Source organism: Dryobates pubescens, chromosome 5 (genome assembly GCF_014839835.1).
Source record: "Dryobates pubescens isolate bDryPub1 chromosome 5, bDryPub1.pri, whole genome shotgun sequence".
Taxonomy (NCBI): Eukaryota; Metazoa; Chordata; class Aves; order Piciformes; family Picidae; genus Dryobates; species Dryobates pubescens.
In genome coordinates this window covers 46,366,215-46,933,656 of record NC_071616.1, presented here as the reverse complement: position 1 = coordinate 46,933,656, position 567,442 = coordinate 46,366,215, and the positions used below count along the sequence as shown (strand labels likewise).

Genomic DNA, 567,442 nt, shown 5'->3' with positions numbered 1-567,442 from the left:
GAAAAACAGCCCTCAGTGATCTGCTGCCAGCTGAAGCATCCAGAGTGTCTGCCCTCAGGAAAGACTCAGTGCTGCTGGCACCTTTGCAGGCTGCTTTTTCCAATCCACAAACCTTTCTTCTGCTCTTTCTTCCTCCTTGCCACACAGCCAGCAGAACTGATGTTCTTACCCAGAAAGTACATGTTCAGAGTGCTCTGCGTTCAGACCCTGCTGAGAGGCCAGGAGGCAAGGGGGGCTGAGGCCCCAGGGGCTGCTACTGGATTACCAAGGCAGTTACTTCCCTTCAGGACTGAAAGGGAAGACCCTGGAAGGTGGCAAAGGTGCTAAGGATGCACTGGGATCTCCAGGACCATCCCTCCCGGGACAGCAGGGCCAGGGGCCAGTGATGCTCAGGAGCGCCACAGGGCTGCCCTGCAGGCAGAGCTGTGATGCCTGCCCCTCGCTGGGAGGAGGCCAGCAGCAGGCCTGTGAGGTCCAGGCAGGGGCAGCTGTACCCCACCCATGCGACTGGCACCCCCCAAGGGATCTGCAAGGTGCCAAGGCTGAAGGGTTGTGAAGAGGGCAGCAGTTCTGCTGAGGTGACAGAAAGGCTCCAAACCTGAGCTGCAAAGGGTTTCCTCCCTGTCCTGGGGGACTTGCCAGTGGTTTGTTTACAGGGGGGAGGGTAGGACTGGATGACCTTGAAGGTCTCTCCTAACCAAACGTGTTCTGTGATTCTGCTCAGATCACAGCTGACACCCTTCAGTATTCAGTATTCAGTATCACTAAGGTTGGAAGAGACCTCAAAGATCATCGAATCCAACCTGTCACCACAGACCTCATGACTAGAGTAGGGAGGCCACTACTGCCCACTGCAGGCTTGAACTCACAACCTTCCCATTAAGGGTCTTATGTGCTACCAACACTTTATGAACAGAAGCTCCCAAGCAGAGCAGGAATTCCTGATGTCAGACCTGCAGTGTGGAGCTCTCACCAACCACAGCCTGCAGTTCTTGATAAGAGGAACATACTCCCAGAATGTGGGCAAGAGAAAAGCTCCTCAGCTGCAGCACCAGTGCAGAGCCCCTCGAGGCTTGCTCGGGCATGGCTGGGTACCTGGCTGCCTGCTCCATTTGCTGCCAGAGCTTATCAGCCTCTCAGCAGAGCAGGCCTGCTGTGCACTCCCTGTCTGCTCTGGGACAACCTGGAGAGCCCTGCTTAGGCTGCTCTTGGACAGGCTTAGCTCAGCTGCTGCATTTTGCCCTGCAGTGGCTAAGGAACGTGCCCACACCCTGCCAGGCACCTCTGCTGCTCTCCATTCCACAGCAGGGTCAGAGGCAGGGCCCAAGGCTTGCAGCCTGTGCTCTAAGCCATCACCACCTTCACATTCAGGAGGAATGCTGCAGCACTCTGACAACCCCAGCATCCTCCAGAGCTGCGCCAGGGGAGGTTTAGGCTGGAGGTTAGGAAGAACTTCTACACAGAGAGAGTGACTGCCCATTGGAATGGGCTGCCTGGGGAGGTGGTGCAGTGGGGGTGTTCAGGAGGAGACTTGCTGGGGTGCTTGGTGCCATGGGTTAGTTGTTTGGGTGGTGTTGGATTGGTTGATGGGTTGGACGCGATGATCTTGAAGGTCTCTTCCAACCCGGTCTGGTCTATTCTATTCTATTCTATTCTAATATCTCTTCCAGGGCTGCTTTTCCTTTTCAGCTTTACCATGACCTTGGCTATTTTCTCTCTGGGTACAAGAAAGAGAGTTTTCTGGAGACACAGCGTGATGGTTTAACCCAGCGCCTCTGCAAGGGCGCAGGCAGGGCAGCGACGTGGAAGGCAGCTGCATTTCACAAGCTGTAGTGGGGAGAATAGCACAGCACAGCATAGCACAGCATAGAATTAACCAGGTTGGAAGAGACCTTCAAGATCATCCAGTCCAACCTATCACCCAACACCACCTAATCAACTAAACCATGGCACCAAGTGCCTCAGCCAGGCTCTTCTTAAACACCCCCCTGGGCAGCACATCCCAATGGCCAATCTCTCTTTCTATGAAGGACTTCCTCCTCACCTCCAGCCTAAACCTCCCCTGGCACAGCTTGAGACTATGTCCTCTTGTTCTGGTGCTGGTTGCCTGGGAGAAGAGACCAACCCCCACCTGGCTACAACCTCCCTTCAGAAAACAGCAGAGAAATCCTCCTTGGGCAGGAGGACACTGCCCTGCCACCCCCGCAACCTCTCCCTCCCTGTTCCCTCTGGTCAGTTAGAAGAAAAAAGGAAAGGAGAGCTGTTAGGGCATTTCAGTCAGCTCAAAAGCATGGCCAGGAAGCCAGTAATGCTCATCTCAAGGTGGTTGGAGAAGTCCTCCTTTGGGAAGCAGCCACACCAGCAGCCAGGAGGAAGAGAGCAGAATGAGACAAGAACGGGAGAGAGGTTGCTGAGGTACATCTCACACCTGACCAATGACATTCCTTCAGCATTAGCTTTCCTGCTCTCCTTTTTACACTCAACTGTGTAGCTAGGGAGTTTGCAGTTATCTTTCTTAAAGGCACAGCCTGGAACTGTCACACACAAGCACTGCTGAAATGAAATGCACACCCTGGCAGGCTGACTCACTTGCTGGGGTTTGGGGTGGTTTTGCCCAGAGGCAGCTGTGTGCTGGGCTGCAGCCAGAGCAGGGTGGGCAGCAGGGCAGGAGAGGGTTTCTGCCCCTGGGCTCTGCTCTGCTCAGACCTCACCTCCAATCCTGTCTCCAGCTCTGGTGTCCCCAGCAGGAGAAGGACACAGAGCTGCTGGAGAGAGCCCAGAGGAGGCCACAAAGATGCTCCCAGGGCTGGAGCAGCTCTGCTGTGAGCACAGGCTGAGGGAGCTGGGGCTGTGCAGCCTGCAGAGGAGAAGGCTCCAGGGGCACCTCAGAGCTGCCTGCCAGGAGCTGAAGGGATCCTGCAGGAAGGCTGCAGAGGGACTTTCCATCAGGGGGTCTAGAGACAGGCCCAGGGGGAATGGTTTGAAGCTGAGGCAGAGCAGGGTCAGACTGGAGCTGAGGAAGAAGTTAGAATAGAACAGAATAGAATAAACCAGGTTGGAAGAGACCTTCGAGATCATTGTGTCCAACCTATCATCCAACACTACCCAATCAACTAACCCACGGCACCAAGCATCCTGTCAAGCCTCGCCCTGAACACCCCCAGCGATGGCGACCCCACCACCTCCCCAGGCAGCCCATTCCAGTGGGCAATCACTCTCTCTGTGTAAAACTTCCTCCTAACCTCCAGCCTGAACCTCCCCTGATGCAGCCTGAGACTGTGTCCTCTTGTTCAGCAGGAGGCTGCTGAGACTCTGGCACAGGCTGCCCAGGGAGGCTGTGGCTGCCTCCTGCCTGGGGGTGCTGAAGGCCAGGCTGGATGAGGCCCTGAGCAGCTGAGTGTAGCTGAGAGGTGTCCCTGGGCATGGGGGAGAGGTTGGGGCAGTGAGGTCCCTTCCATCCTGAGCCATTCCCTGAGTCTATGGTTCTCTGAAGCACAGAAGCCTTTTGCTTTCCTTCTGTGTCACATATAGAAATACATACACAGAATAAACCAGGCTGGAAGAGACCTTCAAGATCATTGTGTCCAACCCATCAACCAATCCAACACCACCCAAACAACTAACCCATGGCACCAAGCACCCCATCAAGTCTCCTCCTGAACACCTCCAGTGATGGTGACCCCACCACCTCCCCAGGCAGCCCATTCCAATGTGCAATCACTCTCTCTGTATGGAACTTCTTCCTAACATCCAGCCTGAACCTCCCCTGGCGCAGCCTGAGACTGTGTCCTCTTGTTCTGGTACTGCCACATTCTGTGTGGGAGAGTATCCTGTGTATGAGAGCAGCCTTTGAAGTCACAGAGCAGCATCAGCAAAAGCCACCCCTGGGCCACTCAGCCATACCTTTAATGGCACACAGACCAAGCATGGCAGCAGGGGCTGTTGGGCCCAGCAGCTGGAGCTGCCCTGCCCCAACAGAGCAGTCCCCAGAGCAGCCAGGAGCCCCCAGCCCCAGCAGCAGGCATGCTGCAGACCCAACACGTGAGTGGCCTGCTCAGAGCTCGTGCTCTGCCGTGGCTTGGGCCAGGGCTGATGAGGCAAAGGCACCACAAAAGGCAGCCTGCAGAGTGGATCCCTCTCCAGTTTCTGTGCTGACAGCAGGCTTGGTGCCAGGCACAGAGCACCTGGGCAAGCATCAGGTGGAGGGCTGCATGAGCACAGCCCTGCCTGGCAGGGAGCTGCTCACAAGAGCACACAGCCACGATGAAGATGTCTGAAGCCAGGGCAAAGCTTTCTGGGCTCCTGCAGCCTCTCTTCCATTTCTGCTTTCCTTCCACCTTCCCATTTTGTGTGCCATGGGAGAAACTGCCCAGCACCTTCTCAGCTCCCCAGCTTTCACCTCTTCATCCCCCTTTTACCAAGCCTCCCCTGGTGCCCTCCTCTGTGCCACACTTCTGCATCTCAGATGCCCTTTGCCCTGCTATTCTCATCCTTCTTTTGTCCCTGCTCTCAGGTTGCCCTGAGCAGGCTCTCAACCAGCTGCTCTCAGTTCTCTCTCTTCTCCCAGTCACTAGATCTGCAGGAGTCCTTCTGGAGCTCCACACACCTCCTATCACCTCTTTAGTCCTCCTTCCACTTCCGAGATGGTGCCCAAGGCTGCGGAGCGGCCACCAGCCCTCAGGGTCAGTCAGCTGCGCAGAGGCTTTGTTAAAGCCATTGCTGTACAGAGAGCCTGCCCAGCCCTGGCTGTGACAGGCCCTGGTATTTTTAGGCTCCTGACTTCATAATAAGAAAAACAAAGCCCAGCTCAGTTCTCCACCTGATTGTTAAAGCAGCACTGGGTTCTGCCTTCTGCTGGATCTCTCCTTGGCCTCGCTCTCTGGATGTGTTTTGGAGCTTGCTCGGCGGGCAGCCCCTCCAGCCTCTCATCACTGTGTGCTTCCTCCCAGTGCTACACACTTGAGAAGTCAGCTTTGCTGGCTGGCAGCAACGTTGGACATCAGCAAAGACATCCAGAGGTTTCTTTCACCAAAGCAAGCAGCACAGGAAACAACCTAATGGGATATTAGTTACCTAAAGCAGTAATGGTTCAGGAGCTCTGCAGCCACTGGGCCCTCACACTCCTGCACAGGACTCTTCCCTTTTGGTTGCTCCTTCCACATGCCAGACCTGAGTCTTCCCAAGCTGTCACTTTGGCAAAGAGCTAATTCTTGACACCATGGAGCTCAGCTGCTTGGTTCTCTGGGCTGCTGCCCCACAGAAGCTGCTGCTGCTCAGACTTCACCACGTTTGCCTTGTGCCGAGCCCCTGGGAGCCCACAGCCAGGCTCTTCTTCAGTCCATGGCACCCAGCTCTGTGTGATTCTGTTGATCACTCTCTGACATGGGACAGTGTCCCTCTCCACATGCTGGGACCTTTCAGCAGCCATCCAAACTGCCTCACACACTCATGAAACGTTCTCAGACCCACAGATTGCATGTGGGTAGGAAGGGTCCCTCCCGAGTCACCCTGTCCAGCCCCTGGGTGGGTTCTCTGCTCCCAGAGTGCTGTGTGCCCAGGGCCCAGGTGTGCAGGGCAGAATGCAACCAGTGCAGTGGCTCCTGCAGTGCTGCACATGGACACTGTGACTGGTAGCCTGGGCAACAGGCAGGGCTTGCCCAAGTGTGTCACACATGGCACCAGCACAGCTGCAGAACAGGGGCAGGGTGGCAGGCCAGGACATGATTAGTGGGGACTGGGAGATGCAGCCACAAGGCTGTGGACAACCTAGAGAGAAGGCTCTGCACTGGCAGGAGGAATCACAGAGCTGGCAGGGCTGGAAGGGCCCTCAAGGATCAGCCAGTCCCAACCCCCTGCCATGGGCAGGGACACCTCACACTGCAGCAGGTTGCTCACAGCCACCTCCAGCCTGGCCTTCAGAACTTCCAGGGATGAGGCTTCCACCACCTCCCTGGGCAACCTGTGCCAGGCTCTGACCACTCTCCTGGGGAACAACTTCTTCCTCACATCCAATCTGAATCTCCCCACTTCTAGTTTTGCTCCATCCCCCCCAGTCCTATCACTGCCTGACACCCTCAAAAGTCCCTCCCCAGCTTTCTTGTAGCACCCTTCAGATCCTGGAAGGCCACAAGAAGGAAGTCACAAGCTCTGAGGAAAGACTCCATTGGATTTCTTCCATGGTCCTGAGGGGAGAGGGCCCCTGGGCAGGGAATGGCAGACAGGGCCATGTTAGCCAGGAGTGTTGGAGCAACTGGTAAGGGGTGGCTCAGCCACAACTCTAACTGAATCACAGTGTCACCAAGGCTGGAAGAGACCTCAAAGATCATCAAGTCCAACCTGTCACCATAGACCTCATGACCAGACCATGGCACCAAGTGCCACATCCAACCCCCTCTTGAACACCTCCAGGGATGCTGATTCCACCACCCCCCTGGGCAGCACATCCCAAGGGCCAATGACTCTCTCTGGGAAGAACTTTCTCCTCACCTCCAGCCTAAACTTCCCCTGGCACAGCTTGCAACAGCTCAGGAAGCAAGGAAGTTGGAAGGAATTCAGAAGGAAGGAAGGAAATAATTTCCACCCCCCTAACCAAGCAAACAAAGATCAATGTAAGGAGAGAAGCTTAAAAGTCTGAGGAGCAAGGTCAGCACCTGGGGACTCAGAGCTTCCTGAGAGCTCTGGCTCACACCTAGGACACATGCCAAGGCCTCCCACAAGGCAGTGCAAGCATGCAGCTGAGTGGGTTAATGCTTCATCTAGGAAAAGCACCACTGAGGAGGGTGAAGTGGAACCCCCCCACTCTCCAGAGGTAATTTGGGCAGCCAGGAGACCATCCAGTACTCCAGAAAAGCAGAGTTCAGTGTGAACATGGAAAATGACTCTCTCTGGTCACACCAACAAATCAACTCAGCACACAGGTCACTGGTCACACTGAGGTATGTCACTGGAAAACAAACCCATGCCAAGTGGTCATTTCTGCTCACAGGCTTTGGAATGGCTTGTCCCAAGCAAAACCAAGCCAAACACAAACCAAACCAGCAGACAGCTCTGTTTCTGCTAGGGACTGGCACCAAGCAATCAGATGCTGACACTTCCTACTGGGAGGGCATCCCAGCTGGGATCAAGTCTGGAGAAGAAGTCTTTCTTTTTCAGAGCAGTATCTCACTCAAGCAAGCAAAGGCTATGGAGGCTACCAGCCCTGCCAGGGCAGATGCTGCAAGGCAGCTTGGCTTGTGAAAGAAGGAGCACTCCTGAGAGCTCGTACACAAATCAGTGAAGTCCAAAAGCAGAGCTTCTGTTGTGCAATTGTTCTTCTGCCCTGCTCACAAACAAAAGGCTATTTGCCAGACTTTGAGAAGCCTTTTCATCTGAGTGCTTCAAAACACCAACACAGCCCCCTGGAGCAGCTGCAGCTTGTCACACTCTCCACACTACTCACCCCTGTGGCACTGGCACACAGCTGATGCATTGCTCTGCTGCTGGGGGTAAAGTCACACAGAACCCCAGCATGGCTCAGGCTGAGGGAGCTCAGAGCTCAGCTGCCCCAACCTCCCCACCATGCCCAGGGACACCTCTCAGCTACACTCAGCTGCTCAAGGCCTCATCCAGCCTGGCCTTCAGCACCCCCAGGCAGGAGGCAGCCACAGCCTCCCTGGGCAGCCTGGGCCAGAGTCTCAGCAGCCTCCTGCTGAAGAACTTCTTCCTCAGCTCCAGTCTGACCCTGCTGTGCCTCAGCTTCACACCAGGAGCTGGCAGAAAAGCAGCAGCAGTGGTGCTGATCATCAGACTGATTTCAACAGATTGCTAGAATCAAAGTGCTGAATTCAGATCAGTTTTGCACTGATTCAGAGCTTGGCCTCCCTTGACCTGCTCTAGTGGAAGTTCAGCACTTGCTAGCAAGCCACTTTACAGCAGTTTCTGCATGCATACATCTCACTACAACACTCTGTACCCCCCACCCTCACCAAACAAACCAACCCACACAAACCACACCCCCCCCCCCCCAAACAGCAACCCAAAGCAAAGCCAAGCCAGAAGGCAATGAAAGGATGGGGGAAAACCCATGAATGGCAAAGGAAGAGAGTGGGGCTCAGAGCAATACTGTGTCCGGCCCAGAGCACACTCTGTGCTTCACTCAACTGCTACCTGTAGTTGAGTAAAATCATGACTGGAGGTCCTGTGGAGACCCCCTGCCCTCTTTGTGAGCCTATGCCTTGAATCCTAGGGTATAAGATAGGAAATGCAGTGTGTACACATCAAACCATTGTGATCAGAGGATGTTAGGGGTTGGAAGGGAGCTCTGAAGATCAAGTCCAACACCTTGCCAGAGCAGGAGCATGGAATCCAGCACAGGGCACACAGAACACATCCAGACAGGGCTGGAAAGGCTCCAGAGAAGGAGACTCCACAACCTCTCTGGGCAGCCTGCTCCTGGCCTCTGGGACCCTCACAGGGCAGAAGTTCCTCCTCATGATGAGGTGGAACCTCCTGTGCTGCAGTTTCCATCCATTACCCCTTGTCCTATCCCAGGGTGCAGCTGAGCAGAGCCTGTCCCCTGCCTCCTGACCCCCAGCCCTCAGCTATTGATAGACATTGATCAGATCCCTCTCAGCCTTCTCCTCTGCAGACTGAACAGCCCCAGGGCTCTCAGCCTCTCCTCCCCAGGCAGTGCTGCAGTCCCTTCAGCAGCCTTGCAGCCCTCCCTTGGCCTCTCTCCAGCAGATCCCTGTCCCTCCTGAGCTGGGGAGCCCAGAGCTGGATGCAATATTGCAGGGGAGGTCTCAGCAGGGCAGAGCAGAGGGGGAGGAGAACCTCCCTGGCTCTGCTGGACACACTCCTCTGGATGCCCCCCAGGACCCCCATGGCCTTCTGGGCCCCCAGGGCACATTGCTGTCCCATGCAGAACTCATGCACACAACCTGTGCCCATCAGTGAGTGGCACCAAGCCCCCAGGACTTTTCAGTAACAGCACTGGAAGCAAAATTGCAGGGGAAATAAGGACACAGCAGTAAGAGCAAGAGTCCTCTCAAGCTCCCAGCTAGGTGTGATATTGTTTATGAAGCAGCAGGAGGATAATCATTTTCCAACACTCTGTCTGCCTGGGAAACTTAATCTAAGTACCAGCAGAGAAAAATATTACCCTTTGACTAGACTTCACATAGCAGGAGGAGAGAAAGGGCTGGGCTGGGCTATTTTTAACCAAAAGCTTTCTAAAATTGAAGCACTTTGGTGTTCCTGCTCAGGAAAGAAAATAGCAGAGGCTTGGGCTTGTGGGAAGCCACACACAACCCAAAGCTGTTGGGCTGTCATTGGAAAGAAAAGAACAACACAGCAAGGATACACCCAGGAGCACATTCAAAACAGAATAAATCTCTTTTTCTCTGGTTGAGTTGTGTCAGACTCTGAGCTTTTGCCTGAAAAAGCCCCAAAGCACTCAGTGCTTTTCTTCCAAGTATGGACTTGCAAAGAGAGAGCAGTAGCTGGCAGAGGATGAGCAGCTCAGCTTCACACTGCTTTGCCTCCCTGGGTTTGCAGCAGCTGCTCTGCCCCTGTGAGACCTCACCTGGAGCACTGCATCCAGCTCTGGAGCCCTCAGCACAGGAAGGACCTGGACCTGATGGAGCAGCTCCAGAGGAGGGCAAACAAAACAATCAGGGGGTTGGAGCAGCTCTGCTACAAGGACAGGCTGAGGGAGCTGGGGGTGTTCAGCCTGGAGAAGAGAAGGCTCCAGGCAGACCTAACAGCAGCCTGCCAGGACCTGAAGGGGCTACAGAAAGGGTGCAGAGGGACTGTTCCCAAAGGCCTGCAGGGACAGGAGCAGGGACAATGGTTTGAAATGAGAGCAGAGCAGATTGAGATTGGATGTGAGGAACAAGTTCTGCACCAGGAGGCTGCTGGAACACTGCAGCAGGCTGCCCAGGGAGGGAGTTGAGACCTCATCCCTGGAGATACTCAAGGTGAGGCTGGACAGGGCTCTGGACAACCTGATCCAGTTGGGAATGTCCCTGCTGAGTGCAGGGAGGTTGGACTGGATGAGCTCTGGAGGTCCCTTCCAAGCCAACCCATTCCATGAGCCTGTGCTAAAGAGGCCATGAGACCCAGGGGTTTATATATGCCAGCAAGAGGCAAGGTATGAGCTCCAGCCCGGATCTTCCAGTGCATGGCTGCCACCAGAGAGCAACTCCCAGAGCTGTGCCTCTGATTCCAGACAAGATGAGTGACTTTTGTTGCTGTTCTTCATGTGCCCTGATGAGAGGAGTTTGACAGCAGCAGCCCAGGCAGCGAGGTGCCTGCGTGGGGGGCAGGCTGCGTGGGCTCTGCTCCCCCCTGCACACAGAGCAAAGAGCTCCTTTCTATTTCTGCTTCAGGGTCTTTGCAATATTTTCCTTGTGCAATCAATCACTGAGAGGCAGCACAGCCTCAAGGACTTAACAAACAAGTGAAAAACAAGAACTCACTCCCAGTTCATCACTGGAGGAATACTCAGCCCTTGGCAGCACCCAGCACGCCCTGAACATTTCCCAGCTGGGTCAGAGCTGCATCCAGCAGCGCTGAGCTTATTCATCAGGCCTCATGTGCTGGTTGCTCAGCTCCAGGGGCTGCTCAGCTGAGACTGCAGTGCAGTGTCAGTGTCACAGGTTTGCAGGCTGGAAACACCAAGCTGAACTCCAAGTATTTCACCTGCCCCAGCTGGGACTGTGCCTACCTGGAGCATGTGCAGAACGAGGCCGGGAGGGCAGGAACAGCACAGGCAGCTGGAAGCTCACTGCACAGTGGAGCTTCCCTGGCAGCACAGTCTTTAACTGGCACACACTACAGAAAGGCAAAGGCCATGCAGCTCCTCAGCTAGATTCTAGATGCAGTTATTGTCAGCAAGAGACTACACACAGCCTCAGAATGGGCTGCTTTGTACTCTGCTCTGGAGGTAGACCTCTGCCTAGGTCAGGTTTGCTTCTGGAAGTCTCCTATGCACTGTGCCCTGCAGGGCATGCATCCCAGCTCCTGCCTGGCTCAGCACACTGAGCCCCATCCAGGCTGTGCAAAGGATGGGCTGCTGGGTTTGCTCCTGACTCATCCCAGGGCAGGTACCTGTGGGGGAAGCTGTCCTTCACTTCATTCCATTTGGCATTGCTAGTTCATGCAGCCCTGGAGCACAAGCCAGACTCTGCCCTCAGCTCTGTTCCTGCATGCTCCACAGCTGCCCCAGCCCAGCACTGGCTCTGGCCAGGCTCCTCCAGTCCATGCAGGCAGCTGACAACTCTTTCAGACTGCCAGGGCTGCCCTGCAGTGCACTGCAGGAACAGCACCCAAGTGTCACCCTCTGGCTGGGAGCACATGCAGCACCACAAGTGGTGTAGTGATTTGAGTAGGCACTCCAGCCACAGCTGAACAAACACACAGCTCAGGGAAAGGCTGGGATGGCTGGCACTCACTCAAAAGTGGGACCAGCCTTATCTGGTGAGGTTGCAGCTGTCTAGAGCACACCAATCCCCTTCCCACTCCTGCAATGCAAACAGTAAAGGCTGGCTCTTAGCTTCCTTGCCAAAGGGGAGATTTACACCCTCTGAGGGGGGAAATAAGAGTGTGAGGGGATCCTGGCCTGGAGTCTGATCTTTCTCACTGCAAAGCAGGAGTAATCCCAAAGAATATAAAGTGGCTTAACACCTAAGAGGATTTCAGACTCAAGCTCAGTAGGTTATTCCTGGCAAGCTATAATGCAGATGACCAGCTGGCAGCAAATGGCCAGGAAGACTCTCCTGGTCTAGGTGTACCTGGAAGTGCTTTCAGAAAGCTGCTCTGGCTTGGCCAGAAAGCCAACCAATAGGGCATGTGGCACCCACTAGGGAACAGCATTGCTGCAGGGACCCCGACCAGCTCAACCACCGTCCCAGGACAATGGAAAGCAAGGCCCAGAGAGCTCTCCCTGCTGTGTGGGAAGCAGCAGGGAGTCAGGCACACCCCCAGGAGAGCTGCCTCTAGAGGCACAGAGGACAGCACAGAACAAGGTGGCCACCAGGCAGCATCAGTGACAAACAGCAAGTGAGGATTCTGCTGAGGCTCCAGGGTAAGTCATTCCTAACTGGGCCAGCCACAGACATCCATGGTGGAGAGGTCCTGGGAGGAAGAGACATTACTCAGTCCCCAGTGCTTGGAATCTACTTTCCTGAGTCAGAGGCTCACTGAAGCCTGCAGAGCTTGAACAACATCCAAATGCAGACTCTGGCAGGGGCCTCTGAATGTACACTTGGAGAGGAATTCCAGCTTCCAAGCCCTTCAGAGGCTTACTGAGCACATGGAGATTCCCAGAAATACCCCTGGTTTCCAGTGGGAAATGGCATCCATGACTTCAGACTGTCTCCAGCCCTAGAGCCTCATCTGGTTCTCATTCACATAGAGGACGTCTGGGTAATGCCACAGTACTCCACCTCGGAATTTCAGCTGCTCAAGGCATCCAATCAGCACAGGCAGAGGAAGACCCTTCAGGGGAAGCAGCAGAGGGAAAAGGCTAAATGAAGCAGATGTCCACACCCAGCACTTTGCTCTGCCTCAGCCTTGCACCATTCCAGAGATATATTTGGACTCTAATCAGAGCTGAGGCACCCAGGCTTTCTGATATGTGAAGTGGCTTTTGCATTCCCACTGGCCAGGTGCCTCCTTCTAGAAGCCTTCCTGTGGGCCCAAAGGAGGAGAACAGCACAAAGAAGGTTTCATTCCCCTGAGTGTGCTTCCTGTTGGGAGGAGAGAGAGAGGGAGAGGGAGAGGGAGAGGGAGAGGTGCATTCCATGGTTACTTAAGGGACTTGTATTAGGCTTGTGTGGTAGCTTTGGTAGCAGGGGGGGTACAGAAGCTGCCAGAAGCTTCCAGTGGAGCCCATGCCAGCCAGCTCTAAGGCAGAGCCACAAGCCAGTCCGCAGTGGTGGCAGCACCTCTGGGGTAAGCGTGTAAGCAGGGGGAAACCTGTGAGGCAGGAGAGAGAGGAGCGAGAGCCTGTGAGAGGAAGAAGCCTCTGGTTTCAGTAGGGCAGCACTGCTGGAAGGAGCAGAAGCAGGGCAGGATTTCCTGCAGGAAGGATGGCAGCCTTGGCTAACACAAGCAAGGGCAAGAGACTTTGATTTGGGGCACCAACGAGTGTGCAAGGCAGCACACCGGCTCTCCGGTCACAGAGGAGCCTGGGAGGCAGCGCAGGCTGAAGGATGCTCTCAGGCACCCACTGAGCTCTGAACGTTGTTCTTTGTCCTGCCAGGCAGCTCAGACAGCTGCCACACCTCAGGCAAAACTGCTCTGCTGCACAAACTAATCCCTTCCACTGCCTGCTCAGGGCTTGTGAAGCCCCCAGCACCCTCTCACACTGCTCCCACCAGCCTTGAACTGCAGCAGTCCCTCACCCTCCCCTGCCGCCTGTACAGCCCTCAGCCCTTTGGATGCCACGGGCTGGACTCTGGCCACCCTAACCAGGGTGCCCTTGCAAACACTGAATTTAGGCAGCTGGCCAAGTGCACCACTGGCTGCACTGCTCTGCAGGCAGGGAGTCCAAAGAACTAAGATCCACACAAGTGCCACCTAAGCCTGAAGCCACCAGCACGTGGCCTCCTTGGTGCTCAGAGCAGCTCATGGCACCACAGAGCAGCTCTCTGCATTTGGGGTCCTGCAGCAGCCTGCAGCATTCAGCACAAAAACCCTATCAAAAACCCACCTGCTGGGGGGGGTTAAGGGTTTGAAGGAGTTGCACAGAATCCCAGCATGGCTCAGGCTGGAAGGGAGCTCAGAGCTCAGCTGCCCCAACCTCCCCCCCATGCCCAGGGACACCTCTCAGCTACACTCAGCTGCTCAAGGCCTCATCCAGCCTGGCCTTCAGCACCCCCAGGCAGGAGGCAGCCACAGCCTCCCTGGGCAGCCTGTGCCAGAGTCTCAGCAGCCTCCTGCTGAACAACTTCTTCCTCAGCTGCAGTCTGACCCTGCTGTGCCTCAGCTTCAAACCATTCCCCCTTGGCCTGTCTCTAGACCCCCTGATGGAAAGCCCCTCTGCAGCCCTCCTGCAGGATCCCTTCACTGGAGGGCAGCTAAATGGCAGAGGTCCCACAGCACAGGTACTGGCTCTGGATTATTCCTCATCCCTCTGAGTCATGGAGCAAACCACCCAGAGCGCTACCAGTGCTCCTTCTTCCACAACTGAAAAACTGAACTTGCTGCTCAGGGCGATTGAAAGGAGCAAGGATTTCATGGCTGACAGGAGGAAAAAGACAGCAGCACTGAGAGCTGTGGCTAATGGTCACAGGCCTGTGACACCAAACTTAACCAAGGCCCCAGGCAGGATGAGACTTTCCAATAAGAAAGGAGCCCTGCCCTTGAAAGCTCAGTGCACCAACAGCTCTGTGTGGTGCCAGCTACGGCACACCCCTGTGCCCTGAGCGGCCCGCTGCCTGCCAAGGAAGTGAACCCCTTGTCCCAGGCATCTGACAGGCTCCCACCGCATATCTGCCCACCAGATTCTCCCCCAGGGCCTCCGTGAGAAGCAGCAAGGCAGGCTGCAGGTGGGGCTGGCACACACGAGCGGGGCGCTGGAGCCCTCCCGCACGCCCGCAGTGTGAGCCCGGGGCAGCTGCAGGCACCGGGGGCTCTCCTCCTGGGGCAGCAAAGCCATTCCCGAGGGCTCTGCTAGGGGCCCTGGGTCAGGAGCAAACAAAGAGCCACCTGAGGAGGTCTGCTCTGGCAGATGGAGTGTTCAGAAGCTCCCCCAGTTCCTACACAGGGGAGCCCCGTGCATCTACCCTGCCCCTGGGCTCGGGGGCTCCCCAGTGCCAGGGATTCAGACTCCTCAATGGCTCCCACTTCACCCCAGGAGGGGATGGAAACCTGGCACTGAGATGCTTGGTGAGCTGCAGCACAGGAGAAACAGACTGGGGGGTGTAGAAGCTCAGTGAATAGAATAGTGCTCAGTGAGTAGAATAGTGCCCAGCAGAGCAGCTACAGCTCAGGGCTTGGCACTGCTGCCCAAAGCAACTCAGTGCCCAGCACTCAGCTACAGCTCAGGCCTTGGCACTGCTGCCCAGAGCAACTCAGTGCCCAGCACTCAGCTACAGCTCAGGCCTTGGCACTGCTGCCCAGAGCAACTCAGTGCCCAGCACTCAGCTACAGCTCAGGCCTTGGCACTGCTGCCCAGAGCAACTCAGTGCCCAGCACTCAGCTACAGCTCAGGGCATGGCACTGCTGCCCAGAGCAACTCAGTGCCCAGCACTCAGCTACAGCTCAGGGCATGGCACTGCTGCCCAGAGCAACTCAGTGCCCAGCACTCAGCTACAGCTCAGGCCTTGGCCCTGCTGCCCAGAGCAACTCAGTGCCCAGCACTCAGCTACAGCTCAGGGCTTGGCACTGCTGCCCAGAGCCCACACATGAGCAGAGTGTCTGAGAAGGGAAGGGCTGAGCAGTGCCAGGTACCTGCTGACGGTGCCGAGGCCGCGGCGGGCTGGCCTTCCCGCAGTGTCCTCTCAGCCCAGCTCTGCTGTCCCCCCAGGTCAGAACCTGCTCGAAGTGCACTCAGGCAGTGCCATGCTGAAGGACAGCAGTGAGCAGGACTCGTTCCAGCAGCAGGGGCCTGCCCTCAGCCATGTGTTCCTCTGGAGTGCCTCCTCTGGGAGTAAGGACTCCTTTTTCCCAGAGCAGCTCCAAGGCCACAGACTCCGTACAGCACTTTGGATCCTCAAGGACATGCAGATGGCTCTGCAATGCTGACTGCTCTCCTGATGGACTCCTCCTTTCCCCCATCCATCTGCAGGCACTTGTCATCTCTCATCTCCCTGCTTGGGTGGGAAGTCTTCTCCTCACAGTCCAGTGAGGCAGAACAGGCACTGGATGTGTCTGGGAGAGCTCTGGGTGACGCAGCAGAGGGAATTGCCACCCTCCACACATTGTCCACCCCAATACCCTGAGGCTTTTCCTCCAACACTGAACTGACCACCGGTCAAGTAAGCTACTGGGACCTGCACACTCCTCACCTCACCTGTCTGCTTGATCCTCTAGGAACCAAGTGTCAGAAACTGTCTTTCACCTGCCCCTTTTTGTGCCAGGTCAGGGCCAACCTTTGTCTCTGCTTTCTGAAGCCTCTTTGCTGCTGGGTACTCTGCTGGGGTAGGTGGCAGTACACAGGGCAGAGGCTGCTCGGTGCCTGCTGCTTTTCTGCACAGCCACTTCCTTTCCCACAGACACAAAGCAGCCCTGTTTGAGCAGAGCATTTCTGGTGGGCCACTGATTGCTCTAGCAGCCTTGGCTTTTGGCAGTCAGTGCAGGCAGTTCCTAAAGCCTGCTCTCCTTGCCACTGCCCTCACCCCTACAAAGCTGCATGGGTTTCAAATCAATGGCCATGCACACCCCAGGGAGGTTGACTTTAAACACCACTTATTTCTAAGTAAATATCTTGCTGCAAAATCTCCATTTCAGAGAGCTCCACCAAGATGCCAAAGTCCTCTCACTTTCATTTCAATCAAAATCCAGGCTCATGGAATCATGGAATCCCAGCAAGGCTCAGGCTGAAGGGAGCTCAGAGCTCAGCTGCCCCAACCTCCCCTCCATGCCCAGGGACACCTCTCAGCTACACTCAGCTGCTCAAGGCCTCATCCAGCCTGGCCTTCAGCACCCCCAGGCAGGAGGCAGCCACAGCCTCCCTGGGCAGCCTGGGCCAGAGTCTCAGCAGCGTCCTGCTGAAGAACTTCTTCCTCAGCTGCAGTCTGACCCTGCTCTGCCTCAGCTTCAAACCATTCCCCCTTGGCCTGTCTCTGGACCCCCTGATGGAAAGTCCCTCTGCAGCCTTCCTGCAGGGTCCCTTCACATCCTGGCAGCTCTGAGGTGCCCCTGGAGCCTTCTCCTCTGCAGGCTGCACAGCCCCAGCTCCCTCAGCCTGTGCTCACAGCAGAGCAGCTCCAGCCCTGGGAGCATCTCTGTGGCCTCCTCTGGACTCTGGCCAAAGGTTTGGTTGTAAACTTGAGGCAGCAAATACCTTCTGTATTTTGAAAAGCAAACCAAAACATCTCTCCAGATTTCCTCTGGGCTTCTCCACCATTTTAGCTAAGCAATGATGAAAAAGAACCCAAGCCTCTGTAATTATGGCTACCTAATGCCTGGAGAGTTGCAAGGGAAGATTATGATGTACTAAATCCATCACAGGAAATGAGACTAACAGGTTTGCCTCATAAATTTCTTCTGTCCCATCCCTGTCCTTACTTTTCTGTTGCCCTGCCTTGAATTGATAGCTTTGCATCCCAGCAGAGCCCTCTGGCAGCAGCCACCTTTGCAGCTCACTGCTGAAGTTTCCTGAACCGTTTCTGATTCTGCAGCCATAACCTGGAAAGATCTTGAATTGCTACCTTTTGTCTGGGGAGCTGGTGGAAGGCAACCTTTCTGCTGCCTCTGGATTCCCCTGCTTGAACCACTGACAGCCACTTCACCCAAGCTCAGTTCTCTTTGCCACTGATGATAAAAGTTCTGCAGAGATCAAAGCAGGAACTGAAGTGCCAGGGCCCTGGGGGCAGCCTGCCTCGCTCTGCACCGTGTTCAGCCCTCTGAGGCTGCTCTTGCCACTCTCTGTAACTACTGGCCAGAGAGAGCCATGGCACTGCTTGGATACAAGCACTGGGTGCACCTGAACCAGGGCACTGCCTCCTTCTCAAGACTCTGTGCCTGCTCCAGGTCTCCATTTTCTGTCTGTGTTTCTCTCCTCCTGGTCTGACCTGCAGCAACAGCAAAGGGTGGGAGAGGAACGCAGCCAGTGCCCTCACACCAGGACCTGTTCAACTTTGCACATTTTCACCTCAATTCATCACAATCCAACATCACCTCCCAGCCACTTTTGACTCAATCCAAGTTCTTGAAAGCCTGCAAAATATTCCTATTGCAGAGCAGATTCTGAGCCATCTTCTTCCAAATGAAGGCAAACCCTTGGCTCTGGGCTTCCCTGGGAAAATGAGCCCCACTCTGCTCCCAGCCTTCCTACCTTCAGAGTCCAGTTCTGAAGTGGAACTGTGAGCAAATTCACAGCTCTTTGTGACTGAGGATATTAACCTCTGGGTTTGGAGTCTGCCTCCACACTCCCAAAGCATAGATGGCAGAGAAGAGAGGGAGGTGTTCAGCAGGATGCTCCACCTGCTGCCACAGTGGTTCCCTTTCTACCCTGCATTCTCCAGAGCATTGTGGAAGTTCTCAGGCAGTCAGCTTCCTGCTCCCCCCGTGGGAATCCAGCCCATAGCCGAAGAGGCTGCAGTAATTAAGTGATGATTTCCTTCTAGGCAGTCTGCATTTGTTTTGCTTCATGTCATTAGGTAGCCCTGGTTACCCACCCTGGGAATACACACACCAGGCTGGCACACACGAGGGGCATCCCCCTGCCTCTGTGCCATGGCACAGAGTCACACAGTGCTAGGGGCTTGGAAGGGACCTCCAGGGATCACCCAGCCCAACCCCCTGCCAGAGCAGGAGCACCCAGGGCAGGGCACACAGAACACATCCAGGTGGGGCTGGGAAGGCTCCAGAGCAGGAGACTCCACAGCCTCTCTGGGCAGCCTGCTCCAGGCTCTGCCACCCTCACAGGGACAAAGTTTTGCCTCCTGTTCCCCTGGCACCTCCTCTGCTCCAGCTTGCCCCCAGTGCCCCTTGTGCTGTGCTTGGCCATCCCTGAGCAGAGCCTGGCTCCAGCCCTGCACATCTTGATCCCCAGCACTGAGGGCAGCCCTCAGGCTCTGCTCCCAGCCCCAGCTGCCTCAGCTGTGCTCACAGGGAGATGTTCCACTGCCTGCAGCAGCTCTGGGGCTCTGTGCTGGACTCTCCCAAGCAGTTCCCTGATAACCTCTTCCACAGTGGCCCAGTGAGAGCAGCTGGGCTGGTGCCAGTCTGCAGCACTGAGGGTAGTTCTCCAGAAAGACCACACTAAAAGCCAGGTCCTGCTTGGCTGCCTGCAGCCACAGGCTGTGCTGCTCCCACAGCCTGCAACAGCACCTGGGGACAGGGATGCTGAGCCTCCTGAGCTAGGGCACAGGACACACAGACAGAGCTCTGCCACTTTGCAGCTACCAGGCCACAGAGGACACAAAAATTCCTTTTATTGACTACTTCCACTCAGCAAAGTCTTCAGCTGCAAAGGTTTTTGAGAAGCCTGTGCTGAAAGCTTCCTCTTGCCCCTGGCATCAAACACCATGCAAGGCAGACTGTCCCAGAGGTGTCTGACCCAGGAGAAAACCAGGGAGCTGTGCTGCCTGCAGGCATGCTTACAAAGAGAGAAATCAGCCCCTTCAAGCAGTGTGCCAGCAGTGCCCACAGCTGCAGTAGCAGAGCCTCTCAGTACTGGCTCAGCCAGAGATGCTGGGTAGGGAAGGGAACCACTGGAGGAAGGAGAACAAAGCAGAGAAGGGTAAATATTTCCCATGGCACCACAACACAGTATTCAGTTGCAGCCCTCCCCTGGCCTGAGCTTTGAGCAACCATCTCTGCCAGCTGGACTCTGGCCAAGTGGCAGCCTCTCTGCAGCCTGAGCTGTACCCAGATGGGAAGGGGCTGGGTGCCAGCTAGCAGGGAGCCAGTGCTTTTAACACCACCACCCCGCAATTTATAGCCCAGGCTTCGAGTCACTGCACTTGAGGGTCTGCTGATGCCTGCCTGCTGGAGCCCCAGCCCCCAGGCTCAGCACTTGGCCGCTCAGACGCTGTCAGGACCGAGCCCTGGGCACGGGGCCTGGCCAGCCCAGAGCAGCTCTTAGGTAATTTCTTGAGGGAGGAATGTTAGGTGGTTTCCAAGCTATGGGAAAGGAAGGGAAGAAGGCAGGAAGGAATGAGCAGTTAAAATAGTGAAGGGCTGTCATTTTCTTGTGTGCTTGATGACTTGGCACGGCTGGGGGTTTACAACATGAATTATTGCTGGGAGGTGATGTTATTGGCCTGGCTTTCCAGCTCCTTCTGCATGAAGGCTTTTGCAGGAGCCTGCCCTTGAGGTGATTGTGATGGCAGTTGGTGGAACACAGCTCAGCCCCTCCCAGTGCCAGGGATGCACCTGGCTGCAGCAGATGCCTCGGGGAGCCCCAGCACTGACAGCCTGCACACTCAGCTGCCCAGAACGAGAGAGGCAACCTCGAACTTAGGAAGCTGTTCTACTAACTTACAGCCCACACTGCTAAAGCACTTGGAGCTCTGAAGGTAACAGCTCCTCTGAGTCCTTCTGAGGCTGGATTGAACAAAGGAGCTTTGCAGGAGCTGTGCAGGTCAAGCACAACCCTGTCCTCCTTTCCCTTTTCCACTGCAGCTACAGAACAAAGAACAATACCTATGGAGACTCAGGAATGCCAGGGGGCTCAGACAGCCCACCTCAGGCCTTTGTGCCTCCCTGCCCTGCCAGGGATGCTAATCACAGAACCCCAGCATGGCTCAGGCTGAAGGGAGCTCAGCTGCCCCAACCTCCCCCCCATGCCCAGGGACACCTCTCAGCTACACTCAGCTGCTCAAGGCCTCATCCAGCCTGGCCTTCAGCACCCCCAGGCAGGAGGCAGCCACAGCCTCCCTGGGCAGCCTGGGCCAGAGTCTCAGCAGCCTCCTGCTGAACAACTTCTTCCTCAGCTGCAGTCTGACCCTGCTGTGCCTCAGCTTCAGACCATTCCCCCTTGGCCTGTCTCTAGACCCCCTGATGGAAAGTCCCTCTGCAGCCTTCCTGCAGGATCCCTTCAGGTACTGGCAGGCAGCTCTGAGGTCCCCCTGGAGCCTTCTCCTCTGCAGGCTGCACAGCCCCAGCTCCCTCAGCCTGTGCTCACAGCAGAGCTGCTCCAGCCCTGGGAGCATCCCTGTGGCCTCCTCTGGACTCTCTCCATTCTTTCTAATCCAGCTACAGAACAAAGAACACTATCTGTGGACACTGAGGAATGCCAGGGTGGTTCCTACAACCAACCTTAGGACATTGTGCCTCACTGTACTCCCAGGGATGCTGATGAGAAGTGAGGAATGGAAACCCTAAGCTAAAATCAATCCAAAAGCTACAGCAACTCTTGACTGTTCCCTTGAGCAGCAGTAAAAACTTCAGGAATCATTTCAGCTTCTTGCTGTTGGCTTTGACCTAATAAGTGTTGATTAGCAAGATGTTTGGTTAGGATGCCTGTCAGTGTGCCTCAGCATGAAGTCCACACTCCTGAAAGCTGAAGCTGTTATTGCAGTTTGAAACAGGGACAGACTGTTCACTTCCATCACACCAGCCCTCACCAGGGCCTGCCCTGAGGTGCAGAGAGCTCCCCAGCAGAACTGGGGCACACAGACAGGACCCAGTGGTGTGCTGCACACCCCAGGCCCTAGAGATGCCCTGTAGAAGGTGACAGCTCTTTAGCCTCTGATTGAAGGTTTACACCAGGGAACAGCACTGGGTTGCATCCTGTGGCACTGCCTGTTCAGCACCTCTCAAGGTGCAGGGCTGGGTAGGCTAAGCAATGCTCAGGCAGAGGTACAGGAGGAGAAGAACACAGAGAAGCTACGAAGAAACTGGATCTGCCATGGCCAAGTTTGGGAACTTCAAGCCAGAAGATGGCTTTGGCTTTGGTCTCTTCTCTCATGGAAGTAGTGCTAGGGCCAGAGACAATGGGAGTGCCAGGGGAGGTTTAGGTTGGACATGAGGAGAAAAGCTTCACTGAGAGAGTGGTGAGGGGTAAGAGGCTGCCCAGGGCAGTGGTGGAGTCAGCATCCCTGGAGGGGTTCTAGAAGCTGGAGCTGTGGTGCTTCAGGACATGGCTCAGTGGCCATGGCAGCTGGGTTCTGGTTGGACTCAATGATCTGAGAGGGCTCTTCCAGCTCAGTGATTCTGTGATTCAGTGTCCTTAAACAGACCATTAGGCAGCTAGGAGCAGGTGATTGTTGGTCCTCTACTGGCTCATGCTGGCTAGGAGCTGATCAAGAGCAAAGGTCTCACAACAAATATTCCCATGCCCCACAGGAGGGTTTTTATTCATCTAGAAGGCTGAATGAATTCAATTCCCTTTCAGCAGCAGAGGCAGGGAATGGCCAGTGCTTGGGAGCCAGGCCCTGGTGCTGCACTGCACTGCTGATCTGCTGCGTGTCAGGCTCCAACCTGCAGTGCCAGAGGGTCCACTGCCAGGGGAGTGCAGTTTGAGCTTCACACCACCTGAGCCACACTGACTCAAGATGTGCAAAGAAAGGTTCAGAGTGAGGCAGAACATGTGGAGAGGAAAGGACTGGAAGCACAGGTTTCAGGTTCAGCAGGAAGGGAACACATTCTGCAGGAGACAAGCCACAGCTCTGGACACAGTGGCTTCCTCTGGCTGCCCTGCAGGGCACTCCTGGTTACATGAAGTGCTCCTGAGTGAAGGCCCAGCTGCATGTTTGTCATCTCTGTCTGAAACCAGACCTCCTTGAAACAAAGAAGAGAGTTTGCAGTCAGGTATTTCTTGCTGCCCAAACCCTGGGAGCAGTGCTGTAGCTAAGAGTCAAAGGAAAGCACGGATGCCAGAGCAACCTCCTCCAAGTTCTGACCACTGCACCTTCCCTGCTGCAGGATGCCTTTGCATCCTCTGCACACTGCTGCCTCATGAAGGGCTTGCAAACATCATTGATTTGGTGATTACAGAGCCAAGCAACTGTTAGGCACTTCCCAAATGAACCCAGAGCACAACTTGTCAGATGCTCACTGTGCTCCAACACACTTCCAGCAGGAGCTCTGCTGGGGAGCAGCTCCTGTGTATTACCCCAAGCAGGAGGCCTTTCTCTTCCTAATGTTTCTTGTACCTGGTCTGACACTCCCAGGAGACCATGCACAAAGCCATGCCAGATGGAACAGAGGAGTTCTGCTGCGGGTTGTAAAGACACAGAGGGTTGACTGAGGAGTCTGGTATCTGTTTTACACATCACAGCCCTCTGATGGCTTCCAAAGAGGCTAAGTTCAAGCCCTCCCAATGCATTCAAGGGCCTAGTTAAATACATTTGGTGTGATGTAAGTGCAATGTCTGCAAGGAGTCTGCTCTGGAATATGGTCCACTGACAGTCACCTAAGGAAAGTTTAACCCTGTCCAGCTGCCTCAGGGCTGATGATTCATTTAGGGACTGAGGAAAGACTGGAAGTGAATTACTGAAGATGGATTCAGCTCACACAGTGCTGTTTGGACAGAGATGACTCCTAGGTGTAAACCAAGATTTTAAACCCAAGGATTTCCCCTTTGTGTTGAACAACCTAAAAGGAGTCCAGCACAGAGCCCCAGAGCTGCTGCAGGCAGTGGAACATCTCCCTGTGAGCACAGCTGGGAGCAGAGCAGCCTGAGGGCTGCCCTCAGTGCTGGGGATCAAGATGTGCCTGGATGTGTTCTGGGTGCCCTGCCCTGGGTGCCCTGCTCTGGCAGGGGGTTGGACTGGGTGATCTCTGGAGGTCCCTTCCAAGCCCTGACCCTCTGTGGTTCTGCCAGGACAAATGCTGAGCAGCACTACCTGTGTGTGGGACATCCCTGCTCAAAGCTGCATGAATTCCTGACAGCCATGTGGCTCATCTTCAGCTCAAGCAATGGACACTGCAGAACACTTGACAGAGCTGTGGAGAGGCAGGGTGCCACTCTGCTGGCCACAGGGCTGCTGTTCCTTGGCACTAGAGCTCAGGGAGTGGTCATTTCATTCCTATGCATTTTATCCCGCTGAGAGCTCAGCCTCAGACACAATAAATCTCTCGGTGAGAATCAGAGTGATCTCTCAGGGCAGTTCCAGTGCTGTTGTTGGTCTGAACAAAAGCTGTCTGGAGGCTCTGACACCCACTGGGGATCTGCCAAATAACAGGAAAAATGAAACCCAACCCCTGGCTTCCAGCCTGGTCTCATTTGTGTTCTACCATGCTCTGCAGCCTGCTAGAGCGAGAGACTGCTGCACATGCCCAGCACATCACAAACAGAAGTCACCAGGAGACTGCTGGGACAGCAATGTGCCCTGGGGGCCAAGAGGGCCAACAGCATCCTGGGGGGCAGCAGAGAAGTGTGGCCAGCAGGGCTGGGGAGGTTCTGCTCCCCCTCTGCTCTGCCCTGCTGAGACCACAGCTGCAATCCTGTGCCCAGTGCTGGGCTCCCCAGTTCCAGAGAGACAGAGACCTGCTGGAGAGAGTCCAAGGGACAGCCAGGAGGATGCTTAGGGGACTTGAGCATCTCCCCTGTGAGGAGAGACTGAGAGCCCTGGGGCTGTTTAGCCTGGAGAAGAGAAGGCTGAGAGGGATCTGATCAATGTCTATCAATAGCTGAGGGCTGGGGGTCAGGATGAAGGTGCCAGGCTCTTTCTGGCGGTGCCCAGTGAGAGGACAGGGAACAACAGGGACAAGCTGGAATTGAGGAGGCTCCACCTCAACAGGAGGAGACACTTGTGTATGGTGAGGCTGCCAGAGCCCCTTCCAAGCCCTACCATTCTGTGGTTGTCTGACAGCAGTTCTGTGTTAGTCCCTCCTCATCTCTACAGTTTGTCACCTGCTCTTCCACACCTACCAGACCTGAACCACCACCTTCCAGCACAAGCTGGTAAAGCTCTCAGCCCTTTCAATGTGCTTGCAGCCCTGGAGCTTTCCTAGAGTGACAGGGCTTTGAAAAGCCCTTAGTGAGATCTTCAAGGTCTGACAGGAGAGCTCAGTACAAGACAGCATTCCTGACCCAGGGTTTGCACAGGTACAGCTTCAGCTCCCCACCTTGTTTTGCCTCAGCAGATGTCTGCAGGCTCTTTGGAGCAGCAGCTTCCAGCATGAGCAGCATCCCTTGGTGCACTGCATTGTGTCACTGCCTCAAGAGGAGCAAGGTGAGCACAGGACCTGAGCACAGGGCAGCTGTGCAGCACCTGGGCTGTGTGCAAGGGAAGGCAATTTCTGTATTAAGGAGGACTGGGGAGCTGGGGGTGGCACTTGCTGGTCTCCAGAGGTCCCTTTCCAGCCCCAACACCTGTGTGAGTGCCACACAAACCCCAGTGGTGAGGGAGGCCTCTAGAGCCCGAGTGCAACCTGCTGGCCATCCACACTGGATTGCCTCTGTGAGCGCAGACACTGCCCTGGCAGGGCTGTGTGCCACTGACAGGCCATGGGGGCATTTCCTGCCAGGTATTTGTCTGCTTTCTTCTTTTCCCTCTCTTTGTGTGACATTTAGGTTCGAGTCAGAGCAAACCTGTGAATTCAAAGGGTTTCTTGTAAGCAGCAGGAGTGGTGCTGGGAAGTGGTGAGGCATGTCTGCTGAGCTGGTGCTGATGGACAGGAAACCTTAGACTCATCTGCAGGCCCCGGGAAACCAAGAGAGATAAGCAGAGAGACTGAGGAACTGTTGAACTGGTTGAGAGTGAATGACTCAGCCCTTGGACTGCAGAGTTTTTCCTGTTTTTCCCTGTGTCCCTACCTCTGAAGGGGCTGATTTCCTGCTATTTCTGGGACACCAGGATTGAAAACATCAAAAACCTGTTCTCATTACACCATGAGCTGCTTTTCATTTCCTTCTGAAAGCACAACCTGGAAAGAGCAGCTCCTTGCCTAAGGCAATATTTTCAGTCAAAGAGGTGAATGCAGAGAGCAGAGCTGCTCCTCAGGAGAGATGCAGACACCAGGAACAAGAAAATCTTGGCTGGCAGCATCTTCCAACCTCGGTTAAACGTGAAGGGACAGAGTCCCCTGCCTCTGCTGCAGCCGGGGTGGACACGCTCTGTGCACACTGAGGATCTGTTTCCCGGCCCTACAGGAAACATTTCCACCTCTTAGGGGCCACAGGGCTCCTGGAGGTCTCTCTTGAGGTTGCAGTGTGTGTGACTGTTCCACCAGTGCCTTTCAGGAGCTGCCTTCTGATGTTGTGTTGCTTTGCCAAGGAGAAGCTGCACTGAACAGCTAAGGACACAAAGGGTCTCCACCGCTCTCCTCCTGTCGGGCATCTGCTAAAGGCACAGCTTTGCTTTTGGGGGTCAGTCAAACCCTGAGCACCAGTGCTGGGTGCTTTGCTCCTTCTGATCTGTGTGTCCAGGCACTGTGGAAATCACACACAAGGAACATTCTCATTGGTCACCCCCAAAATTAGCCCAAGCACACATCCTGCTCCAGCTGCAGGAGGGGCAGCTGTGATCTCAGTGTTTCATGTGGTGGCTGTTGGCAGAGGGGAACATCTAATGGCAACCGTGGTGTATTTATTTCAAGTCACTTCCCTAAGCATTATGTGCTCTGTACAGCTAAGTTTTCAAGTGCAATCCCAGCTACAAACTCCTTCAGCATATAATTTAGATGTATTTTCAGTGAAGACTGCTTTGGCTTGCAAGCAGAGACAATGTTGGTCTTCCTGTGCTACAACCTTACTTTGTGCTGTGGTACAAAACCTAACAGGCAAGCAAAAGACATTTGCCATGTTTAAAGAGCAGATAGGAGTCAGAGTCCTCAGAGAAAGGCAGATCCTGCTGGAATTAATGCTCTGGGGTTGAAAACATCTGGTGTATAATACAGCTCAGGTCATGAGCTGGCTGCTGGGATCCTGTGCTCGATGATCCTCTTGACCAGGCCCAGCTCTCCACTTGGAAACCAAAACCTCTCACCAATTGCTCTCCACTTTGCCTCCCTGGAACACTGCAGCAATGAAGGTCTGCTACAAACATGTTGATGTTGTCAGAGAGCAGACTCCAAGAACTGTTTGGGTTGGAGAAGCTCTCTGAGATCACTGACTCCAACCATCCACCTAACACCACAGATGTGCACTGGGAGGCATTCAGAGGAGTGTGGCCAGCAGAGCCAGGGAGGTTCTCCCCTCTACTCTGAGACCTCACCTGGAATACTGCATCCAGCTCTGGGCTCCCCAGTGCAGGAGGGACAGGGATCTGTTGGAGAGAGACCAAGGGAGGGCTCCAAGGCTGCTGAAGGGACTGCAGCACTGCCTGGGGAGGAGAGGCTGAGAGCCCTGGGGCTGTTCAGTCTGCAGAGGAGAAGGCTGAGAGGGATCTGATCAATGTCTATCAATAGCTGAGGGCTGGGGGTCAGGAGGCAGGGGACAGGCTCTGCTCAGCTGCACCCTGGGATAGGACAAGGGGCAATGGATGGAAACTGCAGCCCAGGAGGTTCCACCTCAACATGAGGAGGAACTTCTTCCCTGGGAGGGTCCCAGAGCCCTGGAGCAGGCTGCCCAGAGAGGTTGTGGAGTCTCCTTCTCTGGAGCCTTTCCAGCCCCATCTGGATGTGTTCTGTGTGCCCTGTGCTGGATTCTGTGCTCCTGCTCTGGCAGGGGCTTGGACTCAGTGATCTTCAGAGGTCTCTTCCAACCCTGACATCCTGTGAGCCTGTGACCATGGCCACTAAACCATGTCCCCAAGTGCCATCTCCACACATTTCCTGGGCCCCTCCAGGGATGGTGACTCCACCACCTCCCTGGGCAGCCTGGTCCAAGGCCTGACCTGTAAAAAGAGTTTCTTAATCTCCAGCCTAAACCTCCCTTGGCACAATTTCAGGCCATTTCCTCTCATTCTGATCCAAGGGGAAGAGACCAACTCCCACCTCACTGCAACCTCCTCTCAGGGAGCCATAGAAAGCACTGAGGTGTCTCCTCCAGACTGAACAAGCCCATTGCTCCCCTACCATATACTACTCCTATGATCTATAAAAGCAAGGAATGGGCCACAGCACTTCCTACAGAGAAGCAAAAGCCATCTGATGACCTTCCCTCAGTACCTTTCAGACCATCTCCCAGAGCAGTGGTGTCCTCTTGGTGTTGCCATCCTGCTGGCTAAAGCTGCTGCACTGGTTAGAGACAGCAGGACACCTATCTGAGTCTCCCATCAGAGAGGAGAGGACATCCCCCTGTGCCTTGTCAGGGACAAGGCAAGGCAGAAACCCTTTCACTCCTCAACAGCCAGTGCAAACCACCTTGTGGGCAGGCCAGCATCACTGAAAGGTGGAGTTTCCCTGCATGGCAGGGATGGCTTTGGCAAGGCTGGCAGTGACACGAGTGGCAGTGGGCAGCTGGACAGATTCCAATTCATCTCTAACCTGCATGTTTCACTGGAAGGGAAAACACTGCTTTAACTCCTCTCTTACAGGAGTTTGCTAAAGGCATGAGGCTAAACCCTGCCAGAACATGGTTACAGATACAGACTGCCATGCCTGACAGGCAGAGCAGACTGAGTGGAGAGCAAGTGCAGAACACACTTGGGTGAATGCTGCACTGGCAGTGCTGGACACGGGCTGAAGGCACCACCTGGGCTCAGAGCTTTACTCTCACTCCTGCCAGAAGAATCTGATCCATAAGGTCTGGGCCAAGCACGTTTTCATGGCAGAACTTGGGGTGGGATGGAAACTTCCCTCAGCTTCTAAACACAATCTCCAGGGAGCATCCTGGCACCTGAGCCAAACTGCAACTCCAGAGCTAAAAGCTGCAGGGCCAGAATGAGGCAGGGAGGACACTGTCTGTTGCACACCACGCTGGAGGGGCACTCTGTAGCACACTATCACTTTGCCCAGATTAGCTCTCAGGCAGGGCACTGAGGCTGGCACCAGCTTGTTTGCAAAGCCTAGCAACTGGATCTTTGCTTGTTCCACTGCTAAGGATATTCACTGAAGCCTCCTATCCAAGTGCAGTGCTGCTTGTGGGTCCTCATCCTGACCTCTTCTGCTGGGATGCTGCCTCCTATTGATGTGGAGCAAAGCTCTTTGATGCTGACTCACCCCAACCATTTCTCTTGGCACCTCAGTGTTCAGTGAAAGTCTTTCATCTGCATCTGTAGTGCAGCTCCACTGGACTGTACCTGGGAACTTCTCACCATCTCATGAGGACCAGGAGGGAAATGCAACACTGCTGGTGCAGACCCCCCTGCTCTGTCAGGGTGTGAAGCACCTGCTGTGAAAAGCTGAACCATCCCTCCCGTGACTGCTCTGCAGGCAGGGGGCATGCAGGAAGCGGTCAGCACGTCCCAGGCCTGAGCCCTAACTTCTCTTTAACCTTTGCTTTTGCTCCTAGCAGGCTTTTAGGAGATGATGAAAACAAGTTGAGAGACAGAGTCTAATAATCACATAAAGTTACATGGAATTTCCTCTTGGACAGCCACAGGGTTGTGGGATCCAGTGACCTAGCTGTATTTATGGATACAGGAAACTTTCACCTCCTTTCCTTTAGGCTTTCAAAATAAACAGTCCTACCTAAGCCACACAACTGCCCCACTGTGTCCCACATCATTTCAAGGCATCTTACCTAGCAGTGTCTGCAGCCAAACACCTTAGAGATGAGGGAGGCAGCCTCCTGTTTCCTTTGCTGCACCTCCTCAGGCACTGTCACCTATGGAGCACAGAAGATCTCTGTATGAATCAAGTGCTGGATTGTGAGATTTCCACCAACACACAGTGGCTGATTGAGCATTCCACAGGTTTGTCTCAAAGAAGACATTTACAAACCACCCAACACTTTTCTCTAACAAGCTCATGAATTTCATACATAACTCTGATGCAGGCCAGCAAATACCAGGCAGGACACAAAGTATGCAGCTGGAGGGGGGGAGGGGGGAAATGGGTTCTCATGGGGGCTATAAATCTGCCTTTCCTGGGGGGAGAAATGTCCCCAAGGAATTGCTCAGCCCAATTGTTTCACTCCTGTTCAGACTGTCCAGGAAGCAGGAGCTTGAGAGAGTAAATCAGATCTATTTTGATAACATCCTTGCACTTGCAGCCCAGAGAGCCAAGCAGGGCCTGGGCTGCAGCAAGAGAAGTGTGGCCAGGGCAGGGAGGGGATTCTGCCCCTCGGCCCCACTCTGCTGAGACCACAGCTGGAGCTCTGGGTCCAGTGCTGGAGCCCCTAGGACAGACAGGATCTGGAGGGGCTGGAAGGTGTCCAGAGGAGGGCCACAAGGATGAGAATAGAATAGAACAGAATAGAATAGAATAGAATAGAATAGAATAGAATAGAATAGAATAGAATAGAATAGAATAGAATAGAATAGAATAGACCAGCTATGAAATAGAATAGACTCGGCTATGAAAATCTGCAGTTCAAAATGGCATCCTGGGATAGGATACATAGAATACACAGAATACATAGAATAGACCAGGCTGGAAGAGACCTTCAAGATCACCACGTCCAACCCATCAACCAATCCAACACCACCCAAACAACTAACCCACGGCACCAAGCACCCCAGCAAGTCTCCTCCTGAACACCTCCAGTGATGGCGACTCCACCACCTCCCTGGGCAGCCCATCCCAATGGGCAGTCACTCTCTCTGTGGAGAACTTCTTCCTACCTCCAGCCTAAACCTCCCCTGGCACAGCTGAGACTGTGTCCTGGTGCAGGGCCTCAGTGCTCCCTCAGCTATGCTGAGCACCACAGAAGGGAGCTTACTCTTTTGCTTGCTTGATGTTTGAAGAAAACAATGTCCTGATGGCTCGGGGACAGAGATGGAAACCACAGCCTAAATTCAGGCTGCTCCTTTAGCACCACCCTGACCACTCTGTGGTTCTTTCAAGACCTTTAACTCAGAGAAGGCCACAGGCTCCTGGGTGGGATTGAGCTTCCCAGGGGCTGGTGTTATGGGTGGGAGTGACTTTCCTAACCAAGAATTTCTGAGAGTCCCTGCAAACTCTGCTGCCTTTTGCTACAGCAACCACCAGCCCTTGGCACTCCTCAGCCAAAACAGTAAACCTGGAAGGCCAGGAGAGCCCTGCTGCTGCTGGGTGGTGTGCCTCCAGCCACTGTGGAGAAGGGGAAGCCACATCTACGCTGCCCGCTGCTTTCCGTGGCAGGGCAGGAAGGTGGCAGCAGCAGGACTGCTTCCCTGCCTCTCCTGGGAGGAGTCTCTCTTTACCATGCACCCTGGCTCCTGGCTGCCACCAGCTGATCGAGCCCTACATAGTGGAGTTTAGATCTGGCCCTGACAGAGACCCTGCCTGGAGTGTGAACAGGGCTAACTGCACTGCTCCATCCTGCCCCTCCCTACAGAGCTACCTCCTGCTGCTCACTGAGCTCTGAGGAAGATCCCTTCCACATCCCACAGGCTCTGCAGCAACACTGACCTAAGATGCAGCAAGTCACAGCCAAAGACTCTCAAAGGGAAGGAGGGAGGTGGAGTGTAAGAACTCACTCAGAGCTGAGAACATCCCTCTGCTGCTCAGAGTGCTCCTTGGCTTCCCTTGGGCTCTTAGCTAACCACCTCCCAGCAGCGTTCTGCCCAGAGCCACTGCTGCCTCTCCTCCCCACCCCTTTCCCCAGGAGTTTGCTCAGTGTCCCTGCTGTGACCACTGAGCAGCCTAACACTGGGGCTTGAATCAGCCAAGAGAGACAAAAGTCAGCAGTGTCAGACAAGAATGGATCCTCTGGCAAGAGTCACAGCCCCACTGCAGCATGCAGGCATAGTGGGCACTGCAACAGGGACAGTCCTGATCCAGAGAGGGGATCCTGCCCCTCTGCTCTGCTCTGTGAGACCTCACCTGGAGCACTGCATCCAGCTCTGGAGCCCTCAGCACAGGAAGGACCTGGACCTGATGAAGCAGCTCCAGAGGAGGGCAAACAAAACAATCAGGGGGTTGGAGCAGCTCTGCTCTGAGGACAGGCTGAGGGAGCTGGGGGTGTTCAGCCTGGAGAGGAGAAGGCTCCAGGCAGACCAAACAGCAGCCTGCCAGGACCTGAAGGGGCTGCAGGAAGGCTGCAGAGGGACTGTTCCCAAAGGCCTGCAGGGACAGGAGCAGGGACAGTGGTTTGAAATGAGAGCAGAGCAGATTGAGATTGGATGTGAGGAACAAGTTCTGCACCAGGAGGCTGCTGGAACAGGTTGCCCAAGCTGCCCAGGGAGGTGGTTGAGGCTCCATCCCTGGAGCTGTTCAAGGTGAGGCTGGACAGGGCTCTGGAAACCTGCTCTAGTGGAGGATGTCCCTGCAGGCTGCAGGGGAGGTTGGACTGGATGAGCTTTGGAGGTGCCTTCCAAGCCAGAGCATTCCAGGATTCTCTGACTGTGCTGCAGTAAGAGCAGGGAAGGGAAGCGCAGCCTGAGCCCAGCTGCCAGGTGTGCTGCAAGGCACAAGCACCTCCTGAGCATGCCCCCAGCTCCCACAGCGGGCATGGTGTCCCAGTACTTCTGCACTGGCAGCCTCTACAGCCCAGAGCTGGATGCTGGCCTGCACCAGAAGCTTCCTGCTGTCTAGGGCCTGCAAGGCTCTGCAGCCACAGGGCTGAGCTTTCGCTGTGGCGCTGAGGTGTGCTCTGCTTTTCCTTCCCTGGGTCATGGTTAGGGAGGTGGCCTTTCAGCTAACCTCTCTCCTCCAGCCAGATGTGCAAGCAACTCAGAACCCCCCTGCAACAGGAGAAGGATAAGCACACCTCAGCCCTCAGCCCCTCCTGACTGGGCTGTTGGGGGACACAGCCTGGGGGCTGGATGTGTGTTTATTAACCCCCACCCTCCCACCTCACCGACAGGCCCTCCCCAGCAGAGGCTCCACAACCAGCCCTTCACTAGCTGCTGAGCACTCGCCCCGGGCCTGCGGAGCACAGCGCCAAGGCAGCCTCAGAGCAGGCAGCCCCCTGCGGAGCGCCCCCGAGGCCGAGCAGGAGGCAGCCACAGCTCCGGCATCGATGCAGCCAAGGGCAGCACTCGCACGGGATGGTCTCACACACAACGCTGGCAGCCCCGGGCGCCTCTGCACCCCCAGCGGCTGTGCAGGGCCACTGGGCACTCCCACACGGAGAGGAGAGATGAGAGCTGGCAGCATCTGCTCTTCCCTGTGAATACACACCAGGGCAGCGGGGCACAGCTGAGGAATGGGGGCTGGTGACTCCAGATGGAAAGAGAGGGAAAGACAGAGGTCATCCTCCTTGCCTTGGCAAAACACACCAACCAACCAACCAATAGAGAAGCAAATCAATCAATCAGTGTCTTTCTAGCACTAGGGAACAGCAGTTCTGCAGCGGTTGTGTCCCAGGGCTGCAGCATCCTCACAGCCCCTGGAGCCAGGTGGGAAGCCAGGGGCTCGCTGGAGGGTAACCAGTCCCACTCTGCCAGGGCACTGCAGCCCATGCCCAGTTGAACTGGCATCTATGCCAGCCCTGCCAGCACTTACAGCCACCCAAACAGCTTGATTGGTGGCCAGAGAATTTCTGCTGCTCCAGTGTAAGGCAGCAGCTGCCTGCCAGCTGTGCCCACGAGGCACCTCACACTCATCCATCTCCCTGGGACTCCAGCTCCTGAGGCTTCAACTTGGGCCTGCTGGCCTTGCAGTAATGCATTAGTATCAGTGCTACCAGCACAGCCCATCTGGAGCCACTCCAGGCCACACTGCAAGTACATTTAACTAACCTAAAGCCCCTTTATTCCTCAGGAGTAGTCACTGAGGTCTTGGGCAATGGCCTGCGGCAGACACTGAAGGGGATCTCTCCTGCAGTCAGAGGGACCAGGCTCTAGTGCACACAACCTGCTCTGGCTTGCAAGGGAAGGCAAACTCGGGGTGGTAAGGTATCCCTTCCTGAGCTGAGTGTCAGAGAAAGCAACCCCAGTGCAGGGCTGGGAGCAGCAATGTGTGAGTTTCCTGTCCAGCACAGCAACAGTGCCCTATTGATCCAGCTCCTGTGCATAAGCAGCAGTAAAATGAGAGAGGATTTTTGTCTGTAGCATACAGGAGTTACTCTCCATGGCTCTGCATTCTGAACAAAAAGAGTCCCTTTAGCCTTGATTTGAGTAATGCTTTCCTCAGGTGAGCTCTGGCCATGCCAGAAGCAATTACACATCTGGCAAGCTGGGAAGCAGAGAAAGGAGAAGGAAATGACCTCAGCCTGGCAGGAGGCACAATGGGACTTTCTTGAAATAAAATGCATCCTCTGTCCTCAGGAAGCCCTTGCAGGCTCACTGCACATCTCATTGTACCCTGCCAGGCACACACCAGCAGCTGACAGCATGGTACCTGGAGCTCCAAAGTGCTCCTCACAGCCCCTGCATGCAAGGCAGCCTGGCACCCCTCTGATAGCTTCATCCCCCTGCATGCAAGGCAGCCTGGCACCCCTCTGATGGCTTCATCCCCCTGCATGCAAGGCAGCCTGGCACCCCTCTGATGGCTTCATCCCCCTGCATGCAAGGCAGCCTGGCACCCCTCTGATGGCTTCATCCCCCTGCATGCAAGGCAGCCTGGCACCCCTCTGATGGCTTCATCCCCCTGCATGCAAGGTGACCTGACCTGGGGAGAGCACAACTAAGGAGCCTGCAGAGCACTGCTGACCTGGGGAGAGCAGCAGCTGGTTTTGCCTGGCTTGACCTCCAGGGAAGCAGCCAGCTCCTTAGCTGAGCTGCACCAAAGCAGCCCATGCAATGCCCATGCAGCTGCTTCCCTAGCTCCTGGATGTCAGGGGAAGGATTCAAAGACTGCAGGGCTGAGGCTTTGCAGAATCCCCCAGCAGCTCAAGGAGAGAAAGCTGCTGAAAGGATTCACATCACACTCCTCAGGCCAAGGAAGTGAGCTGAGTATCAGCAAGTCTCAGTGGTTGGCATTGCCTCACTCCCTGCACCCAGGGCTGCACCATCTCCACAGCTCAGAGCCAAGAGTGCACTGTGCCCGAGGGCCACGCTTGGCACTCGCTCCCTGCTCCCGAAGCAATCAACACTTTGGAAGAGTTCTGGAGATTTCCAGGCCACCAGTACAGCTCTGCCCAGCCAGTTATGAACTGAGGCATCTGCTCCAGCAGCCTTTCAGGCATTACACTCAGATAAGCCAGACTTGTGTGGTCACCAGAAGCTCCTCCTGCTCAGTCGCTCCCCGCATGCTGCCCGTTCCCCGAGTGAGAAAATGCCAAGCAGGAGCTAATGAGCAGCCAGGAAGCAGCCACAGTGTACAAACAACCACTCAGCAGCAGCATGAGAAGGCTTAATGAACGCAGCACTGCTCTAGGGCTGTGCCCAGCTGGGATGGCAGATGTTCCAGACTCATGCCTTCTCGGATGCAGGAGCTGGCTGCTGCTGTCTGGCTCTCACAGCCCCAAGTGTAACTGCACCTCGGCATCGTTCCTGGGCTGGGAAGCTTAACAAGAGCTCCTTATCAGAGCTGCTCTTCTGGGCTCCTTATCAGCTCCCCACCAGAGTCAGGACAGCTAAAGACCAAGCAAGCTGCTTTGACCCCAGCTGGTTCATTGAGCTGCTCTGCTCACAGAATCTGTGTGCAGTCTGAGGAGCTCTTACTGCTCCTGCAAAGATCATCTCCTCTGACCTCTGGCTAAGCACACGTGAGAGCACAGCATCCTCGCTGTCTGTAACAGAATGCTGCAGTCACAGAGGGGCAGGGGCTGGAAGGGACCTCCAGACACCATCCAGTCCAACCCCCTGCCAGAGCAGGGGCACCCAGGACAGGGCACACAGAACACATCCAGGTGGGGTTGGAAAGGCTCCAGAGAAGAGGACTCCACAACCTCTGTGTGCTCCAGGGCTCCAGCACCCTCACCATGCAGAAGTGTCTCCTCTTGCTGAGGAGGAAGCCCTGCACTCCACCCTGGACTCCCTGTTCCCTGTCCTATTGCAGGGCACCCCCAAAGAGAGCCTGGCAGTTCCCACAGTGGCTGCTGCATCACTTTCCTGGGTTTACATTCACTGCATTTAGTCAGTGGTGGTCACAACAGGCTGTGTGAGAAACCAAATGCTTCTCCCTGACACATGCTCTTCCAACCCTCTGCATGCCACAGCAGAATCTGAGCCCCAGCTCCCTGTGCTCACACACAGCTGTGCTGGGGCTCCAACAGAGGGAGGCTCTCAGGTCTGGATGAGAGCTCACTCAGGGGCTAGCCTGCACAGAGCCTGGAGCAGCTCTGCTGTGAGCACAGGCTGAGGCAGCTGGGGCTGTGCAGCCTGCAGAGGAGAAGGCTCCAGGGGCACCTCAGAGCTGCCTGCCAGGACCTGAAGGCATCCTGCAGGAAGGCTGCAGAGGGACTTTCCATCAGGGGGTCTAGAGACAGGCCAAGGGGGAATGGTTTGAAGCTGAGGCAGAGCAGGGTCAGACTACAGCTGAGGAAGAAGTTGTTCAGCAGGAGGCTGCTGAGACTCTGGCCCAGGCTGCCCAGGGAGGCTGTGGCTGCCTCCTGCCTGGGGTGTTTCAGGCCAGGCTGGATGAGCTGCAGAACTATCCAGTGATGAAGTGAAGGCCTGGAAAGCACTGCTCTGAATTTGATCCTGGATTCTTGAATCCAGTGCCTAGGCTTTAGTTTTGACTAGCCTGCAGTGTGACCAAGCACACCACCAGGAATGGCAGATTTGGCATGAGTGCAAGGCAAAACACACAAGGTTTGACCATTCTTACAGCAGAAATTGGTCCAAAGAAGTTGTCAGCCAGCTGAAGAGTTTGTTGCCTGGCATCTGGAGTCTGTTTGGAAGCTGGGTGGCCTGTGTCTAATGCCTTTTGGCCTGGCATGTCAATGGCCTTCAGGGTGATACTCAGCCCAGCAGTGCATGCTGGCAGCACTCAGCCAGCTGCCTGCTTCCCTTAGCCTGCAGCTTCCTGCACTGCCACTTGGGTTTGCTCAGGAGAAACCAAAATATGCTTGGAATTGCCATCTGGAAAAATGGTGCAGCCTTGTGGTAGCAGTGGCCCTGACTGACACCACAGAGCTCTTTCATGAGCTCCAGCTCTGCAGCTGGATCCCAAAAGAGTCCTTTCCAGAAGCCTTCTCAAGGGCCACACAGCATACAGGAGCTCTGTTTGGATGACACTGATCTGCCAGGTGCTTCTCAGACTTCACCCTGCAGCAGGAGCTGGTATCTGGTGCTGGTCTTGGCCAAACAGCCCCAGCCTCCTTTGCCGCTGCCACCCTGGACCCCCAGCCCTGCTCACTGCTCATGAGCACGGGGCAGCCAGCAGTGTTACATGCAGGAGCACAGGCAGGAGGTGTGACTCTGCCCATGCAAGGAGGACCAGCTCCCTCTTGCTATAAACCAAAGCAGCACCAAGTACATCTATGCAGCTACCCCCAGGTAGAGCAATTCCCTTGCAACTGCAACCTGCTTGCTGGAGCTGGAGGCAGCTGTGAGTGGTGCCAGCACCGCTGTGCCTGCCATGCAAGCTCTCCTTCTCCAACAGTGCACCCTGGCATAGGCCAAGGGGCAGTGGATGCAAACTGCAGCACAGGAGGTTCCACCTCAACATGAGGAGGAACTTCTTCCCTGGGAGGGTCCCAGAGCCCTGGAGCAGGCTGCCCAGAGAGGTTGTGGAGTCTCCTTCTCTGGAGCCTTTCCAGCCCTGTCTGGATGTGTTCCTGTGTGACCTGTGCTGGATTCTATGCTCCTGCTCTGGCAGGGGCTTGCACTCCATGACCTCTGGAGGTCCCTTGCAGCCCCTAACATCCTCTGATCCTGTCAACAAGGCTTTGGCTCAGTTGTACTTCCATGAAAGCATGAGCACTCATCAGCAATGCTGCAAGTAAGGAACACAAATGGAAGGCTCCTTTACACAGAATACACAGAATAAACCAGGTTGGAAGAGACCTTCAAGATCATCGCGTCCAACCCATCAACCAATCCAACACCACCCAAACAACTAACCCACGGCACCAAGCACCCCATCAAGTCTCCTCCTGAACACCCCCAGTGATGGTGACTCCACCACCTCCCCAGGCAGCCCATTCCAATGTGCAATCACTCTCTCTGGATAGAACTTCTTCCTAACATCCAGCCTGAACCTCCCCTGGCACAGCCTGAGACTGTGTCCTCCAGAGATGGTGTGAGGGAGAGTCATGACTGAAGAGTAGAAGGGAAAAGCTTCAGCCACAAAAGCAGAAGGCAGCTCTAGATTTCCAGCACCAACAATTCAAAGCACTTAGAAGCACTCAGGTCTTTTTCCAGAGCATTGCCGTGGATCCAGTTTGAGACCTGATCCCCACCCTCTTCCCTCTCCTGCAGAGTCTGGGAGAGCTGGGTGCAGGCTCAGGGCAGACAGCAGGCCCCTGGCAAGCTGTACTCTCACAGACTGTGCACACTGCATGAAGCAAGAGTCAAAGGAGAGTTAGCAATGGCAGCAGGAATCCTCACGGCCAGGCTCCTGATCTGGGCCCAGCCCTGCGTGCAGGAAGCTTCTCGAGCCCTTTCTACAACCCCTTGGTGTCTTTCTGGAACCTTTCAGGTCCCTCCCAGCCCCTAACATTCAGTGATTCTGGGAAGGGAACTGTTCACCCCAAACATTGTTCACTGAAGCTTTTCAGACTGATCTGCAAGCTAAGAGCAGAATCTGCCTCACAGACAGTTTTGAACACTCCAGGCAGCTCACCTCAGGGCAGCAGCTTCAACAGAGCACAGGATTCGTTGTCCTGGAAGGCCAAGAGGGGGACTAGCACCTGAGGCTGGAACCTGACTGACAGGTACAAGGACGCAGAGAATGGACTGTGGGTGCCAGTGACAAAACTCTTGCCAACCCCCAGGGAGGTTAAGGGGCAAGCAGCCTGCATGTGAAGAGGAGCAGCTTCTGAGCCTGCCTCAAGGAGGCTGGAAGTGAAATGACAGTTCAGAGGTTGCTTAGATGGCTGCAGGTTCCTGCCCTGCCATACAGCTGGGGTTTGTGGGGATCTTTTAGACAGCCACTGCATGGAACATGGATTTCTGTGCCAGCCTTCAGACAGGAGCAGCACAGCCCCAGCACGACCAGCACAAACAGAAGGAGGCTCCTCCTAGAGCCTGCAGCCCTGCCGAGGGCCCTAGGGGGGAGCAGAGGCTGGGGACAGGGACAGCTACAGAGAGCCCCAGGGGAGGGCATCTGCAGTTAGTGCAGCTGTAAGAACTGAACATCAGACTAATGACACTGCTAAGGCTGCCCTTTGACAGACAGATCCCCTTCCCTAGCCTCATGCCAGGACCACACAAACAGCCCTGGGCAGCTGCCCCTCTTCCAGATCAGGAGCAGTTCTTACATCCCCCCCAGCACTGGGTCAATTTCTGACCCTTCTTCTAGGCTCATTTTGTCCCACAAGCTCCTAGGGACTTGGTCTGCCCCTCAGGAAGGCAAACTGCTCCTGCCTCCAGGATCTCATCCCTCCTCCTGCAGCCAAGGCAGCTTTGGCTGAGGGACTCCAGCATTTCTTTGCTTTCGAATTCTTCCATCCTCATCCCTGCTGAGCAGTTTTCTGCCTTGCTTTCCCTGCACATAAAGCCCAAGGGAGATTCTGCCGTGAATGTGACACACAACCAGCCTGCCCTGCCACCTCTCACTCTGGGAGCCTGGTGCACACACCTCCCGTCTCTGGCTCTCCTCACACCCTCCTTGCTCTCTTCCATCCGACACCTTCCTCTCCCCCTTACTTTTCTAGATGACTCAACTCTCTCCCTGCTCATGCAACCAAAGCCCTTGGCACATCTTTGTTGGGGCCACCTCAGGTCACTGCCTCTCGTGCCCAGGAAAACATTTCTCTCTCTTGCACCCTGGGTTTGAGGCTGGGTCTCCACAGAGTCCCTGAGGGCCACCTGAGCATGTGGGAAGGTCCAAAGGAGATCTCTCCCCTGGCTTCAAGCCTCCGGCAAATACCTGACTGCACTTCTGAAGGGCAGCTCTGACACGGAGTTTCTAATAACAGGAAAGAGAAATATACAGCCTGGCAGGGCTTGGAACGGCAGCACGGCCTGGGGCTGGGGAAGGGATGTCTGGGAGGATCGTATAGCTGCTGCCGGCTGCAGACAGAGGAGCTTTGTGCGAGGCGCCCGCGGCAGGGCAGACCAAAGCGCAGACACGGGGCTGGGGCTGCCCTGGCTCCCCCTCCCGCAGACACCTTTCACACCCAACAAGAAGTAACCCGTTTTTTCTTATGGCAACAACATTTTGTGTAGGTAAAAACCCTGAGTCCCAGTATAGGATCCCTTGAGCCCCTGGTCAGTGCGGGGCCAGCCCTCCCTGCCAGCCTCAGCCAGGCGAGGGCAAGGAGAGCTCCCAGCGGAGCAAAGCGCAGGGCACCACGCTCAGGCAAGCAGAGGATGGCTCCGCTCTCTGCACACCTGACAAGGGCGAGTTTGCTGCTGTGCTCCTGAAACCCATCCATTTCAGGTTCCCCAGGGTAATTCCACGTTTTCTTAGCTTCCTTGTCATGTAAAATTAGACAAGACACAGCTGCTCTGATCTGCAGCAGGGGCAGAGGAATGAAAAGCCTGGGAACGGCCCCCAAATGCCTGTGCTCCTAAAGCCTGCTGGCACCTCAGCTTTCAGTGCTCCACAAGCTCCAAAAGGGAGCAGTGAGACACTCTCATTTACAGGGTCCCCTTGGAGCAGCATATTCTAAGGTCTGCCCATGGAAGAAGAAATAAAAAGAATGCTGATGGCCAGGAGGGGAGGAGGGGTCTGTGCATCCCTGCATGGTCCACAGAATGCATCCCATAGCATCACTGCACAGGCCAAGGGGGAATGGTTTGAAGCTGAGGCAGAGCAGGGTCAGACTGCAGCTGAGGAAGAAGTTGTTCAGCAGGAGGCTGCTGAGACTCTGGCACAGGCTGCCCAGGGAGGCTGTGGCTGCCTCCTGCCTGGGGGTGCTGAAGGCCAGGCTGGATGAGGCCTTGAGCAGCTGAGTGTAGCTGAGAGGTGTCCCTGGGCATGGGGGGGAGGTTGGGGCAGCTGAGCTCTGAGCTCCCTTCCAGCCTGAGCCATCCACAGAACCACAGAAACATTCAGGTTGAAAAAGACCCTCAGGATCACCAAGGCCAACCCAGAGCCCTACTCTGCAAGGCTCACCCCTAAACCACAGCCCCAAGCACCACATCCAAACCACCCTGAAACACAGCCAGGCTTGGGGACTCCACCACCTCCCTGGGCAGCACATTGCAGTCCTGACCACTCTTGATGGGAAGAACTTCTTCCTACTGTCCAGTCTAAACCTGCTGCAGCTTGAGGCCATTGTCTCTTGTTCTGTCACTGATCACCTGGAAGAGACCAGCTCCAACCTCTCCACAATGGCCTTTCAGGTAGCTGTAGAGAGCCACGAGGGACTCTAACCCAACAGAGACCACCCAGCAGTATCACACTGAACAATGTCACCACCACAAACTAAAGGCTCACAGCAAGGGCCTGGGGAGCGAGTATCTAACACCCTGGGCAGGAGCATTTGCCACTCTTTAGCTGGCTGTGGTGCACAAAGTGTTTTGTCCACCACACCTTCCACTTCTGTTCTCACTGCATTTCCCTCTGTTAGCACATTACTCAGAAATTAGCCTCTGGTCTCGGCTTCTGCAGCCCAGACTCAAGACAATGCTGAACTCCCACAAGCACATCCCAAGGGGAACGCACTCCATTCCTTCCCTGTCCAGGATCTACACGTGTGCAGCACAGGGAGCTCGGTTAGGGAGTAAAAATGCCACCCCCCAGGAGAAAGCCTGCACACCTCTCCAGCCTAATTCCTGTCAGAAGCCAGTTCTCAGAAGCACTGCAGTTCCTGCAGCCCCAGAGCTCTGGCTGGAGCCTCCTCCCTTTCTGCAGGGCCCTAACTAGCCCTGGGCTAACTTGCCCAGCTCCCAGCACAGCGCTCGCCGCGGCTGCGCCGCTCGCCGCCTCCAGCAGGCACTGCTGGCGCTCGGAGCGGATCCTGCTCTCACCGCACCAGGCTGCTCCTTGCTTACACCAGCAGCTTCCACTCCAAGCTTCTCAGAAGTCACAAATTCCCACTGCAGCTGGAGCAGGATCATTCCAAGCCAAAGACAGAGATCTGCTGGCTCCCCAACATGTGAATCCTGACTTCTTATCTTCCAATCCTTTTAACTGCTGCCTGCAGACGAACCCAGACCCAGGTGAAGCACAGGCTGCTGGTGCTCCCCAGGCACCCTCTAGAGAGGGGAAATGGCAGCCAGCCCATGGGCTACCAAAACCTTTGGAGAAAGGACAGATGCAGTGGCCTTCACCTGGGCAGCAACAGCAGCAGGCCCCAGGACAGACTAGAAGCTGTCCTGACAGAAAGCAGCACCGAGGAGAAAGACCTTGGAGTGCTGCTGGGCAGCAAGTCCTGCATGGGACAGTAGTGTGCCCTGGGGGCCAAGAGAGCCAATGGGATCCTGGGGGGCAGCAAGGAAAGTGTGGCCAGCAGGGCTGGGGAGGTTCTGCTCCCCCTCTGCTCTGCCCTGCTGAGACCACAGCTGCAATCCTGTGCCCAGTGCTGGGCTCCCCAGTTCCAGAGAGACAGAGACCTGCTGGGGAGAGTCCAAGGGAGAGCCAGGAGGATGCTTAGGGGACTTAAGCATCTCCCCTGTGAAGAGAGACTGAGAGCCCTGGGGCTGTTTAGCCTGGAGAAGAGAAGGCTGAGGGGGATCTGATCAATGTCTATCAATAGCTGAGGGGTGGGGGTCAGGATGAAGGTGCCAGGCTCTTTGTGCTGGTGCACAGCAATAAGGAACAATGGATACAAACTGGAACAGAGAAGGTTTCAGCTCAACATGAGGAGAAACTTCTTTGGTGTGAGGCTGCTGGAGCCCTGGAGCAGGCTGCCCAGAGAGGTTGTGGAGTCTCCTCTGGAGCCTTTCCAACCCCACCTGGATGCCTTCCTGTCAGCCTGCCCTGGGTGATGCTGCTCTGGCAGTGGGTTGGACTGGGTGATCTCTGGAGCTCCCTTCCAGCCTCTAAGGTGATTCTATGGTTCTAAGAAATTTAGCTCACCTCTTTCTCTGGTTTTCTGCAGCACCCTCAGCTTCTCCAGCTGCAGCCAGAAGCCATCTCCAGCTGTGAATGAGGAGGTGAGCAGCTGTCACACATCCTTCTGCTGCTCAGCAGAATCAGATGCCTCTAGAACTGAAGCTGGATCTAAGGGTCCAACTTGCTCTTCCCCTTGGGGTACCCATTCCTTGTTATAATAAAACCACACACCACTGCTGGCCACTTGAGGGTATTCCAGTGCCATGCCCAGCCCCACCAGCAGCAGCCTGCCATGCTGCTAGGCCAGAGGAATCTGCTCCCCCAGCCTTCCATTTGCTGCACCTGAGTCAGGGCTGTATCAGCCTGCCTTTGGCTGCTCCCTGGCTGGTAAGTTAGGAACAGGAATCAAAAAGCAATGGAAAACTATCATGCTCATTAAAAGCAAGCAGAGCAGCAGCCAGTGTTTGCTGACAGCTGTGCCAGCAAGCAGAACACACTTTTTCCAGGTCACAAACACTCCAGAAAGGAATTTTGGTCCTGGCATTCTCAGGAGAAATCAAAGGCCTAAAGGCCACTCGGTGTCAGCAAGGGGCAGGGACCTTCCTTCGTCTGGGGAGGTGCTGGCAAAGTCCCTGACAGATGTCAGCAGCAAGTAAACCCAACACACCTTACTGATGGTGAAAAAGATGCACCTCCCAGGTGGCTTGTGCCCAGCCAAGGGCTGAGGCCATGTGCTGCCCAGGAGAGGTCACTGAGGTCAACAGAAGCTTTGCTGAGCCCTCCGGGACTGCAGGATTCCCTTCTAAGGGCCAGCACAAGAGAGTCTTCAGCACTAAAGCAAAACAGTGCAGCCAGGGAGAATCACCCAGAAGAACTACTGCCTTGGAAGGGTGACACTCAGCCAGGACGTGCCATCAGATCTGCAGTGGCCTTCAGCAGACATTGGGGCAAGGTTAGTGTCAGGGGATGCTAAGGACAGGGGGAAGCTTCTGCCAGGAGCAAGGCAGAGTGGATTTCTGGAAGGAAACATGTTTTCACCAAAAGGAAAGGGCAAAACCAAACAAGGTGGAAAAGGAAGCCAACACTTTCCACTGAAAAGACAGAGAAGCTCTTCAAGGGAAAGAGGAGGCCAAAGGAAGCAGAGCTCCTTTGCAGGCTCCTTAGGTCCCACTGCTTTGCTCTTCTGAATGTGAAGGCTCTGTTATTTTGCCTCCCTTTAGTCACAGGCTAAAAGACTGGGGACAAGGAGGGGTCTGAGAGGCATGCCCTCAGATTCTGCTGGTGCCTGAGAGCAGGCACTCTGGAGCTGCCTTGGAGCAGGGCACTGACTCTCCCATCCTTCACAATGCTGCCTAGAGCCACACTGTAATAGCAGCTTATTCCCCAAGCTGTCCCTCCCTCTGAGGCAGCCCTTGCCCTGCCATGCCTTCCCTTTTGCTCTTGATGTGCTGAGGAGCTGCTTTCTGAGAGGCCTCCAGGCTCCCTCCCAGCACAGCGCTGATGGTCTGGCCCCGCTTCACCCTGCTCCTTCGATCCCCCCCGGCCCTTGCCTGGGAAGGCAGCAGTGCAGCCACAGCTCCTTACTAAATGCACAGCATTCAAAGACATTCCTTTGCCAATGCCACTTCTAAAATATTTAGTTAAATATAGATGTTGCCAGGAAAAAGAAATAAGCAATCTTAGAGGAGCCCAAATTCCAAGCAAATGCTCAGAACTGTGTCTGTGTTCACAGCCTGGGCACCTGGAGCCCCCAGGAGGCCTCAGATCCTAGGGAGGGCACCACAGATGTTGCTTTCAGAGCCTGGCTTGGGATCTCTAGAGGCAATCACAGCTTAAATCCTACCTGCAGCAGATTTCTCTGCACTCCTTCCTCCTGGAGGAAGGCTCATTCCATCCCTCAAGCTCCACACTCAGCCATGGGATGCTTTGGGCATTTTTCCTACCTGAGCTGCAGCATCAGTCAGAGGGGAACAGAGCAAAGCTCTGGTGTTCTGAGAACCACAGGCAGGTGGTGACACTCAAAGTACCAATGGAGCTGCTTCAGACTCCTGGCAGCTGTGCTCAGTACGTGGCCTTGGCTTCATTGCAGCAGTCTGCATGCATGGATTGGGATACTAAACCCCTCTCCTTCTGCAGGAGCCCAGGGATCCTTAGAAAGCTCAGCCTGATGGCCTCTTGAAGAGAGTCACAGAGCCCTAGAATGGCTCAGGCTGGGAGGGAGCTCAGAGCTCAGCTGCCCCAACCTCCCCACCATGCCCAGGGACACCTCTCAGCTACACTCAGCTGCTCAAGGCCTCATCCAGCCTGGCCTTCAGCACCCCCAGGCAGGAGGCAGCCACAGCCTCCCTGGGCAGCCTGTGCCAGAGTCTCAGCAGCCTCCTGCTGAACAACTTCTTCCTCAGCTGCAGTCTGACCCTGCTCTGCCTCAGCTTCAAACCATTCCCCCTTGGCCTGTCTCTGGACCCCCTGATGGAAAGTCCCTCTGCAGCCTTCCTGCAGGATCCCTTCAGCTCCTGGCAGCAGCTCTGAGGTGCCCCTGGAGCCTTCTCCTCTGCAGGCTGCATAGCCCCAGCTCCCTCAGCCTGTGCTCACAGCAGAGCTGCTCCAGCCCCTGGGAGCATCTCTGTGGCCTCCTCTGGACTTGCTCCAAGAGCTGGGGACAAGTCTGTGTCCTGGCAAGAATGACTATTTGCCAGCAGAATCCCATTTGGGTGATGGGTGTCCAAGGGAATGGATGTCATGGGGCAGTTCCCCAGGAGCAGAGTCTCAGGGCAGAGGCCTGCTGTTCAGGTTCACTCCATCTCTTGAAGCACAGGCTGCAGGTGGGGACTGGGGTCTGTGAACACACAACCACTAGCTTGTTAAGGAATGTTGTACCACTACCAGCCAGGAGAACTTGCAAGCCACAGGTGGGGCTGTTCCTGACCAAATGGAAACCTGGGGCAAATTCAGCTTCACCAGGAAATGTTTCTTAGACGCAGGATGTAAATCAGACAGAGTCCTCAGGCGAGGAGCCGCCGGTGGCTGTGACTGAAGTGCTCTGTCCTTGCATCAGCTCAGCTGAGCAGGGCCTCCACTTCCCAGCATTGTCTGCTGAGTTACTGCCCACTGCAGGCAAGACATGCTGCTCCTCCACTGCATTGCCTGCTCTCAAAACACAGGAAAATAGGTCTAGGATGTGGCAAAGCTCTGGCAGAGCTCAGCCCCTTCCAGTGCACAGAGAGCACTCCCCAGGCAGCCTGCTCAGAGCACAGCCCTGGCTTTGCACAAGACTTAGCTTAGGGCACAGCAAGGTGCTCTGTGCTACCAGCTTCTCCTGGGGCACCACCAGTTCAACACCCAAGGAACAGAAGCAGACCTTGGAGCCAGGGGGAGGTCAACCGCTGAGCCAAGCAGCATCCATCCACAGAACCACAGAGCTGGCAGGGCTGGAAGGGACCTCAAGGCTCAGCCAGTCCCAACCCCCTGCCATGGGCAGGGACACCTCACACCACAGCAGGTTGCTCACAGCCACCTCCAGCCTGGCTGCAAACACCTCCAGGCAGGAGGCTTCCACCACCTCCCTGGGCAGCCTGTGCCAGGCTCTCACCACCCTCCTGGGGAACAACTTCTTCCTCACATCCAATCTCAATCTCCCCACTTCTAGTTTTGCTCCATGCCCCCCAGTCCTATCACTCCCTGACACCCTCAAATGTCCCTCCCCAGCTTTCTTGGAGCCCCCTGCAGATCCTGGAAGGCCACAATGAGGTCTCCTGGGAGCCTTCTCCTCTCCAGCCTGCACAGCCCCAACTCCCTCAGTCTGTCCTCACAGCAGAGCAGCTCCAGCCCTCTGATCATCCTTGTGGCCCTTCTCTGGACACCTTCCAGCACCTCCAGATCCTTCCTGTCCTAGGGGCTCCAGCACTGGCCCCAGAGCTCCAGCTGTGGTCTCAGCAGAGTGGAGCAGAGGGGCAGAATCCCCTCCCTGGCCCTGCTGGCCACACTTCTCTTGCTGCAGCCCGGGACATGACTGCTTTCCACACCTATACTTGGCTGTGCAGTGGGTGAGCATGTGCACTGAGCACAAACACTCATCTCCAGAAGGAGTCCAGGCCTGGCCTTCAGACTCCAGACTGCTCTGGGGAGCTAAGAAGAGGGACAAGCACACCTGCTGGTCCTTGTCTGACAAGTGCTCCCTAAGGTCTTTGTTACAGGTGTAAGCTTTGCCCCCTGGGAAAATCAACCCTGCACTCCTGCTGCTGGGCAGCAAAAGTGGCAGATGTTTGAGAGTTTGAGCTCTGTCCTCAACTGTCAGGATTCTAACTTCAAATAACAGCTTCAAGCTACTGACACAATTGTTTCTTACACAGTAAGCATGAAAACGAGCCCTGCTTTTGAGCCAGGCTGGGGAATCAGGACTAAGTGGTACTGAATGAAGCTCTGCTCCGTGCACACTGCCAGCTGTGGCCAGCACAGGCTGCTCTGAGTGAAGGACTGACTGAGAGAAGGGAAGGCTGAGAAATGGATGAAAAAGGAAGTCACCATTCCAAATTACTGAAGAGTTGCTTTAAACCTGCTCTAGTTCAACATATTACTGCTGGATTTCCATCAGGGGGTCTAGAGACAGGCCAAGGGGGAATGGGTTGAAGCTGAGGCACAGCAGGGTCAGACTGCAGCTGAGGAAGAAGTTCTTCAGCAGGAGGCTGCTGAGACTCTGGCCCAGGCTGCCCAGGGAGGCTGTGGCTGCCTCCTGCCTGGGGGTGCTGAAGGCCAGGCTGGATGAGGCCTTGAGCAGCTGAGTGTAGCTGAGAGGTGTCCCTGGGCATGGTGGGGAGGTTGGGGCAGAGGAGCTCTGAGCTCCCTTCAGCCTGAGCCATGCTGGGGTTCTGTGATGTTCCAATACCAGAAATGCCAATGCAAAGGTGTGGTCGTTTGAGGCTGTGCCTTTAAGAACAAACACTAATCCTGCATGGGCTTTTGAAGCTTGCTAACAACTCTTTTCCTTAGTAACTTCCCTTGATCTGAAGTGGGGGTTAGAGAACTATGGCAGCACTCAGCTGCTTCTGAATGGGAGCTGAGCCCCAGCCCAGCTCCAATGAGGATATAGAAGATCCTAGCACCTGAGGTGCTCTGAAGCAAGGATCTGGGGCTGCTGTTTCAAGGCATTACACAAACACCTGAATGGAGTTGTTTTAACTCTTTCACAAAGCAAACCAGACAAAGCCCAATCCACCCCCTCTCCCCCAGCCCCTCACATCTTTGGCTCTGTTACTGGGACTGTACCTACAGTTCACATGAAAGCAGCACTTGTGTGCCTGCAATCTTGCTTTCCCTTCCTTTAGCATCACACTTTAACATCTGCAGGTAGCACCACACTGATCAAAAGCTCCTCCTGGCACCACACAATCTCACTGAAGGGCTGTGAGCCAACTTCCTGCCACCAAGCCCCATGGCAGCTTTTAACCCTGTTTCCCAACAAACACATCCCTGAATCCCAGCTGGTTCTCACTTCAGCTCTGCACCCTGCACGTCTCCTGTTGCCTTCTGACCCGCAGGCCCAGCAACAGCTCCACAGCCCCAGGGTGCCAAACGCAGAGGGCACTCCTGTGACCTAAGGGCAACTCCTGCCTGCTCTGTGGTGGCTCTCTGGAGAGGTGAGGGCCACCAGGGAGCACGAGCAGCACCATCGCTGCCTGCCTGGACTTGGGGCCAGAGGCTGCAGAGGCCAGCCTCTGCCAGGCACTGCTGGGATGTGTTTATTTACAGCTGGGATGGTAATTACATGGATGGCTCTTTCCAGCTGCAGGATGCCTCCTCCTCTTCACTCCCAGGGCAGGGTGAGCATACTGCATCTGTTATTACAAGTGGTGTTTGCCTTCCTCCTGAGGCTGTACGGGACTGCCAGCCTGCCAGCTCAGCAGGACTAGCTACAGGCACTTGTTGTGCTGACCAGAGGCCAACAAGGGCAGGCCAGGGTGAAACACCAGCACCTCCCAAAATGGAGCTAGCAGGGGAAAAGAAGAACAATAAAAGAAGGTCAGGGAAGAAAGCAGAGAGGGATCCTGAAAAAGAGCACAGCACCTGTACAAGAGTGTAGCAGGGGAAAGAAGCCCAGGGAAGAGGAGAAGATCAATGAAGGGTGACCAAGAAGGAATGGAGCAGAACTAGAAGTGGGGAGACTGAGACTGGATGTGAGGAAGAAGTTGTTGCCCATGAGGGTGGTGAGAGACTGGCACAGGTTGCCCAGGGAGGTGGTGGAAGCCTCCTGCCTGGAGGTGTTTGCAGCCAGGCTGGAGGTGGCTGTGAGCAACCTGCTGTGGTGTGAGGTGTCCCTGGCCATGGCAGGGGGTTGGAACTGGCTGAGCATTGAGGTCCCTTCCAGCCCTGCCAGCTCTGTGATTCTTAGCAAGCAAAAGGAATAAAAAGAAGAGGCAGAAAGTCAGTTTGATTCCACTGCTGGTGCCTTTCACTGGAGCAGTCCAATGTTAGATTTATGAACTGCAGGATTCATTTCAGTCTCAAAAGTGATCAGAAGAATCTGTCAGCAAGAAAGCCGAGATGGGGATGAGATCAGTCATTATAAAAGGCCTAATCAGCTTGGCCTGCAGAAAGCCCAGGTGGTCTCTGGTGGGACTGGGAGTGGAAGGGCAATGAGAGTCCAGCTTGGGTTGCCTCAGGGCTTCTTTCCGTGTGTGCAGCACTGATGACTTTTTCTGGCCAGCCTCCAATTTCATGTCTTTTCTCTGGCTAGCCAGGACCTGAGAGGGAATCATTGCTGTGGCATGATGGAGATCTGCTCAAGCTGCTCCACTCCTGATTCCTAGTAATGCCTACAGTAACCACAGAATCCTAGAATGGCCCAGTGGACCTCAGAGCTCAGCTGCCCCAACCTCCCCACCATGCCCAGGGACACCTCTCAGCTACACTCAGCTGCTCAAAGCCTCATCCTCAGCCTGTGCTCACAGCAGAGCTGCTCCAGCCCTTGGAGCATCTTTGTGGCCTCCTCTGGGCTCTCTCCAGCAGCTCTGTGTCCTTCTCCTGCTGGGGACACCAGAACTGGAGCAGGATTAAAGGTGAGGTGTCACAAATATACAAGGCAAAGCTGGAAGCCTGGCTGCTAAAAAGAAACCTTTCTGACCTGGTGGGTTTGATACCCAGAGTAGACAGGAAACAAACTCAACCCTTTTGTCATACATTTGTGTGTCAATGTATAAAGTGATCCTCGTGGAGAAGGGACTTCAAGCAAGCCCAGGACAAGTGCAGCTCACTCTGGCAAGCCAGGCTTTGGAAATCCCCAGCCCTGTCTGTGTTAGTTTGAGAGCCAATTTGTGTCCCCCTCAAAGAGCAAACCCCCTCTGTCTGCCTTTGGAAGCCAACAAGGCATTTCCGTTTCTCTGCAGGACTGAAGGCTCTGAAACCTGAGACGCAAAGAGATGAGCAGTTAGCTCTGCGGCGCCACACTCACTGTCATTTAGACACTCAAATAGCAGCCTGCGGTGCTGCTGGGCAGCTCAGCCTGCTGAACGCTGTGCTGAACCAAGGTGCCCTCCCAGGCAGGCAGCCAGTGCCCTACAGCTACCTGAAAGGACACTGCAGAGAGGCTGCTGCTGGCCCCTTCTCCCAGGTGGTTAGCGGCAGAACAAGGGGGAATGGCCTCAAGCTGCCACAATGCAGGTTTAGACTGGACAGCAGGAAGAAGTTTTCCCCAGCAAGAGTGGTCAGGGACTGGAAAGTGCTGCCCAGGGAGGTGGTGGAGTCCCCAAGCCTGGCTGTGTTTCAGGGTGGTTTGGATGTGGTGCTTGGGGCTGTGGTTTAGGGGTGAGCCTTGCAGAGCAGGGCTCTGGGTTGGGCTGGGTGCTCCTGGGGCTCTTTTCCAGGCTGAATGTTTGTGTGATGACAAGGAGGCACCACCTGTCAGGAGCAAGTCTGCCATGAGGACAGGAAATCCCTAGGGAGCAGGGCTGTGTCTGTAGGAGTGCTTACACCCCTAAACACGGGCACTCTGGCTCCTGGTTCTGCCATGTGCAAGTTTACTGAGGCCTCAAGATCAGTCCTCTGCCCTGGGCCTGCACAAAGGACTTAAAGGCAGATGCCAAGCCACCTCTCTGCTTCTTTTGCCCCAGGCCAAACACGTGCCTGGCCAACATGTAGCACAAATCTGGCCATCCCAGGGGCTGCTGTACTGTGTACCAGCTGGCCAGTTCCAAGGGGGCTGTCTGTGGCCAGGGCTGCCAGGGGCTCAGGAAGGCATCAGTCATAGCTCTGTGCTGCCACTGGCACCCAGACAGGACACAGCTCTCCCTGGCTCCCCCCAGCCTCAGCCAACACCCCCAGTGCTGCAGACCCTTCTGCACGGCAGCACCTCTGGGATGTGCTCTCTTCAGCTGCTTGTGGACCTGCAGGAGTGTCTGCAGTTGCCTTTGCTGTGCATGAGCTCAGCATGCAGCTGCTTAAGATGCAGATCATTGGAAGGAGAAGGGCTGGATGCTAAGGCAGGAGGCCTGGAAGGAGGGGGCCTCATGACTTGGGTTTTTGCTGCAGCAGTGCCCAGTGCTGACACTTCAGCCTGCTGTTTCTCTTACACTGGGTTGTTTCTCTGCACACCTCCCTGGCTTATGAAAACAATACCTGCCTAGAATCAACTGGCTCTTCCTTCTTCTGTGGGCATGCACATACCCTCCCAGGGTGAAAACAGCCATCTTTTACACCTTTTCCCCTCCTACCCACGAGGCAGTGATTTCTCTCTTAGCCATGGATTCTGTCGCTCCCAAGCACTCATCTGGTGGAGCACAGCAAGCTCGCTCAGTCGCCCCTTCGGGCTGCCCATGGGGATGAGGTTGCAGGACTCGGCCCTCTCCTGGCAGGAGGGTGGCCTGGGGACATTTCTGTTGTCCATCTGAAGCAGTACAGCCAGGATCTCACACCAGGATGTCCTGATTCCAATACCACAAAGCTTTTTTAGGGTTGTTTGCATCCCATGGAAAGAGTGCTAAGCACTTCTGCTCCTCCAAGAGAAGTGCTCCTGCAGGAGATTACACCCATGTAACACTCCAGATGATTTGTCTCCTGTCAAGGCAAAGTCCTAGACAATGATGTGCTCCACACAGACACAGGAGCAGCACCCAGATGAGAGGTTTCCATGTTGTCTGCTCAGATGACATGGTTTCCTTTTGGAATAGCAAGTCTCTCTTTATTTATGTCTATTTTTAAAAGGGAAGATCCCCTTTCAGCTGAAACCTTGCTCTGAGTCAGAAAGTGGCTAAGAAGCCTTCAAAGGTTTGCTGGAAAGGCATGGCAAGCCCCAGCCCCTCAGCCAGTGGCTGTGGCAAATGACTTCTCCATGTGCATGGCACGTGCTTGGGACTCTCAGCCACCTAGGGGACAGTCACACCCCTGCCACGGCAGTCAGATGAGGCAGCAGTCCAAAGAGCCACTGCTGCAGGGACTACACTGACAGGCCTTGCTCTGACCTCCAAAGCATGACATGCTCAGGCTCTTGCTCAAAGGTCATGAGCCCCACTCTTGCTTAGGAGGGAGGAGCTCCAGCCTGTGGCTCACAGACTTCTCCTGCCAGAGAACTTCAAGAGTATGTAGGAGGTGGGCCCAGGGATGGCAAGGAAGGGCTTGCTTGCATGCAGGAACACTGCAAGCTTGGAGGCATGCACTATTTGTTGTACTGGATTGATGGGCCAGGGCTACCCCTAGGCAAGCAGAGACAACATGTGAGGAATGCTGGCACTGCCCAAGCTGTGCTTTCAAGCAGCAGTTCAACCACAATCATGCACACACAGAAGCTTCCAGCCCTATCTACCATAACAGATCTCCAACAGACCTCTGAGCACAGACTGCAGGACAAACAGGAAGAGATTGCTCCTCAAGCAGCTTCTGTTGGTGGCAACCTTTAGGGCCTGAGAGCTTATTTCCAGGACTAGGCTAGACTAGACTAGGCTAGACTAGACTAGACCAGGTTGGAAAAGACCCTTGAGATCATCAAGCACCCAGCTTCACTCTGAAAGCTCTTCTGTCCAATGTCTGACTCAGCTTCTGGCCCACTGAGAGCAAGCACAAACACTGTCCTTTAGATTCTCCTTTACAACTCATCTCTGAAGATCATTTGCCTTTGCCCCTTCCATTTCCCTATTTGTATCCTGCAGCAGTAACATTTCATGCTGCTAAGGTCAGGCACCAAAGTATGGTGAGAACTAGAGGCTAGAATGAGTCCCTGCGAGAAAGCAAGGCCAGATGAGCAAGAGATGAAAGAACATAAAAGTGAGGGATAATCCAAACTTGAGACAGCCAAGAGGGAACTAGTAATAGACAAGACAATTGCTCTGACTCTGCTTGTTTGCCTTCATTTGTCAGCTCCTTCACAGCAGGAGAAAGACAGGCCAGGGTGGTGCTGAGCCTGAACTGCATGATGAAGCGGCTGGGAGGGGGAAGCAGCTCACCAGGATGTGCAGAGCTCTCTACAGACAGAGAACTGCTGATGGAATTACTGAATGCTTACAAAGAGCACCATGCACTTCATCCCTGCCATAAACAAAGCTGCCTTGGTCCCATCTTGATGCAAGCTGAGTCTACTGGAACTGTAAAGCACTGGGGAAACAACAGACTGCCATGACTGATGAGAACCTCCACTGATACCTGCAGTTCCATTCATGTTTTGGGTGAATACCAAGTGGTTTTGGCAGTGCTGATGCATGGATACCTTGCTCCACAACTAGCATGACCAGCACTTCCAACCAGGCAGCTGCTGGAGAGTCCAACACAGAGCAATGAGGATGATTAGGGGACTTGAACACCTCTGCTGTGATGAGCCTGAGAGCCCTGGGGCTGTTCAGCCTGGCGAAGTGTGACAGTTTTAGGCTGTGCCTTCACAAAGATAGCTGCAACTTTCGAGCAGGAGACTGGAGGAGTACAAACCAAACCCACAGCTGGGTGTGAAAGGCAAACACAGCTTTCCATTTGGCCTCCCTGACTGAGTCAGCTGAGCTTTTGTTAATGCAGGCAGGGGAAAGCATCACAGCAAGAGAAGGCTGAGAGGGAGCTGATCAAGATCTATCAATACCTGAGGGCTGCATGTCAGGACGAAGGTGCCAGGCTCTTTGTGCTGGTGCCCAGGGACAGGCCAAGGAACAACAGGGACAAGCTGAGGCTCCACCTCAACAGGAGGTGACAGCTCTGTATGGTGAGGGTGGCAGAGCCTGGAGCAGGCTGCCCAGAGAGGTTGTGGAATCTCCTCTGGAGCCTTTCCAATCCCACCTGGATGTGCTCCTGTGCAACCCCCCCTGGGTGATGCTGCTCTGGCAGGGAAGTTGGACTGGATGACCTCTGGAGGTTCTTTCTACTCCCTACATTCTGTAATTCTGTGATACTCCTACCCCTTCACCACAGAAGGGGAGGCAGTGTGCTCGTGAAAACAGCTCTGCTCTCCACCACTGCACCTTCTGCTCTGAACAACAAAGGAACAGCCAGGCTGCTCTGTCCACACCGGCACAATCTCCCCTAGCTGCTGCTCCTTCCTTTTCAGTGTTACACAATTGATCAGCTTGATTTGGATGAATGTTTGCACAGCTTTGGCAAGCAAATGTGTATTTTTTCCTCCTCGTGCTGGAAGGAACAGTTTATTTCAAAGAGTTAAAGAGCCACAGGGACCCTTGAGATGTTCTACATCCTCTGGCTGTGGTATGCACTCTGCAGAGCTTTGAAGGCCACGCTATGCAGCAGCCCCTTGGAGGATATGGCTGTGTAAACCATCTCACAGGCTCTTTTCCTCCTACACTGAAGGCCTAGTGTCTCCAGGAGAAAAAAAACCCTACACAAGAAGTAACCATTCCTGTAACTGGAAAAAATTCCTGCTGGAAAGATTCATCAACAGGAAAGCACTGAGAGGAGAAGGTAATCCAAACACGTGCCTGGAATTCCATCATTCATAATGTCACTGGCACAACCCTGCCCAACAGTGCTCCACTGTTAGTCACACACCATTGTCTGCACCCTGCTGATGCTCAGCTCCACACAGACACAGCTCTGCCTGCACTCTGGGGCACCTCTGCTGTGCCATCAGTCCAGCTCCTGTCACGCAGCCGCTTCTTCTGCCACCTTCTGAAACGGAAGAGGGAGTCAGTGGCAACGATGCAGATCCCATATGTGCTGAAGGCCCAGAGCCACACAGTTGGGGAAACTGGGATCATTCAGTTATGAAATAAGCCCCTAAAAGACAAAGCCCACATTCTGTTCTCAGTCACTAAGTGTAACTCAGGAATTTTGACCCTTCCTCAGCTGCCAAGTGAAGCCAGAGTACATGCTTGGTGCTCTGGAAAACAAACACATCTGCACTGCTGCAGTGCTTAAGTGCAGTGGCAACAAACAAACCCAACCAAGCAACCAAGCAGCACGTTTTATTCAGTGGAATCAGGCCTTGTCTCAGAGAAGAGAAGTGGGTAATACCTGCTGCGTCCCCAGGCATGATGGCTCCGGCCGCTCACGCCGCGACCTCTCCGCTCAGCAGATGCACACAGCCGCGGCAGAGCACTGAGCTAAGGGTGTGCAGCACAGATCTGCTCTGGGTAAGGGTTAGCAAGCCCCACATGGCCATAACTGCTTTCCATAGCAGTGCTCTGCTGAAAGTGAGGAGCTGGCAGGGCAGCCAAGGGAGGGGATTCTGCCCCTGGGCTCTGCTCTGCTCAGACCTCACCTCCAACCCTGCCTCCAGGTCTGGTGTCCCCAAGCAGGAGAAGGACACAGAGCTGCTGGAGAGGCCAGAGGAGGCCACAAAGATGCTCCAAGGCCCCTTCCATTTCCAGACCATACTTCACTAGGTACAACCCATCAGGAACATTTAAGCCCCATCAGAAAGGCTGCAGGGGAAGCGATCAGCTTTGTCTTCCAAAGGGTGTTTTTCACTCTGCCAGTCCAGGCTCCTTTCTTCATGGCCACTTGGCTCTCTCATTATAAATTCTGATGCCCTTTTTTGTTGCTCACAGATGTATTATATCAGTGTGGCAGAGGGGAGGCACAGAAAAAGTGAGTCAGGGAAGGAACCCAATCCAGGATGAAGGCAAAAAGCCTGGGAAAAAAGCTTCCTAGAAGGGTTTTTCCGTGACAGCGAAGACAAGCACAGGCTGTGTGGAGGGGACTGGGGCTCAAGGAAGCACTTCTGGACAGAAGACATTTGCTGTTACTGGAAGATGAACAGAAGGGGCAGAATACAGAACCTCTGTCAAATGAATAGACCCAAAGGAGGCTGAGACACAGCATTCCAAATCATTTAGGAAAAACAACACTGAGGGCAAACATTTCCTTTATATAACTTGGCAGGCAGTGCTGAGAAATGCAGTGTGGATCTCCAGCCCTTGGCAAGAGCAGATGGCCAGAGAGGCTCTTGTGTGAATAATGTGCACAGCAAATGTGAGCTTGGATTCACTTCAGCTTACCACAAGAATTAGGAGCAGATTTTCTACTTTGCCAGTTTTGAAACTGATTTTCCCATCTGTTTTGCTTACTGCACTCAAGTCCTTCACCTTAAACATTGCATAACAGGCACTAACCATTCTTCTCCCTTGCAAAATACCATCCCAGCACAACCTAAAGCTGACAGCACAAGGATGACACTGCTCCCAAAGGCCTGCCACTGATTTTGGCAGAAGGTAGCTTCTGGAGAGGGGGCAGCCCTGGAGCAGCAGGGCTTGGAGCAGCAGGGCTTGGAGCAAGGAGTCTGTCCATCTGTCACCAGCCATAAATGCACATCCCTTGTCTCACAGGCAAAGCTCAGCCAGATGATCTTACTCAGCTTCTCATGTCCTTCAGTCCTTATCAAGAAAGCTGCTCAGAGGGCAGTAGCTCAGCCATCTGCTCTGGAGATGTCTCCACATGAAAGAAAAACTTTTTTGATACTTATTTGTCCCACTTTGCTCTGAATTCAACCTCTGCTCTTTCTTCCCCTAGGGAACACATCCTGCTGAGGCCAAAACTGTAAAGATGCTGAGCAGTCACAAGACCTTCTTGCAGGTACCCACAGGTTTTGCTTTAACTAGAAACGCCCTGAAACACCACAGATGATTAGAGAGTGGTCTGCATTAATGCCACTGCTAACAGGGAAAATATTCTCAGGCTAAGAAACAATCAATAAAGTCACAGCTGACTCAGCCTGGAGAGGAGAAGGCTCCAGGCAGACCTAACAGCAGCCTGCCAGCACCTGAAGGGGCTGCAGGAGGGTTGCAGAGGGACTGTTCCCAAAGGCCTGCAGGGACAGGAGCAGGGACAATGGTTTGAAATGAGAGCAGAGCAGATTGAGATTGGATGTGAGGAACAAGTTCTGCACCAGGAGGCTGCTGGAACACTGCAGCAGGTTGCCCAGGGAGGGAGTTGAGACCTCATCCCTGGAGATACTCAAGGTGAGGCTGGACAGGGCTGTGAGCAACCTGATCCAGTGGAGGATGTCCCTGCTGAGTGCAGGGGTTGGACTGGGTGAGCTTTGGAGGTGCCTTCCAGCCCAGCCCATTCTTGGCTTCTGTGACTAGAACAGGAAGAGGATTAACTTGCCTAACAAACCAAACCATAGCTGGTGTTTCTCCTCAGTGATGCCACAGTGTTACAAACTACTTGCAAGAACAGATGAGGATGTCCTGTCAAACCAAGCCCAGCAGAGGAGGAGGCACCATAGGTTCTTCCCTGCTGAAGGGAGACCGGCCAGGACTTGGACAGAGAACGTGACAAACAGCTGACAGTGGACCTGAGGTTTGGGTTGTCTCCACCCCAGAGCAGAAGTGACTTTTCTAATCATTGCATGTTGTGGAATCGAATTTTGGCTTTGAAACACCCTAATCCCATTGCAAATGCCATTCCTTGGACAGGGAAAGCAAAGCATTTCCCCCTGCACCCGTGGGCAGAGCCTAGCCCTAGAAGACACTCACACTGCTTAGCCATGTTTTAGCCTGCTGTTCCTCACACGACACTGCAGCCTCTGCACAATGCACCAGACTGGACAGGAATCACCACTCTCACCACGCTGTGGACAGCTTGGCAAGGTTGTGCTGGGGCTTGGGTGGTTGGGTTGGGTTTGCAGGAAGAGTACCTCCAACTCCAACTCAGTAACAGGCAATCTCCTCTTTGCTTGGCCTCCCCTAGCAGAAGAGAACTTTCTCAAAGATAAAAGGTGGAATTGTTGAAGGAATTATTAGGGGGCAAATGTCACATCCAAATGCCTTCTCCATTAATTCCTGAGCAAATCTCTGCCTCTTGTTCCACCACATTTATTCTTCCAAAATATGCAGCCTGGGCAAAGTAGCTTTACAAGGGCTCTGATTTCTTCATGATGAACAGAGGTGAAGGAGGGATGGGTCACAGACACTCTTCTGCCTCTACTCTCCAGGGTCTTTTATTGCAAACCAAAACCAACCAACCAAATAAACAACAAGCTCTTCAGCTGCAGGAATTGTTTCATTATCAAAGCAAAAAGCCCACATGCCTCAACACAAGAAACTGGCAGCTGGTCTGATCCAGGCCACGGAGCTTTCTGAAGCATCAGCTGCCATTGTAAGATCTAGAAACAGGTCAAGCCCTACCAGGCACAATTTCCTCACCACTTATTTCATGTCTTTGCTTTCCTTTTACTGTCTCATAGGCCCAGATTACAGAGTTGAAGCTCTCAGGATTTGTCAGGCAGAGTGAGCAGACCCTGCAGAAGCTAACCCCAGAGGAAGGCTGGCAGGAAGTGATGGCTCTTCCCACCCAACAGCAGCTGGGAGCGTAGGGAGGCACCAAAACAAGGCCCTTTTGAGCACCTATTGATCAGGAAATCATGGACTCATTTCTGCAGCTGTGCACAGGGTGTGGGGAAGGCCTTGGGAATGGCTGTCACAGGGCAAATGGAAAAGAGGTCCACATCTTGCATCAAGGGCAGCCACCACGGTCTCAGGAAGGGAAGGCCATGCCTCACTTACTCGCTGGAATTGTTTAAGCCAGCGGCTGCCAAGACAAACATGGGGAATGCTGTGCCTGCTCTGCACTTGGGTGTGCAGAAGCACTGGCCAGAATTCCTAACTGAGAATAGTGTCTGATGTGCAAAGCCAAAGCCCAACTCAAAAACCAGGGCCCCCTCTGCCCCTCACAGAGTGAAAGGCTGCCCCTTGGGCTGCACACAGGCAAGCAGGGGGGCTCCGGCCTTACTAACAAGCTGTGAGGTGGATGAGGCTGTGCTCACACTTGGAGACCAGGAGGTACCACACACCCAGTGGGGGACACAACCCTGGAGCAGTAAGCATGAAGACCAATCAGTAATCACATTGTAACTGTTAATTCTCTAGAAGCAGAAGGTGCCCTTCAAGGTTAAGGGATCTGGAGGCAAGGCAGACACCAGGAGGCTCACTCACAGGCAGCTGGAAGCTCACGCACAAAACCCCTTCCGAGCTTACTGGACACACAGGTTGAAACACAGAACACAGCTTCTGAGCATCTGCTGAGCCTGATGCTCTGAGAAAAGAGGTGCCAGGAGCTGTCATTCCAGTGCTGCAGCTGCACTGAACAAACAGGAGCCACTGTGTCATTTAGGGGCAGCTGCAGTTGCATTGCTCTGTTCTTCTGCCTGTACCTTGCCATTGTTACTGATGTATTCTATGTATTCTATGTCTTCCACAATGCACAGAAAATCCACTTACAGACTCCTAGAATGGCTTGGGTTGGAAGGGACCTCCAAAGCTCATCCAGTCCAGCCCCTTGCAGTCAGCAGGGACATTCCCAACTGGATCAGGTTGCTCACAGCCCTGTCCAGCCTCACCTTGAACAGCTCCAGGGATGAGGTCTCAACTCCCTCCCTGGGCAACCTGCTGCAGTGTTCCAGCAGCCTCCTGGTGCAGAGCTTGTTCCTCACATCCAATCTCAATCTGCTCTGCTCTCATTTCAAACCATTGTCCCTGCTCCTGTCCCTGCAGGCCTTTGGGAACAGTCCCTCTGCAGTCTTCCTGTAGCCCCTTCAGGTGCTGGCAGGCTGCTGTTAGGTCTGCCTGGAGCCTTCTCCTCTGCAGGCTGAACACCCCCAGCTCCCTCATCCTGTCCTTGTAGCAGAGCTGCTCCAACCCCCTGAGCATTTTGTGGCCCTCCTCTGGAGCTGCTCCATCAGGTCCAGGTCCTTCCTGTGCTGAGGGCTCCAGAGCTGGATGCAGTGCTCCAGGTGAGGTTTTACCAGAGCAAAGTGGCAGAACAGAAGTGCTGTGAGAGAGCTGTAGTCCCAAACTCACTCTTTAACCTCAGCACAGCCAGCAATGGCTCTGTCCCTGCCCCCCCTGCACCATTTTATAGAGCAAACATACCCAGGTCTCGCTGTGCCCAAGGCAGGGAGCACACTGCCTCCTGAAACACTTTCCACAGAGTCACCACCTCTTTGCAAAGAGAGCCACTCAGCTCCTGAGACACTGAGACACCCTGAACTGCATTCTCTGCCTGCTCTGACCTCTGTGTAAGGAGAGGTGGATTTGACCAAACCCCCCTCCACTGAGCATTAATGCCCTGCTGACAGAACTGCCACAACCAGTCAAGTGCACTGATGCTGATAGCCATTTAACTGCTGCAAATACCAGTGCTGACAGTCAGAAACTCCAGCTGTCAGATCACAGTCTCAGGGTATCACAGTGCCACAGTATCACAGTATCACAGCGCCACAGTCTCACAGTGTCACAGTGCCACAGTATCACAGTATCACAGTGCCACAGTATCACAGTGCCACAGTATCACAGTGCCACAGTATCACAGTATCACAGTGCTACAGCCTCACAGTATCACAGTGCCACAGTCCCACAGTATCACAGCGCCGCAGTCTCACAGTCTCACAGTGTCACAGTGCCACAGTATCACAGTGCCACAGTCTCACAGTATCACAGTGCCACAGTATAGCTAAGGTTGGAAGAGACCCCAGGGATCATCAAGTCCAACCTGGCACCACAGACCTCACGACTAGACCATGGCACCAAGTGCCACATCCAATCCCCTCTTGAACACCTCCAGGGACGGTGACTCCACCACCTCCCTGGGCAGCACATCCCAATGACGAACGACTCGCTCAGTGAAGAACTTTCTCCTCACCTCGAGTCTAAACCTCCCCTGGCACAGCTTGAGACTGTGTCCTCTTGTTCTGGTGCTGGGTGCCTGGGAGAAGAGACCAACCCCTTCCCGGCCACAACCACCTTTCAGGTAGAGGGCAATGAGGTCACCCCTGAGCCTCCTCTTCTCCAGGCTAAACAACCCCAGCTCCCTCAGCCTCTCCTCACAGGGCTGTGCTCAAGGCCTCTCCCCAGCCTCGTTGCCCTTCTCTGGACACCTTCAAGTGTCTCAATGTCCTTCCTAAACTGAGGGGCCCAGAACTGGACACAGGACTCAAGGTGTGGCCTAACCAATGCAGAGTCCAGGGGCACAATGACCTCCCTGCTCCTGCTGGCCACACTGTTCCTGATACAGGCCAGGATGCCATTGGCCCTCTTGGCTACCTGGGCACACTGCTGGCTCATGTTTAGGCAGGTGTCAACCAGCACCCCCAGGTCCCTCTCTGTTTGGCAGCTCTCAGCCACTCTGACCCCAGCCTGTAGCTCTGCATGGGGTTGCTGTGGCCAAAGTGCAGCTCCTGGCACTTGGACTTGTTGAATGCCATCCCGTTGGCCTCTGCCCATCTGTCCAGTCGGTCAAGGTCCCTCTGCAGAGCCTTTCTACCCTCTAACTGACCAACACCTGTTCCCAACTTGGTGTCATCTGCAAACTTGCTGATGACTGACTCAACCCCCTCATCCAGATCATCAATGAAGATGTTAAAGAGGATGGGGCCCAGCACTGATCCCTGGGGGACACCACTGGTGCCTGGCTGCCAGCTGGCTGTGGCACCATTCACCACCACTCTCTGGGCTCAGCCTCCAGCCAGTTCCTAACCCAGCTCAGAGAGCTGCTGTCCAAGCCACTCCAGGATCATACTCCTCCACTAGCAGCCACTTTCCTACTAAAAATGTGTCCTGGTTCTCTCAATTACAAAGGGGGCAAAGCGAAACAGGAAGATTCCACAGACCAAGCTGTCATTACAAAAGCTCTGGTGACAACAGCAAGCTCTGGAGCCTTGCTCTTGGGCTTAATTACAATGTCACTGTCCCCTCAGTGCACGATGGTTACAGGATTTCACCCCGGGGCCTGTCATTTATTCTATATATTAACATTCAGAGCTATAACCATGAGCTAACATAGTCAGGGGCAAGGCCACAGCCCCCGCTCTGCCGGGCCCCGAAGCCAGCGCCGCTGTGTCCCGCATCCGAGAGCACCCCGGCGAACCTGCGGCTTCGAGAGCCGCCGCGGAGGCGAGGCAGCGGCGCGCTGCCGGCTGGAGGAGCGCCCCTGAAGGGACTGGCAGCTCCGGACTGCTGCCCTGCTGTTGGCAAGACACCGATCCACTGCCCTGCGCCGCGGCAGGCAGGCCGGAGCTGAGCCTCGGCTGAGCTGCGCAAAGGTATGGACCGAAGGGTAGATGTCAGGCTGCGGGTGCCAAGGTGCTTTTCCCATGGAGGAAACCAGAAACAGATGTGGAGTATCTGGTTTTGATTTCTGCTGCACTGTACGGACCGGGAAGAGCTACACTGAGCAGAGCCAGACTACATCCAAGTGCATTGCCTTGTAAATATTGAGGAGGATGTGGAATTAGAGCTCTGAAACTTGTGTCAGACCACAAGATCTCCCTCTCTCTCTAACATCTCAATAACAAACCTCTCACATCCCTGTCTCCAAAATGGAAGATGGCATTCCCAGTCAGAACCCACCCTGCCCAGAAGCAAACAAATACTTTTAATGCTCAGAAAACAAAGCTGCCAAGCCTCCCGTGCCTGTGTAACAATTACCAGGCTTACTGCTGAAGAAAATGGCATCTGAAAAGCACAGGGCTGGAACCTTCCTGCATTGGATTTGCCACTGCCCTTGAGACTCGCTCGCTTCAGATCCAAGGTGCTGGGAATGCCATGCTGTGGCTTACCAACACTTCTCAACAACACATGAAAACCCCTGCAGCACTAGAAAATACCCAGGGAAAATACCCAGGGGAAACTCTGCTCAAGAGCAGAAACAGCTTCCACATACAGACTAAAGTGAGTGCCATTTGTAATGGTCTAGAGACACACCTAGCACAAACAGGGAGGCACTGCAGTGCCTGGGTCTTCCCAGAGAAATGGAGCATCTTCTCCCTCCCACCTCTCTCAAAATGTGCACCTGGGAGATTTTTAAATCATTTAATCAGGAGTTGAGGCTGGTTGGAAGAGACCTCTGAGATCATCCAGTCCAACCTTTCACCTATCACCTAAGAGCCACCACTAAACCATGTCCCTAAGCACCAGCTCCACACACTGCTTGAACCCCCCCAGGGATGGTGACTCCAGCACTGCCCTGGGCAGACCATTCCAGCGTCTGAGAGCCCTCTCTGGGAAGAAATATTTCCCAGCATCCAGCCTGAACCTCTCCTGGTGCAGCCTGGAACCATTTCCTCTGCTCCTGTCCCTTGTCACCACGGAGCAGAGGCTGTCCCCTCCTCACTCCAACCTCCCTGCAGGGAGCTGCAGAGAGCAATGAGGTCTCCCCTCAGCCTCCTCTTCTCCAGCTCCCTCAGCCGCTCCTCCAGCCCAGGGGCTCCAGGCCCTTCTCCAGCCTGGCTGCCCTGCTCTGGACAGGCTCCAGCCCCTCAATGTCCTTCCTGCAGCGACTGCCCAGAGCTGAGCACAGCACTCGAGGTGTGGCCTCCCCAGTGGGGAGGTGGTGGGGGGTGGTCACCTCCTGTCCCTGCTGCCCACCCTGCTTCTGACCCAAGCCAGGCTGCCATCGCCCTGCTTGGGCGCCGCTGGCTGCCGCTCCGGCAGCGCTCAGCCAGCACCCCCAGGGCCCTCCGCAGCTTTCCAGCCCGAGGCCTTGCGGCGGGGCGGTGGCGACGGGCGCAGCACTAACCGAGGGGGTCGGCGGTGGGTCCGGGCGGGCGGCGGCGCCGATGGCGGCCCGCAGGTGCGTCCCGATGGGCGGCGAGCGCGGGCGCCTCACGCGACCCGGCTGCGCCCGACCGGCGCCGCTGCCGCGCCCGCGCCGCCAGGGGGCGTGCAGCCCGCCCCGGGCCGCTGTGCAACCGCAACCCGCCGCCCCAGCGGAGCCTCCGGGGTCGCGGCTTCCGTCGGGGGCGACGCCGGGTCCCGGCCGCGGCCTCCCCGTCCCGGCGGGGCACCCGCGTGCGGCGGCGGTGCGCGGGCGCCCCCTGCTGCCTCGCCGCGGAGCAGCCGCCGGCAGCTGTGCGCGGAGCCTGCGGGAAACGGCCCGAAGCTGTGCGACTGCAGCACACAGGCGAGACAAGGGCTTCTGCGGGCCTGCGGTGGGAGCTGCGGCTGTGAACAGGCTGCCAGAGTGGCCTGAAGATCGCAGGATCACAGAACCTTAGAGGCTGGAAGGGAGCTCCAGAGATCACCCAGTCCAACCCCCTGCCAGAGCAGCATCACCCAGGGCAGGCACAGAGCACATCCCGGTGGGGTCGGAAAGGCTCCAGAGCAGGAGACTGCACAACCTCTCTGGGCAGCCTGCTCCAGGCTCTGCCACCCTCACTGCACAGAAGTTTCTGCTCATGTTGAGCTGCAATCTTCTACATTCCAGTCTGTATCTGTTGTTCCTCGGCTTATTGCTGTGCACCACAAAGAGCCTGGCACCTTCATCCCGACCCCCAGCCCTCAGCTATTGATAGACATTGATCAGATCCCTCTCAGCCTTCTCTTCTCCAGACTCAACAGCCCCAGGGCTCTCAGTCTCTCCTCACAGGGGAGATGCTCAAGTCCCCTAAGCATCCTCCTGGGTGTCCCTTGGGCAAGATGTGGAACTGCAGCACACAGGGGAGCCCAGGGCTTCTTTGAGCCTTTACTGGGAGCTGGGGCTATGAACGGATAGAAATGGCCAGTGGGTTAAAAGACAAGGCTGCACAATTTCCCATCAAATAAAAGGTACAGCTCCTTCAAGTGAGAGGTGAGAACACCACCGCAGGGTCAAGGGATTCCTTGGTGTCCAAGGGCACACTGCCACCCTTCCACTACCTCCTTGGCACCATCAGAGCTGTGCTTCAAACCACACCATGGTACTGACTTTGTAAGGTCAGAGAGAACATTGGGCAGCAAAGTGTTGTTTCTAGTTAAGCAACAGGGACCCTAAAAGGGGCTGAATGGTCAGCCTAGAGTCACAGCAACTCAGAGACATGGACAAGCATTGGTGTCTGGCTTGCAGGTAAGTGCATCAGGCACTAAAACTGAAATTCAGGTAGTGAGTGAGTTCAAGAAATCACACTGTCTAGATCCCTTGTGTCTTCCATAGCAGCACGTATGCCTGATGGGTACAAAGTGTCCTGGTGTGGATCTATCAGCTCAAACTCAGTCTGGACTGGTAGGAAGGGAAGCTCTTGCACTGCAGTGATGGTCAGAGGCACAGCTTCACTCTGTCCAGAAGAACATCCAGAGCAACTGCCAGGGATCAGCTTTGGGCAGTTTGTGGTTCTCTTCATCTTGGGCAGTTTGTTGTTGTCTTCATCTTGACAGAGGGACCAGATGAGCAGAGCGACTATGGGAAATAAATCCTTGCTCCTGCCACCATCCACTGCAGCAGGGCAGGCAGCCTCCCACGCTGGGAGAGGGTGGACGGAGAATAAACAGAGAGTGTTACCCCCAGCACTTAATCCAGCCCTGTGAACAAGGCTTACAGCAAAAAATCCCAAAGGAGTTATGACATTAACCAAAATAAACTAACAGGTCACTTCAGGAAGGGCCAGATCTGGGCAGGGAAAATACTGGAACCTTTGAAAGAGAGACCCAAATTCTTTCGTTCCCATCAATTGTCTTAAATAAACAGAGCCCTGAGATGAGGCTTTATGCTCAATATCATCATTTTAGTGGTTTTCAGCAGAAGGAAATGGAAAACATTGGGGAAATGAACCTGACAGATGAGGTAGCAGGGCTGCAATTTAAAAAGTAATATCCTTCCACCAGAGCCAAGGAAAACAAAATAGTCCTCAGTGTGCTTCTGTAGGCTCCTTGTTTTATTTGCTGTTGCTTTGGCTGGCAAGCCAAACATTTCAGTAGGAATTTTATTACTGAGAGGGGAAAAAACCATGATTATTTCATGAAAATCACGCTGGAGATGCACCTCCTACCTCTAGTAGCATCTTAGTAACTGCAGAAAATGTTTCCCCAGCCAGTTTTCGCTCACACTTGGTGGATGCCCATGACAGCTGTAGCTCTGCTTTTGCCACTGGGGTTGGGTTTTGCCTTTCCACATTCACAGCAATTAGCATTTTGGCAAAATATTTGCCCTTTCCTAAACCTACCAACTCTGATGAGCGATTGCAGTGCAAACCTGTGCAGTGGGCATCACTCAGAAAGACACTCTGCTGCCATCCAGAAGGATCTTCACAGGCCTGAGAAGTGGAACAGTGCCAGCCACAGGAGCTTCAACAAGTCCAGGTGCAAGGTCCTGCAGCTGGGTCAGGCCAATCCCAGGCACAAATCCAGGCTGGGAGCAGAGTGGGTTGAGAGCAGCTCTGGAGAAAGAGCCTTGGGGCTGTTGGGTGCTGAGCAGCTCCCCAGGAGCCAGCAGTGCCCTCCTGCAGCCCAGAGGCAGCTGTGTGCTGGGCTGCAGCCAGAGCAGGGTGGGCAGCAGGGCAGCACAGGGGATTCTGCCCCTGGGCTCTGCTCTGCTCAGACCTCACCTCCATTCCTGCCCCCAGTTCTGGTGTCCCCAGCATGAGGAGGACACAGAGCTGCTGGAGAGAGTCCAGAGGAGGCCACAAAGATGCTCCAAGGGCTGGAGCAGCTCTGCTGTGAGCACAGGCTGAGGGAGCTGGGGCTGTGCAGCCTGGAGAGGAGAAGGCTCCAGGGGGGCCTCAGAGCTGCCTGCCAGGAGCTGAAGGGATCCTGCAGGCATACATACAAATGTTTGTTATGGGCTTTTACTCTGGACAACAACAGCTGGCCACTTCTAACTGGAGTGAAGGACATTTGTTACAGTCCATGGAAACTCCTTTCCAGTGGTATTGAATCTTCTAGTTAAGGCTGACCACTGCAGCCCTTGATCTGTCAGCCAGAACAACCAAATGCAAGCAGTAGAACTGTCCCAAGAGTAACTGATCATGATTTATGCTGAAAACTTTAATGGGAATCTCTTGGCTGGCTGGGAAACACAAGTGAGAGAAGGTAGGAGGGGCATGAAACACCTGAACTACAGGTCCTATGTGACAGAAGACCTTCTCCACAGACTGTTTTTCTTGGCCCTGACTGTCCCTAAGCCGTTCCTGAATCAGAAGGAAAATAAACCAGCAGTATTGCTGTGATTTAAAAAGAAGAGGAAAACCAACCAGTTTTCATACCCAGTCCCCTGCAGACTGTTTGTCTTCAGGTCTGAGTTCTCCACAGCAGCAGACAAGAGCATCCTCTGCACAGGCACTGTAAAGCTCCTTAGCCCAGCACAGTGTGCCATCGGATAGCAGCTTCAGCAGCCTTGGGAGCTTTTAGGGCCAAGGTTCTGCTTGAGGCTGAAGCTGTTCAGTGAAGGTTGCACTTTTGGGGGCCCTGCACAGAGAAGCTCCCAGGGCTCCATGCAGCAGGAGATGTGGTTAGCTCAGGCTGCAGAAGGTACAAATGCTCCAGGCCTGAGCATGAGAGCAGAGTGGAATTCCTGTGCTCACACTGGGCTCATCCTTTCAATGGGGGAAAAACAACAGCAGTTTACAGGAGGGTCCCCCTGCACCTGCAGGTCAGTGGCTGCAGTCCATCACCCTGGGAAGCAGACTATTTAATCAATGTGGAGCCACACTTGCAGAGAAGCCCGAGTGCTTCCCATGCCACCTTCGTGCCTCAGCCTCCAGCAGGGCTGCAATCTCACAACCGGGAAGCAGCGATCCCCTGGCAGAATGTTGCCCCCCTGCTTACAGCCCTGGCTTCTGGGAACAGAGGCAGTGCTGTGTGGAGCCCTGAGTGCAGCCTGGGTTCGATGTGCCCTCATCCAGTGTTTGCAAGCAAGGTTTGCTCTGCTTTGGTGGAATTTGAGCCATTTCCTTTGTCACTTTGATGCTCCCTCTGTCAGAGAGAGTTATAGACCTCGGCAGGAAGAAAGCACAAAGTGTTCCAGGGAAAATCACACAAGGGCTGTATAAAGCTGGCTTTCAGTGCTCTGATCCGTGCATGTGGGTATTTATAGATCATTTGTGTAGGTATGCAATAGCAAATCTATGAGGGGAAAATCCTCTACTATAAATATTTAAACCAAAGACGCTGGAGCCAGGGCCTGCATGCTGTTTGGCACGGGCTCTTCTCAGCAGCAATGAACAGTGGTGCTGAAGGCAGCCCTAAGGTTAATCTTCCAGGTTTCTAGCACTCCAGATCTCCAGCACAAGAGGCAACACAAGGCATTGAAATCCTATGCATTGCTAGATCAGATCTGTGCAGATCTAGCAGGCAGCAGCAAGACCTTGGACAGCCTGGAGGGTTGGGTGGGGAGCAAGTGAATGAAATTCAACAAGGACAAGTCTGGAGTCTGGCATCTGGGAAAGAATAACCCCATGGTCCAGTACAGGTTGGAGAGCAGCACAGGGGAAAGGGGTTGGGGGTCCTGGTGGACAGGAGGATGCCCAGGAGTTGGCAATGTGCCCTTATGGCCAAGAAGGCCAAGGGCAGCCTGGGGTGGATTAGAAGGGATGTTGTGAGTAGGCTGAGGGAAGTTCTCCTGCCCTTCTCCTCTCCCCTGCTGAGGCCACATCTGGAATATTGTGTCCTGTTCTGGCCCCACAGCTCAAGAAGAACCTGAGGAATTTTTGTGTCCTCTGTGGCCTGGTAGCTGCAAAGTGGCAGAGCTCTGTCTGTGTGTCCTGTGCCCTAGCTCAGGAGGCTCAGCATCCCTGTCCCCAGGTGCTGTTGCAGGCTGTGGGAGCAGCACAGCCTGTGGCTGCAGGCAGCCAAGCAGGACCTGGCTTTTAGTGTGGTCTTTCTGGAGAACTACCCTCAGTGCTGCAGACTGGCACCATCCCAGCTGCTCTCACTGGGCCACTGTGGAAAAGGTTATCAGGGAACTGCTTGGGAGAGTCCAGCACAGAGCCCCAGAGCTGCTGCAGGCAGTGGAACATCTCCCTGTGAGCACAGCTGAGGGAGCTGGGGCTGGGAGCAGAGGAGCCTGAGGGCTGCCCTCATTGCTGGGGACAAGGATGTGCAGGGCTGGAGCCAGGCTCTGCTCAGGGATGGCCAAGCACAGCACAAGGGGCACTGGGGGCAAGCTGGAGCAGAGGAGGTGCCAGGGGAACAGGAGGCAAAACTTTGTCCCTGTGAGGGTGGCAGAGCCTGGAGCAGGCTGCCCAGAGAGGCTGTGGAGTCTCCTGCTCTGGAGCCTTCCCAACCCCACCTGGATGTGTTCTGTGTGCCCTGCCCTGGGTGCCCCTGCTCTGGCAGGGGGTTGGGCTGGGTGATCCCTGGAGGTCCCTTCCAACCTCTCCCATTGTGTGACTCTGTGATTAAGCAGTCCTGACATTATTTGACAAATATCAATGCCTAAGCAACTTGGAGCTTTACAAACCCCACTGCAAGGATCAGAGTTCATTGTCACCACCTCTGGATAACACAGGCAATTATTAAGATGAAGGAGAGAATTCTTTGTGCCAGAACTTGGACCCCTTAATAGTTGAGAGCTCTATGTTTAGGCCAGAACAAGGAGTTACAGCACACAGTATTTTGAGGCTGTATTTCCACTCACTTTATTCCATCCAGGCTTTCAAACAGAAATCCCCAGCTGCCACAGGTTTTGTTTTTGTGTGCAGAGTTCTTCCACAAACAGGGCAGGAGTCAGTATTTAAATAGCACAGGATTCCACCCAGTCACAAACACACTGCCTGAGCAAGAGGATTCAATCAGGCTGGGGGAAGGACTTGGCACATTTCACCCATGTAAAGGATTATGAAATGCACAAACAAAACCCAGACCCAAAGTGTTCTGCAGGGTCTGCAAACCCAAACCACCACAAAGGTCTCTTGCCCACAGCTCTTCATGCTGCTGTCTTTAATGACAAGTTTTGCCAGCAAACCATCAGTGAAGAGTCCCATCCTGAAGAAGTTACAGCAAAGCTTAGTGGCAATGTCAGTCAGAGCTGTTGGAAGGGGCACAGAGCAGCTCAGTGATGGAGGCTTTTTCTCCAGAGTCTCCTCCTAAGTGCTGCCAAGTGGCAATGAGAGGCTGCTCAAAGGACACAGGGCCACTGGGGTTCCCACCTTTCCCAGGGGTAACCAGGAGTTCACAGTCATTCCTTGAAATCCAGAGGCTCAGACCACCAGCCTCAGATCTCTGTCAAACCTGGGATTCATTTGTTCTTGGCTGCTTGTTTTCAGGACAATCACTTCTCTTCTGTAGGAACAGGGAAAATTCCATCCACCTTCATGCCTGGCCTCAGTCCCCCTTGTCCCTCTGATCTCTCTGAGGCAGATTCTTTCATAGCAACTGGGTTTAGCCATCTCCTGGAGTAAAGCTAGAGATGCCATCCATGGACCCTGCTGTACAGGAGACCTACAAACCTCCTCAGCTGGACAGAAGAGTAATCCTGCAACCAAAAGGTGCACAGCCTCTGGGATTCTGTGCGATGGGGACTTGCCATTTGGCCACCATAGGATCAACCAGGTTGGAAAAGACCTCGGAGATCACAGAATCACCAAGGCTGGAAAAGACTTCAAAAATCATCCAGTCCAACCTCTCACCACAGACCTCATGAGTAGACCATGGCACCAAGTGCCACATCCAATCCCCTCTTGAACACCTCCAGGGATGGTGACTCCACCACCCCCCTGGGCAGCACATCCCATGGCTAATTACTCTTTCTGGGAGGAACTTTCTCCTCACCTCCAGCCTAAACCTCCCCTGGCACAGCTTGAGACTGTGTCCTCTTGTTCTGGTGCTGGTTGCTTGGGAGAAGAGATCAACCCCCACCTGGCTACAACCTCCCTTCAGGGAGTTGTAGAGAGCAATAAGGTCTCCCCTGAGCCTCCTCTTCTCCAGGCTAAGCAACCCCAGCTCCCTCAGCCTCTCCTCACAGGGCTGTGCTCCAGACCCCTCCCCAGCCTCGCTGCCCATCTTGACAAGAGGTTCTACAGCAGTGGGGCCATTAAAAGCATATTTATGTGCTCGATATAAAGAAGTGAAGACCTTCAGGAGGTCTCTGAAGCCTGAAAGGAGGAAGACTTCACTCCAGTTAATTAAGTTTATTTCTTTTACAGGCTTAGCATCAGCAGCACGAGCAGAGAGCTCCTGAAGATAAGGGAAGCAAGGAATGCCATCAAGGGATCTCCACCACATTTCTCAGCTCTTGCTGATGTGTCATAAATCTTAGCAGCACTAAAGCTCAGGAGCAATGACATTCCATTTCCTTTGCTTCACCAGCTCTAAGGTTTCATGGAAAGTAAAGAGAAAGTCTTTCTGCCTTTTGGAGAGCCAGTCAGTCATCAATCCTCACCAAGACACATGGCTCTGCTGAGCAGGGTCTGCTGCCTCCATTTGTCTTCTGCCTCTGCATTTCCTGAGACCATCTGGGGCCACAGGTGAGTGCTGAAATGGAGCAAGAAAGAGCCCTTCACTGCTGACACGGCTGAGGGGCTGTGCCAGCTGCCCAGTTCTGCCTCTCAGGTTGCATCTCAGATCCTCCTGCACCGGGGGTCCCATCCTCTTTGGTCAGCTGATTGAAACACTCACATTGCAGCCTGATGATGTTGATGAAGTGTTCTAGGAGACAAAAGTCCACAGAGTACTCTGAGTAACATTCTGTGAAGAAAGGAAAAAACAATAGTGGCTTGCAAAACAAGTTGACAAGTTTAGAGTGTTTCACAACACCTCCTGGACACTCCTCTGAGGAACCTTGAGGGGCATCGAGCACTCCCTTTAGGTTTATCCCTGGGCAGCAAACAGCAGGGGCAGCCACGGTGGGGATTTCTGCAGGAGCTGCCCTCCAGACAGTGGCACAGGGTGGAGGAATATTAAGCCCAGCCCCAGTCCTGACTCACTGGCTGAAAGACAAAGGACCCTCTCACACCTCTGGCCGTTAGGAAGATGTTCTTAAGGAGATTTGAAGCATTTCTTTCATTCTTCAGACTTTAATTGGAGCAGCTCTGCTGTGAGCACAGGCTGAGGCAGCTGGGGCTGTGCAGCCTGGAGAGAAGGCTCCAGGGGCACCTCAGAGCTGCCTGCCAGGACCTGAAGGGATCCTGCAGGAAGGCTGCAGAGGGACTTTCCATCAGGGGGTCTAGAGACAGGCCAAGGGGGAATGGGTTGAAGCTGAGGCACAGCAGGGTCAGACTGCAGCTGAGGAAGAAGTTCTTCAGCAGGAGGCTGCTGAGACTCTGGCCCAGGCTGCCCAGGGAGGCTGTGGCTGCCTCCTGCCTGGGGGTGCTGAAGGCCAGGCTGGATGAGGCCTTGAGCAGCTGAGTGTAGCTGAGAGGTGTCCCTGGGCATGGTGGGGAGGTTGGAGCAGCTGAGCTCTGAGCTGCCTTCAGCCTGAGCCATGCTGGGATTCTGTGAGTCTATATAAAGCTTCTGATATTTTGGGCCAGTTCATTCACATGACATCCCCAGCTGAGCCTTGCTCCAGCAGCTCACTCATCTGCTGGAAATGAGGAGGGCAGCACAAGCAGGGCCCAAGCAGGAGCCTCTCACAGCAGTTTCAGACAGGAGCAAGGGAGGTAACAGCTGTGCATCCCCAGAGCACAGCCCCTGGGATCTGCAGGAGGGGACCACAGGCAAATGGTCACTCATGACAGGGAAGGACAGGAGCATCACAGAATACCATTTCTAAACTAAGAGCTGCCTGAACTGAGGAATCCCAGGACCACTGACAGCTTAGCAGAGACTTCGTGGGGTCACCAAGCCAGATTTTCGTATCTAATACACAAGTGCATTGTGCTTTTCTGTCTCACAGCCTTTTCTCTCCTAGTGCCAGGACAAAAATGACTTCCAAGCTGGCTGGAAGGCCTAGGAACAGCTGACAAAGAGAGTTTGCCTCTGTGCATGTATGAGGTATTTGAGAGAAACCAGTCTGGCCTCCGTTTTCCTTCTGCACACAGAGCAGAGGTAGCTAAGCAGCCTGCAGGTAGAACTTGGCTCACAGACAGTTCCAGCTGTGCTGGCTTGAAGGTCATCCTTTGAAAAGCATGTGTAGTATGTGTCTTGTGTGCCTCTGCCCACAGTGATTACTTTCCTTGGATTTGTTAGCATGTCCCAGCTATCAACCACAACTCCTGTTTTGCTTGGCAAGCCTCCCAACAGCCACCAGATGTTTGCTGCCTCCAAACGACTTCCAAATGATATCCATCTCTCCTGGAACACAGGGCAACTCCTTCTGTCCTGCAGCTCTCCTCTGAGCCCTGGTAAATGACAAGGACCCTTTGCAGAGCCTCTGCACACTTTAACTCTGTGTTTGCAAAGTTCTACTGTGGAGCCCCAAGGCTAACAGCCAGTGCAGCCAGCCAGGCTTACCCCTCCTGGAAGGGTCTGAAGGCAAATCTCTCAGCTATGAAAATCTGTAGTTCAAAATGGCATCCTGGGATAGAATACATAGAATACACAGAATACATAGAATAGACCAGGCTGGAAGAGACCTTCAAGATCATCGAGTCCAACCCATCAACCAATCCAACACCACCCAAACAACTAACCCACGGCACCAAGCACCCCAGCAAGTCTCCTCCTGACCACCTCCAGTGATGGCGACCCCACCACCTCCCCAGGCAGCCCATTCCAATGGGCAATCACTCTTTCTGTATAGAACTTCTTCCTAACATCCAGCCTGAACCTCCCCTGGCGCAGCCTGAGACTGTGTCCTCTTGTTCTGGTACTGGCCGCCTGGGAGAAGAGACCAACATCCGTCTGTCTGCAACCTCCCTTCAGGTAGTTGTAGAGAGTAATAAGGTCACCCCTGAGTCTCCTCTTCTCCAGGCTAAGCAACCCCAGCTCCCTCAGCCTCTCCTCACAGGGCTGTGCTCCAGACCCCTCCCCAGCTTTGTTGCTCTTCTCTGGACTCGTTCCAGCAAGTCAACCTGCTTCCTAAACTGAGGGGCCCAGAACTGGACACAGGACTCGAGGTGTGGCCTAAGCAGTGCAGTGTACAGGGGCAGAATGACCTCCCTGCTCCTGCTGGCCACACTGTTCCTGATGCAGGCCAGAAAAGAAATGCAGCAAGAAAAGCAAAGTGTGGCCAGCAGGGCTGGGGAGCTTCTGCTCCCCCTCTGCTCTGCCCTGCTGAGACCACAGCAGGAACACTGTGTCCAGTGCTGGGCTCCCCAGTTCCAGAGAGACAGAGACCTGCTGGAGAGAGTCCAGCACAGTGCTGGGAGGATGACTGGGGGACCTGAACATCTCTGCTGTGAAGAGAGACTGAGAGCCCTGGAGAAGAGAAGGCTGGGAGGGGATCTGATCAAGGTCTGTCCATATCTGAGGGGTGGGGGTCAGGGTGAAGGTGCCAGGCTCTCTGTGGTGGTGCCCAGTGACAGGCCAAGGAACAACAGGGACAAGGTGGAACACAGGAGGCTGCACCTCAACACAAGGAGACACTTCTGTATGGTGAGGGTGGCAGAGCCCTGGAGCAGGCTGCCCAGAGAGGCTGTGGAGTCTCCTCTGGAGACTTTCACATAGCATCAGGCACAGCCACCCAGCAGTGTGGTGCAGGCAGAGCATATGCAGCCTGCTGGTGCTGACTGAATGCTGAGCATTTGCCATAGAGATGCCTTCTGTGTCAACTCAATGGCTGTCCATGGCCTCTCTCCATACAGAACACATCTTCTGGCATGGAGGTCCCAGGGTTCAGTAAAAAGCTTTGTAGACTTTAGACCAGTGGTCATTAATCCTCCTCCAAGGACTTGCCATTGCCTGGCATCCTCTGGAAGGGTTCAGTGCTACCATTTCAGCAGGGCTGGTGGGCTCCTGGTGCGTGAGAGGAGCTGCAGCTCAGTGAGTAATCTGGCAGCCATGGTATTGGGAACATGAGCAGTGGCACCCAGCACAGGCTCCAAACCCACTCTCTAATGGGTACATTCTGTGACTCCAACACTTAGCAGCTCTGCTGGCCTGTATTTTTAAACCCCTTTACCGAGGCTGGCAACTGCAAGCCACAGGCTGGGGAGTGAGTGACACGTGGGGCAGCGGCACAGTCCCTGCTCCAGACCACAGAGGCAGACAGGCTTTCAAGCTGGAAATGAGAAGCAGCACAAACTCCTGGATCTCAGCTGCACCACCATGCACAGCCCCTCTTTGCACACACGCAGGCAGAGGTGTGTGCTGCTGCTATTAGTGGAACCTCAGGGCATGGGGCAGCCACCTTGCAGTGGCTTTCACAGGGTGGCTTTTGGTATTGATGAAAACTGAGTCCACTGCCCATGCTGAACTCCTGTGTCTCCAGGAGCAAGCACAGCAGTGTGTCACCTGTCAGAGAGCTGCCTGGTCTTTGTGGTTGGTCTGCTGGAGCAGCTCTGCTGTGAGCACAGGCTGAGGGAGCTGGGGGTGTTCAGCATGGAGAGGAGAAGACTCCAGGGGGACCTCAAAGCTGCCTGCCAGGAGCTGAAGGGATCCTGCAGGAAGGCTGCAGAGGGACTTCCCTTCAGGGTGTCCAGAGACAGGACCAGGGGGAATGGTTTGAAGCTGAGGCAGAGCAGGGTCAGACTGCAGCTGAGGAAGAAGTTGTTCAGCAGGAGGCTGCTGAGACTCTGGCCCAGGCTGCCCAGGGAGGCTGTGGCTGCCTCCTGCCTGGGGTTGCTGAAGGCCAGGCTGGATGAGGCCTTGAGCAGCTGAGTGTAGCTGAGAGGTGTCCCTGGGCATGGAGGGGAGGTTGGGGCAGCTGAGCTCTGAGCTCCCTTCCAGCCTGAGCCAGTCTGGGATTCTGTGATTTTCTGAATGCAGTCATCTCTGAGAACAGGCCCAGTTCTGACACATTGGTGCACTGCAGAAGAGTGTGAGCTGAAGGTAGTCTTGCTACAGGAAATGTTGTGTGATCAGCAGGAGGAGAGCTGAGAAGCAATTAAAGAACCCCTGCAGGTTTCATCTGCTTGCTAAGTGCCTGTATCAGGTAAGCAGGAGCTTGCTGTAGCCTCACGCAAAGCAGAAGCTCTTCCAGGGCAGCAAACTCTGGGGTTTTAGCAATAACCTTGGCCTGGTTTCTTCCCTTGCCCACACCTGAGGTCTGGCTGCTTCCAAACCAGCCTGGGTTTGGCATAAGCTCATTCTGTGTCGGGGAGAGGTCCCTCCAAACAGCAGCCCTGAGCAGCAACCCCTGCTCTCCCAGGTTCTTCCCTGTACCTGGCTTCCTGTTGTCTGTCCCCACCTGTCCTGTTGGGGCCTCCCCTGAGGCAGCACAATTGTTTTTCTCCATTGCTGAGCAGCTCTGGGGCAGCTCTGGTTCAGCATCACCTTTGTCAGCCAGCAGTAAGTGACTCTTACAACAGGCCTGTGTCTTTAGTCCTAAAGCTGGACTGGCACCAGTGCCAGCAAAGCCACCAGGTGCCAAGGCTCAGGAGTGACCAAGCTGCTCTGCTTCACTGCCTGCCTCCACCTTCCACCAAGCTGGCTGCAGTCCTTGGTTCTGGCTTTCCTGCCCTTCAGGCCTCTCTGACACATCTTTGAGACCCATGTCTAAATTAAACCAGACAGCTTGTGAGCACAGACCACCGACACAGAGCTACAGCCCTTGCAGTGCTGCACTGCTCCTGAGGCAGTGGTGAAATCCTTTCTGTGAGCAGAGTTTAGCTTCTCCCAGCTGCCAGTCTCAGGCTCACATCTGGTGTGGAGGCTGGCAGCGGGGCAGCCATTTCTCATGATCAGCAACATTTCCTGCCTGTGATATACAGCAGGAACCAGCACTGAGCAAGGTTTTTCCCATCATTGCTCTTTTTTTGTCTTTTTCTCATAGCAGAGCTGTTGGATTTGGAACAAAAATGTGCTTCTCTTGACCACAAAAATCCAGCAAGGAACACAAAGCAACAGAATCCTTAAAAGGCTCCTGTTTGGGGGGTTGCTTTTAAATAGAGGAGCAGCAAAGCACTTTGAAAAGTAGACATGGCACAAACCTAGCAGCAGAGCACCTACTGTCAGCTGGATGCTGCCTGGAATCGGAAGGCTCCGTGTGCTGCTGCTTTGAAAGTGTCCCTCTGGCCATCAGAGAGACCATTGTGGTCTCTGCTCCCCAGCAACCAGTGACAGGACAAAAGGAAATGGCTCAGAGCTGTGCCAGGGGAGGTTTGGGTTGGACATGAGGAGAAACTTCTTCAGTAAGAGAGGGGTGAGGGGTTGGAAGAGGCTGCCCAGGGGGTGGTGGAGTCCCCATCCCTGGAGGTGTCCAAGAAGCAAGAAGCTGCAGATGTGGTGCTTCAGGGCATGGTTTAGTGCTCATGGCAGTTGGGTTAGGGTTGGACTCAATGGTCTGAAAGGTATTGTCCAGCCTCAGTGATTCTGTGCAGTACAGGCATGAGGAAACCAGTTGTGATGTGTCCCTGCCCCATGCCATCTCCTTTCTGCAGGAGGTGATGGTGTGAGGCTTCGAAGCTGTGGTGTCTGCTGCAGAGCTTCTCACCTTCCAATGCCTTCCCTGAGCTGTGAGCTGGACTGCTTCTGAGCTGGTGCCTTTCACAAAATGATGGACTTGCACAAGCCAGAATTCCTCTCCCAGGGCTACATTATACATTGGACTGGAACTGGGCCGGAACACAACCTGCACAGGAGCTTTTCAGGAAGAGTTTGGAGCTCCTGTGTGGCTTCATCAGCTGCCTGGTTGGCACATGAGGTGCCACACGGCTCACATTTGGAATGCCCTTGTGACTGGTTACCCGTTGGCACACATCTCATTGCATTGTCTGTTAGACAATCAGTGCCCCAGACAGCTGGATCTCTGCACAGGCACGCTGTGTGAAGCAATTTTGGCAGACCAGAAGAGAATCCAACTTGACCAGAGCAAGGCAAGAGAGAAAAATGCCCATTTTTGATAGCAAAAAGCTAGCAGAGGAAAGGAGAGGTGGTCTGAGGGCAAGACCCCACTGAACCAAACTGTGCCCCACTGCCCTCTGTCTCTGTGGTGACCTCCTGGGCCAACAAGAAACAGTGACAGACCTGTGGGGCAGGCACGACCACACCTCCACATCGCCATCCTCCCGGCAAGTGCAGCTCGGTGACAGCACAGAGCCGTGGAGGTTTGCGTTCAGATGCAGAATCTGCCGTCCATAACAACCTCAGAAGCTCCTGACAGGGAGCCTGGACAGTTGTGACCCAAACTGGCACTGCCTCATGGGTGGTGTGGCAGACACAGGCCGAGCTTAGTTTCTCCTTAGGCAGAGGTCTTCTCAGCTGCGAGCTTTCGCTGCCCACACAACGGCTTTGTTTCTTCCAGCGTCTGCCTCTCCCGGGCTGCGACGCAGAGCAAGGGCACTCTGCCATGGATCTCAGGATATCACTTCCCCAGCTGTCCAAAGCAGGTAGCTGTCCAGAAGGAAATGAAGCCTTTCTCTGTTGCACACCTGGGTTTAATTGTGCAGACACGCCAGGGCCGTGGAGGGTGAGACGTGCACCTGACCCCAGTGCTGCTTGGGCAGGAGTCCAGCACCAGCTTCATCTGTGGCAGGAAGTCCTGGACGTCTTTCACAGCTGCTCTGCCTTACAGATGCCTCTTACAGAGGTCAGCCAGATCCTGTCAGATCCTCTGCTGGACACCATTGGCCATAGTCCTCTCAGCTCTCACCAGCAATACCAATTCACTCAGCGCTCACGGTGCCCCTGGTGCCTCTGTTTCTTATCAAAACCAAGCTCTGAGGCTTCCTTCTCATAGGTAGTCAGGCTGTGAATCATCTTCCATCACGCTCACAGGGCAGACTAAGGCTATTCCATGTCTCCTGAATATGACTAAACTGGACTTTGCTTTGGCTGACCTGATCAGAATGTTTGGAGCATTGAATATCAGTTATCAGGAACGACTTTGTTTACCCTTTCCCTGGATCTGGGCAGTTTTGCTTCCAGAGCATTAATGACTTCCATGACTTCATTATTTATTCTCTACCATGTCCTGACAACTTCACAAAGGTCCTGGCAGTGTCACTGATACACAATGTGTATCAAACTCTGAGATACACAGTCAAAAGTAAGCCTGCAGTTAAGAACACAGGAGAGCAAAGAGCAGCAGTGCTGCCTGGCCTGGGCACTGCAGCCAGAAACGCGCCATGGCTCGGTCACTGACATCTGCAACCTGCTGTCCTGCCCACTCTTGATTCCTCTGCTCCTCATACACAGCTTTTGCACTCCCCCCAAAGGCCTCCATTGGTTTCTGCTGCCATGCCTGCCCTTTGCCATCATCATTTCTCATTTAAGGTCACCATCACCAATTCTGCTGAAGCAAAGCTAGAAGACACTTCAGGAAGCAGTGCAGCGTGCGCTGTCCCCAGCCACCCTGCTCATGGGAAGCCCCAGCTCCACTCCTGCCTCCTGTTCTGTTGTCCCCAGCAGGAGAAGGACACAGAGCTGCTGGAGAGAGCCCAGAGGAGGCCACAAAGGTGATCCAAGGGCTGGAGCAGCTCTGCTGTGAGCACAGGCTGAGGGAGCTGGGGGTGTTCAGCATGGAGAGGAGAAGGCTCCAGGGGGACCTCAGAGCTGCCTGCCAGGAGCTGAAGGGATCCTGCAGGAAGGCTGCAGAGGGACTTTCCATCAGGGGGTCTAGAGACAGGCCAAGGGGGAATGGTTTGAAGCTGAGGCACAGCAGGGTCAGACTGCAGCTGAGGAAGAAGTTCTTCAGCAGGAGGCTGCTGAGACTCTGGCCCAGGCTGCCCAGGGAGGCTGTGGCTGCCTCCTGCCTGGGGGTGCTGAAGGCCAGGCTGGATGAGGCCCTGAGCAGCTGAGTGTAGCTGAGAGGTGTCCCTGGGCATGGAGGGGAGGTTGGGGCAGCTGACCCATGAGCTCCCTTCAGCCTGAGCCAGCCTGGGGTTTTCCAGTTGCAGAACACTTTGAGTTTTCAGCCAGCAGCTCTCTGAAGCTGTGCAGCACTGACAAACCTGAACAGGTAGGGCTTCATTTTGTCATTGGGGCTGGCCAATAGAGAGCATCCAAATGTGCTTTCTTCACACCCCTGGTGCCTGACCTGATGGAATAAGTCTTGTGAGCCCTTTCCCAGCTGCCCCCAGCCCCTCCTGCTCGCTGGGTCTCACAGGACAGCCCGCGGAGAGCCCAGCGGCCATGCCGTGCCTGCGTGCCGCATGCCCCCGCGCCTGCAGCCCTCTCCTCCTCTCGCTCTCCCTTTCCCTATTGCCACAGAGTCTGCTCCCTGGCCCTGCTTTTTTTGCCTCTTTCCTTTTTTCGTCTTCTTCTTTTTTTTTCAGCAGTTTTTGCCAATCCAAAATATGTAGACACTAAGTTAAATCTCTCCTTTTGTTTATGTGGCAACAAGTTCAGACTTCTTGCCGAAAAAATGTCCTTGGCTTTGGACAAAGCAGGCTTTGAGATGCTGCCATCTGTTTTAAATACACCACAAGTGGTGGTATGGAAACCAGTGCCCTCAACTGGTAGCCAATTTGCTGAATAAACCTATATTAAAAAAAAATCAGGATGATTCAAGTGCAGACTGTTTTCATAGTTTTTACATCATTTAATTCCAAAGGAATTCAGGCCTTGTATGGAAGAACTTTAAATACTTGTGGATTTCTCTGACTGGGTGCAGGCTCAGGCAAAGCAAATTAACGAGCCCCAGGCCTTCCAGGTTCATTATCTGCTGTGATGAGTGCAAGGAAAAGGGTTATGCCCTTTCTGCTCCTGCAGAGGACCTTCCTTCAGGGGACCTCAGCACTTTTACCTTCCAGGTTCCACTCCTGCTTGAAAGGCATTTGAGAGAATTTGTGAGTCAACAGAGCCCTGAAAAAGAAAGCTGCTCCCTTGTCTTGGTTTGCTCTGGGAATCTGAGCACACCTCTTCCTCTCCCTTTCCTCTCACTTCCTTTTCAACTTGCACTTCTGGAGAGGGAGAAGGGTTTCTCCACCAGCATGTGTGGACAGCAGCGGCAAGAGGGACTGCCAGCAGCGAGAGCGGTCTCTTGCTGGAGGGAGAGCTCGTGACACTCATGCAGAGCAAGGAGGAGGTCTTCATTCATTTTCCATTCTTCCTGCTTAAATATTTGGCTTGGGGCCCAGCAGCTTAGTCCTGGATATCAGGTCCACCCCATCAAGCATGGCTGCAATGAAGACTTCTTGAGGGGGCAAGGAGGAAAGCAGAAGCCCTGACAGACATTTTTCCTTCTGGTTTCTTGCAGACCTTCTCTGGCACAGAGCTGAGTATGGATCTGCTGAGGTCTGCTAGGGGTTCTCTGCTCCCTTCACCTCTTGATAAGCACTGCAGCACTACTTGCAGCCCCTGCTCTCCCCACTCCTTTGCTCCCTTTGTTCTTAGTACGATCCAGCAACTGCAACTGACCACTTACACTTCCCAAGCACACTCAGCACTCCTGCCACCCCCTCCAGGCTCTTCCCTAGTGTGACACCACGCCGGGGGTGCACAGCAGCTGCCAGGGAGCTACTAGGATATACCACAGCTTGCCAGAGAGCAGGGCACATTCAGTTAGCTGTGAACAGATAAATCAAGGCAAACAAATGCTCTTCACAGTCTGGACCTCAGAACTGTTTTCAAGCAGATCTCTTGGACTCCAGAAAATCAGAATCATAGCATCACAGAGTATCCCTCTAGCATCTAAAGGTGTGCAAATCAAACTGCCACCTGCTGATGCTAACTGCTGCTCTGCCACACTGCTGTGCCACCCCCTCACAGATGTTGTACCTACTTCATCAGCTCTCCTGATGCTGCCTGAACAAAAAGGATGAGAAGGAAGACACAGCTCTGCTCTGCACATCTGCTGGAGAGGTGGGCACAAGCCAACCTCATGAGGGTCAACGAGACCAAGGGCAGGGTCCTGCAGCTGGGTGGAGGCAATCCCAGGCACAACTGCAGGCTGGGCAGGGACTGGCTGGAAAGCAGCCCTGAGGAGAGAGCCTTGGGGGTGCTGGGGGAGGAGAAGCTCAACAGGAGCTCTCAGGGTGCACTTGCAGCCCAGAGAGCCAAGCAGAGCCTGGGCTGCAGCAAGAGAAGTGTGGCCAGCAGGGCCAGGGAGGGGATTCTGCCCCTCTGCTCAGCTCTGGGGAGACCCCACCTGGAGTACTGCCTCCAGTTCTGGAGCCTCTATTAAAAGAGGGATCTGAAGGTGCTGGAAGGTGTCCAGAGAAGGGCCATGAGGATGAGCAGAGGGCTGGAGCTGCTCTGCTGTGAGGACAGACTGAGGGAGTTGGGGCTGTTCAGTCTGGAAAAGAGAAGGCTCTGAGGTGACCTCATTGTGGCCTTCCAGGATCTGCAGGGGGCTCCAAGAAGGCTGGGGAGGGACTGCTCAGGATCTCAGGGAGTGCTAGGACTAGGGGGAATGCAATGAAGCTGGAGGTGGGGAGATTCAGGCTGGAGGTGAGGAGGAAGTTCTTCCCCATGAGAGTGGTGAAGCCCTGGGATGGGTTGTCCAGGAAGGTGGTTGGGGCCCTGTCCCTGGAGGTGTTTAAGCCCAGGCTGGATGAGGCTCTGGCCAGGCTGATCTAGTGTGGGGTGTCCCTGCCCATGGCAGGGGGGTTGGAACTGGATGATCCTTGTGGTCCCTTCCAACCCTGACTGATATGATGATAAGGGGCTCCTCCCCCCAGGGAGCACCAACATAAACCTTAGCCAGAGCAGGAAGGTCTCCATCTTCTTGCCACGTTTACAGTCGGGGGGAATCCGACTGCAACGTTGTCTAATCATTGGCACCACCTCCTCACCAGGACAGAGCGGGAAGAGGCCACCCTCTCTGATTGCAAATCACAACAAGTGCAGGCAGCCCTTTTCGAAGCAGCTCTCAGCAGAGCAGGCTGGCTGCCCTTCCACTCCAGCATCGTGCTGGGAAGCCAGCTTGCTTGGTCTCTTTTCCTGCAGCAGCCCCTACTGTCACAAACACAACTGGAGCTGCACCGCGAGTCCAGGAGGTTATTTTTAAGTAAGCACTAACTAGAGCTTAGAGTGATCCTAATCCTGTTACACAACCTGTTTTGTTTCCCCAACAACCTTTTCAGGGAGCCATGTCCTATCTGAACTGCTCTCTGGGTGCAAAAGACATGAACTGGAGGTTTTTAAGGCAGCTCTCTGACCCTCTCTCAGGGAACCTGACTGAAATACCTGAGCTGCCATTCCACCCTCTGCTCGCTCAGTGCAGAGCTCAGCTGCAGGCTAAGGTGTTTGAAGCCCACTGTCCAACCTCACTTCAAATGAAACTACAGGAATGAGAAGCAGATAGGCAAAACAGGCCAAATGCAAAGAAAAATAAACACATCTTGGACAACTTGGTCTCTTTTGGTGCTGACATTTTGATTTCTGAGGAATATGATCCCAGGTACCTGGGGCTGTTCAGCCTGGAGAAGAGAGGACTCTGGGGGGGACCTCAGAGCTGCCTGCCAGGACCTGAAGGGCTCCTGCAGGAAGGCTGCAGAGGGACTTCCCATCAGGGGGTCTGGAGCCAGGAGCAGGGGGAATGGTTTGAAGCTGAGGCAGAGCCGATCTGCTGCGAGGCAGAGCCTGGACCTACAGTACAGTGCTCATGGGATAGGGCACAGCAAAGGGAGGCTGACAGAACAGCCCCAGGACTGGCTCATGTTTGGCACACTGCAAAGTGAAGTGAATGTGTCAAATGGGATAACACAAGCCCCTGCACTTTGTGGCTTATGAGAAGCTTGTTTGGCCAGAAGGCTGCTTGACAGCTTCTGTTCCCAGACTTGCAGAAGCTGGCAGCAGAGCTCAGGCTACTTCTTGCTTTGCAAAACCCGATTCTGTGTTTCTCTGTGCCCAAGGTCACTGTGTGCCATCATGCTCCCTAGAGCATGCTGCCAGCAAAGGTCACTCCTGAGCAGCCCTGCTGGCAGAATGCTTTCTGAAGTAATGTCCTGCTTCTGCCTTTGTAACCCACAACAATTTACACAATTCAAGAGAGAGAGAACCTCTGTGACACTTTGAATCACTCCTTTAGTCAGAAGGTAAGACCTTGGAATTAAGCACAGCCTTTGGCTTGAGCTAGCTGCAAAACAATACACAGAGGTCCCACAATGGCCTTTGGGGAACCTTTAGAGATGAAAAAATCACTTAAAACCTCTCCAATTCATAGGGAAAGAGCAGCATTCCCCATGGCCCTTTTCACTCTTCCCTGGTCCATATCCTAGAACCATAGAATGGGTTGGGTTGGAAGGCACCTCCAAAGCTCACCCAGTCCAACCCCTCTGCACTCAGCAGGGACATCCTCCACTGGATCAGGTTGCTCACAGCCCTGTCCAGCCTCACCTTGAACAGCTTCAGGGATGGAGCCTCAACCACCTCCCTGGGCAACCTGTTGCAGTGTTCCAGCAGCTTCCTGGTGCAGAACTTGTTCCTCACATCCAATCTCAATCTGCTCTGCTCTCATTTCAAACCATTGTCCCTGCTCCTGTCCCTGCAGGCCTTTGGGAACAGTCCCTCTGCAGCCTTCCTGTAGCCCCTTCAGGTCCTGGCAGGCTGCTGTTAGGTCTGCCTGGAGCCCTCTCTTCTCCAGGCTGAACACCCCCAGCTCCCTCAGCCTGTCCTCACAGCAGAGCTGCTCCAACCCCCTGATTGTTTTGTTTGCCCTCTTCTGGAGCTGCTCCATCAGGTCCAGGTCCTTCCCTGTGCTGAGGGCTCCAGAGCTGGATGCAGTGCTCCAGGTGAGGTTTCACAGAGCAGAGCAGAGGGGCAGGATCCTCTCTCTCCATCTCTGGCCACCCTGCTTTGGATGCAGCCCAGGCTGCCCTTGGCCTCCTGTGCTGCAAGCTCACACTGCCTGCTCCTGTCTGGCTTCTCCCCCAGCAGCACCCCCAAATCCTTTTCTGCCCGTGGATGTGAGCCTGCACTTCTTTATGCCTTGCTGTGGGCTGTCATTTCACACAGGCAGGACAGTGAGAATTTCCTATGGAGGGACTTGGAGAGAAAGTTTGAACAAGAGGGCTCAGCCCAGTAACAGCCCTGCCTGCCTGGGGCAGCCAGCAGCACTTGGTGCTGACTTCCCCTGCAGTCTGCACTGCCACGCTTCATCGGCCTCAGGATCCAAGCCCTCTCTGCCCACTCAGCCATCAGAGAAAGATGTGCATCACACACACTGCAAGGGCTTGCCCAGAGAGCTGCTGATGCCCCATCCCTGGAGGTGGTGGAGGTCAGGTTAAACAGGGCCTTGAGCAACCTGAGCCAGTGAAAGATGTCCCTGCCTGCGGTGGTGGCACTGGACTAGAGGAACTTTAAAGGTCCCTTCCAACCCAAACCCTTCCACAGTTCTGTTGTTTGTTGACATTAAACACCAGTCCTCAGTAATCCCAGCTAATAACAAAGTACTCATTACTAGAAGCTTGGCTTTGTCATCTTTAGGTAGCAAAATACTCATGACTCAAACTGAAAAAACCAAACCTTTCAGGATCAGGACAGAGAAAGGCAAGAAACAGACTTCACAGACCTCAGGGCAAGGCTCTACAGATCCTGCTCTTCACTATCAGCTGAAGTAATTTCCTTGTTCAAATTGCCAGCCCAGCCCAGCCTCCAAAAAATACAAGAGAGACACAGGGGCTGAGCTGCAGGCCATAGGATGTTGTTGGTTGGAAAGCCCTTTCAGCTCATCGAGTCCAACCCCAGAGCCTAACAGCTTCCATTGCTTGTCCTTGTGTTGCAGAGCTCCAAAACCATGACTTTGCCAAAGACTTTGCCACAGGCCTGGCTAATAGCCCATGGGCTCTCTGAAAGCCAGACCAACCATCAGGTGGTACCTCCATGGCAGAGGCCCCTGCCTGGCTGTGGAGCAGTTCAGAGGTGCCCAGGGCTTGTGCTACAGAGAACGCAGCCACAAGAGGTCAGGGACAGCAAAGGTGCAGCCTGCAGCATTGCTTTGCTGCAGCCTGGTGCTGCCACATCACGAACTGCTGCAGGCCTATAGCCCTTTAACTGAACTGGCAAAGGTGGAGCTGGAAGCTGGATGGAAAGCAAGCCTGCTGCAGGCCATGGGATAGTTGCCCCTGACTTCAAGAGCCTTTAGTTCAAGCCTTTTCCGCCCAGCCTCTCCAGTGGCCGTCAGCTGATGGCAGCAGCCTGTGCCTGCAGCTGTGATTTGCCGGGGAGCAGCTGATGGAATCTGCTTTCTATGGCTTCCCTGGCTGCCAGCAAAGAGCCTGGCAGACATCCACCCCTTCGGGCTGCACTTCAGTACCTGGAAAGGTGGGGGGGCTCTGAGAGCTGTGTGAAGAGCAGCTCAGTCTCCTGACAGCTCTCTGAGCACAGCTCTCTCGTTTCTGTTAACATTTCCAGGGCCACAGCTTCTCAGATGGCTTCACAGCCAAGCAGCAGAGACTTGGGTGCTTGTGACTGCACAGCTCAGGGGTCACAGTGGAGACTGATTTTCACAGATTCCCCTAGGGACCCAAGCCTGGCCAACAACAAACCTGCAGGCAGAATGCAAGCTGAAGGCTTTTCTGTGGCCTGCATGGCTGTGCAGAGAGCTGCTTGTGGGTCTGTGTTTGGAGCCTGCAGAAATGCACACAGATAAACCTTGGTCCTACACCTGAGTCTCCCTTGGGACACAGCAGTGAAGTGGCTGCTGTGACCAAGCTTGCTTTGTACCTGTACAGGATTTGTTTAATGCTTCTAATGAAAACAAAACTAACCAAAGAAGGTGAGCTCCTTCCAGGCAGCCACTGCTGCGAGGCAGCTACAGCTGTGCATCCTGGAGAAGAATTGCTCTTGTCTTTTGGACAAGGTCATCTGAACCTGGTAAAGTTTCTTTGCACTCATTGAAGACTGCAGGAACAATGGTTTGAAATGAGAGCAGAGCAGATTGAGATTGGATGTGAGGAACAAGCTCTGCAGCAGGAGGCTGCTGGAACACTGCAGCAGGCTGCCCAGGGAGGTGGTTGAGGCTCCATCCCTGGAGCTGTTCCAGGTGAGGCTGGACAGGGCTGTGAGCAACCTGATCCAGTGGGGGATGTCCCTGCTGAGTGCAGGACTTAGATGTTCCCTTCCAGCCCACCCCCCTCTCTGGCTCTATGATTCTGTGTCTCTGAAGCTAACAAACACACAACAATACCTTTGCTGCTTTGCTTTGCTGTGGGTTAATTGGAGCACCATTAACAAGCAAAGCAGCAGAATAAATGCTATGCAGTGATTTCTTTTCAGCAACAACTGTGACACCTTAGGCTCTTTCCAGAGACACACAAATGGCCACTCCCTGTCCTGAGGTGACCATGTGGCAGGCTGACAAGCACACAGAGGTTAGGAAAAGGATATCAGTATTTCCACCTATACTATGGCAGGACAGAACTACTGTCAGATATTTGAAGCATTTCCTATAGAGGACTCAGTGCTATCAAGAAGCCATAAAATAATCCTTGTGCTTCAGTGCCAGGGACACTTGAAGGATGTTTTGAGGTCAGAGTAGGAAGTGAAAAATTCTCCTGCCCACAAGAGGCACAAAAATGCCAGTTTCACAAAACAAACTCTGCTAAAGTGATCAGGCTGGAGACTGAAAAATCTGGTTCAGAAGTCAAAAATGCAGCAGCAGAGCAGGGCAGCCCAGAGCAGATACAACAACAACTCCAGCACCAGACACCCAGGACAAATGGCCTCAGTGGCTGCCCTAAAGGAAATGCTTGCCTGCTCTGTAGTACCTCTGAGGGAAAGGACAGAGGCTGGCAAGGGAGAGGAGCTTCAGCTGCCTTCCCAAAGGTGTGTCCAGGAGGCCCTCACTCCCCATGAAGTCCACACCTGGAGTGCTGCCAGGGCTGTTCCTAGCTCTGCCTTCTCTTCTGTCTCGCTGCCGGGGTGCTTTGAATCTCTTTACTTTCTGTTTCATCCAAATCTATAGTCCAGCTCCCTCCCAGCCCAGGATAACCCTGAAGCCCAGCTTGAGCACACTACATACTGTATGTCAGTACCTAGGGAACACAATCCAGGGCCACATTTGCTGTCAGAGCAAGCAGCGTGGCTCACTCGCTGCCTTTAAAACAGGCTTTGCCAAGACAGTGACCTTGAGGGCACGAGCCTCATCCATTCATGGAAATGTTTTCTCCCCAGAACACAAAGCTGCTGTGCCTGCAGCCTTCCAGCCTAAGAACATCCAGGAGAAGCCAGAAGGAACAGAAAGCTTTGTTTACCTAAGGCAGCCACCAGGACTCCAAGGTCTTTCTCCATGGAGCTACCACCCAGCTAGGCAGACATTGCTTCTGGAAAGGGAAGTTGGGTGTCCAAGCCCTGCAGGACAGAACTCCCCAGCTTGGGTCCCTACAGAAACTCCTTCCTCTCTAGGCAGCTAGTTACTGAGAAGTTCATTAGCCAGCTAGAGATGGATTAATTGCAGGAAAAGGTAAGGTTTTGATGTGAGTGGTGTGACACCACCCCCCCTTGCCCCTCACCCCCAATGTGCAGGCACACACAGACTCTTCAGACTGAACTTTAGCTGACTCTGGTTTTTTTCCTACCATCATCCCCCAGCTGCTTTGATGTTCCTGGAGATTACATTGAGGTATGATGAGAAGGGATGCTGGACGTGTGCCCACCTCTCCTCCCAGGAGTCTCAAGAGAGATGTGAGTAGAACTCTCAGCCTTTGGCTAAAGATGAAAGACTCTAAAAATATGAAGTGTGGAAACATGAAGGGCTCCCCACACTCTGCATCAGGGAGAGCCCTCCCAGTCTGCTTCAGTGCCATACCTCACACGAGAAGCTCCTCCGAGGGAACGGAGCAGTGAGCAAACACACAGCTAGCACCAGGGCTCCAGATCCAGGCTGCAAACAATCCCAGCAGTGACTCTTTTGCCCCTTCCTTAAGTAGGGTTCAAAACCCCAGCGAGAGTGTGGCCAAAAGGCCCTGAAAAGCCCTTCTGGGGAAATGTTCTGACAGTGACCAGGCTGCAGGCACCCACCAGGGCAAGGCACTGCCTGCATTTTTCTCGGCCTCCCCGATCCACACGGAGAGGGAGCTCCGGTTTGGGGTGGCTCCCCACGTCCTCTGTGCTCCTCCAAACTCAGCACACATTTAGCTATGCAGGCAAAATGCCTTCCCCTTCCCACTCCATCAAAGGCTACCTGCACTGGCCCTGGAACACTAACAAACACAAGTTAATTCCTCTCCCTCTTTGGAAGCTGCTCAAAACTCAGCTCTTTGCCAGCCTCCCTCCTTCGCATCACTGGGAACGGGAAAAAGCAACTGCAGCCGGGGCTGGCATTATGCTTGGCACATCCTGTGGAATGAGCATGGAGAAACCCCAACCCTTTATGGAAGGGACCAGATAGGCAAGAGAAGTGAGGTCACATTCAAACACAACAACATTTAACAGATGATGGCTGTCCTGTGAGGGCTTAAGCACCCCAGAAGGCAAACTGCATCCTAGGCTGCAGCCAGAGCAGGGTGGGCAGCAGGGCAGCAGAGGGGATTCCACCCCTTGACTCTGCTCTGCTCAGACCTCACCTCCAATCCTGCCTCCAGTTCTGGTGTCCCCAGCAGGAGAAGGACACAGAGCTGCTGGAGAGAGTCCAGAGGAGGCCACAAAGATGCTCCAAGGGCTGGAGCAGCTCTGCTGTGAGCACAGGCTGAGGGAGCTGGGGCTGTGCAGCCTGGAGAAGACCCCAGGGGAACCTCAGAGCTGTCACTGTTACCTTCCCCAAGGCTTGGTGCTGCACACCTGAGGCAGTGTTACCTCACTGTCAGATAGGAATGACCAACTTCTGAGCTTTATTTACCTAGAGTACAAATCCAGCCTCAGGTTTATCACCAAAGGAAGGCCTGGCTCACACTGTGTTGTTGTTCTCACTACAACTCTTGACCTTCCTGACTAACTACAGCTACAGTCACAAGCCCAGAATTTGTTCTTCCTAAGAGCAGTGAAAATCCAGCCTTCCCTGACGCCAGGGAGCAGATCCACACTTGGGACACTTCCAGGAAGAGGCTCTAGCAACAGACATCCATAGATCATCTGGAGACTGTCCCTTCCATCACACTGCATCTGAGCAGAGCCTGAATCATCACAGGAGCTCTGGCTCCTGACAAGCACACTGACTTCACAGCAGGACTTTTTCTTGGACACCATTTCTCCAGTAATTCCCAGAAGAAGGATTTCTGAGGAAGACCAAGCCAGTTGGAATGGTGATGTACACCAGGGAGAGTCTTCACAGGGCAGAAATTCAAACCTACCTTCCATATGCCTTTGGCCTCTTGTGGCTCTGCCTCTTCTGACAGTCTGGTACCTGGAGCAGTGTCTCACAGCCCAGTGCCCTGAATCCAGCCAAGCATAAGCACAGAGTCCTCTTGCCCTGAGCTCCTGGAGGACCTCTGCCCCAGCATTTTATTCTGAACTTTCACAGAACCTTTGTGCTCCTCCACAGTGGCAGCATGCTGTGGGACTAGTGCTGGGTGCACAGCTGGGTACACTGCAGGCATCTGTGCTGCTCTCAGTCTGGTCTCTTTCTGCACTCCCTTCAAAGCTACCACAGAAACCATGCTTTGGCTTGGAGCTCAGCCCTCAGCCATATCTCAGCCAGTGGCACTGACTAACCTCAGATAATTCCCCAGCAGGAGAAGGACACAGAGCTGCTGGAGAGAGTCCAGAGGAGGCCACAGGGATGATCCAAGGGCTGGAGCAGCTCTGCTGTGAGCACAGGCTGAGGGAGCTGGGGCTGTGCAGCCTGCAGAGGAGAAGGCTCCAGGGGCACCTCAGAGCTGCCTGCCAGGACCTGAAGGGATCCTGCAGGAAGGCTGCAGAGGGACTTTCCATCAGGGGGTCTAGAGACAGGCCCAGGGGGAATGGTTTGAAGCTGAGGCACAGCAGGGTCAGACTGCAGCTGAGGAAGAAGTTCTTCACTAATCTCCAGTCTCACTCTCTCCTCTCTCAGCTCACAGCCATTGTTCCTCATCCTGGCACTCCAAGCCCTTGTCAGAAGTCCCTCCCCAGCTCTCCTGGAGCCCCTTCAGGTAGTGCCTAGTGACCTGGGAACTCTGCTGGATGCAGATGTGAACTCCTTCCAGAAAAGCAGGGAATTAAGTTCTCAATATGCTCCTGCTACCACTCTCTGTTCACAAAGGGGAACACAAGCTTGAGCAGAAAGAGGACACCAGCAGCTCCCTCCAGAAGGGATTCAGTGCTGCAGACCTTGTGCAAGTGGATGTATCCCTGCAGACAGGAGGCAATAGTTTGAGGAAGGGGAGCTGGGCTTGCCCCTCACCTCAGCTGAGCTGTTGGCCTAGATTCCTTCTTGGCAGCTGGCCTTTAAGAATCTTTCACTTCAAACTCCCCATTGAGGGAGTGTAATAGTAAATACCGGGTCCTGAACTCCAGTCCAGGGGTAAAGAGCCTGAAAATCTCAGTCAAACTTTACTGAATCTGGCCTTTCAGTCCTCTGGTTCTTCTCATGATGAAATACCATCCTGGAAGGCCAACCATCAGGACATGGCCAGGGGAGAAACACAGCTGGGTTAATGATGACTTAACTCACCCAGCGCAGGCTCAGATATTCTCTCCTTCCTTAGGTCACACAAAAGGGAGACCAAGGATGAACAAAGCCATGTGGAACAGAACATATTTGGAGGGATATTTCTGTAAAGCTCAGTTCCTCTTACAGGTGCACATCTTTGATTAAAACCCTGTAAGATAGAACAGAAGCCCTGGAAGTGAAAAGCTTCGGCAGTGAACAGTCTGTGGCTGCTCCACCCTGTCCTGCATCAGCGCTGAGCTCCACAGTAGCAGGAAGGCATCTGTGCTCCCAGGACAATTCCTTCTTGTTTACCATTGCAGCAGGCTGCAGTGACTCATCCCCCTGCACAGATGGGAACTGCCTGCTCACAGGAGATGTTTTGGTGCTGTCTGAAACGCTTCAGTGAATGAGGCTGTCAGTGATGCACGCCACGGCTTTGCCTCTCCCTTGGGGAACCGTGGGGCCTACAGGGCTGGGGAAGGAGACACAGCTTCCTAGAATGCTGTTTGGTGCTGATAAGCAAGGGGACAACATCTGCTTTAGAGCAGAACTGTTCAAAGGGCAGGTGTTGCAAAACTAAACTAAGACCTCTGCAGCCCTTGTCCCTCAGGAATTTCTACAAGGGATTGATTTCCAGGGTTATAAAATCATACATAGCATCTGGGGACATGCTAAGAGCTCTGCTTGCCATGGACAGGCTAAGAGCTCTGCCATGGCCAGGCTAAGAGCTCTGCCATGGCCAGGCTAAGAGCTCTGCTTGCCATGGCCATGCTAAGAGCTCAGCTTGCCATGGAAGGCTAAGAGCTCTGCTTGCCATGGACAGGCTAAGAGCTCTGCTTGCCATGGCCAGGCTAAGAGCTCTGCTTGCCATGGCCAGGCTAAGAGCTCTGCTTGCCATGGCCAGGCTAAGAGCTCTGCTTGCCATGGCCAGGCTAAGAGCTCTGCTTGCCATGGACAGGCTAAGAGCTCTGCTTGCCATGGCCAGGCTAAGAGCTCTGCTTGCCATGGCCAGGCTAAGAGCTCTGCTTGCCATGGCCATGCTAAGAGCTCTGCCATGGCCAGGCTAAGAGCTCAGCTTGCCATGGACAGGCTAAGAGCTCTGCTTGCCATGGAAGGCTAAGAGCTCTGCTTGCCATGGACAGGCTAAGAGCTCTGCTTGCCATGGCCAGGCTAAGAGCTCTGCTTGCCATGGACAGGCTAAGAGCTCTGCCATGGCCAGGCTAAGAGCTCTGCTTGCCATGGCCAGGCTAAGAGCTCTGCTTGCCATGGCCAGGCTAAGAGCTCTGCTTGCCATGGCCAGGCTAAGAGCTCTGCTTGCCATGGCCAGGCTAAGAGCTCTGCTTGCCATGGACAGACTAAGAGCTCAGCTTGCCATGGCCAGGCTAAGAGCTCTGCTTGCCATGGACATGCTAAGAGCTCTGCTTGCCATGGCCAGGCTAAGAGCTCTGCTTGCCATGGACAGGCTAAGAGCTCAGCTTGCCATGGACAGGCTAAGAGCTCTGCTTGCCATGGAAGGCTAAGAGCTCTGCTTGCCATGGACAGGCTAAGAGCTCTGCTTGCCATGGCCAGGCTAAGAGCTCTGCTTGCCATGGACAGGCTAAGAGCTCTGCTTGCCATGGCCAGGCTAAGAGCTCTGCTTGCCATGGCCAGGCTAAGAGCTCTGCTTGCCATGGACAGACTAAGAGCTCAGCTTGCCATGGCCAGGCTAAGAGCTCTGCTTGCCATGGCCAGGCTAAGAGCTCTGCTTGCCATGGCCAGGCTAAGAGCTCTGCTTGCCATGGACAGGCTAAGAGCTCTGCTTGCCATGGACAGGCTAAGAGCTCTGCTTGCCATGGCCAGGCTAAGAGCTCTGCTTGCCATGGACATGCTAAGAGCTCTGCTTGCCATGGCCAGGCTAAGAGCTCTGCTTGCCATGGCCAGGCTAAGAGCTCTGCTTGCCATGGACAGGCTAAGAGCTCTGCTTGCCATGGCCAGGCTAAGAGCTCTGCTTGCCATGGACATGCTAAGAGCTCTGCTTGCCATGGCCAGGCTAAGAGCTCTGCTTGCCATGGCCAGGCTAAGAGCTCTGCTTGCCATGGACAGGCTAAGAGCTCTGCTTGCCATGGCCAGGCTAAGAGCTCTGCTTGCCATGGCCAGGCTAAGAGCTCTGCTTGCCATGGACAGACTAAGAGCTCAGCTTGCCATGGCCAGGCTAAGAGCTCTGCTTGCCATGGACATGCTAAGAGCTCTGCTTGCCATGGCCAGGCTAAGAGCTCTGCTTGCCATGGCCAGGCTAAGAGCTCTGCTTGCCATGGCCAGGCTAAGAGCTCTGCTTGCCATGGACAGGCTAAGAGCTCTGCTTGCCATGGCTTTCTCCTTACCCACACAATAAATGCAGAGTCCTGCTGAAGGGCTCCCATATGAAAACATCAGCTGGAAAGATGCAGCCTTCAGAAGCTTCCTGCATTAACTGTGTGTGAGAGCTGAAGGGATCACTGCAAAGGCAAGAATTTAAGGTCAGGCTGGATGAGGCCTTGAGCAGCTGAGTCTAGCTGAGAGGTGTCCCTGGGCATGGTGGGGAGGTTGGAGCAGGTGAGGTCCCTTCCAACCTCAGGGCACCCAGGGCAGGCTGCACAGGAAAGCATCCAGTAAGTTAGCAAATCAGCTGAGATCAACACATACCACACAGACACCCCAGCTCCTAGAGGGATCACAAGAGATGTACAGCCAGTCAGAAGGGTTTCATCTATTCTGCAGCCTCAGAGCTGAAACACAAGCTGGCTTCACTTGGAAAAAATGAGGTGAAAGGCTCTTAGACAAAGAATCCCAGCATGGCTCAGGCTGGAAGGGACCTCATGGGTCAGCTGCTCCAGCCTCCCCACCATGCCCAGGGACACCTCTCAGCTACACTCAGCTGCTCAAGGCCTCATCCAGCCTGGCCTTCAGCACCCCCAGGCAGGAGGCAGCCACAGCCTCCCTGGGCAGCCTGGGCCAGAGTCTCAGCAGCCTCCTGCTGAACAACTTCTTCCTCAGCTGCAGTCTGACCCTGCTGTGCCTCAGCTTCAAACCATTCCCCCTTGGTCTGCCTCTAGACCCCCTGATGGAAAGTCCCTCTGCAGCCTTCCTGCAGGATCCCTTCAGCTCCTGGCAGCAGCTCTGAGGTCCCCCTGGAGCCTTCTCCTCTGCAGGCTGCACAGCCCCAGCTCCCTCAGCCTGTGCTCACAGCAGAGCTGCTCCAGCCCTTGGAGCATCTTTGTGGCCTCCTCTGGACTCTCTCCAGCAGCTCTGTGTCCTTCTCCTGATGGGGACAGCAGAGCTGGAGGCAGGATTGGAGGTGAGGTCTGAGCAGAGCAGAGCCCAGGGGCAGAATCCCCTCTGCTGCCCTGCTGCCCACCCTGCTCTGGCTGCAGCCCAGCACACAGCTGCCTCTGGGCTGCAGGAGGGCACTGCTGGCTCCTGGGGAGCTGCTCAGCACCCCCAAGTCTCTTTCTCCAGAGCTGCTCTCAACCCACTCTGCACCCAGCCTGGATTTGTGCCTGCCATTGGCTCAACTCAGATGCAGAACTGTATCAGGCCCAGCATGAAAGCCATTAAGCATGAATGAAAACCTCTCAGCTAGATGTGTGTGCAAGCCCTCTGCTGCTGTAAAAGGTGCTCTTGTTTTCACACAACGAGAGGGGAACATACAGAGAAGAAGAGCCCTTAGCTCTGGGGAACCCAGAGCTGAGTGCACCCCAGAGCTGTGAGCAGTGTCTCTGCTCCTCACCAGCGGTGGAGCTCTGTGCAGGTACCAGTTAGGGAAATGCAGTTACAGTGGACAGTTCTCACAGCCCCTCTTTCCCCCGAGCTTTCTTTAAGGAGCAGAAGTCCACACATCCCCATAAACCCCGGGGGGACTATCACTTGTAAGCAACTGGAAGGGGTCAGAAGTGTTGGCACTTTCCCTGTCTCGCTGTCTTTCCTCTGTGGCTTGGGCAGAGAAGTTCATTATGTTCATAACAGAAGTGTTTGCTGCTTCACAACACAGCTCGTTATGAAAGGGATTTACCCAGCCCATGCTGATCAGAGCCATGGGGTGCTCCCAGCAGAGGCAGGAGCTGGGCAGGTGAGATCCCTACCATTTCAGGCAGGGTGTAAATGAGAACAGAACGGGAAAAGAGTCTTTAGCTTCCCTGAAGAAAGTGTTCCTTGTGCTTTGACCTGGCCCTGCTTCAAAAGTCACTCACATCAAAGCCTGCTCCAGGGGGTCGTCACAACTTCAGCTCTAGGAGAGATGTTCAACACTTCTGAGGGAAGTCACCTGAAAAAGCTGCCTGAAAACAGCCAGCAGCTTGAGAGGCAAAGCAAGCCTGGGATCGACTTGCATTGTTGTTAAAGCAAACCTGCTCTGGCCAGGTGGAATCCCACTGAAATCCCAAGGGAGTCAATGTGTTCAGAGAGCCAAGTTTAACTGCACTGTTTGTGACTCCATTTCCAAGGTAAAGGAAATCAAAAAAGGCTTTAGCTCTGCTTTGCTTTCTGTTTTGCACAGAGAAAGTCCTTAAGGATCCTGCAGCAAAGCTACAGAAGTGCAAACAAAGTTTAATGTGTTGTGTGCCCCCCGTGGCACTAAAGAGCTCTTCCTACACTGCAGAATGATAGCAAGGCAGCAGAAAAGAAAGAGTAGAGAAGCAAGGCAGATGGAAGAGAAAAAGAGACTTCCTTTAAGTACATGTCAAGCATTGGGTCCAGCTCTGCTGTCCCCAGCAGGAGAAGGACACAGAGCTGCTGGAGTGAGCCCAGAGGAGGCCACAGAGATGCTCCAAGGGCTGGAGCAGCTCTGCTGTGAGCACAAGCTGAGGCAGCTGGGGCTGTGCAGCCTGCAGAGGAGAAGGCTCCAGGGGGGACCTCAGAGCTGCCTGCCACGACCTGAAGGGATCCTGCAGGAAGGCTGCAGAGGGACTTTCCATCAGGGGGTCTAGAGACAGGACATTTAAATCATATTATAGATTCCCAGGGACTGCAATTGAGGCAGCTGGGACAGGAGTCTGCTCCTGACAAAGAAAGTGTAAGAGAATAAACAATGGTAAATTCCTCAGCGAGACGTGAAGAGAGCTTTACATGGAGACAGAATATCTGAATCTGTGGAAGGCTGAACGAGAGGTGTCTGTGCAGAGCCTTTTGCACCAGATGCTGGCCATCCTTCCAGGAGATGAGCTGGAAGATGCCATGCATAGAAGCCTGGCCTGCTATTGAGCAAGAGCAGTGAGAGCTTTGTTATTTCTACCCCTGGCAACAGTGTTTTATTCAGGCTCTCAGTGGGATTTAAGATCTTGATGGCCAAGACTACTGTTGCATTTGCTGTGAGTTTATCTCACAAAGAGCTGGAAATTAGGAAAGCATGGGGGAAATATTGCATTAGTGTGGATTTCTTTCCTAAAGTAACTGGAAGGTTTCTCATTGTGAGCAGCAGGAGCTCGTTTTGCAGCCTGACAAAGACCTGCAGAGGCAACTCTCTGCCTCCTCAAAAGCTGCTGTCACATATTAGCTAATTTATGTTTTACTAGAATAAAACAATTTACAAGCTTAATAAGAATATTTACAGGCTTTGACTCAGAGGTCTGCCTCCTCTCTCAGACACTGCCATGTCCTCCCTTCCTGCTGGAGCTGTGCCATGGTTCCACACAGGAAGGAATGTAAGACTCACAGGGTGAGAAGCCTACCAGGAAGAGGGGGGAGTTCAGGTGAGGGCAGGGAGGGAAGTTCTGTGCTTTGCTCACTAAGCTTTTGAATGTGCATGCTAAATGTCAATGTATGCTTAGCAGAAAAAGCAGAGACAGTGGTGTACAAGGACCAGCACCTTGCCAGTGCCAGAGCACTTCCTAAACAACCACATCTGCTTCTGGGCTTCCTCATTCTAGAACAGACCCTGGCATTTCTCTTCTCTCTGTACAGTTGAACAGTTTCAGAGGAGGCTTCCAGGTATTTTATTGTCCTCGGCAGTTTGCTGTGATGGCATTTCTTGAACGGCTCCATTTCCCTTTAACTTACACTTTTCTGCTTCAGAGAGTCTTCTGTGATCATTTATACCAAATAAAGGCAGTGCAGCACTCTAAGAGTAGCTGGGAAGACACAGCTGTCTCAGGAGAAGAGGTGAGCCTTGCACTCTGCCACTGTCTCCATCACTGATGAGAAGAGTGGCTGCTCTGGCTTTCTAAAGCCTGCCAAGTGGCTGAGAAGCTTATTTCCGTCCTACCACAGCCTCAGTAACAAAGACATTCACTGCTGCTGATGCTGTCATACAGGATTACAGATCAGAGGATGTTAGGGGTGGGAAGGGGCCTCCAGAGATCATTGAGTCCAAGCCCCTGCCAGAGCAGGAGCAGAGAATCCAGCACAGGGCACACAGAACACATCCAGATGGGGATGGAAAGGCTCCAGAGAAGGAGACTCCACAACCTCTCTGGGCAGCCTGCTCCAGGGCTCTGGGACCCTCCCAGAGAAGTTCCTCCTCATGTTGAGATGGAACCTCCTGTGCTGCAGTTTGCATCCATTGCCCCTTGTCCTATCCCAGGGTGCAGCTGAGCAGAGCCTGTCCCCTGCCTCCTGACCCCCAGCCCTCAGCTATTGATAGACATTGATCAGATTCCTCTCAGCCTTCTCCTCTGCAGACTGAACAGCCCCAGGGCTCTCAGCCTCTCCTCCCCAGGCAGTGCTGCAGTCCCTTCAGCAGCCTTGGAGCCCTCCCTTGGACTCTGTCATCAAACAGGAGAAGGAGCCTCTGAATGACTTTCCCTGACTGGATGACTTTTTACATCTGTCTGAGGCCTTTCTCACATTGAGTTCCCTGGGTTCTTGTCACAGCAATTGCCCAGCACACTAAAAAGAAGATTTGATTTCTCTCCCTAGTGAGAGATTATTTCAGACCTTGGAGTTTCCAAGAAGGGGAAGTATGCAGTCATAGGACAGTGGAGTTGGAAAGGTGGGGGTTGAGGTGATCTGCTCTAAACCTCATCTGAAAGCAGGAATTTAGGTTATGCAGGGCTCTGCCAAGCCAAGTCTTTAGCAATTCCTGTGAGGGACATTCCACCACTTCTCTGAGCGATCTGTTCCAGGGTTCAGTTGCTCTCACAGTGAAGAAAATCTTCCCTGTTTCTAGAGGAACTTCTGAAGCAGCTTTTGGCTGTTGCCTCTTGTCCTGGTACTGTGCATACCTGAGAAGAGATCACCTGTTCCCCCACCACTGCTACCCTTTCAGCTACTGGAAGATTTTGACTGGAGCCTCCCAAGCCTTCTCCTCTCCAGGCTGAACAAACTCCTCCAGTCTGACCTTTCTCCCAGGGGAATTCTTCACCCACTGCCTTAACTCACTCAGAAAGCTCAGCGACAGCAGCCCATTGAAAAACATTCCTTTAAATGGCTGCATTTGGAAAGTGGAGACAAATCCCTTCAAGGCCTTCAAAACCACAATCAGCTCCTCCTCACACTCTTAATTAAAAGTTATTCATTTCCCAGGTCACTTTATGCAGGGGGGCAGCCCTGACAGTGAACAGCTTTCCATCTGAAGTGCACAAGTGGCTCAGACAGGAGTGCGGCGCTCATGGGGCGTGCAGGGCACGGAAGGAACTGAGCATGAAAGGCTGGAGGCAAAGGGAACTGGCTTCTGAACGATCTGTGAGGATTTGCAGTCCATGAAGACACCATGTGGAGTGATGCAGAACAACAGCCTCAGAGGTAAAGTGATCAAAATTAGTTAGAACCTGCTTTGGTTGGACGTGTCTGAGGTCGTTCGGGCCTGGAGTTAAACCCTCTCTACTTTGAAGGAAGAGAGGAACAAAGAGACAGCACAGGCACGAGAGCAGAGAGGGCTGTAAAAGGGGATTGCTAGGATATAGGACTGCAGTGCTGCAGCTAGGATGACATTTCCTCACCTTGCTCTTCGGGGGAAACTGCAGGCAAAAAAGGAAATCTTGCAAAGCACAGACACAGCAAAGTAAACAGCCTCAGAAAGGAAACAAACAGAGCCAGACTTCAGAGGGTAAACCCACAACCTCATGCCCCCTTGCCATCTAGAAAAGCAGCAAAGCGTGCACCAGGTCATAGCCAACATCTGCAGAAACCAAGCAGAAGTGTAGAGACTGCTCAGATGTAACCCCCCTGAAGAATCACCAGTGGGTTTGCCCTGGCAGGCTTCAGCAAAGACGATGAGATGGTCACTAACAACAAGAAGGGGCTGTGGACACAGGGCTAAGATCTTGACAAGGTCCAGGTGCAGAGCAGATACAGAGGGCTTGGCACATAAGTGGACCATGGGCAGCACTTAGTGAAAAGAGGAAAACAGCCCAGAACTCCCTGCTCACAGCATGAGTTCATCCTTTATTAGCAGCAAGAAGCTGCTCGCAAATGAAGAAGCCAGGATGCTGCCTTGTTGCTTTAATAATGACAGGCTTCTCATTTCCCTTGTGCATAATGCCTGCTATGACTATGACTGAAAAAGCTGCAGGGAGTCAATACAGCTCATTGGGAACAAGTAAGGCTGGTCCTTAAATTGATTTAATTCACATACAGCTCCTCACAGGTGAGCCAACAGTGTGAGCTTGCAGCACAGGAGGCCAAGGGCAGCCTGGGCTGCATCCAAAGCAGTGTGGCCAGAGATGGAGAGAGAGGATCCTGCCCCTCTGCTCTGCTCTGGGGAGGCCTCACCTGGAGCACTGCATCCAGCTCTGGAGCCCTCAGCACAGGAAGGACCTGGACCTGATGGAGCAGCTCCAGAAGAGGGCCAGGAAAATGCTCAGGGGGTTGGAGCAGCTCTGCTGTGAGGACAGGCTGAGGGAGCTGGGGGTGTTCAGCCTGGAGGAGAGAGGGCTCCAGGCAGACCTAACAGCAGCCTGCCAGGACCTGAAGGGGCTGCAGGAAGGCTGCAGAGGGACTGCTCCCAAAGGCCTGCAGGGAGAGGAGCAGGGACAATGGTTTGAAATGAGAGCAGAGCAGATTGAGATTGGATGTGAGGAACAAGTTCTGCACCAGGAGGCTGCTGGAACACTGCAACAGGTTGCCCAGGATGGTGATTGAGGCTCCATCCCTGGAGCTGTTCAAGGTGAGGCTGGACAGGGCTGTGAGCAACCTGATCCAGTGGAGGATGTCCCTGCTGAGTGCAGGGGTTGGACTGGGTGAGCTTTGGAGATGCCTTCCAACCCAAGGGTCAGAGGTCTGGCAGTCACCACAAGTTCTCTTGCACACCCAAGCAGTGCAGCAGCATGGGATAGTGTCAGTAAATCCAAGGCATTTTTATCAGCAGTGACAAATGCTAAGGGAAAGAGGAGAGGCAAGGGGCTGGCAGCAGCAGTGAAACGGTGCCCTGTTTTCATGGTCTTACCCATTACACTCTCCTCCCCTCAATCAGCAGCATTTGAAGCACTTGAACTGAAATCCTGCTCTCATGTCTCACATCACATTGTGCTGTATGGCTGAGGAACCCCTGCAGAGGTGAACTCCTCTGCTGTGCTGCTACAAATGTTAGTTTGCTGTGTTCACAGGCACAAAAGTTGTGTTTCCCTCAGGTCTCCAAATCTGTCTTTTCTCTACCTACACATTTTGACACAGAACCTGCATTTGAATTGCTGCTTCAGAGTTTCTTTAACCTTCTCACTCAGTTTAGGAGCACCAGGAATGGATGCTCAGCACTGTGTCTGTCCCAGTGCTCTTCAGTAATCAGAAAGCTTTTTCATTAGCTCTGCTCTCAGGGACTTCACTGGGAGGAAATCCAAGCCCTTACTGCCTAGTTCAGGTCTTTCTAATGTCTCCTCCCTGGAAGTTCCTTTTCTCCCACATCCTATCTCTGAAATCACATTTGTTCCCCCTGCCAGTACCTACAGTTATGTCCTTTGGGGGACAGGATGGGAAAGTGAATACAGTTCAAAGAGGAAAGAGGAGAAAGGAACAGCTGGTTTACCAACCTTTGCTTTTCAGCAGCTTAGGCCTGGTTGCTGCAGCACAGAACAAATACTCCATACCAAGAAAACAGTTCCAGGCATTGTGTTGTTTCCAGCAGAGCCTTTTCAAGAGAGCTCGTGTTTTCTGAGGCAAAACCTCCCCCAAAGGCACGCTGGAAAAGGCAAGGCCATCACTCTGGGTCAGGTCCAGGTGTGCCAAGACTCTGGAGCCTGGAAGTCATCCCAGCTTCCTTTTGCAAAGGCCTCCCCAGTTTGTCTGGGCAGTTTAGGTTAATGTGTGTACATGAGAAGAGAATCCCTCAGTGAGCATGGGGTAAACATGTGATGGACAAAGCCCACCTAAAAGGCACAGGATGGAGGGCCAAAGCTGTGGCTCAAATATTTGCTAGGTAATTTATTAGCAGGCCACCAAACCAGGACCAAGCAGAGCGTCCTGCTCTTCGAGCTGATGGGATTCAAGTGGTCCCTGCATGTGTCTGCACAGCCATGTGTGTGGATCCTCCACGACAGCTCCTGAGCAGCTGAGCACAGAACACACATCTGGGGCCTGTCCTCACTATCATCACCCCCAAAGCCACAAACCTGCCTCGCTCCACCAGATGTTCACAACAGCTTGGAATCTGTCCCTAACTCAGACAGGACTTCAGTACTTATTTTCCATGACATTTACCTGAGCATTTTCACCCATACAACATTTCCAACTGTTCCTTCAGGCCACTTGGTTTCTACTACTCACATTCTGCTGTCCCCAGCAGGAGAAGGACACAGAGCTGCTGGAGCAAGCCCAGAGGAGGCCACAAAGATGCTCCGAGGGCTGGAGCAGCTCTGCTGTGAGCACAGGCTGAGGGAGCTGGGGCTGTGCAGCCTGCAGAGGAGAAAACTCTGGGGAGACCTCAGAGCTGCCTTCCAATAGCTGCAGGGATGCTGCAGGAAGGCTGCAGAGGGACTTTCCATCAGGGTGTCTAGAGACAGGCCCAGGGGGAATGGTATCACAAAGTGCCATTCTTAGATGCCTGAATTAAAGTGGTTATACACCTTACACTCTAGGTGAAATTATACACAAAGCACTTGGGAACACTGGAAATAAACATCTGAGCTTTGGATGTCTGTTATTAACCAGGTTGGAACAGACCTTTGAGATCATCCAGTCCAACCTATCACCCAACACCATCTGATCAACTAAACCATGGCACCAAGCACCCCATCCAGGCTCTTCCTAAACACCTCCAGGGATGGTGACTCCACCACCTCCCTGGGCAGCACATCCCAATGGCCAATCTCTCTGGCTGGGAAGAATTTCTTCCTCACCTCCAGCCTAAACCTCCCCTGGCACAGCTGGGGACTGTGTCCTCTTGTTCTGGTGCTGGCTGCCTGGGAGAAGAGACCAACCCCCACCTGGCTACAACCTCCCTTCAGGGAGTTGGAGAGACCAAGAAGGTCTCCCCTGAGCCTCCTCTTCTGCAGGCTAAGCAACCCCAGCTCCCTCAGCCTCTCCTCACAGGGCTGTGCCCCAGACCCCTCCCCAGCTTTGTTGCCCCTCTCTGGACACCTTCCAGCAGCTCAACATCTTTCCTAAACTGGGGAGCCCAGAACTGGACACAGGACTCCAGGTGTGGCCTGAGCAGTGCTGAGCACAGGGCAGAATGACCTCCCTGCTCCTGCTGGGCTATGGTTTGGACTACCTGAAAGGCAGCTCTAGATCCTGCCCCAAAGGAGCAGCTGTTCTCAGAGCAGAAAGCAGCCCCTGCAGTTCTTGCAGTGCTCGTGGCAATAGTGTGGCACTGCTAGAAATGGCAGCTAGCTGGTGTGACACTCTCCTTCAGCGTCCTGGGGAAGCAAGTGCAGCAGCAAACACCATTAGTCAAGAGAGAGCTACATGTCACAGGCAACAGGCAAGAGCCCAGGAAGGCCACAAGGTTAAAATGCTTTGTTTGAGTAATTACAGGATTTGAAGGATTACACTGAACCAAAAGATTTAAGGACATGGAAGGATTAAAGGGAGAAAGAAAGAAATGAAATTGAAGAGAATGAAGGTATAGGAGGCAGCACAAACATCTGTCAGCTCGGCAAGGGGCTTGACACAAGAGCTGTTAAATAACACAGTGGTCACTGGAGGCAGCACGAAGCTGCTGTGTGCCTTTGCTGCCCAGTAGCTGAGTCTGCAGGGGCTGTTTTCCTTCTCTTACAAAAGATCTGTGTGTTCCTGAGATGAGAGAGTAACAGAACAAGCACAAGGAGGTGAAATGTCCCAGCCCATTCCTCTCCATCCCAGAGTGCAAAGTGCAGTCTGTAACTGCTGTGGCAGTGAAATGCCAGCACTCAAGCCAGAGGCGAGCTCCCGCCTGGCACAGCCTGCTGCTGAGCTCTGGAGATGTTAGCCATGCACAAGCAAAAGGAATTCCAGCCTTCACCTCGTCCCCACCTCGGGCTGCAATGCTTCCCAGCGCTTCTGAACCTGATTTGCAAAGTCTACTGCCCTTGTAAGCTATTAACAGTGAGAATGAACTCACTGTGTTTGCTACAAAGAAAACCTACAAGGTATTGTTCTCAGTACTGTTCAACATCTTCATCAATGACATTGATGAGGGGACAGACAGACAGTCTGCTCAGCAAGTTTGCTGCTGATACCAAACTGGGAGGCTTGGCTGAGACAGCTGAAGGCTGTGCTGCCATTCAGTGAGACCTGCACAGACTGAGAGCTGGGCAGAGAGGAACCTGCTGAGGTTCAGCAAGGACAAGTGCAGAGTCCTGCCCCTGGGAAGCAATAATAACCTGCAGCAGGACAGGCTGGGAGGGGATCTGCTGGAGAGCAGCCCCAAGGAGAAGCACCTGGGAGTGCTGGTGGGGAACAAGTTCTGCATGGGACAGCAATGTGCCCTGGGGGCCAAGAAGGCCAAGGGGGTCCTGGGGGGCATCCAGAGGAGTGTGGCCAGCAGAGCCAGGGAGGTTCTCCTCCCCCTCTGCTCTGCCCTGCTGAGACCTCACCTGGAACATTGCATCCAGCTCTGGGCTCCCCAGCTCAGGAGGGACAGGGATCTGCTGGAGAGAGCCCAAGGGAGGGCTCCAAGGATGCTGAAGGGACTGCAGCACTGCCTGGGGAGGAGAGGCTGAGAGCCCTGGGGCTGTTCAGTCTGGAGAGGAGAAGGCTGAGAGGGATCTGATCAATGTCTATCAATAGCTGAGGGCTGGGGGTCAGGAGGGAGGGGACAGGCTCTGCTCAGCTGCACCCTGGGATAGGACAAGGGGCAATGGATGGAAACTGCAGCACAGGAGGTTCCACCTCGACACAAAGAGGAACTTCTTCCCTGTGAGGGTCCCAGAGCCCTGGAGCAGGCTGCCCAGAGAGGTTTCCTAATCACAAGACCACAGGATGCCAGGGCTTGGAAGGCACCCCAAGAGATCATCAAGTCCAACCCTCCTGCCAGAGCAGGAGCATAGAATCTAGCTCAGGTCACAGAGGAACACATCCAGACAGGCCTTGAAAGTCTCTGGAGAAGGAGGCTCCACAACCTCCCTGGGGAGCCTGCTCTAGTGGTCTGTGACCCTTAAAGAAGTTTCCCCTTGTGTTGTGGAGTCTCCTTCTCTGGAGCCTTTCCAGCCCCATCTGGATGTGTTCTGTGTGCCCTGTGCTGGATTCTGTGCTCCTGCTCTGGCAGGGGCTTGGACTGAAAGATCTCCTGAGGTCCCTTCCAGCCCCTAACCTCCTCTGATCTGTGATGCTGTGGGAGAGAAAAATGATTCAAGAGTTATGATGCCTGGGTATGCACAGCTCATGAGGTGGGAAGTTGTCAAATGATGAAACAACCACAAGAGAACCACAGGTAGACAACACCAAAAATCAAATTAACAGCAGTGGCTTGGGCTGTGTCAGTTTGATTTTAAACAAAGCAGTCCCCCACAATGTAAAGAAAATCTCCATTCCAGCAAAGCTGTGTGAAGAGGCCTGGGTTTGAAGAGCAGAGAGCAGCTTTTCTTTGGGGTTACTCCATTTGATTTCTCTTTGTTTGTTTGAATAATGTTTTAAAACAAACAGAACCTGGTTGCCTCTGTAAGGATGTCTGACTGGTCAAGGGATTAAGAATGAATCAGTAAGGGGGGAGCAGGCAGAAGGAAAGAATGAAATAAGGAAGAGGAACTTGTTAACCACGTGTTAACCTTCCAGGATCTGAAGGGGGCTACAAGAAAGCTGGGGAGGGACTTTTGAGGGTGTCAGGGAGGGATAGGACTGGGGGGGATGGAGCAAAGCTAGAAGTGGGGAGATGGAGTTTGGATGTGAGGAAGAAGTTGTTCCCCATGAGGGTGGTGAGAGACTGGCACAGGTTGCCCAGGGAGAAGGTGGAAGCCTCATCCAACCTGGTTAATTCTATTCTATTCATCCCTGGAGGTTTTGAAGGCCAGGCTGGCTGTGGCTGTGAGCAACCTGCTGTAGTGTGATCTGTCCCTGCCCATGGCACAGGGGTTGGAACTGGCTGAGCCTTGAGGTCCTTTCCAGCCCTAACAACTCTATGACTCTGTGATTCTCTGGTGTAGAAGCCTGGCAGGATTCTGGAGCACATGGAGATCTGCTTTTCTGCATCACAGAAACCCCAAGTCACTTACCCTGCTAAGCTGCTCTCGGTGCCAGCCCAGGAATAGCAGGTGTTTGCTTGGTTAGAAGCTGGCTTTCTATAAACTGACTATTCCCAGTGCCAGCCTCCCCTGACAGCCCACACTGGCAAATCTCCTGTGCTGCCCTTCACTGTGCTGAGGCCTGAGGTTTCTCATGGGATTTTCAGTCCCCCTGTTGCTGGGGAGCTACCTGTGCCACAGTCGTTCTCACAGTGGCTCTGCTGGGGGGTTTCCAATCGCAAAGCTGCTCACCAGTAGCAGGGGGGCTGCTGATTTCTCTCATGTGGGTCACTGACCAGACACACCAGATGGTGGAAATACTCTGTTCTAACTAATCTGGCCCAGAACTGGCAATTCAGAGGTGAAAAGCTTTATCCCATTACCAACTGCCTGAGCCATCCTGTGTCCAGCTTCCAGGCTAAAGATTAAACAGCTAATAGTCTTGAAGTAACTACCACCCCCTCAAATGCCCCAGCCACTACACAGCCCAGACACCTACTGGGCAGGTCAGCAAGAGACCCACAAATGGCAGTACACCTGACTGAATTTAACCTCTGCCTAGGGAGGAATGGGGAGAAAGAAGCTAGGCTGGTCAAGTACAGCATAAATTGGGATAGTGCTACTTGTGCAGCGGCTGGGAGGAAAATTTACTGCAGAGAAACTCTCAGGAACAGCAGAGCTTACAGCTAGGCTGGCTGTGAGAGATGCAGCCTGGCAAGGAAAAGGTTGGGGGCATCACAACAAGCAAATGCAAACACAGATTAAAAAGCAGAAAATATTAAGCTGTGACTCCCTTTGGCAGAAACAGATCCCAGAATCAGTGCAACACTGCCCAGTCAGAGCACCTCAACCAGTTCTGAGGAGCAGCTGCAGATTTTTTCAGTGCACATACCCATCCTATCCTCACAATTTCTTTGCACCTGCACAATTGCTTTGCTTTGCTTTGCTGCACATTTAAGCTTTTAATTTTCACAGATTGGAGCTGCTTGTTGCATCCAAAATCACTGTCAACAACTCTATTTTCCATATGAATTGCCAGAGGAATCACAGAATGTTAGGGGTTGGAAGGGACCTCAGAAGATCATCCAGTCCAGCCCCCCTGCCAGAACAGGATCACCTACACCAGATCACACAGTAGCTCAAAATTCTCAGCTGGTTGCATGCACAGAAGCTATCAAAGTATGGGGTTTGTGGGCAGGTCAAATTAGACCAGCTGTTACAAAGCAGCTTCCAAGTATCTGCTATTTTTCAAGTCAATTCTGAATTCAGAGGAAAACAAAATCAAGTAGAGAACTTGGAAGGGACCTGAAAGATCATCCAGTTCCACCTCTCCTGCCATGAGCAGGGACACCTCACACCAGAACAGGTTACTCAAGGCCTCATCCAGCCTGGCCTTGAGCACCTCCAGTGAGGAGACAGCCACAGCCTCCCTGAGCAGCCTGTGCCAGGGTCTCACCACCTTCACTGGAAAGAATTTCTTCCTCATCTCCATTTTCAATCTCCCCTCTTCCAGCTCAAAGCCACTGTCCCTCATCCTGTCACTCCCAGCCCTTGTCATAAGTCCCTCCCCAGCTCTCCTGTCTCTAGACCCCCTGATGGAAAGTCCCTCTGCAGCCTTCCTGCAGGATCCCTTCAGGTACTGGAAGGCAGCTCTAAGGTCTGCCCCAGAGCCTTCTCCTCTCCAGGCTGAACAGCCCCAACCCTCCCAGCCTGTCCCCACAAGGGAGGTTCTCCAGCCTCTGATCATCTTCATGGCCTCCTCTGAACCTGCTCCAGCAGCTCCAGGCCCTCCTTGTGCTGGGGGCACCAGAACTGGAGGCAGTGCTGCAGGTGGGGTCTCAGGAAGAGCAGAGCTGAGGGGCAGACTCCCCTCCCTGTCGTTAGATTTGTGACGAGGACACCACACATCATTTAGCATTCAAGATGCCTGCAAAGCAAACGGTTCCTCAGCCTGTCTGTACCCAGGTTCAGTCACAGAAGTTCTTCTGCAATCCAGATGTGTTGAGCACCAACAGAACGTGTGGGCTCTTTGTTACATGCACCTGTGGTTGCATTTCTCTCTGTTCCATCTGCACGTGTGGGATCTCTGTTCTCTCACTCCTGCAGAAGAACATGACTCAGATTACATCCCATCATCTTAGAAAATCCCATTACACCCTAATTACCTCCTCTGGTTAGACTCTTTGGCCCATCTGGAAGATCTGGCTGCTCCAACCTGTCAGTTAGTGCACAAGTAACTCACTTTTTAGGGGACCCATGAGAGTCCCTGCAGGTGTTGAAGGAAAGATTGGATGTGGCACTCAGTGCCGTGGTCTGGTCAGTGTGGGGGTGTCAGGTCATAGGCTGGACTCGATGATCTCAGAGGTCTATTCCAGCCTCAGTAATTCTGTGTTTCTGAGTAACTGTACAAATCTGCCCTTGAGAGAGGGGAAAGGCTAAGCACAGCTCCTTGGTGCTGTCTTAGATGTCCTGGTACTCATTCCTCACTTCATGTTGCACACAGCTTCACTCGTGGCAGGTACAGAACACCATGCAGTACATAGAACTGCTTGCTTGGTTTTGTTTATGGTCACCTGCTTCATTAATTTGCAGCCCTGCTGAGTCTGGGGGCTGAAAGCACCCCCGTCCTTTGTCCATAAAGCCATCCCCTGTGTCACAGGAAGAGCAGTTGCTTTAGGTCAATTACACGAACTGCAATCTCTCACAGGTGACTCTTTTCCTTGACAAATACATCACCAGGCCTTGCCAAACCCCTCCAGAAGTCAATATTCCAAGCCCCTCAAGCAGACACTGTTCCACAGCAGAACTGCAGCTAAAAGGTTCCAGCTTTATTTCTTATTTTCTATGTATTTATTTTTCAATCATTACTTTTTCTTTCCTCTGCCAAAATCCTTTCTTTCATAGCAGTGCAGCAAATTTGGCTCAAAGGGATTAAAACAAGCAATGTTACAGGAGTCCCCTTTTCTTAACACAAACTTCTACACACATTGGAAGTGTCTTCAGGTGTGGTGGACTGACAGTCCTCTATCAGGGCTGGGCAGGAGCACCAGCACTACGCCTTTCCTCTACTGGGCAAATTGACACCAATTAAAAAGCCATGAAAAGGAGTGAGGGGTTGGGAAAGAAAGTGTCCAAAAAGAGTGTGAGTTTTCAGTGCCTTGCAGTTACTGCCAGAATCTCGGGGGGGGGGGGGTCTTTAATTGAGAGAACAGAGCAGCAAAAAGTAAGTTGAAAGAAAAGAGGCTAAGGAAGGCATTTAGAAAAGGTGTAAGGATGTGCAGCTGAGAGGACTGGTTTTCCAAGCCTGGATGGCAATGCAAAACTGAGTCAAAGGAAGATACATGAAAGAACCAGCAATTCTTAATGGAAATCCCTGCATCTCGGCCCCAGGACGTTAACCCTTGCAGCTGGGTCTGCTGTCATTGCTAGGGAGGCAGGGGGCAGCTTGCGTGCATCTGAACACGGCACCGGGTGCTTGACAGAAACGACTTTGACCCCTGCCTGGACTGGCAGAACAGCTTCTTCTCAGAAAAGGTATTCAATAACCAGGCCCAGGAAGGAAAATATTATTGTTTGGCAGCCTCCACTGAACAAACCAGTTGGTCTGCCCTTTGAAAACCACACATGACATCACGTTACAGAAGAACTTCTGCCATTCTGCCACTGTCCTACCTGCAGTGAGCTGGCAAGCCTCTAAAGTCCATCTGACATTTAACTGTGTGCTCCTGACAAACCTCCCAAGACAGCTCTGCTTTGGAAAGCCCAAGCATTTACAAGTGTGCATCATCTGGAACTGCCACATTCTCTGAAAACAAACCACCAAACAATCATCAGTTGCCTTTACTACTTTGAATCTTCTTCTTTTTGCCTGCATGCACAGCTCAGATGACTTTGAGTAACCCTTGGTGACCAGACACACCTGGATGTACACAACTGAAGTGCTCAGTTGAGAAGTTTAGGCTTGATCCTAGAGAGAAGTTCTTCACAGGAAGAGAGATTGCCCTTGGAATGTGCTGCCCAGGGAGGTGGTGGGGTCAGTGTCCCTGGAGGTGTTGAAGAAGGGACTGGATGAGGCACTTAGTGCTATGGTCTGGTTGATTAGATGGGGTTGGGTGATCGGTTGGACTTGATGATCTTGGATCTCTCTTCCAACCTGGTTGATTCTGTGATTCTGTGGTTCTGTATCAAACACTATGCATACAGGACAGCTTGCACTCAAAGTGCATCACCTGCAGAAGTGAAGGTAAAAGTGACGGTAGGATGATGAAGCAAGCAGAAAGGCAGGAAGGCTATCCTGCAACAGCAGACTACAGCTGCAGGCTAGCAGAATGCAGTGGTTGAGAGGATAAAACTATTCTCTTATGGCAAGTGGACATCATAGAAGGCAAAAGCTGTTTGCTCTATTGGGTAACATTGACCTGAATATATTTAAACTGGATGTCACTAAGCACCAAGGTGTTTGGGGTCAACAGGGAGGTGATGATGGTGAAAGGCTCTAATGACTTTTAAGGGTGATATGGTTAAGAAACTCTAGAGATGAACTATAGCCTTTCCCAAGGACTTGATTGTATATTTCAACTCATTTTTAATGCTGTCAAATGCCTTATTTGTATGGCAGTTTGGTGTCATAACCTGGGATCTTATGGATCACCCTGTTGTAAAGTTTGATGATGAAAAGCAGGTCACAAAAAGCAGTAACATAGCCTCTGGTCGAATCCAGCTCATCTTGCAAGCTGCTCAGAGGCTGAGGAAATGCTTTAATAACCAAGTTACAACTGAAAATGCCGTGCTCAGTTAACTGACTGAAGAAAGCATGCAATTTGCCAAGGCCTCCCTCCTCATCCCTTGAAACTGAGGCTTAAGGTAGGCTAGGTAAAAAATCAGCCAAGCCAAAATGTCTACATCTGTCACAGGCACAAATGAAGTCCCTGTTTGATGGAGATGCTGTGAGGAGCTGCATGAGGAAATAACACAACTCAAGCCAGAATGTATGAGGTGAAGCAGGAGCACAGAAGGGAAGCTAGGGTGTAAATCTCCCCCTTCCCCCAGGTATCAGTAGAACAAGCCGTTCTTCTCGCCGGCTCTAGGCATGTTCGGAGATGTTACACCAGAGAGCATCTCAGTAACACCCACGCCTCAGGAATCCTAAAGCTACTCATCCTCAGCCGCGATCCGGAGCTAGCACGGCTGTCTCAGCCAGTCTGCACACCACGCACTCATGACCACACTGTCATTAGTAGCCTGCAGACACGGTGGCGAGCTGCGAGATGCTCGACTGAAAGCGACTCTCCGGGGATAACTGGGCAGCAGCAGGCTCTCGTTATGCCGAGCGGCACCAAAGCGGAAGGCAGCACGGCGGCGAACGGCGGCAGCGACAGCTGCGGCGCTCGGAGCCAGCATCAGGAGCGGGCCTGCCTTTGCCTTTGCAAGGTGAGGGACCAAGGGCTGTGTGACTGGGCACGACCCGGGGAGAGGCTCCGTTCCGGGCGGTGAGGGTGCGAAGGACGAGGAGCGCATCCCAACGAGCAGCTGGATCCGAGCGGCACAGGTGTGACACGGACAGGCCAGGCACTGGCAGCTCCGGACCGCCAGGCGGGGAGGGTGAAGCGGGACGGTGAGACGGCTGCGGCAGTCCATGCGGCAGGCGGAAGGCACAGCCGCCCCGAGGGGCGACCACGCCGAACGGGGAGGCCGGGGAGGCCGCGGCGGCGAGCGGCGCAGCGGGCGGGGCCGAGCAGCAGGCAGCCGCCCGCTGGCAGGTGGCGGCGCGGCCGCCAGAGGGCGCCGCGTGGCCGCCCGGCGCGGCCGGTGGGGCGTGGCGCGGCCGGGCCCAGCATGCAGCGCGGCGCCGTTTGAATGGCGCAGGCTCCGGGCGCTGGGCCGCGGCCGTAGCTCTCGGTGGCTCCTCCTCCGCTCGCGGCGTGGCCCGGCCCGGTACCATGAGCAGCGGGTGAGTGAGGGGGGAGCGGGGGGAGAAGGTGTGGGGAGTCCCGGGGCCGTGAGCGTGAAGCCGGCGCTCGGGGCCGGCCGCCGGTGGGGCGTCCAGCGGCCGGGGCGTCCCTCTTGGCTCGAGTTGTGCTGCTGGCCCTTGAGAGCTCAGGGGCCAGCGAATCTCGGCCGAGGCCTTCCGCCGCCCTGCTTGCTGCCGGCTCCAGGCAGCGGCTGCGCCCCGCCGGGGCCGGGTGCGGCTGCGGGGCGCGCCGTGGGGCGGGGGCTGCGGGGTTCCGCCGGGGGGGGGGCGCCGCTGCCTCCCTCCCGCGGCCCTGTGCCACGGCCGGGACCCGTCCCGCGGCCCCGGGCGGGCAGCCGCGGAGCTGTGCGCGGCGCTCGCCGCCCGCTGGGGCCGCTTCGGCGCTGCGGCCGTGGCCGAGGCGGGGTCGCTGGCCGCGGCTCGGGGCCCGCGGGCGCGGCGCTGGATCCGTGCGAGGGGAGCGGGAAAGGGTTTGGTGCCGGGGGATAATGACCTGGGTGTGAGGCCTCGCTGACGGATTTTGTTCCTTGGGTGTGACAGATTCCAGTGGGGGAAAAAAAAAGGGAGGAGGGAACCTTAAGATGCTTGCAGAGGATCTGATGATCTTGGGTTAATTAGTTTGTTAAAGAGGCTCCGGATTTGTTTTCCGCGGTTGCGCTGGAGCAGTTTGGCAGCTGCTGAATGTAGAGCAAAGCTGAAGAAGAGTCCTGAACAGGGAGCTCTGTTGAGGAGAGGTGGGGAGGCAGGCGTAGGAGCCGTTTGTTGCTGTTTCTGTACCGTGCTGTGCTTTCCAGCAAGGATAAGTCGCTTCCCACCGCCCGTTGGAGCTTGAGTGCTGGGAGGTTTCCCTGCTCTGCTGGGGCTTGTGCCTTCCGTCTGCGATCGGGCAGTGAGAGGGAAGGGCACTTATCTCTGCTGGGTGGAACTGAAGCACAACAGAAGGTTGGGCCTTGGGCCTTGCCGCTTGGAAGGAGCAAACTGCTGGTCCGAAGCTGTCACTTGAATTTCTTATGATCGCCTCAGAGAGGTTTTCTTGGCACTTCTGCAGTGATTTCACTGAATTCAAGTTCTCTTTGGTTTGACTTCTTAGCCTCTCTCTCAGAATCTCGTTGGAGTGTGAAATGTTGCTGCAGTTGTTCAGGTGTGCCCATGGGAGAGCCATGGATGTGAGCACACGGCTGGACAGCAGTGGTTCTAGCAGTGTCTGTGTTCCCTCACCCTGCTCTGGAGCTCCTCCTGCCAGTACACTTCCACTGAGCTTATGTCAGTCAGCCTTTTCATTGACATTTTGTGAGTTAGTCCCAGGGTGAGGAGCTGGAGCATGAGTTAAGAAAGGTTCAGAATGCACTACCCCAGCCCATGTCTGCGAGGGTAACACAGAAGTCCTCTTGAGGCCAAGCTCTGGGGAATGCAGCTGGGGGCAACGGATGAGGTGGGTACCTCCACTGAGGTTGGACTTTGAGGGGGCTTCCAATCTAACTTCCTCTAGGTTTGAATTTCAAACTCTTGCTGTGAGTTCCTGAAGCTCTTTGGGCTGATCAATGTTAGGGGAAAATGTACTGAATTTTATGAGCAGTTTGTTGAAGCGTGTGTGAAACACTGATGTGGGAGCAGCAGCCTCCTGGAACTGAACATCTGTGTCATTGTCAGGTATGTTAATGACAGAACTCTCACAACCTTAGTGTTCCAGAGTGTTCAGCAGTGAAAATCCACATCATGGACCAGGAGAGGTTGGAGAGCAGCTCTGGGGCAAGGGACCTGGAGGTCCTGGTGGACAAGAGGATGCCCATGAGCCAGCAAGGTGCCCTTGTGGCCAAGAAGGCCAAGGGCATCCTAGGGTATACTAGAAGAGCTGTGGGAGCTGGTTGAGAGAGGTTCTCTTCCCTCTACTCCTCTGCCCTGCTGAGGCCACATCTGGACTATTGTGTCCTGTTGTGGGCTCCTCAGGTCAAGAAAGACCTCAGGGAACTGCTTGAGAGAGTCCAGCACAGAACCCCAGAGCTGCTGCAGGCAGTGGAACATCTCCCTGTGAGCACAGCTGAGGCAGCTGGGGCTGGGAGCAGAGCAGCCTGAGGGCTGCCCTCAGTGCTGGGGATCAAGATGTGCAGGGCTGGAGCCAGGCTCTGCTCAGGGATGGCCAAGCACAGCACAAGGGGCACTGGGGGCAAGCTGGAGCAGAGGAGGTGCCAGGGGAACAGGAGGCAAAACTTTGTCCCTGTGAGGGTGGCAGAGCCTGGAGCAGGCTGCCCAGAGAGGCTGTGGAGTCTCCTGCTCTGGAGCCTTCCCAGCCCCACCTGGATGTGTTCTGTGTGCCCTGCCCTGGGTGCCCTGCTCTGGCAGAGGGGTTGGACTGGGTGGTGTCTGGAGGTCCCTTCCCACCTGTACCATTGTGTGATCCCTTCATGACTGTAGAAAGGACTGAAGCACTGGCAGGTGGTGTTTGTGGAGGTTTCACATCTGCAGCTGGTGTCTCCAGGTGCAGAAATCTGGGTGCTTCTTCATTTCACTTTTCTGTCAAAGACTTCTTTTCCAGGATGTGAATGAAGTTCAGTTCTGGGACTGCTAGGCTAACTCCACAAGGAGAGCCAACCCATGCTTGGATTCATCCTCCACAACCTGAATTCTGACTTCAAGTCAGTTTTGGAGGTACATTATGACTGCTTGTGCCAGGGGCAAATTCCATATGCTAGAGGAGTAGGGAAAGGAGCTCAAAGTGTGGGGCTGAGCACACTTACCATAAGACAGGCTTCGGGTCCACTGCAGTCCTTTAATTTTTACCCAAACATGGAACTTTCAACTGGAGCAGAAGGCCTGGCAGGTGTAGCACACTAGGAAGTTGTGTCCCAGCAGCATGTGGGACTGTTTACTGTTCCAGAAAGGTTTGCATTGCCATATTCCTTAGAATTGAGGTGGTTGGGGCCCTGGCCCTGGTGATACTCAAGGTGAGGCTCTAGAGGGCTCTGGGCAGCCTGACCTGGTGGAGGATGTCCCTGCTGATGGGGCTGGACTGGATGACCTCTGGAGGTCCCTTCCAACCCATTCTGTGGTTCTATAGTTGTGAAGTCCACCTGGTTTTTGAGGAGCATTTGTTGTTTCTCTGCTGGTGAAGCAGCAGAGCGTGGCTGCTGAAAAAAGAGGGGGTTTCAAAGGCCCTGTTACATATTCAAGGATGTGGAGGCCATCTGAGGCAGATGGGTTGTGGAGCATTTGTCAGAGTTAAGAGGGGAGGGAATTGTGCCAAGCTGACAGAGCCACTTCCACATCACAAGGCAGTGCTAATTTATTTCTGTAGCAAATTACCCTCTTGGAAGGCAGTTTGGAACACCCATTCCTGGAAGGCTCCTACCAGCGTTTGAGTCTTACTGTGCCTTGTGAAATGAGTGGACCAGCACTGGTTCCCTGCTCCATAACTCACTCTGCCTGCTGTCAAAGCATGAATTTGTCTCCTTGGCAGGTACCAATTAAGTCACTCTCATCCGGGTTCTAATAGAGTCATCCCTGGCTCGCAGCTGACGTGGGCTGTTGGAGAGTCTCAGGAGCATCTGCTCTGGCTTGTGTGCATGGGAGGCTGCAGGAAAAAGCAGCAGTTAAGAATCTTGCCAGGAAGGAGGCTTGTTTTAAAGGGTACTGCTGGTGCCCTGAAAGCCCCAGGTACTCTGCCTCTGCTGCCTGCAGCTGAGCCTGCTGTGTTCTGCAGGCAGGGGCCGGCGTGCGACTGCTGGTGGAGGTGCGAAGGGAAGCGTGTCCCTCTGGGGGGGCCGTGCCCAGCACGGGCTGATGGGAGGGAGTGGCAGAGCTGTTAATACTTGCCTTGGATAGATCTGCACTTGAAAGCCCTTCAGTGCTGGCTCTGCCTGGTGCTGGCATGACTGGAAGAGTTGTGCTGCATCTGGGAGAGATCAGGTCAGGAAACGGCAGCAGAGCTGGCAGGAAAACGCTGCACAGGTGCTGCCTGTTGGCCGTGGGGCCAGCTGAGCTTACCAGGATCTGTCGGTGCTGGTAGTCCAGTTCCAGTCCCCCTGTGTCCTGCAAACTGAGGAGAGTGAAAAGGGGAGGCAGGAGGCTATGAGAAGTCGCCCCTGGGCAGGGGAAGCTGGTGGAATGTGAGTGTCTCATCACAACGCCGCAGCGCTCCTGGCTTCAGGACTGTGTGGGGAAGGGCCAGGGCAGAGCTGGGGGACTTGCATTCTGGCCTTAGCTGATTTCTACAGTGTTGGAGAGCAAAGGGTTGTGTTGGTCTTGATGAGATGGTGTAAGAGATTGCTCTGAACCCCTGCACCCATCTGTGCTCATCAGAGGGGCATGGTTGGGGTACAGGTTGTTTGATCCTGTACAAATCAGTATCTCATCTCAGCTTTAAAATCCATCTGTTTTCCATGGGTGGTAATGTCTAATTAGCTGGCCCTGGATGATGATATCTGATGGCAGATTGGAAATGAAAGCTTTATGTAAAGAGCTCTGTGAAGTGCCTTTCATCCTCCCAGCATTTGGCTGACCAGCTAGCATTTTATCCTGGGTAGCTAACCCTTTGGGAGCAGGTTTCCTGAGGTGAGCACTGAGTTTATTATAGCATCATTGGTTTCTTCTGCTGGAGTTCTGCTCTATTTCTGCACTACCTGAGTTGTTTCTGTGTGTCACCACTTCCAGCTGTTTCCTTAGGTGAGTTTGCACAGTCTGCCCTGGAACCCAGGCAGACATTTGGGCCCACAACATCCTGTGGCAGGCTGAGTTTGGTTATGCTTTACAGTCACCTCTCCTGTCAGTTTTGACCCTGCCTTCAGCTAGTGTCTTTTGACTCTTCAGTCTTGTACTGGGCAGGATGCTGAAGAATAATCTCTGTGCCCCTTCCCCAGGCCATTCATGTTGCAGACCTTTGTCTTACTCCCCCTCTGCTCTAAGCAGCCTCCTTTCCAGACCGCCAAGCCTGAGCTATTCAGTTGTTGATTGTAGGGGAGGTACTGCGTACTTGAACTTGCCTTTGTCTGAGCTTCACCTTACTCAAAGGTCTTTCTTCTGTGCACTGGCAGAGCAGTGGTTTATTTTGTGAAGTGTCTCCTGATCAGGATCTGAAGTCCATCCACAGATCCAGGTTTCAGTAGCTCAGAGCCTGTGTGTGGGAGCCCAGAATGTCTCCAGCCCCCGCAGGCACGGAGGCTTTGCTCTTCTGCTGGGCTGTACCCATTGCTTCTGCTGCTTGTACACCACAGCCCTCTGGTTCTGCAGTTAGCCCTCCCCTGCAGTGTCACCTTGTGTTGTCAGATCTTCACCATCTCACTGCTCATCCCACGGGTGAAGCAATTGTGAAGGTGCCACACAGTGTGAAGCAGTGCAGCTCTTCTGCAGGATCCCTGTAGTGGCCTCCTGCTTGGACTCTTCCTGACCCTTTCTTGGCTACTTCTCCATACAAAACTCCATCTCTCTGCAATTCCATTCCATCCTTGGTTGCTTACTTTCCTCTAAGAGATTTAAGTGAGAGACTTGTGGAAGCTTTTTGGAATCCCAGGTAGACTGCCCTTGTAACTGCCCCTTACCCATGCTGCACCCCTCATGTTGACACAATTCCCTTGGTTTACAGGGCAGGACTTGCCTTCACCACAGCCAAGTTTAGTCTTTGCCAGTACATCATTTGTTTGTGTCCATGAATTCTGTTCTTGGTGGCACTGTTTGCTAATTTGCAGGAGGTGTAAGCCTGGATCTTCCTTCAGGCTCTCTTTAAACACTGTTTTCCACACGTGATTTCTCCAGGGGCTTGGTTAGCTCTGAGGGAGAGGTTCTGCACCTTGATCAGCAGCGTGGCTGCTGGGCTGTCCGTGGCTCTTTCTGCCTCATCAGAGACACTCAAACCCCAGATTAAACTCTGAGAAGCTCTGGGAGGTGCGAGGCAGTGAACAGGGAGGTGAGGATTTCACTGCAGTGTTCGTCAGATGTTTGTGTATCTGATCATCCCTCGGCCCCCCCATCCCTGGGGCTCTGTCCAGAGGCCAGAACTGGCAGCTGTGTTGGCTGTTCCTGTTTGAATTGGGAGGCTGGGGGGCATAACATTCCAACAGGAAGTTTGTCACAGTGTCTGAGTCTCAAAGTTTCTTTTGTGGGGAGCCACCTTCCTTCCAGGACTGTGTCCCTCCAGCTAGGGCATCCTGAGATGCTATCCTAGGCCCTGTAGAGCCTGGGAGCACGCAGCTGCTACCAGAGCTGCTTTGGTAAGACATCTCTTTCTAGCCCTCTGACACCTCACATCTCAGTTAGGAGCACTCCAGTTTAACAGTGCTGTCTTACACGTTGAGACCAGAGTATTGGCTGCTGCTCAGCCTGAGAGAGGAGGCTGGCTTGAGTGGGTTTGTCAAGCAAGTTCTGCACGGAGAGCTGCTGAGCTGTCAGTGTATCTCTGTCAGTGTGTCATGGGGGTAGGTGCAGGAAGTGTTCTTCAGGAGCAGAGGCTGCCTTTTTTTAGCATCTGGCAGGATCACTCCATGGGGTTTAGCTCTGCAGCATCTCCTGAGAGCATCTTCCAGAGTTTATTTCTTTCCTCTCAGCAGCATTCTCAAAGGGGATAAAACCCAAACCGAACCAGCAAAACCCAGCTCAAGACTTTTCCAAGCCCTCCTGGCTTTCTGCCTCCATTATCTTGCATATAGGTCTGGATTAGTGAGGATTCCCTGGTGGTTTTGTCAGGCTTCTCTTCAGAAGTTCAGTTGTTTGTCCTGTGCTCCAGTGTTTAACATACAGCCCATTCCGAGTCCAAATGATGTTTTTTAAGCAGGGGAGTTCTCTGTTCTTAGGGTTTCCTCTAAACCCTAGGAAAAAACACCCCCCCTGCTTTGTTTTGAGCCTGCCACCTGTTTGCTAACCTTTAGCTGCTGGCTAATAAGCTGTTTCCCAGCTGGCTTTTTCATGCTCCATGTCTTAACTCCTGAAGTTCTTCACGTGGGATAAATCTGCTACAGGGAGGAGAAGGGACAGGGCTGCTGGTGCTAGGGGTGAGAGGGGTGCACTCATGTTGGGCTCTGACCTTGGCCATTTAGGGGAAAACAATACAACTAGAGCAAGTGGTTACCTCTGCAAAGGCAGGTAGTGTCCAGCAAAAGCACCTTTGGAGGAGTGCTCCCTGATGATGTAGTTCTAATCCAGTCTCCAACTGTGGATTCTGAATCACAAAACCTGCACACCCCTGTGTGCAGCTTGCTCAGTCTGGGGGTTGATGCCTGGAGACCTGCTTGCATGTGCCCAGACCCAGCACTTGGGCCACTCTCCTGTGGGTAGCTGTGGAGTGAAGGGGTTTTTTCAGCACAAAACCCAGCCAAGGCTGTGTGCTGAGCAGAAGGGCAAGGAGTGGATTTCCCAACCAGGTGAAGGGACAGGCTTTCCCACACACACTTCCTTTTTATTTCCTTAACCCTTTGCTATTTCTGAGGCCTGCCTCTTCCTCCTGAAGAGCAGGGGGTTGTTTAGCTGCCTTTCCTCTTGCAAGAGACTGTGGGACCATCTCTTTAGGTAGCCAATGAAATTCAGAGTGTCAGCTCTGAAGGAAGAGAGTCTCATAAATTGCCTTGTCCTTTACTTGAATTCTTGTGTGTGTATCCCCTCAGTGCAGGTGCCCTAAGCTGGTCTGAAAACAAGATCTGCCACCTGTTTGTTTGCCAGCCTTTAGCTACTGCATTGGGAGATCTTCTGTGGCTGCCTTTTCTGCCCTTTCATTGGAAAACTGAATAGGAATTTTGAGGTGATGATCAGCTTGTTATTGATAAGCTCTCCAGCTGGCACTGGCTGAAGGGGGACGTCTGTTGTATTTGTGGTGAACCAGCTCTGTCTGGAGTATTTGTGCTGAGCCACCTTGCAGGCAGTTGAACTCTGGAGCTGGTTTTGCCAGCTGTGCTTGAAGAAAGCTTACTGAATGGTTTGGAAACTACAGCTGCATGTCTTTGCCTTGAAAGCAGGGATCTGAGAGATTATGGCAGCTGAAGCCCACCATGGTAGGAAACAGAAGGTGTTACTTATCGAAGGCCATCCCACCGATCTCCCCAGGAAAAGGATCTCCTCTTCCACTAAAAAGATCATGAAGGAGGTAAGCTGTGGGCTTTGGCTTGTTTCTTTTCTATGTCCTCTGCTGAAACTGAAGTGAATGTTGCAACAGGTGGATGGCTCTGAGCAGTCTGAAGTGGCACCATTGGCTATTTGGTGATTAAATGTGCCACAGAACTTGAACAGCAATTAAAACTGTGCCTTGTGATAGACCCAGCAGTGACTGCCCAGCTGTGTGCATCACACTGGCCTCTGAGCACTGGGAGCTTTTACTCAGGCCTGCTGTTCTCCAGCCTAGCCAAGAACAGAGGAATTCTAGCAGCAAACAGCTCTCTCTAGCCAAGAGAGCTACGTGTGGGAGGTGGGTAGGTGAAATATCTGTGTGGAATGGTTAGGATGCAGCTTGTTTTCCCACATGGGCTAGCAGCACACATACTTCACTGGAGTCTTCTTATAACCTCCAGCCAGACACTGGCTGAAGAGGAAGGCACTGAGCATGGAGGAAGCCCTGGAGAGGTAAACTCATTATAAGGTCACTTCAGACAGGGGTGAAGATGCCAATATCCTCCTTATCAGTTTGCTTATTAAAACCTAGATGATTTTATGACTTGGTTTTAACAGCACAAGATCCTGGCATGGTGTTGCTGCTGTGCAGGTGAACATTTATACTGCTGGTAACACTTCCAAGGGGAAATGCCTGCAGTAGGAGAGTGCAGGGCCTGGTGAGCTGCAAATGCAGGTTTCCACCTTGAGCATCTTCGTGCTTGCTTTGCTTTTCAGCCTTTATTTACTAACAGAAAAGACAGTAGATCAGTTTGTCCCAACTGAACTCCGTGACAAGCAGCACACAGCTTCAAAATGAGTTGCTTAACTTCCTGAGGTTTTGCTAATCTCTGTATTAGAACCTTGAATGAATGTTGTGCTTCCTCTAGGAGATCTCTGCTCTGTGCAGGCCAGCTGGTGTCAGGCTGCTCACCTGTTTCATACAGATGAGCTCAAGATAACCGAGCTGGCGTTGTCTATAGCACTTTGATGGTGTGCTTTGGTGTGGAAGTGTCCTGCTGTCATCCTGCCCAAAGCTAGCATCTGCTGCCTTGGAATGTCTGTGTGAGAAGTGATGCCAGCAGGTTCCAGCAGGCTTTTCAGACTGGCCTCAATTTTTAGTGTGCTGGTGACTGAAGAATCTCTGTCACAATTCCTCATCTTGGCTGAGGCACCTCGAGCCTCCAGCTGCCTGTGGTGCTTCAAGGACAGCTGGGGGAGAGCTGGTTCATCCACAGGTCACTGGGAAATCCTTGATGATTAACAGAAGGTTCATGTAGCTGTGCTTTAGTTGCAGAATAGGAGGACTGGGTGAAAGGTAGGACAGCTGTGGCAGGCTGGGGGAGTGTCAGAGCCTCCTCAGTAATGCAGCTTTTTGTTCTTCTCTGTTCCCTTTCTCCCAGGGTAAGAAATCTCCAAAACAGCTGGCTTCATACACAAACAGGTAGGAGGGCAGTGCTGGCTGCAGCCTTGAGTTTCAAGGGATAGAGGAGCAAACAGCAGTTTAAATCTCTTGCAGCACCCAAGCAAGCACAAATGAAGGATGGGAAGGGAGGGGTGTGAATTAGGGTCCAGTCTTACACTGCTCGGGGTTTGTATCTGCTGCTCTCTGACGAGTCTCTGCACTCGTACAAGCAGGAGAAAAACATGGGTGGTAGCACCCAAATGATAACCCAGAAGCCAGGAAAGTGTGTCCTGGAGATAAAAAGGTTTAAGCAAGCTGCAAGATGACTGCTGACTTCACAATGAGATGTTTTAGCTTGGCCACAGGACCTGTTGCTTGGGCTGAGGACAACCTGCACTCCAACCTCCTTCTCTTCTTGCAGGATCACAGTTGGCAAGGCAGCGACTGGCCCCCTCTCTCTTTTCAAAGTGGTGTATTGTAAAAGAAGAGTTCATTGTTACAGTCCAAAGCCTTGTTACAGAAAGAAGCAGCTCCCTAAAGCTAGGGGCTGTGACATGGCAAATAAGGAAAATGAGCTGGCTTGTGCAGGGAACCTGCCAGCGAAGCTGCACAGCGACCCTCGCAGCCACCTGCTGCATTCCAGTGACGCCGGCTCCTCTCAGACAGAAGGGCCCTCCTCCAAATACAGTGGCTTCTTCTCAGAGGTCAGTGGAGCTTAAAGAAACCTCAGTTCAAAACAGAAGGGGTCCTGCTAGGGCTGCTTGTGTGGGAATGTTTTCCAAGAGCTGGGTTTTCTTGGCACGGGTTGGCTCAGGTGCTGTGCTCTGCAGGCGCTGCTGATCGGTTCGTGGTGATACAGGTGCCAGCAGCTGTCCTGCCAGGTTTGCCCGTGGTTGTGGCAGCACAGAAGCTCAGATCTGCTATGCTAGGCTGGGTTAAACTTGTAGCAGCACTGAGGACACTGTTGGTTTAAGATGGCTGGGTTTCATGACCTGGCACCACACGTGGCCACAGGCACGCCCGTGGAGGTGCGGAATGGACAGGACCATTTGCACCAGCTGTAGTAGCTCAGTGTGTATGAAGCTGCCTCCAGCCTTTGTATAAGGCTGCATTGCTCCTGAAGATTGCTTGGTAGACCCCAGTGAGCTCTTGCAGGGCTTCTGCAATGGCCTGAAGGTGAGCTAGCTGAATAAATCAGCCTTTGTGACAGTAAGGCCATATAAGGCCTTTAAAGTTGACGTTTCCATTTGTATCACCATGGCTGTTTGCTGCCTGCTTAGCCCTGCAGGTCCTTTAGTGAAGCGTGCCAGGAAAGATCAGATCCAAGCCTCTGCTGAGGCCTGCCAGAGAGTCTGGGGGGCTGGAGGGCCAAGTCTGGCACTCTGTTGAGCCTGATGGTTTCAAGGAAGGAGCAGCAGAACTGCTAGAATAGAAAAAAGAGATTGCAGAAGGAAGGGTGAAAAAACAAAGCCTGAGGAAGCTTGATCCCCTCTGGGGGGCTAAAGACCAGCTCACCCCCTGCAGAGGCTGCCCAGCAGGTTTGAGAGTGTCTGCAGTGCTCATTCTGGTCAAAGATGCATTTTAACAGAAGAGCTGAAGTGCCTTCTGAGAACAAGCCCCTTCAGAAGTGACTCTTTCCTGGCAGGGTTCAGTGTGATCCATGGAATTCCTTGTGTGTAAAGCGTGTGGGTAAGCACCTGGGGAACAAATTGTCAGTCAGACTGGTGCTCCTGGGTGCTCCATTTCGTTCAGACGTCTCCATCTAGCTGTCTGTGGGCCTCAAGAGCTCCTGTAGCTTTTGGGTAGAGTAGTCTCTATCCATTTATGCTCCATTTTAAGGGACATTTGCAGGGTTAAAAGCCAGCTGAGCAGTGTACAGGGAGGAAAGGCTATTCCCATGGAATCTAAGTTGCTGTGGAGCAGCTGGTTGTGCTGGTGCTGGGTACTTAACTTGTACTAAACTTCTTTTGTCATTGCTTTTGAAATCCACAGGTTTCTCAGGACCATGAAACTATGGCTCAAGTTCTTTTCAGCAGGAATCTGAGGCTGAATGTAGCTTTAACTTTTTGGAGAAGGAGAAGTATAAGTGAGCTGGTGGCCTACTTAGTGAGGTAAAGCAAGTGTCCCTCCTTCTATGTTCTGGCAAGGGGGGCAATCCCAAATGTGCTGCAGTGTCTTCAGGGGTTCCACAGATATACTGACTTTAAACCCCAGTGGAATGGGGTGCTCCAGCCCAGAGTAACACTGCTGACTCTCTTCTTCCTGTTTCTAGGATACAGGATCTTGGGGTGGTGGTAGACTGCCTTCCTGTGCTCACAAACAGGTACAAACAAAAAGCAATGGGGGGAAGAGTCTGCTGTCACCACCCTGAAGTCCAAGCACTTCTGAAACATCTTCTCCCTTAAGTTTACAGGAAGAAAAACCATACATATCAGTTGGCTGCTGTGTAGATCTCCTGCCTTTGGTGAAATCCTTGCTTAAAAGCAAGTATGAAGAGTAAGTATCAGCTGTCAAGCTGCTATTGCTTCCTGGCTGTGCAGTGCCCTAGAAATAAAGGGATTTAATCCTCTGACTCCTCCTCCTTCTGCCCCTTCTGCCAGCTCTGCCTTCCTCAGTGAGCACCACCCTGAAGGGGAGCTTTCCTCTGGGCTTTCCTCCTTTAGCAAGCAAGTGGTGCAAAAGCTTTTCCCTCGGTCCTTAGCCTTGTATGAATGGCTTTGCCCTTGTGCAGACTGATGTGTCCCAGGCAGTAAACCAGGACTGCCCCAAGATGCTAGTGTGGTGTATGACATGAAATCCAGGCAGTGTGTTCAGGCAGAGTACCTGAAGAGTTACAACCAAAGTTAATGACTTTAAGATGGTAAAAACCCAATAGGCAGCTGTTTGAACCTGCCAGTTTGGCTGGATAGCTTTTTTCCCCCAGACCAGAAAACCTCTTGCTCTGGGTGGCTCACCAGTTTGTCTTGATGCTGCAGCTGACTTGTGGATGCTGGAGGGAGGACAAAAAGCATAATGTGTAAATTCTGTTGTTACAGGTATGTGATAGTTGGCTTAAACTGGCTTCAGGCTGTCATTAAAAGATGGTGGTCAGAACTGTCTGCACACAGAGAAAAGGCAGAGGATGGGTGAGTACAGCGTTGGGAAGGACTGCAGTGTGCTCCTGTAGCTTTAGCTCAGTCTGGAGATGGGAGCAGCAGGAGCACAGAACACCTGCAAAAGCAGCTGTGCTCTTAGTGACAGTAAAGGCTGAAGCATGAAAGGTCTGTGCTTGAGACACAGGTGTTGGAAACTCACTCTGGGCTTGATTTTTAGATCCTCTTTACTGGAGTTCCAACAGGTGCAGAACATAAGGGGTTATCCAAATGCTCTAGAACTGCTCAGAATTGATCCAGAACTGATCAAAGAGTGATCCAAGTGTTTCTGTGGCACTAGCTGTCATGTAGCCCAAGCCTGTGCAGTATTAAACACTTCAGTCAAAAAGTCCACTGCAGTGTACCAGAAATGTTACAAAATGTTCCTTCTTTTCCAGGAATATTCCTATTTTAAAACAGCAATTAAGTGGATTATGGGAACAGGAGAATCATCTGACTCTGGTTCCAGGATACACTGGTAATATAGCTAAGGTAATCCAGCTGTGGTTAGTGATGAGCACAGTTGTATCACCTGCAGTACTCTTCTCACTTGGTGTTCCTTAAACAAACACCTTTGTTAGCCACCATTGCTTAAGTAGGTTGCACAATTATCCTAATTGTGACTTACAATAATTACAACTATTATCATAATTAGAGTAAACTGCTCTGCTGAGACCCCACCTTGAACACTGCCTCCAGTTCTGCTGTCCCCAGCAGGAGAAGGACACAGAGCTGCTGGAATGAGTCCAGAGGAGGCCACAAAGATGATCCAAGGGCTGGAGCAGCTCTGCTGTGAGCACAGGCTGAGGCAGCTGGGGCTGTGCAGCCTGGAGAAGACTCTGGAGGGACTTGGAGTTGCCTTTCAATAGCTGAAGAGATCCTACAGGAGGGTTTTAGAGGGGATGGTTTGAAGCTGAGGCACAGCAGGGTCAGACTGCAGCTGAGGAAGAAGTTGTTCAGCAGGAGGCTGCTGAGACTCTGGCCCAGGCTGCCCAGGGAGGCTGTGGCTGCCTCCTGCCTGGGGGTGCTGAAGGCCAGGCTGGATGAGGCCTTGAGCAGCTGAGTGTAGCTGAGAGGTGTCCCTGGGCATGGTGGGGAGGTTGGGGCAGCTGAGCTCTGAGCTGCCTTCCAGCCTGAGCCAGTCTGTGTTTCTCTGATTACAGAAGCCTGGAGTTAAATTCCCTTTGCTCACAGTGTGGTTTAGAATGCCAGCAATGGTTTCCTTGTCCTTTTCTCTTTATTCATAGTAATAGTAATAAGCCTTAGAAGTGCTGTAAAGGGGCCCAGATGAGTAGGAAGATTGTGAAAACACAGATCCTTCTTTTCTGTGATCTGCTGTCCCCCTTCTTGAGAGTGTTCTGCAGCCTGGGGAGCCTTAGCCCAGCAATGTTGTCAGCAAGTGCCCATCTGGTGACTGGAGCAAGTGACACCTTCCTGATCTCCAAAGCCTGTTGCTGGCCCAACGCTTGGCCAGCTGAGTTTGTGGTGTCCCCATGGGAGCTGAATCCCTGTTTGCCTTTCTTGGTGTGTTGTGGTATCAGTGATATACTGAGGTGTCTGGCAAGTGTGTGGTTTGCTCCTCATGATCTCCTCTCCATAAACATCACATCCTGAGGTCGGGCACCAAGGCTCAGAGGAAGGAACTCCCCAGGGAGGGCCTGGTGAGGGTAGTGAGAGGAGGTTGTAAAGCTCTGCGTGCAGGGGGGGTGCAAAAGTAGGCTAAATTGGTTACTTTGGAAACTAATCCAAATTTCCTTGTAGGCTTTTCTTTAATACCTAAAGAGATGCCGTTGAAAGTAATGTTGAAGAGAATGCCTTCTGAGATTTGACCTAGGGTTGCTTATTCTGGTCCTGATTAGTTACCCTGCCTCAGCCATCGCCTTGATGGCACAGCTGTGAGTAACGCCACAAACGGTTTCTCCTTCCTTCCTTCCTTCCAGGATGTAAATGCTTATTTATTACAGCTGCACTGACATGGTTGGGAAGCTGCTTCTGTGGTGAAACAATCCCCTGAAGTGTCCCTGAAGTAAGGACTGGTTCTGAAAGCCACCTGAGAAATCCTGGGAGAAGAGAGGCGAACTGTCAGCTGTTTAATGAAACCACTAACACCCCCTAACAATCTACTTCACATTGAAGTGGAAGAATGTCTAGCAGGAGCAACTTTTACTTCAGTGAGGTGAAAGTGCACTATGAAAACTGTATGCCTTTGCTGCATTTGGGATTCACTCAGTGACTAGATGTTCCTTTAAATGCTACTGGATTTTGCTACAGCGTTGCAGATAAGAAGGTGAGCGACAAGACAGCAGACCCAGCGAGTGAGGAAGCATCAACAGCAATCAGCATTGGGAGCTCCTGAATGTTCCTTTCACGAGAGAGCTCCAGAATGCACAGCTGTCTTCCAATGGCATCGACCCCCTTTGGGATCTGCAGCTACTTCTGTGTTTTAATGACATTAGTAAGGACAGGTTTTGTTTGCACTACTGAGAAACTCCAGTGAGGATGCCTTAATGACTTAGTGTTTCACCAAGCCAATGTGTTAAGATGCAAATAGCTATTCCCTTCAGGTTGTGCTGACAAAACCCAACCTACAAAATCAGGGTTTCCCCTTGTGTAGTCACTGAAGCGTTGCACACAGACCGGGGCTGATGGATGCAGGCTATGAGAAGTACCTGAAGCGAAGCTTGGCTCGGCAGCTCTTGCAGATGTCAGCAGAGTGGTGAATTCCTGGCTAGCAAATGTTTTTATGTTGGATGTGGATTTCTAAGGCAGTAATCTCCTTCTGTATCATTTAAGCTCCATGCCAATAAGTAAATATATTCAATGTATCTGCTGGTTTTTTCCCTTCCTTGTCAGGTTCCTAAAGCCAATCTCCAGAATAATCTCTTGCCCAGTACTTTTTATCCTCAGTATTTATGTCTGTCACTTGAAATGTTTACAGCCAGCTGAGGCCATGGCACTCCATCGCACCCTCTTTGTACTACCTCCTGTAAGACCCTGACAAAGAGCTCTTTGCAAAAGGAATCCGGTTCTAGCCTGATCCCTGATGGCCAATTCCCGCCGCGGGTGGCACTCACAATACAGGTAACGACTCTCCTGCCCTGCTGGGAGCTGAAAGGCTGTAGCTGAACAGCTGTGGAGCCGCTTTGGGGTTGGGCTTGCTCTTGCCCTCTCTGTGCTTGGGAAGCGTGCTTTGCCCCTTCAGACCTCCCCAAGTGCCAGCTGGTCGCCGCAGCCTTCCTGCGCAGCGTCTCTCGCCAAATAGCCCTCTCCCTTCAGGTACTTAAGGGTTGTTCCCATAGCTAGCGTTAAACATATGCACTTTCATTGCCCTGCCATGGAAGAGGCTTGTGATAGCCCCCAGTGGTTTTTGCTTTACAGATGAAATGAATGAGTTCTGACCTCTGGCTTTGGGCCTCCTGTTGCTGCGTTCTGTGTTCCGCTTCTGCCTCGTTGCCGACCTGTGAAGCCCGGCTGGAAATCTCTCCTCAGAACTCGGTGCTGTTGTTTCTTTGAGTGCCCTTGGAGCCACCAAAGGCTTTGTGCTTCCCAGGGAAGAGCTCCTGGGACAGCCCTACCCCGAGAGCTCTGGGGGACAGTCCTGAGACCTGCGCGTAGCCACGCTGTTTCTGCTAGACTCGTGAGCTGCTAGGGAGATCTCGCGCTCAGAAGAGCTCAAGGTAGACCGCAGTAGTACTTCAGATGTTCTTGCTGGCAGCTGGGAACGAGGGGGAGCCACAGTGATGCCATCCTTGCATGACTGCTCCCCTGAGCACTCCGGTGTGGGAGCAGCGACGGGCAGCAGCAGCGCTGGGGTGCTCATGGCTGAATTCCTCCAGGAAAACACTGCAGAGGTGATGCAGACTCAGCTCTTCCTTTCTCCTGTTTGCTTTTAAAGAGACAAAAATGAAGTCATTTATGGCCATTTATTGCTGATAACCCAAGAAGTAATCATGGTAACTGGTGGAAGTGAATAATGGCTGTAGCGAACAGCGTGCAGCCTGACTGCAGCTGCAGATCCCTGGGCCTGTGCTGTGAATCCATGGCCACCTGCAGAATGCCAGACCTGAGCTGTGGGAGGTGCTTCTGTTCTGGTGGCAAGGTGAGGTTGACTTGAGGTTTGTTATGGAGAAATACCCAATAAAGTAATGCATTCTTTTTAACTGCCAAGAGTTGTCTTTTGCCAGCATCAGTAACACAGTAGTAAACAGAAGTCAGTGGAATCTGTGCCTTATTTCACATTCTCTTTTGGTTGTTTTCTTTGGCTGTATTCAGGCAGCTCATAGTTGGTAAGAAGAGGATTCTGGTGTCTCCACCATGGGCTTTTTCTGTCATGATCTTCTTTAAGCTATTCACACTGGCATTAAGGTTCAGCTCGTTGTGTGCTCTTTACTTCTCCAGTGGGTAGGACTTGTTCTTGCTGTGGCAGAATGTACATGAGTGATGCCTGTGCAGAGGTGACCCCAGTGAGATGTCTCACTAGCAGTGTAACTCCACAGAGCTGTCTCGGTGGAGCTAAGCAGTGTGAGCACCCAAGTGCAAAAACGCTGGTCTGTGTGGAGTGCTGTTGCTAGGATGTGCCCAAGTAGCCAGGCAGGAGGATTCCTTCATCCTCTGTGTCCTTGTGCTGCAGCAGCATGGATGTACTTGAGGGTGAGGGGTGCCTCTGTAAAGCTGCTTCATCTTATGCCATTTGATAGGCAATCAATGGCTCTGAGAAAGCAGGCTGTCCTTTGCCTCAGGGTCTGCTGAAAGGGTCTGTCTTGAAGCATGAGCTAGGACTTGAGCCATCCCCTAACCTGACATGAAGCCTTCTAGCAAACTGCCTCTTCCTGCAGAGCCAAGAACTCCTCCAGTATCCTGGGAAGCTGAGAGTCAAAGTTTAGCTAATGCTGCCAGCTGGCTGGGGAAGGGAACTGGTTTGTGTTCTGTGTGTTTGTGTTCTGGTTTGTGTGTTGTGCTGCCCCTTGAATCAGTACAAAGAAGCTGGCATGTCTCGATGCTGCATGGCTCCGGTCTGAAGGAGCTATGTCTGTTCCTTAGTTGAAAGTACTCTGCAGTGGGACACACTGGGATCACACAGGGCCTGCAGCTACTTCATAGTGCTCACAACTTGGCACCAGCCCTTCAGGAGCTTGTCTGCTGTGCTGGGAGAGAGTTTCCTGTTCTGTAAGCTGCCTCAGCTGTTAGCAGAGGTGCTGGGTTTAACATTTGGGGTGCAGGAGGGATGTGGGAGCAGGGCAGAAGTCCTTATGCCCTCTGACTGCCACCAGCCCCACTCTGTTGTGGCAGATGGGTACCAAAGGAGGCAGGATCCTTGCAGCAGGCAAGTCTGGAGTCAGTCCTTGTGCACAGCTGGTTGAAGAGAGGTTTTGAAGGTGGATGCTGCAGTGCTGAGCTGTGACTTGGGTGGTCGGTCTTGAACGGCCGGAGGCTTTTCTCCTGTATCGAGACTGGGAAGTGGAGTGTTGCAGCTAGCAAGTGGCTGCTGTTGCCAGCTCCTCCACTTCTGCAGCAGCTTGAGGTCTGTCTCAGTGTGGAGATCTGCAGCTGTGCTTCGTGCCCAGATCTGTGGTACAAAGGGAAGAGGTGGTTGAGAACACAAACCATGCAAATCCTGCTGTGAAACCATTCCAGCTCTGGAACGCTGCAAATTCACTCTGAGAGCAGCTGTGGGAGGAGCTTTGGGTGGGCCTGCTGCTGCTGCTGCATTAGAGGAGGGGAGACAGGAGCAGTTTGGGATAGCCTTGCTAAAAACCAGACAGCTGCAGTCTTGAGTCTGCCTTCCACACACAGCAATCCTGGTAGGCCCCAGGTGAGGTTTCACCTTGGGCACAGACTGAGCAAGTTGATGTTGGTAGCACTCATATCCTGCTTCTCTACACTTGGTTGATTCCAGCTTGGTTACATGACTTGGGGGTTGTCTTAAAGCCTTGCCTTTGGTTTCATCCTGTTCCCCACCCCCTGCCATGCATTCCTTGGTCAGCACTTAATGATGTGATTTCTTCTTTGAGATGAAATAGACTGAGAGTGTCAATTGCTAGAAGTGGGGAGGAGAGAAATCCCAGCTAGAGCACAGGGCTAGCTACTTCAAACTGCTCCTTTTGAAGCCATGGTGAAAACTTGAAAGCTTTGCAGAGAGACTTTGTTAATACCTGCTAACTGAAGTGGACACTGATGGCTGCAAGTTTGACTTGGCTGGGAAAAATAAAGTGTTTTCACTCTGAACAAGCAGAGCTGCAGTGTTGGGTTGTGTCTTACACGGGTGGGTGACTCTGATCCTAACCTGCCGTATGGGAGGCAAGAGCTGTAGCACTGCCCTTAAAGGGATGGAACAGACATAATCACACAGACTTCAGCTGTGGCACAGCAGCACAGGCTGAGGGAGCTGGGGGTGTGCAGCCTGGAGAGGAGAAGGCTCTGGAGGGACCTCAGAGCTGCCTGCCAGGACCTGAAGGGATCCTGCAGGAAGGCTGCAGAGGGACTTTCCATCAGGGGGTCTAGAGACAGGCCAAGGGGGAATGGTTTGAAGCTGAGGCAGAGCAGGGTCAGACTGGAGCTGAGGAAGTTCTTCAGCAGGGGGCTGCTGAGACTCTGGCCCAGGCTGCCCAGGGAGGCTGTGGCTGCCTCCTGCCTGGGGGTGCTGAAGGCCAGGCTGGATGAGGCCTTGAGCAGCTGAGTGTAGCTGAGAGGTGTCCCTGGGCATGGTGGGGAGGTTGGAGCAGCTGAGCTCCCTTCCAGCCTGAGCCATGCTGGGGTGCTCTTGAATGGTTTGGTTTTGGCAAGCACTGTGTGCACTGCAAAGCAACTCAGATCTGCATGTGAAGGTAATGTCACTCCAGGAGGGCCTGCTCTTGGGGCTGTAGCTGTTGGAATCCATCTGCACCCTGGCATCGTTCCTGAAGGTAACTTGCAGTGTCAAGCAGCTCTTGTCCTTCGGGGTTATGGCTCTTCTTCAAGCTCTAAGCTTCACTTTGAAGCTGTCTGAATTAAGTTTGGATCTTGCAGTTGCCACTTGAGTTTCAGCTATTCCATGGGTTGAAAGGCTTGCTCAGGTATTGCCTTTAGTGTTGCAGCTTCAGAAACACAGCCCCCCACTGACCTCAGGCTTTCATGTCGCCTCTCTTCTCTGTGGGACAAATGTGTTTTCTGCAGTTCAGTCGGTTTGGGAGGCACTGCTTCACAGGAGGATTGTTGCCACATCCAAGAAGCCTGAGAAGTTGCACAAACACAGTCAGCTGGTAGGAGAATGAAGATTTCCTCACTGCCACATTGTGTTATCATGTGTGAAGCAGTTCTGCTCTCACAGTCAGAATGCTAAGGGTTGGAAGGGACCTCCAGGGAGCACCCAGGGTAGGGCACCCAGAACACATCCAGGTGGGGCTAGAAAGTCTCCAGAGGAGACTCCACAGCCTCTCTGGGCAGCCTGCTCCAGGCTCTGCCACCCTCACAGGGACAAAGTTTTGCCTCCTGTTCCCCTGGCACCTCCTCTGCTCCAGCTTGCCCCCAGTGCCCCTTGTGCTGTGCTTGGCCATCCCTGAGCAGAGCCTGGCTCCAGCCCTGCACATCTTGATCCCCAGCACTGAGGGCTCCCAGCTCCCTGAGCTGTGCTCACAGGGAGATGTTCCACTGCCTGCAGCAGCTCTGGGGCTCTGTGCTGGACTCTCCCAAGCAGTTCCCTGAGGTCTTTGACCTGACTGGCCCAGAACAGGACACAATGTTCTGTTACCTGCTTAGCCCAGCTGAAGGTGGACTGCTGGATCACTGGGGAGGTGAACTCCTAGCAGCTTCTGGCTGTGAGGTGCTGTTCCCATGCCGAGGAAGCTAGAGCAGGGAGTGCAGGGTGGATCTGTTTGTTGTGTAGTTTGCAGAGTAGAAGCCTTTTAATTCTTGCTGTCTGCCACTAGCTCTTTGTCTTGAAGCTGGAAGGTGCAGAGGTTTGTAGGCTCCTGACCAGTAAGCTGGAGTTTCAGACTGCATGGAAGCCCGGCGCAGGGCGGCGGGGTGCAGGGCGGCGGGGCGCGGGGCGCAGGGCGGCGCGGCGCAGGGCGGCGGGGTGCAGGGCGCAGGGCGGCGGGGCGCAGGGCGCAGGGCGGCGGGGCGCAGGGCGGCGGGGCTCAGGGCGCCGGGGCGGCGGGGCTCAGGGCGCCGGGGCGGCGGGGCTCAGGGCGGCGCGGGGCTCAGGGCGGCGCGGGGCTCAGGGCGGCGCGGGGCTCAGGGCGGCGCGGCGCAGGGCGGCGGGGCGCAGGGCGGCGGGGCGCGGGGCGCAGGGCGGCGGGGCTCAGGGCTGTGCAGCTGCTGGGGACATTTGGGGGGCATTTTTAAATTCAAATTTAGTTTCAAAATCAATGGTTTAACTTATTTTGGTTTTTACTGTGCAAGGTTCTGCCTCTGGTTAGGGAAAAGCAGTAAAGCAAAGCAGGACTAGAGAGTAACTGGCACCTCCTGTTCTGGTAAGTCCAAAAGCTTCACACTGAAATCGCCCCAAGGCGTGGTGGTCACTGGAAGCATTAACTGTGGAGCAGCTCTGTGCCCACAGCCACAGCTGGCACAGGGCTGAGCTGGGAGGCTGCTGGGGAGGGAGCCCTGGCCCCTGCAGCACCTCTCACTAAACTTTCTTGGGAAGGACTTTTTGCTACTTTAAAATAGGCTGCCCAGGGAGGCTGTGGCTGCCTCCTGCCTGGGGGTGCTGAAGGCCAGGCTGGATGAGGCCTTGAGCAGCTGAGTGTAGCTGAGAGGTGTCCCTGGGCATGGGGGGGAGGTTGGGGCAGCTGAGCTCTGAGCTCCCTTCCAGCCTGAGCCATGCTGGGATTGTAAGCCTGAGTCTGTGTGGGGTTTTGGAAGGTACCACAGCTCTGGGGTGCTTTCTGCTTGGGAGGAGACATTCTGGAGATCAGGATTTCCAGATCTGCTGTTTGCATGCAAGGGCAATGCTGCAAGGGGCCCCCCTGAAAATATTTACTGTCCTCTGAGTGATGGCCTCAAGAATCATGACAGGAGGTTGAGGGCTTCGACACAGGCAGACTTCCGAGGCCCATGGCTGCCGTGCGCCTGCCGGGCTGCAGGGAATTCCCTAGTACAGAATGCCTGCTGGGGGAGGGGCTGTGCCTTCTTGGATGTCCCCCAGGAAGGGTGCTCGTGACAGCTGGAGATTCAGGTTGGATGATAGAGGAAGCCTTTCCCCTCCTGTGTGCTGAATTCCACAGCAGGGAGGCACTTGCCAAGGGCAGGCTGGAGGCTGCTTGCAGAGCAGTCACGGTTGCTCCCACTTGCTGCTCTTCCACCCCTCTGACATGCTGGAGCACATCTGCTTGGCTCAGCTCCCAGCTCCACACCAACCTTGTCACTCAGCCAAGTGGGAACAAAATGCCTTCATCTTTGGCACACCTGCTTTCTCAGGTGTGATGTCTTGTACCTCAAGTCTTCCAGGTTCTCACTGCAAGCCAAATTACAGCTCAGTGCCATCCCACTGTGAAAACTCAGAGGCTGCTGCTGCAGGAATAACTCAGGGCAGCTGTGGATGCTGTCACCATCTTCACCTCCTTACACCAACACTGGAGGAGCAGAGTGATGTGCACTGGAGAGGCAGTTCCAGTCACCAGCTGCTCCTTGGTGTGGATGTATCCAGGTAGGTTTGGGACATGAATATCCACCAAGGACTGCAAGCACCCACGGGTCTGAATGCTTCCATGTGGTGGACTGGGGAGTAGTTAGGGAGAAGAGAGAGAGCTGAGTGGGTTTTGTCTGAAGGGGTTTTTCTTATTCACCCCTCCTGTTCCCCACTCTGAGGCCAGGCCTTTGAATTCTCCTCCTTTGTTTGCTTTATCCCCTTCAGGGTTCTGTGACCCCACAGAACATGACCCAGGAGCTGGGCAGTGAGGACATGTCTTGTTCACACAGCACTGCAGGCACCTGCATGCACTCACTGCTGGGAGCTCTCCTGCCTGCCCCAGCATCTTGGAACTCCATCACTGCCCTCCCTGGGCAGCCTGGGCCAGAGTCTCAGCAGCCTCCTGCTGAAGAACTTCTTCCTCAGCTGCAGTCTGACCCTGCTCTGCCTCAGCTTCAATCCATTCCCCCTTGGCCTGTCTCTAGACCCCCTGATGGAAAGTCCCTCTGCAGCCTTCCTGCAGGATCCCTTCAGCTCCTGGCAGGCAGCTCTGAGGTCCCCCTGGAGCCTTCTCCTCTGCAGGCTGCACAGCCCCAGCTGCCTCAGCCTGTGCTCACAGCAGAGCTGCTCCAGCCCTTGGAGCATCTCTGTGGCCTCCTCTGGGCTCTCTCCAGCAGCTCTGTGTCCTTCTCGTGCTGGGGACACCAGCACTGGAGGCAGGATTGGAGGTGAGGTCTGATCAGAGCCCAGGGGCAGAATCCCCTCTGCTGCCCACCCTGCTCTGGCTGCAGCCCAGCACACAGCTGCCTCTGGGCTGCAGGAGGGCACTGCTGGCTCCTGGGGAGCTGTCAGTGAGTAAAGCTGCTGCTGCCAGTGGTGCCTGGAGGTCACCAGATGCCTTACAGAGCTTCCCAGAGCAACCTGCTGTCAAATTCATTTACAAAGAACGAAAGCAAGGAGCTGGAGAGGCAGAAGAGGCAGCTGAAGGTGGCTGAGGCTACTGCTGGTTTTGTTGCAAACAAAACAAAAAACCCCTAACAAAACCAACCCAGACCAGACTGTTAGGGGAAACACAAAGATCATCTTTTGTTATAGCTCAAAGAACGAAGGAGGAAAACCATGTGGGTGTCTAAAGGCATGGATTATATGGCATGGACAGGAGTTCATGCTGCTCTTGGGAAGGTTAAGGTGATCAATCTTGGCCTCTAAAGCTGAAAATGACTTAATTTTCAAAGTATGTAGGAGGCTGCTGAGCCTCTGGCACAGGCTGCCCAGGGAGGCTGTGGCTGCCTCCTGCCTGGGGGTGCTGAAGGCCAGGCTGGATGAGGCCTTGAGCAGCTGAGCCCACACCAAGGGCAGTGCACTTCTAACACAGACCCTGGGTTCAGCCTTGGCTTCCCTGCAGTGCACCTCCAAAGCACTGCCTTCAGGTAAGGCAAAGATCTCAGGGTAGAAGAACAAAAGCTGGTTATTTCCATAATAGCTTGAGAATGGTCGTGGAAGAATCCCAGGCCAATAGTGAAACAAGAAACAGGAAACAGCTGGCAGCAATTAATCCATGATGAGCCAGGGGCTGGAGCAGCTCTGCTGTGAGCACAGGCTGAGGGAGCTGGGGCTGTGCAGCCTGCAGAGGAGAAGGCTCCAGGGGGACCTCAGAGCTGCCTGCCAGGAGCTGAAGGGATCCTGCAGGAAGGCTGCAGAGGGACTTTCCATCAGGGGGTCTAGAGACAGGCCAAGGGGGAATGGTTTGAAGCTGAGGCACAGCAGGGTCAGACTGGAGCTGAGGAAGAAGTTCTTCAGCAGGAGGCTGCTGAGCCTCTGGCACAGGCTGCCCAGGGAGGCTGTGGCTGCCTCCTGCCTGGGGGTGCTGAAGGCCAGGCTGGATGAGGCCTTGAGCAGCTGAGTGTAGCTGAGAGGTGTCCCTGGGCATGGTGGGGAGGTTGGGGCAGCTGAGCTCTGGGGTCCCTTCCAGCCTGAGCCATTCTGTATATTCCATGGCAGAGCATCCTACAATGTCCTTGCAGCCACTTCACGTTGCTCTGGCCTCCTGTCTGATGAGAACCAGTTCTGCACAGCACATGAACTCTGCCTTGAGTTTGCAATGCAAAAGGAAATGTTTCTTGTGGTGCTCTCTTTACCAGTAGTGCAGTAAAGCAAAAGAAGACTTCTGCATGTCACCCTGTAGGGTTCTGCTAATGCTGTGCTATCTGGAGGCCACCTTGTGTCACTAGGGAAGTAAAATCCGGATGTCAGGACCAAGGCAGCACTTAGCTGCATCCCAAGAGGTAAGGAGTTGAGAGCAGTTGTAATTGTGGAGAGCAGATGCTGCAGTGATGTGTCACTGCAGCCTCCCAGGGATGATTGCAGGTGGTGTCTGCACAGGAATCTGAGGACGTGTGGCACCCTGCTCTGGGGCATTCTTGCCTGGGCAGCTTCAGGGATGCTGCAACGCTCTGCCTGCACGGTTTGTGCTCTGCTGCTGCTTGACAGAGACACAGGCACAACTTCCACAGTGAACAGGGGCAGTCACAGTAGGGTAAAACCAGCCTCCAGCACACAACAAAACCTTGGGGGTGACATCTGAATCTCGGCACTCTCCAGTGTTCACCTTGGGGTGGAAGCAAACAAAGAGGTTGATGAAGGTTGGCTCTGAGAGACAGAAAAGCCTTCAGTGGTACCTGCTGGCTCCATGCTGTGGGGATGGACATGCTGGAGAGGCAGAGATTGCTCTGACAGCTACTGAGCTTACAGGGGTGAGGAGATGTTCTGCCCCAACATGCAGCAGTCCATCAGGGATGGAGGGCAGGATAATTATCCAGGGCACTTGATGAGCAATCTCTTTGAAGCAGACTGATACTCTGGAGCAGGTCATGCAATGCCTGGAAGTTGGGCTGGAGAGCCTCTGCTGTGAGGCCAGGCTGAGGGAGAGGAGAAGGCTCCAGGCAGACCTAACAGCAGCCTGCCAGCACCTGAAGGGATCCTGCAGGAAGGCTGCAGAGGAACTGTTCCCAAAGGCCTGCAGGGACAGGACCAGGGCCAATGGTTTGAAATGAGAGCAGAGCAGATTGAGATTGGATGTGAGGAACAAGTTCTGCACCAGGAGGCTGCTGGAACACTGCAACAGGCTGCCCAGGGAGGGAGTTGAGACCTCATCCCTGGAGCTATTCAAGGTCAGGCTGGACAGGGCTGTGAGCAACCTGATCCAGTGGAGGATGTCTCTGCTGAGTGCAGGGGGTTGGACTGGGTGAGCTTTGGAGGTGCCTCCAAACCCAAACCACTCTGTGATTGTAGGTCAGGAGGGCAGCCTGTCTACCCCTCTGCCCCAGGTCAGCAGCAGGACCCTCCCAGGGCAGCTCACCTTCAGGACAGCACAGGGTCTGTCACTGGCTCCAGGCTGCAATCCCGAGTTGTTCAGTTGCTGTTCTTATGTTAAACCTTTCCCGTGCAGCACTGAGGAGTGCCAGGAGATGGCATCATGATTCCATGCTACAGTGGATTGCCTTTCAAAGGTAAAAGACCCCAAACAACCGAAAAAATCCACCCAACCCTGTCCCCCCCCCAACACCCCCAGACACAAACCCCAACAGACAAAAACCTCAACAACTCCCTTCCCCACAAACCCCAACAATGCCCCCCAGCACTGCTGAAGGACATGAGCTGCAAAACTTGTGTTCATTCTGTCTTTCATCACAGTAAAGCTCCTGGTGAAGGACAGCTCAGCACCTACCTGCCTGTGGCCTTTCACAGTACCTCTAGTCTAAATTCTTCTACCTTTGGTTTGTGTTCTCTGAGATCTGCTGGCTTGGGTGAGCAGTTTGATTCTTCTCACCTCTAGTTAGTTTGGTGTTGGTGTGAGCATTGTGATGCACATCTAATCCCTTCTTCCTCTCAGCCAGGTCTGTGGCTTTGATTCCCCTGAACCCTTGGGAGCCAGCATTGCTGCTCTGGAGCATGGGGTGTTACCTGCACACCTCCAGTGGGGACCCTCTCAGGGGCTACAGTAAGATAGGAGGCAGATGGCTGAAGCTGCTCCCTGCCTGTCTGCTGAAGGTCACCAGCCCTGCATGAATCACACACAACAGACTGTGGGCTGCTGCTGTTTCTGTCCTGTGTGTGTGCAGTGCAGCAGTGCAGTACAGCAGTGCCAGGCTCATGCTTTCAAAAGCCAAGACTTAAAGAGTGGCCAAGGTGCCAGCAGCTTTGTAGGTAGAGAAGCTCTCAGTGCAATTGCCCTGCAGTGGTCAAAGGTGAGTTTCATTCTTTTCTAGGGGTGAGCTATAGGGATGAAAAACCAACACAGCAAGTTTTGCTATCAGTCCACCTGTGAAAACGATTCCACACAAAGCCAAGTCCTGCTCCACTGGTCTGTAAACTCCTTGCAGCTGGCAGTGTCAGCAGTGTGATGGCATCACAGCCTCTTTGCTCAAACCCTTTAGGGGCTGCCAGCTCCCATCCATCCCTCTGACAGCTCTGTAGCACCAGCTGAAGCAGCCCAGACCAAACTGAGGATTTGCTTGTGAGCAGGGCAGAAACTTTCCGAGCCCTGCTGGTTTCTGTGAAGCTGTTATACAGGGAGAGAATCCACCAGTGAAGAGACAGCTCTGAAACACAGAGGTCATCCTTGAGTGTAGTTTCAGGAGGGTGGTGGAACTGTTTGATTGTTTCAACTGAACTGAAGCTGTTCCTTGGCAGTTTCCTCTCTCTTCTGATGAAGCATTCACTTGAAACCAAACTGCTGACACAACTTTGGTAACAGTGACATTCCCTCCAGAAGCAGCAGCCTGTGCCAGTCTCAGCAGCCTCCTGCTGAAGAACTTCTTCCTCAGCTCCAGTCTGACCCTGCTCTGCCTCAGCTTCAAACCATTCCCCCTGGGCCTGTCTCTAGACCCCCTGATGGAAAGTCCCTCTGCAGCCTTCCTGCAGGATCCCTTCAGCTCCTGGCAGGCAGCTCTGAGGTGCCCCTGGAGCCTTCTCCTCTGCAGGCTGCACAGCCCCAGCTCCCTCAGCCTGTGCTCACAGCAGAGCTGCTCCAGCCCTGGGAGCATCTCTGTGGCCTCCTCTGGGCTCTCTCCAGCAGCTCTGTGTCCTTCTTATGATTTAAGCCTAGTAACTGCATTATCTAAATTCTTTGGTTGAGTAAATCCTCAGACCTGTAGGGCACAACCATTCTGTGTGCTCCTGCAGCATCCTAACGCTTTCTTCAGGAGCACTTTTGCACTGGGTACAGAAAAAAGCCACTGTTGATGGGTTTGAAAGCAACCTGTGTCTTTACTCTGTGAAGCTGTGGAGATCTCAAAGGCCTTTTCCAACCTGGTTAGTTCTATTCTATCCTATTCTACACTGGGAGCAGCGCTGTGTCCTTGGCTTTAACATCAGTGCTGCTGTGCAGCAGTTTTGTTGGTAAGGACATGCATGGAAAAAGCTGTGCTCAAAGTTACTGACTCCAGAGGAGCTCCTTGCTGACACTGTTTGGTTCCAGCACTCTTAGGTTTCCAGCCCCAAAACTGTTAGCCTCTTGCTTTTGTGAGTTGGTGATAGATGGACTTCACTGATGCTCTTGTTTGTCTCCAAAGCAGACCTCTCAAGAGCTCTGCCAGGGAAGCAATTCCCATGCTGCCACTCACAGGGGGTGGTGTGTGAGTCATGGCTGAGGGCCAGGTTCATCATCTCCAGCAGAATCATGCTTAATGACTACATGTTTGCACAGTGGTCAGTAATTAACCCTGACCTAAGAGCCAGAAAGGAAGCAAGCATAGCCACAATGGGAGCGGGGAGGTGTCACAGGACACGCTGGGTACAGACAGGGCCAGGGGGAGCTGTGACAGCTCTCCTCTTGCTCCTGCAGCTCTGTGCCCACAAGTTCCCAGTTACTCATCACAAACAGGTTGCAGAGCTGTAAGTAAGTGGTTAAAGCACTTCAGGCCTTGGGTTTATGACCGATTTTAGTGTTTTTCTGGGGCTGCTTCTTCTTTGTATGATACCTTCCACTAGTGAAACTTAAACTATCTTCTCTGTTCTTAAGTAAACAATTGTGACTGTTTCCAGGGCACAGACATCTACTTCTCCCTCGCGTCCGTTCTGCAGCTGCACCTTGTCTTTCCTTCCACAGTCAAGTGGCAAATTGTCTAATCCTTTGTCTTTGCTCACCGACTGAAGCACGGAGCCCTCCCAACGCCCACTCCATTTCTCCTCTTGGAAGAACCCAATTGTCCCACACCCGCGATCGGGGGCAGCTTGTCCAGCTTGCAAGCTAGCCCTGCCGCACTCAGAGCAACCCCCGCGGAACACTCTTAGCAACGCTGCTGCCCGCAGGGCCAGTGAGCACCGCGGGGACTGCAAGATCAGAAAGGTCTCCGTGCCTGCAGCCCCGGAGCAGCTCTCTCTCCACCTCCCCCTTCATCTCCAGCGCGGGAGGGAAGGGGCTGACCGGCAGCCCGGGCGCCTTGACGCGGCGGCAGGTAGGGTCCCACCGTGCGCAGGCTTGTCCGGGGTTCCCTGCGAGGCGCCGCGGGGAGCCGCGCCCGGCCGCGGCTCGGCGCTTGCAGGCTGTCAAAGGCATTCCCGCAGCTGCCCGCACGGGAGAGCCCGCGGCGCCTCCTCTGCCTCGCTCTTATTGGCCCGCGCTCCACAGGTCACCCCACGACGCCCGTGTCGCCTCGCTCTTATTGGCCCGCGCCCCTGACATCACCCCGCGCCGCTCCCTTCACCTCGCTCCTATTAGCCCACGCTCCTTGCGTCCCCCCAGCGCGCCCCTATCGTCCTGTGCTCATTTGTCCGCGCCCCTGACATCACCGCGCGGCGCCCGCTTCACCTCGCTCCTATTGGCCCGTCTTCATTACGTCACCCCGCGGCGCCCAGCTCGCCTCGTTCTTATTGGCCCGCGCCCCTGGCGTCCCCCCGCGGCGCGCCCTCTTCCCGCTGCGGCGCGCAGGCGCGGCAGGCCCGCGGCCCGGCTCCCCGCGCGGAGGGAGGCAGGCGGGAGGGCGGCGGCGCGCGATGGCGGCGCGGCGCGGGGCCCTGTGCCTGCTGCTGCTCTGCCTCCTGGCGGCGCCGCTGCCCGGCGGCGCCGGCGGCTCGGAGGCGGCGGGGACGGCGGAGGCGCCGGGCGGCGCGGGCTCCGGGGAGAGGTTTAAGATCGAGGGCCGGGCCGTGGTGCCCGGGGTGAAGCCGCAGGACTGGATCGCGGGGGCTCGGGTGCTGGTGGACGGGGAGGAGCACGTCGGCTTCCTGAAGTGAGCGACGGGCGGGGCGGGGGGCTCGGCCCCGGCGGGGAGGGGGCGGCCGTCGGTGGGCTGGGGCCGACGTCGCCCTGCGCTGCGGGTGCCGCTCGGAGGTGCCCTCCGCGCTTGCCCGGTGGCGGCCGTAAGATGGCGGCGGGGCCGGTCCCGGGGAGCCGGTCCCGGGGAGCCGTGCAGAGCAGCATCCCGCAGCCGGCTGCGGCCTTGCCCCTGCGCTCGCACCGCGCCTCTAAGGCGGCAGGAGCGGACAGGCTCAGAACGGGAACCTGCCGTGCCCCGGGTCTCGTTCTCGGCCTCCTGCAGGCTGACTGCGGCTGCGCGCCTTGGGGCCGGCGGAAAAACCGAACCGCGCTTTAGCTAGAAACAAACCAAAAACCCCAACCCAAAAACGACCTGCCGAAACCTAACCGAAGGCCAGAACACCCCACACAACAGACAAAACCCCACACGTCTGCGTTAAACCTGGACTCCAGATTTGGTCTCAGCTCTTGTGGATGCACTCCTGTCTTTTTTAAGACCTAAGCTTAAGTATTTAACCATTCTGGAGCAATGTTTGAGCCGTACTTGACTCTTGCAGTGCCTGCCCAGAGCTTTGTACCAGGGTAGGGCACTGCAAGGGACAAGCTGCATTGCTGCTCACGGGGTCCTGCCTGCTCCTTGGAAGCCCTAAAGAATCACTTGAGCTTACTGGGTCTCAGGAGGCAGTGGCTGTAGTCATAGCAGCAAAGGATCTGGGGATCATAAGCTCCAGGAATTGTCTCCAGAATGGAGAGCTGCTCCCATAGTTGGAGGTGTAGGAGCTGGTTTAAGGTGAGGGTTATCGCTTTTGGTAGGGTGTCAGAGGTGGCTTTTCAAGTCGTGGCTCCGGACGAGTACAGAGTGAGGGTAACAGCACCTCCTGAGCACAGGGCATTTCTGATCATTGCAGTGAAAGCTGAGCTGCACTTTGGCCCTGGGAGCTGTCGAGAGGAGGACGCAGCAGGCTGGACTCTGCCAGACTTGCAGGACCTTGCCGGTGTAGGGACCTGCTGAGCCAGGTGTGGGGGCCTGGCGTGTTCAGGAGCTGGTGTGAGCAATGCTGTGGGGCTGGTGAGTTTCCAGGTGCTTGCTGGGCAGTGTAGGTGTATGAAATATGAGGAAGTAGCTGAGAGAATACCTTGCTCATGACACAGCTCTGGCCAGATAGCAAATCACGACTCGATGCCAAGCAGCGTTACAAGGTTGTGAACGCCTGCAGGTGGGTGTGGTGTGCTGTTGCAGAAGTGCTTCCATGCTCCTTGGGCTTTTGTTCCCTTGCAGGAAGCACAGTGCTGGCAGGCAGCGTGCCTGTGAGCAAGAAGGGGGTTAGAGGAAGTGTTTCCTTCCATAGCTGATACGTCAGGCACAGGAGGAGGGTCCTTGCCATGCAGGGAAGGACACTGGAATGCATTTGGTGTAGCAGAAGATCTGTCCCCATCTCCCAGGCGTGTGGTGACTGGGTGTTAGGAGGATGCCATTCCAGTCATCAGAAAGAGGGAGATCACTCTGGGATGTGGCAGAGTCACTTTCTGAGTATCTCAAAGGGCATCTTTGTAACTCTGGCTGCTTTCCCTCTCCTGTGAGGAGCATTCAGCTTCTGTTGTTGTTCAGAGCAGGCAGTATTGGATACCAGCATTGCAGAGGGAGAATTCACTTTGTCACACCAATCTCCAGGGACAAACCAAACCAACCCCCCCAAAGCCACAGGCTGTTCATTGAATTTTCTCAGCATAATGCTGTGAAGAATGAGAATGAGCAGGGAAGGGCTGGGAAGCACCCTTGGCTACCTGCAGCAGCAGGAGGTGGAAGCATCCCCAGGGGCTCAGCATCACAAGGCATTAGTCAGCACCACCCACTGCCTGCTCTGCTTCCTGCTGCGAGTTCCTTGACTTCCAAAGTGCAGCTCTGGGAGAGACCTTCAGTGAAGGACATCAGGACAAAGTTCTTCTTGAGGGTTGACTTTGAAGGGGATTCACCTCCCTTGCTTTCTTGAGGCAGGTTTCTGAGGGCCCAGGGGCTCACCTTGGCTGCCCCCGTGGAACAACTCTCTGGCCTTGACTTGGGGTCTTGCTTTTAGGAGAGATACCTTTGTATTAGCCTTAGAAAGGTAGAGAACACTGGGGCTGCTTCTCAGCAGGGAGACAGGCTTTGGGTTTAGGAGATGGATTTTCTGTGGGTTTTGGAGAGGGAGCTTTTAAGGGGAGGTATCTCTTATTGTCAGGGGGGGGATCTTTCCTCTTGCTTCCAGGGGGCTGGCTTTTCTTTCCAGGGGGGGATCTTTCCTCTTGCTTCCAGGGGGCTGGCTTTTCTTTCCAGGGGGGGATCTTTCCTCTTGCTTCCAGGGGGCTGGCTTTTCTTTCCAGGGGGGGATCTTTCCTCTTGCTTCCAGGGGGGCTGGCTTTTCTTTCCAGGGGGGGATCTTTCCTCTTGCTTCCAGGGGGCTGGCTTTTCTTTCCAGGGGGGGGATCTTTCCTCTTGCTTCCAGGGGGCTGGCTTTTCTTTCCAGGGGGGGGATCTTTCCTCTTGCTTCCAGGGGGCTGGCTTTTCTTTCCAGGGGGGGGATCTTTCCTCTTGCTTCCAGGGGGCTGGCTTTTCTTTCCAGGGGGGGATCTTTCCTCTTGCTTCCAGGGGGCTGGCTTTTCTTTCCAGGGGGGGGATCTTTCCTCTTGCTTCCAGGGGGCTGGCTTTTCTTTCCAGGGGGGGATCTTTCCTCTTGCTTCCAGGGGGCTGGCTTTTCTTTCCAGGGGGGGGATCTTTCCTCTTGCTTCCAGGGGGCTGGCTTTTCTTTCCAGGGGCAGTATCTTTCCTTCTATTTTCATGGCAGGTATCTTTCATATCCCTTTTAAGAGGGCAGGGAGCACTACATTTTATCTTCCTGGAAACTTCTGGAAGCCTGTAGGAGGCAAGCTGCATGCTTCTGTGGTCTTAATTGAATGGCAACTGGTGCTGAAGCTTTCAAGCCTCCCTTTGCTAATATTTTCAGTGAACATTGAGGTTTCATGCTTGAGGCTAAAAGCAGCCTGGCTGAGAACCCCTTCAGTGTGTATGTTCAGAGCTCCTGGTTTCCTTCATGTTAGGATAGAGCTTTCCAGCGTGGGCTCAGGCCTGAAGGGAGCAATTGAAAGGGAGAAAAGCCCCAAACCTCTTCAGGCACCAACTGCAGTTTGGGGCATTTAAAGTCATCTCTAGCAGCCACCCACGCTCTGCAGGATGTCAGCTGGGGGCTTTCTCGCTTCCAGCAGAAGCACTGCAGCAAAGCAAACCTCATTGGCTGTGTGTTGGGAGGGGGAAGGAAGGTGGAGGTTGATTCTGCCCCAGCTAACCACTTCAAGTCTTACTTTAGGCTGTGAAATGACTCCTCCAAGACAGCACTTGAAGGCATGAGAAAGCCCTGGCCGTGGCTGGTGATTGCTGCTGCTGTCACTGCTGCTCTGGAGGGTGCTGAGCAGCCCAGCGCTGTCTCCTCTGCAAGCACACTGTTGCTGTTCTGCCTTTGGAAGCGGTGCAGCACAGCCTGGCCTGCTGGAGCCTGCTGCACTGAGTGGCTCTCCCTGTGTTTTGCAGGACAGATGGCAGCTTCGTGGTGCACGAGGTGCCCTCGGGCTCCTACGTGGTGGAGGTGATATCCCCTGCTCACAAGTTCGAGCCCGTGCGAGTTGACATCACCTCCAAAGGCAAGATGAGGTGAGCCTGGCTTTGCTTCTCTGCAGGGCCACCAGGCCTGGAGGCCTGCTCCACCTCAGGCCTTTCCTCAGCTTCTTTTAGCACCACTTCTGGCAGCATGCCTCTGTAATGGGTTGGGGCAGACCCCCTCCCCTCAAAATCCACAGTCTGAGTTCCTTCCTTCCTTTCACATTTAAGGCCTTAAACACGACGGAGCTGGTAAGCCACCTCCCGCCCTTTCTTCTGTTACTCTCCTGCAGCTCTCCCACAATACACTGCACTACATGTTGTGTCAGTACCTCTTGTGTCAGGATGTGACACAATGAAGCCAAACTCCTTCCAGCTCTAAGTGCTGAACTGCTTCTCTTCCCCCTCCATAAGAGGCTCCTTGCACTTCCTGGCAAATGCTGGGAGTTGCCAGCCCATTTCTGTGGCATGCTGGCTTTAGTGTTAATGTTACCTTGGCACAGGAGCACACAGTGCTAGGGGCTGCAAGGGACCTCCAGGGATCACCCAGCCCAACCCCCTGCCAGAGCAGGAGCACCCAGGGCAGGGCACACAGAACACATCCAGCTGGGGTTGGGAAGGCTCCAGAGCAGGAGACTCCACAGCCTCTCTGGGCAGCCTGCTCCAGGCTCTGCCACCCTCACAGGGACAAAGTTTTGCCTCCTGTTCCCCTGGCACCTCCTCTGTTCCAGCTTGCCCCCAGTGCCCCTTGGCCATCCCTGAGCAGAGCCTGGCTCCAGCCCTGCACATCTTTATCCCCAGCACTGAGGGCAGCCCTCAGGCTGCTCTGCTCCCAGCCCCAGCTCCCTCAGCTGTGCTCACAGGGAGATGTTGCACTGCCTGCAGCAGCTCTGGGGCTCTGTGCTGGACTCTCTCAAGCAGTTCCCTGAGGTCCTTCTTGAGCTGAGGGGCCCAGAGCTGGACACAATATTCCAGATGTGGCCTCAGCAGGGCAGGGGAGAGGGGGGGGGAGAACCTTCCTCGACCTCACCACAGGCTGCTCTTGGCCTTCTTGGCCACAAGGGCACCTTGCTGGCTCATGGACATCCTCCTGTCCACCAGGACCCCCAGGCCCCTTTCCCCTTCACTGCCCTCCAACAGGTCAGTCCCCAACCTATCCCTACCACCTTTAGCTGCCCAGCTGTGAGGGCACACTCTCCAGTAGCACAGGAACCTGGCTGATTGCCATTGACATGGAGATGTCTGCAGCTCACTTCTCTGCAGCCACACCTGCAGTGCCTTACCTCCCAAGTTTGCCTTTTGCAGTGTCTCACAAAGGCTGCTGTTAATTTTCAGGACCACAAACAGCAGCAGTCTCTTAAGGGAGGTGAAAAATAGCAGTCCCACACTGCAAGCAGTGCAGAGTCTGTTAGTAATGATGGTAATGATGGGGAGGATAACAATAGCAGCAGCACAGCTTGAGCTGAGATTGTCTTCCAAACTTTGTCAGTGCTGTGTTAGGCAGTCCCTTTGGCATCAGAATGGATGCTTGGTGAAGCAGCCACAGGAGTGTGATTAGCCTCTCCTTAGCACTCTGGTGGTGTCTGAGGGCTAGAGATAACAAATTGCCCTGCAGAAGGTGGATAGGATGTGGCTGCAGAGCAAAGCTCCAGCGAGCTTAGCTTGTCCACAGCTGGGAACTGCTGAGGACTAGGATTGGGAGATGCAGAAATACAATGTCCTGCATGAGGGCAGGGGCAGCTGGGCTCTCCTCAGGGAAGCTCTGCCTTTCAACAAGGTACTGCAAGGCTTAGGAGGAGCAGCCAGCATCTGCATAACCCCCTGGGAGCCTCCAAAAGAGAGGCAGGTGAGATGGCTTGGTGGTGCAGCTGGCAGTGCTGGGCTAGTGCTTGGACTTCAGGACCTTAAAGGCCTTTCCCAACCTAAATAGCTCAAAAGCTCTGAAGGAAATACATAGTCCTGAGGGAGGAGGGGAGGACATTCTAGGGATCAGCACTGGGTGAGAGGAAGGAATGGGTTCTGCAACAGGCAGAAGTCATTCCTGACAGGGTTGGTGGATGGTCACAGCACGAAGAGTAGCTGGAGGAGAGCACAAAGTGACTGTCTGAAGAATAGCTGTGAGCAGCTGTGGAAGAGCTTTGTCCAGGCCCAGGGCCAGCACTGCTAGCTGCCAAGGGATGCACTGGAGGGGAAGGTGGCATTGGCTTCTGGCAGAAACAGCTGGTGCCTGCCCCAAGCAAACTCTGCTGCAGCTGCACCACACTGCTCTAAGCTGTGCCTGCTGTGACACCCTCTGGCTAATGCTGCCTGTTGCCAAGGGGAGGAAAAGAGTGCTGGGGCAGTGCCACCTGAGCAGAGAGGTGTGCTGGGGCAGTGCCACCTGAGCAGAGAGGTGTGCTGGGGCAGTGCCACCTGAGCAGAGAGGTGTGCTGGGGCAGTGCCACCTGAGCAGAGGTGTGCTGGGGCAGTGCCACCTGAGCAGAGAGGTGTGCTGGGGCAGTGCCACCTGAGCAGAGAGGTGTGCTGGGGCAGTGCCACCTGAGCAGAGAGGTGTGCTGGGGCAGTGCCACCTGAGCAGAGGTGTGCTGGGGCAGTGCCACCTGAGCAGAGAGGTGTGCTGGGGCAGTGCCACCTGAGCAGAGAGGTGTGCTGGGGCAGTGCCACCTGAGCAGAGAGGTGTGCTGGGGCAGTGCCACCTGAGCAGAGAGGTGTGCTGGCTCTGGGGTGCAGCTCTGTTCTCCAGCTAGGATGCTCAGCCTGCTGGGAATGCAGTATCAGCTGATTCCACAGAGTGTGCTGCTGAGAAGCCAGCTTCTGAGAGGGCAGCTTGGCTGGCAGTGCCCAGCAGGGAGCTGTGTCTGCAGCCTGCTGCTGGAGCTCTGCCCTGGGAGGCCCTGGGGTGTGGTGGTTGCTCCTGCAGCTGCTGCCTCTCTTCTCAGTGATGTCCATGTTGCTCCCCAGAGCCAGGTATGTGAACTACATCAAAACCTCTGAGGTTGTCAGGCTGCCATACCCACTCCAGATGAAATCTTCTGGACCTCCTTCATACTTCATAAAGAGAGAGTCCTGGGGATGGACAGACTTCCTCATGAACCCCATGGTATGTACCAGCAGCACACAGCTGAGAGATGTGCTGGGGGCCAAGTCCAGGCTCCTCAGAGTGCCAAGGTGAGGCAGCTCAGCAAAGCATTGGGCTCTTCTGGGAGATGATTTCATCCCTTTGGGGTTTATGTGGTCATAAAGTTTTGTGTGACCTCTCCTCCCACATAGAGTCACAGAGTGGTTTGGGTTGGAGGGGAGCTTGAAGATCATCTAGTCCCAGTCCCCTGCCATGGGCAGGCACACCTTCCACTAGCCCTGCTCAAGGCCTCATCCACACTGGCCTGGAACACTCCAGGGAGGGAGCTGAAGCTGGTTTTCAGCTCTCTATATGGGGAGGGGGCTTGAATGGGACAGTGCTTCAGAGAACCATCTTCCTGTGCTGCAGGCCTTGAGCTTGAGGTGCTGCAGAGGCCATCAGGGTGCAGGCATTTCTGGCTGCTTTGCTGGCATCAGCTGAGAGGCAGAGTGCAGCTCTGCCCTGCAGGAATGATTCAAATGGGTGTTCTGCAAGCAACAGTTTCTCAGCACTGAGGCCAAACTAAACCAGCAGCTTTGCAGTGACATCATTTACCTCCATCCACACCACTCTGATGTCCTCTGAAAGCAGCCCCTGGGCTGGTTCCTTGGACAGCAGGGTGGTGGTGTGGTGTGGTGTGGTGTGGTGCAGGACTGTGGTCCTGGGAGCTGGGGGAGGCCACAAGCACTGACTGCAGGCTGCTCTGTACAGCAGAGTGCTGCTTCAGGAGCTCTCCCCCTGGCACCTGGGTGACTCCTCCTGGGTTGCTGCTCCCAGTGCAGCAGTTCCAAAAGCTGCCTGCCCAGGTGAGAGCTTTTTGTCACTGTGTCTGAAAATGTCTGGAGCAGCACATCAGCTGAAGAAGTGTCTGCTGTTCCCTGTGCAGGTGATGATGATGGTTCTTCCCTTGCTGATATTTGTGCTGTTGCCCAAGGTTGTCAACACCAGTGACCCTGACATGAGAAGGGTGAGTACCTGGGGCTGCAGGGGAGCAAAGGGGGGGTGCAGGTACAGGAAAGGAATAAAAGCCAAGCTGCACTTCCCTCCAGTTCATCCAGCTGAGACAGTGCTGCTGTCCCAGCAAGGAACTCTAGCATTTCATAGACTCACAGGGTGGCTCAGGCTGGAAGGGAGCTCAGAGCTCAGCTGCCCCAACCTCCCCTCCATGCCCAGGGACACCTCAGCTACACTCAGCTGTTCAAGGCCTCATCCAGCCTGGCCTTCAGCCCCCCCAGGCAGGAGGCAGCCACAGCCTCCCTGGGCAGCCTGGGCCAGAGTCTCAGCAGCCTCCTGCTGAACAACTTCTTCCTCAGCTCCAGTCTGACCCTGCTCTGCCTCAGCTTCAAACCATTCCCCCTGGGCCTGTCTCTGGACCCCCTGATGGAAAGTCCCTCTGCAGCCTTCCTGCAGGATCCCTTCAGGTCCTGGCAGGCAGCTCTGAGGTGCCCCTGGAGCCTTCTCCTCTGCAGGCTGCACAGCCCCAGCTCCCTCAGCCTGTGCTCACAGCAGAGCTGCTCCAGCCCCTGGATCATCTTTGTGGCCCCCTCTGGGCTCTCTCCAGCAGCTCTGAGTCCTTCTCCTGCTGGGGACAGCAGCACTGGAGGCAGGACTGGGGTGGGGTCTCACAGGAGTTTGCTGCTAACTGCAGAGCACAAAGTGCAGTTTTTTGGCCCAGCTCTGGCTGCAGCACAGCAGGAGCTGTTTCTTCAGAGCAGGAGAGCTTCTCCAAGGTGGTTATCAGCTTCCAGTCAACTGCACTCTGTGTCAGTCCAGCACTCCAGGTTCAGACACCAGCTAACTAGCAGGAGGTGTGTTGAGGAGGCTGTGATGGGGGAGCCTCTTACCCAGCAGCCTAACCTGAGCTGTTAAATGCACTGTGAGCTGAGCCCAGAGCTGCCTAGGCTGCTGCTGCAGGTGCTGCAGGGGCTGATCTGCAGTCCTCATGGAGTCATTCACTGTTGTGCTTTGTTGTCCTCCCCTCATGCCATTGCCAAGCAGCAGAGGGCTAGGACAAAGTGGAGCCTCAAGGTGTCTGCTAAATCTTCTCCTGGCTTTAGAAGTAGTCCCTGTCTGGCTTGGGGCTGCTGGTGGAGGGCTTGGTTAAACTCCTTTGCTCCAAGTGACCACTGTCCTAAGTAGTGCTTTACAGCTCTGGGAGTCCCTTTTGGGGTGGGGTTTCTATGTCAAGCCTCTCAAATGCTATCAGAGCTATGGAATGCTCTGCTGTCTGTCATTCTCACTGAGAGCAGGAGACAAAGACATGCTGCTGCCATGGCCCCTCTCCCCAAACAGCTGAACTCTGGGGGCTCTTCCTCACTGTTGTCACTGATGTGGCAGTGCTTACAGGCTGGCTGAGGCTGGAAGGGAGCTGAGAGCTCCTCTGCTCCAACCTCCCCTGGCCTGGCCTTCAGCACCCCCAGGCAGGAGGCAGCCACAGCCTCCCTGGGCAGCCTGGGCCAGAGTCTCAGCAGCCTCCTGCTGAAGAACTTCTTCCTCAGCTGCAGTCTGACCCTGCTGTGCCTCAGCTTCAAACCATTCCCCCTTGGCCTGTCTCTAGACCCCTGATGGAAAGTCCCTCTGCAGCCTTCCTGCAGGAGCCCTTCAGCTCCTGGCAGGCAGCTCTGAGGTCCCCCTGGAGCCTTCTCCTCTGCAGGCTGCACAGCCCCAGCTCCCTCAGCCTGTGCTCACAGCAGAGCTGTTCCAGCCCTGGGAGCATCTCTGTGGCCTCCTCTGGACTCTCTCCAGCAGCTCTGTGTCCTCATGCTGGGGACCCCAGAACTGGAGGCAGGATTGGGGGTTGGAACTGGATGATCCATGTGGTCCCTTCCAACCCTGACTGATACTATGATTGGAGGTGAGGTCTGAGCAGAGCAGAGCCCAGGGGCAGATTCCCCTCTGCTGCCCTGCTGCCCACCCTGCTCTGGCTGCAGCCCAGCACACAGCTGCCTGAGGGCTGCAGGAGGGCACTGCTGGCTCCTGGGGAGCTGCTCAGCACCCAACAGCCCCAAGGCTCTTTCTCCAGAGCTGCTCTGCACCCAGCCTGGATGTGTGCCTGGGGGTGGCCCCATCCAGATGCAGGCAGCTGATGCCTGAGTAGCTGTGCTTGCAGAGGCATTGGGTGCAGATGCAGTACAGGTGCAGCAGCTTCCCTAAGGAGGCTTTTGCTGTGTACCTGGGGAACAGTTCAAGCTGTACCATGCTGGATGGGAACTGGAAGGGCAGGCTGACAGTCTGACAGTGAGCTGGCAATTACTGTAAGCCTTATCCCACTGAGGCTGTGCAGTTCAGCTGCTGGGGGCACTGAACTGCTTCAGCATTTGTTTTACCCTGTCCCAGTGGGTTTGGGCTCATAGGGCCCCAGTGCAGAACTCTAAAGTTAATCAAGCTCAGCTGGATTAAAATCACAGATTAAAGTCCTGCCTTCCATGGCACAAAGAGAAGCTGTACACTTACAGCTTCATGTAGGCAGTGAGTAGGGCACTAAAATACCCAAGGCCTTCAAACAGCTCCAAAACCTTCTGAGGCTGAGCAGAAATGATGCTGGTGCTGAAATGCAAAAGGAGGTGAGATGTGTGAGCACACAGGCCTGAAATGCAGCCACCAGCTTCAGTCTGGGAGCAAAGGGGGTGAGGAATGGCATGTCTTTGTCTCCTGGGGTGTCCTGCCTCGTGCACTGAGCTGGCTGGCCTGTAAGACCGCTTGAGACGTGGCTCCCCTCTGCCTCCCAGCAGTGCTCGGCGGCGGGGCTCCTCTCCCTGGGTGCGCCTGGGCAGCTGGCTGGGGGGCGCAGCACGTGCAGCAGTGTGCCCTGGGCAAGGTGGCACGGCCCCCTGCTGGGCCCTGAGGCTGCTGGCACCCCGGTGATGTGATCTTTGCACGCAGGAGATGGAGCAGTCCATGAACATGCTGAACTCCAACCACGAGCTGCCGGACGTCTCGGAGTTCATGACGAGGCTCTTCTCCTCGAAGGCTTCAAGCAAGTCCGGGGGCAGCAGCAGTAAAGCAGGGAAGAGTAGCTCTGGAAAGAGGAGGTAGCTGAGCCTTCCTCCTGAGCCTGGTGTGCACAGCTCTGCCGCTCAGTACCACGTTCCTTTGTCCGGAGACAGCCTCTGCTGCACCCTGGGAGCGGGCACGGGCTGCAGCCCCCTCCCCGGCTGCCCTCGGGCTCTGCGAGCTGCTGTGCACGTGGCAGCAGGCAGGGGCCCTGGCTTCGACGCTGGATCTGCACAGGTAGTGAGGATGCTGGGCTCCCTGGGGTCTGTAGAGCGTTATTACAGGTTACACACTAACCAGCAATGAGTGTCTTAATCATGAGACTGTACCCAAAAGATTCAGCAGTGGCAGAAGTGGAGCTCAGCCTGGAGGGGACCTCAATGTTGTGTATTTGCTGTTGAGTTCTGCAGTGAACAAATCCTTGCAGCATGGGAGTGGTGGGTTTGCTGAGTAAGCAGTGTGCTGTGTCATCTTGTCCTATGTGTTACATATAAAGGAGTTTTACCTTACATTGTTTGCTGCCTCTACACTTCAGTCCGAGGACTTTCTGCTTTTCCTGGCCCGGTTTCAACCTGATCTTTCTGCTGGAAGCTCCTTGGGGTGGGAGGAAAGCAAAGCATCCTGCAGCAGAAAGCATTTTCAGCTCTGTCAAAGGAGTGTTGAATCCAGGGTGCACAGCATGATGAGCACTTGGCTTGGGTCTTTGTAGATCACTCAGACCGCTTCTGCAGCTCCTGGGGTTCCCACTGCTGTCTCTGTGTTGTGCATTCACCTCAGCAGTGTGGCTGCAGGCCAGACACAGGCAGGTAGATCCTACTCTGCTTAAACTGTTCCAAGGATGGTGTCTCTCTGGCTGTGCTGAGCCACTGGCCAAGCTTTGCTCTGGTAGCACACCTCTGTGTCTCTACTGCAGCATCTTTTCAAGCTACCCAGGAGCTGCAGGCAAAGGGTACCAGAAAACAAAGCAGCTCTGCAGTGGATGCACATTGGTAATGCTTCCAGACCCCCTGAACAGCTGCCTGGAACTTCTCCTCAGCATAAATGTTTTGCTGTTTTGAGAGTTGGAACTTCCTGGCTCACAGTGTCCATGCAGCATGAGTAATGTGTGTCTGATTCCAGAGGCACTGAACACTGAAGGACTCCTGAAACAATAAATTCTGATGCATTTATTTCTCCTGCCAGTGCAAACATAAACAAGGCCCAGTGCCAGCTCCTGCACAAGCAAGGCTCCAGGCTTGGGGCAGCGTGGCTGGAGAGCTGCTGGCAGAAAGGGACCTGGGGGTGCTGATGGACAAGCAGCTGAACAGGAGCCAGCAGTGTGCCCAGGGGGCCAAGAGAGCCAAAGGCATCCTGGCTGGGATCAGCAATGCTGTGTCCAGAGGAGCAGGGAGGGGATTGTCCCCTGGGACTCAGCTCTGGGGAGGCCACACCTGGAGTATTGTGTCCAGTTTGGGCACCTCAGTGCAAGAGAGATGTGGAGGTGCTGGAGCCAGGGCAGAGCAGGGCAAGGAAGCTGGGAAGGGCCTGGGGAATACATCTGATGGAGAGCAGCTGAAGGAGCTGGGGATGGTTAGTGTGGAGAAGAGGAGGCTGAGGGAGACCTCATTGCTCTCCACAGCTATTTGCAAAGTAAGCTGCCCAGTTTTGGTCTGGTTGTATTTGAGTGGTCGTAGCTGTAGCTACTAAGTCAAATCCATCCAGTAGAGGCAAGAGCATGTTTGGATATTCTTGCTGGGAGGATTTGCTCAGTGTCATGTTGCCTTGTAAAGAAAACAACCCACCAGCAGCCAGCCTGCTCTTTCAGCAGCATCTCACTGAATTCAGAGGGAGAGCCAGAGAGCAGTGCTGGGCAGCTTTGCTTCTCTGCTGCCCTGCAAGGTCAAGCCCTGAGTTCCTTTTGGCTAACAGTAACTGGAAGCACAGTTCCATCACATGAAGCTTTTTCACTCACTGCTTGGTAAGTAGTCATGCTGCTGCACCTCTCCTTGTTCCCAAGGTGAGAGCAGAAGGATTGCTGCCACTTTGCCCTCTGTCTGCTCACAGTTCTAATCTGTCTTTGATGGAGACCACAGGCCATGAAAGAGTTTGTGAGAGCTCAGAGTGAAACAGCTTCCAGGAACTGCAAGGACCCCAGCGGGGCTGGAAGGAGCATATGGAATACTCACCACTTCCCTTTCCCTCAGGACTGAGAGCAAGGTGCAGGTAATGTCTGTGCATCAGGATCAGAGGAGGAGTGCCACTCCCTTGCCTTGCTCAACAGAACACTCTCCCCACCCCACAAACCTGTTACCTGAGCACTCCCAGGAGCAAGCATCTTCTTGCCTAATGTTACTCTCTCAGTCCTGTGCACCATTCCTCTCCTTGGCAGACACCTCTGTGCTATGTGACCTGCAGGGTGGCCTGGTCTGTACTGCACTAATGCCAGTTACAATGGGACCTGCTTTGTGGTGGTCATTTAGGGCTGTGTGTGTGAAGTGAGAGAAGAGGTTCTAGCCAGAGTGCCTTGGTCACTTCTGATGTGATCTTGAGCTGTCTCCAGTGCCCCTTGGCAAAGCTTATTTGATAGCTTTCACAGACCCCCAGCATGGCTCAGGCTGAAGGGAGCTCAGAGCTCAGCTGCCCCAACCTCCCCTCCATGCCCAGGGACACCTCTCAGCTACACTCAGCTGCTCAAGGCCTCATCCAGCCTGGCCTTCAGCACCCCCAGGCAGGAGGCAGCCCCAGCTTGTTGCAGTTAGTGGTGTGATGCCAGGCTGTCCCTGCAGCAAGTCCATGTTTGCTGTAGTTCAGCTTGAATCTCTTAGCTTTTTAGTTGCCTTTCTTCCACGTTAGGTCTGAGCTCTCCATGTTCCCAACAAGGATTAGCTTCCTTCTGGTGAGGCTGCTTGAGGCAGCATAAGACAGCTGGAGGAGCTGCTGCCTCCTGACAGCCATTAAAGGAGTGCAGAACCTGCTTGGGCTGCTGAGGAGCTGATTTCCTCGTGGCCAGAAGGAGGAAGACTTCCTTCCTCAGCTGGGGCTGGCTCATCCTGCTGCCTTCCTCCCACAACTGTTGGTTCTTTGTAGGCTTTGTCATTCTCTGGCCTAGGAGCAATTTGTCCATAGTTCTGCTGGCTTCCTGTTGTGTTTCAGAGGCTTACATCAGCTCCCAGAAGGATCAGAGAGACAGCAGAGGCGTGCAGTGAGGAGCAGGAACCCCTCTGTTTCTGGCAGTGAGTGCAGCTGCAGGGTCTGCAGAGCTCAGGTAGCCATGTTCTGAGGGAGGGGGCAGGAGGGCCTGTGGCAGGCTGTGTGCAAGGCAGAGATGGATCTTGCTGAGAGAGTGGGTTGAGATGTAGCAGTTCCTTCATCACAGCTGCTTCCCCTCACGTGCAAGGAAGAGCTGTGAGTGTGTAGGTGTCTCACCTCCCTGCTCCAACAGAAGCCCTGGGGTGCTGCTCTGGATGAAGTGGGGGTGCTGATGGCTCTGTAAAGGGGGGTGTTGCTTCAAAAGGGAAGGTTGGCTTGGGGTGAAGCTCTGTGCCTGAGGAGGGCACTTAAGCTCCTGCCTGGAGCTCTGGTGCCACTGCTGGGCCTTGTACGAATCACGATTCCTGCTCCAGTCAGTGTGGGAAGGAGAAGCTTCTCTTGGCTCATTGTAAGGATGAATGTAGGAACAAGCAGCAAGCACTCCAGCAGTGTGGCTGGGAGCTTTCTGAGGACAACCCAGTGAGTAATCTTCTCAAGGAGCACCTTTGTTAAGCATTTAGATCCAGTGCTTTCTTAAGCAGCGCTTTGTAAGCCCCCACACGCCAAGGGGCACTGTAAGCACCTCTCCCTTGCCAGCTTAGTGAGGGTGCAGTCACTCACTGAGGTGCATTTGAACGCCTCCACATGGCCCCCCATGGCCCTTTCACTGCAGGAGGCTTGTGTGTGCTCAGTAGCTCTGAGAGGACAGCTTGCTTTGCAGCTTCATGGAAGGACCCTGCTGCAGGATGTCCCTGCTCACGGCAGGGGCCTTGGACGAGACGGCTTTTGGAGGTCCCTTCCAGCCCAAACCGTTCTTCAAGGCTTTGACAGTTTCAAGTGGACCATAGAACCCTGGAGGCTGGAGAAGACCTTTAAGGTCACCAAGTCCAACCATTCCCCCAGCACTGTCCAGTCCACCAGCAAACCATTTGACCAAGCTCCACAGCTGCCTGTCTTGTGGAGCCTTGTGTGCTTCTGCCACCCTGGTTTTGCAGGCTGCAGGTGGCAGCAGGATCTTCCAGATTCCCCTTCCATTTTGAAGGCCCTGTCTGAGCCTAATGCTGCTGCTATTGATAGCTGACACTCCAGTGGCATTTGGTTTCATTTGAAACTTCATTCCTGTAGGACAATGACCAACATGAAGCATCACCAATGGTGGTTGCTCGGTGGCATTGCCTGGGTTTGTGCTGGGGTCAGAGTGCAGGGGGCATGCTCAGCTGTGTGTTGTGCTTGCTTTAGGAGCTGAAGAACAGAAGTGTTTGCATCTTCTGCTGGTGGGCTGCCACTCGAGGGCAGCAGCAGATTCACTGCAGAGAGGTTAAACACTGGACACATGGTGCACATCCTTGGGCAGGGCAAGCGTGAGATGCTGCTGTGCCTTAGGGGCATTGGCAGGTCCTGGTGAAGGCTTCAGTGTGATCTGGGTGCACCTCAGGGCTTTGTTTCTGCCCTCTCTACCACATCCATGAACTGTTGGGAGGGGAAGGAGAGGGAAGTTATTTGCCATACCCAAAAGTGCCTTGGCAGCTACTGCACAAACTGCATCCTGGGGGTTCCCAGCTGCAGGGAAGTTGTGCATGTCCTAACTGCACTCACAGCTTCTAGAGGCATAGCAGCAGAATGCTCTGGGTTGGAAGGGACCTCCAAAGCTCATCCAGTCCAACCCCCCCTGCAGTCAGCAGGGACATCCTCCAGGTTGCCCAGAGCCCTGACCAGCCTTACCTTGAATGTCTCCAGGCATGGAGACTCAAGGACTTCCCTGGGCAACCTGTTGCAGTGTTCCAGCAGCCTCCTGGTGCAGAGCTTGTTCCTCAATCCAGTCTAAAGCTCCTCTCACTTCAAACCATTGCCCCTTGTCCTGTCTCTGCAGGCCAGAGCAGGATTACCCAAAGTAGGGCCACACAGGGTTGCATCCAGGCAGGGTTGGAAAATCTCCAGAGGAGACCCCCCCCCAGCCTCTGCAGAGGAGGAGACCCCCCCCAGCCTCTCTGCAGAGGAGGAGACCCCCCCAGCCTCTCTGCAGAGGAGGAGACCCCCCCAGCCTCTCTGCAGAGGAGGAGACCCCTCCAGCCTCTCTGGACAGCCTGCTTCAGGGCTCCATCACCCTCACCATACAGAAGTGTCTCCTGGTGTTGAGGTGGAACCTCCTGGGTTCTAGCTTCTACCTGTAGCTTTGCAGGGGTCCCCTACATGAGGCCAGCTGGTAGAGCTTCCCTGAGAAGCCCTCTTGTAGTCCCCTCAGGTTTGGAGTTCAGTTGTGGTGCTGCTGCTCCCTCTATGGTTTTGGCTTCCCTTGCCTGCTAATTCTCTTGGCAATGCACAGAGCTCTTTCACTCCTCCTTGGCTTTCACGAAGGCTGCAAAGGTCTTGTTGCAATTGCTGTAGCAGAATCTGTTCACCTGGTGCTGGCAGCACCAATTCTGTACCTCCCTTCTGCTTTCAAGTGTTTCAGTGGTAGCAGCCAAGGATTTCTAGCACCAGGTAGCTGGTCAATGGCCATCTGCCCTGCAAAGATCTGCTCACATTGCTGTGCTTTCTTTGTGAGGTGGTTGTGGCTTACTCTATGGTAGGGTTTGTTTTTTTCAAACCCTTTAAGTGTGCCCTGAGGAGAGGATCAGAAAGATTGCTGAGTCAGCACTGAAAGCCCAAAAGCTGAATGCACTGCTTACAGCCTTGCCTTTAGGGGAAGAAGAAAAGGCAATGTCCAGAGGAGGCCATGAAGATGATCAGAGGCTGGAGCAGCTCCTCTATGGGGACAGGCTGAGAGGGCTGGGGCTGTTCAGCCTGGAGAAGAGAAGGCTCCAGGGAGACCTTAGAGCTGCCTGCCAGTACCTGAAGGGGCTCCAGGAGAGCTGGGGAGGGACTTCTGACAAGGGCTTGGAGTGCCAGGATGAGGAACAATGGCTGTGAGCTGGGAGAGGGGAGACTGAGCCTGGAGATCAGTGAAGAACTTCTTCCTCAGCTGCAGTCTGACCCTGCTGTGCCTCAGCTTCAAACCATTCCCCCTTGGCCTGTCTCTAGACCCCCTGATGGAAAGTCCCTCTGCAGCCTTCCTGCAGGATCCCTTCTGAGGTGCCCCTGGAGCCTTCTCCTCTGCAGGCTGCACAGCCCCAGCTCCCTCAGCCTGTGCTCACAGCAGAGCTGTGATCCCTTGGATCATCTTTGTGGCCTCACTCCTACAGCACATGGGCTGTGGTAGCTCCACATGAGTGCAGACAGGCAGTGGTGAAGAGCTTCTAGCCTGCACCACAGGAGTGTTCTTTTTGTGTGTGTGTGGCCTTGTACTGCTGTAGCACTTTCAGGTGGTCCCCTCTGGGTCACTGCCATAAGTGGCCTAGTTAGGAGAGGTCATCAAGCTCAGCAGACTGAAGCAAGGGTAAATACCTGAGCATTTAGACCCTGAGACCTGTGGAGAAGTGTCATTGTTCTGAGTTCTCCAGGTGGTTTCAGAACGAGTGAGTGAAAGGCACTGCTGCTTTCTGCCCTGTGCAGCTTCCTAACAGACCTGGCAGCAGGCACTGAGCAGCCTGACTAACAGGTAAGATGTGATCCCAGCCTCTCTCCTGGGGCCAGCTGTGGGCAAGGCAGTGCCTTGCTTTGGTAGAAGTTCTTCTGACCCCACCTTACCCACCCCCTGTGGATTATTGACCTTGCTTTCCATTTTCCTGACAGCAGGATCAGGAAGCTCAGTGGTGCAGTTGGTGTGAGGCAGTGGGACCTGGGAGAGCCAGCCCTGCCAGGAGAGGCTGCTTGCCCAGGCAGCTGCACACACCCCTCAGCGTGGTAGGAGATGGCTGCCTTGGGCTCTTGGCTTCTGGGGGGGGTCAGGCTTTTTTTGCCCCTTGGTCTCCTCATCAAAATGATAACTGAATTTATTTAAAGCCTCCCTTATGTGCTGAAGCTTGGTTCTCATGACCCTTCCAAGCTCTAGACACCAAGCTCCCCTTTTTTCCCTTTTTTCCTTCTCCAGCAGTGCTGCTTCAGCTGTGAGGTTGCTGGAGAGCAAGAGATGTCACTGACTCTCTCTTTGGAAATGAGCTGGTTGCCATGACAATGCTCCCAGCTGCTTGTCCCCCAGCAGAGCATCATTTTGAGGCTCCTGTATTACAAGGTTAGGCCCAGTGTTTCACACTGCAGTGTAGCTCATGGATGCCAGTCAAAGACCACCAGATGCTTGCTGACAATCTTTGGGCTGAGTGAATCCAATCTCGATGCAGGTACTTAGCAAATACATTTTGTTACTTGGTTTTGCTCTGATACTGGAGGTAGAAGTGGTGCTTGAGATGTGCTGAGATGGATGTAAGACCCAACCATACCCCTGTCAGGTAGTCCTACCTTAAACCTACTCTAGAGCTGAAGAAGCAGCTCTTCAGCAGGAGGCTGCTGAGACTCTGGCACAGGCTGCCCAGGGAGGCTGTGGCTGCCTCCTGCCTGGGGGTGCTGAAGGCCAGGCTGGATGAGGCCTTGAGCAGCTGAGTGTAGCTGAGAGGTGTCCCTGGGCATGGAGGGGAGGTTGGGGCAGCTGAGCCAAGCAAGGGGTCTGTGACTGTTGGTGCTGAAGAGCTATTCTTCAAGCAGCTGCTGAAGAGCAGAGGTAAGTCAGGCCTGGTGGTGTTCTCCAGAGTTCTCATGCCCAGACACAGATGCCTTTCTGAGCATGAGTGAGCAAATGCTGCTGCCCTCTCTTCCCCCTTCTCATTAAATGCTTCCCACTTCACTTTTGCTCTGCCAGCTCAGCTGAAGGTTTGGAAATCCACAGAGAGCCAAACAGCAAGAAAGTAACAAATAGATAGGCAGCAACAATTAACTCCCCTAATTCCTTACAGCTTTGAGCTGAATTAATAGAGCACAGAATAGAGCACAGAATCAGCCAGGTTGGAAGAGAGCTCCAAGGTCATCAAGTCCAACCAATCACCCAACCCTATCTAATCAACCAGACCCTGGCACCGAGTGCCTCATCCAGTCCCCTCCAGGGATGTCAGCCCCAGCCCCTCCCTGGCACCACTGCTGATCCAAATAAAGTAAGGCAGAAACCTGCTGACCATCCTGTGGTGCTTTTGGCTTTCCCATTTTATAGCTCTGAGATTGCTTCTGACTCACTCACACTCAGACATGGAGCACCAAGCAGCTTTATGGCTGGTAAGTCCCTGAACTCAGAGCCCTTTCTGCCTCTCCATCACTGTGCCCACTTATTGATCAAGGAGGTCCAATTTAGTGACTAAGCTGTTTTAATCCTCAGGGATGAACTTTGAAGTGTAGGATGGCAGGGCACAGTCCAGCAGGGACAGCACAGTGTAAAACAATGAAGGTGCAGGATTGCTGTGCTGGAGACAGCTGCTTGGGGCTGATCTCCTCACCTGGACTTAAGCAGCAGGCAAAGTACAGCTGCAGAGGGTGAGCTCACTCATTGTGCTTTGCCAGGCTTCTGGAAGAGGTAAGGTGCCTGCCTAGTGCTCTTTTCCTCTACTGCTTTCTTTGCAATGCCAAGCTCTAGTCTGGAATGAAATGGGTCTGTGGATCAGCTCCATGTGTAAAGGTGAGGGGAGGAAAACAAAGAGAGAAAAATGCTGACAGAAAACCAAAGAGGTGAAAAGAAATAACCTGAGATCTAAGTGTAGTGGTGCCTGGGGGTTAGGCTTTGACTTTAAGTATCTGGTAATGGAATATCACCAGAAGCTTGCAGGGGAAAGGGCAGATGACAGCGGGAAGTGCAGTCCCAGTAGGACTGCGATGCTTCAAGGCAAGCTCTGTGCCAAGCCTCCTGGAAGGCAGCTTTCCAGTTTGTTCCAATCCCCGTGTCAAGTGCCCAGCTCTGCCTAAAATAGCACATGGTGTCAGGGTTAGTACTGGATGCTTCTAGGTAGAGCAGAACATTCTGGTTTGCTGCTTTTCTGTATGACAGGGATAGAAATCAGCTCTCAAAGCTGAACTGGATTACAGTGACTTATCTTGGACACTTACAAAACATGTGTTGAGTATGTTTTCACCCTGGGTCTGCTGCTAAGTCATCAGCTGTGCAGGGGTGCAGCAGAAACCACTCTGCAGGAGGGTGCTGGCCTCTGTAGGCTCGCTGCTGCTGCTGGCAGGCAATAAGCTCAGAGCAGAGAGCTGCCTGCTGGATCTGTTTCTGCCTTTCTCAGAGCCACTGTGGGGAGCTCAGTCCTAAACAACAACATAAATTTGCCAGGAGTTTGTCTGCAGGCCAAGCAAGTGTGTCCCTGGGGACTGTGGGGAAGGTTTGTTACCCTCCCTCCACTCTGGGCTGGCCACACAGAAACTCCTCTTTGCTCAGGCTGGGATTGGAGGAGCCCAGGATTTAGTCCAGCCGTAGCCTAAGCCTTCCTGCTGCAGTGGCTGGAGGGTTACTAGACATGCAGCCCCAAAAGGAGGATTTTGATTCAGTGGACTGAACCCTGCTGGGTTTGAGAGAGGCTGGGGAGAACTTCTGCTTTTTTGATAATGGGCATTGGTCTTTTTTTCCCTAACCTCATTTAAACCTGTGACCTATTGTTGAAAGCTGGAGGTGGGAATTCACCAAAGACATACTCTAGGTGTGCTGAAGTGAGACCTGCAGTGCATGGAGATGCTCCCAGCACAGACAAGGCCCTGCCCTCGAGGCTGCCTGCACTCCAGGCAGCCAGCAGAGCCACTCACTGCTTCTGCCAGCTCAGCCAGGAGAGCTTCCACCTCACTAACACTTTGGACTCAGGGAATAAGCAAAACTCAGCTTTGATGAGTGCAAGATTGCTTTTGCTTTGTCATTGCATCACATGGTGTGGGGCTAGGCTGGGGGAGCTGGGGGTGTTCAGCCTGGGGAAGACTCTGGGGGCACCTTAGAGCTGCCTGCCAAGAGCTGAAGGGATCCTACAGGAAGGCTTTCATCAGGGGGTCTAGAGACAGGCCCAGGGGGAATGGTTTGAAGCTGAGGCAGAGCAGGGTCAGACTGCAGCTGAGGAAGAAGTTGTTCAGCAGGAGGCTGCTGAGACTCTGGCACAGGCTGCCCAGGGAGGCTGTGGCTGCCTCCTGCCTGGGGGTGCTGAAGGCCAGGCTGGATGAGGCCCTGAGCAGCTGAGTGTAGCTGAGAGGTGTCCCTGGGCATGGTGGGGAGGTTGGGGCAGCTGAGCTCTGAGCTCCCTCCCACTCTGAGCTGTTCTAGGATCCTATGATTGCTTTCTAGAGCCTTTCATCCCCCACAAAAGTGCATTGTTTCGTTGCCCAGCATGGCACAGGGTGGCAGGAGAGAGATGTTCTGAGAGTCAGAGGAACAGCCAGTCAGAAATGGGGTGAGGTGCCGGGGAAGATGGGGGAAGCCACTCCTGTCGGACCTCACTCTATTGAAGCTGAGTATTCCAGCACCTTTCTTCTTCAGGACTTTCATAAGTCATAAATCTTTGCATGGCCAATCCCAGTCTGTGTTACAGCTCTGTGCTACTGCAGGAGGACTGAGTCGAAAGGAAGATGCTGCTGAGAAGCTCAGCAGGACTTGTCCTGCTCTTGCTCTCGCGTTGCACTGTGCCAGTGAGCGCTGCAGAGGAAGTGGCTTTGGCCAACGGCCACCTCCTGCCCCGAGGAGCCAACGTGAGGCTGAGCAACAGCAATCAGCAAGGTACTCATGCAGGGAGAGTGGCTTGGCTGCATGCTGGGGGCTGCTTCAGTGCTTTGCTCTGGCATTTTCATCCAGCTCATTCGAACGTGAGCCCTGCAGAAAGGCTTGGCAGGGTGAACACGCTCTGCCCAAAGCCCAGAGCCTGCAAAGCCTTCGCTCAGCTGCACTCTCAGTCGAGGGCCGTGAAATAGTTGTGGCATTTGAAGATTATCATTAGAGTGATCATATCTAGATAACACCTGAGACCTCAGCACCTAAATCCCATTGGGACCCATAACTGAGCCATCCCTCTGCCTGCATAGCTTCTGAAGCCCAGCTGGGTAGGGTTTCCAACACACTGACCAGAGCAGACCCCACACAAGGAGGAGTGGATTGATTCCTTTTCCTCTTCTGACTGCTGCCACTTCAGAGTTTGTAAACTGCTGTAACAAGCAGCCTGAAGGCCATCACCACATCCTGGTCAGCTCTGTGGAGAAGAGAGTTCCTAAACATGCTTCGGGGCCCTGGGCAGGACACTGGCTGGCATCCTTCTCTGCACAAGGAACTGCCTGCATACAGCAATGTGTACTTCAGTCAATGCTCTTCTGGCTTTTAGAAGCCTCACAGTCAGCTGCAAGCAGCAGAGCACAGTGCCTTAGTCTCAGAGATGCTTGATTAGACTAGAAATGACTTTATGGGCAAGTTACAAGAAAACCCTGCAGTATAAATATTTCAGCCTACCACAGAGGATGATCCCAAGCCCTCTATGCCAAGCTTCTCACCCTGCCTCTACCAGAGAAGCAACAAAGGCACTTTCAGCTCTTGCTCTGCACAGCACTGTAGCTCTGCCTGCAAACCAGGGCTAAGCCTTAGCCTGGAGTTGGAGTGCCAGGAAGTGCTCCTAAGACAATTCTCCCACGTCTGTAAGTTTGTATCAGCAGGAAAAGTGCTCAGAATCTCTCCCTGTTCTCCATGAACACGTGGCACACACAGGACCTTAATGCAAGGGTGTTTGAGAAGCCTGAAGTGCAAACTGGCTAAAGAGCAATTGGATTTCTTTGCAGAGGAGAAGGCTAGGCCTAGGAATCAAACACAGAGCCCCAGCACATGGCACAGGGAGCTGCCTGCTCAGCCTGGAAGAGTGCAGGAGGAGCAGCAGTGGTCTGTCCCTGGCTTTTCAAGCACATTCCTGTCCAAACTGCAGCCCCACGCTTCTGGGGTGTGCTTTGGGGAATTCTGAGTGTGCCTGCCCTGCAACATTCCCCCTTCAGCTGAGTGGGTGCCCACCAGCTGGGCCACCAGAGTCAGCTCCAGTCAGAGAGCTGTGAGGGCCAGAGCCAGACATCCAACATTTCCTCCTGCACCAGGAACTGACTTGAGAACTCTCTTCTTTTTCTGGCTTTTCTTTCCTGCTCAGACCACCCAAGGGACTGTTTTGAGATCTTTCAGCGCTCCAGAGGCGACGCCAGAGATGGCCTTTACATCATCCAGCCCAAGGAGGAGCCAATCGTGGTCTGCTGCAACATGCAGGACGGGGGCTGGACAGTAATCCAGCACATTACCGCCAACAGCACGCTGGACTTCGACAGGACCTGGCAGGACTACAAGCACGGCTTTGGCTCTGCCCACCAGAACCACTGGCTGGGAACCGAGTACATGCACCAGCTGACCAGCAGCCCCGGGCACTACGTCCTGGCAGTGAAGCTTGTGACCCTCGGGGCCGAAGTCCTCTGGGGCCAGTACGAGCCCTTCCTCGTCGAGGGCGAGGAGTCCGACTATCGCCTCAGGCTTGGGCTCTACAGCGGCAACGCCACAGATGCCTTGACCCAGGACACCGTAGCTTACGTCCACGACAACCAGAAGTTCACCACCAAGGACAGAGACAACGACAACTACTTCCAGAACTGTGCCAAGCTGGAGCTGGACGGGGTCCCCGGGGGAGGCTGGTGGTACAACGCCTGCGCCGGGGCAAACCTCAACCGCCGGAACGCGATCTACTGGCAGCAGGACTGCGGCAAGCAGCACCTCTGCAAGTTTGCCTGGATGATGGTCAGACCCAGTCACCACGGCCTGCCACATCCAGCCAAGCCCTGCCCCTGTCCCAAGCTTGAGCTGTAGATAAGCCACCTGCACTTTGAGAGGAACAAGGACTCTCTCTCCAGTGCCTGCAGTGAGTAACACACTAATTAATCCTGATTGAGAATTGAATGGGGGCCTCTGCCAGGCTTGCTGACAGAAAGGCATCCAGGGCTGGGCCAGGACGCAGACACCTACCAACCATGCAAGAGAGAAGTCACTGGCAGAAACTGAGGCCTCTACCAGCAGATTTTATGATGACTTCTACAGGGTTTTTGCCATCCAAAGAGCCAGGTCTGACATCCAGGCTGCGATGTCTTTATGACAGCTACAGGAGCACACCGCAGAAGGTTCTGCTCCAGGCACTGTTGACCTCCTGTGGCTGCACATCTTCACCCCCCATGCAGGCAGGACATTCCCAGTCAAGCATCTCTGCATTTGGGAAATGCACACTGGAGGGGTTTGGGTACCATAAGGCAGCACCAGGCCTCTTCACCTGGAGTGAAAGGTATTTAGTAGAGAGAATTGGAATTGGCCTCATCGTCCATGGTTGCCTTCCCCCTTCACTGACTTTCTTCTTCTTCTCTCCTTGTCAGTGATCCCATACTCTTCTTCTGAGAGTGTCCAGAGCCAATGGGATGTCAGCTTTCCCATCTGAAGTTAGTGACTCAAAGCTTACAGCCCCCCTGAGTTCCTCCCCAGGCAGCTGTGTGAACACGTGCCTGAGGAGATCAAACTGCTTTCACAGCTGTTTCCTTCCTGCTCTGGGCTTTCCTCAGTATGACTCCACTTTGTTTACCACCTTTTGAGCTGTTGCTTCTCCCTCTTTTGTGATGTCCTTCATCTTTCTCCTTTTGCAGTCCCACTGTAAGAAAAGAAGGCAGCGTTGGCTTTATGTCTCAGCTGCTAGCCTCAGTTCTTCTGGCACTCAGCCTTGACATTATTTAAACAGTGCCTTTAGTCTGAGGATAAAATGGAGACAGAACCTTTAAACTTCCAGAGAGATTCATCTGGTTAGAAAATAAACAAACAAAAGAACTGCAGGGTTTATAACCTTGAAGAGCTTCTTTTCTTTTGCAGCCACTTGGGTTTCTTCCCACACTGCCACATAACCGGCATAGCCGAAAGACAGCTGAGGACTTTTGGTTGCTGCATGATACCAAGTGCTCAGGATAATACTTAGAACACCTTGGTAGGTGCTCTTAGCTCTCTTCATTACAGAGAGTCACCCAACAGCCCCTGGCAAACCCCTGCTTTCCTCATTGACAAATGGAATCTCATTGTTCCCATGAAGATGGCTGAGGAAGTAAATTCTGCTGGGTTTGGGTGGTTTGGTTTCTGTGCTTGAGAAGACCAAAAGTGCCAGGATGGCTGAAGAAGAGATTGGCTGGGAGGTGGAAAAGCCAGCAAAGCAATTGTTATTGTTCACAATGGGCTGCAGCACTGTCAGGAGAAGATCCTGGGCAGTGGGTGAGGCCAGTGCTCATCTATTTTCCTGCAGCTGATGGGTTCCCCCCCCCCAAACTGTGCTCAAAGACAGAAGTGTGATAGGGACAGAAATGGAGGGCAGCTGAATTGAGTTTGTGTCAGTGAGTCAGTTTGGTGTGGTTTCTGCTGTGACTCTCAGGATGCCTCCAGAGCCTCAATGAGGATCCAACAGAATCACCCCAGAGCTGCCAGCCTCCCACAGCTTTTGTTCCAACTCCTGGCAACCCAGCTGGACTCTCACTCACCTTCCAAAGTGTGTTTGGAATATCTTGAGATGGAAGTGCACAGCTCCAAGCCAGCAGGCTGCACCTGATCCTCAAAGATAAGTAACCTCATCTGCAGCCCAACCTTGGCCTATTTTGGAGGGTTTGAGGTGAAAGAACTGTGGAAATAAACTGTGGAATGTCTTGGGCAGCTGAAATTCATCTTCCTGGTTTGGGGGTGCTCTCCAGTATGAACTGGAGCCCTACAAACCCTTGCTGACACTGAATTCCAGGATGGGAATTGGAGGAAAATGTAGTAATAGTACATATAGCATGGTTTGGGTGGGAAGGGACCCTGCATTGTCCCTCTGCAGCCTGCTTGTAGCCCTTCAGGTCCTGGCAGGCTGCTGTTAGGTCTGCTGGAGCTGGTTAAGTCATTGTTGGTATTTTCTCTCTCTCTTGTTTTTTAATGAAATGAAACTCCTGTTTGTCTGTATCATTGTAAATGTCATTGCAAGTTCTAATTTCAAACCATTGCCCCTTGTCCTGTCACTACAGGCCTTTGTAAAGAGTCAGGCCAGGCTGGGGGATGAAGTGATAGAAAGCAGCTCTGCAGAAGAGGAGTTGGAGGGTGCTGGTGGATGAGAAGGAGCCAGCAATGGGCACTTGCAGCACAGGAGGCCAAGGGCAGCCTGGCTGCATCCAAAGCAGTGTGGCCAGATATGGAGAGAGAGGATCCTGCCCCTCTGCTCTGCTCTGTGAGACCTCACCTGGAGCACTGCATCCAGCTCTGGAGCCCTCAGCACAGGAAGGACCTGGACCTGATGGAGCAGCTCCAGAGGAGGGCCACAAAAATGATCAGGGTAACTAGAACACCTCTGCTATGAGCACAGGCTGAGGGAGCTGGGGATGTTCAGCCTGGAGAAGCCTCCAGACAGACCTAACAGCAGCCTGCCAGGACCCGAAGGCTGCAGAGCGACTTTCCATCAGGGTGTCCAGAGACAGGACAGGGATGAAAGGTTTTAAGCTGGGGGATAGCAGGGTCAGGCTGCAGCTGAGGAAGAAGTTCTGCAGCAGGAGGGTGCTGAGACTCTGTCACAGGCTGCCCAGGGAGGCTGTGGCTGCCTCCTGCCTGGGGGTGCTGAAGGCCAGGCTGGATGAGGCCTTGAGCAGCTGAGTGTAGCTGAGAGGTGTCCCTGGGCATGGTGGGGAGGTTGGGGCAGCTGAGCTCTGAGCTCCCTGCCAACCTGAGCCATTCTGGGGTTGTATGAAATACTGATAACCAGATCATTCTACACTGTAAAAGTCCCACAAGGTACAAGGTATGGTTTGTAAACAAAGCAGGATGAAGCTCTTAACTGATCCTGTGCCAAGCATCAGAGTTTCCCTCTTGTGGTTGTGATTGTTGTAAAGAACAGGCAGCATCCAGAACAATCCAGCAACACACAGCTCTTTATACAGCTCCAGCTATTTACAGTGCCCCATGTCTGGCCATGTCTGACATGCTGAAGTGCCAGCAGCACAGTTCAAGCACAGGTTTCACAATCACATTGAACCACCACTGTGTGTTCCTACACATTGCACGAGCACAGTGTCCATGAACAGTTACACAACACTCTTGTTCAACAGGAGCCAAGACCAGCAAAAAACAAACAAAGAAGATCCTATTTCATTTCAGGAGAAGCCAATGTGCTACTTTAGCAACAACACAGCAGCTAGCTGGAAGTGTCACTACCTCAGAGATTTCTGTGCCCCAGAGGCCCACATCCCTTTGCTAAAGATCAGATAACCCCACGGCAGTCACCCACTTGTACACAGGGGAAGCTCAGGGCAGCCACGGGAAGGCTTCTGGCAGGGCCTTCCCCAGGTCCCAGCCTTTCCTTTGATAAGCAATCATCTTATGCACAAAAACCCAACAGGCACAGTGTGGTGTGGTACAAAATCAATCATGAGATGCAGAGAAGAAGTTTGTACATCACTGCACTGCTGATCTGTCACTGACACAACTGTCCCCTCTGGAGAGCGGGGATAGAACACGTTCATGACTGGTCCTGTGGTTCTTGACACGGAGGGATTAGCTGTCTGTGGGGAAACACTCTGATGGGCTGCTAATTTAGTAAATGATAGTAACAGGTTCACTGAGAGCCATGACTGATGCACTCCCTGAAATGTGCAGCTGGGCAGTGTCACCCTGCATCGTGGCACTGGAGCGTGGAGAACATACCACATAAAGACTGGCCCAAACCGAGCCCAGAGCATCTCCCCCAGACGCTGAGAGAGAGGCTGGAACTGAATCTGCTCTCTGTAGGGGGAGACCTTTGCCATTTATTCATCAACATTTCTTTACTTTAGGATTTTGTTCCTTGTGACTCCTGCCACCACTGACTTTGTTTTCTCATGGCCTTCTCGGAGCTTTCCTCTTTGTTCCTACCACAGGAGCCAGCTGTGTTCCCGTGGTCCTCTAAGGCAGCTCCTTGCTTGTGCACTCACTCCGTCTGTGCTGCAGGAGGGAAAGTCTCACAACAGTGGCAGGAGTTCCATTGCTTGGTACATTGAAAACTAAGCAGACAACACAGCAGCAAGGAACCCTAGGAAGAACTAGTTCTGCACTACAGGGAGCTGGACTCATGGCCTGGGCTGATGACAGAGCATCCCACTCTTATTTCTACTAGCTTAAGATTGGCTCTACAGATTCTCAGGCTGGAAGAAAGGAGACCCCACACACAGTAATTTGAATGCAGATCTGCTGCATAATCCAAGCCAGCCTGTGTTGTTGGCAGCAGCTGCTGACCTTTTTATCCCCAGCACTCCACCACTTCCATGCAAAGTTTTTCCTTCTCTGGAGATACTTTTTTAACCCCTAGACAAAGAGAGCAACAGCTTTGAAAAGACAGAATTACAGTCACTGTACTAGGTCATGCCAAGACCTCTTTTGCCCCTGATCCCCTGTTGGCACAGCAGTCACGGCAGTCTGCTATTGCCCTGCCAGTAGAGCTTCTCCTCCACCTTCTTCTTCTTCCACTGGCAGAAAAGCAGCATCTTAAAAGTCTTCCTGAAGTTTTTGTTACAGAGGGCATAGCACATGGGGTTAACAGTGCTGTTCACGTAGCAGAGCCAGTACCCGAGGTGCCAGAGCGTGGGGGGGATGCAGTCAGAGCAGAAGGTGGAGATCAACACCATGATGTTGTAGGGAGTCCAGGTGAGGATGAAGGCCAGGAGGATGGCGCTGAGAGTCTGTGCCGCTTTGCGCTCCTTCACCAGGACCATCCTCTTCCTCTTGGTGAGCTGGTTGGTGATGTTGGGGTCCATGCTTTTGATGGAGGGCTCCTTGGACAGGGCAGCAGCGCACGGAGTGATTTTCACCTTGCGGCAGCCGTTGTTGCCTTCCCGGCTGCCGTCGGCCTTCACCACCAGCCGGAACTTGTAGGCCACACACTTCTTACCTCTCTGTGCCTGGCCCTTGGCAGGCGACAGGAAGTATTTCTGGCTCTCGAAAGCATCTTCCTCAGGCTGGCCTTTGCCAGCCCCAGCTGTGCTCTCCTTAAACTCTTCCGCCTCGCCCTTCGATGGGCCGGCGTAAGTCACTTGGAAAACGGCGTCAGAGGCCAGTTTCTCCTCCTCCTCCTCTTCCTCCTCCTCCTCCTCCTCAGAGGCGTAGCTGCTGCAGGTGGTTAGCTGCTCAGCCTTGGCCCACTCGTTGCAGGTGCTCACTGCCTGAGACACCTTCACCGTGGCTGAGGTGCTCCGACTGGATGAAGACCAGGAAGCCTGACACCGCTCTCTTTTGGCTAGGTTTTGCTGCTTGCAACTGAAACAAGACTTCAGGAAAGTTTTCTGAGGCTTTATCATCTCAAACTCCGCCACAGACTCGGAGCCCTGCAGCTCAGCCAGGTCCTTGGTGCGTTTCTCTGTCTCCTTGTAGATGCGGCAGTAGAGGATGGTCATCACGGACACGGGGATGTAGAAGGCGGCGATGGCGGTGCCGAAGGTGATGATGGGCTCGTACAGAAACTGAATCTGGCACTCCTCGGGGGGCACCGTTCGCTCGCCCACGAAGTACTGCCAGCAGAGGATGACCGGTGCCCACAGCACGAAGGAGATCAGCCAAGCCAGCCCAATCATGATGCCGGCACGCCGGGGCGTGCGTTTGGCCCGGTAGGTTAAAGGCCTGGTGATGGAGAAGTACCTGTCAAAGCTGATCACCAGCAGGTTCATCACCGAGGCGTTGCTGGCTACGTAGTCCAGCGCTAGCCACAGGTCGCAGGCCAGGCTCCCGAGAGACCAGTGGCCTATGAGGATGTAGGAGGTGTACAGGTTCATGGAGAAGGTCCCAATAATGAGATCTGCACAGGCAAGGCTGAGCAAGTAATAATTGTTGACGGTTTTGAGCTGACTGTTGACCTTAAAGGAGATCATTACAAGAATGTTCCCCACTATGGTTATCAAGCTGACGATCGCGGTCACGGTGGCAATAGTAATGACCTCCCAGAGGCTGTGCCCTTCCAGCTGCTTGTGGTTGATGGATGAACTGTTTACAACAGTGGAATTGCTGAATAAGTTTACTTCCATTCTCGTTCTGGGCGTGCTGTCATTGGGATCTCAGCGCTGGGCCGTGCTGCTTTTTGCACTGAAAAACATTCTCTTGGAGACAGCTGTGAAGATAGAGGAAAAACAGAAAAAGAAAGCAGCTCATTAAATTGCACAAACCTCCACCAGAGTTCCCAACACCCGCTTGGAAAACCATCTAGCAGAGTATCTGTTGCTCCCTTTTTGCACTTTGATTGCTGTCCCTACCATGGTGCACAGAACTAAAGCCCACACGTGTGCACTCTACAGCAGTGTATGCTGGCAGCTTAAGGCACTCCTAAATGTAATCAAAACAACCACTGCTGCCTGAGACAATCAATCACACCAGCTCCTGTCTTTTGAATACATTAGGAGTCACTACAGAGTCCTAAAGACAGACAGCTAAAGCTTTGCAGTGCAGTGAAGGCAGTGAGTCACTGTGGTTTGTCCTACACAACTATGCAGAAGACAGATCAAGGGTTCAGCAATTGCTCTGGAAAATACAAAGCCAACAACAACAGAGAGTAAGAGGAAAGTGGCATGGGGAGACAGGAGTTGCACTGGCAGGGCGGCAGCTGGGAACGGGTGTTAGCAGTGGGGCAGCGGAGAGGGAGCCTTTGAGTTAAGGAAGCAGGCAAGGCAAAGAAAATGCTTTTGCAAAAACAAGCAGGAAAGCCTTTCCTGGGAGATCTTGGGAGAGAGGAGACTGCCTGGGTGAGGTGTGGGAGTGCAGGCTGGGTAGTTTGGGTGACTGGTAGGATTCTGATTCTATGATAATGCACACACCCTGACCACCAGCACGCTTGTCTCTCTGCAGCCTTCAGAGCCAGCAGGAGCTGCTCTCCTGACACAGCTGCTCTTGAACTGCCCTGGGTAGGGAGATCAGTGGCAAGATGGTGTAGAAACTAGAACCAATTTCTAAATGAAAAGTGCTCTTGCTATCATCAGGCAAAGCCTTCCCTCCCTAACGAGCTGTTTTGCTGTGATGCTGGCAGAAGCTGACCTGCTCATGTGCAAAGAGCTCCCCTTGGCATGTTGACCATTCCAGTCATCTCCTCATACTCCATCAGCTTTTGCCCAACAGCTCTGTGTTAACCATTTGCAGTGTTACCTTTTTGCTCTCCCGTTGTGCATCGCTCCAGGCAGTTTTGCCTGTGGATGGGACTGCTGTGTGCTATGGTAACTTCATTTATGTTAATTGTCTGTCATCAGAGATGATAATAATAGAGGGATCAGGAATAAATTCCCAGATGAAGATGCACGGGTACACTGTCATGACTTTGCTATCTGTCCCATTGCTGTTGATGCACGAGCTCCAGGCTTGGGAGTTACAATGATATTTGCTAGTTGTTGCTAAATATTAGTGATTTTCCCCCCAATCTAGCTGTAAGTATGAATTAATGGGAGCTGTTCAAACTTGTACCTCTCCTCAGCTCGCAGTTATCTGCAGGCAGATTGTTCTTGTCACAGATTAATTGCACCACAGATGCAGGCACAGCTTGGGTTTGCCAGCTTTTATTAACTCTGGTTCAGCACTGGGGCTGCCAGGCCCGTGGCTGGCTGCACAAGGAATCATTCAGATGCCCTTTGCAACCTGCTTGCCAGTGCTGTTGCCTCTTGCTCGATTCATGTGCTTGTGTGGCACCAGAGTCACGCTAAGCTAATTTACTGATGTGCTGCACTCTATGCCCCGGAACCAAGCAGCCCCTGGCACAGCTACAGAGACACAACGGTCCGTGAGTTTTGGCCACATGTGACTGTTGTCATGTGTGCTGTCAAGTGACAGCTGGTATGGCTGAGAGCCATCAGGCATACCTGCAATTAGGTGTTTGGGGCACTTCTCTGAAGGCAGCCTGGGTGCTCACACAGAACAGGACAAACCAGCCCAGCTCTGTGGCACGGAGCTGTTCCTGTGCCCATGCTCTGTGTTCTCAGAGCTGCTCCTCCAGAGGCTGCTCACATGCATAGCACAGGCTTGTGTGCAACAGTGGCAGATGAAGCTCAGTTGCTTTCCCCCCTCATTTGCTACAGAAAGTTAACTTTGGATCCTGAACTTGGGGCACACCATCCCCATGCAACACTACAGGCTTGGGGAAGGGTAGCTGGGAAGCCATCTTCTGGAACAGTACCAAGTAACAGGCAACAGAAGAAGAGGAAATGGTCTCACCAGGGGAGGTTTAGGTTGGATATTAGGAAAATCTTCACTGAAAGGAACTGGCTGCCCAGGGAGGTGGTGGAATCACCATCGCTGGACACAGAGATGCCGTGCATAGTGACGTGGTTGGGTGGTGGATTTGGCAGCGGTAGGTTTACAGCTAGACTCAAAGACCTTAAAGGGCTTTTCTAGCCTGATGGATTCTCTGATTTTATATTTCCTGTCACTTACTGGCATCATTACCCAGACTGCTAAGGTTACATTACCATGACTTTGCCCTTGCTAGACCTCATTATATGGATTCGATAGGGATCCTTTTTCTTCTCTGTGCGCAGTCTGCTAAGTTGCAATGTAGCGGCCGGGTTGTGGTGCTTCAGGACATGGTTTAGTGGGGACCTGGCAGTGTTAGCAGTTGAACTCAAACCATCCTGAAGGTCTTTTCCAACCCACACGATTCCGATTCGCATGTGGTTGGTGAGACAGAAGCGCCGTTCCCGAAGCATTAAATGCATCGTTACGTTTGAAACGCAGGTGCAAAGCTATTCGATGTTCATTCGTGGCACAGGCAAGCGTGCCCGCGGTGCCGCCCGCGGCTCGCCTCGGGCAGAGAGGGGCTGGCCGCGGGGCGCCCCTGTGCTGCGGAGGCAGGGGGAGCTGCCAGGATGCTGCAGGGACTGGAGCATTGCCCTGTGAGGAGAGGCTGAGAGCCCTGGGGCTGTTCAGTCGGGAGAGAAGACTGAGAGGGATCTGATCAAAGTCGATCAATAACTGAGAGCTGTGGGTCAGAGGGAGGGGACAGGCTCTGCTCAGTTGCACCCTGGGGTAGGACAAGGGGCAATGGATGGAAACTCCAGCACAGGAGGTTCCACCTCAAGATGAGGAGGAGGGTCTGGGAGGGTCCCAGAGCCCTGGAGCAGGCTGCCCAGAGAGGTTGTGGAGTCTCCTTCTCTGGAGCCTTTCCAGCCCCATCCGGATGTGTTCTGTGTGCCCTGTGCTGGGTTCTGTGCTCCTGCTCTGGCAGGGGGTTGGACTCCATGATCTTTGGAGGTCCCTTCCAACCCCTGCCACGCCGTGGTCCCGCCGCGGGGCAGGCCTGGCCGCGGGGGCTGCGCAGCGCAGCCAGGGGGAGCTGCTGAGGGCGCGGGCCCCGCGCAGCCGTTTCCCTCTCGCGGCCTCGGCGCGCGTCCCCTTTCCGGCAGTAGGCGGAGACCGGCGCGGGGGAAGGCTGCGGCCCGGCCATGCAGCCGGAGCGGGGCGGCAGCCGGCCGCGCAAGGAAGGGGCCCGGCATGGCCGCCGGCGGCCCGGCGGCGCGGAGAAGGCGGCGGAGCCGGTGTCTGCAGGAAGCGGCGCGGACAGCCACGGCCGCGGAAGAGGCGGCGCTCACGGCCACCGAGGAGGAGGAGGGGGCCGGGGCAGGCGAGAGCCCCGAGGCCGGCGGGCAGCGCCGCCGCACACCGCCCCCCATCTCCGCCGGGTAAGCAGGAGCAGAGCCCGCCCTCCGCGGCAGGGGGGGACGGGGCGGAGCGCGGCGGAGCCCCGGGGCGGCCCTTGGGCTTGGGGCACAGCCCTTCGTTCTCCTGCTCCTCCCCGAGGTGCAGCCAGCCTGGCGGGGGCACCCCGCGGCCCTTGGGCTTGGGGCACAGCCCCTCGTCCTCTTGCTCCTCCCCGAGGTGGAGCCAGCCTGGCTGCGGCACAGCCCTTCCCTCTGCTGCTCCTCCCCGAGGTGCAGCCAGCCTGGCTGCGGCACAGCCCTTCCCTCTGCTGCTCCTCCCCGAGGTGCAGCCAGCCTGGCTGCGGCACAGCCCTTCCCTCTGCTGCTCCTCCCCGAGGTGCAGCCAGCCTGGCTGCGGCACAGCCCTTCCCTCTGCTGCTCCTCCCCGAGGTGCAGCCAGCCTGGCTGCGGCACCCTGCGGCCCCTCCGAGAGGCTGGGGTGGTGTGGAAGGGATGTGGGGCGGCCGGCCCGGCAGCCTTACCTCGGCTTGGCACCTGCCCCTCTCTTCCTCCCCCGGATCAGCAGCAGCTGCGGGCTGCAGGGGGAACGGGGCTTTTCTGGCCGAGATACGTCGATAATTCTGTGCTGAAAAAATACAAGGCTGTTTCGAAAAGTGCATCTGAAAAATACATCTCTATCTGCCTGCCCCCAGAGACGAGCGATTGCTGGTCGGTTTTGGCACAGCTGATGAGAAGTTTAAATGAGCGTGTGCCGTGGCCAGCCTGTGGAACTAGCAGTAAAGGCCTGGCCTAGCTCATCTTGCAGAAGTGGTATCTGTGATGCTCTGGATACCTGCACTTAACTGGAATACAAGTTGATGGTTGAGTAATTATGAAACGTTTTAGCAGTTTATAAGTAGCACAGACATGCCCAAGTTTGCCACAGCTACACCCTCAATTTCCTGTAGAGATATCACATGCTTTCTAGTGTCCACCACAGTGTGAGATCACCACTGGACCTTTAAAAGCAGGCGCCGGCTGTCAGTGCTGACACGACTCCGTTCGGATTGCCTCGCTTCGGGTAGTGTTGTTGCACTGTAGAAAGCAGGGCTGGCTCTGGACTGGCAAAAGGGTGACAATGATGACCTCATACTGCTTGGTTTTGGCAGCCCCAGGAGTCCTAATGGAGGTGGACCAGCTGCTGCCTCATTTTCAGCACTGCATAGAATAGATTCACTTTGACTTCTATGATGCTGTCACCTCCACTGGGCCCAGTCAGTGTTTTATCTGCATTAGAACTCTCACAGTTGCTGGGGGATGTTAAAAAGTGCAAAGTGTTCATCCCTCTTTGGTTGTCTTGCGATGCAGCTCAGGCTGTGGGAGATAAAAGATGCAGTGGGATCGGGGCCGTTAGCTAGAGCACTGCTTGGTAATTTCACTGGTAAGTGATACAAATTGCTGAGTTCATTCTGAGGTGTGCAGACAGGTTTGGATTCTGGATGTGAAACAACAATGCTCCCACATCAGCCACAGAGGCACAGGGGGAAATCCAGCAGCTGTGTTATCTGAGTAAACTTCCATCCTGGAATGATTTTTCCCCAAGTCATGCAGCCGTTTGTTGCTCAGTTCCAATGCATTTGTGTCTGTGTGCTCTCTGGGGCTGGTGAGCCACCACAACCCCCTCTGTTACTTGAAAGGTGCACTCAGGAAGGGAGTTATGTTCTGTGCATGCATTTTTGTCTAGATTGCTGTTTGATGCCTTTCAGGAAGCAGCTTGCACTATCTTTTGCCTCATCACAGCACCACTGACTCTGGCATGTTCTCCACCTTGGTCCAGTGCAGGGACTTGGTTTGGTTTTGGCCAAGGCTAATATGGGTTGGGTCTGTAGAAATGAAGCAGTAACTAAGGATTTTCCAGAACTTTGCTAAAGATTATTTGAGTGTAGTGCTCTTCCTGCACTGCAAGCTTTTGGTATTGAGCACTGCATGGTCTCTTAGCACAGCTGCCACAAATCTTGTGTTGAGTGGGACTGGCTTCCAGCAATCCAGCCATAGTGTCCACAGCTGTGCCAGCCTGCAGCTGCTGCTGTTCAGTGTAACCTCTGAGCCGCTCTCCTCATTTACCACAGGGAGAACCTCCTCCTTCCTCTTCTATCTTCCGTCTGCGTGGCCAGACAAGCTCTCTTGTACATTCTTTGATGTGTGCTAGACTGTGTTTTCTGAACAGGCTCAGCTCTTAGCAGGTAGGAGATAATCCTTTTGTTCCCAGTTCGCATTCTCTCTGTTGAGCAGTGCCTTGTTTTACACAAGTGTGCCAGCTCAGGAGGAGTGGGGGTTGGCCCAGAGCGAGTGTTTGTGTGTGGGGAGATCTGGCTGTCTTTCAGCAGCAGCCTTCAGATCTTCTCCAGTGAGGATATGTAAATTTCAGACCTGGCGAGTTGGATAATAACGTGGGAAACGTGAGTGGTCTCACCAGAGTCCTCTCCTTGCTGTGTGCTGAGCGCTGCAGTCTTCTCTGAAATTCCCATTTACTGTTTTTTTTTAAAGGCTTTTGAAATTCTTAGGAGAAGGGAGGCTGAGCAGGCTGTAATGTTGTAATAGCTCAGGTTTCCAAGGGCAATTCCAGCCCTTCTGCCTTCTGGGGTAAGAACTGTGGTGGCTTCTACTCTGCATTTCCACACTGCCAGTGTCAGCTGGGCGTTTGGGAGGAGTTCTCCTGCTAGGCTGGGATAATTCTAGCATTGCTTAATGAAGGTTTAGATCACCTGTTGTTATTTCCTTAAAACAATTCTGAGCCCAGGCTCTTCTGTAGTTTTAAAGCTATGGCAAATCTATCATTGTGTTTGTTTGTACCCCATTTGTTTATGAAACACTTGCTGCTGAGTTGGAAACTTAAGTACTTCTTGCTGGCTCTTTAGTCGTTGCCTGAGAAACTTGTCCTCTTTTGTGGCCCTAATTAGGGAAAGCTTTGTGACAAAATCCACATCAAATTGTGTGAAAGAACTGTGTTGGGGGCTGTTGACCCTGCTGTGGAGCAAAGTTAGAGGTGAGGTGTGGTAATAAACCCAAACTGCATTAAAAGCCCTTGGAAACACAGAATACACAGAATAAACCAGGTTGGAAGAGACCTTCAAGATCACCGCGTCCAACCCATCAACCAATCCAACACCGCCCAAACAACTAACCCACGGCACCAAGCACCCCATCAAGTCTTCTCCTGAACACCTCCAGTGATGGCGACTCCACGCTGTGCAGTTTTTACTGTGAGGTAGAATTTGGCCTTGAATTGCATCATATTTCAGCAGCAATATTTCTAGGGCAGCTGCATTCATTTCATACCACTGCTGAGGGCAGCTGCATTCATTTCTTGCATTCATTTCAAACCTCTGTTGATTTGTTTCAGATTTGGTGGGTTTGGATGCTTTCATTTGGTGGTTTCTAATCATGTGTTTGAAGCTACAGGAGGATGTTGTTTCTGCCCTGTGCACCAGGGAGAAGAAAGTGTAGTGGTGGCACGTGGAAGTCTGAGTTTTCTGTGAACCAGGGGGGGCTGGACACCGCTCTGCCTGTTTCACACTGCTGTGATTGTACTCGGATAGATACCTTGGGGTTGGTAATGGGGAGCCAGCTGTGCTACTGGCGAAGGTCTGCCCTCCTCTGCTGGGTGCTAATGAGGAGGAGATCAGGGTCGTCCATGAATAATTGACTTGCCCATCCCCTGCCTGGTAGATCCAGCTGTGAATCAGAGTTGTAGATGAAAGCTTTCATTATTTCTGCCAGCGATTCGGGAGAGCACTCTCTGAGGAGCTCCCCAGCTCCTCTCTTAAAACAAGATGTTGCCTGTCTCAACCATGGAATTGGTTTGCAAAGCACAGAGGGAAGTGTTGTTATTCCTTGTGAAGAGGAGGAAAAGCTCTTGCACTCCCTAGGCCTTTCTGTAACTAGGGTGCGTGGCAGTTTGCCTGGCTTGGTTACTGAGATTCCGTGCGCTCCGTGCGCTCCCTGCCAAACGAATCCAAGTCTCCTTATGCCCAGCTGCTTTACCAAATGGCCAATTCCTTCTGAGATCTCTCAGCTTGACTCATTTCCCATTGGTTTTGTCTACTTCAGCTCATCTACTCTGTGTTAAATAAACCAAGCAGGGTTAGGAGTGTTCATTTTTAGTAAAATAATGTGGAATTTTGACACTCAAAGTAAAAGGTCTGCTGGAAATCAGCCCAATACTATCTCCCACTTCTGCCCTCCCTAACTTGCTTGGAATTCCTCTTTTCTGTACTTGTAGCATTTAAAAATTTCTCTGTCAAATATACAGACAACTTCATGGGCTTGTGGATGTGGTGCTGGATTTTACTGTGGCCTTTGGGATGTGCTGCCCAGGGAGGTGGTGAAGTCCCCATCCCTGGAGGTGTTCAAGAGGGGATTGGACGTGGCACTTGGTGCCATGGTCTAGTCATGAGATCTGTGGTGAGAGGTTGGACTCGATGATCTTTGAGGTCTCTTCCAGCCTTGGTGATTCTGTGATCCTTGCCCACGGCCCGTGTGGAAACTTCCTGTCCTGTCTGTTGGTTACATTTGCAACTCACAGAGAGTTCTTTCGGCCGTACCCTCCCTGTGCATGTGCTGCGTGCTGTTACTCCGGCGCCGTTGGAGCTGGCAGGTCTGTTTCACTGTCCCCTGTTGGCTTTGCTGGTGCAGAGTGGTTAACAGACCCGTCTGAGTGCAAACTTTCTCCTTTCTGGTTAGCTCCAAGATGTCCTTGCCTTTATTCAGTGTTTATTAAATCCTCGTTCCCGTGGTCCGTGCTCCTGTAGGGCCGATCTAACAGAACATCTAACGCTGTCAGCATCACGTAAATTTGTCCTAATTAGAGTGAGCTAAACCTTCAAAGCCTAAGCGATTGCAAGGAGCCATCTGTTCACAGGCACGGGAACAAACCTTGGGTTTTTCAAATACAGATACATTTGCTTTCCTTTAGAACACTGTAGCAGAGCTTGTGCAGTAAGGGTATCACAGATTCCTGGCTTTGGAACACAATAAATCTTTTGATGTTTTATCTTAATGTGCTCAAAAGCAACTAGGAAAGGGCTTTGATTAATGCACGGCGATTTGTGAGCTGTACTTGATTGCTAATGATGTGTGATAAGCTTCTCTTCTCAGGATTGTCTCTCCGAAGGTGTGAAGAGGCACTAACTGATTATGAATGAAATGTGGATTGTTTTACTGAGAGTGTTGATTTAGATTAAGCCTCTTGAAATGTGTGTGAACAAGTGGTTAGAAACTTCTTCAGGGTTGGGCCTGTGTCAAACTGGTGTTGATGAAATAGGCTTCTGCAAGGCTTGGCTCTGTTTCTGCTCGTGCACAGGGTTCCTATTAATAATTCAGATGAAGGAGCAAAATATACAGTGTTAAGATTTGCAGACAGGAGGTTGGAGCACAGAACAGCCTCAACAAATGGCAGAAGCAGCCTGCAGGAGGGTGTAATTCAAGGTTAAATATAACAACTAGGTTTACACAAGAAAAATCTACAGAGGTCCGTGGCTGGTTAGGCTGCAGCTCTATAGAAGGGAGCCACAGCTTCCTGGCTGAGGAAGGATCGATTAGCGATGCAGTCACACTGAAAAGCTGGTGCTGGTTCTGCTTCTGCAAGGTTTGGAGCAGCTGAGGAAAGTTCTGAGAGCAGGAATGAAGCAAGGTGTGAAGTTGAGAAGATAGGATGCTTTGGGGAAGCCTGGGTAGCAGTGTGCCACGAAGTGGAAAGGTTGCTGCAAACAGATCTGTTTAGGCAGGAAGGAAAACACTATTAAGGAGGAGGAGGAGGCTTCCTTTGGGCACTGAGAACAAAAATTGTGACTGAAAGAGTTGACAGATTGTGTAATGCTGTGTGTAGGAAGCAAATGGAGATCAGTACTGAAAACTATTGTCAAAGGTTTTGAGATTGTGGTGAAGGTTACTGAGGCTGTTCCGCAGAGCTGCTGTGTAACCACTTGTCAGAGCCTGATTTTGTTTTACCTTTGTTTTCTTTTCTTTTTTTCAAGGTTATCTTTGCAATGGAAAAAGCTAAACACATTTTATCCAGCCAGAGTTAATTTATTCTTTTCAGCTTCAGGACAATAGAGAAACCTGCTTTTCCCAGCTCTGTGCCATCATAACCCCATAGCATTTCGTGTGGAACGGTTTAGGGAGGTTTATTGTGACTCTTTCATTGTATTTTACCAACTTCCCTGCTGGTTTAACTTGGGATGCCTGTGCTGAAGGTGAGCATGCAGCAGCCCTGCTGCTCAACAGCTTCGTGTCTGCTGTAACTTCCTTGGCAGGCACTTGGGTACTTGTATGGTGTGGATGGCTGCACAGTGCTGTCCTCACCTACATAAATGCTTGTGTTCCTCTTTTTCCCTTCAAGGCAGGAATTTGGTAACTTTCAAACTGGTTGTCCCCAAAATTTGATAGCTTAACCAAATCACTTTATAGCTCCATATTTGGTTAGCTGTGTGAAACACACCTTTAAACCAGAACCTCATTTAGAGTCAAATATCCTAGAGACCGGAATGGATTTTATCCAGAGGAAATGCACAGCGGTAATACCGTGAGCAGTGGAGAAGCTCTCCCCAGGGCTTCCCATCGTAATTAAGTGAACATCTTAGAATTCAGGGAAAGCCTAAACCTACGTCTTTAAGAACATCCATCTTCGACTGGGTTTTGGCTCTGCAGCCGTGCTGGTGGCCACCGGCAGATGGGGCAGGCGGCCCAGCCGCCACCCCGCGGGTCGCGCTGCCCGGGCAGAGACGGAGCCGGGGCTGGAGGCTGAGCCCGGCGTGGCTGCGAAGGTTTTTCTCGTCCCCTGGTGATGCTTTCCGAACGTACAATGGACCATATGGCAATCACACATAGGTATGAGTTATTAGGACTTGCCACTGTGATTCCGAAGGGAAGTTATTTGTAGGAAGGGAACACTTGGTAATTCTGAGCTAAAAAGTATTATTGTGCTGCTGGGATGAGTGGCAGGTCCCAGAGAGCATCAAACACCAGGTACATCAAGTGAGACAGGGGAGATGTCTGTGCCGAAGAGCACACAAAGTATTCCACAGAGTGCTGCTGCTGTTTCCCTCACAAGGCAGCCGGGTGGTTTCAGGAACCCGGGCAGGGGTTTCCAGCTGATCTAATGGTGCTGCACTGACTTTTCTAGCTACCAGAAGGTTTCACTGTATTTTAAAGAAGCAAAGAATTACTGGTTATTGATTCAGTGGTGATTTAGAGCCTTATAACAAGTAGAGAGGAATATTTCATACAGGTTTTGATAATCAAAGGCTTTCAAATCGGTGTCGTTTGGTGCTTTATGGCAAGGCACAGAGGGGGGTCCGTTTCCCACTGTTCTTTTCCATGTATGTGATTCCTTTGTGCTTTGATGTGAATGTGGGTTTTCACTACTTTTTTTAAACTAAGGCTGTAAGTCTTCTGCAGGTAGACTTACTAGTGCTGGCAAAAGCCATCAGTCTGCTGGAGTGGGGGAGAACCTTGCCTCAAGTCCTCTTTCTATTCCTGCTTCACTTTTCCCAGAGGCTAACCATACAGTTGCAGACTCTACAGACTCTGTTTAACCCTGGAATGCCTTGCAGAGAGACAGCTTTTCCCAGGCTGTCACTGGTGTGTTGTGAGATCTCGGTGTTTGTCTGGTTGCTCGACAAACTTAAGGGCTTGGGGCTTGCTCACTGATTTTTCAATGTTCTGTCTTTATTTTCTATGTTGATTCAGACTGCTACTCAAATTACTCGGGCCTTGAGCAACCCGGTCCAGTGGAAGGTGTCCCTGCCCCTGGCAGGGGGGTTGGAACTGGTTGAGTGTAATAGTGGTGGACTCCAAGTGGTTTCCCTGCTGATGGAACAAACCACAGCTGAGGCTCTCTATCTGCTGTCTAGACAGCTGAGCAGCGTCTAGAGCTCGCTGCTGCAAAATGGATGCAAAGGCCTCCTGCAGTTAATGTTCCGTAGCACTTAGGGTGGCAGCCAGTGCAGACTCTTGCAGGTAGAGTTGTGATGTGCATAGGAAGTCCTGGGACCATCCCAGCAAGTGCAGCCCAGTACTCCCTTACCTTGCTGGTAATTTGGATGTGTTTGTACTTTCAGTCAGTTCAAAATCATTCTTAGAGCCGCTTCACCGTGGTGCTGAGCTCATCGTGCAGCAGCTCATACTTTCCAGAACGGCCCTCTATGCCGATGGCAAAATGAAATGACATTCTAAGACCTTGGGTTTGTAATGGTGTTGGGGCTGCAGACCGTGACTCTTTGCTACTTTATTGCATATTAGGGAAGCACATTCTTTAAGGCTGTTTAGGAAAATGTATCTTTCAGAGCATTTCCTCCCCGCCCCTCTCCAAAACAAAGTCGGAGTTGACGATGAAGGAGTGTCTGAGGTTTGCACCCTGATCCTCCAGATGTCTGCAGTGAGTTGCGTTCAGAGTTGATCAACAACTAACAAAGGGAGCTTTGAGTGGAGGCAAAGACATCAGCGGTCCAGCATGAGCTGGTGGGGGTATAAGACAAAACATTACTGGGCTTGTGCCTCTCGAGGCACAGCTTGTGCTGATAGTCACAGAATGAGTGTGGAGTTGTAACAGTGTTTGATAGGTTTGCGTCTGTTTGTGGAGATTGAGTTGAGCCTTGTTTAGCGATTAGCTTTTCACTGATGTTGTCTCCAGATAGGAGTAATGTGGGTTTCCTTTTTTGGGGGGTGTGTGTTTTGGTTTTTTGTCATCTGCAAAGAGGTTTAAGCATAAGGACTTGTAAGGGTACAGCTCTTTTCTTTTCATTAATTAAGGTTCTTTTTGTGCACCTGCAATGGTGCTTCTGGGAAAGGAAACTGTGGCTACTCTGTATCTGCAAGTTGCATCCTGCAGCTGGTTACACACGACTAATTGTGTGAAACAATTTCAAAACCACTGTGTTTTGCCGCTGAGGTTAGTAAGGCAGCTTCCAGAAGCACACTTCGTGAGCAGCTGAGCAGGGCCAGTGTGAAACTTGCAAGAAGAGATTTCTTTCTTTTGTGATTCTTGAGATGGTTTTCCCTTGAGCTGCAGCATCGTTGCTGTTATGCAAAGCATAGGCTTCAGAATAGGATGGCTCTCTGGGTCAGTTCTATCTTTAGCTAGCCCAAAGAGAAGAGTTCCACTATCCCAACTTTTATGAAACCTTCTTAGGATTTTTCTTTTCAAAAAGTCTCATCCTGTACAATAAAGATTAAAACCTTTCCCCCCCTTCATGCTACCTGTTCTCTCAGCTGCCCTTTCTGCTAATTAAGCTTCTCTTTAGCTTTGGTAGGTCTCTCTAAAGGTCACCAGTAGAGCAGACTAGTGAAGAGGATTACTCTTTGCAGGGATATTTTTTCTCTTTTCATGAAAGAACCTCTCTTGAGGCTTTTCCTTCCTCAATCTAAAGAAAAGGGGGGAAAAAAAAGCCAACATTAGCTTTTCCCTTTTCCCCTCAAGATGAAAAATGGTTTGTAATAGAAGCTGGAACTTGTACTGCTAGAGCTATGATGCCTAGGTGAGCAATAAGGAAGCAAATTGGTTCTGTTAATGGGACACAATGCTCAGAAGTCACCGAAGGCCTACTGCAGATTCATCAGCAGGTGAAAGAATGTGAGCACACAGCTGTGTGTGACCTGGCCTCATCCCTGTTAACATGTGTGAGTACAGGATTTTCAACTGGCTGTGAGGATGGAACACACTGAATGTGTGGCAGTACTACTTAATCTTACTAATGCTGCTGAGACATCACAAGTGTAACACAAAATAGTCAGGCTAAAGATTTTTGTGTTTGGTTTTGCATTTCACTAGCTATAGTCTGGGAAGAAGATGAAGCATATGAGCAAGAGGGTTTGCAAATACCTACAGTGACTTGTCTGAACTGGCTGCCAAGGACTGCAGTTCAGTGACTTTTACAAGTGTTTGTTTTCTGCTGAATAATTAGAAGGGGGAAAAGATCTCATCTAAATTAAGTGAAACCCTGAAGGAAGCAGTATAATGAAAAGTGGTTTAATTGTTTCCAGTGACACAGCAAAGCAGATTGATGTGCTCTTCAATAATAAATGTTTGTTTTCCTGCTTCATTGTATTCTTTGTTAGTCACTGCAAACGCTGTTTATGATGCAGAGAAAAATGTCTCTTAATGAAGTAATGTGTTATTTTCAGCTCCTTCTCAAAACACAGAGCAAATCATCCCTGTGTTCTGCCGCTTCATATTAGAAGCAGCTTGTGCACAAGGTTCCAGAGCCATTAGCCCCCATGCTCTGGTGCGGAAGGGCAGCCAGCGGACCCCCGGAGCCTGTTTGAGATGCAGAGTGCAGGATGGAAAGGTTGCAGTGTGCAGCGAGGAGTGAGTGATGGGTTTGGAGAATGGGAAAAAGTTCAAACTGTGGTCTCTTTGCTTCCCACTTTCAAATGCAAAGTGCTGTCAATTGCGTTTTTTTCATTCTCAAGTGACCTGCCATTGGACTCCGAATGCTTTTGGAACTGACTTTCCCTCAGTTCCTTTCCCTTTGTACTTCATGTAAAAACATGATGCCCCTACGGAGCAGGAGTGAAGTAGAGGCTGAAGTGCTGGGGGGGGTTGTTTCTCTTTTCTCTTCTGTGGTGGTTGGGCACCTGCGTGGTGCACAGGCCACCAGCTTCCTGAACTCTCCTGCTTGGAGTGTCCAGGTGCTGTCCAAAGCAGAACAGGTCTGGCTGAGAGGAGAGGCTGGATCAAGCATTCAGAGCCTGTGGAGTGGCTGTATTCTCACGGGGCGTGGGAGATGTGACTTGGGATGCATTTGTGCAGAGAAGGGAATCAAACTGATTTCCACGTTCTGGCTAAAGTGCTGGAGTTGTGCAGCAGCTGAATAAACATAAACACGGATTGTGTTTATTCACACTGTCTCTCTGAGGTGCTTTCCTCTGCCGGTTCACTCTCTTCTGCCCCAGTCCCCTATTCTTAGGCTGCTCCAAGCAGCTATTTTTGCTGGGGACAGTTTTGTTTCTGTCAGAAGTGTACCGTGGTGATGTAGCTGGGAGGGGAGTTTGAATACGTGCCTGTGTTTCTGTGGCCCTGCAGCAGATGACTGCTTTCAGAGCAAGTGCATGCCACACATTGGTGGTGGTCTAAACTTCTGCTTCTGACTTACCTGAGTCAGGACAGGGTGATGTGCCTATGCCCTTGTTAATCTGTGGTGTGCTGCTATTTTGACATGCAGAGAGAATCCCCAAGCATGCTCATCATTCATTCTTAAACTATTTTCTAGCACTTGGAGGATATCCTGCTCTGGGAGCTCCACTCTTCCTACACCATCCTTGAGCTGTACTGCTGAAAGAGCTTGATGACAGGGAGCAGGGTACGTTGCTGCCTTTTGTTTTGGAGGAGAACCAGAGAGAAAGGTCTTCCATCACACAGCTGTATTTTGATCTACAGCACAGGTGAATTCTGCACAAACCTGCCTCTTGGAAGCAAACCCACCACAAACCAGACCTTTGGCAGGGGCTTGCCACATAATGGGACAGTACTTTGCAGGGTGCCTGAGGGAACTCTGGCTGATTAGTTCCTGTTCTTTGCTGAGCTTGTGCTAGGAAGGAGACTGCTGCCTTGCACAGAGAAAGCTGATAATGGGGGCATGAGTGGCTGCTGGTTTTGAACTGTCAGGCAAAGTCTGCCATGATTATGAGGCAGGGGTTGCAGTCTCTAAGTGTGGAAGCATGTCCTTGGTGAATTACATGTTTGCTCATTTCTACTTCCACTGTGTTGACTGAGGGTTTGCAGACATCTAGGGAAATGAAAAGGAGAAAACAGCTTTGTCACTGAGTGGCCTAAGACGAGGAAGAAGGGGCTGGGTGTCTGTTTCTCAAGTGAGTAGTTAGTACTCTCTGTGTCTTCTGTGATTTCCTGCTGCATAAAGAAAGAGATTCATTTTAGGATTGGTCTCAGAAATGCTGTTTAAAAGTCTGGGAGTTGAGGGTGAGGTCTTTTTGCTGTAGCATTGCTGTCATATCTGGTTGCTGTGTCTAGTGTGACCCTGATGGGTTTTTTGCTCAGTGTCTTTCAATTGATGTATATCCTGTTTGCTTCTTCCTTCAACTTCAGAGCCACACATTTTGTTTGCACGTTAGGCAATCTGCTTTTTGGTCTTAATAACTTCACTGTCATCTGCTGTTCATTGATTGGGGGTGGACCTGGTGATCTCGTGAGGTCCCTTCCAACCTCTGACACACTGTGACACTGTGATTTACCCTCTGGCTCTGCACTGGTCCTCAACATGATGCCTTTCTGACAAGCTCCTTGCAGCTGCAGCCTTACTGTTTTATCATACCACATCACCAGTGTAATAAAGCAAGTTCATTTAAAAAATGCATAGTAGCTGGATCTGCCACTTGGATAGAGGAGCAGGAGAGATGTGAGGGGTTTCAGCAACATGTGAAATCAGAATTGGGAAATGGCAGAATGCTAGCAATGAGAGATGGAAAGTGTAAGGAATGTGCTGCTGGCAGTGTTGAAAACAGTGACAGGAGGGAGGAAAGCAGGGTGCTGTCCCTTGTGATTTCTTTTATAGTACTTTTATAGAGCTTCCTTTTCATACTGCCTCCTTTTCCAGCTTGATTGTTCACCCTGTGAACATTTCTGTTTGCAGTGTGCTGGTGTGTGAAGGCTGATCTGGAGATGTGAGCGATGTTGAGTGTTGAAGGGAATTTCCCACCGTGACCCAAAGATCAATACTTGTGTCCTGAAATGCTCAGAGGATGCACTGCAGGTCTGGGAGACCATCCTAAAGCACTGACTGAAAAAGGAGACTGGAGCCACCTGCAAATGGTCTAAAGTCCTTGTTGGAAGTTTTACCAATCAGCATAAATATTTGGAGCAAAGGATCCTTCTGAAATGTTGAAGGATGTGAATTTGACAGGGGACACCTGTGCCTGCAGAAGGGTTCTGAGGAACAGGAATAGCGATGGAGGATCAAATGTTTAGTGGAAAGAGCAAACAAACTGGGCTTTAGAAGAGGAAGTTTAGCACTGCAGGAAGTTTAAGCCGAGGACATGGCTTACACTTAGCCAGGCTGGTGGAGAGCTGCCGCCGGATATGAAGGGAGGACCTGCTTCCCAGATCCCACGTTCCGTGGCACGCTGCCAGCCTCTCTAACCATCATTGGTGCTTGTCTGACTCTGCCTTGAGCTGGTAGGAAGAGCTTCAGCTGGCAGTGTTAACAATAGGAAATGGAAGGAAGCTCTTGATTGTGTTCCTGCCATTCTCTAGTTAGGTGCACAGTGTCACAGGCTGCTCTGCTGGCTGGTGTCTTGCAGAATGGTTTTCTGCTTTAATGCTGTGCAAGCTGAAGAAGTATTTCAGTGTGGGGAAATAACATTAATGGTGGCCATGAGCTGAAGTCCCTAGGGAAAAATAATGTGTTTGCTTACTTACAAAAGAGATGCATTCAAAAACCTCTACACTTTTAACTTGGTACTGAATGTTATCAAGTTCAAGGTAGGAAACGGTGATTCTGTTAGTCAAGCGAGAAATCTTTTGGAGAATGCTTAATTCTTAACATACCAAAGCTGAAATATTTTGAAAGGGGTTTTTTTGGTGATTTGTTGTTTGTTTGGGGTTTTATTGTGGTTGGGCTTTTTTTGGTGCTTCTTTCTTTCTTACTTTTCTAGTGCAAAAAAAAAATCTCTTGAGAAGCACTGTCAGCTATTCCTCCTTGTCTGAGAAACCCTGAGGCTTCTTCAGCGTGCTGGCCTTGGTAGAGAGCTGCTGGATTTGTGTTCACAGAAACACAAAATGTTAGTGATTGGAAGGGACCTCCAGAGATCATCCAGCCCAACCCCCTGCCAGAGCAGGAGCACCCAGGGCAGGGCACACAGAACACATCCAGGTGGGGTTGGGAAGGCTCCAGAGGAGACTCCACAGCCTCTCTGGGCAGCCTGCTCCAGGCTCTGCCACCCTCACAGGGACAAAGTTTTGCCTCCTGTTCCCCTGGCACCTCCTCTGCTCCAGCTTGCCCCCAGTGCCTCTTGTGCTGTGCTTGGCCATCCCTGAGCCGAGCCTGGCTCCAGCCCTGCACATCTTGATCCCCAGCACTGAGGGCAGCCCTCAGGCTCCTCTGCTCCCAGCTCCCTCAGCTGTGCTCACAGGGAGATGTTCCACTGCTTGCAGCAGCTCTGAGGCTCTGTGCTGGACTCTCTCAAGCAGTTCCCTGAGGTCCTTCTTGAGCTGAGGGGCCCAGAACTGGACACAATATTCCAGATGTGGCCTCAGCAGGGCAGAGTGGAGGGGCAGGAGAACATTTCTCAAACTACTAATCACAGCCCTTGTAGTATACTGCAGGCCACAGGGCACCTTGCTGTCTCCTGTCCACCAGGACCCCCAGGTCCCTTTCCCAGAGCTGTTCCTCAGCAGCTCAGTCCACACCCTCTGCTCTTGGGTTTGTTCTCTCTGTGTGTATGGGATGCTGAATAAATATTAGACTTGTCTGTAGTCCTGTTCTTCAAACTCTACTCTTTTGAGCAGCCTCTCTGAAGTTTATGAAATAGCCTTTGTGGGTTAGGGTGAAGACTCAAAATTTCCTCAGTTCTGCTGGTGGCTGCTGCTTTTTTAAACATAATTGGTCATAGTTTTACTTTAGCATTGATCTGATTGCAGGAGCACACAGCTCTGCAGCCCGTGGCCGTTCCTGGCAGATGTGTTTATTGAGAGGGGCTGTCTTACTCACCAGCTCATGAGGATTGATTCTATGATTAGCAGGATAGTAATATCTTCTTTAAAGCCTGTTCTTAACTGTTGAGCTGAATATATGCCCTCAATAAACTTTGGTTCCTTGATGTTACAGACTTCCTCCTGTGGGTGTTTGACAAGTTGTTTGTTGTTAAAGCTGTTCATACAACTGCTTTTGCAATTTCAGACGTGCTGGAATGGAACAGCCAAATGGAGTGCTGAGAGCTGGCTGCGTGATTGGAAGGTTTCAAGCCCTGAGTGAACAAAGCCCCAACCTGCTCAGTCTGGTTGCAGTTCTGACCTCTCTTTGAGCAGGTAGAGGTACAAGGTGACCTCTTGCAGTCCCTTTCAGATTGGATTAGTCTATAATGCTGTCACATTAGCACATAAGAATTGAAGCAATTTCTGAGGAGAAGGCAGCTTGTAATGAAGCTCAGGAGATTTCTGTTTAGGAGCAGCAGAGCTGGTAAGAACAGACAACTTTCTGCAGAACTGCTCCCTAATCTACCCAGAATACTGAAGGTCTGTTACAGGTTAAGAGCTGCCCAGAATACTGAAGGTCTGTTACAGGTTAAGAGCTGCCCAGAATACTGAAGGTCTGTTACAGGTTAAGACAAATGTCTTAATTGTAAATGAGTCTTTCCAGAGAACTTGTGAGAGTCCGAGGTGGACCCTTCAAAGGGCTGAACAGAGCAATAAGAGAGAGCTTTATCCTATTCCATTGGCCTGCACAAGTTCCTAGAGAATCTGAGGACATCTTTCTTTGGGCTCTCTCCTGTTTTTTGCCTCTTTGCTGCCTTCTGAACTTTGCCTTTACTTCTTGTGCCAACCACCTGTTTGGGCTATAGCAGTGGTGCAGTGGGGGAGGTAAGGCAATGAGGCCTTTGGGCTGTGGTCTCTACAGAGGGTCTGTAAGGGGGGTTAGCTGGGCTATTTTTGTAGGTGTTCATTGCCTTTTATGCTTTTGTATTTAGTTTGGTGGGTTGTTTTTTTTTGGGGGGGGAGGGTTGTTTGCTTGGTTTTGTTTGGTTGTTAACAATAATTTCATTTTCCTTGGGTAAATTTCCCCAGGGTAAATTCCAAATTGTGTGGTGGTGCAAAAGCAAACCACCACCATATCATTTGGTCTTAGAGTATGACCTACAAACGCACCTCTGTAGATGCATAGCTATGCAATGCATCCAGCCCCTGCCTTGGCAAAGCCAGCCTGTGCACAGGAGCAGGCAGTAGCTGGGGGAAAAGGCTATAAGCTTGGTGGCTCTCTACTTCCTTTGTGAGCTGTTCTTGGAAGTTGCTATTTCATTCAAGACAGGATTCTGTTTCATGCCTGCACTCTTGCTTTTGCTGAATGTGAGAAGCAGGTTCAGCTTCTTAAGGAGCTGTCAGTCTGGAAGTAGAGCAGGTCCATGTGACAGTTTGGTATAAATTCCTTGGTGATTTTGTGTCCTTGCAGTAGCTTTCATGTACTTATTTCCTCAGCATTAACACAGTTGGTGCTGTGTTGGTGGAAAGGTATTGTCTAGCCAAGTATAGAAAATCAGAAGTCTCTTTATCTGTGGACAGCAGCTGGACAAGGCTTCTTCCAGGCTCTCTGCTCACAGCATGACTCAGCCCTGGGGAAGGGAGGCGAAGGACTTGTGCAGAAGAGGCAGCTGCTTGGTCCTCTGCTGAGTTTCCCAGTTGGTGTAGAATGAATGCTGAGTTTGTCATGACACTTCTCACAACATACCCCAGCAAGTGCCCTTCACTTTGGAGTTTTAATCTGAATGAGTAGAGCCAAATCCTAGCTGCTGGCTTCATTGTCTGCAGAATCCTCTACCTAATGAGCAAAGTTTTGCAGCAGGCGGTGTCCAAAAAAAATCCTTGCTTGCCAGGCTTTGCCAAGTTCCCAAGGCCATTTGTCTTGGAGAAGAGAGCTCTGGAGCCTTCCCTCTGTGAACATGCATTGCATAGCTGTTAAGTTTGTTTATCTATGAGTCACCAGCCTGGAGACTGCTGTCTGGGGAAGCTGCAGCACACATCTTCAGCAGGGTGTGGTAGAGGTTGCTTGGTTTTGATGCAGCTTATCGTGTGCTGGCAGGGCCCAGAGGTGTTTCTGAGAGAGCAGTGGGAAGGGAGCAGCAGAACTGGGGACATCTTTTCTAGTTCCTGGAAGGTGTGCCAGTGACAGCAGTGGTTACAGATCATCACATAACCAAAGCTGTATCCCTCTGGGGCTGTCCTTTTTTTAACTTTTTTGAATCTTTGTAATGTTTGTTCTGGCTCAGGGAGTCGAAGGAAGAGATTCAGGTTCTAACAGAAGCTGTTGTTCCAATTCAGTGAGGTGTAAGGTTTGTGGAAATATTCTTAGTGATCTGTGAGAAAGATGAGCTGTGACCTGTAGGCTTCTGCTGCTCGCTCTGCTGCAGCTTCCCCGAGCACCAGGAGTGGGTTTAGAGGTGGTTTTTTCACTTAACCAGCACTGAGAAAATGGTCTCTTTCCTCTGCAGTCCTTAATCAGCTCAGGTCATTCACATCTCACATAGCAAGTGGAAGCTTTGAAGCAAAATCATGTGGAGGACAAGATTTTATTCCCTTTTTCTTTGTTGCTGTGGTGTGCACTGAAAACAATTGAGTGTAGCTAAGCTGCAGGCAGTTTGTGGCAGGCCTGCCCGGGTGCTGTTGCAGAACAGTCCTGCCTCTGAAAGGAGCTGGGGGAGCTTAGGGAGTCCCTGCTTTAGGAAAAGCTTCTTTCCCAGGGAAATTCACAACTCTTAACTTTTATTTACTCTTCTAAAATCTGGACTAAGAATACTGAATAAGAATAGTTTGAGAGATTGTATTCCACTCTCAGCTCCTTCTAATAGAGTTCTACCTTGCACTCTTTTCTCTGTCTAGACCTTTACCATTCATGTTCCTAGGTAGATGGATCAGTGTGTTGGCATGCCTCCTGGGACCCTATCAGATAGTGGAACATAGAGTTATGGAATGGTCTGGGTTGCAAGAGTCCTCCAGAGGTCATTCAGTCCAACCCCACCTGCAGTCAGCAGGGACATCCTCCACTGGATCAGGTTGCTCACAGCCCTGTCCAGCCTCACCTTGGATAGCTCCAGGGATGAAGCCTCAACCACCTCCCTGGGCAACCTGCTGCAGTGTTCCAGCAGCCTCCTGGTGCAGAACTTGTTCCTCACATCCAATCTCAATCTGCTCTGCTCTCATTTCAAACCATTGTCCCTGCTCCTGTCCCTGCAGGCCTTTGGCAACAGTCCCTCTGCAGCCACCTTGTAGCCCATTCAGGTCCTGGCAGGATGCTATTAGGTCTGCCTGGAGCTTGTTAATTAACTCTTGTTGAGTTTAAAATTAATGAAAAAGCCAGATTCCTATTTGTCTGTATCATTGTAAATTGCATTTCAAGTTCTGTCACTCTATTCCACCTCTGTCTAGACAACTTCATAATGTTCTGTATTATTTCTTGTGGCCAAGGACGTTCTGAATACCTACAAACGTGCATCAGGATCAAGACAATTGTACTAGTGCCTTGTCTTCTGTAAAAGCATCTGAAGGGGGCTACAAGAAAGCTGGGGAGGGACTTTTCAGGATGTTGGGTAGTGATAGGACTGGGGGGAATGGATCCAAGCTAGAGGAGGGGAGATTTAGATTAGACCTTAGGAAGAAGTTCTTTCCCATGAAGGTGGTGAGAGCCTGGCACAGGCTGCCCAGGGAGGTGGTGGAAGCCTCCTGCCTGGAGGTGTTTGCAGCCAGGCTGGAGGTGGCTGTGAGCAACCTGCTGCAGTGTGAGGTGTCCCTGCCCATGGCAGGGGGTTGGAGCTGGCTGAGCCTTGAGGTCCCTTCCAACCCTGACAATTCTGTGCTTCTATGAATGCATTTAAAAATGCAGTTCTGCTTTCCTTTGCCATAACTGTGACTCAACTTTGTGTTTGTCTTTAATGCACCATCCAGTTTGTGTTGTGGAAAGCCCACTGAATCTCCACCACTATACACCAGGGAATGTATTCCTGTGCTAACTTTAGATTTCATGTTACAAAATCTCTAATTACTTAGAAGAGAGAGGAGAGGAACATATGGGACTTATATCTAGGGCTGGCAATTAGGTAAATATGGAAAGTCAGAACACTTTCTTGTTTTAAGATTATTATACTATATATAACTATCACAAAATCTAAGCCTATCAATCATTGTAATAGAGAAAATTAAGCTGTCAGGGGATTCTCCTGTACCTTTCTGGATTGAAGGTTAAAAAAGTGCATCTAATGAGCACTGGTGGAAAAAAGAGAGACCTCTTCTGTGGTCTTTTGTGGATTGTGTTAGATCCATATTGTGCTAAGGATCTCTGCTGTCATTGCACTGCTCCTGTTTGGTCACACCAGCAATGACTTTGAGGCATTCAGTTAAAAGTGGGCATGGCTGGCCAAGAGCAATTGCAGTGTAACTAAGTCTTTCCCATTTCCATTTCTGTCTGCCTGGAGGAATAGTGGAACCACTCAGGAGTCTGTGGTGACAGGTTGGACTCGATGATCTTTGAGGTCTCTTCCAACCTTGGTGACACTGTGATACTGAGTTCCTGTCAGCCAAGCTGCCATGCTTACTGTCACTCATAGAAGCCTCTGTGTACAGACTTTTGTTCTGGGGAGCAGTTTAGAGTGCAGAGATTGCCAAGTGCTTTGTTGCTTAACTGTATCTGGGGGAGCTGACCCTATGACTTACAAGTCCCAAGCATGGAAGTTTGAGTGGAACAGGTGCTGCTCAAATTGGGATGAGGAGGAGAGGTGAAATTCTCTGCACAACATCTGACATCTTCCTACTTGAAATACAAATGAGGAAAAGGTGGATGCCTATTCATGATGCAGCTGACAGCCTGGGTCAGATTCAGCCCAAAGGATATTTTGGTTTAGATCAATTCAACCCAAAGCATATTTTCACTTTTTCCTGCTAGCCTTTTGTCCTGATGGGAAGGGAAATTGGGACTGAGAAAGATAAACCTGAGTATCATTGCACTTGGCCAACGCCTTAACAGCAGTTTCCAAGAAGGGAAGAAGGAATCAAGGCAGAAGTTTACTCAAGGAATTGCTGTGTACTGTTGCTGTTAGGGAGAGGAGCAAGTGCTGGGAGTGGACAGTGGTTATCTCTGCCCACGAGCATGCAGGTGTCCCTGCATGGCTGTGGCCAACTGCTGTGCACTCAGGTAGGTATGTAAGATGTCTGGGCTGTTGCAGCTGAGTATCCCCAGTGAGGAGTGGGAAGGGTCAAGGACTTGGTTATGGTTTTGAGAGGTGTAACATTCAAAGCAGTAACACAGAAGTTGCAATAACAAAGGGGCAGAGTAGCACTTGATAAATATACATGTAAAGAGTTTCTAAAGATCACACAATCCTAGAATGGCTCAGGTTGGAAGGGACCTCAGAGAGATCTTCAACCTCCCCACCATGGGCAGGGACACCTCTCAACTAGACTCAGCTGCTCAAGGTCTCAGCTAGTGTGAGGTGTCCCTGCCCATGGCAGGGGAATTGGAACTGGGTGATTCTTGAGGTTCCTTCCAACCCTAGCAATTCTATGAGTCTAACTTGGCTGCTGAAGGCCTCAGGTCAAATGAAAAAGGCTGTTGCATGAATTTGGGAAGAAGGTGAAGGAGAGGAATAGCTAAACTCTAGCAGATGACCAAGAAAGCTCCACTGTTGTCATCCATTCTGCAAAGTCACATTCTTAGGAAGGCAACTGGGGGAAATCCTACAAACCAAATTAGAAAGGAAACCTAATAATGCATGCTAGCTGCAGGATGGGGCAGGGCAGGTGTCCAAGAGGGACAAACTGAACATCTGTCGTTGCTGTGTCCCTCTCAGTCGCTGCAGAGCACTGGCAGTGCTGACAGAAATGAGATGTTTTAAACTCTTCTCCCAGAGTTAATAGAACTGGACAGGAAGGGGGCTGTAAGCCTGAGATCCAGTGGCTTCCCAAGGGTCATAAATACAGTTTTAGAAAGCCTTCACAGAAGCTTTTAATGCACTTGTGTTTCTTTGAAAGGGCTGTGAGCAATTCTTGTTGAGCGTTTGCACACGTGTGCTTAGTGTGCTAGGACGGACTGCACTTAGGGTGAGGAGTGGCTGAGTGATTGGAGCAGGCTGCAAGAGGTCACTGCTGCATTTTCTCCAGCCTGTGCTGCAGCCTTGCTTTGATCCAGGCACTCTGGCTCCCAGGGAGATGCAAAAGGCTGACCCTGGGGGAACTGCCTGTCCAGAACAACGTTTACTTCATTGTGACACCTTCATTCCTGAGCCCTGTGCATGACTATGTTCTGTGCAGGAAAAGCCACCCAGGAGCCTGCTTTCCTGGTCTGTTCTCCATCCCATCCTCAACTCTCCACGCACAGTTAGTGAATAAAGGAGGGTGGAATACAATGTCCTTTGTTGTGGTGGAGGTCTGTAGATTGGAGTCCTGTGTGCTGTGCATTTGCAGAGTCAAAGGCTCTGGTAAAGGATGAAAATACATTCTTTGGTGGGAGACCTTAAACCATGCAAGCTCCTCTGCAGGGCAGCTTGGCTCTTCCACTCCTGTTCAAATGACTCTCACTGTAGTGTTGAGACAGAGCTCTGTCTTTTTACTTTGTTGTTTGTTCATCTGATATGCAAACCAGGCTGCAGGTTTCTGGGGGCTGTTCAGCAGGGCTTTTGCATGCAAAATCTGAGTGAAATGTGCAGATGGCTTCCCATCTGAACCAGAGGCACAACAGACAAGTCCTGCACCACCTGTGGTATCGCAGTGTGTCAGAGCACTCGGCAATGATGTCCAGATCTAAGGCAATGCTGCTTTTCCTCTTACCTGAGTAATGTGGTTTTAAAGGTTATATTTGAGTTGGCATCTAGAATTTATTTCAGCTTGTATCGTTTGCTATTTGAGGATGGGGCAGGAGGGAAGTTGTTTTATTTCATTCCACACAGGGCAGGTGTTTGCTCTGTACTGATTGAGACTCATTTTCAGGGAGGTGTGAGGGCAGTGGCAGTGTGCAGTCTGGCTGGAGGCTAGAGCAGGCAGCTAAGAGGATGAATGAAGATTTGTTCTTGTTAAATATTCAGATGTGGTTCCTTGCCCTGCATCAGGCAGAACTCTCCCTTGAATATTTACTGGAAATGGAAGCAGGTTTGGCTCTGAAGTTGCCTTGTTTCAAAAGCAAACCTCTGGGCAGGCTACACAACTGCTATTGACACCTGAGGGTTGGGGGTTTGTCTCTTAGAATTCAAGTTAACAATCGGACTTGTCAGAAACAAATTTCCTTGAGGTGTGTTGTGTGACACAGCTACTAATGGGATGGGAAATGTAACTTAGTCCAGTTTAAGGGAGAGCATTTGGATTCATAGCAGCTTGCTGGAGGGTAAGGTGGTGATGCTCCTGTTTTGTTCATGGAGAGCTGCAAGGAGCATATTGAAGATCTCCAAAGGTCCCTTCCAACCCCTGGCATCCTGTGATCCTATATCCTGAGAAGTCAGTAGTAAGTAGAGAAGAGGAGGCTCAGGGGAGACCTTATTGCTGTCTACAACTACCTGAAGGGAGGCTGTAGCCAGGTGGGGGTTGGTCTCTTCTCCCAGGTACCCAGCACCAGAACAAGAGGACACAGTCTCAAGCTGTGCCAGGGGAGGTTTAGGCTCAAGGTGAGGAGAAAGTTCTTCACAGAAAGAGAGATTGGCCATTGGGATGTGCTGCCCAGGGAGGTGGTGGAGTCACTGTCCCTGGAGGTGCTCAAAAAAGGCTTGGATGTGGCACTTGGAGCCGTGGTTTAGTAGCCAGGAGGTGTTAGGGATTAGGTACTAGGTTGGGCTTGGTGATCTCTGAGGTCTTTTCCCCCCTGGTTGATTCTGTGATTCTAAGTAACTCTGTGTTACATCCTGGTTGCCTAAGGGGATTCTGATCTTTCTGGAAAACACACCCAAAGCACAGCCCAGGCCTATCTGTGTGGTGCTGTTCTTTGCTTTCATTTCTGAGTTGTGTCAGCTCCAACACCAGGCTGCCTAGATTGGAGCAAGTGATTCCATTTGTAGAAGAGCAGGAGATAAAGATGTTGAATCTTGATATAGGAGATTGAGCCTTTTTCTAGGGAAGCTGGAGCTGTGGCTCAGTCCCCAGTCATGCAGGGTTTGAATTCATCCCTTTGCTCTCTGATGATTTTATCATTCCTTCATGCTGTTCCTAACCACATCTGTACAGCAGTGCTGAGAGGGGCTGGTCTATGCACTTAGAGAGTTATTTTTCTTGGCAGAGATGAATCTAGTTCAGGTTTTGCTACTTGTGTGAGATACCTGGCAGGCATTTGTAAGCCATCAAACACAGGAGAATCCAGCCCTCAGCATCAGGTTTTGCTTTCAGTGGACATGAGTGTGGAAGCCATGAAACAGGCTTTGCTGCAGCTCTGGGTCATTTGCAGTGTATTTTCAGAGCTAAGGTGTGGTGATGCTCCACTCTCCTCAGGCTGCTACTTATGACTTTTTTAGTCTTCTCTTTATGATGACCTACTTCACACTATCACAGTACATCAGAGATTGGAAGGGAGCTCCAGAGATCACCCAGTCCAACCCCCTGCCACAGCAGGGTCACCCAGGGTAGTCTGCACAGGAATGCATTGAGGTGGGTCTTGAATGTCTCCAGAGGAGACTCCACAGCCTCTCTGGGCAGCCTGCTCCAGGTCTCCGTCACCCTCACTGTGAAGAAGTTTCTCCTCATGCTGAGGAGAAACCTTCTCTGTCCAAGCTTGAACCTGTGGTTCCTTAGCTTACTATTGTGCACTGAAAAGAGCTTGGCCCCTTCCACTTGACACCCATAATACACTTGACACCCATAATACTTGCTTATAAATAGAGTGTTTGGTGTGGAACAGGAATGTCTGTGGCGTAGGTAGAAGTTTGCCTGTTGTGTACTCAGACACCGAAGGAATGTGAAAGTCTCAGACAGTTTGTCCTTGTCTAGCTCAGCCAAAGGGTAACTACAAAATGTTCTTCCTGATGGGTTCCCAGAGTGGGTCTAAACCAGATGTGTTGCCTTGCTCTGTGGCCTTTCTTTAGCTAGGAAGTGACTCAGTGATGATAATACATAGCTTGCCTTTTGAATGAATGTACACTGGCTGGGAACAGCTTCACACTTCACAGCAGCGGAGATGAGCTTGAGCTGGGCTGCCGTGGTCATGAGAAAGGCGCTTAGCGGAACGGTGACATTTCACCTGGTGACAGGAGAGGTGGAGTGAGGGAGAGCAGAGAGTGAAGCTTTCCAGCAGGAATGCTTGGGAGCAGGCATGGTGGGAAGCTCTTCTTTCTGGACTTCTTTACTCCACTTCTTCAGAGCTTCAGACTTCTTCTGCAGAAACTGTTCTTGTACAGAACCGTTGTGGATGCTCCCAGCCCTTGGTGTTGAGTGTCAAACCTTCCTGGGTGGGAGCTGATTGTCATTCTAGCTGAAGCCCAGGCCCTGGGAGTGGAGAGCTTTGGCAGGGGATTCAGGGGAGGGCAGAGCTTTCTCTGTGTGCTTTTGGCAAATGCCTGCTTTGCTTGCATCTGAAGCTGACTCTGCAACGAGCTCTTCTTTGGACCATAGAGCTGTGTAACAGTTTAGGCCAAGAGCTTGACTGCCAGCAGTCTGTCTGATGTTCTTGTGTGTATTTCTGTGAAATTACTTTCATGGAGGAAATAATTTGGATTAATTATTCCCTATTCCTTGACTTAAAAGCCTGGAGTTGGTTATAATGGCAATCCTTACACGGCTCACCCTTCCCAGGTGTTTTTCTGCAGTGTTTGTTACGTTCCTGTTTCCCTGCTCTGCTAATTTCTTTCAGTTGTCATCAGTGTCACTGCAACACTTGGGCAGAGATACTGGAATTAAGTCTTAGTTTTGCTCCCACACATTGCCCTCGGTTTCAGTCAGAAAGCTGCTCCTGATGGGCTTCAGGAACAGGTGGGAAACCACTGGGACTGGCATCAGTGTCACTGCTTGACCCCTGTAAGAAACAAGGCTTCACTAGGTGCTTTTATTGATCCTCTGGAGGAGCTGCTTACAACTCAGGAAGTTTGTGGCACCTGATCTAAACTTCTGACAGGCAGCCAGGCTGGTGTGTCCTTCTGGGCTTGAATTCTGTGGTTGGAGGGCTTTTTGTGTGAATGGCTGTTTAAATGCAGGACAAAATGCTCCTGGATTGCAATGGCTTAAACTATGCATTTAAATGGCACAGGTAGAGGAGGACGATGACAGCGACTCACAGGAGGAAGGAGAGAAGGAAGAGCAGAGAAGCTACTCCAGAAGGAAGGTTCTGTCCAACTGGAGCCGCTACGAGGACACAGAGAGAGAGGGAGAGCAGGAGGAGCCACGGAGAGGAGCGGAGTTCGGTGTCCTGCTGAGCTCAGCAGGTCAGCATTTCCTACTCTACAGCCACTCGTTTGCTTTTGCATTTTGAAACGTTGCTGCCTCTCTGGCTGCTGTCCCTGATGATGGAATGGGGCCCTAGGATACCATTCCTGCCTGCCATTGATGTCTTCAGAAGGGCTCCGAGGCTCCCCTGGAGCACCCTTGTAGCATACAGGCTGCAGAGGGCTGTGGCAGGTGGGAGCGAACCAGGGCTCCTGCCTTTCTAGCCTTCCCATGACACTGTGTGTGGCTCTGAGGGCCAGCATCCAGCTGCTCTGAGACTGTTCCTGCCGACAGTGAGTGTCTTGCTGAGCTTGGTCACTGGTTTGCTTTCCAGGGAACAAAAAAGGTTGCTAGTGTGGCTAAAATCAGCAAAGCAGTCAAGCAACTGCTCACTGTTGTTTGCTTGGGCAGAAATGTGCAAGCAGCACTGTGCAGATGTGTGCAGGAGTAACAAGCTTTGGTCCCATTGAAAACACAGATCAGGTGTTTTCCCTTCTTTAGAAGAGGAGGGGGGACAGGCTATACTAGCTCCTGTTGTTTCTAGCTGTGCATGAGTGGTATGGGCAGTTGCACAAACAGCCAGTTAGCTAAGGCTGTTTGAGGAACTCTTGATGTGCCAGTGTGTTGGAACAGCATCAGTAAACAGATGCAAACAGTGTGTTATTGGGGGGAGGGCAGTTGAGTAACTAGGAAGAGTTCAGGTCTAAATAAATGGAATTTGAGCAGCTCTGAAATCTCTCAAGTCTAAAGAAGTGGAATTTTCAGCTACAGCTCGGAGGGGGGTGTTAGAAATTAGCTACAGTAAAGTAACTAGGACCAGAGCTTAATGCTGCTTGAATTAAGAATCACAGAATGTTAGGGGCCAGAAGGGACCTTGAAAGCTCATCCAGACCAACCCCCCTGCTAGAGCAGGGTCACCTGGAGCAGGTCACACAGGAGCACATCCAGGTAGGTTTTGAATATCTCCAGAGAGGGAGACTCCACAGCCCCCCTGGACAGCCTGCTCCAGGGCTCTGTCACCCTCACAGGGACAAAATTCTTCCTCCTGTGTCCATGGCACTTCCTCTGCCTCAGCTTCCACCACTGCCCCTGGTGCTGGCATTGGGCATCCCCCAGCAGAGCCTGGCTCCAGCCTCTGGGCACTCACCCTGCACATCTTTAGCACCAGCAAGGAGGTCACCTCTCAGGCTCCTCCTCTCCAAGCTCCAGAGCCCTCAGCTCCCTCAGGCTCTCCTCATGAGGAAGATCTTCCACTCCCCCAGTAATTTTTGTGGCTCTGTGCTGGACTCTCTCAAGCAGTTCCCTGAGGTCCTTCTTGAACTGAGGGCCCAGAACAGGACACAATATTCCAGATGTGGCCTCAGCAGGGCAGGGGAGCAGGGGAACCTCTCTGGACCTACTGACCACAGCCCTCCTGACCCACCCCAGGATGCCATTGGCCTTCCTGGCCTCCAGAGCACATTGCTGGTCATGGACAACCTCCATCCACCAGGACCCCCAGGAAATGAGCAGATGCTGGGTTGTATGCTGCACTGCTATCAGTAGTAGAGGGAAGTGGGACATTGTTTGTGAGAGAGGCTGGGGGGAGCTGGCAGATATTTTCAAAGGCTGAGAAGTCTTTAGGCTATTTTATTTTGTCTTTCAGTAGCTTATGAAGAGAAACATTCTTTTTTTTCCAGTTTTATGCCTGTGCTTCCAGCTTGCCCCTGCCTCAAGCCAGTCTCCAGTGCAGCACTGATTCTGTCTTTTCATTCAAATGTTTAGGCCTGAATAGTCCCAAACTGGCTCTGAGTGCAGCTTGTGTCTCTGCTGTCAGCCTTTACCTGCCTACTAATTCTTCCTGCTCTCCCTTGATTTTCTTCTTGCCTGTGTTTCCCATTCCTGGTGGTGAGGCTTTTCTCAGTCTTCTGTTGTGAGCCACCTCCCTTCCACACGTGTTCACTAAGGTCCAGCTCTGTCAGATATGCTCTGACAGATACTCTCTGTCCCTTGCTCAGTCCAGTTTTGTATTGTCCTGGCAGGGATTGCTCATTTGGCCTCATTTTTTTCCATCCACTACCATGTTTTATGTTCTGCTTAATGCCTTGCCTAGTCAACCCCAGCTTATTCCTTCAAGCTTCCCATTGTAGTTTCCCTCCAAGCTGTTTTGTACCATTTTCCCTCCACATGCTCTGCTGATAGACTCTAAATCCTACTCAGCTGCTGAACATGAAGTGAGAGAGCACTGTTTTCAGTTAGGGCAGGGGCATCATCAGAGGGGAAGCTGCAGAAATACACCACCACCACAACTGTTGTTGTACCTAATGCCTGGTAAGGGCAGACTCTTTGTCCAGTGCAAACCTCTCCCTTTGCTCATCATCAGAGGTTAGAGGAAACTGAATGGCACATGAAGGTGTCACAGCGTCACTGAGGATGGACTGCTTGGTAACTGGCTGTAAGGTCCAGCAGATCTTGCCATGAAACACATGCAAACTCTGCTTTCTAGAGGCTTGTAGCTTGGCTCAGTCAGGTCCGATTGCTAATGACATGAGCAGAGCATCCCTCATGCCAAAACCTTGCCCGGTCTGATTCACGGCAGGAGTGTGCGGGCAGCTTTGCAAAGGCAGAGCTTACAAGGGTGGCTTTTTCCCCAGGTCCTTTCGTAGAAACCTGATCCAGCCATTGTCTGATGCTGTTTAAAAGGTGGTGGTGAGGGGAAGGTGAGGAAAACACTACCTGAAGCTCACAACTGACATGGAAAATTTCAGAGTGACCGGTTTAAAAAGCAGCTGAAAATAGTCCTGAGCAGGAGCTGCCAGGTGGCTCTGAGAGCAGCGGAGGTCAGTAGCCTGCCAGAGGTTTTTTGTTAGGGCTTATATTTGTGTGTAAAGTGGGGTGATAGACTGAAACACTGAAGCTGTTTATTTCCCTTTTCTAGCATTTTATAGTTCAGTTTGTTTTAATTAGCCTCCAATACAGCTAAGCAAACTTTCCTGTCTGGCTTTTGATGTCTCGCCGAAGCAAACCGCAAGTGCATTGCGGAGCCTGCAGGGAATGTGTCTGGAATCAATTGAGTAAAAATGCTGCTGGAGCGTAAAGAGCAAGAGAAGTGGAAGTGATAGGATAACTTCACTTTGCTACAAGAGTCTTGCCATTTTTGGAGAGCTCTTCTCATTCTATGGCTGATGAGGGTTAAGCCTTCCAAAATAGGTTTAACTCCTTCCTGAGGTTCTTGCCTGTGGATAGATGCTGTAAGCTTAGAAATCAGCTTTTACAATCTCATCACAGGGTTGATCAAAATGGGTTTGGGGGACTCACCACCTTCCTTTCATGTGGTAGGCATTGCCAGTACATCCCTGCCTCAATACCACTTGAAGATGTGGTGATTATCAAGATGATCCAGTACCTGAGGGAGCTGCAAGAAGGCTGCAGAGGGACTGTTCCCAAAAGCCTGCAGGGACAGGACCAGGGCCAATGGTTTGAAATGAGAGTAGAGCAGATTGAGATTGGATGTGAGGAACAAGTTCTGCACCAGGAGGCTGCTGGAACACTGCAGCAGGTAGCCCAGGGAGGTGGTTGAGGCCCCATCCCTGGAGATATTCAAGGTCAGGCTGGACAAAGCTCTGAGGAACCTGACCTAGAATAGAATAGAATAAACCAGGTTGGAAGAGACCTTCAAGATCATCGTGTCCAACCTATCATCCAACACCACCCGACCAACTAAATCTAGTGGATGATGTCCCTGCTGACTGCAGGGGGCTGGACTGGATGAGCTTTGGAGGTCCCTTCCAACCCAAACCATTCTAGGAGTCTATGAAAAAAACATAATTTTGGATATGAATTTTTTTCCATTTGTATTGTTTGGCCTTCACTGAGTAACACTGATGGAGTTGAAGGGTAAGAAAGAAAGGCTCTGTGTAGTTCAAACCCAGCTGGCAGAATGGGTTTGCTGTTGTAAGAATCCATGGCATTTCTGTAGGTACCCAGCTCTTGAGTGCAATAGGAAATGCACAGGAGAAATCAAAAGAGCAGTAAGTGGAGAGGAATCATAGTGAGCAGTGAGTACAGCAGTGGTGAGGTAGCAGTTACTTTCCCTTCCCCAAACTCTGTTGTTGTGGGGTTTTAGCCTCCTGCTTTTTGGCTGTTCCGTTGCTGCATTTTTGTCCTTTTCATGGCCAATATATAGATGAGAATTAGCAGTCCACAGCCAGCCACTGGCTGCCTTGGCAAAGCTGAACAGATAACTGGTGGAGCAAGCCTTGTCTTAAAAATAGTTTGGGTTTTTTCCCTTCAGTCTGTACTGAGAGAGGCTTGGGGGAAAAATAGAGCAAGGAGTAAATGAGTTTTATTTTTGATGTTAATTCTGCCCCAGTGAAAAGAATGGCAAGAGCAGGGCAGGGCTCAGACACTGCAACAGAATTATTTGAGTTCTGAAAGTCCAGAGAATAACTGAAAATCACTTTTCATTGCAGAACTGCCTAACTCATTGTTGGATTACCAGATCTATCTCAGGGCTCCCACTTGACTTGTGCTATTTGATTGCCAGCTTCTGCTGCTTTCCATTGTGCACAGACACTGTGCTGTGAAGTGATTTCTGTCCGTGTCTCCACAGAACCCTGTTTCTGCATCTCTGTACCCCTGAGACACCTAGGCTGCTCAGTAATTGCTGTTTATCACTTAGGGGAGGAGGATTACCCTGAGAAGGAAAAAAGAAGGGGTTTTTTAATCCTGTTGTGCGTGGAACAGAGGTGTTTGTGAGCAGTGCATCTCCCTTGGTCAGAAGTCCAGCAGCTGCAGACTTTATGTCCTTGCTGTGGACCAGGGGACCCAAGTTCTGTGTAGAACATTCAGGTATTGGTTACTTCTTAGTCCTGATCAACAGCTTTAAGATATTGATAGCAGGTTACTGGGCTTGAAAGGAAATCACTCGCTGCAGCTGAGGACTGGTAAGAGGTCCCTTGAGTATTCCTGGTACCTGTGCTGCCATCACAAGCAGTGAAGGGCATGTGGTCTATTTGCATTTTCCCTCATGTTCTCCTTCTTTTTTCTCCCTACTTCATTCCAGGAAGGTCCTCAGGGCTTCCCTGACATATTCTCTTCTAGCCCCATTCCAGAACACCAGAGCTGTCCTCCTTGTTCTGCTGGTTGTGTTTCCCATTTCCTCTTCATCCAAATGGTCTCAGTTCCTCTTGCAAAGCTTTTAGCTGTGACAGTTATGCCCTGGGCAGTCTGCAGCTTTGGACTTCTTGGCAGACCTGACAGATACTGCTGTCTTATGTACCTGCAGGTACCTGAAATCAGTTTCTCCCTCTCTCCTTCCTGGCCAAAGTAACTTTCTCAAACAAACAGGAAAAAGCCAACCCTTCCACAACAAAGATTTGCAGTCGAATCACAGGACTTGGCATCAGTGGAAGCTGGGTCTCCATCTGCTCAGTGCTTCCTCATGAACTGTTTCTAACATCACAGAAATTCAGCTTTTTTGTTCTAATCAGACAAGCTGTCCTCTTCTTCCAGGCTGAACTAAAAATAGGAAGTGCCAGATTTGAAGTATTAATTAGAGTTTCTTGATAAATGTGTGTCCCTGCAGTAGGTCACCTGTGCTCCTTGTGTGTGCTTTCACATCCTAAGTTTGATCTAGAAGGGAGCCCAACCTGTGTGCCTGCAGCACAGTGTGACTGCATGCCCTGAATACACAGGAAGGTAGGGAAACATTTCTTAGTCTCATTTTAACATTCTGATGTCTTAGAGCTGTGTGACCATGTCAGTGAGAGCACTGCAAAACTGATGCAAATAGAAGGCTCTTGAAGGCTTCAGTGCCTCCCAGTGATTTGTGTGCTTCATGATGGAGAATCAAACAGGCTAAGATTCACAGACTAAAGGGGTTCATTTTTATTCCCATGGGAAGATTTCTTCCTTTCTCAGCTTTCCATACCTGGACTGCACTCATTTGCCAAGTCCCAGATTTCTGCATTGGAAATGTTTTCTGACCCACATCCTTCTCTGATCTTGGCCCTTCAGCTATGTATTGATGCTATGCCTGCTGAACTGTTTCATAGAATCACAGGGTGGTTTTTTGGAAGGGACCTCCAAAGCTCATCCAGTCCAACCCCCTCTGCACTCAGCAGGGACATCCTCCACTCAACCAGCTTGCCCAGGACCCTGTCAAGCCTGACCTTGAATATCTTCAGGGATAGGGCTTCGACTACCTCCCTGGGCAACCTGTGGCAGTGTTCCAGAACCCTCATGGTGCAGAACTTAGTCCCAACATCCAGTCTAAATCTAGTTTGAAACCATTGCCCCTCATCCTATCACTGCAGGCCTTTGGAATCAGTTTAATTAGGTTTTGGTTGTGAAATCATGGATCAGTAAGTTTAACTCTGGAACAACTTGTCCTTATTCCTCACTTGCTGTTGTCTGTCTACTGCTTGAATTTGTAGGCCTGAGAACTCCACAGAAGTTTCTGCTCTCCCAGCTCACTGTTTGTCTTGTTCAGTCATGTCCTTTGTTTTTACAGTGCCCCTAGCACAGTTCTGTCAGCCTGGGGCTCCTGTTGGCCAGTATGGTTTCTGCCACATCATCTGCTGGGTGATCCTGCCCTGGCAGGACTGGGTAATCTTTCCAGGTGGTTCTGTGATCTCTGACTTCTCTGCCAGTGGAATCCCCTAACCAAAAGTGAATTGCTGAGCCTTGTGCTCAGTACAGTTTGTATTCCAGTCATCATTTCCCAAATTCAGTATGTCACTGCCACTCCCTGGCACTATCCCTGGTCCCTTTCTCATCTCTTTACTACTTTTGACTTATTTTCTGCCTTTCCCCCTTCCTTTGACTTCCCCTTTCACTCTCTGTATTGTGATTTTCCTTGTTGCTGTGTATTACTTTTGAGGAATTGTAATCTTTTCTTTCAAACTCCTTTTTATACTTCTTATTCTGAACCACTTAAATCAGCTGTGTTAGGCTATAAGCTTTTTAGAGCAGGGGCTTCCTTGTGCTTGCCCAAAGTATTGGTTCTTTTCCAGTAATGACAGTAGTAGATACTACTTCGATGGTAATAGTAAGAGATGTTAATTGATTTGGAGGAGCTGTGTTTGTTCTAACTGTAGGACTTTTGTTCCATCTTTCAGCAGCCTACATTAGAGAAAGAAAGGAAAAATAGAATGTGTATCAAATTCTAGAAAGCCAGAATTTTTTTGTTGCTTGTGGTTAAGGGTAAGAGATGCAGCAGATTGGTTTAGCTGGAGAAGCCAGACTTCATTTACTCTTCAGTTTCTCATAAGAGTAAATTTATTTCTAATACCACTTCACAAACAAAGAAACTGTGAAAGGAAGGCTTCCTCGTTCATGGATGGATGCTCCAAAGCAGTGAAGCAACCAGAGTACATGTGAACTGCCCTCAGAGGAGACAGGCAGACCTGTTCTGCTGGCGAGCTTCTCAGAAAGTGCCTGTGGGAAGCAGCGCTGGGGGCTTGGAATGAAAGGAGGGCTGGGAAGTGTGCAGTGCTCTGAAGGATGCAGAGTCTATCTCCTCCTTAACTGCAGGTGCAGCTTCTCTTCTTATCCCACTTGTGGTCCTGAAGTTCCTCCTGGTGCCTTGGGCTATCCTAGTCCTTCTCTTTTCCCTGCGCTCTGAGGCACACCTATTCGTTCGGTTCTTTCCCTGATCTCGGCCTGTTGCTGAAGAGTTCCCAGCTCCTCCGTGCAGCTTCTGGCTGTGCTTTCTCTTGACCCTTCCCCTGCCCCACGGATTTGAGCCTGGCCAAGTGCCAGGTTGGCTCCCTCTCTTTTGTGTTCTCTTGCCTATTGTTCCCTCTCAGCTCTCCTGGGAGTGGCATCGGTGGCATTTCTGCCTGTGGCTCTTCTGAGCACTTCACAGGCTTCTTGGTTGGGGTTTTGTTTCTGTGGGGTTTGGATTGGTTGGTTGGTTTTGGACCGTTTGGGGCTTTTGTTTCTTGTTTGTTTTCCCAGAGGAGTTACTTTTTATCTAGATCTGGGTAATTTTCTCCAAGCATGCAAACCCAGCCCTGGCAAAGTCTTTGTTTGCAAACAGACCTTGCAGTTACTGTCTGTTTCACCTTCAGGAGATGTCTCCTGTCCTGTTGCTGCCCCTTCTTGCAGACCACAGCCTCTGCATGTGTCAAAGTGTGCCCTAGAAGCTCTTTGAATAAAAGGCATGCTTGAGGGGAAGAGGGGCAGAGCAGGGTGTGAGTGGGGAGGAATTATTTTTTCCTTACTACTGACTCATTTGCAACCTTTCCTGGAGTGTGAATCAGATGACCTTCCTCTGATGGTGGCACACTCATCAGCTGGGTTTGTGCAGCGTGCCGTTCGAGGCTGATGCAGTTCATTTGGACTGTGAAACTGATCACACTCTCTCTATTCCTTCCGAAGCTGCTGCCTGCAGGCAGCCTGTTACACCGTGGTATTTTCTTGACTGTGTGCCTGTGATTCAGCACGCAGCAAATGTATCCCTGAGCAGCACAGCTAACTGCAAAATGTAAGGGGGCAAGAGGAAGAGCTAAGCTGCGAAGGAAGGGCTTTAATAACATCATGTCCTTCTCCTGACTTGTGTCATCAAGGGTTTTGTGGCCTGAAGGCTGGGGACCATAATTGCAGATATTTATAGCAAAGACATTTGCATTTGAGTCACTTGGTTAACTTTTGGTGCTCAGGATGGAGATGCTGCAAAGCTGAGGATTTTACATGGACGGTTCTGTGGTAACAGGAGGTAAACTGGGTTAGATTCCTCTGAGTAAATAAAGTGCCAGGGGTGCAAGAGTAATCGTCCCAGAGAGAAAGCCTAGACAATTTGTACCCTCTCAGGGAGAGAGACCCTGCCTGCAGTCCTCATCATCACCTTTCTGATGCCTGGGGAAGTGCACCAAAGTGGCTCTAAGCAAAAGCAGCCCTTCTGCCCTGGCCTCTTCAGCGAGGGACTCTCGGTAGAGTTTTCCCTCTAGAAGTACTTTCTGTTTCTGAAGTTGCTAGAAAAGAGAGTTCAGCACCACAGATGACAAATGCTGGTTGGCTTTTATACCACAAGGTTTGCTTTGGGCTAATCCTCTTCCTGACTGAACTCCTTAGACACAGATGCAAGAGTGACACTAGCAAGACAGAAGTTATGCTGAAGAGGCAAACGGCCTTCCAGGGCAAAGAGCAGTGCAAAAAGATGCTTTGGATTTTGTGTGTAGATACATTTCATAATGCAAGTTGCTGCCCTCTCTGACTGATTGGAAGACAGACTTGTTCTGAAAGCCACTAACTGCATCTCGCTTGACTCTCTTGATGTCTGTAGAGGGCTTTGTCATGACATGTCTGTGGGCCCAGGGGTACTGGGGGGAGCAAACAGACTGGCAATTCAGGCAGCTTACCTAACCCAGCAATATTAGGGCAGCCTGACAGCATCAGTGCTGTCCTTTGCTCGTTACCTAGGGTTTGCACATAATGCTGCACTTCACCTGGGGGAAACTCATCAACCAACCTGGGAAAATAACCCTAAACCACCAACAGGAGCCTTTGCAGAAGCCCTTAGGACCTTCAGCATTGCCAACTGCCGCAGGTCTCTGCTGCTTACTTGATCTGTCTCCTGAAAAATCCATGAACCCTGTTCCTTGTCACTTTCTATTGCATGCAGGAAGCAAGGTCTAGGGGCTGGTTAATTATCCCAGGAGCCTTTCTTGAGGCTTGGAGCATTCACACTCTTTTCATCTCTCACTCTCTCGAGTCTTGGCCACGGTTAATTTGTGTACACGTTCCTTTTCTCCCCTTATCTTCCAACGCAGGCTTTTCCTGCTCAGAAAAACAACACCATCTTCCTTGCAGCTTTCAGGTGCCCTTTACAGGGCTCTCTTATCCCTAGGACAAAGCCTGCACCTCAGCAGTGGTTCTGTTTGATCTGTGTTCGCGAGGAACGCGGAGCCACTGGCACGACGTTGCGAGTGGAAGGTGTTTGCGTGTTGCCTTCCATCTCATGGTGTCAACTGTCACTTCACATGGGGGTGGGTGCAAAAAATGACTTCCCTGTAGGTGGAGAAACTGACAAAATACTTTCATTTGCCCCAAATCAGGCTGTCTGCACTGCTTTGTTCCAGCTACCTAAAGTGGACTTGTATTGGCTTCCCCTGCTCCCTCACATTAAATACCAAAGTAAAACCGATCTGTAGTTGCCACCAGTTGCATTGGTGAATTGGCCTCATTTGATGATGTTTTTCATCTCTAATTAATTGTGTATGTAATTATTAGTTGTCTTAGGCAACATCTCAGTCCCTGCTATAAAACCTGAATTCTCAGGAAAGCAGCTGTGATTTACTTTGGATTATCATTTCCTTTCCATAGAATCACAGAATTGTCAGGGTTGGGAGGGACCCCCCAAAGAACATCCAGTTCCAACCCCCTGCCATGGGCAGGGACACCTCACACTACAGCAGGTTGCTCACAGCCACATCCAGCCTGGCCTTCAAAACCTCCAGGGATGAGGCTTCCACCACCTCCCTGGGCAACCTGTGCCAGTGTCTCATGAACCTAGTGGTATAGTGGTCATGGAGATGCTGGGTAGAAGGCTGGACTTGATGATCTCAAAAAGTCTTTCTCCAGCCTCAATTCTGTGATTCTGTGCTTTGTTTCTTGCACCTCCCTGCTTCTCTTGGCTTGGTTTTGATGTTCAGTTTGCTATGCAGCTGTGCAGTTCTTACCAGTTGCAATGTAAGGAGTTTGAATTGCTTTGTTTTTTGCTTTTGCCCTTGATAATAAATTCAGATCACACACCCCCACACCCCTGTTGCTGAAGAAATGCCTTTGAAGGACATGGCTGTGATAGGGGTTGGTTTGGCCCATCACCACATATGGGCCTAGCTTCCTGACTGGACTGCAGGAGCAGTGCAAAGGAGTTGGCAAGGAGCATGGAGTGGACAGAAGTGAACCAGGGAAATGCTGGGGTCGCTATTGGTAGTAGTAAGGGAAGAAGCAAGCACTCCTTTCCCAGGGTAGCATGCATGTCTCTTGGATTAAATTGGATTAAATCCCGATGCCTGCTGCTGATGTATCTTAATGCACATTTGCAGTTAGCATATTGACAGCAAGTACATCTTGTAATGCAAATAGAAGACTGCAGTCTCTTGCTTGCAATGTTTTATTCTGTATCTCCACAATTCTCTGACCCTTCCTTAACCTTTCTCTGTCGCTCTTTTCGTAATGCCTGGTTAAGTTTTTGCTTACTTTTACATCTATAAATTTGCTTCCTAGCCCCCAGACAACCTTTTTTGCTCTGAGTTGTATTTGTACATGAAAAAAATGGGAGGAGTGGGGAGAGAAAGGAGAGGCAGAAATCTCTGGGAAGAACAATCTAGTCACTTAAAGGAAAATTGCCTCAAGTGTGAGGCAGCTGAATTGGCCTGTAGAAGTGTAATCTTCAACCATCACCTCATCCCTGGAACCTACAAGCACACCTGTCAAAGAAACTGAGCTTTGCAAACCTGGGTACAGTATCATCTCAGTGGAGACAAAGCATTTTAAAGTCTCCCAGGTGTTTGATTTGGTTATGTTATCTTTGTGTTGAAAACACCCCAGCCGACGACAAAGCAACAACCGCCCCCCGCCCCGGCAATCATTGTAGAGCCTGTGCCTCCTTCAGAGCAGTTAGCTGTAGCTGCTCAGCTGAACACTGCCTTTGGCTGTTCATTTAGGAGTAGTAGAGTCCTATAATAGTTCTTGGGGGCTGTCCTTTTACAAACCTTTCTATTTAAAGTGTTTTAACACACTCCCATTTCTTACTTCTGCAGTGCTTACAGGGAAACTGAAGAGCTGAGCAGTGGCACCCTTTGGGGAAGCAAAACTGGAGGATGAATTACACCTGTGTTTACAAACCTGCTTGGTAAAGAGTACTCATGGTCTGAATGTTAGCCTGAATAAAACCTAGCTGCTGGCCACTTTTTAATTTCCAAAAGCCTCACAGTTGCAAATGCTTTGCAGTGGTGACAGATGCCACAGACAATGGTTACTTTCTATGTATGCAGCCTAAAATAATCTGAGCTATATTCCTCAGATCTGTCAATCTCCCAGACTGATTGCAGATTGTAATAATTTCATTCAGCAAAGACTAGTGAAATAAATGTGGGTTTGTTACAGAAATATCTCCCTGAGCAAGCTCCACTCCATGAGAAAGAGCTGCTGTGAGGCACTTCTGAAAAGTCAGGCACTGAACAACTGCACTGCAACTGCAATTTCATGGGCCTGGAAGTCAGTCAGGAAAGGAAAGTGCAGCAGATTAGGGAGGCTGTAAGGTGGACATTGTGTGTTCTGGTGGCAGTGGCAGTGTACACCTATCACAGCAATCAAAACAATGTGATGTCCACATCATGCTGTAGGGATGTTGTATCTCCTTTACAGTAGCTAAAAGAATCCTTGAGCAGCTTGTTTCTAACAGGAGTATGTATGAGCCTTTAAGGAAATGAGCCTGGTGTTCTGCATCTGAGTTTTGACAGCTTGGCACTGTTAAACATCAGAAGCAGTTCCATTTCCTCCTCTTTTTGCAACAATTCAAAAGTATAGAATGTTAAGTATGTGGTGCTGGAATCACAGAATGAGAGGGGTTGGAAGGGGCCTCTGGAGATACTTAGAACAACCTCCCCACCAGAGCAGCTTCACCTAGAGCAAGTTGCACAGGGCAGCGTCCAGGCAGGCTTTGAATGACTCCAGGGATGGAGACTCTACCACCTCTCTGGGCATCATGTTCCAGTGCTCCACCACCCTCAATGTAAAGAAGTTCCTCCTGATGTTTAGATGGAACTCCCTGTGTTGGAGTTTGTGCCCATTACTGCTTGTTCTGTTGCTGGGCACCCCTGAAAAAAGCCTGGCCCCGTCCCCTATAAGTATTTATAAGCATTGTTAAGGCTCTTCAGCCTTCTCCAAGCTGCCTCAGGTCCCTCTGCCTTCCTTTATAAGACAGCTGTTCATCTTTGTAGCCCTTTGCTGTACCCTCTCAAGCAGTTCCCTGAGGTCCTTCTTGAACTGGGGAGCCCAGAACTGAACACAATATTCCAGGTGTTGCCTCACCAGGGCAGAGTAGAGAGGCAGCTGGGTGCCAGCCCCCTCTCCCTCGTTATCAGCAAACTGGCTGAGGGTCCCTTCTGTCCCTTCATCCTCCACTGTGTGTACAAAAGCATAGAATGTTCGTCGTTAGCTGACACAGACTCTGCCATCGTTTGGGTTTAGACACTAACAAGAGACATCTTTGGATTGCAGTTCCTTCACATCTGAACTTCCAAAGCATGTGAAATAGCAGACATCATCAAAAGTCAGCTTCAGGGCTGGAGCAAATTTGAGGAAGTGAAACTCGCTGCTGTTTCTCTCCCTGACTCAAATCCCTTACAGACTTGAAGGGCAGACTCAGATCTCTCTAGCTGGTGTTTGTAGCTGGAAGGCTTCCCCCAGCAGAGCCCCTCGAAGCCTCAGAAACCATTTGTGCTTGGGAAAGCTTTGCTGCATCACATGAGCAGTCTTAACCAAGAAAAGGATGAACTAGTTCTGGGTTGAATTAGGGCCCATCTCCCAGTGGGGCTGTGGTCAGAAGCTGCTGCCAGTCTTGATTTAAACAACTCCAGTGACAGACAATCCCCCTGAGCCCTTGGACTGTTGTTCCCCTGGACCCTTGGATCGATCAGATGTACATCTTAATTCCTCATAATTCTGTGTAGCTGAGAAGTGCAGAGAGCTGCAGAAACCTACACAGATGACATTAAGCTCGGTGCAGATGAGGTGTGTGTGTGGGAAACAGTCTCTTAGCCCATTTAAAGACTTCTCAGGTGATTGTTGCTAATCACTGCTTGGAAGCAAACAAACCCTAGAAATTAGGATAAGAGCAGAGAGCAAATCAAAAGACACATCATGGTGTGACACAGGCACATGGGGGAACTGTTTGTGATTTGGGCTGAGAGACTCCACAAAGAAACAGCAGCACTGAAGAGGCACAGCCAAGGGCAGCAGGGCACTGACAGGACAGAAGCTCCCCAGGAGCCAGCAGTGCCCTCCTGCAGCCCAGAGGCAGCTGTGTGCTGGGCTGCAGCCTGAGCAGGGTGGGCAGCAGGGCAGCAGAGGGGATTCTGCCCCTGGGCTCTGCTCAGACCTCACCTCCACTCCTGCCTCCAGTTCTGGTGTCCTCAGCAGGAGGACACAGAGCTGCTGAAGGGAGTCCAGAGGAGGCCACAAAGATGCTCCAAGGGCTGGAGCAGCTCTGCTGTGAGCACAGGCTGAGGGAGCTGGGGCTGTGCAGCCTGGAGACGACTCTGGGGGGACTTGGAGCTGCTTTCCAATAGTTGAAGGGATCCTACAAGAAGACTGGAGAGGGAATGGTTTCAGCAGGGTTAGACTGCATCTGGGGAAGAAGTTCTTCAGGGTGGTAAGACTCTGGCACAGGCTACCCAGGGAGGCTGTGGCTGCCTTCTGCCTGGGGGTGCTGAAGGCCAGGCTGGATGAAGCCTTGAGCAGCTGAGTGTAGCTGAGAGGTGTCCCTGGGCATGGTGGGGAGGTTGGAGCAGATGAGCTCTGAGGAGCCTTTGAATGTAAGCCGTTCTAGGCTTCATGTGAGGTGTGGCTGAGGATGGTGTGAATAGAATAGAGGTCTTCAGCCTCAAAGGCCTGTGTTGTAGCTGCCAGGATGGCTATGGTGAATAAGAAAATACTGTGATCTTTCCTAGTGCAAGTAGCAGGGAGCACTGAGTGGAGATGGCTGGCAGCAAATTTCAAAGAGAGAGGGAAGGTAACTGCTGATCAGATATGGAAGTCTGCTCCAGGGTCTCGTGGACATTTTGAGCAGGTTCAAAACCCAACTGGGAAAAAACTTTGAAGATTATCTTATAAATAAGGCATCATCTCCAGCTCAAGAACTCCCTGAACTGCAAATAGCTAGAGGCTGGCAGAGTGCTTCTGAGGAAGCAGCCCTCTGTGTTTGCTCTGTTCTCAGGCTTCCCGACACTTACTCTCTTGGGCACTGCTGGGCAGAATTTGGAGCTGCATGGAGTCCCTGATGTGATCTGGTGTGACTGTGCACAAATGATGTCCTTCTTTCTTCCATGTCTGTAATCTGCAGAATTGATAAAGCTTGAGATGCTGTCAGTTCAGAACTGTTGGAAAGTTCTCAGCTCCTGTAAAGGATTCACATTTCTGTGATTTAAGTATTTTCAGCAAGAAAAGAATAGAGTGTGGCAAGCTGAATTCCACCAAAGCAGCAGCACTGCTCAGCTGGACAGCCTATACAAATGGGTGCTTTTAATGGCTCCTAATTGTGGGAGGATTAAAGCCCAAAGAATGCCTTCCCTGAATACTGAGAAGATGCTAGCAAATGAGTTAGGTAAATGCAGGCCCACGTGCTTGACACCAGTCCTGGAAAAAAAGAATGGGAAAGCTGATACAGGATATGGTCAATGAAGATGTAAATCGTGGAGTCAGGCCTCGCTAAAAGTTGGTCAAGAGCCAGCAGCATCAGAAGAAAAGAGAGGGCTGAGCTGCACAGATGTGCAGTGGAGGCTGTAGGGCTGTGGGGTTTGAGTTCTCAGGAGCAGAGGCTTACACCTGCTGGAACAAAGCTTCCTCCTGAGCCAATGCTGTTTTCTCATGTCAGGCCACTTCCCAAAGCAGCTCTTGTGTCATAAATGTATCTAAGCCCTGGTGCTCTCAAGTCAGCTCATATTTGTAGGGGGCTGAACAGATGTTTTGCCAGACCTGGCTCTGCCTGCCTATTGCACCACAACAGGCTGTGAGTGTAACCAGTACTGGGCAGCTTGGCTTCCTGAAGGCCTCTCTGTCGTGTGGCTGGGAACGGTGCATGATGTTACCTGCAGGTATTTACAGTGCCTCAAGTTTGATGGTGTTTACAGTTCCTCAAGTCTCCTGGTGCTTTTGGTTCTCATTGCAATAATCTTTTGAAGGTGGGGATTTATTCATTGAAGGGGCTTCAGGGAGATGTGAATGGGTGTGGTGAATTTTGTGTCCATCTGCAGTTGCTTTCTGGTAGGTTCTGTAAGTTGTCTCTCTTAACAAAAGGACAGAAGTGTGAAAGGATCTCCTGTTTGACCTGGAACAGAATCATCTCGAGCAGACATGGGTGTGAATGCGGAGGGCAGACCAACAGCTGAGGAATGTGGATACCTGTGAGTCTGTACTGCTACTTACTGATTTCTCTTAGCTGGTAACTAAGAAGGAGCACTTTGGATTTTTCTCTCCTTTGCATGATTTCTACAAGGCTCATTAAAACCCTGCTACACCACTTTAACCTTTGTTAGCTGCTGAATTAGTTGGGAAGGGAATCCTGTTTGCATGGACCGTGCGTCCCGCTCTGCTGAGCAAGGTGTACCCTCTTCAGGCACTCCAATGTAGTTATTTTGTGGTGTAGGTCACTCACTTCCCATAGCTGAGCATCTTAATGCAGAGAGGAGATGGAAAGCTATCCTTGTTGGGTGCTCAGGGATCCTGGAACCGCTGGTAATGAGAACAGGCAAAGGAGACCTCTGCTCGGTGCTTTCAGGTGAGGTGCCTACATAATTACACCCTTTGGAAAGCATTCTGTGATGGATTTATTTCTGGCTGCACTGAGGTTTAGGTTTTGGAACTCAGGAATGAATTCTTGATGACTTAAATGAAAAATTCTTAATGAATGCAGCTCAAAACCTGGAACCTAGGTTTGCTTTAAAAATACTGCACACTTCTATGCAGGCTTTTACAAAAGCTTTAGTTGGATCCAGTTCTTCTTCCTGCCTACGAGCTTTCCATTTCTTGGTCCTCTCCTTTTCAGCAGAGCTTGCAAAGTCCTTCACTGCAACTCTCAGTTCAGAAACTGAAACATGAAGTTTTGAGTGAGCTTTTAGAGAGTTTCGCTGGAGAATAATCAGATATTGCTTAACAGTCAGCAGTTATGTTTGGATTTTGGGGTGAGTTTTCTGTTGTTTCTTTTTAAGCCATGATAAGCAATACCTTTTACAAAAGAGGAGGCAAAAGTGCTGGGAAAAAGCACTTCTCTGTCTTAGTAAACAGAAGAAAGTGGTGTGAACCCAATAAACCCAAAGATGTTTCACGAAACATCCATGGGAAGAAAAGGTTTCCAGTGTGAGAGCAGCAACTTGGAGACTCAAAACTTGAATGACAATTCTTGTTTTCCTCTCTAACTCTAAACTAGACTCAACAGGTACAGATCTGCCTTGTGAAATCAGCTGACAGAAGTTGTGCCATACCTGCTGCTCGTTGCGGGTGTTGCTGTAGGAGGCTTTGATGGTTCCAGTTATGGAAGTGTTGAACCGGTGTCATTGAAACCTCGAAACGTATTGGTTTGTATTGTACAGAGCCTGCTTCTCAACTCAGGGTTTTCTCTGCTATGTGAGATGAAAGATGAAGTGTCAGGGCATTTGTATAGGAGCCCTGAGGAGGCAGGAAGAAATCTTACCAGATTGGTGTAATAAGTGAAGTGAGGCATAGGAGGAAAAGATTGAGAGGCGTTTGATTGAGCAGTTGTGAAGAGAGCAGTCAGAGGGACTTGCAGAAGAAAAGGGGGAAATGTAGAGTGCTGGAACTCCAGCAGCAGCATGGCTGAGCCACAGGTCCACTAGCAGTAATTCCCATCCAGTGCTCATCAAATGCAGCAAATGGGAAAGTGGAAAAGGGTTGGAATAAGGGAAACTTCTTTGCCTGCGGAAGGCTTAAGCACGAATTGTCAGGGAATATGACCCCCCTGGCATGGGTGTCAAGGGTGGGGTATTGTAGGAATAATTTGAAATGGATGAAGTATTCTACAGTAATATTCATGAGATGACCCTGCTCCTGCAGAAGCTTTCCCACATCTCTTTCCTGGCAGGAATTCATTGTTTTGGGAATATGGTGTTGACTCTTGCTAGGAGACAAGGCTCAGAGAGCAGCAGCTTAGGGTTTGCAGTCTGATGGCATTCCTTCGGTCTTTGGTGAGTACATTCAGTCTTCTAGCACTGCCTGTAGCTCCTAAACCCTTTGTGCATAAGGGAAGGGTTCAAAAGACGTTTTAGTGAGTGGCAGATGAGTGTCTTTAGCAGCAAGCAGACCAGAGAGATTCTTTCAGTAAGTTAGCAAAACATGAGAAAGAGGATTGCTGAATACACAGAGAAGATGACAGGCTAAATAGGAATGAGGGAAGGGATGCAGAGAGAAGGAGGGGGGAAATATTTAATACCATTCTGGAAAAAGAAATACTGTCCTAGTAAATAGAAAAAATGGTGTGAAACCAGTAAAAACAAAGGTGTAGCTTTCCCTAGCTAATATTGCCTGCCACATGGGCCAGTGTGACAGCATCAAACGGTGCGGTAAGTGCTGCGTGACTGCTTGTGCTTGTCAGTTTTGAGGGGCATGGGGTCTTGTGCGTGAGCACAGGTCCCTTTCTCTGGGACTTGTAAGTGTAGCTTTCTGGCTCACAGGTCCTGTGTTCATTTTCCAAGCCCTGTTAGATGCTGTGTTTTGCATGTGCCTTCCAGGCAGGGTTCCTGTCTGTGCGGCTGGTGTAGCGGATGCTCCAGAGCGGTGCCCTAAGTGAGGAGGTGACCTGAGCTTCCTTCTATTTTCCTGAGGCACTGGTGTCCAGCCTTGTTATTGCAACTCTGCACACAGGACTTTGGGCACTGTGAACATGGTGCTGTTTCCTTAGTGTGCTGTAGTTTACCTTCCATAAATAACTAACCAACACTTCTGGCTTGATTTAATAGCCTTTCCTATAAACAAGGTTTCATTCCCCTCTAATAAAAGATGACCTTTTGCATTTGCTACCGCGGTGCAAAATGTAGTTAGCTTTGCCAGATTCACTAGGTGATGAAGCACAGAAAAGGCTCTTTTTTTGTGATATTCATCAAGCGTGGCTTTTTAGTCATTTATTTGTTTCTTAAGCAGCCATGCATGGAAATAGATATTCAAATGTTTAGAAGGGTTCAGATCTCAGGAGATATTTCGCTCCAGTGTAAGTCAAGGGAGAAAGCAATTAGTGGTTTTCCAGAGGGAAAGCAATTGATAGTTTTCCTTTTGAATAACCTTCATCTCCTAAGAAAGCTGTTATGTGAGCAGGAGAGGAAATCCACGAACACAAAATATTTGTCACAGAAGGATTTAAACTTTTGTGCCAGTATAATGAAATTTAAATTCACCAAGTTATTGCCCACACAGTAAAGTACAGATGGATAGGATAAACAATCAAAGCAGTATATGAGATAAAAACTTACCTAGGAGCTATCTGCTGGAAGCTCTATCTGTTCTCTGTCAGAGTGTGCTGAGGCTCTCCCAGCAGACAGGAAGCTTTTCCCTTTGCACTGCATTGTGCACTCTCGTCCTGTGATTTCTTTTTCCACGGTGCCTCGTTGTTCGCTGCTGCTTCGCCTTCTGCTGTGGGTTGTTCCCAGTTTATTTCCAGGTATCTCCCATTTCTCCCACATTTAGCAGTTGTGCTTATTCTGCCCTAATCACGTAACGGAAGAGAACCTGGGAACTTTGCCTCTTCCCCCCCGCTCCAAAAAAGGGCAAATGCAGTGACCCCAGTTAACCAAGTATCCAGCACCCCTTTAAAGAATCTTGTGAAGACTCAGGATCCAGTAAATCCCAGCTGCTTGCTGCTGCTCTTCCAGCGCTGCAAAGTTAGCTCCCTACCCGTTTTGGTAGCCTCCATGTCTCAGATTTTTATAGAAAATAGGCAGGATTAGTAGTCATCAGATCTTAACTTTTAACCCAGGCAACATTATCTGGTGAAGGATGATGAAAGTCTGCCTCTCTCAGCTCCTTACGCTTCTGTCAGACACAGATGTGAAGTGCTGCTTCAGATCAGAGGGGAGAAAAAACCTCCCAAAGGGTGTAGTGTTTTGTCATCTCTCAGGACAGTGAGCGCACATGGCATCAATGAGCAGCAGAGAGGAGCTATTCAAGGCAGCCACTGAGCTGACAGGATGACGCTTCCATACATAATAGAGCCATTAATTATTGCTGGTGATGGACAGCAGGATCTCCTAGAAGGGAAAAGCAGCAGATGATAGCGCTGGGTTTGATAGGTGCTCTGTGCTTGAACAGCTTGTCACCGAGAAACAAATCCAGGAACAAACTGCTGCTGGGGGCTATCATCAGCTGAAAGGACCAGGGCTGTTTTGCCGTGGTAGGTGTCACGCAGAGGGTTAAATCTCCATTCAGGTGCAGGGCTATTCACAGCTCGTTATGGAAAAGATGAGCCCAAAGACTCGCTTTAAAACCCAGAGTTCGCGTTTTGCTTCACGTAGCGTTTCATTTGGGGAGGCTGGCTGCAGCCTCGTGGGTTTTCGCTTCTAATTTCATGTGCAGATGAAGCCTACACATTCAGGAGAGTTTTGTCTTTTTTGCTTCCTTGGGTTTTTTTCCTTCTTTTTTTTTCCCCCTATAGAAAGAAATCTTAGTGCTTAAAAATATGTGGTTTTCAAAGGGCTGTGCATCTGAAGAGGCTGTGCAAACTCATTGCACACTTGGTAGCAAACAAAGGCTTCTGACTCACAAATCCATTGCTAATTAATTTAGAAATTTAAATTGTCTGATTTAATTAACTGCTCTCTTGAGGTTAATATGGAGGAAATAATATAGATGGGAAAACTCACTTTGTTCTAGAAGCAGCCCTCCATAAATCTGTCCTAAAATATGCTAGGTGAAATCTTCATTCACTGGACTGATGTTGTTAGGGGCAACATAGGTTGATTGTGGGCAAAATAAATGGAGCATATGGAACTTTTCCAGGGAATGCAATTTCTTCCCCCCCTCCCCCCTTGGAACCAGGTTGAGTGTAAGTTTTCTTTTGAGTGCATTGACAAGGAAATGTTTGCAATCGATGGAGTTCTTTCTTTTGCCATCGGTATGCTGAAGGTGAAGAAGAGAGAAGGTGGCGAAAGAAAGAAAGAAGATAGAGTGTTTGCTGTAGAAGTGGGGTGAAACAGGAACCAGCCAGGAAGCTGGTGAAGGAGAAAGGGCTGCTTCTACAGGTGCTTACGGGCAGTGCGAGAGACTCCGCTCCTCATTTGCCATAGTCTTGTTTCACTGAAACGGCAGAGTTATCTTAGCCTCACTCCTTATGAAATGATGGGGAGCATCTGGATGAAGCTTTCTTTGGTTTATTCAGTCAATAATGATGAGCACAGTCATGGTTTTGAATAGTTTCTGGAATACCTTTGGCCTCTAGCTTTTGTGCTGTCTAACTCCAGACCAGACATGAGCCTAGTAGCATACGGTGGCTGTAACTTTAAATCTGAGCTGTCAATCTTGTCTCTTTAGAGAAGGACTTGAGTTGCCAAGGATACAATGGGTACATGATGTAAAGTCCATGCTGAAAGTACTGAAATGAGGCATACTTGCTGAAATGTTGTTAACGCTTTCTGGCTCACGAGTGCTGTTCCAAGTGCTTCATGCAGATCCAGGTTTGGTGGCCTGACCTGAACTGAAAGCGTTCTAATGTCACTGGGCCGGTTCGTAAAGCTGCTGATTCTGATGAAACCCTTCCAAGAACTGGAATCTTACCAGGCACAGTCTTTGTGTTCTGATGTTCTGGGCTGAAAGTGTTCTAATGGCACTGGGCTGGTTCATAAAGCTGCTGATTCTGATGAAACCCGTCCAAAGAACTGGAATCTTACCAGGCACAGTCTTTGTGTACGTAGCAATAGGATAACTACATACACTTTATATTCTTAGATAGTTCTTTCAGAAGACAAAGAGCAAATACTATAGAATAGAATAGAATAGAATAGACCAGGTTGGAAGAGACCTTCAAGATCATCCCCAGTCTGCTCCCGCTCCTTGCAGATCCCAGGGCACAGGCACTCAAATGTCTGGTCTGTGATTGTACCTGAAAGAAGTCCTGAAGCACAAAATAATGGAGGCTTTTTGTATGCATAGGTGTGCAAGAGCACACATACATATTTATGTTTAAAATCCCCTCTTTTGCCTGTCTTCAGAAGGAGATAAGCCAAGCTGTTTGTGTGGTGGTGCCCAAAGCACTCTGCTGCCTCAAGGCTGCAGGCGAGGCTAAGCTTGGCTAAAGCAGCACGTTAAAGTTCAGGGCATGGCAGTGAGGCTGGCATCACGGTGTGCAACCCGAGTCTAAGATAAGGGGAGGATGGTGTAAAGAATTTCAGCTCTAAGGATGAAATTGGTTAAAATGTTCAACCTTGGGGATAGCACCAAGAAGACAGATTGTATTTTTAGCATGGGGTTCTGCAAATCTGTTTGGTCAAGCTACAGCAGGAATAAGCTTTATATGTAAGATGCACAGCTGAAGGGGTTCAGTAACATCAGTGTTGGAAAATACAGAATTAGCCAGGTTTGAGATCATCCAGTCCGACCTATCACCCAACACTGTCTAATCAACTAAACCATGGCACTAAGGGCCTCATCCAGTCTCATTCCAAGCACTTTCACCATCACTGGAAGGGTTTAAAATAAGACAGGATGAGGCACTGAATGTCACAGGTATGGCTGGAGAAGCAAAAGCTATGACCTCCCTGGGCAACATGTCCCAGTGTGTCCCCACCCTCACTGTAAAGAATTTCTTCCTAATCTCCAGTCTAAATCTGCCCTCCTTAAACTTCAACCCAATCCCTCTCATCCTGTCACTACAAGCCCTTGTAAAAAGTCCCTTCCTGGCATTCTTGTATTCCCCTTCAGGTACTGGAAGGCCACTCTGAGGTCTCCCTGGAGCCTTCTCCAAGTGTGGAAGCATCCCAAGATGGTTAAGTCTGAAAGGCCAAGTGTTACCCCAATGGTATGAAACTAGTTTGTCAAATATATCAGGGAAAACCATTTGTCTAATCAAACTGAGTGATCAGCAAAGCCCTGTGCCAGGGAAGTGTTTCAAGAGAGACGATAAAGGTCTGTGGTAACTACTGATGGTAAATACTGCAAACAAATTTGAAACAAATTAAAAGAAGCCATTTGTGTTAGAGAATCCTCACACAATCCTAGAGAATGGTCTGGGTCTGAAGGGACCTCCAGAGGTCATCCAGTCCAACCTCCTGCAGTCAGCAGGGACATCCTCCACCAGATCAGGTTGCTCACAACCTTGTCCAGCCTGACCTTGAATATCTCCAGGTTTGGGGCTTCATCTCCCTCCCTGGGCAACCTGTTGCAGTCATCCAGCACCTTCATGGTGCAGAACCTGTTCCTCACATCCAATCTCAATCTGCTCTGCTCTCATTTCAAACCATTGGCCCTGGTCCTGTCCCTGCAGGCCTCTGGGAACAGTCCCTCTGCAGCCTTCTGGCAGCCCCTTCAGGTGCTGACCGGCTGCTATTAGGTCTGCCTGAAGCCTTCTCTTCCCCCTCGGCCTGTCTCCTAAGCAGAGCTGCTCCAGCCCCTTGATCATTTTCATGGCCCTCTCTGACCCTGCTCCATCAGGTCCAGGTCCTTCCTGTGCTGAGGGCTCCAGAGCTGGATGCAGTGCCCCAGGTGAGGTCTCAGCAGAGCAGAGTGCTTCTAAGCACGTTCCTGGGGATTTATCACTTCTCTGTCCAATAGCTATGCCCTTGGCAATCCCTTTCACTGGCTTTCTGAGTGTTGTCATTCAGCTTGTAGAAGTCTGATCGCCTGCTGCCGGTGAGGTGCTCGCTGCAGTGGTTACTGTGCAGAGAAAAGGAGACAATTGATCAGAATGTTGAAATTGCTGAGGAGCTAAGGTTCTGAAGAGCACATCTTCACTCTTGTCTCCTCTTCTTTTGTTGCCTGTGAGTAGTTCCTGCTTTTGTGAACAAAATGATTATCCAAATCACTCTTCAGCCTTATTCTTTCCTCACTTTATTCTGGGTGTGTGTGTGTGAGGTGGGTTTTGTTGTCAATGATTATTTGTTACTGCAGATAAGAGAGTTCTCTTCTGTCAGTGGCATATGTGATTATCTTCCAGCTACATTAAATTCCTCTGCAAAACTGTAATTTGCAGTGATCAATAGAGAGTGCATTGTAAGTTTCTTTAACCAAACAAACAAAGGTCTCTAGAAAGGAAAAGTGTTTTCACTGTTGAAATGTTTGCCATCTATCAGATAATTAGCACTGAGCGATTTTGAACTGAACCTTGACAAGGAGTTTGAATTTCACAGGGATATCTGCTAGCTCCCAATGACAAGAGGTGCTTTAGCATTTCTGAACATGAGGCAGGTCCTGATCAAATGGGTCTTCCTCTGCTCTGAGAGCTGGCTTAGGATGGCAAACTCAAAGGAGAAATTGATTGAGGTAGCTCAGAGGAAAAGGAGTTTTTGTTACCTAGGAAATGAGAAAGTACTTAGCACAACTCTTATCCTGTCAGACAGCTGAGGGCTTTTGTGTTTCCTGGATTTTAGTGATGGCAGTTCAGTTTAGTCTTGAAACAAAGTGGCTTTAATAGGAAATCCTTTGAGGAGAAAGGCAAAGAAGTTGTTTTGCACTTTCCTGCTGGAAGGTTGCTAGCAGCTGCCTTGAATAGAGCCCTGTAATAACGATGATTTCTTTCTAGAACGTTTGCTTGGAAGGTTAATCCAGTGAAATTTTACTGGAATAATAATTGCAATGAAACTATGAAATGTTGGGAGGGTTATGAGGTAGCTAACATCCTGGCACAAGTTTGAAATGATATATTTGGTACAACATACTTTGTGCATCTTTGCACGCTCCAGTGTCTGCCTTGCTGGGGGGATTTCCCCCATTATTTTCCTACTGGAAACACCTGAAGGTTTCTGCCTTTTTTTTGGTTTGGTTTGGTTTTTAGGAGGACAAATCATGACTTTTTTGAGCTTCATTTTATTTTTAAGCACACTTGTATGAAAGGCTCAGCACCGGTGTCTGCTGTCGGCTTGGTTTAGTCAGCTTACAGCAGGGCGCTGTTACTAAACGCTTCAGATCAGTGATCATTAGGAAACTGCATGGAAGATTGTGCAGTTGTGCACAGTTGTTAACTTGTGATCTCTGATGTATGTGTGCTCAGCAGATGCTGTCCAGATATCCTTCCATCCACTCTATTTTTGTAGACTTTTGGTAGCTGCATGCACCATATGGATTATGTCCTTGGATTCCACTAGGGTGGAACCTCTCCCCCCCTCCCCTGTGCTGAAGGGAAGGTTTGCAGTTAAATCTTTCTTTGTCTGGGTAAGGAGTGATAACAGTGACCACAAATTTGCCAGGAGTCTGGGGAGGGTGCTGCCAAGGGTTTGTAAGTTTTGCTTCTGTGCACTCTCTGGCTTTCTCTCCCAACTTGCTCATTCCAGTTGCCATAACAACTCGGTAATAGCGATGCATTCGCCGCCGTAGTTAGGTTGTGTCAGCACTTCCATTACAAGTTACTGTTCTCAAGGATTTGTAATCTATCCACAGGCTTAAAAATGCCATCCAGTGAGCCTGTGTAATTGTTTGAATGTGATTTGGTTTACTGCAAGGCACCCACTTGTGGAGAGCTCTGCTGTCTGGTCTCTGGTGGCAGAGCTTGTTGTCTCAAGGGGTGGTGTTTCTCTTTCTTACTGAGCGGCAGCGAAATATTTTTAGTCTCAAGCGAATTTTTACCGGTTCCCATCTGCCAGAGGTATGAGAATCAACACATTCCCTTGCTCTGCCACGGTGCTCCCTCTGTCATCAATGTGTTCACTTAGACCCATCTGCTGCTGTTAGTGAAAAGGTTAGTGTGAGCACCCCCCTGCTTTTCTGGGCAGTAAGAGAAATAGAGCCATTGTAATAAGGGGATGCCATCTCTCCTTAAGAAATGAGCGTTTGACACCTTCAGTACTTTTGTAGCTAGTTGATGTGGAATAAAGACCAGCTATGTTAGATGGTGGGTGAGGTTTGACAGCAGAGGGGAGAGGCTGTGAACAAAAGCTAGTGGTGTAAAAGTGTCAGCTACTCACTGAGGCTACAGTGCCTGTTGCAGACTTTGAGCAAGGGGTTGTGCATCCTTTTAGTGAAGCCTCCTGAAATCTGGAGGTTGTTTACCCTGGAAAACCTATCCATGCAATTCCACACTTTGCCAAAGATCTGCTCCACGCTCTCTTACTAGTGATTCCACTAGAGCTTGCGAGAGGAGTTGCTGAAGGACTTCCCTCCACCCAAATAGATGTTTTGGTTTGGTTCTCTTTAAACACAGTATTTTCAGGCAAGTGTACAAGGCACAGAGCTTGCTAGGCTGGTTAATTATGTGTTGCATCCTTCTGAGGATTTCTCAGGGGGTCGTTTGCCCTTTTTCCCCATTTTGGAACCTTTCGTATTGCCAAATGTACATAAGTTCCAAATGTACTGCAAGACACTTGTCCCTAAACCACAGTGATGGCTTTTCGTGGTAGGAGACAACAGGACATTAAAGAGCTTTAGAAGGCTCTCTGTAGTATCCTCACTCCTAAGTTAGAAGGGAGCACACTTTCTGCTCTTTAATCCATTTCTGGTTTGATTTTACTTTGAGTGAAAGCCTTAATTCACAGACAATGACTTAAATGCGAAGCAGGTTCTTTTTTTAGTTCATCTGTGTAACTCCCTCACTGTAGTAACAGAATCTAGACATTTGTTTGGTGCTTCACTTGACTGAGGTTTGGAGAACTTCAGCAGCATCTAACTTGGAAAGACTGACTTGATTTCATGCTCCTGGTCTGCAGTAGGTGGAAATGCTCATTGCAGAGGCCAGTTTCTTTGATTTTCTTTTTAAAGGAGACTCTGGTTTGAACTTGGAACGTATGAAATGTAATGAACTCGTCCTGTTTCAAGCCTTTGTGTATCTTACCCTGAAGCAGGATTGTGGCTACTCCTCAACAGAAAAGCACAAAGAGTTGTTTTAAAGCTCACGGCTGCCTTTGGCACAGAGCTGCTCTAGGCAGGTGAAACAGCCTGGATTTCCTATGTCCGAGCACTTTACTGCCCTTTTATTGCTTAGTTGTTTCCCCCTTCCCTACCTGGTTGTTACCATTTTCTGTTATGGCTTTGATATCATCTTCACAACGTTTGCTTTGGAGTGACTATTAAATTTTGCAGGTGAGAACCTGTAAGTGCTGGAAGGAAACCCACAGCTCCTGAATGAAGAAATTGTTTCTTTTTAAAAGCTACTTTTCCTAAGGTTCTACAGAAGTCTGCACTTGTTATCCTATCATCTTCTCTTACTTTTCTTCTCCCTCCCCACAGCCTGAATTGCTGTAGCTTTCAATTTCAAGAAAGTTCTTTTACCTGGAGGATTAACTTTAAGCCTTAGCATGAGTGGTTCATTCACCTTAGTTGCTTTCTACCTTCTGTGTTCTGATTATAATCTTGAAAGGTTTGAAAGGTCTATTTTAAGATGTTCAAAGATTGCCTCGCTCTGACAAGTCAGGACTCATGGAAACCTTACATCCTTTGCAGATTTACAGCTAGCAGAGATTGCACCAGGTTGGAAGGGACCCTCAAAGGTCATCCTGTCCAACCCTCTATCAGAAGTGATAGTTTCTCATCTCTGCACTTCCTTCTTTTGAGTAAATACCTGGAGAGAATCTTAGCTTAATATTAGCCTGGTGCTTTTCTTCAAAGTACACTGCAGAGCAAATATTGAGGAAAACTTTGCAAGGATCAGTTTAATGTTGCAGGCTGTGGGTAAGCTGTAGGCTGGCTGCAGTTATTTTGACATTTGTAGTGGAACTCTGTGTAGCTGTGAAACTGACTTTAATTCAAATCATGGAATCATAGAATGCTCTGGGTTGGAAGGAACCTCCAAAGGTCATCCTGTCCAATCCCCCCTGCAGTCAGCAGGGACATCCTTAACTAGATCAGGTTGCCCAGAGCCTTCTCTAGCCTCACCCTGAATTATCTCCAGGGACGGGACCCCAACTACCTCCCTGGGCAACCTGTTGCACCACTGAGAGTGCCTATTGAAAGGCCAAAAGGTCAGAACAGAGGAGAAACTTTCCTGTGTCCCTGCATCACAGGTTGTCTTGCAGTCTGAGTTGTGGGCTTAGCTGATAACTTGGCTCTTTTGCATTTTACTCAACGCTTCAGCATTCCAGTAGGGAATTCTGGGAGTGGAGCTTTAGCATCTTTTCCCACTCGTGGAGGAGGGACCAGGATCCTTTCTCAGGAGGAGAAAAAACCCACTACACCCCACAGAGAAGAGATGACTCTTCTGAGGTGATCTATGAAAATAGTTCTCATAGGTGGTTTTGGTGGTGGTGTTGTGTTGGGATGTTTCTGCTGGGGATTTATTAGTGCAGAGGTGGGACCTAGAAAAACCCAGCAGAAGACCCTTACAACCCTTTCTGACAGACTCCTTATTGCCACTGAATTCATGAACTGTTTTAAAATGATTTTAGAGTCTTGAGGAAGATGGTAGGTTTGTGCCAGCTGTATCCTTATGGGTTTGTGAATGCTGTGTTTGCAGGAGCTCAGGGAAGGGGGGGCAATAGTGACTGCTGCTTGCACCAAGTAACTGTCTACACTTCAACGTTTGAGTGAGCAAAAGGAGGACAAGCTAACCTCTCCTCGGTGCATGACTTCCCTGTTTACATGCTGGGTGTTTGAACTCTGCTCACTTGCCGGGTTTGGAGTTGCATTTTTAGCAAGTTTGCTGATAAAGATGTCCTAGGAGAGAACTGGCCTCCTGGGGAGCAGCGCTGGGGCCAGGCAAACCGCAGCCTCAAGCATGGGTTTGGCCATCCAGCTCTGGTTTGTCACCGAAACTGCAGGTCAGAAAGTGTTCCACAGACCTTCAGCTGCTGCTGCTTAGAGGCCAGTGCTCCTCTCTACAGCTGGCCTGGGAATGTACAGTAGGAAAGAGGCAATAATTTCCTAGTTACTTAAATGGTACTTCAGGGTAATGCTCTCAATTTCCATTCAGCCAGGGAATTATGGAAATATTAAGACTTTGGGTTTTGGTGATGTGCTGTTTGGAATGACTCAGTGTGAGAATGCATTTGTCAGCTGGGTTCTGAATCTCATGCTCTGTGCCTTAGCTCAGGCTTCTTTTTAAGAAATCTTTGTATTTTATTTCACTTACACAAGTGTCAGTTCTCAGAGGGGAGCACAAGACTCCTGCTTGGTTTTTATCACATGATCTCCTGCCACGCTGCAAGCATGCTGGCAGCAAAAAGACTGCTATCTGGTACCCTTCTGCCAGCCTGGCTGTGAAGCAGAGAAGGTTTGCAGCCTGAAGAGGCATGGGCGTCACGAGCTGGGTGACAGGCAGCAGGGCTCTGCAGAGCCGAAGACAGCATTCAGGACACACCTTGCAGCACCTCTAGGGCAGGGCCAGGCATTGCCTCAGGTGCACACAGACGTGTGCCTGTGTTAGCACTGACCTGGATCGCCGTTCCCATTGTTTTGCCTAATGTATGCACCTCCTGCACTTGTGTCCAGCATGCACCTCCTGCACCTTCTGGACTCGATTCTGTATGGTTCACAGAACTGCTTTTTGGGAAGGCCTGTCATGGTGATTGCCTCTCAACCAGAGCTGGGCATTAACATTCAGCACTTGCAAACCAATACATCTGGTGAGTTAAGATGTGTCTGATGGAGACATGACCAATTGTGTGCTGAGAAGACATGGGAAGTTAAGCTGGATTCTGTGCATCCTGAGCCTTTGAGTACCTTTGCAATTACCAGGCTTGGCTTCCCGCTGGGTATTTCAATGGAGAAGGGATCCGTGAGGCTCTTCCCTCAGATGGAACTGGCTGTGTATGCAGGTGGCAGTTTAGTTGTTCTGTCCTTTGTCTTCCCAGGAGGTTTCTTTGAGCTGCCTTTTCTTGCTGTGTCTTCCCAGTCACCTGCTTTTTACAGCGTGACTGCAGCTTTTGGGGGTAGCTAACTATGAGGCTTTTCCACTTTTCTTTGCTCTGGGGGATGGGAAAGGTAGTTAGGGTGTCATGAAACACAGTTCAGCAGAAGCACACACAATTAAACAAACAAATCTTAGAACGTAGAGGTGGGCTGCTCTCTGTTTCAGCTGGAACAGGGAATGGAAAAGGACCAGCTGCTAGGAGGAAATGGGGCCTAGGAAACTGCTGCATGCTCTGTCAGGACTTCAGGAACAGATCAGAGGAGGGAAAACAATTTCCTATGCTCTATCAGCCAGTGAGACACTAAGAATACTTTGAGACTTTTGTGTGTGTGTTAGTTGAGACAGTTCAAAGGCATCTGAATGCTTTTTTGTTTGTATCTTTTAAATATCACTCATTAGATCTGTAGAGAATTATTCATGCTCCAGGGTCCTCCCTCTCCATCAGCCACTTTCTGATTATCTCAGTAACAAAACCTGCAAAAAACCACCTTAAATATCCTACCAGAATGTCTTGAATGTATTATGCCCAACAGCACTTTCTGCCTGGCAGGAAAGAAGTGCTGGTGGTTTAAATAATTAGAGATTAACTGTACCTCCAACAGCCTGAGAGGTGCTGCTATCTGTAGAAACACCTTGGTGAGAGATCTTGGCTTTGAAGCTAGTCCAAGTGAGGATGGCTGGGCAGCAAATGTTCCCTCTGTTAGGAAGCATGGCTTCTTTTGATCACTTCTGGAGGTAGAAGAGACGATGGATGTTCTCCTGGTGCCACAGAAGGGAGTTGTAGAATCGGAATGAGAATCGTTCCTAATGTATGTTGGGCTTGTTGTTTTACACACGAGTTCCTTTCCAAGTCACTGTAACGCTCTCTGCAGACCATGCTGGACAATTTCAACATCAGTTGTATCACTGTGAGGCAATCCACAGGCTGTATGTTCAAAAAAGGGGAATTCTACCTCAGTGAAAAAGTGGAAACAAAATCTCATAGCCACTTGGAAGTCCTCTCTTGGATTTCTTGGAGCCGGCAAGCACCTGCTGTGGTGAGAAGCATTCTTCAAAACACCGTTGGAGTCATCTTGTCTCAGGTAAACCTTGATGTTTGTATTGCTGGTAGTGACTTTGAAACAATCATTCTGGGACTGAAACAGGAATTTCTCACGACTGTTGTCATTTATACTCCTGCAAGACCTTGTAGTGGATGTGAGAGCTGCTGCTTTAGTGAGTAGTGCTGAGTGATGATATGCTTGGGATGGGATGTAAGGAAGAAACTCATGGAAAGCTGCAAGTGAAAGCTGCTAGCATGTCCTTCTTGTCTTGCAGCTGTGGAGGGTTTGTTACTTGAAAAACAAATGATGATGTTAATGAAGCTTTGGGTTGTGACACTGCCTGGGTTTTGCTGGGACAGAATCATAGCCCAGCTTTGCTCTGAAAGCTGCTAGCAGTTCTCAGTCTGCCAGGCAGCTGTCCTGGAAAGTCTGCTGAAAAAAAGGCAACTCCTGCCTGGGCTTCTCTTCACTCTGCTCCAGTTCCTTTTCCTGAGGACTGCCTTCCCCTTTGCTGGGCTGAGTATAACTTTATAATATTGGCATTGGTATCAGTTTGGCTGCTTCGTTAAATCCATTTTCATTTCAACCCCATAGCTCTCCTTTTGCTGACCCCTCTGCTGGGGAGGGGTCGCTGGGTGATAAGGAGTTTAGCCCCAGGTACAGGCTAAGTGCAGACAGGCATTCAGAAGGACAAGCTTTAGAGAGAGGTAGAGATTCAGGTGGCTTGCTGCTGGGAGTCCTGTGAATGTGCCTGTTGCCCAGCTAGGGGTTAATTAGTTATTTCATTTTATGATCATGTTCTTCAATAGAATAGAAACAATGATGCCCCCAGTGGACTCTGCTACTGAAATCAGATCAGTTCTTTTAGATGAAGTTCATTTATGCTTCTTGTTAATAAAATTAAGAAATGAAATAATAGGAAGCTGTAATATTGAACATTTCTCCTGTGAGTGTGGCAGAGCCAGTTCTTGCCTGGTGTAGCTGGCTGCATTTAACAGCAGCAATGCCCATCTGCTTCTTGGGCTTTCTTGGCACCTTCAGTGCACTCCAAGTTATAAATGCTTCAAATGGTAGCTGCAAGTTGGATAATTTTGGTTTACTGGAGCCCTTATTGGAACACCCTGTTCTAACAAACTGTAACTAGACAGAAGATGTATTTATATTCTTTTTGGGGAGCTGAGTGGTGAATTTTCTCAACATTTATGATTAAATAATAAATCTTTTCCTCGGAAACTTTGGCACCCAACAGAGCAAAGTGGGCTGCTATGGAATGTGTGTATTAAACGGTGGAATACTCTTGCACTCAGCTGCATCTTCCAAAATGGGATGTCCAGGAGCCCTTGTAGTTCTGCTTATTGTGATGAAAAAATCGCTTGAGGGAGGATTCTTGCCATCATTATGCTGCTCTTAGCAGCCTCACACTCCTGATCCAGAATTTATTTTGGTGGAAAACCAAGGGAAATAACTTAGAGAGAGTGAAGAGTGGGGTGGGGGGTGAAGGCAGAACAAGAAAATGGAGGCATTTTAAAAGCCAGAAACCCAAAGTATAGAAAGTCTGAATTTGGCCTGGTAACAAGAAACTACTCAGAGGTTTGTAAGCCGTGCAGGTATGGGCTTGGTACTTTTGGGAGGAGTAGAAGGAATTGGCCTGCTGCTAAGCTGAGAGGAAAGTTGGCAGCAGGCAAAAGCAGGAAAAGGGAAGCTTTGAAGGTCTTTTCTTGCATCAATCCAGTGATTGGATCCCCTCTGACTGGAAAATGAACACATTTGACAGCACTTGGAGGTGGGCTCTGTTAGAGAACTCTGGAAATGCTGTCAGGTTCAAAGATCCACTTAGTTAAAGTACTGGGGAGGAGAGAGAAAACTTGTGGTTTACTTTGCCCTAGGCAACTACTTGTGACAACTTGTGGAGGTGAGATGTGTGATGGAGCACCCCTTGGAATAGTCCAACCATTGGTGTGTGCGAAAACAAGATAAAATGGGGACTTGACAGTAGGAGCTGTAGGGTGTTACAGGATCACAGGATAGCTCAAGTTGTCACAATCCTCAGGAGGCCTCTAGTCCAGCTCCTGAACAAGAACAGTGTTGACTGTGGCAGTTGCTATTGGAGCCACAAAGATGATCCAAGGGCTGGAGCAGCTCTGCTGTGAGCACAGGCTGAGGGGGCTTGGGGGTGTTCAGCATGGAGAAGAGGACTCTGGGGGCTTGTTAGAACTGCCTGCCAGTAGCTGAAGGGATCCTGCAGGAAGGCTGCAGAGGGATTTTCCATCGGGGGGTCTAGAGACAGGACAAGGGGGAATGGTTTGAAGCTGAGGCAGAGCAGGGTCAGGCTGCAGCTGGGGAAGAAGTTCTTCAGCAGGAGACTGCTGAGACTCTGGCCCAGGCTGCCCAGGGAGGCTGTGGCTGCCTCCTGCCTGGGGGTATTGAAGGCCAGGCTGGATGAGGCCTTGAGCAGCTGAGTGTAGCTGAAAGATGTCCCTGGGCTTGGTGGGGAGGTTGGAGTGGATGAGTTCTGAGGTCCCTTCCAGCCTGAGCCATTCTAGGGTTCTATGAATGGCATAGGAGTAGGTGAGCCTGCTTGGGAAGGCTGAAAGGTCTGGGTGATCACAGGAAGCTTGTGCAAGTGGCTGTGATTTCACAGTAGTCTGAGCAGGAGCACAACCCTTCCCCATTTTCTTTGTCACCTTCAGTAGCTGTTGAAGCTGACATTGCCTGAGGTAATGAGCATGGCCCCACATACCATCAGTGTAGAAATGAAAGCAGGGAGAAAATATGACCATGTGTGTCACCATTGCTCCTGCATTCCATTGCAATCTGTGCAGCTTACCTTGCTGAAGTATTGAAGTTCAGTTCTCATGCAAGGCTTGTTTACATTTCTCCCAGTCAGTGATGTTGTTTTCATCTCTTCTGCTCATTGTGATCTTGTTCTCAGGTGCTGTGCTTGGCCTGTGCTGTGTAAAGTGTTACCACATCGCTGGCGGTTGAAAGTGAAGTGTCTGATGCCGCTGGCAGGCGTAAACATTACCACTTGCACTTCTTTGCTCTTTCTCTTCATGACCTGCCTTTTAAAGCTTTATTTCAGCATCAGGTTGGTTGTTTTGTCACCTTATTAAATCATCTTTGAGTTCATAACCCACAGTGTGGTGAGCGGGGTTGAAACTGGACTCGTGATGGCAATAAAGAGTACAAGAGTCGTGCTGGTCAAATGCAATTCAATTACACCCTGGGCCTTGGGAGGAATCTGTAATTAGTGAGTGTTTGCATTGTGACTGCAAAGCAATAAATACATTTGATTAGAGATCTTGAGGAGAAATTAGGAGCAATCCCTCCTGGCATTTGTGCCTAAGTGATAGGCTTTAGATTATTAGCAGCAATATTTGTAGTAAAGGTAGAAGTTGTGTGTGCTGTGTAGGGGGGATGCTTCATTGTGGCGGCTGGCTCTGAGGATGCAGGCATCTGCCAGGGGAAGACTTCTCCGTCCATCCACAGCCCAGACAAAACCCAACTCGAAAGACATCTGTGCTGTGCCTGTGTCTGTGCTTGCCAACGTGTGTGAGGCCTTTAATGGCCTCAAGCTGCACCAGGGCAGGTTTAGGCTGGACATCAGGAAAAACTCTTAACAGACGGTAGGCAGGCTTTGGAACAGGCTGCCCAGGGAGGTGCCTGAGTTACCAAGCCTGGATGTGTTTAAAGGTGGTTTGGATGTGGTGCTGGGGGCTATGGTTTAAGGGTGACCCTTGTAGAGTAGGGTTTGTGGTTGGACTTGGTGATCCCAAGGGTCTTCACCAACATGAATGATTCTGTGGAGTGAGAACCAGGCTGCTGCTGCCTTCGCTGCCTGATCACCATACATGCATGAACGGCTGGCACACAGCAACACCAACCTGCAACAAAGATGTAGTCAACAGCTCATTCCTTTGCTCCCCACACAAGCAATGCAAGATTTGTTCAGCCTCATTTTTATCTTTAAAAGGGACATCCAAGTATGATTTCTGCTTTTAGGGATTTAATAAACTTCTGTGCCTTTTTTTCACTGACTCTTAAGAACTTCAAGGCTGAATGTCTAACTCCATAAGTACACTGTGTGTGAATGATTGCCTTGGCATGAATCATGTTGCTGAGCATCTCTTCACTATCTATTTATGCTTGTTTAATGATATATTTATATATCCAGTACCTGAGCATCATCCCCAGTTAGAAAAAGCAAATCATTCTCATGCAGTTCCAATACAGAGAGTAAGCAGCTAAACAGGTAGGGTAGGCTCAGGGTGCATTCTGCATTTGTGGCTCTGATCATGCAGAGTTAGACATATTACTTGTTTTATTAGCATCAAATATGGCATTAAGGCATCTGCTGTGATGTGAGCTGAATCCAATTACAACCAGAGAATATCAGGGGGAAAAAAGGGTTCAGGGACTGCTTTCTGCTGCTTTCTGATCCTCTCTCCTCTTGTAGCTGGTATCTATAGCTGGGTACAAATGAGAGACTGTTAGGACTGTAAATATGCTTTTTCTCTCTGACATGTTTCCTGCTGGTTGCTTGGTTACCAATACTTTGCCACATACATGCAAGCTTGCTCTTCTGGCATCACACTTGGAGCTTTAATGAGAAGATGCATGATCAGAATTCAGCTTTTCATTTCTTTGCACCTTGCTAGTGAGGGTTAATAAGTGGCTTATTGTCCTTGAAGATTTCAAAGAGTCTTCTGGCTTGTGTTTTGCTTGGGGGTTTATGGTTGGGTGTTTGGTGGTTTGTTTACTTTTTATTTGTTTGAGTTTGTTTTTATTTTTTTGGGGATTGTTTTAAATGTAAGAAAATTAGGGAAAACCCTAGAGATGATGTAACTGAAGCTGTGAAGCTCTGCAGAGGTATCATGACAGGCCTGGGTCAGTGGGCTGAGGTCAATTGGATAAAGTTCAACAAGGCCAAGTGCCAGGTCCTGCACTTGGGTCACAACAACCTCATGCAATGCTACAGGCTTGAGCCAGAGTGGCTGGAAAGCTGCCTGGCAGAAAAGGATCTGGGGGTGCTGGCTGAGAGCTGGCTCAACATGAGCCAGCAGTGTGCTCAGGTGGCCAAGAAGGCCAACAGCATCCTGGCCTGGATCAGAAGTACTGTAACCAGCAGGAGTGGGGAAGTGATGGTGCCCCTGTACTCGGCACTGGTGAGGCCACACCTTGAATATTGGGATCAGTTTTGGGCCCCTGACTACAAGTAGAACATTGAAGGGCTGGAGCAGGTCCAGGGAAAGGTAACAAAGCTGTTGAAGGGCCTGGAGAACAGGGCTGGTGAGGAGCAGCTGAGAGAACTGAGGTGGTTTAGTCTGAAAGACCTTCCTGCTTTCTGCACCTCCCTGAAAGCAGGTTGGAGTGAGATGGGGATTGGGCTCTTCTCCCTAGTAACTAGTGCTGGGACAAGAGGAAATGGGATTGTGTCAGGGGAGGTTTAGGTTGGAGATCAGGAAAAATGCCTGTACTGCAGGGTGTACTGCAAGAGTGGTCAGGCGCTGGAACAGGCTGCTCAGGGAGCTGGTGGAGTCCCCGTCCCTGGAGGCGTTCAAAGAACATGTGGATTGGCACTTTGGACATGGCTTAGTGGGCATGGTGGTGTTGAGCTGATGGTTGGACTTGATGACCTTAGAGGTCTTTCCCAACTTTAATGGTTCTGTGATCCATATTGGAATAGTATCCATGTGCTGAAGCCTTCAGCAGCTGTGTAAAAGATCATTGACACTTGAACTGCGCTTTGCTTACCAAGAGCTGTTAGAGCTGCGATGTTTCCCAATCCATCATTCTAAGAGCTCCCTTACTTCACAGTTGCTTTCTTTTAAAGGTTCTCATGCAGATGTGTTTATGACACTGCATCCAAAAATGAGTTCCACCTCAAGACTTTCCAAAACACAGAACTTGCTGTTCTTTTCCTACCTCAGTTTGCAAAGGTGTGCTCCCCCTCATCTCTCATCCTGGAGAAAAGGGAATGCAGGGAAAGGAAAAAACCAACAACAACTTTCAGGAGATATTTTGAGTCTCTTGCTAACTCTGCCAGATGCTTTAATCTTCAGTGCACAGTGAAAAATTTGCATTTGTAAAGTGCTTGAAGAATTGTGCAGAAAAGGTCACTAATCATTTGAGGAGAAGCAGAGTGTAAGGCATTTCTATTAAGTGCAGTTTCTAATGCTGCCTTCAAGTTTCCTTTTCTTCTCTCTCTCTCTCTTTTTTTTTTTAACAGCTAAAACAATTGGAATTTTTCTTGGCCTACCCCTAGGACTGGTACTGTTCTTCCTTGTGGTTACATATATCAGTCTAGAACCATGGAAAAACAATCTCTGCTGAGGGCTTCCCAGGGGGAAGCCAATTTATCACGAGTATGAAGCAAGGCATTTATTTTCCTGAGCTTTCTCCTTTGGTGAGGAATGTGTGCATTCCAAAGCACAGGGCACTGCAGGTGTGCAGGGGAGTTAGGACTGGGAACAGGCAGCAGCAGAGGTTACCTTGGTGTTCTTGAAGTGGCTTAGGAAAGTTAGGAAATCCTCTACAATAAAATGAAGTAATGCTGAAACTCCAGCCTAGATGCTTTCTTGGTGCTCAGTGCAGGGCAAGTGCGATTCTGGTTCCGCCTGCGGTTTCTCCCCCTTACATTTTAGGCATCTGCCTTAATGTTAGCATTGAAAATATTAGTACTGAAAAAAATTATCTAATGTAGATAAATGAATAGGTTAAAGGTTGAAAAGCTTCTCTGGGAGGTAGTTAATTGTTTTCTGACGTGCTTTCCCTTCTGGAAGATGATGTGTGCAGCAGGTGAGCTGTGCCTGGAATCTGATGGCTTCGTTCTGAGCTCCCAGCAGAATTCTGACTTTTGAATCCCTTTCCTTGATGAAGTGGTTTGGTACTAACAAGGTGAACGTTTCCACAAGAATTGGGAATATTTCCTCCCATGTCACTTTCAATAGCCATTAGGGAATGGGAATGTGTCTTCAGGAGCGGAGCTGGAGGCAGGTATTGATTTGGAGCTTTATAGCTATCTATCCGTGCATTGGCGTTTGCTGTTCTTCAGCTGCTGTTCTTTATTCGATTACAAACAAAGAGATTGCTTCTGACTAATCCTATCCCAATATGCTATTGGCATCATATTAGAGTTTGGGGGGAGCTTGTTGAAGGAAATGGTGCAGTTTTCCTGCCCCATTCATTTAGCTAGTTTAGAACTCTACATGAACTAAGATGAGCCTGTTTATTAACAGCAATAAGATAACCCCCCCTCAGAAACGGGGGCTTGGGATGAACCCAGCTTTTAGTTAGAGTTCCTTACTTTGCACTTCCTAGAGGTCTCAAAATGCTGTCTGCAGTGGTTTGCAACAGTGAAAGGCAGAATGTTGCTTTAAAAAGTGCCAGCTCAGGAGAGTGACAAGCAGTTAGCCTAAAGGCAGAAGTGAACATAAAAGCTTCTTTCTTTCTTTCTTCCTTTCCTCCATCTCCTCAGCTGGGTGTCGGTGTTGTCATGGGTGTTCAGGTGAACAGCCGACTGAAGCGCTGATCATAAGGAAATGGCAGCAATAGGAAACCCACCTCCTAGTGCTGGTGCTAATTTTTGATGCTATCTTTACCTTGAGGTTTTTGGAGGTGTTTGCAGGGCTGAGCAGGCAGTGATTGTTTCCTGCCCACAGGACAGGCTGGGGCTGTGCCGCCCTCTCACTTTTAAAACGTCTCCCTGGTGAGTGCAAGTGTGTGTCGCTTGTGTGCCCTATTTCCATGTGTCCAGATGAGTATCAGTGAAATTCCCCGGGTGTAGGTTTAGGTTTGTGTTCCTGAGATGGCTCGTGTCAGAGGCCCCTTTGAAAGACTGCAGCAGGGAGATTTAAGCTGAAGGGCTGCAGAAGGGAGCGTTTAATCTCGACGTCAATGATGGTAATAGCGGAAATCATCAGTGCCGCTTCCTCTGGCCCCTTCACAAGCCGAAGAATCATCTCTGGCACTAATTTGTTTATGGAATGCATCTTGCAAACTAATTTACTAGATGCAGTAGTACAGAGAGAATCCTTTCAATGGTATTATAAAGGGCAGATTCTGCCACCTTCACTCATAGGAAGCTCTGCCAAATTTCACAAGCAGCTCTTTAGGGTTTAATAGGAGCCTGCTGGAAGGGGAGAATTCCACTGGAGCAGAACCTCCTTGTTTCCCTTGGGATTGCCTTGTATGGTTTTAGAGTCTTTGCACTGTTTTCTGCTCTCATGTAAGTAGCTGTGTGTAATTAAAGGAAGAGTGAGCTTTTGTAGACAATATGGTGAACTCATTTTCTGAGATTTCCTTTCAGCTTGCTTCCATCTCCTCTCTTGCTCCCCAGCAGGTACTCTGTGTCTTCATTTACATGTAGAGGAACAGAGTGTGTGTGTCAGAAAGCCTTGACAGGAAGATCTGAAAGAGGTAAAAGGGTTATTAAACAGTCAGGTATGAACCATAAATCAGTCAAGTAAGGCAATAATAGCCCATTTTCTAGCTTCCTCCCCATATTTTATTCATTATTTGGTTTATGATAACATCTATATGCTTCATAGTAAGAGTCACTGGAAGATAAATTCCTTTTCCTGCAGACTTTATAAAGTGGGTGTTCAGAAATGCAATCTGTTCAAGTTCTGACCAAAGTCAGTGGCAATGGGGAACCAAATGTCTAACAATTGAATTAGAAAGTAAATGGATATTAAGGTGTCAGAAAAAATCAGTTGGGCTTCTGTGATTTCAATTAAAATTGTTGTGATGGTTATAGCCTTCCCACTCTCATATCTTAATGATTCTGTCTCAGAAAGTCGTTAACGTGAATCAGAGTGAGCAGAAGGCTCTGCAGTCAGCCCAAGACTTGACACTGACAAGGACATTTTTAATCTTGCCATGAGATAATACCCTGGTAACAAAAGGACCTTTTCTGAAAGCTCTTCTTAGAGCCAGGTTTGCCCAGGGGCAAGAGGAGGGATCACTTTGTTTTCTTTAGTTTGTTTCTGCACATAGTTTGCCTCTGTGTGCCCTTCTCCCTGTCTGGACAATTGTCAGCCCACACTGTTACTGCCTTAGATTGCTCTGCTAGTTCTTCCCTTTTGGGGTCTTAATAAAAGAATGAGTTTTAATTGTCAGTCCTTTGAGAAGCACATTCAAGGGCTTGATGAGTGGTGGTCACAAAACTTGGCCCTTGATGTGTTCAGGAGCTTCACCTGCTGTGATATTTAATTGAAATTCACCAAATAGGCCAAAAGTCAGGGGATGGAAGGGACCTCTGGAGATCATCCAGTCCAAGCCCCATGCCAGAGCAGGAGCATAGTATCCAGCACAGGTCACACAGAACACATCCAGATGGGGCTGGAAAGGCTCCAGAGAAGGAGACTCCACAACCTCTCTGGGCAGCCTGCTCCAGGGCTCTGGGACCCTCACAGTGAAGAAGTTCCTCCTTGTGTTGAGCTGGAACCTCCTGTGCCAGAGTTTCCATCCATTGCCTCTTGTCCTATCCCAGGGTGAACCTGAGCAGAGCCTGTCCCCTCCCTCCTGACCCCCAGCCCTCAGACATCATAAATATCACTTGCTCCCTGGGATAGGACAAGGAGCAATGAGTAGGATAGGATAGGATAGGGTAGAATAGGATAGGATAGGATAGAATAGGATAGGATAGAATAGCATAGCATAGCATAGCATAGAATAGAATAGAATAGAATTAATCAGGTTGGAAAAGACCTCTGAGATCACCCAGTCCAACCTATCACCCAACTCCATCTAATCAACTAAACCAAGGCACCAAGGGCCTCATCCAGTCTCTTCCTAAACACCTCCAGTGATGGTGATTCCACCACCTCCCTGGGCAGCACATTCCAATGGCCAATCTCTCTTCCTGGGAAGAATTTCTTCCTAACATCCAGCCTAAACCTCCCCTGGCTATGTGGACAAGTAGTATAGCTCATAAATCATGCTTCCCTAGGGATCATTCTTTTCAGTAACTTAAATATCCCCAAATGAACCAACTCAGGTATTTTATGCAGTTGGTGGGTTTCTTACTGTTGCATTATTGTGTGGGGCACTTCAGTTTTTGGTATTTGGTGTCTGGGATTTGTCATGCCCTTTAAAATAATGTCTTGCTGAAAGATCAATATCCTCTGAAAACATCTTTGTATGAACTGCTTACTGCTTCTTGAAGGCAGTGTCAATTGGTTTGGCTGCTTAAACTATCCCAAAGTATTTTAGGAAGAGCAGGGAGTGTGGTCCTGATTCTGTCATTAGCACAGCAAGCTGTTTCAGCCCTGGATAGAGTTTATTACAGCCAAAGATACTTTGATTTCATCTGGTAGAAAGGCCCCTCCTTTCTCTCATACCTCACTTCAGGCCTGGAATAATTTCAACTCTGGTATTTGTTCAGAAAGCCCAAGTTGTTCTCTTTTTAGGAGGATAAATGTAGTCAGCTTACGGACAGGTATTTTTCACACTCATTAGCTAAAGGTCATGCATGAGCTGGTAAATCTGAGAGCAAAGAACTCACCTGCTGGAATTCCTCTGCAAGGATTTCGGTGCTGAGATGACTCCACGTTCCATGAGGCATCTGCATGCCATGTCCTTGTTCTGCCTAAATGCAGGACTAACAGCAACAATGCATTAAATATATCCTTGTGAGTATTTTGTCCTCTGAAGTGCTTGGTTAGATCTTTTTTAGTGTTCTTGGTTCTTCCAAGGAAAACGCGGGCCTGAGGAGCAGGGAGGGAAGAGACCATGAAGAGAAGGCTCCCAGCAGACGTTCCTGAGGCTTTCCAGTATCTGGAGGGGGCTCCAAGAAAGCTGGGGAGGGACTTTTGAGGCTGTCAGGGAGGGATAGGACTTGGGGGAGTGGGATGGAGCAAAACTAGAAATGGGTTGATTCAGATTGGATGTTAGGAAGAAGTTGTTCCCCATGAGGGTGGTGAGAGCTTGGCACAGGTTGCCCAGGGAGGTGGTGGAAGCCTCCTGCCTGGAGGTGTTTGCAGCCAGGCTGGAGGTGGCTGTGAGCAACCTGCTGTGGTGTGAGGTGTCCCTGGCCATGGCAGGGGAGTTGGAACTGGCTGAGCCTTGAGGTCCCTTCCAGCCCTGACAGTTCTGTGACTCTATGATTTTATAAAAGGCTCCCAAGAATGACCACGTTGGAAGTTTTCTCTTTGAACTAGGCAGAAGTCTCTGCTTGATGATTTAATAGAACAGCATTCAGAAGTTGCTGAGAGCTTGTGTTGTTCTGATGCAGGAGAAGGATGAGGACACGGAAGTGAGGGATGCCTTAATTATTGTTGGTTTGGGGTTTTGTTGCTAGCACTAGTAACTGAAGATGCCAGGTACTGGCCAGCTTTAGTGAATTAATTAGTAGGATTTGAATGCTGTGAGAGGATAGACATGACACAGTGTATTGGAGGAGTAAAATGAAAAGCCAGAGCACTCAGTTGAGTACATTTCTGGTTTAAGATGCAGCATTACTTTCACTTCCCATCCAGTATTACTGCAAAATCATTTAAGACAATAGTTCTATATTAATAACTATTGAAACACTCAATTCCAGGCTTTTTATACTCTGTTTTCAGGCTGTTGTGAAGCATGACAGAAATGAAGACATAAGGAGGTTTCCTCTTTCCTCTGTCAGCGGTTGATAATTGAGATCATTGGTACTTAGTGCAGTGAGACAGAGCGCTGGTGAGTACTAAGGGTAGCACCGGAGTGCAGGTGAAAGCTGTAAACATCCTGATCTTGACCCCACCACCACCCCTTTTTTTTGCTAGGATAGAAGAGTCTGGTTGTCGTGTTCAGGGATAATTGACTGGTTAACTGTCCTTCCAGTCAGCCATTATATCACTTATGCAAAGAGAAGCACTTAGTTCCTTTCAGGATTGCTGCACTCTTTGCTGATGGAGCTGCTGTTGAGCTCACTTGGTGATTAGCTGTGCAAGGCGTAGCCAGGCTGAGGGCTCTTCACTTCAGACTACAGAGTAAAAATCCCAAGGCTCGTTTGGCTTTGATTGGTTTGTTTGTTTGTTAGGCACAGAGTTTGAATCCTTTTCCCTCAGGTTCTGGTGTTTTTAAAAACCTCTTGATGTGTTTATAGCCCTGTTGATGTGCTGACTTGCAGCTACTGGCTGGGTTTTGAGCAGATTTCTATTAGGCAGCAGCACAGGCTGCTGTCTGCCTTTCAGATTCAGTTAATACCAAACTTTGTCTTCAGTTCTTTCATACTGGCAAATAGAGGCACATAGGAGCTGATTCCTACTGTAGCTTCATTCCTCTGAGAGATCAGGCTCTGAGCTCTGTCAGTGCAGAGGAAAACACAAAATTATTCCTGTGGTTGAAAATTAAGTGAGCTGGTCCAGAGGGAGCAGAGCCATGACAATTGTGTTTGAGGATGCAGTTAGAAGAACAGGGAGCAGCAAGGGAATTGTGCAAGGAATTGGTGTTACTGTGGCCAAAGTGAGGTGTGCTGTCTAGGAGTCCTGAAGAGCCAGGCAGCAAAGCAGCTGACAGAAAAGGGTGGGTTGGAAGTGGACAGCACAACTTCCACTGTTTTCAGTGATGAAACAGAACTGTTTGTGATATCTGTCTCTCATGGGAGGCCCAGCAGGCTAACTGCATCCTGGGCTGCATCAAAAGCAGTGTGACCAGCACCATGAGTGAGGGGATTCTGCCCATCTGTGCTGCTGTGGTGAGACCTCACTGGGAGCACTGCACCTGGCTCTGGGCCCCCTCAGCATAAGAGGGACGTGGAACTGCTGGAGCTGGGTCAAGAGGGCCACAAAGATGATCAGAGGGATGGAGAACATCCCCTATGGGGACAGAGTGAGAGAGCTGGGTCTGGCTGAAGGCTCAGGGGAGACCTTAGAGCAGCCTTCCAGTACTACTAGAAAGCTGGGGAGGGACTTTGTACAAGGGCTTGTAGAGATAGGGCAAGAGGCAATGGATCGGAGCTTGGGGAGGGCAGGTTTAAACTGGAGATTAGGAAGAAATTTTTACAGTGAGGGTGGTGAGACACTGGAACAGGTTGCTCAGGGAGGATGTGGATGCCTGGAGGTGTTCAGGGCCAGGATGGATGAGACCTTGTGCAACCTGGGCTAGTGGAAGGTGTCCCTGCCCATGACAGGGATGTTGGAACTGGATGATCTTGATCCCTTCCAACCCAACCCATTCTGTGATGATTCCTTGCAACCTAAACCATTTTGTGAATCTATGAAAATGAGCTTCACAGCTTTGCTTTGCTTTGCCTTGCCTTGCCTTGCCTTGCTTTGCCTTGCCTTGCTTTGCCTTGCTTTGCCTTGCTTTGCCTTGCTTTGCCTTGCTTTGCCTTGCTTTGCCTTGCTTTGCCTTGCTTTGCCTTGCTTTGCCTTGCTTTGCCTTGCCTTGCCTTGCCTTGCCTTGCCTTGCCTTGCCTTGCCTTGCCTTGCCTTGCCTTGCCTTGCCTTGCCTTGCCTTGCCTTGCCTTGCCTTGCCTTGCCTTGCTTTGCCTTGCTTTGCTTTGCTTTGCTCTGCTCTGTAACAAATGTGACTTGCCTCCAAGCTTTGTTTTGTATGGATTAAAACCTACAATGGATCCAGTGCTGTGTAGCCAGTTATGGCTGATTCCCTTGCTACTGAAGTTGAAGAGGGATGTTCAGTCTCTCCAGAGGTTTTGGGCTGGATGTCAGTGGATACCTGTTTAGTTCACTGTTTAGTTAGTGAAGTGTTGTTCTTGAAGTCCTGACTACAGTCAGTGAGGCACCTGGAGCTTTAGGCGTGGAGCAGGCTAGAAAAAGGGCACAGCTCCACATAACTGTCTTAAAATTGTCCATGTCTGTAGCTCAGATATTTTGTGTGGAGACTGGAAACCATAAAATAATACAAATTCAGGGTGAAAGGTAATTTTAAGGGAGAGTCCTACCCAGTTACAGAAAGGCTGCTTAGCAAGTGCTCTCTAGAGCTGCTGATACTTAGGAGCTGGTCGGGCTGGTAAAACAGGGTTTATTAGGTAGACTTTAGAATCACAGAATCACAGAATTGTTGAGGCTGGAAAAGGCCTCTGGGATCATCAAGGTCAGCCTATGACCTCACACCAGCACATCAGCTAAACCAGGCCACCAGGTGCCACATCCAAACTTTTCTCAAAGACCTCCAGGGATGGCAACTCCACCACCTCCCTGGGCAGTCCATCCCAGTGCCTAATCAGCCTTGCTGTCAGGAAGTGCTTCCTAAGATCCAACCTAAACCTTCAGGCCATGGCCTCTTGTCCTGTCACAAGTTGCCTGGGAGAAGAGCCTGACCCCCACCTGACTACAACTTCCTTTTAGGTAATTGTAGAGAGTGATTAGGTCCCCTCTAAGTCTCCTCTTCTCCAGGCTGAACACCCCCAGCTCCCTCAGCCTTTCCTCATCAGAGTTCCCCCCAGCCCCCTCCCCAGTCTGGTCACTCTCCTCTGGACCTGCTCCAGAACTTCAATATCCTTCCTGTAGTGAGGGTCCAGAGCTACACACGGTGCTCGAGGTGAGGCCTCCCCAGTGCTGAGCACAGGGCAGAGTGACCTCCCTGCTCCTGCTGGCCACACTAGTCCTGGTCCAGGCCAGGATGCCTTTGGCCTTCTGTGCCACCTGGGCACCCTGCTGGCTCAGTTCAGCTGCTGTCAAACAGTACCCCCTGGTCCCTCTCTGCCTGGCTGTCCTCCCTCCACCCATCCCCTGTCTGTAGCCTGCAGGGGGTTTTGTGGCCAAAGTGCAGGACCCTGCCCTTGGCCTTGTTGAATCTCATCCCATTGACCCAGCCTGCCCAGGCCCCTCTGCAGCATCCTCCTACCCTCCAAGAGATGCACACTGACTCCCATCTGCAAATTGACTAATGGATGACTGCATCCCCTCCTGCAGGTCATGCACAGGGATGCTGAGCAGAGCTCGAAGCAGTAGGCCAGGGCCAGAGTGCTGTGCTGGCAGCACGAGCGCTTCCCAGAGCCTTCAGCCGTGAGGAGTTTTGTCCGTGCACGGCCACCGCCGCTGATCCCAGGCCATTTAATTCACCTACAAAAGAACACATCAGTTTAATAAGGGCCTTGATTTTCCAGGTGTGGAATGCTTGTGCTGTGCAAGTAAGGCTTCAGGGTAAAGGGTTTTCAGAAAGCATCTTCCTTCTAGCAGAAGAATCTGTCCCAGCCTACGCACAGAGACTTAGAGCTGCGTAATAATTGCTTTCTCCCGTGAGGCTCCCTGGCACTGAAATAAGAGCCAGCATGGTTAACCCTCATTAAAACAAATAGATTAATTTCTTACTGAAATGAAAGACCTCTTTTTAATCATTCAGCTTCATGCTATTTAGGAAAATGTTCAATTATTAACAGGCTGCTGTCGTTGAAGGAAGCAGCAAGGCTCTGCACTTCATTACATCCTATGAAATGCCATGGGTTTGGGGTTTTTGATGCACAGCTTATTCAAACTACAGTTCTCATCCTCTTATTGTGGGATGGCAATTTAAATCTTAAATTTGACCCATAAACTTTGAGAATTAAAATGCTTTTGCTGTGAAGTACTCCTAAAGATACCAGCAAGTGCTTTCAGGAGTGGTCTTGTACCTTTGTGAGCAATGCTGCCCCCGAAGCAAAGTGCAGTCTGCTTCTTTACTGATATAAAGTAAGAGATGTGGGCATCTCAAAGCAAGAACAAATAGCAGATCAGAGAATCCTAGGATGGGTTAGGTTGGAAGGAACCTCAGAGATATCTGCTCCAACCTCCCCACTACGTATTTGCTGCTTAAGAGTGTCTGGCCTCTAAGAACTGGGAGCTGCTGGCCCACAGGGGTAAGGAGTCAAGTGTGGCTGTAAGGTTAGTTGTCATTCTCAGCCCCTGAATTCAGATTTCTCTTCTGAAAGCTGGCTTTGCTTTGCCTGTCACTTCAGTGACAATAGCAAGGGAGCCAAATTCTCTGTTCCCTCATTAATTTTTCATGTTCCTCTCTGAGTACATAGTACCCTGAGATGGGAACCCCTCCTCTAGCAGAGACATTCTCTCTCAGTGTTCTAGCTAGATTGCAGACTCACATGATAGATTCTGCTTAGATGTCAGATCCCTCAGCAATAGAAATGGATGCTGTTAAAACTCCATTCCACCAGCATCTATTTAACAACAAGAAGTAATCTTTTCAGTCAAGGAGAAGGCACTGATGCTGTGTTCAGTGACTGATGGGATGAAGAATGCCTGGAGAATTCTTACATAACCCACAGTCCTTTCTATTTCTGGGTAGGTAAATCATCTGCACCTGTAGCAGCCTTACTTGGCTGCTGGTGGAATAAAACATTAGCTAATCTTTTTCAAGTCTTAGGCATCACATTTGTAGGAAGTTTATCAGATCACAGTGCCTCTTGCTCTTGAGAAACTCCAACACTGAACAGTACCTGCTCAGGGCAGTAAATTCAACATGTAGCAGTTTGTGTCCCTCGCTGCAGGGATAGAGTCATAGAATGCTCTGGGTTGGAAGGGACCTCCCAGGGTCATCCAGACCAATCCCCCCTGCAGTCAGCAGGGACGTCCTTAACTAGATCAGGTTGCCAGAGCCCTGTCCAGCCTCACCTTGATTTATCTCCAGGGACAGGATCCCAACCACCTCCCTGGGCAACCTGTTGCAGTGTTCCACCACCCCCATAGTAAAGAACCTGTTCCTAACAGCCAATCTAAGTCTGCTCTTTTCTAGTTTGAAGCCATTGCCTCTTGTTCTGTATCTGCAGGCTTTTGTAAACAGCCTCTGTCCACCCTCCTTGGATCCCTTCAGGCACTGGCAGGCTGCTGTTAGGTCTGCCTGGAGCCTCCTCTTCTCCATGCTGAGCAACCCCAGCTCCCTCAGCCTGGCCTTGCAGCAGAAGTGCTCCATCCACCTGTATCAGATCTTTAGGACTACATTCTGGCAGTGTTTAAAACCTACAAAGGAAGATCATGCAGCTCAGCTGGCAAGTGTTCACCCAGTAAGCAGACTTTCTAACTGGGTGCTTGATCTTGGCTGAATCTGTTCTTCATAATCCTCTACTGGGAAGCAAAATAACTGTTGATTTTTTTCATGTGGCAGAGAACGCTGCTGAGGATCAAAGAGGTGAGCAATCCACAAAATGCTGTCTGCTTCCAGCTGTCCTTTTTCTGCTCTCTGGAATGTGTCTCCCTGACAAAGCATTCAGGGAGACAGCAAGCCTGTGCCGTTGCTGGAGGCATGGGGCTTGTATCTGCTTAGCCTAGCGGAGGAGACTTTATTACCTTCCTGCTTCCAAAGGAGAGGGGAGATGAGCTCAGCTGAGGGAGCTGAATGATTTGAGCTGCTGTCTTGTATTCACATTAGTAACTTTTTTGTTTCCATTACCAGCTTAAAAGCAGTAGCAAAGGTACCTCCTTTCCTACAGATACAGCCAGCCAATGTAAAGCTCCTGAGCTCCTTACTTGGAAGAGATTCTCTTCCTCTTGGAAGCACCTGTACAGGTGCTGCTTTGACCTTTCAGTAGCACTGTGAATGTGTAGGCAAACACTGCAGTGGTGATGGTCTGTGTGTGCTGCCAGGCTGTGCAGGTGTTCAGAGCTGATGCCTGGCTTACCAAAGACGTTTCAGAGAGTACATTCCCTGGAGGTTTTGAAGGCCAGGCTGGATGGGGCTCTGAGCAACCTGACCAGTGTGAGGTGTCCCTGCCTGTGGAACTCGATGATCCTTGAGGTCCCTTCCAACCTTCACTATTCTATGATTCTAAGACCAGCAAATGCAGTCAGTGGTACAAGAACAGAGAAGGTATCAAAGGGAGTGTGCAAACAATACATAGCTACAGGAGAGTGCTGCTTTTCCCCTTCTGAGTAGCATCTTATAAAGGGTGCCCCTGAAAAGAGTGCACAGGAGACCTTCTCACTGAGTTTGCCCTCTAAACTGTGAGGGTGCACAGAGGCATGAGTAAATGCACTGCTAATGGGTGCCAGCCTGTGCTGTGCAATCCAGTTTGCAGTTCCCACTCTGAACTCAGTCACCTTGCAGATGTGTAGCACCTCATGCAGTAGCTTTTTGCATTGTTTATTTATAGGCAGGGAAGCACTGAGATGGCTCTGCAGCCCAGATGAGTGCATGGCAGAGAAGCTGTGTGGAGGGCTTTTTGTGGAGAGAGAGAGCAAAACTTTCTGCAATTTCAGGAGCTAGGCTTAGCATGGAGTCCTGTTTCTGTGAGGGAATCAGCTGATCCATGCTTTTCCACCTTCAGCTACTGCTCTCAGATAGCCTAGAATTACTTAACTCAAACTGTGCCCAGCAATTTTGTCCTTCCTAATGAGCTGCGACTTGTACAACCAATATGTTTAAGTCTTAGGACACACCTGATGACAAAAGCTGGAGGAAATAATTAGATTTACTATTCCCTCCAAAAAAAACACACACAAAAAAGGCAGACTGTCTGAATGAGAAAGAGTTTATTGCATTTTAACTCAGCTTTCCTAATTGTAGAAAGACACCCAAGACAGGTAAGAGAGAATGTGATCAGTGTCGCGTTTGGACTTAGCATTAGCAAGCAGCCTGCCTTGTGCTTTCTCCATGTAGTCAGGGAAGCTCTCTGACAGTTTGTCTGCACCTGGCATGTATGTAAAGTGCAGCTGACAGTCTCTTGGTGTTTTCATGTTCCCTTAGAGAGGAGAGGACTTTTCCCATTACAGCAAAGCGATGGCAGCCGTGTAGCTGGCTCTCCTCGTGGTAGCCACGTTCCGTTCTGCACCACTTCCTGGTGGATGCTTTCCTTGTGCTCATGAGGACAAAGCCTTTCTCAGCCACAGTGAGCTCATCTGCTGAGAGAAATTGGTGTTAACTGAACCACTGAGCTGCAGCTTTAGCTTTCTTCCCTACTGTAATGATTTGTGTTCTGTGGTGATGACAAAGAGGTTTGCCAGTTTTATCCAGGATAAAGATTTTGGAACAAGTTCCCTGATTCATTTTTGGTTTAGTTCTGTCTAAAGGGGTTACAAGCAGCCACCAGCCTCAGCAGCTCCTGAGGATTCCTTCTGCTCAGCTCAGAGGCCCTGGGTCCCTCCAGCTCAGGCCAGTGGAGGTGGCTGCTGCTTTCCCATTTGCAGGTTCCAACAGGGAGGGTAAGGCTGGCTTTACACCAGGCTGATGACTTCAATCTTCTCTTCATTACCCTGTTTGGAAAGTCTGGCAGTGCAGTGCAGACATAATAAACAGAGAGATTGCTCATGAATTCAGTAGGTGGCACTTCCCAAAATTTCCTGGTGTGCATTTTGACAGCCATAGAAAGAGAGCTCCTTTCTAAAATTACCAGTTGCCAAACTGTTTTACATTCTGCTGAACTTCATCAATTCATCCCAGGCTGACAGTGTTTTTCATCAGGATACTTTAAATGGAGCAATTGGTGGTGGCTGTGCCTTCTGCAGAAGCAGAGAGGTGCTTGGCAGTGTTCAAGGGTCTTTGGTGGCACTTACTGCCTCTTTTTGGTCTTTTAGGTGCAATACTAACAAATACTGATCTTGGATGTTGTGCTGCTGTATGGTGTGGTAAAGACCACTTCTAAAAGCACAGCATTCTGGTTTCTGGTCACTAGGTACAGCAGAATGACAACCCATTGTGCCTTACTTCCTCGAGTCCTGTGGTAGGTTCCCCACCACCCCTTCTGAGGGAGCTTCAATTTGAAATGTACTTGACCAGAAATATCTGATCTGCCCAGTTTCTGCATGGCTTTGTTCTTCCCTCCAATGATTGCTGATTCCATGGGACAGCAATGTGTCCTTGTGGCCAAGAGAGCCAATAGTGTCCTGGGGTGCAACAAGAAAAGTGTGGCCAGCAGGTCCAGGGAGGTTCTGCTCCCCCTCTACCCTGCCCTGATGAGACCACACCTGGAATACAAAAAGTATTGTGGAAGGAAAATAGATGGCAGGGGAGGACTGGTTCTCCTGTAAAACCTCTGCATGGGGCTGCTGGCCAGTGACACTGAACCTCTGAATTCCATTGTCCCTTGGAAATGGGAATGTGCTCAACTGCTGTGCAAGCCTCTGGGAGAGTTTGTGGGTTGTGGTTTATCTGAAGATCTCTCAATTCAGGGCTCTGGCACCCTCACAGAAGTGTCTGTTCCTGTGGCACCTCCTCTGCTCCAGCTTGCCCCCAGTGCCCCTTGTACTGTGCTTGGCCATCCCTGAGCAGAGCCTGGCTCCAGCCCTGCACATCTTTATCCCAGCACTGAGGGCAGCCCTCAGGCTCCTCTGCTCCCAGCTCCAAGCCCCAGCTCCCTCAGCTGTGCTCACAGGGAGATGTTCCACTGCCTGCAGCAGCTCTGAGGCTCTGTGCTGGACTCTCTCAAGCAGTTCCCTAAGGTCTTTCTTGAACAGAGGGACCCAGAACTGGACACAATATTCCAGATGTGGCCTCAGTGGGGTAGAGTAGAGGGGCTGGAGAACTTCTCTCCATGGACTAATCACAGCCCTTTTGGTACACCCCAGGATGCCCTTGGCCTTCTTGGCCACAAGGGCACATTGCTGGCTCATGGGCATCCTGTAGTTCACCAGGGCCCCAAGTCCCTTTCCCCTGCACCTCTCCAACAGGTCAATCCCCAACCTATCCTGGTCCATGTGGTTGTTCTTTCCCAGATGCCAGACTCTAACCTTATCCTCGTTGGATTTCATTCAGTTTCTCCCCACCCAGCTCTGCAGCCTGTCCAGGTCTGGCTGGCAGCACAGCCTTCAGGTCTGAGCTGTAGTTCCTGTTGCTGCCATAGCAGCACTTGTGCAAGAGGGCTGTGGGGCACGTTGCTAAGCGCCAGGGCTGCCGTAGAGTGTGGATTGCTGGAGCCAAAGCAGCAAGCTGATGGGATCCACAGCTGGTGCTTGCCCTTGAGCTAACCCAGGCTTTGCTTACCTGGGGTACATTTGTTAGAAAACCCTGGAGGTGCCTGATACAAAAGATGAGCAGAAGCTTGGATGTGGCTACACCTTGCCTTGTAACAGCACCCCAAGAATTGTAGATAGTAAGGCATTGGTTTGGCCCTTTTGACTGTGCAGAAGAAAGCTTAATTTCTTTTAATGCAGCTTTGGAATCTTTACATTGACCAATGAATCCGTAGATTATCCAGATAGGTCACCAAATAGAATAGAATAGAATAGAATAGAATAGAATAGAATTAACCAGGTTGGAAGAGACCTTCGAGATCATCATGTCCAACCTATCATCCAACACTACCCAATCAACTAAACCATACAACCAAGCACCAAATGTGCCAGGCAGAAGGTCACCAAATCTATCTGCTGGAGGTGATCCTAACTTTTTTTGCAGCACATTTCTTGACAGGTAGCTATGAGCTGTAGCTGCTGGGTTAGTTTTCTTACACGTGTAAGTTGGACCAACAGTGCTGTGGGTTTCTAAGCCTTTGGTGTGCTTCTTGCTGGTATTTTGGATCTGAGGCAGATGCTTCTCAGCCTGCTGTTCATTTGAAGGTGATGCTCAGAGCTCTCTACCAAGCCCTTCCATCGCTGTCTCAGGAAGGTGGTGAGGAGCTTGCACATGCAGAGAATTGCTTTCCAAGCTGTGCATGCCTAAGGATTAGAGCTTTTCTGTGTTTACTCCTGGCTAATTGTATCCTTGCCATTTTATTAACATATCAGAAGAAAATCCTCCTGCCTTGTTTTCTGAAGCTCCTTCTCCCCCCTTGTTTCATTGCATTAAACAAAAGCTCTTTCAGGGTGGTGTTGTGGCTCAGAACCCCCCAGAAGTGCAGGAGGGCCGAGCCCTGTGCTCGCTGCAGCAAACTGCTCTGATGCTTTGGGGCCTGCACCTTTATGTGTAATTTATGGATACTTTGGAAAGATGGTCCCCCAGACAGAGCATGCTGTGCCCACTTGCAGGAGCAGGGAACTCTGCCCTGGAGAAGAATGGTGCTGATTTGGCTGTCAGGGTATTAAACATCTCCAGCACGGCGACATAAACAGTGCCTGCGTCGCTCTAAGCTTTCTACCAAGCCCAGAAGGAATGAAACTGTAGGGGTTTGTGGTTATGAGATTCTGGTGGTGCAAGCAGTGTCCAAGAATGTGTGTGTACCATCAGCAAAAACTAAGACTGGTTTTAAGTGCTTGAAGTGGAAGCTTGAGTAGTCAGCTGTCAAAACTATTGTAAACTGTCATGCTGCAGGCTGCTAGAGAAACTGGAGGGAAGGGGAGAGGGAAAGGGAAGTTCTGCAGTCTGTGTGTCTGGACGTCCTGGAATGGCCTAGGATGGAAGGGGCTGTAGAGGGGACCTTGGAGATCATCTACTCCAGGCTCCCCATGCAGACTCTTCGTCTCTAATTGTGTCAAGTGGGTGACTTGGTAGGATAACAGTAACGAATGCCTTGGAATCAGTCAGTTCTTGGTTCACTTCTTTAGCATTACTGCTTTTTTTTGTTAATATATAGCTAGAGAGAGTTTACATTTTTTGGATGGAGGTACAATGTGGAATGAAGGAGGCTGATTTTGTATCCTCCTGCTGTTGGTAGATCAGTAAAGATACTTCATGAATTGCAAAGTTTTCAGAGCAAGTATTCTGGCAGCCTGCTCCCAGGCAGCAGTGGGTATCCCAGTGCAAATGTATGCAGTGCAGCTGCTCGTAGCTAAGCATGCAGTTAGCAATGAAGCTCTCTCGGATGGAAAGGTGCAAGAATAAAGCTGATCTAATAAACTGTGTGGCATCTTCACCTCCCAGATACAGCACAGCAGTGTACTTGCATGCACTGCTTATGTGGATAGAATAAACCTTGTGAGACCTCACCTCCAATCCTGTCTCCAGTTCTGGTGTCCCCAGCATGAGAAGGACTGGAGACAGTCCAGAGGAGGCCATAGAGGTGATCCAGGGGCTGGAGCAGCTCTGCTTTGAGCTGAGAGGTGTCCCTGGGCATGGTGGGGAGGTTGGGGCAGCTGAGCTCTGAGCTCCCTTCCAGCCTGAGCCGTGCTGGGATTCTGTGAATAATCCAAATGAGTAATAATTAGGAGGAATTTTGCTTAAATAGGATGAAGTAAAGATCCTGGACCCGTGAGTGCCATTCTGTGACTTAGCACAGTCTGTTAAGTGCTGTTGGTCCTGTTCTTTGTTGTGGCTAGCACGAGATGAGCTCTCTAAGCAGCAGCAGCAGTTCTGTTGCCTTTTTGAGATATGTGTTTTACATAAACTTGAATTAGGAAGAACTTTCAGATTCCCATCAGCTGAGGAAGAGCTGTTGATAAAAACCCAAACCCAACCAACAAACCCCAGCAGTCAGTGGGTAGAGCACTCTGCCAAATGTAGGCCTGCACCTGGGTGCTGAGTCTGAGCTTTAACAAGCACTCCAGGTAGCCCTTGGCCAAACCTGAAATATAGATTGGTTTGCTGTTTGCTCTTGGAGGCACTGCAGACCTTGGTCTGTGTGTGTAAATGAGAACAAAGGAAAACCTCCTGAATGTTCTGCAGAAGTTCTCTCTTCCATTATGGAGCAGGGGTTCTTTTAACTCCTCACAAGATCAGAGGTCAGGAGGATGTTGTGTTCCTCCCAGGCTCTCCTGTGTGAGGTATGAATGAAGAGCGGTGCCGACTGGAGCCTCAGACTCGCTGCCTCTTAAACTCTGAGCTGTTCAGAAAAGCTCTCATTTCCTCACCAAAGTGGTGGTTTGAGCTCAGAGCCCTACCTGTCCCAGGGGCTCCAGGCACTATTTTTGCATAATAGAATCCACAGGGATGGATTCCTCTCCCTCATCCCCTGAGGCCATTCGCTGTGGCTGCCACGCAGCACTTCTGACTTCTGTCACTGGGCAGGGCAAACCAGGGCTGGTTTTGGCCTCCCAGCTTCCAGTCTGCATCAGCCCTGTTCCTCTCCTTTTCTATTGTCCTCTTTTCTTTCTGTCTCTGTTTCCATCATGTAAAAGCCAGAATCTGAGAGGAGTTCCTTAGGGCAGCACATGCAAGCAGCTTCCTCCTTCGAGTGCTGCAGTGTGATGCTGTGCAAGTCTTGCTCTGGGCTGGAACCTGCCCTTTTGTCTCTCCTTCCACTGACAGGTTTCAGCTGTGCTTCCTCCCATGGACACAGGCTCTGCTGGATGTGAGGAAGTTCTTCCCAGAAAGAGTAATTGGCCATTGGGATGTGCTGCCCAGGGAGGTGGTGGAGTCACCATCCCTGGAGGTGTTTAAGAAGAGCCTGGATGAGGCACTCGGTGCCATGGTTTGGTTGATCAGATGGTGTTGGGTGAGAGGTTGGACTGGATGATCTCAGAGGTCTTTTCCAACCTGGTTAATTCTATCCTATTCCTATCCTATCCTATCCTATTCCTATCCTATCCTATCCTACCCTACCCTACCCTACCCTATCCTATCCTATCCTATCCTATCCTATCCTATCCTATCCTATCCTATCCTATCCTATCCTATCCTACCCTATCCTATCCTACCCTATCCTATCCTATTCCTATCCTATTCCTATCCTATCCTATCCTACCCTATCCTACCCTACCCTATCCTACCCTACCCTATCCTACCCTACCCTATCCTACCCTACCCTATCCTACCCTACCCTATCCTATCCTATCCTATCCTATCCTATCCTACCCTATCCTATCCTACCCTATCCTACCCTATCCTACCCTACCCTATCCTATCCTACCCTATCCTACCCTATCCTACCCTATCCTACCCTACCCTACCCTACCCTACCCTATCCTACCCTACCCTACCCTACCCTACCCTACCCTACCCTACCCTACCCTACCCTACCCTACCCTACCCTACCCTACCCTACCCTATCCTACCCTACCCTACCCTACCCTACCCTACCCTACCCTACCCTACCCTACCCTACCCTATCCTACCCTACCCTACCCTATCCTATCCTATTCCTATCCTATCCTATTCCTATCCTATCCTATTCCTATCCTATCCTATCCTACCCTATCCTAGTTTCTTGCATGGTCTTGGAGAATCACAGAATGTTAGGGGCTGGCAGGGACCTCCAGAGACAGAGTCCAAAGCAGGATCAGGGTCTCTCATGAAGGGCCACCTCATCAGGTTTCTTACTCTGTTAGTCTTCAGGGCTCAAAACCTCTACAATTCAACTTCATTTCCCCTCTGTTTAGTTCAGTCTTCTAAAAATACAGAAGTCCTCTCCCTTTCACCCAAAGCAGGGTTGTCTGTCCCTGTCCCTAGGGACCAGCTTCATTCCTGCTATGTCACAATGCTGCTGCCAAAAAGAATTGAAACAAAACAAACCAAAGTCAGTCCTTGGCCTGGAGCAATTCTACATCAATTACACAGTGAAGTTATGTCTCTTCCCCCCCCCCCCCCATCCTGTGTTTGGAATGATACTGCCAAACCCCAGCATGTTCCATGGATTTTATCCTTTGCCTAATCTAGAAAGCTGGTTGCAGTGACATTTAAAAATCACCATGTCATAAATTAGTGACTTGGGGGGAAAAAAAGACACTAGAAAATGTCATAAAGTGTCAGGAAAATGTAAATATTTAAGGTGGCCAGCTTAAACTTAATGAAAGATTTGGGCTTAACCTATGGGGAGATCAGGAATGTCACACTTAAATATCAATTTGTTGTTTATTCAGTGAGGAAAGTGAATAATGCAGGAGGTAGGAGTGGTGCTTAGGAATGGCCACATCAGGAGCTGTATTTGGGGGGAGCTGTAAATGCACATTTTTGTTCAGTGCTCTTTGGGTTAATATTTTGCCTTTTCTTTCCCCCCCTGCATTCTGAGAGCTATAATCATTAACTATTTAGTAAAACCCACACATGAAAATGTGGGAAATGGAATGAAAAGGCAGAGAGGCAGCTTGATCCTCTTCATTCTCTTGCCTGTGTGGTTGGCTGTGGTCTCTTCATAGACATTGATCCGAAAGACCTCCCAGCTGCAGGTGAAAAGTAACTGTGTGGATTGCCTACCTTTACTTGTTCCCTGCAGAAAAAGAGCTAATGCAGGGGAAGGTAGAGCTCTGCAAGTGAAAAAATAGCTCTTTGCTTTCATTTCCCATTGGCTGCATTGAATTAGACCCAAGGTCCATCTGAAGACACCTGAAGTAAGGCAGTGAATACACAGAATACACCAGGCTGGAAGAGACCTTCAAGATCATCGAATCCAACCCACCTAAACAACTAACCCATGGCACCAAGCACCCCATCAAGTCTCTCAGTGTGCTCTGTGAGGCTCTGCTCTCCCAGATACTTCCCTGACTTGCAGAAGTGCCTGGTGCAGGGACTGCCTGAGCCAGATGTGGATCTTGTTCTCTTGTGTCCCTCCTGGCATCTGCACCATCTGATGGCACCAAGTCCTACAGCCTAGCTGTGACTGGCAAAGGTTTGCCACTTTGATCTGGGCACATTCCCTGCTGCCTGCCTTTGCTGCTGCTGGGTCTTTGGAGAGAAGAGCCAATGAGCACCAAGTCCCTGCCTGCCCCCTGCATGCCTTTCATGGGTTTAGATCTCTCTCAGGTTCCCTTGGCTCCCCTCCCTGAGCCAAAGTGACTCAGTAGTTTCTCCTAGAGGGACTGTCCCCTGCCTTACCCAGCACTGCTGTCGTGTTTGAGATTGGGCTTGGGAAAGCAGGAGTGCAGGATGATAGCACCAGGGGGAATGGAGTAAAAATAGAAACGGGGAGAAGCAGATGGGATGTGAGGAAGAAGTTCTTCACCATAAGGATGGTGAGACACTGGCACAGGTTGCCCAGGGAGGTGGTGGAAGCCTCATCCCTGAAGGTTTTGAAGGCCAGGCTGGATGGGGCTGTGAGCAACCTGCTGTAGTGTGAGGTGTCCCTCACAGGGGGCAGGGGAGTTGGAACTGGCTGATCCTTGAGGTCCCTTCCAGCCCTGACAATTCTCTGATTCTATGCTGGGGTGCAGGGATGCTCTCTGTGGTGTTCTCTGTTGCTTTTGCAATCATCCCAAAGAGTTTGTTTCTGTGAGCACTGAGGAGCACTGAGATTCTGCCTCTGACTGGTGTTGGCCAGCTCTGAGCCTGCTCTGTAGGTTAGGTGAGAGCTGCAGCCTTTTGCACTTGTGAGTTCCATTGCCATTTTTAAATGGCTTTCTCAGTCTGGGAGGTTCTGATGCTACTTGCACTGCCCTGAGCAGCTCAGCAGTGTCAGCAACCTTTCTTACTTCATTTTTCTCATCTTGTTTTCCTCTTGTGTTTTAGCTGAGTGGAGAGGTTAAAGAGGTAGGACCCCAGAGAGCTGGGGTGGTTTCTCTTCGTGTGGAGATTGACAATTTACTCTTTTTCCTCCTACTTTTAGGCAACTCTTTATTCATGCAAAATTTCCTCCTCTTTCTCTTCTCTGAAGTCTTGAGTGGGAAAGGGAGTGGGCTGCCAGTGAGAGCTTTGGGAAACACATCTAAGTGCTGTACATGAAGCAGGTCCTGCTCATGTGCATGGCTTTTTGCTGCTTTCAAGGAGCTGTCGAAGCTCATGCAGCACAACTTCCCTTTTCAGATGATGTGTTGACTCTTCCCCCAAAATTGTTTATCCACACAGCCATTAGTTTCTACTCACTTGCCCATCAAATGCCTCCAGCTGGCACTGCACTGTCCCCAGTCTGCCTGTCCCTGCTCCCAGTGTCACCTTCTTGAGCTTTAGCCTTGGGACGCTCTGCAGGCCTCCAGGCACTCCGCTTTCCTCCGCCTCCCTTCTTAGCTGCCTGGACTTCACCAGAAGCTTCTGTGCTACTCCTTGTTTCTCTGGACCTCTTCCAATCTCCTTTTCTCTGCTCTCTTTTCCTGCTTGGACTCTCATTACAGTCTGCTTGGAGTGTCTAGCTTGGGTGGGGTTGGATCTTTGGGGGAAGCTGTTGTGTGCTTCGGCATTTCTTGGTTTCACACTGCTCCTCACCTGAGGCCCTGGCATCTCACCTGAGGCCCTGGCATCTCACCTGAGCCCCTGGCATCTCACCTGAGGCCCTGGCATCTCACCTGAGCCCCTGGCATCTCACCTGTGTTAAATCAGTTCTGCTCTTCCAGAACAGACTCTCTGTGGCCCAGCAGCAGCACCAGCTCCAGCTCCTTCCTTCTGACTCTTGTATCTGCCACATGCTTTAAATTCTGAGGGCACAGATCGCCAGAGTGGTTTAGGCTGGCCGGGACCTGACCATCCTGTAGCCTTGATCAGATGATCTGCTCTTAGGCCAAATTCACCTTGACTTTTGAAGCTGTGGTTAGCAGTACTGTAGAGTTAGGAGGGAATTAATGTGGAGTTTGATTCTGGTGACAGATTTGCTTTCTAGTTTGCAGTGCAGGCTGCAAATCCTCTTCACACCAATGTGTTTGCACAGAGCTCGAGAGCATCTACTGGGCTGGGTGTCAAGTGGAGGGGGCCAAGCACAGGGATAAGCCAAGGAACAATGGATACAAACTTGAACTGAGAAGATTTCAATGTGAGGAGAAACTTCTTTACAGTGAGGGTGGCAGAGCCCTGGAGCAGGCTGCCCAGAGAGGCTGTGGAGTCTCCTCTGGAGATTTTCCAAACCCTTCTGGCTGTGTTGCTGTGTGACCTGCCCTGGCAGGGGACTTGGACTGGATGATTGCTGGAGCTCCCTTCCAACCTCTGATGTTTGTGATTCTATGAACAGAAGAATGTCATTTAAGCTATTTTCTTTGAGATGCCTTTCCTGCTGGTCAAGAGAATTATTCTGCTGAGCTGTTGCATAAACCTTCTGCTTTGCAAGACATGGCAGTGAGCAGCAGCAGCAGGGGAAATGTAGGCTGAGCTAAAAGGGTTTGTGGTGAGGGTTTGCTGTCTGGAAATACCTCTTGTGTTCCTGGGAGAGAACAGACTTTGCAGGGGCCTGCAGTACCACTGATCTCAGCAGTGTCTGAAGACAGTACCCAGCAATATCTAAGAGCAGCTGAGTTCTTGCAGAGCCTTTCGCTGTTGTTTTTGTGTTCTCACACTCTGAACGTTGCTGGTACTCAATCCATGCTCATGGCACATTGCATCAGCAGCACAGTGCACCCTTAGTCACAGCAAAAGGAACGGTGGCAGTGTGTGCTGCACCAGAGGAGCAGCGGTGGCAGCGTGTGCTGCACCAGAGGAGCAGCGGTGGCAGCGTGTGCTGCACCAGAGGAGCAGCGGTGGCAGTGTGTGCTGCACCAGAGGAGCAGCGGTGGCAGTGTGTGCTGCACCAGAGGAGCAGCGGTGGCAGTGTGTGCTGCACCAGAGGAGCAGCGGTGGCAGCGTGTGCTCCACCAGAGGAGCAGTGGTGGCAGTGTGTGCTGCACCAGAGGAGCAGTGGTGGCAGTGTGTGCTGCACCAGAGGAGCAGTGGTGGCAGTGTGTGCTGCACCAGAGGAGCAGTGGTGGCAGTGTGTGCTGCACCACAGGAGCAGCGGTGGCAGTGTGTGCTGCACCAGAGGAGCAGCGGTGGCAGTGTGTGCTGCACCAGAGGAGCAGCGGTGGCAGTGTGTGCTGCACCAGAGGAGCAGCGGTGGCAGTGTGTGCTGCACCAGAGGAGCAGTGGTGGCAGTGTGTGCTGCACCAGAGGAGCAGCGGTGGCAGTGTGTGCTGCACCAGAGGAGCAGCGGTGGCAGTGTGTGCTGCACCACAGGAGCAGCGGTGGCAGTGTGTGCTGCACCAGAGGAGCAGCGGTGGCAGTGTGTGCTGCACCAGAGCAGAGAAGCAGAAGTTAGGGATGTAACTGGAAGTTGCCATCTTTGGTGCTTTCTGTTTTCCCGAACGCTGGGTGTCAAATCCTACTCCGTGTGGGGAAGTGACTGTGTCTGGATGATCTGTTCATGATGTGTATAAAACCCCTCCTATAAAACCTCTGCAGAGCACAGATTTGCTGGTGCTGGAAGAGTATTGATCACCCATTTGTGTGGCTGTGCATCTCCTTTTGTAGGAGGGGAAAAAGGAAAGCCATGGGGTGTCCTGGGAAAGGAGACCTCCTCTGGTACGTATCCAGAGACCTGTACATGAGGTGAGCACTAACTGAAGTTAGGCAATTAATAGATGCCTCATCCAGTCATTTGTTCAGGTACTTTTAGTTATTCATTCATATATCAAGCAGGCTGTGTGGCAGCTCTGGGGAGGAGTCCTCTTGCCATCCTGATGATGCTCCAAAGCATCCAGGCTGTGGCTTTTTCCTGTTTCCATCCTGCTTGAATTTTGTGTTTGACTGAGAAGCAGCCATGGCCTGGCTGGGTGAGAGTCCTTCCTGCACCAGTGTGGTGCAGACCCCATCAGCATACATGAGATGCAATGAATCAGAAGTGCACCTCAGGCCTTACAAAGCCTGGGTGAATACATGTCACACTCTGGCTAGAAGATGGTTGCAGCTCCCTTTTGTTGTTGTTTGTGCTTTGGCAAAGCACTGTGCCAGCTCTGTGCCATTTTGCTGCTTATTCACTCTGTTTGCAAAACAGCAGCTGGCTGCTGGTTGCACTACTGAGTCGACTTGCTGGAGGCTGCACCTCCCCTGCACTTTGGCACAGCAGGAAGCGACAGCTCTGGGGACAGAACCTTTCATGCTCAGGTTTTGTATGCAGGGTCAGGGGCATGCATCAGGAACTGCCAGAGGTGGGAGTTGCAGTTAGGCTGTTGAGAGCCAAGTGGAACTGAGATGCTTGGTGGTTGATAATACCTCTGAAAGCTTCCTGCTAGGGCCTGGGAACGAGGAGCTGTTGCCTCTCAGCTAGCTGTGGCACTAAACCCAAGCTCCCCCTATGGTCAAGGAAGCTCCTCCTGTCTTGGAGGGAGGTGTTAGGAGGTCAGAAGATTCTGTAGCTGTGAGGCCAGGCTGAGGGACCTGGGGGTGTGCAGCCTGGAGAAGAGAAGACTCCAGGGAGACCTCAGAGCTGCCTTCCAGTACCTGAAGGCAACCTGCAGGAAGGCTGCAGAGGGAGTTCCCATCAGGGTGTCTAGAGACAGGACCGGGGGAATGGTTTGAAGCTGAGGCACAGCAGGGTCAGGCTGCAGCTGAGGAAGAAGTTCTTCAGCAGGAGGCTGCTGAGACTCTGGCACAGGCTGCCCAGGGAGGCTGTGGCTGCCTCCTGCCTGGGGGTGCTGAAGGCCAGGCTGGATGAGGCCTTGAGCAGCTGAGTGTAGCTGAGAGGTGTCCCTGGGCATGGAGGGGAGGTTGGGGCAGCTGAGCTCTGAGCTGCCTTCCAGCCTGAGCCATGCTGTGACTCTATGAACTAAGTCTATGTATGGAGCTCAATTAGCCCTGGTTTTTTCCTTTAATTCATTTCCTTATGCTCATGGAGTTCAGGGTTCAGCAGCTTTCTTTGCTGCCATGCTGGAGCAGGGACTGGTTCAAGGAAGACAGAGTCTGGAGGATTTAGCCACCAGACAAACTGATTTTTAGTACATTAATAATCCTTCAGGAGAGATTTGCTTGTTGGTAAGAGGTCTGTCTGCAGTGCACTCAGATGCACTTTGTGAAGCTGTATTCCTAGGATGTTCTCCAAATTGGCCTTTTCAATGAAAGTCTTCCTTGCTGAGGTGGCTCCAAGCACTGAATCTGTTGTGCCTTTTGTCAGTGCCATGTTGCAATAAGAGAGGAAGAGATTTTTGTACAGAACTCTGGCTTGAGAAAGCTTAACACTGAGTGCCCAAACACAGCTCTGCTGCAGGGGCACTGTTCATTAATGGAATCTCCTTCTGTAGGGGTGGGAACTGTGCAGAGAGCTTGTGGTTCCCAAAGATCAACTACAATATTGGATTCCTTCTCTGCAGGAGATTTCTTCGCACAGTTTCGATTTGCTGACGAGAAGGAATGGGCTGCAGAGAGCGCCTGCCACAAGCAGGTAAGGGGGAGGGCACTGCACGGGGTCTGGCTGGCTGAGTGCTTTGCTGACACAAAGGCAGCCTTTGGGTTTCAGCTGGGTTAAAGGGAAAAGAGACAAATGCCTGCAGCAAGCCCTGTGGGAGCATATTCACCTGCTTGCCTAGGAAACTCCTTCTGCTTCTTCCAGATCAGCAGTTCAGGTCCTCTGGCTGAAACTCCACCTCCAGAAGGACTGTGGGACCACCTAGATTTCAGATTGTTTTGTATGTAGAGCATTTGGGAATAGAAGATGTTCTGTAGATGTGGAATTGAAATCTGAGTGCCTGGGTTCCATTGTTCTGTGTGGCATGTGGCACAGCCTGCACATTCCTGCAATACACAGAACAGGCCAATGTAATAATTAGAGTCATTATTAGTTCATCTTTTAATGCCAACCTACTGTGTGTTGAACTCCTCTTTCAATGCCCACTGACTGTGTGTTGAATTCTCTTTCAGTTCTCTGCACTTTCTGTTGACTGCCAGTCTTTGGCCCAGGCCCTTCAGGAACTGCCTCTGCACCTGAGGTTGAATGTCCCTGCTGAGCTTGTGCAGGTAATGCTGTGACTGGCAAGTGCTGGACGTGCAGCACTGCATGCCAGAGTAATGCCCTGAAACTTGATCTTCCAACAGGAGTGGAAGGTGTTTTAGGAACAGAAGTGTCTTGTGGGATGTAAATGGCAGGTGCTGGGTGCCCCTCCCTCAGCACTTGGATGTAAGTGAGGTGCAGCACAGGAGACGGAAAGGCAGGCAGCAGAGTGCTTGGCATGGAAGCACTGTGCCAGTTCCGTGTTCTCTTGCTAGCAGCTGTCAGAAGCTTGCACAACCATCGTGAAAGTGCTTCCACATTCTTTGCTGTTCGTTATTGTAACTCTGGTTTACTCCTCTGCACTGCACCTTTAGTCCATGAATCAATTTACATGTGTTAGAAGGAAATGTCACTTGTGCTCTGCTGGGAGAGAAAACCCAACACAACAGCAGAGTATTGGGAAATGTTTCTTCAGGCTGTGAGAGGAAATCTTCCTGCAAGGGCAGGAGAACAAATGCAGCTGAAATAGAAACCCAACATCTGAAAACAAATCCATCTGCTCAAGCAGCAAAACCAAACTTGTCAGGAGAAGTTTTACTTTTGTTTGGGGTTCATAGACTCCCAGAATGACTTAGGCTGGAAGGGACCTCAGAGGTCATCCACTCCAACCCCATGCCATGAAGCTGCAGTGAAGTGCAGCTCTGCCTTAAGGGACCTCAGAGCTGTCTGCAGAGAGGGTGTCTAAGAGACTGCAAAGAAATGCTAGTTCCAACTGCAGTTTTCTTCTGCAGAGTCCTAGTCATGGTCTCTAACTTCTGCCAGGGTTATAAACTCTGTGCTATGCCATTTGCCCTCTGGCCTGTCACCCTGAGCGGTGGTGTGGTCGTGGACAGGCTGCAGTGTTACTGGCACCAGGGCACCCTGATGGCAGCAGAGTGTTCCACAGCTGGATGATGAGTGGCCACTCCTTGCTCCACCCTTTGGTGATGGTCTGGCATTTGGGTTCAGTTCTCAAAGCACACAGCTAGCTGCTCTACCTTGTGCTGAATGGAGGGAAGACCTAGGCTGGGGTAAGGTTTTCTAGCTGGTTCTGGCTAGAATCACTAAACCACTGAGAGCATTGATGTGGTTTCCTTGCAGAAGAGAGCTTGACAAAGTCACTCTCCAGGGAGGAGCTGTGGTGCTGTGGCACTGGCTGATTGAGCTGCAGTCTTATTCTGATGGAAGGGGTAAAAGGAGTTTGCACCTGCAGTTGCTCCTCCAGAAGTATCACCAGGGAGGCTGTTCTGCTTCCATTCTTCTGCCCTCTTAAAGGGATGGGATGTAGGAAGCCTGAATGCTGCAACCTAGATTAGACAGAATAGTAACTATGGAGTTAATCATCCAAAAGGCTGAAGTGCTGAAGGGCTTCCTTGTCTCTCAGGCATCAACCCCAGCAGAGCTCCCACAGATGAAATCTAAAGTCACTGATGACAGCAAGAGGAGAGAGCTGCTGTTCCGACGGCCTCCAGCTCCGACTGACACGGCATTGGGCTCCCTTTCCAGTACTGATTCTGTTGCTTCCCCAGAGCCTGGAAGTAAACCCAGTCCTGGGGCAAGTGCAGCAGAACCATTTCAGAGAGCCCATGCACTGGCAAAGCAAGAGACTGACCATGTGGATGAAGAACTGGATTTCCTCCTGACTCTGGATGCTCCTGTGGATACAGCCAAGGGACCCGTGCCAGGCGTGGTGTCTGGCACCTCAGCTGAGAAAGAGCTGAAAGATCTGAGCGCAGAGTGGAAGGAAAAGGGTAAGCAAGATTCCCCTCCCCCCAGCAGCTTCAATTGCTCTGTGTTGGCACTGACGAGGCAACTGCACTGCTGCCATCATCTCTGCCATGAAGCAGTGCACACAGCTTTGTGTTTAGCCAGGCTGGGTGCTGACCCAGCTGGTCCCCGCTGGAGTTCCAGCACGGCCAAGGCCATTTGAAGCAGAAAGACAAATTCCCCTGCAGAACAGCACTTTCGAAACCAACTGATGAGTGTACTGCTAGGGAATGGCAGCGAGAGGAAGCTGAAGTGTTGGTGGGTCACTCCCGGCCCTTAGCTCAGGGTACACACCAGCAGCTGCTTCTGATGGCTTGTTATGAATCCTCCTTTCACACTCTCTCAGCACTGGTTGCACAAACCCAAGCTTTGTGGCGGTTTCACATTTAAAAATGGTCATATTTCAGAGAAAGCTGCAGGCTCCCCCTTTTGTTTCATTCCTGCAAGTTAAAGGACCCTGTGTGAGTCTTGCTGGCTGTGGCTTCCTCCTCCTCCCCAGCCCACAATGCTGATCTTTAGCAGCTCTGGGTTTTTGTGGGGGATTTTTTTGCTATCTGAAAACTGCAGCCCAGGATGGCTGAAGCTGTAAGGTGTCCCACAAGCCAGCCAAGCCCTGGTTACTGAAGGCACTCCTCACTGCAGTGGCTTTGACTCCAAAGCACACTGTAAAGCCCACAGGCAAACAGTGCCAACAACCTGGAACCTTGCCCTGCTGTGCAGGAGGTGTGCCCTCCTGCTCCTCTCCTGCAGGCAGCACTGGAGGCAGATGGCAGGAGGGGCATCACTTACAATCTGCCTGTGCAGGCCAGGCCATGACCCCTTGCATCAGGGGGAAGCCACATTGTTCCGCTGGGCTTATTGAGCTGCCTCTCTTTTGTCATTCTTGCTGCTCTCTCTGGCCTGTGGCTGTGCTGCAGGAGAGGTTGTGTTGAAACAGTCAGGTGTGCACTGAAAAGGGCAATGGCCCCTGACACGGAGCTGCTGGGAAATGGGCTCCAGATTTTTCAGGTCTGTGCTTTTCACTTTCCTAGACCTTTTAAAACCAGCTGTGCCTGAAGAGAAGAGTACAGAACCACAGCAGCAGAAGGCGGCATCTAAAACCATTACTGAGGAGGAGCTGGAGGACTGGCTGGACAGCATGATCTCCTGAAGCTCCCCTTTGGACAGCATGATCTCCTGAAGCTCCCCTTTGGACAGCATGATCTCCTGAAGCTCCCCTTTGGACAGCATGAGCTCCTGAAGCTCCCCTTTGGACAGCATGATCTCCTGAAGCTCCCCTTTGGACAGCATGATCTCCTGAAGCTCCCCTTTGGACAGCATGATCTCCTGAAGCGCCACTTTTCTCATGAAGAATGGACTAGAGCAAACACTGAGCAGCAAGTGGACTCTCTCAGTTGGATCAGTGTCCCAAATGCCCAATTTTCTTTGCTGGCACCTAAAGTTCTGTGCAACCAAAATGCATTTAGATGAGACTGAAAGCTGTGTGAGACAAAGCATGCTTAGAAAGGTCTAAAAGCTGTGGTGAATTGAGGATTTCCTTTGCTAAAGACGCAGGCTGCAGCCTGCGGAGAGAACGCTTGCTGCGGCGTGCGCTCGCTCCGGCTGACGCTCGCTCCGGCGTGCACTCGCTCTGGCGTGCGCTCGCTCCGGCTGACGCTCGCTCCGGCGGGCACTCGCTCCGGCGTGCGCTCGCTCCGGCGTGCGCTCGCTCCGGCGTGCGCTCGCTCCGGCGTGCGCTCGCTCCGGCATGCGCGCGCTCCGGCGTGCGCTCGCTCGGGCTGACGCTCGCTCGGGCTGATGCTCGCTCCAGCGCGCGCTCGCTCCGGCGCTCGCTCCGGCATGCGCGCGCTCCGGCGTGCGCTCGCTCCGGCGTGCGCTCGCTCGGGCTGACGCTCGCTCGGGCTGACGCTCGCTCCGGCGTGCGCTCGCTCCGGCGTGCGCTCGCTCCGGCGTGCGCTCGCTCCGGCTTGCGCTCGCTCCGGCGTGCGCTCGCTCCGGCGTGCGCTCGCTCCGGCTTGTGCTTGCTCCGGCGTGCGCTCGCGCTGTGTAGTCCTTAAAATAAAGCAACGACCGCAGTGGCCTTGCGTCCTGGTAGTCACCATCCTCAGGCCACTGCTCCAGCTTGCAGGTAAAGAAGAAAGCCAGGCACAAAGGTAAGGTTTGGTTTCTGATACTTTTATTGCAGAGGGCACTTTTAGTAGAAGAAAAGAAAATGCATAATCCTGGCAGCTTCTACTTGCAGGTGACCAGAGAGCAATTCGTTACGTGGGGCTAAGAGTTCGGTTGTGTTCCTTTCCATACAGTCTATGTCCTTTAACAGCAGCAGCTAATAAGCTGTCATTGAAGGTAGTACAGAAACAAACTTCAAGTGCAATTTCCTAGAGGGAGACAGAAAAGCAGTACAGGTAATGGATCTGTTTGGCTACAACACTAACAAATAAAAACTTTGCATAGCTATGTCTACAGAGGTTTTAAGGCACTTCATGTTCCAAGGTCACCAAAGTGTTTGAAAATGGTTTCTTTCTAACTGCTTAAAGCTTCTCAAGCTGGCTCTTGAATACATTCACTAGCAAATACTGGGCTGGGAAAAACTAGGCAGCAGTTAGTTCAAAGGTTGTTTTTAGGAGGCATGGCCTCTGATGTTCAAGTTCTTAAACGTTGTGCAATTAAGACACCTTGTAGCCCTTTCAGCTGTACTGCCAGACACCAGGTTAATGCTGTGTTAGAGAGCTGCCCTCGCTGCAGACCACGTTCGCACAGAAAGGCTCCGCTGACGCTGGCGTGGTTCTCCTCATTAGACCTCTTTCGTGTGTGGTGAGTATGGAAAGCCCATGAAATCCTGTCAGGTTTTATGTCTGTCCTGGAGTTTGAAGACATTTAAAGCAAACACAAGCTGTGACATTACACCATGAGAAGGAAAGAAGTGTTTTTGTGTACTGGATCTCAACAGTCCATGAACCAATGACTCCTCCTGCGAGCGACCTTAGCCCAGCTGATCCTCATACTGCTTCCGGAAGCAGTCCCCTGCTGGGAAGAAGTCCCAGCACCTCTCCTGGTACATCTTCCACACAAAGGACTCCTGAAAATGGTAAAGAGCAGTCAGTGTAGGCAAGACTTGCAGTTACTGTAAGCAGACACCTTGCAGGGAGTGGCCAGGTGCTGTGCCTGCTGGCCCAGAGCAGAGGCAGACGGCCGCCGGAAGGCGAAGCTGCTGGGAAGGCTTTGCTCAGGTGCTGCTCTGCATTCAGCACTGATGACCTCTAGGTCACTTTAGAGATGCTGTGGCCATGTAAATTATCAGTCCAGTGATAGCACACTGGGGATGAAAAAGGTGCTTTGGTTTGCTTGGGAAAGGTACTTTAGTAGTGTGTGCAAAATAGCTTCTTGGAGCTAAGGAAATAGACAAAAATCAAAGATCCTTAGGTCCTATTTAAGGGCTACCAAGACTGCACTTGCACACAAACTGCCATCTGCCTACCTAGAGATACACAGACCTGGGCTACACAGACAGTGGCTTAATGACTGACTGACTCTTCAGGGAAGAGTGTGCAGTGTACTGGTACTGGTGCAGTGCACCTGGTGTACTGCAGGGTCTGACTTCAGAGGCGACAGTAAGGTTATTGGTAAGTGACTTGTGCCACGAGTTCAGTGCTGGGTGTAACAGCACTGCTGCAGCCACCTCTCCCTTTTTTAACCTTTCCTTTCCCTCTCAGAAGACTCTCAGGGAGGGTGGCATCATCTCCACTCCTAGGTGGTACATCAGTTCCACCTGGTGGTACACAACTACCAGGCTGGAGAAGCTGGAAATGCTGCAAGACAATCTTGAGAATGAAAGAAAGAATTCCCTACTCACCTGGCCAGTGTGCTCTGTTTCATCCTTGTTAATGAGATACATTAAGAAGAACCTGAAACAAGCACATGAAGTGGGGATTAATGCAGGGAATGAACCAGCTCTGCCCACCCTTCCTAGGCTGGGCTAGGTGAGGGAGATGATGCCGACCAGCAAAGTGCCGATCCTGCTAGCAGCTACAGTGTTTGTGTGAAAGGAGAGAACTCTCTGCTCCAGCTCTGCTGCTGTGGAAGTGCCAAGAGATGAGAGAGCTGCAGAAGTGTTACAATGTGCTCTGGCATTGCCTTGCTGTCAGGTGCCAGAAGCCATACCTGGAGGGGGCAGATGCCAACTCCTATGCACACCTAGGAAGAAGTTACCATGGCTACCATGCAAGTAGGTAGAGTGTGGCAAATCCTCAGCTGTACCAAGCTTGCCAGAGCCTCGTGCTGAGCCTGTCTGCCTGGCCCTGCTGCCTCTGCTCACTGAAAGGTAGAGACCTGAGCGGTTTGGGAAGGCTGTGGAGCACTAACAGCTGTCTGGTTCTGTCGCACAGTCTGGTGGGTTGGAATCAGCAAGTCCAACCATTCTCTGACATTACTGTCTGGTGCTAAATCATGTCCCTTGGCACCACATCTCTGCACCTTCTGAACTCCTCCAGGGAGGGGAATCTGACCATCTCCCTGGGGAGTCCAGAATCCAGTGTTTGAGAACCCTTTCAGTCAAGAACTTTCTTCTGATATCCAACCTAAACCTGTCCTGGTGCAACTTGAGCTCATTTCCTCTTAGCCTATTGTTTGTTACTTGGGAGAAGAGACCAACAAGCATCCACCTCACCACAACCTCCTTTCAGGTGTGTAACACAGCTCTTGGTTAGCCACTTGTGGTGCACTGACCTTGGGGTTACCCTTGGCATTGCTTGCACTGGTGAGAGAAGCAGCTGTGCTGGCCTGGGCCATTGCCTAACTGAGGGGAGCCTGCTGGGAAGTCCTTCCCTGTAGATTCTCCCATTGAGGGAGTGGCTGATTTGAGTTTACTGTGAGCAGCAGGTTCCTGTCTGCCAATGAAGCAACTCACAGGGTAAGAAAAGCTTCAGTTTGGCAGTGCCAGCTGCTGTGTAGGGAATGCTGCAGCTGCCACTCCAGGAGCCACACGAGGGTTTTCCTGTGTTTCAAACAAATGTCACAAGCTCAGATGCTGAGCTCCAAAGCCAGACTTGCATTAGGCACACCACCAGTGCTCAGTATTTGTCATTTTGCATGAGTAATTAATGCACCAAATACCTTCTTCACTACCCTCTCTCTTCTGTATTCACTAATGAAGTGGGGGAGCCCTGGGGACTCTGGCAATGCTCTCAACATGTGCAACTAACTCCCTCTTGCTTCAAGGCTCTGGACAGCTGCTCTGTCACAAAGGAGCTGAGGGGTCAGACCTGTACAGGATTGTTTGTGCCTCAGCTTTCAGGAATATTCCCCAAATGCTTTTTCTTTTGCTCTGCTTTGAGTTGTCTTTGTGTCAAACTGAGGCTCATTTTCAGTGCTCTCATCACCAAGACCCCAGAGGCCATAATTAAACCCTCCAAACTAAAGGAACTTACTAAACTGTTCCCCCTCACACCACTCTCCGGGCTTCCTTCCAGAGGAGTGGGGGCCTTCAGGTCTCACCCCACTAAGGTGGCTCATGTAAGGTGAACCCTTTCAAGGTCATCAGCAGCAATGCAGAGTGGAGCAGGGAGGTCAGAAAGGAATGGCGGGGTGGCTCAGTTCAGCAGAATTCTGCCTTGGCAATGTCAGCAGTGCAGGCCCCCAGCCTGCTGTGGAGCTGAAAGGGCTGTGGACCATCATTCCAGTGGTAAACTCTACTCACAGGTAGTTTGCCAGGTTGTGCTCTTGCAGGGTGTGTGTTTCAAAGCCGTGTGGGGTGGTGTCGAAGTAGTCGTTGCCGATGCCACAGATGAAGCACTTGGTCTGCAAGCACAAGAGGAGGTGACAAAGAAGTTAACTCAGAGTCACTTTGGGCCCTGCTAAAGGCTGCATGAGTAAGGGCAATGGAGAAGGCAGTGTGCTTGCTCATACCTCCATATCTTCTCTCACTTGTTCTTGCTGGTCTCTTAACTCCCCAAAAGCATCAATAATCAGACCTGTTTCAAGTGGTAAAGTAGCAAGGCTTCAGTACTTGGCAGTATTCACCTCTCAGCTGCTGTCCCTACCCCCTGCAGGCCAGCCAAGGACCACTGCTTGTGCTCTGCCTTGTGTAAAATTGTGACTGTCTGCAGGAATGATTTTATCAGCTCAGGAATGAGGATTTATAGCAAGGCTGTGAGTGTGCTCCAAGTCCCTGCAGGGAATTCTAACAGGCCCTGCCAAGGTCAGGGAGAGTACCTTGAATGATGGCCAGCAGGATGACTATGACAAAGAAGAAAAAGGTGATGTCAAAGACAATTCGATACATCTCGTAAGGGTCTCCCGCGGGGTCCTCAATCTCGTCGCCAATGCCACCACCGGCTCTCACCCCCACGTACATGTGGAACAGGTAACACTGCAAGACAGAGGAAAAGTGCAGCTGGGTTTGCCAGGAGTCATTCTGCTTTTTGGGTTTTAAATGGCTCTGCTCTGCTCACTCATTCCCTTTGCAAGCTGCAGTAACCAAGAATGCACAAGAACATTGCTCCTGTGCCACACACTGCACCAAAATGCTGCTCCTGGCTTAGCTGAGGGGATTACAGCTCACACTTTGGAAGAGGGGCACTCAGCATCAGCAGTCAGCTTAGGTCTGGCAAACAAAATTCCCCCCCAGGCAGTCTTAGTCTGTATTGGTTCCATATTCTAAGGTTTGAGCTGGCTCTGAGTCCATCTTTGAACATTTCAAAGGCATTCAGAAGTGCTGGCAGGCAAACAGCAGCATAAAATAAACCCTGACACATACATTCCCTCCAGGTAGAGCTCTCTGTATTTAGGAGGTTCCTGGGTAATTTAAATGTGGCCATGGTAGATGTCTGATTTAGTAAATTATTGGTGATCTGGGAACCAGTCTGGGGGCAGCTGGGTGCAGCAGAAACTGCTTCACAGAATTGTTGCTGTGTGTGCATGAACATGAAAGTGCTCATGGAAAAACCTTTAGACTGTGGCTCTTGAAGCTAAATATTAGAACAGAGTCTTCTGCTGATGTTCCTGCATGAATCACCTACAGAGCCTTTGCTAACCACCTCCAGGCACACAGTGTGGGTTAAAACCAATGCAAATCTCAAAGCCCAGTGCTCTGAAGTCACATCAGACAGTAGTGCTGGAGTTAGACAATCAGCACCAAACCTGACCACCCTGCCCTGTCACAAACACACACTGAACAGAGCCACATCCACCCATCCCTACACTGCAGCCTCACTGCTGACCTGAGCTGCTGGCACCAGTTCAGCCATACTGGAAGTGTACCTGGGATTGATTCCCTTCGCTCAGTGGTGAGGTTTAAACTGTAATGGTTTCATGAGTCAGGTTGCTCCTACATCTCTTTTCTGATCAGCCCACTCTAGTGCTCTGTATGCAGTTCAATCACACTGCTGGGGCACTGCTCATCATTTCTGACCTGCAGTTTGAGAGTTCAAGGGGAGGGAAAATCATTTTGGGCAGCCTGACACACCTCTGTTCTGAGGGATTTTAGTCTGTCTCTGGCATATAACAGAGAGTGACTGTGACATGGCAGAAATGAGCTGGCTGCAATCTCAGAATAACACATCTTTAGTGCCTGAATTTATGCTGGTTTCTGTATGCAGTAAGAAAATTGCCTTTTCATACCATCATGAGTAGCTGTAAAGTATCTTCTAACATGACCTGAAGGGCATTCTGTGGCAGCAGGTGGAAAAAAGAACTCAGTCGCATTAGAGTACCACCCACAGCAACTTGCCCTTTCCCTCTACTCACCTTTGACTTCTCCAAATCATGACTAACTTACTAATTGCAAGCAGGTTTGGAGCAGGTTTGTGTGACTTGCTGATGGCATCAGACACTTCATGCCACTCAAATCAGGAGCGGAAGAGCTTCCACACTTGCAAATATGTTGGAGCCAGCCAGGTTTATTTGTGCTGCTCTTCTGCCATGGAATTACTTTCCCATACTCTAAGGGTTTGCCATTTGTGAACAACAAAGTTGCAGCAAATCAGATGCCACAGTGCTGAGGCGAAAATCCTCAGCATTCCCCTCTGCTGCTGTCACCTCCCCACTGCTGCGTTCAGCCCACTGCAGAGGCAATTTCCAGACCCTTCACACTGGCAGGATGACCTTCAGCAGGAAGAAGCGACCCAAGGAGAAGACAAACCCCCCTGCCCTGCTTGTCATGCACCCTCAGTACCGTCTGCTAAGTGAGGAAGAAGGGTGGAGCAGGCAGTGCAGCTGCACTTACTGTCATCATGTCATCACACTTCATGTCTGGCTCATCTTCGTCTTCGCTTTTGTTGTAGAACTTGCGGAAGAAGTTGAAGGCCACCACCGTGTACAGGTAGACCACGACAGCCAGGAGCCCTACAGTCAGCACCAGCTGTGCAGGGAGACATGGCAAGAGAGCAGATTGCAGTTCCACTCTGTCAGAAAGATCCCAGCTCAGTGTATTGCCTCAGTAGTGAAAAAGGATCCTCTACCCTTCCCAGCAAGGAGACTACACAGGGGCTGGGATGGCTCTGAGCTCTCCATGCTGCATGGATCAGCAGCTGTGTCCTTCTCTCTGAGCTGTTTTCACTGAAGCAATGTTTGCATGGAATCACAGCATTGTCAGGGCTGGAAAGGACCTCAAGGATCATCCAGTTCCAACCCCCCTGCCATGGGCAGGGACACCTCACACTACAGCAGGTTGCTCACAGCCACATCCAGCCTGGCCTTCAAAACCTCCAGGGATGAGGCTTCCACCACCTCCCTGGGCAACCTGTGCCAGGCTCTCACCACCCTCATGGGGAACAACTTCTTCCTAAGGTCTAATCTAAATCTTTCCTCCTCTAGCTTGGATCCATTCCCCCCAGTCCTCTCACACCCTGGAACCCTAAAAAGTCCCTCCCCAGCTTTCTTGTAGCTCCCTTCAGATACTGGAAGGCCACAATAAGGTCTCCTTGGAGCCTTCTCTTCTCCAGACTGAACAGCCCCAACTCTCTTTAAGCAGTTTTGGACGTAGATTTTATTACTCTTGAGTTTTGCCTGGCAAAGTGACACATAACCCTATTCCCCCTGGCACAACAATCACTCCTGTAAGCACCATCTTGCTAAGTACTGGAATCCTCAGCACCCAGATCAGTGTCACTGCTGTAGCTAAGGAGAGACTGTGGGCTCTCTCTACTCCAGTTAATCACTGAGCACAGCTGGCTGGGTTCTGTCTCCTGGCCTTGTGTTTGTCTGTCGTGTACAAAACTTCTTCAGCTGTCAGCACTCCGTGGGGATAGGTGACCAGAATTTCACAGGCTGTAACATGGTAATGTGCTGCAGTGGAGCTGTTCTGTCATCGCAATCAGAATGGGATTGCATAGGTGGGGATAGGTGACCAGAATTTCACAGGCTGTAACACGGTAATGTGCTGCAGTGGAGCTGTTCTGTCATCACAATCAGAATGGGATTGCATTGCAGTATTTCCTAGGCACTTGCAGTGGCACTCACCTGTTTGCCATTGTGGGTGACCGAAGACAGAATGGTTCGCAGGGTCTTGAAGCCCATGGCGATATCCAGCAGGTGGGCAGCAAAGAAGAAGTTGTTGTAGTGCCCCAGGATGGACATGGTTGTGTACCAAGCCAGGTAGAGAAAGGACTGCAAAGAAGTGCAAAGTGGCAGAAGGTGAGCAGGTGCTGATGGGGCTGCAGAGGATCCCTTTCTTTAGTCACTCCAATTGTGAAACAAAGCCATAGTGGCAGGGTGCAGCTGGAGTCATACCTCTGGTTGATGTGCTCACAAAGCCTCCCTGTCTCTTACCATCTCCACTGCTCATTTAAGGGGTGTTTGTTGCTTACTTCTATTTCTGCCATCTCTGATCTTTACATCTTTCAATGCATTTTCCAGCACTGATGTTAGTAGTCTCAAAATCCCCTACCTCAGAACTGTTTTGCTCAGGGAGCTCCTTACACAACAGCTTACATTGTAATACTGATTCTGGAGGAGAGAAAATGCATTTTGTTGCTCTTGAGACACTTGACTCAAGTCTCAACTACATCAAGCAGTACCCTCAAAAGCCTAAGGCACAAATCCAGCCCATTCTTTCCACCAGCAGTGAACCTGAAGCCCCTTTGATGTGAAAGCTCCCATTGAAGAACAACAGCTCAGTGTGCTTTTAGTGCACAGTGCAGTTACACAGCTTCAGCTGATCCACCTTGGCCTTCCTGTTTGTTTGGGAATGCACAAGGGGATGCAAAAAGAGGATTAACAAACAAACAAAAAGGGAATTTTAACATAAGCTTGGGCCTTCCAAAGGAGAAGGTGTGACAGACAAGAATGAACCAACCCTGGCAAGGAGCCGGTCCAGCAATCAAAAAGGGAGAACCTTCTGGAGACTGCTTGGGTTTCGCAGCCTGGGTGGCTAGGTTGCTCTCTGCAAAATAAATGACTACACCACTGACTTCCTGAAGATGCTGACACTGAGCTGCCCTTCAGAATCCCAAAGAAAAGTCTACAGCAAATGAAAGCTGCTACAAGGTAAGGCAGAACAAAATTGGTTTGGGTGGCTCTGTGGTGCAGCATTATTTCAGTGTGTTTAAAATAAAGGCAGGTGGTGCAAGACACAGCCCTGATGGGGTAAAGCCCAGCACATGATACTCACATTATCAGTGAAAACAACTCCCAGCTTCCAGATGTGGTACTTGGTGTCAATGGAGCTGAGCCTGGGAAAGACAAGGCAGTGTAAATGCATCTGTGTCAACAGGACACACTGAATTCTCTACACACAACCCACCAGCCAGGCTGGGCACAGCACACTGTGCTGCAGGCAGTGGGGCACAGCAGCTGTTCATTCCTTGGGTAATGCAGGTGCTTCACTTCACAGAACCACAGAATGTTAGGGCTTGGAAGGGACCTCGAAGGCTCACCCAGTCCAACCCCCCCGCTGCCAGAGCAGGAGCACCTAGAGCAGATCACACAGGAACACATCCAGGGGGGTTTGAGTATCTCGAGAGGGAGACTCCACAGCCCCCCTGGGCAGCCTGTTCCAGGGCTCTGTCCACCCTCACAGTGACAAAATGTTTCCTTCTGTTTCTAAGGAACTTCCTCTGCCTCAGCTTCCACCCTGGTGCTGGCATTGGGCATCACCCAGCGAAGCCTGGCTCCAGCCTCTGGGCACTCACCCTGCACAACTTTACAAACATGAATGAGGTCACCTCAGCCTCCCCAGAGAGTGTTCACTAACTCTGAGCACCCAGACACAGGCTGTAAGCCACTGTTTAAAACCTGCACGTGTGTTTGTTACAAGTGTGCAACATGGAGCCCTTGGCTTCAGGAGAAGTCTTCTGTCTGCTATGAAGTGTTGCCAAAACCACCACGAGAGAAGGCAATGCCTTCTGCAAGGTTTTAAACGTTAGCCATTAGCTGACAGGCAAACAGAAACCTTCCTTTTGTGTGCCTTAGGTATCAAAGCAGCCAAACTCTTGTAGCAGCCTAAAACATTTGGGATTTGGATACTCCCAAACTCTGAATTTATTCTCTGTGCCAGACATCTGGATAGTTGCTATCAATACTACTTCTGTCCTCTGGGTCACAAACTAACCCTGCTGAGACACCTAAAGACCTCCGAAGTGCTGCATGGATGGTTTACAAGGAGAGTGCCCGACTCTAGCAGTCAGCATCACCTCAGTGGTTATTGTTCTTGCTTTGATCTGACAATCAGCAGCAGGTTTCAGAACAGCCCAAAAGCTTTTTCACTTCCACGGAAGGAAGGCTTCTCCATTTCAGTGTTCCATGTGGGGGAACACATCCCTGCAGTGTCACTATGAACTCTGGTTTATCTTTGATGCAGAAGTTGTTATGCCAACATACAGTCTGTGGCCCTCAGAGGCCATACCATGACACAAGAGATGCCTCTTCTGGTTCACTCTCCTCCACGGGGCTGAAGTCGAGAGCGTTCTTGTCCAAGCCCAGGAGCTCCGCGATGCGCTCCGCTCCGTACAAGTCTCCGTACTTGTTAATAACCTAACAACAGGAGAGAGGCCTTTGCTCAGGGAAAGCCCTGCTTTAAGGCAACTCTTGCCAGAGCCCTAAAACACTCATCGAGTGTCTGTCCCCAGTTAGCACAACCGGAACAGTCAGACCTGCCGGGAAGGCGGGCGGGGGAGCATAAAAAGCAGGGCTCTCTGAGGCATCAGCGGCGATTACCTGCGAGCTTCTGCGCGCCCTGCGGCCACCGCCGGTGGCAGGGTTTGCCTTTGCGGAGGGGTGAGGGGGGCTTTGTATCCCAGAGGTGACAATGGCTGTAAATGAGACCTGCACGGCTGAGTGACAGCGCAAATTTGTTCAAATGCCTGGGTTCAGGAAGGAAACCTCAGCCTTCTGTCACCCACCTACGCCGCAGCTGCCTGCTCACAGAGACATTTACCACGACAATGGCTCCCGGAAAACAACTTTCAGTTCTCAATTATTTGCATATTTATGTGCACCCAAGCGCATGCCACCCCGATACCCAAATTAACTGAGGAGGAGATGAGTGCTGTGCCTAACAAGAGGAATGCAGAAAGCCTACCTTCCTTTTGACAAATTTGTCCCAGTAATTGTTAGGAAAGGACCTGCACAGATGAAGCAAAGAGAGTTCGAGTTACTTAACTTGTTAGGGGAAAGGAGAAAGCAGCCAAAGGAAGGAAACACCCTGGCCCTGATCACTGCAGCCTCCGGGGCAATTTCATTCTCTCACAAACTGGACTTGGAACTATGAGACCAATTTCTTTTCATGTGGCCAACGGCTGCTACGAGTCCTAACTCCTTGCAGCTTCGCCTTTTCTGCCCCTTCTCTTTCTCACAGCTGCTACAGAAGGAGAGCTGGCCAAGTCCTAGCACCTAATGAGCCTAACAACTCAATAATAGCAGGGTGGGCACTGTAATATCTCCCAAGGAAACTCCTTATTGCTCCTAGCTGTAAGACTCGGTATGGACAATGGCTGCCAGAGGGGGAGCATAAATAATGCTGACATTCCCTGGGTTACTTTTCAAACAGAGGAGGAACAGTAGACAGTTAGCCAACACCAAGTTACCATTTGAAAAAGCACATTAAAAGCCTCTGAATACTGCAAATGAGTGGCAAGCCTCTCCTCAGGTGCAGCTTAGTATTGTTACTGGCCCAGGTGAAAACCATTTCTGATTCTAAACTTCAAGAGACTTCAGCTGAAGAGCATTTTGCAGCATCTGCCTCTGAACAGCCATGCCCAGGCTGCTCATTCCAAGCGTTCAGGAATGAAGCACCAAGCTGTCAATACTGAAGAGGTGTCAGGATGCTTTTACTGAAAGTCCCTTTTTTGAGAGCAGCAAGTAACCAGGGTGCTTCAATGAGCAACTGGCTTTACCCAGGGGAGATCCTGGGACAGATACTAGGATATGCATCAGCTGTGACCTACAAGAAAAGAGATAAGGGAGGACTCTTCTCAGTGACATTTCCCTCATCTTCAACTTGAGATAAAAAACATTGTTCTTCTGCACTGCAGTGCCCAGGAGCTCCTCATCTGATGGCTCTGCCGTGTTTGGTGAATGCTAACTTGTAGCAGAGGGGGAGGTTTTTCTCTCCCCATTCTCTCCAAGGAACATGGAGAGAGCAAATGCACAGGAAGGGACAAAGGCAAAAAGAGCTGCTTCAACTAAAGGACAGTGCTGGTAAGAACACCCAAGTGCTGGCACCAGAAGAATGAGTTTGCTGAGGGACAGACAAACTTCCCAACTCCTGCCAAGTGCTCGACTTTGTGTTTGTCTAAACTGCAGTTCTGAATGAGATGACTCCAGATAAAGGCAACTGGTTCCAGTGACTCAGGCCCTGTGTTCTGGTCCAATGCTCTCTACGGTTTCTCTCCATCATCTCTCAGACTTTGAAGCAGAGCATGCCCCAGGGCAGCCAGTTTGTGTCCCCCCACAAGCATCTAACAGGGCTGCATTTATCAAGGTATCTCTTCTGCCCTTTTAATCACTTTTTGTTTTGCCTTAGAGAAAGTGCATTTCAGTAGCTACACAGCGCTGGGCAGCCTCCAGCAGTGCTCATCCCGATGGTGCAATCCCTGCACTGCAGCCCAGAGTCGGTTCACAGCAGAAATAAGGATGAGTGGTGCCTAAACCAGCCTTTATCTTTTGTGCAACTCGAGGAGCCAGTGCAACAGGCTGAGCACAGGCTGCACAGCATGTTGCTGGGAGAAGCTGACAACAGATCTGGGGTTTGCTGAGGATAAACTCCCTGCATGTCCAGCTCACTTGCTACCCATCATTAAAGACCTGTTGGAAATTAAGCAAGCTCCCCAGTTACCTTCTGCTGATACTTTACACTATCTGCCAGTCTGTGTTTCTACCTGAAATGAAAGGCATGTCTGCAGGGGTAGCAAACCAAAGCATTCCAGAACTCCTGATAGCTTAGGCATCCTCATTGTGTTGGAAGTAGTGAAGGCACTATTTGTGCTCTACAGAAATGGATGGGGACTGACATTTTGGCTGCTTGGCAACACATTGTCCCCCTGGTGGATTCAGTTGACTCTTTTGGCTGGCTTGTGTTTATCAAACATTTACTAACCACAGCTGCTTTGTGACTTGTAAATACCTTTGCTCTTTCCAGCTTTCTGTCCCTCAGTTATGCCAATACTGGGGCAAGGCAGGAATGTAAGCCTCAGCACGCTGGCACCAAACCATACTCCTGGTTGCTTTGAAAGAGCAGAGCATGAAGCCCAGCCTGCAGACAAGGCATTGTGCTGTGTCACTCCTACAGACAGCTGCAGCCTTTTCTTTCTCTTGCCTTCATTCCTGTCATTCACTCACTAAGGGCAGGTGAGTCTCCTCCAATCAGTGTGTGACTGCTGCAGTGTTTGCTGATGCAGAGAACCTGGCAGCAAGCCCTGGCAGACCTGCTCAAACTCAGGAGTGCTGCTTTATGCTGGATTTACTGCTCTTGTTGTGTACAGGCTGCTTCAGCAAGAAGTGGGAAAGAAAGGCAAGAGAATGCTGCTGGACAACAGCTGTGTGAAATGGAGTGACTGGAAAGCATGGAAGGTCTCTCTCAAATTCTCTCACTAGTGGCTGTGTGAAACATCCTGGGGAGAGCTCTGAGGCACGAGGCACTCCCTAACGAGTGCTTCTTAACTGAACTGATAATCCAGGAGTGCACAGCAGAACCTCCTAGGGCAGCACCCAATGCAAGTGGACAAAAATGCCTTCTAGATGAAGTGAGTAGGTGGCAGGTGCACAGGGAAGGTTCCAGAGCTCTGCTGTAGGGACGATCAGTTTCCATGCAAGCATTTAGTTTACATACGGAGTGTTTATAACCAGGCGATCCCACTGCCCTTTAATGTCATCTTCAGAGGGCTGCTCAGTGATGTACAGGCCATCAAACTCCAGCTTCCTGGCTACCTCCTTTTCTCTCTTGAACACAACCAGAGGGACCTATGAAAATGACAGTGGACATCTTTGTCATGGGTTATGTACTTTTAGAGACCAGGCTGTCTGCCTGCACTGCTCAGAACTGCTCTTTGTAATACGATGTAAAACCCAGCACCATACCAGCACCCCCCAGCAGCAGACCAATGCCTAGCCAGTCCCTGAGGGTCAGCCCTTGGATGTCAAACCTCCCCTCCTTGTTTGTATTGCTGAGCCCATACATGCTGCAGAATATCCCTTTGGCCCCCTTCAAGTCAGCTGTCACTGCTGTGTCCTCTCCCAGCTTCACAGCTCCTTCCCCACATCCTGGCTGAGGGACACACAGAGTGGGAAAGGAGGAAGGCTGCACACTGTGCCAGCACTGTTCACCAGTGACCTAAAGGTGGCTGTGGTACCAATACTGTTTTAACCACCAATGCAAAACACACACACACTGCTGTGAAGAAATGTAACCCCATCCCTTCCAGCCTGAGTGCACGTGGCAAACATCTGCATCCTGAACAGTGAGGCTCTGTAAACAACTGCTTCCAAATGGGCATTCCAGGAGAGCTCCAAAAATCACTCTGGGACAGAGCTGATCTCTTTAACAAACAACAGGTTAGTGCCAAGGTTCAGGACTTGCCTTCAAGCAATAGTATCCAACCACACATACAAAGGAGATGATTGTATGAACCACTGCCAGTGCTCTGAGAGCAGGTGCCATGTAACCTGTGCTTTCTTCTAAAACAAAAAACACCATGCCATCCTCCTCTTCCTCTTCATCAAAGGAGTTCCAGAGATTAGAGTCTTCTTCTACTTCATCAAGTGGCTCCTCTGTCACCTGAGGCAAATTCAAGCAGAGTGAAATCAGACAATAACCTTTAAACCTCAGCACAGTGACAAATGGTGTTTGCAAAGCCTGCTCATGGGGAATGATGAACAGTCATGGCCTTCAGTTTGACAGCAGAATTCTCCACAGCACCTCAGGCCACTGAAAAGAGAATCCAGAAGCAGCAAGCACAGACACAGAACAGTTTACAAATCTCTCCTTTAACAGTGCCACAGCAAAACCAGAACAAATAATGAGAAAGTGAGGCAAAAAAAAGGCTTTCTTGGCAGAAGCAAGCACTGGCAGGGTTATCTGATGTGACTGAGGTCAGGGTTTGCTTTGTAATCTCTGTTGTTCCTGGTTCTAGAGTGAAGCAAAGCTCTCATGGTATGAGCTTGTACATTGTCCACAAACCTTTCTTTGCTTAGTTTAGAGCTTACAAATGAATCCAGTATTTAAGCAGTATGTCACAAATACCCCAAGCCCTAAAGCTGACACACTGCCCTAAGTTCTGCCAGCAACTGAAGACACCTGGCCTCCAAAATCAAAACCCTGAGTGCCCTCCTTTTGACACCTTCTCTGAAAGCTGATGTCCTGGTCAGCTCTGCTTGGCTCTCTCTGACCCTTTCACAGTATCACAGTGTCACAGTATAACCAAGGTTGGAAGAGACCCCAAGGATCATCAAGTCCAACCTGTCTCCACAGACCTCACAACTAGACCATGGCACCAAGTGCCACATCCAATCCCCTCTTGAACACCTCCAGGGACGGTGACTCCACCACCTCCCTGGGCAGCACATCCCAATGACGAACGACTCGCTCAGTGAAGAACTTTTTCCTCACCTCGAGTCTAAACCTCCCCTGGCACAGCTTGAGACTGTGTCCTCTTGTTCTGGTGCTGGGTGCCTGGGAGAAGAGACCAACCCCTTCCTGTCTACAACCACCTTTCAGGTAGTTGTAGAGGGCAATGAGGTCACCCCTGATCCTTCTCTTCTCCAGGCTAAACAACCCCAGCTCCCTCAGCCTCTCCCCACAGGGCTGTGCTCAAGGCCTCTCCCCAGCCTTGTTGCCCTTCTCTGGACACCTTCAAGTCTCTCAATGTCCTTCTTAAACTGAGGGGCCCAGAACTGGACACAGGACTCAAGGTGTGGCCTAACCAATGCAGAGTACAGGGGCACAATGACCTCCCTGCTCCTGCTGGCCACACTGTTCCTAATACAGGCCAGGATGCCATTGGCCCTCTTGGCCACCTGGGCACACTGCTGGCTCATGTTTAGGCGGGTGTCAACCAGCACCCCCAGGTCCCTCTCTGCCTGGCTGCTCTCAGCCACTCTGACCCCAGCCTGTAGCACTGCATGGGGTTGCTGTGGCCAAAGTGCAGCCCCTGGCACTTGGACTTGTTGAATGCCATCCCATTGGCCTCTGCCCATCTGTCCAGTCAGTCAAGGTCCCTCTGCAGAGCCTTTCTACCCTCTAACTGACCAACATCTGTTCCCAACTTGGTGTCATCTGCAAACTTGCTGATGACTGACTCAACCCCCTCATCCAGATCATCAGTGAAGATGTTAAAGAGGATGGGGCCCAGCACTGATCCCTGGGGCACACCACTGGTGACTGGCTGCCAGCTGGCTGTGGCACCATTCACCACCACTCTCTGGGCTCAGCCTCCAGCCAGTTCCTAACCCAGCTCAGAGAGCTGCTGTCCAATCCACAAGCTGACAGCTTAGCCAGCAGTCTGCTGTGGGGGATGGTGTCAAAGGCCTTGCTGCAGTCCAGGCAGACCACATCCACAGCCTGCCCCACAGCCACCAGGCAGTCACCTGATCATAGGAGGAGATCAGGTTGGAGAGGCAGGACCTGCCCTTCCTAAATCCATGTTGGCTGGGCCTGAGCCCTTGGCCATCCTTCCTGGCTGTGACTTGCACTGCTAAGTCCTCACTCTGCAGTAGAGCTGGCAGGTGGCTGACCCATGAGACACAGTGAAAAGCAGAAGACAGTGGGGAGAAAAGGACTGGCACAGACAAAAGCACATCTCTGCACAGATCCTTGAAGTCCATCTTCTCTAACCTTGTGGGATGGAAAGAGAGGTGAGAAGGGAGCCTCAGAGAGCTCTGATGTCTCCCCTGGAATGCTGCACATTCATTCTACCCAATTTCCGAAAGCCTTTAGCATCTTGCCCTCCCCTGCCTCCGAGGCTGCAACTGTTGTAGGATCTATTTTTCAAGGTATTTGAGAGCAGTCACTTCTAGACTGAATGTTCAGCCAGCTGCTTCTGTCATCTCTGAAGCTTTTGATTGTGAAGATGCAGTACCAGAAAACACCAGGTTCAGCAGCTTATTGCAACCTGCACTCTGCAGAACCAATTTTAGCCACAGAACCTAAAATATTATTGTAGTTACTTCACTCCTAAATGCTTTAGCTCACATCTGAAGGGCTTGCAGGGATGGCTTTGTTAAACAAGCTTTGAAAGCAAGCATTAGATATTTCTCTGGAGGAAGCAAAAGCCATTTAATGAACAAGGCATAAACTTACCTTGTAAAACAGAAGAATGAAGTTGATGGCAAATGCAACAAAGAGAGCAAGAAACCTCAAGTTATAAAAGTTTCTTGCCAAGTAGTGCTGAAAAAAAAGAAAAGAACAAGAAGGAAACTGATCAGAGGAGGCTGGTAGCTAACACTGAGATCAGAGAAGCAGGAAGCAAGCTTTGTAAGAAAGTAAACACAACACTGTGGTGATTTCATACACCAGCTACAGCCAGCAAGGGCACTCCTTGGCAGCCCGTTCCCCCATTGCATGGGAAGTGGGGTTAAAAATGACGGGCTAAGGATTGCAGCAGGGAGACTGCAACAGAGTGTGAAGGAAAGCCTTGGAAAGGCCTCAGGGAATTCATCACTTGAGGTTTTGAGGAACAAAGGGGAAAAGCTCACAAGCAAGCAGAATTACAGATTCTGAAAGTTAGAGAATGGAAAATAGAGAGCCCCTAAGCGGGAGCTCAAGGATTTAACAGGTGCTGTTAGCCCAAGCAAGGAGAAACTGCACCCAAAACCACTTCATTTTGACCTGCATGATCTTTTGAGGTCCCTTCCAACCCCTAACCTTCCATGATTCATTTGTAGAACGCTGTGAGGTGTTACCAAAGTCACTGGACACAGGCAGTTGTTTGAGCCCTCCTGTCAGGGTCCACGTTCCATGTCACACAAGTGTCCTGTATTGCACAGATAAGAAGTCAGTGACTGGAGGCCCTCAGGAAAGCTTACCAGCATTTTTATTTGGTAGATTTCCAAAGCCTTGAAGAAGTTTGCCATGACAGCCTCTGGTTTCTCAATCTTCTGCCCATGCCTTCTCTTCTTTTTCCTCGTTTTCCCCTCTTCCAGCTGCTCAGACTGCACTTCCTTTGCTTTATCTTGCTTCTCACCATCTTCCATGCTAAAAGAGAGGTGATGTGAACACAAATACCTAACCAAGCTTCTCTCTTGTCAACACCCTCATTTAGAAGGAATTCTCGTTCAGAAAGTCTGCCTTTCAAAGTTAGTTTTGACTGACACTGGGAGAAACTGGTTCTAAGTAAAAGCCTTGAGGTAGACAGTAAGTCCAGAGCAGAAAAAGTGACCTTAGTTGCAAGAAGAGAGTTGCTGAGATCAAAAACATAGATCAAAACCAAGGCAGGAGTTACTTTGCCAGGTGTAAAGTGGCTGATTCTGGCCCAAGCCAGTGATCTATGCAATAACAGCAACAGAAACATTGTCAGAGTTCAGGTGCACTTTCCTGAGCCTGGGGCTGAAGAGAAGTAGTAAAGGGTTTGGGATTTGCTGCCATAGCTGAATGAGAGCACCATAAAATGCTTCCATTTCAGTCAAGGCACTCAGTGCTGGTGCAGAGGTGAGGGAGGAACGACGAGGGGGCTTGCTTCAAGGCTCACACCTTACAAGAAGGTGGCAGTCACTCCCCTGCACCACTGAGCTGCCTCTATCAGAAACAGGTATCAAAATTGCACCCAGAAATAGGAGAATTTAGTTACTCACCTAAAAAAAAGTGAATTTGCATATATGTAAAAGAATGTTGAGACAGAGGGGGTTGGGCACGAGGACCACACATAGATGTGTGCAACGGTGTCAAGGGCCACAAAAATCAGATCACTAAAAGACAAAGTCCTTGGAATAGGAAGCATTGCTTGGATTCTTTCTGACCACTTTATCCAGCATGAGGAATTACCCAGGGATGTGTAGAAACAACTTACTCGGCCTTCTCCGCTCCTGCTTTTCTTTCTGCTTCAGCTTTTGCGATTTCAGAGATCTGCAAAAAGTATTGGAACTGTCAGAGTGCATCCAGGCAAATACAACTTTGGTTCCTTTGGTTACTGTTGGCTAAGAAACAAAGCCACTACACCACAGTGTAGTTTTAGCATCACTTTGCACTCTGAAAGTGTTAGACTTCCAAAAAGGGATAGCAGGAGGGCAATCCAGAGACCACTTGGTGACACCCAGCTCTCCTAAGGGGTGGGGTGAGGGAAGAAGGAAGGCTCCCTCTCCATCCCCGTCCCCCGTGCTCTCTGCTGTCTCCTTTCCGGTTCCTTACACATCATTTGTTCCACACCAAGTTTTGAGAGCTTTCTGACCTTCACTGAGCCTTTCTTGGGTTTACCACATCTTTTTGCAGGTGTGGAACCTGGTCTCCAGGACACAGATGTACTTTGGGTTCCTGGGGCATGGGAATGTTTTGGGGTTCTCTGTTCCTTTCTCAGCAATGCAAACGTTCAGTTTGCTTTTTGGAGCTGTGTCGATTGGCATTTTCACTGAGCTGAATCTTCTCCACAGCTCTGATACATTCCCAACATTTCATACCCAAGCAGGAACAACCAGCTCAAAATCCCACATTTCACAGGTCACAAGAGAGCTTTTCCTCCTAGATCCATCACATCCCTGAGTTTCATCTCCCCTGTTCAGGCAGCTTTGCAGGTAGCTCTTGGTTTGACTGCTGGGAATAACTCAGCAGACTGTCAGCTCACTGCCCACTCCTCCTCTTTGTCAAACCACAGATCCCTCCGGCCCCCCACGGTTGAAATGAAATCCTAACAATCCTCCCCATGCACAGGTCCACAGGAGGCTTTGCAGTTTCTCTAGCTCTGTGGCAAGGTCATGGCCCTTATCTCTGCACAGCTGCTTCTGCAGCACACCGGGAGGGAATGCCTGTTTCCAGCCCCGGGGGTGTTCTGCTAGAGATCTCAGGAAGGACACAGTGACTTCCTGGAGGGACCTCCTGATTCTCACATTGTTCTTTCTTCTGTGAGCTCTGCTTAGCAGTCAGATCCAGTGCTGGGAGTGGACTCACTTGAGCTGTTCACACACATAACGTGAGCAGCAATTTCTGTGCTAAAGAACTCGCACAAGCAGTACTGCGGTGAGTCTCACAGGATGCTACAGGAAAGGTAAAAGCTGGGTCAGCTGCACAGCTGCCTTCACAGGGGGGACTCACAGCAGCTGCAGAAATTACTGACCATTTTTATCAACAGTTACAAACAAACCCAACCTTAGAGGCACTGTGATACTGTGCCATGCAAAATCCAAGCACAGAATAATCAGATCTGAATTCAAATATTTTCTTTAACTACTGGGAAGGAACATTCTAAACTATTTCCTCTCCTGCTAAGATTCTTCAGTTCAAGTAACATTTTTTAATGCCAACTACAGGGCATTTATGGAAAATGAGAGAGGATGTGAGGTCTGCCATTCTGAAGGACACATAATTAATAAATGAGTAGTGCAGAATGAAGAAATGGAAAAATCTAATTGGATCAAGGCCATAAGCAAATCTTGGGGGAAAGCAGTGTGAATTCAAAGGAAACAACTAAGAGGTCATGCAACAGAGCTTTACCTTCATGGCATCTGGAAAACATCACAAAAAGGTGGATTTTGTGATGAGAGGAAAGATGTATTTGAGTAAGGAGGAAGAGATCTGAAGTGCAGAGTGAGACATAATGCCTTGTGAACATGAAAAAGGCATTGGGGTTTTGACATTTAGCTCAATCCATTTTTAAACAGCATGAAAAATGATACTGAGCTCAGCTGAATGGAACAAAATGCCATCAAAGGGAATAAAGGATGATTAGGTGATAAACACTGACGTAACAATCAATTCAGGCAAGACTGCTTCCAATAACAGGAAGAAAGGATTAGTGTGTGTGAGCAGCACGGCACATGGAAGAAAGGCCACGAGGGGAAGTTGTTGTTATTATGGAGAAGGCAGAGTTTGTAAGAGTAATGGAAGTGTGCTGTGACAAACTGGGCTGTGCAGAGTGAGCAGGACTCTAAAGCACTGAAAGCAAAAGCTGTCAGCAATGTCTGTTCTGCATCAAGTCCACACGACCACCGCCACCCCCCGTTTCCTGCAGTGAAATCTGAAGGCACTGGGCTGCATTCTTCGGCCATGGGAACGCTCCTGCTTGTTCGTACAGAAGCAGAGATTCTAAGGCATGCTCTCATGTAGAGCTGAGTCATTGACCAGGGAACTGGCAAACAATGCAGCTATGGATAGCAGATTCAGTAACACATTTGTGTCAGCATTGTTTTCTGCACAGAGGTACAGCCCCACTCTGCTGCCCCTACCTGTAACCCTTTCTTCTTGTGGACTGTGTTTTCCAGGGACGACTGGAGGTCAGCGCCAAGGATTTCTGCGATATCTCCCAGCCCAGCATCATGACCGTGTTTTGGGCCACCTTCTTTCTTGGTGTGGATGCCAAAGATGTCTGAGAGGATGTCAGCTTCTCCCTTTTCACTCTTCACAAACTGCACAAGTTCAGCTCTGATGCCGTGCTCGGCGCCTTCTCCTTTCTCCGCTTCCACGACGTCATCGTGGATCCCAAACTGCGTGGGGTCGGGCATGTCCCCTAGTATTTTAGTAACTTTAATGTTTTTGGCTCCTTCAACGAGGCCCCCCCCAAACACGGTGCTCCAAAGGATCTGGAAAACTCCCCACACTATGCTAAAGAACAGCTGGAACATCCCTACAAAGAGGATCCAGAAGAAGGAGAAAAAGACTTTCACCAGCTCCTTGACGGTCATCTTCCGAACCTTCCTGTACTGCTTCCTCAGGTTCTTCACCGTGACCAGCTTGAAGAAGTTTGCGACGTTCCTCCTCGCTGCCACACAGGCCATGGCGAAAGCCGAAGCAGATTCCAGGGACTTCTCTTCCTCCTCATCAGCTCCAATATCTGCCAGATAGCAAGGCTCTGCCTCCTCCTCCTCCTCGGGCCTCTCGGCCGCGTCGCTCTCGGAGATCTGGGATGCTAACTGCATTTCAAAGATGGTGTCCTCGCAGAAGTTCACAAAGAGTTCCATCTTCTCCTGCTCTCCACCTTCGTTTACCACGTCAAAGATGAACTGCCTTTTGGATTCCTTCACCTGTGGCTTCTCCCACTGCATCCTGCTGGACTCACTGATTTCAAAGTAAACTCTTTCTATCTTCTTGGCCCCACCCATGATTTCGATGCGGCCCAGGTAGGGCTCAAAGTAGTTGAGGACACTTTCTGCAGGCTCCAGCAGGCTCTGGAGCCGCGAATCGTTGGGCATGTGCTCCGACAGGTTGGTCAGCAGCACTGCTACGTTGAACCCAATGTCCTTGGCTGGTTCGTGGAACCTCTCCACAAAATCCACGTAGTTGAACATATCGTTCTCATCAGCTTCTGCACAGGACAGCAGGAACTCGATCTCTGACTGGATGTATTGCTTCTGAGCCTCCATCGACTTCTGGAATTCCTTCTTTGAAATGATGCCTTTGCCATCCGGGTCATACTCCTTGAAAGCATCTGAGCTAGTCAGCTCTTTCAACTTGAGGAACATATCAAAGAACTTCAGAATCATTTCGACGTTGCTAGACGATTCCACAAGCGTGTCCACCATCTGCTTGCCAATGGTGCCATTGACAACGTTACCTGAGCAGCGAGAGACAACAGCAACTTATTGGCCAGCACTGCATCTGAACCAAAACAATCTCACACATGCTGAGAGCAGAACTGAACAGCCTTGTTCTCCAGTCTTCAGCAGGTTTCCTTCAATAGCATAGAATCATAGAATACCCCAGGCAGGAGGCAGCCACAGCCTCCCTGGGCAGCCTGTGCCAGAGCCTCAGCAGCCTCCTGCTGAAGAACTTCTTCCTCAGCTCCAGTATGACCCTGCTGTGCCTCAGCTTCAAACCATTCCCCCTTGGCCTGTCTCTAGACACCCCAATGGGAATTCCCTCTGCAGCCTTCCTGCAGGATCCCTTCAGCTCTTGGAAGGCAGCTTGAAGGTCCCCCCAGAGTGTTCTCTTCTCCAGGCTGCACAGCCCCAGCTCCCTCAGCCTGTGCTCCCAGCAGAGCTGCTCCAGCCCTTGGAGCATCTTTGTGCCAGCCTCTTTTTCAGGTGTGCTTCAGAAAGAATATGAAAGGTTGGTTGTTTTTAATCCCCTCCTGGCATTACATAAAGGCAATTAACAGTTTAGAAAGATTAAGTTAATCATTGTACTTTACATTATGAAGCTGAGATAAACCCAGAAAAGAAGAAATCCAGGTCCAACCTTCAAGCAGTGACAACAGCATCACCACCATATCCTTCAGCAGGTCAAGCAGTTCTTTAAGCAATTCAATCTGGGCAGAGTCCTGTAAAAAGAAAGCAGTGTAAGGTTTTTTTCCCTTTATTTTTCCAGAGAAAGACAAACACATTTGTGGGGGAAAAAGGAGTATGCAGTATGGTCACCCAAATGTAGCTCAGAGCCTCCCACAACCCTTCCCTGCCAATCTATTAGGTGACTATCAGCAGTCTCTTGCAGCATGAGGGTAAGTTACTAGAGCACAGGTATCAACATCCTGATCAGCTTTAATAAAGCCTTGGGGAGTGAAGGTAAGAGGCAGAAGGAACTCCCAAAACTGCTTGCTCCACAGCTCTGGCAGTGTCCATCTCCAAGAACCCATCCTTTCACAGGGAGTACATCACCACTCAAATACTACATGGTAAGTTTAACAAGGATTCATGACTTCCATCAAGGACCTAAACACTCCTCAAGATTCTGATACACTTCTGGAGGCTGGGAGGAAATCTCAGAGGGCAGCAGACACCCCTCAAGAGTGAGGAACAGACTCTCTGTGTTGTTGCATTCAGTGCCCAGTGGCTTGAGCACCCAGGTACATGAAGCAGAAGTGCTTTGCCTGTTTCCTTCCTGCTCAGTGCCTGTGAGGAATTGATTAACTGGACAAGTTGATTGACTTGTCACACTCCTGCCCTCTTTGAATCTTTTCTCTTGCCTTTCTTAGCTGTGCCATAGGAACCATGCTTTTAATGCTGCTCCTTCTCTGGCAGATCAGGTTTTGGCAGTGGGGAGGAAAGGAGCAAATTGCCACCCTCATGAGCAGAAAGGCAACACTGAGTTGGAAGCAGTGAGTCTGGTATTAGAAAAGATAAGCACAGAGTTATGATTAATGCTGAAAGGAGTGACAGGAAGATACTAATCCTGAGATTCACCCTTGAGCCACTCCATTACAACAGGCCCAGGCTCCACCAGTGGGGACCTGCACAGCTTTCAGCATTCTGCTTTATGGCCTTCCACGTTCCCTGGGCTGCCATTTCTAAACACATGCAAAGGAGAAGTGCTTGGGTGCTGAAAATACCTGGGAAAGCTTCATCTGCATATTGGCAAAGACATGAAGGAAGCCAACAACTGCATCCCACAGCCTGCTATGGGCCAGACTCTGTTGATTACCTATACAAGGGCCCTAAAGGATTAAGAAAGGATTATTTATATGAAATGGAATCAAGCCAAGCCAAGCACACAAGTTGTTTTCCTCAGATTTCTCCCTAAGCAAATCAACAAATTTCAAGTTTCCCTGAAGCTGCATGGGAGACCTTCCCAAGGTCTCTTTGGTGTCCAGGGCACAAAGAGTAGACCAAACGATGCCAACTCTGCAGCCCCTCCCAAGGCTGAGCATGAATTCCACACTGGGCAGTCATTTCAGCAAAGCAAAGCCCAATTGGTTACCAGTTTATGACAGGCCATGAACAGGTTGTTAATCACAGAACTTCACTGCTATTACCCTTGTGCAAATTTTCTTTACCTGGATATATTCTGTAAGGGAATTGAATATTTGCTTGGTGACAGCCAGGGCTTTGGAGAAGTTTCGTTGTCCTGGTTCATCAATGACATCCTTGCCTGAATAGTACCAATAGAAGTCACTGATTGATTCCTAAGGGAAAAACAACAACCTTCTGTTTGCTGAGTCTGGGCTCTGTGTGCAGCATTCACTGCCTGCATTTCTATCCCCAGCACTTGAGTCATCAGCAGAGGATATTCAGTAATTCCATCTCTCTCCATTTCTCATGACAACAGAATCATAGAATCACACAATCCCAGACTGGCTCAGGCTGGAAGGGAGCTCAGAGCTCAGCTGCCCCAACCTCCCCACCATGCCCAGGGACACCTCTCAGCTACACTCAGCTGCTCAAGGCCTCATCCAGCCTGGCCTTCAGCACCCCCAGGCAGGAGGCAGCCACAGCCTCCCTGGGCAGCCTGTGCCAGAGTCTCAGCAGCCTCCTGCTGAACAACTTCTTCCTCAGCTGCAGTCTGACCCTGCTCTGCCTCAGCTTCAAACCATTCCCCCTTGGCCTGTCTCTAGACTCCCTGATGGAAAGTCCCTCTGCAGCCTTCCTGCAGGATCCCTTCAGGTCCTGGCAGGCAGCTCTGAGGTCCCCTGGAGCCTTCTCCTCTCCATGCTGAACACCCCCAGCTCCCTCAGCCTGTGCTCACAGCAGAGCTGCTCCAGCCCTTGGATCATCTTTGTGGCCTCCTCTGGACTCTCTCCAGCAGCTCTGTGTCCTTCTCCTGCTGGGGACACCAGCACTGGAGGCAGGATTGGAGGTGGGGTCTCAGCAGAGCAGTCAAGGGGCAGAATCCCCTCTCCTGCCCTGCTGCCCACACTCCTTTATGCATTTCAGTCTAACTTTGGTGCCTGTAGAAGAGTACAACTAAGTAAACTGACATCTGGTTTCATACAGAATTCTCAAAGCCATCTATTTTGTAAAGCAAAAGTTACATAAGAGAAATGAAATCAGAATTCTTCATTTTAGATATGCCTGAAGAGAGGATTTTTCCCATTTGATTCCAGTAAAGTGTGAGTTGACAAAGGTAAAGGAAGGACAAGGTTTTATACTTCCCTTTTGCTGCGCTCTTCCCTCACCTGGAGACGCAGCAGGTAGTCAACTGTGCTAATGATGATGTTGACAGTTGTGGTGTTGCCCATCTGAGTACGCAGGTAGTTCTGAAAGTCTGAAGTAAGGAGAGGTTTGTGCTTGGTCAGGACAGGTGGGAATCAAAAGTCCAAGGTTTATTCCATATGGGATCACAGAACGCTAGAGGTTGGAAGGGACCTCCAGAGGTCATCCAGTCCAACCCCCCTGCCAGAGCAGCATCACCCAGGGCAGGCTGCACAGGAAGGCATCCAGGTGGGGTTGGAAAGGCTCCAGAGAAGGAGACTCCACAACCTCTCTGGGCAGCCTGCTCCAGGCTCTGCCACCCTCACTGTACAAAAGTTTCTCCTCATGTTGAGCTGAAACCTTCTCTGTTCAACTTTGTATCCATTGTTCTTTGTCTTATTGCTGTGCACCACCCAAAAGAGCTTGGCCCCCTCCACCTGACCCCCACCCCTCAGATATTGATAGACATTGATCAGATCCCTCTCAGCCTTCTCTTCTCCAGGCTAAACAGCCCCAGGGCTCTCAGTCTCTCTTCACAGGGGAGATGCTCAAGTCCCCTAAGCATCCTCCTGGCTCTCCCTTGGACTCTCTCCAGCAGGTCTCTGTCTCTCTTGTGCTGGGGAGCCCAAAACTGGACACAGTATCCCAGGTGTGGTCTCACTAGGGCAGAGCAGAGGGGCAGAAGAACCCCCCTGGACCTGCTGGACACACTTCTCTTGATACTGTCATGGAGACAGGGAGAATCCATGCTCCTGAAGTACCCTGCTGGGTACAGATGCTTACGTGGTGGCAAGTGAACTCCAGTGGAGCACAACAGCAATGCCTCTGCACTGTAGCTGTCTGTGTGACTTACAGCAGGCCTTGCCACTAACCACTGGCATAAACCCTGAAACTGTATTAAGACTTAGAAATTCAAATTGAGCCCTGCATTTCAGATTGCTGGCATGCCAGGGTCCCCTCAGGAAACTCAGTGAGGCAGAGGTGAAAAGCCTTTAGAATCAGCTCTGTTCAGCTGTGTTTAAGCAGAGCCTCATTTGCCCCTGCCTTCTGTTCACTTACCATTGTTATGCCCTTCACAGAGCAGCTGCAAAAATCTAAATAGATCTCGAGTAAATTCATCATGCTGCAACACTTTTTCACCTTTAAAATACATAAATACAGTGATTATGTGACAACTGCTCTGATTTCATATGCAGAACACAAACTTACAGCAACCTTTCAAACTGGAATTCTCATAAGAACCAGTATTGTTAAAGCATTAAAGCAGGTTTAAAGGAACAGACTGATAATAATGAAAGGAAAAACTGAGACAGAAAAAGCAAAGCCAAATTATTTAGCACTTCAATGCATCCACAGTTAAAAAAAAGGAAGAAAGAAAAAAAAGAGGAAGAAAAAGAAAGAAAAGAAAGCAACAGGAGAAATGTCTCCAAGTAAATGGTTAGTCAGAACTCAAATCATGCCTTAAATATGAATGACACTTCTTTAATAAGCATCAAACTGTTCATCCAAGCTGAACACACAACCTGCTGCAGACCATAAAGCTAAACCTATCTGGGGAGATGCAATGAAAGATTTCTCTCTGTGTTTGCAGCACGGTTTGGCAACAACAGTATCAAGAACTGTAAACCCAGACATACCACGCTCACGAACGATGACTGTGGATCAAAGAAAAATAACAAGAATACAGGATAAGAATGTTAGAAGTTACAGTGGTTTGCTCAAAAATTATTGCTAAAGAGTTTGTAAATATAAAACATAGGCAGGGCTCAAAGCCTAGAGTTACATATAGCAAATTTACCAATAGAAACCTCAAGGCACAGTAAGTAAGAGGTCTAGTCAAAGAAGGAAGTACAAAGGATGTTCTAAGCACTACTGGAATCAATTCCATTCTACTTACGAGTTCCTTCTTCAGTGACCATCCCCAGGCCTTCTGCTTTGTTTTGTCTCTCGAAGGCATTCAAGTCAAGAACACTTACATGGAGAAACAAACAAACAGAACACAAACAGGGTGAGGTACACAGGGGAAGATAGCTGCTTCTAGGACATCCCTGGAGGCCTTGAACAGCTAGTGTTGACCCACTGGGATGTGCATTGCCAGAGAAGTCCTCAGCAATACACTTACACAACTGGGAACCTCACTGAAGGTCCCTTTGGAGCAAGTCCTTGCTAAATGGTTCTACATTAAGTGAAGAAATGACAAGATAAATGTCATTTGATCAGGCTGCAGCTACTCAGCTGCAATTGCTGCAGTGTGGGTCACCATTCCTTACACATTTTTCCTGTCTTCATACAGCTTCTATGCCCTGTCTGCCCTTGTTGCTTAAAAAGCCTGAGAAAAGTTTGTAAGGGTAAGCAGAAACATCAACAGTTTCCCACCTCCTTTATGGGAGTGCTCTGCCTCAGGTAACTGGAGTGAGATGGGAATGGACTGCTAGAGGCTTAGCAGCCAGGTGCCAGCTCTTCAGAAACCTGACAGAGAGGCAGAGGATTCAGCTGAAGACAGAGGCTGTGTGACTCAGCAGAGATGTGCAGAACCCAAAAGCTAAGTGAACTCCGCTGCCCTGCCTCTTCACTGATGGCTTTTCTCCACACTTAGAACCACTCAGAAATCCTGGGGGATCTGGGACCAATGAAGAAGCCAATAGATCTTACGCTGAGGGATCTAGGACCAGTGAAGAAGCCATTAGATCTTACATTTCTGGTTCTCAAACTAAGCCTTCAAAGGTTTCTTTCCTCCTTGGGAAGGGACAGATGAAGATTACTCTCCCTCTGAGTTCTGCAGCCTGTGACTCCTCTAATTGCAATGTACCAAAGCCACCTGCACTGAGCATAAGCCACTAACTCAAACTGAAATGGGAATCATGCAACGTATGCTTTTACCTGCAGGACTGCATTAAGCCAGAGAGGCTTTGAAAAAATCCAGCATCCTTTTTCTCCTTGAGGTAGTCTAGCATTTTCTGGAGAGTATACATTTGGGGAGGGGAAGAAAGGAAATCTCTCTATTAAAATGACATGCATTACCAACTGCCTGAATACATTCAAAATGCAAATCACTGGCAAGCAGCAGTATCATTGTTATTGTAACAGAAACGACCTTTGTTTTAACTTAAAATGCAATGCACTAAAATCAAACTATAACAGAACATCAAAAGCCTCTGAATTACTTCCCTCCTTTACACAAGCAAGCCTCAGAGTAGCTAGGAAACCATTACCTGTTGAACTATGGTGTTCCCACCATTGAGGATAGCAATACCAAGTTTCAGAGTTTCAACAACCATGGGTCCAGTTTGACCTGCCAAAACAAGGGGACAGCCATGCAAACCTGGAGTTAGGAACTATCCAAACAGAAAAGCAGCCTGGAAATTGCACCCAGAGCAGCTGCAACTGACAATTATTTTGCCTGATTGTGTACCATGTAACAGTGGCCTTCCAGTACCTTCCAGTACTGCTACAGGCAGGCTGCAGAGGGACTGCTCCCAAAGGCCTGCAGGGACAGGAGCAGGGACAATGGTTTGAAATGAGAGCAGAGCAGATTGAGATTGGATGTGAGGAACAAGTTCTGCACCAGGAGGCTGCTGGAACACTGCAGCAGGTTCCCCAGGGAGGGAGTTGAGACCTCATCCCTGGAGATACTCAAGGTGAGGCTGGACAGGGCTGTGAGCAACCTGATCCGGTGGAGGATGTCCCTGCTGACTGCAGGGGGGCTGGACTGGATGACCTTTGGAGGTCCCTTCCAACCCAACCCATTCTATGCTATACATTCCATAGGGATACCAACATCCTTCACTATATAAAGAATTCCTCTGAGGAGTGATTTATGAACGCTTTTAATGCTTCACAGCCCATTACCTTTGCTGGCACTGATCATCTGGAGGACCATCTCAGCAGCTCCACGGTCGTGTAAGCGAGCTTGTTGATACAGAGTTCTCTGTTTTTCCATTTCTTTCTCCTGGGTTTGGAAACAGAACATGAGAACAGAACACGGACTGGAACTGATTCAGGAGGAAAAAAGGAAGATGAGAAGTTTGAAGCTGCTGAAGGCCACCTGCTCCCATAATCCATGGGTTGTTTGCCTGCAGACTTCAGAACACATTGCCTCCCTTCCGTGTGAGTGAGCTGCTAAAGCAGCTCTCCACACAGTGTGGTACTCCTGCATTTGTTCTAGTGGACATATTTAAAATACTTGCACAGAAGGCATGAGAAAGAAATGTTATTTGAAGTCTCACCTCAAAAGTCTTTTCTTTTTCTTCTTCTTCCTCCTCCTCTTCTTCCTGACAGCTCTTTTTATGTTAAAAAAAAAACAAAACAGAGATCACAAGATGCTGCTTATTATGAAACAGAATGCCTCACTGAACTAGAACACTTCTACCATTTAACTGCAGTCCTTCCCCCAAAGTGACCAAAGGAAAGTTTTCACTCAGCAATTAAAGGCATTCAGGAGATTGAAAAGCCCTGCAACCACCAATGTTGTGCTCAGCTGATACTCCCTAGTGTATGAGTACCTCAGGGTATTCACCCAGCTGCACACACATTCTGTACCTGCAGGCTGTGTTCTTGTTCACCCCTATCTACAGCCATCAGACCTCAGGGCAAAAGTCTGCTCACATGTGTCAGCTGTAATCAGTATGTTGCCAAAACTGACTGGCAGCTTGGTTTTGACAGGCTTCAAATAGAAACCACACAGTAATTACCCCCCCAAAATTAAAGGCAACAAATGTGTTAAGACTGACCATGAGTTAATCTTGCTTCAAACAAAGTGCCAACACCTACTGGAATTAATGCAGGAAGTGGCTCATTATTTATGTACAAACAGTTATACAGAGTCACTTACATAGAGGATTTTTTATATACATGCAGTTATATAGAGGGTTTTAATATTTCTAGGTCTATAGAGGGGTTTATATATACAGTTATGTAAAGGTGGTTTTTACATATAGGTATATAGAGGCTTTTACAGATAGAGTTATATAGAGTTTTCTATCTATAGTTTAGTGGAGTTTTTTATGCTCTATAATAACATATATAATTCTGATGAGCATTAAAAATATACAGATTAATTATCAAGCAAGTAAGAAAGAGAAGGGAAAGCTTTAAAAAGCAGCTAAAATTCCTGGGAACTACCTGGGAAGAGTGAGGGCTGGAGCTTGCAGTGATCTATTTACCTTTGCCATCATGGCTGAGTAGGCAATGTATAAAGGATCATCCTCCAGTTTGCTACAAAGAGGACAAAACAGAGAAGATTATTTTATAGGGTGGAATAATGAAAATATGTCAAAGTTCTACTAATAGTTAAATACTGTTTCTGCTAGAGGGTACCTTAATAAAGTAGATACAAGTCTACTTGCAGTGCTGTTCCTCATCTTGTGAATGGATTTTCTCCTGTCAGGCTAAGTCTCTAAGTTTTTAATTCAACAATGTCAAGGTACATTTGGATGTCTCATGTTGGATGAGTCAGGATCCCTCTCTGTGGCAGGGGCAGATGAGTGTTATGGAGCAGGCTTACACTAACTGTAATGGTCAGCTGTCATGGATGTGTTAGCTCTGCAGAAGAGGGGTGTGAAGCCCTGCAGCACTCCACTCACACAAAATACATTTGCTCATCTACACTCCAAAATCCAAACAATATCTGGCACTGACAGAGATTCAAGCTCATCATCAATGAGACCTTCTCTGGCATACTGAGTAGAAAGTGCTGAATGCCAGGAGCAGGAACACACATCTGTCAGCAGCAGAGAGCAGGGCAGGGGCTGCTGAGTGAGCCAGCTGTGCCTTAGGCTGGGTTTCTATGGGGATTCAGGCTCAGTTCTTTCTGTAGTATTTATCAGGCTTTGAAAGGGACAAACACAGTCACTATTTACGGCAAGGTAAAGGTCATACAGTGTTTAATGACGTGAAAAGTAACGAGCTCAGAGGCAAAAAGAACGAATTGGAGCTGTGCTAAATCACTCTGCAGTGTTACTAGACATTCAGTTACTGTGTGCTGGTACTTAAGTGCTTCCCAACACAGCTCCTGTTACCTTCTTTCTGTGAGAGCACTGCGGCTGAAGTAGAGGATGATCTGATGAAGTGGATCAGGAGGCTTTTTCTCGGTCTCTTCCTCCTCCTCTTCCTCTTTTTTCGGAGGTGTCTGTCTCAAGATTCGTATCAGAATATACAAATTAAGCTTCACAAGTAAGAAAATACTTGAGTGATTAAGTTTAGGAAAGGATTTCAGTGATTTTATGCTGCCCAATCTGTATTAACTTCCAGTATTCATCTCACTCAGCAGCTTGCAGCACAACCCACAGCAGGATGTGCCTGTATGGCTCTGATGGAGCTGAGGGATCTGATTGTTACTCATATTGGACAGCACGATTGGAAAGTTATCATCAACAAGGTATTGAGGATGAAACTGGGAAAACCTTAGAGTAACCTTATTCAGCAGAAATTCTGTGTTTGCAGTGGACCAGAACTGAAAGAAGGCCTCCAGCTGAACTCTTTGGGAGGAAAACTCTCGGTCAATGGAACCGGTTTTAGTAATATCATCAGATGCATCCTAATCTGACTGCTGTTTGCTGCAGGCCTTTCATCTGCCCTGTCTGGGCAATCTTGATTCAACACATGGAAGGACTGCTCTTGCCAGCTTCAAGCATCTTCTGGCAGCTGGGAACACAAGAGCCAGCAGTGGCCAAAGAGCAGTCTCACCTTTAGCTTACTTGTGTTCTCAGCCCTTTGTCGGAGTGGCAATTCTTGTAGAATCAGTTAATTGTAGCAATAATTTGAATTGCACAACTTCAGTTTGCTTTCCTAATAAATCTGATTAATGCCCTCAGTCCTTCCTTTAGCAAGAGGCAACAAAGTCAAATACTGTGACAACACAGCTGGCCAAAGGACGTATTGGCTGTCACTCTGAAAAGCATACAAGCTCCCAGGCCAGCAGGTCTTTAAGGAGCACAGCATGCCTGCTTTGCCGGCACTGGGGCACCTCCTGGTACATCTGCATGGGACCCATGAAGCCACATGTTCGTTTTCATGGTGTTCAGGTGCTATGGGAGCAGTCTGAAACATTGCCAAGGGGCCCAGCTACAAAGAGGGAAGAGAAGAAGCAGCAGGCTGTCCGAATCAATGCTCAGCAGCTAAGTGCTGGAGCTCACCAGCCACTCCCATCAAGTACACATGCAAACCAAATTTTTGCTGAATAGGGCTGCATGTATTTACTTCTCCTTACGATGCATCAACAAGAGCAACATTAATTTGTATCAAAGCTGAAAATGTTCAAATTAAATGCTATGTGTCAAAACACAAATAAATAAAGGGGCAAGCAGTCAGTTGTGTCAGGCTTTAAAAAGTAAACACAGATAAATAAAATATAGGAACATAGGAATCACCATCAAGACAAAACCAGTCTGACAGTTCATCTAACCCACTTCTCCTCCCAAGAGGAAGCATCCCATGGTTTGTCTGAAGGCATAAATCACTTTAGTGTGCTTCAGCTGCACCACAGGACCAGTGCCTGTCTGACCACAGCAGAAAACAGCCTTGTGCCCTGGAGCATAAGGCTCAGTGTTGGGTAAGTTATGCATACAGTACACAGAAATTAAACACAGGTTACAGTAGGTACATAAAAGTCACACTGAAGTGGGCAGTGGACAGCGTGCCCAGTCGTGTCAGTACTTACAGCCAAATCCTGAACTAGTTTCTCCTCAAATGAATATTCCTCTGTTTCTATCCAATAGTTCTGATAGCCATGGAGGAAGAGGTTAATAGAACGGTGCCTGGGGGGTTGTGAAAGTGAGATCAAGAGGGGTAACGGAACAGAGTATAACAGCTCACGTGGTTAATGATTAGTAAGGATACACATTTGTACAATTCTGATCCTCTGATTGGTCAGTGACACCAAATGCAAACCACAGCTGACAGTCAGAGGCACAGCCTGCAGGCGCTTCTGACCATCCTCACTGCCTGTTCTCTACACGGGATGCATTCCTCTCGCTGTTAAAGGCTTGGGGGTGCTGGTAGACACCAGAAAGGGAACTGCATGACTGGAGCCTTCATGTGAGCATGGGGAAAATGCACACTGGAACAGATGGAGGACGAGGGGGTGGCATTGACACCTACGAGATGGAAATCCAGCTTGCTAGATTTAGGACACTCAGACAGCAGAAGGTGGCCAGCAACATCAAAATAATTATCAAGTGCTTTCCAGCGAGTTATCTGCAGACAGCCATTGCCTTCTTCCACACAGAGAAGCCTAAGCTCAGCTTCTCTTCCTGCAGTCCCAAGTTGGGGCAGCATTATTGTGTCTTCCAAGGTGCTGCATTAGGAATACACAGAATCTGCCCCAGAAAACGGCCAGCTTGAGGCACCTCTTGGGCATATTAGCTGCTGCTATACAGCATTCATTAAACTGCCCACAGGGCACAGCTCATGGCAAGAAGGCTGCCCACCATCACAGCCAAACCATCTCATTTTGTATTGCATTTAGGGGGAATTTTGTTTTGAGGTGCACTGCCACACAGTCCTTGCATTCCCTTTTATCCTGCCCCACCACCAAGAGCCACCCAGGCTGGGTGGTACGTGCTGGGGCCCTGCACTTGGATCCCCATTTTATGATGGAACAGTGTTACAGTTTAAAGCTGAGTGGCTTAGCTTAGTGTCCTGACTACAAAGAAAGAATCACAGAATGTTAGGGACCTGGAAAGCTCAGCCAGTCCAACCCCCTGCCAGAGCAGGAGCACCTAGAGCAGATCACACAGGAACACATCCAGGCAGCTTTTGAGTATCTCCAAAGAGGGAGATTCCACAACCCCTCTGGGCAGCCTCTTCCAGGGCTCTGTCACCCTGACAGGGACAAAATTCTTCCTCCTGTTTCCATGGAACTTCCTCTGCCTCAGCTTCCACCACTGCCCCTGGTGCTGGCATTGGGCATCCCCCAGCAGAGCCTGGCTCCAGCCTCTGGGCACTCACCCTGCACATTGTTGATAAAGAATGAGGTCACCTCTTAGTCTCCTCCAAGCTAAAGAGCCCTCAGCTCCCTCAGGCTCTCCTCATAAGGAAAGAGAGGGTCCCAGAGCCCTGGAGCAGGCTGCCCAGAGAGGTTGTGGAGTCTCCTTCTCTGGAGCCTTTCCAGCCCCATCTGGATGCATTCCTGTGTGCCCTGTGCTGGATTCTGTGCTCCTGCTCTGGCAGGGGGGTTGGACTGGAAGATCTCCTGAGGTCTCTTCCAATCCCTAACGCCCTCTGATCCTGTGATTCTGCTTCCCAACCAACTGAGCTAGTCTGGTGATTTTTTTGGGGGGGTAATTCTCCCCAATTTGTAGGGGGTGCAATTTCAACCCACCACAAACAGCTACTAAGCCAACCCGCTGGCACCGCTGATGTTGTGCTGCCCGATTTCCCCAACTGACCAATCAGAATCCCCTGGGAAAATTGTACAAATTCATGTTTCATGGTAACATCAACTCATGGCTGGGGAGGAGCAAGTGTGTGCATAAGCAAGAGGCTCTCCACAAGTTACATTACCGTTAACTTGAGTATAAGCCTGTCATACTGAGTTTTTTCATGTACTTTTTCCAGCCAAACACGTTGGAAGGTGCTCAGGAAGAAATTGCTAATTTTGTGTCTGAAGAAAAGCACACAGGGTTTCATTGGAGAAGGGCACAAGTGACATTCAACAAAGTAGTCTGAAAGAATGTATTTTGCAAGCTGGGCATGAAAGAAAATAAACTAGCCTTGTACCACTTAGCTGGACCTACGTGCAGACAGAGCTGACAGACGAGAAGACAAACTCTTTTTACTCTCTCAAGACATCAAACATAAAATACAAACCCCAAACATATAAAACCCCCAAAGGTCTGTCACACAAGACACTTGCAAAGCCATGCACATTCATTAAACACAGAACATGGAACTTTAGTCCTTCCTAATTCAACTTCCTTTGTTCTTTATCCCTTGAAAAATGGAAGGATTTTGCAGCACCGCTGTTGCTCCTGAGCTTCCAGGCACTGCACAGGGAAGGGACCACCTGGAATCCTTCAGTGTGGAAAGGAAAGCAACTTGGCTGTGATTTAGCAAACATCTACTAAGAGGCATTTCGATTTCTGAAAGATCTCTATGGAATTCCCTGAAAATGGATCTACACCAGAGTGTGTCCTGAAGAAAATAACATGGAAACGAGAGTAAAATGAAATTCCATTGAAAGCCACCCAGACCTCTAGAAGGGTTTCAAAAGAGAGAGCTCATCAGAATCACAGAATCATTATTCACTGGAGGTGATGGGTTTTTCCTAGGACAAATGGTGGGAGGGGCACCACCATAATGTTTGCTTATTGTCCTATAAATCAATTGATTCCAGCCTCAAAATCAGAACTGACACTCCAAAGGTAAAACTAAAGCAAGGAATTATACATGATAAGGAGGGCTGCATTTGGAACTGCTTCAAAGGGATTCTCACAGCTCCCACAATTAATCCTACTCTACCAGTGCAGAGATTATAGAATGGCTCAGGTTGGAAGGGAGCTCAGAGCTCAGCTGCCCCAACCTCCCCACCATGCCCAGGGACACTTCTCAGCTACACTCAGCTGCTCAAGGCCTCATCCAGCCTGGCCTTCAGCACCCCCAGGCAGGAGGCAGCCACAGCCTCCCTGGGCAGCCTGGGCCAGAGTCTCAGCAGCCTCCTGCTGAAGAACTCCTTGTCAGCTCCAGTCTTAAAAGGATCAATTTAAATGGTGGAGAAAGCTGTAGGTGCATAATAGTGTGACAGGCTTTATCTTCCTGTCAGAATCCTATGATTGATCTACTCATAATATGTGTCTATAAACTAATGCAAAACCTTGGCTCTGCAGCTCTCGGTTTGCAAGATGCCTGCTGACTGCAGGGGGTTGGATTAGCTGACCTCTAAAGGTCTCTTCCAACCTGAATCTAAGTCCCAAAGGTTTGTTTGGTTTTGTCACTTCTGCCTGTTTTGAAGTTCAGACATCACAATTATTGCCTGAAATATTTTCATTCCTAGGATCCACTAGACAAAGTAACTGGTAGCTCTGACTCACACTCATACTTAAATTAGGAGTAAACCCCACACAAAATCCACCCTAAAGTTTGAGAAGAGCCAGCATCAATCTTTTTATCACAGGAAAGGTTTTGATTAAAACCACAGACACTGTAAACATTCTACTTCAGTCAGTATTACTCCATCTACTCCTGTAAATGACAACGCAGATTGAGAACGCATTTTGCCCCTTGGCAAGTGGTCAATTCCAGGGGAAAAAAAGTGTAACAAGATGAACAATGTTTATGATCTGGGTGCTCAGCTACATTTGAAACCTGGCAAGGATTTATAAAAAATCAAGGCTGATAAAAATGTGCTGCTGAAATAGATCTGCTTCAGACCACTTCCTCCTGGTTTACCAAACAAAATTCTTGAATCATAGACGGGAGCTCAGAGGCGCACTCCAACCTCCCCACCATGCCCAGGGACACCTCTTGACTTGGCTGCTCAAGGGCTCATGAACCTGGCCTTCAACACCCCCAGGCAGGAGGCAGCCACAGCCTCCCTGGGCAGCCTGTGCCAGAGTTTCAGCACCCTCCTTCCTGCTGAAGGACTTCTTCCTCAGCTCCAGTCTGACCCTGCTGTGCCTCAGCTTCAAACCATTCCCCCTTGGCCTGTCTCTAGACCCCCTGATGGAAAGTCCCTCTGCAGCCTTCCTGCAGGATCCCTTCAGCTCCTGGCAGGCAGCTCTGAGGTGCCCCTGGAGCCTTCTCCTCTGCAGGCTGCACAGCCCCAGCTCCCTCAGCCTGTGCTCACAGCAGAGCTGCTCCAGCCCTTGGATCATCTTTGTCACCTCCTCTGGACTCTCTCCAGCAGCTCTGTGTCCTTCTCCTGCTGGGGACACCAGCACTGGAGGCAGGAGTGGAGGTGAGGTCTGAGCAGAGCAGAGCCCAGGGGCAGAATCCCCTCTGCTGCCCTGCTGCCCACCCTGCTCTGGCTGCAGCCCAGCACCCAGCTGCCTCTGGGCTGCAGGAGGGCACTGCTGGGGAGCATCAACCAACAGCCCCAAGTCTCTTTCTTCAGAGCTACTCTCAGCCCAACTGAAGGTGAAATGGTTGATACTAAGTGGTTTGTTCTTCTGTTGTACTTAAACCCTTTCATTTCTCTGGTTCTTTACAGATTGCCTGGTGGTAGCATGTTGGCTTACAGGAGTTACTCCAGCCCAGAAGTACTCCTTTTTGTACAGGAAGGATCTGTGTCTTTTACAGCATATCAGCCTTTTAATTGTCTGGTGCAAATCTAATACTCTCTGAATGTTAGTGGCACAGCTACAGCCCTTCAGCTGTGATCAAGCAAGTAGATCTGCTTTTAAAAAGGCCTTAGAGAAACACAGCACAGCTCTTCTGTTAAATACTTCGCAAACAATCTTGGAGCAAAAATATTAAATGTGAAAGGTGAAAAAGTGCAGAAGAAGATGAGAAGCAAAGTAAATTACAGATGTGCTTAGGCTGTAGCTGAATGAAAAGCAGGAACTGACACCAATGCTGCATGGTCTTGATAAGCTGTTTAAGGCAGTAGATGGCTGCAGGCACAGGATGCACTTTCTCTCAGACTCTGTGGTATCTACATTCAACTGGAGTAAGAAGCAGAGCAACACACAAGTCCAAACCACCATTCTGCCCTGCTCTGCACCAATAGCTGCTTTAATGCATGTAGCTCTCTGATGCAGCACCAAAGATTGCCTCAGACAAGCTGAAGAGCATGAAGCATTCATGCAGTGGGAGAGGAATAGCCACACAGAGCTAAACCAAGAGAAAGCAACACAAACACAGGAGGAGCAGAAGAGCAGTCAGAGGCAACAAAGGGACTGAAGCAGCAACATCACAACAGTTCTCACAGATAACTTGAGGAACTATATAGAGGAACAGCTGACCAAAATGAAGCATTTTGCAGCAGTGTTGTTCCTACAGCCTTTTCCTCCCCCTGTTACCTGCCAGGAGACAACTATTTTGTCTCGTGCCTTTTGCTGTGGAGAGGAATTAGCTGGTAACCAATTCTTAGGTCTCCTAACCAAAATGACAGAGGCCTAACAATTAACACACCTGTAGGTACAGACACAAACAAGATCTGCACTCAGAAATGTAAGCTCTAGAGGCTGAAGTCCTTTACCTTGGCAGGTTGTACAAGGGTGCCATCCTGAAACACGCCACAACGGCTCTCTTGCGCTGCTTTGAGAGGAGTTTGTGCCAAACAGCCTTCTTGGATCTCAGTGGTTGTTCAACCTAGGGGAAAATATCTTCTAGTGCATACAGAGGAAACTCTTCAGCTTTTATTTTATTCCTTTTTTGTTCTGTTTAACGTAGTTACAAAGTGACATAGAATAAGCCTAGGTAGGAAAAGACCTTTGGGATCATCGAGGCCCATCGTTAGCCTAACACTGACAAGGCCCCAGCTAAACCATAGTCCTAAGGCCTACATCTGCACAACTCATCTCCAGGGGTGGGGACTCTACCACTTTTCTGGGCAAGCTGTTCAAATGCCTGATAACCCTTTCAGTAAAGGACAACTTGAGGCCATTTCCTCTTGTTCAATCACTTGAGGGTTGAACAGGCCTCCTTCCAGGGAGCTGTAGAGAGTGACAAGGTCTCCCCTCAGCTTCCTTTTCTCCAGCCTATGCAACCCCAGTTTCTTCAGCCACTGCTTGTAAGACATATTCTCCAGACCCTTCACCAGCTCAGCTGCCCTTTGGACATGCTCCAGCACCTCAGTGTCTTTCTTGTGGTGAGGAGCACAAAAACGAACACAGTGCTTGAGACATGGCCTCACCACAGCTGAGTACAGCAGTTACAACTCCTCTCCATGACCTGAAAAAATGTTATTTGGGGGTTTTAGTTCATTTGGTTTGTTTGTTTGTTTTAAAATAACGAAGCAAGAATACCAGGGGCCTTATATCTAGTGCCTCTCCATTTGTACAAAACACCTGGAATACTGCATCCAGCTCTGGGCTCCCCAGCTCAGGAGGGACAGGGATCTGCTGGAGAGAGCCCAAGGGAGGGCTGCAAGGCTGCTGAAGGGACTGCAGCACTGCCTGGGGAGGAGAGGCTGAGAGCCCTGGGGCTGTTCAGTCTGCAGAGGAGAAGGCTGAGAGGGATCTGATCAATGTCTATCAATAGCTGAGGGCTGGGGGTCAGGAGGGAGGGGACAGGCTCTGCACACTTGCTCCCTGGGATAGGACAAGGGGTAATGGATATAAACTCCAGCACAGGAGGTTCCACCTCAATGTGAGGAGGAACTTCTTCACTGTGAGGGTCCCAGAGCCCTGGAGCAGGCTGCCCAGAGAGGTTGTGGAGTCTCCTTCTCTGGAGCCTTTCCAGCCCCATCTGGATGTGTTCTGTGTGACCTGTGCTGGACTCTATGCTCCTGCTCTGGCAGGGGGTTGGACTCAATGATCTCCTGAGGTCCCTTCCAGCCCTCAACAGAAGAGCTTTCAGCTAATGCAAGCTGCTGATTTCTGCGCTGTGCTTCCTGCAGCCAAAGTTCTGTGGTGGCAAATACATCCTGAGTTTTCTCTGGAGCTAAACTGAGGCACTTAACAGATTCCATTTGAAACCTTGCATAAGCCCACATCTGTAGGTGCCTGTGTGAGCACAGGCATTCATGTACAACAATGATTTTTACCCTGAAGCTTATTTAATAAAGACAGTCTCACTGAAGCCAAATGCAAGGCAAAACAATCATGCTACTTTAAAGCCCACTATAGACATTTCACTGTGTACCTGTTCCAGGTGATACAGAGCAGCTGAGATCCTCTGCACACGTTCCACATTTCTCTCAGGGTCAGTAGGTTCATCACTCTTCAGAATGTCTTTGTAGAGATTCAGCTGCCATTTCACAGCAGGATCATCAGACTGAAAGGCCAACGCATTTGGGACGTCAGCAGTTGAACAAAGAGGCTGAATCTGACTTCCACCATGATTATTCTCATAGGATAATAAAGAAGTGTTACAGAGACCCCACTTTAGCTGTTCCCTTTTAGTCAAAATTAACACCTGCCAGCTGCTCACAGAAATGCAATTAGATTATGCATACAGTTGAGTAACTGACCTGAATTTTTAAGCAAGGCTCTGTATTTTCATGCTATCACCTCTCTCTCTTTCTCCTGCCTAATTTGCTTTTCCCTACTGGGAAAAAAGGGAGAGGGGAGGCAATCTAGATCTGTTGCATTTGGGCTTTTGGACTCTGGGAAAGCTTAAACCACAATAGCCTGAATTGGGGGCACAACACTGTAGGACTTCCTGAACCTTGAAAACCTCAGCCAAAGTTACAGGCAACGCATCATTGGCAGGGGAAAAAATACAGAAGAAAAATGTTAAGTAAGCCAATTTTTCCAATAGCTTTTCACATCCTTGTGCCCAGTGTGTTCTCAGAAGTGCACACCAGCATGGCTAGGGCAGCCTCTGGCTCACCTTCTCCTGCAGGTGTAAGTTGTTACGTAAATGCTCTTTGACTTCATCGTCGGTGTCCCTCTGTAGAAAGGCAGAAAGCAGCATTGCTCAGTTCAGTTTGTGACTCATCTCGAGAACATGTGGAACACACAACAGCTTTACTTCAACAACGCTACTGCACCTCTCTTGTCTTCAAAGGACTTAAGTTACCAGAGGGGCACAGAACAAAGGCTCCCTCTGACTTTTCACCACAAACCAAAGATTAAACACTGCAGGGAATGCAAGAGAACTGCTGGTACCTCACTATTCCATAGAATCCCAGAACGGCCCAGGGTGGAAGGGAGCTCAGAGCTCATCTGCTCCAACCTCCCTGCCTCTCAACTAGACTTGGCTGCTCAAGGGCTCATCCCACCTGGCCTTCAACATCCCCAGGCAGGAGGCAGCCACAGCCTCCCTGGGCAGCCTGGGCCAGAGTCTCAGCAGCCTCCTGCTGAAGAACTTCTTCCTCAGCTCCAGTCTGACCCTGCTCTGCCTCAGCTTCAAACCATTCCCCCTTGGCCTGTCTCTAGACACCCTCTGCACCCAGCCTGGATTTGTGCCTGGGATTGCCCCAACCCAGAGTCAGGACCTTGCACTTTGATTTGTTGAAGCTCCTTTGGTCCAAATGAGTATGCCTATGTGAAACTGTACACCATAGACATGGAAACTGCCATGGGGATCACAGCAGCTGGCTACACACACCACCTTTTCTGGTGAGTGCACAGTTAACTGCTGGGATTGGTTACAGTACAATGATGTATTTAATGCTATTGAGTGCTTAGTTATCTGTGCCTCAAAGATCAGTTTGTAAAGTAAAAACTATCAGAGAGAAGACACTTACATGGCTGTATCTAGTCTTGGCCAAAGAGATGAGCTCTTGATCTCCAGGAGTGCACATATTCAAACCAATGGGAAGCATCTTTTTCAGTGCAGCTACAATCAAGGATGTCTGTATGGAGTACAGATCCCCTCTGCGTTTTGATTTCTTTCTCTCCTGATCTTGTCCTCCAGACTATAATAAACAAATCCAGAAAAGTAAAGGACTGTAAGTCTCTGATGGCAAATTTCCCCCATACGCTCTTCCCCTAAAGGGCCAAGGAAACTATGTTCCTGATGTAGTGCAATTAAACAAACATGCTGCATCAGAGGCAGGCTGTACAGCCTTGAGTGGGAAATATGCAGCAATGCTTTTGGTGTGTGCCCAAAGCAGACGCTGCAGTGACAGGAAGGTTTTCATGGCAGCAGCACACTTCTGTGTGCCTTCTACAGGGGTCTAATTGTATTTTGGGGTCTCACCTCTCAAATCAGCTAAAAGCTGAGTCAGTCTCAGGGCACACTTAGTGCTCAATGTTACAGAGACAAATTCAGGGTGCTTAGACAGTTATCCAGAGCCTGAATGGATGGATGGATATCGTCTGATTTGTCTGCCCTGAGCAATGGCAGCATTTCAAAGGCTTTGAGTCAATGCACTAACGTGCCAATTAAATAGTGCTCCTGGGAAAAGCACTGCCTGAAAGCTTTGGCTAGCAGAGCTAACTCTAGGATGAGAAAGTGAAGTCTCTTGCATCTTTGGAGATCGGGAGTAATAGGAAAAGGAAAACAAAGGAGACAGAGAAGTGAACAGCACAACAGAGTAACATCTGCCCTAGCTTCTTACCACGGACACTGCACAACAGGATTTCACACACAGCTTTTCATCCATGACAGGGGGAACCAAAGTCTTTAGAACAGACCCAGAGATCTCATGAACATATGGTAAACAACAACAACAACATCAACCCAGGCCAGTTCTGAATTCTCTACCCAGAATAAACTCCTACTACACTCAAGGGGAGTTTGGCCTAAGATAAGATTTCAGGACTAGGCCTCCAGGCTTTTGCAACACAAGACAGCAAATGCAATTCAACCCTCCACATCCTTTTCCCTCTTGTCTATTAAGCATTACTGACTACTTGGTTTTGTTACACACTGTGTATTAACACATGAGAATACAGCAGAATTTGTTACCAGGCTCAGCACTGGGAGAAAAGAAGAAGGCAGGCACAGATACTCTGCTCTAGTAAATTTTGGCAAGTTCTGGTTTCTACAGGACCATCTCTGCGTGCACAGCTGGTGTGCAGCACTGGGCAGGTCAGAGGGAACACACAATGGATGTGGCTTCTTTTCTTAAGGAACTAGCAATTGCCAGAGTACTTAGCCTCAGAGCTTTGCTTTTGGAAGTGCCTTAGAAACAGCAGTGATGTAATGGCTAGATCATGGCATTCTTTGTACTGTACACTGACAGCAGACAGACAAGTCCCACAATGTGTCACTGGACTCCAGTGGCGTCACCGTGCAGCTCGAACAAGGACTAGCATCAAGGTGCCAAAAATAAACAAACATTTAAAAAGAAGGAAAATGAGGAGATGCAATTGCTTGCTTTTCTGCACCTTTGTGCTTGAGCACATTTTACACACCCAGTTTATTTTCACTGCAGATTAATCACTTGGTCTGAACATGAGAGGTAACTCTCAAAACCTGAACATTTTTAAAGAATGAAAAGCAGATCCATTCTGCCTTTGCCACCATGTTCTGCTGGCTGGGAATCCACAGCTCCTGCTGATAAATGTCTAAGTAGAGTCACAGACAGCAACCTAAACAACAGCAGAATTATGTCTCTGGTTCAAATATGAGTAAACAAAACATCACAATTTTATAGAATCCTAGAATGGCTCAGGTTGGCAGCGACCTGAGCTAGGGACCTGAGCTTGGGACCTGAGCGATCATCAACTTCCCCACCAGGGGCAGGGACATCTCCAACATCCCTGCCACAGGCAGGGACACCTCTCAGCTAGACTCAGCTGCTCAAGGCCTCATCCAGCCTGGCCTTCAGCACCCCCAGGCAGGAGGCAGCCACAGCCTCCCTATTGTCCTAGTCTAGTCTAGTCTAGTCTAGTCTAAATTTCTTCCTCAGCTCCAGTCTGACCCTGCTCTGCCTCAGCTTCAAACCATTCCCCCTTGGCCTGTCTCTAGACCCCCTGATGGAAAGTCCCTCTGCAGCCTTCCTGCAGGATCCCTTCAGCTCCTGGCAGGCAGCTCTGAGGTCCCCCTGGAGCCTTCTCCTCTGCAGGCTGCACAGCCCCAGCTCCCTCAGCCTGTGCTCCCAGCAGAGCTGCTCCAGCCCTTGGAGCATCTTTGTGGCCTCCTCTGGACCCTCTCCAGCAGCTCTGTGTCCTTCTCCTGCTGGGGACACCAGAACTGGAGGCAGGATTGGAGGTGAGGTCTGAGCAGAGCAGAGCCCAGGGGCAGAATCCCCTCTGCTGCCCTGCTGCCCACCCTGCTCTGGCTGCAGCCTAGGATAGGATTTGCCTTCTGGACTGCACAAATGCAGACTTGGCTCACATATATTATTTCATGTATAAAGACTATTCTATGTCTCATACATATATATATATATCCTATATAATTAATGTGACTTTTTGTTCCCTAAATAACCAACTGTGCGAGAAGGACTTCAAGAAGCATGATGATACAATCTGATTCCTGGTGGTTAAGATGATGGAATTTATATTTTTAGTCTATCCAACTCTCCTTAAGCCTTCAGCTCTCTGCTATTACAATGAGACAATTCACTGAATCCTGCCTTCTATACCTGGGGAACTTTGACAACTGCAAAGCACGAAATCAGGTCTCTTAACACAACTGCTCACTTCTTACCTTATGCTTCCAATTAAATCGATTAAACTCTCCCCAGCACCAGGGTGAAGGGAACGATGTCACACCTCACACCTTTAGCAAAGGTCATTTTAATTTTGAAAACAGGTAGGATTTGGACTTTGGATCTTATTTAAGCTTTTGTCCTGGTTCTAACCCAATCTTGGGCTCAGCCACAGACAGGGTATAGTTTAGGGCATGTTCCTCCCATTCATTTTGCTTGAATATCATAAGCCAAACCCATGCTTCTGATGACTCTACTTAGGCATTGCTTTCATGGCTGCTTCAATATATATACACATAAAAAAATTAATATATATAATAAATATATATATTATAGAGAATGTATATATATAAAAATATACATGTTTTATATATATATATAAAAATCAGAATGCAGAGAGACAGCAGAGGCAGAATGCACATCTGAAGTAACTAGAAAAGGTAAATTTACTACACATTTTAACATGAAGTAACACGTGGGAGTGCCAAAGGGAATTGCAGCTGCTCTGGTCAAATGCTGTCACTTGAACTTGGGAACAATTTCCAGGAGGTGGAAGCTGGGCCTTCGACTTTGTGACGCCACTGCTATGATCAATGGAAAGAATGCTTGGAGCCTGATCATCTCTAAATCTAAAACAAAGACACATCATGCACTTTGACCTGTACCTTTACTTGCATAGCCTGTATGAAAGAAAAATAAAGGGGGAAAAAAAAAAACAAAACAACATAAGTAAAAGAGATGAAAAGATGAGAACTTTACAAGTTAGTAATAAACTTACTCAGCTTTATCAGGACAGCAAAAATAAGTATGTAGCTAAACCAACAGATTAGAAGTGCAAAATCAAATGAGGTATTAGTGAAATAGACTTTATTCAGCTTAAACCTTATGAAATGATTGAGCATCTGAATTTATCTGTCGCTGCTCAGCACTATCATTTGTTGCCCCAGCACACAAGGAAGTACATCTAGTAAGCAAGCACAGCAATATGTTAATTACTGCATCTTTTCCCTCGATCGTGAAAAGCAGGAAGTGGCTGGAACTCTGGGCAGTCCAACAGTCTCATTAATACAGCTCTTCCTATCTCTTTTCTCCAGCAAAACATGATTGAGAAAAACTATGTTTAGCAATGGCAATCAAAACATCACTGTGAAGATGTAGCATTTCATTTATAGATGTATTTTCCCGCTGCATAACTGATTATTGGTCGGTGAAGACAGCCTGAGAGAAAACTTGCCTTCAGCTCCTATCTCAGCAGTGCTTATTTTGTGAATGCTATTAAAAATTCAGCTGTAGCTCTCAGACAGGATTTTTTTCTCCCCTCTGTATATTATGTTTTATATGTGTTTCATAGTCAACACTACATCAGCATTGTGCCAGGCAAGCTTAAGAAGCTAACAAGAAACCCGGTGAAACGGCCAAAAAGGCAATTATCACTCATTAGAATCATGGATCAGGCATGGGAAAATACTACTGTTGGTTAAAAACGAACAGAAACCCCACAAATGCAAACAAGCCTCCCCTCCTGTGATACCTCTAGCAGTAACTTTGTTTTCTGGTGATACTTGAGTTAGCCTCAAATTTGAGGTTGAAGCCAAGCTATTATTGAAATCTGGGTTTATATTTATGTCACAGTAAAGAAAGGCAGCTACAAGCCAAGAACATCTGAAACACTAATCATCAAATTGTGCTAAGCACCCTGCAATAGTCAGTGTCTTACTCAGGCAGACAGGAAATTTCAGCTGTGTGAAAGAAGGAGATGCTACACAGACCTGGCTTGGCAGATAGAGACTGAAGGCAACTCAGGACAAGTCACAATTAATTTATTCAAGGTGACCATCAAAGGAATCCACTCTTGATTTACCATACTATATCCAAAGGAATTTAGTCTGTGCAACTGAAATAGTCTCAAAGAAGAGCTAAACATTCTTGCAGAAAATGCAAACATCAAATTCTCTATTTCTCATCCAGTTGCAGTCCTACGTGTGCTCCATGTTACCCATGGGTGCCAATCACAATGTTGTGGCATAACACAAACTCACATTTTGAGAGTGCCTCACATTTCTCTATTGGCTCTCTTCAAATGTTTTTTGTTTTGTTTTTTAACAAACAGATTAAAGACAAGAATAATGAAGGCCAGTCAAAGAATTGCCCACGTCTGTATTGCAGAGGGAACAGTCACAGCTCATCTTTTACACCATTTAACTGTAAAATAAAAGAGACCATCTGGCTATTTTACCAACACACCTATGAAGGGTTCAGAGTAACAGCTGGAGCTGGATGTGTTTAAGCATTTGCACACTTCTCTCCCCAATCTCTTATCTCAATGCAATCTAAGTTCCCAGTCTCTCTCAGACTGAAAGGTCTCTAACTTACCATTCCCCTCCGAGCAATCTGCTGCCATTTTGTTTTAGAAAAGAAAAATTAGAACACTTGCTCAGCTGTTAATACATTGAGTTGAGAAAATATTAACAGAGTTAGTATGGTATCATCAAAATACAGAGAGTACTTAATCACTTTATTGAGTGTCAGGATGAGTCATCTGTGACCACTGCTCTACGCTCCCGGTGCGTAACGTGCCCTGAATTCTTCATCCTCGGCACTGTTTTGTTCTGCATATGGCAGGTGAAGATCTAGAACCTTTCATACATGACACAGCACACCTTACACACTGCTACTCTCAGTGTCTTGTATCTCAGTCTCTGCTGTAAGACAGCTGGTTCAAGCAGTCCCAGATCAGCAGGGGGCCTTACTGCTTTAAGAGACTCCCAACAGTTCTCTCAGGCCGACTGTCAGTAGCCACTGCTCATTTCTAGTTGTCTATACATTCCCATGCTTGATAAACACTGGGAATGACTGCTTCCACTAAAACCACTGTGAACACAGGAACTGAGCAAGAGGAGTGCTACTGTTCTGTTTGCATCCTACACTCTAAGGGGGATGTTAAAGGCAGAAATGATAATAATAATGTTCCCCAATGTCATGCCCTCGAGTGGTTATCCTCTGAGGATGTAAGTACCAAACCTTTTAAGAAACCCTGAAATTCAGTGACTTAAGAGAATTTCTTGTTCATTCTAAACCATGCAGTCTTAGAAAAAGAACAAAATCTAAATGTGTGCTTTACTGAAACTGCTCAGTTTAGAGCACTCAGGTTGTGCCTCATGAACTGTCATCAATCTTCTGCTTAGAAATCCTATCTAGAAAGCCAGTACAACACCTCTCAAAGACTCCTCATGGCCAGCAGCTCGGTATTCAAATCCTTGTGACACAAATGCCTGTCTAAATGATCAGCTGCTCTGCAATCACTCCTGCAGATGTAGAACCATTATCAATGCAATGGTCACTCATGAATAATACAATCTTTTACTTCTTCCCACATTAGCAGTATCCATGCACAGGGAATCCTGAACACTGTGCTGTGATAGTAATATGCTTACAAAAAATGCTCTGCATATAAAACCCTGTAATGTCCCTGTAGTGTTTACTGCTATGAAGAAAAGCCTGTGCACAAATACATCTACATCCCTCTTCACACACACCAAGATGTTTGTAGGGATGCATTATGCAAAATCATAACTATTTGTCTAGCTCAATAGCCACACCAGACATTTGAAAATGGGATTTCAAATCTAAACTCTCAAATCTGGGTCACAGAGATGGTTGGTGTTAAATTCCTGTCACCTTGTGCAGATTGGAGCAGCAGGAGGGACACCCATTCTTCATTTTGTAAAGGTTTCTCTTGTCATTCCTGCCATGACAAGCTGACTAGAACATGTCACTAACACTTCACATCAGACTTTTATATATTCTATCTAACATCTATCTATCCATCTCACATATACATCATATATTACCCTAGTACCAATACTGCAGCAAGACACCATTGAGATTCAATATGAATCACTTGATTCCTGGGCATTTTGGCTTGGGGTTATTTTTAATGGCACTCCTAATTCTTGGCTTATCAGGCCAATTCCAACATATAAATGTTGAAGTATATGTATTAGATGTATGTGTAGTGATTGCCATATGATGAATGTGTGGAAGTAAGTGTTAGACTGTTACTGTGCAATTGGTTGTCTAACAGCCTGGGCTCTGGCCATGACTGATGAGGATAATGGAAGCATTTCAAAATCATTACACAGTTTCCAGGAGCTGCATCTTGGAAGCAAGAAAACACATTAGAAGCTTCCTTTTATCCAAGTATGGAATTATCTATGTAGTTTGAATTGCACATTAGAAGATTCCTTTTATCCCTCTATGGAATTCTCTGTGTAGTTTGAATCACACATTAGGAGATTCCTTTTATCCCTATATGGAATTCTCTGTGTAGTTCCAATTGCTGTTCAGTGTCAGTCACGAACCGAAGAGAAGCAGCAAATCTGCTGCTGTTGCCTGTTAACTTTCTAATCCCAGGGTTTGGCTTAACCAGTTTTCAGAACTTTAAAAATAGAACAGCAAAGGAGCAAAAGCTTTAAAGAGAATGAAGAAGTATAACAGCACACTTTGACTGTTGACTAAAAGTGGGCTTAGAGGAGTTAGGCTACAGACCAAGTATAGGCAAATAGAAAGGCAACCCTCCACCTCTTTTCACAGACCTTACAAATAGGAATAAACCACAGAGTTCTTGTCTACTTTTTCCAACACTGATTTGGAATTTGGAACTGGCTTCAGCTGAGCAAGGCAATTTTCCTCAGCCAGTGTCAAAGCAGCGTTGTTTTACCTTGACAGCACGTACTGCCTCTATTGTACAGCTAACAAACAGACTGCCCAGCCACCATGTCAGCATCTTGTCATAGTAAAAGCGAACACAAGAGAGAGGAACGTGGCTCCTTAATGAGAAACAAGCACAGGTGCATGTGTGGCATGCTGTGTGTGTGAGGAAAGACAGCTGACAATAATCCTGACTGATGGTCACAGCCCAGAGGGCAGACAAACCACCTTTCTCCACTTGCTTTTGTTAAACCATCTACCTCTCTGAAAGATCAACAACCTCTAGTACATGCTACCCCCCCCCATTCTTATGCATGTAACTTCCTCAAGTCACTATCTTGACTTCATTGTTGTGTCTTTGACTGCTTAGCAGGCATTTAGGAAGTAGCTCTAAGGTCCATAGCCCATACTGTGCACACCAGTTGTCACATCTACCACCAAAAAAGTAAAACTAGCTTTTGCTGCTTCTGCCAGCACAGCAGCTGCAACTAAGCAGACTTCCAGAGCTTTCTTACAACATACTAAACACATGCAGAAGATTTTGACTGGTCCACAAATTTTCATTGACTTACTTTAGACATCTTGCTTTTGGTGTCTCCTGTTAAAAATGCCAGGTTGTTGATTTCATTCTGAATCACAAAATTTTGTTCTTCTCTTTTGAAATTCTAAAGGTTAAAAAACAAACAAACAAACGAAAACAAACACACCACCAAAAACACAAAACAAACATCAGAAGTTTAATTCATCTGCAAGTGCTCCATTTATATCTAAAGACAGAGAGGAATGCAAAGTATTCCATCTTCTCTTACATGCGATTTACACCACAGGATGAAAACTTCGGCGACCATCCGAAAGAGTTCATCAGAATCTGCATCTGGTTTCTTCAGCCAGTTAGCTCTAGTTACAAGAACAAGACAAACCCCAAGACATTTCAAATTAGACCACTAAATGTAACAATCTCCATTTAATAAAATGAGGTTTCACCTGTATAGTTACCCTTGGAATTTCATGATGTCCCAGTCTGAGGTGGCTGCTCTTAAGAGAGCCTCCAAGGAGACCCCCAGAAGGCAGAGAGTGGCCAGGAGGTGTATTGCAGTGTGTAGTATTTGTATTTCCTCCCACAAACCCTGCAGCTCTCTACGTTTGGCTGCAAAGTTGTCTTTCTCTTGCTTCCCTTTCTCCTCCCTGGACGCAGTGAGCTGCCTTACCTGGTGTGTGGGGAGGATAGTTCCAGGCTTGCCTGTGGCCTTCAAGGCCTGACTAATTTTGACTGCACAATCTTGGCCTGCTCAGGTCTAATGCCAGTGTTTCCTTGCCAGCGAGGTCTGACATGGTAAAGGTTTGTGCTCATCTAGAAGCAGCAAACAATTCTCAGTGTGAACTGGTTCACAGCATAAATGATCACACACAGGCAGTGAAAATGCTCCTAACCAGCCTAACGTGTAGCAGCACCTAGGAACCAGAAATGGGCATGATTGTGTACAGAACAACCACGCTGCTGAGGAGGGGATTAAGATACTGCAGACACTGAGGCACTGGAGACATTCCAGGTGCTCTTCTCAAGAGCATCTTGGGGTGGTGTTCTGGGACAAAAGGCAGGAGAAGTGTAGGCACAGAATAATCCTTCAGTCAACAGCTGAGGAGAAAAAACGTCTGGTAATTTCCAAGGCACCACAACACAAATGATTAACATCTTTGTGCTATCATCTACAAACAGAATGATGCAATGGAGGTAATTTCCCTTCCCCCCCCCCCCCCCCCCCTTTCATTAAGAGTTAAGGAGTTAGTATCTGAGCTTTTAACTTTTGCTTTTGTAACATCCCTGGGCTGCAGGGGCACATAGAGGAAGGCTGGTCAGGACATGACTGCTCAGCTGTAACAGTGCAGTTCCAAACCAACCAAGCCACATGCCTGAGAACAAAGCGTGCAAGTGTGCATCGTTCTATGAGTTCAGATTCTTAACGTACTCAGGAGCTGCTTCTCACATACCCCTGGAAGCATTGTGTGCTTTCTGATTATCTGGTCAGGGGCTCCAGCACATCAGCTGATTAATTAACTAATAAACATCAGTCTAACGATTTCTTTACCTGTTGTTGTCTACATAACGTATCAGCATTGGGTAGAAGGCATAGAGGTCTCTACAAAGAACAGCAAACTCATCCAGAATGAGTAGCTCAGCTTCTTGGGTGTCAGCTTTACTGTCTGCTTTCAGTTGCTCCTCTTCCATCACAATCTTTATAGCTTTCTTCTTCAATTTGTCCAGTGTTGGAATAAAGTGAGTTTTGAGCAGGTCAGGCCTGGCTTTGCTGATGATGGGCTGAGCATACACTACATACAAAAACATTAATGCACAACTGAAGATTTTCATTCATATGAACTCTGCAGTGCTAGAAGACAAAAGTTCCATTCAAGTATTTCTGCAGATCATAAAACTATTACTAAAATGATGAATCAAACATTGCAACAACTCTGCTTATCAAGAGATTGAAAGCCAGATACTGGGAACTCAGATGATAAACACTCCCTTCTTACACCAATTCAATTCCCATGCTTTAGGCAGGGGTGTGTGGGGTTTGCACACAATGTCTGAAAATACTCAAAAGGCAGCACTCTGGAAGAATTCCTTTACCTCTTTTGCTTGGGGCAAGGTAAAATGGAGAATGGCTGTAGAGTACAGACCCAGTTTGTACAACCACTAGTAATAAAATGCAGACCACCTGAATAAAGAAACATCCTTGCAAGAACCACTCTAGAATGTTACCTCCTTACCTAGATAAGCAGCCTCTACAGAAGTGCAAGCAGTGGTCTCTATAGTTAAGCAGCAAATTTCTTGCAGAACTTCAGTGGAACAGTTATTATGATTTAAGATCACTCTGAAAAGCCAGCAGCAGTGGTGCATTGAAACCCAGCAGGGAATGGATTCCCTTCTCACAGGTTTCCTTTAATCCCTATATTGTGCATTCTACTCTTACACTGTTTAACATGAATGATAACATTTGCATGCAGTAAATGTCTTTAGCTAGCTACCTACCACACGTTGCAGGATATTTTAGGACAGTTTTCTGCTCATTCAATAGCTGCCAGTTACTCAAAGCAACTGATTCTGAGCTAGGGCTACTCCTGGGATTATTTCACCGTATTCATTTCCTTTCTCGTCTGCTATTTCATTAAAGGGAATCACAGGACTTACAACCTCTGCTGCAATACTCAGTTCTTGGGTGTCTTAGAATACAATAGAATTAACCAGGTTGGAAAACACCTCAGAGATCAGCAAGTCCAACCTATCATCCAACACCATCTCATCAACTAAACCATGGCACCAAGGGCCTCATCCAGTCTCCTCTTAAACACCTCCAGGGGTGGTGACTCCACCACCTCCCTGGGCAGCACATTCCCATGGTCAATCTCTCTTGCTGTGAAGAACTTCTTCCTCACCTCCAGCCTAAACTTCCCCTGGTGCAGCTTGAGACTGTGTCCTCTTGTTCTGGAGCTGCTTGCCTGGCAGAAGAGACCAACCCCCACCTGGCTACCACCTCCCTTCAGGTAGTTGTAGACAGCAAGAAGGTCTCCCCTGAGCCTCCTCTTCTCCAGGCTAAGCAGCCCCAGCTCCCTCAGCCTCTCCTCACAGGGCTGTGCTCCAGACCCCTCCCCAGCCTGGAAAATGAAGTGCTAAGTCTCTTAGTGAACAAAGAGGATAAGACTTTCAAAATGCTGTATAGGAAGTTCTCTGCTTGCAGTGAGGCTACATTAAAACAAGAATAGAATTTGTTTCTTGTATTAGTACTTCCCTACCCTACATCTTCCTTCCTTGCTCTTTTTAATGACAAATTATTATTATATGTGATGATTTAGAGGCTAAGTGCCTTTAAGAACCACAAAGTTACAGACCTCCAGGAGGATCAGAGTATCCAGGAGGTGGACCAGAAAAGTGTATTTCATTCCCATAAGTCCTGCATCCCTATAAAATTGTCCCCAGTTTCAGTTTTCTTCCCCTTTGCCTGCCTCTCTCCTCCCAGGAGGACACACAGGCTGTTATCTCTTGCAGGGGAGGCCTGGTGTCAACCAGTTAGGCCTGGAGCTGCCAAGCTGAACTTTTGCTGTGTCACATTGTTTTGGCATGGGGAGATAGAGAGGCTTGTTGTGGGGGTGGGGGCACGAAGGCTTGGATTTGTCGGCCTGGTTCAAAGGGAGGTTTGTGTGAAACTTTGGCTCAATGAACTTCTGTGTTAAGCCCAGACTATGGATTTTGGTGTATTTTATATGCTTTGTGCTGTTGTATGTAGTTGTGAATTGCATTGCCAATCCTTTGTGTGAGCATTCTTCTTCTGCCCTTTCTGGAAGAGTCAAAAGAGCAAATCTGTCTGGCTCTGAACTAAAGCAAGATATCATCACCAGGTAATGTGCTAAAGTACAGTGAAATAACCAGACATTACTGGATAGGATTACTCTTTTAAAGTACTTCCAGTACCTGCAATTCTTTTCATCCAAGATGCTTCATCTATTCCTAGGTTGTTGTTGATGATTTTCAGGATGTTTCCAAGCACGATGCTCAGGTGCTCAGATGTGATCCTGGTGCAGCAGGGCCCTGCGCTCTGAGGAACGCTCTCCGTCCCTCTTTCCCACCAGTAGGATAAGTAGTTGCACAGCATGGGTAAGATAACCTCGATTACATGAGGCATTTCTGTGTACCTTGCCCCAGACTCTGCTAAATCATTGATTTCCTTTATCAAGCCATCCAGCTGAGGGATTTCTGGACACATCTCTTCCACTGTATCAGGCATACCTAAAACTGCAAGGAAGGGCAGAAAAGCAAGAGATGAAACCACCAAGTAAGAGAGAACACCTACACTGATCTCTGTTTAAAGCCTCTCCACAAACAGCCTTGGCACTCAGGACCTCCCTGTCAGCAGGGCAGACATGACTATGGCAAGGCTTTGGGGTACAGGCAGGTTTCTCATGTAATAAATGAAGACTCTCTGATGATGTGCACACAGCATAACAAATAGGAACCACAGGAACAGAACTGTTGTGCTTCACTGTCACACAGGCTAGGGCACAACTCTGCCCTGATCAATAATTTAAACAGATTTGCTTTAGTCCATCACTTTTGCTTTTTAGCACATTGCATCCCCCCCCCTTTAGCTGCACTTGGACCAAGTGCTGCTGATGCAGAATCACAGAACATTAGAGGCTGGAAAGGACCTCCAGAGATCATCAGGTCCATGCCCCCTGCCATGGTTTCACCATAAGGTGTCCTCTGATTATCTGGTGGGCATCCCAGCCATGCAGCAGTCCAGATCTGAGAGCTTCTGTCAGTATTGGCTACATTCTGGTCATTGTTTCCACAAACATTTACAATTTCCTTTTCAATTTGCAAGAGATTAAATCCACCTCAGGCAAATGGAAACAAACAGCTCAAAATCATGGGGGAGATCAAGATCAAACCAGATAGCTTCTGAACTCTGCACACCTGCCTGCCAAGAAGAATGCAAGGGAAGGATTCCAGGTCTCGGATGCTTGGATTAGAAACTGAAGGATGCTTACTCAGCAGTTAACAGCCCACCATAATCTACTGCCAGTCACTGCAGCAAAATCAGTCTGACAGGAGCAAAGAGCTTCAGTTTAGTGGTTGTTAGAACAGTACTTACTTGCTCTTTCTCTTGCACTCTTGGTGTTGAAGACAGACAATGGGTTGTAATGGTTGAGAGAAGGTTCAAGGAATGCCACTGGAATGGCTGCTGCAAGAGATGCTAAGCACTCACCCAGTGCAGGACGCTGTCTGTATATGAGAGACACCAAAATCACCTCAGAGGAAAAGTCATCACTAGGTTTTCAATGCCTAGCACACACTAGCAAACAGCCTCAGCATCTGTTGCTGACTTAGTTTATCTTTTCAATCTGTCTGACAGTTCAGAAAAGTTTTGTTTCTCACCTGAATGAAATGAAAGTGGTGTAAGAAAGAGGGCTTTTAAAAGCAAACCAAAGTACAGAGTAGCACAGTAGCACAGCACCACAGTACCTTAGAGGGTGGAAGGGACCTCCAGAGATCATCCAGTCCAACCCCCTGCCAGAGCAGCATCACCCAGGGCAGGCTGCACAGGAAGGCATCCAGGTGGGGTTGGGAAGGCTCCAGAGAAGGAGACTCCACAACCTCTCTGTGCAGCCTGCTCCAGGGCTCTGGCACCCTCACTGTCAAGAAGTTTCTCCTCATGCTGAACTGAAACCTTCTGTGTTCACGTTTGAACCTGTTGTTCCTTGTCTTATTGCTGTGCACCACCCAAAAGAGCTTGGCCCTCTCCACTTGACCCCCACCCCTCAGCTATTGATAGACATTGATCAGATTCCCTCTCAGCCTTCTCTTCTCCAGACTCAATAGCCCCAGGGCTCTCAGACTCTTCACAGGGGAGATGCTCAAGTCCCCTAAGCATCCTCATGGCTCTTCACTGGATTCTCTCCAGCAGGTCTCTGTCTCCCTTGAACTGGGGAGCCCAGAACTGGACACAGTGTTGCAGGTGTGGTCTCACCAGGGCAGAGTAGAGTGGTAGAAGAAGTTCCCTGGACCTGCAGGACCCTGTACTTGTCCTTATTGACCTTCATGGGGTTTGCCTGCACCCAGCTCTCAGCTTATCCAGGTCATATTGGATGGCAGCACAGCCTGAGGGGTGTCAGCCACCCCCAGGTTTGTATCACCAGGAACTTGCTGAGGGTACTCTCAATGCCCTCAGCCAGGTCGTTGATACACAGAATAGACTACATAGAATAAACCAGGTTGGAAGAGACCTACAAGATCATCACATCCAACCCATGATAAAGGGGTTGGACAAAACTGGACCCAGTCCTGATCCCTGGGGAACACCACTGGCCACAGGCCTCCGAGTTGCCACTGCTGACAACCCTCTGAACTCTGTTGTGGAGCCAGTGTTCAATCACCTCACTGACCAGCCTTCTGTGCTGCATTTCTTGAGCTTTTCTATGAGGATGGGAGCCAGTATCAAAAGCTTCACTGCAGTCAAGATCTATGACATCCACTGCTCTTCCCTCATCTACCCATTTGGTCAGATTAGTCAGACAGGATCTCCCCTTGGTAAATCCATGTTGGCTACTCCTGATAACCTTCTTGCCTTCCATGTGGTTAGAATGACCTCCAGGATGAGCTGCTCCATCACCTTCCAGGGCTGGAGGTGATGCTGACTGCTCTGTTGTTGCCTGGGTCCTCCTTCCTGCCTTTTTTGAAGACATAGTGACATTTGCTTGCTTCCAGTCATCAGGCACAAGGAGCAAATGCCTATAGTCAACATCACTTCATTTTGGCAGTCTTGATTTAATTTCTTTAGTGGGTATTTGTTTATTTAGCTTCACACAGTGCACCACTTACACAGGGAAATGATGAGAAACATTACTGCTGCTCACCAAGGACTGATTCCATGACTTCATGTCTGCTATGTTCTGAAAGAGCCAATTCTGCACTCCCCAACACAGCCTTCTCATTTTCTTGTCTGTTCTTAGCTAGCACTAAAACTCAGCATCTTGGTAAGTTGGAGGAAGCAACTGGTCCAGCTAAAAATAAACTTCACCACAAAAATAAAACTAACCAAGGCAAATCAACAGCAAAAAAACCTCAACCATGGTCATCATCTGGCTGCAAAAACACTGCTGCCAGGAAAAAAGAGAAAGGGGTGGAAATGCACCCATGGAGGTCCAAGAAACTCTGCAACAGTCCTTTGGTGCATGAGACCAGACCCATGCTGGCTTAAAACTAAAGGTAAGGAACATTTTGGAGCTCTGAAGCACTGTTTAGGCAAGGTGCCTCCCGGAGCTGGTCACACTTGACATACAGGTTGGACAAAGGCAGCACACCCCTTTTGTCCTTTGAAATCCCACAGGGGGTTTGAATGGACATGGGCCTGTTAGAGGCAGGTCACAAAAACGATCAGAGGGGTGGAACACCTCCCCTTTGAGGCCAGGCTGAGAGAGCTGGGGTTGTTCAACCTGGAGAAGAGAAGTCTGAGGAGACCTTACAGTGGACTTCCAGTTACTTAAAGGGGGCCTACAGGAGAGATGGGGACAGACTTTTTGGCAGGACCTGCAGTGATAGGACAAGGGATAATGGCTTTAAAATCCAAGAAGATAGACTGGATATAAAGAGGACATTTTACACTGAAGGTGGTGGAACACTGGAACTCACTGCCCAGAGAGGTGGTAAATTTTGATTTCAAGCCATGCTGGAATGTGGAAAACATGGATGTACACACCCTCCAACCTTGTTTGCTGCAGGAAAAGCCAAAGTAATTGGCACAAGCAATGGCAAATGGCCTCAGAGAATTGCAAAACATTGCAAAAAAGGATTCTTGCTCACTGGGGTGCTACAAGTAACATGATTGACACAATATTGCTCTGTTTCCAGGGTGTCTGTTCATTCAACCCCAGCATTGTTTAGCCTGAGTAACTGTTCAAGGCAGCTCAATCACTCACTTCTAAGTTCTGCTGAAATACTGAGCAGTGTGTTTGAAATCCTGCCTCCCACCTAGACACTGATATCTGCCTACAGCCTTAATTTAAGAGCCAGAGTCTAGTGAAAACCAGACTAAATGAAATTCACGGTTGGGAACCTCGCACACAGCCTTAGGAGGCTAATTAATATCCTTGGGTATATCTGCTCTTATCACTCTTCCCTTCTAGGAAGACAACTGCAGTAGGAGAAAGGGATGCTGGTAACATCAATTTTTAATGTAACTGCTCAGTGCTTACAGCTCTTGACAATCAATTGGAGGCCTGTACTGTGAGCCCTTCCCCTTGTGAGGCAACTCAAACATATTCACCTTTTATCTCCTGTGAGAAGAGTCTGATTGCTAGTCAGGGTAGGGCTAAGGTACTGCTGCCTCAAGGAGGATTTAAGATTTCCAAGCCCAGAAAGAGGGGAGCTCTGTAACATAGTGATGGGTGCATAAATGACTGGATGTGGACACAGAGAAGAAAGCTTGTGTACACCTGCAGAGAGGAGGAGCAAAGGGACAAATCTACCCATCAAGACTGCTCTTGCATATTGCATGAAAGAATCAGTGACTGAACTCTGGAAGGCAGGCAGTGGAGAGCAGCGTTCTTTATACTGGGCAGAGCACCTCTTAACCAGACTGGAGTTCTATTTCCTCCAGTTTAGTCTCTTTCTCAGGTCCTGTGGCCCTTCAGCCTTTCATTCTAAGAGGTCATGAAGAGCACCTGGCCTGAAGGTTTTGGAAGCACAAGGCAGGCTTATGGTGACCTCAGCCCCTGTGCCATCATAGACCAACAATCAGAGTCCTCTTTTCTCAGGTAGCATTCATGGATCGGAGCCTCTTAACGGAAGAGGATCCAGGGCTTGCAACTAGATGCTGAAAGGAATTGTAGACACTACTCTTTTTTAAACGCAAGCAACTGAGAAAGTGATTTCTTTTGTAGAGTTAAAAGCTGTCAAAGTGCTCTACATATGCTCAGGAATTTATACCCAGGACAACTATTTTGAGAACTCTCTATCAATTCAGGTGTGAAACAGACACAGCCTACTTAGTACTCAGCCTACTTACCATAGCCACAGGCAGCAGTCCAACTTTGGGAACCTTAGTGGCAACTCATGGGAAAATGTAGCTTTCCCTGGGGAAAAAAACTTAGCTCCCATGCCTCCCTGCCCTCCCATGCAGCACGAGGTTTCTGCTTTCAGTTAGGTTTTGTTTGTGGCTTGTTTGGGTTTTGGTTTGGTGGTTTTGGGGTTTTTTTGAGTGTGGAATGGAACTCTTGAAGATATCACAGAAGCACAGAACGTTAGAGCAGCTACAGTTCCAAGAAAGTGTCTTTTAAACATGCTCAGAGTGCTTCAGTTTCACCTTTTATACTGCTTGATGACCTTAGTAACACTCTCCTGAGGGAAAAACCATAACACACACTTCACATGCTGAGATTTTCATTCCATACCTTTCAACATAAATGTTCTTTCCAGTCCCAAGGGAGTAGAGGCTACAAAGAATTCTGTAGCATGAAACTTGTACATCACCCACTAGAGGAAAAGCAGAAGAAGATGATCAGCATTTATTCAACTAAAGACTACTTGATGAAAATGAAACATCTGTTTGACACAAACAGAGCACTGAACACTGGCAGGCTCTCAGCATTCCAGCTGTGTTCTTTAGCTTCAGCTGATACCTCCTCTGTCAGCTACATTCATTCCAAGGACAGAAGAGCCTCTAAGAGGGTCAGCAGATTCTTGCTAACACCGCAGATTATCACCACTAGCAGAAGCCAAAGCCAAGCTGAAGCACATCGGGCTGTGTGTCTAAGCACTAGGAACACCACCTAAAGGCTCCTCACCCTTTCAAAGAAAGGCTGTTCATGGCTATCAGTCTTACAATGATCTCCTGCTTTGGAACTGGGAATCACTCAACTATAGAGCAAATCTGGGAACAGCATGTTGCTGAGCCTCCAGGAAGCATTGCTGAAAAAAGGTAATGAAATAAAGCAGCATTCCATTTCCTACAGGAAAATACAAAGGACCATTTCATTTCCTACAGGAATCTACAGAGCACCATTTCATTTCCTACAGGAAACTATAGAGGGTAATTCAATTTTCTATGGGAAATAAAGAGGACCATTTCATTTAATACAGGAAACTGAGGGCAGAATTTGATTTTCTACAGGAAGCTGTGGAGGATCATTTGATTTTCTACAGGAAGCTGTGGAGGATCATTTGATTTTCTACAGGAAGCTGTGGAGGATCATTTGGTTGTCTACAGGAAGCTGTGGAGGATCATTTAATTTTCTCTAGGGAATGGCAGATGATAATTTGACTTCCTACAGGAAACTACAGAGCATTATGTGGTTTTCTCCAGGCAGCTGCAGGAAACAAGCCCCAGGGGATGTATATCACTTTTAGGCATGCACTAATCAGTAAGGGACTATAGAGGTCACTGGAGGTTTGATGCTGGGGGTGTGAGTTACTGCTACCAGTGTCACCCTTTGAATTCAGGCAGCCACAAGGCAGTCCCCGGTGCTGTCAGCACACCACAGCAGCCAAAGGCGAAGTCCCAGGAAGCCAATCGATGCCAAGCAGAAAGACTTACAAAGCAAATCAATGCCAAACTGGTGCTGGGAGATGTGCTCAAAAATGGAGGTGAGGATGGGCAGCAGGGCCACGGTGGTGTAGTTGATGTTCTGGGAGACTCCCTTGATCTGTGTGCGGGAGTGAGTGAATTTGCCAAGCTTCAGGTTCTCGGAGGTCTTCTCCAGGTCTTCGGCCGCGTTTTCAAAGAAGGACCGCAGCCCAGCCTTGACCAGCTCCGAGCCTGACTTCATCACAGTCCTGCAAAACAGGGGGGCACACAGCACCTTGCCACTGATCCTCAGCTGGCCCAAGGGAAAAACAACCACCTTGTGTTTGCTGAGCCTGGGCTCTGTACGCAGCACTCACTGCCTGCAGTTCTGTCCCCAGCACCTGAGGCACCGGCAGAGGATACTCAGCATTCCCTCTCTCCATTTCTCATGACAACAGAATCATACAAACACAATCCCAGACTGGCTCAGGCTGGAAGGGAGCTCATGGGTCAGCTGCCCCAACCTCCCCACCATGCCCAGGGACACCTCTCAGCTACACTCAGCTGCTCAAGGCCTCATCCAGCCTGGCCTTCAGCACCCCCAGGCAGGAGGCAGCCACAGCCTCCCTGGGCAGCCTGTGCCAGAGTCTCAGCAGCCTCCTGCTGAACAACTTCTTCCTCAGCTCCAGTCTGACCCTGCTGTGCCTCAGCTTCAAACCATTCCCCCTTGGCCTGTCTCTCAACCCCCTGATGGAAAGTCCCTCTGCAGCCTTCCTGCAGGATCTCTTCAGCTATTGGAAGGCAGCTCTGAGGTCCCCCCTGGGGTCTTCTCCTCTCCAGGCTGAACACCCCCAGCTCCCTCAGCCTGTGCTCACAGCAGAGCTGCTCCAGCCCTTGGAAGAACTTCTTCCTCAGCTGCAGTCTGACCCTGCTCTGCCTCAGCTTCAAACCATTCCCCCTTGTCCTGTCTGCAGACACCCTGAGGAGAAGTCCCTTTCCAGTGTAATGTTAGTTACATGCTACCAGTCTCTGCAAACAGAAACATGGATGAGTGAAGTTCCCATCAGCCAGTTACATCTACAGAGCAATAAAAGCATCAATTCTTTTGAAGTGTTTGGCAGGAAACCACACCCACAAATGTTCCTCAGTCTTTGCTTCCCAGTTTCTGTGATGTGCTTTCAGGCAGGATAATGCCTCTTCTGCAGATGCCATGGGTGGTGAGAACAACCCTTCCTACAAAATGCTCAGGGAAATAACTCTTAATTCCTACATTTTTATGGAGTCTTGCACGCCAGGCTGCATGCTTCCCCATCCTCAAAACAAAGTCAGTCTAGAAAATGCAATGCCAGCATCACAACCACACTGCTTCTTGCATTCTTCTCCAACCACTTAACACAGCTTTCCACTGTGGGCCTGGAGCACTGCCTGGGGAGGAGAGGCTGAGAGCCCTGGGGCTGTTCAGTCTGCAGAGGAGAAGGCTGAGAGGGATCTGATCAATGTCTATCAATAGCTGAGGGCTGGGGGTCAGGAGGGAGGGGACAGGCTCTGCTCAGCTGCACCCTGGGAGAGGACAAGGGGCAATGGATATAAAGTCCAGCACAGGAGGTTCCACCTCAACACAAGGAGGAACTTCTTCCCTGTGAGGGTCCCAGAGCCCTGGAGCAGGCTGCCCAGAGAGGTTGTGGAGTCTCCTTCTCTGGAGCCTTTCCAGCCCCCTCTGGATGTGTTCTGTGTGCCCTGTGCTGGATTCTGTGCTCCTGCTCTGGCAGGGGGGTTGGACTCGATGATCTCCAAAGTCCCTTCCAACCCCTAACATCCTCTGATCCTGTGATTGCTGCTGTATAACATAACCAGGCCAGAAATGAGCTCAGATTAAAGCTAACCTGAGCTGTGTTTTAATGTACATGATATTTTAATGGCCATATTTTAATGCCTTCTGCATGCTCCTAATGCCTCCTTTTCCAATATGCACCAAAATGCCTCAATATCTACAGAAATCAATACTTGCAGCTCCAAAGTCTGTCATTTCTATTTCCCAGTGAAGTCCTCAAATACCCTTGGAAGGTGGGAAAAGCTTTCAGTGTTTCAGTGACAGGACCTGAACAGAAACATTTAACTGAAACCCTTCAGATGCCATCTACTGATGTGGAAGTCAATCTGTGAGTTAGTGCCACAGCTGATACCACCAATGAATGAAATAACCACAGCAAGTGCTCCTGACAAGCTCTGTGACACCCATGGAGTCTGGTACAAACAGTGCAACCTTACCTGGTATCAAGAGACTGAGCTAAGATGTGCAAGCAGTTCACCATTGTAGCAGAATCACTCCCTGGTTAGAAACAGACAAGATGAGAGCACAGTAAGGACAACAACAATGCAGCACAATCTAAGGAGCCAGAAGTCATTTTGGAGATGCACAAGACATGAGGGAAGACTCCCACCTTAGAGCACAAGAGGAAATTAGGTCTGGTTCTTAGGAGGGTAAATTAGGTCTGGTTCTAGGACTGACTTTCATTTTGTTAAATTCATTTCAACACAGGAGCTAAGACCTAGTGTCTATCGAGGGCTCACTGTCATCCCTTGGCCCTGCAACATTCTGACCTCTGCTCCTTGTAGCACCTACATTTCTGTTGTCATTTACTTACCAATGCCTTTGAGAAAGCAAAGTTAGTTTTCTCCACATCCCCCTGGCATCCTGAGAAATTAACCTGCTGGCTTTAACAGTTGGGTGGCAGAAATCAACCCAGTTAGTGCCAGATGACTTTCCAAAAGCAAAGGGCATTTTCTAACAGCAGCTGCTGCTTCCTCCTGCTCCAACACCTCACACAGTGCATTTATGAACTCTTATCCTCAGAGCCATGTCTAATGCACTCACTAATTGTACTGTAAGACCCCTTGAGAGCACTTTGCCTCTGGTTGGTGAAAAGCTTCAGGTAAGAGAGAAGCAATGGTTAGACACAGCTAGAGCAATGGTCATACCTGAGTTTGAACTTACCAAAAAGGGAGATCCTATGTCTAACAAGAGCAGCTAGTTTGCAGAAGAGGCTGAAGTAGGAAAGAACAGAAAGAGCACAACAATGCAAGACAAAGATTAAAGACTGGTTAAGAACAGGAGGTCAGGTGTAATGGGAACATCAAAGAGAAAATGCCACAGAGTTCCTGGGAAGTGGACTTGGAACCATATGTGATCACAGCAGTCAAATAACTGCATTAGCTGAGTAACTTTTTGAAGCCTCTGAACCCTCTCCTTTTCTAAGCTTCATTACTTCAGAGATGATGCAAAATCTGAAATGTTATTTTGTTTAGAGTGGTTTGCAACAACTGCATAGTCAGGGAACTGCTTGAGAGCCCCACAGCTGCTGCAGGCAGTGGAACATCTCCCTGTGAGCACAGCTCAGGGAGCTGGGGCTGGGAGCAGAGGAGCCTGAGGGCTGCCCTCAGTGCTGGGGATCAAGATGTGCAGGGCTGGAGCCAGGCTCTGCTCAGGGATGGCCAAGCACAGCACAAGGGGCACTGGGGGCAAGCTGGAGCAGAGGAGGTGCCAGGGGAACAGGAGGCAAAACTTTGTCCCTGTGAGGGTGGCAGAGCCTGGAGCAGGCTGCCCAGAGAGGCTGTGGAGTCTCCTGCTCTGGAGCCTTCCCAACCCCACCTGGATGTGTTCTGTGTGCCCTGCCCTGGGTGCCCCTGCTCTGGCAGGAGGGGTGGACTGGATGATCTTTCAAGGTCCCTTCCAACCCCTACCATTCTGGTTTCTTTATGACTTTTATTTATGAATAAGAAAATTCTGTAGGACCAAGAGAAACTGAATGCCATTTGAGTTTTTCCCTTGGCCTTCTGCAGGAGATGGAACACTGCAAATCTTCAGACTATTTAAAGCCATCTGGGGAGAAATCCTTTGTAAATAAAGAAATAAACCTGTGTGCAGCCACTGCTGATAACATCCTGAAATACATACAGATGAGCAGAGCAGAGCTTCTGGCAAGTGTGTCAGAAACTTGCCTATGTAACCCATGTTTCACAATAACAGGATAAGTAAGAGAGAAGAAAAATCACCCAAATACCTCAAGATTAAAGGGGCTACTTTAAATTCTAGAACCAAAGGCTTCTAGAAGCAAGGCTGACTTGCTTGTCATCGGTGTTGTACGTCACAAATGGAATGTGAACATCAAAACATGAAGCAAAGATATGAGGGATTGATAGGGGACCTTAGTAACAACCAACTGTCACAGCTATCCTCACAACAGTAAGAATATTCTGTACTTCCTATAAGATGAAAATAATTCCTTGTCACTTGTCTCAGTGAAGAACAGACAAAGAACCATAAGATACTGCTGGATTTGTAGCAGCAGATTTGCAGGTGAGACACATACCTGCCTTCCTGTGCCTCTGTGAAGGCATTTGGTACAACCCCAGGAAGCATCTTGCCAGCTTGATGAAGCTGACCTGACTGTCTTTAGGGAGGTAAAAGGAGTGTTCAGGGAGGAAGCATCAACTTAAAATGAACTGAAATGACATCAGAGAATCAGAGAACAGCTCAGGTTGGAAGGGACCTCAGAGCTCATCTGCCCCAACCTCCTCACCATGGGCAGGGACCAGCTCTCAACTCAGCTGCTCAAGGCCTCATCCAGCCTGCCCTTCAACACCCCCAGCAAGGAGGCAGCCACAGCCTCCCTGGGCACCTTGTGCCAGAGTCACACCACCCTCCTGATGAAGAACTTCTTCCTGAGCTCCAGTCTGACCCTGCTCTGCCTCAGCTTCAAACCATTCCCCCTTGGCCTGTCTCCAGACACCCTGAGGAAAAGTCCCTCTGCAGCCTTTCTGGAAGGCAGCTCTAAGGTCCCCTTGGAGCCTTCTCTTCTCCAGGCTGCACAGCCCCAGCTCCCTCAGCCTGTGCTCACAGCAGAGCTGCTCCAGCCCTTGGATCATCTTTGTGGCCTCCTCTGCACTCACTCCAGCAGCTCTGTGTCCGTCTGTTGGAACAAAATTAGAGATAGACTAAACAAAAGCTCTATCCTCCTAAGCTGAGCTGTCTTTCCCAACTACTGGACTATTATCTTACTGCACTGTCAGCTATGTTATGTAAAACATGCAAGGCAGAATCCTAGGGACTCAAAGCTCACTTAACAGATGAAAACACAGGGTAAGAACTACTGAGAGAAACACAGAGAAGTGTTGGAAGATAAACTGCAGAATGCAATCTGGGAAGTTCAGTGCTAGGCTTGACCTTAAGGAACAACAAGTAAGCAGCCTTTGCTTTCACATTTTATATCCACTGGAAAAAGTGAAGGAAAGAGAGAAATCTGAGAAACTGACAGCTCAAGTACGAAATCACCCAAGAGAGCTTGAAAGAATCCAGTAGGAAATTTCCCAAAGAAAGCAGCTGGCAGCACACCTTGAAAGTGGAGAAAACTTGGCAGTGACAGTTAAACCCCCAAATAAACAATTACTTCTAAAGATGAATTGCAGAAAACTGAAAGCCCCATTTTTGCAGAGGTAGCCCAGCATGAAGGGAAAAGCAGCTCTCTCTGTTTTAACTGCCTTATCCTGGAATCCCTTTGAGTCCAATGGCTGACTCCATCCAAACCTGAACCGCTACAGACATCTAAAGACTGTGAAATCCCAGCAGTTTTGGTGAGGGTGCAGAAGGAATATCACACAGGGAGGAGAGAGTCCATAATTAGGCCTGAAAAAGCTGCTTCATGGTACTGTCAGGATTTGTGACCTCTGAAAAATCTGATGTGAAAGCATCCAAGTGACTCAACAGCTTCAACCAGAAGCTGTCATCAATAAAGAAACACAAACCCAATGGAAACTAAGGTTCATTAGTTCCATTTCTCACAGAATAACTGACTGGGTTTGCTATAATCCCCCACAAGTGTGTACCTTCACAGTGGAGCAGAATGTGGTGTGTATATAATTAGTATCCCCATGTATTTATCCATTATCAATTAAGGAATTACACTCTCAGTCATTCTGATACAGAACAGAGGATCCCCTTTCTATTAGAGGAAAGTGAGCTTCTGAACTGTCCTTTTCTTTAATCAAAGAACAGACCTTTAATTACCCCTGTAGAACCCTCCTGTGTATATCTCAGTTTTCCACTTACCTTGCTACCATTTCCTTTTCCTTATTTGATGCATAGCCACTGCTGCTGAGTGTTTTAGTTGGAGAAGACAGGAAGTAGAGGCAATGGTTTGTAAAGTACTGATCAAGCAACGGTAAAAGAACCTAAGAAACACAGACACAAAAGGTCATTTTCACAGGGGGCACTGGGAAATGTAGCAACCATGCCCCAGATGGTTAAAGCTGACACTTTACAAGCTGTATGACAGCTGTATTCCCAAATGCTGGACACAAAGCCAATTAAATTCAAACCTTAAGTCTTAAAACTTTACTTAAAAGTTATGTAAATAATACAGAGAGTGACAGAATTCTCTCCCTCTTGGCTCCATCATTGCAGGATTACTCTGCTCACATTCAACAGTGATCAACGGCACTGAATTAAGAGCACTCTTCCTTTCCACTCTTTACATAACTGTCTAGTACAGGTAGAAAGGGAGAGAGCTTTGAGGCTCTTCCTTGGTTGTGTTTGAAGATCATAAATTAAACCCTAAGTGGCCCTTATTTCCTTATCAGGGAGACAGAAGTGTAGGACAGTCCTGTGCATCTGCAGGGAGAATCATTCATTTCACATCATAAATAAGCTGCCTTTTAATTTCTGTGTTTCTTTCTCATGCAGAGAAGTTGAAATCTTTGGAAAGAGCTGAACCCAGCAAATGCACTGAAATATTTCTGAAGGTAACTTTGAAAGATTTGTGAACAACTTTTAACAGACTACTTACCAGGAGAGGGAAAAAGGAAAGCTGTATTTCTGTTACCTGAAAAGCAGGCTAGCTGCACACATTCCCATGCTCTGCACAATGCATAGGCACAGAACCTGAAACAGCAAATCACTCACTTTGGCAAAGAATTTTATTTCCTGCTCATGTGGAGATTTTTCAGTTTTCCCACTGGTTGCAAGGGCTTCTGCAAGGACACAAACAAGGCAGACCCAAGTAAGTTGTTGCCTGATAACAAAGCAGACAACCTCTCTCTGACAGAGCCTTGCAAACATGGCTTTGCCAAACCACAAGTAAAAGAGCAGAAACAGTTTATCTAGTGGTAATAAACGCCCAAGGAGTCAATCTGCACATGAAAATCAGAGTTTAAGCTTCTTAAATGCAATAATCCTAGAATGGCTCAGATTAGAAGGGACCTCTGAGTTCATCTACTGCAACCTCCCCACCATGCCCAGGGACACCTCTCAGCTACACTCAGCTGCTCAAGGCCTCATCCAGCCTGGCCTTCAGCACCCCCAGGCATCCATTACCTCCCTGGGCAGCCTGGGCCAGAGTCTCAGCAGCCTCCTCCTGAAGAACTTCCTCAGCTCCAGTCTGACCCTGCTCTGCCTCAGCTTCAAACCATTCCCCCTTGGCCTGTCTCTAGTCCCTCTGCAGCCTTCCTGCAGGATCCCTTCAGGTCCTGGCAGGCAGCTCTGAGGTACCCCTGGAGCCTTCTTTTCTCCAGGCTGAATGTCCCTCAGCCTGTGCTCACAGCAGAGCTGCTCCAGTCCTTAGATCATCTTTGTGGCCCTTCTCTGGGGGCTCCAGCAGCTCTGTGTCTTTTTTATGCTGGGGACACCTGACTGGAGGCAGGATTGGAGGTGAGGTCTGAGCAGAGCAGAGCCCAGGGGCAGAATCCCCTCTCTTGCCCTGCTGCCCACACTGCTCTGGCTGCAGCCCAGGATATGATCATAGTGGTCACCTGGATTTGAACAGCAACCCATGGATTTAAGTCCCAAGGGTCTAAGTTCTTCAGCTTACCCAAATGTGCAATAAACTCCTGAGCAGAATCGACGTATTTTAAGATCTTCTTCAGGAACTTGAAGGCAAACCTCTTTTCCATGGAGGAAGCATCCAATTCCATGTCATTCAGCCCCCTGGTTTAGAAAGCATTCAGATCAATGGCACTGAGGAGGACAGCAGTGCAAATGATGGCAGTCCTAGGAAGCATCCCATACCTTATTAAGGTAATTTTCCCAACAAGGAGAAAATGACCTTCCACAGCAGCTCTCAGTTATCAGCTGCACAGCAAGAACTGTTCCATTTCTTTCCTTCAGATCACTACAGTGTGGCACAAATGAAGCCATGGGACATTGAAATCAAAAAGACAATGCATGGCCACTCAATTTGCTGCTGGCAGAGTCAGGTGCCACATGTTTAGGAAGTCAGCTAGCATGGCTTTCCAGCAGCAGTGCAAGAACTGCACTTCATTTCATCAGCTAGAAAACACGACCTGGACAAAAGGGCTGCAAAGGCTACAGAGGGGTTGAAGTGGTTAGAAGCAGGGAAGAAACGAGGAGCTGGTAGTTTGTGACATTGAGGCAAAGGCAAGGAAGAAAGAGGACACAGGAAAGTTGTTGGACTCCTTGGGGCAAGCAGGAGGTGATCATTTGTCCTGAAATTTCTTAGCACTGCTGTAGGAGTAAATGAGGGAGAATAAATGGAAGAGTAGCTCAATAGCTGAAAACCCAGAAAATCAGGTGAATGCAAGGAAAAACGTGATTGTGTGGGAGAAGGCTGATGAAGCAGAGCTGTAAACAACAGAGCTAGCTAATACTGAAGGGCCTGCCCTTGGCCACCTCAGAGCATGGCTAAGAGGAGAGGAATGGTCAGCATCTGGAGGAACAAAGCAAGGAGCCAGGGAATACATTCCAATCCCATCTCACACATCCAAATAAAAGGACTCCAACCTTCCATCCTACAGCTTCATTTGCAAAAATATCAATAAACTATTCTCTCCATGCTTTTATACCCTCCTGCTAACTGATACACCACATGTGTCATCCAGGGATTTCATACCTACCAAAGGCTCGGGCTGGCTGGCAGGCATCTCCTGCTGCCTCACTCTCACACAGGATAATGCAGCCAAACATTTCTGGTTTTAAAGTGGATCATTCCATATAGTCTCTTTTTGCATCTACAGTAAGCCATTGTTGCTCTGAGATTACATCTCCCTTCCAAAACACTGGAAGACACTGGTAGTTCTGATAGGGGACAAAGGCAACACCAGAAAGGTGGCAAGGCCACACCTGGAGTGCTGTGTCCAGTTTTGGGCACCTCAGTCCAAGAGAGATGTGGAGGTGCTGGAGCCAGGGCAGAGCAGGGCAAGGAAGCTGGGAAGGGCCTGGAGAATACATCTGATGGAGAGCAGCTGAAGGAGCTGGGGATGGTTAGTGTGGAGAAGAGGAGGCTGAGGGAGACCTCACTGCTGTCTACAACTACCTGGAAGGAGGTTGTGGAGAGGCTGCTGCTGGTCTCTTCTCACAGGGAATTAGTGACAGAACAAGAGGCAATGGCCTCAAGCTGCAGCAGGGTAGATTTAGACTGGAAAGTAGGAAACATTTTTTCAGGGCAAGAGTGGTCAGGGACTGCAATGTGCTGCCCAGGGAGGTGGCTGAGTCCCCAAGCCTGGCTGTGTTTCAAGGTGGTTTGGATGTGGTGCTTGGGGATATGATTTAGGGGTGACCCTTGCAAGGTAGGGTTCTGGGTTGGACTTGGTGCTCCTGAGGCTCTTTTCCAACCTGAATGTTTCTGTGACTCTGTGAAAACCTGCAGAAGCTGCTTTACAAAATGCCATCTTGTTTCTAACATACACTGAGCAAGGCCTAAGGGATTCAGCTGTGTGTCACAAACACCCAAAAGTGCTTCACAAAAAAAGAAGCTCTCAACAAAGAGAGAGGAGCACAGCTCCAAACAGAAGCAGATGGTATATGCAAAGCAGACACACTGAGCCACCCATACATTTCCAATTATACAGAACTGCCATGTTGTAGTGATTAGCCTCAACTCTTGAAGAATGACACTCTGGAAATGTGATAATTGCAATCAGTGCTCAAAAGATTTTATATATACTCAAAAAGATCTACATATTCTCCTGAAGGAAGCACTGACTAGAGGATGATCCTGATTCACCCTCAGAGAATCACAGAATCTAGCTGGTTGGGAGAGACCTCCAAGTTCATCCAGTCCAACCCCCCACCCAGCACTGCAGGGTCACCACTAAACCATGTCCCTAAGCACCAGCTCCACACACTGCTTGAACACCCCCAGGGATGGTGACTCCAGCACTGCCCTGGGCAGACCATTCCAATGGCTGAGAACCCTTTCAGTGAAGAAATATTTCCTGAGATCCAGCTTCCACCACCTCCCTGGGCAGCCTGTGCCAGGCTCTCACCACCCTCTTGGGGAACAACTTCTTCCTAACATCCAATCTCAATCTAACCATTTCTAGTTTTGCTCCATCCCCCCCAGTCCTATCCCTCCCTGACGCCCTCAAAAGTCCCTCCCCAGCATTCTTGTAGCCCCCTACAGATACTGGAAGGCCACAATTAGGTCTCCTGGGAGCCTTCTCCTCTCCAGACTGCACAACCCCAACTCCCTCAGTCTGTCCTCACAGCAGAGCAGCTCCAGCCCTCTGCTCATCCTCGTGGCCCTTCTCTGGACACCCTCCAGCACCTCCAGATCCTTCTTGTAATAGGGGTTCCAGAACTGGATGCATTGCCCCAGGTGGGGTCTGGAATCTGCTTTATGGAAGATCTGTATCTGATAAGGAAGTGCAGCTTACCTAGATATGACAATGCCATTGACCTGAAGGAACTTGAACAGCTCCTGTGCCTTTTCCCGGTCCCGGGACTTCTCCTTGGCCGTCAGCGTGTCATAGGGCACCAACAGAGGGTGACTGCCTCCACCTTCAGTAAGTTGAAAGCAGAGTAAGTTTTGCTGCTGTGAGATTTGTTTTGCTCCACACAGAAAAAGGAACTGTTAAGTTTTGCTTGTCTTACATTGCCCTCTTTCAGACTGTTTCTCCTCTCTCATGTTTTGGTTTTGGTGGGGTTCACTGGGTTCTGCCTTACCTTTGCTTTCCAACTCCATCTTCTTCTTTTTGGCCCATATGTTGTGATAGTTTTCTGCCATTACCTCAACCATTCCCTACATTACCATTAGGAAAAAAAAACACACCAAGATGCAAAATTAAAAGGTGACAACTACAAATTCTGTAATTCTACCTAGTTCTACAATCCTGAGTCAAGCCTACACTCTTGTGGTCAGCAAACACCACAGGGAGGATCACAGCTCACAGGAGGTTAGGGGTTGGAAGGGACCTCAAGAGATCATCGAAATCAAGCCCCCTGCCAGAGCAGGAGCAGAGAATCCAGCACAGGGCACACAGGAACACATCCAGATGGGGCTGGAAAGGCTCCAGAGAAGGAGACTCCACAACCTCTCTGAGCAGCCTGCTCCAGGGCTCTGCCAGCCTCACAGTGGAATAAATTCCTCCTCAAGCTGAGCTGGAACCTCCTGTGCTGGACTTTTTATCCACTGCCCCTTGTCCTATCCCAGGGTGCAGCTGAGCAGAGCCTGTCCCCTCCCTCCTGACCCCCAGCCCTCAGCCATTGATAGACATTGATCAGATCCCTCTCAGCCTTCTCCTCTCCAGACTGAACAGCCCCAGGGCTCTCAGCCTCTCCTCCCCAGGCAGTGCTGCAGTCCCTTCAGCAGCCTTGGAGCCCTCCCTTGGACTCTCTCTAGCAGATCCCTGTCCCTCCTGAGCTGGGGAGCCCAGAGCTGGATGCAATATTGCAGGTGAGGTCTCAGCAGGGCAGAGTAGAGGGAGAGGAGAAGCTCCCTGGCTCTGCTGGCCACACTCCTCTGGATGCACCCCAGTGAGCTGTCATTCCTACTCTCAACTCTTAGAGCTTGGCAGAAGCAGGGTGCACATCACATGCTGTTTACAGCCCCTTCCCTCCAGCTTCATGATCACTTTTCCTAGGAACTCAGGAAGCAGTGATGGGGTAAACACTAGAAATGTCTCCCTTCAGTATGAGCCATGCAGCTTTCTGCAAGCAGGCTCACAAGCACACCCACAGAACCTGACAAAATTGGAGTCATTCATAATAAACCCCCAAGTCTATTAATTCTTTTCAGCACAACACATGCAAAACACAAACACAAACCTGAAGCTCCCTAGAAAGCACCACATTAGACAGATCCAGGGGTGCTGGGCTATATCCATTGCCCTGGGGTGTGGGGAAACAAAGAAAACCACAACAAAACCACATGACTTTTAGATGAAAGTATTTCAGATAAGAGTCAAATGTTCAGCAGCAACATCTCTGCTGCTGATCTGATCAGAGTAAAACCATCCACATTTTTAAGCTTGCTGGTAGAGCTTGCATTCACCTCTTGTTTTGCAGTGTCCTGGAGACACACAGGGTAATCAACAGGACATATCTGCTGAGGTGCAAATCAGAAGGTTGCTGCAGAGGCTTAGATCTGTTTGCAACAGATGGCGAGCTGCTAGAGCTATGCTGTTCAGCCCATGACAGACCACTCATGAGTCACACAAGAGGTGCCTTCAAAACACGACAGAACCAGTGTAGCAACAGCCTAAATGAACCAACCATGTGCTAGAGACAAGGCATCATAACAAGGAAGTTAAAATAGGTCATTTTCTCATGGAGTTTACTGACTAGGAAAAAGAGGTTGTGATATATTTATGCAGTCTAATGTTTGGAGTGTGCAACAAAGCCTTTAGGTACATGTCAAATATGAAAGGTCACATACAAAGCAGGGACTTCAGTCATGCACTGAATTTAAATGTGCTGAACTCCTCCATGATGCCTCTATCGTGCAAGAGGAGATTTAGATTGAATGTGAGAAACAGGTTCTGTGAGGGTGGTGGAACACTGGAACAGATTGCCCAGGGAGGTAGTTGAGGCCCCATCCCTGGAGATATTCAAGGTCAGGCTGGACAAGGCTCTAAGCAACCTCATCTGGTGGAGGATGTCCCTGCTGACTGCAGTGGGGTCGGACTGCATGACCTTTGGAGGTCTCTCCCAGCCCAAACCAAGAGGGCCCAACAACAAACCAGGTGCAACGGGCTGGAAGCAGAGATGTCAAAGCCCAGGGGGCTTCTGGTAGGGGAGTGAAGGCTGCTGAAGAGTATGAAATGCTGAAGTACTGTCTTGTAACAGAGTGCTCAGAGGCCATTTTTGATAAGCAAAATTGCTGCTGGGGAATGAACCCAACACAGCCCTAAGGTGTCTGAGCACGACGCTCACAGGTTCAGTGCTGGTGCCAGCGTACGTAAGGAAGCAGCTCATGATGTGTCTTTGAATGCTCCTTGCAGAAGCACTCTGCCCAATTTGCTGCTCATGAAATCCCACTGTACTGAAGCATCAATGTCTGTTTAATTCACCCCAAGGGGTACTATAAAACCCCCCCAACACTTGTCATAGTTTTAAACAGCTTTCCCCCTGTGTCCAGGTGGGTTTGGAAAGTCTCCAGAGGAGACTCCACAACCTCTCTGGGCAAAAAATTTTTCCCTCCTGTTTCCATGGCACCTCCTCTGCTCCAGCTTGCCCCCAGTGCCCCTTGGCCTGTCCTTGGACAGCCCTGAGCAGAGCCTGGCTCCATCCTCTCCATACTGCCCTGCACATCTTTATCCCCAGCAATGAGGGCAGCGCTCAGGCTCCTCTGCTCCCAGCTCCCAGCCCCAGCTCCCTCAGCTGTGCTCACAGGGAGATGTTCCACTGCCTGCAGCAGCTCTGAGGTCTGTGCTGCTCCTTCTTGCACTGAGGGGCCCAGAACTGGACACAGTATTCCAAATGTGGTCTCACCAGGGCAGAGCAGAGGGGCAGGAGAGCCTCTCTTGACCTGCCAACCAGAGCCTTTTAGCTATACTTCAGATTTGACCTGAGGGACATGACTTCTTCTTTTCATTAAAAAGCACACAGAACACCCCAGTGAGGTGTGATTTCTAGGCAGACTGACAAGCAAGCCTGCTGCTTTCTAAACGTGAGCAACTCCACCCTACCTGGCTGGACTGCGAGATGTTGCGGAGCTTCTCGTTCTCACGCTGATGCATGACTCCTTCTCCCCCTTCCCTGGTCCTCTCCAGGCTCCAGCCCATGGCCAGCATGGTTTTCAGTGACTCCCTGGCAGGCCAACGGTAAATCTCCTTTTCCTTTGAAGACAATAATGCAAACCTCCTCTGTATTCAGCAAGTCACAAACACCCAGTGCAAACCTTCTTCCTTATCTTCCTTATCTATAACTTGCCAGGTCTCAGGAAAGCAAACACCATTTGTATCTCAAGACATGATGTAATTCTTCCTACATGAGAAAGAAGCTGTAAAATACAAGTTCTGGGGATTTGCTCTTCGTGGCAGCTATTGCTGGGATGTGTGCTACAAACTAACATCACTCAAGTGAGCTCTGGAGCAATAATGGAGTTTGTATATGGAAACTTATTCCTTGTCTCCCCTAGCCCAAAACAGAACCATAGAATGGCTCAGAGATCATCTACTCCAACCTCCCTGCCATGGACAGGTACACCTCTCAACTAGACTTGGCTGCACAAGACCTCAATTTGGCTGCCCAAGGCCTCATCCAACCTGACTCTGACCACCCACAGAGAGAAGGCAGCCACAGCCTCCCTGGGCAGCCTGTGCCAGGTCTCACCACCCTCCCGCTGAAGAACTTCTGCCCAAGATCCAGCCTAAATCTATTCTCCCTCAGCTTCAAACCATTCCCCTTGGCCTGTCTCTAGATCCCCTGATGGAAAGTCCCTCTGCAGCCTTCCTGCAGGATCCCTTCAGCTATTGGAAGGCAGCTCTGAGGTCTCCCCAGAGTCTTCTCCTCTGCAGGCTGCACAGCCCCAGCTCCCTCAGCCTGTGCTCACAGCAGAGCTGCTCCAGCCCTTGGATCATCTTTGTGGCCTCCTCTGGACTCTCTCCAGCAGCTCTGCTGGGGACAGCAGAACTGGAGGCAGGATTGGAGGTGAGGTCTGAGCAGAGCAGAGCCCAGGGGCAGAATCCCCTCTGCTGCCCTGCTGCCCACCCTGCTCAGGCTGCAGCCCAGCACACAGCTGCCTCTGGTCTGCAGGAGGGCACTGCTGGCTCCTGGGCAGATGCTCAGTAACCAACACCCCCAAGTCTTCTTCTCCAGAGCTGCTCTCAACCCACTCATAGAGTCTGCTTCAATCTGATTTTCAAAGGTACACCAATCAATCTACTTTGTACCAATGCAGCTGAGGTTTCCTCTACTACCTTTTCAGTTAGAGTTTTGAAAGGTCTTATCAATGGGTGGGTCTTCATGTTTTCATCCAGAGAAACACCATATTTCCATCCAGTGTTAGTCTGAAACAAACAGAAATACACTGAAATAAGAAGATAAGAAGAATACAGATGAGTAATGACAAACTGGCCAGACTGGTCAGGCTGAACTGCTGACCTAATTGCTGCCATAGACATGTCTGTTAAGAGAGCACACATCCAGCTGTGCATCCAGGGGAAGACAACACAGCCCTGACTGGCAGGTGCCATCTTTGAGGACTAGACTAGCTCTGAGGCTATTAGAATCATAGAATCAATAAAGTTGGAAAAGACCTCAGAGATCATCAAGTCCAACCTGTCACCCAACACCTCCTGACAACTAAACCATGGCTCCAAGTGCCACATCCAATCCCCTCTTGAACACCTCCAGGGATGGTGACTCCACCACCTCCCCAGTGGCCAATTACTCTCCTATGAAGAACTTTCAGACAGGCTGATGGATTAAGACAGTACTGGCTAAGGTGAAAAGGTGTTTCTGTGTTTCTCTGGGAGGCTAAATGCAGCAGCACAGAGAATAAAATGTAACATTAACAGATCAGGCAGTAAAGCTAATGATTCTTTTACCTCAGTATGAACTGAGATTAATGTGTGCATATTTACATACCTTTCTCTACCAATGTGCAGACATGGCCTCACACACCACAATTGTTAGTTTTATGTAACAGCCAGCCCAGGGAGGCTGTGGCTGCCTCCTCCCTGGGGGTGTTCAAGGCCAGGTTGGATGAAGCTTTGAGCACCTGACTCTAGTTGAGAGGTGTCGCCGCCCGGTGGGGAGGATGGAGGAGATGAGCTCTGAGGTCCTTATCCACCCTAAGCCATTCTAGCATTAATCTGTTATTAATAGCAATAATAAATTACTTAACTCCACCTCTACTTTCTTCCTTGAATCAGAGGTTTAAAATTGACACTGAGACTGCATGAGTTACTCATAGCCAAACACTCCCAACACAGTCACCAAACCCTGCAGCTCCATCCGACTGCATTTTGCTCAAATTTCACTTGAAAAGGCCTATTCATTACAACATGTTTGCAAAATGGTCCACACCAAAAAGGCTTTCAGTAAATCTTTCATTGGAGCATTTAAAAGTTATTTCATAACTAGTATATATTGTCCTGTCCTACAGCTCTTGTGAGGCGGTGGAACAGAAACAAAACACAGTGAGAGAGCACTTGGGAAATTAGAGAGGAAATCAATACATAACAGCCTTCCTAAAGCTAAAAAGAAAGAAAAGCTATAAAGAGAGGAGAGAGAAGAGAGGGGTGAGGGGAGAGGTGAAAGGGGGGAGAGAAGGGAGAGAGAAGAGAGGGGAGAGAGGAGAGAAGAGAGAAAAGAGAAGGGACAGAGGAGAGAAAAGAGAAAAGGGAAGGGAGAGAGAAGAGAGGCAAGAGAATAGAGAGAGAAGAGAGGGGAGAGAATAGAGAGAGAAGAGAGGGGAGAGGAGAGAAAATAAAAGGGAGAGAGAAGAGAGGGAAGAGAGGAGAAAAGGCAAATGAGGACATTGGATTTTCCAGGTACTCTCTCTGATCACAGAGCTGCTGCAGCCAAGTCGCAGTCACAAAACATCATTACCAGGTAAAATGAAGCCAAATTCTACACATTCTTAATAAAGAAGAAACTAAAAGAAAGAAGAAAACCCAAACCAATTACCCCTTTCTCCTTCCTGTGAAATCTTTGTCCTACTAAATTGTGGCTGCTTTGAAAAAGAGCAAATGCTTTCTTGAGCAACTGGTTTGGTGCAGACACCCTTAAAGAAATCGAAGACAGCAGGGCACTCCTAAGGAGAGCCTATCAGCTAGCCTGCCCAGCCCTCCTCTCAGCAGTCACCCCAGGTATTGTGCACCAGTCCCCTTCTGACAGTTGCCAGGCTTGAAAGAATTCCTACCTTGTCAAAGGACCATTTATCATGGGAGTGTTCTGCATACTTGCTGACAATGTACTCCAGCTTCTCCGGAAGCACAAGGCTGTGAAGAAAGAGGAGCACAGTCAGGCAAGCTCAAGCCACCGCAGCCTGGCCTGGGAAGGAGATGTCACAGTATCACAGTGTCACAGTGTCACCAAGGTTGGAAGAGACCTCAAACATCAAGTTCAACCTATCACCACAGACCTCATGACTAGACCATGGCACCAAGTGCCACATCCAATCCCCTCTTGAACACCTCCAGGGATGGCGACTCCACCACCTCCCTGGGCAGCACATCCCAGTGACAAACAACTCGCTCAGTGAAGAACTCTCTCCTCACCTCAAGCCTAAACCTCCCCTGGTGCAGCTTGAGACTGTGTCCTCTTGTTCTGGTGCTGGGTGCCTGGGAGACTAGACCAAATCCCTCCTGGCTACAATCCCCCTTCAGTTGTAGACAGCAATGAGGTTTCCCCTGAGCCTCCTCTTCTCCAGGCTAAACAATCCCAGCTCCCTCAGCCTCTCCTCACAGGGCTGTGCTCAAGGCCTCTCCCCAGCCTTGTTGCCCTTCTCTGGACACATTCAAGTGTCTCAATGTCCTTCTTAAACTGAGGGGCCCAGAACTGGACACAGGACTCAAGGTGTGGCCTAACCAGTGCAGTGTACAGGGGCAGAATGACCTCCCTGCTCCTGCTGGCCACACTGTTCCTGATGCAGGCCAGGATGCCATTGGCCCTCTTGGCCACCTGAGCATACTGCTGGCTCATGTTCAGCCTACTATCTACCACTACCCCCAGGTCCCTTGACTTACTTTGCAGTGTTGACAGGTTTGGGATCAAAATTTCCTTCTGGATCCAGTGAAGTCTGCTTTTCCAAAGTGGACTTAATTCGTGTATCTAAATAATCAGGGGGCAAGGCCCCAGCTATAGCACTGAGACAAGGCAAAGCCATTCGAAAGAGCTCTGGATCATACTTCTGCAGGAGAGATAGGAACTGGTTGGAAAATCCAATAGAAAAACATGCAAAAATGTTAGTGAAAACCAAGCAGCTGTATGGAAACATCAGAACATGCAAGCAGAGAGTACAAAGCACATTTGAGAAACTCAGCACGGGGGAGAATCATTGCTGCATGCCAACTCCCTGGCTAGGTAGCAACTTTATACATCCTAAGGCTCCTCAAATTAACCTCAGAGCATGGTGGCTCTTGTGTAAGTACAGACAAGAAGAGTCATTATGGCATACATAGGAAGGGCCAAGTGCTGCTTGGCTAATTTTAGAAGCACTATCATCTATCAAAGCCTGTCTCAGTTCTGCAATGACTAATTCCTATCTCAACTGCAGAAGTCATTGCCATGTCCCCCCTTTCCCCTCATCTACTTCAGTTGGAATGGGGCTGGTTACATTAAACTGTGTTTTCCTGCAGCACAGACAGTTCATTATTTCCCCAAGTTGTCCTGCTAAGAGGTTGAAGGAGCACATTTGCTCTTCTAAACAGTGGTTCTAGAATCAATTCCCTAGCTTCCACCTGTAAAAGAGGCAGAAGGATACAACTTTCAGAGGCCTAAAGCTCTCCTGGTGAACACTCCAGTGCAAGAGTTTGATGGGATCATAGTTATGTCATCAAGTTTGACTCAGAGCACACAGGTAAGCTGCCCTGGTGTTACAACACAGGCACTACTCAAGCACTTGTGGGAAAAACCAACCTTGTACACTGCAAAAGTCTTTCTTCACTGTTATGAACAGGAAAACTACAGGCTCCTAGAGACCTGAACTGTGTGTGGAGAAAATGCTGAAGAACAGTTTTAAGGTCCATTGAAGATAGTTGCTAAAAAAACAGTCTCTTTATATCACAGCAAGCAGAGTGCCTAAATGTCTGAGGCTTTGCCTTCTCTGAGAGTTCTGCTGCAACACTCTTCAGTGTGTACTGCACAAAGCAGAGGAGTCAGACCCCAGGGGAAATGGCTTCCATTCAACTGCTGGAAGCCAGGAAAAGAGCAAACCTGCACAAATGTTTCAGTACCAAGCAGAAGAATGGATGGTGCCCCAGCTCAGCAGTTTTGCACTGCTCCTCTTTAATTGGAACAAAGCATTTACAGAAAGAGGACAATGCTGGTACAGAGGTCCACCAGCGCTGGCAGGAACACCCCATCCTCCTTTGTCTCCAAAAAGCTGAGCTGCACTAATTGCAAACATTTGTTTCGGGTCCTCTTGGCACTCTTTGTGCTTGGGAAAGCATTAAGGGGTGGGGAATGGCACTAAAATCAAAGGCAACAAAGGCTTAAAAAGCCATTTCAGAATAATGCAGAGCTCATGCTCACTTCCATAGCACAAAGCAAAATGCCTGGAGAACGGGGCATCTAAAGCTGCTCCTTAGAACCAGGAGATAAGGTCAGGGAGATGCAATGAAAAGAAGTCATTATCGGTCCCCTAGCGAGAACCTGATCAACATGATCTTTGAGCACCAGCAGGCACAGAACTATTGACTCAGTAAGGAATTTCTCCTATCAAAAGTGTAATTATTTGGAGACAAACTAGGAGCCACTGCTATAATCTCAGGGTCACACTCTGCAACAGGAAAAAGAGAAATGTTTCTTTCTAAGAATGCTGCATCCTGTTCCTTAGCCTGGGCAGCAACAAGGAAACTAACAAGAGAGAAGTGTGCTTGTGGAAACAGCACACTGCCTGTCCTCACACCAACCAACTGACCTCCAGGCACAATCATCCCATCCATTTCATGTCAGTACAAAGTATTTTGGTAGAACTAAGCCAGGAGAGAGACCAACACTGACTTGTTAGTGCAGCAAGCAACCTGCCTCGTTATTGAGCACCAGGCTGTCTGGGTACAGCCAGCCAAGGATTTAACATCAGAGAATCTCCCAAGATTCAGCAGTCAAAGTGTCATTAGAGAGCTGCCTCATTAAAAGCATTCATTGCCATCCCTCCCATATTAGCTGAGAGAATGGTTAGAACAGGAACTTTCCACACTTGGCAGGGCAAATGATCAGTGTCATGATTTGCTAAGTCACCCTACCCTGCAATGTCAGCTAGGGTCATTACCTTATGAGACAAGGAATCAAATATTCCCCAGAAAAGTTTTTCAGTTAAATGCAATTCTTCTTCTGCTGCAATTCCATAGCTTCCCATTCCTGAAGGCAGACAATAATATTTCCAGCACTGCTCATAGTGATTTGTCAGAAGCTAGATTTTGAGGAAATAAAAATGCATGTAAAACACTGGGACTGACCAGACCAAGCTGCTGAGTGAAGGCTGCACTGCCAGGATCTCCTCAACCAGCTGGGTGAGCAGTAGCATTTATTTCACACCACCACAGAGTTGTAGGGCTTGGAAAGGACCACAAAAGCTCACCCAGCCCACCCCCGCTGCCAGAGCAGCATCACCTCTACCAGATCACACAGAGCACATTCAGGCACCTTTTGAAGGTCTCCAGAGAAGGAGACTTCACCCCAGGCTGCCCTTGGCCTTCTTGGCCACAAGGGCACATTGCTGGCTCGTGGACATCCTTCTGTCCACCAGGACCCCCCAGGTCCCTTTCCCCAGAGCTGCCCTCCAACAGATGAGCCCCCAGTCTATGCTGACCCATGGGGTTATTCCTCCCCAGCTGCAGGACCCTACACTTGCCCTTGTTGAATTTCAGTATTCAGTATCACTAAGGTTGGAAGAGACCTCAAAGATCATCGAGTCCAACCTGTCACCACAGACCTCATGACTAGAGTAGGGAGGCCACTACTGCCCACTGCAGGCTTGAACTCAAGACCTTCCCATTAAGGGTCTTATGTGCTACCAACTGAGCCACACAATTTACTTCTAGCCAATTTCCTAAGGTGACTCTCTGCTCAGCTCTTCAGCCTGCCCAGGTCATGCTGGATGCACCACTAATTTCTAAGGCCTTACAAAAATGGTATTTTTTCCTTCTTTTCCTCTTTGTTCTGGGACAGCAGCAGAGCCCATGCCGTGGAAGCACAAACCCTGTGTTACACTCAGCTGCTGCTGTGGCGTTCTGAGCAATGACAGTGAGCAGCAAACTGACAAATCACCAGGACTGTCACCACCTGAATCCAGATTAGCTCACAGGATAAAAATAGAGACAATGGAATGGGCACCAGGCAGGACATGGGGAGAAGTTTTGCAAATTAAAATTGATTTTACTTCTGTCCTTTGTAGCTGGTGGCCTCAGTGTCATTCCAAACATTGCAAAAGACACCTGCAGGACACTGAGTGGAAAGGACTCCTGCACAGATGAGCTGTAACATCCCCTTTAAAGAGCCAGCCCCCACCATTAGTGGTGCAGTTTCCACATCCTTCCAAATTTACACTCATTCCCTCTTTAAATTTCTTTCAGCATTTTAATTTTGCCTGGAATTCAGTGAGGAAGGGGAAGATGAGAGTGAAATCCCCCAATCAACCACTCCCCCTCTCCAAAATTACTGATGGTCCAGAAACCTCTCTGAACCTGGCAGCTCTACTTTAGAGGGTGACAGGACTTCAATTCTGCCATAAAAAGGTCTGCAGACCTAAGGCCTTACCCCCCAGGAACAGCAGGCACACCTGACAGGAGAATTCAGAATGCAATAAGTTATCATCTCCCAGCTGTAATTCTCTACTTACACAACAAGGAGATGGGTAAGACCTCAGACACAGATCACTCAAAAGTGAAAGGTGAATTCTGTTCCCTGAAGCCTACTTTCTGTAGGCATCACTCCACCTTAATTCCTGGGCTGTGCATCCTGCCATGAGTTATCATAGTTCATAAAGCAGAAAAAGTGCCAGCATTTAATGTGCTAATTGCCAATATTCCCTTGCTGAAGCGGTGGCCGAAGCCACACAACCCAATTTCCATGTCCACTGCTTGCACGAGGCAAGGCTGCACCACAGCTTTAATCACTGTGCTCCATTCAGTGAGACCTTCTGAAGAAAAGCACACTCTTCTCCATTCAGGAGTCAGCTCTCACTGCTCTCTCTTGTCCTGCTCTGCTTGGCAAGGGCAGATGGTGGTGAAGCCAGTTTGGTGCACGTGCAGAAAGCAAAGCACTTACCTTGAGAGGCATTTTACAGTACTCATTGAGGAGGGGCACATCGAACACCAGCCTTCTCAGCAGCTGCTGCAGCATGGAGGGACGTAAGTGGCTGTAATTTAAAAACCAGAAGTCATCAGTAAAGTCCACAGGGCCCAGGGAATAGGGAGTAAAAACTGAAAGCCATTTCCATATTGCGTTTCAAATCGCTCATTAAAGCTATTACAGGAGGTGCTTCAGGAATCTCACTGTACCTCAGCAGCACCCTGAAGGACACAGCACATAAAGAGCACAGAATCATCCAGGGTGGAAAAGAGAATCGAGATCATCAGGTCCAACCATGAACCCTGCTCTACCAAGGTCACCACTAAACCACATTGCTAAGCTCCACATCTACACAGCCTTTGAGCACACCCAGGGATGGGGACTCCACCACCTCAGCCTGTTCCAGTGCCTGACCACTCTTGCAGGGAAAAACTCCTTCCTGATATCCAGCCTGAACCTCCCCTGCTGCAGCTTGAGGCTGCTCCCTCTTGTTCTAGGGCTGGAACACCTCTGCTATGAGGACTGGCTGAGGGTGCTGAGAGTGTTCAGCCTGGAGAAGAGAAGGCTCCAGGGGGACCTCAGAGCTGCCTCCCAATAGCTGAAGGGATCCCACAGGAAGACTGCAGAGGGACTTTCCATCAGGGTGTCCAAAGACAGGCCAAGGGGGAATGGTTTGAAGCTGAGGCAGAGCAGGGTCAGACTGCAGCTGAGGAAGAAGTTCTTCAGCAGGAGGCTGCTGAGACTCTGGCACAGGCTGCCCAGGGAGGCTGTGGCTGCCTCCTGCCTGGGGGTGCTGAAGGCCAGGCTGGATGAGGCCTTGAGCAGCTGAGTGTAGCTGAGAGGTGTCCCTGGGCATGGAGGGGAGGTTGGGGCAGAGGAGCTCTGAGCTCCCTTCCAGCCTGAGCCATTCTAGGATTCTCTCAGTGACCACCTGGGCTCTCTTCAGCAAACAGACAACAGAAATGCTTGTGCCATGTGACAGCAGAGGGCAGGGTGCTGGATTTTGCTCAGATTACACAGTGGGGACAATCCAAGCTAAAGAGACAGAATATTTTCTTAACAGAATGGTTTCCAGTCTGACACTAAAAAGCAACAAAACTCTCCTAGCCAAAACTGACCTGGGAAATGCATTTTGATTACTCCTGTAAGAAAAAAGTATCACCTGGAACACTGAGTACAAGACACAACATCTCCTTCTGAGTTGTTGATCTTCAGTCACCTTATACACCCAAAACCAATGTATAAAAAGCTCCTTTTATACCTCTCCCTCAATCATCACCTTTCCAGGTTTCAGGCTCCTGGTCTACTGAGCTGTTCCAAAGGAGCAAAATTGTGTCTTACATTGCTCCCTTTTATTGGGCTTTGCTGAATCTTTTCCATTTCTACTCTGTCCTCTTTGTGGCAGTGGGCCAGAGCTGTGCACAGACTGTGCACTGCAGCACTAATTTCACAGTCCACTGCACAGACAAGCAGCACTACAGCTGATGACAAAGATCAGGCATTATGATTCAGTTAGTGAATCTGTATTTCAATTCCTTCAGTGCTCAGTTTGGGCTTTGGATCAGTTTTAGGACCTGGAGACTCGAGGGGCATCTTTGTTCCAAACCAACCACACCAAACCAAACCAAACCAAACCAACCCCCTCCTAAAAAGGGCCACGGTTCTTCAAACCACACAATCACAAACACAAACACAACAATCTCCTAAGACCCCAACACACTACCAGGCTGCCACAACAGTTTTGTTAGTCGCTAGGGGTTTGTTTTCATGAGCAGCAAGAACCTCTCTTGAGCACCATAAAGCTGGTACCAACATGACAGCTTGAATAACACAGCACCTCTAAAGCAAAAAAATGAAAGCCATTTTCTCTTGTGAACAAACCCCGAGACAACTCATCATGCTCTCTGCTCAGTTACTTCAAGTAAGAACAAAATAATCTTAGTTCTACATTATCACCAAACACATCTGCTGCAAAGAGACCTCAAAGATCTTCCAGCCCCACCTGTGACCCAGCACTGCAGGGTCAACACTAAGCCCTGTCCCTAATACACAAAGAAAGGAATTACTAAGATACACATAGTACACAACGAAGAAAAATATCATCTCAGTTCTACATTATACAGAACCACTGAATACATCCAGTTGGAAGAGACCTCAAAGATCTTCCTGCACCTGGGCTGGAACAATCCTCACTGTCAATACAGGCTGGGGGAGGAGCTGTTAGAAAGCAGCCCTGTGGAAAAGGATTTGGGGGTGCTGATGGATGAGAAACTGGACATGGCAGGCAGTGTGAGCTTGCAGCACAGAAGGCCAATGGCAGCCTGGGCTGCATCCAAAGATGCATTGCCAGCAAATCCACAGAGGTGATTCTGCCACTCTGCTCTGCTCTGGTGAGACTTCACCAGGAGTTCTGAGACCTACAGGAAGCACGGAGAGGAACAATGGTCTCAAACTAGAGAAGGGCAGATTTAGATTGGGTATCAGGAAGAAATTCTTCTCTATGAGGATGGTGGAACACTGGAACAGGTAGCCCAGGGAGGTGGCTGAGGTTCCTTCCCTGGAGATATTCAAGGTGAGGCTCAATGAGGCCCTGGGCATCCTGATCTATTTGGGGCTGTCCCTGCTGAGTGCAGGGAGGTCAGACTGGATGAGCTTTGGAGGTCCCTTCCAGCCTGGACCATTCTATGATTCCGTGATTCTATGACTCTGTGACTCTATGACTCTGTGATTCTACGATTCCAGCCCAACCTGCGGCCCAGCACTGAAAGGTCAACACTAAACCCTGCCACTAATACCCAAGGAAAGGAATTATTAAGACACACATAGCAGCCCAGGGCCTGCATGTGTGCCTAAGCCCAGACGTACTGGCAGATAGCGAGCAGGCACTCCTCGATGGTGTCTCGTTGTGCCTTCGTGAGGGAGCGCCCCTTGGACAGCCGATAGATGGTGTGCAGCATGGAGTCCACCAGGGAGGCGTGGTGCTCGGTGCCAGAGAAGAGGGGAGCACATCTTTTGAGCAGTGGAAACACAGCTGAGCAAATGTATCTGTTCAGTGCCAGAGCTGCCTCTGTGGTGCTGAGAGATACCTGTGGGAAGCAGCAAATGACTGTTGGTAGCGTGTGCAAGACAGGTGACTAAATACTGAGTCTATAAAGCATATCAAACATTCCTTAAGTCTCCTTAGCAGCTGGGTCCTGACACAACATCCCCAGTGCAGACTGGGACATCTTTGTAACTTGGAAAATCCATGTCATCCACTCATCTCCTGTCTCTTGCCCAAGTGCACCCTGAACCAAGACTAGCAAAAAGCAATTGTGCAGCTTCCATCTTAGGTTAGCAAGATCATGAAGCGTTAAGCAGCATGTTTCGGCTCCATTTCTTCATACCCACATGAATTTTCAGTGTAATTCCTGGAAGCAGACCTGAAATTGAAGTAAGGGTTAGGCCTGTTCCAGCATATCCAAGGTACTTCCTGCATAACTCCTGTAAGCTTGGAGTGAAAGCCTCACATGACACAGGTACTTCATGAGGTGCTACTGAATGCTCAGGAGAGGCTTGTGCATGGCCAGAGGAGAGCAGCTGCACTGTGACTGGCTGTGCTCACAGTCACACTGTGCTGCCCCCTCCCTTTTTAAAAAACAAAGAAACCAAACCAACAGAACCCAAAAGACTCAAACAGTTTTGAACTGAAATTCAATTTCTTACAGAGCCACTGCAACTTAACTCCATAATGGAATACTTACAGTGTCCAAAGAGGCAGAGGCCCTTAGATCTGGTAAAAATCCAACTTCCAGCAGGTGAAGAAGGAAGCTTTGGTCAGTAATACCATAGACACGGTCTAAGAAGAGCACCATGGGCGCTTTATGATCAGGACAGAAGCTTGCAGACATGTCTGGCTCATTCACTGTGCCATCTGCACAAACACAGGATACAGCTGTCAGCAGCAGCCTAACAAACCAAGGAATACCAAGACAACCCAGGCCACCATAACTACATTTAACCTGGAAAATCACACGGGCAGTGAAAACCCTGTGCTTGCTCAGTTTGCTTCTGTGCTGAGAGAGGATCCTTTCTACCACCTCCAAACCCCTACCACTTTGCAGTTTATTCACCTTTCTCTCTTACATGAAGTCTGCAGGATGAATGGTGTTCTGCTTGCTTCATTGCAGGAAAGAGGTCTAAGGTGAAATTAATGATAAATATTACTGCAAATATGAAAATAACTTTTAACTGTGGAGTCAAGGAAGGTTAGGAATTGTAATTTTTGCCTCATGCAAGCAGTAGGGAAGGCTGCACTTCCATGCAGACAACGCTAAGCTAATGCATTTGCAGGGAGCTTGTGGAGTCTCCTCAGGAGACACTCAAAACCTGCCTGGACGTGTTCCCGTGTGACCTGCTCTAGGTGATCCTGCTCGGGGCTGGATGAGATCTCTTCCAGCCCCTAACCTTCTGTGACTCTGTGAAACCCAAGACATGTCTAGATGATGCTGAGTTTGGGAGTGACACTGCAAAGAGATCCTCAGGAGGGGAGTCCCTCAGCTCGAGGTGTAGCAGTGAGCAGATTGGAGAGCAGGAAAGAGAAGATTCTTTTGCTCTCCAGCAGGTTGCTGCTTGTACCAACTGCCAAAGCTCATCTATTTTACACCCGAAGGCTTATGTGCCTGAAGACCTTTATAAAAAGGTGAAGTGGTCTAAGAAAAGCATAGGAGTTACCTTTGTTAACTGTTGACAGCTTCAGTGGTATACTTATAATCCCAACCAAATCCTCAGTTGGCACCAGAGACCGAAGGATGGACCTGATTCGAATCGCTTCCCCTTTTCCGCTTTGAATAAGCTGGTGGAAAAAGTTCATCAAGTAAGAGGTTTAGTACCAGGGGACATAAGAAACTTTTCCTCAAAATGCTGACATTAATATGGTCTCTCCCTCCCGCCCCCCAAACTCTGGGGAAAAAGAATGCACAGCAATTCAGTGTATCCCAGCACTTGGAGCTGTTAGTTTTCAGCTGCTCCTAGTTTTGACCAGCCTCATTTGGCTGTCAGGTCTGGGATGTCACAGGATTATAAACCCCCAGTAACACACAAACCCCCACAGGGATAAGATTTGTAAACCAATAAAGTAATGACAATTTCTGAGTCATATTAATTACAGAACCTCACAGTGCCAGATTTTGAGCCTGCCTAATTATACTGTGGACAGATTCAAACCTGAATGATTTACCTGCACATTTTCCTATTATTTCTATGCAGTAAAAATTTCACAAGGCATTGCCAGGGCAGGCTGAGGGCTGATCTGCTGGGGAACAGCTCTGGGGGGACAATAGGATGCCCATGAGCCAGCAACGTGCCCTTGTGGCCAAGAAGGCCAATGGCATTCTGGGGTGTACTAGAAGGGCTGTGGCTAGCAGATCAAGAATGGTTCTCCCCCCCCGCTACCTTGACCTGCTGAGGCCACACCTAGAATATTGTCTCCAGTTCTAGGTTCCTCAGATCAGGAAGGACCTCAGAGTTGAAAGAGTCCAGCACAGAGCCACAAAGCTGCTGCAGGCAGTGCAACATCTCCCTGTGAGGGAGCTGGGGCATGGAGCTGGGACCAGAGGAGCCTGTGGGCTGCCCTCATTGCTGGGGGTAAAGATGTGCAGGGCTGGAGCCAGGCTCTGCTCAGGGATGTCCAAGCACAGCGCAAGGGGCACTGGGGGCAAGCTGGAGCAGAGGAGGTTCCATGGGAACAGGAGGGAAAACTTTCCTTGTGAGGGTGGCAGAGCCCTGGAGCAGGTTGCCCAGAGAGGTTGTGGAGTCTCCTACTCTGAAGCCATTCAAAATGTGCCTGGATGTGTTCTGTGTGAGCTGGCAGAGGTGATGCTGCTCTGGCAGCAGGGTTGGACTGGGTGAGCTTTTGTGGTCCCTTCCAACGACCAATTCCTTTCAACTTCTGTCAGAAAGGAGGAGTTCACAGCCTGTCTCTGAAAATCTCTGAGCAATGCTTTTAAGATGAAAACTCAGCTCTGGCAACGTTCAGCTAGATTCAGCTTCACAGCTTAGTGGGAATGGGAAGCAGAGATGCTACAAGTTAAATCTCTTGCTCTCACAGTTTAGTTAGACACCTCCAGTCCTGCTTACCGCTGCCCTGCACCCGTGAGCAGCTGCCGGAAGGGACTTACGTGCAGTTCTGGAGCACAGCGCCCAAGCAGGTCGATGAGAGCTGAGTAAAAGGACATGATGGCATTGCCCATGTGCACAATTTCCTCCTCCTCCTCTTCCTCCTCTTCCTCACTAAAAGGTAAACAATACCAGTGAGCATTTTTGTTAATGTGTCTCTGGAGCTAGGTCTGTGATCCAGAGACCATTAATCAGCTGCAGGATCTCCTCCAGCTCTGGATTTCCAGGGTGGTTTTATGCCTACACTAAGCAACCCAACAGCAATATCAGACTTCACAGGAGCCTCCTGCCTGCCTCTTTTCACTTTACTTTAGCTCTGTTCCACCACAGCCACTGCATTTCCTTTGTCTTTCAGGTAACTCCTGCTCCACTTTTGTGGAGCTCATGCTTTATGGATTCTTTACAACAACTGCTTCTGAGTGCAAATCTTCACTGCCCTGCGTTTGTGCAATGCCTACGCACCAGGGCCTGATATCCACACCCTGCAAGCGTGACTAAGCCAGCTACTAAATCATCCTTTGCCAAACAAGCATTCACCTTTACTTACCCTTCTCTTTTGTATGTCTGGGAGGGAAGGTCACGAGCAGGATTCTCTGAGATCCTGATGGCTTCCTGCATAGCTGCCAGCAAACCATTTCCTCCTTCTCCTCTAAGGTCTGGTCCAAAGCACTCTGGCCGTCGAATCAGGAGCTTGACAACCACACTTGCATTTTCCTCGACACTTTCACCTGGACACCAGAGAAAGCACTGTAAATACTTTCTCTGAGAGGTGTCCTTAAGTCATTTCCCCCTAAATGTTACCAAATAGATATTGAAAACCCCCCAACATTGTGTCTTCAGTAGGCAGCACTGAATGTGCTTCATCAAAGCCTTACGGAGGCTTCCGAGTGACGGCGAGGACCTGCCTGGCAAAGTTCTGCTGCACTCACTCTACAAGGGCTCACTTCAGAAAGTTCATTTGCTTTGTATGGCAAAGGCTACACTCTCTGCTGTAAAAGCCAGTAGTCCCCAGAGGCAAGAAGGCTGCAATGGGGAGGGTAGGAAGGAAGTTTTGACTCCAGCCAAACCCCCCAGCCTCTCACTCTCTCCCCTCTCATGCAGGACAGGGATTACAAGAGGTGAAAGGTGGACAGCTCATGGCTGGAGATCACAACTGTCTAGTAGCAAAAGCAGAAGCTGTACATGCAGGCAAAGCACAAAGACAAATCCATTCACTGCTTCCCAGGCAGACATTCAGCCAGTGCCTAGAAAGCAGGGCCTCAGCACACATACTGGCTGCTTGGGAGGACAAGTGCCATCACCATGAAGGCCTCCCTCTTCTTCCTCTTTTCCCTGAGCTTTTGTTGCTGAGTGCATTGTTATGCTATGGGAATATCCTTTTGGTCAAAGTCAGCTCTCCTGGTTGTTTCTCTTCCCAACCTCTTCTCCACCCCAAACCTACTCACCAGGGAAGGAGGAAAGAGGCAGAATGGGGCAAAAGAAAACCAAAGAGAGAAGGCCTTGAGGCTGCAGAAGTACTCGCTCAGCCAGAACACTGATGTGTTACCAGTACTGCCTGAGCCATTAATGAACAGCACAGCACTACACAACTACATCCCAGCCAGACCTAGAAGGCATTTGTAATGGGCCAGCTGAAGCAAGGGATGTTGCTCAACATCACATCCTTAGTACTTCATAAGTGGAAAACTCATCTCGGAGTCAAATCTTTCCAACAGAACTAAAGACTAACAAAGTGCACTTTGGGTTAAATAGACCTGAAGTAAAGATCTCCTGAGCCTTTCTTCTGCATGTTTAAATACTCATGAGATCTTCTGTTTACTGTTTAAAGGCTGCAATTGAACATCTCTTCTTTTCTGTATATAATAATCACATTCAAATCAGTTTTATAGGTCATGACTCACCTGAAACAGCCCTGCTTGTAACAGCTTTGTGTGGGAAAACTCTATGCATATTTGAAAAGGAAAAAGTGGACTTAACTATTGTACAAATTCAGTACAGGCAGACAGACTGTGATTTAGATGCTTGCTGAGTAAGAGTCATTAGGAAAAGGAACTTATTGTACATAACTAACTGCTTTGTGGGCTGCAGGCAGGGGCATATGCCAGCACGACTGGAATGGTAATCAGGTCAAAAGGTCAGCTCTTGGTTAAGTGCAGCTGTGGCTGCCTTATGAGAACACTGGTAACCTGCAGGAAGGTACCAAATGAAATGGAACATGCAGGAAGAAAACAAAATGCATGAAAAGGAACAGTTCAGTCACTGAAGTTGTGCTGCCTGTATCTGTATTTCACATGCAAGCTACAATCAAAATTGTGTGGGAGAGCTGATGTGCATCAGGGTAGGGAGGCTCTGCAGAGGGACTTGGATAGGTTGGATCCATGGCCAAGGTCAACAGCAGGAGCTGCAACAAGGCCAAGTGCCAGCTCCTGCACTTGGGGCACAACAACCCCAAGCAAGGCTCCAGGCTTGGGGCAGTGTGGCTGGAAAGCTGCTGGCAGAAAGGGACCTGGGGGTGCTGATGGACAAGCGGCTGAACAGGAGCCAGCAGTGTGCCCAGGGGGCCAAGAGAGCCAAAGGCCTCCTGGCTGGGATCAGCAATGCTGTGTCCAGAGGAGCAGGGAGGGGATTGTCCCCTGGGACTCAGCTCTGGGGAGGCCACACCTGGAGTATTGTGTCCAGTTTTGGGCACCTCAGTGCAAGAGAGATGTGGAGGTGCTGGAGCCAGGGCAGAGCAGGGCAAGGAAGCTGGGAAGGGCCTGGGGAATACATCTGATGGAGAGCAGCTGAAGGAGCTGGGGATGGTTAGTGTGGAGAAGAGGAGGCTGAGGGAGACCTCACTGCTGTCTACAACTACCTGAAAGGAGGTTGTGGAGAGGCTGCTGCTGGTCTCTTCTCACAGGGAATTAGTGATGGAACAAGAGGGAATGGCTGTGGTGCTGAGGGCTGTGGTTTAGTGAGGGATTTAGCAGTGTTAGGTTAATGGTTGGACTCAATGACCTTAAAGGTTTCTTCCAACCAAAACAATTCTGTCATCCTATACCCCTACTGCTGGCTTTGCACACATTCTGTTCCTCTTGTTGTTTCTTCTTTCTTTCTCCTTTTCATCCACCTTATTTTAATACTGCAGGGGGAAAGTGGGATTTTAAACCTTAAAGTCAACAGTTTTACTTTCATTTGGTGAAAATCAAACCTAATCTCAAAAGGATTCCTGCTACATGCCTCCCTATTGATACAAGATGATCATGCAAACAGGCACCACATTCAGCTGCAGTCCCCAGATGCTCCTGAATTCTTGCAGCTGTTAAAAATTCATCCTAATTTAGGCAGTTTTCAACACAGCAGTGAGGGTACCACGAGGAGTCCAATTTAGGGTAGAAGGAAGCATGCATCAGCCAAAGACTCTTGAGGCACTTTTAATTTAGAAGGTGTAGGAAAGAAACTCAAATTTGAGCACAAAGGTCAAATTAATCTTTAATGTTGCTCTGCTGAAGTCAATAAGAGTTTATCCAGAACTACTTAGCCTACAATTTCAATTTACAGTTTCCTGTAGAATGCATTTGCCACTTGAATCTTGTTCTGACCTTCCCTGCATGTCCCTCTTGATGGGATATCAAACTGCTGGCCAAAGGCTTTGGCTTGTCCCAGGGATTCATTGGCCAGAATCAAACTTTACTCTTGTCTTTACAAGTGTATGTTTGATGCCTTTATCACCACAACCCAAATATTTCACTTATTTCTATTTGTAATTCTCACAGATCAAAGGATGTTAGGGGTCAGAAGGGACCTCCAAAGATCATCTGTCCAACCCTCCTGCCAGAGCAGGCCCATACAATCCAGCACAGGTCACACAGAACACATCCAGATGGGGCTGGAAAGGCTCCACAGGAGGAGACTCCACAACCTCTCTGGGCAGCCTGCTCCAGGGCTCTGGGACCCTCACAGGGAAGAAGTTCCTCCTCAGGCTGAGGTGGAACCTGCTGTGCTGGAGTTTCTATCCACTGCCCCTTGTCCTGTTACAGGTTGCAACTGAGCAGAGCCTGTCCCTCCCTCTTGACCCCCAGCCCTCAGCTATTGATAGACATTGATCAGATCCCTCTCAGCCTTCTCCTCTCCAGACTGAACAGCCCCAGAGCTCTCAGCCTCTCCTCCCCAGGCAGTGCTGCAGTCCCTTCAGCATCCTTGGGAGCCCTCCCTTAGACTCCCTCCAGCAGATCCCTGTCCTTCCTGAACTGGGGAGCCCAGACCTGGATGCAATATTCCAGGTGTGGCCTCACCAGGCAGAGAACACAGAGAAATTAGTAATCTGACTATCTAAGTGCCAGGAGAAGGCTCAAAATCCCAACCATCACTGGAAAATAGGATTGAAACTAAACCTTCATTCCAGTGACTGGCAGTGAATCCAGCAAAGCTTGCTCTCCACACTGAATGAAACTATCACAGAATCACAGAAGGGCTTAGGTGGGAAGGGACCTTAGAGGTCATCCACTCAGCCTAAGATCAAAGTGATTCCATTATCCAGAGGACTGTTAACATTCATTTACAAAACCAACCATGAAACCCACAGACTCTATCAGCCCAATGACTTTGTTCTTACGTCACAGCAGTTTGTCAAGTGAGGTTAGCAGCTCTGTAGCTACTGGTTTGTCAGCTCATGAACACACTCCAGGTTTGCTCACTGAGCTGCACCGGTTTCTCTCTGCTTCAGGTATTATTTGCTAATTCCAGACCAAGTGAGAACAGCCACAGCCTAAAAATCCAACTGTTAAAAATTCTTTCCCTTCAGGCTGTGGCACACCTCCCATGCTGGCAGATGAGCTGGATGCTGAAGCAGACAAGTGTTTGGTCTCGTCTCAATTGCTAGTTGGGTAACAAAAATTCACAGGAACTGGAGGATGCTTTTTGTTTAGTGGCATTCAGATCAAGTTGATTTCATCATCTTTGTTTCATAAATTTCAGAAGGAACATGCCCACAGAGGCAAGTACAACGCAGTTATCAAAGGGAGCTTGTTTGCTCAAGACATCAGATGTAGGGTACACAGGGTGCTCGACAAGCACTGATACCTCAGGACCATGTCCAGCTGTGAGCTACTGGCAATGTGGGGTTTGAAAGGCAAACCAGCTGAAATACAACCCGCTACATCTCCCAGCGGTGCACCGGCCATGAAAGGTCTAAGAATCAGTGCTGCCTGGGAATGCCTGGAACCAGCATATGTGGGGTACACAAATACCACAGCCTGAAATAATTCCTCCCATCATTTGCTCCCCCAGCAGTCCCTCCATTAAATGATACAACCTGCAAACGAGTAAGGGAGAAAAAGCCAACTATGAAGAGTCCAAAAGACTTCAACAAGCAGCACCTAGCAGACACCCTCATCTGGAACAAGAGCAGCATGCACTGACCTCTCCTCAGCCAGCAACAGGCTAGAGAAGCAGGTGCAGGGCCAGCTGTGGCTGGAATTGGGATGCCAAGGATTGCTACTCACTGTTCACAAACACTGCAAATCTGAGGAAGGAGAGGTAGCGCTCCCCCTCGATGGGGTTCCAGCCGATGTCCGGGTAGCCTTTCGCCAGCAGCACCGGGCAGCTCTGCAGGCCACAGCCTGCCAGGTAGGTCACAACCTAGGGAAGCGTTCCGTGAGGCAAGGCTTTAGAAACAGCCCTCAGAACAGCTGGGAAGCAAAACCATCAAAGCCTTTGCTTTTCCATAGCAAGGTTCTTACATCCTGGAGAAGCCACCAACACAGCTCATGGTGGCAGCAGTCAAGCACTCTCTGCCTGCTTATCCAGCTACCTCATTATGTGATGACACAAACCATGTGACAAGGAACAGATGTGGAATGTGAAGAGGAGAAGAAAGTCTTGTGGAATTCAGACCTTTTTCAGCAGTACTTACATTACAACCCCCTATTTAACAACTTTCCAAATCACATCAACAACCATGGCTGGCTCATTTGCTACAACAGCAAAATGATTATTGCACCAGCAGCTTATTTACTGCAACCCCAACTTCAACAGCTCTGCAAACAGTGACTGACAAACATCACTGGTGAGTGGGTTTAAGGGTGTGAAACCCATACTCCACAGAGTCTCCTTCTGTGTCAAGCCATAATTTAGGTGCTTAACTGTCCTTGTCCAGTTACAGAAACCCCCATCTTCCATCTTCTGCTCCCCAGTGCTGTGCTAGCACACACCACCTCCTTTACTCCTGAATGTGCACTCATCTTCCATCTCTTTCAATCTGTTCTCCTTCCTGCTTACCCAAAGAGCTTCCATGCCATTTTTGGGGGTATCCTTTCACTCACCATTTCTAGCCTGTCCTGTCTCTCCATTTCTAACTAACTGTTGCTAGTGACTGGGATCCTGGGTTCTGTATGAACTACCCTTAAAATCCTGTTCCAACTTCACAGAACCACAGAAGTGTCAGCGTTGGAAGGGACCTCAAGGATCATCTAGTTCCAACCTCACTGCCACAGGCAGGGACATCTCACACTACAGCAGGTTGCTCACAGCCACATCCAGCCTAGCCTTAAAAAACTCCAGGGATGAGGCTTCCACCACCTGTGGTGGGCAACCTGTGCCAGACTCTCACCACCCTCACGCTGAAGAACTAATCTAAATCTCCCCTCCTCTAGCTTGGATCCATCCCCCCTAGTTCTATCACTACCTGACACACTAAACAGTCCCTCCCCAGCTTTCCTGTAGCCCCTGCAGATCCTGGAAGGCCACAATTAGGTCTCCTCAGAGCCTTCTCTTCTCCAGACTGCACAACCCCAACTCCCTCAGTCTGTCCTCAGAGCAGCTCCAGCCCTCTGCTCATCCTTGTGGCCCTTCTCTGGACATTTCCCAGCACCTCCAGATCCTTCCTGTCCTAGGGGCTCCAGAACTGGCCCCAGAGCTCCAGCTGTGGTCTCAGCAGAGTGGAGCAGAGGGGCAGAATCCCCTCCCTGGCCCTGCTGGCTCTGCTTCTCTTGCTGCAGCCCAGGCTCTGCTTGGCTCTCTGGGCTGCAAGTGCTCACTGCTGGCTCCTGTTGAGCTTCTCATCCACCAGCACCCCCAAGTCCTTTTCTTCAGGGCTGCTCCTTCCTCTCCTCTTCCATTCTGTTAACTCTTCCTTCCATCCCCAGTCTGTATGATTTTTTAAAAGCCAAAATGTGTGCTTCCTTTCTTCACATTCTCCTCTTAATTCTCTAATGTATTCCTCCTTAACCATTAATTCTTGATTTGCCTCTCTGAGTTTTTCTTGTCTTCCTTTCCACCTGATAACCACAGGGTAAGGATGCAGAAGGAAGCAAGAAAACTCTTTTTGCTGTGATGCACACTATGAGGGAAAATACTGCTCAGCCAACTCTTACTTTGAGCTCAGAGCAGGGATTTCTGAGGAGTTCATATAAAAAAACCCTACTATGATCAGCCTTGTCCCCTTCCCTTCGGGCACATGTACACTGCTCAATAAACAGGTAAACAGGTCAGTGATCACTTAACCTTATCGAGGTCTGGCTCCTCCAATGCTAGTGCAAGCTCATTGTTGTCCATGACAGAGGCTGCTGCGACGTCCAGCGGTGTCGAACCTCTCATTGAAGGAAACGCTGCGGAGAAGGGACAGGAATGAAATCGGGCCTGCAGTACCGGCAGCCGAGCAGCAGAGGGCAGCAGCCACACTGGCATCTATTAATAGTGCCTCGCAGGGCTGCTCTGCAGCCGAGCCAGGGGAGCTGCTCGGAGCAATGCTCAAACCAATGCTGAAATGGCTCTGCGACTTGGCATCCCTATCCAGCAACATTCTCAACCACGCAGGTTTTCACTGCGGGTGAAGAAATCTCTGTTAACAACGTAGCAAATCGGAGCAGCACTACACTGTTTCTTTAGCAGAGCAACACCACCCCTGCAATTCTGCACAACTCTCCCAGCTCCAGGTTTTCAAACATGCCTTTGTCCAGCTAAGAGAGACATTTCCAAGCTTTGGAGCCACCTGCTCACTTTCTTTCAGTCTTATCCCGTTTTCTGTGCTTAAGATGGGCAACTGCAGGTCATGATGTACAGCTAAAGCACTGAGAGATCACAAACTGCCTTGCCTTGCTACACCTTGTTTCTGCAGCCAACTATCCAGCCAAGGCAATGGTCTCTGTCCTCAAAATCTAATGCACACAGATTAAACCAAAATTCATTCCAAATGAAAAAAAATCTTAGATTCATGAATGGGCTAAACTTTAGATGGAAGGAAAATGAACCCAGATGAACCAGGCAAAACACCAGGGCAAGCACCAGAAAGGGTGAATCACATCTTGGATTCCCAATCACAACTATTTTGAACAGGGGAGGAAAAAGCCAATGTATGGATGTAGTCTCACATTTTCCAAGCTATTAAAAAAACCACAGAGGAATCTATTTCTAAGATAATTCACAGACACAAGGCTGCAAGGGAAAGGAAGAAAATATTCATCATAGAATCATAAAATGGTCTGGTTTGGAAGGGACCTTTGAAGGTCATCCAGTCCAACCCCCTCGGCAGTCAGCAAGGACATCCTCAACTAGGTCAGGTTGCCCAGGGCCCTGCTGAGCCTCACTTTGAATATCTCTGCCCTGGTGAGATCTCACCTGGAATATTGCATCCAGGTCTGGGCTCCCCAGTTCAAGAGGGACAGGGATCTGCTGGAGAGAGGCCAAGGGAGGGCTCCAAGGCTGCTGAAGGGACTGCAGCACTGCCTGGGGAGGAGAGGCTGAGAGCCCTGGGGCTGTTCAGTCTGGAGAGGAGAAAGCTGAGAGGGATCTGATCAATGTCTATCAATAGCTGAGGGCTGGGGCTCAAGAGGCTCTGCTCAGCTGCATCCTGGGATAGGACAAGGGGCAGTGGATATAAAGTCCAGCACAGGAGGTTCCAGCTCAACATGAGGAGGAACTTATTCCACTGTGAGGGTCCCAGAGCCCTGGAGCAGGCTGCCCAGAGAGGTTGTGGAGTCTCTTTCTCTGGAGCCTTTCCAGCCCCATCTGGATGTTTTCCTCTGTGACCTGTGCTGGATTCTATGCTCCTGCTCTAGCAGGAGGGTTGGACAGATGATCTTTGGAGGTCCCTTCCAACCCCTAACATCCTTTGATCCTGTGATCTCCAGGGATGAGGCCCCGACCACCTCCCTGGGCAACCCGCTGCGGAGTTCATTCATCTCATGCTTCCACCTGCTGTATAAACTAGCTGCTAGTCTTGTGACACCACAGTGGTGACATCCTGCTTTTGCTGTTCCAGCTGTGTGACCTACCCAGGCCCACGCTGCTGTTCTCCAGGAGGTAGCTGAGATGCTCAAACATGGCCTTCTGGTTCTGCCGGCTGATGCGGCAGAAGTAGCAGAGGAACCGGCAACAGCTTGCCACCATCTTGGGGAAAGCGATCTGCTGGAGAGCAAGTGTGACACAGGAGGGAGATATGTTAATGACCAATCTGCTCCACTTCCCTGGCACTCCTAACAAGCCAAGTACAGGGAAGTTACCAAGGTGATAAGCAGCTGACAGCTGCCTTGTTTCTAACTGAAGGCCTGACCTGTGTCTCCTTTTAGCTTTCATATTAATTAGGCTGTTACTAAACTAAACTAAACTAAACTAAACTAAACTAAAGTCAAAAGGTTTAAAGACCATCTTGCAGAGGACTCCAGGGGACAAATAAGGGGGAACACATGGAGAGGTAATTCTCATGAAAGCAATCAGCAGAGCAGCAAATGCAGCGACACAAGAACTCTGTCTTAGCGACATGAGCCTGACCAGCTGAATCCCCAGCACTGGTACGGAGAACAGTCCAGCACCTTAGTTTTTGCCCCCCTGGGACAAGGAGAACCTACAGAGTTCACACAAAATGTTCCTGCAAGGCTCCTACAGTGTTCACTGCCTTTGCCTGATAAAACAAACCAACAAATTGCATTAACTGTCACAGACTGGCTCAGGCTGGAAGGGAGCTCAGAGCTCCTCTGCCCCAACCTCCCCACCATGCCCAGGGACACCTCTCAGCCACACTCAGCTGCTCAAGGCCTCATCCAGCCTGGCCTTCAGCACCCCCAGGCAGGAGGCAGCCACAGCCTCCCTGGGCAGCCTGTGCCAGAGTCTCAGCAGCCTCCTGCTGATGAACTTCTTCCTCAAATCCTGCCTATCCAATGCTATGAAACCCAAACAAACCCCAAGGCTTTAGGTGCTGTGCACTATGTGCAAGGATTTATCCTCTGGAACAAATTCCAGCTGCACTGTGTGTAAGTGGATGGCTCCCAAGCTGCAGTTGGCCATACCACCTCCTGAGATGAGCAAGGGATGCCATTCTCACATTTTACTGAAAGAAGCTACAAGAACAAGACCAAAAGTCGAGGCAGAGGTTTTTTGGATGCTTGCGTCAAGGTTTTTCTAGCAGCATTTCTACCATGATAGAGCAGTGCTGAAAAGGTGTCAGGTTCTGCTGCAGATCTGCATGCCAAGGAAACTTGCCACCACTGCAGCTCTGTGACTCCTTAAGAAAATGATGGGTTCTGAATCACCAGTATCTGGAAGTTTCCACACTTAAGGAAAAAATGAGGAGTTTGGAACAGGTGAAATACCAAATACATCCTATTTAGAATCATAGAATCACAGAACTGCCAGGGCTGGAAAGGACCTCAAGGCTCAGCCAGTCCCAACCCCCTGCCATGGGCAGGGACACCTCACACCGCAGCAGGTTGCTCACAGCCACCTCCAGCCTGGCTGCAAACACCTCCAGGCAGGAGGCTTCCACCACCTTCCTGGGCAACCTGTGCCAGGCTCTCACCACCCTCATGGGGAACAACTTCTTCCTGACATCCAGTCTGAATCTCCCCACTTCTAGTTTTGCTCCATCCCCCCACTCCTATCACTCCCTGACACCCTCAAAAGTCCCTCCCCAGCTTTCTTGTAGGCCCCCTTAATTTTCCCATTCCCTAGCATTATGCTCAGAGCCCTGTCCAGCCTGTCCTTGAATATCTCCAGGGATGGGGCCTCAACCACCTCCCTGGGCAGCCTCTTGTAGTGTTCCAGCACCCTCATGGTAAAGAATATTGAGCTTCTCCCTCTCTGCTCTACTTTTAACATTAACCCACATTTCAAATTGGACAAGCAACATTTATCTCCATGAGGGAGATCTATTCTTCCTTGGGTAGTTCTCCTTGATGATCAGAGCACACTTCCTGAAAGGGTCAAAATGCCAAAGACACCAGAAAATGCCAGTGAAATTACCTGAGATTTTTCTCCTCCAAGCACATTCACCATCACATCCATCACAGTCTCATGCATGCCCAAGACTCTCATCAGGTTAGGATGCTGATAGAACACCTTGTTGTTCATTATATCCCTGGAAGGGAAGGCAACAAAGTGACTTTAGGAGACACCATCTGAAGTCAGTACTGCATCAGTAGAGGTTTCAGGCAGGGCATGCAGTGTAGTCACATCATTTAAATTCTCAGCTTTCAGCATGAGACAACCCCACACTCAGCAGATGGAAATGGGGTCAGGCCTCTAGATCTCCAAAATTCTGCAGAGGAATCTAAACTTCTTTCCAAATGCCATTCCTTCCTCTTTAAAATGGCTCTTACCATCTGTGCTGCTTAAAGGAAAAAAACCATCTTCTGTGATGATCTAAGTGGAAATGAATACATTCTGTTATGAGCAAGTGGAGAATGGAGAAATCTAAATCCAATCATGCCTCTGCAGCAACACTCCTTAATTAATTTTCTCAGCTAACAAAGTAGAAGACAATGAATAAATGTAATATCCAGGGTTATCTGGCAAATGTCTTCCACCAGTACTCCCCAAATCAAGACCAGCTGTCAAAGATGTAAGCTGGCACACACAGCCCTCTCCAGGAGGAGCATTTTCGGGGTGCCTGCCATGCTCTCAGCACTGCTTTCCTCATCCAGAACACAATTCCTGTGCTTCAGGAGGGAACCCAGGGACTGCTAAGGTTTGAGGCTGCCCTGTTCAAAAGCAATGGCAGACAACAGGCTTCGTGCCTGCAACACAGGAACCTGGCAATGGGAGAGGGCTCAGGACAGCACCTCCCAGATTCTGCAGCAACTTCACAAACCCTGCATCAGGAACAAATGAGGGCATCCTGTCACCAACTAACCCAGGAGCTGCTCCCATGCCCTGCTCAGTTCAGCTGCAGGCAGCAGGCTTTGCAGTTTGCACAAAACCAACGTGCTTTTTGCAGTGAGACCGTAAGGAAGCTCCTGAGGGCTGCTGCCACGGAGAGCAACTGCTCCGAGTCCTTGGGGAAGGACAAAGACATTCCTCAGGCCATCACACTGCCCTGTTCCCTCTTCCCAAAAATGCCACTTTAAGTAATTAACTCGCTGTGAATTTTGTTGTTGTTCCTTCAGCATTAAATGGCCCAATCTGACAATTATTCACAAGAGGAGCAACAGCCACAGATCACAGGGCTCTGGGGGTACAAGATCCTGACAGGCTTGAGAAGTGAGCCAGTGCCAGCTGTATCAGATTCCTGCAAGCCCAAGTGCAAGGTCCTGCAGCTGGGTAGGGACAATCCCAGGCACACATCCAGGCTGGGTGCAGAGTGGGTTGAGAGCAGCTCTGAAGAAAGAGCCTTGGGGCTGTTGGGTGCTGAGCAGCTCCCCAGGAGCCAGCAGTGCCCTCCTGCAGCCCTCAGGCAGCTGTGTGCTGGGCTGCAGCCAGAGCAGGGTGGGCAGCAGGGCAGCAGAGGGGATTCTGCCCCTGGGCTCTGCTCTGCTCAGACCTCACCTCCAATCCTGCCTCCAGTTCTGGTGCCCCCAGCATGAGGAGGACACAGAGCTGCTGGAGAGAGTCCAGAGGAGGCCACAAAGATGCTCCAAGGGCTGGAGCAGCTCTGCTGTGAGCACAGGCTGAGGGAGCTGGGGGTGTTCAGCCTGGAGAGGAGAAGGCTCTGGGAGGACCACCAGGAATTTTTTTACTCATTCATGAATCAGAAAGTGAATATTGACACCAGTCAAGATTAAAGTTGTCTACTTTCTCCAGAGGTGCTAAAACATGTGCTCTGATGAAGCTTTAAACATCAGGCTTAAAGGAGTCATAGAATCACAGAATCAGTCAGGGTTGGAAGGGACCACAAGGATCATCCAGTTCCAACCTCCCTGCCATGGGCAGGGACACCCCACACTAGATCAAGCTGGCCAGAGCCTCATCCAGCCTGGTCTTAAACACCTCCAGGGATGGGGCCTCAACCACCTCCACCCCATCACACCCCTGTGTCACCAGCCTGGGGACCAGGCTGTGGTGTGGGACAGTGCCACAGGCTGTGCTCAGGCCCAGGCAAACGACAGCAGTTGCTGCCCCTCAGCCGTTGATGTTGTCACCTGTTCAGGGAAGGCCACCAGGTTGGTCAGGCAGGATTTGCCCTTGGTGAAGCTGACTGTTCCCAATCACCTCTTCACTATTCTTCTGAGTCAGTAGTGCCTCCAGGAGGATCTGCTCTGGGCACAGAGGTGAGACTGCCTGGCCTGCAGTTCCCTGGTTCCTCCTGCTTACCCTTTTTGAGGGAGAAAGGTTTCCCCTGTTCCAGTCTGTGGGGACTGCCCCACACTGCCAGGACTTTTGGAGTCCATTTTGCTTAGAGGAGAAAATACCTTAGTCCCCAGAAATATTGCCATGTTTGATACAGCCAGAGAGATCAAATGGAGCCAGCTTGGAAAGGTATCTGCCTTTCAGTGCAGCAGTAATTGTCACCAAGGATCTACAATGAAAGGATTTACTAACACAACAAGAAACCTCACACCAAATGACGTTAGTTCCATACCCTAAGCCATTAATCATCAGCAATTCTTCCTCCTTCCCCATCCTGACGCTGAGAAGGGAGCGAATCTGGCCCAGTGCTGCCAGCAGGTTGATGGTGTCCTGCACAGAGGCAGCACTGATGGTGTAGGCTTTCCTCAGAGCCTGCAGCAGCTCCCCGATGCTGTCGTACTGCCTGCGCAGCAGGGTGTACATGATCCGAACCAGCTCGGGGTTTTGGATCTCATCCTCCTGGGACCAGCGCACCATAGTCTGGGAGATCAGCTCCTTCAGGGTAGCTGCGAGAGCAAAACACATTCAAAGTTATGTAAACAACAAAAAATGGCAGCCCCCCCATGAGCAACAGTCAAATATGAGATACCAGCAGACAGTGAGGCAGCTGCAAGAGAGCAGAACAGCAGCAGGCTGAAGAGGACTTTTCAGTTGGAAAAAGAAGGTTTAGATCCATCAAGGTAAGTGGCATGCTCTTGAGAGATGGAAAACATCTACTTGGTGAGACTCTGGAATAGAGAGATTGTGGCTGCCTCCTGCCTGGGGGTGCTGAAGGCCAGGCTGGATGAGGCCTTGAGCAGCTGAGAAGTGTCCCTGGGCATGGTGGGGAGGTTGGGGCAGCTGAGCTCTGAGCTCCCTTCCAGCCTGAGCCATGCTGGGATTCTCTTAGTGTCCCAGTCAGTATGAGCATTGCTGCTGAGTAAGGCCTAGTTGATTTTGACTCTAAAATTGTCCTTGCAAGCTAAATGCTATACTTAACTTTTCATTTCCCCATTAAGATTTAGAAGGTAAGATGGAGCACAGCACAATCACCAGGAATGATTCAAATCTGATGTGATCACGCCAAAACAAATAAATCAGTCCTGTACTTGACCATCATCAGCCTGGGCTTGGAACAGAGAAATTGGTTATTGAGTTTTCAGTAAACAGGTTACTGGCTGACCAGGATGACCTCCATTACAGCAGAAATACTCTTAGCTCAGCCTGCCAACCAACTTTGCCAGTGGGCAGGAGGAAATCAAATCTGTTCTAGACTTCTGAAAGTGCCAGAAAGGAGGATGAGATAGCTGCCCTCTGAAAGCACATATCCACCTCAGGGCCTAGCCAAGGTGGCTTGGGCAGGTTTTGCTGCTCGCTTTCTTGACGAATATTCAGTTCTTCTTTGTTCAAACAAAGGATCTACATCAGCTTCACACAAGCCATCTGCCTGGGGACATCTCAGAACTGTATGGTGATGCAAATGTACTAAGCAGGAGATGCAGCCCAGCAGGCAGCTGTGTGCTTGTCTGCGTTCAAAGCAGTGTGACCAGCAGGGCAGGGAGGGGATTCTGCCCTCCTGCTCTGCCCTGGCAAGACCCCACCTGCAGTGCTCTGTCCAGCTCTGGTGCCCCCAGCATAAGAGGGACATGGAGCTGCTGGCATGGGTCTAGATGAGGGCCACAAAGATGATCAGAAGGGTCGGACTTGATGATTTCCTGAGGTCCCTCCTAACCCCTAACATCCTGTGATCCTGTGGAGAACCTCTCCTGAGAGAGTTGGGGCCGTTCAGCCTGGAGAAGAGAAGGCTCCAGGGAGACCTTAGAGCAGCCTTCCAGTACCTGAAGGGGGCTGCAAGAAAGCTGGAATGGATTGAAGCTTGAGGAGGGCAGATTTAGACTGGGGATTAGGAAGAAATTCTTTAGAGTGAGGAGTCACAGGAACAGGTTGCCCAGGGAGGTTGTGGCTGCCTCCTCCTTCAAGGCCAGGTTAGATGAGGTCTTGAGCAACCTGGGCTGGTGGGAGGTGTCCCTGCCCATGGCAGGGGGTTTGGAACTAGATGATCTTAAAGGTCCTTTCCAACCCAAACCACTCTATGAATCTATGACTGTTTTCCCACCTGTTTGGGGAAAGTTGCTGTCTCTTGGTTAGATCTGCACCATGAGCATTGTTGAAGCAGCTCTGTTGTCTACATTTTCAGTTCAATGACCTTGACAACAAACGTTCTGAGCTCAGAGTTTAGGAAATCTACCTGAAAACTAAACACAATCCAGTCCCTGTTTCAGTACAGGTTCACTGTTGACAAAACAATGCAAGTTTCCCTATTGCCTGCAAAGTTACCTCCTGAATCTCCCAAAGTTCTTCAAACAGCAGGGCAGTGTTTATAGCTTCCAGCAGGGCAGTGTTTATAGCTGGTGCATATCCACTGATTTTTCACTCAGAGCAATTTCCCCCTCCAGGGCAATGAGGCAATCTCCTCTTCCTTGATTCTTGCACCAAAATCTTTCCTAAAATAACTAATCATTTCCCTTTCCCCTAACTTTCCAACTCACTGAATGTCACTGGCTACATAAATACACTTCTGTCAGGAAGTCAATCATCTTACTGAAGCATGTAATTGCTTACTCTGGCTTCCTGACTAGGTGGGGAAGGGGATAAACATGGAGCACCTGAAGTGGCACAACTCAAGGAAGAGTTAAAGCTCTTCCTCTGCAAAACCACTAGGTCTTCCACTTCTTCCACTTCTGCAACACAACTGTTCCTTGCCCTGACTCTGTTATGAGGTGATTTTATGCACAACTCCAACTTGTCACAGGGTTTTGTACAATATTCCGCATGAAACTCCTCAACACAAGGAGACATTTCTGTATGGTGAGCGTGAGCCCTGGAGCAGGCTGCCCAGAGAGGTTGTGGAGTCTCCTTCTCCACCCACCTGGATGTGTTCTGGGTGATCTGCCCTGAGTGACCCTGCACTGGCAGGGAGGTTGGACTGGATGGTGTCTGTAAGTCCCTTCCAGCCCCCAATGTTCTGTGATTCTCATGAAACCAAGAAATGAAAACCTAATTGCTTCCCTGGTAACTGCACTGTCCATACAGAGCTTCCCATGTGTAAGGTAACAAACACTTCAGCCAAAATCCTTTAAGTGGCATAAGAGTTAAAAAGCTAAGTAAATAAGAATATCATTATTTCAAGGCTGCTCTGGCAGATAATACATAGAATAAACCAGGTTGGAAGAGACCTTCAAGATCACCGCGTCCAACCCATCAACCAATCCAACACCGCCCAAACAACTAACCCACGGCACCAAGCACCCCAGCAAGTCTCCTCCTGAACACCTCCAGTGATGGCGACTCCACCACCTCCCCAGGCAGCCCATTCCAATGGGCAATCACTCTCTCTGTATAGAACTTCTTCCTAACATCCAGCCTGAACCTCCCCTGGCGCAGCCTGAGACTGTGTCCTCTTGTTCTGGTACTGGCCGCCTGGGAGAAGAGACCAACATCCGTCTGTCTACAACCTCCCTTCAGGTAGTTGTAGAGAGCAATAAGGTCACCCCTGAGTCTCCTCTTCTCCAGGCTAAGCAACCCCAGCTCCCTCAGCCTCTCCTCGTAGGGCTTATGTTCCAAGCCCCTCACCAACTTTGTTGCTCTTCTCTGGACTCGTTCCAGCAAGTCAACCTCCTTCCTAACCTGAGGGGCCCAGAACTGGACACAGGACTCGAGGTGACACTGATCTCTTGTTTCCTCCCTCTGTTCCTTCCTACCCTCCTGAAACAAAAGCTGCTGTGCACTTGAGGAAAAAGATCTCCTTGCAATTCAGTCAACAGACAAGAACAGATGAGAAATAATCAAACATGATGACTGCAGCATGATCTCAATCACAGTCAGCAATACTCCCCTGTACTTTCTGACTGCTCATCAATCACAAGTGTACTGTACAGCAACCAAACATTCTGTAACCAACATCTGAAAATCAAGCAACAACAAATGGTTGCTGCTCTGCTGAGACCCCACCTGGAGCTAACTGCATCCAGTGCTGGAGCCCCTAGGACAGGAAGGCTCTGGAGGTGCTGGAAGGTGTCCAGAGAAGGGCCACGAGGAGGAGCAGAGGGCTGGAGCTGCTCTGCTGTGAGGGCAGACTGAGGGAGTTGGGGTTGTTCAGGAAGGGAAAAACCAACTTACTGGGAGATTTCTCTTCTTCCTCTTTAGGTTCTACTTTTTCTGCTTTTGGTGGGCCTTTGATTTTGTACATTAAGGAGCGGAGTTTACCAGTCAAGGAGCAATCTTCCTCTTCCTCTTCCTCCTCTTCAAGCGGAATACCTTAGCAGAGAATGCAGCTGGTTAGAAAGAAAACTTCACCTTTGCTGGCTAACTGCTTGGATTTTTAAAACAGTGCCAGAATATATGCAGGAATCTCTTTTTTTAAACAAGCACATTTCATACAGAGGGAAAAAAGAAGCAAACCCAAACTCAACCACCCAACCCAGCCCAGCCCAGCACAGCCAGGCCAGCAGCTTTAACACACCAGCTGCAGTGGCACCCTTCAGATTACATCTGTTTCACTCCACACATTTCTTTCAGCCATATTTATAGGAGGATATTTTTCAGAATGATGACCACAGAGGCAATATATTTTTAAGATTCACTAAGGCAACTACTTTTGAAACATACTTGAGTAAATATCTGAACCTCTGATTCATACTACAGGATGTAAGCTAAAGAAAGGAATGCTTTGGGATCACAGCAGCAGATAATGTAAGGGCTGGAGCAGCTCTTCTGTGAGCACAGGCTGAGGGAGCTGGGGCTGTGCAGCCTGGAGAACACTCTGGGGGCACTTCAGAGTTGCCTTCCAATAGCTGAAGGGATCCTGCAGGAAGGGTGCAGAGGGACTTTCCATCAGGGGGTCCAGAGACAGGCCAAGGGGGAATGGTTTGAAGCTGAGGCAGAGCAGGGTCAGACTGGAGCGGAGGAAGAAGTCTCATTCAGTGCTCCAGAGCGTTCCCTATCCATCCTCCAGCCACTTACAGTCACAATCCATTCGAAACTGACCACTGGTTCCTGGTTAATTGCTTAATTCCAGTGGCAGGTCTGTGCACAGAAACAGATGGCTCCAGCCCAGATAAGTGCCAGTTTGATACTATGCAATAAAATCTGATGCAAATTTGGGAGTTTCTTTGTTTACAGCCAAGATTTTGCACACAAAAATTCCGACAGAGGAATTGTTTGGCTGACAAAATTAACGACTCACAGTTAGGGCACGCTAGGATTAAGAGTGACTAACTTTAATTCAGACTATTTGCATGTATTCATTACGAAGCAGCCTTTAATTACTTGATTGCATACATATTTGTCCACTTAAATCACAAAGTATACTCAGTATTAAAAAGCTGATTCACTATTCCAAGCACAACTCGTTCTCATTTTATCTGCAGCTGGGACTGCTCGGTGCTGATTTCCAGGGCTAAGCCAGGACACATCATGAGGAGCACTTGCCCAGAGCAACCACGCAGGACAAATCTGTACAAAGGAAGGAGCATGGCTTTCTTTGGAATCCATAACCTGCTCATATTTTATATGGAAATGATGAGGTCCCTTCCAACCTGAGCCATTCTTGGATTCCATGCTATTGGACAGAAACTTTTAAACAAGCTCAGGTTTCTCCTATTTTATATGCACCAAATTCTGTCAGCAAAGTCAGCAGGTGGACAGAAATTCATAGAATCACAGAATCAGCCAGGTTGGAAAAGACCTCAGAGATCATCAAGTCCAACCTATTACCTAATACCTAACACCTCCTGAGAACTAAACCATGGCTCCAAGTGCCACATCCAAGCCTTCCTTGAACACCTCCAGGGACAGTGACTCCACCACCTCCCTGGGCAGCACATCCCAATGGCCAATTACTCTTTCTGGGAAGAACTTTCTCTTGTCCTCATGAGACTCTGTCCTCTTGTTCTGGTGCTGGGTGCCTGGGAGAAGAGACCAACCCCCACCTGGCTACAACCTCCCTTCAGGTAGTTGTAGACAGCAATAAGGTCTCCCTTGAGCCTCCTCTTCTCCAGGCTAAATCACCCCAGCTCCTTTAGCCTCTCCTCACAGGGCTTGTGCTTGAGACCTCTCCCCAGCCTTGTTGCCCTTCTCTGGACACATTCAAGTACCTGAGTATCCTTCTTAAACTGAGGAGCCCAGAACATCTAACAGAACAACCCCTTACACTTGTAATGTTTCCCCTCCTCTCCCCCATGCAAAGTGTCAAAATGCCAAACACAGAAAGGAACCAAAACCTTCTCACTCACCACAGTGAACCAGAAGATCATCATGAAATTCATACAGCTCATCCCTAATCTCCTCTGGACAGGGACAATCCTCCCCCAGTTGGAAATTCAGCAACATATTAATCTGTAAGGCAATTAAAACATAGTTAAAACACTGAGGCCTGAGACACATTCTGCTCCATTAGCCATATTTCACCTGTTTGTAACCAGATTCATAATCTGACACAAACCATATCCAGCTTAAAGGCAAGACTGAGGCAATGCTACTTTGTGAGCTTCAGCTGCAGGTGACATCAAAACACACAGTTAAAAATGAAGGAGTTTCCTGCGAGCAGGAAAAGCTATTCTCAGCACATGGATGTCAGCATAATACTAACTCCATCCTAGGCCCTAGCAATTAACATTAGCAAATCATTGTCACCCTGCAGAACTGGATGAGCTGGGCAGCACTGGGCAGTAAGATTATTTTTCCCCCCTATACTCTGGGGAAATGCTAAGTCAGCTTTGGTCCACAGCTTGAGTTCTGGAGCTCAGGTGTCAGCATTCAGTGGTTTGGGTCAGCTTAAGTCATTTGATTTCCAGTTCAGTTTTGGCTCTCTCCCAGTTCCACTTCAGTTCAGAAGCCAGAACTGCATTTTACCATCACAACCCCTTTAGACTCAACCTTTTTTGTTTCCCCAGTGTTACCTGCTCTTGAGGAGGAGAGCGGAACTCCTTGGTCTTCTTGGCGGTGAGGGCAGCAGACATGTTCAGGGCCTGCATGAGCTCGTTGTAGCGGTACTTCTGGTTGTACTGCAGCTTCGACACGTAACGGTCTGCAAAGGCCACGATTGCTTCCACCCTGTGCTGCAGCTCACAGTCACAGAAATAATTCAGCAAATGGCACATCTAGGGGAGAAGAAACACAATTCAGTTCAGCTCTTTAACTAACCAATCAGGCAAGAGCTGCAGTGGACACTGTACAGTGCAACAGGCTGGAAAATGAGAGACTTTCCCCCATATTACACTTCTAACACCATAAAGGTGACAATGTGTGCACTTACTACCTGATTGATAACACATCACATGCAGTCTTTCACTCCATACTCCACCCCCAGCCTTTCACTCCATACTGCATCCACACTCTCACTCCATACTCCATCCCCAGCCTTTCACTCTGTGCACTCAAAACATGCAGAAATCATAGAATGATAGAGTAGTTTGGTTGGAAGGGTGTCTTCAAGATGACCTAGTCCATCCCTCCACAAAGATGATTCCAAGGGCTGGAACACCTCTGCTGTGAGGACAGGCTGAGGGAGCTGGGGCTGTGCAGCCTGGAGAAGAGAAGACTCTGGGGGGACCTCAGAGCTGCCTTGCAATAGCTGAAGGGATCCTATGGGAAGGCTGCAGAGGGACTTTCCATCAGGGGGTCTAGCGACAGGCCAAGGGGGAATGGTTTGAAGCTGAGGCAGAGCAGGGTTAGAGTGGAGCTGAGGAAGAGGTTCTTCAGCAGAAGGGTGGTGAGACTCTGGCCCAGGCTGCCCAGGAAGGCTGTGGCTGCCTCCTGCCTGGGGGTGTTTCAGGCCAGGCTGGATGAGGCCTTGAGCAGCTGAGTGTAGCTGAGAGGTGTCCCTGGGCATGGAGGGGAGGTTGGGGCAGCTGAGCTCTGAGCTCCCTTCCAACCTGAGCCATTCTAGGATTCTACTTTGAGTGTAGGTACATGTAGAAAGAATTGCTTCATCATCAAATCTGGTTCTTACTGGGAGGTTACAGGGCAAAGGGGAACAAATACCTTCAGGCTTTCAAGTCTTACAAACTAGAGAACAGACCAAATGCACAACCTCTGTGTCATCAACAGCAGAACATGTTAATCACTTATGCTAAATGGTCACCTGAAGCTTAACAGACTCTGGTAATCTTGTCTGCAGCAAGCCCTTTGCAGGAGCTTTGGCTTCTTTTATTGCTTTCTCCCCAGCTTCCACAGCTTTCTCTTCAACCTGGGTCACAACCTCTTTCTCTGTCCTTTCTTCAGTTTCTTCCTTGTGGTCTCCAAACACGTTGGGGTCAATGAGGAGTAACACCTGCTTCACATCATCATCATCAAAAACCCCCATTATGAGCAGCGTTGCTATCAGTTTAAGAACAGGAACAAACTGGAATGCGATCTGTCCCCCCACTGGGTCTCGTATGTGGCTGCCACTGCACTGCACTGCCTCAGTCAGCATGCTTATGGCCTTGGACTTCAGCGTGTCCAGGGGGATGTCTGGGCTCGATGCCGGATGCTCTTCACTGGTCATAATAAAACACGGAGTAGAAAAATTAAAGCTTGGTTTGAGACAAGTGCTGAGCCCTACTCCAGGTAACCCATGCTTCTTGCTTTCATCAGGGTACAACTTAATAGTTCGAGTTTCATCTGTAACTGGAATGATAAATTCATTGTTCATCATAAGCTTGGCTTGCTTGGCGTGGTCCAAATGAATGCTGATCAGCAAGTCGTAGAATCCGGACCGCAGGAGTCCAGGTAGGTATTGATTATCTATTGTATAAAAGAGCTGAGATATGTCCACGTGGCTACAGAGTGCATAAGCAACTCGAGTGTTCCCTAGAGCACTAACAGAGCTGTAGAGCTTCAAAGTGTGGTAGTGAAACTTCATCAAATCTTCTTGCTCACAGAGCTCCAAAATGTCCACGCATCTGGTGGGAAACAGAGAAAGAGAAGAGGCAGTTGGATGAATGCTGGCTTTGAACAGGAAAACTTCTCAGGTCTCTGCATGTTTTGGCCAGTTCCATTTTCACAGACTCACAGAATGTATCTGCTTGGAAGAGACCTCCAAGCTCATCCAGTCCAACCTGCAACCCGGCACTGAAGGGCCACCACCAAACCATGTCCCTAAGTGCCAGCTCCACAGACTGCTTGAACACTCACTCCAGCACTGCCCTGGGCAGAACATTCCAATGTTTGAGGACCCTCTCTGTGAAGAAATATTTCCTGACATCCAGCCTGAACCTCCCCTGCTGCACCCTGGCACCATTTCCTCTGGCTCCTGTCGCTGCCCCCTCCTCGCTCCGACCTCCCTTTGAGAGGGAGCAATGAGGTCTCCCCTGAGCCTCCACTTCTCCAGCCCGAACACCACCAGCTCCCTCAGCTGCTCCTCCCCAGACCAGGTCATACAGCATTAAAATTCTTCATCTTGTTACCTACTTCCCTGCCACTACTATCCTAGAGCAGGTAACAGCAGGCATTCTGAATGACTCCACTGTAAACATTTTCCAAAGCAGGTTTAAACAATACCCAGAGATCAGCTGGGGCAGCTTTAGGCTGTGTCTTGAATTTTCCACAGAGCTTGAACAGAAAGTAGCAGAATGTAAATAAATCACCACTGGATGTAAAAAGGAAAAGAATGATACTGTCTACGTAATGCCAGTGGTCTGACTCCTAACACAGCTAGTTTGTAGAAACTGACTTTCTCTTGTTTGGCTTCCTTCTCTCTGGCAGATACTGGCTGCTGCTTCTGCTGGCTTTGCTGACCTTGAATGTGTCCAGAGAAGGGCCACGAGGATCAGCAGAGGGCTGGAGCTGCTCTGCTATGGAGACAGACAGAGTTGGGGATATTCAGTCTGGAGAGGAAAAGGCTCTGAGGAGACCTTGTGGCCTTCCAGTATCTGAAGGGGGCTGCAAGAAAGCTGGGGAGGAACTTCTGAGGGTGTCAGGGACTGGGGGGGATGGAACAAAACTAGAAATGGGGAGATTGAGATTGGCTGTTAGGAAGAAGTTCTTCCCCATGAGGGTGGTGAGAGCCTGGCACAGGTTGCCCAGGGAGGTGGTGGAAGCCTCCTGCCTGGAGGTGTTTGCAGCCAGGCTGGAGGTGGCTGTGAGCAACCTGCTGGTAGTGTGAGGTATCCCTGCCCATGGCAGGGGGTTGGCACTGGATGATCCTTGAGGTCCCTTCCAACCTTGACAATTCTGTGATTCTATGAACACTTTCTTGTTGCAGTTCAGCACTAACAAGCAACTCTCTGCGCTTCCTTCTTTTTCTCCTGTCCTGTGTACAGAGGGAGGGAATGGAGCAGGAATTAGTAGCCCCCTGGTTTTGTCCATGTGTAAATGTTGTCTATTTTGTACACATTCATCACATTCCATATTTCCAGCTTGTAGTCGTGCTTGTAAGTAGAGCTGCACTTGCTTGCAGCTGAGCTGGTCTGCCCATTTTATGCTGGGGGGGCATTTTCACCCCACCACATCAGCTTTCCCCACCTTCTGCCCACATCAAGTCACTGCAGCTCCTTCCAGCTGTGCCTACCTGTTTTCCTCGGGGATGTGCAGCGCCATCATCTGCAGGGGCTCCAGGCACTGCACGACCCAGCCGTGGCGCTCGCTGACGCGCTCCGTCTCCACTTTCAGGAAGCTGTTTGGCATCCTGCTCCAGAGCACGGGGGTGATGGTTTGCACGTCGAGGCGAGGGGGGCACTGAGGAACAGGATTCCTTTCCTCACTCTTAAAGATGGCTGCTGACAAGGGCATGGTGTTCTGGAACGAGGAAGCGCATGGGAATGATTGTTGGGACATCTAATGCTGAATGAACTGGGAACAGCATGGCGAAGAACAAGCTAAGAATTCACAGTATCACAGTATAGCTAAGGTTGGAAGAGACCCCAAGGATCATCGAGTCCAACCTGTCTCCACAGACCTCATGACTAGACCATGGCACCAAGTGCCACATCCAATCCCCTCTTGAACACCTCCAGGGATGGTGACTCCACCACCTCCCTGGGCAGCACATCCCAATGACGAACGACTCGCTCGGTGAAGAACTTTCTCCTCACCTCGAGTCTAACCTCCCCTGGTGCAGCTTGAGACTGTGTCCTCCTGTTCTGGTGCTGGTTGCCTGGGAGAAGAGACCAACCCCCTCCTGGCTACAACCTCCCTTCAGGGAGCTGTAGAGGGCAATGAGGTCACCTCTGATCCTTCTCTTCTCCAGGCTAAGCAACCCCAGCTCCCTCAGCCTCTCCTCACAGGGCTGTGCTCAAGGCCTCTCCCCAGCCTTGTTGCCCTTCTCTGGACACCTTCAAGTGTCTCAATGTCCTTCTTAAACTGAGGGGCCCAGAACTGGACACAGGACTCAAGGTGTGGCCTAACCAATGCAGAGTCCAGGGGCACAATGACCTCCCTGCTCCTGCTGGCCACACTATTCCTAATACAGGCCAGGATGCCATTGGCCTTCTTGGCCACCTGGCCAAGAGGGCCAATGGGCAACTCACATGAATGCCACTGCAATAAACAAAGCCCATGCATGAAAGCCTCAAAGCTAAGAGGGTTGTCCCCAAATGACTTCAGTTCATTTTGACAAATGAAGTTTAGATCTCTTGACTAATTCACACAGTAATTACTTTCACAAACATGAATGCAGAAATCAAACAAAGTCACACCACTGATCCAACCTTCCTCAACAGATGCAGCCGAGAAGGACATTGCCCTGGCAGCAAACACAGCTGAAAGAGCACCTTTACACAAAACATTTGATACCTTTAATTTGCCAAGTTCAAACTGAACCAAGTTAGTGCTTGTGGGCTGCACAAACGTTGCTGGAAAAAGCTTTGTGTTTGGCTCAACCTGGAAGAGAATTGAGATAAAAATAATCATAATAACATGAAAGCATTTTAAAAGGAACAGGAATCTCTTCCCAGAGTATCACAGCATCACAGAATGTTAGGGCTTGGAAGGGACCTTGAAAGGTCACCCAGTCCAACCCCCCTGACAGAGCAGCATCACCCAGGGCAGGACACACAGGAACACATCCAGGTGGGTTTTGAGTGTCTCCAGAGAAGGAGACTCTGGGCACCACCTCTGTGGGCAGCCTGCTCAAGGGCTCTGGCACCCTCACAAAGAAATTAAAAAACCCAATTCCTTTCAGGTGAGAAAAGAGCTCCAAAGCAATAAAAGATGAAAAACAGCAAAAAATGGCTGTAGCTAAAAGATCATTCTAATGTCACACTCATTTAAGTAATTACTGCCCTTATGTCACAGAAAACATTCAGCTGACAAAAAAAAGAGCACTGTAAATCTTGATTCTGAACCACAAGAACTGAAAGATACAAAAGTGCTTTTCTGACCATGTCCAGCAAAGGTCCTTCCCCAGCACCTGAAACAACAGCAGGAAGCTGGGGAAATGCAGAGCTGCAAAAGAGAGAAAACCAGAGCAAAACCAGGAAAGGAAAAAGAAAAAGGCAAGGCCACCACTGTCACACAAAGAGCATTCAGGCAGACTTCTGAACAAGAAAGAAGAGCCAAAGAGGCATCTCCTGAGCTCGGTCTGATGTACCTGGTAACAAGTGCCCAGCTCCTTGCCGTTGGCCGTGAAGGACAGCATTCCAGTAGCCAGGTCTACAAAGCAGCCAATCTCCAGATCAACATTGCTGCGCCCTGACCTCTGGGAGTTAGCCATCACATCTCCTCCCCACACCATGTAGCAGTTGCTGCGCTTCACACTGCAAGGACAGCAGGAGAACAGAGCACAGGTCACTCTGAGCTGGACTGAGTGCTTCCCAAAGGAGTGACAGCAAACAGACCCCCAGAGGTCCTTGGGCTGCTGTTAGCTTTGTGTCCTCATTAAGGAACTTTGCTTTGCTTTGTTGATGTGAGCATCACAGGGCAGCGGTCAGGTGCACCTTTATTTACTTCCCCTTTTGTGCTGCTCTGTGCTTTGGAGGGTACACTAAAAAAGCAATTCTATCATCCACACTGACCCAATATGGACAATGAAGAATCACAGCACAGTAGGGGTTGGAAGGGACCTGGAGAGATCACCCAGCCCACTCCCCTTGCCAGGGCAGGATCACCTAGAGTAGGTCACACAGGAATGAGTCCAGGTGGGTTAAGAAGCATCACAAAACCCTCTTTCCAACAGCACATTAATGATGACTATACTCACTTCAGAGCTCTAGATGTACACAGGAGCACAGAACACTCCCACTCTATAAACAATTCTCTTACTCATTCAGATTACTGTTTAAAATATCTTCAAGCTTGGGAACAATTCACTTTTGAACAGCAGTTTTTAAACACTTGACTCTTTCAGTAAGTGACAAAGAAGCCATACCTCTCGTGAACCCTGCCTCTCTCGTCCCCTAACGTCACTGTCACCGTGCAGTTTTTATTTAGGTCAAAATTCTCACTGTAAAAATGGTAGTCTGGGGTCACCCAGCCCACCCAGACACAGGAGGGGTCCTGGCCAGCAAAGATCCGGAGGGAGTAAAAATACTGCAAAGAGGAAAAGAAAAATGTTAGCAACAGAAATCTGAGTTCTGTTCTAAAGGAATGGTTAAACAGGGACTAACAAAACCTCCCTCACAGCAGACCTGACCAGAATTCAGCAGTAATCCTCCACCCAGTGAGGCTGGTGCCTCAGGTCACACAGCTCTGCCCACTACCACTGCAAGTCATTAAAAGGGCTTTCCACAGATCCATTTCTAACAAAATCTACCTCAAAATACCAAATTAGAATAGAATAGAATAGAAATAGAAATAGAAATAGAAATAGAAATAGAAATAGAAATAGAAATAGAAATAGAAATAGAAATAGAAATAGAAATAGAAATAGAAATAGAAATAGAAATAATCAACCAGGTTGGGAGAGACCTTCGAGATCACTGCATCCAACCTATCATCCAACACCACCTAATCAACTAACCCATGGCACCAAGCACCCCATCAAGTCTCCTCCTGAACACCTCCAGTGATGGCAACTCCACCACCTTCCCGGGCAGCCCATTCCAATGGCCAATCTCTCTGTGTAGAATTTCTTCCTCACCTCCAGCCTAAACCTCCCCTGGTGCAGCCTGAGACTGTGTCCTCTTGTTCTGGTGCTGAGTGCCTGGGAGAAGAGACCAACCTCTGCCTGGCTACAACCTCCCTTCAGGTAGTTGTAGAGAGCAATAAGGTCACCCCTGAGCCTCCTCTTCTGCAGGCTAAGCAACCCCAGCTCCCTCAGCCTCCCCTCATAGGGCTTGTGTTCCAAACCCCTCCCCAGCTTTGTTGCCCTTCTCTGGACACCTTCCAGCAAGTCACAGTATTTACTTACTGTAGTAGAAGGAGCAGTGATTTCTTGGCTGTGCTTTCTAAAGGTAAAGGAACAGCAGGAAATTAGTTTGTTGCCTTAAGAGACAGTAAAAAAGAGTACTCATTATCAAGCCAAGTGCACTCAGGAGCTGCCTCCTGTTTGCTAGTATGCACAAGGAAATTAAGTATGCAGAGACTGTACAGGACACAAACACATAGCTAAAATAATTGATTGCAGTTAAGGCAGTAGAGAGAGACATTTACAGCAATTAACTAATGATGAAGGAAGTGCTGGAAAGTGCTGAACTCAGTGGAACCTTCTATCTTTAAAATTCTGCCCCCCAGTCTTTTTCACTTTGCAGGGATTAGTCAATTTTCCAACAGCAATGAGCTGTATTCACAACAATCTACATCAGCACTAATCCAGTGGGCAAAAGAGTCTGAGCTGCTTTTACAGCTCAGCTGAAAAAGCTTTGCAAATCCAAATGATCTGGAAGGAATGCAGCTGCTAAAAACTTTGTGATGCCCCTTTTCAGAAGCCTCTTCAGTCACACAATCCTAGAATGGCTCACATTGGAAGAGATCATCTGCTCCAACCTCCCCACCATGCCCAGGGACACCTCTCAGCTACACTCAGCTGCTCAAGGCCTCATCCAGCCTGGCCTTCAGCACCCCCAGGCAGGAGGCAGCCACAGCCTCCCTGGGCAGCCTGTGCCAGAGTCTCAGCAGCCTCCTGCTGAAGAACTTCTTCCTCAGCTCCAGTCTGACCCTGCTCTGCCTCAGCTTCAAACCATTCCCCTTGGCCTGTCTCTAGACCCCCTGATGGAAAGTCCCTCTGCAGCCTTCCTGCAGGATCCCTTCAGCTATCGGAAGGCAGCTCTGAGGTTCCGGAGTCTTCTCCTCTGCAGGCTGCACAGCCCCAGCTCCCTCAGCCTGTGCTCACAGCAGAGCTGCTCCAGCCCTTGGAGCATCTTTGTGGCCTCCTCTGGACTCTCTCCAGCAGCTGTGTATCCTTCTCCTGCTGGAGGTGAGGTCTGAGTAGAGCAGAGCCAAGGGGCAGAATCCCCTCTGCTGCCCTGCTGCCCACCCTGCTCTGGCTGCAGCCCAGCACACAGCTGCCTCTGGGCTGCAGGAGGGCACTGCTGGCTCCTGGGATGCTGCTTATCAACCAACATCCCCAAGTCTCTTTCTCCAGAGCTGCTCCCACTCTGCACCCAGCCTGGATTTGTGTCCTCTCTCATCTGGGCAGAGCACTCTGCAGCAGAGCTGTGTTATACACTTCCTCAAAGCACCAAGAACAAACCAACCTCAGCACCAGCATCCTATGCCAGCAGGCTCTCAGTGCAACACCCAGCTCGAGACAAGCTTGAGCGTACAACGACACAGCCCAGCAGAAAGTGCTACAGTTAAACTGAGAGCATGAAGTAACTAAACCCAAGCCTAACCTTTTCTGGTAGAGATCAGATGAGGCATTTTCCACCCCCGTGCTGAAGCTGAACGATGAGTGGAACTCAATGGGCATGCTGAGCCGGCAGTAGATCATGTCTGAATTGCTGTTCTGCGTGCCAAAGGTTTTGTGAGTCACTTTCAGCCGAGGTGGGCACTCGATGGTTCCATCAATCCTCCAGATCTGAGCACAGAAATGAGAAGAAATCATTTCAAAATGGTGCTGTTCCAAGGCAAACCCAGAAAACTTGCATTCAGCAGCTAGATGATGAGATTTAAAGAGTAAACTGAAAATGTCTGAAATGAATTCCTTTTAGAACTATGCAACCTTCTTCCCTGAAGGGGACACTAGCCTCAAGAGCAAGGAAACCAAGAGATTCAATATAGCCTGGCTGCTCTAAAGATTTTCAAGTTGCTCCATGCAGCATTTCAAAATGAATGAATACATAACTAAATAAACACTCCAATAAAAACAACTCAACAAACCTATTCTGTTACTTTCATTCACTTTGAGTCACCGAAAAACTGCTTTGCAAGAATCAGTGGGGTTCATCCAGAGTGAGGAGAAAGAAATACCAACTGGACTCTTTCAGATGATCATTCTGGACTCTGAGCTATTTTCCCTTGTGCTGAAAAAGGGAGTGTAGCTTTGAACTCAGTGATAGAACATCTCAAAACCTTTAAAGCAGGAATACACAATCACAGAATGTTAGGGATTGGCAGGGACCTCCAGAGATCATCAGGTCCAAGCTCCCTGCCAAAGCAGGATCACTTCAGGCAGGCCACACAGGAACACATCCATTGGAAATGATCCTGATAAACTGAAGAAAATGCTGAGTTAATTCAGCTGCAATTCAGTGAAGTGTGTTTTGTTTAAGGAGGAGATGTTCAAAGCCAAGAATAACAGGCTACACATCTAAATTGAAGTACATGGCCTAAGGATTCTAGTGAAAATGCTGAATTCAAAGGTGTCATTGTGGAACATATTAATATGGAATACTTCCTACAAAGCATAGGACATACTGTTCTGCTCTAGAGTAGGTTGTGTAGGGAGTTGCCAAATTCATAGAATCACAGAATTGTTAGAGTTAGAAGTGACCTCAAGGCTCAGCCAGCTCCAACCCCCTGCCATGGGCAGGGACACCTCACACTACAGCAGGTTGCTCACAGCCACCTCCAGCCTGGCTGCAAACACCTCCAGGCATGAGGCTTCCACCACCTCCCTGGGCAGGCTGTGCCAGTCTCTCACCACCTTCATGGGGAACAACTTCTTCCTCACAGCCAATCTGAATCTCCCCATTTCTAGTTTTGTTCCATCCCACCCAGTCCTATCACTCCCTGACACCAGCACCCACAAGTCTTCTTCTTCCTCTTCTATCACTGCTGCATCGTGAGCACGAATGAATGAGATTTCACTTCATGACACCACAGCTACATTTAAATAACCTCCAGTGAGAGGACTAAATCATTCCCTGGGTAGCTCACAATTAAATCACAGAAAACATCTCCTTGGAAGGGACCTCTGAGCTCATCCAGTCCAACCTCTGACTCAGCACCAAAGGGTCGACACTAAACCAGGTCCCTAAGCAGCAGGTCCACATTGCATTATTTTCAGTGATGTTGACTTCAGCTGAGTAATTTTCAGATCTCAAAGAAAAATATATAGTAGAGAAAGTTTTAAAAAGAGAAGAGCACAAATGTAAGATCACTCAGAAGCATTTGTCAGAATTCACAACCCCTGTGTCTCAAGCAGCTCATCACAAAGACACAGTGAGCCCCAGAGCAGAGCAGAGCAGAGCATCCCTCTGAATGCGCCATAAATGACGCTGGAGGTCGACAAGATCATCAGGAACTATCTAAGTGTGACTTGGTAGATTTGTATGACAAACTATCTGCTGACAGTAAGTCTTAGTGAGGGTTTAATGCCTCAGCTTGCTAAGCAAGCAGTGGGTGAGCAGGTGCTGCCCAGCACACAACCTTACCGCGATGTGAGGATGGCTCTTTGGCACGTTGACAAAGGTCGGCAAGCGCTTGCTAAACCACATAGCGACATCTCGGTTCATGTTGACGGCAAAAGGCTCAAAACCTTCCTGAAGGCCACACATTGTGTAAAACTTGAAGGTGCTGGCATCCATCCCCAGGTTCATGCGACCGATCTGAGACAGCCCCAGGGCACAAATTGGAACAAACCCTAAGGAAACGACAGCAAAGCCAGCGGTCATTGATTCTGGGAGCACCGGCGCGCCATTTCAGCTCCATCCAATGGGAACTCAACTCTAGCCCCTGCAAGTAATGCACACGAAGTGGTGACTGCATCAAAGCCTTAGAGACACCTTCAATACTAATGTCTAAGTACAACAGAATTGCTCCCCCAGCCCAAGGACTTAGGCAACGAGTGGGCATCACACACACTGCGCTGTTCGCTTAAACGCTCGTTCAGCCTCACAACTGTTGTTAGCAAGCAGCAGATTTGTGTCAAACCCAGGCCAAAAGGTCAGGGCAAGAGGCAGTTTTCTGGACAAGCAGATTTGAAAAAAACAAGATCTGTTCAAGTCATTTACTGGAAGCAAAACATGCCCTCATACAATGAGTTGGGAAGAGGGAGACAGAGGGCTGGATCAAAGCTATTAACAAATACTAGGTGTGCTCTCTGAGGGCACTGAAGTTTCAGCGGACTTTTGAGACAAGGTTCAGGTATCTCCATAAACTCTGTCATCAGTAGCTATGAATTTGTTGCCAGCCCAGTTCAATGCTGGCATGTTTTATGACTGAACCTTTGGTCTCTGTGTATGTGCAGCAAGGAGTGCAAGGCTGTTTAATCATTCCTCCATCTCTCAAGAAACACAATTTGCAGTAATTTCAGGAGAGAGCCAGCAGTTCAATGTCTAAAGGAGACATTTTCTCTCCTAGACTTCAACTTTAAGCCTTTAGAACTCTTCAGGTAGCCCCTCATTCTCTGTCTTTAAAAAACCCTGTGTCAATGGTCAGACCCAAGAAGGACAGTGAGCCATCACAAAGTCCTCTGGCAACTACCAACAGACATGAAGTTACTACTGATTGGAGGAGATACTCCTCCAAAGAAAATGTCAACTAAACAGTGAAACATAGCTGCTTGAACATATTCCCTGTCTCACCAATACAGTCACACAGACACTGCACTTCAAAAAAGCAACAGCCCAAGAGAGAAGAAATGCAGAGAAGTTATGAACAGTACAGAGAAAAAACCCCACAACAAATAACCACCCCCCCCAACCAAACAAAGAAAACCACCCAACAAAATGAGACTCAATTTGTGTTGCAAAGATTTGTCTCCCCCCACAGAGCACTCATTCAGCCCTTCACAGACAAGACCACTGTGCATGGAAGCTGCAGTGAGCAAACCAGTGACTATTTTTCAGCTTCTGGGAAATTCTTCATGCTGGAGGTTCAATCCTGTGAGTGAGCCTAGCAATGCTCAAGAAAAAATTACCCACTCTGATTATTAAAATTCTCTTAATAACTGCTTGTGGCTAAAGGGAAAAAAAAGAGAAGATCAATTTGTGCCACAGAAGTGCTCTCACAATCGATTCCCATGAAGCTATAGATAGCACAGCTGGCAGCCTGACAGCAGTGAAATATGATTTCCCAGCTTACTAAGCCATTCACAGAATCACTATGGTTGGAAAAGACCTTTAAGACCATGGAGTCCAACCATTATCTAACGGGACCAGGGCTGCTACCACACCATGCCCTCAAGCACCATTCCTAGACAGCTGGCAAATAAATGATGGCAAAGCAGCTTTCCTGCCATTGTTAACAACAAAAAGAAAATTACCACTTTCTACTCCAAAGTCAGCAAATGCAAGTTCTGAACCTTTACTGGTTATGAGCAACTCTCCATTCAGAGTAAAGATAATTGATTTGTCATCCAAGTTTATCATACAGCCAACCACATCTCCTGGCTGCCAGCTTCGTCCGAAGAATCCACTGCCTTGATGCCAGCGCTGGCCCTAAACAATAAAAGGAAGCAAATAAAACACCCAGGCTAAAATCAAAACCAAACAGCAACATAAACCAATGGAAAACAAACAAACATTTCACCTTCCAGGATCTCAAAGTCATTTGCAAACAGTACTGATCACAGTTTTCTGGTAATTAATTCCACTGTTATCTTAGTTATTCCACACAGGGAAACTAAGGCACCCTAACTTCAGTCATAGGCAAACAGCAATGGAGACCCTGGGTATAATGCACTGTTCACTGAATGCCACTTCTCACATGCATCCTTATGGTCCTTTAGGAGTCAAGTTTGGGAAGAAAGAATGTGGAGAAAGCAGCAAAGACCGAAAAGGGAAACTGGGTCTGTGCTTCTCCTTCCCGTCACTGAAGAAACTTTGCTTTATTTTGTGTACCACAGAGCTAAAGTGAATGCTGTGTTTTGTTTATGCTTACAACAGCTCTGACTCACTTTGGTACATCCTTGGAAGATAGATACAAAGCAGCACACCTTTGTCAGCATCATTTCAGTGACCAGAACCAAAAAAAGCAGAAACCATGCAGCATGAAACAGAGCTCAGAGCTATCTCTGTACTAAGGCAAAATATTCCAGTAGTTATCTGGAGTATAGAGAGGAAAACTACCCTGTGGCTCTCTGCCTCACCCATTCATAGGTTGAAAAAGAGAAACATGTACTGACTTTGCTTCCTTCAAACACAAATGCTTGGTCATCACTTCCCAACTCAATGTCAGGTCGACAGCCTGGCCTGGCCCAGCCGACACGCATATCTCCGCCCGTCACCGCTTCAAACTCAAAGTACCATTTGCCAGACTTCACTGCATAAGACTGCTCTACTCTGAAAAATCTGATCTTGTCAATGCTGACTTTCTCCACTGTTTGGACAGCTGTGAAAAGAAGCAGAGAAAGGAAATAATTAAATCTTCTATAATTAGATGAAACTACAAATGCCACTGTTGAGCTTTTCATTTGCCTCCAGTATTTTCTGTCTCTAAACTCAGCCATTATCTACCACTGTGTGCTTAGAAACCTTCAGGAGGAGCAGTAACCAGCACACAGAGGCTAGCACATGGTCATTCCCTACAGGATGAGTGATTATCCAGTGTCCAGCTTCAGGAGGAGCAGTAACCAGCACACAGAGGCTAGCACATGGTCATTCCCTACAGGATAAGTGATTATCCAGTGTCCAGCTTCAGGAGGAGCAGTAACCAGCACACAGAGGCTAGCACATGGTCATTCCCTGCAGGATGAGTGATTATCCAGTGTCTAGCTTCAGGAGGAGCAGTAACCAGCACACAGAGGCTAGCACATGGTCATTCCCTGCAGGATGAGTGATTATCCAGTGTCCAGCTTCAGGAGGAGCAGTAACCAGCACACAGAGGCTAGCACATGGTCATTCCCTACAGCATGAGTGATTATCCAGTGTCTAGCTTCAGGAGGAGCAGTAACCAGCACACAGAGGCTAGCACATGGTCATTCCCTGCAGGATGAGTGATTATCCAGGGTTTAGCATCAGAATGTTTCAAAGTATCCCTCAGTGCAGAGCCTCAAGCACAAAACTGACTACAGGAAACCTCAGAAGTGAAAGATGACTCCCTGCAACCCAATAAAATGCAGCAGTGCAGCACTGCAGCATTGCACTGCAACAAAGCAGCTTTGCAATGCAACAAGACCCTTCCCTGCACAATGCTTTTAAAAGATGAATCAAATCACTTTTGATTCAGCCTGGATTTTTGGGGGTTTTTTTTGTGGGGAAAAAAATTCTAGTGGTAGAGGAAGTATAAAGAAAAAATTCTACATAAATTTCTGCTCCCATATTTGAAATGTTAAAAAAATACTTCATTACTGAACTTGCAGCACTTCCCTGAGTGCTTCTCAACAACTGAGTTTGACCTGAAGTAGTCAAACCTAGCCAAAATCCTTTCAAATTAATTCTGCATGGTTTTCTTTCTTGCATTGTTTCCACATGAAAGTCACTGTCCACTCACACTCCTGATCTTCCTCAACCAAAAACTCATGGAAAGTATCACAGGATCACAGAATGTCAGGGGCTGGAAGGGACCTCCAGAGATCACTGAGTCCAAACCCCCTGGAGAATTATTTTATCCTGAAGTACAACCAATCTTTTCAAATCTGAGTAATACACAGCCATGTGCCCTGGGGGCCAAGAAGGCCAATGGAGTCCTAGGGGGCATTCAGGGGAGTGTGGCCAGCAGATCCAGGGAGGTTCTCCTCCCCCTCTACTCTGCCCTGGTAGGGCCACACCTGGAATATTACATTCAATTCTGGGTTCCCCCATTCAAGAGGGACAGGGATCTGCTGGAGAGAGTCCAAGGGAGGGCTCCAAGGCTGCTGAAGGGACTGCAGCACTGCCTGGGGAGGAGAGGCTGAGAGCCCTGGGGCTGTTCAGTCTGCAGAGGAGAGGGGATCTGATCAATGTCTATCAATAGCTGAGGGCTGGGGGTCATGAAGGAAGGGAGAGGGACAGCCTCTGCTCACTTGTGCCCTGTGATAGGACAAGGGGCAGTGGATGGAAACTGCAGCACAAGAGGTTCCACAACACGAGGAGGAACTTCTTCCCTGTGAGGGTGGCAGAGCCCTGGAGCAGGCTGCCCAGAGAGGTTGTGGAGTCTCCTCCTGTGGAGCCTTTCCAGCCCTGTCTGGATGTGTTCTGTGTGACCTGTGCTGGATTCTCTGCTCCTGCTCTGTCAGGGGGCTTGGACTCGAAGACCACCAGAGGTCCCTTCCAGCCCCTAACATCCTCTGATCCTGTGATGCACAAAGTCCATTTGCAGCAAACCCACACTACCACTAATCCAGACACCAGGGCATTCATGTTTTGCTTTCCCTCTTTGTTTCAGTGGTTTGTACTCTTCCCCCAGCAGTGAGGGCCAAGGAGGCCACGATTCCTATTGCAGGTCCATACCTATGTCTTGGTCAGGGGGCTCAATGCTATATCCATAGCCTGCAAAGGTCCTGACTGCCTCCCTCAGGCTGTCCCGGTTGGACTTCTTGGTGCGTTCGTCCAGCAATGCATATGGCACCAGGCGAGGGTTCCGCTTGTTCTTCAGGTCCTGAACAGGGGGCAGAAAGGGGGACAAGAAGGACTCTGCTGAAATACCACAAAGCCTTTCTACAATGAAATAATGCCAGCATTACAGGAGAGAAACAATATTGGTGAGGAACAGCTCTAGGAATGTGAGCCCAGTGGGTAGTAACCCTTAAGAGGGAAATGAAAGAGAAGTATGGAAACATCCTCATGCACCCTGCAGCTCCAGCCATGCAGCTCTGACAATCCACTCACAGCTCCATGGGCCAGGCTTCTTTTCCTGCTCCCCACCCTCTCTAACTATCACAGACATGACATTCAGTACTCATCCACTTACTTAACACTCCCAACTGATGTTCTAGAAAACAAAATCTCATCTTCTTCAGAAGATCACAGAGCTGTCAGGGCTGGAAGGGACCTCAAGGATCATCCAGTTTCAACCCCACCATGGCCAGGGACACCTCCCACTACAGCAGGTTGCTCACAGCCACATCCAGCCTGGCCTTATAAACTTCCAGGGATGAGGCTTCCACCACCTCCCTGGGCAACCAATGCCAGTGTCTTACCACCCTCATGGGGAAGTTCTTCCTAAGGTCTAATCTAAATCTCCCCTCCCCTAGCCTGAATCCATACCTCCAGTCCTACCATTACCCCACATCCTAAAACTTCCCTCCCCAGCATTCTTGTAGCTCCCTTCAGGTCACAATAAAGTCTCTTCCTCTTCACATACTCCAATGGAGGCAAAGATGTCCTTACCTGCTGGATGCCATAGGTCCATCCTTGTTTTATTCTGTCTTTTGCCCAGACATTATGTGCATTTTCTGCCAGTTTGTCAACTAGAAATTCTTGAGCAGGTAACAATTTCACTTCAGAAAGGTCCAGAGGGGCAGGTTTATATCCATTTGACATCATGTAACTGTAAGACAACAAGGGAAAACAGAGCGCCAAGATACTTCACTGATCTCTGTGGTGTTCACTGGGTGAAGGTCAGTGACCCTCTCCACTGGCCAGGCTCCTACCCTCCCACTTCCTGCATTGCATTTGAGCACTGACTACAACTCATTTTCCACCTACTTGCACCCTACCTAATGAAATGTGACCCAGATCTGTGCATCCCTAAACAGCTGCTGTGTTAAAACCCCCAAACAGTTCCTAAATGAATACTATTCTCTGTTCCTTTAGTCATGGTCACTTTTCACACAGCAGCCTGTAAAGATTGTTAGCCTTTTCCCATTTCCACTATTGCTCTTCCCACTTCTTCATTCAGGTTGAGAGGTTCCAGTTAGTGAGCTCAGCAGTTCTCCAGTAGTAGACACTACCCTCTCCAACCCTTCCACACAGAGAAAGGCTGCTCTGCTGTTTCACACATCGGCAGACTCTCTCCTGCTCACACCAGATGATTTCTGTCTGTCAGAATAATTCATGCAGAAAAGAATCACAGAGTCACTGAATTGTTCTGGTGGGAAGAGACCTCTCAGATCACCAAGTCCAGTCATACACCCAAGCCCTCCCAGGTCACCAGTACACCACATCCCTAAGCACCACACCTACACATCCTTAAAACACCTTCAGGGATGGGGACTCCATCACCCTACTGGGCAGCCTGGGCCAATGCTTGACAAACCTTCTGGTGAACACATTTTTCCTAACATCCCATCTAAACCTCCACTGCTGCAACTTGAGGCTGCTTCCTCTGGTCACAGACTAAGTTTTGTTCTGTTATTGAAGAACACAGTATCAAAACAGCATTGTGATAGATTGCCTGCAGAAAGGGTCCTTTTCCCTTTGGGTTTTTAACTAATGCCACCAGCTGGGTCAAGATCAGCATCTACCACAGCACAGAATTATTTCTTTTCCTCCTCATAGATAAAGCTGCTCAAGGAGAGAAGACATCTTGTGGGTTGGTAAACTGATGTTAAATGGCAAGTGTCCAAATCTCTCTTTCTCTGTTCAGGCTTTGCTGTTGGGCAGGGCTTTAATCTGTCCCAGGAGGACTAGAGAATCACCACAGACAAGGCTACAGCACAGGTTTGATCCTTGATTGATCTTTGGGCTGATTACTAAAGAATACTAAATAAAAAAGATCATCTATTTTAGCTCTGACTTCTACAGTTTAGCTACAAAACCAAACCAAACCAAACGAGGCAAAAAAACCTGATTACATTTGATGCAAAAATCTCCATATGTCTATTCCTTAGCAATGGGCAACACTGCAAGAGTCATTTTAGAGACTTTGTAAATCTTATTTAAAGAAATGCATTAATAATATCGCTGGAAATGTCTTGGGGAGGGGAAGGGAAGGGAGGGGAAGGGAAGGGACAACCTGAAACAGAAGTTATAGGTAAAATTGTAAGAGAATGGCTTGGGTTGGAAGGGAGCTCCAAAAGGTCATCCAGTCCAACCCCCTCTGCAGTCAGCAGGGACATCCTCCACCAGATCAGGATGCTCACAGCCTGACCTTGGATATCTCCAAGGATGGAGCCTCAACCACCTCCCTGGGCAACCTGTGGCAGTGTTCCAGCAGCCTCCTGGTGCAGAACTTGTTCCTCACATCCAATCTCAATCTGCTTTTTAAAAGGTATAGTCCAGTTTACCATCAGGTACATTCACTTTCTTTGCTATAAGACAGAAAAGCACTGAACCATTGCTTCTGACTTCACAGCATCTCTTCTACAATCAAGTAAGAGAGATCTCATCACATGTGGTTTAAGCACGTGACTGTGTGCCTGTGAGTCACCCCACAAGGTGAAGCAACGCAGCAGTGCTCACAGCTGTCAGCACAAGCACAGCAGCACATGCTCTGTAAATCCATACTGGGTCTGGGTTTCACAGCAAATGTTTTGTCTGTGCCTTCTGTAGCTACAGCTGCTAGGTGACAGTAATCATGGGGTACATACTTTTTAGGAAGTTTGACTTTTTTAAGGTCTTCCTCAGCTGCTGGATGAGCATGGACAATGTGACATCCAAGGGCCAAGAGGGTTCTGCCAACAGAAACAAAACAGCAAGAGTGGAACAGACCATGCCAGTGTTCACCCATCTGGTAGATTACTTTAGGGTTAGTATAAATACACAGAGCTAATGAAAAGGGGGGAAAAAACAACCCAGGAAAGCAATAAAGAAAACTTTCAGAGTCTAGCAAGTTACAAAGCTGTGGCTTGGAAGTGGGGCTGCATCACTCCATCAAGAGGATTTGGTGTTATACTTTCAGCTCTGCAGAGCAAAGTTTTTCTAGACCTCTCTGAATGCGTTCCTGCAACGTTTTCAGATCTTACAACAGCATGCAGTGCTTGGGAAACAACTGCTAAAACCCCACTTCTCTGAAAGTAATTAGAGCTCACTTGAGGGTTTCAGTTGACATCTGCAGATTGTAATTCTTCTCTGTCTCAGGTAATTTTGAGAACTCCACCAGGCAGGGATGGTGCCTTTTGTTATCATCCCGGATCTGCAACAAAGCAGCACAGAGCATTCTCTGAGAGCAGATGCAAGCTAGAATCAGAGCCAGAAATCAGTGAATTCTCTGCAGTCACCAGGGCACTGTAAACAACAGCAGTCCTCTCTGCTCAGTGAGTTGCTCATCATTATTGAAATGAACTTTTTCATTATTGATTTAGGATGCACACTCTAAGTGCTCCTCCATAAGCAATGAAGTCAGACAAACCAGAGCTGTTTCATGTGTTCTACATGAACACACGAGAGAGCAAACCTGGAAACTCAGTGAACATTTCTGCTGAATGCCTGAGCAATATGTGCTGCACAGAGCACTACCTGATCTGTTGGACACATTCTGATTCAAAATCTTACAACATTCACTTGGTTCTCCTCCCGCTCTGCTCTGCCCTGCTAAGGCTGCATCTGGGAGACCGTGTCCAGTTCTGAGCCCCTTCAGTTAGGAAGGACCTCAGGGAACTGCTTGAAAGAGTCCAGTGCAGAGCCACAATAATGATGAAGGGGGTGGAACATCTTCCTTACGAGGAGAGACTGAGGGAACTGGGGCTCTGTAGCTTGGAGAGGAGGAGCCTGAGGGGTGACCTCATTCATGTTCACAAAGACATAAAGGGTGAATGCCAAGGCAACAGGAGGAGACCTTATCGTAGCCTTCCAGTATCTGAAGGGGGCTACAAGAAAGCTGGGGAGGGATTTCTTAGGCTGTTGGGTAGTGCTAGGACTGGGGGGAATGGATCCAAGCTAGAGGAGGGGAGATTTAGATTAGACCTTAGGAAGAAGTTCTTCCCCATGAGGGTGATAAGACACTGGCACAGGTTGCCCAAGGAGGTGGTGGAAGCCTCATCCCTGGAGGTTCTTAAGGCCAGGCTGGACGTGGCTCTGAGCAACCTGATCTCGTGTGAGGTTGGAACTGGATGATCCCTGAGGTCCTTTCCAACCCTGACAATTCTATGATTTTATGATCAGTTTGATTCCCAACAGGAAGAGTAACCAAAGAGTTAATTGAGGGTTACTCACACTCATATGACTTCCAGTAGATTTCCATCTCTGTCCAGCTCCTCTGTTTCCCCATTACCATCTTTGTTCAAATGGTGAATTACTTGTAGTACTAAAATGTGTTAGTTCTATCCCACATTTGTCTCCTGATCACCATTTAGTGCCACTGTCTCCTGCCAGCTTGCACGTTTGCCTGTTGTTAGCAATGTGCAGACCACCACCAAATGCTCCTTTCAACTTTCATGTCCAGCTTTTCTGGTAGCAGAATTAACCTAATGCAGGTGTCTGCACCCAGCCAGGTCATTCAAAACATACCTTGCCATATGTCCAGCCCAGTTCTATTTTATTCATCCCCCACAGCTCGTGGATATTTTCAGCTAGCTTGTCCCTGATCTTTTCGAGATGAAAAGGAAGAGCAATCTAAGAAAAGAGCAGAAGAATTCAGCACGTAAGAAGAGGTTCCAGTTACCACACTTTGTAGGTCCAAGATCATTTAGTTCAGTTAAATGATGAACTGCTAAGAAAGGGGCAAACTACCTTAGGGTTTTTGGTTTTTTGTACTGTGAATTTTAATTGTGTTAAGGCACATTTTATAACCCCTTTATTTCACATGTAACCTACCTGACTGGTATCTATTGGGCAAGGGATAAAGGAAGCTTGGGAAAGAAATTGTGTTGTACCCAGCAAATCCCTCACTCCTTCAGAATCTCTCTTGTATTCTTTCACTGGTTCCAGTTTCATCTTCTCTTTTGGAAGCAATGCCTCATAGCAGGGAGCATAGCCAGCAGGAGGGAGAAACTTGAACTCTCCGTGACGTCCACCCAGCAAGAAGCGAACTCTGTGCAAGAGGCAGGGAAGAATGATGCTCTTCAATAGGCAGACACACCAGTGCCATGAACAGATCACATGTCTTTGAACAGCAGCTACAGAAATGCAGGTGAGGTTCATGCTCTGATCAACAACAAGCATTCCTATGAGCAGATACTATCAGTAACAGCATCACTTACCCACTGTTATTGCAGAGTCATTATCCAGTGCAGCAGTGTACTAAACAAAACCCCAAGTGCTTCTTACTTACAATCAGATGGTTGTAAGCTGTGAAATATTGAATGCATTACAATGATTTTGCAACATGAATCTGATTTCAGCTGGACTGCTACTCTGCAATGTAGGGACAAAGAGGCTGGTGGGAAACATTTGCTCATTTTTATCATACCAAGGCATTGCCAATTGCTCTCAAAACCAAAGAAGCAACTTTGCTTCTGAAGGTCAAGAGGGAAGGTTGGATGTCCATGTCCAAGGGAAGTCCCTCAGGAATCAGTCCTGGGACCAGGCTTGTTTAACATCTTTGTTGATACCATGGACAGTGGCATTGAGTGCACCCTCAGCAGGTCTGCTGATGACAGAAGTTGTGTGGTGCAGCTGACAGCTGGAGGGAAGGGATCCATCCAGAGGGACCTGGACAGGCTTCAGAGATGGGCCCATGACAACTTCATGAGGTTCAGCAAGGCCAAGGGCAAGGTCCTGCAGCTGGGTCAGGGCAATCCCAGGCACTGATACAGGCTGGGCAGGGACTGGCTTGAGAGCAGCCCTGAAGAAAAGGACCTGGGGGTGCTGGTGGATGAGAAGCCCAAGAGAGCCAGCACGGAGCACTTGCAGCCCAGAGAGCCAACCAGAGCCTGGGCTGCAGCAAGAGAAGTGTGGCCAGCAGGGCCAGGGAGGGGATTCTCCTCCTCTGCTCCACTCTGCTGAGACCACAGCTGGAGCTCTGGGGCCAGTTCTGGAGCCCCTAGGACAGGAAGGATCTGGAGGGGCTGGAAGGTGTCCAGAGAAGGGCCACGAGGATGAGCAGAGGGCTGGAGCTGCTCTGCTGTGAGGACAGACTGAGGGAGTTGGGGTTGTGCAGCCTGGAGAGGAGAAGGCTCCCAGGTGACCTAATTGTGGCCTTCCAGTATCTGCAGGGGGCTCCAAGAAAGCTGGGGAGGGACTTTTGAGGGTGTCAGGGAGTGATAGGACTGGGGGGGATGGAGCAAAACTAGAAATGGGGAGATTCAGACTGGATGTTAGGAAGAAATTCTTCCCCATGAGGGTGGTGAGAGCCTGGCACAGGCTGCCCAGGGAGGTGGTGGAAATAGCCCACACATTTGATAGGATGGGTGACCAGAAACAGCCTTTATCCCACTTTTTACTTAGCTCCAGTATTTCTAGAAGTGCATCAGATGAATCTATTTCATTGACAGGGAAAGAGACATTAATAATGTACAAAGAGGAGAAAAATGAAGCATACACGTTTGCTCTAACAGGATGTACACAGCCACAAGTCACCTGGGGGGGAAAAAAAGGATAAATGGGGAGAAAATGCCTACAGTGAAGTGTGGGAGAGCAGGTGCTGAGAAGGACTTAAGAGAGAAAAGACTGATGATGGAATGATGAAGCAGAGCCAGTATAAGGGACCAAGAAGTCACAAAAAGCTAATAAACCACAACAGAAGCAGGAACATGAGAGTTTGTGCCCAGGGTAGAACATTCTCCTCCTGGACTCAGGAATGCCAAGGAATTAACTCCTCTGATGCTAACAGACACAGAAAATGGCAAATACCCTGCTGCTGCCACTGAGGACAAGGCAAAAGGCTCTCACAAATTGCACAAACATCCAATGAGAATGAAGGAAAAAATAATTACACCAATTTCGGTAGATTTCTGGCAGAAAAAGAGTAATTAACACTTTCAAAAGCTCTTCTACTAATGCAGGCACATAATAGGGTCACTGCCAGAGAACAGATGAAAATTGATTTATTAAACCCTTTTTAGTCCTCTTATTCTCTTTGTACTCTCACCTGAGAGGTTCCCTTAAGGAGGGGATGCTCAAAATACCTTTTTTCTCCATGCTGATCACAAAAGGAAAAAGCCCAGAAGGAAGCAGGGATTTACTGACCTCAGGGGAAGGAAGATTTTCTTTTCTTAATTGCTAAATATATGAACCACCTCTGACCTGAGCTTTCTTTTCCTTAAGAAAGCCATAAGCTGTCTGCTCTGGGCATGCTGAACCTTCCTTTCTCAAAAATCCTCCAAGGGCTTCAATACCTTTGCTATGGGGACAGGCTGAGGGAGCTGGGGCTGTGCAGCCTGCAGAGGAGAAGACTCTGGGGGACCTCAGAGCTGCTGCCAGGACCTCAAGGAACCCTACAGGAAGGCTGCAGAGGGACTTTCCATCAGGGGGTCTGGAGACAGGCCAAGGGGGAATGGTTTGAAGCTGAGGCAGAGCAGGGTCAGACTGCAGCTGAGGAAGAAGTTCTTCAGCAGGAGGCTGCTGAGACTCTGGCCCAGGCTGCCCAGGGAGGCTGTGGCTGCCTCCTTGCTGGGGGTGCTGAAGGCCAGGCTGGATGAGGCCTTGAGCAGCTGAGTGTAGCTGAGAGGTGTCCCTGGGCATGGTGGGGAGGTTGGGGCAGAGGAGCTCTGAGCTCCCTTCCAGCATGAGCCATTCTATAACAATTACCACGTGCAGCAGTCATTCTCCTTTCACTAGAAGCCAGTCTTTTGCAGATTTTCACCCCTCCACAGCATCTCACTCTGCTCCTGACTCTCTCTTCCAAGCCTGGCATCTTGCCCATCAGCACTTTTTCACTGAGGAATTTTTTTCTTAACTTATTCATATTTTATATGGAAACAATGCTCAACCTAGAAAAGTTAGGAAAGGCTCAGCCTTACTGAAGAATTCTCCTGACTTATCTTTGTATCCTTCTTTCCTAATCTTGTGGCCTGTCAATACCAGCAATAAAGACGACCTGAAGAGAATTGGCCACGTTCTAACAGCAGCGCCAGAGGCAGGCTTTTGTTGTTGTGTCAGCTTGGTGATGTGAACACAGCTGTTCAGGAGACTGACATTTAGAGATGTGCTGAATGGGTTACAGATAAAATAATAATAGAAGCCTGAAAATGTTAAGTTGAAATCTCAGGTGTTTTGGCTACAAAACGGGTAAGAAGTGGGGCACATGAGTAACGAAAACAGCTTCACCTCTCCTCTTGGGTTTCCTGCTGTGAACACAGGGTCAGTTTGTATGATCACTTCATATTTTTTTCAGTTCCTACTGAGAAAGCCAGTGAGCATTTCAATCAGTGTCACATGTGCCTCTAATGTGCTTTATTCTCACTGATAACTGGAATGAGACAAAATTAACTTTCCCTAAGTCAGCGAATACCCACAGAAAAGAATTTCCAGACACTGACTTGGTGGAATTGCTAACAGGCTCCCATTTCACCCTTAAGTGAAATCATCATTGAACAAATCAGCAGCTTCCTGCCTCCCTCCCAGCTGCTGGTTGGGCAGAACCAAAGCAACAAACCAGAACAAACTATACAAGCATTTGAATGAGATTTTGTGAGGAGACAGCAGAGAAAACAAATTGAAGTCGTACTCACCTGACACCTGCTGATAAGCTCACAACAGGGAAGAAGGACCTGAATAATTTGTGTGTCAAGACAGCAGAAAAAACAAAAAGAAAATGAAGCTGTACTTACTTCACACCTGCTGATAAGCTTACAACGGGGAAGAAGAAGCCTTCCGTGCTGAAGTTCTCAAACATGCCTTGCACAGGCTGCCCGTTAATGCGGAATGAAATGCTGGGGACACCTAAATCCAAGCAGCAGCTCACCACGTCATCAGATGCTAATAAATGCTGATTGACAGATGCTACAGCTCTGGGGACTCGACCTAGGATAAAAAGTATTCAGTAACAAGAAGCTGTAAGCAGATTCTCACAGGTTTAAGCATGAAATTATTTCCTCTAAAGCAGCATCAGGTTTTGTGTCCGCAGTCACGAAGACATGATCCTGCCTTCATCTGCTTCAGCAGCAGTTCTGCCTTCAGAGGCAGGGAGGGAATCAACCTTCTTCAAGCTGCTGTGTGGCAGAGAAGTGCATGAACTGAACAGATCACCTGTGACCTCTGACACTGTTTGCAAGGCAGAACGTGCCCAGCTGAAATCAGGCAGTTCACACTGTAGCCCGAGGCACTGTTAGCCCTCTTTATAGAGCAAGCACTGATATAGCCAGGGCTGGTTTCCTTTAGTTCTTTGTGAAATGCCAGATCCACTTCTCAGTGAATATTCAGTGGTAAGACACTGGAACTCCCCAAAGAAGTTGTGAATACCTCATCACTAGAAGTGTTTATGGTTAAGTTTGGACAGGGCTCTGAGCATGCTCATGTGGTTGAAGATGTCCCTGCTCATGGCAGTGAGGCTGGAATTAAATGATCTTTAGAAGACCCTTTTTAAACCATTCTGTGATTCCATAAATCTCCTGGAGCTGTGACTGTGACCAACACCCAGGTTTGCAGTGGCATAATGATACATGAGTTACCAAAAAAATGGATCAGGAATTTAATGGGCCAGGTTTTGCTGTGCAACCACACACTGAACAGGGGGAGCTTCACTTTCCCTGCTTGGGAAGGTAGGGAACCTTACAACCATCCATTGGACTCAGTGATTATAATAACAATTAATTAGAGATACCTGAAGAAATCTAACTATACACACTTACAAACAACTGCAGTTGGCATAGAAATGTATTTTTAGCCAAGGATTATCTCACCAGAATTCCTTTCAAAACAATCCCCTTGAAAACACTGCACCTTAACTGTAAAGCAAGTCTAACTAAGCAGTCAAGCACTGCTCCAAATTATTCTGCTTGGAACTTCTTAAGAACAAGTCGATTCAGCTGTCAGTGCTCTGAACCTTCCCTTCCTGCAGGAGATGAGGTGCAAGGGACTTTCCAGCACTGTATTTCTGAGGGTCAGTGAGTGTTTTATTGTGTATTAATGCTTTACTCCTCCATTTTGAATGGTTATGCTACAGATGTCTCCCAGCCTACTCCCCAAAACAATTCATTTCTCTCATTTCATAACTGTTCAGGAACTGAGCTTTGCTTTTTTGCTTTATTTGGCTGAAAATAAAATAAACTTGGAAGTGTGCACAGAGAGAGATTTTATGTACAGAATCCTACGCTGGAACAATGCTGATGAAACTGAAAAGTCAAGCACACCCAAAAAGGAAATGTCAGAACGAAGGCATAGCCCTAAACAGCATCTCTGTGGATGCTGTAGTTACAACACTTCATTGCATGGCCACCCGCTGTGATCTCCTGAGCAGTCAAAGAGTACTTAACTCTGTAGGGCACTTCAAGGTACGAAGAAACACAGGAGAAGAAATGCTCCTGCCCACCTTTCTTGAAGAGCAGTAAACAAAGCACAAGTCACAAAGAGAACTAATTAGAAGACAACCATCATTAAACCATCATTAGTACAATGCGTGCAAGAGAGATCTGGAAGGAACAAGAACACGCTGCTGCCTCACTAAGAGCTGCACACACAAGGCCTGAAATATGTTTTGGGTTTTTTTTCCTGCCAGACTTCTGAATGCTCACGGATGGCTGCAGACTCCAGAAAGAGAGCTGCTGGATTAAGGCAGATCTATGGAGTGTGCTGATGCTTTTCCTAAGTGTTTGGAAGGAGTTTTAAGAGCCTTTGCACAGGAAACAGAAAGCTAAACTCCTGGTTTAGCAAACTCTTACCAAACATCCTTTAAAACAAAATTCCCAATTCAATGTTTGAAACTTTAAAGAGGTGGCCAGAAGTGTCCAGCTTCAGAAAAACTGTCCACATCTCTTTCTGTCAATTAGGTCAGTTTGCAACTCAATTCTGTCCTGGGGCAGAGAGGTGGCCAAGAAAATTTGTTCTGAAGCAATTTATGGTTAACAAAGGCATAAGCCAAGGAAAATACCATTTCAGACCATATTAACACATTGTTAAGGAGAGCTGATGCTCCAGCTTCATCCAGGTTCTTAAGAAAAATCTTCTGTATCATGGAACTGTTAGGATTGGAAGAGATCTCAAGGATCAGACAGTTCCAACCCCCTGCCATGGGCAGGGACACCTCACACTACAGCAGGTTGCTCACAGCCACCTCCAGCCTGGCTGCAAACACCTCCAGGCAGGAGGCTTCCACCACCTCCCTGGGCAGCCTGTGCCAGTCTCTCACCACCCTCATGGGGAACAACTTCTTCCTCACAGCCAATCTGAATCTCCCCACTTCTAGTTTTGCTCCATCCCCCCCAGTCCTATCCCTCCCTGACACCCTCAAAAGTCCCTCCCCAGCTTTCTTGGAGCCCCCTTCAGATACTGGAAGGCCACAATTAGGTCTCCTCACAGCCTTCTCTTCTCCAGCCTGCACAACCCCAACTCTCTGAGTCTGTCCCCACAGCAGAGGTGCATGAATGAAAGACCTTCAGACAGATGATTACACGTTTTAAACCCAAGTGCCAGAGCTCTCTTTTTAAAAGATTTATGAAAGCAGAATACTGTTGTAGGTTAAGGACTAACTGTCCTACCATAGAGATAAATTCCTCCAGGGGACTACACAGTCCTAAGGGACAGGATATTGTAATTTGTTATTCCCTTCCACATCCTGCATCTCCCTCTATAAGGAGCAGACCTTTTGGTCATCTCTCCCTCCCTAGCCTCTCTGCTGCTATTGCTTTCAGCTGCTTGGGAGCGAGGCCTGGCTGGCAGGAGTCTATTTCTTACTGCGTAGCGAGGCCTAACTCGGGAGGGTGGGGGCCGTATGGGGCCCACCTCAGACCTAGCATATAGAGGCAGGTAGATATATACACATAGGGCACTTGAGCATCTCCCCTGTGAAGAGAGACTGAGAGCCCTGGGGCTGTTGAGTCTGGAGAGGAGAAGGCTGAGAGGGATCTGATCAATGTCTATCAATAGCTGGGGGGGGGTGGGGGTCAAGTGGAGGGGGCCAAGCTCTTTGTGGTGGTGCAGAGGAATTAGCCAAGGAACAATGGATACAAACTGGAACAGAGAAGGTTTCAGCTCAACATGAGGAGAAACTTCTTGACAGTGAGGGTGGCAGAGCCTGAAGCAGGCTGCCCAGAGAGGTTGTGGAGTCTCCTGCTCTGGAGCCTTTCCAACCCCACCTGGATGCCTTCCTGTGCAGCCTGCCCTGGGTGATGCTGCTCTGGCAGGGGGGTTGGACTGGATGACCTCTGGAGGTCCCTTCCAGCCTCTAATGTGCTGTGAAACTACGAGAGATGTACCTATATACACACCCCCATCTGTTTATACACACATACATCCCCACCCCCACCCCCTTTTGTGCCTTAATGCCTTTTGTACTGTATTTGCCTTCTGAAAATAGTATTTCTATTTAACCTCCAGTTCTGTGTGTTTTCATTTACTCCTTTGGGGTAAAACACATCCTGCCCCAGCCCAACCCAGGACAAGTATGCAAAATCATCTACAAATTCTAGCACCTCTTTCACTCCTTTCACTTCACTTTTCTTTCTCATTACTTATTGATATTTCATCTAAGTATGCTGTTACACAGCTAGCAGAGGATGTAATTGAGGGTTCACAGCTAATTACCTAATTATTTTCATATGCATTTTTTTCTCTGAAATTTTCCTTACTTGCAGAGTGTTTAGGAACTTCTAAGTCAAAAGACCCATCCGCATTTCCTGTGTTGCCATTTGATTTTCACTGTCACCCACCAGCCCTTTGCTCCCTGTCCCTTCAGGCACACTGGCACAGGTAAAAGCTGTTCTGCCTGCTTATAAAAATACATTCTAGTTCCCTTTCCCCTTCATGTTGTACTGGGGGAGGGATAACCACGCTAAAATTCCAGCTCCAAACCCACTTCCCAGCTATCTGTGAGCCCCAGAGGGCTCTCACTAATCCCTCTCCAAAGCATCAGATTCCTGAGAGGTTTGCTTTTGTAACACCCTCACCATCACACAAATTCTTTGAGCTGCAACGCTTCACACAAGTCCTCCTGCAAAGTGTTTTTCCTCTTCCAGAGTGCTTACTCAAATCTACCCAATTGCAAGGGCCTCCACCTTCTTGTTAACTCAGCCCACTAACATCTTCAATTTTCTCTTTGGCATGGAATCATTAATAAGACCTTAAATTTACTGCCCCAGATCCCTAAGTGACCACAAAATATGCATTTGCTAGCATCCACTAACTCCCTTCTTTATAGACTGCCAGAGTAACCCTGCTGCTGCAGCACTGAGACTCTCCTACATTGCTGCACACAGTAAGAAGTGGTCCTAGAAACAACTAAGCCTATTTTGGATAGTAAGATGAAAAATATTTATTCAAAGAGCAGAGAAGCTACAGGTTTGCAGTTTGAGAATGCACCACAGACATTTTGTTTGCCTGAGGTTGGTAACAGTGCAACAATTCTGAATTCTGGCTGAGAGGATAATTTCTGAGTGAGCAAAATGGTCTTTTCTCAAAGTATTCATCAACATTTCAATTCAGTGTATGAATTCTATCAGACACGAGGTTAATGAGGTCTTTTTTCCCCCCAACTGTGGATCCAAAGTGAAAGAATAATGCAAACAGAGATCCATGCACAATGAATTTGTCTGAGATCAATACAGCCATTCATTTCTGAACACACCCATTCAAGTCAGTATTGATCAAGATCAATTTTTTGCCATTTTCTGTTCAAAACTGTGAAAACAGAAGGATCCTAACAGTGTAACTGGTAGAATTCAATGCTGACTTTCCAGCCCTGTCTGGATGTGCTCCTGTGTGACCTGCTCTAGATTCTATGGTCCTGCTCTAGCAGGAGGGTTGGACTCAATGATCTTCGCAGGTCCCTTCCAACCTCCAGGATCCTCTGATCCTGTGATTCTGTGATCCTGTGACTAAACTCTCAGACAAAAAGCCTGGTCTGAACTTCTGAAGAGCTTCCTGGTATCCTGGAATTCTGGCTGTAGCTCACTACAAACCAGCAAGCTACATCTGGACAGGTTCTGAAGGGAGGCAGGAAACTACTGCATGCAAGGATAACTAGAAGTGAACAAAGTACTCACCAGACCACAGATGAAGGCCATCAAAACCATAAGAGTACAGGTCATCACCAACACCATTGCCTCCCCATCCTTCTCCACCTCCAGGGTACGGGGCATAACCTGAAGTGGATGCCCATCCAACTCGCAAATGGGTGGGCTCTGCCGTCAAGAACGGATCAACCTGATCAATTATTAACTCAAAGTACCACTTCTTGTACTGTGCAGAACCCTCAGCAACACCCAGGAAGATGTTTGGCCTTATGCTAGGAAAGGAAATGCAAGGCAGTTAGTGCCACCACAAACCGCACCACGCGAATCACATTGCTGTAAAGCAGTCCAACTCGCTCTGCAAATGCCCTGAGCGCAGAGGCTGGCACTTGGCCTTTTCAGACAAAGCCAACCCATTTCATGACTTTAAACACCTGCACTAGAACCAGGTATAGGATCCATGCTTTGAAAAAATTAGAGTCAGAAGAGGAACAACAGGATAACATCCTAACATCGATGAAACAAGAGTGAAGCTGCCAGGCAACCAAATTCCTCTTCAAAACACCCGAGTGCTTCACAGTATTCACATAGTCTGTACTGAGTATTAGGTAAAGCCAAGCTTTGCTTTCAGTGAGAAACCACCAACTTTCCTCTTCCCATTTCAGAACAGATTTTACTACCAATCAGCAACTTCTGATGGAGCACAGCTCCCACACTGATAGCAAAAAATGTTGATTTCAGAAGCTAATACAGAAACACTTCCTAAAGTGTGTCTCTCAGCACTGAAAGCTGTGGAACACCTCTTAGGTTGTGGTATTCTCACTCACTTAGTAAAGACATGTAAGCTGCATGCTTTTCTCCTGTGCCAGTAAAACATGTCACTGTACCTTGTCACATCATTGATCAAACGTGTCTGCAGCAGTAAGTCTCTTCTAGGCAGCAGGTTGTCACAGATCAAATTTTGGTTGGCACGAACTGCAACTCCATTGCAGACACACAGAGAGCAGAGCACATCTAGAACCTTAAACAAAAATTGGTCAGAAGCAAACCAGGTAAGGGGAGCTGCATACAGGACCATTATTCAGTTGGTAGTTTAATTTGTAGTCAGAACAGACCTAAATGAAGGAATCTAACTGACAGTATCATTATTGTTCTCTAAACACTGTTCAAATCTATGTCCAGAGGAGGCCACAAAGATGATCCAAGGCCTGGAAGACCTCTGCTATGAGACAGGCTGAGGGAGCTCAGGGTGTGCAGCCTGGAGAAGAGAAGACTCTGGGGGGACCTTAGAGCTGCCTTCCAATAGCTGAAGGGATCCTGCAGGAAGGCTGCAGAGGGACTTTTCTTCAGGGTGTCTAGAGACAGGCCAAGGGGGAATGGTTTGAAGCTGAGGCAGAGCAGGGTCAGACTGCAGCTGATGAAGTTCTTCAGTACAAGGCGGGTGAGACTCTGGAATAAGTTTCCCAGGGAGGCTGTGGCTGTCTCCTCCCTGGGGGTGTCCAAGGCCAGGTTGGATGAGGCCTTGAGCAGCTGAGTCTAGTTGAGAGGTTCCCTGCCCATCTGAGCAGGGAGGTTGGAGGAGATGAGCTCTGAGGTCCCTTCCAACCTGAGCCATTCTAGGATTCTATGATAGGGAGCGAGCAGAGTCCAGTTGAAACTGGAAAGCAATTACAGATGACAGATCTCAGCAAGGCAAATTGGCAGATGGACTTCAAGGGTACTTTATTCCTTAAGAGGTACTAGAATCATGATTTGCATGTAAATGTAGATGGTCAGAGGGCTGGAGCACCTGCCCTGTGGGACAGGATGAGATAGTGGAGGCTGTTCAGCCTGGAGTGGAGAAGGCTCCAGGGAGACTTTAGAGCTGCCTTTCAATACCTGAAGGGGGCCTGCAAGAAAGCTGGGAAGGGACTTTTTACAAGGGCTTGTAGTGGGAATGAACTCAAGCTTGAGGAAGTCAGATTTAGACTGGAGATTGCAAAGAAATTCTTTGCAGTGAGGGTGGGGAGACTCTGGCACAGGCTGCCCAGGGAGGCTGGGGATGTCCCCCCCCGAAGGTGTTCAAGGCCTTGAGCAACCTGGGCTGGTGGGAGGTGTCCCTGCCCTTGGCAAGGGGGGTGGAACAAGATGATCTTTAAGCTCCCTTGCAACTAAACCATTCTATGAATCTCTGACTCTGGAGATCTGTCTGGGATTTGAACAACTCAGTGAGAGATGCTGAATGCAGCCTGGCTCACCAGCCATACCTTGTAGTTGCGCCCATGCTTATCCAGGAGGGAAATGATAGACTTGATGTGCTCCTCAGCTATCATATTTAAAGCTTCAGGGCTTTCAATCAAGATGCAGTGCAACACTTCCAAAATACCTGTATGAAGGCCATGGAAATCATCTTGTTATTAAATCATCTGTGCAACTAACACAATCTCAAAGCTCAGTTAATAACAGAGCAGCTTTTCCCCAGCCTAAAAAGAGAATGAAAGCACTTTAAAAGCACTGATATGAGTATGATGTGACCTGTGCTGGGCATAAACACCTTCTGAAGCGGTTCATTTGGGGTTTCTCTTGAAAAAACACCCGAATTTTACAACTGCTTGAGTAAACTGTAAGTTTAGCTGCTCCATTTCAATGACAGAGGCTTCAATAGGGAGCACTGCACAGTATGTCAATATTCTGTTCAGCATCTCATAGCTGAAACCCCTTCTCTCTCTACATAAATATCTCATTTCTGCTTGTGCCCATGAGCAGCTCTGTTATTTGACAGCAATGGGGTAGTAGTCTTGATGGGTGACCCCATTCATTAGCTCACTGAAGTTGTGCTCAGCACTGACTGGATGTGGTACTGCACACACCAAATGAAAGGAAACAAAACATGCTGCAAAACCACTTCTGCTTAAATGGAATACTTAGGTCACTTTGCATCATGCAGCATATTTGTGTGCACTTGCAGCCCAGAGAGCCAAGCAGAGCCTGGGCTGCAGCAAGAGAAGCAGAGCCAGCAGGGCCAGGGAGGGGATTCTCCCCCTCTGCTCCACTCTGCTGAGACCACAGCTGGAGCTCTGGGGCCAGTTCTGGAGCCCCTAGGACAGGAAGGATCTGGAGGTGCTGGAAGGTGTCCAGAGAAGGGCCATGAGGATGAGCAGAGGGCTGGAGCTGCTCTGCTGTGAGGACAGACTGAGGGAGTTGGGGTTGTGCAGGCTGGAGAGGAGAAGGCTCCCAGGAGACCTAATTGTGGCCTTCCAGTCCAGCTGGGGGGGGACGTTTTAGGGTGTCAGTAGTGACAGGAGTGGGGAGAATGGAGCAAAACTAGAAATGGGGAGATTCAGATTGGATGGTCCTTGAGGTCCCTTCCAACCCTGGCAATTCTGTGATTCTGTAATGCATGTTGATTTCAATGAAACCTGCCAGTTCTAAACTGTCTTACATCATAAATGTCAGAGCAGCTCTGCATGGTACAGGAACAGTTATTTTACCCTGGTAAAACGAGTCTCACCTGAGGAAGATTCTACTCTGTCCAATTTACTTATTAGCCAATCGAGGTTGCTGGAAAACTGAGTGCAATTGTTTCTGTTGCCATGAATGAGAGCAGCTGGAAAAAAACACCAAAATATGTCATTGTATAAGATGAGATTTCCTTTTCAACACACCAATGATAACCATCTATAGGTTTTTATCATCACTATTATAACAACTTCAGAAAATAATAAGCAGCCAAATCCTAAATCCAGGTGTTAAAAGTCACAAGGAGTTGAGCTGTGCATTAATTGGACTGTCAGCAAGTGACAACATTTCTAGAGCATGCAGGTTTTGAAGATGAGAGAGGTCTAGTGGATAAACAAAACCTGCAGCAAAAATATTTTATTTGTGCTCACCAGGGCAGTAGGCTCTGCAGAGGGACTTGGATAGGTTGGATCCATGGCCAAGGTCAACAGCAGCAGCTGCAACAAGGCCAAGTGCCAGCTCCTGCACTTGGGGCACAACAACCCCAAGCAAGGCTTCAGGCTTGGGGCAGTGTGGCTGGAAAGCTGCTGGCAGAAAGGGACCAGGGGATGCTGATGGACAAGCAGCTGAACAGGAGCCAGCAGTGTGCCCAGGGGGCCAAGAGAGCCAAAGGCATCCTGGCTGGGATCAGCAATGCTGTGCCCAGAGGAGCAGGGAGGGGATTGTCCCCTGGGACTCAGCTCTGGGGAGGCCACACCTGGAGTGTTGTGTCCAGTTTGGGCACCTCAGTGCAAGAGAGATGTGGAGGTGCTGGAGCCAGGGCAGAGCAGGGCAAGGAAGCTGGGAAGGGCCTGGGGAATACATCTGATGGAGAGCAGCTGAAGGAGCTGGGGATGGTTAGTGTGGAGAAGAGGAGGCTGAGGGGAGACCTCACTGCTCTCTACAACTGCCTGAAAGGAGGTTGTGGAGAGGCTGCTGCTGGTCTCTTCTCACAGGGAATTAGTGACAAGAGGGACTGGCCTCATGCTCTGGCTGAGCAGGTTTGGAATGGACAGTAGGAAACATTTTTGTAGAGAAAAAGTGGTGAGGGCTTGGAATGTGCTGCCCAGGGAGGTGGTGGAGTCCCCAAGCCTGGCTGTGTTTCAAGGTGGTTTGGATGTGGTGCTTGGGGATATAGTTTAGGGGTGACTCTTGCAGAGTAGGGTTGTGGGTTGGATTTGGTGCTCCTGAGGCTCTTTTCCAACCTGACTGTTTCTGTGCTTCTGTGATTTTGTTAAATTTATCAAGAAGGTGAAACATTTCTTTGTCTGTTTCCTCCTAGCACCCAGTGGGAAGATCCCATGCAGGAGGTGAAGAGCAAGCGGCAGAATGAGTAACACCAAGTATTCTTTGGCGGTGAGAAAGCATGTAGAAGAGAAAGAATACAATTGAGGAGTGTACCTAACAGTTTGTAAAGCAGATTCAGGATTTCCTTCCATGCTGCACCATGTTCTTCTCTGGTGAGCCCTGCAAAATGAGCTGTGCTGTTGTAGTCGTTGAAGCGATCGATGCAGTTGAGAACCAGGGCCAGCATTCCCTACAGGGGCATGGCAGAGAGGAAAGCAAGCTGTGAATGAACAAGTAGTTGCTGTCTTTTTTGAAGATCTTGTCCCACACATATTTAAAAGTTGTTATCATCTTAGATTCAAATCAAACCCTCTTATTCTGCTTACAGGAAGGTGGGGTTGATCTCTTCTACCTAGCAACAGGTGATAGGATGAGAGGAAATGGCCTGAAATTGTGGCAGGGGAGGCTTGGTTGGAGATTAGGAAAAATGTCTTTGATTCAAGAGTGGTCAGGGATTGGAACAGGCTGCCCAGGGAGGTGGTGGAGTCCCCATCCCTGGAGGTGTTCCAGAAACGCGTGGCCACGGCACTTGGGGCCATGGTTTAGTGGCCATGGTGTGTGAGGCTGAGGGCTGCACTCCAGGATCCTAGAGGACCCAAACAATTCTATGACTCTCCAAGTTGAATGTGGGTTTTTCAACATCCATGTTGAGAATGATCCCATGCTGCTCCTTATCCAGCTAAGTATTGTACAAAGGAATGAACAAAGCTGAAAAGACTTCTACAATTTTTGTGAACAGCCTCTTACATGAAATCTTCCTCCTGTAGGAAGCAAACAACAGAAAGCAATTTCTAGGCAAGGGAATTGTTGATTAGAAAAGGTGGAAACTTTACTGTGCAACAAAGATCTGTTAAAGATAGGTGGTCAAATATGCTGGTAGTTTTAACTTGTTTGATTGGAGACTAAATGGTTCTCCTCTAGCTCTGCTCTGCCCTGGTGAGGCCACACCTGCAATATTGCATCCAGGTCTGGGCTCCCCAGCTCTGGAGGGACAGGGATCTGCTGGAGACAGTCCAAGGGAGGGCTCCAAGGCTGCTGAAGGGACTGCAGCACTGCCTGGGGAGGAGAGGCTGAAAGCCCTGGGGCTGTTCAGTCTGGAGAGGAGAAGGCTGAGAGGGATCTGATCAATGTCTACCAATAGCTGAGGGCTGGGGGTCAGGAGGGAGGGACAGGCTCTGCTCAGTTGCACCCTATGGTAGGACAAGGGGCAACAGATGGAAACCCCAGCAGAGGAGGTTTCATCTCAATATGAAGAGGAACTTCTTCCCTGTGAGGGTCCCAGAGCCCTGGAGCAGGCTGCCCAGAGAGGTTGTGGAGTCTCCTTCTCTGGAGCCTTTCCAGCCCCATCTGGATGTGTTCTGTGTGCCCTGTGCTGGATTCTCTGCTCCTGCTCTGGCTGGGGGCTTGGACTGGATGATCTTTGGAGGTCCCTTCCAACCCCTAACATCCTCAGAACCTGTGTAAGCCTGGAAGCAATCCAGACATGTTTGGACACACTGTACAACATATTTCCTATTTAGACAGAAGTGTAATTATCCATTTTTCACTCAAGTGCAATTCTCCAATTATGCAATACATATCCTTGTCTAAAAATATCATTCCTCCAGTTTCTGGAGAGAAAAAGTTCCTGTTTCACACCCTGGTGGACAGCAAAGCCATCCAGAATTACATCTAGCACAGATCTAGTGTGGAAGTGAAGAACACATACCAGCACTGCAACCTATGTTATATGGGGGGAGGGGGAGGTGTGTCAGCCACAGCCCTTCCCATTATAAACCATACTCATGCATCTAGATGACAATGTTCAGGCTGTTGCCAGTGTTTGCCACAGCACAGTTACAATGCAAACAATGGGACAATTCTCTCTCTCTCTGTACCTCTTCTTTGAATAAATTCTGTCTGTTTTTGAGAGACCGAAGCTTGCTTTGCTTATCTTCGTGTTCCAGGTCTTCTTGGGGAAGCTGGAAGTAAGTAATCAGGTCTTCCAGAGTCTGAGCCATCTCCTCAACAGGCAGGGCAGTGGGTGACAGTGTCCTGTTGTTTCCACTGTGGAAAAGAACACGGAAAAAGACTGGCAGCATTATTCATTTCCCCACTGCAACTGACACTCAGATGTAGCAGCCCAGTGTGTGGATACACAATACAGAATCAACCACGTTGGAGAAGACCTCAGAGAACATCAGGTCCAACCTCTCACCCAACATCATTTAATCCACTAAGCCATGGCACTGAGTGCCTCATCCAGGCTCTTTTTAAACACCTCCAGGGATGGCCACCACCTCCCTGGGCAGCACATCCCAATGGCCAATCTCTCTTTCTGGGAAGAACTTCTTCCTAACATCCAGCCTGAACCTCCCCTGGTGCAGCTTGAGACTGTGTCCTCTTGCTGTGTCACAGGTTGTCTGGGAGAAGAGACCAACCCCCACCTGGCTGCAACCACCTACATCAAACTGTCTTATACACAGGAGACAAGCAGATGAGCAACAGCTGAGCTGAACTGAAAACCATTCCACCGCCTATCGTTTGGGTGGCCAGCACCCAGAGCTTCCTCAGCTGGAGTCAGTGTCCCTTTCTGCACTGAGGCACAGAGAAAGTGATTTCAAAGATAATAATCACAAAATAGAAGAAATGAGTCATACATCCAATGTAAGTCAGCAGGAAGGTGGAACAGAGATGGAAGATGTATAGAATCAGAATCATGGAATGGGTTGGGCTGGAAGGCACCTCCAAAGCTCACCCAGTCCAACCCCTGCACTCAGCAGGGACATCCTCCACTGGATCAGGTTGCTCACAGCCCTGCCCAGCCTCACCTTGAATATCTCCAGGGATGGAGCCTCAACCACCTCCCTGGGCAACCTGTTGCAGTGTTCCACCACCCTCATGGTACACCAAAGTCCTTTCTTACAGTAACTGACCTTATTTAGATACTTTTAATCCTATGGATGATGGAAGTGCAATGTGCACGTGGACTGAACCAGCAGCAGTTCTTGAGGCTGCACACCCCAAGTTTTCTCTCCGAAGAACACAGAACTCACAGGGAATCCTAACTACTAATTAGGTCCTCTGTATATACTTTATTTCCTATATAAAGCATGTCAAGGACAACTCTAAGTGCAATAATATCCCTTTGCTGTTCAAGCAATTGCTCAGCCTTCAGTGCCAACCCAATTTTTCAGGGTCTGACTACCTGTTATAAATAGTATAATCTAGGGGGAACTGGCTGCTGGCAGAGGTGGCTCCCTTTTTACATCCTCAGAGCAGGAAATAGAAACTAGTATAAGAGTCCCTCATGACACCTAAGCGGTAATGTTTTAACTGCAGTGTGCTAAGGTGGGCTCTCTGGAAGCAACCTCTTCATTACAAACTCTTTCCTCTTTCTTCCTTCCCCCTGTTGGGCAGTAACCCAAGGGTGACCACTTGATTTTCAGATTTGAAACTTCTGCCAAGCACTATGAAAAGCAATCTCTTCAGCACTCCTTGCACTCTTACCAATTCCATTCTGTATTCTTACATATCACAGCACATTAGAGGTTGGAAGGGACCTCCAGAGATCACCCAGTCCAACCCCCCTGCCAGAGCAGGGTCACCCAGGGCAGGCTGCACAGGAAGGCATCCAGGTGGGGTTGGAAAGGCTCCAGAGAAGGAGACTCCACAACCTCTCTGGGCAGCCTGCTCCAGGGCTCTGCCACCCTCACTGTCAAGAAGTTTCTCCTCATGTTGAGCTGAAATCTTCTCTGTATCCAGTCTGTATCCATTGTTCCTTATCTTATTCCTGTGCACCACCCAAAGGAGCTTGGCCCCCTCCACTTGCCCCCCATCCCTCAGCTATTGATAGACATTGATCAGATCCCTCTCAGCCTTCTCTTCTCCAGGCTAAACAGCCCCAGGGCTCTCAGTCTCTCCTCACAGGGGAGATGCTCAAGTCCCCTAAGCATCCTCCTGGCTCTCCCTTGGACTCTCTCCAGCAGGTCTCTGTCTCTCTGGAACTGGGGAGCCCAGCACTGGGCACAGGATTGCAGCTGTGGCCTCAGCAGGGCAGAGCAGAGGGGGAACAGAACCTCCCCAGCCCTGCTGGCCACACTTTTCTTGCTGCCCCCCAGGATCCCCTTGGCTCTCTTGGCCCCCAGGGCACATTGCTGTCCCATGCAGGACTTGCTGCCCACCAGCACTCCAAGGTCTTTCTCCATGGAGCTGCTTCCCAGCAGGGCAGCCTCTAACCTGTCCTGGTGCCTGCTGTGATTGCTGCCCAGATGCAGGACTCTGCCCTTGTCCTTATTGACCTTCCTGAGGCTTGCCTGCAGCCAGCTCTCAGCCTGTGCAGCTCTGGTTGGGTGGCAGCACAGCCTGAGGGGTGTCAGCCCCCTCCCCAGGTTTGTATCATCAGGAACCTGCTGAGGGTACTCTCAATGCCCTCAGCCAGGTTGTTGATAAAGATACTGACCAAAACTGGACCCAGTCCTGCTCCCTGGGAACACCACTGGCCACAGGCCTCCGAGTGGACTCTGTGCCACTGCTGACAACCCTCTGAACTCTGTTGTGGAGCCAGTGTTCAATCACCTCACTGACCAGCCTTCTGTGCTGCATTTCTTGAGCTTTTCTATGAGGATATTATGGGATATAATGTTGATCTCAACAATTACATATCAATATGAACTGACAGAAAGTTGACAAAACATATTGTATGCAAGAGATACAGGGAAGGAAACACGAAGCTTCCACTGCATTGGAGATCTTAGTCTTGCTGAGAGTTAAAGAGCTGTTATTGTGTAGGTTTAGGAATGCAAGACAAATGTCAGAAACAACTCACTCTAAAGAATGGGGGAAGTGGAATAAATATAAGAAAAGAAACAGCATAATAAAACTATGCTTCATAATGCCCCACACTAAATGATACAGCTAAAGGTAGCACTCAAAAGTGAAGGGATCCTGCAGGAAGGCTGCAGAGGGACTTTCCATCAGGGGGTCTAGAGACAGGACCAGGGGCAATGGTTTGAAGCTGAGGTTTACACTGGGTCTTAAGAAGAAGTTCTTCAGCAGGAGGGTGCTGAGACTCTGGCACAGGCTGCCCAGGCAGGCTGTGGCTGCCTTCTCCTTGGGAGTGTTGAAGGCCAGGCTGGATGAGGCCTTGAGCAGCTGAGTGTAGCTGAGAAGTGTCCCTGGGCATGGGGGGGAGGTTGGGGCAGCTGAGCTCTGAGGTCCCTCAGGTATCAATATTCCTTTCAACTAGTGTGACAAATAGGAATCTGCATTTGGTCTACCAAGCACAACAGAAATGTAAGAGGCCTTTTACCAATATTGCAAAGCTCTAGCTGCTGTGGAATACTGACTAATGGAGTTACACTGAGATCATTTAGTAACCTCTCTTTGACCTGGAGTGTAGTCCAGACTGGTTCTGACTTCAAGGTGTTAGGTTTCCCTTAAACAATCCTTTATCAATTTAATGACAATACACAGGATCAGAGGATGTTGGGGGTTGGAAGGGACCTCTGGAGATCTTTGAGTCCAACCCCCTGCCAGAGCGGGAGCAGAGAATCCAGCACAGGTCACACAGAACACATCCAGATGGGGCTGGAAAGGCTCCAGAGAAGGAGACTCCACAACCTCTCTGGGCAGCCTGCTCCAGGGCTCTGTAAAGAAGTAAATAAGTTCCTCCTTGTGTTGAGGTGGAACCTCCTGTGCTGGAGTCTCTATCCCTTGCCCCTTGTCCTATCCCAGGGGGCAGCTGAGCAGAGCCTGTCCCCTGCCTCCTGACACTCAGCCCTCAGACATTTATAAGCATTTATTCTATCCCCTCTCAGCCTTCTCATCAAACTGACAACCTCAGCTCAGCACAAACACAGAGCTACTGTAGCTTCTAAATACAAATACCTGAAAGCAAGAAATAAAGGTTCTGGTAAGAGAAATTCTTATCCTTTCAGAACACTTCCTGAGCCCAAGCACCCCGAATGCAGCTGCAGGACGGTGACAGCTACCTTATGAACTGGCTGAACAAGCTGGTGGTGTTGCGAATGATCCGAGCAGCCTGGGACTCCTCGTGCTGACACCTCTGCAGGGTCAGACCATCGTCCATGTGGCCTTCTTTGTGCAATATAACCTGTGGAAAAGCAGCAGCAATCAGAAGAATTGCCCAAGAGGCCTTTTTGCTTCTAAGTGTTTGGTAACTCAGTTCACTATCGCACTCAAAACAGCCACGCCTCTGCAGAGATGCTGCCTGTCAGTCGCTTCATTGAACACTTGCCTATTCATTACCACACCTGGGGCAGCCCCACAGAAAGTGATTCAGAGAAGACATTCTGATGCACCTTTCTTCTCCCACAAATGATTAAGCACAGATGCTTAATTGGAACACAACTGTCATTCTTCCTATAGCCTGGCTGTCAGGGACAGAGACTCTTCCCCATCCTCAGCACCATTCACTGAAGGCTTCATGCATGACAAGACAACTGACAAGAAACATCAAGCTGGAGTGACAAACATCCTAAGAATTACACAGTGAATGCTTCCCTGTTTCTGAGCTCTACCCTTCTGCAGCTCTGCAGGCCTTCACAGCTGGCAGAGAAGCAAACTCTCCAACTGAAAAGTTCAGCATCCACTGCTGACAATAGATGGGGGAGGAGCATTCAATAGAATATTGCTGTATGCATCATCACTACCTGGCAAAGCCTTGGACCCTTGGTTACCAAGCTGTTGGAGACACACACACAACAGGCTCCAATACTGGCAGAGCTGATGAAACAGAAGCCAGAGTTCCTTACCTATTTGTGTCTTGCAAAGGCAGCACATTAATCAGCTACATGAAACACCACCAAAGCCAAACAATTGACATTTCTACTTGACACTGTGAGCATTTCATAGCACAAAATATCCCAGAATTGTTTGCTCCTGACTACAGATCTGCAGCAGCTGTCAGCTGATACTGCCTGGGTTCTGTGAGAAAGCCCCAAACCAAAGCATCCTTTGCTCTCCATCTTCCTAGGGCTATTGAGGCATCTTATAAAACGATGGTGTAGGATGCAGACAGAGCTGTGCCTTCACTTTCACTGCAGAAGGATTAATGAGAGATGAAATTTAATGGGGTGTAGATACCTAAACTTGCTTAGAAAACCACAGTCCAGTTCAATATTTTGCATAGGACAGCAAACTGCCTCGTGGCTCCACAGGAGTATCAATTCCACAAAGCATGGCTTTGAGCTGTTCTTGGGTCTGAAGGCACTTAATAGGAGAGAATACTCCAGGTGTGAGGACAACAAAAGATTTGGAGTCTTTGAACATGGATGAAACAGTTTGAGAGAAGTGACAGGCAATCATGGAGCTTCTTTTTAGTCCCTTGCTGCCGAGTAGAAAACTGGGGTGAAAAAACCCCCACAACTAAACTTCACAGGAAGCTACTGCAAATTGTTTCATTGAATACAGAGGAAGAATCTAGATGTGGCTGTTTCAAGAAGTAAAATTGGACCATCTGAGGAAACAGAACTCCACAGCCAGTACTGGCCTGGCAGAGGCCATCACTGTGTGATTGCATTTCTCCTCAGCAAAACATCAAAGGAGTGGCAGACAAAGAAGAATTTCTCTGAGCAGGCAGGTTGCTGGGAAGAAGTGAGGGGGCTGGGCACTCACTGACAGTTTATGACCATGTGTGCTGCACAAACAAATGAGGCTGGGACAAGGGGGTGCTGAGGATCTCATTTTTTGCTGTCTCATGGTGCTTGTGTATGCTATCCTCTTGTGAATGTACAGACATACAGGTAAAGAAGAACTGAACCTTCTGCTCAGTGATGGACCCAGCTTTTCTTCATCCCTTTCTAACAAGAGGTTCAAGTTGTAAAAATCTGTTAATACAGTATCACAAAAACATTCAGGCTGGAAAAGAGCCTCAGGAGCACCAAATCCAACCCACAACCCTACTCTGCAAGAGTCACCCCTAAACCACAGCCCCAAGCACCACATCCAAACCACCTTGAAACACAGCCAGGATTGGGGACTCCACCACCTCCCTGGGCAGCACATTCCAAGCCCTCACCATTTTTTTCCCTAAAAAAAATGTTTCCTACTGTCCAATCTGAACCTAGCCAGTCATAGCCTGAGGCCAGTCCCTCTTGTCACTAATTCCCTGTGAGAAGAGACCAGCAGCAGCCTCTCCACAACCTCCTTTCAGGTAGTTGTAGACAGCAGTGAGGTCTCCCTCAGCCTCCTCTTCTCCACACTACACATCCCCAGCTCCTTCAGCTGCTCTCTATCAGATGTATTCCCCAGGCCCTTCCCAGCTTCCTTGCCCTGCTCTGCCCTGGCTCCAGCACCTCCACATCTCTCTTGCACTGAGGTGCCCAAAACTGGACACAATACTCCAGGTGTGGCCTCCCCAGAGCTGAGTCCCAGGGGACAATCCCCTCCCTGCTGCTCTGGACACAGCATTGCTGATCCCAGCCAGGATGCCTTTGGCTGTCTTGGCCCCCTGGTCACACTGCTGGCTCCTGATCAGCTGCTTGTCCCATTCTGCCAGCAGCTTTCCAGCCACACTGCCCCAAGCCTGTGGATTGAGGTGCCCAAAACTGGACAGGGTTGGTAATGATGCAGCTATGCAAAGCTAGTACTAAAAACCTCAATTCTGAATGAAATGTGAACATCAGTTGAAGAGGTAAGAGGTCAGATGCCCTGCACCCTGAGGAAAGGTGAGAGAAAGACCTGCTCAATGCCACACCACAGTGGACATCTTGTCAGGAATTTGTTTGTCAATGCCTCTTGACTTGGTTTGATTCTAGGGTCATTTATTAAGTAATAAATTTGGTTGTCCCTTCATACCCTAAGCCCCCAGTGACTCTCAACTCACTGATGTTAGTCAGTTAGAGGGCAGAAAGGCTCTGCAGAGGGACCTTGACCGACTGGACAGATGGGCAGAGGCCAATGGGATGGCATTTAATAAGTCCAAGTGCCAGGGGCTGCACTTTGGCCACGGCAACCCCATGCAGAGCTGCAGGCTGGGGTCAGAGTGGCTGAGAGCTGCCAAACAGAGAGGGACCTGGGGGTGCTGATTGACACCCGCCTAAACATGAGCCAGCAGTGTGCCCAGGTGGCCAAGAGGGCCAATGGCATCCTGGCCTGTATTAGGAATAGTGTGGCCAGCAGGAGCAGGGAGGTCATTGTGCCCCTGGACTCTGCATTGGTTAGGCCACACCTTGAGTACTGTGTCCAGTTCTGGGCCCCTCAGTTTAAGAAGGACATTGAGACACTTGAAGGTGTCCAGAGAAGGGCAACAAGGCTGGGGAGAGGCCTTGAGCACAGCCCTGTGAGGAGAGGCTGAGGGAGCTGGGGTTGCTTAGCCTGGAGAAGAGAAGGATCAGAGGTGACCTCATTGCCCTCTACAACTACCTGAAAGGTGGTTGTAGACAGGAGGGGGTTGGTCTCTTCTCCCAGGCACCCAGCACCAGAACAAGGGGACACAGTCTCAAGCTGTGCTAGGGGAGGTTTAGACTCGAGGTGAGGAGAAAGTTCTTCACTGAGCGAGTCGTTCGTCATTGGGATGTGCTGCCCAGGGAGGTGGTGGAGTCACCGTCCCTGGAGGTGTTCAAGGGGAGATTGGACGTGGCACTTGGTGCCATGGTCTAGTTGTGAGGTCTGTTGGAACAGGTTGGACTTGATGATCCTTGGGGTCTCTTCCAACCTTAGTTACTGTGATACTGTGTGATACTGTGATACTGTGACACAAGTTTCTGCCCCTAAAGAGTTAAGTGCAGATTTTCCCCAAAGTGACTTGACCATTCCAAACAAGAATTTCCCTATTGTACTGAAGTGTCAAAACCCAAAGTGGAGCCCAAATGAACCATCTCTTCTAGCAAGAAGAACAGCTCAATCAAGTTCTTAATGGCAAAGCTTCTCTTCAGCTCCATAGCTCCGTTAATATCCAGCTTGGTTTTCATGCTCCCAACAAAACACTCTCACCATTTTCAAACCAAGCAGCACACACCAATTCAAGTCACAGCTGTCACACTTGGAGAATGGTGAAAAATAGGAGAGGTCACAAGTGTTATGCAATCAATATTTACCAGTAATGAAGAAAGCCTTCCAACATTACCTTTCTCTTCAGGGGGCCTAACCGTGCTGATTTAGCGTCTTGTGCTTTGTAAGTCAGCCATAAGGCACTGGCCACGTGCTGGACAAAACAGACTGAATCCCCATACTTGATTTCTGGGACTCCCATTCCATCAATGTCACGTTTCAGGCTAGAATCCTGCTTTTCTTTCAGCTCCTAAGGAGAGAAAATAAAAGCTGGTATTTAATCTCTGTCCTGGAACAGGATAAAGCATTGAACTCCATGCTGAAACACAGCCCAAGACTGAGCGATTCACAGAATCACAGAATGGGTTGGGTTGGAAGGGACTTGAAAGACCATCCACTTCCAACACCTTTGTCATGGGCAGGACACCTTCACTAGCCTCATCCAACCTGGCCTTGAACACCTTTAGGGAGGGGACATCCACAATTTCCTTGGGCAACCTGTTCCAGTGTCTCACACATGTTAAGATGTAAAGAACCAGAGAATTGTCAGGGTTGGAAGGGAACTCAAGCATCATCCAGTCCCAAACCCCCTGCCATGGCCAGGGACACCTCACAGCAGGTTGCCCACAGCCACATCCAGCCTGGCCTTCAAAACCTCCAGGGATGAGACTTCCACCATCTCCCTGGGCAACCTGGGCCAGTCTCTCACCACCCTCATGGGGAAGAACTTCTTCCTCACATCCAATCTGAATCTACTCAGGGGGACCTCAGAGCTGCCTGCCAGGACCTGAAGGGACCCTGCAGGAAGGCTGCAGAGGGACTTTCCATCAGGGGTCTAGAGACAGGCCAAGGGGGAATGGTTTGAAGCTGAGGCACAGCAGGGTCAGACTGCAGCTGAGGAAGAAGTTCTTCAGCAGGAGGCTGCTGAGACTCTGGCCCAGGCTGCCCAGGGAGGCTGTGGCTGCCTCCTGCCTGGGGGTGCTGAAGGCCAGGCTGGATGAGGCCTTGAGCAGCTGAGTGTAGCTGAGAGGTGTCCCTGGGCATGGTGGGGAGGTTGCAGCAGCTGAGCTCTGAGCTCCCTTCCAAGCTAAACCATCCTAGGATTTCATTTGCTGTCAAGAGAAGTTCTAATTTAACTCTGCTAATCTCCTTCCATTCCCATGGAGTTTAGCTGTCCATCTCAAGCACAACTTCAGCTGTTACAGACAGCTTTATAATGCCAAGATGAAGCACAATGGCATTACAAAATGTCCCTTGGGAACACCATTACAGTATGCAGACTGTGTGGAAATCATCTCAAATCATATTTCTATGGGCTACAACTTCACAGACAGACAGAGATGAACTCTCTCAGTACACATTTATGCTGAAGCCATTAAATGAAAACTACAATAAATCCACAAAGCCATTTACTGTCAGCAATTAATTAGCTGGCTTTGCAGAGCACCCTGAAGACTGAGACATCTTTTCAACTGTTACATCTGCATCAGGGATCAATGAGAATTTCAATGACAGCCTGCTAACAAGTGATCCCAATTAACTTACTGCTTAAAAAAAGACAGACCAATACTGATCCTTTTGGACTGCACAATCAAGCTTTAGAATTATTGGGGCTGCCTGGAGGCTGTTCTCCCTTTCAGAAATGCAGCACAAAGTCCTCGTGGTGTTGTGCTCTGTATGCTCTTGTCCAGTGTCTCCAGGATTTCAGCCAAGTCATTTGTCAGCAGAGGGCAAAGACAGGCTGAATTTCCTACCAGCTGAAAACTGTAGTCAGGAAAAGATTATTGAGGGGAGAAGGGGAAAGAAAAGAGCTCTCTCATCTGGGTATTTGTCCATAACTTAGCAGCAAAATATCCACACACCTTCTCCTTCAAAACCCTCTTCACAATCTATTCTAAGTTCACAGGGTGTTAGGGGTTGGAAGGGACCTCCAAAGATCATCAAGTCCAATGCCCCTGCCAGAGCAGGAGCATAGAATCCAGCACAGGGCACACAGAACACATCCAGATGGGGCTGGAAAGGCTCCAGAGAAGGAGACTCCACAACCTCTCTGGGCAGCCTGCTCCAGGGCTCTGGGACCCTTCCAGGGAAGAAGTTCCTCCTCAAGCTGAGCTGGAACCTCCTGTGCTGGAGTTTGCATCCATTGCCCCTTGTCCTATCCCAGGGTGCAGCTGAGCAGAGCCTGTCCCCTGCCTCCTGGCCCCCAGCCCTCAGCTATTGATAGACATTGATCAGATCCCTCTCAGCCTTCTCCTCTCCAGACTGAACAGCCCCAGGGCTCTCAGCCTCTCCTCCCCAGGCAGTGCTGCAGTCCCTTCAGCAGCCTTGCAGCCCTCCCTTGGACTCTCTCCAGCAGATCCCTGTCCCTACTGAACTGTGGAGTTTAGCTCCCTCAGGTCATGAATGAATCAAGACCAAAGAAATAAATCACATCAGAGGTCTGGAAGGTGGCAGGGAGAAATCAACAGTTAAAGGGGGGGGGGGGGGGGGGGGGGGGGGGGGGAAGGCAGCGGGGAAAGAAGGACTGAACAAAGTAACCTGAGGGTAAAGCTGTCAGAGATGTCATTTTCACAAGCAGGGTGTCTGAGGAGAAGGCAAGATACAGAAAATAAAGAATTCATGGCATGAGAGATTCCTGTCTGATGGGAGGAAGATAAGGCACAGCAGTGTGAACAGGAAAGATAAACCAAGCTACCTCTGCAGTGACTTCTCAACGTTTTCCTTGTAAAGACACAGTAGGGGAAAGCTTCTTCATACATGAAGAGCCTGCTCACATTCCTCTAAGCAGGGTGTGACAGCCTGACTGCTGAGATCTTCACAAATCAGCTAACCAAAACTGCATCTTTAGCTGTTGCACAGCCATTGCATCCAAGTACTGCCACAGGCTGCCTCAAGCTACCGAGAGAAAAGATAACAGACCTCCAAGTACAACAGCAGGGCACTGACACTGCCCTCACCCAGCTTGCCAGTGAGCTTACTGCACACTGCATTCCTGCACCCCAGCAAGCAAGAGCAACAAGAAGGTGATTTTCTGCTTTCTCCTCCCACATAAAGTAAGTGAAAAAAAATACAGTAAGGCAGTGTTTAAAAGGCAGCTTCCTGGGAAATGAGAATGGGAGAACAGGAACTTCAAAAGAAACAACTTCTCCAGACCACTGCAGGCAAAGGGCTCTCTAATACCTACAATTTTAGCTCCCTCCCCCCAGAGAATTAAACTTCATCATAGAATCACTGAATGGTTTGGGTTGGAAGGGACCTTTAAAGGCCATCTAGTCAACTGCCCCTGCAGTAACCAGGGACATCTTCAGCTGGATCAGGTTGCTCAGTCCTAGGAATGTTTCCAGGGATGAGGCTTCTAACTCCACCCCCAGTGTAAAACATTTCTTCCTTCTACCTAGCCCAAATCTCCCCTCTTTCAGTTTGAAACCATCACCTCTTGACCCACGGCTAAAAGATTGTCCCCATCGTTCCTAAAGGCCCCCTTCAAGTACTGCAAGGCTGCTACAAATTCTCCCCAGAGCCTTCTCCTGAACCAGATGGGGAAGGGCCACAGGCAGGAGGGATGCTGCATATGAATGCTGCATAGTGATGATTGCTACTTAACCATTACAAGACCCTAATGCTGGGGTTGGTTAGCCTGGAGAAGAGAAGGCTGAGGGGAGGCCTCATTGCTGTCTATAACTCCCTGAAAGGAGGTGGAGTGAGGCTGCTGTGGGTCTCTTTTCCCAAGTAACCAGCAATGGGAGGAGAGGAGATGCACTGAAGTTGTGCCAGGGGAGCTTTAGGTTGGAGATTAGGAAAAATTTCTTTGCTGAAAGAGAGGTGAGGGGTTGGAAGAAGCTACCCAGGGGGGTGGTGGAGTCCCCATCCCTGGAGGTGTTCAAGAAGCTGCAGATGTGGTTCTTCAGGACATGGTTTAGTGGCCATGGCAGCTGGGTTAGGGTTGGACTCAGTCTTGGAAGTTTTCTCCAACCTTAGTGATTCTATGGTTCTAATGCCATGCTGAGACCCTAAGACAGCTCTTTGTGCTGGCAGTAGTATTAAAATGATCTTAAATCCTTCTGCAGGAGTCATGTGTGACTTCTGAATGTGTCAGAACATCACCTGCTGCAGCTACACCAGTAATTCCTTCACTGCCATCATGGAAACAAAAGGAGGACTCTCAAAAGTTGATTCTGGGCTACAACCATTTTAAACTCAGCATTTTTAAGCATGCTGCTCTTCTTCTTCCTCACTGTGCCTGTTCCCAAAGAAATGCATAAGCAGAATCGAGGCTCTGCTTCACAGAGTGCACTGAGCCAAGGACTGTGCTGGAATCAGAACATCCCATTTCAAAACAAGATTCCATCTGCTCTAGGGAAGGCTCTGTGCTCATAAGGCACTACAGAACTGTTGCCTTCCAGTATAAAGGCTCACATCATCCTCACCAGGCTGCCAGGTTTCACAGAATTGTCAGGGTTGGAAGGGACCTCAAGGATCATCCAGTTCCATCCCCCCTGCCATGGGCAGGGACACCTCACACTACAGCAGGCTGCCTTAAAAACCTCCAGGGATGAGTTTTCCACCTCCTCCCTGGGCAACCTGTGCCAGTCTCTCCCCACCCTCATGGGGAAGAACTTCTCCCTAAGGTCTATTCTAAATCTCCCCTCCTCTTGCTTGGATCCATTCCCCCCAGTCCTAGCACTCCCAGACAGCCTACAAAGTCCCTTCCCAGCTTTCTTGTAGCCCCCTTCAGATACTGGAAGGCCACAGTAAGGTCTTCTGGGAGCCTGACTGAACAGCCCCAACTCTCTCAGTCTGCCCTCACAGGAGAGGAAGTCCAGCCCCCTGACCATCCTCACATGGGAAATGGGAACATATTACAGCTGAAATAAATGCCCCTGCACAGCAAATCCCCAGTCTACACTCCCCAGCCTTCCCAAAAGGGCTTGGTGAGCACCCAGCAACCTAAGGAAATTTCCTGAGAGTTTTCCAGTTATTTTGAGCTGTCAAAATACACTTTCTCTGCAGACTGCATGCAGCCACAGCAATAAAGTGAATATTGTTATTCTGAACTTAAAAAAGCATTTGCTTTATTGTACTACCAGAAGTCTGCCAGCAGTCAAGAGCTTTAATGAAGAGTTTATCCAGGAAGTATCCAACTTCAAAGATTCTTTTTTACTGCCCTTTAGGGACCACACAGCATGTGGAATCACATGGAACAGTCAAATTCTGAGCTGTGGCAATCAGTAGGATGAAAGAATGTAAACATTTTTCCTCATCTTTGGTGTACAAATCTTTCCCTTCCTGGGCAAAAGCTTTTGCTGCTACCCACCTCTACAACCAGGCTCCACTCTCTCACCACTGCAGCTTTGCTCAGCTGGAAACGATGGAAGTGCTGGGAACATGCCATTAGCAGCTCACTGAAGAGCAGAGGTTGAAAACATGGTTTGGACATCATTGACTACATTCTCCTTGCAACTCACCTGTTAAAACACTGCAGGAAGAACTGCAAGGGCAGAGTTTTGCCCCACTGAACTGGATTCCACTCAATTAAATGATGACAGATAGAACTGGAATGAGTAACATTGCAATAATCTGGATGAGGGCACGAGTGCCCCCTCAGTAAGTGTGCAGATGACACCAAGTTGAGTAGAAGTGCTGATCTGCTCCAAGGCAGGAAGGCTTTGCAGAGGAGTCTGGCCAGGCTGGAGTGATGGGCCAAGCTCAGCTGTATAAGGTTTAACAAGGCCAAGCTCTGGGTCCTGCACTTGGGTCACAACCATCCCATGCAACACTACTGGCTTAGGGGAGAGTGACTGGAAAGTTGTCCTACAGAAAAAGGACCTGGGGCTGCTGGCTGACAGCTGGCTGGACATGAACCAGCAATGTGCCCAGGTGACCAAGAAGAACAGCATCATCCTGGCCTGGAGCAGCTATGGTGTGCCCAGCAACAGTAGGGGAGAGACTGTGCCCCTGTACTTGACACTGGTGAGGCTGCACCTTCAGCACTGTGTTCAGTTTTGGGCCTCTCACTGCAAGAAGGACATTTTGCTGTTGGAATGTGTCCAGAGAAGGGCAACAGAGCTGGTGAAGGGCCTGGAGAGTAAGTCCTATGAGAAGCAGCTAAAGGAACTGGGATTATTCAGTTTGGAGAGGATGAGAATGAGGAGAGGTCTCATTGCTCTCTACAGCCCCCTGAAAGGAGGTGGGAGTTGGTCTCTTCTCTGTAGTACCAAGCAACAGCATGAGGGGAAATGGCTTCATGTTGTGCCAAGGGAGGTTTAGATTGGGTATTAGTTAAAATTTTGGTACTGAAAGGCGGTCAGGCATTGGAAAAGGCTGCTCAGGGAGGAGGTGGAGTCACCATCCCTGAGGTATTCAAAAAGGTGTGGACATGGCACTTTGGGATGTGATTTAATGGCCATGATGGTGACAGGTCAATGGTTCAACCTGATGACCTTAGAGGTCTTTTCCAACCAAAGCAATTCTATGATTCTATGATTAAAGCACTGATACTAAACCACTGTGTCCTGCATTGTATCAGCTTCCAATCTTGTTGCTTTTCAACCTGCTCACATTATTTGTTTTCTCTAGAATTTATTCATGATCCCCATTCTTCCTCAAGGAGACTTTTGTTACTCTGATTTTTACCTTGGTCTTTCAATGCACAACCCCTGTCCACTGCTCAGTTTGGTAAAGGCATTGAACCAACTCAGACCTCCTACTCAAGTGCACCACATTTAAGACAACTTTCAGACCTCATAGTCAAGTGCTCCACATGTAAGACAGCTTTCCCTGGCTGTTACTTACCTTTGATGCCCTGAAGCAAAAGGCAGTAGAGGTTGTGTCTGACTTTTCTCTGTCTAACATTGCAAGTCCTTCATCTTCACTCAGAGCCAAGTACTTCCCCGTGGTAATGTGGCGCAGGCGGAAAGGCTCTCCCCACCTCATGTTACTTCCACTCCAGCTGAACAGAGGAGGCATGGAAAATAATTCATGAAGTAAGCAAAACTCAGATTTCTATTCAAGGCTTTAAAGGATGTTCAGAAGCCAGGAGGTGCTACACACATTTTGATTTCAGTATTTGCATTAGAAGAGACAAAGCAGTTAACAGATTTGCCAAGAGGACCTTGGAGAGCAGCACAGCTTTGATTTTCTGGTTTCTGTAGCCTCCCTCTGTTTTATTAGGGTCTTGCCTATGGTGCCCATAAAAACATAAATCCTAATTGTTTCTGCAAAACACTGAGGTGGGAATTACCTACTGGCATTCAGCTGGCTGCCTAAACAAACTCACTGATCTTAAAGGAGGGCTCAACGATCCAAAGAGCAGCTAGGAGGCTCTGTGCTGCTTTTACACCAGACAGAATGTGGGATCTGCCCCCAGAAAGGTAAACAACCACCATGAATTTGGCAGTCAAATGGAAGTAACACTTACAAAAGCAGATTAAATACAAAATGAAACTAAATATAAAAGGTAATAAACATAAGACACACACAGAACCACCAACAGCCCAGCCCCCCCAGACAAAGCCCAGAAGGCTGTTGCCAGCTAATAAATATTATCCCTTCCCACCCCTGCCACTGTTCCTACCATAACCCAAACAGAATGAGCAAGCAAAGCCAGATGGAGAGAAAGGGCAAAAAGAAGCAAGAGGAGGGAAGACCCAGCTGTGCTTCAGGGTCTATAGAAATTTGCAGACCAGTGGAATGGGATCAAGATCTCTCTGGAGATGTCCACCCCCCTGGATGCTCTCAAATTCTCTGGAAACCTTCTATTGACAACTAGGACATTAGTTTTACACCTGTAACAGGCTATGCCACTGCAATCACAAACACATCCATTAAGACAGAGCTCAGAGGGCCACCAAAGGCAAGACATCCATGCCCTCAGGGTATATATTGAAGTGTCACTCGCAGCAACTTAGCAAACATCTAAGAAGGAGAGAGGGTCTAAAGAAGAAAAACAGACACCCATGAGGCATATTACTGCTCTGATTTCCACCCATGCTTCTAAAATTCCAAGTGAAAACCAGGAAAACATTTCAGTTTTGGTCAGAAACAATGCCTCAGGCAGACACATCTCACAGGCAACACTGCTTTTGAGATGGGACAGAGGGAAAAAAACCCAAACAGATTAGAGGAAGTCTTACAGCACTGAGAGTCGCGGCGTGATTGTGTCACACACTCTGATTCCTGATGATGAACATGCTAGCACACATCACACAGCAGGACAAAGTCATGCTCTACCCAAGGGGCCTGTAACAATCAAACTGCTGCTCACATAACAAAAGTTGCTAACAGAAGAGTTAAGCAACATCATTACCTTATCCGGAGGGGCTCCACTCTCCACAGGGACCTGGCCCGCACGCCAGCTCCTCCAGTTTCATACAGAACTTTCCTGCTGAAAAGATTCAGAAGATCATCCTCTGGAGTCTCTTTGTGCTACACAATCACAGCATCTATCTGGTTGGAAGAGACCTCCAAGCTCAGCCAGTCCAACCCTTGACCCAGCACTGAAAGGACAACACTAAACCATGTCCTTAAGCACCAGGTCCACAGAGCACTTGAACACCTCCAGGGATGGTGACTCCAGCACTGCCCTGGGCAGAACATTCCAAGGTCTGAGAACCACTCCAGGGAAGAAGTATTTCCTAACATCCAGCCTGACTCTCCCCCTGTTTCCCCCTGGAACCACTTCCTCTGCTCCTGTCAGTTGTCATCAAGGAGCAGAGGGTGCCCCCTCCTCACTCCAACTTCCCTTCAGGGAGCTGTGGAGAGCAATGAGGTCTCCCTCAGCCTCCCCCTCTCCAGCCTGAACATGCCCAGCTCCCTCTGACTCTCCTTGTAGGTGATGTGCTCCAGGCCCTTCACAAGCTTTGTTGCCCTTAATAACCTACTCCTCTATGTCAGACTTGCCTTCTCTCTGCTAAACAGGGAGAGTTGAATGGACAGAAGCCTCCTACTCCTCAGTGAGCACAACACAGGCTCCAGTGTCCCAGGGAAGCTGGGCTGCTTCTCCATAAAGCTGCTCTCTCAGAGCAGATTGAGATTGGATGTGAGGAACAAGTTCTGCACCAGGTGGCTGCTGGTTGCCCAGGGAGGTGGTTGAGGCTCCATCCCTGGAGATACTTAAGGTCAGGCTGGACAGGGCTCTAGTGGAGGATGTCTCTGCTGAGTGCAGGGGGCTGGACTGGATGACCTTTGGAGATCCCTTTCAACCCATTCTATGACTCTATGTACCACACATCTTGCCCTCTCCAATAATGGTTTTAATACTCCAGAACCAAGATAAGAAATGACAGCAGGAAACCCTAGCAATCAATTCATCCTCATTGCTGGACTCTGCATGTGATCTTTTGAAGTCCCTTCCAACCTGCTGTGGTCCATCAGTCTACTGAACACCCAAGAACTGTCTGCAGCTCTTCTTTTCCACTTTCACCCTAGATACCCTTTGGTCCTATTCATCTTAGTGATGTTAATTCTGTCAGACTCTAATGACCTCTTGCAAGCTCAGCTCAAAATTAATAATTCATTGCCACTCTCTTTGACCTCCTTCATCTCTCCTCATGTCCCACAGAAGGTATCTAGATCTTAATAACTTTGCTGGTATTTTGATGCCAGGTGAGCACTTTTCACACTCAGTGCAAACTTGGCATTTTGTTTTTGTTCTATCCACAAAAGTGAAGCTTTCTGAGATCCAGTTGGGATTTTCTTCTGGCTTTGGAGACATTGTTTACTCCATATGAAAATGTGGAAGCAGAAAACCCAGAGCTGAAAAGGTTACTTAACATAACTGAATGTTACCTAAAGCATAACTCCTTTGCCCACCTTGGGCACAGAAATGCTTCACTGAGTGTAATTTTTCATGCCTGGGGTTTTGTGTCTCAAAAGGATTTAGCTTGCTGTGCCCTTCTGCATCAGCAAAATGCAAAGCTAAACTCAATTAATAAATCAACACCCTGCATAACAACTCCAGATTAATGTTGAATACCAAAATGATTTAGTCTGGCTAATATGATTTAATTGTCTTCAGGTTTTAAACAAATTTGAGCAAGCAAGCACTTGCAGAAAGGTGCAGTGTGTATAAGAAATGAAAGCTTTTAGGGCTGCCTCTTTTAAGTATCATCATCCCTCTTAATACTTCCTTGTGTTTCTAGTAGCACACATTAAAGGCAAGCCAAGGAGCACCTCCTATGCTGGACCTCCTCTTCTATGTGGACAGAGTGAGAGAGTTGGGGTTGTTCAGTCTGGAGAAGGCTCTGAGGAGGCCTTGTTGTGGCCTTCCAGTATCTGAAAGGGGCTACAAGAAATCTGGGGAGGGACTTTGTAGGCTGTCAGGGAGTGATAGGACTGGGGGGAATAGATCCAAGCTAGAGGAGAGGAGATTTAGGATTAGACCATAGGAAAATGTAGTTCCCCATGAGGGTGGTGAGAGACTGGCACAGGTTGCCCAGGGAGGTGGTGGAAGCCTCATCCCTGGAGGTGTTTGCAGCCAGGCTGGATGTGGCTGTGAGCAACCTGCTGCAGTGTGAGGTGTCCCTGCCCATGGCAGGGGGGTTGGAACTGGCTGAGCCTTGAGGTCCCTTCCAACCCTGACAATTCTGTGATTCTGTAATAGAGGAGGTTGAAATCTCAGTGGAAATCAACTGCTTGAATTTCAGCCACGAAAGGACCCATGACTGATTTTCTGCTTAGTAGGTCTCAACTTCCTGTAATGATGTCACTGACTAATTGCTGCAGAAAGTGTTTAATCTAGCCCCAAATTCAAGTGGCAATCACCAATTTCTTTCTTGAGAGAGGGAAATGCATAAGCATGCCCCACCACTCACTTGTGCTGTGAATCGTTCTGGTCTGTGGATGGAATGGTCAAGCACTCATCGTGGCCATGGAAGAGACGTACCACATGCCCCCCAAGAAGGTACCCTGGAGAAGAAGCAGAGTTGCTCATTAGGGTCAGCACTGACATTATGAAAATCACAGCCTCCAAAAAATGTGAAAGCTGCAGACCACCTAGGGGGAGTTTGTTTGGCAGATTTCCCCTCACAGCTGAGCTGAAGATAACAGATCTCACACGGTGACAGACTTTTGGGTATCTTCTGCAGTTCCAAATACTTCTTCTGGAAATGAAGACAGAAAGCAAGCAATCTCTTAGCATTTAGACAATGAAATTAAGGCTCTGGGGCCAGAAAAGGAAATTGAAAACTTGTTTCAAAGTTACTGCTTTGAAAAGGGGATGCTTCAGGTAAGAGCCAAATCAAATGTACAATCCCAGAGTTTCCTCCCCCTGGATAAAATGTAAATGTTCTCAGTGCAGAATAATTTGGGGAGTTCATCAATTTGTCCTGACATTTATGATCTGTGTCCAAATCAGAACTGCACAGCAGCAGCAGGAGACAGAGGACACAAAAACACTTAGCAGCTCTGTACATTATGTTTAATGGAAGCTAACTTTCCAATCCATTTAACACAAACACTACAGGTCAAAACCAGGCACTCCACCTCACCAGGAGAATCAAAGACGGTGTGGGAGGAGAATGATTCATCAGACCCTCAGTCCACACTGTTCTGACCTTGTAACTGAAATTAATTCCTTTTTAAAGAACAAATGCACATAAAGGAGGAAGGGTGAAAGGAAACTTCCATGCTGCGCAGCCAATTTGGGATACATTCTTAAATTAGCAGAACAGTAACTTGCAATTAGCCTGTTGCAAATCAACACAAAGGTGACACTGAAGAAGGAAGGGGGGGCAGGGAGGGGACAACCCATGAACAGACAGAACCCAAACCACTGAAAACCCTAACTTTCCTGGTATTCATGTTCCATCAGAAGTACCTCAAACATCACACAAAGAATGCTGTCTGACCTCCAGTCCAATCTTAGACTCATGAAATCTCCCTTTCCCAGTCTGCCCACTCAGCTTGAGCTAGGCTCCCAAGGCTTATAGTCACTGATCACCTAAACCGTTCTGAGAAGTGTCTCTACAGCTGAAGGCTAAGCCCAAGGCCTTGGGCAAAGACTCTTTTCAGTATCAGTATCACTAAGGTTGGAAGAGACCTCAAAGATCATCGAGTCCAACCTGTCACCACAGACCTCATGACTAGAGTAGGGAGGCCACTAGTGCCCACTGCAGGCTTGAACTCACGACCTTCCCCATTAAAGGTCTTATGTGCTACCAACTGAGCCACACCACTCAAGACTGCTGCACCTCACCCAAGGAAAGACTGAGAGAACTGGGCTGTACGACCTAGAGAAAAGAGAAGGCTCTGTGGGGGGAAATCTCATCCATGTAAAGAAGAAAAAGTCAGGGTCTCTCCAGCAGTGCCCAGTGACACGACCAGAGGCAATGGGCACAAAGTGAAACACAGGAGGATTCATCTGAACATCAGGAAACACTTTGTCCACTGTGAGGCTGCCCAGAGAGGTTGTGGAGTCTCCTTTCTTGGAGCTATTCAAAAGCTGTGTGGGTATAGTCCTGGGCAACCCCTTCTAGGCCTGCCTGAGTAGGGGCTGGGATGTGGTCCCTTCCAGCCTCAACCCCTCTGAGATTCTGCAAACACTTCAGAAATTCAGGTGCCAAAGCCCTGATCTTCCATGGCCACTGTGAGCAGCTCATGATGTTTGCCATTTGTTACACATTTCAATGTTACTCAAGGATGGCTGTGCTCTTTGCTTGGGTTTGTTTGTCCTGTGAGACCCTGGGGGCTCTTCCAGAGCTAACCTGAGTCCACAATGGCAGGGGGTGGACAGTCCTTTATAAATAGATGGCTGCAGCACAGCACACTTGGTGCCACAGAAAGCAATCAGGAAGCATTACAAGGAAAATCTGTATCCCATATGCTCCCAAAATGAAAAGCTACAAACACTCTGAGACAAGTGTCTGATGGGCCAGTGCAAGACATGCTGTGGGATGTGGAGTTCAAACCCTTGGAGTTAGAAGCACCCAAGCACAGTGAGATCAGACAAGTGCTGAGTCTTTAGCACCAAGGTAGTACTTCTGCTAAGATACTGGGGCTGATCCCAGGGAAATGCAGTGTCTCTTTCAGTCTCCTTAGAGCTTCAGCTTTTCCTGTGCTCCTGGTGAGGGGGCAGGGAAAGTCTGATGAGGAAAGGCTGAGGGAGCTGGGGGTGTTCAGCCTGGAGGAGACCTAATCACTCTCTACAACTACCTAAAAGGAAGTTGTAGTCAGGTGGGGGTCAGGCTCTTCTCCCAGACAACTTGTGACAGGACAAGAGGCCATGGCCTGAAGCTGTGCCAGGGGAGGTTTAGGTTGGATCTTAGGAAGCACTTCCTCATGGAAAGGCTGATTAGGCACTGGGATGGACTGATGTGCAACCTATGACCCACCACCAGCACAGCTGATGTGCTGGTGGTGGGTCATAGGTTGAACTTGATGATCTCAGAGGTCTTTTCCAGCCTCAATAATTCTGTGATAATTGATTAGTTTTAGGGCCAAGTGATACAAAATGATCCTGACTTGAAGACATTTGCCATTCCCAAACTTGGAGGGCTGACACTTGAGAGGAGAGCAGAGGTGCAGTAGTTTGCTCTGACAGGTTGGTAACAGGGTGGCACTGCAGTGAGGAGCACTGAATGGCTGAGCCTCTCCCTGCAGAACAGGGCATTTCTCCAGCAGAATAGGGCAGTGCTTTTCCAGCGGGGCTGTAAAGTGCAGTCAAGTACCCAGAAAGAAATCCTGGCTCCGTGGTGTGGGATTCAGGGCTGATTAAGAGGATGTCCTTAGCCAGCTTGTTTTCACTGACTCATGACAGAGACAAGAAGGAATCACTGCTGTGAGATCCAAGGAGGACACTGAGCCTTGGACAACACAGCTAAGAGATCTAAACAGGAACGATGAGAAATCTGTTTTCCATTCTGCTTGTACCCTTCTCTCTCCTCTGTTACCTCTGTTACCAGGTGACTGAAAAGCCTGTGCAAAGATCTACATTTACAGACTTATTTTGTAGCTCCCACTCCCTAAAATCCATCTGAAGACAAACTCCCTCTGCTGCTCTGCCAGTTTTCAGCTCTCAAGCAGCTTTTTATGCTTGGCTAGTCTAAAGTTGCAGCACTTAGTCAGCTGTTTTCCAGTTAATCCCCAGCTGATGTATCTGCATTCTGGGGGTTTCCCTTCCGTCAGTCTTCTCTCCCATGCCCACCTGCTTTATTTTCATTCAGCTTTTTTGGTTTGGATGTTCTGAGGGTGGTGGTGTTTGGGTTTTTATTCCACTGCTTGTGAAAAGAAACAAAAGGTCATTTACATGATATACATTTGTCAGTAATAAAGGAGATTACAAACCTTCTGTAATGCTGCTTCCTGAGCACGTAGGATGCACATTCCACAGCGTCTGCATGAAGGAGGCATCCACCTGAATACTTCCATTTGAGATGGAGAGATGCTGAAACAAGAGGAGACAGACAGCAGATAGTGACTTCCACCCACTTAAAAACTTTTTGGTACGTCAGTTTCTCAACAGGATAGAAACAGATCGTCAAGTAAATATATAAATGTTATTATTGCTTTCATTAGCAGTAATTTGCTTTTAAAATTAGCTCTTCTCTAAATCTCATCAGCAGACTCCAGGCTGCAGCTTAGAAACAGAGCAGCTGCAGAAACAAAACCTTCCCAAGATGGAGAATGCTGAAGTACACCTTGGGATAAATGCATGGGAAGAGCCCTGCTCTCTTTCCCCGAGAACAGAAACTCTGCATTGCAAGCAGGCCTCATTTTCCAGATTGGAAAAACCAAACCAAACAACAGAATTCATTCATAAGAATCTCAACCACTTCCTCCAGTCCCTCACAGCCCTTTGTGTTTGACCCAGGCAAACAAGCCCACGTACCAGGTATCTCTCAGAGGACACGCTGACCAGGATGAGATCATCACCTATCCGAACCTTCTCTCCTTCTGACCTCTGCTTAGAAGCAGGATGGATTGTCCACCAGCATGCCTCACCTGTAGGACAGAGACACTGCTTAGCAAGGGTACACAAAACAGACCAGTCCCGAGACACTTCAGGCTATCTTTACAGACATGGAAACAAGACGACAGAATTGTGTCTAATATGAACACAGCCACCTTATCAAACCACCTTGCTCCTCTCTGCAGTCAGTGGGAATCGTTTTCCTTGAAACTTTCAGTCACTGAAGCTGATCTCTTTCAATGTTTTCAAAGAAATTAACCACCTGCAAAACACTGCTCAGAATCATAGAATCACTGAGGCCAGAAAAGACCTTCAGGATCAAGTCCAACTCAACAGCCATGACCACTAAACCATGTCCTGAAGCACCACAGCTAGAGCTACTGGACACCTCCGGGGATGGCGACTCCACCACCCCCCTGGGCAGCCTCTTCCAACCCCTCACCACTCTCTTACTGAAGAAGTTTTTCCTAATCTCCAACCTAAACCTCTCCTGGCACAACTCCAACCCATTCCTCTCACCCTATCGCTGGTAGCTTGGGAGAAGCAACCAACGGCAGCCTTACTCCAGCCTCCTTTCAGGGAGTTGCAGATAGCAATGAGGTCTCCCCTCAGCCTTCTCTTCTCCAGGCTAACCAATCCCAGCTCCTTGAGAAACTCCTTGTATGATGTCCTCCAAACCCCTCCCCACCCTCCTTGCTCTTCTCCGGACACCCTCCAGCACCTCAATGTCCTTCATGTCCTGTGGTGCCCAGAACTGAGCCCAGCACTCGAGCTGTGGCCTCACCAGGGCTGAGTACAGAGGCACCATCAGTGCCCTGCTCCTGCTGGACACACTGCTGTTGAGTGCCTCCTCAGCCTCCTCTTCCTGGCTGGGTGGTCTATAACAGGCTCCCAACAGGATATTTGCCTTGTTGGCCTTTCTCCTCATCCTCACCCACAAGCACTCGACCTTACCATCACCGCTGGCGAGTTCTACACAATCCAAATGTTCCCTCACAGCCAGTGCCACTCCATCACCTCTCCTGCCCTGTCTGTCCCTTCTCAAGAGCTTACAGCCATCCACTGCAGTGCTGCAGCCATGGCAGCCATCCCACCACACTTCTGTGATGGCAGCAATCTCACAGCTGTCCTGATGCACAACAGCTTCCAGTTCCTCCTGCCTGCTGCCTATGCTGCACGCATTGGTACAGATGCCTTTGGGCTGTGCCATCAATTTCACCCCCACCGCCCCCAGTCCTAACCTGTGGGGCTGGCTGAGGCACCCCAGGCAGCCCCCTGGATGGATCCCCATCTGCTTCCTCTGTGGCTTGGCCCTGCAGTTCCAGAGCCCCACACCAGTTGTGTAAGGGCAACTGGGAAGGTGAGGGAGGCCTGGAAGGCAAATCTGGCCACGGTAAGACCCCTAATACAGGTTGCCTGTTATCCATATCCCCATCAGAGTGGCAGCCTTCCAGCAGGGCCTCAGAGCTATTGCTCAGAGGTACCTGTGGAGGCAAAGCAGGCAAGGAGGCCACGCACGGCCCGCCGGGGCCACGCTCGGCCCGCCGGTGGCCACGCACCTGCCCGCCGGGGCCACGCTCGGCCCGCCGGGGCCACGCACTTGCCCGCCGGGCCCACGCACGGCCCGCCGGGGCCACGCACTTGCCCGCCGGGGCCACGCACGGCCCGCCGGGGCCACGCACTTGCCCGCCGGGGCCACGCACGGCCCGCTGGGGCCACGCACTTGCCCGCCGGGGCCACGCACGGCCCGCCGGGGCCACGCACTTGCCCGCCGGGGCCACGCACCTGCCCGCCGGGGCCACGCACCTGCCCGCCGGGGCCACGCACCTGCCCGCCGGGGCCACGCACGGCCCGCCGGGGCCACGCACTTGCCCGCCGGGGCCACGCACTTGCCCGCCGGGGCCACGCACGGCCCGCCGGGGCCACGCACTTGCCCGCCGGGGCCACGCACTTGCCCGCACTCGCCCCTCCCGTCAGGGCCTCTGTCTTCCCCCGACAGAGGCAGGACACAGGTGCTCCCATTTCTGCTGCGGGCAGGGCAGAGCCTGGCTCCACCACTCCGTCTGACACTCCCTGATAGTCCTCATTCCCCTCAGCTGTGCACACAGCTGTGAGTCCCCTCAGCTGCGCACAGATCACAGCCAGCACAGGGCCTGGAGCTCTGCAGCCAGCCCGTGCCAAACAAAGGCTTTGGCACTGCCTGCAGCCAGGGGCCTCCACACCTGCCTGTTCACCGGGGACCCCAGCCTGGGGCACCACATTTCTGTCACTAACAGCTCTGGCTCGGGTTGCAGCTGTTAGGCTGCCCCTGCAAACTGCACCCCTGGCTGCTGCCTGTGTGCCTGCCCCTGCAAACCGCACCCCTGGCTGCTGCCCGTGTGCCTGCCCCTGCAAACCGCACCCCTGGCTGTGCCTGCCCCTGCAAACTGCACCCATGGCTGTGCCTGCCCCCGTGCCTGCCCCTGCAAACCGCACCCCTGGCTGCTGCCTGTGTGCCTGCCCCTGCAAACCGCACCCATGGCTGTGCCTGCCCCTGCAAACCGCACCCATGGCTGTGCCTGCCCCCGTGCCTGCCCCCGCAAACTGCCGGCACCCCCACAGAACTCACCACCCCCTCCTGCTGGACCCGGTGGGGTGCGGGGGGTCCCTGCGCTGCCGCAGCGCCTGTCCCGCGGGCTCGGTGCGGTCCGGGGGGGTCGCTCCGCTCGCCGCCCGTGAGCCAGCTTCGGCGGAGGGCAGAACCAAGCACCCCGCGAGCTGATTCGTGCCGCGGGGCCGCCTGGGTCCCCGCGCTCCGGCCGCCCCACGAGGCCCTGGCTGCCAGTCAATTGCTAACAGCTGCTTCAGCCTTCACCCTCTGCCTTCAGGTTTTGTTTTGCTTAATGCTCGCATTTAATTCACAACTTCCCGGCCTGATCTCCACGCTAAGCTCCATTTACGCTGCAGAACACAGAATGTTGAAACAAACACTCCACAGCTTTGCAGTGTTTGCTGCACCACGGACGGCAGCTCCGGGAGCAGCTCGGGGGGCAGCTCGGGGAGCAGCTCCGGGAGCAGCTCGGGGGGCAGCTCCGGGAGCAGCTCCGGGAGCGCTGCGGACTGGGTGACTGCAGGACAGGCAAGCCGAAGGGCGACAACCACGGAGTATTTCTTATCATTAAAGATCAGCTCTCAGATTACTTTGCACACATAGACCCCGGCTCTGGGAAGATCACCTAATTCCTCCCACAATTTCACACCTTTTAGGGCAGTGCACAGTGGAAGAGAATTTAATAAAGGCAAGGCTGGAGACATAAACTAAAGCACCCAAATCTGCTTGCCCAGCTAAGAGCTTTCATGTAAACATCTGTAAACAAAATGTGAAGGTTATTAAACGAGTTAGAAGAGAACAGTAAAAGTTACATCCCTAAGAAAGCAAAGGCTGAATCTTCAGAAGCAAATAAACATCCAGCAGCTTTTCATTCAGTACCTGCTAGGCAAAGAGTGCTTCACGCAGCTGAAATTGATTCAATAAGCCATTTAAATTGGCGGGGGAGCAGGGCAAGGGGAGGTGATGTTATGGTGTTCAGTTGATGATGCTAGCAAGCATGTAATAGCGATCAGGATCCCCAGTGCAGAGACACAGCTGAGCATTCCTTCTCTGTGTTGCTTTTTATCTTCTCTCTGTGTGCACGGGCCCCCCTTGCCTATGCACAGACAAGTAAACACCAATAGCAGGCAAGCACAGGGGTGCATCAGGAAGCCTCCTGGGTACAAGCAGATGCGTGCACTATAACTCTCCAAAGTAAGGACAGGTTTCACTGAAAATATTTTGCGATAGAACACATGTATTGCTTTTATCAGCGTGCCTAAAGAAACTGGTCTCCAGCTGAGGCAGCAACTAATCAAGTAATAGGCTGCTAATGTCTGTCTCAGACCATCATGTGTATGGCTAGGACAGGTGAAAGACAAACTTCCCTCACTGAAAAGAGGTGGTGGTGTAAATAATCAGCTCCCTGGAAATGAATTCTCAAAGAGCATGGCCAGCAAACATTTTTAACACCTACATTTGCAGTGCCTCTCCATCATCAGTCTAGTTTCATTTCGATTTGTTTTCACAATCATGACAAGCCAAGAGAAAGCACAGGTTTGTGCTGACTGTGGCCAGTTCTGGGCCCCTCAGGCCAAGAGGAACCTCAGGGAACTGCTTGACAGAGCCCAGTGTAGAGCCCCAGAGCTGCTGCAGGCAGTGGAACATCTTCCTGTAAGCACAGCTGAGGGAGCTGGGGCTGGGAGCAGAGGAGCCTGAGGGCTGCCCTCAGTGCTGGGGATCAAGATGTGCAGGGCTGGAGCCAGGCTCTGCTCAGGGATGGCCAAGCACAGCACAAGGGGCACTGGGGGCAAGCTGGAGCAGAGGAGGTGCCAGGGGAACAGGAGGCAAAACTTTGTCCCTGTGAGGGTGGCAGAGCCTGGAGCAGGCTGCCCAGAGAGGCTGTGGAGTCTCCTGCTCTGGAGCCTTCCCAACCCCACCTGGATGTGTTCTGCGTGCCCTGCCCTGGGTGCTCCTGCTCTGGCAGGGGGGTTGGACTGGGTGATCTCTGGAGGTCCCTTCCAACCCCTGACACTGTGTGATTAATACAGCTGGCATTTATGTGTCACAGTAATGAGCTGTGTTTGCAGGCACTTAGATTCTATTTCCCTTCACAATAGATGTCTGTCCGGGGTCACTACAGGGTCGCTGTTACCTCCTGAGGACCACTCAGCCCTTTCAGGAACCATTAACCCTATGCATGCAGCAGCACATAAACCCTCAGGTGGCTCTGTGGCTGAGCTGCCGGTGAGTTCCTTCAACAGAGCTGCCAGTGGCACCTCAGAATTCATTTGTGATTGCATGGAAGCACAATTTTGCATTTTCCTTACTCGGTTTCTGTCAGCAGCACTGTCACTGGCAGTACTCCCAGAAATCTATTAATTAGATTTTAAAGCTTTCTCATCATTTCTTGTTTGTGTCATTTCTGTTCCTCTCTGTCCCATTATTATTTTGCCCTGGTTTATGGTTTTATTTTTCTTCAGCTCTTTTAGCAATGTGCTCATTGCATTCCCCCCCCCCTGTTTTCCTCAATTACAAGAGGAATACTTCGTTTGTGAGATGGCTCCAAATGCACTGATCTGTGGCTTGCCTCTAATGCTGTTCAAAGTGCCGAACCACACCAATAGAAAACAAAAGCACCAGACTTCTTTCAATCAATGTGATCATTTCACTTTGACCACTAGCACCAGTGACCATGAGCACTGGCCCTGCTCTTTGAGAACTCCTCTTCAGGTAGCTGATTACTTACATCACCTTCTGTTTGGGAAGTTTGTCTTTCACCTGTTGCAGCCATGCAGTTGGAGTAACTCAGTTTAATTGCACAGCGTTCTCAGATTCTTTCACAGCCAATGAATTTATTGGAAGTCATCACTCTTGACAGTCATCACTTCATTTTAGTCATCTTATTGATGGGCTGGAGCAGCTCTGCTGTGAGGGCAGGCTGAGGGAGCTGGGGGTGTTCAGCATGGAGAAGAGAGACACTGGGGAGACCTCAGAGCTGCCTTCCAGGACCTGAAGGGATCCTGCAGGAAGGCTGCAGAGGGACTTTCCATCAGGGGGTCTAGAGACTGGACCAGGGGGAATGGTTTGAAGCTGAGGCAGAGCAGGGTCAGACTGGAGCTGAGTAGGAGGGTGGTGAGACTCTGGCCCAGGCTGCTCAGGGAGGCTGTGGCTGCCTCCTGCCTGGGGGTGCTGAAGGCCAGGCTGGATGAGGCCTTGAGCAGCTGAGTGTAGCTGAGAGGTGTCCCTGGGCATGGAGGGGAGGTTGGGGCAGCTGAGCTCTGAGCTCCCTTCCGAGCTGAGCCATTCTATGACTATTTCTAACAAACAACAAACAGGACACTGATAAGCTTACAGTGCCAGCAGTTCCAGGTGTGAGATGTGTTGCTTCAGAATGAAGCTGCCATACCTGCTGCATTCTCCCGCAGCCCCACATCGAAGGCGAGTTTGTCCGTCTGGGATCTCGAGGATGTTAAACACGTCAAATACTGCAGCAGCACAGGGGAGTCATGGAAAACAAAACCCAGACAGCAGCCATTAACACACCTGGCAAATGAACACCTGCCCATCCCTCCATCACACTATCAGCCTGCACTCAGGGTTTGTTTAGTGGGGGTTTTACTGATGCAAACATCATCCTGTTTGTATCCATAGTCTCCCTGACTTGAAATCAACATCCCTTTCCCCTTCAGCACACTTTTCTCTGTGCAGTTTAGCTCCTGCCTTACAAAGTGTCACATAGTTCTTCAGATAGGAACAAGCATGATCCAAGGGCTGGAGCAGCTCTGCTGTGAGGGCAGGCTGAGGGAGCTGGGGGTGTTCAGCCTAGAGAGGAGAAGGCTCCAGGGGGACCTCAGAGCTGCAGGGATCCTGCAGGAAGGCTGCAGAGGGACTTTCCATCAGGATGCCTAGAGACAGGCCAAGGGGGAATGGTTTGAAGCTGAGGCAGAGCAGGGTCAGACTGCAGCTGAGGAAGAAGTTCTTCAGCAGGAGGCTGCTGAGACTCTGGCACAGGCTGCCCAGGGAGGCTGTGGCTGCCTCCTGCCTGGGGGTGCTGAAGGCCAGGCTGGATGAGGCCTTGAGCAGCTGAGTGTAGCTGAGAGGTGTCCCTGGGCATGGTGGGGAGGTTGGAGCAGCTGAGCTCTGAGCTCCCTTCCAACCTGAGCCACTCTATGATTCTATGAGCTTTACTGTAAAACATTTGCTTCATGAAAACACAGCAAACACCTGTAAGGAAGCAATCCTATTTGCAACCCAGATGTGTCAAGGCTACCTCTGTTAGTGTGGTTCATAAACATAAGACTAATGTAGAGTGTTCTGGTAGAGCAAAAGGGAGGGAAGATGTTTTCCTCACTTCATTTCCTCAGTGCTCTCTTAGGTATAATTGCATGGACCAGAACAAGTCAACGATCCTCAACAGTTAAAATTTTCCTGTTGGACAATGTAGTAAATCTATCCAAGAGGCCTGAAGACAGCACATCTATTGGTGCTGGAAACTATGGGATGTTAAAAGAAACACTTAATCTCATTAAAAATGATGGAAAAATAAACAGCAGATATCATAACAAATCCTTTGCAACAGCAGCAGCTTATCATTAAAGGGGATTCCTTAGGGACACAGAAATCCATGGCTAAAGGAGGATTGCAGTATATTCAGTCTGGAGAAGACAAGGCTGTGAGGAGACCTTGTTGTGGGCTTCCAGTATCTGAAGGGGGCTACAAGAAACCTGGGGAGGGACTTTGTAGGCTGTCAGGGAGTGATAGGACTGGGGGGAATAGATCCAAGCTAGAGGAGAGGAGATTTAGGATTAGACCATAGGAAAATGTAGTTCCCCATGAGGGTGGTGAGAGCCTGGCACAGGTTGCCCAGGGAGGTGGTGGAAGCCTCATCCCTGGAGGTTTTGAAGGCCAGGCTGGATGTGGCAACCTAATGTAGTGTGACGTGTCCCTGCCCATGGCAGGGGGTAGGAACTGGATGCAGCTTGAGGTCCCTTTCAACCCTGACAGTTCTGTGAAACACATTTCTGAGTGACACAGATGGAAGAATCCAAACTGAAGCCAGAAGGGTCATTTTCCTTGTGTTGTGAAGCCATAAGCTATTCAAATGTTTAGTGCAGAGGAGGAGCTTTAGACACAACCTTCCTCTACATTATATCATTTTTGCATTTCAGCAAGGTGTGGATGTGAGCTCCATGGTCCCCCTGTGTGGAAGTGCTCTCCCTTTCACTCACCATTTCACTGAACGAATGTCGAAGTAGTATGGCGTGGCCATACAGCAGGGTTCTGTGACCACCCCCTTGAGCTGCCTGCAGAACATGACAGAGAAGGTCAGAGCTCCACTGCACTGCAGGGACTACAGCCACAATCACACAGCAACATCAAGAGCTGCTCCAGTTCAAGTAGTAAGTGCAAACAGTTAAGCCAACAGAGAAATGCACCACAATCATCATCATCATCATCAAATACCTACAGCCAAACATCTGCCAAGGAACAGATGTTGTTCATGGTCAAAAGACTCTTGCTATGATCTGATCTTTATTAGAATCAAGCAACAGCACAGCATTTCCAAATGTTTTAAGTTAAATATGATACACTCACCTTCCTTATAAACTTCTCAGAGGCATTAAAAAAGAACAAACAGCAACATAAGTAAATAAGCACACACAAACTGCAGCCTGGACTGGGAGAGGCAGAATGCTTGAAGCAGGCCAGAAGAACTGTGGCACATACTGAGGAGAAATCCTTGCCAGAATTAATGGTGTCCCAAGCATTTGTGAGATTCATTAAAGCAAATACATCCAAAACCTCTACCGGGCACAGTTACTCATTTTGAACAGGGACAGCTCTGGCAAGCTCAGGGAGAGGCCAAACTGGATTTTCCACTCTGAGAATCTAATTTTGAGCTCCTTGTGGTAATCAGAAGAAAAACAACTCCAGTTGTTTAGAACAAGAGACAACAAACTTCATAGGCTCTCAAGTCTGCCTCTCTCAGTCATCTCCTGCATCTACAATCTTTCATCAGTATTTATACATAGCAAGCCTCTTCCAACTTAACTAAATAATATGACCAAGACATTGGATCCCTAATCTACTCTGCTGCTTTCCACTCAAACTAAGATTCTCTCTCTATCTCTATCTATCTATCTATCTATCTATCTATCTTTATATCTATTTAAGCCCAGGCTGGATGAGGCTCTGGCCAGCCTGATCTAGTGTGGGGTGTCCCTGCCCACGGCAGAGGGGTTGGAACTAGATGATCCTTGTGGTCCCTTCCAACCCTGACTGATACTATGATACTATGATCTATCTATCCATCTATCTCTCTATCCATTTCTCTCTCTCTCTCTTTATCTATCTCTCTATCTATCTATCCATCTAATCTCTCTCTCTATTTATTTAAGATCTTTAATCCCAGGTTTTATTTAGTCCTTTTTTTGGACACTCATCTCTGGGACAGACTAAACAGACTGGAAAGCTGGGCAGAGAGGAACCAAATGAGCAGTAATGTCCCAGATCAAAACCAAGAAGCTGCTAGGCCATGAAGCACCTCTCCTAGAAAATCCTGGAGCAGGGAAAGAAAATGCCATATCCATATTCAGAAACTGAATGTTCTTGGATGTGAATTCACTTACCCCTTCACTAGCATTATCTCCTGTGCTGGCCAGCATCTCTTGAAGGGCTCTGACAGACAGGGACTGTTCAAGGACAAAATTACAGATGCAAAGGTCTGGAGGAACATACTGCAAAAAGAAAGGAAAGGTGTGTAAGAACAGAGCATGAGTCTCATATTTGGTAGCAAAGCCTGGGAAGACTTTAGATTATGTGATTACTAGGAACATAAACATCCATACAGCATTAAGCAGTCTGCTTGCCAATGAGCCAGACAAGAGAACAAAAAAATCTCTGAGTAACACTTCACCCATTACTGCCTTTAACTGCACCTGGGAGGCAGATACACCACATCATTACTGAAAAAATAAATCAAGCTAAACAAAAGCCCAGGTACCCTGCTGGGCTTCTGTGGCAGCTTTCAGATTTCTCAGCATCCATTTTATTAAGACATCTTGAGTGTGTGAATTAAACCATGCTGTTCTGGAAGTGCATTGGGATTTCACTGAAAACCAGCACCACCACCACAAACCTTTATGATATCTTAAATTAAGAAACTAAACTGGATTTTTTTGTCTGGGAAGAAGTAACCTAGCTGGTGAGAAAGTTCTCATCTAGCTCCATCCATGGAGATACTCAAGGTGAGGCTGGACAGGGCTCTGGGTAACCTGATCTAATGGAGGATGTCCCTGCTGACTGCAGGGGGGTTGGACTGAATGACCTTTGCAAGTGCCTTCCAACCCAACCCATTCTGTGATTGCTGTTCAATATCTCCATCAATGATACCAACAGTGAGACTGGGGCACCCTCAGCAAGCGTGCAAATGACATCCAGGTGAGTGGGCTGTTGATAATTCTGAAGGATGGGATGGGTGCCATCCAGAGGGACCTGGACAGGCTGGAGAGGTGGGCTGAGGAGAATCTCATGAGGTTCAGTAAGGCAAAGTGCAAGGTCCTGCACTTGTTACCTTTAACATTTTTTCAGCTGCTTAATAATTCTGTTCCCTGAACTATCAACTTTCTGAGTAGTCAGCACAGTCAGCAGCACTTCTAGTCAGCAGCAACCCTTCTCGTCTGCAACACAGTTCAGAAGCTACCAGGTGATAATGCTTCTGAAATTATCAGTACAGTCTAGCAAGATATTGTTTGAACCCCCAGCAGTAACAGGAAAAAGCTTTTCAGTGAACTTAAATCTTAGTAACAGTCTGGAGACTTAATCCTGAAATGATGACATTTTTCAGCTGCAGGAGTTATTTTAGATCACAGATCATAGAACAGCTTAGGCTGGAAGAGACCTTAGAGATCATCTAATCCAACCTCCCTGCCATCCCTGCAGAGCTGCCTCTCAACTACACCAAGTTACTCAAGGCCACATCCAACCTGGCTTTGAACATCTGCAAGGGGAGGGCATCCACAACCTCTCTGGACAATCCATTCCAGAGTCTTGCCACCCTTGTAGTGAAGAATTTCTTCCTAAGATCCAATCTAAACTTATTCTCCTCCAATTAAAATCCATTCCCCCTTGTCCTATTGTTGGACCCTCTTGTAAAAAGTCCCTCTGCAGCCTTCCTGTAGGATCCCTTCAGGTACTGGGAGGCAGCTTTATGTCTTCTCTATGCTGAACAATCCCAGCTCCCTTAGCCTATCCTCACAGCAGAGCTGTTCCAGCTAGCCAGTTAAAGAACAGTGATTTCAGTTCCAATAGTTCCTTTAGACAGCTAAAGAATGGTGACTCCTGGCTGTGAACTGGGACACCTCAGAGTATATTTAGAATCTCTAGGAAGTCTCATGTTGCACTCATGGAAAGGAAAGCATGAAAAACCAGAGGTGTACTTAGCCTGACACTGGAAAGCCAAATTCAATGTCATTTCTGCAAAGCAGCAGGTTAACAGTCGCTGCTCAGTGCCACCACTTGAGAGGATCAGCTTCTTACTTTAGCTTCTGATGTTGGTTCCAAGAAGCACAGGCGATTCCCAAGCCCCTCAGCTGCCAAGCAAAACTTCCTTTGTTCCTTGTGGATGCTGGAGACACACTGCAGTACTACTTCGTCATCCTGCCACAAAACAAGGCACAAGAGAAAGAGTCAGACACACACTGCAGTGCTAAAGAAACCCTGGAGCACAGAGGCTGTTGAAAATGAGCCCATTTGAAGTGAGGCCACACACACAGGCAGAGCTGCTTTCGAGGTGGATCTAACAGATGTTTGTGTGTGGATTTATATTGCAGGCTACATCAAAGGGACAGTGACTACAGACTGTCCCCAAGGCTTTCACTACTGTTGTCTCCTTCTGCTGTTTTCACAGGGACTCTCTAGGGTGCCATAAAAAACTACACTGCTACTCAGTTTTACTCAGTGAAGCCTGTTTAATCTTTAGAGTAAAATCCTGTCCCTGGGATCTTCAAAAAGCCACTAAGCTAAAAATACACAAAATGGATTTAGTTAGCACAGTAAGGCCTTAACACCAGCCTGAATCACAGAATGTTAGGGTTTGGAGGGGGCCTCCAGAGATCATCCAGTCCAACCCCCTGCCAGAGCAGCATCACCCAGGGCAGGCTGCATAGGAAGGCATCCAGGTGGGGCTGGAAAGGCTCCAGAGGAGACTCCACAGCCTCCCTGGGCAGCCTGCTCCAGGGCTCTGCCACCCTCACTGTCAAGAATCTCCTCATGTTGAGCTGAAACCTTCTCTGTTCAAGTCTATATCCACTGTTCCTTCTCTGATTACTGTGCACCACTGAAAAGAGTTTGGCCCCCTCCACTTGACCCCCAGCCCTCAGCTATTGATAGACATTGATCAGATCCCTCTCAGCCTTCTCTTCTCCAGACTAAACAGCCCCAGGGCTCTCAGTCTCTCTTCACAGGGGAGATGTTCAAGTCCCTTCATCTTCTCGTGGCTCTCTGCTGGAGTCTCTCCAGCAGATCCCTGTCTCCCTGGGACTGGGAGCCCAAGACATGGTCAAATGATGGTTCAACTAAGTTGCAAGAATTTGCTTCTCATGAGACCTCTTCCAAGAATAAGAAGACTCTGGAAAAGTGGAAAAGTGCCACGGGCCAGTCCTAGTTATCCTAAGAGCTGGTTTACAGGTTGTTACAGGACACAATGCCAAAGACACTCTTGTGAAGTGCCAAGCCCTTGTTCACCTCTTGACACATGATAACAGAGCTGGCACAAGCGAGCCAAACCAGATTATTTTTAGTGTTCAGCTGGTAAAGAGGGAATCCAAAAAGCACTTTCTTTTCCCAAACTAAGCAAGAAGCAGACCACTTGCAGCCCAGCACACAGAAGGGGTTATTTTTATCCCCCTGCTTCACTCTTCACCAGAAGACACTGCCTTAGAAGTTCTTAAGGGGGTGGAAGGTGATAAAACCAGAGCCATGTGAGCTGGCAGCGTCCCACCCAGCTATGAAGTGACACTGGTGCCAATTCTGATTGTCCAAGCAGACCCAAGCAGCCGCCTGTGCTGAGCTCAAAGATCACTTGAACAATTATGCTCTAAAAGCAGCTCTGCTTTTTCCAGCCCCCTGATGCAACTCCCATACTATGCCAGCAGCCACTGGCACTTGAACTGAAAGCTGGGAGTGACAAAGTGCTTTTCACCAGAGGCACTGACAAACCTTTCCAAGCAGGAGTGCAGAAGCAGCTTCCCCACCTGTGTGATTCTGCAAGTGTGTGAGAGTTACACAGCTTGCTTCTAGGTCCTGCTTCACTGCCTACTCACCACTGCTGGAATGCACAGCTAGGAGAGCCACAAATTGCTCTGGCTTGAAAGGGACCCTCAAAGGTCATCTTGTCCAACCCCCCTGCAGTGAGCAGGGACATGTCCAACTAGATCATAGAGTCACAGAATTGTCAGGGTTGGAAGGAACCTCAGTTCAGATCAGCCAGTTCCAACTCCCCTGCCATGGCCAGGGACACTTTCCATTAAATCACATTGCCCAGAGCCACATCCAGCCTAGCCTTAAAAACCTCCAGGGATGAGGCTTCCACCACCTCCCTGGGCAACCTGTGCCAGGCTCTCACCACCCTCATGGTGCTGCCAAACACCCCCAGGGATGGTGACTCCAGCACTGCCCTGTGCAGACCATTCCAATGTTTGAGAAGCCTTTCAGGGGAGAAATATTTCCTAGCATCCAGCCTGAACTTCCCCTGGCAGAGCTTGGAACCATTTCCTCTGGTCCTGCTGCTTGTCACCAAGAAGGAGAGGCTGCCCCCTCCTTGCTCCCACCTCCCTTCAGGTACTTGGAGAAAGAGTGAGAGAGTTTTACACCATTCCCCCACACTTCCAATGAGCCTTTTCATTCCTGCTCCAGTGTGTAGTGCAGGATGTATTTGCTGCACAGAATGAGCAACTTGTCAGGTTGTCAAGAGTGGCACAAATTGTGTGTTTGGAGCAGAGCTTTCAAGAGGTTAGCATGCAGGTCCTGGTGGACTGAACATAAGGAATTAGTGGAATGTATATAATCTGAACTGAGCCAATGAGTCACTGTTCAGATGACTCAGTATTACAGTGTATTTACTGAAGGAAGATCATTCTAGCTGAGGTCTGAAATTGCTTTGCTGGCCAGAAGCAGCTAATAGAAATGAGGTTTATGGAGTTGTTATCCTATAATGAAATTGCAGGCCAGGTCTCTTTGCAGTATCTTGTTTGCTTCAGTCTTCTCGCACATAAATTCTGTTATTCTAAACATCTTTTCCAGATGAACTCATTTCTTCTTCCCTTAGTTTTTAAATACATGATGCCAGAGCTATTTCATCATAGAAGCACCACAGACTGGCTCAGGTTGGAAGGAAGCTCAGCTGCTCCAACCTCCCCACCATGCCCAGGGACACCTCTCAGCTACACTCAGCTGCTCAAGGCCTCATCCAGCCTGGCCTTCAGCACCCCCAGGCAGGAGGCAGCCACAGCCTCCCTGGGCAGCCTGGGCCAGAGTCTCAGCAGCCTCCTGCTGAAGAACTTCTTCCTCAGCTCCACTCTGACCCTGCTGTGCCTCAGCTTCAAACCATTCCCCCTTGGCCTGTCTCTAGACCCCCTGATGGGAAGTCCCTCTGCAGCCTTCAAGTATTGGAAAGCAGCCTTCATCTTCACTCCTCTTCTCCCAGATTTCATCCATTTACATCAATATAGCTGTTTTAGTAGGAGGAGCCTGCATGTCCCCTGAGATGTGGAAACTCATGGAGTGAGTAAGCAATGACAAGTTTTTGGTAAAGCTGCACACAGAAAATTCTCAAAAATAACCAAAAGCAAAGCATGGGAAAAACCAAACCAAACCAAACCAAACCCAACCAAACCAAACCCAACCAAACCAGACCCCCACCACCAACCAACCAACCAAAACAAAGTGTTCAACCCACACCACTTCCTTGAGATCCATTTTGTCAACAAGGAATATAACAGATGTAAATGTTTTAAATGCAGCAGCCTGGACATCTCCAGGTTTAGACATTTAATTTGTTCTATTCCTTTTATTTTAGGTGGGATCCTGGGGGGCAGCAAGAAGAGTGTGGCCAGCAGGGTTAGGGAGGTTCTGCTCCCCCTCTACACTGTCCTGCTGACACCACACCTGCAATACTATGTCCAGTTTTGGGGTCCTCAATTCAGGAGAGACAGAGACCTGCTGGAGAGAGTCCAACAGAGAGCCAGGAGGATGATTAGGGGACTTGAGCATCTCTGCTGTGAAGAGAGGACTCTCAATCTCTCCTCCCCAGCCAGTGCTGCAGTCCCTTCAGCAGCCTTGGAGCCCTCCCTTGGCCTCTCTCCAGCAGATCCCTGTCCCTCCTGAGCTGGGGAGCCCAGACCTGGATGCAATATTCCAGGGGAGGTCTCAGCAGGGCAGAGCAGAGGGGGAGGACAACCTCCCTGGCTCTGCTGGACACACTCCTCTGGATGCCCCCCAGGACCCCCTTGGCCTTCTTGGCCCCCAGGGCACATTGCTGTCCCATGCAGAACTTGTTCCCCACCAGCACTCCCAGGTGCTTCTCCTTGGGGCTGCTCTCCAGCAGATCCCCTCCCAGCCTGTCCTGCTGCAGGTTATTATTGCTCCCAGGGGCAGGACTCTGCTCTCATCCTTGTTGAACCTCAGCAGGTTCCTCAATGCCCAGCTCTCCACTCTGTCACTCAGTATCTTTTGCTTGTAAGACAAATACTCCAAACACAAGTTGGCCCTTTGCAAAAGTATGCCGAATATTCAATGTATTTAATTGGCAGCTGTGAGTCCCAGCCTCCAGCAGCACAGCACTAAGCTGCATACTACTTAATTTAAAAGAAGTCATTAATGAATCACAGTGCAGTGGGCTTTAGCCCAGACAGTATTTAGTGTTGGTCTTCAGCTTCAGGTTTCATAACAAAGTGGTGGTGAAGTTCAAGTGAGATTGCTGTGATGGAGCAATAAGCTAAAGGAGAAATAAAACAGCTTTTAATTGCTCAGTGGCTGGACTTGCTGCTGGATCAGTCAATGGTCAAAGTGAATCAATGAGTTGTAGGCATGACCTTGCTTCTGCTCAGTTCACCAGCTTTTCACCTCAGAAGTTGAGATAAAGACATTCTTATTCTCCTTATTCATTCATCCAGCATGTCCCAGAACTAAAAATGAGACTTCCTTAATAGTTTAAGTCTGCATAGAGGTTGCAGTAAAAATGAGACACGTACTCAGAAGCACAAAATGATCACTGTTCATACAAATAAAAGATGCAAAATGACAGCCTGGATGTAGATTGTTACCCACTGATTCCATAGCTGCCAAAACTTCATGTTCTCTGTTAGAGTCAGCACTGAAAATGAGCTGAGGAATTTGCCATTGCACTGAAAACTAAGCTGGGTTAGGAAATGAATCAGCTAATTAACACAGCTGTGGACTGCAGTAAGGAGGAGCTGTGTCCTCAGAAAAGCATACAGGTAGAAACACAGCAACAGAACCAGCCAGGTTGGAAAAGAGCCTGGAGATCATCAGGGCCAGCCATGAGCCCTGCTCTACCACTCACCACTAAAGCACATTGCTAAGCTCCACATCTGAACAGCCAGGGATGAGGACTCCACCACCTCAGCCTGTTCCAGTCCCTGACCACTCCTGCAGTGAAAAGATTCTTCCTAATATCCACACTAAAGATCTTCCGGTGGAGCTTGAGGCCCTTCCCTCTTGTCCCACACTGATACCTGTGAGAAGAGACCAGCAGCAGCCTCTCTCTGTTGTCCTTTCAGGTGGCTGCAGAGGGTGATAAGGTCTCCCCTCAGCCTCCTCTTCCTCACATGAACAGTCCCAGCTCCCTCAGCTGCTCCCCATCAGACTCATTCCCCAGGCTCCTCCTCAGCTCAGCTGCTCTTCTCTGCACCCCCTCCAGCCCCTCCATGTCCTCCTTGTGTGGAGGTGCCCAAAGCTGCCCCTAGCACTGGAGCTGTGGCCTCCCCAGTGCTGAGTCTAGGAGGGATACTTTGCTTTTCTTTTACTCACAGCTGCACATAAAAGTGCCCGTGGGGGCTTGCACAAAATTGGCTAATTGTAATGTAAACTGATGCAGAGCTTTTTGGAAGTGCATCCTTCTGGAGCCCCGTGGGAGAGTTTTATTTGATAATTCATCCTTTCAGCTTTTTCACAGAAATCATCTCTGTTAAACAAAGAAGCTCAGAGGCCCTGTCTGCTCTCTCCAGCCAAACTGGCATCTCGAGCTGATGCTCTTCATCTGAGGGCTGCCAGACTGTGGCATTGGCTGATTACAGATCAGCGCTGCAAAGAGATGTGGGAAGGAAAAATCCAGAGCCGCTTCCCTCTGTGACAGACACCATCCTACTCACCTCCCTTACCGAATCACAAAGCAAACAAATATCTCCATTAGCATTTGAATGCTAGCTACAAGCTGATCTTTTCTCCACAGGACTGCTCCTTCCACGTTCGCTGGAGTAATCTCTGAGGACAGGTAACATTCACCAGGATGCCATCTCATCTGCAGCCACTGCCTTCACCTCCACAGAAGAAAGGACTTCAGGCAGAGCTGACAGTGCTCCACCCAGAGATGGATTTGATCAACTTGTGGTCGACCATCACTTCCTTTTTGTCTTCTGATTGTTACTCAGGGTAGTCCTCCCAGAGGGAAGAAACAAAACCCCAGCTGTAATTTGACAGTGACTGTCTTTGAAGAGAAAGGACAAAGACTGGGCCGAGAGAATCGATCAGTTCAACATGGGAGTGAAATGCAACACCACAATTGCATGCAAATCAATACACATTGATAACCAAAGCGTGGCCATGGGGAGAGTGTTCCGTGCCATAAATGAACTCTGATGCTCCCAGCTGCAAGTATTTTGTACTGACCCTTTGCAATCCTGTTTCTGATCAGAGATTTCAAGAGGTGCAGGGCAAAAGACAGGCTTGCTGCCCAGCACTTTTCACCCTGTAACAAGGTATAGCTGTTTAAAACTGCTGAAGCTGTTTATAGCTGATTAAAACTATATTTCATTCTAGCTGTGTGACCCTGAAGTCAGGAGAAGGGAAATTGAGTCGAATTCTGTTCTCATATATCAGAGAATCATAAAATGGTTTGGGTTGGAAGAGACCTCCCGAGGTCATCCAGTCCACCCCCCCTGCACTCAGCAGGGGCATCCTCCACCGGATCAGGGTGCTCAGAGCCTTGTTGAGCCTCACCTTGAATATCTCCAGGGATGGAGCCTCAACCACCTCCCTGGGCAGCCTGTTCCTGCATTCCACTACCCTCAAGGTGCAGAGCTTTTTCCTAAGCACTGTGTATTCTACACAGACTCTGCAGAACTCTTCAGTCAGCAGGATACCAAACGCTAAAGTTTGTGAGGACTCAGATGTTTTATTTTAGAAGCCACACTGCAAATTCACTGAAATCCAGGAAACAACTGTCAAAAAAAAATGAGGAATGCTCCCCATGCATATTCCATGAGGCACTTAAGTGCTGTTTTTAAACACTCAGAAAGCATCCTAGCCAGTTTTCATGGCACAGGGAGATCACATAGCTGGGCAGGCAGAGATAATACTCACCATCCTCACGGGTTACACACCGGCTTCACTTGTTGGTCAGACCTTTAAACTTCTAAGCAGTGTTTTGCAAGGAGCCACTGCAAATCACCAGATGATAGTGAAGTGCAGCAGAGCATTAAGTAAGTAGTCTAAGGACTTTTCCACTTGATCTGACAGTTGGGTTTTTTTTCTGAGGGTGCTAAACTCACTTGGGAGCTGAATTTCACACCTCCTGCTCTAAGGCTAACAATGCATATGAAATGCTGTGGCTCACATCCCCTGGTTTGCTACAGTAAAGAAGGAAAATGAAAGGTGACTTAAATTAGCAAGCTGGTGAAGCGTGCCAAGGCTTCCTAAATGCTAGTATGGAAACAAAAATAGTGACTTCTGCCTTTCTGTTGAACAAATGAGCCATTTATAAAACCAAACACTCCATAATTGACTTAGTTTCCTAATTCTTTATGGCAAGTCAATCATTCCACTCATTCTGAAACAGAAGCTTCATACACCACTGCTTTAAAGGATTCACAGAATCACAGAACACAATACAGAATTAACCAGGTTGGAAAAGACCTCTGAGATCATCCAGTCCAACCTAGCACCCAGCACCATCTGATCAACTCAACCATGGCACCAAGGGCCTCATCCAGTCTCTTCCTAAACACCTCCAGTGATGGTGACTCCACCACCTCCCTGGGCAGCACATCCCAGCACATCAATCTCTCTTTCTGGGAAGAACTTCTTCCTAACATCCAGCCTAAACCTCCCCTGGCACAGCTTGGGGAGAATGCTAGGGGTCAGAAGAGACCTTCAGAGATCATCCAGTCCACCCCCCTGCCAGAGCAGGGGCACCCAGGGCAGGTCACACAGGAATGCATCCAGGTGGGTTTTGAATGTCTCCTGAGAAGGAGACTCCACAACCTCTCTGGGCAGCTGCCTTCTTCTCTGGAGACTTTCTGGGGGTTGGACTGGAGGATCTCTGGAGGTCCTTTCCAACCCCTAGCATTGTGTGACCTCTGAACTGGTGTCTGACATGGACTCCTTGCTTTGTCTGCTCTTTGCCAACTTCATTATTTGTATTTTTTTTAACTAGTCATAAAAAGAAGAATCAGGGAATTGAGTAGAACCTCAAAATGGGTTCAAAAGATGAGGTTCAAAAAACACCCAAGCAACACCCCCAAACCCACAACATACACAAAGACATGACTGCCTACTGAGCTTACAGGCCTCGCTGTAGTTCCTGGAGGTGCACCCCAGTGGTGAAGCCCAGCATGCCCTCAGCAATGACTGCACATCGATCAGCAGTCTCCACAAATGACTGCAGATGCCCCTGGGATCCTGCACCCCACTGCATGCTGACCAGCTGCCAGAAGCAGCTTTCCCTTCCTAAGCACACAGGGAAAGGTGCTTCAGCGAAAGGGTTATGCTAAGGAGCAGGGAATCATTGCCCTTGCTCTGTCAACATGGAGGTGGAGGAGGTGATGTCTCCTCCTTGAACATCATTTAAGCCTGTACATAGGGAAAGACACTTCATTATGCATTCCAGGGCAGATTCTTTTGTGCATGCTTCTATTCTCTTTCCCTCTTCAGATCAAAAGGCTTACAAGTCATTCAGTTCACTGACAGTCTTTCCTCTCTACCATCTTCACAGAACTGTCAGGGTCAGCAGGGACCTCAAGCCAGTAAGGCAAACATTTCCTGTTTACAGAACTCCCAACCCTGTTTCACAGCAGTTACAGCTCTGCCTTCCTGCCAAGAGCACACAGCCATTATGTACACCTCTTGAAGTCACCTTTCCCCCACGCTGTCCACTAACAATACTGAAGATCCAATTAACAAAACTATCTCTGCTTTACTTCTGTGATGGTTTAGAGGCCAGGTGCACAACGCTGCAGACCTCTGGGAGGTCCAGAGTGTCCAGGAGGTGGACCAGAAAAGTGTATTTCATTCCCATGAGTCCTGCATCCCTACAAAACTGACTGCAGAGTCAGTTTTCTTCCCCTTGCCCTCCCTCTCTCCTCCCAGGAGGACGCACAGGCTGCTATCCCTTGTGGGGGAGGCCTGGTGTCGACCTTGGCAATGATGCCACTTAGGCTTGAGCAGCCTAAACTGGGGCCTGGAGCTGCCAAGCTGAATTTTAGCTGTGTCACAATGGTGTGCTATGGAGGGTAGAGAGGCTTGTGGGGGGTGGGCATGAAGGCTTGAGTTTGTTGGCCTGGTTTAAAGGGAGGTTTGTGAAAGCTTTGGTTTAATGTGCTCTGTGTTAAGCCCAGACTATGGATTCTGGGGTATTTTAGATGCTTTGTGCTGTTGTATGTTATTGTGAATTGCATTCCCATTGAAACTCTCCACTTCCACCCAAATCTGTGTGTGAGCACTTCTGTTGTGTGCCTTTTAGAAGAGGTAAAAGAGCAAATCTGTCTTGCTCTAAACTCCACCACTTCTCACATAAATCATTATTAGGTTTGCCAAGCACCAAAGCAAAAGCTGAGTATCACAATAAGCCTATGAACCATGAAAGACTCAGCTTATGGTTTTGTCCCAGTCTGAGCTGCTTGCCCTTAAGAAAACCACAAAGTAGACCCCCAGAAGGCAGAGAGTGGCCAGGAGGTGTATTGCAATGTGTAGTATTTGTATTTCCTCCCACAAACCCTGCAGCTCTCTACGTTTGGCTGCAAAGTTGTCTTTCTCTTGCTTCCCTTTCTCCTCCCTGGATGCAGTGTGGAAGGAGGATGGTTCCAGGCTTGCCTGTGGCCTTCAAGACCTGGCTAATTTTTACTGCACAATCTTGGCCTGTTCAGGTCTAATGCTAGGGACTAAAGGGAGGCAGTTTCAGGCCTGGCCAGCCTGAATCCAGCCTAGAAATGGGGGTAGGGAGAAAGAGCCCTGGGGTGTGTGTGAAACCCTAGGTGGGGAGAAAAGGAGCAGCTGGGGTCTGTGGTCCAGTCCAGCTGGGGGAAGGTTTGTAGAGACTTCCCTGTATCCTTGTAGTGGGTGTTAAGGATTCAATCTAGTCTGTATTGTCTTGTACAGTTTGGAAGACAATTTCAGGATTTCTCTCTTTGTTTTACTTCCTTTGGGAGTAAAAGTATTTCTGTCTGCTCTTTAAACCAAGGCAGGTTTTCATTCCTGCAGTTTCAGAAGTTTATCCAGCTCTGCTGCAACTTGAGAAAGTTAATTTTAGGAGCTCCACACAGAAGTGCACACTACACAAATATTTCTGCCACAGAATACAGACATCACTGTCACGCAACCGAACGAGGAAGAGGTCACATGAATGTATCATCTTAGGCTTCCCTTTGCTTCAAATGCCTATAAATAACTCTTCTGGCAGGCAGCATGTGTTAATTTCTAAAACAAAAGTCTACTTAGACACAACTGTCACACTATAAATCATCCCCAAGACCACCAATGAAGGAAACCACAACCCAGAGCAGAAAGCCAGTCACATCCTGGGCTGCGGCCAGAGAAGTGTGGCCAGCAGGGCCAGGGAGGGGATTCTGCCCCTCTGCTCCACTCTGCTGAGACCACAGCTGGAGCTCTGGGGCCAGTTCTGGAGCCCCTAAGACAGGAAGGATCTGGAGGTGCTGGAAGGTGTCCAGAGAAGGGCCACAAGGATGAGCAGAGGGCTGGAGCTGCTCTGCTGTGAGCACAGACTGAGGGAGTTGGGGTTGTGCAGCCTGGAGAAGAGAAGGCTCTGAGGAGACCTAATTGTGGCCTTCCAGAATCTCCAGGGGGCTCCAAGAAAGCTGGGGAGGGACTTCTGAGGGTGTCAGGGAGGGACAGGACTGGGGGGATGGAGCAAAACTAGAAATGGGGAGATTCAGATTGGCTGTGAGGAAGAAGTTGTTCCCCAGGAGGGTGGTGAGAGCCTGGCACAGGTTGCCCAGGGAGGTGGTGGAAGCCTCCTGCCTGGAGGTGTTTGCTGCCAGGCTGGATGTGGCTGTGAGCAACCTGCTGTGGTGTGAGGTGTCCCTGCCCACAGCAGGGGGTTGGAACTGGCTGAGCCTTGAGGTCCCTTCCAGCCCTGACAGTTCTATGATTCTATGATCTTAAATGGGTGGTGGTGGAAGTCTTATTTCTGTGAGCTGTTAACATCTTCCTATAAATGAAAAGCCTTTCCTTGTCTGGTGGTTGCATACCAAGGCCTTTCTTTCCCCAGGAAGCATCCCATTTCCTCCCAAGAAACACAGCCAGTTCCCTGCAAATGGATCATCACAATGACAGCAGAGTTATTTGATGAAAACTCACACACCACCATCTGACACTTGTCAGAAGGCATTAAAAATAGAGTTGGGGTTTCCATTGTCACTTTACTCCTTCAGCAGAGGTTGGATCACAGTCCGGTCTTAACTCTGGAACATAGCTCCAGACAGGTTGGACTTGATGACCTCTGAGGTCTTTCCCAACTTGGCTGATTCTGTGATTCTATCTGGTATCAATTCATCAGCCAGGCAAAAGGAGCAAATCATTGGCTGGCAATAAAAAGCAAATAACTACCTAAGTACAGAATACTTCTGAACACTGTGGAAAGGTGAAGCATTTCACCATTAACCAGTTTCCTTATTTATTGTTTTTCACCTGTAACTTCCAGGTTGCAGAGTTGCCACTGAAAAATGTCTCTGCTTTTCTGTCTTTTGTTTCACAGCTTTCCCTGCCTCTCCTCTCACCCAGCTCTTCATGGAAATGAGATAGCTTCAGATAGTGACAACAAGGGAGCAGTCACACCAAATACTGAGATCAAAAGCAACATCCAAAATATTTATGTGTTATCTGTCAGAAAAGCTGAATACTAAAATGCTCTTTCAAATCACTCCTTTGATTTCAGTCTGAAGGCAGGAATAAAAGTAGCCTATAATAAAAGAGCTAGGGGGGAAGCAGCCATGGGGGGAACCAGCCTGATGCAAAGCAGTGGCAAAATAAACATGCCCTACCCTATGAGCCAGAGTCCTGTCTTGCTTTAAGAGATTTAGAGACTTGAAGTGCACATTTTAGTTCTAGAATGGCATCAAGATATACTTTGTGCTGATCAGGGAGGTGAAATCAGCCAGGAAAGGTGTACACTGCTTAAGTGCCTCCTGAATGTACCTGAGTGGGTCCCAAGGAAGGGGTTGGAGCATCTCTTCTCTCAACAAAAGCTGAGAGGGTTGAGGCTGTTCAGCATGGACAGTGCTCTAGAGAGACCTTACTGGGCCTTTAAATGCTTAAAAGTGGCCTACAAGAAAGATGAGGGCAAACTTTTTACCAAGGCCTGTAGCAACAGCACAGAGAGTAACAATTTTAAACCAAAAGAGGGTAGATTTAAACTGAACACAGGGAAGGATTTTTCACAGAATCCACCAGGTTGGAAGAGACCTCCAAGATCATCAAGTCCAACCCATCACCCAACCCTATCTGTTCAACCAGACCATGGCACTAAGTGCCTCATCCAGTCCCTTCTTAAACACCTCCGGGGACACTGACCCCACCACCTCCCTGGGCAGCCCATTCCAAGGGCAAGCTCTCTTTCTCTGAACTTCTTTCTAAGATCAAGCCTAAACTTCCCCCTGCACAGCTTAAGACTCTGTCCTCTATTCTGTTGGTGGTTGCCTGGGAGAAGAGATCAACCCTCTCCTGGCTACAGCCTCCCTTCAGGTAGTCATAGAGAGCCATAAGGTGTCCCCTGAGGAGCATGGTAAGACACTGGAACAGGCTCTCCAGAGAAGCTGTGGATGCCCCATTGTGGGAACTGTTCAAAGTCAGGTTGGATGGGGCTCTGAGTAACCTGATCTAGTGAAATCCTCCCTGCCTGCGTCAGAGCGTCGGACTAGACGGTCTTTAACGCTGCCTTCTGACCCAAGCCCTTCTCTGGATGCTGCCATTAGCACTGGCACGTGTGGTGGGGTTGGGGCCCAGGAGCCTTTAGGAAAAAGGCCTCCAAAAAAGAGCATGGCAGGTTAAGGCTGTGCCTAGGAGAAACTGGAGGAAGGTGGAAGGCTCTGGAAGGTTCACACCTGGCAGGCCCCAGGGAAGAACTGAGCCTACTCTGCAAATGTCTCCTTCCTAACTGGAAGCCTTCTGTATGTACTTGTCAACAGGATTCCCATTCATACTTCCAGGCCAGCTGGGCAGCGTTTTCATTGTTACTCCCTGAAAAGGAGCAAAATATCTTTTCTGTCCTTTGGGCCTGAAGAGCTGGTGGCCCCAAACCTCTGGCACAAAGTTATGTGAGCACATGAAGAAATGCCAGGATTCCTTGGGGAAGGAGGCTGTCCCAGTGCCTTTCAGTGCAGCATCCTTTTGGAGAGGGAGGTGAATGCAGGAAGCACAACTGCATACGTCCATACTTGTATGTGTTTGGTCTCTCCTCCCCATTTCTTTTACCTCTGTGCAAGTGATAGACTGGCAGTGAGCACCAAAATGATGCTCTGTCCCATGTCCTAGGAGCACAGGAGGTCCATCCATGACTACAACTGTACTCTCATTTCAGCAACTGATTGGTAACTAGAGCTTGAGAGTAAGAGGAGAGAACAACAGAAAAAAGGCACAATGAAGTCAAGCTGCAGAGGTGATCTTTTTGTCTGTACTGGTTAACAGATGATCAGAAATATTAATGGGATAGCCAGGGTCCTGTCTCAGTTACAGAGGAGCCAATTTAAAAACCTGGCAGCTGACAGCAAGGAGGAAGCCAAATAGAAGCTGTCAGCCTTTTGGAATCTTAGTGCATGACCACTACCAGGCTAGTAAAGACACCAGCAGCAGCAGGCATTCGGGTCATATCCATTTCACAGGCGAAGGGGTGTGCACAGCACTTAGTCATGGCTCCTCCATATCATATATATTATCTCTAAACTGTCACCTACTGGTATCTCGGCTGACCATTTAGCATCAGAGTTTGGGGAAGAAAGGGATCTTCCCCTTTTGGACACCAAACTGTCACCTACTGGTATCTCAGCTGACCATTTAGCATCAGAGTTTGGGGAAGAAAGGGATCTTCCCCTTTTGGACACCAAACTGTCACCTACTGGTATCTCAGCTGATCATTTAGCATCAGAGTTTGGGGAAGAAAGGGATCTTTGCCTTTTGGGACCCTCAGGTTTTGCTAGGAAATGTTAAAAGTGATTGGAACCCCTGTGGGTGTATTTAAAGAACCCAGCACCACCTCAGGGGTTTTACAGAGTGTCTGCACTCTGAGGGTGCAGCACGGGGGCGCCCAGGAGGGTGCAGCATGGAGGGTGCAGCACAGGGGACACCAAGGAGGGTGCAGCATGAAGGGTGCAGCACGGGGGCGCCCAGGAGGGTGCAGCATGGAGGGTGCAGCACAGGGGACACCGAGGAGGGTGCAGCATGAAGGGTGCAGCACGGGGGCGCCCAGGAGGGTGCAGCACGGAGGGTGCAGCACAGGGGACACCGAGGAGGGTGCAGCATGAAGGGTGCAGCACGGGGGCACCCAGGAGGGTGCAGCACGGAGGGTGCAGCACAGGGGACACCGAGGAGGGTGCAGCACGAAGGGTGCAGCACGGGGGCGCCCAGGAGGGTGCAGCACGGAGGGTGCAGCACAGGGGACACCGAGGAGGGTGCAGCACGAAGGGTGCAGCACGGGGGCGCCCAGGAGGGTGCAGCACAGAGGGTGCAGCACAGGGGACACCGAGGAGGGTGCAGCAGAGCTCTAGAATGGGCAAACCACCACAAAATGGGCAGCAGCATTTAAATACACACAGAGTGCTTGCACCACCCTGGTTTTCGCACCAGGTCTCAGAACCAGAGCAGGCCTCTGAAGAGCCAATAAAGAGTTAAATTCTACTTATCCAGGTTTTAGGAGCAAGAGAAGAAAACCAAACCAACAAGACATGTGAGATGGAAAGCCACCATATAAATCAAATGTTTTGCCAAGGACTCAGAGCTGGGATGACCTCAGCAGTGAAGCGTGATCGGTCTGAAGCAAAAAATACAGGGGGCACAGGCTCTAGGGTTACTTGATGCCTGTCTAACCCCAGCTAGTTCATACCTACAGGAAAACAATTACATATTTTAAAGGAAGTTCCAACCCTAAAAGCAGAGATTTAGACTCACTCTCAGCCTTCTTCCCCACCTTCCTACAGACAAGACTGAAACGTGGCTGTGAGTATACAGCAGGGGAGCTGCCAGGCTTGCCTGGCTTGGTGAGGATGGAAAAGCTACCAAATGGGTTCCCATGTTTACAACGAATCTTAGAATGCTTTGAGGTGAAAGGGACACTGAAGATCATCCAGTTCCAAGCCTGCTGCCATGGGGAGGGACACTTCTTGCTAGATATCAGGTTGCTCAAGGGCCCATCCAACCTGGCTGTGAAGTTCTAGGGTTGGAGCCTCTCCACAACTTTTCTGGGCAACCTGTTCTGTGCCTTACCACCCCTGAGGTGAGAAAGTTCCTCCAAGGGCTTCGTCTAAATCCAGCTTCTGTCCATGTGAAGCTGTTACATCAAATGGCTTGTAAAGAGTCCCTCTCCAGCTGTCCTCTAGGCCCTCTCCAGACACTGGAGGGCTGCTATAAAGTGTCCCCAGAGCCTTCTCTTCTCTAGGCTGAACCCCAGTTCTCTCAGTCTGTCTTCATAGGAGAGGTGCTCCAGCTCTCTGACTCTCTCTGTGGCCCTCCTCTGCACCCACTCTACCAGTTCTATGTCCTTCTTGTGCTGGGGGCTCAGAGCTGGATGCAGGATTCCAGGTGGGGTCTCATGAGAGTGGAGCAGAGAGGAAGAATCACCTCAATGAACCTGCTGGCCACATTTCTCTTGATGAAGCCCAGGATGAATAGGCTTTCTGAGCTGCAAGCACACATTGCTGGGTCACGCTGAGCCTCTCATCAACCAGAAGCCCCAAGTCCTTCTCCTCAAGACTGCTCCAAGCCATTCTCCCCCCAGCCTGTATAAGTGCTTGGAATTGCCCCGACCCAGCTGCAGGACCGTTGTTGAACTTCATATGGTTGTCACTAGCCCACCTCTCAAGCCTGTCAAGATCCCCTTCCTCCCATGTGTTGTCTCACCACACAGCTTAGTGTCCTTGGCAAACCTGCTGAGGGTGCCCCAGTCCCCCTCTCCATGTTGCCAACAAAGGTGTTGAACAGCACCGGTCCCAGTATCAACCCCTGAGGGGCACTGCTCATCACAGAATCACAGACTGTTAGGGGCTGGAAGGGACCTCCAGAGACCATCCAGTCCAACCCCCTGCCAGAGCACGATCACCTATACCAGGTCACACAGGAACTCATCCAGAGAGGCAGAGACTCACTGGTCTCCACTTGGACATGGAGTCATTAGCTCTCATTCTGAGTGTGATCATCAAGCCTGTTCTTTATCCAGCGAGTGGTCCACCCATCAAATCCATGTCTTCCCACTTTAGAGACCAGGATGTCCTGGGGGACAGTGTGAAATGCTTTGCACAAGTCAAGGTAGATGACAGCAGTTGCTCTTCCCTTGTCCATCAGCACTGTTATATTGTCACAGAAGGCCACCAAGTTTGTCAGGAATGATCTACCCTTGATGAAGCCATGTTGGACGAGGCACTTGGTGCCAGGGTTTAGTTGATCAGGTGGGGCTGGGTGATAGGTTGGACTGGATGATCTCAAAGGTCTTTTCCAACCTGCTTAACTCCTGTCCTATCCTATCCCCTCCTATCCTATCCCCTACTTGTTCATATGCCTTAGCAGACATTTCAGGAGGACCTGCTCCATGATCTTGCAGGGGACAGAGGTGAGACTGGCTGAGCTGTAGTGCCTGAGGTCTTACTTTTCCCCCATTTTGAAACTGAGTTCTGTACATTTACAGAGGGAGCATCACAAGCTATACAAAGGAACAGTTCTGAAGGAACTACCATAGCATAGGCCTGCAGTGATAGGATGAGAGGCTCTGGCTTCAGACCACAGCAGATTGAGATTGGATTCTGCTGCAGAGGGATGGTACAGAAACCTTCAGTTGTTGTTACTCCTAACAGCAGCCTGCCAGGACCTGAAGAGGGTCACAAGGAGGCTGCAGGGGGACTGTTTGCAAAGGTCTGCAGGGGGACCAGGGACAATGGTTTGAAATGAGAGCAGAGCAGATTGAGATTGGATGTGAGGAACAAGCTCTGCAGCAGGAGGCTGCTGGAACACTGCAACAGGCTGCCCAGGGAGGGAGCTGAGGCTCCATCCCTGGAGATATTCAAGGTGAGGCTGGACAGGGCTGTGAGCAACCTGATCCAGTGGAGGATGTCCCTGCTGACTGCAGGAGGTTTGGACTGGATAACCTTTGGAGGTGCCTTCCAACCCAAACCATTCTATGATTCTATTCTGAGGATGTAATGCCCTGACATCCAGCTGCGACTTCCAGTCCTCAGCCCATGCTGTGCTGACCCTGCTCTGGGTTTATCACACACCTGTTTGTTTGCCATGCTTTCCATCAGTAAAACTTTAAAGGACACAAGTCTAGGATGAATTACACTCCTGTTTCAATCAAGCATTCTGAAAAGCAAAAATTACTGTCATGTATATTTAAGCTTAACTACCTGTTCCACTTCTAATTATGGCTTGCAGGAAATGCCTTTCAGAGTTGAGCTCCCTGATAGTTTTTTCCCCTTGTAACTCTTTAAAACAAAAACCTGCTTAGTAATCATCTACCTCTGTGACAGTATAAAAGAGAAAAGGCATCAGATGCAGGCAGAATTCCAACAGGAAGCTTTCAGACAAGGTTTGAACAACACAGCAGGGATTTCAAGGGTCCTGGTGCAAAATATATGGAGTAGGACAGAAGAAAAGTAGGGAAGATGACACAGAGATCAAATGGTGAAATGGAAGCACACTCAGTGTCAAGTATTCATACATATTATTCAAGCTGGACTAGAGGAAGTGTAATATTCAAGATTTAGGGACAGAAGGCAGGGACTAAATATTGGAAGAGCACAAACTGAAGCATACCCATCAGGTATGTATCCCCAAACAGAAAAGAATCAGGCCACCAACCAGCTGCATGGCAGTTCCTGCTGCAGAGTGAATTCACAGACATCAGAGAATCAGTCAGGGTTGGAAGGGACCACAAGGATCAGCCAGTTCCAACCCCCCTGCCATGGGCAGGGACACCTCACACTAGATCAGGCTGGCCAGAGCCTCATCCAGCCTGGGCTTAAACACCTCCAGGGACGGGGCCCCAACCACCTCCCTGGACAACCCATTCCAGGGCTTCACCACTCTCATGGGGAAGAACTTCCTCCTCACCTCCAGCCTGAATCTCCCCACCTCCAGCTTCATTCCATTCCCCCCAGTCCTATCACTACCTGAGATCCTGAGAAGTCCCTCCCCAGCCTTCTTGTAGGCCCCTGCAGATACTACATACCCCTTCATAAGATATTGTTACTCCTAACAGCAGCCTGCCAGGACCTGAAGGGGCTCCAAGAAGGCTGCAGAGGGACTGTTCCCAAAGGCCTGCAGGGACAGGAGCAGGGACAATGGTTTGAAATGAGAGCAGAGCAGATTGAGCTTGGATGTGAGGAACAAGTTCTGCACCAGGAGGCTGCTGGAACACTGCAACAGGTTGCCCAGGGAGGTGGTTGAAGCCCCATCCTTGGAAGTATTCAAGGTGAGGGTCAACATGGCTCTGAGCAACCTGATCTACTGGAGGATGTCCCTGCTGAGTGCAGGGGGGATTGGACTGGATGAACCTCCAAAGGAGGTTCCTTCCAACCCAGCCCATTCTATGATTCTGTATCTACAAACCTGCCAGCAGCAGTGTTTAAAAGAAAGTGAGAAATCAATCAGAGCTCTCTAGCAAACTGTGTGGAAATAATTGAGCTAAGTCCATGTTCAGTCACAGATGCCTTATGTCCTTATGTCAACCATGCTCTCATTGCCCAGGATCAGCCACTGTAGTTTCAGTGCATGCTGGCTGCAGGCTGAAGATCTTTTGGAACATGTCTTTCTATGACAAGATTTTTAGAGGCAGAAGTAGACAACAGAAGGATAACCACACACATTAAAAGCTCCAGGCTGGACTGTTTAACCAGGAATTGCATGTGTGAAAGCCATGTTACGCAGCGAGATGACAGCGCTGGTTAGCCCTGCCCTTGGTAGGTAAATACACACTGCTTAACCTGCTGGGACAGGGAGGCACTGGCCATAGATTCACAGAATCATCTGGGCTGGAAGGGACCTCCAAAGGTCATCCAGTCCAACCTCCCTGCAGTCAGCAGGGACATCCTCCACTAGATCAGAATCACAGAATCAGCCAGGTTGGAAGAGACCGCAGAGATCATCAAGTCCAACTGATCAGCCAACCCTATCTATTCAACTAGACCATGGCACTAAGTGCCTTATCCAGTCCCTTCTTAAACACCTACAGCAATGCTGACCCCACCACTCCCTGGGCAGCACATTCCAAGGGCAATCTCTGGGAAGCAGTCCTTCCTAAAATCAAGCCTAAACCTCCCCTGGCACAGCTTGAGACTGTGTCCTCCTCTTCTGCTGCTGGTTGCCTGGGGGAAGAGATCAACTCCCACCTGGCTACAACCTCCCTTCAGGGAGTTGGAGAGAGCAAGAAGGTCTCCCCTGAGCCTCCTCTTCCCCAGGCTAAACACCCCCAGCTCCCTCAGCTGCTCCTCACAGGGACAGTGTTGCCCAGAGCCCTGTTGAGCCTCACCTTGAATATCTCCAGGGCTGGGGCCCCAAGCACCTCCCTGGGCAACCTGATATTTACTCCATACTGTCAGCTGAGAGGCTGCAGCTGAGAAAAATCCACCAAGAAAGCAGAAATTTCAGATCACCAGAGCAGGCTTCAGCAGCTTGAGATCCCTCAAGTGTGGTTGTTATGATAAAACCCTAAGGCTAAGCCTGAGTTAATTGTTAGGAATAATATTTCCTTCCCAGGGACAAGAAGCCAAATAATTGAAGAACAAACAGAGGAGAGCAATGCAGAATCAGTGTGTGGGGCTGGGTGGTGAAACTGTGCAAAGCCCAATTAGAAGACAGACAGTTTTGACAATTAAGTGAATGAAACAAATTGGCCTTCCTGCACTGCCATTGATGAAAGAGGCTCCAAACACAGTAATCATCCTTAATGAATGCTCTCTGCAGTTTCAGAGGAGGACTTGGTAAAAAGCCTTTATTGCACAAAAAATCATCATTTTTTCCAGGGTCTTCCAAATCTTCTTACCTCTGAAAGCAGCTTTCACAGAGAGGAACAAAGCTGGCTCTTGCATCTGCTGCATGATCAAATGAGACTGTGGTGTCTCCCTCCAAGAGAGGAACAATAAGATTTCATTGCTCACACTTGCTGGGTCTCCACAGCTCATTAATGCAGGCAGGCAATTATTGCTTGTGACATACTGTAAATAAGTCACACACACTTAGCAGTGTGGAAGAGGCAGCTGCAGCAAAGTCACCACTCACTGTCTCCTTGCAAGTGTTCTGACAGACCAGGGACATGGCTTTAATGATAGCAAGAGAGAAGAATCCATTTCAAACAAGACTGCTCCCCACACACACACACACACACCATTTCAGGCCTCCCTGCTGTTTGTTTGTTTTAGTCTCCTGCAAAGATAATAGGCTAAGAAGGGAAAAGAGTGATGCACTTGTGTAGGAGCAGGTAGGAACAGAATTGGGGTAGCTATCAAGGTTATTGTGCTGCAGTCAGAGCACAAAGAGCTCTCTGCCATGGCCAAACTCTCTCACACCCTCTCCACCATCTCCAGCAGAGCAGTTTTACTGGTGCCAATGACAGCTGGCTAGAATGACAGGAAATTCAGTCATAGGTTGGACTCGATGATCTCTGAGGTCTTTCCCAACCTTATTGATTCTGTGAAACTTAGAGCAGCCCAACAGAGCACAAGCTTCCATTCTGCATTCCTGATAGACCTTAGATGTCTGGTTTCTTAACACAGAAGCACAGAATGTTAGGGGTGGGAAGGAACCTTAAGAGATCATCCAGTCCAACCCCCTGCCAGAGCAGGAGCACCCAGGGCAGGGCACACAGAACACATCCAGGTGGGGTTGGGAAGGCTCCAGAGCAGGAGACTCCACAGCCTCTCTGGGCAGCCTGCTCCAGGCTCTGCCACCCTCACAGGGACAAAGTTTTGCCTCCTGTTCCCCTGGCACCTCCTCTGCTCCAGCTTGCCCCCAGTGTCCCTTGTGCTGTGCTTGGCCATCCCTGAGCAGAGCCTGGCTCCAGCCCTGCACATCTTTATCCCCAGCACTGAGGGCAGCCCTCAGGCTGCTCTGCTTCCAGCCCCAGCTGCCTCAGCTGTGCTCACAGGGAGATGTTCCACTGCCTGCAGCAGCTCTGGGGCTCTGTGCTGGACTCTCCCAAGCAGTTCCTCGAGGTCCTTCTTGAACTGAGGTGACCAAAACTGGCCACAGTATTCCAGATGAGGTCTCAACAGGGCAGAGTAGAAGGAGAGAACAACCTCTCAGGACCTACTTGGAGGTGTTTAGGAAGAGACTGGATGAGGCACTTGGTGCCATGGTTTGCTTGATTAGATGGTGTTGGGTGATAGGTTGCACTTGATCTCAGAGGTCTTTTCCAACCTGGTCCTATTCTATTCTATTCTATTCTATTCTATTCTATTCTATTCTATTCTATTCTATTCTATTCTACTCACCACCACTCTTGGTGGCCTTCTTGTCTACAAGGGCACATTGCTGGCTCATGGGCATCCTGTTGCCCACCAGGACCCCTGGGTCCCTTTTCCCCAGGGCTGCTCTCCAGCAGATCAGCTCCCAACCGCCCCTGGACCCTGTGGTTGTTCTTTCCCACCCTTGTCCTTGCTGGATTTCATTCAGTTCTCCCCACCCAGCAGCCTGTCCAGGTCTGGCTGGCTGGCAGCACAGCCTCAGGGGGTGTCAGCCACTCCTCCCAGGTTGGTGTCCTCAGCAAACTCGCTGAGAGTGCCCTCTGTGCCCTTGGTCAGGTGTTGATGAATATATTGGGTAGCACTGCGTATGCTGAACGCTTGCCCCTCGATAGGAAGATGCTAAAAGAAAGCTCTCCAAGAGCTGAACCGAGCTGGGGTAGCTATCAGCTGCCTTTTCCCATTTCCTAGACTCTCACCTCCATTCCTTGCATCATCTCTCACCTCAGCCTTTGTCATGTATTGATTTTCTTCTCTCTTCATTTACCACATCCATCTTGTGCCTGCTCCTCTCTGTTTGTGTGTTCTGCCTGCTGCACCCCACACCTGGTGCTTCTGTTTCAGTCCCAGGAGAGCTCTTGCTACTTCTGCTGTGCATGGGCATACCAAATGCCCAGCTACTGCTTAGAACTTCTCTTCTGGTGATTCTATATCCAGCTCAGAAAAAAACAGTAACCCAATTGTTCTGTAGTATGCAGGCAATGGAGTTGCTGCAAACTCTGAATTGCTTTCAGCTTGGTGCTTTGATACCTGCCAAAGCTCCCAGCCAGACCCAGTAGGGCCTATCAACACTTCTGCACAATGTAACACACTCTGGAGGTATAAACACATCTTCTTGTGAGCATAAGAAGCAGATCTACCTGTTACTAACCTGAACAAATAGAACTGTGCTGTACTGGGTGGAATCATTAGGGCTCCATTCACTGAGTTCTCTCTTCTTTGTCTGTAACTGGTCCCGAGTGCAAGACAAAGATCTCTTTGTATGCTGTCAGTTTTTCAGGCATGCCATCACAGATGTTCCATCCAACACCCAATTCCCATGTGCTGAAGACAGTTTATGTCAGGATCAGCAAAATGTAGCATGTTAGAGACTTGTCTGCCACAAGCTTGTCTCAGGTTTTCTGCAAGAACCTGGGAGTCTCTGCTTCAGAGGCAGACCCCCATCGAAACACTCCAGGTGATACAGACACATCCAAACACCAACAGCCTGTGTGTTCTCAGAGTCAGCAGTGACAAAGGTGGTTAGGGACAGTGGCTTTTACCACCTCTCACATGTGCCCTTCTCCAACCCAAATGCCCACAGGAACAAAGCATCTCAGCTTTCTTCACTGTGCCTCCTTCTACCTTGTTACATAGTCACTGCTCAGCAGAGCCTTCATGGCTGCCCTCTCACTGCCCCAGCTCTGCATGCAAGCACAAATGGGGGAAGGTGAGCTCTTTGTAAGAGAACAGCACCCTTCTTTTTCTGTTCTGTATCTCAAAAGGTAAGGATCTATCTCCTTCCTCAGGGAGGCCATCTCACACTGCCGCCTCCTACCCTATGGTTATCCCTCCTTCACCAAGACACTAGCTCCTGTCTCAGCACAGCTGTGTGCTTCCAACTTCTTCCATCCAAAGAAACTTAACAGAAAAAAGATTACATTCCATCTCAATTTATCAGACATATATAACACACACACACAATTATAAAAAGAAAAGCAAAACACAAACAAACCACCAAAAAAACCCCAACAAACCCAAACCTGGCCTGCATCAGGAACAGTGTGGCCAGCAGGAGCAGGGAGCTCATCCTGCCCTGTGCTCAGCACTGCTCAGGCCACACCTTGAGTCCTGTGTCCAGTTCTGGGCCCCTCAATTTCAGAAAGATGTTGAGCTGCTGGAAGGTGTCCAGAGAAGGGCAACAAAGCTGGGGAGAGGTCTGGAGCACAGCCCTGGGAGGAGAGGCTGAGGGAGCTGGGGTTGCTTAGCCTGCAGAAGAGGAGGCTCAGGGGAGACCTTCTTGCTCTCTGCAACTCCCTGAAGGGAGGTTGTAGCCAGGTGGGGGTTGGTCTCTTCTCCCAGGCAGCCAGCACCAGAACAAGAGGACACAGTCTCAAGCTGTGCCAGGGGAGGTTTAGGTTGGAGGTGAGGAAGAAATTCTTCCCAGCCAGAGAGATTGGCCATTGGGATGTGCTGCCCAGGGAGGTGGTGGAGTCACCATCCCTGGAGGTGTTTAAAATAAGACTGGATGAGGCCCTTGGTGCCATGGTTTAGCTGATCAGATGGTGTTGGGTGATAGGTTGGACTGGATGATCTCCAAGGTCTTTTCCAACCTGGTTAATTCTGTGTTCTGTAACCAACACACCCCCCCAAAAAAATCAAAACAAACAAAACCTCAAAATCAACTAAACAAAAAACCCCAACAAAAATATCCCAACACCCAACCAAAACCAAGCAAAACAAAATGAAGCCTTTCCTGCCCCATCTGGATGTGTTCTGTGTGACCTGTGCTGGATGCTATGCTCCTGCTCCGGCAGGGAAGTCAGACTCAAAGATCTCCAGAGGTCCCTTGCAGCCCCTAACACCCTGTGAGCCTGTGGTGCAGCACCTTGCTGACTGAGAAGGCTACTGAAATGGGACAGAAAGCCATTACAGGGCACTACCAAGATTCTGTCTCAAACACATCAAACCAACTCAGTGAAACACCAGGATTAAATCCCAGAAATGGAATTTGCCTTTTTTTCCACATGAAACAGAAAAGAGTAGAGCTTATAAATTAGTTCTTCAGCCTGTTTATCAGTGTGCCCATTTAAAATGTAATGTAAAGAATAACTGAGGAAGCCTGCTCTAATAAATTGTGTTATCAAAGCAGACTGTTAGCATTACAAATAATTATGAATGAGTAATAATAGTGTAAATAATAAACTACATTATTAAGAAATAATTGAGGAAGTCTCCAGCTCTGCTGTCCCCAGCATCCAAAAGACACAGAGCTGTTGGAGCAATCCCAGAGAAGGGCCACAAAGGTGATCCAAGGGCTGGAGCAGCTCTGCTGTGAGCACAGGCTGAGGCAGCTGGGGCTGTGCAGCCTGCAGAGGAGAAGGCTCCAGGGGCACCTCAGAGCTGCCTGCCAGGACCTCAAGGCATCCTGCAGGAAGGCTGCAGAGGGACTTTCCATCAGGGGGTCTAGAGACAGGCCCAGGGGGAATGGTTTGAAGCTGAGGCAGCGCAGGGTCAGAGTGGAGCTGAGGAAGAAGTTGTTCAGCAGGAGGCTGCTGAGACTCTGGCACAGGCTGCCCAGGGAGGCTGTGGCTGCCTCCTGCCTGGGGGTGCTGAAGGCCAGGCTGGATGAGGCCTTGAGCAGCTGAGTGTAGCTGAGAGGTGTCCCTGGGCATGGGGGGGAGGTTGGGGCAGCTGAGCTCTGAGCTGCCCTCAGCCTGAGCCGTGCTGGGATTCCATGAAGTGAATGACAGAAACTGTTTTGGTGCACTCACAAACAATTGCCTGGGGTTCCAAGGTCACCATGAAACTAAGGATATGGAAATATTTCTGTAAGTGCCATTAAGGCTGGGCAGGGATTAACATGTAAAATCAACCTGAAGAAGATGCAGCTGTGAAGGCTGGAATGCTGGCCTACCCTCACAGTGCTTGCCCAGAGACTTGCTGAGCTTTCCAATTCCATGTCACAGTAGCTGGGACATAAGCTTTCTTTTCACATGACTGGCTTGTCACTTGCTTAGTATCAAGTGTGAAAAAACTCTTTGATGGTTCTACAGCCTGCTGGAAAAGTATTTTTGGAACACAATCATTTCAGAATTACAGAATAAACCCAAATAAAACTGATCTGAAATGATTGCTCATTATTGCTAGAAGACAAAGATCTCCAAGTCACCAGAGCCAGCTGTGACAGCTACCTCCATCATTTCCTGGTGATTAGATGTCATTGAGATAAATAATTGACATAAATAATTACATTAACTGGAGGCAATTTAGCACCATAATGAAAGACTGGCATTTGGGTGTCCTAAGCCTGAAGCTCCTTAAGAGATCTCACTGTATTCTTAATTAAACACCTGGAGTAGCTTCAGGGTGCTCACACCATTGTTAGAAGTACAACCTACACTTCCAAGTGTTCTTTGTATCTCTCTAGTGAACATTATATGATTACTAAGATCACAGTACCACAGTACATTAGAGGTTAGAAAGGAGTCCAACCCCCCTGCCAGAGCAGCATCACCCAGGGCAGTCCACACAGGAAGGCATCCAGCTGGGTTTGGAAAGGCTCCAGAGCAGGAGACTCCACAGCCTCTCTGGGCAGCCTGCTCCAGGGCTCTGCCACCCTCACTGTCAAGAAGTTTCTCCACCTACTGAGGTGAAACCTTCTATGTTCCAGCATGTCCCTGTTGTTCCTTGTCTTATATTGCTGTGCACCACCACAAAGAGCTTCGCCTCCTCCACTTGACCCCCCAGCCCTCAGCTATTGATAGACATTGATCAGATCCCTCTCAGCCTTCTCTTCTCCAGGCTAAACAGCCCCAGGGCTCTCAGTCTCTCCTCACAGGGGAGATGCTCAAGTCCCGTAAGCATCCTCCTGGCTCTCCCTTGGCCTCTCTCCAGCAGGTCTCTGTCTCTCTTGACCTGGGGAGCCCAGCACTGGGCACAGGATTGCAGCTGTGGTCTCAGCAGGGCAGAGCAGAGGGGGAGCAGAACCTCCCCAGCCCTGCTGGCCACACTTTTCTTGATGGCCCCCAGGATGCCATTTGCTCTCTTGGCCCCCAGGGCACATTGCTGTCCCATGCAGGACTTGCTGCCCACCAGCACTCCAAGGATATTGCTATTATCTTAAAGGAGACTGAGAATTCAGAGTGCAGCCCACCTCTGACATCATTTGCTTCCCCTCAGGGCTGTGATTAAACATCTCAGCCTCAGCACCACAGAACTGAAGTGCCTGTTCTCACCATGAGCAACAAGCCTGGCAATGACAGAGGCCTGGGCTGGTTTGCATGTGAGGAGACTGCTTCCCTTGTTCCAACACACTTCTGCTTGGCTTCCTCCTTGCAGAGAAACCTCACCATGTAATTTACTTAAACATCTTCCATTTGTCTAAGAGCACAAATTCAGTGCTTTGATTGGCACTTTTCTGTTGCTGCACCTTTCAGTTCCAATCCTCCTGCAGTCATTACTTTATTTCTGACTCTTTACTACTAAACCTCTCTCTTTTTCTTAAATGAAGATTGGAACTGGTCAAGCATGGCAATGCTCTACTCTTTCCTACTTCTTGTCTTCTAAGTAGTGTATTCCCTAGACTGCAGTGTCCTCTTTGCTTGCAAAACCTACTTTAATGAATAAATAAAGCCTAGATCTGATAATAATTATTCAAGACAATAAGTTTCATCACCAAGATAAGAGTGGTGTTTGCATGGCATTACATTTTAGCATGTTTGATGTTACAAGAGCTATCTCCCAGACAGCTGTGAAAGGTAATTGACTTTCTGAATCAGGACTTCCTTTGTGGTCTGAGATTCTAGCACATCAAACATAATCAAATGCTACAATCACAGAATTGTCAGGGTTGGAAGGGACCTCACATCACAGCAGGCTGCTCACAGCCACATCCAGCCTGGACATAAAAACCTCCAGGCAGGAGGCTTCCACCACCTCCCTGGGCAACCTGCACCAGTCTCTCACCACCCTCATGGGGAACAACTTCTTCCTCACATCCAATCTCAGTCTCCCCACTTCTAGTTTTGCTCCATCCCCCCGAGTCCTATCCCTCCCTGACACGCTCAAAAGTCCCTCCCCAGCTTTCTTGCAGCCCCCTTCAGGTACTGGAAGGCCACAATTAGGTCTCCTCAGAGCCTTCTCCTCTCCAGCCTGCACAACCCCAACTCCCTCAGTCTGTCCTCACAGCAGAGCAGCTCCAGCCCTCTGCTCATCCTTGTGGCCCTTCTCTGGACACCTTCCTCCGGATCCTTCCTGTAATAGAGGCTCCAGAACTGGACACAGGGCTCCTGGTGGGGTCTCACCAGAGCAGATTAGAGGGGGAGAATCCCCTCCCTGGCCCTGCTGGCTATGCTTCCCTTGCTGCAGCCCAGGATGTGATTGGCTTTCCAGACTGGCTGTGTTGGTGCAAGGCTAAAACTTTTTGATATCATGACATGGAAAAAAGTAATATAAAATGTATTCTTTTTAAAGGAGAAAAAAAAAGCAGCTGATAAAACACAGAGGGATTAAGTGAACTGCATTTTCTGTTCTGAATTAACCTGTTGATCAATTGAGGTAAGAAATGACACCACCTGCAAATCTGCAGGGGATTCTGGGTCACCTGAGACACAAACCCCACCACCTAATTCCACTCCTTCCTATAGAAACGGAGATGTAGCCAGGCAGAATTTACTTAGTGCTTCAAACATTGTGAAAGAAAAAAATGGAGCTAAGTTGCCTTGTTTAAGCAGAATCTCTTAGACATATTTGGGTTTTTTTAAGGGAAATCATCCTTAATGTTCTCCTTTTCTTCCCTCCTCTTCTTGGAGGCTCTAATAACCTCAATTTTAAATCAAATCATATATTCAGAAACTGAAGGAAATCCTGCAATGAATCAGATGTTACATTAGGATCATAGAACAGATGATAAATGAACAGGTAGCCAATCTGGGACAGAAAGAACAAGTCAAACTGTTAATGCCCCAACAAAGAGAGGGAATCAAGCTGCTGGTCTCTGTTTTCTCCCTGCATGCCTGAAAACATTCATACAATCACAGACTCACAGCATGGCTCAGGATGGGAGGGAGCTCAGAGCTCAGCTGCTCCAACCTCCCCACCATGCCCAGGGACACCTCTGAGCCAGACTCAGATGCTCAAGGCCTCATCCAGCCTGGCCTTCAGCACCCCCAGGCAGGAGGCAAACTATTGTAGTAAGGCTTGTCTGGTAGGACTTCACATGGATTTGACTTTCCTAACCAAATGGTTGGTGCCATCATTCTAAGGGACACTTCATCTTAGAGCTTCAGCCAAGAGGGGGATCGATGCTCTCTGACAGTACTGCGGAGGCAGCGTGGGACACGGCCAGCCAAGCAGCCAAACAAATGATGTTTAGTTTTAGCAAGGGTCAGGCCCACCAACATGGCACACCCTGCAGAAATGCTGTATCCAAAGACCTGCAGTAAAGCAGAGGACAAATCCAGCTAGGGCAGGCTTCAGACCTTGAGATGAGACACAGCTTTCTCTCACAGAGAGCTCACTGAAATCCACAAACACTGCTCACTGGGGTCTGGATCCAATCGTATCAGAAGCAGTCAGGCCAGTGGTCTGGTCCCCAACAGGGCTGATTTTCAGTGAGCACTTGGTCTGAGGGAAGTACAAAATATTCACCAATGACCTTCCCTTTCCTTGCACACTCCACAAATTACCACACCATTCCCCCAGAACAGTAATTTATCTTAAAACATTCTTCTGGAAATTCCCTCCTAAGTCTCAGCACATACAGAGGTTAGTGACCTGGTTCCTCAGGCACTCCTTGCAAAACCCTCAAATGTTCCTTTACTAAGAACTAATCTCCTCTGGCATCTTTAATCCTTTCTCAACACAAGACTTTTAATGACACCTGAGAAAAATTTGTCACCTCTCACCTTCAGAATTTACCTCATGCCATGAAAGAGAATGAAAGGCACTCCTGTGTAACTGACAGCTTCTCTCTGTCCCAACTACTGCAGCAGCATTCCACAGAAACACAGAAACATTCAGGTTGGAAAAGAGCCCCAGGAGCACCAAGTCCAACCCAGAACCCTACTCTACAAGGCTCAGCCCTAAACCATAGCCCCAAGCACCGCATCCAAACCACCTTGAAACACAGCCAGGCTTGGGGACTCAACCAGCATCCAAGAGAGTGTTTCCATACTCATCACACTTTGTTTCTCACACCCTGAATTGAAAAGGTGGCAAAGGAACTGTTCCTGTAGCTTGTGAGGCTCCTGTCTGACTCATCACTTCAGCATTGCCTTGCCCTTGCCCTGGTTTTCTCTGCCTGTTCAGGAGGGATCACAGCAAGTTAGAGGTTGGAAGGCACCTCTAAAGATCATTGAGTCCAAGCCCCCTGCCAGAGCAGGAGCATAGAATCCAGCACAGGGCACACAGAACACATCCAGATGGGGCTGGAAAGGCTCCAGAGAAGGAGACTCCACAACCTCTCTGGGCAGCCTGCTCCAGGGCTCTGGGACCCTCCCAGGGAAGAAGTTCCTCCTCATGTTGAGATGGAACCTCCTGTGCTGGACTTCATATCCACTGCCCCTTGTCCTATCCCAGGGTGCAGCTGAGCAGAGCCTGTCCCCTGCCTCCTGACCCCCAGCCCTCAGCTATTGATAGACATTGATCAGATCCCTCTCAGCCTTCTCCTCTCCAGACTGAACAGCCCCAGGGCTCTCAGCCTCTCCTCCCCAGGCAGTGCTGCAGTCCCTTCAGCAGCCTTGCAGCCCTCCCTTGGCCTCTCTCCAGCAGATCCCTGTCCCTCCTGAGCTGGGGAGCCCAGAGCTGGATGCAATATTCCAGGTGAGGTCTCAGCAGGGCAGAGCAGAGGGGGAAGAGAACCTCCCTGGCTCTGCTGGCCACACTCCTCTGGATGCCCCCCAGGGAAACACAAAGAATTCTTCTGACATGAGGACAGCCTTAACCAGATCAAGTGCAGCCACACCTGACAAAACCTTGCTTAGGGGAAGAGGCAGGAAGGAAAGGCAGGCTGTTGAAAGGAGCCTGGAATAGATTTAATCACCAGAGAAGAAGGCTCCTCTACAGTGACAAGATTGCTGAAGAGTTAAACTGGATATGGTTACCATGGAGCTAAGACTCCCACAGAAAAAAATGACAGCATTTCAAAACATGTGTTTGAGGCACACAGGCAGCCAGAGAAATGACACTGCACCACTTGCAGGCTTTATTGGGTCACTTCAATTCTACCTGCAAGTGGGAGCTCAGGGGAGGGCTTTCCACAGGCCCTTACCTAACATTTCAGCCTTTCTGATTTAGAAATCTTAGCCTGAAAACTGCAGGAGAGTTTCTTGTGCAGTGCAGGACTCCATCACATTAATAAACTGCTTATCGACAACAAATCAACCAAGGGGCCTGGTTTAACCATGGATGTAAGGGGAAAAGAGAGGAGGAGGAAAAACAACCACAGGAAAAAGACCAAAGTTTTCTTCATTCTTTCCCCTTCTTTGTTAGGAACTGCATGAAATTTAGTAATAGGAATGGTGTCCATGCATGAAAGGATTAGAGCTGACAAAAACTTCCTCACAGTGGCTGGGCAAGACACTGGCTGTCAAGGGAAGTGTCTTTTGCCTCAGACCTAGTTAATGCACACTCCAAGAAGAAAAGGCTTGGCCAGCTCTAAGGCTGTGGTGCTGAGGGCATGGCTCAGTTTTGTGGGAAATATTTAGCATCATCTTTTCAGTAATCTGCAGAAGCCAACTCTGCTGCACTCATGGAGAACATGGTCCAGCAGTCAGCTCTAGTGCTGCCCTGATGGCCTGGCTGCCTGGTGTGGCTTGGATGCAAGTTTTCCCTACGAGCATCACGAGCACAAGGTACTGACCCTTCAGGCTACCCTTGCTCTCCACTGTACATGATGCAAACTATTTCACTGCCTGCCAGCACAAGGATAAGCACATCAAAAGATTGCCCTGAGCCACGTGCAGGACCTTGCACTTGGCCTTGTGAATTTAATCAGCTTCCCACAGACCCACCCCTGAGTGTGGTTAGCATCCCCTCCCCTCCAGCGTGTCACTGGCACCACACAGCTCCGTGTGGGCAGCAAAGGGCCCTCAGGCTGCACTCCCCCCACTGTCCATGTCACCAGTTGGATGTTCAACAGTGCCAGCCTCAATGCTGACCCCTGAGGAACACCACTTGCCACTGGTCTCATCCCAGACATCAGTCTGGTGACTGCAGCTCTTTGAGCACAAGCATCCAGTCAGTTCCTTACCCACCAAGGGGTCCATCAGTCAGATTCACCACTCTCTAAGTCAGGGACAAGGATGCCTTGCAGGAGTGTCAAATGCTTTCCACAAGTCCATGGAAAACATCAAAAAGCCCAAGCTGTTTCCACTACTCAGACCCTCACAGAGGTGCTCCTTGGCACCCACACCCCTTACAGACATGGTGAAGCACAGAGGAAAAGCAGTTGGCCTTGAGTTAAGCCAGTGAGTAGTCAGGGTATGCTCTGCTGCTCTCCTCTCCTTGGCCCCGAGGGGCACCCTTCACTCCTCCCAATTAGCAGCAGACACAGCAGTGCAGAGCATGTGTGACTCCATCACTGACTTCAGCCAGCCTGTGTCTCACCTTTCTCCTGTCTGTGCTCTCAGAGGAGCAGTTGGTGCCTACCTTTGGGAACTTTATACCTAGGCTGAGTAACAGAAAAAAAAGCTGCTGCAGAGGAATCTCAAAGCTGTTTCCAGTCAGAGCAGCCACCAGCAGGGTGTAGCTACAGGATCCAGTCTCATCTGGACTGTGATTAAGCAAAGGCTGAGGGCAGCCATGACCATGGCTCCGTGACCTGTGCAGCCCCTCCAGCCCCTGCAGGCATCAGTGCAGCAGCAGGTCCTGGTTCAGCCCTCTGTCTGCGATGTCAGAAACACCACCGACAAGGTTTCACAGACAGTGTTGGAGGACAAGGTCAGAGCCCTGTAAGCACCTCAGAGAGAAGCAGCTGCCACAGGCTTCACCATGGTTCATAGCTTGGTGCTTACCAGGTAGTCATCCTCACACAGAGAGAGGAAGATGAGTGCTATGGCTTGCATTGTCTACAACGAGCTCTGCCTGGAAGGGGAACTCTGAGAGGTGATCATCGGTGTGGATTGGATTCATTGCTCATCCTCTTGCCAGGCTAATCACCCTTTCAGGGCAGTGCTTGAAACAAGAGGGGATGAGGACAAGCAGCATTTCCTGGTACCAGCCTCAGCTGCCTCCAGCAGTCACATCAGCACTAAAACTGTCATCCAGCAGTGTCCCACAGCCCTGGTACCTCTCTGGACACCAGAATGGTTCCACCAGCTAGAAACCAACAGCAGCTCTGGAAGTGGTGTCTGATGGACCCCCAGATGTCATGCAGGGCTGGGAGTGTGGCAGCCTGGCTTCTGTGCCAGGGGGTGGGAGGTTTTCCTTCCCCATCTCACAGGACTCTCTGGTATCCTTGTCAAAGCAAGGTGCCCACTCCCCCTGCTGCTTTCTGCCCCTAGCCAGAAGCTGTGACTCCTTTTTAAAACATTAATTACTGAACTGCATGGTCTCCCAGCATGGCTACTGCTGGTGCCTCAGTCAGTGTCTGGGGAAGCAGGCACAGGGGATAATGAGGTCGGGATTTAACACAGAGAAGCTTTTCCCCCACCCAGCACTGCTTTGTTTTCACAGGGCTTTGTTTACCAGCAGTCAGAAGGACACTGAATGTATACAACCCCTGGCGCTTCACCTGAGGGGCTGAGCTCGATTTGCAACCATGGCTGGCAGGGGTGAAGCTTTGCTAATCACTGCAGACAAGATCCATACCATGGGCATCATCAGGCTGTGCTGCCAGTTGTTAAGATCCCAGCTGTGCTTGGAACATTGCATTGGCTTCTGGAGGCTCAGACTATTACCAATACCCTGAGCTGCAAGAAGCAGCTTATGTGTTCCTCCTCCGTGGCTCAGAGGAGGTGAGCAAGGTCTCCACAGAGTTTCTAGACCTTTCTGTCAATAAGATAATGCACATCACCCCAAAGGATGAGCTCAGAGTGAAACAAGGTGCTGTGCTCGAGGCTGTTCCCAAAAGGATTGCTCACCACCTGCAGAATAGAAGGCAGCACATTGCAGTCTTGCTGGGAAAGGTCACTGCTGGCACAGTGCAGGCCTAGGCAGCTCTGCAGGGCTGGGCATGGGGCAGCTAAGCTAGAGATGCTTTGCATTTCTTCTAAGACCAGAGGAGACTGCAGCCTCCTAACACTGCTCACAAAGAAGTGACCTTTCAGACTGTGAGGCTGTTGCTACGCTGGTCAGAGATCCTGCCCTGAACCTCTGCAAGTTCCAGGACAACAAAGCAGCACTCTGTGATAAGCAGGCATTGTGTTCTGAGTGCCCTGCTCTCAGCTACGATGCCACTGAAGTCAGGGGGCAGGGGCAGGTCCCCTCTGCCCTGTACTGAAGTCAGGGGGCAGGGGCAGGTCCCCTCTGCCCTGTACTGAAGTCAGGGGGCAGGGGCAGGTCCCCTCTGCCCTGTACTGAAGTCAGGGGGCAGGGGCAGGTCCCCTCTGCCCTGTACTGAAGTCAGGGGGCAGGAGCAGTTCTCCCCTCTGCCCTGTACTGAAGTCAGGGGGCAGGAGCAGTTCTCCCCTCTGCCCTGTACTGAAGTCAGGGGACAGGAGCAGTTCTCCCCTCTGCCCTGTACTGAAGTCAGGGGGCAGGGGCAGGTCCCCTCTTGTTCAGCTGACTCAGCAGGCAAAGAAGAGCTCTATCTCAACTTCCTACCTTTGGCATTCACAGCAGGAGGGTTGGAGGGTGTCAATCAGCTTTGGAGCACCAAAGTTTGCAGTCCCATTGCTGGCACAAGGTGCACAGCCCCACCTTCAGTTGTCACAGCAGCTTTGGCACTGAGGTGGGGAGGGTCTTTTGCTTGCTGCCGGTAGCTTCAATGGTTTTTCACTGCCAGCTTCACCACTGAGTGGTGAAGATACTGAGCTGCTGTGTGCCGCCAGACACCTAACATCCAGGAGTACCCTGCCAGATGGGACCACTCTGTGGACAACTCTTCTTTTGGAGACAGGTTCACTTCTTCAGCAGCTAGCCTGCCTGTGTAAGCAGCTTCACTTGGCTACTAAAATCATCTGAGCAGTAGTGAATGAATCCATTTTTCAATAGAAACAATTGATACAGGCCAAAAGAATCAATAGTTTGAAACCCTCTCGTTCTGTGGCACCATGGAATCTGTTCAGCAACCACAGGCTATGTTGTCATTTCAAAGACAAAAGCTCAGTGGGACACAACAACCCCATGCAAGGCTACCAGGCTTGGGGAAGAGTAGCTGGAAAGCTATCCAGCAGAGAAGGACTTGGGGCTGTCAGTCAAGAGCTGGCTGAAGATGAGCCAGCAGTGTGCCCAGGTAGTCCTGACAGCCAGGAGTATGCTGGCTTGTATCAGAAACAGTGTGGCCATCAGGCCCAGGGAAGTGATGGTCCCCCAGTACTCAGCACTGGTGAGGCTGCACCTTAAGTACAGCATTCAGTTTGGGGCCTCTCCCTACAAGAAGGACACTGAGGTGCTGGAGCATATCCAAAGGGCAGCAAAGCTGGTAAGTGGTCTAGAGAAGGCATGTGAGGAGTGGGAGCTGGGGCTGTTGAGCCTGGAGAAAAGAAGGCTCAGAGGAGACCTCTCCAAGTACCTGAAAGGAGGTTGTAGGCTTAATGAAAGGGTTGTGAGGCACTGGAAGAGGCTGGCCAGGGAAGAGCTTGAGTCACCATCCCTGGAGGTATCTAGAAGAGGTGGCACTTAGGGATATGGTGTAGTGGTGGACTTGGCAGTGTTAGATTAACAGTTGGACTCTTTTCCAACCCAAATGGCTCTATGATTCATCCTTTTGATGCTGCAAGGAGGACAGATATTCCTGGAATTACTTCTTACTCAAGAAGAATTACATTTCCTATAAGCTAAAATGTGATACCCAGCAGAAATATACCCACCAGGAAAGGAAAAAGACAAGAACACCCTCAAGGGTATCCAAAAGCAGCATGAAGTCCTCTTTAATGGCAATATACAGACCAGGAACTGCTTGACACTTACAGAGAGTGACTGCACTGACACCAGCCTCATTTAACTCAGCATGAGCAGGGGAAATACACTGCTGTGAACCTACCCTACCCCCACCTTGCCAGGAAACACCTCAGCATGACCTGGGGTGCCAAACAGCCCAGGAACTGCTCCCATTCAGCACAGAGAAGCCCACCCTGGGGAATTAGTTTAGCTGTCTGCATGCAGGTTGTGTGCTTTCCCTTTGCCTCAAGGCTAGAGAGTTGCCTGTGGCTATTTCTACTCCTGGCACAGCCAAGAGACTTTGCAGCCTTCAGAAGAGAGTTGAAAGTGGAGCTGTCTCTTTTTAAGGCTGGCTTCTATGTTGAATTTATACTCTTTAAAATACATCAATATGGCCTTGCTATGGAAGTTGAGCAAGTCCTGGACAAGGAAATAGGAAAGAATGTCACTGTCCACGAGGTGGCTGTCACCTATATTTAAGGGAGAGTCACTCAGCAGGAGTATAAATAAGAGATGACAAAACTGTGAGGAAACCAAAGATCCAGTCATATGCAAGCAAGCTGAACGAACCCAGGCTGAACAAACTCAGCTCAGTTATTCCAGAAGAGTCAAGCAGAAAGCACACAAAACCTCAGTGACTTCAGAAGCCTGAACAAGAACCCAGGAAGAGCTTTGAGGAGTAGGGACAGGAGAATTGCAGTGTTCTCTGCAGTCCTCACCCACTTGTTGCATCCCTTCTGCATTCAGGCAGATGTGGCCTTGCTCATTTTGCAATCAGGATTCCCCTTTGGAGCTTTTCCTTTCCAAGGGCAGGATCTCCTTATTGGTAATTTTCCATCAAGGGCAAGCAAACTCCTTTGTAGACTCCCAGTTTTGGCAAGCCCTACACGTGAAAAGGACTAAAAAGCCTGCAAGCCCTCAGCATTTCTTCAGGGGTTGATGACTCAAGCAGGCACAGACAGGAGGGCAGCTGTTCTCTCTCTGGTTTCCATAGCCTCAGGAAGAACCGAAGGGGAATACACATGAACTTGTGCTTCAGCCTCTCTGTTTCCAATCCTCCTCATCAATATTCTCTGTTAATGCACACCCACAGTGACTGACTATAAAATTCTTTGTCTCCCTAGTCAAGTCTACCCCCATACATCCTTTCCTCTCCCCCCCCCCCCAGTCTTACTATCCCTCTTGGAATACTAAAAATATCATAACCCATCTCTGTGGGATAATTGCTCCAAAGTCTTTTCCTTTTCTTTCTTACCACATTAAATCCCAGACTGGCTCAGGCTGGAAGGGAGCTCAGAGCTCAGCTGCCCCAACCTCCCCTCCATGCCCAGGGACACCTCTCAGCTACACTCAGCTGCTCAAGGCCTCATCCAGCCTGGCCTTCAGCACCCCCAGGCAGGAGGCAGCCACAGCCTCCCTGGGCAGCCTGTGCCAGAGTCTCAGCAGCCTCCTGCTGAAGAACTTCTTCCTCAGCTCCAGTCTGACCCTGCTGTGCCTCAGCTTCAAACCATTCCCCCTTGGCCTGTCTCTAGACCCCCTGATGGAAAGTCCCTCTGAAGCCTTCCTGCAGGATCCCTTCAGGTCCTGGCAGGCAGCTCTGAGGTCCCGCTGGAGCCTTCTCCTCTGCAGGCTGCACAGCCCCAGCTCCCTCAGCCTGTGCTCACAGCAGAGCTGCTCCAGCCCTTGGATCATCTCTGTGTCCTTCTCCTGCTGGGGACACCAGAACTGGAGGCAGGATTGGAGGTGAGGTCTAAGCAGAGCCAAGGGGCAGAATCCCCTCTCCTGCCCTGCTGCCCACACTCCTCTGGCTGCAGCCTAGGACACTTTTTGCCTTCTGAGCTGCACAATGAAGTATTTTACAACTCATCTCTCCTTTAGCTTCCATCCCTTCACTCAGGCACATTTCCATCTCTGATACAAGTTTGTGGTACTAACTCGAAATGGCTATGCACAAAATGTTCACCTTTGGGCTTTTGGTTTGTTTTGGTTGGGGAATCATCCACATTCTCCCACAGATGGACCTCCCCTGCAGACAGAACCCACTCATAGAATCCCAGCATTGTCAGGGCTGGAAGGGACCTCAAGGCTCAGCCAGTTCCAACCCCTCACACCTCACACCACAGCAGGTTGCTCACAGCCACCTCCAGCCTGGCTGCAAACACCTCCAGGGATGAGGCTTCCACCACCTCCCTGGACAACTTGTGCCAGGCTCTCACCACCCTCATGGGGAACAACTTCTTCCTCACATCCAATCTGAATCACCCCACTTCTAGTTTTGCTCCATCCCTCCCAGTCCTATCACTCCCTGACACCCTGCTCTAACCCCCCTTTTACTCATGATTCATCTGACATGGTCTAAGGTAGGTCTCTGAAGTTTGTCCATCATGAGATCACTGGACTGAAAAGTTTCCTGCTGGGTGTAACATAAGCAGTGGTTGTTCTGCTTCCACACTAGACCAAGGTGCAAATAAATTAAGCCCAGGCCTGCAGGCAGTGGTGCAAGCAGAGCCAGCAGTCACAGGAGCCATGCAAACTATGCATGTCCTGAACAGAGAGTGACCAGAGCGAAGTGCAGGGGCTCCACACATAGCAGACTGTAACAGGAGAAGAACCACCCCGGGAAGAAGCAGGTGCTGCCAGGCCTTCAGCTCACTATTTTAGGACAGCAGCACATTGCCCAACATTGTTAAAGGCAACATTTCTGCAGACCCTGGAACTCCTCACCCTCTGTACCCCTCCCAAAATCCTTACAGGGTGAATGTGCAGTCACCCTACAGGTTCTGCATGGGACAGCAATGTGCCCTGGGGGCCAAGAAGGCCAAGGGGGTCCTTTCAGGAGTGTGTCCAGCAGATCCAGGGAGGTTCTCCTCCCCCTCTACTCTGCCCTGCTGAGGCCCCACCTGGAATATTGCATCCAGCTCTGGGCTCCCCAGCTCAGGAGGGACAGGGATCTGCTGGAGAGAGGCCAAGGGAGGGCTCCAAGGCTGCTGAAGGGACTGCAGCACTGCCTGGGGAGGAGAGGCTGAGAGCCCTGGGGCTGTTCAGTCTGGAGAGGAGAAGGCTGAGAGGGATCTGATCAATGTCTATCAATAGCTGAGGGCTGGGGGTCAGGAGGCAGGGGACAGGCTCTGCTCAGCTGCACCCTGGGATAGGACAAGGGGCAGTGGATATGAAGTCCAGCACAGGAGGTTCCATCTCAACATGAGGAGGAACTTCTTCTCTGTGAGGGTCCCAGAGCCCTGGAGCAGGCTGCCCAGAGAGGTTGTGGAGTCTCCTTCTCTGAAGACTTTCCAGTCCTGTCTGGATGTGTTCTGTGTGCCCTGTGCTGGATTCTCTGCTCCTGCTCTGGCAGGGGCTTGGACTGGAAGCTCTCCAGAGGTCACTTCTACCCTCTAACATCCTCTGATCCTGTGACCCTACAGTCAAACCACTAATCTTGCACTTGGTTGGGATGAAAAAGCACAGAACCCACCACCACTTCATGGATCAAAAGAAAGGTCGAGTATGCCACAAACCCTGACCAGGTGAATCTCTACATGAACAGAAGGAGAGGCAAGTTACCCTTGAGAGAGCACCTCAACCGCCAAAGGAAACAGCTCCTGGGCAGTGCCATGGTCTGCTGGGCACTCAGCTCTGCTCCAAGCTCCCTACATTTGCCATGGCCACACAATGCAGCTGCTCCTCATGTAGATAACAACCACAGCTGTGCCTTTGCTCTCCACAACTGCACTTGAGAGGCACAGGCGTTCAGCTGCCTTCTCTTGAACCAACTGCAAGCTCTAGTTCCTAGTGAAAACACCTGCTGCAAGAAATGATAGGGAGAGAAAGCAGAGCACAGAGCAGTTAGTGCCTGAATCTGATGTTTGAAGAGAGCTAAAATCACAGCTTGCTGACAGGGCTCTTCCCCACAGCTCTGGGTGCTGGAGGTTTAAGGGAGGGATGAAAATCACGAGGGTCGATATCGTTAACTAACACTGACTGAGGTCAGGATGATCTTCCTTCAGTCCCATGCTATCAGGGACTTCTCTTACCACTGCCTGGTGTTTAGAGAAACAAACTAAGAATCAAGACATACAGATGTGAAAGACAAAAGCAGCACATGGATTAGGGGAAGCCTAGATTGCATGACCAGGAGATTAAGCATTTCGTTTCCTAAGCAGCACTAGAAACAGTGCACTTACATCTCACATCAGCTAGACAGCATGTCACCACTTTGGCACTTCATTTGTTGGGTTGGGTTTGGGGCTGGTTGGGGTTTTGTTTGTGTTTGGTTGGTTTTGCTTGATTGCTTGTTTTCCTCTAAGGTTTTTGCCCCCCATTTTTAAAGCTGAGCTGAATGCATTTCAGCCTTTAGAATGCTGTGGTTTATGATTCTAGATGGTCTTGGTGGTGGCAAGGCTAAGAAAGGTCGCAGTGCCACTCTGCCAGGCAAGTGGAGCCTCATCTGCAGGCCCTTATTTAGTCAATGATGTTATTTAAGCCTAAGGTCAACCTTGAGAGAAGCTGACTTGGGAAGAGCCTGGCTAATAAAAATAGATTAAGTCTTTCTAACAAAACCTAACTTCTGTTGTGAAATAAAACTTAATATGCTCACAGTGAGTCTGGAATCTTCCACCAGGCTCACTGCATTGCAAACCATTCACAGAGAGAAGAGATTCTGGTCCAGCTTCTCTCCAAAGGTGGTGTTTTTTCCAGTAACAAAGAACCAGTGGGTACAACCTCAGAGCCTACTGCTCATGCTGGGGTATGACAGGAAAAGAGGAACTGTCCTCTGGTTATCAGGAAAAGGTCATCAACAGCAGCTTCTGCAACTTCTCTGCTGCTAGGCCATCCACAATGACTCATCAAACTGTGGCATTTCAAAGCAAAAATGAGGAGGAAAATCGTTTTCTCTTCTGGTGAAATCCTCTTCCTTAATAAGGTAAATGATTTGACATCATCAATTTATTTTCAGAAGAGGAAAGTGTAGCTGCAAGTGGTAATCTGCTTTTTAACTCCTTGAGGGAGCCCAACTAACAGCTTGGAGTGCATTCTACATGCTGGCAGAGCAATCTGGCTGTTCAAACAAGGCTTACAGGGAATGACTTTATCATCCCAAGAGCTTTCAGACCCCACCCTCTCTTTATGTCTAGCTAGTTCAGAAGCTGCTCTATGCAACTCTTAACATTCACAACCACATGAGCATGCTAAATATGGTGCATGAAGGAGATGGGGGTGCAAAACATGGAACTGCCACAACTCTGAACCTCAGGCTGATCTGCATGAGCAAAGCAAAGCAGTTCTCCACCAAGCCAAGCTGAGAAATTAAGTTCTTACTATTTCACCCATAAAAGTGAAGAGACAATGGGAGAATGGCTAATGGAGGGCTCCAAGGCTGCTGAAGGGACTGCAGCACTGCCTGCAGAGGAGAGGCTGAGAGCCCTGGGGCTGTTCAGTCGGGAGAAGGCTGAGAGGGATCTGATCAATGTCTATTCAATATCTGAGGGCTGGAGGTCAAGAGGGAAGGGACAGGCTCTGCTCAGCTGCACCCTGGGATAGGACAAGGGGCAATGGATAGAAACTGCAGCACAGGAGGTTCCAGCTCAACATGAGGAGGAACTTCTGCCCTGGGAGGGTCCCAGAGCCCTGGAGCAGGCTGCCCAGAGAGGTTGTGGAGCCTCCTTCTCTGGAGCCTTTCCAGCCCCATCTGGATGTGTTCTGTGTGACCTGTGCTGGACTCTATGGACTCCATGATCTTCAGAGGTCCCTTCCAAGCCCTAACATCCTCTGACCCTGTGAATGTTCACATCACCAGTGAAGCACACAACCCCACATCCTGTACTCTTCTCCAGTTCCACCACTGTATTCACTTGTATGAAACCAGCTTTGCTCAGGCAGTTTGTTTGTGCAATGCCACATAAAATCATTGTTTCATAACCATAAAGGTGGGGTAAATGTCCTGTAATAGCTGCTGAATTTTTCTCCTCTTCTAAAACCCAACAGTATATTAGCACACTTCTGTTACTGAAGGCTCTTTATGTGCTTGTGTAGTTCATTTTATTATGGGTATACAAAACAACCAATTTTTCCCCCATCTTTATAAAAATCAATATATTAAAAGGATTTAAACAGTATAAGAAACACATCAGTAGCATGATTAAACAACAACAGCCACCACACACAAACAACCCAAACCCACACATCAATACTTTTAGTGAGATAAAGGAGAAAAAAACTGGGGAAAAAGCTGTTATGGGTTTGATAAATCAGAAATTCAAGGATAATCCTAAAACCGAAACAGGCTCCATCCACATAACCTTGCACAGTAAGAGATGCAATGTGGAGAGACTGAGGGAGGGTTGGCATTTTGCCTTACTTCCATTTTATGGAAAGAAGATTTAAAAGGTTATAGATAGCCTGAGTGAAAAACAAATAATAGTCACAAGACACAGAATAAACCAACCCTGGATAAACCCAAGGATGAATAACTGTCATTGCCAGTGCCTGGTGCACCAACTGATACTCATTGATAGAATCTCCTGATGCAGCTGCAAGAGCAGAAGGGTCACTGAAACTGCTGGATTTCAGTTGAAGAAGGCTTAATTGCCACTTTTACTGTAATAATCATCAATCCTCTCTGCTTCCACTGAGAATACTTACTCATTAGAATCAAGGTGTTGAGTGTCAGTGTTGAGGGACTGACTGCTCAGGGTTCCAGTATGTAACTACTTCACCCACTCCCAGGACAGAGTTAGGGTAAAAGTCAGGGACAGTCACCCAGAGAAACCTCTTGACACTTTGGAAAGCTTTCAGACCACATTTCCATCAAAAGTGCTGCTGGTCACCATCAGCCACTCCCTGTAGCTTCCCTTACAGCAGACAACCTGTAACAGCCTGCAGAGGAGAAGGCTCCAGGGGGACCTCAGAGCTGCCTGCCAGGACATGAAGGGATCCTGCAGGAAGCTGCAGAGGGACTTTCCATCAGGGGGTCTAGAGACAGGCCAAGGGGGAATGGTTTGAAGCTGAGGCACAGCAGGGTCAGACTGCAGCTGAGGAAGAAGTTCTTCAGCAGGAGGCTGCTGAGACTCTGGCACAGGCTGCCCAGGGAGGCTGTGGCTGCCTCCTGCCTGGGGGTGCTGAAGGCCAGGCTGGATGAGGCCTTGAGCAGCTGAGTGTAGCTGAGAGGTGTCCCTGGGCATGGTGGGGAGGTTGGGGCAGCTGAGCTCTGAGCTCCCTTCCAGCCTGAGCCATTCCATGAGCCTATGAACTATTTCCAGGCATGGCAATAAAGCAACTAAAGTAAATGAAGACAATGAAGGCTGAGTTCCACATCATTTCCCAGCTGTGGCTACACAGGAAGCATAAAGATCTTCTGGAAAGTGCAACTGAAATGGGCACGCATTTGAGAAGAAGGCTGTGCTGAGCTATGAGACTGACAGGTTGGGGGGGATTAAAGCAAAATGTTAATTGACTAGGCACTGACTCTGGACATTTCTATCCATTACCAAACAGCTTCTGAATTCTATAGACTACTGACATTAAATATCTTTAACATGTACCAGGTGTATGGATCCTCTGGGCATGTTCCATAGATAGAAAATGAAGCGGTGAACTTCAGAGGGAGTCTTGGGAGATGGAAGTCATTTAGCCTCAAGCATTTTAGTGAATCATCTGAGGCACTTTAGTATATGCTCTAAGCTCGATGATCCTTGTGCTCTCTTTTGTACATGGCACTGCTGATGCAATTTGAAAGCATGTTCAGGCTTTGGTGTTTGAAATTAGTTCTGCATCTGCTGCTAAACAGCTGCTTAAGGGCTCCGAGTTGAAGTTCTGTTGTTTGTACAAGCAATTTGTAAAGGCTTTTATTTAAGTTGCAGGTCTTCTCCATCACAGCCTTGTTGGAGAGAATTCAGGCTGTGGCAAGCGGGTCAAGGGAAGCTGGTTCTCTGGTACGAGGGATTAGGAGAACCCTGCTCGAGTGTTGGAGTAGCTGAAGTGCTAAAAGATTGACAGAGATGTTTGCTGTGGGCTAAGAAAAGCTCAGACGTGTGCTGACTACTTGTCTGACTGAGGAACTAGCACTTGCTGACTTGGACAAGAGCCCAGCAGGAGCAACAAACCTGATGTTACTACTGAATCTTTCACCTTATGCCAATCTCCCCCCTGCCATTGCTTCTACCAACCCAAGCTGCCACTCATCACCATAGACATGATGTGCCAGGAGAGGGAACTGGGAAAGAGAGGTGACCTCATCACCAAACTGGCCATCAGCTCCTATTTACAGCTGAACCACATCTGTTAAGCCTGAGAACTGACTCACAGGAGGTGTCTGAGGGCTGACAAACACAGCCAGGCATCGTGCTGCAAGAGAGAGGCTACCAAAAGCAGATCCAGGAGGGAACGGGGTGGGGGTGGGGGAATAATTCAATAAAAATAACCATTTTCCTGCAGGTTTTTATACTGCCTCTGCATATCCTAACACTGAACTATGGATGGCACATACTTGCCAGCTGTGCTTCAGAACATCACTGTGATTTCCAGAAAACAAGTTTGCTGGAAGTTAGGCACAGTAAATATTCCAGAGGAGAAAGTCTTCTGCTACTAGAACAACACACACTCGCTCAAAGTCATGGCTGGGACACTACTTCAATCTTCCAGCCCCAAACCCACTCCACCCTCCTAGTTCACAGACATAGGAATGGTCTGGTGACTTCTGAATGACACTAAAGACAGAATCATAGAATGGTCTGGATTGGAAGGGATCTCCAAAGGTCATCCAGTCCAATCCCCCCTGCAGTCAGCAGGGACATTCCCAACTAGATCAGGTTGCTCACAGCCCTGTCCAGCCTCACTTTGAGGATCTCTGGGGATGGAGCCTCAACCACCTCCCTGGGCAGCCTGTGGCAGTGTTCCAGCAGCCTCCTGGTGCAGAACTTGTTCCTCACATCCAATCTCAATCTGCTCTGCTCTCATTCCAAACCATTGTCCCTGGTCCTGTCCCTGCAGGCCTTTGCAAACAGTCTCTCTCCATCCCTCCTGTAGCCCCTTCAGGTACTGGAAAGCTGCTACTAGGTCTCCCTGGAGCCTTCTATTCTCCAGGCTGAACATCCCCAGCTCCCTCAGCCTCCTTCATAGCAGAGCTGCTCCGACCCCCTGAGCATTTTCATGACCCTCCTCTGGAGCTGCTCCACCAGCTCCATATCCTTGCATTTAAATGTCTACACTGAAGAAGTAAACCCAAACTTTCATGGAGGCCCACATTAATACATTAATCCCTCATGTTTTCTTTCTGAATCTTTTAAAGAGTGTTTGGTTTGGGTTTTTAAACTGAGATGGTAATTTTACTGTCTCCAGGGCTGTGTGGTTATGTTTCTGCACTGTTATTATCTGCTGTTTGGGAAAATGCTTGTTTCAGGGACAAAGACAAGAAACATGTGACTTGAAATTAGTGCCCTGTAATTGCATTCAACATATTCTAAATAACTCCATGCTAAATTTATTTTTCTTCCCCTCCCTTCCCTCAACTCTGCTTTAATTTCTTGGAATCTGTGTCTAAATGCACCTGGCAGCACTCAGCTGTGTGGTCACAGCACTGCCATGGGAACTGAGAAAGAAGGAGTAGTCACAGCTGGATTTCAACATGAATCATACCCAGCTAGCACGGCAGAGGATCAGAAACAAGGCACAGAGATCAGGCAACCCACTTGCTGCATTCTGCACAAATGTGGCAGGTCCAGGAGCAAACTCCTGCTTTATTGCCGAAGATACTAATCCACCTTCAGTTATAAAAAGAAGCAGAGCTGGAGCAGAAAACAAATCCTCACAACAGGCACCAGTGGGGCTCGGGGGAAATCAGGCAATGTATGCCTGCAGCATTGATTCAGGACTCATGCACGCTCCCAGATCCACCCAGAAGGCTTTAAGCTCACATTCTAAGGTGACATTGAAAAGTTTTGCTTGATTGTAGCAGGTTTGCTGTTATTTCAGAGGACCTGCAATGACACCAATACCCTCCCCCACCAAAAAACATCAAACACACACAAAACAAGCAAATAAAAAGCCACCAGCCCCCACTTGAAAAATCAAGACAGGAAAACAAACAGGCAAGGAGTTAGTTAGCTCTGTCCTAGGAGTTAAATTGATCATGACTAAGGGCAGTCCTGCACCACACTGTACTGGCAGTACTGTAACACAGGCACTGACTCCCTTTGGAAACAGCATCTCTTGGTTTTAAATTGAAGCTGTTTAAAGAGACTGCAGTAAAGCATGCTGCCTGAGCTCATGTAGGGAACCTTGCTTTGTGTAGCTGGTGTACACTTGGCCAATGTGAAGCAGTTTGTGAAAGTGCAACTCTCAGAATCCAGCACAGGAACTCAGACAGGGCTGGGATGTCTCCAGAGAGGGAGACTCCACACCTTCTCTGGGCAGCCTGCTCCAGGGCTCTGGGACTCTCTCAGTGCAGTTGTTCTTCCTTATGTTGAGATGGAACTTCCTTTGCTGCAGTTTACATCCACTGCCCCTTCTCCTGTCACAGGGCACAAGGGAGCAGAGGCTGTCCCTGTCCCTTCCTTCCTGACTGCCAGCTCTCAGATCCATACAGGTACTACCATTGCACATCATACAACATGCGGTGCTGTACAAGGCAGCTCTGCATGTTACTGCACCATGCAGTGCTGGACAAGGCAGCTCTGCATATGGCTGCACCATGCAATGCTGTACAAGGCAGCTCTGGACATGGCTGCACCATGCAGTGCTGTACAAGGCAGCTCTGGACATGGCTGCACCATGCAGTGCTGGACAAGGCAGCTCTGCATATGGCTGCACCATGCAATGCTGTACAAGGCAGCTCTGGACATGGCTGCACCATGCAGTGCTGTACAAGGCAGCTCTGCATATGTCTGCAATGCTGTACAAGGCAGCTCTGGACATGGCTGCACCATGCAGTGCTGTACAAGGCAGCTCTGGACATGGCTGCACCATGCAGTGCTGTACAAGGCAGCTCTGGACATGGCTGCAACATGCAATGCTGTACAAGGCAGCTCTGCATATGGCTGCAGTGCTGTACAAGGCAGCTCTGGACATGGCTGCACCATGCAGTGCTGTACAAGGCAGCTCTGCATATGGCTGCAATGCTGTACAAGGCAGCTCTGGACATGGCTGCACCATGCAGTGCTGTACAAGGCAGCTCTGCATATGGCTGCACCATGCAGTGCTGTACAAGGCAGCTCTGCATATGGCTGCAATGCTATACAAGGCAGCTCTGGACATGGCTGCACCATGCAATGCTGTGCAAGGCAGCTCTGGACATGGCTGCACCATGCAGTGCTGTACAAGGCAGCTCTGGACATGGCTGCAACATGCAATGCTGTACAAGGCAGCTCTGGACATGGCTGCACCATGCAATGCTGTGCAAGGCAGCTCTGGACATGGCTGCAACATGCAGTGCTGTACAAGGCAGCTCTGGACATGGCTGCAACATGCAATGCTGTACAAGGCAGCTCTGGACATGGCTGCACCATGCAGTGCTGTACAAGGCAGCTCTGGACATGGCTGCAACATGCAATGCTGTACAAGGCAGCTCTGCATATGGCTGCAGTGCTGTACAAGGCAGCTCTGGACATGGCTGCACCATGCAGTGCTGTACAAGGCAGCTCTGCATATGGCTGCAATGCTGTACAAGGCAACTCTGGACATGGCTGCACCATGCAGTGCTGTACAAGTCAGCTCTGGACATGGCTGCACCATGCAGTGCTGTACAAGGCAGCTCTGGACATGGCTGCACCATGCAGTGCTGTACAAGGCAGCTCTGGACATGGCTGCACCATGCAATGCTGTACAAGGCAGCTCTGGACATGGCTGCACCATGCAGTGCTGTACAAGGCAGCTCTGGACATGGCTGCACCATGCAGTGCTGTACAAGGCAGCTCTGGACATGGCTGCACCATGCAGTGCTGTACAAGGCAGCTCTGAACGTTACTCCTCGTAGGTTTGCAGTCCAATCTCTAAGGCAGGTATCAGAGAAACAGACCCAGCAAGGTACCATCTCCAACAGCAGCCTGTAGACAAGACCTGTAGAGGTGTGCCCCTAACTCAACCACCCTCAGTTTCAGTGAGAGGAATTAGCCTTCATCTCCAACTAACCAGGACGCAAGTCTGCATTGCCTCGCTGTTACCCCTGCCACCCCTTTTGCCACCTCTCCTCTGTCTTCCCCTTTACCTGATGGATTCTTTCAACAAACCACCACCTAGCAAATGCTTTTTCCAGAACACTAAAAAGCAGGGTGTGGGGTTGCTTCTCATGCTCCAGCAAATCTACTTTGGAATCGCTTCTGTAACTACAGAGTAAAAATCACTACTTAACAGCACGCTGGATATCATCTCTCAGCCTTCTCATAGCCTCTTTTTGCCTTCCTCTTATTTCAACTGCAAGGTATGGCAGCATGAGCATTCCACCCATTCTGTGTTTGTAGCACAAGCTGGGAAGAGAACCCAAGATCCTGCCTCAAAGAATATATCACAACAAATCACGTGAAGGTCTATGAAATGATCATGCAGTCGAGGCTGGATCACTTTCCTCTCTTCTCCTCAAAGGCAGCCATGAAATCCCAACCATTAAATAAACCTCAAACACTTTTCATTACATCAAACATACCGAATGGCTTCAGCATTTCCCTCTGTGTGTAAACATGGTGCAGTTTTCCCACAGAACTCCTCCTTATCAGGAGCCTGAAATACCCACTGAGGTCAGGTGATTTCACTCCAAAAGCTCAGCTGTCACAAATGAATTGAGTAACTCTGATACAGACACCAAGCCACTGCTCCAGCATGGCCAGAGGTAAAAATCAGACTCATCACAGAGTCTGGAGCCATGAGTGTTGTGTTAATAGCAGGGGAGAGCATTTGCTTAAAAGTCTGTCTGGAAAGGGGTTTAGAATTAGCCTCAGAAGATCTCATTTCTGTTTCATCAGAAATAAACACTGCCAGCATGCTACTGGATATTGCAAATCTGTCTTACATTACCCAGACCTTCAGCAGGGAAGGAGACCTAGGCAAAGAACAAGCAGAAGCTGAATCTTCTGCTGAGAGCCTGGCACAGGCTGCCCAGGGAGGTGGTGGAAGCCTCATCCCTGGAGGTGTTTGCAGCCAGGCTGGATGTGGCTGTGAGCAACCTGCTGTAGTGTGAGGTGTCCCTGGCCATGGCAGGGGAGTTGGAACTGGCTGATCCTTGAGGTCCCTTCCAGCCCTGGCAGTTCTGTGATGCTGCCCCTGGTGCCCAACTGGGCAAGCCCACTCCCAAAGCCAAGCCCACTCCCAAAGCCAAGCACACATGCAGGCAACAAAAGTGGTACAAATAAACACAGCAACATTATATAGAGAGGAGGACACCACAGGGTCTGAGAAACTGAACTCAGGAAAAATTCATATAACCAAGTATGATTTCCATGGTAGAAACTGAAGCCTAATGAAGCAAAGAGTGGCTGCAAGTAGCTGGACTGCTGATAGCCTGAAGTTGAGAAGCAAAAAGAGATTAATGTCAAAGACTTTTTTCTTTTAGTGGAATGGAAGAGACCTGCTAAGACTTGACTTTGGTTGGTTTGTTGTACAACTTTTGTTCCTCTTCTTAGGGGACTTGGAAGTACAGACTGCTGTTAGAAATGGTGGCAACAGGATCAGAAGGTGGAGATTCAGTGCACAGAGATGTAAATCCCAAATCACTTGAAGTCCTAGCACACACCAGCTTCCAGGCTACATGGAACAGAATGTAGAACATTATTCTTTGACTCTCTGCCTCAAAGGAATTGACTGACCAGTGGACATCTACTTGTCCTGGTTTTGAGCCACGACCTGCCCTGGGCAAAAGGACAGAAAAGATGTTTTACCCCTCCCCAAGGAGTAAAACAAAAATGCTCCATGCTGGATCAGAAGCTTAAATGGAAATTCTGTTTACAATTATTCTATTTACAAAAGGCACTCAGGTTGAAGGAAATGCATTCACAAATTAGGCTCAGTTCTTCACCTGGGCCTAAACCTTCCAGAGCCTTCCAGAACCTCCACCCCACTCTGCCTCAGCAGGACCAAGAGCAGGACAAACTTCCCCCCAACTACCCCAGGCCTGGTGGCACAGCTGGAAACTCACTGCCAGCCACGGCCAGGGGAAAAACCTCTGCCCCACAAACCATAAGGATAACAGCGTGCAGGGGTCCTGAGACTGGGAGGAGAGAGAGAGAATTGGCTGTACCCTGCCTTAGAGAGACACAGGAGAAGAGCACAGAATAGCAGATTACACTATCCTGGGACAAGCTACCCATCCCCCTGGCACTCTCTAGCCTCGGGAGGACTTCTCTTTGTGGGTACACCGATTAACTCCTGATTTGCCCTAACCTACCACACTACTTGGTCGTGAACTGCAGCACATTTCAGTGACAAGAGACAAAATGTCCTAATTAATGTGCAAATAATCCCATGGAGCACATTTCAGCTGTTCAAGCAGCATGCAGAACCTCTGCCAGCTCCCTCAAAAGGGGAAAATTCCACTGATTCCATCTCAAGGCACTCCTTAGCCTTTGCAACCTGTACAGCACATAAAGTTCTGCATCACCTTTATGTCATCTCAGAGACAACTCAGATCAATTCCCATGTTCTCCCAGGTTTTAGTTAACCACTGCTAAAACCTTCTCCCTGGAAATGTCTTCCATTACTGCCTGACATTTGTCCAACACCTCTGTTTGGAAGCATTTATCTGGTGAGCATTATGTAGCAGATTTTCTGTACTGTACTGGAAGGAGCCCCAGAGCTCTGTGCTACACAACATCAGCAAGCAGTCAGGAGCACAACTATTAAACTGGACCATTAAGGACTAATTATTTGAACGTTTCCACTTCACACATCTTTTGTGATGTCATTTGGGATACACCACCGAGGACACAGATTTGTTACAACAACAGGGATCGAAAGAACTCATTTTCTGCCACACTAATCCTGGCGAGACTGAAGTGCTTTGGTACAACTCCTGGAGCAACAACAACAATAATAATAATGAGAGAATCACTTTTGGTATTTGGCAGCAGTGAAAATTAATGAAAGAGAGAAATCTAACTCACATGAGACCTGACAGCTCCTGTTGTAAAGCTAACCTCCCATCTCACCTGGACCATCTGAACACCTCATTTTCAAGTAATATAGACAGCAAAGTGCATCCACACACAAATCATAGAACCACAGAATTGTCAGGGTTGGGAGGGACCTCAAGGTCCCTTTCTTGGAGCCCCCTTCAGATACTGGGAGGCCACAATTAGGTCTCCTCAGAGCCTTCTCCTCTCCACACTGCAGAGCCCCAGCTCCCTCAGTCTGTCCTCACAGCAGAGCAGCTCCAGCCCTCTGCTCATCCTCATGGCCCTTCTCTGGACACCTTCCAGCACCTCCAGATCCTTCCTGGCACAGAGGCTCCAGAACTGGCCCCAGAGCTCCAGCTGTGGTCTCAGCAGAGTGGAGCAGAGGGGCAGAATCCCCTCCCTGCCCTGCTGGCTCTGCTTCTCTTGCTGCAGCCCAGGCTCTGTTGGCTCTCTGGGCTGCAAGTGCTCACTGCTGGCTCAAGTTGAGCTTCTCCTCTACCAGCATCCCCAGGTCCTTTAAATGTCCTTTAAGTGTGTATGAACCACCCAACTGCCCTGATTCTGAGCAGCAATTTAACACACAAATGGTCAAGCCCACCCTGCAAGCTCATTGTGTAAATCCATGCACATGGACTCGATCTTGGGAAAGATTCAAATCCAAGTATTCTATTCTGGGTCTTTGTGACACCAGTACAAAGTGTAACAGAGAACTACATTCAGTCTGTGACAGAAAACTAGGTCACTGAGAGAAGCTGTGGAAGGAGTGAGAGTCAGAGAATCACAGGATCATAGGCTGTGAGGTGTTGGTAGGGACCTCTGAAGATCTTCCAGTCCACCCCCCCTGCTAGAGCAGGAGCAGAGATTCCAGCACAGGTCACACAGAACACATCCAGATGGGGCTGGAAAGGCTCCAGAGAAGGAGGCTCCACAACCTCTCTGGGCAGCCTGCTCCAGGGCTCTGGCACCCTCAGTCCTTGAGGCCTTTGTCACTCAGAGAAATGTAGAATTTTAACCATTTGGGGAAGGAGGCAGGGACAGACCAAGGCACAGCCACACTAAGGGCACACACATCCACACACACTGCTCAGGGCCGTGGCAAAGGAGGCAAAGCTTTCCTGACTGGTGTGGTGAGCCCTGCTGGGAAACAAAACAGAAAATGTGTGTTTGCATTACAGTAAGGGAAAACACTCTGCATGAATATGATGAACACCAGGCAAAATTGCAAAGCACTGCACCTCCAACCTAATGTTGCCACAACCCCTTGGACTCCAAGATGGCAAACAGCATTCTCCAGCACAAGCACATTTTCAAGGAGAGCCTGAGGAGCTGAGGGCTCTGTAGCTTGGAGAGGAGGACACTAAGGGGAGACCTCATTCTTGTTGATAAAGATATGCAGGGTGAGTGCCCAGAGGCTGGAGCCAGGCTCTGCTGGGGGATGCCCAATGCCAGCACCAGGGGCAGTGGTGGAAGCTGAGGCAGAGGAAGTGCCATGGAAACAGGAGGAAGCCTTGGAGCAGGCTGCCCGGGGGGCTTGTGAAATCTCCCTCTCTGGAGATGTTCAGAACCCACCTGGATGTGCTCCTGTGTGACCTGCTCCAGGTGCTCCTGCTCTGGCAGGGGGGTTGGACTGGATGAGCTTTTGAGGTCCCTCCCAGCCCCTCACATTCTGTGACTCTGTGAACTGCCTCTGTGCTTTGAGCAGGGGTGGGACTTGTCTTCCCTCTCCAATCATGCACCCTGCTAGCAAGTGTAGTCATAGGGGGTTTGATGGAGGAAGACAAAAGCTATCTGCTTCAAGCCATCACTCCATATTTGATTAACTTGGCAGCAGTAGCAATGACAAAGAAATGGGAATGATTACTCCAAAGGAGGGCACTTTTCAGTGTGTCACAGGAGTGAAGTCCCAGTAGCTAGGGAAGGTTGGAATAAGAACACTTTACACTCACTCAAGCACACTGCCAAGGGCAGCAGGGTTCCTCTCCTGTCCCTTCAGCAGAACAGCAGGGGTTACCCTGTGTTCTGACATAGAATAGAATAGAATAGACCAGGTTGGAAGAGACCTTTGAGTCCAACCCATCATCCAACACCACCTAATCAACTAAACCATGGCACCAAGCACCCCATCAAGTCTCGTCCTAAGCACCCCCAGTGATGGCAACTCCACCACCTCCCTGGGCAGCACATCCCAATGGGCAATCACTCTCTCTATGAAGAATTTCTTCCTAACCTCCAGCCTAAACCTCCCCTGGTGCAGCTTGAGACTGTGTCCTTTTGTTCTGGTGCTGGTTGCCTGGGAGGAGAGACCAACCTTCACCTGGCTACAACCTCGTAGACAGCAATAAGGTCTCCCCTGAGCCTCCTCTTCTCCAGGCTAAGCAACCCCAGCTCCCTCAGCCTCTCCTCACAGGGCTGTGCTCCAAACCTCTCCCCAGCTTTGTTGCCCTTCTCTGGACACCTTCCAGCATCACTTCCATTAATTTCTCATGGATTCATACATTACAAAGGGGCAACAAAGAAATGATAGGGGCAAGTCACCTAAAGGAAAACAAAACAAGGGCAGGAAAGTAAGGGATAGCAGTTTGCACCTTCCTCACCTAGCAAGCGCTGCGTTCCTCCCTTCCATCTGTGACACAGAGGCACTCGTACACGGAACAGCCACTCAAATCCTGGTGAAAGCTACCCACTAGAAAACTAGAGAAACAATTCTGAACCTGGTTGCAGAAACAAAACATCACAGGCTTCATGGCAAAGGCAGAGCAGCGGGGAGGGGGGCAGTGTAAGAAGGAATAAAGAGTGTATTTGTTTATGTTAATACCAAACTTAAATCAGAAACAACCATGAAGACAGGTGCCTGTGCTGTCACTGACACTTCCTGCACATACTCTCATTGCTTAGAAAGACTTTGCCCAAGAGCTGAGCCTCACTTGAAATAAGTACTGAAGACATTCTACTACTGCGACAGTGATGACAATTGTCCTGTCTCCTCAGAATCACAGAATCACCAGGGTTGGAAGAGACCTCGAGGATCATCGAGTCCAACCTGTCACCACAGACCTCATGACTAAACCATGGCACCAAGTGCCACATCCAATCCCCTCTTGAACACCTGCACGGATGGTGACTCCACCACCTCCCTGGGCAGCACATCCTAATGGCCAATCTCTCTTGCTGGGAAGAATTTCTTCCTCCCCTCCAGCCTAAACCTCCCCTGGCACAGCTTGAGACTGTGTCCTCTTGTTCTGTTCTTAAGTCATTGTCATCCCCACTGCTGCCAGTTTAAACAGCTATGAGGAATGTCTCAGAACAGAAAGTGACAGTGAAAAGCTTTCCATTGAGGTTTATAAACATGGACACAAGTTTGCTGCTCCCCAGAAACAAACAGAGCTACCACTTAGGCAGCAGTGAGCTTCCAGCCCTTCTGTGACATCAGGGAGCCTGGAAACATCACACAAAAGGAGGCAATCGTTTGGCTCCAGAAGCAAAGACACATCCTACCCACCACAAAACTAGGGGACACAAAGGGAAAGTTTCCCTTTAGGAAAGCACAGATTAATTTTGCTCGACTTCCAAGAAACAAAATGTCTTGCTGCCTCAGAAAATACTGCAGGGTAATTAGAGCTCCCAAAGAGATCTCATTTTGCTTTATACTTCACTGAGAAAGAGTTGTCCCTGAAAGCCTAAAACATCCAGAAGGTTTCTGTCCACAGACTCAAAAAGAAGGATATGGAGGTGAACAATTTCCACAGCAGATTCACCTGCACAAGCCTGAGAAGCATTCATTAGCAACTCAAACTCCCAGGAACATTTTGAGGTGGAGAGGATCCTGACTAAACAACAGCTGCACTGGAAGGGCTCTAAAGGGCTCCTGTACTGCATTTTTGTATGGAGAGCATTCAGGCCACAGTGAAAGCTGTAAGCACTGAAGGCTTACAGCACTGTAGCACTCAACACCTGCTTCTGTGTATAAACAACAACCGATCCCTTCTCCACCAAGGTGAGGAAAGTTATAATCAATAGAATAGAATGGAGAGGAGACAGAAGTGAACTGCTGTGATTGTTCACTGCAAGGAGAAGCTTCTGAGACAGAAATCTACTCCATGTTTTTTTCCCTGCAAAAGGCTTCCCAAGACTTGGTGAAAGGACCACTCATGCACAGTCTCGCTCTTGCTGGTTCCCTTCTTGGCCCTCACCTTTGCTTTGCACTTTGTTTCACTCGTTAGAAGGAAGTGCAGTGGAGTTCTACCAGCATGAGAATGGGTCAGAGCAGCAGAAATTGCCATCTCATGTAGCACATGCAGGCTGCCTGGGAATAGGTAAAGCTACTCCACTACTGAGGGAGACTTCTGTTTAGGCTGCACCTTGGAAAGTAAAAGGAGGAAGGACCTTCATTTAGAGCTCTGGTCTGGAAGCTGAGTAATCTACTAAACTGAGTAACACAGACACCTCTAAAAAGGGTAGTGGGAGGGGGGCAGGGGGGGTTTGAAGGAGATCCTTCATTGTGATTATCCATTTTCCTCCCCCCCATGAAATCCTCCCAGGCTTCAAAGTGCCACTGGCACTTCTTCACATCTAAACAATTTACATAAGCAGCAGCAGCAGCCATCGCCACTCTCCAACCTTTAATTGCCAGAAAGAAGTATTCCCAGCCTCCCAGAAACCAGCCTTGCAATTCCCTACTCTGGGTGCTCAAAATGCTTTATTTTGAAGACTTGCCCTGTGAAAGTTGGCTGGGCCCCAGAGGAGGCTGCTTCTGCAACATTATTTGTGTTAAATGCGAGGTATAGAGAGTATGGAAAGAGTAGGGAACATACACATCAGTAGCAGGTTTCTCACGCTAGTTACACAACAACACACTCCCAGTCATGCAGGGCAGGAATAATGAAAGGCAGAAGATGAGAGAGGAAAAGCAGCTGATCCCCACCCCAGAAACGAATGGCTGAGAACTAACTTGCTGGAAAGTCCAAATGGGTTGTCGCATTAGATTTGTGCGAAGCCTTAGCAAAGAATGGTGTGAGGGCTCTCTCTATAAAATCACACCGAGTGCAGGCTATTTCACTAATTAGCACCCCTGCCCCAAGAAATCCTCCTCTCCTTTTCAAACAAGCTGCTTTTCAGCAGAGAAAAGGCTCCAAGCCTTCCCTGAGCCCTGACTTCCAACATCTGTTGGCATTCCCTACACGGGAGTGTGCTTCTGCGGGCATGTTTATCAGAAGAAGTCATCAAGGGCTTGCTCGGTTTATTCATCGTTTTAAGGCTGTCCTATTTGCAAAGCTTCTGTTAATGTCAGTGAAATCTAAGCCAGACAGAAGTTTCAGAGGTCAGATATTTGGCGTGCTACATTTAGAAACCCAAGCACAAAGTTGACGAGGACGCTTCAAACACAGGGGATTACAGCGGAAATGGGGCTCCTCAGACCAAACTGGCAGATTCAAGAACACGCCGAGACTGGCTGATGCTACTAAAGCTCTCATTCCTGCTTTATTTTGTTCCTCCGACTACCTCAGTTCTCCCACCCGGCAGAGCCCAGCACGGAAATAACACTTCGTTTTCAACACGGCAGCCAAGGAATACGCAGCAGACGGAAAATCCTCTCCTGCATGACCTGGTGAAAAAAATAAAGCACACCAAAAGCAGGTACTTACAGTTCGTAGGAACTGTATTTCATCTTCCACTCCTTCGCCCCCTTCAGCCATGGCTCTTGAGGAGTCAGCTCTGCTGAGACTCTCCGATCGTCTCCAGCGGCAGCTCGCTGCGCCGCGCTCGCAGGGCTGCTCTTCTCCTATCAGTATTAGCATATAGCTAATCCACAGCCATATAGGGAGCTCAGCTAACTCCACTGCACTGCAGACTGTCAGTCAACCCCCTCACTGCCAGAGCCAACTGCGCCGCTTCGCCAGCTCAGAGCGAGCAGTTCTTCGCCTGTTCTCTCTACCCTAGAGGCAAACCCCCCTACTGTTTAAGGCATTGCAGGAAGCATTCTGTGCATCACTAGGTGCTGGGTTTTTTTTCCTTCCTCCCCCTCCCAGATGCTTTTTGGTCAAAACAGCAAAAGCAGTGAAGTGTCGGGGAAAGCAGGGCTTGCATTTCCATTTTCACGGAGCAGGGTACCCAGGTTTGCACTGAAATGCATTGAATCCAGCAACTCTGAACCGACTGATTTGTGCAGCCAAAGGATGTAAATCAGGTGATCGCAGGGCAAGCTGATTTTTGACAGCAGATATTTTCAGCTTGCTTACAATAACTTCCCCTTCCTTGCTTCTCTGCATAAGCCCCTGCAAATCTGCTTTCCAGGATGACTTAATGATCTCTACCTGCTCTGTGCAGTGATTTGTGCTACCCTTTCAAATGGTCTTTGTCCACATATCCTAAGGGCTGCAAGGGTTTGATTTGTGCCTTCTCAGACCTGCACCTGAATTATGGACAAAGGGTGGTGCAGATTTACTTCAACACATCTAAACTGCTGATGTTAAAATGGAACTTAAATTACCTTGAAATTCTGCTTCAGTAATGGGAAAAGAAATTGAAAAAATGATCTGTAATTCATGAAAATTGATCAACTCTAGGAAAAAAAATCAATTACTGAAGGGAGGAAAAGAGAAAGGCTGCAAAGAATCAGAAGAGCACTCAGGAGACTCTAGGCAGCCAGTGCACTGTATGATGGTGGATTCTGTGGTGAGGTTGCAGCCCCAGCCTACCCATAGACTCACAGTATCAGTGCCACAGTATCACCAAGGGTGGAAGAGACCTCAAAGATTGAGTCCAACCTGTCACCCAACACCTCATGACTGCTAAACCATGGCACCAAGTGCCACATCCAATCCCCTCTTGAACGCCTCCAGGGATGGTGACTCCACCACCTCCCTGGGGAGCAGTACCCAGACTTTGGGCTGCCCATAGAGCCACTGCTGCAGAGCCTCACAGTGTGCTGTAAGCACAGAGCCTTTCTGAGCAGTACAAACCTGAGCTTCTGTCTCACACAGGAGAAATGCAGGCATGAAGGCAAAGGAAGAGCACATCTGCTGGGGTGGCAAAGACCAGGTTGGAAATGGAAACTCTGTGTCCAGGAGCTAATAGATTTACACACCACTGTCCCCTGAGCTGGAACCCAAAGCACACTGCTCTTCCCTCCCTATTCACTAATTAAAGCATAGGCACCAGCCAAACAGTGAGATGCCCACTGGTTCCTTCCCTTCGAGGGCAAAAGGCTTTGAAAAAATGCTTCATTTCATTCCCTCTTAATGCCCTGAGAAACTGCCCCACAAATTCAATGAAAATCCCATTGCTCAGCAACAGGCAGCTTCAGGCCAAAAGCAACTCAGAAGACTCCAGCTGACACGGTCCTACCAGCTGGCCCTGCCAGCACAGCCTCTCCCCTTCCCCCAGCCCTTAGTTTTTGTTGGCTGCTGCCAGCCAGAAGAAGGTGGCTGGTGCAAGACAAATGCAAGGTGGCAGGAGAACGTTTCTCTGAAGTGACAGGTTGCTGAACATCCACTTTCCTGTTTGGCTTTTGTGATGTATTTTTGCTCCAGCCATCTCTGAATGAACTCCTCCTTGCCTCTTTCCTCATCAATCCAAAGGACAAAACCCTACAGCTCTTCCTTCTGGAATGCAGTTATTCCAGAGGGTAATGGAATGGGGCAAGGCTTGCTTCAAGCCAAAGCTTGACACTCAGTGCCTCACTGAAAGGCAGGTCAGGCAGAGAGGGCCATCCATGCTGCATGCTTAGCAGTACATTTACACACATACTGCATGGCAAAAGCTCCCCAGGTAAGGACAGCTTTCCTGCAACACCTGACACCAATCACAGAAGCACAGATTCCTGCTTGGGTTGGAAAAGACCTCTAAAATCATCGAGTCCAGCCCTCAAAGAGAGATCTTACCGAGGGTTTACTGCCAGCCTTCACTTGACATACACCACACCACTTTATCTACTTAGCTAACAAAAAGAGAGCTGATTGAATTACTGTGGTGTGTGAGGAGACGTAGAACTATGGAATCATGGAATTGTTTCAGCTGGAAAGACCTCCAGGATCAGCAAGTCCACATGTCAACAGCCCCGTGGCCATCAAACCGTGCCCCTGGTGCCACGTCGCCATGCCTCTCGAACACCTCCAGGGATGGTGACCCCACCACCTCCCTGGGCAGCCTGTTCCAATCCTGGCCACTCTTGCAGCAAGGCATTTGTCCTCATATCCATCTTAAACCTCCCCTGGCACAACTTCAGGCCATTTCCTATCACCTGATACTAGGGAGAAGAGACCAACTCCTAATTTGCTCCAACCTCCTTTCAGGGAGCTGCAGAGAGCAATGAGGTCTCCCCTCAGCCCCCTCCACTCCAGACCAAACACCCCCAGTTCCCTCAGCTGCTCCTCACCAGACCTGCTCTCCAGACCCATGACCAGTTTCATTGCCCTTCTCTGGAAACACTCCAGCACCTCAAAGTCTGTTTTGAAGTGCAACCATCAGCTTCACACCATCGTGGCCATGAAACCACATCCATGAAACCATGAAACAGCCTTTCCTACAGCCTACAGCACCTGGGAAAATTCTGAACAAGAGATACTCAAAAACCTGAGGAAGTGCAAGTTGTGACTCATGAAAAGCACAAGTGCTGTTTCCTTAACAAAGAGAAATCAATGTCATGTAGTACACGACCTGGACAAGATTGACTTCAATTATTGCAGTCAGATTTCCAGATACTAAGCTCTGAACATGCAGAGGTGAGATGAATCCATCTGAGCCAAACAGGAAGGAGAGGGGGGTTAGGGCTGACTGACTTGTAAAGGCTTTTCTTCCTATATTGCAGGAGCAGTGTGCCAGGGGGGCAAGAGAGCCAAAGGCATCCTGGCTGGGAGCAGCAATGCTGTGTCCAGAGGAGCAGGGAGGGGATTGTCCCCTGGGACTCAGCTCTGGGGAGGCCACACCTGGAGTATTGTGTCCAGTTTGGGCACCTCAGTGCAAGAGAGATGTGGAGGTGCTGGAGCCAGGGCAGAGCAGGGCAAGGAAGCTGGGAAGGGCCTGGAGAAGAAATCTGATGGAGAGCAGCTGAAGGAGCTGGGGATGGTTAGTGTGGAGAAGAGGAGGCTGAGGGAGACCTCACTGCTGTCTACAGCTACCTGAAAGGAGGTTGTGGAGAGGCTGCTGCTGGTCTCTTCTCACAGGGAATTAGTGACAGAACCAGAGGCAATGGCCTCAAGCTGCAGCAGGTTTAGACTGGACATGAGGAAAAATTTTTGCCATCAAGAGTGGTGAGGGCTTGGAATGTGCTGCCCAGGGAGGTGGTGGAGTCCCCAAGCCTGGCTGTGTTTCAGGGTGGTTTGGATGTGGTGCTTGGGGCTCTGGTTTAGGGGTGAGCTTTGTAGAGCAGGGGCAGTGGTTGGACTTGGTGCTCCTGAGGCTCTTTTCCAACCTGAATGTTTCTGTGGCTCTGTGATTCCATCCAAATCCTTCCTATGAGACTTTAAGACACTTCTTACATCGATCAGTATAGGTAGCTATAGACAGCTCTGTCTGCAGCTTCTAATAAGGCAGCTGCAGAGGTTACCAATATTTATTTATTCAAAGCCAGGAGCTGACTCTGCATTTTTAAAGAGAAAAGGCAAAGCACATAGAAAAAAGGAGCAGAGGAAACACCTCCAGCATTGTAACACCTTAAATTCTGGCTCTGGTAAGATTTCACCAGCAGGTTTGTTTTTCCCTCTGTAAGCCCACCTGTTTCTCTCTGTTTGATACCCAGCTTTCCACAGCAGGCTGTGCATTGTTCAGGGAAACATTTGCCTCCCCCAGGAAGCAAAATATTTTGGTTAGATTTCATGATTTAAAAATTACCAAGTGAACTGCAAAAGCATTTCCTGGCATTGCTGTTCCTTGGAGCTGTGCTCTGCTTGGTGTTATGTCCTAGGTATTTAGTGAGACAAATACTCAGCTGGTACAGCACAACACAATGTCTAGAACCACAGAAGCACAGAACTGTCAGGGTTGGAAGGCACCTCAAGGATCAGCCAGTTCCAAGCCCCCTGCCCTGGGCAGGGACACCTCACACTACAGCAGAGGCAATGGAGCAAAACTAGAAGTGGGGAGATTCAGATTGGATGTTAGGAAGAAGTTGTTCCCCATGAGGGTGGTGAGAGCCTGGCACAGGCTGCCCAGGGAGGTGGTGGAAGTCTCATGCCTGGAGGTGTTTGCAGCCAGGCTGGAGGTGGCTGTGAGCAACCTGCTGTGGTGTGAGGTGTCCCTGCCCATGGCAGGGGGTTGAGCCTTGAGGTCCCTTCCAACCCTGACAATCCTATGATTCTATGATTCAGGTGGACTGAGTCCACATGAGTTCCCCAGTCTAGGTTAGCTTTTGGCAGGCTCACTGCTGCTGCTGCCAACCAACATCTCTGAATTTTTATGGTGGCAGCAGCCTGGCAAGAAAGTAATAACCTGAATTTTACAAAAGGAGCCAAAAAATCACCCTGCTGCAAAAGGAAATAACACAAACCAAACATCTGCATCTAAACTACTTCTTGTGTGTGGCTTAGCTTTCTGCAGACTGACTGCCACCACCATTCCAAGAGGGATCAAACACCTAGCAGAAGGTCTTTACAAACCCTGTGATGGAAGGTAGATGCCTGCTGGAATTTTTATAAGCCACATCAGTTACCTAAATGTCTCTTGGGTGGTATTCTCCACTGATAATTACAGGCCTAAAGTGCTCAAATATAGATGCTGCTTGAAAATGCTCAGGGGGTTGGAGCACCTCTGCTATGAAGACAGGCTGAGAGAGCTGGGGGTGTTCAGCCTGGAGAGGAGAAGGCTCTGGGGAGACTTGAAGAGGTTTACAGGAAGGCTGCAGAGGGACTGTTCCCAAAGGCCTGCAGGGACAGCACCAGGGGCAATGGTTTGAAATGAGAGCAGAGCAGATTGAGATTGGATGTGAGGAACAAGTTCTGCACCAGGAGGCTGCTGGAACACTGCAACAGGTTGCCCAGGGAGGTGGCTGAGGCTCCATCCCTGGAGATATTCCAGGTGAGACTGGATAGGGCTCTGAGCAAGCTGATCTGGTGGAGGATGTCCCTGCTGAGTGCAGGGGGGATTGGACTGGATGATCTCTGGAGGTCCCTTCCATCCCAGACCATTCTGTGATTCTGTGATCTTAGATGCAATTCCTTACGCCTACATGAGGAATGCTGTACAATAGTGTTACAGACTCCATAGCCTAGTCCATACCTGCTGCTTTATAAGGCCTGATTCAGTACCTTTCCGAGCAGCTTCAACTCTACTCGGGAGCGAAGGAGAGCCTCGCCGAGCAGAGGCTGGACGCTGATGCTCCCCAGTCCGAAGCTGGTGTTAGGCTGCCATCTTCTGGTGTACGCGGTTAAAGAGCCCTAGCTTGGTCCGCAGAACCTGTCAGAGAATCAGGCCATGGTCTGGGTTGGAAGGGACCTCCGAAGCTCATCCAATCCAACCCCTCTGCAGTCAGCAGCGACAGCCCCTACTAGACCAGGATGCTCACAGCCCTGTCCAGCCTCACCCTGAAAACCTCCAGGGATGGTGCCCCAACCACCTCCAGGGCAACCTGTTCCAGCGTTCCACAACCCTCACGGTGAAGAACTTGTTCCTAACATCCATTTATAGCTGCCCAGGAGGGTTGTGGAGTCCTCCTCTCTGGAGATATTCTAACCCCCCCTGGATGTGTTCCTGTGTGATCTGGTATAGGTGAGCCTGCTCTGGCAGGGGCTTGGACTGGATGAGCTGTAGAGGTCCCTCCAGCCCGTAACACTCTGTGATTCCATTGCTGTCATTACTGTGATTATGATGATGATTATTATTACTACTACTACTGCTCCTCCTCCTATTATTATCATTCCTTTAATGCTGATGTTGCCCTTCCTTCTGGTGCCTGCAAACATTCTCATTTACTTTCCTTGCAAATCTCCCCAAACTGATCCAGGTGGCAGCTGCCAGTTCAAAACCTACCTGACCTGGCATTGGGGGGGGATGTAAAAAACCAGTCCAAACAATGTGCTCTTGGCACAGGAGTTTCAGACAATTCACCCTTGCCTCTCAGAATGATGAAGCCTTCCAGTAACATTACCTAAACCAGATTGGTCCAAGGGATGTTAATGGGTGGCAAGAAGATATTTACAGCTGCACTTTGAAACGAGCTCCATGTAGGGCTTGTAGAACTTCCAGCTTCTCCTGCATGATTGGTTTTCACCTCCTAATTTTCCAGTGCAACAAATCTCTTCAATTTTCCTCCACCAGAGGTCCCCTCCTGTACCTGTCTCCAGCTGCGTTTCCATCATTGCATTCCAAAGGCCCTGGCTGCTGGCAGCTTGTGTTCAACAAGTGCATGCAAGCCTTGAGCTGCCTGTGCAGAGTTCCCACTCTCAGTTCAGTTGCACAAAGAAACCCCAAACACCCCAGCTGCAGTATTTGGTCTGTGTGAGCCTCTAGATTCTGCCCAGCAAATAAAATTACCTACAATAGGGAGCAATTTGTAACAATTTACTAATGAATGTGAAACCCAGAGGAAGGCTACCTGTGACCTAAGAAGCCTTTGCTTGGCCATTTCCTAATGGCCCTTCAGTTTTAGGTGTCTACCAACTGATAGCTTCTCAAACATGTCCCTAAGATAATAAACTACTTTAAAAATGAGCATTAGAAGGCTGGGTTCAGGTTTGCAGCTCCTTTAAGAACAAATTCATCTTTAGCTCTCTTTCTACGTCCTACTTTCTTTCTTGAGAGCAGCCCTGAAGAAAAGGACCTGGGGGTGCTGGGGGAGGAGAAGCTCAACAGGAGCCAGCAGTGAGCACTTGCAGCCCAGAAAGCCAAGCAGAGCCTGGGCTGCAGCAAGAGAAGCAGAGCCAGCAGGGCCAGGGAGGGGATTCTCACCCTCTAATCTGCTCTGGTGAGACCCCACCAGGAGCCCTGTGTCCAGTTCTGGAGCCTCTATTACAGGAAGGATCTGGAGGTGCTCAAGGTGTCCAGAGAAGGGCCATGAGGATGAGCAGAGGGCTGGAGCTGCTCTGCTGTGAGGACAGACTGAGGGAGTTGGGATTGTGCAGGCTGGAGAGGAGAAGGCTCTGAGGAGACCTAATTGTGGCCTTCCAGGATATGAAGTGGGCTACAAGAAAGCTGGGGAGGGACTTCTGAAGGTGTCAGGGAGTGATAGGACTGGGGGGGATGGAGCAAAACTAGAAATGGGGAGACTGAAATTGGCTGTGAGGAAGAAGTTGTTGCCCATGAGGGTGGTGAGAGCCTGGCACAGGTTGCCCAGGGAGGTGGTGGAAGCCTCCTGCCTGGAGGTGTTTGCAGCCAGGCTGGATGTGGCTGTGAGCAACCTGCTGCAGTGTGAGGTGTCCCTGCCCATGGCAGGGGGGTTGGGACTGGCTGAGCCTTGAGGTCCCTTCCAGCCCTGACAATCCTACAATTCTCCCATTCTTTCCCCTTCAGAAATAACTGTGGGTGTAACAACATTTCCTAACTCTTTAATCCAGAATTGCTGTGCTGCTTTCCCACTTTCCTTTGGTCCAACTGCACATCTTGTCTGTACCTGAAAAGATTTCATGGAAGTGCTCCCTCACTTCTTAATGATTGAAAACCAAGCAGCCAAAAAAGTCTCTTCCATAAAGGGGCTTGGGCTGCACTGAGCACCTCTTGGTGCAGCAGAAGCTTAGTGAGAAGCAGTTGCTGTGTGCTTCAGACAGAAGTAGCCTTTCTCACTTCTCCTTTGTCACAGAATCACAGAATGTTAGGGGCTGGAAGGGACCTGGAAAGCTCACCCAGTCCAAGCCCCCTGCCAGAGCAGGCTCACCTAGAGCAGGTCACACAGGAACACATCCAGGGGGGATTTCAGTATCTCCAGAGAGGGAGACTCCACAACCCCCCTGGGCAGCCTGTTCTAATCTGTGCCACCTCTTTTGCTGACTTGATTTGCTTTCACATGTCTTTTTATTAATCCCCCACAGCTTCCCATAGGTTGTTTAGCAGCCAGCTGAAAGGCTTTTGCCACCAGGTGTTGATCGATGCTCTTGTTTTCAGCTGTAGCACAGACATCCAAGATGTATAAATCTTACTGCTGCTGCAGCTAATGAAAACCTGCTGGAGATGCTTTAATTAACTTTTGCCACAAAATGCTGAAAGCAGTGGAGATGACCTCTTGGGAACATGTAGAAACCAACTGTGCAATTAACCTTGCCAAATATTCCCAAGGTGCAGGAGTTGAAATCTGAAAGAAAGGTGCTAAAAATGCAAAAAGAAACCCAACAGCAACCAAACCCAAACCATTTCCACCTTAATCTGCTGCTTTGGATCAAGAGCTCTCCTGGAAATGTGCCATTGAACCACTTGCATTCATACAGTGCATCACAGAAAGGGGATTTAATAAATGATTGAGAGGGGAGCTGATCAATGTCTATCAATAGCTGAGGGCTGGGGGTCAGGAGGCAGGGGACAGGCTCTGCTCAGCTGCACCCTGGGATAGGACAAGGGGCAGTGGATGGAAACTCCAGCACAGGAGGTTCCAGCTCAGTATGAGGAGGAACTTCTTCCCTGTGAGGGTCCAGAGCCCTGGAGCAGGCTGCCCAGAGAGGTTGTGGAGTCTCCTTCTCTGGAGCCTTTCCAGCCCCATCTGGATGTGTTCTGTGTGCCCTGTGCTGGATTCTGTGCTCCTGCTCTGGCAGGGGGGTTGGACTTGATGATCTTTGGAGGTCCCTTCCAACCTCTAACGTGCTCTGATCTGTGATCCTGTGATGTTGCCTTTAGTCAGTTACAATGAGACATTGCCCTCCGGATGAAGCAGTGCTGAGGTAAAGTCAGATCTTGGGTAATAACCTAGTGCCTAAGTACAGAAGGCCAACATCACTCAGGCTCAGCTTCAACAGAGGAAAGTGTTCAACATTTATGTTAAGGCAAATAAAGAGACAGAAGAACAAACCAGGACCATGAAATGTGACCTGTTCCAATCAGGGCACAATTCCACCCAGCGAGGTTAATCCCTTAGGTTCAGTGCATCTCCACTCAGGCACAGAATGTTTGGGGATCCATCCTGCTGGACAGTGGGTAAGAAGAAGGTCAGCTTAAGAGCTCACAAAAGAAATAGAGGTCAGACTTTGATATTTTAATATTTTTTTACAACAGCTTGAACACAGCAAAGGACACAGACACAGAGAGAGAGCTCCAAATTCCATTGGTGCTCAATGGCTAGAAGCAAACCAGGCTCTTCTCTCCCAGGGCCACCTGCCATTATATCACCCCTGGTGCAAGCTGCACTCTGATCTGCATTCATTTGCATTTCAAGACAAAATGTTCCAATGCTCTGCTGGCTTTCTGGGGGGGGCTTGTACCCATCTGCAGTCCAGTCTCCTATCAGCTTCCACAGCCAGCCAGCCATGATTGCCACCTCAACCACACAACATGCCCAAAGTGTCTCCAAAGTTTATTCTTATTTCCTAATTCCCTAAGGTTGTAGATATAGATGTAAAAGGCTTAGGAATTTATCATTACTTAGAAGTGACACAACCTCACCTAACCTTACAGTGCTGGTAGCTAAATAAAGTGACTCAGAGGAAAAAAGAAAACAAACCAACCCCCAAACCCCAAACAAAACCCAAAGCAAACAAACAGCAACCAGGAGGCTGTTTGCTGAACAGTACAGACAAACTTTGCCTCCTCTCCCCCTGCCTGTTTTACTCAGAGCCTTTCTGGAGCTCCTGAGCTCTGTTCAAGGCAGCAGCTGATGTTTCAGGACTGAAAGTATCTTTCCTCTCTTACATTTTCTACTTAGTTCTGTTTCTCTTGATGAAACCACGCAGTGCTCTTACATGGCCCTTAAGGAAGCAGCTTATGAAGTATTTATAAGTATTTATTTATCATAGGAAGACATTAAGAGGGTCAGATCCCTGACTTCCTACACCATTACCTGTCCCTTGACTCCTTCAGCTTTGACAGATGATCCTTGTTCTGCTTTTCTAAGGCAGAACCTAACCTTCAGCAGATCTTGTCAGCAGTAAAGAGCAAACAGAACTGACTGGGTTTGCAGTGCTCTTGAGACGGACTCTGGGCACTCGTGGTCTGAAAAGAGTATCATAGAATCCTGGAATGGCTCAGGCTGGAAGGGAGCTCAGAGCTCAGCTGCCCCAACCTCCCCTCCATGCCCAGGGACACCTCTCAGCTACACTCAGCTGCTCAAGGCCTCATCCAGCCTGGCCTTCAGCACCCCCATGCAGGAGGCAGCCACAGCCTCCCTGGGCAGCCTGTGCCAGAGTCTCAGCAGCCTCCTGCTGAAGAACTTCTTCCTCAGCTCCAGTCTGACCCTGCTGTGCCTCAGCTTCAAACCATTCCCCCTTGGCCTGTCTCTAGACCCCCTGATGGAAAGTCCCTCTGCAGCCTTCCTGCAGGGTCCCTTCAGGACCTGGCAGGCAGCTCTGAGGTCCCCCTGGAGCCTTCTCCTCTGCAGGCTGCACAGCCCCAGCTCCCTCAGCCTGTGCTCACAGCAGAGCTGCTCCAGCCCTGGGAGCATCTCTGTGGCCTCCTCTGGACTCTCTCCAGCAGCTCTGTGTCCTTCTCATGCTTGAGGACACCAGAGCTGGGGCACTTGGGGCACTGGTGAAAGACATTGCATTGGCTCTCCCCGCTCTTTTGCCAGGCTTTTAGGGAGAGAAGAATCACTGCAGCTGGCAGAGGTCTCAGCCCTCCTGCAGGCAGGGGTGCTTCAGCCAGCAGGCTCAGGAGCAAGCTGGCAGCACTCTCCTGGGCACTGAGTGACAGGGGAGGTAAGTTGGAGGCCTCTGAAAACATTTTGGTGGTCACTGTCAAGGATTATGAGTCTGATTTGGGGTTTTTAATCATGCAGAAGCTTTTCTGGACTTTTGTGGGTTTGCTGTTTCTTCCCACTCCGATGACTGGCTTTTAAATCACCTACTTGGTCTGCCAGGTTGCCCTTTGCTTTAGATCCAACCCAGCCAAAAGATCATAGGATCACAGTCCCTTCAGCATCCTGGTGTTGCCTGCTGGTATCCAGGGAGGAAATCCACTCTTGCAGAACCTTGTTTGTTTGTTGTTAAATCTTGTTATCTTGATCTGCAAAGCACAGATTTTCCTGACCAGCAAAGTGATGACTATGGAAAGATTTCATTGTACTAGCCACCACTGTGCTTCACTGTATGAAGTATTGATGGGATTGTTCTTGTTGCATGGAGGCAAAGCCAACCATGGACTGCAGTTGTGCATTAGGAAAGACTTATGGACAATGAAGTTATCTTTAAATCCCCTTCTTTCACCACCACTAATTCCCCTTTCCCACCCCACCTGCCCCATTTCACCCTGTTCCCCCTCGAATCTCAGGCCACCTGGGCTCTGCTGGAGTCTCCTCCTACCCCAGCTGTGGCCACTTGGCCCTCCCCACCCACTCCCCTATTTAATCCCCCAGGAAGGGCAGCAGCCCCAAGCTGAGCCCATCTGGGCTGAGGATCCTCCTCTCCTCCCTGGTGAGTGCCCCTGCTGCACACTGGGTGCTGGTGGTGGTGACTCCAAAGGCCGGGGGGCCTGCTGGCCCCCCGGTTGTTAGGGCTAACATTGATGACTGCTCCAATCCCCTCCACGGGTGCTGGCTGGGGCTGCTGGCTGGGGCTGAGCTCCTCTGGGTGCTGTCTTGGCTGGTGAGGGTCTTGCCCCCGGCTCTGGGCTGGCTGCCAAAATGGTGGTGGTGGAGTAGGAGCTGTTGAATTGTAGAATCATTCGGGTTGGAAGGGACCTCAAGGATCACCTCCCTCCACCCCCCCTGCCATAGCCCAGCTGGTTTTGAAACCTTCTGTTTAAAACAGAATTGTGTATGAACTGCTCTCAAAAAGGGTCCTTTCACCCAGCTGTTCTTGCTCAGGCTTGCCCTGCCAACAGCCCTCTTGTAAAGCATGTGCCATTACCAAGAAGTCCATCATGGTTTGATCTGTGGCTATAGCAGGGGAAATAAAAGCAAACTAGAAGTACCTATTCCTCTTGTGAGCTCCTGATTTGTGTGCAGAAAGTGAAATCTCAACACATCTGTACTCTGCACCAGCAAAGAAACTGCTGGCGTAAAACCTTTGTGTCCATAATTCATGTCCAGCAAACTCTGATGGCCAAGGGGCACTAAGAATTAAACCACCTTAGTCTGGACTCTCCTTTTACTAGCAAAGTGTCCTTTCCCACCCCCCCTCTTTTTACTAGGAAAGTGAAACATACAAACACCAAACCCAAAGGTGACCAAGGGCTTGCTGACCTGTGGTGAATCTTCTGTGTTTCACTAATCACTGACAGCAAATCATTGTTGTTATTACAGGTGAAAACAAAGCAGGGGGATGAGGAATGTGTTTTCCGCTGCTAAACAGCCCATTTAGAGAGGAGGACCTTGAGGAGAGGGAACAAGTTAAAGGTGAACTACTGCTTTTGAGAGTCACAGGATCCCAGGTTGGAAGGGACCTCAAGGATCATCTAGCCCAACCTGTCAGGGTAAAGCTATCATTTAAATGAGATGGCCCAGCACCAAAATGACTACTTTGGTAAAGCTGTGAGCATCAGTCAGGCACTTGGTGTGTCTTCAAAGCCTTTGTAAGTGACAAATCTTCTGCTGGTAAGGTAATTTGAGGGATAAGAATATGATTCTGAATTTCAACAGAACTTGGCTTGCATTTGAAGAAGTCATTATGGACAGCTCTCCTTCCTGTGTAAAGGAAGGGAAGTATTTAAGGTGAGTGGCTGAGTGACTTGGACTGAGGAATAAATTGTACACCTCTGTGCTTACAGCTCCTCAGGATGTTAACCAGCAGGTAATGAAGGTTCATGGAGTTCTGAAAACCAATACTGAGTTAGCTTTGTGGGGTTTCAGTAATTGTGGCTACTGTATACTGTGGCTAGAACTTCAGAATCACAGAATCACAAACATTCAGGTTGGAAAAGAGCCTCAGGATCGCCAAATCTAACCACTGCCCTGCTCTGCAAGGCTCACCCCTAAACCAGAGCCCCAAGCACCACAGCCAAAGCACCCTGAAACACAGGCAGGCCTGGGGACTCCACCACCTCCCTGGGCAGCACATTCCAGTCCTGACCACTCTTGATGGCAAAATTTTTTTTCCTCGTATTTAGTTGAAACCTGCTGCAGCTTGAGGCCTTTGCCTCTGGTTCTGTCACTGATTCCCTGTGAGAAGAGACCAGCAGCAGCAGGTAGCTGCAGACAGCAGTGAGGTCTCCCTCAGCCTCCTCTTTTCCAAACTAACGCAAACTGGACACAACACTCCAGCTGTGGCCTCCCCAGAGCTGAGTCCCAGGGGACAATCCCTTCCCTGCTGCTCTGGGCACAGCATTGCTGAGCCCAGCCAGGAGGCCTTTGGCTCTCTTGGCCCCCTGGGCACACTGCTGGCTCCTGTTCAGCTGCTTGTCCTTCAGCACCCTCAGGTCCCTTTCTGCCAGCAGCTCTCCAGCCACACTGCCCCAAGCCTGGAGCCTTGCTTGGGGTTGTTGTGCCCCAAGGGCAGGAGCTGGCACTTGGCCTTGTTGAAGCTAAATACCTCTTCTTTCCTTCCTTAATAAATATCTTTTCTTCCCTTCCAACAAATGCTTCTAATTAGAAAAAACCAACAACAATGACAAAAAACACAACCAAAAAACCCCAACCAAAGCACCAGAAAACCCAAAGCACCAAACCCACAACAACAACATTGCAATACAAACTAATCCCAAGTGTAAGCAGAGCCTGGCTTCACACAGGGAGCTACAAATGGAATTCATCAAACATTTCATTAGTGTTATCAGTGCTTTTTGAATAGCAATAACCCCCAGCATCTCCAGCTGTCAGTGCAAGGCCCAAACAAAGCAGAATTAGTGCCAGCTGTGAATCAGTTCCAAAGCAATCCGTGCTTTAATGCTTCATGAAGCAGCAACGGACCAGGATCTGGTTTGCTGGTGGAAGCAATGTTAAGAACAAACCCAGGCAGTCAGGAAGCTGATGGTGGGCAGTTGCTGACCTGCATTATCCAATGGTACTTATCTCATAAATATTGGGAAAATATTTTGCAGTGCTCTTGCTTTCTGCCTCCAGCCAGTAATTACAGGTGGGGAAGAAAGGCAGTAGTCCAGTTCAGGCTGGGGAGCTTTGTGATACCATTTACAGCAGGATGGGTGTTTGAGAGCATGCTGTGAAGGAAGATACAAGTTGGAAAAGGAGAGGCAGTGGCAGGTTTCTTCATTAGTGAAGAGGGGTAATGCTTCACCTAGGCATTAAACACTAACAGTGCTCTAGTCATAGCTAAATACTGTGAATTGTCACCTTGAATCAGCTGAAGTCCTCAGTCACAGAGTGTTAGGGGTTGGAAGGGAGCTCCAGAGAGCATCCAGTCCAACCCCCCTGCCAGAGCAGCATCACCCAGGGCAGGCCACACAGGAAGGCATCCAGAAAGTCTCCAGAGAAGGAGACTCCACAACCTCTCTGGGCAGCCTGCTCCAGGGCTCTGCCACCCTCCCTGTCAAGAAGTTTCTCCTCATGTTGAGCTGAAATCTTCCCTGTTCCAGTTTATATCCATGGTTCCTTGTCCTGTCACTGGGCACCACCAAACAGAGCCTGGTACCATCATCCTGACCCCCACCCCTCAGCTATTGATAGACATTGATCAGATCCCTCTCAGCCTTCTCTTCTCTAGACTAAACAGCCCGAGAGCTCTCAGTCTCTCTTCACAGCAGTGATGCTCCTGTCCCTTCATCATCCTCATAGCTCTCAGTTGGAGTGTCTCCAGCAGGTCCCTGTCCCTTGAGCTGGGGAGCCCCACACTGGACACAGGATTGCAGCACTCAGCATATTCAATTTGCTGGGAGACTGCAAATTAGTTGATAGTGAATCAGTGAATGCTCCAGGCATTTCTCAAGAGACCTAAAGAGATACTGGATGTTTTCCATCTTCATCCTGACACCACCCCTCAGATAGTTGCAGACATTCATAAGAGACCCCCCCAATGCTTTCTTTTTGGTACAGGGGAGAGAGCAAATGCAGGCACCCCCTGCCACAAATGATGCAGGCGAGTGTCCCCCACTGGGGGAAGTGGCAGGGGTCAGCACACACAGCCAGTGACAGCCACCCAGCGTTGGGCTGGCTGGTTTTAATGATCCCTTTTCAATAATAGGTGTGCAGGAGACTTGAATTCACAAACCCCTAGAGATTATCTTGTTGCTTCTTGGCCTCATATTCTGCAGCCACCTCACCTGCTGGGACTTCGACCTGAGAATGCTGATTCATGGCAGTAATGGGGAAAACATTATGAGAGCAGAATTGCTGCTCCTGGGCTTCCAGACAGCACAAGAGGGGAAGCGAGAGACAGACTGTTAGCAATTATAACCTTCAGCCAGGGATAACACCACCTGCCTGCTGCTTTTGTCACATGTGGAACTTCTGCCCAGGTCATGGATCATTAGAGATGTTTATATGAACAAGATGCCTCATTTCTACCTTCAGCAGACAATTTGTTTACCATTCTGTCCTCATTTCTACTGACAGCAATTTGTTATTAACCATTCTGTCCCACAACAAATGAAGGAGTTAAAGAGCCTTTCTCTCTGCAGACCTAGCTCCTTCCCACACCCCCTTCAGCAGATCATGTGAGTAACCCATTGTGGTGGAACACAGAATTAACCAGGTTGGAAAAGACCTTTGAGATCATCCAGTCCAACCTAGCACCCAGCACCATCTGAGCAACTAAACCATGGCACCAAGGGCCTCATCCAGGCTCTTCTTAAACACCTCCAGGGATGGTGACTATGGTCTGAGTAGAACACCAGCTGCACTTGTTTCCTGCTTGGGTTATGGTCAAGCTGATGCAGCTAGTTTGAATCCATAAAATCCTAAATGACTGCAGGCCTGGATATTTGTGGCCACAGAGAGCTGTTCAGTAGTGTCAGCAGCGCTACTAGAATCAGATCTGTTGTGTTTTGTATAGCAGGAGGCAATTGGAGGGTCCTTACACTTTCTATGCCTTCCCTGGTTTACTTTTCCTTTTAACATGTGGGGCAATGCTGTAAGAGGTCTAACAACCATCTGCATGTCAGATGAAAACCAGAAATCACAGAATCCTCGATTCATAGAGTGGTTAGAATTGGAAGAGACCTTCAAAGGTTATCCAGTCCAATCCCTTGCATCCTCCACCAGACCAGCCTGCTCAGAACCCTGTCAGCCTGAATTTGAATGTCTCCAGGGATGGAGCCTCAACCACCTCCCTGGGCAACCTGTTGCAGTGTTCCAGTAGCCTCCTGGTGCAGGACTTGTTCCTCACATCCAATCTCAATCTGCTCTGCTCTCATTTCAAACCATTGTGCCTGGTCCTGTCCCTGCAGGCCTTTGGGAACAGTCCCTCTGCAGCTTTCCTGCAGCCCCTTCAGGTCCTGGCAGGCTGCTGTTAGGTCTGCCTGGAGCCTTCTCTCCTCCAGGCTGAACACCCCCAGCTCTCTCAGCCTGTCCTTGTAGCAGAGCTGCCCCAACCCCCTGATCATTTTCCTGGCCCTCCTCTGGACCCTCTCTATCAGCTCCAGCTCCTTCCTGTGCTGAGTGCTCCAGAGCTGCACTGCAGGTGAGGTCTCCCCAGAGCAGAGGGGCAGGATCCCCTCTCTCCATCTCTGGCCATGCTGCTTTGGGTGCAGCCCAGGTTGCCCTTGGCCTCCTGTGGTGCAGCCTCATACTGCCTGCTCCTGGCCAGCTGCACATCTATCAGCACCCCCAAGTCCTGTTCTGCAAGGCTGCTTTCTATCACCTCCTCCCCCAGCCTGTACTGATAGTGAGAATTATTCCAGCCCAGGTGCAGAGCCCTGCACTTGCTCTTGTTGAACCTCACATGGTTCACCTGGGGCCACCTCTCCAGCCTGTCCAGGTCCCTGTGGATGCCATCCTGTCCCTCTGGCATGTTGACAGCACCACTCAGCTTGGTCAGGCTCTTAAAATGATTTTTTCAGTGTTGCTCAGTGCCCATCAAGAAGGGTCTATCAGTTGTGTGCTATCAGCTGTCCTCTCTGCTCTTTTTGCTAATTACTGATAACATTGTCTAAAACACAGAACACCACGAGGAGAATCAGCACTTTTGCTAATCAGATCACAAATGACAACCCATGGATGATACAAAGACAGAGCCCTGGAAATACCAAGAGATGAAAAGAGAAGGGTCAGGGGACTGAAGGGAAAAGGAGCAGCTTAAGCAGGTGAAAAGCTCAGCAGGTACAGACACTGAGAGTTATGAGAGGGAGCAGGTGGCTTAGTACATCCCAGAAACCCAGCAGAGTAGCTAACAGCATTTTTATCTTCCTCTAATTAATGTAAAAGAGAACTCAACCTGCATTACCATATTGCATAAGATTAATTCCCTGCATATTCTGCTACATTACAAAAAACCCTAACTATGCAAAGCAACTCTACTAACTCTACAAATGAAGCTCTGCTTCTAAGGTGGGATCAAATCAAACAACTAAGTGCAGCTTTCAACAAACATAGACAGATCTCCAGCTCCAAAAGGCTGCTTGCACTATCACAGCCATTTAAATGCCATTTGGGGATGGTTTGCCTTCACTTAATTTGTTCTAACTTGTATTTATCCAAGAAATAATTCAATGGCTTTAAACTGTACTGCCATAAAATCCAGCTGCTTTGCTCTTTGGTTTGGTTTGGGTTTTTCCTTAGCATTTTGGTTTGTGGACAGATTTCTTTGTCTTTATAAACCCAAGCAGTATTAATCATAGAATCACAGAACTGTCAGGGTTGGAAGGGACCTCAAGGATCAGCCAATTCAAACTCCCCACCATGGGCAGGGACACCTCACACTGCAGCAGGTTGCTCACAGCCACCTCCAGCCTGGCTGCAAACACCTCCAGGCAGGAGGCTTCCACCACCTCCCTGGGCAGCCTGTGCCAGGCTCTCACCACCCTCATGGGGAACAACTTCTTCCTCACATCCAATTTCAGTCTCCCCATTTCTACTTTTGCTCCATCCCCCCCAGTCCTATCCCTCCCTGACACCCTCAAAAGTCCCTCCCCAGCTTTCTTGTAGCCCCCTTCAGATCCTGGAAGGCCACAATTGGGTCTCCTGGGAGCCTTCTCCTCTCCAGACCAAACCACCCCAACTCCCTCAGCCTGTCTCCACCTATATTGAAATCATCCTGAGGATGTTTTTCTGGACAACAGGTCCAGAAATGCTGGCACAATGCTGGATACCAATCCTGGCTGGGGGATGGTGAGTTTGAGAGCAGCCCTGCAGAAAAGGACTTGGGGGTGCTGGTGGGTGAGAAGCTGGGCAGGAGCCAACAGTGTGAGCTTGCAGCCCAGAAGGCCAATTGTAGCATTTGACAGACAGAAAATGTGGTCAGCCAAGCAGTATCTAATTAAAGGTTGTAATAGTTAAAGAGTTCTTTTGGCAAGAACTTCTTTGACTTCAAACCCCCCCCCCCCACAAACCCAGACCAACACTCTTTGCACTTCTTTACAGTAAGAGCAATTTGTGCAGAAGGGAAAAGGAAGCAAAGACTACAGCAAAGCAGGGACTGCAATGAATACTTACATTGAAATCTTGCAGCTTATTGGGACTTCATATTGTTCTTCCCTACTCAGACACAGACTTCCCTGCCCAGTGAGAAGTTTAGACAGCTTTTAAGTTATTGTTGTTGGAAAACATTCAGTATCTCTGTAGGTCTCTTGAGAAATGCCTGAGCATTCACTGATTCACTATCAACTATTTTGCTGTCTCCCAGAAAACTGAATATGCTGAGTACTGCAATCCTGTGTCCAGTGTGGGGCTCCCCAGGGACAGAGACCTGCTGGAGAGATTACAACTGAGAGCTCTGAGGATGCTTAGGGGACTTGAGCATCTCCCCTGTGAAGAGACTGAGAGCCCTGGGGCTGCCGAGTCTGGAGAAGAGAAGGCTGAGAGGGATCTGATCAATGTCTATCAATAGCTGAGGGCTGGGGGTCAAATGGAGGGGGCCAAGCTCCTTTGGGTGGTGCACAGCAATAAGCCAAGGAACCATGGATACAAACTGGAACAGAGAAGGTTTCAGTTCAACATGAGGAGAAACTTCTGTACAGTGAGGGTGGCAGAGCCTGGAGCAGGCTGCCCAGAGAGGTTGTGGAGTCTCCTGCTCTGGAGCCTTTCCAACCCCACCTGGATGCCTTCCTGTGTGGCCTGCCCTGGGTGACCCTGCTCTGGCAGGGGGGTTGGACTGGATGATCTCTGGATGATCCTTTCCTACCCCTAACATTCTGTGATTCTGTACTTCACAAAGCCTTCACAAAGGGGAGCTGGGTTTATCCTGATCAGCAGGAAAGTGGTCAGATGGTATCAGCCCATATGACAGCAAGAAGGGCTGGAGAAAAAAGTGGTGTCTCTTAGTTTTGTCTATCTCATGGCTCCAGTTCTAAGGACAAAGTGGTCAGTGCTGATGGACAGGCAGTGAGCTGTGGATCTGGAGCTGTGCACCTTGAGTATTGTGTCCAGTTTTGGGCATCTCAATCCAAGAGAGATGTGGAGGTGCTGGAGCCAGGGCAGAGCAGGGCAAGGAAGCTGGGAAGGGCCTGGGGAATGAAGGAGCTGGGGATGGTTAGTGTGGAAAAGAAGAGGAGGCTGAGGGGAGACCTCACTGCTGTCTACAACTAGCTGAAAGGAGGCTGTGGAGAGGCTGCTGCTGGTCTCTTCTCACAGGGAATTAGTGACAGAACCAGAGGCAATGGCCTCAAGCCTTGAGGTCCCTTCCAGCCCTGACAATTCTGTGTGTCTATGTGTATTGGTGATTTCACTGTTTCATAGGATCACAGAATGGTTTGGGTTGGAAGGGATCTCCAAGGGTCATCTAGTCCATCTCCCCTGCAGTAAGCAGGGACATCCCCAATTAGATCAGGTTGCTCAAAGCACCATGAAGCCATTGAATTTCTCCAGGGACATTGTCCCAGCAAAGCACCAGATGAAGGAGCAGGCTCCTTTCTTCTCATTAGCTGTCTTCTGCACCTTTTCCAATGCTGGCATTGCTCAGACTAGAGGGAAGTCATTTACCTCCAGTCATTCTGAAGGTGTGCTGCAGGGGGATGAACATTTACAGTCCTTCCTATGAGCTGCTGGTATGATTTGGGCATCATTGAGGCAAGGGTAGAGCTTGAGACCTTCTCCTGCAGCAATTCCTACTTGCAAAACTGCAATCAGCTTGTTACAAGAAACAAGGGTCAGGATCACAGAATAGAAGTGGTTGGAAGAGACCTCCAAGATCACCCAGCCCAACCTTTGACCCAGCACTGAAGTCAACACTAAACCATGTCCCTAAGCACCAGCTCTGGGGCCCACTGTATCTCACAAGAGCCCTAGCAAGCAAGTCAGTCAGCTCTGATTGTGCTGTGCTTAGCCATGTTTTCCATATGCAAACCCAAACCAATCAGCCAGCTGCAGTCAAACTGACATTTGAAACAAAGTCAGTCTGGTGACTGATCAGCTGATTATCCTCTTCAATATTGTTAGGATCAATTCAGTGTTCCAAAGCTTCCAACTGCTGAGACTCTGAAGGTAAAACAAGCAGCATTTCTGCCTCTAGTGCTCCTGCTCCTTATTAGGCCCCTTCCTGGAATAACTGGCAGGATTAATTGCTCTCCTCCCTCTTGCCTTACACCTGGCATGGCTCTGCTTTTTTGTAGACAGTGTGCATGCCAAGTCTGGCCAGAACCAGACAGCTACACCAACTTCAAATAAGATAAAGACAGAACTTAAAGACAGAGTCTTTAAATGCCTGAGGCAGTTCATAGACTGGGTTGAGTTGGAAGGGACCTTCAAGACCACCTAGTTCCAACCCCCCTGCCATGGGCAGGGACATGTTCCACTAGACCAAGTTGCTCAAGGCTTTATCCAACCTGGCCCCCCTCTAGGGAGGGTCATCTATATAGAATCACAGAATTGGAAGGGTCAGAAGGGACCTCCAGGATCAGCCAGTCCCAACCCCCCTGCCATGGGCAGGGACACCTCACACTGCAGCAGGTTGCTCACAGCCACCTCCAGCCTGGCTGCAAACACCTCCAGGCAGGAGGCTTCCACCACCTCCCTGGGCAGCCTGTGCCAGGCTCTCACCACCCTCATGGGCAACAACTTCTTCCTCACATCCAATCTGAATCTCCCCATTTCTAGTTTTGCTCCATCCCCCCCAGTCCTATCCCTCCCTGACACCCTCAAAAGCCCCTCCCCAGCTTTCTTGGAGCCCCCTTCAGATCCTGGAAGGCCACAATTAGGTCTCCTGGGAGCCTTCTCCTCTCCAGCCTGCACAACCCCAACTCCCTCAGTCTGTCCTCACAGGAGAGGTGCTCCAGCCCTCTGCTCACCCTCATGGCCCTTCTCTGGACAACCTATAACCCTCGTGGGACAACCTGTTCCAGGGTCTCAGCAGCCTCACTGCAAAGAAGTTCTTCCTAATAATTTTCCAGCAGGAGGGATGCAGGGGGCAGCCCCTTACCTGAACTGGATTTTGTCTACACTGGTTGTCACACAGAATGCTAGGGGCTGGAAGGGACCTCCAGAGATCATCCAGCCCAAGCCCTCTGACAGAGCAGAATCACCCAGGGCAGGCTGCACAGGGATGGACTGCCCAGGGAGGTGGTGGAGTCACCATCACTGGAGGTCTTTAATTTTGGATGTGGCACTTGGTGGCAGGGTTTAGCTGATGTGGTGGTCATAGGCTGGAGCTGATGATCTCAGAGCTCTTTTCCAGCCTTACTAATTCTGAGTCTCTGATTCCATGACAGGTAGGTGTCCTGAAGCAGGATCCAGTTTGCAGAGGTGTGGTGGGCTGAAATTATCCCTTAACTAATTGGGAGAAACTTAACCCCCCCCCCCAATAGAATTGCCAGACCAGCTCAGATTGGGATGGGAGCAAATGAAGCTCTGCTTACAAGCAAAACTACAAGCTAGAAGTATGAGCTGCAGTGACTATGTACAAACTATACAATACTGACAATTTATAAACAACACAAGGACCCACCCCCCCTGACAAAAGCAGGGGGTTACCAGGGGGTTAGCTTCCTCCTCTCTGCCCCTTCCCCCCTGTACAAGGGAAAAGAGAAGAGCAGAGAGCAGCTGTCACAAGAAGAAGGCAGCCAAGGTCAGGAACAGCCAAGCAAAAGCCAGCAGCCAGTATCTGCCAGAGCCAGGAAGGAGACAGAACAGTTTATACTACTAACTTTCTGTTGGTTATCAGACCAAGGGGATTACTTAGACCTTATCATTATTTTCCCTTTCCATCCAATGGTGATTTATTTACATTCTACCACTTTCTACTCCAGATCTGTGGAGAACTTCCCAAGCATCAGCCTAAAGTAATCATTATCACAGTATCACCAAGGTTGGAAGAGACCTCGAGGATCATCCAGTCCAGCCTGACACCACAGACCTCATGACTAGAGCATGGCACCAAGTGCCACATCCAATCCCCTCTTGAACACCTGCAGGGATGGTGACTCCACCACCTCCCTGGGCAGCACATCCCAATGACAAACGACTCGCTCAGTGAAGAACTTTCTTCTCACCTCCAGCCTAAACTTCCCCTGGTGCAGCTTGAGACTGTGTCCCCTTGTTCTGGTGCTGGGTGCTAGAGAGAAGAGACCAACCCTCACCTGGCTACAACCACCCTTCAGGTAGTTGTAGAGAACAATGAAGTCTCCCCTGAGCCTCCTCTTCTCCAGGCTAAGCAACCCCAGCTCCCTCAGCCTCTCCTCACAGGGCTGTGCTCAAGGCCTCTCCCCAGCCTCGTTGCCCTTCTCTGGACACATTCAAGTCTCTCAATGTCCTTCTTAAACTGAGGGGCCCAGAACTGGACACAGGACTCAAGGTGTGGCCTAACCAATGCAGAGTACAGGGGCACAATGACCTCCCTGCTGCCACAGTAAGAGATGCTGAAAAGAAAAACCAAGAAGCTGTACCCAAAAGCTCGATTGCTGTCTAGGGAAAGCTACCCAGCAGACTGAAGTACACCCAGTGAGGAGCAGCTAGGAAGCAATCCAGGCTGCTGCCTCCGGAGTGCCGCTCTGGCAGCTCTGTGCTTGATGGATATTGTTACAGTTTAATATTTAAAACCCGGGGAGAGAAAACTGAGACTAAACTACTAACCAGCAGCTGGCTCAGCAGTGCACTGCCTCTCACAGCTGCTCGCTGAAGGGGAGGAAAACAAAAGCAAACTCTCAAGGAACCAAAGTTGTTAATACAAAGCAGCTGCTGGCTCCGCAGAAGTAACAGAGTTAGAGAGGTACATGGAATGAGGAGGGAACTAAAAGAAAGATATGGAGAGAGAAAATAAACATAGACATAAACCACAACAGATAAATAAAGGAAAGGTAGAGATGGATAAAAATAGAAATGGATTAAAATGGAAAGGGATAAAATTGGAAATGGATAAAAAGGGAAATGGATCAAATTGGAAATGGATAAAATTGGACATGGATAAAATTGGACATGGATCAAATTGGACATGGATAAAAATGGAAATGGATAAAAATAGAAATGGATAAAAATAGAAATGGATAAAAATAGAAATGGATAAAAATAGAAACAGAATTAAATGGATGCATAAAGAAAGTATAGAAATGAAATAAAAAGATACATAAAATAAATATAGAAATAAAATACATCTGTAAGCAAAGTAGACAGATAAATGAAATGAATTCATATAAAATAGGATATATAAATAAAAAATATATAAATGAAATAAATATATAAATAAATTAACATAGATAAATAAACTAGAATATGTAAGTAAAACAAATAGAGGAATGAAATAAAAAGAAAATAAATAAATAAAATTCTATAAATAAACCAAATATATGAATAAAATAAATATATATAATGAAATAAAATTAGAATTAAATAAAAGGTATCATAACTAAAATAAATCTATAAATTCAATAGAATCTATAACTAAAATAAAAGCTATGAACAAAGTAAATAGATGAATAAAATATCAATATCAACTATCAACATGAATCCCCCAAGATGTCTAAAGCCAGTGAATAGATAAACAAACAAAATCTAGACATTAAAAGCAATGGATAAATGAAATAAAATAAATCATATACATAAAACTAAAATAAACATTATAAATAAATATATATATATGAAGCTGTAACCCCAGCCACAGTCTTCCCACTTCTCTTACAGGCTGGAAACACCGTTCAACTGGAGACAATTCAGCAACAGCAACAATTCAGTGGAAGTAATCAGATGCAAATTCAGACTTTCTTGGGGCTAGGAGGCTGCAGGAGGAGGTGGGGGAGAAGCAGCAAAAAGCCAGTTGGAGCTTCCCTAAAAACTTGTAGCCAGCAGAGCAGATCCAACCAGTCAGGAAATGAATCCAGAAGCACAGGCTGGCTCCTGCGACCTCTCCACACAGAGCTGAACTTCAGCCAAGCGATTTCTGGTCAGCCGGAGGTGCTTTGCAAGCCCTAATGAAACTCTTACCTCGTGAGGAGCTCACTTCCACGCTCTGCAGAGCCCAGGGAAGGCAGAGGTGCTGGTCTGGGGTCACCAGCACTCAGTGGGCAGCATGAAAAATGTCCAATTCGCTGCAGATTTGGCAGAGGTGAACTCTTCCTCCTTCCTGCACGAGGGAAAAACAGCGCTGGCAGTGACAGGAGTAGATCACAACCTAACCCTAACCTAACCCAGACACAAGCAGCTACTGAGATACCACTGGGCAACCTGATCTAGTGTCAGGTGTCCCTGTCCCTGGCAGGGGGTTGGAACTGGATGATCCCTTCCACCCCTGACAATTCTCTGTGAGTCTAGAAATTACAGTCTTTCTGACCACAAACTTTGTTCCAGCCACATTTCCCCTTATGTCTGTGTTTTGTTTGGTTGGGGGGCGGGGGTGGTGTTTGCTTTGTGGTTTTTTTGGTTAGTTGGTTGGTTTGGTTTTTAGAATAGAATAGAATTAACCAGGGTGGAAAAGACCTTCAAGATCATCCAGTCCAACCTATCACCCAACACCATCTAATCAACTAAACCATGGCACTAAGAGCCTCATCCAGTCTCCTCTTAAACACCCCCAGTGATGGTGACTCCATGTGGGCAGCACATGAGAATGGCCAATCTCTCATTCAATGAAGAATTTCTTCCAAACATCCAGCCTGACCCTCCCCTGGCACAGCTTGTGACTGTGTCCCCCTGTTCTGGTGCTGGTTGCCTGGGAGAAGAGACCAACCTCCACCTGTCTGCAACTTCAGGTAGTTGTAGAGAGCAATAAGGTCTCCCCTGAGCCTTCTCTTCTCCAGGCTAAACAACCCCAGCTCCCCCAGCCCCTCCTTAGAGGGCTCAGATTCCCAAAAGCAAAGGATTCACACATTCAGCTGATCTGCAATGAGGATCAGCATTGAGGAGGGGGAAAGCAGAGATAACCTTGCATGGCTTAATCACATCAGCTGCTTCACAGCCTGCACTCAGTGACAGGACAGGGGGCAATGGATGGAAACTGCAGCACAGGAGGTTCCACCTCCACATGAGGAGGAACTTCTTCCCTGGGAGGGTCCCAGAGCCCTGGAGCAGGCTGCCCAGAGAGGTTGTGGAGTCTCCTTCTCTGGAGCCTTTCCAGCCCCATCTGGGTGTGTTCCTGTGTGAGCTGCTCTAGATTCTATGGTCCTGCTCTGGCAGGGGGGTTGATCTCCAGAGGTCCCTTCCAACCCCTGACATCCTCTGCTCCTGTGATCCTGACCATGTGAGTTTGCCATGTTTCTCATCAGAACACTGAGGCTAGAACAAAAGCAGCTTTATTCACTGGAAATTACTAAGAAATATTTCATGCACTGGGACTCCAAGGAGAAAGACCTTGGAGTGCTGGTGGACAGCAAGTTCTGCATGGGACAGCAATGTGCCCTGGTGGCCAAGAGAGCCAATGACATCCCTGGGGGCAGCAAGAAAAGTGTGGCCAGCAGGGCTGGGGAGGTTCTGCTCCCCCTCTGCTCTGCCCTGCTGAGACCACAGCTGCAATCCTGTGCCCAGTGCTGGGCTCCCCAGTTCAAGAGAGACAGAGACCTGCTGGAATAGCTGGCTGGGAGACAGCTGATGTGTCTGGGAGAAACAAAGGGAGGAGTGGTGATGAGTTCCTGCTGTCCTAAGACTTATTTTATCCTCAATGCCATTTCTGAAGGTAGCTTGTGTCCACAATCTTTCAGCCAGTGCAACTGATAGGTGTTTCATGTGGTTATGTATCTTAGTATTGCCCAGAAAGGATTTAATAACACCACCAGCACTCTTCTAACAATCTGACTGGTTTTTTTAACATGAGAATTAGCCATGGCCTCCAATAGCTGAAGGGATCCTCCAGGCAGGCTGCAGAGGAACTTTCCATCAGGGGGTCTGGAGACAGGCCAAGGGGGAATGGTTTGAAGCTGAGGCAGAGCAGGGTCAGACTGGAGCTGAGGAAGAAGTTGTTCAGCAGGAGGCTGCTGAGACTCTGGCACAGGCTGCCCAGGGAGGCTGTGGCTGCCTCCTGCCTGGGGGTGCTGAAGGCCAGGCTGGATGAGGCCTTGAGCAGCTGAGTGTAGCTGAGAGGTGTCCCTGGGCATGGTGGGGAGGTTGGGGCAGCTGAGCTCTGAGCTCCCTTCAGCCTGAGCCACTCAGTGAGTCTATGATTCTCTGATTTTGTAAGCATTTGATGCTATAATAGCTGCTGTTAGCATGTACTGAATGCCAGACAGTAAATGCCTGCTTTGGAAATCTAACAGATCAATATTTTGCATTTATAGTCATTAGAGAATGTTTGAGATTTCCCTGGGTGTCTCCTCAGGCTGCAGCATGTGAACCAAGTCAGTTGTCTACCCTGATGTTATTCCTTTATTTTCATATGTTGGTTGCCACACTTTCTTTAATTTCCTTCTTGAACTCAGACCTGGCAGAGAACACTTCGGTGGCAGTGAGCTGATCAAATTGATCCTATGAGGACAGACTGAGAGAGTTGGGGTTGTCTGGAGAGGAGAAGGCTCTGAGGAGACCTAATTGTGGCCTTCCAGCATCTGAAGGGGGCTCCGAGAAAGCTGGGGAGGGACTTCTGAGGGTGTCAGGGAGGGATAGGACTGGGGGGAATAGAATAAAACTAGAAGTGGGGAGATTGAGATTGGATGTGAGGAAGAAGTTGTTCCCCATGAGGGTGGTGAGAGCCTGGCACGGGCTGCCCAGGGAGGTGGTGGCAGCCTCCTGGCTGGAGGTGTTTGCAGCCAGGCTGGAGGTGGCTGTGAGCAACCTGCTGTAGTGTGAGGTGTCCCTGCCCATGGCAGGGGGGTTGGGACTGGATGATCCTGGAGGTCCCTTCCAACCCTGACAGTTCCATGATTCTGTGATCCTATTAAGGTTCTTATCATTAGCAATGTTTAAGAAACTTCAATACATCTTCAATACATTCCAGAGACATCTTCCACGTGAAGCTGTCACATCTTGTCTGCTCTCTGCAGCAGCCCTCATCATTTTCCTTCCTCCTAAAGATATTTTCCCCCTTGCTCTCAGACAATTTGCTGTTGTTGTAAGATTCACCTTCCTGCCTGTCCAACATCTTTGCCATTTAATAGCAAAAGTTGGCAGCACTGCACTTAAGAGTTTTGAAAATGAGAAGGCTTCTTTGTGCTCTGTTGGAGTTCCATATTTATCAATCAGCCAGAAAGCCATTTTGGCCAAAGCTACTTCATCATGTGGGTGAATTGGGGAAAAAAAGATTGGATTTGGAATCTTTTGCAATGGGCAAATCCAAATTTCTCCTTAGGTAAAAAATGTTTGATACTGGTGCATGACAAATGAATTGTTACTGGAAACGCTGATAATTCTGTGCTAGCTGTTTTGGGGTCAAGAATTTGAGAATAAACCCAATTAACACACTGCAGTAAACCTCTCTGCTCCAAAAAACCCCAAATCCATCCAAACCATTCCATGGATTTCTATGGGTTGCATTATGAGAAGTGAGTCCAGCAGGACAAGAGAGGTTCTCCTCCCCCTCTACTTTGCCCTACTGAGAGCACAGCTGGAATATTGTGTCCAGTTCTGGGCTCTCTGGACAGGGAAATACTAGAGACAGTCCAACAGAGGCTACAAGGCTGATGAAGGGATTGGAATACCTGTGTGATGAGGAAAGGCTGAGAGAATACAGAATTAACCAGGGTGGAACAGACCTCAGAGATCACCCAGTCCAACCTATCAACCAACACCATCTAATCAACTAAGCCATGGCACTGAGTGCCTCATCCAGGCTCTTCCTAAACACCTCCAGGGATGGTGACTCCACCACCTCCCTGGGCAGCACATCCCAATGGCCAATCTCTCTTTCCATGAAGAATTTCTTCCCAACATCCAGCCTAAACCTCCCCTGGCACAGCTTGAGACTGTGTCCTCTTGTTCCATCACACAGACCTGGGGCTGTTGAGCCTGGAGAAAACTGGAAGGGGATCTAATGAATGTGTACAAATCTCTGAAGGGTGGCTGCCAAGAAGAAGGGGCCAGGCTCTTTTCAGTGGTGCCCTGCCACGGGATGAAGGGCAACAGACACAAGCCGGAACACAGGAGGATCCACCTCAACATGAGACATTTCTGTATGGTGAGGGTGATGGAGCCCTGGAGCAGGCTGCTCAGAGAGGCTGTGGAGTCTCCTTCTCTGGAGACATTCCAAACCCACCTGGATGTGTTCATAGAATCATAGAATTGTTAGGGTTGGAAGGGACCTCAAGGATCATCCAGTTCCAACTCCCCTGCCATGGGCAGGGACACCTCACACCAGATCAGGTTGCTCACAGCCACATCCAGCCTGGCCTTGACCTGCCCTGGGTGACCCTGCTCTGGCAGGGGGGTTGGACTCCACGAGGTCCATTCCAACCCTTACCACTGCATGAGTCTATGTTGTTTGTATAAATCATGCTATTGCCCTTTTGCTTTCTGTATAAAGCCCTTCCTCTCAACCAGCTGTGGCAGAACTGCAGCAGGCCCTGCTAAGGGCTCTGTCATTCACAATTCAATGTCAGCATTACATTTTTTAATTTAATCTCAGTATTACTGAGCAGAGTCTCCAGCCATGAGAGGAAAACTGGCAGAAGGAACATAAAAGGGATCATGATCTCAAGGAGCAGTGCAGTGATGAAGCAAATGAGCACAGCTCCTACTGCTGTTCCAAGGCATGGGGTGGTGTGGACTGAAGACTACAAAATGGTGACACAAGAGGTATTTGAGGGAGGGGCAGGAGCAGGAACTGCAGAGTTCTGGACATATATACTGTGCCATAAACACATTCAAGCCATGTATCCAAACAAAGCCAGGGAAAAAAGACTTCTTTTGGGCTCACAACCAGCCATGCAAATGTGAGCAGACAACAACTTGTTGAATTATGAACCTGAATGTGTTGAGAATTCAAAGCCTTAATTTTAAGTTGAAAATTTGAAAGTTTATGTCCCTGTTAAAGTGCCAGCTCTGATGTGCAATGTTAAGACAAGAGAATAAACACAGTAAAAGATGGAAACACCTGATCAGGGAGGAGAATTTGCTACAGGCATGGAAAAAAAACCAGGGGAAAAGGGAGCTGGGTTATCCAGGATGGTTGATTTGCTTCTTAGTTCTCCAAGTTCAAATGAACTGGTACAACTGCTTTGGCAGCAAGCTGTGGTACCTTTCTTATTCCCCTTTTTGCATCACACAGTTGATGTTTTCCTTATGAACCCCTGGGAGCTTGCCCATGCATCTTTATAAACGTTCTTCGGACGACAGCTCAGGGAAATATTCATCCTTTGAGACGCACCAAGGCTCATGAACAGCTGACCAGCCCTTGGAACTCAGTTCAGACTTAGGTTTCCAGACATCAAAGTCACTCAGTACCTTTCCGATTCAGACATTGCTTCTGAGGACACTTTTGCTGCAGTGTTTCATTTGATGATTAGCTATGATTTCTAGTGATGCTTTCCCAAGTCAACAAGCAGTGTCAGCAGGAGGTTTTTACTCATTCCTTTTTTTCCCATGAAAGTCTTTGCTTGTTTGAGCCTTCCATGCTCAGTTGAACTGAGATGTCATCTGGAGGGTGGCTGTCAAGAAGGGGCCAGGCTCTTTTCAGCAGTGCCCTGTGACAGGCAATGGACACAAACTGGAACACAGGAAGTTCCACCTCAACACGAGGAGACATTTCTGTATGGTGAAGGTGATGGAGTCCTGGAGCAGGCTGCTCAGAAAGGCTGTGGAGTTTCCTTCTCTGGAGACATTCCAAACCCACCTGGATGTGTTCTTGGGTGACCCTGCTCTGGCAAGGGGTTGGACTCAATGAGGTCCATTCCAACCCTACCATTGCATGATTCTATGCTGTTTGTATAAATGGTGCCATTGCCCTTTTGCTTTCTGTATAAAGACTTTTTTCTATCAATCAGTTATGGCAGAATTGACATGGGTGCCTTTAAAAACCATACTGTCACAGACCTCCAGAGGCTAGACAGGTCCAGAGGTGGACTGGAAAGGGTAACTTTTGTTATTTCATTCCCAGAATGCCTGCACCTAGCCTTTATAAGGGACAGCACAAGCTGTGCCTTCCCTCTTTTCCTCTCTCTCTCCCTCCTTCCCGACGCTGCCCCCTTATCTTTGCAGTGTGGGGGAGCGAGGCCCAGGGAAGCCTTGGCAGGGGCCTGAAGCTAGCAAGCCCAATTGTAGCTGCATTGCACAGGTTCAGTAATGGGGGTGCAGAGGGCGGGGGGAGCATTTGAGGCCTGGATTTTGGCCTGGTTGGGTGGAAGTTGGGGAAACATTGGCCTAAGGAGGTTCTTGGATAGCAGCGGTCTATGGGTTTCTTTGTATTTGATATGCTTTGCACTGTAGCATTGCAGTCTGTGAGCAGCAATTCCATTGCAACCCCCAATAATATTCTGTATTCCTCCCCAAGCCTGTGTGGAGTTTTTCTTTAACTACTTTGGGAAGTACTTAAGCTGGGCCACGAGCTTAAACAAGTTATAACCACCCTCGTTGCAGCCAGCAGCTTGGGTTACTCACGAGAATTTAACAGCTTACAAAAGCTCCTGCAAGGTTTGTCAACAGTTCTCATTGCTTACCATCCACAAAGCCATACGTGAGGGAGCTGAACCGGCAGCTCGGAGCAAGGATTGCTTCATCTGAAGCAGGGTCAGTTTGCATACTAACTGTAGTGAGTGGCTTTCAGCTGTAATTAGTCTATCCACTTAGCAAACATGACTTCCAACCTCTAATGTCCCTTTAAAACTGGACTGATTTCAAGTTCCTTCCCGAATGCATTTCTGCAGCAGTCCTTCCTGCTCGCTCCATCCAAACCTATGGTGTTCTATATAGGGTAAATGAAGCAGAAGGCAGGTTGCATTTATCCTATGACAAGATGAAAAGCTGATTACGCAGATGAGTGCAGATGAAGTGGAAACCTCTCAGAGATTAGGTTTTGCTCTCTGTGTGCCCTACATTGCAGCCCGACATAATCGTTTCGTGTGGGCTGCTTTTTGGTCAGCTCTTGCCTACACAGAAACCAGGTGCTGGCAAAAAAAACCCCAACCCAAAAAACCAAACCAGGAAGCTCCTAACAAAGTAATTGTTAATCTTTGAAAATCCTAAAGCCTTTCCAGTCTGTCAGCCTTCCTGCCAGCCTTACGTTCCCTAGGCTGCAGACATGTCTCGATATGCAGAGCAGGAGCTAGGACAGGACCTGCACAGGACATCAGCTGATGGTTGGAAAATGTCAGGTAAAAAGGAGAGAAGACACCACTTGTTGAGATTTCCAAAGGAAACACTGATGAGAGTAGCTTAGAATGATGGAAATCTGATGATTCTCAGCATGTCAAAGGAGTTTTGCTTAAGAAAGATCACACTTGGTTATGAAAAAAATCTGCACTGTGAGCTACAAGGGAGTTTAATAGATGTACCAACGTGTTAAAGAAGCTCAGCAGAACCACAAGTGATGTTCCCAGCAGGCTGCAAGCTACAGTGTGAAAGGCATCTCATTGCAGCATTTCAGTGCTGAGGGAGGGCCATAAACACCGGCGGGAACCCTGAGACCTTTCTCTCCCTCCACTTGTGTCTGTGGCTGGAAATATTTTAACCCTAACTCTGCTCCTTCTGAATCGTGTCTGTTATTTTCACCCAAGTCAGTCATTCCCGAAGCTTTTTGCTTCCCTCTGAGTGCCTTCCAGAGTGGAGAACTTTCAGTAAAGAGCAGCAGGAGGATTTCAGGCACTTGAATGTGCTGCCCAGGGAGGTGATGGAGTCCCCAAGCCCGGATGTGTTTTAAGGTGGTTTGGATGTGGTGCTTGGGGCTGTGGTTAAGGGATGCCCGTTGTAGAGTAGGGCTCTAGGTTGGACTTGGTGATCCTGAGGCTCTTTTCCAACCTGAATGTTTCTGCGTTAATGTGATTACTTGTAGGAAAAAAAAAGCATTTAGAGCCACAAACCAGGTCCTCTTGCTCCAGCTGAAACCCTGTCCCTTGAAACAGCCTGGCTTCGGGAAACCAGGCTGTGCTGTGCTTTACCTCTTGGAGCGGCGTCAGTGTAAAGCGCAGGACTCCTTGTCCTCTGCGGCTGCAGCTTGAGGCCGGCTCCGGTTTGCTGAAGGGCCGTGCGGCAGCCAAGCGCCGGGCAGCGATGCTCCTGCCGGAGCAGCACCGATCGGATGGGTTATGCAAGGGCACTTTTGTCGCAAACGGGCTGGAGCCCCGACGTGCCGGCGCCCCGCGGAGCCGCACTTCGCCGGTGCTCCGCTGGCCGAATGACAACAGCCCCAACCGGCAGGAGCGACAGGCACAGCCACGGCCCCTCCGGAGATGGTCAAAAGCACCTGCGGCCCTGGCCGCCCTCCCCTCAGCCGGGCAGCCGGGGCGGGGGTTAGTGCCACTGGTACAGGCGGGGGGAAGGTTACCGGCAGGGGGGCCGCCGGTCCAGGGGGTGGTGGCACCGGTGCGGAGTATGGGGAGGATCACCGGGACGGGGGCCGCCGGTGCGGGGCAGGAGGACGGTCAGCGGGAGGGGGCTCCGGCGGCGCGGGGGGAGGGTGAGCGGGAGGGGGCTCCGGCGGCGCGAGGGGAGGGTGAGCGGGAGGGGGCTCCGCCGGCGCGAGGGGAGGGTGAGCGGGAGGGGGCTCCGCCGGCGCGAGGGCTCCGCCGGCGCGGGGCAGCTGCGCAGCGCCGGGATTGGCCGCGCGCGCCGCCAGTCCCCGCGTGCCGCCTCCCCTGGCGGGAGGGGCCGGCGGGACGCGCGCGCGGCCGGGGGCTCTCGGGCGCTGGGAAGCAGCCGAGAGGCGGAGGCAGGGGCGGCCGGCCGGGGGCGGCCGCAGCCGCTCAGCACCCTGCGTCCTCCCCCGCACCTGGAGCAGCGGCAGGAGCGTCTGCGGCCGGGGCTCTGCTTCTCGCAAGGTAATAGAGACCCTTGGGTTTGCTCGCCTGCCGCTCTGCCCGGTCCCCTGCGGCGGCTTCTGGCGCAGTGGAACGGATCAGAACGTAACCCCGCGGAGTGGGGACTGCAGCGAAGGGATCTGTTTAGCCCTCATTAGCATCCCGTCTGCTCTTTTGCTGCTTATAAATAGCTTCTGCGGGGTCACAGGAGCTGGCATCTCTCAGTTTCTCTTGCGCTCCTAACCCAGTCCGTCGCTTTCCTCCCTCCCCCTTTCCTGCCAGCTCTATTCGTGTTAAGTTGTAACTGGATTACTTCCCCCTGCCCCAGAACGACTCCTCCACTTCTATGCTCTTTCCCTCCCAGTCCGGTATGTGGGATGGGTGCAGGCAGACAGGTGCGGAGCGCAGATGGTTATGATCCTGCAGCATTGGATGGATGGCGATTCCTGCCTGCGCTCCGGAGGGCAGATGAGTGGGAAACACGTGATTAATATTTACAGGCTCAGACAATCTGCTCCTCGGTGTTGCAAAGCTCAGGGGAGCCGGCGCTGCCGATGCGGCCACTCAGCTCGTACCCTCGGTTGGGATGCGTTTGTATGGAGACAGCTGCGGGTGGCTTTTGCGTGCGGGAAAAGGACGCGGAGTGACGTTCTGAAAGAACCATCCTCTTGCTCCCTTGCACAGCCTCCTTCTTTTTATCGATGCGACTGACGGGGATTTGGTCTGAGAGCCGTCTGTAATGCTTCTGGCTGTCCCGCAGCCTTGTCTTGTGACATTCGTTTTCCCCGGGGATGTAGCAGGGAATCATCATGGGTCCTTGCAGCTTCACAGAAAGTTAATCAGCCTTTAAACATCGCTGAGGAATGATAGGGAGCTTTTGATGACGTTCCTCATGTTAGTGATTTATTTCCTTCTGCCCTTTGGATTGTTTGTGATGGCTTAGCGATCATTGCATGTCTTCTGCAAGTGTTGTCATTCAACCCTCACTACACATTTAAAACTGTTTCTACAAGTTGTGTTCCAGTCAGGTTCAGGTAAATCACTTGGAGGTACCATAGTAATTTATTTCCATCCATCCTTTGAATTAATTGTGATGGTTTAATGATCATTTCACTTGGAGAAATGGCTTCTGCAAGTGTTGCCATTCAGCCACTGTGTACACATTCAAAGCTGTTTCCACAAGTAGCGTTCCTACGAGGTTCAGGTAGATCTCTTGGAGGTGCCACTCTGAAACCTTCCAGGTGGCTGAGCCTGTGCTTGCAGGCAGGTTTTGCTAAATTTGAGCAGAAACAGTTCAGCCAGTTTGGACTGAATGGAAGAGGGGAAGAAGAAATGCTTTTTGTATTGCTGAAACCCAGATACTGTCAACCCATAACATCATTACCTTAATTCGAAGGACTGTAGACAGAATGTCTGGGGATGGAGAGCTGCAATTTGTTGTGTAGTGTCTTTTTGACAGTGGAAGTAGGTTGCACTCCAGTCAAAACTGATCTCATTAAATTCAAGTGCCAGGAAGATGCGTGTTCCCTTCTGGGCTTTTGCAGATCACAGAATGTCAGGGGTTGGAAGGCACCTCCAGAGATCATGCAGTCCAACCCCCCTGCCAGAGCAGGAGCATGGTAACCTGGCTCAACCCTGGAACCAACCGAAACAGAGACAAATGAATGGTTATCGGAGTGTTCAGAAGTTCTGCATCAGTCTCCAAACGAAGAGCACCCCACAGATTAAAGAAATCTGCTAGCAACGTTCAGGGAGAATGAAAAACCTTTTTGGTTTTTCCTTAAAACTGCTTAAAAACTTTTCCTCCTCCTCCTCCAAAGAAGAATCAATTATGGACTAGACACATGGCAGTGATCCAGTGAGAAAAGCTGTTTGTTGCCTGGCTTTAATCTCTCAAAAAATTAATTTCCATCAGCTCCAGTTAAAAAAAAAAAACCAAAACAAAAAAAACCCAAAAAACCAATTTTTCACCGAAGAACTGAAGAAAGCTCCAAGCTGCTATGAGAAACCAACCCCCAACAAACAAACATTTCCCACCCCACCAAAAAAAATAAATCCTTGACTAAAGGAAGAAAAATCTTGCAACTGCAGTGTGTGGTCCACTGACAGAAGACAGAATAAGGGATCACAGAATCACAGAGTGTTAGAGGCTGGAAGGGACCTCCAGAGGTCATCCAGTCCAACCCCCCTGCCAGAGCAGCATCACCCAGGGCAGGCTGCACAGGAAGGCATCCAGGTGGGGTTGGGAAGGAGACTCCACAACCTCTCTGGGCAGCCTGCTCCAGGCTCTGCCACCCTCACTGTCAAGAAGTTTCTCCTCATGTTGAGCTGAAACCTTCTCTGTTCCAGTTTGTATCCATTGTTCCTTATTCCTGTGCACCACCCAAAAGAGCTTGGCCCCCTCCACTTGGCCCCCACCCCTCAGCTATTGATAGACATTGATCAGATCCCCTCTCAGCTTTCTCTCCTCCAGGGCTCAGGGCCCCAGGGCTCTCAGTCTCTCTTCACAGGGGAGATGCTCAAGTCCCCTAAGCATCCTCCTGGCTCTCCCTTGGACTCTCTCCAGCAGGTCTGTGTCCCTCTTGAACTGGGGAGCCCAGCACTGGACACAGGATTGCAGCTGTGGTCTCAGCAGGGCAGAGCAGAGGGGGAGCAGAACCTCCTCAGCCCTGCTGGCCACACTTTCCTTGCTGCCCCCCAGCATCCCATTGGCTCTTACACGTGTACAGCTACATGGGCATAGGTGGCTTAACCCTGTAGTAAGCAGTGAGCAGTGGGTAAATGGTTCCTCAATATTTTGCAGCTGATTAGGATAAGGTAGAGTAGAGGCATAGGTAAAAGCATTTTACCTCTGCAGAGATTTCTTCACATAGGTAGTGTTGTAGTTTGAGCTGGGTGCCCCCCTGGTGCGTTCACTTCCTGTGTCCAGAAGTCCAGCCCAGAGGGATGGACACAGGAAATTGTGTATTTCCTACCATAATTCTTTGCACCACTATAAGATCCAGTGCGGAGTCTGGCACTTCCTCTTTCCTTCCCTCTCCGAGACTTGGTAACTGGGGGAGAGATCTCCCGGCCATGGGCCTGATTGGGCCCAAGGCCACAGGGGGATGGGCAGTCTCAGGCCTGGCCAGCTGAGACTAGCCCAGCAGAGGGAGGGGGAAGAAGGAGCCCTGGGGGTTTTGCATGCACCCTCAGGTGGGGATGGGATCTTTCTTTGTCACTGCGCTTTGGGTTTTATGTAACATTCACTGCTTTCTATTTAAACTTTCATCACTTTTGCAATCCGTTTGTCTGAGTCGTTATTTCTGCCTGTGGTGGGGAGGGGATCTGCCCCAACCCATTACATTTTTGGCGCCCAACGTGGGGCGCCAATAAAAAAAAAGTGTGGTGGTTTGAAAGGAAAGGCTCTGCTTTCCCTCCCCCACTGAGAAAGAGACCACGGCTAAACCCAGTCGGAGAAATGAGAGTATATTGTACAAGGAAACAGATTCTATGTAACACAACAAATACAGGTATTTTACAATATATACAGGAATATACAGCAAATGAACTCAACCAGAAACCAGACCCCCCACAGAGGGGGCTTCCCCCTGTGCCCCCTTCAACCCCCTACCTCCCTTCTCCCCCAAAAGAGGTAGAAGAAGAGACGAGGACAGTTAACAGGGCAGGAAAGGAATAAAGGCCTTGCACAGGAGTTAGTATCTTATCTTAGTTGGCCAGAATCCCAGAAGCAGATCCAGCCGAAAGGGACAGCGAAGGAAGGAAGACTGAGAGAAAGTTCCCAGCTCCCCCGGGTCCAATCTGACCTCCCACAATCCTACCAATGAAATTCGTTTAGAATACCAAAATATTTTACAAACATTTAGCCAGTGTGCCCCTTCCTTAAAGGCACAGCGTCAAACGGCCACAGGTAGTTCCTGGAAATTTGAAATGTTGCAATTTCTGTTTTCAGTTTTCCTAGCTGGGAACAGACTCAGCTGTCAAGTCTTGTTCACTTAGTTTAAAACAAACTTCACTTCTTTTTTTTTTCCCCAGAAGGAGATGGTGGCTCATTAGAAGGATGATGCCAAAGAGGAGAAAGCCTTGCCCTGAAAAGCCAAAAAGCTTAGCAGCTAGACACTTGAAGACCTTTTCCTGTTATGGAAGCTCTAGGCAAATATCAAATAGAAATTGACAAATGGCTGCGTTGTGAAATAAAGGCCAAAGTAATGAATGTCAGCTTTATACTGGCATTCAGCAGGATCTAGAGATCTGGTGAAGAGCCAGTTGTGTCTGGGATGGGAACACCTGATGGGGTTTTTTTCCCCTCTGTTTATTTGGACTAATATCTCCCTTCCTTTCTGCCAGAGGAAAAACACAATGATTTTTCCTGCTGTATATCAGAAGCCCTCGTGATGATCTGTGTCAAGAAGCATGGCAGCTTGGGCATTACTGCTTAACAAGCTGATTCTTTCTGAAGGATCCTGCTTTAACTGGCATACAGATGTTTGACAGTGGAACTGAAAGTCAAGAGCAACCTTCTGCAAGTGACCTCTAATGATACTCTCCAAAGAGTGGTCAAGAGTAGGAAAAGGAAATTGAGAGCAACCCTAGAGATCTTGGTTAAGGCTCTAGGGTGGGATGGTTTTCTGCTCTTTCCTACACCATTTAAGAACTGGATCACAGAATCATTCAGGTTGGAACAGAGCCTTGAGATCATCAGGTCCAGCCATGAGCCCTGCTCTACCAAGGTCACCACTAAACCACATTGCTAAGCTCCACATCTAAACAACCTTTAAACACCTCCAGGGATGAGGACGCCACCACCTCTGCCTGTTCCAGTGCCTGACCACTCCTGCAGTGAAAAAGTTCTTCCTAATGTCCAGCCTGAGCCTCCCCTGGTACAGCTTGAGGCCCTTCCCTCTTGTCCCACACTGATACCTGTGAGAAGAGACCAGCAGCAGCCTCTCTCTGTTGTCCTTTCAGGTAGCTGTAGGGGATGATAAGGTCTCCCCTCAGCCTCCTCTTCCTCACACTGAACAGTCCCAGCTTCCTCAGCTGCTCCCCACCAGACTCATTCTTAGGCCCTTCACCAGCTCAGTTGCTCTTCTGAATCAGAAAAAACTTTTCCATGTGCCTCTGTGTTTCTGTTTTCCAAAGTTAGTTTGCATCCCTGTCTCCTCCCAGGCTTCCTGGCATCTAAATGTTCTTCAGCTTTTAATTTCACTTCAGCTATTTTGGCACAGAATAAATTACCTTCTAGCTTGATCTTGAATGACTTTTAAAACAGATGAGCTGAATGTGTATTCCATTAGCTTTTAGGTATCATGAAGAACACCATAAAGGCAGGAAGTTGGCACAGTGGATATCTATCTATGTCAAACAGATATAACACAATGGAATCTGAACCTTAAGAGAGGGCACAGAGGGCACTGTCAGCAAGTTTGCTGATGACACCAAACTGGGAGCCGTGGCTGATACAGCTGAAGGCTGTGCTGCCATTCAGCAGGACCTGGAGAGGCTGGAGAGCTGGGTGGGGAGGAATGGAATGACAGCTAACAAGGACAAGGGTAGAGTCTGGCATCTTGGAAAGAGCAACGCCATATGTTAGGGATTGACTGTTGGAGAGCAGCACAGAGGAGAGGGACCTGGGGGTCCTAGCGGACAGAAAGATGCCAGCAATGTGCCCTTGTGGCCAAGAAGGCCAAGGGCAGCCTGGGGTGGATTAGAAGGGCTGTGGTTAATAGGTCAAGAGAGGTTCTCCTGTCCCTCTGCTCGACACGAGTGAGGCTGCATCTGGAATATTGTGTCCTGTTCTGGGCCCCTCAGGTCAAGGACCTCAGGGAGCTGCTTGAGAGAGTCCAGTGCAGTGCTGTAGAAATGATTAAGGTAGTGGAACATCTCCCTGTGAGCACAGGCTGAGGGTGTTCCGGGGCTCTGCTGCTTGAAGCAGAGCAGCCTGAGGGCTGCCCTCATTGCTGGGGATGAAGATGTGCAGAGCAGTGTGGGGAGGATGGAGCCAGGCTCTGCTCAGGGATGTTCAAGGACAGCACAAGGGGCACTGGGGGCAAGCTGGAGCAGAAGAGGTGCCACAGGAAGAGGAGGGAAAACTTTGTCCCTGTGAGGGTGGCAGAGCCTGGAGCAGGCTGCCCAGAGAGGCTGTGGAGTCTCCTGCTCTGGAGCCTTTCCAACCCCACCTGGAGGTGTTCTGTGTGCCCTGCCCTGGGTGATGCTGCTCTGGCAGGGGGTTGGACTGGATGATCTCTGGAGGTCCCTTCCAGCCTCTAACATTCTGTGATCCCTTAAAGAAATTCTGTCAGTCTCTGTAGGTCCCTTCCAAGCCCTAACTTCCTGTGATTCTGAGTATAAGCTATTTCTACTGCTCTAGCATGTTTGGCACGTTTCTGCATTATTCCTTTATGCCCAGCCCCTCTTTGCCTGTTAATAATCCCATCTCCATGTCCTGTGGCTGGTTTTGAACACCCATGCTTATTTGCACAGACTGGGAGACAGTAGGGGCGAAGACTGCATGAATATTGTAATGACCAAGCACAACAAATCAGTCCTTGTGGGTTTTGTTGTTGGGGTTTTAGTTTTGATCTGTTTGCATGCCTAATGATCTGCTCAGTTCAGCCTTTGCCTGTGACAGGAGCTCCTGCAGAGCCCAGAGAGAGCTACCTGCAACAGGGAGTCTGAGGGTGTTGATTTGTCCTTCTGCCAGGATCCTTTAAAGCCTTATGAAATATCACAACATCTCCAGGTGAATGTTTGTGGGTTTTGCTTCTCTGTCAGTGTTGCCAGACTGCAGACACCGTGAGCATAGCAAACCTCAGCACTTCCACCCCAGAGCAAGCCTGCAAAAAGTGCTGCATGAATTCTTCAAGTAACTGTCCCCTAGTCCTGCAGATCCTTCCCATGGGAAGTTTAACCTCTAATCATTAGTTTGGACATATAAAACTGGACTTAAAACCAAGCTGTGTGGTGATTCCCAGCATGAGGACACAGAGCTGTTGGAATGAGGCCAGAGGAGGCCACAAAGGTGATCCAAGGGCTGGAGCAGCTCTGCTGTGAGCACAGGCTGAGGGAGCTGGGGCTGTGCAGCCTGCAGAGGAGAAGGCTCCAGGGGGGCCTCAGAGCTGCTGCCAGGAGCTGAAGGGATCCTGCAGGAAGGCTGCAGAGGGACTTTCCATCAGGGGGTCTAGAGACAGGCCAAGGGGGAATGGATTGAAGCTGAGGCACAGCAGGGTCAGACTGCAGCTGAGGAAGAAGTTCTTCAGCAGGAGGCTGCTGAGACTCTGGCACAGGCTGCCCAGGGAGGCTGTGGCTGCCTCCTGCCTGGGGGTGCTGAAGGCCAGGCTGGATGAGGCCTTGAGCAGCTGAGTGTAGCTGAGAGGTGTCCCTGGGCATGGAGGGGAGGTTGGGGCAGCTGAGCTCTGAGCTCCCTTCCAGCCTGAGCCATTCTAGGATAATGCAGGGCTTAGTATCTCCACAAGACCTTATATATTTTCATGGCTTGTGCCCTTAGAGAATTACATCAGATCTGTAAACCTCCAATACTGCATGAAGAATACTTGATATTGAATTGCTCTCCACTCAGAGACTGATCATAGCTTCTCTTTTGAATGGTAGAACTGAAATTTTGAAGTCAAGTCTGTGTTTCTTTTGTCCAAGCCATTCTGTTGACCTTGCTGCATGTTAAGGTTTATTACACTGAAGCACTGTGTCTTCATGTTTTAACCTCCTTGCTTTTTCACTGTGAGGGTTGCCCTGGTGCTGAAGCCAGAACCCCCTTGAGGGATCTATGCAACCTATTTAAATCTTGAAACAATTTGAGTTTCATAAACATCTAAAAGTGTTGTTATTGGTCGAAGGCCATCTGCCTGTTGACAGAAGAGTTGCAATTCACTAAGTACTTCATGCATGAAATGCCAGCATAGGGCACAGAGCAAGAAAAATCATAGTAACATGCAAGCAATAAACCATTTCCAAGACTTTCTTTGATGTTAATTGATTTGCACTTAAGACAGGCAAAACAAACCCAGCATTAGATATAAACACCAATGCTTAATATACTTCTTTGTTTAACAAGACTGTGGGAAACCTGTAATCTCTGTTCTCAGGTGGATAGTAATTTGGTTTATAACTTTTGGTTAATTGCAGCCATAGGTCAAAACCATTTAGCTACCTACAAAATGCTGCTAGCAAAAAGTGGCAGTGAGGAAGCCAAATGCAGCAGGAGCTCTCTGCTTTAACACTGCTTTCTTTCAAGTGTTATCACTACAGGTCATTGCATCCCATTTCATAGAACATAGAAGGGTTAGGTTGAATCACAGAAACACAGAATCCCAGCATGGCTCAGGCTGGAAGGGAGCTCAGAGCTCAGCTGCCCCAACCTCCCCTCCATGCCCAGGGACACCTCTCAGCTACACTCAGCTGCTCAGGGCCTCATCCAGCCTGGCCTTCAGCACCCCCAGGCAGGAGGCAGCCACAGCCTCCCTGGGCAGCCTGTGCCAGAGTCTCAGCAGCCTCCTGCTGAAGGACTTCTTCCTCAGCTGCAGTCTGACCCTGCTGTGCCTCAGCTTCAAACCATTCCCCCTTGGCCTGTCTCTAGACCCCCTGATGGAAAGTCCCTCTGCAGCCTTCCTGCAGGATCTCTTCAGCTACCGCAAGGCAGCTCTGAGGTCCCCCTGGAGCCTTCTCTTCTCCATGCTGAACCTCCCCAGCTCCCTCAGCCTGCCCTCATATCAATTTCTGTTGGTTTTCTTGGCTATCAATGCAAATTTTGTTTGTTTGCTGTAGTTTTCTGCTAATCTAGAGTGTTTCTCTTGAATTCTGGAGCTCACATTTGAGGCACATGAACAGAGGTCTGTACAAGCTGGTTTGGTCTAGCAGGGCACTGTTTCTCTCTTTATTACTTGAAAAGTGACTATTAACTGGTACAGCTTTTCATTAAGACCTCTGTATCCTGAGGCTAAAGATCTTTCTTCTTGACTGCAATGAACTTCTACATCACTGTATGAGTTGAGCTGAGTGTCAGCTACCTGTCCCGTTGTACACACCCAAGACCTTTTCAGTTTTAAACTGTAAGATTTGTTTTTGTTGTGACCACTTTTCCTGAGATGCAGAAAGGCATGGGGGGGAGGATTATTTCCTTCAGTAAGGTAGCTACCAGGATGCTGAGGGGACTGGAGCAGTGCCCTGTGAGGAGAAGCTGAGAGCCTTGAGGCTGTTTACTCTGGAGAGGAGAAGACTGAGAGGGATCTGATCAATGCCTATCAATAGCTGAGGGCTGGGGGTCAAGAGGGAGGGGACAGGCTCTGCTCAGCTGCACCCTGGGATAGGAGAAGGGGCTGTGGATGGAAACTGCAGCACAGGAGGTTCCACCTCAACACACAGAGGAACCTCTTCACTGTGAGGGTGGCAGAGCCCTGGAGCAGGCTGCCCAGAGAGGTTGTGGAGTCTGCTCTGGAGAGGTTCCATACCCACCTGGATGCCTTCCTGTGTGACCTGCCCTACGTGGTCCTGCTTCGACAGGGGAGTTGGACTTGATGTCTGGAGGTCACTTCCAACCCCTAACATTCTGTGATTTATTTGTTTTTAATTGGAAAGGAGTTTTTAGTTGAAAGAAGGGAGAGCTGTAGGCCTCCTTTCAGTAATGTCAGTGATTCAGAGCTCAGATTAGGCCTGGGAAGCTGCTTCTGTTTTGGGAGAGGCATGGCCTAGCAAATTCATGTGCCAGAGGCAGGGGCTAGCTCCTTCTCTCCTTCACACCTGTGTTTTTGTGTGCTTTCTCCCAGAATCCTCTTGGTAGCATGATGCAAGTTATGTACTCTTCAGAACTGAGCTGAGTTGTACCTGATGATATCTCAGATGTCATTTGAGGATATTGAATTTGATCGCTGTGTCTGGATCTGTAGCTGCTGGGTTTATAGTTTCCATGATGCTCTTTCCTTTCAGTCACTTAATCACTTTTCAATGAGGAAATGCCATGCCAGGTGACAGCAAACAGAGCATCACATAAACCAATTCAGACTAATTTAACATCAGACAGTGAAATACCCATAATGCAGTCAGTCTTCTTTGGGGTTTTAAAAAGCCACTGCCTTGAATCACAGAACATTAGTGGTTGGAAGGGACCTCCAGAGATCATCCTCACTTCTAGTTTGGCTCCATCCCCCCCAAGTCCTATCACTCCCTGACACCCTCAGAAGTCCCTCCCCAGCTTTCTTGTAGCCCCTTCAGATACTGGAAGGCCACAATAAGGTCTCTTGGGAGCCTTCTCTTTTCCAGACTGGCAAGGTACAGGCTTGAATGGTTCTTTTGCCTACATGTTAACAGCAAGTTCACTCCTAACAGAGACACTGCAATGGGCTTCAGCATTCAAAGGTAAACTCTGTGTGAAATGGGTGTTTCAGTGACCAGCTCATGGTGCTATGGAGCTGTAAACTCTGTGTGAAATGGGTGTTTCAGTGACCAGCTCATGGTGCTATGGAACAGTAAACTCTGTGTGAAATGGGTGTTTCAGTGACCAGCTCATGGTGCTATGGAACAGTAAACTCTGTGTGAATTGGGTGTTTCAGTGACCAGCTCATGGTGCTATGGAACAGTAAACTCTGTGTGAAATGGGTGTTTCAGTGAATATTTCTGCCCCGGATTCCATGGTCCTGCTCTGGCAGGGGGGTTGGACCCCAAGATCTCCCAAGGTCCCTTCCAACCCCTAACATCCTGTGATCTCATGATGTTATGGACCAGTATTGACTGAGAACCCAAGAGGCAGAGAGCTGATGTGTGCGAGAAGGGTTAACGATTGCCGCTCTGACTCTCAGCGAAGTCATCCTTTGTGTGTCAGACTTTCCAAGGTAAAAAGGTTTCTATTAGAAAACACCAAGAGAAGGTTGTGCTTCTGCAGGCTTGGTGTTTGTCATATTACATTTGCCACAATCAAGTCTGACAGGCTTCTGTTTGTTTGTTTATTTATTTATGTATTTGTTCCCCCCCAGCAGGCAATATTGTTGTTGAAGATCAGTCACCAGCCTGCCCTCCGTTCCCGGCCTCACCTGCTATGTCATGCAAGCTTTGAAACACTTAGCACCTCATGTAAATGAGTTGAGTCATTGGGCCAAGCATAATGGAAGGCACGCACGCTATCCTTCAATTGCACAAACCCATTATGGAGCTTTGTTACATCAGCTTCTACCTTCCAGAGGGAAAAGTCAGAGGGTTCACTTACCAGGGCTGCCTGACGCTGGATAGGAGCAGCAAACGTTTCTGCAGCTGCTACCGAGTGCGGGAGAAGACAGAGATGGAGCTGAGAGAACAGCCCTGTGAAAGCTTGGGAGAGATTCTTTTCAAGCAAACTACCACAAAAGACATTCTCATGGAGCTGTACAAACTGACTGCTGACAGGGAAAGGCTTTGGAGATCACGGCACGCTCCGGGCCTTAGCGTGGGGCAGCAGGAGGGGAGGTGGCAGGATGCTGCCGGAGTCCCAAAACTTCGAGGTGAGGATTACTCCAGCTTTACACATCAGCAGAAAACCTTTCTGGATTCCATGAATAAAGACAGCTTGAATCACAAAAAAATGAGGAAATGTAGGAGGAAAGAGAGCTCTGAGGACTTCAGGCACCGGAAAGGGGGAAAAAAGCTACAAGCACAGCATCTTTCCGCAGTGAGCGTGCCAGATGTCCAGCTGGAAAATAAGAAGATCATCCCCACGAGATTTCCTACCAGGAGTTTTCCCAGCTCCTTTGCTACCTCCAGATGGCTAACAGTAAAAGGTAAGGATGACTTCCCAGCAGGCAGTAGCATAAGACCAGAAAGGTGGACAGGAGGAGGATATTTCCTTGACAGCAAAAGAGCTGTGCAGCTGGATGCTGACTTACCGAGTTCTGGCTCGAAAGACAGCAAGGATGTGGCTGCAGTGGAGCTGGTGGGTGATGGAGGATGCATTCCTGAAGTTGCAAAGGTACAACAGAGTACTTTACCAAAGTCATCTCAGGACGGTCTGTCTAACAAACTTGAGACATTAATTGAACCTGCAGCTGCTGAAAGCTTGTTAAGTAGCAGGCACACAGAGCTGGTGTGCAGGGAGCAAGCAGGAGCCGCAGCTGTTGCTGAAGGACAGGATTCAGAAGCTGGTGTTAGAGTTGCCAAACCCCCTGCAGAACCTTTACCTGATTTCAACAGAGGTGAAGAAACCGTTTCTCCTGTGCTCACAACAGGCCCTAAGGAGTTTCTGTCGAGAAGTGCTGTATGCTCCGGAGGGGAAGCTGCTGGAGACTCTAAAGCCTTTGCGCTGCAGGAGAGGGAGCAGGACAGCGCTGGTTTGCAGCAGCAGGCAGGGAGAGTGCCCATTACTGATGAGTCATGCAGCCTTGTGGGAGCAGTCAATAAAGCTCTTCTGAAAGTTATCCGGAGTGACAGTTTAGATGAAGCTGCAGAATGGAAGAGGCTGCAACACATTCCCAGAGCAGACAGAAACCTCTTGGGCTCAGCACCTGAGAAGAGACCCACGGCGTCCCGGGGCAGCGACAGGCACCTCGTTTTGAACCTGCCTGTAAATGAAAGCCCTGACCTGTCTCAGGCAAGTCATAAACTGGAAGAGAAACGGCTGCCCTCACCCTCGCTAGCAGCAGTGAGTAATGTGCTCAGCAGCTCACCCCCACTGCCTGGCACGCACAGACAGATGTCCCCCAGCCCGTCCCCGCTAGCTGCCAGGCTGCCCAGCCCGCAGCCGCATCACCGCATCCTCCCGCTGCCGGCGCAGCTCACCCACGACGAGTCCATGTTCAGCAGCTATGGAGGTGCTGTCAACTTCTCTTTCAGTGACTGGGAGCCACACTTTTATCTGAAGCTTTCTGAACCTGCAGAGCTGGGGCTCGCCAGCAGGCAGCCAGGCTTGCTTCAGAATGGGACTGCGGGGCGCAGCGAGAAGCGCCCTCTGCAAGACAGAGCTCCTGCCCAGGCACAGCAGAGCTCCTGCCCAGGTCAGTCAATGCTTTATATGTTTTTAAAGTACCAGAATCGACCCAGCTTGAAAGCATCAGTGTGTTTTAAGTACTAGCCTTTGAGAGTATTTTCACAACGACTTTTTTTTTGCTGAAGGGTTAAGTGAAAAGTTCATAGAATTCCTACAGTCCCAGGGCGGGAGGGACCTCGAGGACCACCCAGTCCAACCTCTCAGGGCAAAGGGTAGAGTTTAAATGAGAAGGTGTTGAATTTTGTTAAAACCAAAGTTCTAGCAGTATCAGGTTTCCTTTCAGATGGCTGTGTGTGTGTGTGAGAGAGCTTATCTTCAGTCCTGTTGTTACTGAATTTCCTTAAGGGTAATGAAATGTTTTTCTGCAGGGGTTTTGTGTTCCTGCTTTTCCTCTGCTGCTTGCTAGCCTGTCAAATGTTATGGTAAAATTTATTATCCCCAAATGTTCTTTTCAGTTTGTTTGGATTGACTGACAGGCTGTTGCCTAGGCAAGGTAATTTGCATAGCTTTAAGTACAGGACTGGTGCTTTCACAGGATGGCAGGGGCTGGAAGGGACCTCCAGAGATCACGGAGTCCAACCCCCTGCCTGAGCAGGAGCTTAGAATCCAGCACAGGGCACACAGGAACAGATCCAGATGGGGCTGGAAAGGCTCCACAGGAGGAGGCTCCACAACCTCTCTGGGCAGCCTGCTCCAGGGCTCTGGGACCCTCACAGTGAAGAAGTTCCTCCTCATGTTGAGGTGGAGGTCCCTGGAGGTATTCAAGAGGAGACTGGATGTGGCACTTGGTGCCATGGTCTAGTCATGAGGTCTGTCGAGACAGGTTGGACTTGGGGTCTCTTCCAACCTTAGTTATACTGTGAGACTGTGTGATACTGTGGAACCTCCTGTGCTGGAGTTGATATCCATTGCCCCTTGTCTTGGAGCTCTGACCAGCAACAAGAGCTTGCTGTAAGTTCTCTACAGGGTGGATATAACAGTGCAGAAAGAGATGGCACACTGAACAGCTGTCCCTGTTAGCTAGAACATCAGCATCTCTCCCTGTCATTTGGAGAGGTCCTGGTCCCGAAGGCCTGCAGGGACAGGAGCAGGGCCAATGGTTTGAAATGAGAGCAGAGCAGATTGAGATTGGATGTGAGGAACAAGTTCTGCACCAGGAGGCTGCTGGAACACTGCAGCAGGTTGGCCAGGGAGGTGGTTGAGGCTCCATCCCTGCAGATCTTCAAGGTGAGGCTGGACAGGGCTCTGAGCAATCTGATCTAGTGGAGGATGTCCCTGCTGAGTGCAGGGGGTTGGAGTGGATGAGCTTCGGAGGTTCCTGTTCCTAACATCCATTCTAAATCTCCTCTTCTCTAACTGGAAGCCAGAAATCCTCAGGAACATACTTCTTGCATCTCTGTAGTGGAAGTTCCTTCTACTCTCATGTGAAGTACAGGATGGTTTCATAACCCTGCACAAGCTGAGCTTGCTTTGGAAGTGATCCTCAGTATACCTGAAGAATATGTCTCTGGGAAGGGTTTTCAGAGACTGGCTGTGCTTCTCTCTCAAGTTGTTCACAGTGGTAGAAAAACTGAAAGGCTGCTGCTGTGCTGCTGCTTTACTGAGGGCTGTCCAAAGAGGAGGAAGATTATTAGTGGTTTTAGCACTTACTGAAGTCAATTTGATTCACAGCAGTAAACTTCAAACCAAAAATCTCTGGTTTATGACATAGCCTCTCTGATTTGGGGCAAGGCAACCAAGACATTCCAGGACAGTGACTGGTGGCTGTGCTTTGAGCCAGGATGAGACTGAGCTGGGTCAGCCACCACAGTCTGCTTTCTGTCTTCGGCCTGCAGAAGAGAAGGCTCCAGGCAGACCTAACAGCAGCCTGCCAGCACCTGAAGGGGCTACAGGAAGGCTGCAGAGGTACAGTTTGCAAAGGCCTGCAGGGACAGGAGCAGGGACAATGGTTTGAAATGAGAGCAGAGCAGATTGAGATTGGATGTGAGGAACAAGTTCTGCACCAGGAGGCTGCTGGAACACTGCAGCAGGTTGCCCAGGGAGGTGGTTGGGGCCCCATCCCTGGAGCTATTCAAGGTGAGGCTGGGCAGGGCTGTGAGCAACCTGATCCAGTGGAGGATGTCCCTGCTGAGTGCAGGGGTTGGACTGGGTGATCCTTGGAGGTCCCTTCCAACCCAGACCAACCATGATTGTATCTCAGGGTTGCTGTGAAAAAGACTAAAAAGAAAGTAACAAGGAAAAATGGTGAAAGCAGGAAAGAGAACAAGTGGGAAGAATGGTGTTGCTGTACCCTCCCAGCCAAAGGAGGTTGATGCTTTTTGGATATCTAGCAGTTGTGAAAAAAGAATATATCCAAGGACCACAGAGACCCAAGGTTAGGACTGGGGAGAAGCTGAAACTAACAGGAGATAGAGCTGAATGGCTGAGCCCAGAGCACTGAAATGGACAGCTCCATTCTCTCCTTATTCTCCTCCCTTCTCCCAGCCAAAGTCTCCTTTCTCAGTATCCCTCACTTTGTCTGGGAAAGCTCTGGAGGCTTTACTGCCTTTTGGTAATTAGAGTCAGGTCACTAAGCAAGTTCAAAACTGAGGAGCTTTTGCTGCTTCAGAGGGCTGAAGGGTTCACTGGTGGTCTGAGGAAGACCTTCAGCTCACTGAATGGTTAGAGTGAGGGAGGACTCTCAAGCATGCTGCCAAGAGGCAGAAAGGACAAGTGAACAGGACCACTCCTGAGGGCAGCAGGCAATCTTTAGATCTCCAAAACACTGAGCTTTCACAGGTGGGTTAGGCTGGAAGGGACCTTCAAGCTCATCTAGTTCCAACCTACTGCCATGGTCAGGGGCACCTTCCACCAGCCCAGGTTGCTCATCCAACCTGGCCTTGAACACCTCCTGGCATCCACAGCCTCCCTGGGCAACCTGTTGCAGTCTCTCCCCACCCTGACTGTCAAGAATTTCTTCCCCATCTCCAGTCTCAATCTCCCCTCTCCTCAAAGCCTTTGCCCCTCATCCTTTCACTCAGCCCTTGTCAAAAGTCCCTCCTCAGCCCTCCTGGAGCCCCTTCAAGTACTGGGAGGCTGCTCTAAGGTCTCCCTTTGAACAGCTGCATCCCAAAACTGGAAGTCAGGAGGCTGCCAGGGCCTGGCTAAAAGAGAGGTTGTTGGGCCTGGGAGATAAGAGGTGAATGAAGTTGGATGAGGATGTGAAGAGACTGTGATCTTTTAAGTGGGTGGTATTAATAGCAAAGTGGGGAGAACAAGGCAGTGTGGGCAGCTGAGGAACTCCAGTGGGCTGGGTGCAGAGTATGGCATTAGCTGGGCTGGAGAACAGGAATGGAGAGTCGGAAAACAAGTGGTGGATGGCAGGCTAGAGATGAGAGGATCAATGTGTGTGGGAAAAGGTGCAAAAGGATCTGTAACCTTTAGAGTGCACATGGTGGGTGTGAAGCTAGTTGCCTTGCTGAGGATGGATGAAGCAATATGCAATGCCATGGGGCATTTTGGAGACAGGTGAAAGGGTTTGGGTTGAAAGTCTTACTCCTTGTCATACATTCTGGACATTACTGTAGCTGTAACTATCTCTGCTGCTTATTAGGTAGATGCTTGCTACTGCCAGTGTGAATTTTGTGGCAGCAGGTCAGTGTCCCTTAGAGAGAATGGCAAATAGGCATTCTGGCAGGTTCGTGTGGTTGGCAGAAGTGATGCACTGCCAGCTGCAGACGTGCCAGCTGCTAATGCCTGTCCCTGGCAGAGCCATTTTATAGTCTCCAAATGTAATAAAAGTGCTGGCAACAGTGTGGACTTGCAGCCCAGAAAGCCAGTGGCATGCTAGGCTGCATCAAAAGCAATGTGGCCAGCAACTGGAGAGAAAGGGATCCTGCCCCTCTCCTCTGCTCTGCTCTGTGAGACCTCACCTGGAGCACTGCATCCAGCTCTGGAGCCCTCAGCACAGGAAGGACCTGGACCTGATGGAACAGCTCCAGAGGAAGGCCATGAAAATGCTCAGGGGGTTGGAGCAGCTCTGCTATGGAGACAGGCTGAGGGAGCTGGGGGTGTTCAGCCTGGAGGAGAGAAGGCTCCAGGCAGACCTAACAGCAGCCTGCCAGGATCTGAAGGGGCTGCAGGAAGGCTGCAGAGGGACTGTTTGCAACGGATGAGGAGCAATGGTTAGAAATCAGATTGAGATTGGATGTGAGGAACAAGTTCTGCACTATGAGGCTGCTGGAACACTGCAACAGGCTGCCCAGGGAGGTGGTTGAGGCTCCATCCCTGGAGATATTCAAGGTGAGGCTGGACAGGACTGTGAGCAACCTGATCCAGTGGAGGATGTCCCTGCTGAGTGCAGGGGGGGTGGACTGGATGACCTTTGGAGGTCCCTTCCAATCCAAACCATTCTGTGATTGTATGGTTTGAGGCCTTGAGCAGCTGAGTCTAGTTGAGAGATGCCCCTGTCCATGGTGGGGAGGTTGGGGTGGATCATCTTTAAGGTCCTTTCCACCCTGAGCCACTTGATGATGATTCTACTTCAAGCTATAAAGGGCTGTTCACAATGATATGGATAAACTCTTGAATGAGTACTAAAATGAGGGCCTAAAAACATGAATCCTTGTGCTTCAGACTTCAAAGTCATTGAGGGATTGGAGAGCAGAGGTATTTTACTGAGAGTTGAATTTTGGCACTTCACTGGCTGGTGGTGGCTGGAGGAGCAGTTTCCTGGCAGTTCAAACTGTGTTTTCCCAGTTGTCCTTCCTGTTTGCAGGGTAAACAGAGCTTACTACTTCCATGAACAGCAATACTCTGACTCTGCAAATGCAGCAGCTCTCTGCTCTTAGGTTAGATTTCCAGCAGTGAAGGGGCAGGGTGAAGCATCCGTGGGACACTTAGGTTTGGGATATTTCTGGGTGAACTGAAAAGATTCCTTTGTTGTAGTGCTAGAAGGCTTGAAATGAGAAATGCTTTATAGAGGCAATGTTTTACCCTTGATGCTGGAGGAAGGTAGCAAAAAGAATGAGTATAAAGTTACTGTTGAACTTTATTTTGTCTTTTCATAACTTCCCTAACTCTTTATGCTGGAAAGGGACAAAATAAGTTCAGAGGAATTCACTAACAAGCCCTTGTGATGTGTTCCTGAGCCACAGGCTTGGAAAATGAAGTTTCATGTAAACAAAACTTTGTTTGAAGGCTCTTCTAGCAGCAGACAGCTGCTATTAGATTGTTTTTGATGTTCCTTTTTATAAGGAAGGGAAGGGTGTATAAATATCTTCTGTAATTGAAGTGGTTCAGAGCATTGCTGCTTTGCATTTTAAAAGCAGTGTGGTGTGCTGTCCGGAGCGAGCCTGCACTTCAGGAGGGAAGTTTGCATCCAGATCACATGGGAGCATGAGGCAGAGTTTCTCACAGGTCATTCACATCAAAGTAGTGTCCCTGAGTGTGGTGCTTCACCAAAGCCAGCTTGGGCAGAGTGCATGTGCTTTGAAGGAGCCAAGAGGTACAAGAGCAGGGTAAGAACAGAACTGCCCAGATCTACAGAAGAAAAGAGAATTAATCAGAGGATCTCAGAGTTGGTCATGTTGGGAGAGACCCCTTGGGATCACTGCATCACAGAATGTTAGGGGCTGGAGAAGACCTGGAAAGCTCACCCAGTCCAACCCCCTGCCAGAGCAGGGTCAGCTGGAGCAGCTCACACAGGAGCACATCCAGGGGGTTTTGAATATCTCCAGAGGGGGAGACTCCACAGCCCCCCTGGGCAGCCTGCTCCAGGGCTCTGTCACCCTCACAGTGACAAAATTCTTCCTCCTGTTTCCATGGCACTTCCTCTGCCTCAGCTTCCACCACTGCCCCTGGTGCTGGCATTGGGCATCCCCCAGCAGAGCCTGGCTCCAGCCTCTGGGCACTCACCCTGCACAGCTTTATCACCAGCAATGAGGTCACCTCTCAGGCTCCTCCTCTCCAAGCTCCAGAGCCCTCAGCTCCCTCAGGCTCTCCTCATAAGGAAGATGTTCCACTGCCTGCAGCATCTTTGTGGCTCTGTGCTGGACTCTCTCAAGCAGTTCCCTGAGGTCCTTCTTGAACTGAGGGCCCAGAACTGGACACAATATTCCAGATGTGGCCTCAGCAGGGCAGAGAGAGGGGGAGGAGAACCCCTCTGGACCTACTGACCACACACCTAATCCACCCCAGGATGCCATTGGCCTTCCTGGCCACCAGAGCACATTGCTGGCTCACGCTAAACCTTCCATCCACCAGGACCCCCAGGTCCTTTTCCCCTTCACTGCTCTCCAACAGGTCAGTCCCCAACCTGTAGTGCTCCATGGGGTTGTTCTTCCCCAGGTGCAACTCTACACTTGGCCTTGTAGTCCAACCCTCTTCTCAAGCAGGCTTACCTAGAGCAGGTTGCCCAGGCCCACCTCCAGTAGGGTTTTGAATCTGCCCAAGGATGGTGACTGCACAACCTGTCTAGGCAGCCTGCAGCAGTGCTTGGTTGCTCTCCCAGCAGAAGAATGATTTCTTGTGTCCAGGTGGAATTCCATGGGCTGTAATTCATGCCCATGGTACTGTCAGCCTTCTTGGGGTTTAGTGCAAGGTTGCCTAGCTGGCTGCTGTTGGACTTGCCAGCCACCAGGAGCCCAGGGTCCTTCCCTGCAAGGCTACTTTCCTGCTGACTGGACCCCAGCATGAACTGGTGCCTGGGATTATTCCTCTCCAGGTGCAAGAATTCCTACTTCCCCTGGAACTTCATGAGGTTCCTGTCAGCCCATTTCTCCAGCATGGAGAGGTCCCCCCTGTGTATCAACCACTCCTCAGTTTTGTCTCATTACAGACTTGTAAGAGTCCATTCTTGACACAAGGTTCCAGCTCAACATGAGGAGGAACTTCTTCCCTGGGAGGGTCCCAGAGGCCTGGAGCAGGCTGCCCAGAGAGGTTGTGGAGTGTCCTTCTCTGGAGCCTTTCCAGCCCCACCTGGATGTGTTCTGTGTGCCCTGTGCTGGAGTCCATGCTCCTGCTCTGGCAGGGGGTTGGACTTGATGAACTCCAGAGGTCCCTTCCAACCCCTAACACCCTCTGATCCTGTCCCATCGTCTGGGCCAATAGTGAAGGTGGTGAACAGTGGTGGCTGCAGTGTTGGGTCCTGGCATACACCACTCCTTGCTGCCCAGCTTCAACCACTGGTTTCAGCAGGAATTAGTGCCCCTGATCCCCAACAGTCTGGGCCTGCTCATTCAGCCAGGTTTAATCCATCTCAGTGTCAATTTACCTAAGCCATGCTTTGTCAGCTTGTTCAGGATGATGTTAAGGGAGACAGTGCCAAAGGCCTTACTGAGCAAAGGTCAACAGCATGCACTGCTCTCACCTTGCCCACCAAGCTCCTCACCTCATTGTGCAGGGCACTGAGGTGCACCAGGCATGATTTCCCCTTTGGAAGTCCACACTGACTACTCCCAGTCACCTTCTTGTCCCTCCTGTGTGTGAACATGCTTACCAGGAGGATTCTCCATCACCTTCCCAGGGCCTGAGGTGTGAGTGACTGGTCTGTAATTCCTTGGGTCTTTTCTCTTGAAGATAGGAGAGACATCTGCTTTCTTCCAGCCTTCAGGAACCTCTGCCTATTTCCATGAGCACTCAAAGATAATAAAAGAGTGGCCTCATAATGACAGCAGCCAGTTCCCATGGCTTGTGTGGATGCAGCCTGTTTGGCCCCATGGAGTTATGTTTGTTTAAATGCCACCTAACCCAGGCCTCCTCCAGTAAGGACAACTTATGTTTCCCTTGCTCCAGAGCTGCCCTCTGATCTCAGGAGCCTGGCATTCCTGAAGGCAGGTTTTACTGGTAAAGACCAAGGGGGAGGAAGGTGTTGAGTACCTCAGCAGGAAGGGACCTGGGGGTGCTGGTTGACAGCACCTGAACACGAGCCAGCAGTGTGCCCAGGTGGCCAAGAAGGCCAAGGGCATCCTGGCCTGCATCAGGAACAGTGTGGCCAGCAGGAGCAGGGAAGTCATTCTGCCCCTGTACTCAGTACTGGTTAGGTCACACCTTGAGTCCTGTGTCCAGTTCTGGGCTCCTCAAGTCAAGCAGGACATTGAGAGACTTGAAGGTGTCCAGAGAAGGGCAACAAAGCTGGGGAGGGGTCTGGAGCACAGCCCTGTGAGGCGAGGCTGAGGGAGCTGGGGTTGCTTAGCCTGGAGAAGAGGGGGCTCAGGAGAGACCTTCTTGCTCTCTGCAACTCCCTGCAGGGAGGTTGTAGCCAGGTGGGGTTGGTCTCTTCTCCCAGGCACCCAGCACCAGAACAAGAGGACACAGTCTCAAGCTGTGCCAGGGGAGGTTTAGGCTGGAGGTGAGGAAGAAATTCTGCATAGAAAGAGTTATTGGCCATTGGGATGTGCTGCCCAGGGAGGTGGTGGAGTCCCCATCCCCAGAAGTGTTTAGGAAGAGACTTGATGAAGCACTTGGTGCCATGGGTTAGTTGATTAGATGGTGTTGGGTGACAGGTTGGGCTGGATGATCTCAAAGGTCTCTTCCAACCTGGTTAATTCTCTTCTATCTCTGCAGAATTCCATGGCTTATCTCAGTGTTGCCAGTACCAATCATTTCTATTCCAAACTTGTTTCTTTTCTGCCTGGCCTAAAACTTTGATGTGTCTCTCATATCCTGTGGGAATTTGTGGTGGGTTGGAGATTTCCCCCCAACATTAACTTTGCCAGACTAACTCAGTTGGAGGGAAATGGAAGCTGTATTTGCAAGCAAAACTACAATCTACAGTGAAATGCAATGAAGATGTACAAAGCATACAGTATTTTACAGTATTTACAGGTAGTTACAGTTAACAAACAACACAAGGTGCCCCCTGGACAGGGACCAGGGAAGCTGTCCCTCTGCTCATGCCTTGAGCAGAAGCAGGAAAGGAGTAGAAAGTAGCTGTTAGACTTAACCAAAATAATGCAGCCAAGGTCAGCAGAAGCAGGACCAGGGGGGAATGGATCCAAGCTAGAGAAGGGCAGATTTAGATTAGAAGTTAAAATGTTCTTCCCCAGGAGGGTGGTGAGAGCCTGGCACAGGCTGCCCAGGGAGGTGGTGGAAGCCTCCTGCCTGGAGGTGTTTGCAGCCAGGCTGGAGGTGGCTGTGAGCAACCTGCTGTAGTGTGAGGTGTCCCTGGCCATGGCAGGGGGCTTGGAACTGGCTGAGCCTTGAGGTCCCTTCCAGCCCTGACAATTCTGTGAGTCTGTGAATGTAGCCTGGAAGCTGAAGGCAAAGCCTCTGAGCTCAAAAGCCCCTCTGAAGCCTGGCCCCGCTGGCTGCTGTGAACAAACTGCTGCTGTTTTAGCTGACTGACTTCCCAGCACCACACACTTGAGGAATATTTTCATCTCTCTCTGCAACATGTGACTGTGCAGTCAAAGGCAATCAGCCAGGGGAAACCAAGTGAATTAAACTGGAATGGAAAACCCAGAGCCAGCTTAATGTTTTCTGCTGGTCACAGATTAACAGTGTGCTGTGTGGTGGGAAGGAGAGGCCGCAAGGTTCAGGCTGGTTTGCAGTTTGTGCAGTGAGGTTTGATTTGCTGTCAGGAAATGGCCTTCTTTCTTTTTTTTCCCCAGCAGTAGAAAAAGGAGTTTGGGACATAAAAGAGTGTGGGAATTGCCATGTAGTAGATCTGTGTGGATCCTGTTGGCCACTTAAAGGGTTTTAAGTTGCTAGAAATGCTTCAGCTGATGGTGCTGCTTGATGGCTCAAGGTGATACATATAAGCTGAGATCAAATCCAGGTGTTTACCTCTGTAAGTATCAATTAATAATCTATTATGGGATTTACTAACAGCTAGAATAGCTGCTCCTTGGCAATGTTGTCTCTGAAAAATGGACCTTTGCACCACATCCAACTTGTAGAAGCGGTGAAAGGAACCCCAAACCAAACCTGCATATTCCCTGTGGGGAACAAAAAGGGCTTGAAAATCTCTGCTCTGAAAATGAATGATGACAGAATTGAAGTGCTGGTGGTACAGCAGATTAGGAGACAACTTTGACTAGCATTTCCTCCTTTGTAAGTCCACAATAGTACAGCTAAGCAATGCTTCTAAGTAGTGAATATTGTTTAGGAGTCACAGCATTACAATGCTGCACTCAGGGCTTTAATGATGGATTTAATTGTTTGTGTCAGAGGAATTTTTCTTTGGGATTAGATTCTGCCTCCCCTTGCATTTAGATTTCACTCCAAGTGTTTAGGGATTTTTCCAGAGCATAGCCAAAAGAGCTCTTCAGGGCTGTGTATTACACTGCTGGGATCAGTGAGGTGAAGACAGGACAGAGAAAAGTCAAAGTGTGGGATGTGGTTTACAGGCTGGAGTTTAAAGGCTGAGTGACATAACGAGGTAAGGAAGCACTGATACAGGCTGGGCAGGGACTGGCTTGAGAGCAGACCTGAAGAAAAGGACCTGGGGGTGCTGGGGGAGGAGAAGCTCAACAGGAGCCAGCAGTGAGCACTTGCAGCCCAGAGAGCCAAGCAGAGCCTGGGCTGCAGCAAGAGAAGTGTGGCCAGCAGGGCCAGGGAGGGGATTCTGCCCCTCTGCTCCACTCTGCTGAGACCACAGCTGGAGCTCTGGGGCCAGTTCTGGAGCCCCTAGGACAGGAAGGATCTGGAGGTGCTGGAAGGTGTCCAGAGAAGGGCCACGAGGAGGAGCAGAGGGCTGGAGCTGCTCTGCTGTGAGCACAGACTGAGGGAGTTGGGGTTGTGCAGGCTGGAGAAGAGAAGGCTCCCAGGAGACCTGATTGTGGCCTTCCAGTATTTGCAGGGGGCTGCAAGAAAGCTGGGGAGGGACTTTTGAGGGTGTCAGGGAGTGATAGGACTGGGGGGGATGGAGCAAAACTAGAGGAGGGCAGATTTAGATTAGAAGTTAAGAAGAAGTTGTTGCCCATGAGGGTGGTGAGAGCCTGGCACAGGCTGCCCAGGGAGGTTGTGGAAGCCTCCTGCCTGGAGGTGTTTGCAGCCAGGCTGGAGGTGGCTGTGAGCAACCTGCTGCAGTGTGAGGTGTCCCTGCCCCTGGCAGGGGGTTGGAGCTGGATGCTCCCTGAGGTCCCTTCCAACCCTGACAATTCTGTGATTCTATGAAGGAAACAGAAATCATCCAGTCTCTCACCAGATGACCTGCGCTGTGTACTTGCAGTCTCCTTTCCAGTGAAGGTTCTGCTGATTTGTAATATTAAGTTTTTCACATTTCTCTTGGAAGTGTTAGGATGGAAAATGCTCTTTTCCCCCTTCCCCCCTGAGGTTTGCTGTGACAGGGAAGGGGCACCTGGAATGTTTTAGCATTTAGGGTCTCTCAGTAGTCCTCAGTGCTCACACCTTACTGAATGTAGGAACTTCCTAGATATTCTTGTGGGAGAAGTTACAGAAAGGCTAAAACTGGGTTTGGTTGGGTTTAATTTTTCTTTCCCCCTCCCCATTCCTTTTCCCCCTCACACTTCCCCTTTGCCAGCAGCCATGCCAGCAGCCCTGCCTGCCCCAGGAGGCCCTGCCAGCTGGAGGGGCACAGTCTCAATTCCCAACCTGTTTCTCACACCTTCAGCTGTTATTATCTGCTGATTACCAGGTGCTTCTGTGTGACCTAAGATGTTAGTTATGCTTACCCCATGTCCTGAATTTCTTCACTCATGTGGTCAGAGCATTTATGACAAACCTCTTGATTTCCATGTCCAGAGAAACAACCCTAGAGACACACAGGCAGACTGCTCCAAAAGCTGCAGAATTTTCTTGAGGCTATGATGTTAAACGAGGAGGATTGGTCAGCAGCAGTAATCCCAAACTATTTGGGGCAATTGCTGAAAAAATCATAGGATCACAGAATGGCTTGGGTTGGAAGGCATTTACAAAGCTCATCCAGTCCAGCCCCCAGCAGTCAGCAGGGACATCCTCCACTAGATCAGGCTGCTCAGAGCTTTGTCCAGCCTCACCTTGAAGATCTCCAGGGATGGAGCCTCAACCACCTCCCTGGGCAACCTGTTGCAGTGTTCCAGCAGCCTCACAATAAAGAACCAAAGCTGGATGCATCTCTGCAGGTGAGGTCTCCCCAGAGCAGAGGGGCAGGATCCTCTCTCTCCATCTGCTGGCACCCATCCCATCCTTCAGACTTATCACCAGCACCACTCAGCTTGGTGTCAGCTGCACACCTGCTGAGGGTGCCTCAGTCCTGCTGTTGATACCATTGATGAATGTATTGGACAGCACTACTCCCAGGACAGACCCTTGAGGGATGCCACTTGTCACCCAGCTCCATCTGGACATCGAGCCCTTGACTGCTGCCCTTTGGCTGTGATCATCCAACCAATTCCTTATCCACTGGATCCTTATCTCTCTAGGTTAGGGAGAAGGATGTTGTGAGGGACTCTGTGTAGGACCCAAGTATTTATCTGTGCTGCTGTTGTACCCTAATCTTTTGTGGGATATGGACCTAATAATTTCAGTCTTACTTCAGTACAGAAGGTTATGCTGAGAGCCAGTGAAACTCCCTTTAAATATTAGCACGAAGACAAATAGCAGCATAGCAGCTCCCAGCAACACCTTCCACCTTTCTTCCTTGTGAGGAATTTGCATCCCACTTGTGTGCTTCTTTATGCCAATTATACCTAATTATGCAAAAAAAAGAAAGCTGTTTGTCCTCCAGAGCTGGAAGGGAAGATGTTGGCAGATCCTTCTTCTGCACTTTTTGCAGCAATCTCTTTCTTTTCAGCCTTCAGTCTTCCATCTTCTCATTTCATTTGCAAACTCTGAGGCAATTTTCCATTTCAGTATTTTTTTCCCCTGTATTTTTCCAAGTAATGGAGAGAGAAAAAAAATCCTACTTTTGTTGCTTAGTTTGACAGTTGTAATCTGTCCTGAGGTGTTTTTCTCCAGTCTATGGATTAGCAAAGGAGGCCAAGCCTAATGAGCCCAAAGAGCTGTATTTTTCATCTCATCAGGCACTGAATGCTGGTCTAATCCTTCTCACTTGTGTTCAGTATCTTCATCAAAGACCTGGATGAGAGGATTGGGTTGGACCCTCAGCAAGTTTTCTGGGAGGGGTGGCTGACACCCCTCAGGCTGTGCTGCCATCCAACCAGAGCTGCACAGGCTGAGAGCTAGGTGCAAGCAAAGCTCAGGAAGGTCAATAAGGACAAGTGCAGGGTCCTGCATCTGAGAAGAATAACCCTAGGCACCAGGACAGAGTAGGGCTCATCCTGCTGGGAAGCAGCTCCATGGAGAAAGACCTTGGAGTGCTGGTGGGCAGCAAGCTCTGCATGGGACAGCAATGTGCCCTGGTAGCCAAGAGGGCATCCTGGGGGGCACTAAGAAAGTGTGGCCAGCAGGGCTGGGGAGGTTCTGCTCCCCCTCTGCTCTGCCCTGCTGAGTACCTCACCTGCAATCCTGTGTCCAGTTCTGGGCTCCCCAGTTCAAGAGGGACAGAGACCTGCTGGGGAGAGTCCAGTGGAGTGCCAGGAGGATGATAAGGAAGACTTGAGCACCTCTGCTGTGAAGAGAGACTGAGAGCCCTGGGGCTGTTTAGCCTGGAGAAGAGAAGGCTTGGAGGGGATTTTAGCTATCAATAGCTGAGGGGTGTGGGGGTCAGAATGAAGGTGCCAGGCCCATTTTGCTGGTGCCCAGTGACAGGGCAAGGCACAACAGGGACAAGCTGGAACCCAGGAGGCTCCACCTCAACAGGAGGATACACTTCTGTATGGTGAGGGTGGCAGAGCCCTGGAGCAGGCTGCCCAGAGAGGTTGTGGAGTCTCCTTCTCTGGAGTCTTCCCAAACCCACCTGGATGCCTTCCTGTGCAGCCTGCCCTGGGTGATGCTGCTCTGGCAGAGAGGTTGGACTTGATCTCTGGAGGTCCCTTCCAACCCCTAGCATTCTGTGATTCATCAAGGTGCTAAGTAACATCTAAACTACATCAGTTTGCAATCCAGACAGAAGATTTGTTTCCATTCTGTTCAGATTTTGGTGGCCAGTAAGAAAATAAAGTTTAGAGGCATTTGTCAAAGGTTAGAGTCTGAAGCTGTTCCATATTTCCAGGATGACATGAACTTGGTAAGAGGTTAAGGAGGTACCTTTGTCATAGTGGAGTCCAGTGAGTTTACTTTCTCCTGTAACAGCTTCAGAATGAAATGTTTGGGGTTTGAATCCAGGACAGCCTGGGATTTTTACAAGTTAAATTCATTTGGGGGTTGTTTTTATTTCTTTCCCCCCCTCCCTCTCTTCCCTACTTGCTTACTGTCAAGACCCACTTCATTTCCCCTCTGGGCAATTGTATTTCAGTTAGTGCTGTCATGTAGGATGTGCTTGCACTGCCTGCCTGCTCCATGCCTGCAACCCCACTGCTTTCCCACTCAGGTTTTTGGGACTCCCTGGGTGGATGCTCAAGCAGTTCAAAGAGCAGCTTGGGCTTGGATAATTCTTGCACAGCCACAGTTGCTAAGATTTGCCTGCACACACTTTATGCATCCATCGAAACCTTCACAGCAAGGCTGGCACTGCACAGCTTCTCTCACCCCAGTGAGCTGCAGTCATTCCACCCCTGTGGCACAGAGCAAGGACCTCAAGCTTTCTTCATGTGGGTTAGGTGTGACTAGAGGCTCAAGGGAGTTTCCAGGCTGTAAACAAGGCTGTGACATAGGCTGGACTCAAGACATTAATAAGGTGGATGGTCAGTGAGGCAGAGCATGAAAGCAAGTTCAATTAGCTTTGCAAAGTAAGCTGCAGCTCTGTCATCAGAGGGTTGGCTTCTCTTATGTGGAACCTTCATCAGAACTGATGTTAAATATGCAAATGTGGCTGCCAGCTGGGTGTTCCAGCAGGACAAATCAAAGGTGGCTTGGAATTCAGGTCTGCTGGAGGAGCTTTGGCTGCTAAAAACAACAGCTAATGATAACTAATATTTAAACAGCCCTGGCTTTGCATAGCCACGGCAGTATTCCACCCATCCTCTTGGGGATGTGTTCCTGAAGCGGCTGTCTTGCCTGCTGCTTGGCTTTCTTACCACTCAGCCTTGCTGCACTCCCACAGCTCCTTCAGCACTCTGCTGGCTTCCTTTCACCATTCTCTTTTGTGTGGCTTCTGCCTTCCTAGCTGTGCCTTTTGAAAGAAGAATGCTCCTGCTCTGCTTCTTTACAAGACATTGCCCCTGTGTCAGTACCCTGTAAGATAATGTCACAGGTGAAAAGAAGGATTGCTGAATTACTGTTACTTACTCCATGAGATCTTTGGGATGGATGCAGGATGGAAAAGTCTAGATGCCCTGGGATTGTCTGAGGCACAGATACAGACCTGGTAAATCTGACCAGGAATGATCTACACCTTCCTGCACTGCAGTATCATAAAACCATAGAATGGCTCAGGTTGGAAGTGACCTCAGAGCTCAGCTCCTCCAACCTCCCCACCATGCCCAGGGACACTTCTCAGCTACACTCAGCTGCTCAAGGCCTCATCCAGCCTGGCCTTCAGCACCCCCAGGCAGGAGGCAGCCACAGCCTCCCTGGGCAGCCCATTCCAGAACCTCACCACCCTCCCTCCTAGTGAAGAGCTTCATCCTAAGATCCAGCCTAACATTCTTTAAGGCAGCATTTTGGGTGACACTCATTAGGGCAACTGAATACCAAGAACTGTAAATGATGTGACACCTTTTTAGTGCTGCAATGTGGTTTATGTCCATTGAGCCACATTAACAAAATTGGATTTATTCATTCAGAAAAAAAGAGGAATTTCAAAATACTTCTGCAGCTTGGCCTAGAGCCTCAGCATATGCTCTACAGCTACCCAAAGGAGGCTGGAGGGAGGCTGGGGTGGGTCTCTTCTCCCAAGTAACCAGCAATAGGATGAGAGGAATGGGTTAGAGTTGTGCCAGGGGAAGTTTAGATTAGACATTGGGGAAAACCTCTTTCCTGAGAGAGTGGTGAGGGCTGGGCTGGATGCCCTTTGGAGGTCCCTTCCAACCCAAACCATTCTATGAATCTGCATAACAGATTTACTGTTACACCAGAACTGTGAGCAACAGAAAGAAAGGGAAGCTTTGTCTCTCCTTTGGTTCCTTTAGCATCTACATGTGGAAGATGAAAGAATGTTAAGATGTAAAGTGAACCTTTTGGTGCATCAGAAACATCAGCAATAACATTCTGCTGTCAGCTTCAGGCAGGGGCATGCTTTACTGTGCTGCATCTAATCACTGTGCCTTGCAGCCCAGCAAGCCTTCCAGAGCCTGGGCTGCAGCAAGAGAAGCAGAGCCAGCAGGGCCAGGGAGGGGATTCTGCCCCTCTGCTCCACTCTGCTGAGACCACAGCTGGAGCTCTGGGGCCAGTTCTGGAGCCCCTAGGACAGGAAGGATCTGGAGGTGCTGGAAGGTGTCCAGAGAAGGGCCATGAGGATGAGCAGAGGGCTGGAGCTGCTCTGCTGTGAGGACAGACTGAGGGAGTTGGGGTTGTGCAGGCTGGAGAGGAGAAGGCTCTAAGGGGACCTAATTGTGGCCTTCCAGTATCTGCAGGGGGCTACAAGAAAGCTGGGGAGGGACTTTTGAGGGTGTCAGGGAGTGATAGGACTGGGGGGATGGAGCAAAACTAGAAGTGGGGAGATTGAGATTGGATGTGAGGAAGAAGTTGTTCCCTATGAGGGTGGTGAGAGCCTGGCACAGGTTGCCCAGGGAGGTGGTGGAAGCCTCCTGCCTGGAGGTGTTTGCAGCCAGGCTGGAGGTGGCTGTGAGCAACCTGCTGCAGTGTGAGGTGTCCCTGCCCATGGCAGGGGGCTTGGGACTGGCTGAGCCTTGAGGTCCCTTCCAGGCCTGAGAGTGCTATGGTTCTAAAGAGAAAATGACCCTTTGCAGGAGCGGCCCTGGAGGCTCTCTTAGCTGCAGCGAGGCTGACTGCAAGGGTGTGCTCAGGAAGGGCTTAAATAGGAATGCTTTCCCAAATTAAATTCTGCTAAGCTGTAATTTTATTTTTAAACTAAATGCAAGAGTGGCAGCCTTGAGGTTGCTGGCTTGCAGTGGTGGCTGGTATTTATATCTGCTTCATTAGCATGCCAGGGGAAAATCTCATCTGACAAACCTCCATTTGGCTGATGAACCACACTTCCATTAGACTCTGCATTTCGAGGAGAACACAGCTTCTTTTAGTGTGGCTTTTGGGTGTATTCTCAGCCTTGTGACAGGACTGCATGGAAGAGTTGCAGAAATGAGTGGAATGACAGGAATATTTTCAAGTGCATTAAGCAGAGTGCTGGTTAGGTGCTTAGGCACCTCAGGCTTTGTTGAGTCGTGCCAGGGCTGAGCGAGGCCAAGGGAAAGGGCCAGGTTCCATAATGAGGAGGGTTTGCTTTTGCTTTCATAATGCAGCTCCTTGGGTTCAAGAAAGCCTTGCTCAAGCTCAGGCACTTGTGGCTTCTCCTGGGGGGTTGTGCAGCTCTTTTAATGTGCAGGGGTTATTAAAGGCGCAAGGAGCATCTTGCAGCTCTTAGAAAATCAGTGATGCACTGAGCCTGGGAAAAAAACCAACCACCACCCAACAAAAAAAGTTGTCCCAAATGAATAGTTCACCAAAACAGAAAAAGCTGTCCCCAAACTTGACTGGTTCCAAGGTGTGGATGTGTCAGAGCTGAGGCTGTGAAACGCTGCTTGTCATTTCAGCACAGACTCGTTGAAGTGTGAATAAATGCAGACTGTATTTAAAAAGAAATGTAGGTGGTAGCTATTGATGGGAAGCTCTGGCTCCTTTTGCATTGCTGCTGATCAGCAGTTTTAAGGCTGCTCTAATTAGCCAGTCCTCTGTTGAGCCTTCTGTAAGATGAAGGAAATGAGTGGTGTTGAGCAGTAGCTGTTCTGGAACAGCCAGAAGCCCTCCTCTGAGGACTTCTGAGACCTCCTCCATTGTACTGTGCTTCTTTCATTCCTTTCTCTTTCAGGTTGGATGTTAGGAAGAAGTTGTTCCCCATGAGGGTGGTGAGAGCCTGGCACAGGTTGCCCAGGGAGGTGGTGGAAGCCTCCTGCCTGAAGGTGTTTGCAGCCAGGCTGGATGTGGCTGTGAGCAACCTGCTGCAGTGTGAGGTGTCCCTGGCCATGGCAGGGGGCTTGGGACTGGCTGAGCCTTGAGGTCCCTTCCAACCCTGACAATTCTGTGATTCTAAGGGTGTGGAGATTGTTGAAAGCCTCTGAACTGTGTGAGGCTG

The 567,442-nt window shown here is 50.1% G+C and overlaps 6 protein-coding genes across 7 annotated transcripts; 4 read left to right on the top strand and 2 right to left on the bottom strand.

Annotated features, from left to right (window-relative positions):
- The first annotated feature begins 111,397 nt into the window (after positions 1–111,397).
- KATNBL1 (katanin regulatory subunit B1 like 1) lies at positions 111,398–126,434 on the top strand. Its single transcript, XM_054162131.1, has 10 exons — positions 111,398–111,510; positions 119,466–119,593; positions 120,996–121,036; positions 121,419–121,701; positions 122,990–123,108; positions 123,270–123,320; positions 123,404–123,493; positions 124,033–124,122; positions 124,527–124,620; positions 126,069–126,434. Exons 2-10 carry the CDS (start codon positions 119,480–119,482, stop codon positions 126,099–126,101), a joined length of 915 nt encoding a protein of 304 aa, XP_054018106.1. The 5' UTR covers positions 111,398–111,510; positions 119,466–119,479; the 3' UTR covers positions 126,102–126,434.
- A 14,283-nt stretch (positions 126,435–140,717) lies between these two features.
- On the top strand, positions 140,718–151,798 carry EMC7 (ER membrane protein complex subunit 7). Its single transcript, XM_054162237.1, has 5 exons — positions 140,718–140,967; positions 144,556–144,675; positions 147,583–147,721; positions 148,626–148,706; positions 151,622–151,798. Exons 1-5 carry the CDS (start codon positions 140,732–140,734, stop codon positions 151,772–151,774), a joined length of 729 nt encoding a protein of 242 aa, XP_054018212.1. The 5' UTR covers positions 140,718–140,731; the 3' UTR covers positions 151,775–151,798.
- Positions 151,799–162,367: 10,569 nt separating this feature from the next.
- LOC104306851 (fibrinogen-like protein 1-like protein) lies at positions 162,368–164,665 on the top strand. The gene is made up of 2 exons (XM_009907862.2): positions 162,368–162,566; positions 163,963–164,665. Exons 1-2 carry the CDS (start codon positions 162,419–162,421, stop codon positions 164,661–164,663), a joined length of 849 nt encoding a protein of 282 aa, XP_009906164.2. The 5' UTR covers positions 162,368–162,418; the 3' UTR covers positions 164,664–164,665.
- Positions 164,666–168,630: 3,965 nt separating this feature from the next.
- CHRM5 (cholinergic receptor muscarinic 5) lies at positions 168,631–219,594 on the bottom strand. Of its 2 annotated transcripts, XM_054162129.1 has the most exons (3): positions 218,759–219,594; positions 175,009–175,112; positions 168,631–170,964 (listed from the first exon to the last, which is right to left on the bottom strand). In XM_054162129.1, the coding sequence occupies exon 3, from the start codon at positions 170,879–170,881 to the stop codon at positions 169,274–169,276; it is 1,608 nt and encodes a 535-aa protein (XP_054018104.1). In that variant the 5' UTR covers positions 170,882–170,964; positions 175,009–175,112; positions 218,759–219,594; the 3' UTR covers positions 168,631–169,273. The 2 variants fall into 2 exon arrangements, with proteins under 2 accessions (XP_054018104.1, XP_054018102.1); XM_054162127.1 differs by lacking the exon at positions 175,009–175,112.
- On the top strand, positions 174,234–265,931 carry AVEN (apoptosis and caspase activation inhibitor). The gene is made up of 6 exons (XM_054162130.1): positions 174,234–174,508; positions 199,393–199,567; positions 261,959–262,029; positions 262,506–262,601; positions 263,999–264,365; positions 265,413–265,931. Exons 1-6 carry the CDS (start codon positions 174,272–174,274, stop codon positions 265,529–265,531), a joined length of 1,065 nt encoding a protein of 354 aa, XP_054018105.1. The 5' UTR covers positions 174,234–174,271; the 3' UTR covers positions 265,532–265,931.
- A 606-nt stretch (positions 265,932–266,537) lies between these two features.
- RYR3 (ryanodine receptor 3) lies at positions 266,538–502,769 on the bottom strand. Its single transcript, XM_054162126.1, has 103 exons — positions 502,616–502,769; positions 446,489–446,608; positions 444,580–444,687; positions 443,179–443,253; positions 441,357–441,435; positions 435,298–435,410; positions 434,754–434,853; positions 431,285–431,378; positions 428,779–428,853; positions 427,266–427,422; positions 420,550–420,723; positions 416,453–416,574; positions 412,358–412,526; positions 410,535–410,670; positions 409,147–409,242; positions 407,903–408,021; positions 406,544–406,677; positions 405,690–405,931; positions 400,323–400,515; positions 396,427–396,643; positions 396,121–396,225; positions 394,704–394,807; positions 394,263–394,346; positions 392,122–392,281; positions 391,243–391,390; positions 388,998–389,203; positions 388,137–388,311; positions 386,305–386,513; positions 384,322–384,506; positions 382,899–382,935; positions 381,918–382,078; positions 381,141–381,306; positions 380,345–380,431; positions 379,122–379,348; positions 376,713–377,514; positions 375,529–375,729; positions 374,863–374,965; positions 372,749–372,886; positions 368,823–369,096; positions 366,269–366,383; positions 364,306–364,438; positions 362,537–362,640; positions 360,538–360,673; positions 355,602–355,782; positions 355,057–355,168; positions 353,612–353,732; positions 352,642–352,811; positions 351,764–351,984; positions 348,875–348,965; positions 346,878–347,018; positions 344,632–344,813; positions 343,806–343,884; positions 341,857–341,946; positions 340,624–340,773; positions 338,762–338,824; positions 337,661–337,736; positions 337,372–337,495; positions 334,569–334,684; positions 333,665–333,732; positions 332,813–332,934; positions 329,702–329,751; positions 328,975–329,035; positions 326,737–326,975; positions 325,595–325,676; positions 321,298–321,428; positions 320,118–320,438; positions 317,737–317,977; positions 316,459–316,546; positions 316,222–316,314; positions 308,084–308,254; positions 307,225–307,284; positions 306,535–306,666; positions 304,928–305,040; positions 299,450–299,546; positions 297,810–297,919; positions 296,955–297,006; positions 296,019–296,072; positions 295,642–295,741; positions 295,005–295,084; positions 294,673–294,749; positions 293,690–293,763; positions 293,430–293,447; positions 292,852–292,932; positions 291,777–291,865; positions 290,658–290,786; positions 290,214–290,318; positions 289,127–289,208; positions 287,179–288,503; positions 284,814–284,869; positions 283,834–284,002; positions 283,109–283,195; positions 280,391–280,588; positions 279,644–279,774; positions 276,896–276,938; positions 276,221–276,348; positions 274,988–275,048; positions 273,838–273,984; positions 272,603–272,737; positions 270,592–270,748; positions 270,286–270,350; positions 270,077–270,177; positions 268,235–268,286; positions 266,538–267,460 (listed from the first exon to the last, which is right to left on the bottom strand). The coding sequence occupies exons 1-103, from the start codon at positions 502,766–502,768 to the stop codon at positions 267,365–267,367; spliced, it is 14,724 nt and encodes a 4,907-aa protein (XP_054018101.1). The 5' UTR covers position 502,769; the 3' UTR covers positions 266,538–267,364.
- Positions 502,770–567,442: the final 64,673 nt, after the last annotated feature.

What these genes read in the sequence shown, in the direction of transcription:
- KATNBL1 (XM_054162131.1), top strand. Translation starts at nt 119,480, where the DNA reads ATGGCAGCTGAAGCCCACCATGGTAGGAAACAGAAGGTGTTACTTATC. An exon ending in CTAAAAAGATCATGAAGGAG is followed by an intron (nt 119,594 to 120,995) that starts GTAAGCTGTGGG and finishes CCTTTCTCCCAG; the next exon opens with GGTAAGAAATCTCCAAAACA. An exon ending in ACACTGGTAATATAGCTAAG is followed by an intron (nt 124,621 to 126,068) that starts GTAATCCAGCTG and finishes CCTTCCTTCCAG; the next exon opens with GATGTAAATGCTTATTTATT.
- EMC7 (XM_054162237.1), top strand. Translation starts at nt 140,732, where the DNA reads ATGGCGGCGCGGCGCGGGGCCCTGTGCCTGCTGCTGCTCTGCCTCCTG. An exon ending in ACCTCCAAAGGCAAGATGAG is followed by an intron (nt 144,676 to 147,582) that starts GTGAGCCTGGCT and finishes GTTGCTCCCCAG; the next exon opens with AGCCAGGTATGTGAACTACA. An exon ending in ACTTCCTCATGAACCCCATG is followed by an intron (nt 147,722 to 148,625) that starts GTATGTACCAGC and finishes TTCCCTGTGCAG; the next exon opens with GTGATGATGATGGTTCTTCC.
- LOC104306851 (XM_009907862.2), top strand. Translation starts at nt 162,419, where the DNA reads ATGCTGCTGAGAAGCTCAGCAGGACTTGTCCTGCTCTTGCTCTCGCGT. An exon ending in GAGCAACAGCAATCAGCAAG is followed by an intron (nt 162,567 to 163,962) that starts GTACTCATGCAG and finishes TTTCCTGCTCAG; the next exon opens with ACCACCCAAGGGACTGTTTT.
- CHRM5 (XM_054162129.1), bottom strand. Translation starts at nt 170,881, where the DNA reads ATGGAAGTAAACTTATTCAGCAATTCCACTGTTGTAAACAGTTCATCC.
- AVEN (XM_054162130.1), top strand. Translation starts at nt 174,272, where the DNA reads ATGCAGCCGGAGCGGGGCGGCAGCCGGCCGCGCAAGGAAGGGGCCCGG. An exon ending in CCGCCCCCCATCTCCGCCGG is followed by an intron (nt 174,509 to 199,392) that starts GTAAGCAGGAGC and finishes TAAATGGCACAG; the next exon opens with GTAGAGGAGGACGATGACAG. An exon ending in TGTCCTGCTGAGCTCAGCAG is followed by an intron (nt 199,568 to 261,958) that starts GTCAGCATTTCC and finishes CCTTCTCTGCAG; the next exon opens with GAGATTTCTTCGCACAGTTT.
- RYR3 (XM_054162126.1), bottom strand. Translation starts at nt 502,768, where the DNA reads ATGCTAATACTGATAGGAGAAGAGCAGCCCTGCGAGCGCGGCGCAGCG. An exon ending in CTGATGATTAATGGCTTAGG is followed by an intron (nt 366,384 to 368,822) that starts GTATGGAACTAA and finishes CTTCCCTTCCAG; the next exon opens with GGATATAATGAACAACAAGG. An exon ending in GCTCAGTCTCTTGATACCAG is followed by an intron (nt 326,976 to 328,974) that starts GTAAGGTTGCAC and finishes CCTGTTTTGCAG; the next exon opens with GACTGTGATGAAGTCAGGCT.